Source organism: Homo sapiens, chromosome 5 (assembly GCF_000001405.40).
Source record: "Homo sapiens chromosome 5, GRCh38.p14 Primary Assembly".
In the NCBI taxonomy this organism is placed as follows: domain Eukaryota; kingdom Metazoa; phylum Chordata; class Mammalia; order Primates; family Hominidae; genus Homo; species Homo sapiens.
In genome coordinates, this window is record NC_000005.10 from 45,245,061 (window position 1) to 45,821,776 (window position 576,716).

General features: G+C 35.3%; 1 protein-coding gene across 1 annotated transcript, besides 6 other annotated features; it reads right to left on the reverse strand.

Annotated features, from left to right (window-relative positions):
- HCN1 (hyperpolarization activated cyclic nucleotide gated potassium channel 1) lies at positions 9,888-451,320 on the reverse strand. Its single transcript, NM_021072.4, has 8 exons — positions 450,609-451,320; positions 400,125-400,548; positions 216,786-216,947; positions 151,432-151,650; positions 108,040-108,186; positions 58,539-58,779; positions 22,029-22,193; positions 9,888-17,750 (listed from the first exon to the last, which is right to left on the reverse strand). The coding sequence occupies exons 1-8, from the start codon at positions 451,031-451,033 to the stop codon at positions 16,861-16,863; spliced, it is 2,673 nt and encodes an 890-aa protein (NP_066550.2). The 5' UTR covers positions 451,034-451,320; the 3' UTR covers positions 9,888-16,860.
- Positions 43,630-44,199: an enhancer, noted in NCBI's record as "OCT4-NANOG hESC enhancer chr5:45288792-45289361 (GRCh37/hg19 assembly coordinates)". NCBI's record gives its function as "activates a minimal SCP1, AML or CMV promoter by ChIP-STARR-seq in primed H9 embryonic stem cells {active_cell/tissue: H9 hESC(primed)}" and the evidence as "EXISTENCE:reporter gene assay evidence [ECO:0000049][PMID:30033119]".
- Positions 140,173-141,372: an enhancer, noted in NCBI's record as "MED14-independent group 3 enhancer chr5:45385335-45386534 (GRCh37/hg19 assembly coordinates)". NCBI's record gives its function as "activates an origin of replication core promoter dependent on BRD2, BRD4, P300/CBP and CDK7 cofactors, and independent of MED14, by STARR-seq in HCT116 cells {active_cell/tissue: HCT116}" and the evidence as "EXISTENCE:reporter gene assay evidence [ECO:0000049][PMID:35650434]".
- Positions 153,835-154,355: an enhancer, noted in NCBI's record as "NANOG hESC enhancer chr5:45398997-45399517 (GRCh37/hg19 assembly coordinates)". NCBI's record gives its function as "activates a minimal SCP1, AML or CMV promoter by ChIP-STARR-seq in primed H9 embryonic stem cells {active_cell/tissue: H9 hESC(primed)}" and the evidence as "EXISTENCE:reporter gene assay evidence [ECO:0000049][PMID:30033119]".
- Positions 449,693-450,194: an enhancer, noted in NCBI's record as "H3K4me1 hESC enhancer chr5:45694855-45695356 (GRCh37/hg19 assembly coordinates)". NCBI's record gives its function as "activates a minimal SCP1, AML or CMV promoter by ChIP-STARR-seq in primed H9 embryonic stem cells {active_cell/tissue: H9 hESC(primed)}" and the evidence as "EXISTENCE:reporter gene assay evidence [ECO:0000049][PMID:30033119]".
- Positions 450,195-450,694: an enhancer, noted in NCBI's record as "H3K4me1 hESC enhancer chr5:45695357-45695856 (GRCh37/hg19 assembly coordinates)". NCBI's record gives its function as "activates a minimal SCP1, AML or CMV promoter by ChIP-STARR-seq in primed H9 embryonic stem cells {active_cell/tissue: H9 hESC(primed)}" and the evidence as "EXISTENCE:reporter gene assay evidence [ECO:0000049][PMID:30033119]".
- Positions 476,974-478,173: an enhancer, noted in NCBI's record as "P300/CBP strongly-dependent group 1 enhancer chr5:45722136-45723335 (GRCh37/hg19 assembly coordinates)". NCBI's record gives its function as "activates an origin of replication core promoter dependent on BRD2, BRD4, P300/CBP, MED14 and CDK7 cofactors, with strong dependence on P300/CBP, by STARR-seq in HCT116 cells {active_cell/tissue: HCT116}" and the evidence as "EXISTENCE:reporter gene assay evidence [ECO:0000049][PMID:35650434]".

The following is a 576,716-nucleotide window of genomic DNA, read 5'->3' on the forward strand; positions in this document are numbered from 1 at the left end:
CAATGCCTTGCTTTATTCTTTTTCATCATTTTTTGTTTAACATCTGTTTTGACTGAAATCATAATAGCAACCACTGATCTTTTCTGTTTTCTGTTTGCTTTATTTTTCTTCCCCATCTCATTACTTTGAGCCTATGGATGTCATTCCATGTAAGATGGGTCTCTTGAAGACAACATACAGTTGGATCTTGCTTCCCACCACACCCCGCAAAATGGAGCCTCACTGTGTCACCCATGCTGGAGTGCAGTGGTGCAATCTTGACTCACTGCAATCTCTGCCTCCTGGGTTCAAGCAATTTTCCTGCCTCAGCCTCCCAAGTAACTGAGGTTATAGGTGTGTGCCACCATGCCAGCTAATTTTTGTATTTTTAGTAGAGATGGGGTTTCACCATGTTGGCAAGGCTGGTCTTGAACTCCTGACCTTGTGATCCACCCGCCTCAGCCTCCCAAAGTGCTGGAATTAGAGAGTGAGCCACCATGCCTGGCTGGATCTTGCTTCTTTATCCTACTTGCCATTCTGAGACTTGGAAGTGGGGCATGTAGCTCATTTATATACCAGGTCAATATTGACCCTAACATTGTGCATTGTGTTGTTATTATGTAGATTTGATTGTAAAGTTGCTTTTAGTGTCAGTTGTCTATGTACTTAAGTGTGTTTTTGTGGTTGCCAGTATTGGTCTTTAATTTCAATGTTTAGCACTCCCTTAAGGACCTACTGTAAGGAAGGTCTAGTGGTAATGAATTCCCTTAGCATTTGCCTATCTGAAAAGGATTTTATTTCTCCTTCCCTTATAAAGCTTTGTTTGGCTGGATATGAAATTCTTGGTTGGAATTTATTTTCTTTAAGGATGCTGACTATAGGCCCTCAATCTCTTTTGGGTTGCAGGGTTTCTGCTGAAAGGTCCACCATTAGCTTGATGGGTTCTCTTCGTATGTGACCTGCCCCTTCTTTCTAGCTGCCTTTCATGTTTTTTCTTTTGCATTGACATTAAAGAATCTGATTACTATGTCTTGGGGATTGTCATCTTGAATAGTATCTCATAGTGGTGCTCTGAATTTCCTAAATTTGAATGTCAAATTCTCTAGTGAGGTTGAGGAAGTTCTCATGGACTATATCATCAAATATATTTTCCAAGTTGTTGCTGTCTCTCCCTCTGTTTCAGGGATGCCAATGAGCCATGGGTTTGTCTTTTTACATGATCTCTTATTTCTTGGAGTTTTTATTCATTATTTTTTATTCTTTATTTTTGTCTGACACAGTTGGTTCAAATAACTGGTCTTTCAGCTCTGTGATTCTGCCCTCAGATTGGTATATTCTGCTATTAATACTTCTTATTATATTATGAAATTCTTGTAGTGAGTTTTTCAGCTGTATCATATCAGTTTGGTTCTTTCTTAAAATGGCTATTTTATCTTTCAGCTATTATATCATTTTACTGAAGTCATTATATTTCTTGGATTGGGTTTCAATTTTCTCCTGAACTTCCATGATCTTCATTGCCATCCAGATTCTGAATTCTATGTCTGTCATTCCAGCTGTTTCAGTCTGATTAACAACCATTGCTAGGGAACTAGTATGAAACATTTAGAGGTAAGAAGACACTCTGGCTTTTTGAGTTGCCAGAGTTCTTGCACTGGTTCTTTCCCATTCATAGGGGCAGTTATTCTTTTAATCTTTGAAGCTGCTGTCTTTTGGGTGGGGCTTTTTGCTTTTATATTCTTTTATGCTGTTGAGGGTTTGACTGTGGTATAAGCTAGATTCAGTCAACTTGCTTCATTTCTGGATGATATTAGGGGACCATGGCTAAGCTCAGCACTCCTGGTTTGCATGCTGTAACCCTGGAGACATGGAACAAGGCCCATAACTTTGTTCTCTGGCCCCTTGAGGTTGGGCACCTGCTGTGCTGGAGGGGCTGAGGTGTTCCTGGTGCACTGGAAACAATACTCTTAAGGGGAGTACTGGCAAGAGCATTTCATCAGGGTGGTGGCAGTGGGCCTGTGATTGCATGCATGTGCTGGTGGCAGCAGGACGGCAAGGTCTGCATGCTTACACGGGCAGCAGTGTGGAGGTGGTATGTGTGTGAACATGTGTACTGACACTGGCGGGACAATGATGTTGAGGTCTGCATGCACACACAGGTGAAACGGTGAGAGGAGGCTGAAGCTGAATGTGCTCCAGCAAAACGGTGGGTATGGGCTTTGGGGAACTGTGCCCTGGCAAAACAGTGATGGGGGGAGTGCAAGAAGGTGGACCTGGAAAAGCGGAGGGAAAGACTGTGGGTGGGGGTACGCTGCCAGGAGCCCACCTGCAGAAGCTGTCTGACTGCTAGGCAGAGTATGCTGGTGAAGGAGCTAGTGGCACTGGCTGCTGAGAAGCACCTTGGTTGGGCATCTGAGGCTGTGCTATACGCAGATGCATTCAAGCATGGAACCTGGGAGAGGCTAGCAGTCCCACGGAAACAGTCACCCTGTTCTGTCCAGCTCCAACAGTCAACGAAGGCCAAAGCCACCTAGAGGAGCATGGCAAACCTTGGGGAATGAGTGTTCCTTGTTGTGCTCCACTGCAGCCATTCCCACACCAAACCTTTTGGGCTCTGCATAGGCAGGAGTTCTATCAGTGCCAAGTCTCCAGGCAACAATCTCTGCCAGCTCAAATGTCTGTAGGGATCCTGGGGTCTCCTGCTTCTAGGATTCTGGAGTTACATGGTGAGGGTGGGCCACTGCATACCTGTTTAACTCACTCTTTCCCTAGAAGCCACTTGGGGCCATGAATGAATCTGGTGCTGGGCAACTCTGTGCAGGGTTCTCAGCTTCCTCCCACTTTAGCCGAGAGTCTGTGTCCTCCCTCCTCCACTCTTAATGCCTTCCTTTTGAAGATCTCCTCAGAGCGTGCTGGTTTTCTTGATGTTCGGGTCTCTCAGTGGGAGAAGCTCTTTCTGTCTGTGTCTAGTCAGCTATGTTGGCTCAAAAACCAAATTCTTAAGATAGAGATCGATGTCTTACCAGATTTTGCATGGTTTGTATTTTCTCTGCTTCACCAGCTTCATCTCACTTCACTCTCCGTGCTCCATTTATTCTGCTCCTCTCTTAGCTTCTTATATGTGCCATTATCCCAAATGTCTCAGGAACTTTGCCTTTGATATCCCTTCATCCCGGAATGTTTTTATGCCACACATAAAATGCCACATATCCCCACATGCAATATTTATCTGTCAAATCCTGCCCATTATCAGATCTCAATCCAAATAGCAGTTTCCATGGGAAACTTACCTTTACTCCCTGACTAGTTCATGATCCTATTAAGTGTACATATTCAGAGTACTATGTAAGTTTTTAAGATTTCAATTTAATTTAAACAGTTAATTTAGACTAATTTTAAAAGTCTTAAGATTTAAGACAGTTTGCAATTTCACATATATATGAATATATATTACATTTATGCATACATCACATTTATACATATAAATACACATGTATATGTATGTATATACGTGTGTGTATGTATACTCACATACATATATATGTATGTACACACACATATGTATTGTGGCCTACAATTGGTATTTCCCTGTTTTTATACCTGAATTCATATTGACACATACCATATATTTGGTAAAAATGTCTGAGACTACAACACAGGACTCCAAACCCCCAAGCCAAAAGAATCTCTAGAATGGTAAAAATGTAGCGCCACGAACTAAGCTAGGAACATTGATTTATCTTGTGGGTGAAAAAGAGAGAATAGTTTAACCCTGAACAGATTAAGTCTGAGAGGAATAAAAGATAACAACAAAACATTTTATAATGTAGGAGAAAATTGAATATTGGAAGTTAAGGGAGAAATTTAAGGAATAATTGTGTTAGAGAGAGGAGCAGGACTGGATTGCTTCTACAGGGGGAGCACAGGAAGGTTGACTTCATTTAAGATGAAAAATATGAATCTAGGCTCGGTCTGGTGGCTCATGCCTGTAAATCAGCAATTTTGGAGGCTGAGGTAGGCAGATCACTTGAGGTCAGGAGTTCAAGACCAGTCTGACCAACATAAAATACAAAAAATACTAAAAATTCAAAAAATTAGCCAGGTGTGGTGGCCTGGGCCTGTAGTCCCAGCTACTCAGGAGGCTGAGGCACAAGATTTGCTTGAACCCCACATTGAGGAGGTTGCACTGAGCCAAGATTTAGCCACTGAACTCCAGCCTGGGCAACACATCAAGACTATCTCAAAATTGTTTTTACGAAAGGAATAAAAATATGAATCTATTGTCAACTATGCCAAACTGGGTGTCATGTTATCTGGCTAATGATTTTTTTTTTTTGGTGGAAAACTTAAATGTTATGCTTCTTCTCTGAGATGATTAAACAATTATCATTTTTGGGAATATCAGTTCACAGGAAGATATCATTTTATCCATACTTGGTTTTGAAAATTTTAACCTCAGTTTTACCAGTTATTTTGAGCCTTAGAATTATTTTCTGGAAGCTAACTTGCGTTGTCAAAAATGCTAAACAAGATTTGATGATAGACTTTATCTCAAAGAATTTTGATCCATGTTCAATATTCTAGAATAGCAATAGTACCGCCAATTATTCTTTTTAAAATTTTTGTTTTTAATTTTTGTGTGTACGTGGTAATTATATATATTTATGTGGTATATGGAGTATTCTGATACAGGCATATAGTGTGTAATAGTCACACCAGGGAAAATGGGATCGCCATCACCTCAAGCATTTATCCTTTGTGTTACAAACAATCCAATTATACTCTTTTAATTATTTTTAAATGTACAATTAAATTATTGTTGACTATAGTACTCTATCATGCTATCAAATACTAGATCTTATTCATTCTTTCTAAATATTTTTTTTTTGTACCCATGAACCATCCCCACTTTCCCCCTGCAGCTCCCTACACTCTTCCTGGCCATTGGTAACCATCATTCTACTCTCTATCTCCATGAGTTCAATTGTTTTTTAGGAGAAATAGCAGAAACAATTCCTAATAGTGAGAGACACCACATGATTTTAAAAACTTCTTCTAGTGGGGTATTTATGATGATTATACTTCAATTCATTCATTCAACCAACATTTATTGGGTACCTGCTATGTAACTGGCACTATGTTTCAGGTTTTGAAATATCACTTGTACAAACAATCATTCTCTTGGCTGGGTGCGGTGGCTCATGCCTGTAATCCCAGCACTTTGGGAGACCAAGGCGGGCGGATCATGAGGTCAGATCGAGACCATCCTGTCTAACAAGGTGAAGCCCCGTCTTTACTAAAAATACAAAAAATTAGCTGGGCATGGTGGCGGGCGCCTGTAGTCCCAGCTACTCGGGAGGCTGAGGCAGGAGAATGTCATGAACCCAGGAGGTGGAGTTTGCAGTGAGCCGAGATCGCGCCACTGCACTCCAACCTGGGTGACAGAGCTAGACTCCGGCTGAAAACAAAAACAAAAAACAAAACAACAACAAAACAAAACAAACAAAAATCACTCCCAATAAAGTTCAGGTGGCAAAGTAAAACTAAAGTTTTGCCAGAAGCTCTGCACTAATCTGTTAACTTTTCCATGAGATTCCAACTTCTGTCATAGAATTCTTCATCTACAATGATACTCTTTGTAAAAGTACTGTTTTTGTCTTACTGGCTTTCTACTCAAAAGCTGTCAATGGCTCCTTGCTTCTGACTTGGTAAGTATGAACATTTTAAAGGCCATAATTAAGGCTTTCCTTAATCTTGGGCCTCTCCTCTGTAGAAACAAAATAAAATAAAACAAAACAAACAAAAAAACAAAACTCCCTCCAGTCAGATATCATATGCATCTAGCACTTACTTATGCATTTAGAATTTACATTCTTGCCTTTAGGTTTTTTATGTAGCAAAAATCCTGGAACATTCCAACTTTTCCCTCATTTCTATTTTTCTCAATTATGCTTGTCTATCTAGAGTTCCATAAAATCACTCTAGATTATAACAACCTCAAAGTACAGTAAATCTCTAGTTTCTCATTTCTAGGGACCCTTATAGCTCAAATGATTCTATACATTCTCCCTCTATTATATATTGCCCAAGTGATAATTGCTATGACAACTCTGATTTGTATAATTTAATTGAAATTATTACTTCTTGTGACACTCCTTTTGATTTTCTCTTGAACTGTTTTAGTTATATTTTGCTACTATTTATTTCAAGTGTTTACTTTCTACATGTACCTAGATGTTCAACAAATAATCATAAATTTGCTTTATTGCAGACTCTGTAGTTGTTAGAGGTAGGCTCATGATACCATTCTCTCTTTTCATAGAAAACCTTGCTGAGTGGAGGGATATTGGCTTCCTGATATTTTGCCATTTACGGTAAATACAGGAAAAGCCAGCCTTATCAGTGATCAGGTGAATTATAGTCCTGAGTCTTCATGAGATCTTTTGTGATACTGGGGCTGCAGGTCTGTTTTTACTTTTATCATTCAAGACAGTTTAACAAGCTCATTTCTAAGGACAATTAATAGCGCAAACATTCTAGTACTTCATGATTCTATACATTCTCCCTCTATCTATATTGCCCACATAATAATTGCTGTGACAATTCTCATTTGTATAATTTAATTGAAATTATGACTCCCTATGACACTCCTTTTGATTTTGTCTTGAACTGTTTTAGTTATATTTTGCTACTATTTATTTCAAATGTTTACTTCCTTCATGTACCTGGATGCTCAACAAACACTTATTAAACTTGCTTTATTGCAGACTCTGTAGGTGGTGGATGCACATTTGAGCAACATAAAGTCCCAAGAAATCACGGTGATGACATAAACTCTCCCTCCCATCAAGGGCAAGAGTTTTCAAGTTTCAGAATCTTAGATCTAGAAAAAATCCTACAAATTATTTAGTGAAATTCTTATTTTTAAGGTGAGAGCACTTACTGGTGTCCAAGAGTTAGTAGCCAATTTATTTTCATATTTTTTTAATTTCTTTTTTAATGATGGCATTTTATTTTAAAGTGCAAATACCTGGGATAATTCAGAAGTTAATTAACTCACAATAAGTTTTTAGTGATATTAGATTTTTTTCATTTTTGGAAGAAGAACAGAAAAAGTGTAAAAAGATGGAATAATATAGAAAATGGTAGCTGGAGGATTCAAAGAAGAACTCACTTTTATCATGTCAAAGCTAAAATATAAATTGTAGATTTTGCATATGTACAATGAGCAGAAACACATAGCTGAAGAAAGAAGTGTGCTAAATAAATAAATGAAGTATTAATGATTGAGCAGAGTCTTAGAAAGTTGGACATGTTAAGAGCATTGAATCTATTTAGCCTTTCATGCCATGCCCAAAATCAGAATTTTAACCTATACTAGGACTTTAAGACAAAAAATAGGCAAACAAAATCACAAAGTGTTACAATTGACATATGCAGTGAATTGTTTCCCTTAAAAACAACATTTTTTTTTTAGTTATATCACTACTATAAAATTTATTCTTCAACAGGCAACTAAACGTAATCTGGTTTAATCTTTTTTTATAAAGGAACATTTTAAAGTAATTCTTTTCTCCTAACAGACCATCTATTTTCCTCTAAATCTCTTTAGCTTTAATATCTATTTTAGCGATAAACAGTGCATGAAATAAACAGCTCAAAGCATGTGTTGTTGGGCCACGCATCTGATTAATTGGATGCAGCTGATCTGAAACTGCTGGAAGCTTCAATTTTCAAACTTCACAGTTCTTTGATTATTTCAGTCTTGTACTTTTTTCACTTGTCTACAGATTTTTTAACAATGTTCATCACAGGAACATTAAAGTACTCTGACATGAGGTGGGAGTTTTTTTTTTTCCCTACCTTTAAAAAAATACAAATCATGAAATAATAGTTTAGAAGTTTAGATCTCAGATCCTGCTGTGAACAAAGCTTTAAGAACTGAGTCCAGATGATCTCCTGTGGAGCCTAGCAGCCCAAAAGATTTTGTGTTCCTATAATTGTAGTAGGAGATTTTACAGCATAACTTCTAAAAAAAAAAAAATCTTGCATCACCTCCTTATCTTCTTGCTGTCTAGCAATGAGGCTGAATTTAAAGTACGGTGCAGAAAGGTCAAATTCCTAGGGGCAGGATGATTGCTGCATGCCAGAAGAGTTGGACTACACTTAGAAAGACAGCTAAAGAACAATTACACAGCTGACATCTCTCTCAGGGCATTGTATAGGCATTTGGCTCTTTAATGGGATCTGTACCTCAAACAAAAAGGAAAGCACTTGCATGTGACACCTTTCAGAAACCTGTCCCCACCTAAATAAGCTATGTAAAAGACAAGGCTCTCTGTGTGTAACCAAATGCATACGTGTTTGTGTGTGTGTGTGTGTGTATGTGGGCATGTGTTTATACTTTATCATTATCAAGTTTACAAACGACAAGATGACTATTGCACTCAATTGCAGATTCTAATTGTTCAAAAGATGTGATTATAATAATGTTTAATACAGCATGTCATAGATGCTATAGTAAGACATGCATGACATCCAGCATGTCATACATTATGTCCTACTTGGACCTAAACTTCTCTCGCACTAGGCTTCAGGACAAATTTTACTGTCATGTGATATATGTTAAGAAGTAGGCTCATGATACAACACTCTCTTTTCATGGAGAAGCTTGCTGGGGCTGAGGTGCTAGTTGAGGATACTGGCTTCCTGATATTTTACCATTTACAGGACAGAGAGGAAAAACCAGCCTCATCAGTAATCAGATTACTTGGCACCAAGAAAACTGGATATAGGGTGTCAGCTGTTCACAGAAGTCATCTAGAAATATTATCTGCCAAACACCTGGAGATCATGGTTTAGGAGGAATGTCAATGGGTGGAAGCCTGCTTCTTCAGTGAAGTTGGAATTGCATGCACAGACCCTTCCACTGGGAAGGTGTGAGAGGTCTGTCCCACCTAAGTTATGGCCCAGATAGCCTGGGGTGACTTAGAAAATTCTGCTCATTGCTCTTAGAATGTTTAATGGGGGCCAAGAACTGGAATAAATTCTTTGTAAAATTTAGCTCATTTAATCTTCACAACCACCCTGTAAAGTAGAAACTATTCCAATCTCCATTTTCCGGTCATGAAAGCAGATGTAATATTGAGAGGTGAAGCCAGCTGGACTTCCTGGGTCGAGTGGGGACTTGGAGAACTTTTCTGTCTTACAAGAGGATTGTAAAATGCACCAATCAGCACTCTGTAGCTAGGATTGTAAAACGCACCAATCAGCGTTCTGTAGCTAAGATTGTAAAACGCACCAATCAGCATTCTGCAGCTAGCAAGAGGTTTGTAAAATGCACCAATTAGCACTCTGTAGCTAGGAATGTAAAACACACCAATCAGTGCTCTGTAGTTAGCAAGAGGATTGTAAAATGCACCAAACTGCGCTCTGTAAAATGCACCAATCAGTGCTCTGTAAAATGCACCAATCAGCAGGAGTCTAAAAGTAGCCAATCGCAGGGAGGATTGAAAAAAGGCACTCTGATAGGACAAAAATGGAACATGGGAGGGGACAAATAAGGGAATAAAAGCTGGCCACCCCCAAGCCAGCAGAGGCATCCCACTGGGGTTTGCTTCCACCTGTGGAAGCTTTGTTTTCACTCTTACTGCTCCTTACTCTTTGGGTCTGTGCCATTTTTAAGAGTTGTAACACCGCAAAGGTCCGTGGCTCCATTCTTGAAGTCAGTGAGACCATGAACCCACTGGAAGGAACCAACTCCGGACACAATATGACTATATAATTCTACCATGGGTAGAATAAGCAAGTAGAGCAAGACATAAGCAGTAGAGCCAGTTTTTGTAGTCAGGCTTTCTAAACACTGCAGGTGTATAGATATAGCTGATGAAGAGAAGCTCTTTGCAAAATATTGACCACATTCATTTATTTTTATAATGTCAATGTATTATTGATAGCATTAAAAATGTTACAGAAGGCAATGGACACATTGTACTGATGTGATATTAAGAAACATTGCTAGCTATGGCACCAAAATTTATGTGACATAAGGAAATTATAATACCTAACACATATTAGTTTTCTCTTCCCTGGTTCTAACTAGCAAGTGCCAGGAGGCAGGCTGGGTTAGACAGCGTGACCAAGAGTAAACTTTGGATGGTCCAGGATAAAATTATAACATAGGTGGTTTGTCGTTGCTTGTGTTTATTTAATGTTCTCTCGCTTTCCTTGTCTAGCCAAGATCCCATGCTATGTTGACTTGTCATCTCCAGAAATGTCTTCACACTTGGAAGTTCCCTTAAAAAGCCCTTAAAATTTACCTCCTCTAGGACTTACTAGTTCCAATTTTTTCAATATTAATACACATATGAATCATCTGGGGATCTTGCCCAAAAGCGGACTTCTGTAGGTACAGGGTAAGGCCAAGGACTCTGCACTTCTTGTAATTATACTTCTGGGTGATACTGACGCTGCAGTTCCATGCACCACACTTTCCACAGTGAGGCACGCAAGAACATTTAGAACTGCACATTTTAAACAGAATTGTAATATGTTAGGTTGGTAATAGATGTTAGAAGAGTTAGGCAAACAAGATTTAATTTTGAATGCTTGGAAACTAAGACCTTGAACAAATATGAGAAAGAAATGAGAATACATTTGGAAAACTCTTTTTGAATCTTTCAAATTTCTTTGGGTTATGTTCTTTCTTCCTTCAAAAGTAAATCTTTCCTTTCTCAGGAGTTTTCCTCACAAATTTAACAGGAAATAAAAACCTTTCAAGAAAGTCTCTTTGCCTCTACACATCTGAATATTCTCTGTAGAAAACGATGCAACCTGTTTTTTTGCAAAATTCCGTTATTTAAAAAAAAAAGTCTGAATAACTCTACGTTACCTGAATTCAATTATATAATCTATTGGAAACATAAAGTGGTCCTCTTTTGAAGAATTATTATATTTACTAATTTATTCAGATTTCTTCAATTGAATGAATCAATAGTATTCTCTGCTCATATGGTATTACTGAAACAACTACATAGAAAAAAATAGCAGGGCCGGGTGCGGTGGCTCAGGCCTGTAATCCTAGCACTTCTGGAGGGTGAGGCGGGCGGATCACTTGAGGTTAGGGGTTCGAGACCGGCCTGGCCAACATGGTAAAACCCTGTCTCTACTAAAAATTACAAAAATTTAGCTAGCCATGGTGGCGGGCACCTGTAATCCCAGCTACTCTGGAGGCTGATGCAGGAGAATTGCTTAAACCTGGGAGGCTGATGTTGCAGTGGGCCAAGATCCTGCCATTGCACTCCCACCTGGGTGACAGAGCCAGACTCCATCTTAAAAAAAAAAAAAAAAAAAGATGTTTCCCTTTGGGAGTAAATGGCCATTGATGTTACATTAGAAATATAATAGCTCCAAAGAATGTTCACCTTTGCCACTCTTTGGAGCGTGTGTGATATCTCCAATAGAAATTAAAGAACTGGCTTCACTTTTTTGTTTGTTTGGGTTTTTCTTGAGAAAGGGTTTTGCTCTGTCCCCCAAGCTGGAGTGCAGTGGAACGAACAGGGCTCACTGCAGCCTTGACCTCCTAAGTTCAAGCGATCCTCCTGCCTTAACTTTCTGAGTAACTAGGACTACAGGAATACACCACCTATAGTCGGGTTTTCTAAACACTGCAGGTATGTAAGTATATACTGGTCAATTAAAAAAATTTTTTTTCCTTGTAGAGACCAGGTCTTGACATGCTGCCCTGGTTGGTCTCCAATTCCTGGCCTCAAGCATTCCTCCCACTTTGGCCTCCCAAAGTGCTAGGATTACAGGCATGAGCCACCACGCCTGGCCTGAGAACTTGCTTTATTTTAGCCAAAATTATTTTATCACTTCTTTCCCTTCTCACAGGTTCTAGCTCTTATCTTCTTGTACCCCTTCCCTGCCGCAATATATTATCTTACGCAAAGCAAGTAAACTTTCAGTTTCCTATTCCCATTACTCTATTTAGCAAACCTAGGACCTTCCTTAGGACCCAGCATCCTCACAAGGCAGGGTGGGGTTGTAAATAGCCCCCAGTTTTTGCTGTGTCATAAATTATTTTATTCCTTGTTACATTAGCAAAACAGACATTTCAATGTGAATCCTCCCCGTTGATAAGCTTAAATTAAGAATATAAAGTACAACACTGTAAAACCTTTGCCCTGATGTTAAAAGCCTTTCAGAAGGTTTTTGAAATCCCTATTTCCCACTTGATCTGGGTTCCTCTTCACCCTGTGAGACACTCCAGCTGCATTGAACTGCCAGTGTTCCCAATCAGCTGTGCTCTGTTAAACATCCACATTTTAGAAAAGCATGCTTAATTTTTCACTAAATGATAATTATTTCCCCAGCATTTAATGTATTACTCATTCTCTCCACATCAAGGACCTTGTAAACAAATTCAGAGCATTATCTGTAGGTTCTTTTAAGATCATCTTTAAATAATTTTCAAGGTGGGATGCGGGGAGTGTCAGCAAGGCTTCTCTCATTAAAAAACCTTAAAATCTCCATTTGTCCCTGTCAAAGCCTGAATTGGAAGCAGGGTCAGCATTAGGGTGAGACAAGAGATGCAGGGTTGTGCAAGTGCAGGGTTGTTAAAAAGGAAAAAAATTGAAATTGCTTAAGAAAGTCATTGCTTTTGAGGGGTAATAGCAGGTGTACTTCCCTAAGTACAATAGCAAATCTTTCAAAGAAAATTTCTATCCTATTTTTCCTTGAAAATAACCATATTGAATACAGTTATAGAACTGTATTTTATTTATTTGTATGTGCTACAATTTGGTGCATGCAGCAACCACAGTTCCTTAAATTTTTGGCCATTGTTTTCAGGACTCAAAATAGCTCAGCATTCCATTCTATAAGGCCCATGTTTCTTTCCCATGGTACAGTATGAGTACTTTTTAAAGTAGGTGAACATAAAATAAAAGTTTGCTAGTTGTAGTGCATATGAACAAAATAACCACATGGGTTTTATGGCACATGTTCTAAAAAGATAAAGATATAATGGAGAGATATCTCATTCAAACAGGTTAACATTATAAACAGTGCAAGTGAGGGCCATAGAAGCAAAGTAACATAGTAAAATTAACAAATATAAAAACCTAAGCTGAAAGAGGAGGTATGGAGATTTTTTAAATAGTCCTGAAAGATAATAGAGATTGCTCATAATTTGAAGTAGACATAATTCAGGATTTGAAATAAATCATCTAAAATTTTAAACATGTCATATTGTTTAAATCATTCTCTGTCCTATAGGAATGACGGTAATAACTTGACTATGTACTTTGTAGTGTCCTGAAAATAGTATGCTCAGTTAAGTTTATAAATTGCAAAATAACCATCTCTTTAAAGTGGAACAGCATTCATCAGGGAATTGTTCACTTATGAAGAGGTCATCCAGACCTGGAGACAAGCTACTTTTTTGGTGAATAGAATATATTGCCATTGCTACTATTTATCCTCCTTGTTTTCAGGAATGCTTCACTACTTATTCTCATTATGATAAACTCTATCTCAGGCTTTTAGGTATCATTTAAAACCCACTTGTGTGGGGAGGTTCTATCACTCTCCAAATAACTTTGCAGGGCCCAAGGCTATAAATATGAATATATTTATACAAACCTATTTTGTTATAATAGGGCCTTGGGCCTACTATACAAACCTATTTTGTTTAAGGCTATAAATATGAATGTATTTATATAAACCTGTTTTGTTATAATAGAGCCCAAGGCCCTATTATAACAAAATAGGTATGTTATAAAACTATTATAACAAAATAGGTATGTCATAGAACTATTATAACAAAATAGGTTTGTATAAATATATTACAGGACAATTATTTACCATTATTACAGGAAAATTATTTCTCATCTGTATATCCAATAATTACACAAAATGGTTGTGTTTTGAAGTTGGAGAACAACCACATTCTAAAAAGGCACAGAGCAAAAAAGAAAATAAGCTCATATTTTACTATACGAAAAAGGTAAACAAAGAAGTGGTTGAAAAATCCATGTTCTATTTAAAGTCCTCTCATTCCAGAATTATAGAATATAATTGATTTTATGTGATTATCAAGTATAAGCTCTTGGAAATTTTATGATGTAAAAATAGAGGCAAAGCTGTACTCATTAATAAAATAAAACATTTGATTAGCATATATTGATAAAATAAAATATTCATGATTGTAGTTTATTTTTTGTTGAATTTATTAATAATCTTTATATATATTTATATATGTATGGCTTTGAGCAAAGACAAAAGAAATACTCTAACTCATCCCTGATCATACAGTTGTTGTAAGAATCAGCTATTCTATTATCTTTCCAGCAGCAGAAAGACCAATGAATAATACATTTCTTTCTGTACAGATTAAAACTCCATACATACGGGCTTCACTATGTACAGAGAAAAGAGGTCACTTTTCAACTAGCAATGGACCTTTATATTACAGGAATGTGAGTCATTTTTTTTTCTTAATCTAAGTATATATACATTCATACATATATGTATATAATTTACCCTGTACCTTTTTATTAGTTTAATATATAAACCTTAGTTTTTTTGTCCATTCTATTACAAAGTGAATAAAAATTGTATGGTTGCACTGAAAGACCATGCATTTCAATTTTGCTTATGTTTCCCAATAGTGCTCAAAATAAAAAACCAAAAATTTATATATATAAAAATATTTCACTACCAAATCCATTAATCCTATCAAATGTAAACCTTTAATAATTTAAAGGACCAATACGTAATCTTAATAAATTGAAGTTAATTCTCATATTTTAATAAAATAAAGGAGTTTTGTACTGATATGTAAATGGTCTTGCAGCTTTCCCATAGGTTCTAGGTAGACTGAACAATCCCTTTCTTACAACAGTATTCCTGACATGCCATCATATGTCACCAGCATATTGATGATTACATTACATCGACTAGCAGTTAATTACTTCCACACCAGTTGGGATTTGTTTGAAATTAAACATAACAACTCATTTTGGTATTATAGGTATTATATCCACAAAAGGCATAACAGGCAGCAAGGATCCACTTTAGAGTTTCTGCTTTTGTTTTTGTTTTCTGTCCTCAAGTCTATCTGCAGGCCCTGTCCCACATAATGTGTGATCTCTGTATGTTCTTAAATGTATTGCCAGTGCCAGAGATACTGAAGACCTCCACTTTAAGTCATGCTCTTAACTTGGGTTATTTACCGCAGCCAGTTGTTAGGAATCTTTCAATTGTGTTCCAGTCATACTCCACATGTGTGGGATGCATTAGGCACAAATGATTACTAAGGGAGTTCTTTGAGAAGAAGCAGGTGCTCACAGATCATGTAAAGAGTTAAGAAAACAGACAGACAATGCTCATAGACGTTCAACTTTACCCCTGCTTTCTGTCACCATGTCTGTACTATTTTCAACACATTAAAAATGACAAACCTCCTATCTAAGGGCTACGTTAGTCACCACATGCCTTAAAGTTTACTAACCATTTAGTTACAATATACATAGAGCAAAATGTGTGTTCCCAAACAGACGTGATGCTGTATTGAATTTATTTCTTTAAATTAATACCATAGTAAATTACCAGCTACAGTGAAGACACAGACAACACTTAACTCCAAATCAAGCTGTGGTTTACAAATAATTATTTAAATAATAATAGCAATAATATTAAATAAAAGTGAAAACCTCACTTCTAGACTTAAGTCAGAGATCCAAGTCAGCCTTATAGGAATTATAAGATAGGCAATTAATGAATTGTTATGCTTTTCTAGAAACGAGAAATACTGTAAGCCTTTCTCTACAATGACTGATTTGAACCTATTTTTTTTTCCCCAGAAGCATGCAGGGACTATTTTCAGATGCTTGATTATGGCAAGAAGAAAGAAAAGTAACGATTTTTGGTGTAATACAAGCAATTTGTAGATTCGAGCATACAATTTTGCATAAAACATTGCAGGTTAAAATAATATTGTAGGTTTCAAGCCATTGCATTACAATTGAATAATTCTCACAATCAGGTTTTGTAAAATTTAAAACTCTAAGTTTTGAAGTGAAGCAATAAAACTAAATTCTTAAACAATGACTTTTACCTTCATACAACACAGAATAGCTATTTTTATTTGGGTTGAAAAAGTTATTTACAACTAACATTGATCGAGTCTTGGTAAAAGTCCGATAACACATGAAGACAAATATTAATTTTCCCTCAGCTTTCTGAAAGATCAATGAACATGTTTGAGGTTAGTGATATTCTTAACAAACAGTGGCAATGCTAGTCTCCTACGGTGGCCAAGCAAGTAGTGCATTCTTTAACCTAATTTGAAATTGAAAGCACCGAAATACAATTTAGATCTATAAAATGGGATTTGTTATTTAATTCTCCACCATTAATGATTAACAATTTAGATGCAGAGACACAGCTAATGAAAGAAAGTTTTGATTGGTGCTATTTACTAGTTCATTTGAGTTGCCTTTTTAAAATCAGTTTTGTTTCCATTGAATCCAAGAACTCTTCATAAAATAGAGAAATATACATATCAAAGGACTTAAGTAAAAGTAGGTTAGAAATAAATAATCTTACAACGACATTTTAAATCCTTTAATGATTTAAAGAAAGGAAGACATATAACACTGAATGCTAAACAGGTCTTTTGACCCTCTCTTGGGAATTTAGATATATATTTTATAGTATATGTATATATATTTTTACATTTCACGTGTAGGCCACAGCTGTCTAAAATATCTCTTCATAGTAGGCTAGAGGGATCTATCAGGAGATAGAATAAAATAAGATCTGAGTATAGTCTCAGTTTATGAGAGTATTTCTTTCTGCTTTGACAATCAGCAGGGATCATAAATTTGAAGCAAATCGTGGCTTTTCTGCGTCTGGGTCTGTGTTTAAGACTGAGGAAGATTCTCTTGGAAGAGCAGCTGCTGGTGGAGGGGGTGCTGGAGGGACTCCTCGGTTCGGGGGGATGGCTCCCGACGACATCTGTCGGAAGAGGGTGACGCGCTGCGGGACAGTGCTCCTGCCCCCTGCCTGAAGGCCCGTTCCGGGGACCGCCGTCACGGGTTGAGGGATGGAGGCCAGGGACTCGCCCACAGTGGGATGAGGTCTGGAAATCAGAGTGGACACCTCATGGGGCAGCGAGGGCTGCGAGGCGGAGAGTGGCCTGACTTCCCGGGTCAGGTTGGTGTTGTGAAGCGCCTGCGTGCTCTTGTGCACTTCATTTTTCGGCGTGGAGCTGCCAGGTGTCTGTGGCTGCGGGGACGGCTGCTGTGGCTGAGTCTGCGGCGGCTGGGACTGCTGTACCTGCTGCTGCGGCTGCTGTTGCATGAGTGACAGCTGGGAGGCGGTGGGGGAGGCATAGTGGAAAGTTCGAGCGGCCAGAGGGCTCTGTACAGGAGGGCTGCAGACCGCGGTGGTGTAGGAGCAGGGTGACAGGATGGCTGATGGCTGGGGGGTCTGTGTGCTGGGACTGGGGGAGTGCAGGTTGCTGTGAGACAGGCTGGTCGCTGTGTACACCGGTGGAGATTGTGTCCTCATGCGGGAGGTCGGGGTCGTAGTAGACGATGTGGAATTCAGGGTTGTCATTTGAGGATAATTGATGGGAGCGATTGCCTGCACCATCTCCCTGTCATGTTTCACAATCTGCTTGAGGATTTCGTTCTCCTGATTGTTGAAAACACCAGTGTTCAGATCCTTCTGGAACTTTTGCAGAAGAATTGAATTTTTCTTTCCTGTCAGCAAAAGAAAGATAGGCACTTAGAAAGCCTACCAATGACTGATGACAACGCCAAGTGAGAGTGGCTCCTGCAAACAGAAGTATAGCTGTGCTTCACAGGAGAGGCTTAAAAAGCCAGTCACTCACCTTTACACACCAAATACCAATGTGGCTCCTACCTTTCACACTTCCTGTATTTCTCTGGGAACTCTTACCTTCTACTCAAGTTGAACGGCCTGTAATATGGCAAAGAGCCACTTTACAGAAGAAATGGAGATATTTAACATGAGGGCCACCTTGAAGAATGGGGGAAGAAAGGGCTTTTGGAATAGGATGGGCTTGGAATCAACATTTGATTTTAAAGTTACTTTTTCAAGAAAGGACCATGGAGACATAAGCGAGAACATTTGAACACGTACTATGTGATAAGCACTCTACAAAAGACCTTAGGTAGATGATTTTATGTAACCCGCGACCCTGTCAGATAGGTGTGTTCATAATCTCATTTTACCTGAAAGGAGATCAGGACATGAGAAGACTAAGAACAGTGCCCAGGAAAACAAAAAAAAAACATGGTTGGCAGGTAACAGGGCTGAGAAAGACCATATACACAAAAAAGTGATTGCACATCCTTGCTATGGAAAATGAACCAACTGCCCCTGTCTCATCTGTGTGCTTGCTAGAAACTCAGCCTCCTGGGCCTGACCCCACTTGCTGAATCAGATGTTGCATTTTACTAAGATCCCCAGGTGATTCCCAAATGCAAATCTGAGGAGGACTGTATCAGGTTTTGCTTTTGACCCAGTGTCTTACACCAGTCATTCTCAGTCCTAGTTGGATATTTTTCTTATCTCTGGAGCTTTAAAAAATACTAACATCCACTTGTTCCCTACCAATTAAATCTAAATAATCATACATGGGCTCTGAATTTCAGTAGTTTAAAAGCAAATTTCCCCAGGAAATTCTTTTTTTAAAATTTATTATTTATTTATTTTATTTTATTTATTTATTTTTTTGAGACGGAGTCTCGCTCTGATGCCCAGGCTGGAGTTGCAGTGGCACCATCCCAGCTCACTGCAAGCTCTGCCTCCCGGGTTCATGCCATTCTCCTGCCTTAGCCTCCTGAGTAGCTGGGACTACAGGTGCCCGCCACCGTGCCCGGTTAATTTTTTGTATTTTTAGTAGAGATGGGGTTTCACCATGTTAGCCAGGATGGTCTCCATCTCATGACCTTGTGATCCACCCGCCTCGGCCTCCCAAAGTGCTGGGATTACAGGCGTGAGCCACCACGCCCAGCTTCCCCAGGGAATTCTTAAATGCAGCCAAGACTGAGACTGACTTTATGATCTTTCCTCTTCTGAATGGTTGTTGTGAGGACCAAGGGCATAGTGCATTGCAGGCTCTCAGCTCCCTCTAAGACCTCAATAAATTTTACCTTTTCCTGCCATCATCTTCTGAGTGGTTTGCAATACAGCTTTTCCTGCCATCATCTTCTGAGTGGTTTGCAATACTAGACAGTCTCTGGCATAATAATTATTAGAATGAATAGTGGATTGGTGAAAGAAGGGGAAAGTAGTGACTTTTCTATGGCATCATTGATACACTAATCTCCAAGTGAATATGGTAACTGAAAAGTGAATCAATTTGCGATATTGCTAAATAAACTAACACATTAAAGGTAACAAAATATATTTTTGAAGATAAATATGTATTGTAATTTCATTGACTGCTAGGAATGCAATCATTTTAAATGACTGCCAAAATAGTTACCTCTCCCTACTTACAGACTGTCCTAATTTCCCAAAGAACAAAAACTCCTACATTAGTAATAAATATAAATGCTTATTTAGCATATTTGCTTAACTAACTGCAGCATACATCTATATGCAATGGCCACAAAACCGAGAAGCATAATGTTTCTTTCTGATTATGTGAACAGTCAAAATATCTTAATCTAAGTATCTTTAACCTTGGGAAAAATAATGTAACTTTTAATACACTCTTACTATGTTATAAAGATCAAAAATTCAATTGCTTAGTGCCTATTAGAAATTGCATTGCCTGTATTGATTACGAACCATTTCATGTAAATATTGTTATAAAAATTAACTGCAGGCTGGGCGCGGTGGCTCATGCCTGTAATTCCAGCACTGTGGGAGGCTGAGATGGGTGGATCATGAGGTTAGGAGGTCAAGACCGTCCTGGCCAACATGGTGAAACCCCGTCTCTACTAAAAATACAAAATATTAGCAGGGCGTGGCAGTGCACACCTGCAGTCCCAGCTACTCAGGAGGCTGAGGCAGGAGAATTGCTTGAACCTGGGAGGCGGAGGCTGCAGTGAGCCGAGATCACACCACTGCACTCCAGCCTGGGCAACAGAGCAAGATTCTGTCTTAAAAAAAAAAAAAAATTAACTGCAATAAGTTAGATGAAAGTGAAGCTGTATCAGATTAACAGAAATTATCTAGTGAAATATCCTGATTTTAATGTTTTCTCTAAGGATGTCTAGCTGGTTTAGGAAGAAACTCATTGCTTAGAAATTAGTCTCTGTCTCTAACATAAACACTCACACACTACAAAGAGGGAAGTTATTTTCCAATTAAGTAAGGATGCCTTCAGGAGTGCCTACTTCTTTTGTGGGTATTGTCTCCCTGAATGAGTAGGTCTTGTTAAATCTCTAAGATTTCAATATGAATTTCTAATACGTTTGTTATATCTAATGATGATGTCCAAATACTGCCTTTACTTCTAATCTATTTTCAGATCTCTATGCAGTCTGCTGTCCTACTAATATAGAGAGAAAGGAAGATGTGAATGTGAAGTGCAGAAAAAAAGCCAACATAACAATTTATCAATCTGAAGTCCTTACCTTTAATAAGAATGAAGCAGTTGAGGTACCTCCTTGTTTATCACAAGTGATCCCAGCCCCATCTTTTTTGAGTTCATTTATTCCTTCCTCCCTTCCTACCTCTCTTCAACAAATATTCATTGTATACTAGGTACTGTGAATGTAATGGTGAATTAAACATGAGCTCTACATTGACAAATTTAGCATCTCTAGAGCCAGTAATAAAAGCAGTGCTGTGATGGGGGAGCTTCAGAGGCTATAGGAGAATGCATCCAAGGAACTGGGCTTAGTAGGGAGTGGGAGGTCAGAGAAGGTTTCTAGAGGGAGGTGATATCTAAACAGAGAGAGGAAGGTTGAGCAGAGTCGAGCTGACCAAAAAAAAGTAGAGAAGGGGAGGGTGGCAAAGAGGGTTTAGGTGTGGAAAATGAATGCATACTACCTTACAACATAATGTTCCAGGATATCTAGGAATGTTAACAGCAAGCCAATCCAAGCTAACTTTACTATGGCAATTATGCAAATCTTCAAACTAGCATAACTAATAAGGCCTAATGGTTGTATATATATATTTTTTTATTTGGTAGCAGAAAAGACTTTAAAATATGTTGATGTTTGCGAGGTAAAGCATCTATGTAGGGCATTACTATCAAGGCTTTTTTTTTCTGCTTGAGTCTATATTACAAACATTTTATTATGTCTCTGCTGAGATTAATTTAAATGTGCAAATTTTCAATTCCTAATATAAAGATAAAATGTAAAGTTGATCCAAAAATACAAAAAAAGTGATAAAACTTAGTTTGTAATATAGACTCATATATCATATTTTTAGTTCTATTTCAATGCTATCTAGAATTTTTATCATTGCTTTTTACCTGAAGATTCAAATTGTTTTGGCATCAGTCGGGAAATCAGTTTGTTTAGCTAGCAAAAATAGACATTAATAAATAAACCCAGAATACTTAGAAGAGATAGATAGGGACCCAGATCTCTCAAGAAATACGGCTACAGCTAATTGCTATTTCTACACAAATTAACAAGCAAGCTATAAACTGGCATGTGGGATTTTTTTTTTTTTTTTTTCTCTGAGACAAGGTTTCACTCTCTCTCCCAGACGGGAGTGCAGTGGTACCATCTTGGTTCAGGGCAACCTCCACCTCCCAGGCTCAAGAGATTCTCCTGCCTCAGCCTTCTGAGTGGCTGGGATTACAGGTGCACGCCACCACACCCGGCTAATTTTTGTATTTTTAGTAGAGACAGGGTTTCACCATGTTGGCCAGGCTGGTCTCGAACTCCTGACCTCAAATGATCCACCTGCCTTGGCCTCCCAAAGTGATGGGATTACAGGCATGAGTCACCACTCCCCACTGCATTTGGGACTTATAATTGCAAACCTGTATTATGCCAGGAGATTAAATTTTATATAAAGAAGGTAGAAAACTAGAGTACCTATTCGATCTAGTCGGTCAATGGCAACTGTCTCAAAGGCTCTCCTCATCATTGGATATTCCTCCAGGACCTCGTTGAAATTGTCCACGGAAAGTGAGTAAAGACGACAATATGTATCAGCTCGAACACTGGCAGTACGACGTCCTTTGGTCAGCAGGCAAATCTCTATAAAAACAAACAACAAAGAAGAATGACTTGTTTGATCATTTTCTTTTAAAAGCCATTAAGGCTTCCCACAACTTAAAACAAGTCTCATGGTGTGAAAAAACAATTATTAGCAGCATTTTCTATTATATCAGCAAATTCCTTCTGACAAAAATATCCGACTGCCAATACTCAATCTTAAAATAATGTTTTTTTGTTTTGTTTTGTTTTAAAAAAAAAAAAAACAGTTGAGAAGGCCAGGCGCAGTGGCTCACGCCTGTAATCCCAGCACTTTGGGAGGCCGAGGTGGGTGAATCACGAGGTCAAGAGATCGAGACCATCCTGGCTAACATGGTGAAACCCCGTCTCTACTAAAAATACAAAAATTAGCTGGGCTTGGTGGCAGGCGCCTGTAGTCCCAGCTACTCGGGAGGCTGAGGCAGGAGAATCACTTGAACCTGGGAGGCAGAGGTTGCAGTGAGCCGAGATTGTGCCACTGCACTCCAGCCTGGCGACAGAGTGAGACTCCGTCTCAAAAAAGACAACAACAACAACAAAAAAACATGGTTGAGACTTTTGGTTTAAATGCAAGGCTGAAACACAGTATACCTTATCCTTCCCACTCCAATCCTCTGAAATAAGAAATAAAGAAAAAAAACAAAAACAAAAGAGATGCAGAAAATGGAATAAAATGTCCACAAAGGAGTTGAAAAAAGAAAGGGGTGATGATTAGAAAGACGATTTTATGAATTCTGGAAGGCAGAAAGCAGATGGTATAATCTAGGCAGAAGCCAAAATGAGTCCAAACATTGGCTTAGAAAGTCCTATGATCAAACAAAGCTAGACCAGAGGTTTAGATATAGGCATGTCTAATGTAGTTTGTATATTCCCAATGAGATCAGTATGAAGAAAGTGATATTCCACATGTACAGAGGGACTCTCTATTTAAATGACTTTTAAGGGTAATTCCTTACTGAAATTTAGATTTCCAAAATATGGTAAACAAACATTTGCAAATTTGGATTTCATTATTGGCCAGCTGAAGCTATATAGCTATTAAGAGATAATTTTCCATTTTGTTTTCCAAAAATTATGATTTGAACTACTGTAGGCTTTGATTATTTTTAATTTGGAAATAATTTAAACATTTAGCTTCAAAATAACAAATTTGAAAAGAGAAATGATAGAAGTATTTCTAAAATTTAGTCACCTAACAAAAGGAAATAAATATAATATTAAATGTCTAAATTCACACTCGAGCTAATTTAAAGAAGTTCTATTTATGTTGACAAACACTGTGAATAAATCACGCTGTAGACACATGTACGTTCATTTGAATACAATCTGGTAAGAACAATGTCACATATATGCAAACTCTGAGAATACTAGAGAAGGACACGTGAACCAGTCTGGGAAGATAGAGAGGATTTTAGGAAATGTCACCTAAACCATCAATTATGCTGTTGTTCTTGTCAAGATTGAAAAGTAATGTTGTAAACCTGCTAAATAATATTGTGGGGTCTGTGTGTTTGTCTGAATGTTTTTGTGCCTGAATATGTGTGTGTGTCTGTGTAGGAAAATAAATCTATTTTGGTCAATTTTAAAGCAAATTACCATACCATGGAATTTACCTGCTACTGTAATATAAACAAGGTAATTAAAAGAAGCATTTTGAATACTACTCCAAAATTAAATTCCTGTGTCACTAAAGTACTAATGCCATATAATTATAATTTATGATTGCCACATTATGGCAAACAAAGCTAAGTGTTGGTTTCAAATCTTGTGTGGAATGCTAAATGAAAGAAGACAGACATGAGAAGCCACATACTGTGTGATTCCATTTATGTAAAATATTCAGAAAATACAAATCTGCAGAGACAGATAACAGATTAGTGGTTGCCTGAGGCAAAAGATGGAAAAGGGAATTAACAGTAAGTGGGCACAGGAATCTTATTTGGGTGATGAAAATGTTCTAAAACCTGATTTGTGGTGATGGTTTCATCACTTGGTAAATTTACTTAAAGATATTTGAATTCTACACTTTAATGAATTATATGTGTAAAATACGTTGCATTAAAGCTATACAAAGTGAAAAGAAAATTAGTTTTGTTTTTATTTTTTATCTTTATACTTATTATATTTTCATTTGAATTTATTTTTTCTGAACTCTTTCTCTTTACTCTGGAAACATTGTTTTGTCTCTTTTTCTAGGTCTTTCTCTTGTGTGTTGAATGTTTTCTTTTGGTAATCTATTGATGTCCAATCACATTTAAAGATAAAAAACTCTGGTAATGTTGCAGAATTTGTTAATTTAAAGTTTTTCATTAGGGTAAATAGGCGGGGAGCTTGTCCTCATATTTCTCTAAATACCAGAATGAGGAGGGCTTTACTCTAGGCCACTGACATCTCTCTTAACTGTCCTAGTTCTCCCTCTCATTCAATTGCTTTATGAACGAACCACTGACATTTCCCCCCACTATCCTCAGGTACATGGTTGGCTACAGACTATTCCGCAACATGGAGGGAGGGATGTCTCATACCTACCATCAGCATAAGTCACCCGCTTTCTGTTCTGTCTTCTGTGGTCCTGTTGTCTCTTAACTAAGAGCCTGTTTAGTATTCTTCCAGGATACCTGCTGTCTCCTTGGCTCCCGTTCTTTGTACGTATATTCCATGTTCCCTCTACTTTCCCTTCAAGGTTCATCAGTAACCACCAGCATACATTTAAATGCAGGCTACAGAATACCTGAATAGCACTGGTTTATCCAATACATTAATGTCATTATATTACAAAACAAAATTTGGGAGTAGGCAAGGCCAGCATTTGTTCAGCACTTCAATGATGCCAAGGCACTGTGCCCATAATACTTTTGTTTTCCTTGGCCTTCTTCTCATGATCACAAGTTGATAGCAACAACTACACACATTCATATACTCACACAACAGCATCCAAAGTTTGGGGAGACAGCAAAAGACTTTCTTCCTATATTTCTTTCTTTTTATTGTGAAGGCAAAAGTTGTACTACAGGTCCCTAACTTACTTTCTCTGGCATTTTATTATCAGAACTGCATCATGTGGCCAGCCTTAGCTGCAAGAAAGGATTTAAAACGGAATATTTGGTAAATCGGAATAAGGTAACTACTGTTAGTGATTGAGTTAGGTAAATACTGGTTTAATCCCTGAAGTAGTATATGATGCCAGCCATACAAGATTTTATTAACAAGAAAGGGCCATGGTTGCTGGCTATGGAACCAATGTTATCTGGCACTTCACTCATATCAAAAGTATTTTCTGTCTTCTAGAAACATGTCCCTTTGTCTCGTCTCCTGGTTGCTCCCAAATACAAATTCATGCATCAGGTTACTTTGTGGTTGAGTTTATATTTTATTCTTTTACTATTATTAATTGGGTCTCTGTAGAGGGATGAGATAAAGGCATGTCCTGGGAATCATCTTAAATAAGAAATGTATTTGTCTTATGCTTAGAAATTACTTGGAATTATTTTTACAAAGAGCATGTGTTTATATATTATTTTTAATTTTTAAAAACAAGTTTAAAAATTAGAAATAAGAATATAGCTATTCTCAGTATGCACAGTCATTTTACAGATATGTTAAAAACAGATTTACTGGAGCATAGATATAAGTTTAGTCAAATTTTTTCTAAACCATTATTTACAAATGATTTTCTGGCCTCTGTCATCTGATGATCTCATATAATGAATATATAACATATGTAGCATATGTTACATAGTATAGGTACACATTACTAAGTAATCATGGCTTGAATCAGTTAAATATTACCATTGGTAAGAAAATCTTCAAGGAGGATGCTTTTAAAATACTGTTTAAAGCCTACATGAAGAAATGTGTACGTGTGTTATGAGCTCTTAACCCAAAGGTTTTCTATGTTGCCATCTCAGTAAAACTTAGATGTTACTGTTCAGCAAATCTTACCTCTTCATTACATTTTGTTTAAAAAGATAATGTACTTATTTTACCTTTTGTAGTTTGTGGGATCAACACTGATATTCTAATTTGGTCTTTCTTGCCAGTTAATGAGGTAGAGTGCTGTTTGGGGCATTGTCTACAGCAGTAATGTCTGGTTTCCTGCTGATTCAGGTACACACACACACACACACACACACACACACACACACACACACAGACACAGTTGCTTGGGCTATTTTAGGGATTCTTTTTTTGGTATAGTATTGGCCTGGGGATTTAGAGTCCTGTGTTAGTCTCAGTCAACTTGCTCTTGTTTGTGAGAATTAGACACCCATTTATATTCTGTGGAGTTTATTTATCAGTGAAAAGTAAAACTCAATTATGTCTCTAGAGTTTTATTGTCCTTAACTCTGTAACTAACTTAGACTTCATTCAACATTTTATCTGTAAAGTCTCATTAATCTTTATATCTCCAGTGCCTACATGACAGATAGTAGGGGCTTAATGTTAGCTGACTTGAATAATTGAATCAAATAGCAACATGCTTAATGAAATAAATTATTTAATCACCTACAAAAATTCCCTTTGTATTTAATGTGACATATTCCCCTACGGAGCAACTAAGGGCTAAATATAGACTTGCACAACAAAGTCCCTTCAAAAGTTATATAAAGGACTTTGTTCATTACCAACTCAAAACTCATCAGCCATTACCTTGCTGCATGTCCTCAATAATTTCTTAGTGAGAAAAAGAACAACTGAAGGTTATTCATGAGAGGAGAAATAGTCATTAAGAAGTATGAAAAACACTTAAAATAATCTCTTCTTTTAAAGCCTCCATACTCTGTTTCTAGTATGAATAACAGAATTAAGAAATGGCACACCCTTAGCAACGAAAAAAGAGTAAACTTTCTGATCAAAGAGGCTTAGATTTCATGAATTGAATGTCCAGATTAATTTTCTCTTGATACAATATTAAGCTATTTTGAAAATCTACTTATTGAGTAAACACAGCCCTTTGTTAGGTGTTACAGAGTTTTGGTGTATTTGCCATATCTGTGTGTATATGTGTCTTTGGCGGGGATGGGGGGTGTTTAAATAAAGGATATATATAGAAAAAAATTAGTCATCTGTAGCTCATACTATCCTTTAGGTACCTTAGAAATTATGTATGTATTAGTTTATCACTATTTCATTTTATTTTATTCTACTGAATTTCTGTTTCCTAAATAATGGCTTTATCAACCTAGCTGGTTTAAGACATTTTAAAGACAGAAACCATATAGTTACCTTATAATATCCCTTATAGTGCCTGCTACATTGAGTTTCCAGCCCAGGCAAAATGATTTAAAAATGCTTATGCATACCCCAATTACAGTGAATAAACATAAAACCCACACTAAGTTATCTTCTTAAGTTTTGGATAATATTGGTTCACCTGTTAGGCATCTTCCCTTGGTCATAGAACTTGCCAAATGTTTTACGTACTTTCTTTGAGGAACATAACATATCTCTGAGGTTTTGTGCAATGTTTATAATAAAGAAAACTATCTGGAAGATTTGGTCATTTTTTTTTCAATGTAGACATGCCTTTACTCATCAGGAAGAAAATTAACCTGCTTATAGATATGCATGTTGATTTCATAAAGCAAATAAAGTTAAATACAAAATAAAATAAAATTGGACTCCCAAAGAACAGATTCAGTGCAGTTTACAGATGCAAGCTTTTTAAAGATTGTCTTGGCATACTTTCTAGAATCTGTCTGTTCCAGCCTTTCTGCTTTTTTCTTGTTTGTATACTCTCTGAGAGCTCAACTAAGAACTTCCCAGTGGTGTAATAACTGTTTTAAGAATCTTAGTGCAAATTTACTTGGGTAATAGGTCCCTTCATCTGGATGCGTATTTACATATTATAATAAATTGTAAAAGTAATGGGGACTTAGCGTATTAATTTTAATTCGGTAGAATTTTCCTGGTTTTCTTTATAGGGCGTTTATGAATGGCTAAGTAGTTATTTCACCTAGTTAAGATGAAAACTATTGGTAATGCATCCTGTATAGGAACATAGACAACTCTGTTTCCAATTTCAGTGTCAGAAAGAGTGTGGCCTGGGAGACTAGATTTGGCCTAGCACATTATTTGTATACCTTTAATAATCCTTAAGGTATGAGATATATCAACTTCTCAATGCTATTTTTGCTGGCATTAGTTAACCCTGATTATAAACATTTAAGTCCACCTGACATTACTGTCACCTACATAAACAGTCATTTTTATAAGGTAGGGCAAATGGCTTCAAACGTTTTGCAACTCAGAAATATTTTCCTGACCTCTAAAACTGAACTTGACATTGCTGTGACACAGAGCTAATCAGGAACTCATGACAGAAATTTCTAAAGTAATGTGCTTAACCTGAGCTTCTAGAATTTTGGGCAAAACTGTACTTAGCTTCTCATAGTAACCTAAACAAAAGCTGCTTCCTTCTTTAGTAACTGATACCATGAAATAAAAGTAATTCTCTGCTGTGCATCAAAATACTAATTTCCTATAAATTATTTAGATTTCTAATTCACTGTGTTATAATAACATGTAACAGAAAATATCACTTTTTTGCTTTCTTTTTGTCTTTGTAGACTTTCTGTATTTATATTAGTGAACTAGTAAAACACTGCCTCTGTATGGCACAGGAAATGATAACATCTGGCTTAAATCATTTTGCGTATCATGTTTGGCTGGTAGAAGTACTCTGGGTATCAAATAGATTTGAATAGAAATCGAAAGAAGTTTAGACTAGGAAAGAACATTAAATAGGTGCAAATTTTTTAGTATTTGATTGATTTCTTAGTACAGTACTTTAATGCATTTCACATTTTGTACAATCTTCTGAAAAAGAGATTGAATACAACAAATTTCTAAATATAGATATAAAGAAGGTATTATTCATGTATAGATTACATATTATAATATTCTAATAACCAGAATACCCAATTTTTCATTTTACTAAGGGTATAACTAGTCATTTCAACTCACATAGATACATTCCTAATTGCACAATTATTTGTGTCCTCTTCTACTACTCATGCCCTGTTATTTATGGTTATTTAGATCAAATAAAGTTATTGTTTTATCAAACAAATCTTAGCTCCAAGTTCAATCAAATCATCTCTCTTAAAACATATAAATTAGAGTGATCACGTGGGCCTCTGAATGTTGACCTAGTAGCAACTCTTCAGACAAGCTATGTGTTAGCAAAGTTATTCATTGACAAAGCTGTTATGTGGTTAACTAAAACAGTGCCTGTAAAAGAGTGCCTATAAAACAGTGCCTATAAAGAGTGCCACCACAAGCCTGGCACATTGTGGGTACTCGTAAAACATTAATTTCCTTCCTTTTTCCCCATTTCCTTGTATTCTAATTTTTCCTTATGATTTTGATGGTACCTGCTAGAAGCAAATAAAAGTAATGCTTCACACATCAAGTAGCTCTCCAAATTTGTGATATATAACTATCATCTTTCACCATCTCATAAACAATTTGTTCATAAACTAATCATACAAATTCCTTAGACTGTGTCTTGAGGAAGATGGTTTCACATCCACTAATACTCTTTCTTAATTGTCCCAGGGAAAATTTATCTTTGTGCTTCCTCTGTATCTTGATCATCTTGCATCTTAGTTCCTACATTATTGGACTTACTTGTTTATAATCTTTATACTAAACTATAAGGTCTTTAAAGGAAGTGCAATGATTGCTTTTGCAATGTCATCACTTACCAAACATTGTCATATATTATTTGTTTCAAGAAATATGGAATGTTGGGAGGCCGAGGGGGGCAGATCACTTGAGGTCAGGAGTTTAAGACCAGCCTGGCCAACATGGTGAAACCCTGTCTCTACTAAAAATACAAAAAATTAGTGGGTATGTTGGCAGGCGCCTGAAACTCCAGCTACTTGGGAGGCTGAGGCAGGAGAATCATTTGAAACCAAGATATGGAGGTTGCAGTGAGCTGAGATCGTGCCACTGCACTACAGCCTCGGTGATGGAGTGAGACTCTGTCTCAGAAAAAAAAAAAAAAGGAAATAAGTGAATCAATCAATAACTGAAAATGGCTTACATCAGATTAAAAATATTCTTCATAAAACAAGGTGCTCACATTTGAATACAATATACCAAATAGGCAAATCTTTTTGTGAAGCTTTGGCTCCAATTGACAGAAGTTATAATACAAAGCTCTCATCTGGTTCCTACTAATCATAAACATGTTTGTAACATGATTGTTTGATTTTGTTGTATATGTGAATTTTTGAAATTAAGGTTTACACTTTCTACTCCTTAACTTCTCTCCCTTTCCTCTTCTTTATCTGTGTCTTTCATTTCCATTGTAACTCCTTCAGCTTGCATAAAATCAGCTTTACATAATACTGTTGGTAAACTTATATAGAATATATATTTGTACTACTTGTCTTTGGCAAGTTAAAATACCTAATGGATATTACTGATATTACAGATATGTTACGTAGGTAGGAAACAATCTCAGGTAGCCGCGTGTTAGCCCATGTGACATAAACAGATTAAAGGGGTTCTGTTTTGTGATTGTAACAAAAATAACATAAAAATATCAAAGCTAAGAAGGGTAAAACCACAATTTTTCTGCTTCTATCTGTCTTTAAAAATTCACCAGACCATTCCAAATTGTCCCTTTCAATCTTTAAATCTAGCAGCACTCAAGTCGTCAAAAGTTAATCAAACACCTTGAATTATAAATGCCTTTAAAATGCAGCCAGCTTTTAAAAATTCATCAAATGATTTTTGGCTCTTAGGTACCTCCAATGTGTTTTTTGAAGTAATATCCTGACAGCTCTGTTTTCCTATGTGGCTTAATATGCTTCTAAAAAATGAAAAAAACACGTGGCAGAAACAATAGTCTCCATAGGCAATATATTCACCAGATATTTATGAGGCAAGTCTACTACAGCCTAAAAGGTTATTTGTCTCCAAAATATTTCCCTTGATGCTCTCTCTTTCTCACACACACACACACCACATGCACACATGATAAAATCAACATTTAAACATGCATTTCCTCTATTTGTTTAATGCAAAAATTCATTCATTCATTCAGAATGGATTCATTAGTGCAGTGTCACACTTTAATATGTATGGGAATCACCTGGGTTGTCTTACTGCAAAGCAGGTTAGGATTTAGTAAGTCTGGAGTGGGATGAAAGAATCTGCAATTCTAGCAAGGGATAAGTATTACCACTGATAAGCTTCTTTTGGGTAATGAGTTCATATAGCTGTCAGATTTATAATTTAAAAAGAGTTCCTCATTTAGAAGAAGTTGGAAAAAGTAAACAAAAGGAATGGAAATTAAAGATAACATGAATTCAAGTTAACCACCATTTTCCCTGCAACCTGTACCTTAGGCAATTGTGGAGAATACAAAATAAGTATATTTTGTATCCTTATCCTGACTGAAAGAGTCGAGAATTATAAATTCAAGCATAATATGAAAAAAGATTTGAGCATAATTCCAAGGCTAAATAACCTACTAGAGACTTTATGTAAATTCAAATAATATATCATTCATCATAGAGTAATTCTGTACATCATTGGTGACATGAAGGGTCTTGGTTAGACTTCAAAAAAGTGTAGAAACTACATTACACAAACTATGGGGATGAAGAGGACAAGAGAAAAGGAACAGGAGGGGAGAGGAGACATTAGAATGAAATAGTATCATGATACAGGTTCAAAGAAAGGTTTGGAAGCTAATTTTTATGAAATTTTGGAAGAGCAGCTTGACAGGATCATAAGTATTTGATTAGGCATAGAGAATATTTCTCCATGGGTAAGAAAGTTAGTCCTGGTCTACACTATTATTTTAGGGCTCTTCAGGAAAAACTTCGTGTGCAAAATATTATTTTAAGAAATTAACTTACATGGAATAGAGTGGAGAGTTCTAGCTCTCTACATATCTTGCCATTTATGGGAAAGATAGTTAGCCTCTCTTTCTCCAACAGGTAAATTTGTTCTCTCAAATCTTTTGCTTCATAATACAGGCATATTTATCTATAGTCAGTTTGCCAAATGAGCTGGAAGGGAAGTTTTTAGTAAAGAATTGTAAAGAAGTTTTGATAATAATTTTGGGGAATTGATTGATCTAAAGCTGTAGCACTGACAACAGAAGTAGTCTCTCTAAATAATCACTGTAAAATGAAACTTCAACAGAGCTTGAAAGGGGATGAGGCATCCATGATTTTGAACCTAAACATAAACAAAACAAAACAAAAAAACAATGCTAGGCTGTGTCTGTCCTAGGAGTGAATATAAGATAAAAGATTGTTTTGGGAACAAATAAAGCAAAACTTTTGCATAAAAAAACTAATTTCATGAAACTCTTTCTCACATTAAACCAGTTATTCTTTTATTAAAAAATGAAAGCAGTATTTGTGTGTGTGTGTTTTGTACAAATTGGAAAGCTTTTCTCATGTGACTTTAAAAATCTCTGATAACTGGTTCAACCAGGATTGATGCTTACTCCAAAGATGGTCATCTATAACTCAGGTAGCAGCCCATACAACGATCTGGCTGGAGAACTCTTTCGATGGGGATGCTTCAATCAGACTGTGACTAATAGAATTAATCATACCCATTGTTGGGGAGATTTAAAGTAAAGAATGAATAGCTAGAATAATCAGAGTGCATGAGTTGTGAGAATGATAAATCCCCAAAGTGGTGTTGGGCCACTGGCATCACTGTGGTTTCCTGATGGACAATCTCACTTGCCATAAAGTCTGCCTCTAATACTCCTGAGATAATTTCCCTTGCTTCTTTTCTTCCTGTGATCCCTTACAGTGCTTCTTTTCTTCCTGTGATCCCTTACAATGCACTCTATCATCAGTTAATCTGATCTTTACTTTGTGTCATCCCCCTGAGTGCCTGACTCATACACATCTCTACTCGTGACCTCTTTCAGGTCCAGAAGTTCATACCAGTCCATTTTGTTAAGAGCCTCTACCTTTTCTTTTATTTCCTTCACTCGATAGATTACAATGAGTTCTTCAAGTTCAGTATGTGAGTAGCCACAGAGAGGTCTTGAGGTAAGTAGAAAACTAATATCCTACCTATAAAGTTTTCATTTTCTACTTTTCAGTAATTTGAAGTATTCATAGAGGACGACTGGGAATCAATCTTTGTGCAAGATAACAGAAAAAATTTATTAGGCAAATAAAGAAATCCTATTACCACTGCCCAATCAAGAAAACATTCACACTTACAAATCAATCCTAACAGAGGTAAATATCTGTTGATTTTTTTCCCACTCCAAGAAACATAATTCTATATGACCACTAATGAGCAAATTGAAAGTAATAATTACAATCATAAAAATGCCACTGAGGTTTTGAGTTTAAAAAGTTTGTATGTAAGCTTAAGTATGGGTTGATAAGAAATACTAATCCACATGAATAATTAGTTACTTTAGTTAGTAGTATGTGTTAATTGATAGAGGTAGAATGCATATACATTAAAGCAATGATAATGATAAGAAAATATATTTTATAGAATGTTTTTTCCTTATATATCTTATTCAGAATGAGTTAAATTTGGAAAAGAGGCTTGTTTTGAACAGACGGGTTAGATCAGGAGTCCTATAACCAAATCCAACCATTGGCTTATTGAACTGCTTTTTTTAAATTAAGAAATGGATTTACATTTTTAAAGGTTTGTTAAAATAAAAGCAAAAATGAAAGATGGATATACAATCATATATGGCTTACAAAGCCTAAATATTAACTATCTGAACTTTTACAGAAAAACATTTGCCTACTCCTTGGTTACATACATTTTTTTCCTTACAAATAGATGTCCTTTATTGAATCTTAACTTAGGCAAATAAAATCTGGAAAGAACAGAAATCAGCAGACTAAAGATGTATAAGCCACTATTTAGCTTGTGACTTTAAGCAAAGTGAAGTGAGGAATTAGGTCAAACAGTCCAACAGGTTATCCAAACTACATATTATCTTTTATATTTAAAAAAGAAATTCTCTCTGACTCATTTGGTCAACATGATAAAAAGGACACCAGGAAATCCTCCCACCAAGGGGTCTGCCTTTCATCCAGGAGAAAAGACACACACTCATTGTTTCAAAGCTTAACTGAGGTGTGATACATCCTGTTGAAACCGTGTTCAAAGAAGCCTCATATAACCAGAAACTCAATAAACCAGTATTTTATTTCCATATTTGAGAAGGATAAGGATGAGAAATGACTTTCCAAAAAGATAAAAGTTACAAAAAAGCAGATTTTTCCTATATTTTGTTAATGTTTTATTGCAGAAAATTGTAAACACATAAAAGTAACAATATACTATATTACTAGAATACTAGTAGAAGAGTATAAATCTAACGAATTAGTAGAATAGTGTAACAAAATACCATAATAAAATCTCATATGTTCCTTGCTCAGATTAAACAATCATCAACTGATAGCTTGTTTCACTGGTACCTCATACATTTCCACCTAATTATTTTGAGAAAAATTGCAGACATATTATTTCAAAGATAAAATTTCAGTATGCATCACTAAAATATAAATATTCTTAAAATAAAAATGTCCATAATATCACCATAACACCCCCAAAATTAATAGTAATTTCTTAAAATTATCAAATACTTAGCTGGTATTAACATTTTTTAAGCAGGCACATATTTTGTAAAGAAGTTATTTGCAGGTCATGTCCCAACTCCCTCACTTTCCTGAGGAGTCTAAACAAAAACATCCTCTAGAACTATAACACTTAAAATAATTAAAAATAAGCTTTGAAACATGAAAGATATATAATTTATTATAATACCATATCAGGACAAGAAAATTCTACTCATGTATTTCAAGAAAGGATACTAGCCAATTTTTACAGCATCAACTAAAAACAAAAAAGAATTTTGCTGTTGTTGAGCACTAGCAAAATATAACTAAAATACTCTAGTCCTAGAATATTGATTTATCAAGCTGTATATTTACTTACTATTTTGCATCATCATCACTATCATAGCAGAAACTCCTAGACAGAAAGATGAAAGACAACTGGAATTTCGGAGGTCAAGTGAGAATGAAGGAAGACTTGAAAGAATCTCAGAAGAAAAACAAAATAAATGCAAAGAGAAATCATCTGAATGCTATTTGACTAATATTAACTTCTCCACTTGTGTTCCAATATATAAAACTGAATGAGACTTTCTAGACTAGGGTTTCTCAACCTCAGCCCTACTGACATTTTGGGCCAGATAATTTTTTGGTGTCTGGAGTTGTCCTGTGCATTGTAAAATGTTTAGCTTCATCTCCCTGGCCTCAATCTACTGGAAGCCAATAGCAAACTCCTCACACTGAAAGTACCACAATAAGGACTGACAGGAGTGCTCATGAGGACATATTTTTGGCCTCCTATCTTCATAAACTCTGCTCTAATAATCCAAGGTGCCAAACATGCTCATGCTTTGTGTCTTTGTACAACTTTTGGATCATATTTACAACAGAAGCTTAAAATTATGTTTTAGATATCAAAGCATCTATAAATAAACTTTTTGGGACATTTGCTTTAATTATGCAATCTTTTTTGGATACTCTTCTTGGAACGTTGTAAAGCAAATGCTAATCACTTTGTTCATGAGAGATAGCTATTTAAACACATTAAAAATGCTTTTCAAAAATTCCGTCTATTTTTCTTTTCCATTCAAGTGTCAGGTAACTCCAGTTGGTTTACCAGTTTAATTAACCAGGATAAAATAGATTTCTGCTAAAGAATCTGTGGCATTTAGATTCAGAGGCAAAAAAAAAAAATACAGAAAAATAAAATTTACATTACTGTTAATAAATAGTATCATGTGCAAATTGTTTATGACAGACAAAGTTTGATTCGGTTGGAGGTTTTTGTTAGTATGTTGATATGGTTTGGCTCTGTGTCCCCACCCAAATCTCATGTAGAAATGTAATCCTCAGTGTTGAAGAGGGGCCTGGTGGGAGGTAATTGGATCATGGGGGTGGATTTCCCCCTTGCTGTTGTCATGGTAATGAGTGAGTACTCAAGACTTCTGCTTGTTTAAACGTGTGTATTACTTCCCCCTTCTCTCTCTCTCTCTCCTGCTCCACCATGTATAGTATGTGCCTATTTCCTCTTCACCTTTCACTATGTTGTAAGTTTTCTGAGGCCTCCCCAGCCATGCTTCCTGTATAGCCATCAGAACTTTGAATCAATTAAATTTCTTTTCTTCATAAATTACCCAGTCTCAGGAAGTTTCTTATAGCAATGCAAGAACAGACTAATACATATGTGCAGACAAAAAAGTATTTGAGAGCATGCAGACAAAAAATATACAAGAGCTCTTCTCTTCTTTTTTTTTTTTTTTTTTTTTTTTTTTGAGACGGAGTCTCACTCTGTTGCCGGGCTGGAGTGCAGTGGCATGATCTCGGCTCACTGTAACCTCCGCTTCCTGGGTTCAAGCAATTATCCTGCCTCAGCCTCCTGAGCAGCTGGGACTACAGGTGCCCGCCACCACGCCCGGGGGCTAATTTTTTTTTGTATTTTAGTAGAGATGGGGTTTCACCATATTTGCCAGGATGGTCTTGATCTCCTGACCTCATGATCTGCCTGCCTCAGCCTCCCAGTGTTGGGATTACAGGTGTGAGCCACTGAGCCCTGCCAAGAGCTCTTCTTTTTGGCTAGCTATAGTATATGTTTAGTGGAATGTTAAAAGATTCACATACAAAGATATTCTTTCATATTGAGCCACACGTTTAAATTTTATTGACTTTTACACTGGTACAAAAGCACATAGATTATTTATTTTGGTAGAGAAAACTGAATAAAATATGCCCAATACTGTCACATAGGACTATCAAATATCATTAATAAATTTTGCAATATGTTTTCCACCATATAATGATATGTATATAAGTTTAATGGAAATTCCTTCAATATTTCTTTAGAACACCACTTAGTAAAGCATTGAAAACTACTTTGTAGTTACATTGACAATATTGTTTCATTTGTGCTCCATGTGTAAAAGAAATGGGCTTTAAAAATTGTTTTCCCAATATCAATGTAAAACATGTTGTTGTTACTGGCTTTCTTATATGTTATCTTGAGTAGAATGTTGCCACACAATATCTTGAAAATACATTGAAAAGTATTAATTCAAATTATGTGTAGTGAGTGGATTTAGGGTAAAGAAAGTTTGGGTCATAAAAACAATCATTCTGTAATTTGCTGTCTAGCTAGATATAGTACAAGAGTTTTCCTAGCCAAGGTAAAGACAATTCTTCCCCAAACTTGAATTAGTATCTCATGACCATTCACATTTGGATGCTACTGTCAGTGGAATAAATTTCAAATTCCTTAATCTGGCTTTCAAAACCATCCATAATCTGGTCCGATTTCATGTTTCCAACTAGTACTGTCTCTAATTACAATCTCAAATGCTCCATTTCAATTCAGCAAGCATCTACTTAGTTCCAGCTACGTGCTTCATTCTGTGTTATGGGAAATATACCCCGTAGGACTAACTAGTAATTCTTTCAATCAGCTCCAGTAATGCTCTTGGTCATTCTTTTCTTCAGTGTGTAGTGTGTATTTCTCTTTACAGAAACCCTATTCTTAAGGTCCTCTACATACCTAAATATCATCATTTATTGATTTAAATAAAATATTAGTTGAGTTGACATGTTTGTCTATTTTTTAATCTCTTCACTTAATGTGTAATCTTTTAAATCATCAGTAATAAAAATAAAATTAAGCTTTGTAAAGGTAATTACAAACTTGTACTGCATCCTCCATATCTGAACTGGGTCTAAGAAAGTTCCTACTTTCCCCAAATGAATGTGACTTTATGATGAACATTGCCATGGATGAAGATGAAAATATACTTTGATAGCATGTTCGAAATTATTAAAGAGAATAGTATAAAATGCACAAGTATTTTCTATCTTTAATCTTTATTATACTTGGGAAACCAACCTATGAAATACTATTCTTGATATAGGAACGGCCAAATATTTCATGACAAAGATGCCAAAAGCAATTACAACAAAAGCAAAAATTGACAAATGGGATCTAATTAAACTTAGGAGTTTCTGCACAGCAAAATAAACTATCAACAGAGTAAACAGACAACCTACAGAATGGGAGAAAATTTTTGCAAACTATGTAGCTGATAAGTCTAATATCCAGCACCTATAAGGAACTTAAACAAATTTACAAGAGAAAAACAAACAACACCATTAAAATGTGGGCAAAGGACATGAACAGACACTTTTCCAAAGAAGACATACATGCGGCCAACAATCATATGAAAAAAGCTCAATATCATTGATCATTAGAGAAATACAAATCAAAACCATAATGAGATACCATCTCACACTAGTCAGAATGTCTACCATTAAAAAGTAAAAAAATAACAGATGCAGGTGAGGTTGCAGAGAAAAGGAAACACTTATACACTGTTGGTTGGAGTGTAAATTAGTTCAACCATTGTGGAAAGCAGTACAGTGATTCCTCAAAGAGCTAAAAACAGAACTACCATTGGAACCAGCTATCCCATTACCGCATATACACCAAGAGGAATATAAATCATTCTACTATAAAGACACATGCATGCGTATGTTGATTGCAGCACTATGCACAATAGCAAAAATGTGGAGTCAACTTAAATGCCTATCAATGACAGATTGGATAAAGAAAATGCAGTATATAGACATCATAGAATACTATGCAGCCACAGAAAAGAATGAGATCCTGTCTTTTGTGGGAACACAGATGGAGCTGGAGGCCATTTCCCTTAGCAAACTAATGCAGGAACTGAAAACCAAATACGGCATGTTATCACTTATAAATGGAAGCTAAATGATGAGAACTCATGAACACAAAGAAGGGAACAGATACTGGGGCCTATTTGAGGATAGAGGGTAGGAGAGAGGAACAGAAAGGATAACAATTGGGTATTAGGCTTGGTACCTGGGTGATGAAATAATCTGCACAACCAATCCCCATGACATGAATTTACTTATGTAACAAACCTGCACAGGTGCCCCTGAAATGAAAATAAAAGTTAAAAAAATTGGCGCTCATTGAAAATGGAGAAGATTTTAATCTGTAACCCTGTAACCCCTTTCTTTCCTAACAAACATTTTTGAAATATCTTAGAGGTAAATGATTGCATTTATATAAATTGCAGTAAAGATGAAAAATAAGAGGAAATAAAACAAAAATATATTTAGTTAATAGCTAAGTAGGAGCAAAGTGATCCAATGCATAACTCCAAGGAGACTTAGCATCTGTGCACTGAAATGCTTGTTTTAACAAGTCCAACTGTGTTTTCTAACTATGTCAATCCTCTTTCCCTTGGCTAGTGCAGAATCCAGTTTATAGAATATATCAAACTTCAGCCTTCTTGCTGAGAGGAGCTGAATGCTGCTTTAATTTCCCAGCCGGGAGCTGGTATTTCAGCATGAACCAGGCATATTTAATTGTTGTGTAAATGTTAAGATCACAATGTAGGCCATATGGCAGTTTCTCTTTACAGAAGAAGAGAGACCTTCAAATCAAACTGTTAAGTCTGAGAACCATTTGAAGTCACAGTCATTAATTTGGAGATATGGACAAGAGATTTATTTCTCTTTTCTATGTGTTTCTTCCTCCTTCCTATGCACCATAAGAGAGATGGGTCTATTTAAAGTGGAAAAAACAATGTAGGTCAATTCTATTAAACTCTAAGTGGAACTTCCACAAGTTTCTATTTCATAATGGTGGGGGAAATGCTACTTTAAAATCAATTTTCTAAGTCCATATTAGGGTCATGCTTCACTTTGGAATGAGCTGGAGAGATTCCAGATCATCAGAAATGAGTTTCCTGAGGTGAAGGAGCAGAAGTAGCTCCATATAATTTTTTTCTTTAAAACAGGTCACATTTTCCTTCAATTTGCCATCTCCATCTCAACTTTTCTTTGACACACTACTATTCAATTTTTACAACTCAGCTCAGAAGTGAGGTGGGTACTCTTAGGGCCTTGAAGATTTTGTTTAGGCACAAGTGGGCCAATGCACATGGCTAATGCAAAGAATTGAACAATAAATCCAAAATATCTTTCTAAAATGTTATTCTCTGTGCTGGAAATACAATTTCACATCCTCTGCGGCCTTTTCTCATTTTCACTCTTCTTATATTATTATAGACGTCTCACTTGGAAGCTGGTGGGAACTAGGTGTATTCTTAGGTATTTCTGAGGTCCTATAGACTTAGACACTTTCGAAGCAATAAATCTCATTTGGATTTATTAAGGGTATTTCGCTTAAACATTTTTTACTGTATTCAGCCCTGAGTTATTAAAGGTATTTATATTTTGGCATCTTATTCATTTTCATGGTCCCTGAGAAAAATTTCAAGATTGTTATCTGAAAAATGTAGCCAAGATCAATCACCACCAGTTTCTGTCCTCTTCACGATTTCAGTGAAAAAAGATCTTGATTTAAAGATGTTCCTAATTGACTAATGATGGCAGGAATGTTGAATTTTGTTTTATTTTCTAGGACCATCCATACCCCCTTGCAGAACTGGAGGAAGTAGAGGTCTACATTTACACAAAAACATGGTAACTGTGACCATGAATGATTCAGAATGACCCAGGATTTGTTCTGCAGCACCTTATGATTATCTTATAAACAAATCATCAGATGTTTGCCATCAGTTCCTCATCTTCTCTGATAAACTTTCTTTATAGTTTGGGGAGACAAACACACACGGAAAATTTGTTTTTAAAGAACTTCAGAGTTAAGGAACTAAAAAAAAACTAAGTTTCTAAGATTCTCAGAAACTGGAAATTAACTTTTATTTAGATAATTCTGTTTCTCATTATATAGGAAAAAGTTGACAGATATAGGAGACAAGACATGGGAGTATTATTTTGTGTCTTCTCTCAGTGGCAAATCGATAATGATAATAATGTTATCTTTACCTACTTATATGGTTTAAAAATATATACCTTATTAGAAATTATAAGTGCAAACATTATATCCTTTCTGTTCTCCAAGTTATAATAGTACATGCACAACTATGAATATTATTATGTAAAAATGATTTCAGTATTTAAGAAGTACTAGACCAAAAATTTCCAGTTTCTTGAGGCTGGAAGCATTGGAGATTGCTCTGTAGTAACAAGTATCCTGTAAACTTCAAGAAAATAAGAACTTTTAACATATTTCAAATCTTTACAATAAGAGGATAAATGTGTACTGAATTAATAAGTCCACCACTGCATTGTAAAATGAATGCAATTAAGATTTTAAAGGCTATTTCTAAGAAGTGTCTGATGTGTTTTAGTCTTCATCTTTCTCACTCATGTCCAATCTGACTGTATTATTGTCAGCGACTATCAACTGACTTGTTAGTATTGAAAATATTAGACACATCTTTTGAGATTCTATTCATTTCTTTGGGGTACAACCACATATCCAAGCAAAGGGAACTACTTAGTGCATACCATTAAAACATTAAGATGTTGTTGTTGATGTGTTTCTCTTGTAACATATGGTATGAGGTACAAAGACAATTTTAAAATTACTTCTGGCATTTTAAATTTTCAAAGGACATCCCAATAATGTAAGTTTAATATACACTGAAAAATTGGTGATGAAACGCAATTTAAAGTGACTAAATGTTTTCTACTTTATTATTTTTTGCTGAACTGTTCTGACTGACAATTTTATTCTTCCCATGTAAGTAAATTCAGCCATGGAGAAGTGTCTCCATGGATAATAGATAGGTCAGAACAGTCATACTTAATTGAAGTATGCTTAGAATTATTAAATTCATATTATTTAGCAATAGGCTAGAAGGTATGCGTGTGTGTGTGTGTGTGTCTGTGTGTGTGTGTGTATGTGATGTGTTTTATAATTCAATAGAAGTGGGAAGAATTCTTATTTTCTGAAATGTTATAGAGTAACATTATTGGTAACAATGTTCAGAAAATTTACCTGTTACTGTAGGAAGAGCGGTTACCTGTGAGTGAAAGTCCCAGCCCTGTCACCACCAACCTCTAGGCTCATACATTTCTCAGGCTCCTCATTCGTATAAGAGGATTAGATAATGAATAAGCTCCCTCTAATTCTAAATTTACAAAAATGTTTATGAATAATTTAGTGTATGATAAATATATGCCTTCCATTTTACTTCTAAAGCATATGAGAAACATACCAAAAATGATAAAGATTATATATTCTTGTAGTTATTTTAATATAGCTGAGTTATGTAATACATATGGAATTACTTAGCACAATGCCTGGCACATTAAGAACTAGTTGTTTGAAGAGTTTGGATTTTACTAAATCCTAGAGTATGATTTCTTATGTGTGTGCTCACAATTCAATTTTGTTTATAGTGAGGAAATTAGAATTTTCAAAGTTGAGGTTATCTCTAGTTTTAAAAAGCTGTCATGATTATTTATTCCACCCTTACTTCCCCACCATCAGACACACACACACATTGATATAGAGTCATTTTCATTGCTATAGGATTAAGACTAACACATAGTCAGGAGAAATACAAATTGACAATTAGATCTCCAGTGTTGATTCACTTGACACGAGCCCTGAATCAATAATGCCCCAGTACTGTCTTTTACACGCATCTACTGCTTTATACTACACTGGCCCTTTCGCTTATGCTAATGCCTAACATCATGGCACAGACTGTGCCAGGTACTGCTCTAAGTATTTTAGAAATATTGGATCATTTCATCCTCTAAGCAAACCCTAGTGAGGTAGGAATTAACATTATTCCAGTTTTACAGGTTTGGAGATATTCTTGGGGAAGATCTGTGGCTTTCCCAAGGTCAAATAGCATCTCAGGGTGCAGCTGCATCACCTACACTCTTAACCAGTATCCTCTCATCTCCCACCACATTTCAAGGAGCTTCACAGTCCAAGGTCTGACAATTTCTACTTTATTTCACTATCCACGAAAAAAAGTGGCAGTTATTTTTTAACCACCGGAGCATGAATCATCACAAATCTCACCTACCTCCATTTCTTTTTAAATTGCTAAGTGCTTGGCCTTGAAAACACTCACAGTGATAATACTACAAATGAAATGCAGCCCTTCTTTAAAAATACTGTGAACTAGAATAGGCAAGAAGACATTTTGGATGTTTCATGCCAAACAACCTGGCAAAAAAGAATACACCCTTCAAGAGTCCCATTCTAACGGAATCATTGGTCTGAAAGGGGCTGTAGAAAGCGTCTGTCTTAATAATCTCATTTTACACATGATGATTCTGAGCCCCTGGGTGTTACACATGTTAGGTCCTATCTACGGAAAGAAAACTAGAACCTGGCTCTGTGGATGCTGAGCACACTGCCACATCATGCTGCCTCCTAATCCTTTTATAGTTTTGATTGTAAATATATAATTTAGTAAATTAATTTGCAATATTATAGAAAGAAAGAATCAGGCATTAAATCGTGCTTAGGTTCCCTAGACATAACTTGTAAGTTGCATGTGGTGCATAGTTTAGTAGGGAGAATCCTGGTACCATTGCACAGTTCTAGCAATTTGGACCTTTGGACTTGAAGGGAGGGTCTAAATTTAAGAGTAAGTAAAACCTGGGCATAGAATAAAAAGCTTCTGTTATTAGCACAGGGGGAAGGCCACATGGGAAAGGAGCAAGCTAGAGACAGAGTTGAAATGAGAACACAGTGAGAAACCAGCCATCTGTCCACCAGCAATGAAGCACACAAAGTAACCGCAGGACATCATTGCCTTCCAAATGAACCTATTCATGTAGCAGATTCCTAAGATCAGTCCTTTACTCATAAGCTGTGTTTTTGGGGGGCATTATACAATATAACCTTAAGAACATTTTAAACCTAAATACCTCACAATGATAAAAAGCCCATTATCTTTCCTATGGACATATTAACTATTCTTTAGTATAAAAATATGACTTAGAAACTGAAAGATTTTTAAATTGCTTCCAAATGTATACTTAATGCCTCACAATGTAACACTTATTATTCATACAGAAAGATGGTATTACTTCACCTTACTTTACTTTGGGCTGAGAACAGAGAATAAAAAAGGTGAGTGGAGAATGAAAGTATATTAAAAATAAAATTTTGTACCCTGGTTGCTTTCATGCAGTTGTACTTGCATACTTTGTTGAAGTGTGCCTTCTCAGAGACATTTATGTCACTTTTGTCTCCTAGACTCCACAGATACAATGGAGCATTATAATAATCCCTAAAGAAAGTAACACAACAGAATAATAGTTTGCACAACTTTATCCAAGGAACTCAAAGTACTTTATTAATGTTAGCTCATTAATCACACCAGAGTGTGGCAAAGGATGAATACATCTGCTGAAACAGGGCAAGAGCATCTTACTCAGCAAAGTTGTAGTGAGACTCAAAAGTCAAATGGGAGGCTGGAGAGCAAATATACAGGCACAGAAAAAGAAATGATGTCAAAGGAATCTTCTTATTCTATTCAGCACTGTATTAGTTCATTTAAAATGCGGTAACAAATTACTATAGAGTAGGTGGTTTATGGACAACAGAAATGTATTCTTACAGTTCTGGAGCCTCAAAGTTCAAGATCAGGGTGCCAGCATGGTCAGGTTCTGATGAGGGCCCTCTTCTAGGTTACATACTGCCTTCTTTGTATTCTCTCATGGTAGAAAAGAAGCTGGCTGGTTCTCTGCCTGTTTATATTGGGGCATGATATGGTTTGGCTGTGTCCCCACCCAAATCTCATCTTGAATTGTAGCTCCCATAATTCCCATGTCCTGTGGGAGGGACCTGGTGGGAGAAATCATGGAGGCAGTTTTTCCTGCACTGTTCTTGTGACAGTGAATAACTGTCACGAGATCTGATGGTTTTATAAAGGGCAGTTCCCCTGCACATGCTGTCTTGCCTGCCACCATGTAAGACATTCCCCCACTTCTCCTTTGCCTTCTACCATGACTGTGAGGACTCCCCAGCCATGTGGAGCTGTGAGTCCATTAAACCTCTCTTTCTTTATAAATTACCTAGTCTTGGGTATGTCTTAATTAGCAATGTGAGAATGGACAAATACAGGGCACTAATCCTATTCATCAGGGTTCCACCCTCATGACCTAATTACCTTCCAGAGGCCCCACCTCCAATGTCATCACATTTGAGACTACAGTTTCAACATATGAATTGTAGGGGACATAAACATTCAGTCCTTAAAAAGTACTAAGTAAGATATTACTGAAACACTAAGTCTAATTATTTGGTTTACATTTATGACTTCTGTTAAGAATTTGTAGGGAAAACAAAATAAATAAGACACTTTTGTGTTTAAAAATTGTAAAAAAAAGACACCATTTATTAGAAGAAAAGTTTGGGATTAGTTAATTTAATTTTATAAAACTTATTCAATTAAAGGTGGCTCCAAAAGTAGATCCAATGCTACCAATATTTACTCAGTAAAAATCATGTGTTAGTCATGATGCTGAGGGTGCAGATACAAACAGAAACATAACATGATCTTTTACAAGTCTACAGTATAATGGGAATGTTATAGTCTCATAGTTTCCATATATCTTTTATATAAATGCTGCAAATAATCATGAAGAAACAAAAGAGATGATGAGAAAATAAGGAAAAGACTATAAATAATATATGAAAGGAAAAAAGAATCTTAAAAGTACAGCTTTAATTTGGTTTCAAATGTCTTTCACTGAAATATAGGTTATTCTTGTCATAATAATGTAGGCATATACTCATTGTGTCCATCAGAAAGCTTGAAAATGCTTCATAAAACACAATGGCCTAAGTATTATTTGATTTTCTCACTATCACCATCTTTCATATTTTAATTTTTATTCAGCCACCGAGGTCATATCTTAGACTTTGTTATCACCAATAGCTTAACTAATTCCAAAACCTCTATACAGATCATTTCTTCTATTTCCAGCTTACTTTATTCTACTTCTCTACCTCCAATAACTTTTCTCTCTCATATGGACCTGTAGTTCATTAACTCTACTCTTTATTCACTGTTCACTACCTTCCCACATGAAGAGTTCTTGGTCTATCACTAAGATGATCACCTTATAAATATATCATGTTCTGTGTATGCCCACTCGTTCTGTTTTCTGGACACCACACCGAGCTCATCTTTTATAAATCTTTCAACCTATCTCTCTGGTTTAGCAAAGCTGGCATCCTTTTGCTCTTGGAACTGACCACCTCTGTTTTCACTTCAGGAGATTTGCACTTGTTATTCCCCATGCTGATAACGTTTCTCCCTCAGATTGTTACATGACTAGCTTTCTCTCTTTTTTATTTTATTTATTTTTTGAGACAGAGTTGCACTCTGTTGCCCAGGCTGGAGTGCAATGGTACAATCTTGGCTCGTTGCAACCTCCATCTCCTCAAGGGATCCTCCCACTTCAGGCCCCCCAAGTAGTTGTATGTGCTACCACATCCAGCTACTTTCTGATTTTTTGTAGAGACAGGGTCTCACTATGTTGCTCAGGCTTGTCTTGAACTCCTGGGATCAAGTGATCCTTTAGCCTTTGTACCCCAAAGTGCCGGGAATACAGGCACAAGCCACCACATCCAGTGCTGTCCCTTTTCATTAAGCTTTCTGCCCAAAATATTCTTTTATTAACTTGCTTTATTATTTTTTATGGCATCAAATATTATTTGAAATTATTTTATGTATACATTTGTTTATTGTTTATTTTATGTCCTTTCAATAGTGCATAATATCCATGAATGCTAGAATTTTATTTTATTCACTATTGCATGACACAAATTTAGAATACTATGTGGAATACAGTGTATTTTCAATATCCATTTGTTGAAGAAAAAAAAGGAAAGAAGAAAGGAATGTAATTTATTTGCCCCATTCCTGAAATAAATGAACACTCTTAGGGATATATTGGGCTTAACATGGAATAACAATTTTCATTTATACCATTCTAGATACAATTTCCTTGCAAATCTCCATTATCTTAATCTTACAATTGATAACTATTTTGTACAATATGCTGGGCACTAGTCAAATATGGCTATTAACATTTAATTCAATTTAAAATGATTATAATAAATAAAACCAAATACCCAGTTCCTCAGTCACACTAGCCACATTTTAAATGCTCAACTGCTATATATTGACAGTGGCTAGCTTTTTTAACCGTGTTAAATTTACAACATTTTCATCACAACAGAAAGTTCTGCTAGACATCATTCCTACAGATTCTATTGTTTTAGATTCTAGGACTATATTATCTGATCCCTAATAAAGTGAGATTAATTTGAAATTAGAAAACAATTTAAAAGGCATAAACTCTGAATTTCTCAGAAATCATCTGGTATGTTTCATTAAGTTTAGATTGTACTTTATCATTATCATATGTATAAATTTCCTATCTTCAAATAAAGAATGAGACTAACAAAATAATATTATTCTCAAAGAATGAGAATAATATTAAAGTGAATGGGATGCTTCACTACTTTTCTAAGTTTAGAGCTGGTGACAAAGAAGAAGAAATAAAGATTAAGAGCAGTGACAAAGAAAATATATCTATCCATTCATCCATCATTCTTCTACCCATCTACTCATTCTTTATAAATGTTCTTACTGAGTGTTGTTCACACACTGTGCTCTGGTTTTACATGTTTAAATTTGAAGAAATCATAGTGTTTAAACTCAGACAATTGATAAAGTAATATTTTAAATTTACATATGAAATAATAATTGAAATAATTCAATAATAGGCTAAATGCTATGAAAGCATAAAGAGAAAATCAGTTTACCTAACACCAGCACAAAGAGATGAAAACACATTTGAATGTATGTGTCTTTATAACAGAACAATTTACATTCCTTTGAGTATATACCCAGTAATGGGATTGCTGGGTTAAACGGTATTTCTGTCTTTAGGTCTTTGAGGAATTACAACACTGTCTTCCACAGTGATTGAACTACCATACACTGACATCAACAGTGTAAAACTGTTCCTTCTTCTCCACAACCTCACCAGTATCTATAATTTTTTGATATTTTAATAATAGCCATTCTGACTGGTTTGAGATGTTATCTCATTGTGGTTTTGATTTGCCTTTCTTTAATGATCAGTGATATTAGCCAGGCATGGTGGTATACACCTGTAGTCCCAGCTACTTGTGAGGCTTAGGCGGGAAGATCACTTAAGCCTAGAAGGTCAAGGCTGAGGTGAGCCTGGGTGACAGAGCAAGACATGGTCTACAAAAACAAAACAAAACAAAACAAAACAAAACAAAGCAAAAACCTCTTTAAATGTGGTCCTTTGTGAACTAGCACAGGAATATAGGAGGACCCAGGATTGTAATATGAACTTTTTAGGTTTCTCCTTCTTCCCCTCCTTCTCTTTTTCTATTTTATTAAAAAGAGAAAGACATTTTGACTTCAAAATAAAATGTCTTCTTAATGTTCATCCTAATTTTCCTAAGTATGTCAGATATTTGGCATTGATTCATTTATAAATGACTTTATAAAGACACAGAACTCTGAGGTGAGGATAAAGTGACTAGCATCTCTCTCACACAATGAGTTAGCAAAGCTTCAGCTTGTGATTGTGTATTATTTGACATTTCTAAGTCAGCCAAGACCTGACAAGAAAAGAAAAGATCTGACAGAGTTGTCTTACCAGCATGGACAAAATTACTTCATTTACCCTCACCTAAGAGGATAACGAATGAGGAAGGAAAAGAAAAATTAAAAAAAACTCCATAAGGAGATTAATCGTTCTTTCCTACGGCTGCCTCTTCTTCCTGCTCCTCATAAATGTAATAGAAAAAATTGAGCTAATCAAATTGTTAATTTGATTAACTATCAACAGTTTCCTTATGCCTTCTAGAAAACCAGCATGAGGTTAAACAAATATAATATAGAAGTAGAGTAAATTGCCAACTGCAGATTGGCAGATGTTTCAGTCCTCTTAGAGTTAACGAATAGTCACGGTGACCATGATTGCCTGTGGTTTTTTCGAATCGGTGTCTCTAAATTTAAAAATGTCAAATAATCATTATCTGCCCAAATGTATTTTGGTCATAAAAATCCTAAATACATACATTAACTCTGTAAAGTATCTGCCAGTCCCTTCACAGCTTGCGAAATGTCCATTATTAAAGCAGCATTTAACAACAGTCATGAAAAATATTTCCTTTCTCATGGGTTTGTTTCACATTATCATTCCATAAAAAGAACTTATGGGACAGACATTTTGAAAGAAAGAAAGTTAAGAGACTGAATCAATTAGAACACTTTGGCGTGGAAAGATAAATGATTGTTAAGAGGTGAATGAGTAAAGGAGATATTAATAATAATCAAATAAATTATATTAGAAAAACAAACTTTTCTTTAAAATCAAAGTATTGGTACAAAGGTATATTATTTGACATTTTAATATGGTTTGTTAATGGCATTTTACTTAGTGGATAATATATTTACAGTATGATTACCTTAATAGCATGGTCATATAAAACATATGAATAGATTACAAAACAGTTTAGTGAATTCCATGGAAATTAAATAAAAGGGCCATGGATAGATTTGAAGTGATATATTGGAGAATAATCATGCCCCTCTTAAGAGGCAGTGAGGTATTCTGGAAAGAACACAGGCTTCAAGTTCAGAAACAAACTGAGTTTGAAACCTGGGTTTCTCCCTTCTCAAGTCCATGGCCTTGGCCAGCTTGTTTAACTGCTTTGAGACTCATTTTCCTCATATTTAAAAGAGGATGATGAGATTATAAAATCTAACTCAAAGGAGGAGTTAAGCAGGAGTCCAGACACTCCTTTTGCTACAATCAAAACCATCACTCCTTGAGCACCCCAACACTCACCACAACCCCAACACTCACTCACCACCCAACTGGCCTAAGCTATGTAGACAAATCTCCTTAAGCTCTTTATGCCCATTCACCATCACTCTCAATGGGAAGCCTAGAACTCCCAGGTAATCCACATGCCTGGATTCTAACTCCAATATGGTTGTCACCTTTTTGTAACGTGGCTTAATATTTTTAGTAATTTCCAGGTTTCTTTATTAAATTCTTCTTTATAAAATATAACCACCCACTAAAATATAAGTTCCATAAGTATGAGTGGCATGGTACTTTTTGCTCACTGCTCTATCCCCAGGCCTTATGAATGTGTCTCACACTTATATTTGGTTCATTTCCTCATACTCTTTCTGCTACAACACTACGTAAGACCTCTGCTAAGAAGACTGGATGAGGTGGTGCATGAGTCACATGCCTCACCAAAAAGTAAAACAAAATATCTGAAGTTAAAAAATTATACTGATCTAGAAACATACTCCTGCATTATTGTAGATATAAATCAAGTTATGCACAGAATTCAAAACTTTTGAGTTTGATCTTTCTTTAAATAAGTCTCCTTAGCTTACTATTCTGCCCTCCATTTTGTTGGGGTTTAATGTTTGGTGAACTGATTATGTTTATTTAGTTAGATATATTAGAAGAGTGAAAAGAGCATTCCTCAGCTAATGTCTGGTTCTTCTGCTTAACAATACTATGAACTTGTCATGCTCAACTTATACAAATACAAAACTAGTATAGTATAAAATTTGGTGTTATTGATGTCAAGATTTCATATTAGATAATGAAATAGGCAGGGATTGTATAATATGTATAGCTTATTAAATAAGTACATGTTATTAGATTTTAACTGCCTTACATTATCTTCTTTGATGTCTAAAACTGCATGTTGATATTCAAAGTAATGTAAACTTATTTTTTCTGTAAACTGCCCATAAAAGGCTTGTGCTTCTGGTACCCTTGAGGTCCACCAGTAGCCACCCCATGTCATCATAGTGAAAATATGAATGAGATTAAAAGCTCTGAATGGAAACAAAATAGTATTTTACATACTTTCTTACTCAAGTGAGTTGGGTTAAACAAATAACAATGGAAGAATATTATTTTTCTCATTTTTACATGGAACATTTATCAAGAGTTAGGGCTATAAAACACACCTCAGCAAATAGAAAATAATGAGAATCATACAAGGTAAAATTTCAGATCACAATGAACTAAACTAGAAACCAACAATAGAAAGACAGATAGAAAATCCCTATATATTTATCACACTGAAAAACCATATGGGACAAGGAAAAAGTCTCAGATAATATTAAAAAAATGAAAGAAAATTAAAATATGACACCAAATTTGTATGAGGCAGAAAATGAAGTTCTTAGAGAGGAATTTATACTACATAGTATTAGATAAATATATTAGAATAGAAGAAAGATTGAAAAATCAGTATTCTAAGCTTCCATCTTAGCAAAATAGACTAAAGAAAGCAATTTAAGCTCAAAGCACAACGACTAAGAATACCATAAAAATTATGATAGAAATCAATAAAAATGAAAACAGGAAACAATGAAATGCAACTGTAGCTCTTGGAAAATATATTTTTTAAGATTCTCTAGGAAGACTGACCAAGAAAAAAGAACGTAAACATTATCAACATCAAAAATGAAAGAGGGGTCATCACTATTGATCCTGGGGACCCTAAAAGAGAATGATTCAAGCAAACTACAGAGAACTCAGTGTCCATAAATTTAATTTAGATGCAGTGGAGCAATTCCTGGAAAGTACAAACTAATAAAATTCACATAATGAGAACTATCTAACCTAAATAACTTTATATCCACAAGGAAATTGGATCAATTTGCTGAGACCAGCTCGGTCAGGGAAACCCTAACCCAGTGGAGCTAGAAGAATTAAAGACACACACACAGAAATATAGAGGTGTGATGTGGGAAATCAGAGGTCTCACAGCCTTCAGAGCTGAGAGCCCCAAACAGAGATTTACCCACATATTTATTAACAGCAAACCTGTCATTAGCATTGTTTCTATAGATATTAAATTAACTAAAAGTATCTCTTATGGGAAACGAAGAGATGGGCTGAATTAAAGGAATACGTTGGGCTAGTTAACTGCAGCAGGGACACACCCTTAAGACACAGATCGCTCATGCTATTGTTTGTGGCTTAAGAATGCCTTTAGGCGGTTTCCACCCTGGGCGGGCCAGGTGTTCCTTGTCCTCATTCCCATAAACCCACACACTTCCAGCTTGGGCATTAGGGCCATTATGAACATGTTACAGTGCTGCAGAGATTTCGTTTATGGCCAATTTTGGGGCCAGTTTATGGCCAGATTTTGGGGGGCTTGCTCCCAACATCAATTATTCTATGATCTTGCAAAAAATAAATCACCAGGCCCAAAAGTTGTCACCAGTAAATTCTACCAAATATTTAAGGAATAAATGATATCAATTCTCCACCATCTTTTCCAGAAAATGGAAGCAGAAGGAGCACTTTCAAATCCATTCTATGAAGTGAGAATCAGCCTCATACAAAAATCAGAAAGCACATTACATGAATAAAAATGCATAGAATAATATATCTCATAAAGATAGAGACAAAATCATGACCAAAATATTAGCAAATCCAATCCAATACATTTTCACATTTTGATGCAATAAAAGTTATTTTAGGCATGCAAGGCTGGTTCAACATTTAAAATTAAAATCAATCAAAACAATTCACCACATTGACAGACTAGAGAAGAAAAAACATAGGATCACAGACTTGGCATAGAAAAACATACATTTGACAATATCCAACACTCATTCATGATTAAAGAAAAACTTTTAGAAAAGCTGTAATGAAGGATAACTTTCTCAATATGATTAAGAACATCTGAAAAAAAAACTGTTCAATTAGCATCATACTTAATGGTGATAGGTGGATGCTTTCTCCCAAAATCAAGATTAGGGGAAAGATGTTGCTATGGTTTGAATATGTGTCACCTTCAAAACTCCTTGAAATTTAATACCCAATATGGCAGTACTGAGAGGTGAAGACTTTATGAGTTGACTGGCTCATGAGGGCTCTGCCTTTATGAACTGATTTATCCATTCATGGATTAATTGGTTGATGTATAAATGATTTATAATCGGAGAGAACTGGTAGCTTTATAAACAGAGAAAGAAGAACTTGGTCTTCCACATGAGCATGTTCAGCTCCCTCACCATGTGATACCCTGCACCACCTCAGGGCTTTCCAGATCTTTATTTCAATTACCATTCTCCAATTACAGAATCCAAGCCTCCTTGAAGAAATGAATAATTTTAGACTGATAGGAACTATTCAAGATGAGCCAGGAGCATATTGTGGTAACAGGAAATAAGAAAAAATTTACCCACAATAATGAGGACAAAGGGACAGAGGGGCTAATTGGAAGAGATCCCAATAGCCAAAGATGAAACAATCTGAGCAACAGAATTAATAAAGTAGTACTGGATTATAACCCAAATTATAAAATAAATATATCCAAGTGTCCATACTGATACAAAAAGGATTGTATAAATCAATAAATAATGAAAGAGAATAGGTAAATTTCCTGTTCAGGATGATTTCAAATTATTTATGTCATACGTGGCCTTTAAGGAAGTGGAACAATACTCCCCGCTCCTTACTTGTGGGCTGTGCATGGTGACTACCTTCCAAAGAGTACAGTATGGAATGGGAGGGAAAGAAAAATTAACTTTACAATGGAGATGTCTGACAAACCCTAACTCAAGTTAGATGATTAAGGTCAACATCAACAGCAATAAGATATATTCATAGCATGCACTCTCAATATGATGTGATGAGAATGGTACTTTAAGTCTCGTTTTTCTTCCCAAAACAATTACTCCGATCTAATCTTGAGAAAAGCATCAGACAAATCCCAATTGAGGGACGTTCTACAAGATACCTTAACCAGTGCTCCTTAAAACTGTCAAATTAATCAAGAAGAAGGAAATTCCAAGAAACTTTAATGATTAAAAGTAGCCAAAGAAGACATTACTACTGAATGTCAGGTGGTATTATGTATCAGATTCTGAACAGAAAAAGGACATTGGGTAAAGACTGGAAAAATCTCAATGAAAAATGCACTTTATTAAGTACTTTAACAGTTGGTTCATTAGTTTTGACCAACATACCATAGCAATGAAAGATGTTTACATTGGAATTATCTGTATGATCTTTGCAATAATTATGTAAATATAAAGCCCCTGTAATAAAAAGGAAGTAAAAGTTTAACCGTAAAAAGGGAACCATATATCTACATCAATATCTTCATCTCTCGCTCTCTGTCTCTATAACTATTTTTAATTTAAAAATTATTTTGAATCATCTGGGGATTTTTTTCAACATACTGGTGATTGGATTTCAACTCCACTCAATTATATGAGAAAATATAGTGTAGGTTTTTGGCATTGGCATCAAATTTTTTTAAAGCTTTCCAGGAGATAGTAATGTGTACTCAGTATTATGAACAATTGAATTAGATGAACTGAATGATTACTCCTAAAGAAATAGAAAACCTGAGTATTTTAATAACCACAAAATACAGGGAATCAAACACAAGTGGCTTTATTTGTGAAGCCTAACAAATATTCAAATAACAGGTAATGCCTAGATTGTTTAAACTTCTCTAAAACAGCGAATACTTTTTGAAAAAGTTTTATTATTCTTTCTAAGAAGTGAGCATAACCTGATATCCAAAGTCATCTAGGGGATCACAAAAATGACTCCAATAACAACAACATTATAGACCAATCTCACTCATGGACAGAGATGACACACTATGTTAAAGAAATATTACATCAAGAAAAAATAGTTTTTATCTCAGAAATGATCTTATGGTTTAACACAAGGATATTCAGTGATGTGATTCACTGTACTAATAGTTTAACCCACATAAGTCCAGGGAGGAACATATTCCAGTCTTTGTATAAAACCTTAGTCATATTACCAAATTAACTGTAAGGTATTTAAAACCTCCTCTGAATTCACAAAACATATGTCGACTTCACAAATCCCATCTTTGTGCATAATAACACTTCAAAAAATTCTTTTTAAATGTTTCTTCTACATATTCATCAAATCTCCAGAAACTGACTCAAAGACTTTTCCTCCTACAAATTTATCCCCAAACCTGGCCTATACATATACAGTTCACTACTTAACACAGGTTTGAGCTAGGCAAGCCCATTTATAGGTGGATTTTCTTCTGCCTCTGCCACCCAAGATAGTAAAAGTAACCCCTTCTCTTCCTTCTCCTCTTCATCCTACTCAACATAAAAATGATGAGGATGAAGACCTTGATGATGATCCATTTATTATGATGATCTATTTATTATGATGAATAGTAAATATATTTTCTCTTCCTTATTAATTTTTAAATATTTTATATTCTTTAGCTAACTTAATTGTAAGAATACAGTATCTAATATATACAGCATACAAAATATGTTTTAATCAACTATTTGTATTATTGTTAAGGCTTCCAGCCAACAGTAGGCTACTATTGTCAAGATTCTGCAGAGTCAAAAATTATATGCAGATTTTTGACAGAGCAGGGGTTGGTACCCCTAATCTCCACATTGTTCAAGATCAACTGTATACTTTCATTTCTTATCCCATCTAACTTCAATACTCTCTTTCTTTTTCCCCTTCATTCAAACATTAATTCTCTGCACTTTCTAAAGCAGGCCCTGTTAGATTCATAGCTTTTCCTAATCTGCTTTTTTCTTAGAATAACCCATACAAAAGGCTAAGGGGCCAATGAGACAACACAGAATCATTTTAACAAGAAAGAATAGTGGAAGAAATGGAAAGCTTCAAAATGGAACTTCAAAATTTTCCTTAATTGGTGAGCAGGAAGTTAAAGAAGTTAATTAATTTGAGTTAATATGTTTCACTCAGCCATAATAGATTAATGGGTTATAACCTCATGGTTATTTTGATAAAGTTAAAAAAATTCACTTACCAAAATTCAAATATTTCCTAATAAATATATCTTAGCTGTAAATGAGGAACATTTCTTAAAGTCAGCATATTATTAAGGAATCATTTCAAAAGTTAGCAGAAAGGATGAAATCCTTCATTAATTATTTTGGAAAAATTGTCTCTTTGGGGTAAAAAAGGGGGATAATATAGAATATTTCATATTATACTCACAAATATACTTTGGTTGGGTTAATACTAAAAAATGTATTTAGAATATGTATAATAATAAAATATAATAAATTATAATAACAGAGTAGTCATGATAAAATGTAGTAAAACTAAATAAAATAGATAAAAATGTGAAAAGCAATTCCAGTCAGGTGCGGTGGCTCATTCCAGAAATTCCAGAAATTTGGGAAGTCAAGGGAGGAGGATTGTTTGAGCCCAGGAGTTAGAGACCAGCCTGGGCAAATGGTGACATCCCGTCTCTACAAAAAATTAAAAAATAGGAAAGCAGGGCATGGGGACACATGCCTGTGGTCCCAGCTACTAGGGAGGCTGAGGTGGGAGAATCACTTGAGCCTGCAGAGCAAGGTTGCAGTGAGCCATAATCATGCCAGTGCACTTCAGCCTAGGTGACAGAGAGATACCCTGTCATTTAAAAAAAAAAAAAAAAAAGAAAGAAAAGCATTTCCATTATTTCCCAGTGTGTAAAACCCGCTTACAGAACATAAAATCTTTAATGCCCTAAGAAAAAATAGGCAGATTTAAATCAACAATAATGAGGATCAAAATAATGACAGATATTGTAAATGCAATTAAGAAACAAGCAACAAATTAGGAGAAAATAGTTGCATCATATAAAATATATATCTGGAACATTCCTATAAATTAGATTTACGAAGGCAAACAACAGAGTAGAAAAATGTGCAAAGAATAGGAACAAAAAAATAAATCCAAGCAATTAGTAACTCTAAGAAGAAATTTCTCAGCCTCCCAGAAATAACAAAAATGCAAACAGAAATACAAATAATTAGGGTATGTCCTTTTGTTTATTAACAAGATAATATGGTTTGGCTCTATGTCCCCCCAACAAATTTCATCTCAAATTGTAATCACCATGTGTTAAGGGCGGTGGGACGTGGATCATGGTAATGGGTGCCCCCATGTTGTTCTCATGGTGGTGAGGGAGTTCTCAGGAGTTCTGATGGTTTAAGTTTCCCCTGTGCTTTCTCTCTCCTGCTGCCTGTGAAGAAGTTGCTTGTCTCTCCTTCACCTTCTGCTGTGATTGTAAGTTTCCTGAGGCCTTCCCAGCTATGTGGAACTGTGAGATAATTAAGTCTCTATTCTTTATAAATTACACGGTCTCAGGTATTTACAGTAGTGTGAAAATGGACTAATACACAAGACAAAACTAAAACTGAATTGGCAAAGCAAACAGGCAGCCTTATCAAAGAAGCAATTTGGTGTTATTTGCCTAAGTCTAAAAATAAGATCAAATAGTCTTTGACCCAGTAAATCAATTTCTAGGCATTTTTTGTACATGTGTAGAAACATATATATATATTTTATATATATAATTTTAATAAAAATTGGAGATAAATATGGTTTGGCTGTGTCCCCATTCAAATCTCAACTTGAATTGTACCTCCCAGAATTCCCACATTTATGGGAGGGACCCAGGGGGAGGTAATTGAATCATGGGGGCTGGTCTTTCCCATGCTATTCTTATGATAGGGAATAAGTCTCACAAGATCTGATGGGTTCATCAGGGGTTTCTGCTTTTGCTTTTTCCTCATTATCTCTTGCTGCCATCATGTAAGAAGTACCTTTTGCCTTCTGCCATGATTCTGAGGCCTCCCCAGCCATATAGAACTCTAAGTCCAATTAAACCTCTTTTTTTCCCAGTTTCAGGTATGTCTTTATCATCAGTGTGAAAATGAACTAATATAGAAACAATACAAATTTCTGTAAATTTTTAGCAAGGTAAATTGCCATCTAACTACAGGCTACATTTTGCAGCCTTCCTTAGGCCTGAAGGTGATCCTATACCAATTCTGGGCAATCATATGTGAATAGCAATGATTTTTGCAATTTCTGGGCAGTAGGAATATCAAACAGAAGCTGTTAGTTTTTCATTTCTTCTATTATTTCTGCCCCATTATATGGGCCGTATCAAAACATGGTGGAGAGGAATCAGCTCCTCTTGTGGAGATGACAAAAACGAAACAAAACATGTTAGTGGATGGATGGAATCTAGGTCACCAAATTATACTTTCCATTTGACTTAAGCCCCTATTATTTGGTTCCAGATAAAGAGGTTGAAATAATATCTCAACCAATGTAGTAGTAAATGCACACACATTGAGCCTGTGACTCTGAAATATGAAAACACTGTTATAGACACTTTTATCAGAATTCACATACAGGTTTACATTCAAAACCAAAAAACTGACATGCTGACATCTCCAAAATTCTTAAAGATACAAATCTCAAGCAGTTTAGATTTCATCTTAGTTGCATCTTTTTTACTAACCTCCAAAGTAAGAGCCATCTGTCAGCTTCATTTCTTTACTGGATTTTGTAATGACACCAGCAACACCGTGTTGAATGAAATACATTTTTTTACCCACGGCTCCTTCTCGTATGATATAATCTCCAGGTTGAAACACCTCAAATCTCAACTTGCTCAGCATGGCAGTCACAAAATTAGGATCCGCATTAGCAAATAAAGGCATTGTAGCCACCAGTTTCCGACAGTTGAAGTTGACTATCTCCTAAAGATGTCAAGAGTAAACAAATATTAAGAGAGATATTAATCATATCTGGAAGAAAAACATGCTGAAATTTAAAATATATACAGCATAACATTGTAATTTAAATTTAGATACAAAAATTCATAAATTCTAGTAATGCGCATCATATTACAGTCAGGATTATGTTTTATTTTTATGTTGAAATTTTTGTATTCCCAGCACCTAGTGTAGTATAGGAATGTATTAAATATTCGATAAATGTTAATTCAATATATGAAAGTCTCAACTTTTTTAACTTCCCATTTCTTTACTACTGTGTATATGAAACTAAAACTTCTAAAATGTGAATACATTCTATTCTTCCTTTTATCTTTTATTTACGAAGAAAGAAAGCCATATCACTTCCTATTAGCTATGCCATTCCTGCTTCTGTGCTCCTTTTTGTCTGGGCCCAGCTACCAGACAAAAACATTTTGATGTTTTTTTTTTTTGTTAGTGTCATTCACATTAGAGTGAGGACAATGGATAGTACAGAAAAAGGTTACACAAAGGAAACTCTAATCTAAAAGTATAAATTCATCAGGTGCAGTGGCTCATGGCTGTAATTCCAGCACTTTGGGAGGCCAAGGCGGGTGGATCACGAGGTCAGGAGTTCAAGACCAGCCTGGTCAAGATAGTGAAACCCTGTCTCTACTAAAAATACAAAAATTAGCTGGGTGTGCTGGTGGGTGCCTGTAATCCCAGCTACTCGGGAGGCTGAGGCAGAGAATTGCTTGAACCCAGGAGGCGGAGATTGCAGTGAGCCAAGATCATACCACTGCACTCCATCTTGGACAACACAGTGAGACTCTGTCTCAAAAAGATTAAAAAAATAAAATTATAAATTCAACTGGTGTCTGGGCTAGAATCAGAAATCATTCTTTCTAAAGACTCCTGGGATTCCCCTGCAAGTGATGGGCTAGAGAGAGGACATATTTGCCTTTTCCTGACTTGTTTGTTTTATTCCAGGATCAGGCCAATTCTCAAATAGGAGATCTGTATGTTTGATTTCATTCTGTGGATTCTGATCAAGGTTAGACATATTTTTATCCCTCTGGATGAAAATAGAAATATGGAACCAAACATTTTTAATCATGCAAATCACTTATGTGACACAGAAGAGACAGTGGAAATTTACATTTTTGCCACAAAGCCAATTCTCAGAAATTTCCTTACCAATTAGTTACCCCAAAAAAGGTTGGGACTGCATTTGTGATTTTGTGTAAGAGTCACAGAAATTGGTCATGTCTGCTAAGAGGTGAAAAGAAGGCAGAAGGAATCATAGGTATTAACAGAGTCTGAGAACTCTATCTTCTGCCTTGGGGAAATGTGCTATACCGACCCATCAATTCCAAGACTGAGAAAGAAGGTTTCTATGATCTTACTTCATAAAATAACCTAATGCCATCCAGGATAGATAAAGAATTCCAGGTGATAACAGAAGGCACAACATTTTGAATCTATCTTGGAAGAGAAGGTGTTTCATCCTGAACAATATTTTATGAGTTTAGCAAAGCACAACAATGTCTGTAATAGTGGAGCTTCATGGAAGATGAGAAAATATTTACAAATAAGCAACAATAATCAGAAAGTGAACCTAGCAGCAAAGACAAGAGAAAGATATTACATGTGGTACTTGGTGCATCATTATTCAAATCAAAATACACACTTGAGTCCACGATTGGCTGTATCTAGGGAAATTTGTGATAATTTTAGCTGATGCATGGAGTGTGGGTCTATAACAATGTTCAGCAAGTAGTAAGTACTGAATCAATATGCATGCATATAAAGGAAGCCATTCGAAGGAAGAAATGAAGGAGGGGAGGAAGGAAAGAAAGAAGGGAGGAAGGGAGGGAGCAGGTGGGAAGGAAAGAAGGAAGGGATAAAAGAAGAAACAGAAGAAGGGAGGGAGGAAGAAAGGAAGGAAGGAAGGAAGGAGGGAAAGAAGGAATGAAGGAAGCAAGGAAAGAAGGAAAGGAGGGAGGGAGGAAGGAAGGAAGGGAAGGAGGGAGGGAGGAAGGAAGGAAGGAAGGTGGAGTCTCAGTTGTAAAAAAGTACTCATAAAGACTAATTTTCTCGTTGGGAGATGGTTACTTAAAACTCTTAGCTTTCTCAAGCAAATGGCTTGAGAGACAAGTCTTCTGTATTAAAAAATTTGTTTTTACTATTTCAAATATTTCTATACAAAAACAACAGGAAGATAAAAGGTGACGTGGAGTTAAAAGAAGACAGAGTTATGTCATGAAAATAGCTAGATGAGTTGATTGAGAGTTAATTATTTCACATGTAAAATGACAGAATAATACTGTGTAGGAAATTGAAAATAAGTCAGATTGTAGAGAAAATAAGAGTTTTCATATAAAAATAATAGAGAATCCCTTCATCTTTGTACCTTGATTTGAACTATGCAAATGTTTCACTTCATGGATCTCTCATTTTTTATTTTAGAAAATAGTTGGAATTATATTTGATAAGCAATTAACCTGATCTTTAGTCATATGAATAACTTGTTAATGATACATTGCATATCCAGGTGTTTCTGTTAGAACTCCCTTTATTATAACACTACTGGAATAATTTCATATTATTGTTTGAAGAAATCTATTAATGTTTTCTTCCTTCATGCAACTTTTACTTCCCAGGAGTATTACCTGATTAAAACTGTAAATTCTAACAGATATGATAGAAAAAATGGTAATGAGACAGAATCTTCTTGGATTCTAAAAACCTTTCATTCTCCCATGAAAACTGCTTGTTCTGAGGATGTCTAGTATAGTAGAAACAATCATGTAAGTATAGAATGAAGCAAAACTTTAAAAAAATATTTTTAATCAATCACCTTTCCTTAGGGCACATTGAGGCAAATAAAACACACTGTTACTATCTCTAATGTCAATTCAAATTACTTATGGCACTTGTTATAATTAGCTCTTTTTATCAAAATATCAGGATTGAGTTAGGAGTATTATCTATGTGCATTAAATTGAGGAAAGGTTGCTTGCTAAGGAAGGCAAACACATGGTCCTGACCTTAGTAATAAGTTGCTCCAGATTATTAAGTTTATGTTGGCACTTTAAAAAATGCAATTATTTCTTTCCTGGAACATTTTGTAGTACAAGAAAGTATGTACATGGTAAAAACAAATGAAAAAACAAACAGAAAGACCAATCCCCAAAATGAAACAGAACAAGAACCCCACAGTAATGAAGGTATTTCAAAGGGACACAGGGGCCAACTGAAAGAGTTACCAACGGTCAAACAAAGCTGGAAAAACTTGAGTAACAACAATAAAAAGTATTGGATTAAACCCAAAGTATAAAATAAATAACCAAGATCACATACAAATCTAAATGATTGGTTAAACTACTAAAAAGTGAGGGATAATACATAAGCTTTCTGTTTAAATTCCAAATAATTTCAAATAATTCATATAAGCACTCCTGCCTCAAAAAGTTGGAGAATAATTACCAAACCCTTAAGGATGGGCTGAGCATTGAGCATGGGGACTTCCTTCAAAGAATACAATAAGGAAAAGAGGGGAAAAGTAGTAACTTTCCAATAGAGAAACATGAAAAACTCCACCTCAAGTCAGGCAATCAATGTTAACATCAACAGTGCTAAATCATGTTGGTAGCATGTACTCTTGGTTTGATGTAATCAGAAGAGCATTTTACTTTTGTGGCATTCCTACACCAAACCCATAATCCCATTTTAATCATGACAAAACCATCAGCAAACCCAAATTCAGGAAAGTTCTGCAAAATATTTGGCCAGTTCTAAAGATGATCAAGGTAATCAAAAACAAGGAAATTTGGAAGAAACTGTCCCAGACAAGGGGAGACTAAGGAGACATGACAAGTGACCATAATGTGGTATCCTGGATGGGATCCTAGGATAGAAAAAGAACTTTAAAGAAAACTAAGGGAATCTGAGTAATGTTCGGACTTAATAATAATGTATCAATATTGAGTCATAACTGTAGTTATTACAAATGTAGCATACTAATGTAAGGTATTAAAAACGGGGGAAATTGGATGTGATGTACATGGGAATTCTCCATACTATTTCTGAAACTTTTTTGCTGATATAGTTTGGATGCTTGGCACTTCATGTCTCATGCTGGAATTTGACCCAATGTTGGAGGTGGTGCATGGGAGGAGGTGTTTCAGTCATGGGGGAGAAGAACCCACATGAATGATTTGGTGCTGTCCTTGAGTTAATGAGTGAGTTCTCACTCTATTAGTTTTCATGAGATCTGATTGCTAAAAGGTGTCTGGCACCTACTTTCTCTCTCATGTCCTCTCTCATCATGTGACATGCAGGCTCCCCTTCCCCTTCCACCATGATTGAATATTTCCTGAGGTCCTCACTAGAAACAGATGCTGGTGCCATGCATCTTGTACAGGCTGCTGAATCGTGAGACAAATAAATTTCTTTATAAATAACTCAGTCTCAGGTATTCCTTTATAGCAATGAAAAATGAATTAAGAAATCTGCAAATATAAAATTATTCTGAAAAAGCTTATTAAAGATGTAATTACTGCTCTTCATAGTTAAGAAAATAAATATGATTTTGTCATAGCATGTAAAGCATATTTTCTTTAAGTTAACTCTTTTAAAAGTTACTTTTAAAAAGATCTCCTAGTAAATGCTTGAAAACAATTATATCATAGTACAGTCTGGGGTTAAGCAGCAGGCCTGGAATGTGTCTGTTTATATTGTTGTGGAGTTAATAACTGTGGTCTGTCATAAGAAGACAAATTGTATATATATCATGCATTTTCAATTTCAGATATATGTTTCTATCAAGTTTTTATTTACAAATAAAAATCTATAATTATTTCTGTATTCTGTTCCATTGTTCTATGAGTCTGTTCTTGTACCAGTACCATGCTGTTTTGGTTACTGTAGCCCTGCAGTAGAGTTTGAAGTTGTGTAGCATGATGCCTCCAGCTTTGTTCTTTTTTCTTAGGATTGTCTTGGCTATTTGGGCTAGTTTTTGGTTCCATATGAATTTTAAAACAGTTTTTTCTAGTTCTGTGAAGAATGTCAGCGGTAGTTTAATGGGAATAGCATTGAATCTATAAATTGCTTTGGGCAGTATGGCCATTTTAACAATATTGATTCTTCTTATCCATGAGTATGGAATGTTTTTCCATTTGTTTGTATCATCTCTGATTTCTTTGAGTAGTGGTTTGTACTATCCTTTTAGAGATCCTTCACTTTTCTTGTCAGCTGTATTCCTAGTTATTTGATTCCTTTTGTGGCAATTGTGAATGGAATGTCTTCTGAGATTTATCCCTCAGCTTGACTGTTGTTGGTGTACAGGAATGCTGACACAATTTTTGTACATTGATTTTGTATCCTGAGACTTTACTGAAGTTGCTTATCAGCTGAGGAAGCTTTAGGCTGTCATAATGGGGTTTTCTAGACATGGGATCCTGTCATTCGCAAACAGGGATAGCTTGACTTCCTCTTTTCTTATTTGGATGCCCTTTATTTACTTCTCTTTCCTAATTGCTATGGCCAGAACTTCCAATACTATGTTGAATAAGAGTGGTGAGAGAAGATACCCTAGTCTGGTGCTGGTTTTAAAAGGGAATACTTCAGCTTTTGCCTATTCAGTATGATGTTAGCCGTGGGTTTGTCATATATGGCTCTTATTATTTTGAGGTATGTTCCTTCAATACCTAATTTATTAACAGTTTTGAACATGAAGTGATGTTGAATTTTATCAAAAGCCTTTCCTGCATCTATTGAGATAATCATGAGGTTTTGTCTTTAGTTCTGTTTATGTGATGAATCACATTTATTGATTTGTGTATGTTGAACCGACCTTACATCCAGGGGATGAAGCCTACTTGAGTTTTGGTGGATAAGCTTTTTGATGTGCTGCTGGATTCTGTTTGCCAGCATTTTGTTGAGGATATTTGCATCAATGTTCATCAAGGATATTGGGCTGAAGTTTTCTTTTTTTGTTGTTTCTTTGCCAGGTTTGGTATCAGGATGATGCTTCCCTCATAGAATAAGTTAGGGAGGACTCCCTCCTTTTCGACTTTTTGGAAAATTTTCAGTAGGAATGCTACTGGCTCTTCTTTGTATATCTGGTAGAATTCAGCTGTGAATCCATCTGGTCTTGGGCTTTTTTTGGTTGGTAGGCTATTTATTACTGCCTCAAGACTAAATGTAAAACCTAAAACTATAAAAACCCTGGAAGATAACCAATACCATTCAGGACATAAACACGAGCAAAGATTTTATAATGAAGACCCCAAAAGCAACTGCAACAAATCAGAAATTGACAAACGGGAACTAATTAAACTAAAGAGCTTCTACACACCAAAATAAACTATCAACAGAGTAAACAGACAACCTGTGGAATGGCAGAAAATTTTGTAAACTGTGTATCTGACAAATGCCTAATATCCAGCATCTATAGTAACTTAAACAAATTTACAAAAAAAAATACAAACAACCCCATTAAAAAGTGGGCAAAGGACATGAACAGACACTTCTCAAAAGAAGACATACATGTGGCCAACAAGCATATGATAAAGAGATCAACATCACTGATCATTAAAGACATGTAAATCAAAACCACAATGATATACCATCTCACATCAGTCACAATGGTTATTATTAAAAAGTCAAAAAATAACAGATGCTGGTGATGTTGTGGATAAAAAGGAACGTTTATACACCCTTGATGGGAGCATAAATTAGTTCAGACATTGTGGAAGACAGTGTAGTGATTCCTTAAAGACCTAGAGACAGAAATACCATTCAACCCAGCAATCCCATTACCAGGTATAAACCCAAAGGAATATAAATTGTTCTATTATAAAGACATGCATGCATATGTTCATTGCAGCACAATTCAAAAGAGTAAAGACATGGAATCAACCCAAATGCTCATCAATGAATGACTGGATAAAGAACATGTGGTAAATATATAGCATGGAATACTATGCAGCCATAAAAAAGAATGAGATCATGTCTTTTGCAGGGACATGGATGGAACTGGAGGCTATCATCCCTAGCAAATTAATTCAGGAATAGAAAACCAAAAGCCTCATGTTCTCACTTACAAGTGGTTGCTAACTGATGAGAACACATGGACATACAGAGAGGAACAACACATACTGGGGCCTATCGGAGGGTGGAAGGAGGGATAGAACCAAGAAAAGTAGCTAATGGATACTAGGTTTAATGCCTGAGTGATGAAATAATCTGTACAACAAACCCCCATTATCTCCATGTTCATCTATTTAACAAACGTGCACATCCTGCACATGCACCCTTGAACTTAAAATGAAAGTTAAAAAATCTATAATTATTTCAAAGTTAGAAATATATATTCATTTATTAAACACACCAAAAGTGAGGGAGAAACAAAAATGTTGTTCCAAAGAAATTCTCTCTCCAAGGAATATTATTACATAATTTATATAGCATCAATATGGTTTTTATTTTAAAAGATCTCAAGTTGCCCACTAGCAAAAGGGTGGATTTCAAATGTTACTATTTAAAATACACTGGTTCAATTTCTTCTTACTTTTGCAATCAGCTTATATTAGAAAATTTGTTTAAACATCTTAGAAGGGAATTGATAATTTTTGCTAATATTTTATTTTGTTAAAATAAGTCATAAGAAATATTTGGCATAAACACCCATGCAGAAATGACATAATTTTTAAGTTAAATGATATTAAGTTCTCTGGAGTGGACTTGTTGCTTTAGTGTTGATAATTATGGCATAAGTGTTATGATCCATGGAGGATATGTTGCCCATAAAAGGAACAGTTCGATATAAAAGTGTTGACTGAAGAAATGCCAAGAATGTGATTTCAGTAATATTCTTTGCATAAGGTTTCTCATTGAAAATGCATGAGACCTGCAGCTTTATTTATTCCTCTGAGGAAAACTTCAGACAGAGCAGTAATTGCAGAGGAAGAGTACACTGGTCGCCTTGGAACCTGGAGGGAATTTTCACCCTCAAAGTTCATCAACAGCTTTCTCAAATTTCTAGCTGTGGGCTAAACACTGGGAAGCCAAGTAAATAAGCTCAGATGCTATGGGAAATGCTGCAAACTATTTCCTCAAATATTTCAAGTAAGAAAAAATCTTTGTTGTCAAGAAGAGTCCACGTTGGAACCCAAGGTGTACATATATTTGTATTCATTAAGAAGGTGTCTTAAAAGATGACATGAGATAGAAATGTTTATGTCAGATGTTTCTGGGATCCACCTTTCAACCAAATGGAATGGTTGTTTCAGTCTTCTAAAACATTCAAGCACACACTTGGGTGAAGATTTTTCTTATGCAATGCCCTCTTGAGGATGCTTCTCATTTGGCAAACGGTAACCCTGCTAAAGGGTAGTGCTAAGATTTTAAATTGAATTTTATATATTATATACAAGAATGAAACAGCATAATACAAGAATGAAACAGCAATAAAGAATCTTGTTATTTGTTCTTTGGTTGACACGATGTCTATTTATTTTAGATATAAAAGTATTTGCTGGGGGCGGTTCCAAGATGGCCAAAGAGGAACGGCTCCAGTCTACAGCTCCCAGTGTGAGCGACGCAGAAGACGGATGATTTCTGCATTTCCAACTGAGGTACCGGGTTCATCTCACTAGCACTTGTCAGACAGTGGGTGCAGGACAGTGGGTGCAGCCCACTGAGCATGAACTGAAGCAGGGCGAGGCATAGCCTCACCCGGCAAGTGCAAGGAGTCAGGGAATTCCCTTTCCTAGCCAAGGGAAGCTGTGACAGACAGCACCTGGAAAATCGGGTCACTCCCACCCTAATACTGCACTTTTCCAATGGTCTTAGCAAACGGCACACCAGGAGATTATATCCCGCACCTGGCTCAGGGGGTCCCACGCCCACAGAGCCTTGCTCATTGCTAGCACAGCAGTCTGAGATAGAATCGCAAGGTGGCAGTGAGGCTGGGGGAGGGGCGCCCACCATTGCTGAGGCTTGAGTAGGTAAACAAAGCAGCCTGGAGGCTCGACCTGCATGGAGCCCCTCGCAGCTCAAGGAGGCCTGCCTGCCTCTGTAGACTCCACCTCTGGGGGCAGGGCATAGCTGAACAAAAGGCAGCAGAAACCTCTGCAGACTTAAATGTCCCTGTCTGACAGCTTTGAAGACAGTAGTGGTTCTCCCAGCATGGAGTTTGAGATCTGAGAACAGACAGACTGCCTCCTCAAGTGGGTCCTTGACCCCCAAGTAGCCCAATTGGGAGGCACCCCCCAGTAGGGGCAGACTGACACCTCACACGGCAGAGTACCCCTCTGAGATGAAGCTTCCAGAGGAATGATCAGGCAGCAACATTTGCTGTTCACCAATATTCGATGTTCTGCAGCCTTCATTGCTGATACCCAGGCAAACAGGGTCTGGAGTGAACCTCCAGCAAACTCCAACAGACATGCAGCTGAGGGTCCTGACTGTTAGAAGGAAAACTAACAAACAGAAAGGACATTCACACCAAAACCCCATCTGTACGTCACCATCATCAAAGACCAAAGGTAGATAAAACCACAAAGGTGGGGAAAAAAACAGAGCAGAAAAGCTAAAAATTCTAAAAATCAGAGCACCTCTCCTCCTCCAAAGGAATGCAGCTCCTCGCCAGCACCAGAACAAAGCTGGATGGAGAATGACTTCGATGAGTTGAGAGAAGAAGGCTTCAGACGATAAAACTTCTCCAAGCTAAAGGAGGAAGTGCAAATCCACCGCAAAGAAGCTAAAAACCTTGAAGAAATATTAGACGAATGGCTAACTAGAACAACCAGTGTAGAGAAGTCCTTAAATGACCTGATGGAGCTGAAAACCATGGCACGAGAACTAAGGGACGAATGCACAAGCTTCAGTAGCCAATTCGATCAACTGGAAGAAAGGGTATCTGTGACTGAAGATCAAATTAATGAAATGAAGTGAGAAGAGAAGTTTAGAGAAAGAAAAGTAAAAAGAAATGAACAAAGCCTCCAAGAAATATGGGACTATGTGAAAAGACCAAATCTACATCTGATTGGTGTACCTGAAAGTGACGGAGAGAATACAACCAAGTTGGAAAACACTCTGCAGGATATTATCCAGGAGAACTTCCCCAACCTAGCAAGGCAGGCCAACATTCAAATTCAGGAAATACAGAGAATGCCACAAAGATACGAGAAGAGCAACTCCAAGACAAATAATTGTCAGATTCACCAAAGTTGAAATGAAGGAAAAAAATGGTAAGGGCAGCCAGAGAGAAAGGTCGGGTTACCCACAAAGAGAAGCCCACCAGACTAACAGCGAATCTCTCGGCAGAAACTCTACAAGCCAGAAGACAGTGAAGGCCCATATTCAACATTCTTAAAGAAAGAATTTTCAACCCAGAATTTCATATCCAGCCAAACTAAGCTTCATAAGTGAAGGAGAAATAAAATACTTTACAGACAAGCAAATGCTGAGAGATTATGTCACCACCAGGCCTGCCCTACAAGAGATCCTGAAAGAAGCACTAAACATGGAAAGGAACGACCGGTACCAGCCATTGCAAAAACATGCCACATTGTAAAGACCGTCAAGGCTAGGAAGAAACTGCATCAACTAATGAGCAAAATAACCAGCTAACATCATAATGACAGGACGAAATTCACATATAACAATATTAACCTTAAATGTAAATGGGCTAAATGCTCCAATTAAAAGACACAGACTGGCAAATTGGATAAAAAGTCAAGACCCATCAGTGTGCTATATTCAGGACCCATTAATGTGCTGTGTTCCATTCAAGACCCATCAGTGTGCTGTATTCAGGAGACCCATCTCACATGCAGAGACACACAGGCTCAAAATAAAGGGATAGAGGAAGATCTACCAAGCAAATAGAAAACAAAAAAAGGCAGGAGTTGCAATCCTAGTCTCTGATAAAACAGACTTTAAACCAACAAAGATCAAAAGAGACAAAGAAGGCCATTACATAATGGTAAAGGGATCAATTCAACAAGAAGAGCTAACTATCCTAAATATATATGCACCCAATACAGGAGCATCCAGATTCATAAAGCAAGTCCTTAGAGACCTACAAAGAGACCTAGACTCCCAAACAATAATAATGGGAGACTTTAACATCCCACTGTCAACATTAGACAGATCAACGAGACAGAAAGTTAACCATGATATCCAGGAATTGAACTCAGCTCTGCACCAAGCGGACCTAATAGACATCTACAGAACTCTCCAACCCAAATCAACAGAATATACATTCTTCTCAGCACCACATCACACTTATTCCAAAATTGACAACATAGTTGGAAGTAAAGCTCTCCTCAGCAAATGTAAAAGAACAGAAATTATAACAAACTGTCTCTCGGACCACAGTGCAATCAAACTAGAACTCAGGATTAAGAAACTCATTCAAAACCGCTCAACTACATGGAAATGGAACAACCTGCTCCTGAATGACTACTGGGTACACAGCGAAATGAAGGCAGAAATAAAGATGTCCTTTAAAACCAATGAGAACAAAGACACAACATGCCAAAACCTCTGGGACACATTTAAAGCAGTGTGTAGAGGGAAATTTATAGCACTAAATGCCCACAAGAGAAAGCAGGAAAGTTCTAAAATTGACACCCTAACATCACAATTAAAAGAACTAGAAAAGCAAGAGCAAACACATTCAAAAGCTAGCAGAAGGCAAGAAATAACTAAGATCAGAGCAGAACTGAAGGAGATAGAGACACAAAAAACCCTTCAGAAAAACCATGAATCCAGGAGCTGGTTTTTGAAAAGATCAAGAAAATTGATAGAGCACTAGCAAGACTGATAAAGAAGAAAAGAGAGAAGAATGAAATAGACACAATAAAAAATGGTAAAGGGGATATCACCACCGATCCCACAGAAATACAGACTACCATCAGAGAATACTATAAACACCTCTATGCAAATAAACTAGAAAATGTAGAAGAAATGGATAAATTCCTGGACACATACACCCTCCCAAGAATAAACCAGGAGGAAGCTGAATCCCTGAATAGACCAATAACAGGCTCTGAAGTTGAGGCAATAATTAATAGCTTACCAACCAAAAAAAGTACAGGACCAGATGGATTCCACAACTGAATTCTACCAGAGGTAGAAGGAGGAGCTGGTACCATTCCTTCTGAAACTATTCCAATCAATAGATAAAGAGGGAATCCTACCTAACTCATTTTATGAGGCCAGCATCATCCTGATACCAAAGTCTGGCAGAGACACAACAAAAAGAGAATTTTAGACCAATATCCCTGATGAACATCGATGCAAAAATCTTCAATAAAATACTGGCAAACCGAATGCAGCAGCACATCTAAAAGGTTATCCACCATGATCAAGTGGGCTTCATCCCTGGGATGCAAGGCTGGTTCAACATATGCAAATCAATAAATGTAATCCAGAATATAAACAGAACCAAAGGCAAAAATCACATGATTATCTCAATAGATGCAGAAAAGGCCTTTGACAAAATTCAACACCCCTTCATGCTAAAAACTCTCAATAAATTAAGTACTGATGGGACGTATTTCAAAATAATAAGAGCTACTTAAGACAAACCCACAGTCAATATCATACTGAATGGGCAAAAACTGGAAGCATTCCCTTTGAAAACTGGCACAAGACAGGGATGCCCTCTCTCACCACTCCTATTCAACATAGTGTTGGAAGTTCTGGCCAGGGCAATCAGGCAGGAGAAAGAAATAAAGGGTATTCAATTACAAAAAGAGGAAGTCAAATTGTCCCTGTTGGTAGATGACATGACTGTATATTTAGAAAAACCCATCGTCTCAGCCCAAAATCTTCTTAAGCTGATAAGCAACTTCAGCAAAGTCTCAGGATGCAAAATCAATGTGCAAAAATCACAAGCATTCTTATACACCAATAACAGACAAACAGAGAGCCAAATCATGAGTGAACTCCCATTCACAATTGCTTCAAAGAGAATAAAATACCTAGGAATCCAATTTACAAGGGCTGTGAAGGACCTCTTCAAGGAGAATTAAAAACCACTGCTCAACGAAATAAAAGAGGATACAAACAAATGGAAGAACATTCCATGCTCATGGATAGGAAGAATCAATATTGTGTAAATGGCCATACTGCCCAAGGTAACTTATTGATTCAATGCCATCCCCATCAAGCTACCAATGACTTTCTTCAAAAAATTGGGAAAAAAACTACTTTAAAGTTCATATGGGGCCAAAAAAGAGCCTGCATTGCCAAGTCAAGCCTAAGCCGAAAGAACAAAGCTGGAGGCATCACGTTACCTGACTTCAAACTACACTACAAAGCTACAGTAACCAAAACAGCATGATACTGGCACCAAAACAGAGATATAGACCAATGGAACAGAACAGAGCCCTCAGAAATAATACCACACATCTACAACCATCTGATCTTTGACAAACTTGACAAAAACAAGAATTGGGGAAAGGATTCCCTATTTAATAAACGGTGCTAGGAAAACTGGCTAGTCATATGTAGAAAGCTGAAACTGGATCCCTTCCTTACACCTTATACAAAAATTATAAGATAGACTAAAGACTTAAATGTTAGACCTAAAACCATAAAAACCCTAGAAGAAGACCTAGGCAATACCATTCAGGATATAGGAATGGGCAAGGACTTCATGACTAAAACACCAAAAGCAATGGCAACAAAAGCCACAATTGACAAATGGGATCTAATTAAACTAAAGAGCTTCTGCACAGCAAAAGAAACTACCATCAGAGTGAACAGGCAACCTACAGAATGGGAGAAAATTTTTGCAACCTACTCATCTGACAAAGGGCTAATATCCAGAATCTACAAAGAGCTCAAACAAATTTACAAGAAAAAAACAAACAACCCCATCAAAAAGTGGGCGAAGGATATGAACAGACACTTCTCAAAAGAAGACATTTATGCAGCCAACAGACACATGAAAAAATGCTCATCATCACTGGCCATCAGAGAAATGCAAATCAAAACCACAATGAGATACCATCTCACACCACTTAGAATGGCGATCATTAAAAAGTCAGGAAACAACAGGTGCTGGAGAGTATGTGGAGAAATAGGAACACTTTTACACTGTTGGTGGGACTGTAAACTAGTTCAACCATTGTGGAAGACAGTGTGGTGATTCCTCAAGCATCTAGAATTAGAAATAACATTTGAGCCAGCCATCCCATTATTGGGTATATACTCAAAGGATTATAAATCATGCAGCTATAAAAACACACGCACACTTATGTTTATTGTGTCACTATTCACAATAGCAAAGACTTGGAAACAACCCAAACGTCCATCAATGATAGACTGGATTAAGAAAATGTGGCACATATACACCATGGAATACTATGCAGCCATAAAAAAGATGAATTCATGTCCTTTGTAGGGACATGGATGAAGCTGGAAACCATCTTTCTTAGAAAACTATCGCAAGGACAAAAAAACAAACACCACATGTTCTCACTCATAGGTGGGAATTGAACAATGAGAATACTTGGTCACAGAAAGGGGAACATCACACACCAGGGCCTGTCGTGGGGTGGGGGAGGGAGGAAGGATAGCATTGGAAGATATACCTAATGTAAATGATGAGTTAATGGGTGCAGCACACCAACATGGCACATGTATACATATGTAACAAACCTGCACGTTGTGCACATGTACCCTAGAACTTGTATAATAAAAAGAAAAAATATTATTTAATAAAATAAAAAGAAAAGTATAATAAAAAAAGAAAAAAAAAGTATTTGCTTACAGCAGTCCTTCCCATTATTTTGCTAAAATATGACAGGATTATTCATGTTCATTATTTAGTCACAGTGTAGGGAGTTTCTTTTAAAGTTACAACATAACTTGAAGTGGACAAATCCTAAGTGTACACAAATTTTAAGTCATTTTTTAAAAAATATATATGCACCCGTATAACCAGCCGGATTCAAATATAGACAATTTCTCAGAAGGCTCCTTTTGCCTCATCTTAGTCAACCCAGAGGTTCTAGCTATTCTGATTTCTATCACTACAGAGCAGGTCTTCTTGTTCTTGAAAGTCACATAAATGAGGTTGCATACTGTGTAGTCTTTTGTGTCTTGGTTCTTTTACTCACCATTCTGTTAATGTGATTGCTAAGTGTTGTAAGTGGGAGTTGATTCTTTTTAAATTTCAGGCTATATTTCATTTTATGGTTATACTACAATTTATTTATCCATTCTACTCTTCATGACATTTGGGTTGTTACCAGTTTTAGGCTAATAAAATAAATGTCAGCTAAAAATTAAAAGCTGGGAGGAACATTCTTGAAGCATCTTATGCACTGATTTGGCTTGAGTGTACACCATATATTGGAATTTCTGGGTAATAGAATAAGCACATACTTCACTACAGTTGCTGCCAAAAGTTTTCCTGGATGCTTCTATTATTATTCTCTCATTCCATCAACAGGTGATGTTTCAGTTGTCCCACATCTTTGGCAAAATTTGATTTTATCATTTAGCCATTGGTGGGTAAGTCGACATATCTGACTGTTTTGCTTTTTGCACTTGTGTTTTTTCTTATTGTAGTTTTAATATGCATTTTCCCATGAGTATCCTCATTATGCACATTTTCCTAAGCTTTTTGATCAGATGAATAGCCTGTTTTGTGAGGTGCCCAGTAAAGAGTTTCCCCCTTTTTCTATGTTAAGAGTTCTTCTTATACTCTTGACATGAGTTCTTTTTTTGGGGATATGCACTGCAAATACCTTCTCGCCATCTGTGGCTTGCCTTTTCACTCTAAGTAGTATCTTTTATTGTAATTGTTTTGTTGGTAATTTGTTTCCTGGTTTTTTTTTTAGCTTTAGAACTTCCAGAAAAAAAATGAGTTTGATATATTCAGATTGCTTCTAGAAGGATTTATGTTAATCACAAATCTGTATTTTGGAATTCTAAATACTCTGAAACTTTAAGAAATTTTAAGCAATATCTCATTTAGTTATTATAAAAAAGAATAGCAAAACTTTAAGGTTCCTTTAGCACTGTAACTTTATATTGATAACTTAAATATCACTGTATAAAGTCCAATTTCGTGAAACCTCTAATTCAGCTCCATTTTACATTATGATTATTCTAAACAGTATATTTCTGAAAAGTTTTAAGCATGGTAGCTATACATATAATTTCCACCATTACACAAATGAATCATAGAGTAATCTTAACAAAATAGAGCTGCTGTTACATTGCTAAATTTCTACACTCCAACACACCCTATATTTTTAGACTATACAGAGCATATAAGATCTTCCTTCTAAGAACTTAGACATTCAAAAGACATCCCTACCTGGAGATTTCTATATTGACTTTAGAAACAAATAAATATATGGAAGCAAATCTATACCACATGACACCTCATCTCCTAGAGAACATCCTATTAAAAAGTGCTCCAAATATCCCATTTTTTCTTTCCAATTCAGTAGCTTGGGTTCTTTATAATCAAAACAGCAGTTGGTATGTTTAGGGAGTTTTTTTGAGGTAAAGATAATTCTAAGAATGAATGTAATAAAAAGAAGAGTCAACATCTATTGAGTTCTTGCTGGGTTTTAGGTATTGTCTAAATGTTTTACAAATATTAATTTATTTTACCCTCACAATAATCCTATGTCTTAGGTAGTATTACTGCCCCATTTTGTAGATGTTATATAGTCTGCCAGTAACCACATGCTTGCAAGAGGAGGAACTATGGTATCCCAGGGCAGCCTGGCTTGCTACTTTGGGATTTTGATGGATTCTGAGAAGCCACCTTAACCTTTGCACAAATCTAGAATCACCACAAATCTTGAAGGTTTAGATATTAACCAACAATTTGTTTTTTTGAGTTATATATGTTTGCAAAGACAGACATGGACATTTGTTGATTGTCAGGTGGCAACTGAAGGCTATACATTGGCTTTTAAAAATCCGAATGGTTTTTAAAAATCTGAATCTGAATCCCTTTATACATAGCATGTACATTTCTATTCGTCACAGTTTTTAAAACACCGTCTGTATTTAACATCTCTACTTTCTACAATTAGGCTGACTGGCTTCTTAAAGCAATAGAATTTGAGATCTTTGGACACTAAACCAAGGAACTGCAAGAAAAGAAAGGGAGACCGGTATTTGTTCTTGTCTACTGGGGGATTCATGTCTTACATCACAGGGGACAGTGTCAACAAAATGAAAATTTTCTTTGTGGCTTGTCAATGACTGCCCTTTATACCTTCCTTTCAAAGAAATGTTTCTATTTGTTTCCTCAACGGTATCTCTGGATCTCCCTACACAGCCCCCAAAATAACATTTGTAATTTATTTTGATTACAAATTAGGGATGTAGAAAGAGGATGGGAACCTGATTTATTAAGCCCCCATTTTGAGCTAGGTAGTTCGCATATTATATCTCACTTATTTATTCCTGGGGGAAAAACAACGTAACAATAAACTTAAATTTTGTTTTATTTCTTCAACATATGCAGAAGAAGAAAGTGGTGCTTAGAGAGAGGAAAAGTATTGCCAAGGCTACAGAGCTAGAATATGTGTAGAGAAAACTAACTGTGCTCATTTCACCCCACAGTGGGGCCTCCCTGTTATCTGGATAAAAGTCATGAAAGCTTAGCACGTAGAATTAAACCACAGCTTTATATTTTGCAATAGTGTATATTTCAAAATGAAAAAAAAGAGTCACTTTTAGCATTTTACAGCTTCTTTAATCTAAAATTTTGCCCATTGGAGACTAATACCTATTTTTTTTGCTTAAATGTATTTCTTAGACAATTTACATTTTAAACCAGCTTGAATGCCATATTTTACACACATACGTATTTTTATGGCAGATCATTTAATAGCAATACGTTTACTGTTGTGGGATTATTTAAACATACATGGTTCTAGTTAAGGTATATTTTAAAAATCTTGCATTTTATTGCATATGATTCAATTTTTGCTGTGCAAAGATAACTGCTTTAATGATGGTCAAATATTTTTTGAAAACTAAGAAAAGCAATGTTTATTTTGCATACAAAAATAACTTTATCTTCAATTATATACATTCATTTATATGTCAGGTAAATAAGAAGCATTTCCTCTGTGCCTCACCAGAAAATTAGTGTAAAAGGTAAATATGGAAGAAAACAAATGAGATCTTGAGGCATAACTAAATGATTCAGCATTATATTGGTAAATAAGCATCCTGGTTAATATGAACTTATTTCCTCTAATAATTCCGTGACATAGTCACAAATGTTTTAAGAGACAACTGGAGTCTTGGTAGCTGGAGCTATACAACAATTAATTTAAAAAATGTAAACATGGAGCCTAAGGACACTTAATAAAGGTGTTAATGGGCTTTGGGTGGCTGTCCTAAACCCATTGAAATTATATGCAAATAGGTGAATACTGTGTTTGTGTGTTATGTGAAACAGATGGCAGCTTTTCTTAGATTTTTTAAAGGGTCCACTGGTCTAAATGTAGTATAATGACCACAATGATGATATTCACTAATATTTATTAAATGCTTTGTGCTTTCTCATGTAATTATAACAACAACCCAATGAAACACAGGTTGAGAATGTCTTATGTGAAATGCTTGAGACCAGAAATGTGGCAGATTCTTGATTTTTCTCATTTTAGAATATTTGCATATCCCAAATGAGAAATCTTGGGGATGGGATTCAACTCTGAACATGAGATTCATTTATGTTTCATATATACTTCAAACATACAGCCTGAAGGTAATTTTACACAATATTTTAAAATAATTTGTAGATGAAATAAACTTTTGATTGCAACCTGTCCCACGAAGTCAAGTGTGGAATTTTTCACTTGTGGCATCCTGTCAGTGCTCAAAAAGTTTCAGATATTAGAGTATTTAGAAGTTTGGATTTTCAGATTAGGAATGCTCAACCTGCAGTTACATTATTAACCCAATTTTATAGATAAACCAAATGAGTCTCAAAATGGTTGTCATTTGACAAAAATCACAGCATGTAGGAAGTGAAACCTACTACTACTAAGAGGTATGCAGTCTGTTCCTTGAGCAACCTTGTCTGATATAATAGTTCCTAATTGCATGGGGTTTTCAGGCACTTGAAACACGGCTAGTGTGAGGGAGGAACTGAGTTTTTAATTTATTTAACGTTAACCCATTTAAGCTTAAAGTTAAAAACTGATACAGTTCCGTTTTTAGAAAATGGTAAATTATGCTTGAAGACACTTGGACAGGTGGATATACTTCTTCAATTGTAAACTGTATGAAATCTACATACAGGTTAAGCATTTCTGAGAAAAATTCAGCATCCAAATCAAGATGTGATGCAAGTATTAAAATATACACCAGATTGTGAAGACTTGATAAAAAAATGAATATAAACTATCTCACGAATGATGTTCTTATATTGATTGTGTGTTGAAATCATAACATTTTGGATATATTTAGTTAACAAATTTATTACACTTAATTTTACTTTTTTATTTCTTAGTATAACTACTAGACAATTTAAATTATATAATTCCTATTACATCTTCACTGGACAGTAAGCACTGCTGTAGAACAATCATGATATCATATAGAAGGGAATGAAAAATAAAATGGTAGAATGCCTTTCTAGATTTTTTAAAAACCTTTATTAATTTAGAAAGAATTCAACAAGACAAACATAGAGTAAAATTTTTCTTTTTTTTCATTTTTTATCATTATTATACTTTAAGTTTTACAGTACATATGCACAACGTGCAGGTTTGTTACTTATGTATACATGTGCCATGTTGCTGTGCTGCACCCATTAACTCGTCATTTAGCATTAGGTATATCTCCTAATGCTATCCCTCCCCCATCCCCCAACCCCACGACAGGCCCGGTGTGTGATGTTCCCCTTCCTGTGTCTCTGTGTTCTCATTGTTCAGTTCCTACCTATGAGTGAGAACATGTGGTGTTTGGTTTTTTGTCCTTGTGATAGATTGCTGAGAATGGTTTCCAGCTTCATCCATGTCCCTACAAAGGACATGAACTCATCATTTTTATAGCTGCATAGTATTCCATGGTGTATATGTGCTACATTTTCTTAATCCAGTCTATCATTGTTGGACATTTGGGTTGGTTCCAAGTCTTTGCTATTGTGAATAGTGCCGCAATAAACATACGTGTGCATGTGTCTTTATAGCTGCATGATTTATAATCCTTTGGGTATATACCCAGTAATGGGATGGCTGGGTCAAATGGTATTTCTAGTTCTAGATCCCTGAGGAATCGCCACACCAACTTCCATGATGGTTGGGATCTAATTAAACTAAAGAGCTTCTGCACAGCAAAAGAAACCACAATCTGAGTGAAGAGGCAACCTACAGAATGGGAGAAAATTTTTGCAATCTACTCATCTGACAAAGGGCTAATATCCAGAATCTACAATGAACTCAAACAAATTTACAAGAAAAAAACAACCCCATCAAAAAGTGGGTGAAAGATATGAAGAGACACTTCTCAAAAGAAGACATTTATGCAGCCAAAAAACACATGAAAAAATGCTCATCATCACTGGCCATCAGAGAAATGCAAATCAAAACCACAATGAGATACCATCTCACACCAGTTAGAATGACGATCATTAAAAGTCAGGAAACAACAGCTGCTGGAGAGGATGTGGAGAAATAGGAACACTTTTACACTGTTGGTGGGACTGTAAACTAGTTCAACCTAAAGTAAGATTTTTCAATATTTATTTATAACTTGAAGAGACAGGTGAAAAAGAAGATGAAATTCCACAGACTAATAAAACATGGCTTGGTTTGACACTTGGAAAAATAAGATTTGAATGCTAAGACTTCCAAGAAGAATAAATCAATATCTGGAAATGGCTAGCTAGCCAAAGTTAATTTTGAGAAATGTCACTGAAAAGCTCTGGGAAAGTTATCTGCAATTATAATCTCTACGCTGACTACACGAAATTTGTGAAAAAAAATTTTTTAAAGTTAAAATAAGAATCAAGGAAAATTAAAATAAATAAACAAAATAAAACATCATTATCTTGTGATACAGTGCCCCAAGCTTCTACTCCTTTGGAGCAGTCCTTAGTGCCCAAGGAAATGACAGCTCAGAAATGAAGTGTTTAACACAGAACTTGGTGCATAGAAGGTGCCCAGGTGGGAAGAAGTTTGTAGGTACAATGTAGGACCAATCTGGAGCAGGAACAGAATGTACTCAGGATTATTACAAGGCCGTTGCCCCCATTATGGCTCTGAGGTAGACAAGGAGAAAAAAATTGCTTCACTGACCTGCCAAAGATGACATTTGCATCTCTGTTATTATTTAGAGGAAGACAGCACCTCTGCGGACTCATTTATGGTATTTTTTCTAAATTAGCCAGGTTCCAATTCAGATTCACATAACTCTTTAGGGAATATAACTCAAAATCTCTGTCATTAATAAAACACTCCAAGTCATAAGCAGTCAGGTGTGGAAACCAAGTCTCCTAGATTAACAAGTATCTGGAAACCTACATCTAATTGAGAAAGAAAGCTACATATGTATATATTCAATACATGATGATTGTAAATAATAAAATAAATGTGGGTTTTGATCAAAGTCAACAAATAAAACATATAACTCATAATAAAGCTACTCTATTGATATGATAAATTTGGAGGGCAAATTATAAATTACACATACATTCCATTATTAAAAAAGAAAACACATGAGGGCAATTTAAAAAATATATTCTTTTCCGTCAGCATTTCCAATGGACTTATATTAATCTGGTGGTTTGTCTTCTAAATTGCAAGATGGTTCACTGCATATATGAGAAAATCAGCCCATACTAGCAGATCTTAATGAATTAAAAAATCTTTTGAACATTCATTCAAGGGTTGACTAGTAAGTTCAGCACCTGCTTCAATGTCTTAATTTTAAAGGATTTCCCATGATTTCTCTGTCTCTAGTAGGAAGGATTTACACAGATTTATATTTGCACTATAATCTGTCTTATTTTTTAAAGAGATCTTATGGTGCAACTCCTGAATAATAAGAGTGTCAAAAATGATGTATTAAATTACAGGGGTAAAAAATACTTATTTTTATTATTTATATTTTGGGAGTTGAAGTTACATGTAAAAAAAAAGGAGGGCTGATGAATTGACATAAGATGCCTTAATTTAAGTTTTATTTAACTCCCCTTTCATTAAGATTAATCAAGCATTTTCTAAATTACCAAACTGTATTTTTAAAGTATTTGAAAACAAAAGGACCACGCATTTTCCTTAAAAAAATTACATATACATTTATATATCACATTGCATGCCTGTACTAAAACATCTCATGTACCCCATAAATACATACACCTACTACATACCCACATAAATTTTTAAAAAATAAACAACTGAAAATGTATATCTTTATTGTCATCATCTTCATGAAAGAAATTTATATATGTATTCCCTTCAAATAATCTCCAGTTCACCTTAACGTAGTTGTAACCATAATGTATATTCAATATTTGTTTCCTTTTTCTACACTTGTACCACAAAATATTTCCCAAATTGTGACATAACCCACATTGCCATTCTTTTTAGTGGCCACAAAATGTTTCATCTTATGTTAATTATAGTTATATTAAGAAAAATAGGCAGGAAGAGAAATAGACTGCAATAGCCTCTTAAATAATGGCAAACTTTAGCATTTTTCACTATTACTTGCTTACAAACCAAGTTATTTCTTTAACTGCTAAATTAATAGATTTCAAGTTATAAGTCAAAGGTAATTAGCCTAAAATAAAAAATTATTACTAAGTGGCTTAAATTATATCTTGTAAAAGATCAGAGCAAGATGAATTTTGAGATGTACAAATTAAAAGATTTTAATGTTTTCTGTAGTTACAGTTCTGGTATGCATTTAATTTGGCCCTGAGGTATTTAATCACATAGAAACTTTACAATACACATGCAAATGAAGTTTGAAATTAATTTTGTCTTAGCATAGTCCCACTGCTTTGCCTTACTAGAACATAGGGACATACTGTTCTGTTAAGGTACCATGCAGAATGACAGCAGATAATGCAAAACTCTCTTAGTGTTCACTTCCATTTGATTATAAAGGGAAAAATATAGAAGCAGACAAAAATTAAAATTAAAAATACTAAAATTAAGGAATTGTATATTGACAGGAAGAGTGTTCATTAGAGAATTTGTATCTCTGCTTTACTATGTGGTATCAGGTGCTCAAAGCAGTCATTTGATTTTTGTAAGGTCCAGCACAATTTAGCTCCAGTCGTCCATCTGTAGCAAGGTGTAAGAATGATTTGCCCAATAGGAGTTAAGTCTATTTGAGGTGATAAAAAAGCGATTGATTTTTAAGTGGCATAAACAATGTCCAGAAGTATGCTGAAACTAAACAAATGTCCAGAAGTATGCTGAACTAAAAAATATTATTAAGAGAATATCACCGATAGTAGAGTACATCTGAAGACTTAATTCTGTGAGAAAATGACTTGGAGAATTTGGTAAAAACTTTTTTCAAAATTTTATTATAGAATCCACATAAATTAATTTTCATTATTAACAAATCAGCAACAGACACAATTCAAACATAACAATATATGTATATGCACATGAGGACCTAAGGAAATCAAGTCAGGTCCTAAAATCAGGCAAGAGTACTAAGATAAATTAAACATTCTTTTATCTCTCACTTTAGTTAGATTTTTATGGGACATTACATGTGTTAGCATTTGTTATGGGTTGAGTTGTGTCTCCCAAAAAAATTTATATGTTGAAGCAACTGTACCTGAGAATGTATTTAGATAGAGGGTATTTGAAGAGGTAATTAAGTTAAAATTAATTAACTAGGGTGGGCCATAATCCAATCTGACTGGCTGACTGGCGTCCTTTTATAAGAAGAGGAAATTTGGACACACAGAAAAGACATCTGGGGTGAACAAGCACAGAGAAAAGGAAGCCCTCTGCAAATCAAGGAGAGAAGCCTCAGAAGAAACTAGACCTGCCAATACCTCGATCTCAGACTTCCAGTCTCCAGAACTGTGAAAAAATACATTTCTTTTGTTTAAGCCACCCAGTTTGTGGTATTTTGTCATGGCGTCCCTAAAAAACTAATACAGCAAGTTAGGCTGGTCAAAATGTGACAAGAAGAATGAAGTTGCCCCTTCTGAAGATCTGCCAAGATGTATCAGTACAGTAGTCCCCTGTCCTCTGTGGGGAGTATGTCGATGCCTGAAATCTCAGACAGTGCTGAACCCATTTGCTGTCAATCAGAACACATTTCTGTTCATGTATTCCACACACAAATTGAATGCCTTTTTCATCTTAACTAAGCACTTATCATGATTGTGGCTGTAACTGTCGCAGTTTGCGGTGCCACAGCAAAACTAGCATTTTTTTTTTTCTTCACAATTTCATGAATAGAAGATTAGTTCTTACAGAAGATCTTAGCAATCTCAGCATATAATTTTTTTCTCTCATATTACATAGAGAACTTTCACCTTTTCACTTGAAGCATTTTATGGCTCTCTGGCATATACGAATGACCAGCATCACTACTGATGTGCTTTGGGGAAACTTAATTACCTCTTCAAATATCCTGTATCTAAATACAAGCTGAGGTAGTGGGGCTTCAACATTTATTTGGAGAAGTCAGATAAGGTGGCTTGAAAACAAGCATAATGATACAGCAACAGTTTACCTGATAACCAAGATGACTATGAAGTGACTCAAGCATTGTGGCTCCACTGGGCAAAAGAGGATTCACGTCCCAAAGGAGATTTCATCCCACTATTTAGAATGGTGCACAATTTCAAACTTATGAGTTGTGTATTTCTGGATTTTTCCATTTAATATTTTCAGACCAGAGTTATTCTCTAGTAACGAACTGAAACTGTGGAAAGGGAAACCACAGATAAAGGCAGGACTACTCTACCACTGCTCTGAAAGTGAACTGTGGCAGAAGCACTATACACAATTTAGTTAATAAGCGATATTAGCATCTACTTTGCATAGATGTGGAACACAGTCTACACACTTCAAGACCTTCTGAGTTTTTCAGTTTGGGAAACAATTAATTTAAACAATATTTAGTGTTGTGGAGGAAGGATATTTTGTTTTAAATGTATTGTATGTGAAGCATCTTTGACATTGAGATAAAAGTGGGAGGCAGATAGGAGTGGTTTTGGAGATTAGGAAAATAGATTCAAGATTGGGTGCCATTTTCTAAGACTATTTTCAAAAAACTGTTTAAATATATGTAACAATATTAATAGTTTGACCATTCATAAGTATACAATTTGTCAGTACATTCACTATGTAATATCCTCACTATCTATACCTAAGCCTTTTTCATCATCCCCAACAAAAACTTTGTAACCATTAAAGAACTGCCACTTTCCTCCCCTTCCCCAGCCCCTGGTAACCTCTGTTCTACTTTCTGTGTCTGTCAATTTGCATATCCTAGGGACCTCTTATAAATGGAATTACACAATATTAGCATAGAGTCAATTTTTGAAGTCTTAGAGATAAACAATGTCACTCAGAGAAAGAGTGGTGGTGTAGGGAGTGGGGGATAATATTAGGAAAAATCAAGGAAAAGGCACAGGAGTCTGGATCTCTCTTATTACAATAATACAATCTGCTCCACTCCCCTTTCTGTCTCCTTGATTCAGTGGAAGTAAGAAAACTTTTAATGAACATATTGTACATAAGAGATGGTGCCTGAGAAGTTTATGAAACAAATGATCATAGAATAAATTATTTTTGCAATGACTCATATACATTTATAGATATGGGGAATAGGTATTTTGGAATCTTTTTTAAATTAACACTATTTATGTCCCACTGTAGAACCTTAGGGAAAATTATTTAAATTTTCATATTTCCACCAGAATCTAAAATTCAGAGATACCTGTCATCCAGCAAGAATTGGGATTGAAATAATAACAAAGAGGTACTGTGACTTATGGCTTAGAAGGTTCTTATACACAAATCATTTTATTTAACCTTACAACCATGAAAGACTGGTATTATTATTTTAATTTTACAGAATAAGTTGGGGCAGTCAAGGAGATTCCAGATAGGAGAGCAAAGACCATCTTCTTTCCAATTACATATATAGATTTTCAATTAGAGATTTTACTTTGGAAAAATTTTAGGTTTACGAAAAAAATGCACAATAATATAGAGTGTGTCCATGTGCCCCTTACACAATTTTCTCAAAGGTTTAATTCTTATATTACTATGAGACATTTTTCACACTAAGAAATCAACATTGCTGAATTACTATTAAACTCCAGACTTTGTATTTGATTAGTTTTCCACTTGTGCTTTTGTATGTTCCAAGATCCAAACCATGATGCCATGCTGCATTTGGCATACATAAATATTTGGGGAGTTATTAAATACTGGAGTTTACACTGTTGTGCTTTAAGAAATTGAGCTTGGTCAAATACAAGGAAGGAAATTGTGGATATATCAACAGTTTGTTGGAACATTAAACCTTATTTTTGTATGACAAATAAAACTTAACTAAATAAACGCACAAGACACCATCATATATATACATATGATGTACATATATACATATATATATAATGGCAAGATGATTTTACATATATATGTTTTCTGTAGTTACAGAAAACATTTCATGTATATGTGTATATATATGTAAAATCATCTTGCCATTCCTAGAAAAAATTAAAAATGCAGCATTAGAAAAAAGGAAACTAAGTTTAAATGACTCATCAATAATTTTTAATAGACAAACAATAATGTATCATGTCACTTGTTTCCTTTTCTTTTTCAGTGAGATAGCTTTGCAAGAAATTCTTATTACTCAATACAATGTTTTATAGATTGTTTCATAAGTATCAAATATGCTTCTTTGGTATTGATGTTTCTTGTCCTACTAATGCATACTCATTCATTTAAAAAAATTTTCAAATATATTTTTACCTCAAATAATGTATATATTGGAAATTTTATCTTTCTCAAAAGTATGGGTTGCTTAATATTGAGATAATTTCTAATGGGTAAAATTTACCAGGAAGCCACTTGCAAAAACTTTAAAAATGTTATTTTATATGCCTTTGTATCTGTCTTACTTTAACCACTTTTTGTTTTCCTTGAAATATATAATTTAGATGATAGAATTTCAGTTTAAGATATATGTCAAATATTTCTACTTTTCTTCATTAGTTTTTGAGATATAATTCTTAGCCTTCTCTAGATTTTCCTGCATATTATCTTTGGCATTGAACAGGTAGACATGGCTCACATTTACATCAGGTAAAGTGTAGAATTCAACTTAGGAGATGACAACATTTAAATATATTAATATCAGTATTAAGAGTTCTTAGGGCAGTAATCATTGTAAAAATAATATTATTGAACAGTTATTTCACACTGGGTTCTTAAGTGTTTTACTTATCATAAAGCATAATTTAATACACCAACACAGCTTCCTAGGGAACAGACACTAGGCTAGTCACTTCTCTATAAAATACACTTATTTTCCCTAATTTACAATTATAAATAAACATTATAGGTATATAAATCCTGTGTATAACCGTAACAGGAGAAGTAGTTTTAAAATATCAAATTTAAGTCATCAAATATTTCAGTGGCTTTATCTAATATTGTTTATTTCATTTTAGACTTATTAATATTTTACTTCACGTAATCAACATGTATATATTAAATCATCACTCTGAATTCAACTCAAGAGCTCAGATCTTTCTAATATTTGTAGTTTTCTGTCACTCTTGAACACAAAGGTTATATTGTTTATATGCCTATGTATCTCAACACACCTGCTCATAATCGCACTAAGTAATTTATTTGATGATTGCAATGACAGCAAAACCAAACTACCCAAACACGTGATATGCTGTTCTACATAAAGTCGATTTTTAAAAATCAATATCATCATTATCATCATCAAAATCACTACCACCACCATCAGCACTGTCACCACCATCATCATCAGTAATTCATTGAGTTGACATACATTATCTTACTCTATATTCTGCCAAGGCAAGCTTCAAAATCAAATGATATTAGATATCTTAATAATTTCCATAATTTAACAATGTGAAGCTCTAGCTATATAAGTCAACTGGGGGGATATTTTAAACAACAGAAAATTGGTTTATATAAGCTAGACAAATGTAGTATACATATGTTCTTTAATGGTTCTGATTTTAAACTCTGGAAAACAGTATTGTCTTTTTAAAATTTCTATTTAGCTCAGTGTAGAGCCTGGATGCTAAATAGAAGCTTTACCTAGCACAGGCATCTTTCTAATCTTTTCTTAAAATTTTTTTGTGGGTACATAGTAGTTGTATATATTTATGGGGTACATGAGATATTTTGGTACAGTAATGCAGATACTTTTGTATGAGTAGTAATCACATCATGGAAAGTTGGGTATCCATCCTCAAGGATTTATCCTTCATGTTACAAACAATCCAATTATACTCTTTTAGTTATTTTTAAATGTACGGTGAAGTTATTGTTCACTATAGTCACCTTGCTGTGCTGTTAAATACTAGATCTTATTCATTCTTTCTATTTTTTTTTTTCGTACCCATTAACCATCCTCACCTTCCCCCAACTAAACTTCTCAGCCTCTGGTAACCATCCTTCTACTCTCTATCTCCATGAGTTCAATTGTTTTGATTTTCAGATGCCAGAAATAAGTGAAAACATTTTTTTCTAACTATCATTTTTGTACCCAGTAAGCATCCCCACCTCCCCATTACCCTCCCACTATCTTTCCCAGCCTCTGGTAACCATTTTTCTACTCCCTACCTTCAATGAGTTCAATTGTTTTCATTTTTAGATTCCACAAAAAAGTGAGAATATGTGAGGTTTGTCTTTTTGTGTCTGGCTTATTTCACTTAGCAGAGTGACCTCCTGTTCCATCCACGTTGTTGCAAATAACAGGATCTCATTTTTTTTTATGGCTGAAAAGTAATTCATTTTGTATAAGTATCACATTTTCCTTTTCCATTCATATGTTGATGGACACTTCAGTTGTTTCCAAATTTTGGCTGTTGTGAACAGTGCTGCAACAAACATGGAAGTGCAGATATCTCTCTGATATCTCATTTCCTTTCTTTTGGGTATATACCCAGCAGTGGGATTGCTGGATCATATGGTAGCTCAATTTTTAGCTTTTTGAGGAAGCTCCAAACTGTTTTCCATAGTGGTCGTACTAATTTACATTCCCACCAACAGTGTACAAGGGTTCCCTTTTCTCCACATCCTTGCAAGCATTTGTTATTGCCTGTCTTTTGGATATAAGTATTTTAACTTGGGTAGATGATATCTCACTGTAGTTTTGATTTGCGTTTCTCTGATGACCAATGATGATGAACATCTTTTCATATGCCCGTTTGCCATTTGTATGTCTTCTTCTGAGAAATGTCTATTCAAATCTTTTGAGTATTTTTTATTTGGATTATTAGACTTTTTTCCTATAGAGTTGTTTGAGCTCCATATAAATTCTGGTTATTAATCCCTTATTAGATGGGTGTGTTGCAAATATTTTCTCCTATTCTGTGGATTGTCTTTTTACTTTGTTGTTTCTTTTAACGTCCAGAAGCTTTTTAACTTGATGTGATTCCATTTGTCCATTTTTGCTTTCGTTACCTGTGCTTGTAGGGTATTGCTCAAGAAATTTTTTCTCAGACCAATGTCTGAGAGAGTTTCCTCAATGATTTCTTGTAGTAGCTTTATAGTTTGATGCCCTGGATTTAAGCCTATAATACATTTTGATTTGATTTTTGTATATGGCTAGAGATAGGGGTCTAGTTTCATTCTTCTGCATATGGATACCCAGTTTTTCCAGCACCATTTATTGAAGAGACTATCTATTCCCCAGTATATTTTCTTGACATCTCTGTCAAACATGAACCTTCAAAGTGTTTGTTATAGTGGTTGCACTAATTACATTCCCACCAAACGTGTACAAGGGTTCCCTTTTCTCTACATCCTTGCCATCATTTGTTATTGCCTGACTTTTAGATAAAAGCCATTTTAAGTAGGGCAAGATGGTATCTAATCTTAATTACGTTAATGCATGATGCCATTGACTGTATTGACTTCTTAGTAATAATCAGGGCTTCTTGAGTTCGGTTTCCAATTATCTTCATAATTTTAGTTTGAGTTCTATTACTTACCTCTTTTCTCCAAGATCACTTAAAATAGTCATGGTTATTATAACTATAGAAATAAGGCATGGTTTATTATAACAATAAAAACAAGCTTATATTTTAGTTGTATTTGCACATATATAAAACTATAACTTAAGCCATTGTAGAAGAAAAAGTTATTTATTCTCTAGTTTATTTTCCCTTTTTGAACCAAATGAGAAGCTGAAAAAGCAACTAGATTTTGGAAATACAGGCATGTTTTCTGTCTGTTTTCCCTGTGTTCTTTACATCTTGTATCCTCTTTGTCTACTGAAATTCCACATGTGCTTCCAAATTTAGTGCAAACTCTTTCCACTGAGGACTTTTCAGTCTATTCCAGGCCATGGTGAACACACTTTTTTTTTTCTCAACAGTGTTAGTAGGTACAGTCTTCTTTTCTCCGCTAATTAACTATATGTGACTTCCTACATTTCTAGTATCCTCATTTTACTTTTTTCTTATACTTTTTTCCCATGTGTTCATGTCTTGTTTCTCCAAGAATATAGTAAGTACTTCCTTTGAGACTGAAAAATCACATCTTACAATTTACTTTCCCTGTCAAGCCTGGATCAATGTCTCACACACATTAAGCAATCAATAATTTTTGTTTGTTTTATAGAATGCAGAGATGCATGGACAACGCTCTAGGCCAAAAGAGTGACACACAATATGCTCGGCACTGTGGCCAAATCAGATCCTTTACATAATTTTGCTAATCTTTTGTTATTTATGCCTGTTACATGAATATCTTAAAATTTATAAGATGCTGGTATAGCTTCACAGTATGATTATGGCCATTTTAGTTAACTTTAAACACATTTTTAGAAGGCATTTAAAAAATCAACAAGTGTGTAGTTTAGAAAAGATGATTCAGAATTACACTAAATAAATATACATACAAATTATGTTTTCTTGCATAACTATCTATTCGACAAATTAAAGGTCAGCAGGATGGGATTACACTCTCAGCCTAATTCATGCTCTGTGAAAATGAAATATACTGACATTCTATATTCTACTGGGACACATGATCTGTACCTATTTTAAGCCCATGGCTCTTCACAATCCATTGTTTAAAAATAGATCAGTTCTGAACTTTGGAGACAGGCTCAGAAGGGCATTAACCTCTTTCTTGACAGTTAAGTTTGCCATTTTGCTCTAATCAAATCAGTATAAGTCTGCTCATGTTAAAAATAGACATTCTTGCTTTGTACACATTCCAACAGGCACTCATAAACAGAAGGTTCTACCTAGTTCTATTAGGTTCTACTAATGAATCTAATTAGTTTTTATTTTTAAATATACTGCCAGCATTTATAGAAGTATACATGAGTCTTATGATTCTAACATTTCAATATCAAATTTTGATGCTAAGGCAATGTCTCCAGGAAACTGGCTGATAAAATGAAGGGAAAGCTTACTAGCAGATTGTTTGAATACATTCCAAAAGAAATGGGGCATATGATATTGCTGGGTTTGGTGTCCCTCCTGAGTACTGGCCTGATACCCTTTGAATCACCCTTTCAGCACTTGCAAATAACTACATACAATTAGTTATTTAAATGTTTGTCACTCCCTAAAATATAACAGCTGTAAGAGCTCTATCCTATTTTTCACTGCATTGTAGTAACATTAAGAGTTAAATTCTACTGTGTACTTACTATGTGCCAGGCACTTTTCTGCATTTTTATGTGTTTTGCTCACTTAATCTTTACAACTCTGTGAAGCAGTTATGATCATTATTCACATTTCAAGATGAGAAAAATGAAGTACACATAAGTTAAGAAAATAGCTCAGAGTTGAACATCTAGTTAGTAGCGGAGCTGGATTTAAATGAGGCTTGTGGAAGGAGGGCCATCTGGTAATCGTGATGTGAAATAGCCCCTCAGTAGTAGGTTCTCATCCATTATGTGTTATATAGCTGAAAAATTGCGTATACTTATTAATGGTGGTACAGAAAATCACAAAAAGGATTTAAACTATCCCAAACAATGAAGCTTTGGATATTTCTCAGCAGCCAGGGGCAAATAAGAGCATGTTAAGTGGATGGGAGGAGAATCAAGGAGGAGGGCTCTCCAGGGAAAGCCAGGTCAGGCAGCAACTGAGAGGGAGGGGAGGATACTAGGGATTACTGAAGCCAACTTTGCAGACTCATACATTTGACTAGACACAGCCAGAGCGCAACCAGAGAGTACAGATTAGAGATAATGAATATACCACACAGTAATAGTTTTAATTTAAAATGCTATGTTTTGGGGTAACATCTTAAGAATTTTCCTCAGAAAACTGTAATGTTCCTTTACTATCTGACCCAAGTATTTTAGTGCACAGTGGAATGATAATTTTTTAAGATGACTTTACAATCACTTCCCAGAAGGCTGACAATTCCAGTGGAGCTCAGTGTGCAGGACGTACAGCCTAGCTTGAGGATGAACAACACACAACTGTTATCTGCCACTGTGAATCTTCTATACCTTGAAGTGTCTCAATATTTAGGTTTGGACAGGGGAACTTGAACAATTGTTTGATGAGTCATTGACATAATCTAGGTAGAACCGGTGTAGCAATGGTTTTATCCAATTTGGGCTGCTACACAAAAGTATCACAGACTGGGTGGCTTATGAATAAAAAAAAATTATTTCTCACAGTTCTGGTTTGGAGGTTGGGAAATCTAAGATCAAGGTGCTGGCAGACTTTGTCTAGTGAGGGGCCACTTCCTGGTTCATAGACAGTGAGCTTTTTGCTGTGTTCTCCTCATATGGCAGAAGGGATCAGAGATCACTCTGGGACTTCTTTTATAAAAGCACTGATCCCATTCATGAGGGCTCCACCCTCATGGCCTAATCACCTCCCAAAGGCCCCTTCCTCTTAACCTCCTAATATCATCACCTTGGGGATTAGGATTTCAACATATGAACTGGGGGCAGAGGGCATAAATACTCACCTTAGTAGCAATATAAAAGAAAAACCAACATATTTTCTATCTATTCCATGAATGTGATTGGGTTATAGTGATTGATTAGACAGAACATTTGTATACCCTCTATAATGGTACCTTCCTCTTCGCCCCACCATCTTTACCCCATCCTCCAAGTGAGCTCTGCATTGAATGACTAATGCATAAACACGGAGAACTTTTAAAAGTTTTTAAAGTTATAAAGTATTTTTCTTCTTAAAGTTAAAAAGAAACTATTTTTTCACATAAAAATAGGATGTTATGTCATACAGTGCATATACCAAACATAATCACAGAGGAATCTAAAGATGCCAGCATGCTTTTGTAATACATTAAAAATACATGGACCATAGTATAACTGACAGTGATACTAAGAAAGTTCTGTGGACAGAAGACTTTGTTTTGAGCATCACTTTTCTTATCCATATAAGCACAAGCACTACTGTTCTCTTGGCAAAATGCTGTCTCTAAGCTTTAACACTCAGTCACTCTGAGATGATTTGCCAAGTAGGTAATCCTTATTTATTGTGTACTTATTAATTTTTTCCACGAAGTAATTACAAAATATGTACTATCTGAGGGTTGGAGTCATAGAGGAAGTTAAGAAAGATAGTCCTTGCTTTTCCAGATCCTGAGTTCATATAGCAGAACAGGGAATGAACAAATAAATATTAAGGGCAAATAAGACAATATAATAATATGCATACAACAAAAACACTGATGTGATTGATGGAGAATGACTGAGAGGGAACTAATTTGGATGAGCTTCTCAGGGAAGGCCTCTTCAGGAGATAACATTTGTATTGAGATTTGAACAATAAGAATGGGCTAGTTATCTGCTAAAGGTGTTTCAACAATTTGTCTCTAACACACAAAAAAAGATAAATCACCTAATTTTTGCCACAAAAGTGAAAATAGGAGAATGCTTTCAATAAAGTAGTGTTTTTGAAATATCAGCTAACTGAATTAATTTTATATGCATGGTATGAGGTTTTTGTAAGAGGTTTCAAAGTTCTCACAAATGTAGTTCTTACCGCCATTTTACATCTTCGGGCTTCACAGTATTAAAACACATTGAAAGGAGAGTCTGAACTATAAAATGGATAAAACATAGTACAGACTTAACTGATAATGAATATAGACTAATTTTAACTTTCTTTACCACTGCATTTTACATTCTTTCTCTACTTTTAGGCAAAAGTCATTTGTATAAGTTTGTGAGACAATGAAGGTATGACCTATTCCTCACTTTTATAAGTTTCTGAATTCCCAGACTTGTGTTAAATCACTGCTCTTAACTATATATTAATGCCTCAAATTATGCAATACTTTCATAAGCTTTCTTATTTAATGAAGTATTTTAGGTTGAAATCATACTATAAGATAACATGTTGTTGACATAAAATTGAATTTATGATGAGCAATTCTAATCATGTATATTAGATGTGTGTATACACATTTTAATATTTTTATCTTTTGTCACAAAATACATATCAAATAATTGAACTTTGCCTTTCTGGATATCCTAGTTCACTCATTTAGCATTTATTTGTCATTCAATGTCTTCTATGTGCCAGGCACTTTCTAGACACTAAGAACATAACAGTGACCCAAACACACCTTTGCCTAAGTTGATTCCTCCTCTCCCAAGTGAAACACAGCTTTTGAAAGGTGAATTGATATATTTTACTGCTTTTTAGACATTTTTTGTAATCTATCACTGTGACTTGAATGTAGTAGGTACATAATACTCCAATTTGATGTTATATTTCTCATCGTTCTTACTAAACTTTTCTTCAAAAATCAGGTCTGGGTTTTTAGACTCAGTGTCATTTTAGTAATAACTTGTTATCTTTCTGCCATACGTTTCTTTACTTTCTTATTCTACTCATGCTTTTTCCCTTCAAATAAACTGTTAACTTATGTATAGCATTAAACTTAGACCTTTGTGTGATTCTGATATTAGAAAAGCAAAAGCTGAAGAGTAGGGAAGCACATGGAGAAACCCTGTTTTCACCTTTACAAGGTGTTAACTGGCTGAGCATTTCATGCTTCCACTTCTAGGATCTCTCATTTTATTAAGCAGTCATGATTCTTAGTATGATTTTCATTCACGACTCTGTTAAAGAAGACCTTTTACTCAGTAAATATTTCATGACTTCCTACTGCATGCTGGTTACTAGAAATACAAGGATATTAAGCACAGCTCCTATCCCCAAGAAGCTCATAGTCTTTAAAGAGATAATAAACTAACAAATGATAAATGCTGTGAGAGAGACAGAGTAGTGACAGAAAATTTATGAATGAGGTTAGGTAACTTATAAATGGTAAAAATGCTTACAGGAAAGTAGAAGGTAAGCTGAGTAGAAAGGAATGAAGATACGGTAGCATGAAGAAAGGCAAAAAGGCCATCAATAGCATTTATTTTCCAGGAAATTGTCAATAATACTCTATAGATGAAGCATTAATGTGAAGAAAGGAAGACTAAGGCAGGCCATGAAGAGCCTCTGTGTCATATGAAGGAGTTTGGGTGTTTTCCCTGAAGGGAATAAGAGGTCATGAGCAGGTTCTAAGAAGAAAGTTACATTGTCAAATTTGGGTTTTATATCAATCAATATGGTAGCTCTGTAATGGAATGCATTTTAGCTAATTGACATTCAAGCCAGGGAGAAAAGTTGTGACAGATGTTGAGGTAATGTTGAGAACCTGAATATGGCATTTAAATATATAAAGAAAAAATATTAGTCACAATTTAGCAATTGAATGATTGTAGGAATTGAGGAAATAAAAGGTTTGTCAGAGGATGCACGTAAAAGTGAAAAGTGGATATTTTTTCCAGTGAAGATCAGTGTAAATTATGGTGTGGCAGGAGGAAGAATAGTTTTTAATTTATGTATGTATTTATTTATTTTTTGAGACAGAGTTTTGCTCTTGTTGCCCAGGCTGGAGTGCAATGGCATGATCTTGGCCCACTGCAACCAGTGCCTCCCAGGTTCAAGTGATTCTCCTGCCTCAGGCTCCCTAGTAGCTGGGATTACAGGTGCCCACCACCACTCCCAGCTAATTTTTTTGTACTTTTAGTAAAGACTGGGTTTCACTATGTTGGTCAGGCTGGTCTCGAACTCCTGACCTCAGGCAACCCACCTGCATCAACCTCCCAAAGTACTGGGATTACAGGCATGAGCCACCATGTCCGGCTGGGAAGAATAGTTAATAAAACACATGACACAGAAAATGTTCTTGTTATCTTCATTATATATTACCTTGAGAATTTTCTGCCTAGAAGAATACTTCCCATTTAAGGGTACACATTACTAGGGTTCATTTTTATTCTCAGTTGTGCTGTTGTCTTTCTGCAGTCTTTCAATGAGATTTTATTCTGGAATCCTAACTTCTCCATGCCTTCTTAGAATATATGCTTCAATTTATCTTGTCTTTCTGTCTTTTGATTTGATATTTATTCCTGATACTGTCTGTTGGATTACCTTTGTCTCCTTGCTATGATCTGTCTCACTCTACTTTGAACCTCTCCAGGCCCCTGAGAATCCAATCTGGTTCCAGTGTCCTGAAATTCTGCTTTTCTTGTGAAGAAGTTTTAGATTTAAAAAGCAAAATATGTTGATAGAGTTTTTTTTTTTAAACAACTGATACCAGGGTCTTCAAAAAGCTTATGGAAGGTGCATATTATGAAAAAGCTATATATGAATTTCCTATTTTCTTTATCAAAATAAACTTGTAGAAACTTCTTACAACACATCTGAATAGGATCTAGTTTAAGGCACTAAGAAGAATGAGACATCAGTTTTAAAATAGCCTCTCTCAGAGCGATATGAATTATAAAATTGAAGCAGGAGCAAACATCCAATTCATGCTGAAGCTTGGATGGAAGAATGAGCTATCCATCTATAAACTGCTAATTCATTTGGGGCATCATTTCCATAAAGTTTTAGTAAAAAATCCTTTTTGCATTCCCTCAATGAGATTTTAACTAGATAACATTTCCTTAACTTCTTGGAATATATCCTTCATTCTATCTTATCTTTCTGTCTTTTTATTTGATCTTTATTCCTGATACTGTTTTGTAAAGAATGCTTCACAGAAACTTTATGGAAACAATGTCCTAAATGAATCAGCCGTTCACAGATGGATCACTCATTTTAAGAAGGAATGAGACAATGTTGAAGATGAAGCCCATAACAGCAGATCATCTGCATCAATTTGCAAGGAAAAAATTCAACCTGTTTTTGCCTTATTTGAAGGAGACCAATGATTAATAGCGGAAACAATAACCAACATCGTAGACATCACAATTGCTCAGCTTTCACAATTCTGACTCAAAAATTAAACTTAAGCAAACTTTCCACTCCATTAGTACCAAAACCATTGCAGCCAGATCAGCTGCAGATAAGAGTGGAGCTTTCAATGGAAGTTTTAAACAAATGTGATAAATATCCTGAAGCATTTCTTCAAAGAATTTTAACTGGAGATAAAACATGGCTTTGCAAGTATGATCTTGAAGACAAAACATGATAAAAATAATGGCTGCCAAGAGATGGAAGTGGTCCAGTCAAAGCAAAAGCAGACTGGTTAAGCGCAAAGGTGGCTCATGCCTGTAGTCTCTGTTACTCAGGAGGTTGAACTGGGAGGATCACTTGAGCCTGGGAGGTAAAGGCTGCAGTGAGCTATAGTTTCACCACTGCACTCCAGCCTGGATGACAGTGAGAACCTGTCTCAAGGAAAAATAACATCTGCTTATTATGAGAATATTTTCAGAGAGTTAGCTAAAGCTTTAGCAGAGAAACACCCAGGGAAGCTTCAGCAGAGTCTTCCACCACTACAACACTCCCACTCACTCTGCTCATCAAACAAGGGCAATTTTGTGAGAGTTTTGATGGGAGATCATTAGGCATCTACCTTATCATCTCAATTTGGCTCTGTTTGACTTATTTTTGTTTCCTAATATTAAAAAAATCTGTAAAGGGCACCCATTTTTCTTCAGTGAATAATGTGAACCAGATTGCGTTGACATGGTTAAATTCCCAGGACCCTCAATTCTTTAGGGATGAACAACATGGCTCGTATCATTGCTTAGAAAAGGGTCTTGAACTTGATAGAGGTTATGGAGCTTATGTGGAGAAATGAAGTGAATATTTTTACATTTATCTTTTAATTCCATTTTCTATGATCTTTTTGAAATCTTTTCATATATTTCTTTCCTTTTTTTTTTTTTGAGATGGAGTTTTGCTCTGTCACTGAGGCAGCAGTGCAGTGGATCTCAACTCACTGCAACCTCTGACTCCCAGGTTCAAGCAATTCCCCTGCCTTAGCCTCCCAACTAGCTGGGATTACAGGTGCATGCCACTACACCTGGCTATTTTTTTTTTTTTTGTATTTTTTATTAGAGATGGAGTTTGCCATGTTGGCCAAACTGGTCTTAAACTCCTGACCACAGGTGATCCACCTGCCTCGGCCACCCAAAATGCTGGGATTATAGGCAGGTGTGAGCCACTGCTCCCAGCTTATTTCTTTCTTTTAACAAAATATAAAAAATTGAAGTATATTTCCAAAAGCAAAAATAGTTATACATTCTAATTTGATTGAGAAATTTGTAGGGAAAATAAACTAACCAATAGCAGATATTTAGCCTCATATTTTTAAAACTCTTAACTGGTATCTTATGGCTATTCAAAAAATATAAAAAACTTTTAGTGGGTACAGAAATTTAGATAAGTTTATAAATGGTGAAGATATTAGTTGGAATACAAATACTTGTTTTTAAACTTATAGTAAACATACTAGGAATTTTAACAAAATTTGAAAACATAGACGAAATGTTCCTTGCACATAGGGGACTTTCAAGACAAAAGTGGAGAAAACAAATATGAAAAAATAATAATAACATGGGTAGAATGGATAAGTAGCACTCTTATATTACGGACTAAGTACACTGAGGGCCAGAGAAAGGAGATATAAGATCCAGTCTCATAGCTGATCAAATAAGATAAATAGAAATAAATAGGTATTATTTGAATTCAATTTTCCCAAGAGAGGAGAGACATTTCTGGAACACATGTGGTAAAGGTGAGAAATCATAACTGATTTTTTCAAAACAGCAAGTTGCACAATTTTGTTGTAGGCCACTTTGCAACAGACATGACAGTGGGGGAAAGGAAAGCTGGAGATTTAGCTGTAGTCAGAGTATAGAGGGACTGGAAGATGAGCTTAGGGAGTCTATACTTGATTCAATTTATAATGCAAAGACTGAAAGTTTCTGAGCAGAGAAATGACTAACTTATGTAAATAAAAGATTAATTTGACCGTGGTATTTTAAATGGTAGTCAGAGAAATCAGACCAAATGCTGGAAGGCAAACTAAGGGAACAGTGAAAATAGTCTATGTGAGATGCTTTAGTTTAGGACAATGGCAGTGGGAAAGGAAGCAAAGGCATGAATGTAAGATGTATTACTAAAGTTAATTGATAGCATTTGATGATTGGATGTACAGAGCACAGAAAGAAAAGCTGCAAAATAGGGCTAAAGTTTTACATTCCAAATAACTTGTGAGAATGACTAAAGAATGTACAGAGAGACTTTAAGAGATAAAATGGTTTAATGATGGAAGAAAAATGACTTCATTATATAATCTACTACATGTGTGGGTGCAGGGGATATCATTTAGCTTTAGAGGAAATGAACTTTAAGGCAGGAACTTAGAACTACAGTTTATAGAATTGAAATGTGAGATAATATAAATAAAAGATAATAAATTCAAAGATACAGAATGAAAATCCAATGGCTCAGAAATGTTGCAGTGTTAAAGAAGCCAAAAAAAAATTAAAAATAAAAAAAATATATATATTGGGAGAGATTCAGGAACTGTGTTTTGTTAACAGCATAAAAAGTGGTCCCAGCATCTTAGAAAAATTATCAATAATTAACAGGTGTATTAGTATATTATAATGCTGTTAATAAAGACATAACTGAGACCGAGTAATTTATAAACAAAAGAGCTTTATTTGACTCACAGTTCAGCATGGTAGGGGAGGCCTCAGGAAACTTACACTTATGGTAAAAGGGGAAGCAAACATGTCCTTCTTCACAAGATGGCAGCAAGGAGAAGTGATGAGCAAAAGGGGAAGAAGCTCCTTTTAATACCATCAGATCTTGGGAGAACTCACTCACTATCACAAGAATAGCAGCATGCGGGTAACTGCCCCATGATTCAATTACCTCCTACCAGGTACCTCCCATGACATGTAGGGATTATGGGAGCTACAATTCAAGATGAGATTTGGGTGGGAACAGAGCCAAACCATATCATTCCACCCCTGCCCCCTACCAAATCTCATGTCCTCACATTTCCAAACCAATAATTCCTTCCCAACAGTCCCCCAAAGTCTTAATTCATTTCAGCATTAACTCAAAAGTCAACAGTGCAAAGTCTCATCTGAATCAAGGAAAGTCTCTTCTGTCTATGAGCCTGCAAACTCAAAAGCACATTACTTACTTCCTAGATACAATGAGGGTATAGGCATCAGGTAAATACAGCTATTCTAAATGGGAGAAATTGGCCAAAATGAAGAGGTAAAGGCCTCATGCAAATCCAAAATAAGCAGGGCAGTCAAATCTTAAAGCTCCAAAATGACCTCCTTTGACTCCATGTCTCACATCCAGGGCATGCTGATGCAAGAGGTGGGCTCGCATGGCCTTGGGCAGCTCTATCCCTGTGGTTTTGCAGGGTACAGCCCATCTACCAGCTGCTTTCATGGGTGGGGATTCATTGAGTATCTGCAGTTTTTCCAGTTGCAGGGTGCAAGATGTTGGTGGATCAACCATTCTGGGGTCTGGAGGATGGTGGTCCTCTTCTCACAGCTCCACTAGGCAGTGACCCAGTGGAGACTCCCTGTGGGGGTTCTGACCTCACATTTCCCTACCACACTGCCCTAGCAGAGGTTCTCCATGAGGGCCCTGTCCCTGCAGCAAACTTCTGCCTGGACATCCACGCATTTCCATACATCCTCTGAAATCTAGGTGGAGGTTACCAAACCTCAGTTCTTGACTTTTGTGACCCCCACAGGCTCAACATCATGTGGAAGATCCCAAGGCTTGGGGCTTGCACCCTCTGAAGCCACAGCCTGAGCTGTACCTTGGCCCCTTTTATCAATGGCTGAAACAACTGGGATGCAGGGCACCAAGTCCCTAGGCTGCACACAGCAGGCAGCCTGTGGGCCCAGCTCATGAAACTATTTTTTCCCCCTAGACCTCCAGGTCTGTGATGGGAGGGGCTAATGGGAAGGTCTCTGACATGCCCTGGAGATATTTTCTCCATTATCCTGGTGATTAACATCCAACGCCTTGTCACTGATGTAAATTGCTGCAGAAGGCTTGAATTTCTCCCCAGAAAGTGGGCTTTTTCTTTTCTACTACATGGTCACGCTGCAAAATATTTCAAAGTTTTATGCTCTGTCAACTTTTGAACACTTTGCTGCTTAGAACTTTTTTTCCACTAGATACCCTAAATTATTTCTCTCAACTTCAAAGTTCCACAAAGATCTCTATGGCAGGGGCAAAATGCCACCAGTCTCTTTGCTAAAGCATAACAAGAGTCACCTTTGCTCCAGTTCCTAACAAGATCCTCATCTCCATCTGAGACCATCTCAGCCTGGGCTTTATTGACCATAGCACTTTCAGCATTTTGGTCAAAGCCATTCAACAAGTCTCTAGGAAGTTCCAAACTTTCCCACATTTTACTCTCTTCTTCTGAACCCTCCAAACGGTTTCAATCTCTGCCTGTTACCCAGTTCCAAAGTCACTTCCACAATTTCAGGTATCTTTGAAGCAGTGCCCAACTACTCTGTACCAGTTTACTGAAATAGCCTGTTCTCATGCTGCTAATAAAGACATACTCGAAAATGAGTTATTCATAAAGGAAAGAGGTTTATTTGACTCATAGTTCAGCATGGCTGGGGAGGCCTCAAGAAACTTACAAGCATGGCAGAAGGGGAAGCAAACACGTCCTTCTTTGCTTGGTGGCAGAAAGAAGAAGTATCGACCAAAAGGGATAAAAGCACCTTTTAAAATCATCAGATCTCGTGAGAACTTACTCACTAGCAAGAACAGAGCATGTGGTAACCATCCCCATGATTCAATTACCTCCCACGGGGTCCCTCCCATGATATGTGGGAAATGTAGAAGCTACAGTTCAACATGACAGGTCATTGACAACTTTCAAATGAAAAACTTTGGTAAAGAAGCTAAGACCAAACCATAATTCATTGAGTACATAGAAACCTTTTGAGAAGATTGGCAGTAAAAGAAAGGAGAGGGCAAAGAAGTGTAAGAAATATGAATAATGGTTGGCAGCCAAGATGGCTGAATAGGAACAGCTCTGGTCTACAGCTCCCAGCGTGAGTGACACAGAAGATGGGTGATTTCTGCATTTCCATCTGAGGTACCGGGTTCATCTCACTAGGGAGTACCAGACAGTGGGCACAGGACAGTAGGTGCAGTGCACCATGAGCGAGCTGAAGCAGGGCGAGGCACTACCTCACTCAGGAAGCGCAAGGGGTCAGGGAGTTCCCTTTCCTAGTCAAAGAAAGGGGTGACAGATGGCACCTGGAAAATCGGGTCACTCCCACCCTAATACTGCGCTTTTCTGATGGGCTTAAAAACCGGCACACCAGGAGATTATATCCTGCACCTGGCTTGGAGGGTCCTACATCCATGGAGTCTCACTGATTGCTAGCACAGCAATCTGAGATCAAACTGCAAGGCAGCAGCGAGGCTGCGGGAGGGGCACCCTCCATGGCCCAGGCTTGCTTAGGTAAACAAAGCAGCCGGGAAGCTTGAACTGGGTGGAGCCCACCACAGCTCAAGGAGGCCTGCCTGCCTCTGTAGGCTCCACCTCTGGGGGCAGGGCACAGACAAACAAAAAGACAGCAGTAACCTCTGCAGACTTAAATGTCCCTGTCTGACTGCTTTGAAGAGAGCAGTGGTTCTCCCAGCACGCAGCTGGAGATCTGAGAACAGGCAGACTGCCTCCCCAAGTGGGTCCCTGACCCCTGATCCCCGAACAGCCTAACTGGGAGGCACCTCCCAGTAGGGGCAGACTGACACCTCACAGGGCTGGCTACTTCTCTGACACAAAAACTCCAGAGGAACGATCAGACAGCAGAATTTGTGGTTCACGAAAATCTGCTGTTCTGCAGCCACCGCTGCTGATACCCAGGCAAACAAGGTCTGGAATGGACCTCTAGCAAACTCCAACAGACCTGCAGCTGAGGGTCCTGTCTGTTAGAAGGAAAACTAACAAACACAAAGGACATCCACACCAAAAACCCATCTGTACATCACCATCGTCAAAGAACAAAAGTCGATAAAACCACAAAGATGGGGAAAAAACAGCAGAAAAACTGGAAACTCTAAAAAGCAGAGCACCTCTCCTCCTCCAAAGGAACGCAGTTGGTCACCAGCAACGGAACAAAGCTGGATGGAGAATGACTTTGATGAGTTGAGAGAAGAAGGCTTCAGACGATCAAACTACTCCGAGCTACAGGAGGAAATTCAAACCAAAGGCAAAGAAGTTGAAAACTTTGAAAAAAATTTAGACGAATGTATAACTAGAATAACCAATATAGAGAAGTGCTTAAAGGAGCTGATGGAGCTGAAAGCCAAGGCTCGAGAACTACGTGAAGAATGCAGAAGCCTCAGGAGCCGATGCGATCAACTGGAAGAAAGGGTATCAGTGATGGAAGATGAAATGAATGAAATGAAGTGAGAAGGGAAGTTTAGAGAAAAAAGAAGAAAAGGAAACAAACAAAGCCTCCAAGAAATATGGGATTATATGAAAAGACCAAATCTACGTCTGATTGGTGTACCTGAAAGTGACGGGGAGAATGGAACCAAGTTGGAAAACACTCTGCAGGATATTATACAGGAGAACTTCCCCAATCTAGCAAAGCAGGCCAACATTCAGATTCAGGAAATACAGAGAACGCCACAAAGATACTCCTTGAGAAGAGCAACTCCAAGACACATAATTGTCAGATTCACCAAAGTTGAAATGAAGGAAAAAATGTTCAGGGCAGCCAGAGAGAAAGGTCGGATTACCCACAAAGGGAAGCCCATCAGACTAACAGCAGATCTCTCAGCAGAAACTCTACAAGCCAGAAGAGAGTGGGGGGCCAGTATTCAAAGTTCTTAAAGAAAAGAATTTTCAACCCAGAATTTCATATCCAGCCAAGCTAAGCTTCATAAGTGAAGGAGAAATAAAATACTTTACAGACAAGCAAATGCTGAGAGATTTTGTCACCAGCAGGCCTGCCCTAAAAGAGCTCCTGAAGGAAGCACTAAACATGGAAAGGAACGACCGGTACCAGCCACTGAAAAATCACACCAAATTGCAAAGGCCATCAAGGCTAGGAAGAAACTGCATCAACTAACAAGCAAAATAACCAGCTAACATCATAATGACAGGATCAAATTCACACATAACGATATTAACTTTAAATGTAAATGGACTAAATGCTCCAATTAAAAGACACAGACTGGCATATTGGATAAAGAGTCAAGACCCATCAGTGTGCTGTATTCAGGAAACCCATCTCATGTGCAGAGACACACATAACATAGGCTCAAAATAAAAGGATGGAGGAAGATCTACCAAGCAAATGGAAAACAAAAAAAAGGCAAGGGTTGCAATCCTAGTCTCTGATAAAACAGACGTTAAACCAACAAAGATCAAAAGAGACAAAGAAGGCCATTACATAATGGTAAAGGGATCAATTCAACAAGAAGAGCTAACTATCCTAAATATATATGCATCCAATACAGGAGCACCCAGATTCATAAAGCAAGTTCTGAGTGACCTACAAAGAGACTTAGACTCCCACACAATAATAAAGGGAAACTTTAACACCCCACTGTCAACATTAGACAGATTAACGAGACAGAAAGTTAACAATGATACCCAGGAATTGAACTCAGCTCTGCAGCAAGCGGACCTAATAGACATCTACAGAACTCTCCACCCCAAATCAATAGAATATACATTTTTTTCAGCACCACACCACACCTCTTCCAAAATTGACCACATACTTGGAAGTAAAGCTCTCCTCAGCAAATGTAAAAGAACAGAAATTATAACAAACTGTCTCTCAGACCACAGTGCAATCAAACTAGAACTCAGGATTAAGAAACTCACTCAAAGCCACTCAACTACATGGAAACTGAACAACCTGCTCCTGAATGACTACTGGGTACATAACGAAATGAAGGCAGAAATAAAGATGTTCTTTGAAACCAATGAGAACAAAGACACAACATAACAGAATCTCTGGGACACATTCAAAGTAGTGTGTAGAGGGAAATTCATAGCACTAAATGCCCACAAGAGAAAGCAGGAAAGATCCAAATTTGACACCCTAACATCACAATTAAAAGAACTAGAAAAGCAAGAGCAAATACATTCAAAATCTAGCAGAAGGCAAGAAATAACTAAAATCAGAGCAGAACTGAAGGAAATAGAGACACAAAAAACCCTTCAAAAAATTAAAGAATGCAGGAGCTGGTTTTTTGAAAGGATCAACAAAATTGATAGACCGCTAGCAAGACGAATAAAGTAGAAAAGAGAAAAGAATGAAATAGATGCAACAAAAAATGATAAAGGGGATATCACCACCGATCCCACAGAAATACAAACTGCCCACAGAGAATACTACAAACACCTCTACGCAAACTGACTAGAAAATCTAGAAGAAATGGAAAGATTTCTCGACACATACACCCTCCCAAGACTAAACCAGGAAGAAGTTGAATCTCTGAATAGACCAGTAACAGGCTCTGAAATTGTGGCAATAATCAATAGCTTACCAACCAAAAAGAGTCCAGGACCAGATGGATTCACAGCCGAATTCCACCAGAGGTACAAGGAGGAACTGGTACCATTCCTTCTGAAACTATTCCAATCAATAGAAAAAGAGGGAATCCTCCCTAATTCATTTTGTGAGGACAGCATCATCCTGATACCAAAGCTGGGCAGACACACAACCAAAAAAAAGAATTTTAGACCAATATCCTTGATGAACATTGATGCAAAAAGCCTCAATAAAATACTGGCAAACCGAATCCAGCAGCACATCTAAAAGGTTATCCACCGCGATCAAGTGGGCTTCATCCCTGGGATGCAAGGCTGGTTCAATATATACAAATCAATAAATGTAATCCAGCAAATAAACAGAACCAAAGACAAAAACTACATGATTATCTCAATAGATGCAGAAAAGGCCTTTGACAAAATTCAACAACTCTTCATGCTAAAAACTCTCAATAAATTAGGTATTGATGGGGCGTATCTCAAAATAATAAGAGCTATCTATGACAAACCCACAGCCAATATCATACTGAGTGGGCAAAAACTGGAAGCATTCCCTTTGAAAACTGCCACAAGACAGGGATGCCCTCTCTCACCACTCCTATTCAACATAGTGTTGGAAGTTCTGGCCAGGGCAATCAGGCAGGAGAAGGAAATAAAGGGTATTCAATTAGGAAAAGAGGAAGTCAAATTGTCCCTGTTTGCAGATGACATGATTGTATATCTAGAAAACCCCATTGTCTCAGCCCAAAATCTCCTTAAGCTGATAAGCAACTTCAGCAAAGTCTCAGGATACAAAATCAATGTACAAAAATCACAAGCATTCTTATACACCAACAACAGACAAACAGAGAGCCAAATCATGAGTGAACTCCCATTCACAATTGCTTCAAAGAGAATAAAATACCTGGGAATCCAACTTACAAGGGACGTGAAGGACCTCTTCAAGGAGAACTACAAACCACTGCTCAATGAAGTAAAAGAGGATACAAACAAATGGAAGAACATTTCATGCTCATGGGTAGGAAGAATCAATATCGTGAAAATGGCCATACTGCCCAAGGTAATTTATAGATTCAATGCCATCCCCATCAAGCTACCAATGACTGTCTTCACAGAATTGGAAAAAACTACTTTAAAATACATATGGAACCAAAAAAGAGCCCGCATCACCAAGTCAATCCTAAGCCAAAAGAACAAAGCTGGAGGCATCACGCTACCTGACTTCAAACTATACTACAAGTCTACAGTAACCAAAACAGCATGGTACTGATACCAAAACAGAGATATAGATCAATGGAACAGAACAGAGCCTTCAGAAATAATGCCGCATATCTACAACTATCTGATCTTTGACAAACCTGAGAAAAACAAGCAATGGGGAAAGGATTCCCTATTTAATAAATGGTGCTGGGAAAAGTGGCTAGCCATATGTAGAAAGCTGAAACTGGATCCCTTTCTTACACCTTATACAAAAATCAATTCAAGATGGATTAAAGATTTAAACGTTAGACCTAAAACCATAAAAACCCTAGAAGAAAACCTAGACATTACCATTCAGGACATAGGCGTGGGCAAGGACTTCATGTCCAAAACACCAAAAGCAATGGCAACAAAAGACAAAATTGACAAATGGGATCTAATTAAACTAAAGAGCTTCTGCACAGCAAAAGAAACTACCATCAGAGTGAACAGGCAACCTACAACATGGGAGAAAATTTTCGCAACCTACTCATCTGACAAAGGGCTAATATCCAGAATCTACAATGAACTCAAACAAATTTATAAGAAAAAAACAAACAACCCCATCAAAAAGTGGGCAAAGGACATGAACAGACACTTCTCAAAAGAAGACATTTATGCAGCCAAAAAACACATGAAAAAATGCTCATCATCACTGGCCATCAGAGAAATGCAAATCAAAACCACAATGAGACACCATCTCACACCAGTTAGAATGGCGATCATTAAAAAGTCAGGAAACAACAGGTACTGGAGAGGATGTGGAGAAATAGGAACACTTTTACACTGTTGGCGGGACTGTAAACTAGTTCAAACATTGTGAAAGTCAGTGTGGCGATTCCTCAGGGATCTAGAACTAGAAATACCATTTGACCCAGCCATCCCATTACTGGGTAATACCCAAAGGACTATAAATCATGCTGCCATAAAGACAGATGCACACGTATGTTTATTGCGGCACTATTCCCAATAGCAAAGACTTGGAACCAACCCAAATGTCCAACAAGGATAGACTGGATTAAGAAAATGTGGCACATATACACCATGGAATACTATGCAGCCATAAAAATGATGAGTTCATGTCCTTTGTAGGGACATGGATGAAATTGGAAATCATCATTCTCAGTAAACTATCGGAAGGACAAAAAATCGAACACCGCATGTTCTCACTCATAGGTGGGAATTGAACAATGAGAACACATGGACACAGGAAGGGGAACATCACACTCTGGGGAGTGTTGTGCAGTGGGGGGAGGGGGAGGGATAGCATTAGGAGATATACCTAATGCTAAATGACGAGTTAATGGGTGCAGCACACCAGCATCGCACATGTATACATATGTAAGTAACGTGCGCATTGTGCACATGTACCCTAAAACTTAAAGTATAATAATAATAAAATAAAATAAAGAAATATGAATAACCAAGAGCAAGTTATTTTGGTCCAGGAGTGATCTGAATATTCTAGTGGGAAGAAGGCAGATTTCTAGGGAGGAACAGAAAGATGATGCAAAGCAAAGAGGTGGTTATTAATGTTGCAAAGTGTTTGAATGAGATAATAGGAAATGAACTGCTCACAGCAAGTCATTGTCTTATCAGGGTCCATGAGATGATCCAGGAAAGTGAAGATGGGAGGAAGAATAGGAATCAAAAAGAAGAATCAGTTTGATAAGAATGAGGGGGAGAAAAATGGGGACAATATAGACAATGAGGCCACAAGAAGGAATTTTAAAGAGCCAGAAATACAGACAAGAGAACAGTTCTGAGGATCATAAATAGAACAATTTTCCAATACTTTTTTCAACATTTAAGAGCTTATGTAGGTGAGAAGCTAAAGAAGATAAGGACAAAATATCTTAATAAGTTTAGGTTTTTCTTTAGAGTAACGTGGACTAGAAGATTCTCCATGAAGAGAGAAAATAAACAATGATTATGTATTATGCATACTGAGGACAATAAATCTTACCTCTCTCAGAGGATCATTGAGTTCATTGAGAATATTTTCCTCATCAAAGATTTTGCCTTGGTATCTGTGTTCATAGTAATCATGTATCTTCTGACGCATATCAGCTGGTAACTTATGGAATGACATGTATTGTTCCACTTGCTTATACTGTAAGGAAGGGAAAATAAAATTAAAAAAAAACATTGTTAGGGTGTATCAGAAATCATATTATTTTGTTTTGCTATATTCAATAATATTTGAATACTCAGTTACAAAAAAAAAGAAATCCTTTAAGATGAAGGAACTAATTTACCTGGGTCTAATGTACCTATTTTGTGTTACATAATGTATAAGGCATTTTATTTAGGTGCACATTTCATGGAAAGAACTAAGATATCGTGGAGAGGAGGCATGAAGGGAGTTAAGAGTGAATTTAAGGGAGTAGCTACAGAAAAGCCAGTGATGGGGCAAAAACAAAATGTTATGCTATTTTTTTAAATTGAGTTCTAAAAGAAGTATGAAATTGTTTGGCTGTCGATTTTTAAGAAAAATCTCATACCTATGGATAGTACAATAGGTTTTATCTTAGGCTTTTTGGCAAAAGATCAGAATCTAATTAAATTTGGAATCGACAGGCAGGGAGCTTGGCAGGTATTTGCAGATCATTCATACTTCAACAACACAGATGCCCTGTAAATTACTGAGAACTAAGAGACTATGGCAGGCTTCCAATTTAGGATTTAGGAGAATATCACGGTGAGACTAGATCCACATTACTGTATAGCTGAAAGTTAACTTAGACACTGAAGTTCATTTAAACAAGTAGGCGTCAACTGTGATTGTTTTAAGAACTGGGGAGGGCATTGCTTTTTTGGAAGGCTGATCTTCAGGCTTAATTCCCGAGATTGATTCTATTGACCTATCTGCCTATTTATATTTATACACACATGCGCGTGCACACACACACACCCAGAGAGAGAGAGAGAGATTGTTTGTAAGTAGCATCCCTGCATCCCTGATAGTCAAACAGGACCATATAAGCATGGATATTACCTGGGTGCCTATTAGAAGAGAATAATTTCAAGCCTCATCCAAGACCTATGGAATAAGAATTTGCATCTTAAAAACGTCTCCAGATGACTCACGTGCATAGATATACACCTTAAAGTTTGAGAAACAATCCCTAGGTGTTTCAAATGCAGGGGGTCATAAGACCACACACTGAAAAAAAAATAATTAGGTCTTAAAAATTTTGTTTCATTGTATAGATGACAGCATCGAGTACAAATTTTAATAGTTGGTAACACAACTGGATAAAGATGTCAAAATAATATTTTTCCTCATGTAACACACATTTGATATACTTTATATGGACAAGATTTTCTGAAATATTTTCTTGATAACACAGCTCTGACTAGATCTAGATCTCCTGACTCTTTGCCCATAATTATTGTAATTGTACTTGGTAATTGATAATAGACCTAGCTAATGAGAAACAGCAACCCATTTTATTGCATCTCTTCATTTTTTCCAACATACTTTCATTTTGCAAAAAAATTATATTGTTTGAACATTCCCTTTTGAACATTAGTACCCTCAAAGGAAATACCACTTTGTCGTGAGACTTTCTTTGATAACCAGACTGTCCATCAAACTATTTAAAGCCTGAAGGCCTATGTACATCTCTCTGAAGTAACTTGCTTGCTCAAACACTACTTGGAGGGGTGAGAATCTGAAACCTTAACTGACACATTGAGATCTTCATTTCTACTTTCTTTTCCATGCATCTCAGAAATATGAAGAGCAGCACTGAAACTTAGTAGTATTTTATTCATTTTTGGGAAATTAGTGCTTGTATGCAAAGACCTACTAATCTAGGGAAAATATAATCTGCTCTATCTCTGTCTCTGAATTTGGAAAATTAATCCCTTTGTAGCTAAGAACAAATGTTACATGTATAGTTATTTTATTTTTATGAAGCTTAGGGTTGATTGAATCTAATTGTTTTTCCTCACACAAGTCATTTAACCCTTCCAGATCTCATTTATGAATCAACAATAAGAGAGTATTTGACTAAATGATCTTCCTTTTACTTTCAAACTAAAATTTTAAAGTTATATGACTATTTCTTATCATTTATTCATATTGTTTGAAGTTTGAATCTATATTACTATTTTAAGCATTCATTGACTCATAGTAACTATTGATCTAGCAAACATTAAATGATTATTGTATGCCAGTAGTTCTCAAGGTGTGGTTGCCAAACCACCAATAGCACTTGGGAATTCTTTATAAATACACATTCACAGTCTCCACTCCAGACCTACTGAATCAGAAACTCTACATTTGGGACACAGCAGTATGTGTTTTAACAGGTCCTTCATACACAAAAATTTCATAATCGCTGCTATATGCCAAGTACTGTGTCATCTTAGGACATAAGGAAGCATGCTTGAGTGAGCGTGGGGGAAACAAAGTAAATTTAGTTTTCAGCAAGTTAAGTTTAAGATGCCCATAGCACATCCTAATGCCTCTATGTAGGTCAGGCACTCAGAGAAGAAAATATATACATCATTGGTGACTAAGAAGTCACTAAGGGAGGATGTGTCAAATGAGGCGAAAAGGCTAAAAAGTGGAACTTATGTTTTAAAATCAGCTGAGCCAGGAGACTGATTAATTAAGGGTACTGTTAATACCTGCCAAGATGTGAGAGCAGAACCAGAAAAACATGATTAGAAAATCCAAAGAAGGATTAAATTTCACAGGGGGTGTGGTCAAAAGGAATCTATTCTAAGAAAACAGGTACTGAACAGTGGCCAGTGAATTTGGAAATTAGGTAGTAATCTCTGTTAGAATACAACACACTAAAAACAGGAGCTTTTTCTTTTTCTTTTTGTCTGTTTCTCCCACACCTAACAAGACTTGCAAGAATGTATGAAAATATCACTTCCATGTGATGTGAATAAAAATAACCAACTATTCTTTGAAAAAGACACTTAGTAGTGGTAGTCAGACCGTGAAACAAACTAGATGTTACAAGTAATGTGTAAGTTGGCAAAGTCAAAAAATGATAAAATGGCAAACTTTCTAATAGTTGTAGTAATATACTATATGCAAAATATGACTTAGTATATTTAGTAGTCACAGACAAATAGATTTTTGAAAAGCAAGGATGCCAATACAATTCTTTGGAAACATAAGATCAAAAGTTTATTCCATCAGATCTAAAGAGACTATAAAATAATTATCACTTAAAATTCTAATATATTTTTATTTTTAAAAGTTTCTGTATAATTATAAAAATTTATAAAAGTATGCATGTACATGATTATTAAAAATGAGATCTAACAAGAGTGTTTATAAAACACGGCAAGGATCCAGTTTCAAACCCACCAGTCTCACTTTTCCATGTTAAAAGGTGTTTAATCCATATCACTAAGCAATATGCTTGTTCCCGTTTCTTATATAGATAATTACAGGCATTGTTTATAAACTAACTGTCATAAAATGGTGTTTTGCCACTTACAGTACCCCAAATCTTCCTTTCTCATGCTATAGCTGTGTCACTAGTGTTAATTCTTACCTTAGTTGCTTTGTACCTTTATGCACCATGTTTACTATTATTTCTTGTTCAGATAACTCTAAGATACTTTACCAGGTGAAAGTAAAAAAACTCCCTCGTTCACTTTCATTTGATGACTTCTGTCATCTCTAATGTTACAATGTAAAGGTAGATTATAACTTTGTTCCTATAATTGGAACTTCCAAACTCATAGTGTTAACATTACTCTGGCCATGTAAATATTTACCACAAAGCCAAATGGTGTGAGTATTTGATGACATTTCCTTTCTTGCTCATCAGTAGATTAACAAGACTTGTTCATCCAATGGATTTGTTAATCCTGCAATTGCTGATCACATTTATTTCTTGGGTAATTAGCCTTCATTTAGTATTATTTTTTTTCTAGCCTCCTTATCCCACCAGATAGACATTGAGTTTTTTCTTCAAAGATTTTCCTATAGAATTTCTCTTTACAACATCCTTGGTTTGGCTCAGTATTTCTAAATGCCATGTTTCTGTTTTGGTTTATTTATTCATGTTGCTGGAAAAAATCCCCAAGTAAACGACTAAGAAAGATTGTATGTTTTCTGAATCTTTCCATGTCTGAAATTGTCTTTATTAAACTCTCAAAGTTGACTCCATATAGAATTCTAGGTTGAACTCCTCTAGTTGGATGTTGAGGCTTTGGATCTGAATTTGATTCTCTATGCTGGATTTGATTTGTTTCTTATCTTTATTTAATGTATTTAGTCTCTGCATTTTCTCCTACCTTTCTCTGCATTCCCTACATTTTCTCTATATTTCCCCAACATTTCCCCTACATTCTAGAATATTTTCTGAAATTCTTAGAAAACATTAATTCCGCCTCCTTTTCGTTGATCATTTATTTCTGTACTTTTAATATTTTTAGTTTAAAAATATACTAATATGAGATTTTTGAAAATGATTTTTAGGCCGCTTTTATTCTCCAAAATATGTGACATGTCTAAATGTGAATTCAAAATTACCCTCTAGATTTAGTTTCAGTAATGTCTTTGGTGACCTTTCCCTATGTGTGTATGTTAGGAGTAGGGATCATGTTACAAAGCAGACTGTAATGATTTGTGCTATGGTTTGGATAGGATTCTCCAAACTTCATGTTGAGATTTTATCCCCAGTGTTGTAGGTGGGACCTATTGGAAAGTGTTCGGGTCATAGGGGTGGATCCCTCAAGGACAAAGATTATGCCCTCCCTCAGGCGTGAGTGAATTCTCACTCTGTTAGTTCCCTAGAGAGCTTGATGATAAAAAGATTCTGGCACCTCTCCCCTCTCTCTCTCCCTCTTGCTTCCTTTCTCACCATAAGGTCTGTGCATACTCCTGCTCCCCTTCACTTTCTGCCATGAGTGGAAGCAGCCTGAGGCCCTCACCAATACTGATGCCCAAACTTGAACTTTCCAGCCATCAGAATTGTGAGCCAAATAACCTTTCTTCTTTATTAATTACCCGATCTTAGGTTTTCCTTTTTAGCAACAGAAAAATGGACTAAGAGAGAAGATAATGGAAAATAGAAGTGGCAATGGAAATCATAAGTATAATAACCATCACGAGCTGTCTATGAGGTGAGAACTGACGAATAATTGAAGGGAATAGAAGGCAATCTAATAGAAGAATAGTAAGCAATCTAAAGAATTTTAAATCACATTTATATTGTTTTTATATCCATGAAATGATACCCTTATTTATAAAACTGAAACACCTTAGTTTATCCCCTACTCCTTCATCCCAATCCTTAAGACATCACCAAATTATGTAAGTTTTACCTACCAAAAGTTTCAATAATTTTCCATTTCTCTGCATCACCATTCTGGTCAAAGCTACTCTCTCTCCTTCAACTCATGACCAGCTTCTTAACTACATTCACTGTACCTATTTATACATGTCTTCCTCCAACTCTAACTCATTTTCCATGATTCAGACAGAGACATCTTTTTAAAATGTTAATCTAATTGTCACCCCTAAAGGAAACTAAAAATATTTCACCCCAAATATACCTCTTTGACATATTTTGAGATGGCTGTTCAGAGGGCCTGCAGACAGGAATAGCCCTACAAAGGTGCCTTTTGTGGGGAGATTTGCATCTGTGGAGGCAATAAAGTGAAATAAATAACAGATGCAAGCAAGCTTTTCCTGACGCCCCGCTTGTCCATGTCTAGGAAAGATTAACAGAGAGTCTGACACCTTTTAAGATCTGACAGAGAAACATTTACCATAGACTATCACCTATTTTTTCTGAGGGCTGCTACCTGTACATCTGCACAAGATTGCCTTTACTCCATGCCTTTCTTCTTCTGCTCTAACTCTGACAATCTGTCTTGCCATGCCATAAGCCCCTATTCTTTCTGTAACCCCAAGATGGTATAAAAGCATCAATGATTGGGCATTTCTTTGAGTTTTCATATTTTGTATGACTCCTGTACATACATGTGCAGATAATAAATTTGTATGCCCTTTTTTCCTGTTAATCTATTACCAGTTTGTGTTATAGAGTCAGATTACAGGTCTTCAGGAATAATTTTATACACTTCACATTCCTGGAAGACAGGGATAAGAAGCTGTCCTTCCCATTGTATTAGAGGGGCAAATCACATAAATTGAAAAATAGCAAATTATTAATAATTACTCATCAAATCAGAGGGAACTTTAAGTTCATGATTCTATCCCCATGTCTCAAATCTATAAAACACTGCCTATAAGAAGTTAACTTTTTACTTTCAGGAAGCATCAAAAAAAAAAAAATATATATATATATATATCACCTGATTTATAATATCTCAAGATAATTTTATAGTGTAGTGCCCACAGTAGAGTCTTACCTGTGGGGTATCTATGTGTACATTGGCATCAATACACATCAACTACTATTTTTGTGAAACAAAAGTTAATACTTTTTTTTAAAAGGCAAAAGACTTTTTGGTGAGTGATGGAACTAATTTCCATGTTCAAATAAATCATAAATGCTACATTAACTAGCTATTTGAAAGTAGGCTACACTAGCTGAAATAGAGCTTCTTTAAACTTTATTTCTAGGACAACCTACAGCATCAGATGAAAGGCATAGACCTTCATCTGCCAAAATAAACATGCATGAAAATGTGTTACAATTTCAAGGGTGTTTACACATATCTGAGTGTCAATTTAAAAATATCTGAGTATCTTAACTGACCACATTAAGTTTTATTGGCATTGTAAAACTCCATGAGTGCTGGAACCAGTGGTGTCAGTGTTTAATCTACACTATATTCTTGACTTTTGACTTTGAGTATATATATATATATATATTTTTTTTACCTTTCAGTTTTTCAGTTTTTTATATGTCAATTTGAAATGATAATATCTAACGTACTGGGTGCCATGAAAATTAGTAGTGATACTGCATGTATGTTATGTGATAAATAATAAATAATAAATAGTAATTATTAGAAATATCATTAAAAAGCAAACAGGTTAAAAATCCAGTTGAATAAAAATATATGTCTCATTCTCAATATAAACACAGCAATGCTAAAATGGTTTCTGAAGAGGTATTTTTCTTATAGAATAAAAAAGTATAAATTTTATATTCCAGTGACTACATGTGTTTTAAATGTAATTTGACAAATAATAATAAATAATAAGAAAATATTTAAAATTGTTTGCTCTTCAAAGACCAACAATCAACTTTCTTTTTAACTTTTTTATGTTTAAATAAATAATCACTGGGCTTATGACTAATCTATCTTAATTTTTACCAAGAAAAATTCTAGTATTGCCAGCTATTTACACAGCAATTGAAGCCATAATTTCTCTTTATTATCCTACATTTAAAAATACATAAATTCATATATATAGAAAAGCTGGGTAATATGCTAATTCATTTAACAAGTATTGTTTCTAGAATTTTTGCAGCAAGATTGAACTATTTTCAAGAACTATGCTATAAACACAGCAACATCTTCAATGCATATCTTTTAGAATTTTTTTTTCTCAGTAAAAATGTGTTGCTGGTTATTTTATGAAAAAGTTTTAAGTCACATAGTCTTTACATAGTAAGTCATATAATCATAAAAATAACATGAAATCTTCCTGAATTTGATTTTCAATAAAATGAATGGGAAAAAACTAAAGGAAAATCACAAATGAGGGAAAGCAGATGGTTTAGAGATTTGTTTGCTTTTTAGCAGAAGTTTGAGTCAGATACTCCTATTTTATCTTCATTTTATATTTCCTTTTTTGGAAAGCTGGGTAACAAAACATAGATTTTTCTATGGAATAATGATTATTTAGCTCTCAAGATATGCAAAAGCTTTTTTGAAATAAAATATGTATCTACTTTGCATGGAAAACAGTCAAAATTCCAACTGAATGTAATTTTATTTTATTTTATTTTATTTGTTTTTCTCTGAGATGGAGTTTCACTCTTGTTGCCCAGGCTGGAGTGCAATGGCATGATCTCAGCTCACTGCAACCTCTGCCTCCAGGGTTCTAGCGATTCTCCTGCCTCAGCTGTAGCTGAGATTACAGGCATGCATCTCCACGCCCAGCTAATTGTGTACTTTCAGTAGAGATGGGATTTCACCATGTTGGTCAGACTGGTCACTGCAACCTCGGCCTCCTGGGTTCTAGTGATTCTCCTGCCTCAGCTGTAGCTGAGATTACAGGCATGCACCACCACGCCCAGCTAATTGTGTACTTTCAGTAGAGATGGGATTTCACCATGTTGGTCAGACTGGTCACTGCAACCTCAGCCTCCTGGGTTCTAGTGATTCTCCTGCCTCAGCTGTAGCTGGGCTTACAGGCATGCACCACCATGCCCAGCTAATTTTGTATTTTCAGTAGAGATGGGGTTTCACCACATTGGTTAGACTGGTCTTGAATTCCTGACTTCAGGTGATCCACCTGCCTTGGCCTCCCAAAGTGCTGGGATATTACAAGTAAAGCGTGTTATTCTTCCATCCAGAATAATCTCTTCCAATACAAATAGTCATTTGCTTTCTTGCTTATGGAACTTAGCTATCCATTCAGATATTTCACAAGAAACTATACTTTCATCTATGTAAAAATGCAGGATTCAAAAGAACTTGGAAGTTGTTTACACTACATAGGTTTTCATTTATCAATTATTATTATTATGTTTTTATTTTATAATGGCCAAGTTGAGCATTGTTTTTGAAAAGTCAATTTAACATTGTTTAAGATTTAACTAAGCATGTAATTGAAAAAAAGTGATGATGAGACTTTAGTGTATTTAGCAATTAGAAGAAAATCCTTGATTACTAAACAAGTAAATTGTCTGTCTAAAACATCTTTAGTATGTTAATTTATTTGTAATTATGGAATAAGGGTCAAGGGTTAGATGATTGGTAGAAGTAGAAAAAATCATTATAACCATTGTAATACAGCTAAATGTGTGCTTGAATATTTTTAAAATCCTTTAGTTTTCCTGCTCTAAATGACTTTAAACTTTATTACTATAGTTTTGCTTGGTGTGTGTGTTTGTGTGTGTGTGTGTGTGTGTGTGTGTGTGTATCTATCTATGTGTAGGGAAATGATCTGGCCCTTAATTGAACAAGAGTATGGACTGATATAACATGCCTACCATGGTTAACTCAATCACTCTTCCATTTTTTTAAATTGGACCATTTAAAGCATTTTATGCTGTCTCAACTTTCCTATTTCCTTCCCTCAACAGTTTCTTTCACTCACAGAAGATGACTTTACATAGAATTTCAAAAAGAAATAGAAGCTTTTACTTAAGAATATCTACTAACTCATTTAAAGAGAAATCTATTTTTTCTCCTTCTGTCTTTATTTCTCTTATAAACAATGAAAGAAGTGTTTCTAATTCCATTTAAAGCTACTCTTTCACCTGTATTTGAATGTCCAGTTACAATAATTAAAATCATAATCATATCTAACCCTTGGATATTAAATGCTGTTTTCCTGGCACTCAACTAAACCTTTTACTCATATTTACCTACTTAATCCTCATAACAACAGTGTGAGATTGCTATCATGATCTTCATTTTACAGATAATGAAATTGAGGCACAGAGAATTTAAATAACTTGCATAAAGTCACACAGCTAATTAGTGCTGAAGCCAGGATTTGAATCTAGGCAATATGGCTTCAGACTGTGCTCTTATTTGCTGCATGACATTCTTGTCATCAAAAAATGACTCTCTATTGATCACAAGTAGCCCTCTACTTACCATCCTATTTTTCTTCTCTCCTTTCTCAACCAGTTTCTTGAAAGTGTGGTCTACTTTTGTTATCTAACTTTCTACTTCTCATTAAAACCTTCAATTATAGCTTCCATTCCTTCTATTTCACTAATAATACTCTTGCATTTCCATTATTTCCTGATTACTACCATGATACTTAATTAGATATTTCACAAATATACCAAATATATATATATACATATTTGTGATCTGAATATATATAATATTTACATATTATATATATAACATATTATATATATATACATATATATATATATATATATATATCTGAATAGTACTGAACACCAGTGGTTAACACTATTGATGTCCCATACAACGCGTCTTTCCTTGTAAGCTGACCCACCTCTGACCTCAACTGTACCAATGGTGGAAAGTCCATCTCAGGGTTTTTGCATCAGGGCTCTCTGGGAACTCTAGAAAACTTGCTCAGCTCAACCTAGAGTTGCATGGTCTTCTGGGGGGTGAGGAGAGGTGTAGGTTACACCACATAAGGCAACGTTCAACCAATGAGGGACTTGAGTCTCCAGATTAATAACAGCCCCTATCCTTCAGAGAAACAAGTATAAGGTTCATTCTACACAGTTCCTCAGAGAGTGTCAGTAGGACTAAGCCCCAATTGTCTATAACTAAAAAAAACCTCAATAATATACCCTTCATTAGATTTTCCTTTTTCATGGTGATATGGTTTGGCTGTGTCCACATTCAAATCTCAACTTGAATTATATCTCTCAGAATTCCCATATGTTGTGGGAGGGACCCAGGGGGTGGTAATTAAATCATGGGGGCCAGTTTTTCCTGTGCTATTCTTGTGATAGTGAATAAGTCTTACGAGATCTGACGGGTTTATCAGGGGTTTCCGCTTTTGCTTCCTCCTCATTTTCTTTTGCTGTCGCCAAATAAGAAGTGCCTTTCTCCTCCTGCCATGATTCTGAAGCCTTCTCAGCCATGTGGAACTGTAAGTCCAATTAAATCTCTTTTTCTTCCCAGTCTCGGGTATGTCTTTATCAGCAGCGTAAAAATGGGCTAATACACGTGGTCTTACTACTCCTGTTTCCTAATCCTGATTCTTAAAGTTCTTCCTCAGTAAATTACCCACCCCAAATTCTTTTATTAGGCTCTGCTACTAGGAGATTCCAAACTAAGACAGTATTACAAACTGAGCCCTTCCTCCTAAGACATCTTTTCCTGTGTCTTCTCCATCCACATATGGTTCTGGCTTTCGTGTTTCTTCTTTGGCTGCTCTTTTCAGTCTCATTTGTTGGCATCTTTTAATAGTTGGTATTTCCAAAGACTATGCCCAAGGCCGCCTTTTCTTTTCACCTTACGTATTTTCCTTGGACAATCCTTCCCACTCACATGACTTCAGTTACTATCAATATACCACCAATCCTCAAGTCAATGGTCCAGCAGAGAACAAATCCCTGATCTCGACTCGTAAGCCTGTTTTCCCTTTAAACATCTACCCTTACAACATGTTTCATGGGCACATCAAACGCAAAATTGAAATTGTCTTCCTTTTTCCTGCATGTCTTCAAGTCAATGGTCCAGCAGAGAACAAATCCCTGATCTCGACTCGTAAGCCTGTCTTCCCTTTAAACATCTACCCTTACAACATGTTTCATGAGCACATCAAACGCAAAATTGAAATTGTCTTCCTTTTTCCTGCATGTCTTCTCTATCCAACCTGCAGCCTAGGCTACAGACTTGGTTTTGGGTACACTCATGTCTCTGTTTCCAACGTATTTTACTTTAAATTTTCACAAACTAACCATCTTGTCATTTGGGAGTTAATTTTTAATGCCACTTTCTCTGAGTAATTTTCCCTAATGCTTGTCTTAAATGTTAATGTAAATTAAAATAATATGAGAATTTTGTTAACATGAAGATTCACATTCAGTATGTATGGGGTTGAAACTGAAATTTTAGTATTTCTAACAAGATTCTAGATGATGCTAATGCTGGTAGTAAGAGAATTACAGTAGTTGAGATTTAGATTAGATTAGATGAGCTATTTATTCTCCTATAACATCAAGTATTTCCCATGCATTGGCTCTTTTCACACTATTATAATTTCTACTGAAATTACCTGTGTTCTTTGCAGACCATAAGCTTCCTGAAGGTGTTCAATAATTGATTAATTAATATGTTCTAAAATATTATTTATTGTCAAACATATTATTTAGTCTTTGTCAAGAACAAGCTTTGAAGTCCTTTTTAAAAATAAAAGTGCCATTTTTTTCATACGATCAAATATATGTAAATCATTTAAACTCTTTTACATATTTTTATTTTTATTTTTCATGTTAGATTTAGGGAATTCATGTGTTTGTTTGTTATATGGGTATTACATGCATAATGGTGGTGACTGGGCTTCTAATGTACCCATCACGAAACTATTGAACATAGTACTCAATAGGTAATTTTTCAACCCTCACCCACCTCCCATTCTCCACCCTTTTGGAGTCCCCAAAGACTATTATCTCTATCTTTATGTCCATATGTACCCATTGTTTTGCTCACATTTATAAGTGAGAACATATGATATTTGATTTTCTGCCTCTGAGGTATTTCACTTAGAATAATGGCCTCAAACTCCACTTTGCTGCAAAGGACATGATTAAATTATTTTTTATGGCTGTGTAGTATTCCATACATATATACCCACATTTTCTTTATCCATTCAACTGTTGGTGGATACTTATGTTGGTTCCATGATTTTGTCATTGCGAATAGGGCTGTGATAAATATATGAGTGCAGGTGTCTTTTTTATACAATTATTTATTTCTTTTTGGGTCAATACCAAGCAGTGGGATTACTGGGTTGAACGGTAGTTCTATTTTTAGTTCTTTGAGAATCTCCATATCGTTTTACTTATTTTTTTTAAAAAAGACTTCTAATGATACAGTAGAAACAAGCAAGTCAGACACCTATTTGTTGTCATAAAATACCTACTTTTCTTTTCCTCAAAGGCAGGTAATATGCCTTAAGCAGTTGAAGGATCCATAACTTAGTTTATTAAATTTTAACTTAAATGACCTCCCATTTAATTTCTTAAAATTAGATGATTAAGGACATAATGTTTCATAAATTATAAAGCCAATTAGCATAAATCTAGAGATACTATTTCACACCAGGGCTAAATCTACTAGGCTATCAAAGATTGCAGCTTTTAGAGCAATAATTTAGATAAGTTTGGGTGATTAAAATGATGCAAATATTTTGAAAATGTGGGTGCACTGATTGTTGTTACATTATAGCATTTGTGTGTGTGTGTGTGTGTGTGTGTGTATGTGTGTACATTCTCTTCTTTGTATGTTATGTGTGTGTGTGGTAATTCTTCAATAAAAAAAGGAAATTTAATTATGTTTAACTTCCATTCCATTGGGAAGATATATTCACTATCTGCAATAAACAGTTAAGTGATTTTTAAGAAATAATATATTCCTAATGTCCTTTTTCCACAGCCCCAACAAATTTTTTAAGCTTTTAGTGATAGATGATAAATTATTATGTAAGCCCTGTATATATATGAAAATGCGTTAAAAACAGTAATAGCTTAAAACAGGACATTGTTTAAATATCACTAATCTTCTACTTCATTATTTTAGTCAAAATGTTTCTTAGCATTAGTAATAGCTTGATTTACATTTGTAAATCTCTCTAGTTTGTTTGAAATGCAACTGTTTCTATCTTATTGTTTGTAGCTTTCCAAATTTAAAGCAACTGAATATCTGAGGATATGGATAATTACTAAGTGTAAATATAATCTGAAGAATAATTTTTAAATGACTCACCAGCAAATTATCATGCAGAAGCAACATATCTGATGAAGAAAGGAGCATTTATAATGCTTAACTTTTATCTTTGTATTTGTTTTTCAAAAGCGAAAAATTCTAACAAAGATATTCCTTCAGTACAAATTAAAAACCTGATTTTCTTTACATTCATAATATAAAACAAGATCAAAATGGATGTTATCATGGTACTTATCAAGTCTGAATGATGTGGTATTAAGAATTAATGAAGAAGAATACATAAATATTAAGAAGATTTAGTCAACATCTATGTTTCAGATCCAAGTATTGATTGGTTATCAGTCTCAACATAAATCAATTTGAATTTTTGTGCTAATCCAATGGGGGAAGTGACAAAATATAAACACTATAATGATCATTAGTAAGTACCTACTAAAGAGTAAGGAGATGTTATTAGAAGAAAGTGCAAAGTGTTGCACAGCAGAATAAGAAAAATCATAGTCCTTGAGTCTTAAGTTAAAAATCGAGTCTTATTTAAGTAAAATCCATATTGGTGAATATCAATGATTGATTTCAAAAGAATTACACACATATATGTATGTATTTTGTATACATACATGTCATATTGTATACAAAAGATCCATATTGGTGAATATCAATGATTGATTTCAAAAGAATTACACACATATATGTATGTATTTTGTACACATACATGTCAACATACAGAAATATGAATTTCTGAATGTAAGACTATATATGTAACATAAATTGAACAATACTTTGAATTGGCAGTGAGTTTTTAGTTACCTGTTGACACTGCTTTGAATTTGATAGCAACTCAGGAAAGTAGCATAACCATGATGCATGATGTTACCAGTGGTAAGAGGACAATTTCAGAAAATCATTAATGGAGTTTATAAAAGAAAATTGATCCAAACTTTCTCAACTTGGCTAGTATGAAACTAATGGTCACTGGTTGATCTAAATCTAAAATTTGACTGGCTTTTCAGAACCAGGTCACCATCGTAACTTCCAAATAAGTTTCCTGAAGTAGTGAGAGAAGACAAAGAACTTCCAATCTAACTACAATAAAGTCAAAACTACCTTATTAAAATTAGAACCATTCATCAATACAAAACAAAACAAAGTTTCCAGGTAAACTTCACAGCAATAATTGAGAGCAGCTGCTTACTAAAAATTTAGGGACCTAATACAAAGCCAGTGGTTTCAGATAAAATGAGGGTGAGTCAAGATAAATGTGTTATCAGGCAGGAAGTGAATTGGCTGTTATGGGTTATGCAAAGTAAAGAAGTGAAATGCAAGAAATGGACCAATAGGTTACTGGATCTTGACTGTAGATGAGGTGAGAAGAGAGCAAAACAAAGGAGTTTCCAGTTGTGTTCCACTCAAACCATAAAGGAACCAGGAGCTTACACTATTCCTAACAATCAATAAGATTTTTTGTTAATTTATTCTAATAGAAGAAGAGTAGATTCTGTTTCAATTAATACACGTTTTGTGTTCTCACATTATAAACAATTTCTCAAAATCAGCTGAGGCTGCAAGATAATGACACTAATTTGATCTTTTCTTCTATTTTCGCCATGCTGAATGATCTTAAGGAGACACATTTAATCCATAGTCACTGCTAATGAACATTTTCTTAGTCAGGTGTTTAACTAGGCAATGAGAAAATTATAGCAAAAACATAATTATTTTTCCTAAAGTTAAGATGGTGGGCTAAGGATGAGTTATATACATTTAAATAGAAATGATAAATAATGGAATAATTTGATTTGGAAATTATTCTAGTGCACTATTTCTCTTCTATATCAACATTAATTGATAGAGAATGTTGTTCTCTCCCAGTTTTATGGCTTTAGACTCTATATATACTGGTAAGACCTAAATATGTATTTCTAGGCTAGACTACTCCATTAAATCAAGATTCATATACTAAATGGCCTAATTGGCATCTCCACTTGGGTGTGTACTGAAGATTTAACATTTAACGCATCCAAAGCTGAAATCCTTCATCAAAACCTCATCTTACTAGTGTTCTGCATATCAGATGAGTTTCTACCGGGAGCTGGGGCCAAAAGTGTAAAGTTTTTGTTTTGCCATATTTTTTTCTCTCATACACCGCTTCTGTCAGCAAATTTTATTAGATGTACTATTTTTTCCATTACAGTTTCATTGAAGTATAATTTATATAAAATAACATCCATAAATTAAGTGAACATTTTCGTGAGAAATCATCATCATGTGGAGGTTTTAGAATGTTTCCATCCGTTCCAAAAGTTCCCTCATTCACCTTCATAGCTAGGTCATATTCCCTCCCCTGGTCCCAGGAAATCACTGATCTGTTTTGTTGTCACTCTTATTTTCCCTGTTCTAGATTTTTACATAAATGGAATAACATTTATTCTTTTTCATGTGGCTTTTTTTTTTCACTGAGGACAATGTTTCCAAGATATATTCATGTTGTTGCATATATCCGTAGATATTTTTTCTTTATTTCTGAATAATATTCCTGGATCTACTTTTATAATGTATTTACCTGTTCACTTCTATTGCTACAAACAGCCCAGTTTACCATGAATTTGTATGTGTATGATTGTGATAGCCTTCTAATTGGCTTGTTTCCCCTTTTGACTGCTCATAATTCATTCTTAACTCAGTATCTCATATTATCCTTCTAAAATGTAAATCTGCCCATGGCATAACTTTGTTTAAACTTTCCAAGTATTCCAATCTTAGATGGAAAGCCAAAATATTTCAATAACCTGTATGGGCCTATGAAACACAGCCTTTCATGGCCTATCCTATTACTGTCCTTGCTCACTCAGCCCCAGCCTGATTGGTACTCTCAAGCCTGGAAGGAGAGTGGGGAGCACAAGAGTAACAGAGAAGTCAAGAAATAGATATATTCGCATCTGCCTGCATCATCAATATTCTTCAGTGGTAAGAAATTTAAAACTATAATATTAGAATAATACAGATTATAGAAAATCCTGTAAAAATTGAACATTTGACAAGTGACATTAGTATATACCCCAAAACACTCCAGTGCATGTATCTAAATATCACTGCATTGTAGTTTTACTTGGTAAAGGAGTGTGAACATTATTGACTTAATTGATTATTCCGGATCATGAGCATAAAGAAATGTAATTATAGCGCAAGCTAAAATAAGATACCTAAGAGATAAGAGAACCTCTAGGAATAAATAATGTTAGCTCTGTATTTTCTTAAATCAAGTTTTCAAGTTTGTAAATAACAATAACAAAAATAGCAGGAACAAAATATACTGTGCTATAAGACCTGATGTATGACTGGAATTGTACTTCCACTGGGGTTGAAATAAAAAAAAAACCTCTCAGTTAATTTTTTCTTGGGAAAAATTATAATGGTATGAGATTCATATTTTCTTTGAAAATATAATAGCATATATATGTTTTCACTGTTAATGGAGTATGTTAAACTACTGCAATGTGAAGAATACAAGGTTGTTTTTGTTCTTCAAATAGACATAACTTTATATAAAACTACAATTACCAAATTTGATTAAAAACGGACATATTTATCCAATATTATCAAATTAAAACAAGTTAAAAAAACCTGAATATATAAAGATGTTAACTGAAAAACTTGATTTATAGGTACTCCCTATTTTCCTGCCTTAAAAATAATGTCCCATTACATTAATTTTTTTTCTATATTAAAGTAGATATTTTAGTGGGTCAGAAACATTGGGCATATATTCAACATACTGTTATAGGTCATAGTAGAAAACAGCACATATACACCTTGTTTCACAGCCTTCTGAACTTCAACATCAGAGTTTTGAAGAAGAGAACCTTCCTCATTGCTACCTTTATAAATTAAAAAATATAAACTAAATGTGTAAATAATAGAAACTACATATTTTTATTGATGTTCAAAGTTTTTATATAATTATAAACAATTCTCCCAAGAGATAAATATAATTTATCATATATGTGTGTGCTTATTTATTCTTTTCCAAACTATAATGCCATAAGGCCACAGAGCTAGCTATTGTCATGCGCCAGCAATAACTAGAAACATTTTCCCCTGATTGTAGAATGGTATTCTTACTCTTCACTGACACAAAATGCAAAAAAATGTTAAAGATAAATATTTTTTATGTGCACACACTCTAAAAGAAGTAATGGCAGTATAGTGATGATGGAGCTAAATGGAACATTTAAAAATGTAAATTTTAAAAATTCTTTTTACTGATTCTCCATAAATATGTATATTTCGAGGAGTTTGGTGATTTTATTTGCTAGGATAAGCAAAGGAGAGGAGAAAAATATATCAAAGCTAGAGAAGGAAGAAAACATTACAGACGTTGGGACATATATTGGGTAAACTGTGGACAATGAGAATTTTGAAAAGCAGTCTTAAGATACAACATACCAGAATCTCTGGGACTCAGCTAAGGCAGCGATAAGAGGGAAGTTTATAACACCAAATGCCCACATTGAAAAGTTAGAAATATCTCAAATTAATAACCTAAAATCACAACTAGAGGAATTAGAGAAACAAGAGCAAATCAACCCCAAAGCTAGCAGACAGGAAATAACCAAAATCAAAGCTGAACTGAAGAAAACTGAAATAGTAAAAACTGTACACAAGGTCAATGAATCCTGGAGTTGGTTCCTTGAAAAAATTAATAACATAAGTCGATAGACCACCAGCTAGACTAATAAAGAAATAAAGAGAAGATCCAAATAAAAATTCAACAATGACAAAGGGGATATTACCACTGAACCCACTGAAATACAAAATCCTGGCTGGGCACGGTGACTCATGCCTGTAATCCCAGCACTTTGGGAAGCCGAGGTGGACAGATCACGAGGTCAGGAGTTTGAGACCATCCTGGACAACACAGTGAAACCCTGTCTCTATTAAAAACATAAAAATTGGCTGGGCTTGGGGGCGGTCGCCTGTAATCCCAGCTACTCGTGAGGCTGAGGCAGGAGAATCACTTGAACCCGGGAGGCGAAGGTTGCAGTGAGCCAAGATAGCACCATTTCACTCCAGCCTGGGTGACAGTGAGAGACTCCATCTCAAAAAAAAAAATATATATATATATGTACACACACACATACACACACAAGGTGTATATGTGCTGTTTTCTACTATTTATATTATATATAAAATATATATAATATACATTAGTAATATTATATATGAAATAAATATAATATACATTATATTATAAAAAATATATAATATACATTATATTATATATAATATATAATATAATATAATTATATATTATATTATGTATATTATATATAATGTAATATATATAGTATATATCATATAATATATATAATATAATTATATATATATTATATATATAATATAATTATATTATATATTATATATAATATAATTATATATATATTTTATATATAATATAATTATATATTATATATATAATATAATAATATATTATATAATATGTTATTATATATAATTATATTATAATATAATACAATTAATATAATACATATTATATAATATAATATATATAATATATATTATATTTTATATATAATATATATTTATATATATATTTATATATATAATATATATTTCATATATAATATATAATATGTGAAATATATATGTTATATAATATATATCATATATATTTTACATATTATATATAAAACATATATATTATATAAATATGTAAATTATATAAAATATAATTATATAAATATGTAAAATAATATATACTTATATATAAAAATATATAAAACATTTACATATAAAAATATATAAAACATTTACATATAAAAATATATAAAACATTTACATATAAAAATATATAAAACATTTACATATAAAAATATATAAAACATTTACATATAAAAATATATAAAACATTTACATATAAAAATATATAAAACATTTTATATAAAAATATATAAAACATTTTATATAAAAATATATAAAACATTTATATATAAAAATATAAAATATTTATATATAAAAATATATACGTATTTATATATAAAAATATATACGTATTTATATAAAAATATATACGTATTCTATACACAAAAATATATACGTATTCTATACACAAAAATATTTACGTATTCTATACACAAATATATGTACGTATTCTATACAGAAAAATATGTTCGTATTCTATACACAAAAATATGTACGTATTCTATACACAAAAATATGTACGTATTCTATACATAAAAATATACACGTATTTTATACATAAAAATATATAAGTATTTTATACATAAAAGATATAAAATAAATAAAAAATAATATATAAAAATAAAATTATATAAAATATATATATTTTACATATATTAAATATATAAAATATAATATATATAAAATATATGTAGTATATAATATATAAAAATATAATATATATAAAATACATATAGTATATCATATATATAAAATATATAGTATATAATATATATAAAAATATATGTACTTTATAAAATATATGAAATATATGTATTTTATATATTTTATATATGTTATATATAATATATATTTTACATTATATATAATATATATTTTATATTATATATTATATATATTTTATATTATATATTATATATATTTTATATACTATATATAAAATATATATTTCATATATTTAATATATAAAATATATATTTATAAATATAATATATATTTTATATAATATATGTAAATATATATTATATAAAATATATTATAATATATATCCCTCAGATATACATCATCTATAATTTATATTATATACATTATATACATCATCTATCATATACAATATATACATTATATACATCATCTATAATATATATTACATACATTATATAGGTCATCTATAATATATATTACATACATTATATACGTCATCTATAATATATTACATACGGTATATACGTCATCTATAATATATTACATACGGTATATACGTCATCTATAATATATTACATACGGTATATACGTCATCTATAATATATTACATACGGTATATACGTCATCTATAATATATTACGGTATATACGTCATCTATAATATATTACATACGGTATATACGTCATCTATAATATATTACATACGGTATATACGTCATCTATAATATATTACATACGGTATATACGTCATCTATAATATATTACATACGGTATATACGTCATCTATAATATATTACATACGGTATATATGTCATCTATAATATATTACATACGGTATATACATCATATATATTACATACGGTATATACATCATATATAATATATTACATACAGTAGATACATAATATATATAATATATATTATATACATAATATATATTATATATATTATATACATAATATATATTATATATATTATATATATAATATATATAATATCTATTACATATATGTATATAATATATATTATATACATAATATATATAATATATATTATATACATATTATATATAATATACATTATATACATAATATATATTATATATTATATACATTATATACATAACATATATATTATGTACATTATATACATAACATATATATTATGTACATTATATACATAACATATATATTATATACATTATATACATTATATATATTGTATACATTATATACATTATATACATTATATACATTATATATATATAATATACATATCCCTCAGAGAGATATATATATCCCTCAGAGACTACCACGATGAAGAAATGGGTAAATTCCTGAACACATACAACCTCCCAAGACTGAATCAAGAAGAAATGTAATCCTTATACAGACCAATAATGAGTTTCAAAATTCAATCAGTAATAAAATCCTGCCAACCACAAAAAGCCCAGGACCAGATGGATTCACAGCTGAACTCTACCACATTTATAAAGAAGTGCTGGTAGCATTTCTACTTAAACTATTCCAAAAACTTGGGGAGGGACTCCTTCCTAACTCATTCTATGAGGCCAGCATCATCCTGATACCAAAACCCGGCAGAGACAACAAAAAAAGAAAACTTCAGGTAAATATGCTTGATGAACACAGATACAAAACTCCTCAACAAAATACTTGCAAAATACTATGAATATATATATATATGTGTGTATATATATATATATAAAACCATATATATGTAGATAGATAGATATCTTTTTCTTCAAGTGATTTTGTAAAACTTATTTTTGGTTCATGGGTATATATATAGAGAGAGACAGAGAGAGAGAGAGAGAACTATACTATAGTTCATGGAAAGTTGAACTATACTATAGTTTGTCGACAGCAGTGTGGGATTTCTCTAAGAACTTAAAACAGGATCACCATTTGACTCTGGAATCCTATTATTCAGTATATACTCAAAGGAATGGAATTTTATATATATATATAATATATTATATATAATTATATATAATATAATATTTTATAATATATAATATATTATATATAATATATTTTATAATATATAATGTATTATATATAATATATTTTATAATATATAATGTATTATATATAATATAATATTTTATAATATATAATATAATATTTTATAATATATAATATATTATACATAATATAATATTTTATAATATATAATATATTATACATAATATATTTCATGATATACAATATATATAATATAATATTTTATGATATACAATATATATAATATAATATTTTATGATATACAATATATATAATATAATATTTTATGATACATATTATATATAAGATCATATTTTATGATACATATTATATATAAGATCATATTTTATGATACATATGATATATAAGATCATATTTTATGATACATATTATATATAAGATCATATTTTATGATACATATTATATATAAGATCATATTTTATGATACATATTATATATAAGATCATATTTTATGATACATATTATATATAAGATCATATTTTATGATACATATTATATATAAGATCATATTTTATGATACATATTATATATAAGATCATATTTTATGATACATATTATATATAAGATCATATTTTATGATACATATTATATATAATATCATATTTTATGATATATCTTATATATAATATCATATTTTATGATATATCTTATATATAATATAATATTTTATGATATATCTTATATATAATATAATATTTTATGATATATCTTATATATAATATAATATTTTATGATATATCTTATATATATTTTATCTTATATATTATATATGATATAATATTTTATCTTATATATTATATATGATATAATATTTTATCACATATATTATATATGATAAAATATTTTATCACATATATTATATATGATATAATATTTTATAATATTTTATCATATACAATCTATAATATAATATTTTATAATATATATTATATACAATATAATATGTTATAATATATATTATATTATATATAATATAATGTTTTATAATATATAATATGTTATATAAAATATAATATATTATATATAATATAATATTTTATAATATATAATATATTACATATAATATATATAACATATTTTATATATAATACATTATATATAATATATATTCTATATATTCTATATAGAATATAGAATATATATTCTATATAGAATATATAGATATATATTGTATTATATATAAAATATGTTATATTACATATATAACATATATTATATATATATAGAGAGAGAGAGAGAGAGAGAGAGAAAATGACTAGAGCTGATTCTCTTGGCAATGTGTGGATGCTACTAGAAGATGGCCTTTAACGACCAGGAAGTTGCCCTCATCAGACACCAGATTGGCTAGTGTCTTGATCTTGGACTTGTCAGCCTCCAGAACTGCAAGATATAAATGTTGCATAAGCTAAACCAAAACAAAACAATCTTCTAAAATTTAAAGGATGATGATAACAAGCATGATAACATTTGGCTGGTGATTTAAAGTTTGCAAAGAATGTTTAATAGTCCCAACTATTCCATGAGTCATGCAGGGCAGACGTGATTATGTTTATATCTTCATGAGGACCCTGAGGTTCACTGGCAGGAAATAACATTCTTAATACCATTCAGCAATTTCCTTGTGTCACTGGGATTCTGAACCATGTATTTTATACATAGAACACATGCTCACTTTTTTTCTGTGAATTATCTGTCATATATTGGTAAGGGAGCCAGTTAAAATCTTCTGTGACTTTCTGACATTATGATTTCTTAGAAGATTTCAGGTAATTCTAATGTTCAGCCAGGTCTGAGAACCACTGGTCTAGAATAAGAAGAGTGCAACCAGGTGTTTGTCATGTGAGAAAAATAGGGCATATGAAGACTTGTTGAGAAAACTTGGAATGCTATCTTGGACAAGAAAGTAATTATAAGAAAAGGTTTGACTTAGCTCTACTGTACTAGGCAGAACTAGAGAAAATGGTGGAAGTTATAGAGATACAGGTGTCAGAAAAATAGAAGCCTTGAAATTCACAGAATTAAAATATCGCAATAATAAACGTAAGCCTTGTGAAGTTGTAGCCTTCAGAAAACTGCTCAAACAAAAATGGACAACCATAGATCAAGAAAAATGGTGGCAGTCGGAATTCAATGCAGATGTAAAAAATAACTAGATCTCAGATTTCAAGATACTTAATAAAATTTCACATTTGTCTTGAGACCTAATTCCCATTCTTCTGTTCATGACTATTTAATATTTTGTGCATTTGTTAAATATTAATAATCAAAACAAATGTGTTTATTAAAAATGATCTTTTTTGCTTCTTTCTTTGTGGTCTGATCTATTTTTTAATATAACTTTTCAAATACTTAGGGGGCTGTTTTTTACACAATCACTTGCAACCTAATCTTTATAGCCTTAGTTGACAGACTGCCTGCTGAAACTAACCGAGAGCAAAGTTAATGACTTTGGTAAGGCCAGTTAAAAAAAAGTGATGTATTTGAGAAGGCAAGAAATGCAAACACTCCTTATACCTACATGTTGACACCTATCTCCCTAAGACTCAGCAGTGTTTTAGCTTAATTATTTCCGGTTTTGTGACTGACCTACTTGAGATAGTTAGAAGTCAGGTAGGTATGTGACTGGGTGTTACTATAAATACATAAGACTATAACAAATTGGGTTGTAGCTCAAACCTACAGCTAGTGGAAGAAAGCCTCCCAAGAGGGCTGTATAGAAAGATGGTATTTAGTCTTAGAAATAATTACTGGCATAAGCCCTGAAAGTTATTTATATAGAATAGAAGAGGTCAGATGATATTAAGAAAGGGGATCTCCTTACCCTGTATCCTCAACCAGTACTATACATTAATGAATTATGTGTATAAAGATGACCCAAAAGACATTTAAAGTGCCTTTTGGGTGGTCCAAAGGAGATTAATACATATTTAGTATAGAAAGAGACATTCAGAACTGGAGGGCACCACAGAGATAATTAATCTGACTATGTTAATTTTACAGATGAGGAAAAGAAACCCAGAGAGGCAAATTCATTTCCACATATTTTATACCTAGTTAGCAAATGTCAGGAAGAAAACCAGGGTTCCAATTTCCTAATGCGTAATCTTTGTCATTATCCCTCATCAACCCTACCATTCAGCATGTTTTGTTGTTCTTCAGTTCTTATTAATTCTTGGGTCAAACTTTTATATCCTTTGTAACTACAATAATTATAAACTAGAGTGCCAATTTTCTTGATAACTCTAGATAAAGAGGCATTTAGAAAATGTGTCCAGCAAGAAAGAAGTATTCCATTCTGGAGTAACCGTATATGTTCCATGTGAGTTTGAGAACCTGCCTGGAGCCAGGCAACATCAGAATATATTCTCTACCTCTAACTGGAAAATTTAAGCACCCCTATCTCCATGTGGAGGTTGATAAGTAATTGTTGTCTATCTATCCATTCATTGATTAATTTTCCAATGTTGGGTCACTGTTTGTTGTTTTTCTTTCATGTGCACTTTTTTAAAAATTATACTTTAAGTTCTAGGGTACATGTGCACAACGTGCAGGTTTGTCACATATGTATACATGTGCCATGTTGCTGTGCTGCACCCATTAACTCGTCATTTACATTAGGTATATCTCCTAATGCTATCCCTCCCCCAGCCCCTCACCCCACAACAGGCCATGGTGTGTGATGTTCCCCTTCCTGTGTCCAAGTGTTCTCATTGTTCAATTCCCACCTATCAGTGAGAACATGCGGTGTTTGTTTTTTTGTCCTTGCTATAGTTTGCTGAGAATGATGGTTTCCAGCTTTATCCATGTCCCTACAAAGGACATGAACTCATCTTTTTTATGGCTGCATAGTATTCCATGGTGTATATGTGCCACATTTTCTTAATCCAGTCTATCATTGATGGACATTTGGGTTGGTTCCAAGTCTTTGCTATTGTGAATAGTGCCCTAATAAACATGCGTGTGCATGTGTCTTTATAGCAGCATGATTTATAATCCTTTGGGTATATAACCAATAATGGGATGGTTCGGTCAAATGGTATTTCTAGTTCTAGATGCTTGAGGAATCGCCACACTGTCTTCCACAATGGTTGAACTAGTTTACAGTCCCACCAACAGTGTAAAAGTGTTCCTATTTCTCCACATCCTCTCTAGCACCTGTTGTTTCCTGACTTTTTAATGAGCTCTTTTCTATGATACGCTCCTCTTAATGTGAAACACTATTTAGGAAAATTTTCATTTTTCATGGTCTCTGAATTGTATCTAAGAAATATGGTATCTAAGAAGTATTACTTTTGAGAAATTAAAACTTAAATTTAGTGAAAAGTTTGTGTATGTTTGAAACTATGTAAAGGAAATAAAACACAAATAGCCTGGGTAATGTCCAATCTGGTATGATAACATGAATTAATCAATTTATGTCTGTATAATTCATCCAAAGACACAAGATACTTCCTTATTTTTATGAATGTATTATGAAACTTCTATTTGTGTTTTTCTGCTTAAGAATACAAATAAAACATTGTGGTTACCACAAATCTGTATAAGATCTATGAGGAAAGCTTAGACTAACAAATATTTTCATGGAATGCATAACAAGGGGCTTGGATAGTGCTATAAAACACAATCTTAGATTCTGTTTTTTATTAAAATACTACTTGATACAGAAAGAAAACCACATCTGAAAATTAATAATAAAAACCAATAGGAATGATGGGGAGTGACTCTTTAATGGGTAAAGAGCTTCTGTTTGGGATAATGGAAAAGTTCGAGAAATGGATAGTGGTGATGATTACATGACAAAATAAAGAGAAAAAAAGAGAGGCATATTTACGGTACAGATATGTAAATATATTCAATATATATTAAGTAAATAAGAGAGAACTTGAGGAACAAGTTTGAAGAGTTAGGATCCATTTGTCTTAGTCCATTCATGCTTCAATATAACAAAATATCTTAGAAGGGATACTTTATAAAGAACAGGCATTTATTTGTCATGGTTCTGGAGGCTGGGAAGTCCACAATCAAGACATCAGCAGATTCAGTGCCTGGAGAGGTCTGTTCTCTGCTTCCAAGATGGTGCCTTGTTGCTGTTTACTGTGTCCTCAGATAATTGAAGAGCAAAAAGGCCAGGCAGCTCTCTGAAGCCTCTTTTATAAGGGTGTTAATGCCATTTACAAGAGCTCATGACTTAATCACTTCCCAAAAGGCTCCCTCTTAATACCAACAAAATGGGAATTAAGCTTCAACATGAATTTTGGAGGGACACAAACATTCAAACAGTAGCACCATTAGTCTCTGTATATTCTATGGATATCCAGCATATGTCTAGAAAACATTCTGGAATAATTTAAGTTACATAGGAGATTTGGTTATGGAGGTACTCAGGTTCAAAACTGCAGAGTTCTGGGTTACTAAATATGTTTATAATAAATGGACACATTTTTCATCAGAAGAAAATGGTAAAAATGATATATTTTATGTTACGTATGTTTTATGACAAAAAATAAAAACTAGAGCACATAAGACTTCATGGCCATGACACCTAATAAGACTCCTAATAAGAATTCTTTGTACATTTTGTGCCTTTGTTAGACCTGTAGTTCCCATTACACACTATAGAAAAAGTAGTATTCTATTTTTGTGGCAAAGAACTATAAGGAAATCGTTTTATTATTTACAAGATGGGAAACTTTCTGGAACCACGAGATAAGACATCCCGTTGCTTGCTCAAAGTGAGATTAATTACCTTCCTTCATGTAAAACTAGAAAATATTAAATGTTATTTCCTCTTCCAGAGAAAATGGCACAGTCAAGATTAGTGTGCTGTGAGCACAGTGATAATTAGCATCTATCTTCAGGTACCCTGAATCATACAGAGTTTTCCATTGAAGGAGAGTTGTTATGATATTGCAAAGCTCTTTTGAAGGCAACAAAACTAGATTTCCTGTTCAATTTCTTAAAGTTAATTTATGTAAGAATCTCAATAATAATTATAGGATTAGCAAGTGCAATCATGAAGAACATAGCTTGTTAAGGTATATTAAGGTGTATAAGCCTCATAAAATAAGATACTTTTGAAAATAATTTAATATTTTTGTAAAAATCATTCTGAGAAGTTCTTTGAACCAGCAGAAACCTATCCTACGATATAAGATAGGAAAACAACTTCAGATAAGTTTCTTCCCAAAACGTAGATTCTAGGGTCTCTCTCTTCTATCATTATGGATACATCAGGGCCAAGTGAATTTTTTACTTTCTACTACATCCTCTCTATATAGATAAATTACAAACTACAAAGCAATGGCCATCAGAAATTTGAAACAAATAAAGTAAAAAAGCTCACTTAAAGCTCTCATTCATGTAAAGTTAGTATTTTTGTCATAATGATTCTTTCCCATATGACAATCCCTCGTCCCTTACTCCTCACATGGTCAGCTCCATTTCATCCATCAGGGCTAGGTCCGATGTTACCTTGCTAAAGAGACATTTTCCAGATTCATCACCTGCCTATAATCCTCTCACATCTATTCCATCAATCCAGCAAGTCCTGCCACTTCTCCTGCCTGCATAAATCCCAGACCTTCCCACTCCTTGCTATATCCAAGCCATCTCTCAAGCCCAGACCATCACATCTTCCTGGGATCTCTTATCCAATTCCCCTGCTTCCATTCTTGTCCTAACTGGACCTACACCCCACACCACAGCCAACATGGTCTTTTCAAAACTAAAAACAAATCATATTATTTCCCTGCTTATACCTTTCCAATGGCTCCCCATTGAAATGTAAACTAATCAGACAAGGAGATGCCTCCTGATCTGGCCTGTCTTCCTATTTGAGCTTCAATCCTACTGTCCAGCCATTGTCCTCCGCACTGACTCTGTTCCTACATCACTGACTTTGAATTGCTAGAGCAAGTTAGCCTCTTCCCATCTCAGCGGCTGTGTACTTTCTCTTTTCTCTGATAATAAAACATCTTCCTTCAGATGTTTTTGCATTCTTGTCTCAGCATAAGTGACACTTCACCAGAAAGGACTTCTCCAACTAACCCTTCTAGGAGAATAGAGTAACTCTCTTCCCTCCACATGTTATTCCCTATCCAATTACTTTGTTTTATCTTGTTTAGAGCACTTATCATCATCTGCAAGCATCTTATGCCCTTGTATGTTTTAGTATTTACTACCTGTGTACACTGTAAGCTGCATGAAGACAGAGACTTGTCATGTTTAATATGGTACCCTCAGTACCTAGAAAAGAGCCTGACAAATAGAAGGTACTGGATTTGATGACTGAATGAATTAATATATGAATTAACTGGATAACTCTCATTATTCTCTAAATTCTTCATTCCTTTTCTTCATAACACCATATTATATCATGTTTATACACACACAGATATACCTGCTTATTTGCTTCTTTTAAATTTTTGACTTACTTATTAATTGATTTTTGGTCTGTCTCCTCCTTAACCTGTATTCTACATGAAGACAGTGGTCATATCTGTATTATCCGTATTTCAAATTTTGGAAATACTTTGGTGTCTGAAATATTATTAGCACTAAATAACACCTGATGAATTAATGAATCTGATAAACTATTCAAACAAGAAGAATCAACAGGTGTGCCTTAGAAAGTACATTTCCCTTTCTGAATTTTATCTCAGATGAAATAATGATGAAATCATGAAATTACGAAATGATGAATACACCCAATTCTTCACTGATGCACTTAAGCAATTGTTATGATTAAATGGGGGACTTTATTGTAATGTTAGGAAAGGAAAATTTGGAAAAATATAACTACTACACTACAGTAGAGAAAACTTTGGATCTTGTTTTTCTTATCTCTAAAATGTGAATTAATTGAGATTAAAATGATCTCTATATAGGAGGTTTGTCATAACGTTTGTTTGTAAAGTGTTATTGAGTAAAAATAATTAACTACTATTAGAGATGAAGAAAATGAGTCTCTAAGAGACTATAAAACTTGTTGTGGTCATGCAGTTATGAAGATGCAGAGCTGGGATTTAACATTTTTCAGTGTGATGCTATCGTCTATGCATTTTCTACTATACCAATTGATTAAAGTACATTTTAAAAAATGCAATGGGCATGTATTCAGAATTCTGGTAATTTGTTATAGATTACTAATTTGCATGTTTTATTGCTACCACCTCCTCTTTTAAATTAGTGTAACTTTTTAAACTAAGGCTTCTGAAAATAAATGATTATAATTTTAAAACATGGTACATAATTTCAAAATCTACACCTAGATTTAAATTCCATGAGGAGGCTGGGCACGATGGCTCATGCCTGTAATCCCAGAATTTTGGGAGGCCGAGGCGGACGAATCACCTGAGGTCAAGAGTTTCAGACCAGCCTGGCAACATGTTGAAATCCCATCTCTACTAAAACTACAAAAATTAGCCAGGCATGGTGGCACACGCCTGTAGTCCTGCTACTCGGGAGGCTGAGGCAGGAGAATCGCTTGAACTCAGGAGGCAGAGGTTGCGGTGAGCTGAGGAGACAGAGGTTGCAGTGAGCTGAGATCGTGCTCACCACTGCACTCCAGCAAGGGTGACAGAGACAGATTCTGTTTCAAAAAAAAAAAATCCATGAAGAAATATGAAAACTATTAACTTTAATTAATCAAAAATAACTTGGGTTATTTCCAGATAATATAAAATGTTTGTTTTTTCCACAATATTTTAATAGTAAAATACAAAAGAATCACAGATTCTCTTGCCTTGTTTGTATACCAAGTTAGTAATTCCACATCCTCTGCTCCACAAAAAACAAAACAAACAAAAACAACCTTATACAACATCTGAGAAACAGGTAAGAAGTTGCTACCAAAACTCCTGAAATTGATTATATTTATTTATATTCTAAAACAGTAAAATGTTCTGTATCCTAGAAAAAGTTTTATAATTAATTTTTGCCACAAATTCTCTATCTACTAAATAGGGAGAATAACTCATCAAAGAGTTTGCTGGGGGAATTCTAATGATCAAAGCTTAACAGCCACCGTATATACTCATGTTTCCTTTACATCCCCGTGCAGTATTTGGTGTTTAGTAAAGCTGCTTACAATGCCAAGTACATTTCCTTTCAAGTAGATAAAAGCCTTGTGATAGATGAATGTAATAAGATACTAAAAACACCCACAGATATCTAAATGATGTCTATATTACATCCAATATAGTCACAGAAAATCTTTGGAATAATGTGAGATCTATGGTATTTCATATTATTTCAAAGTTCATACTATTTTAAATTAATAAAACTCATGAAAATCAATTTTCTAAAGTATAACTTCACTGTTTATATGGCCAAAAGCACATAAACAGCACTGCAGAACATAAATTTTTAAGTGAAGATTTATTTATATTTCAATATATTGCTCACTTAACATTCTTGTTTACTAAACACAGGTGATCAAACAGGGAAGAATTTAATTAAACTGTTCATCAAATGTTTGATCTTTCTCAAATAAACTTGTTTTTACGGATGGAAAAAAATCTTAGAATAATAAATCTAGCTCTCAGTGAGGTCTTCCTTGGATGTTATGGACTAATTTTGGAGGTTGGAAGAAAAATGCAAAGGCTGATCTGCAAAGCACTTCTGAGAATTTTAAGTTCATCATTTATCTATGGATTTCTCCAAAGCACATTTGTTTGGGAAATAAGAATGCTGCTTTGTATCTTTGTGACTCTGCTAGTTAGAGGTATAAATGTGGAATCTAATTTAATCTCTTTGGATCTCAGTTTTCTTATCTCTACAATGTGAATTAATTGAGATTAAAATCATAATGAGGATCATAAATAGAAAAGTCTTCCTTTTTTCCAGAACTGGAGACTTCAAAAAATTAAACAGACAACTTTTAAACTAAGAAAATATTTGTGTCAATATTGTCTACATAGCATTAATTATCTGGATGGTAATTTAGCAATTTAAAATGTCGATATATGCTAACACTAGTTAGTCCTGTGCACACTCAGAATACTGACTGTTTTCTTTATTCTGATTCTTTAGCTGTTGTGTGAATTTAGCTTCCAGTTAATATCTAAAACTGGGTTGAGAATGGGACTATTTTATATTATTTTTATAAAACATGGGGACCTAATATCCCTTATTGCTAGATTTTTTACATTGCTCATAGGAGGGATTACCACTGTAACTGCATAAAGAGCACTTATTAATTTATGAAAGTTGAGAAGGTAGTCATTCGATTTTTTTTAATTAAAAAAAGGAAATTGATTTGTAAATTTAATTTCTTAAATTTGTGTTTTCATATAACTTCCTGGGGCTTGCAAGAGTTGAAAGCTATAATATTACTGCCAAGAAGCCAGGAAGAATGAGTCATCTAGTCAGGAAATAAAGGCAATTAAGGCTTTTAACCTTTCACCCCTTAAAGACATTTTAACATATTTCAATATGATCAAATCTATTGTGAATTTTCTGAAAATCTATTGTAAAGTTTCTTGATACTTTAAACAATATTTACCGTATTTGCAAGGTATGTTTCAGTGGTTATTAAAAATCCCATTTGTCTTTAAATACTTTAAAAACTGGGTGAAAAATCGGAGGAATTAAATAGTGAATGCAATTAAATATAAAATGTAAGTTTCGGTGAATTGGCAAATAAAATTCCACAATTACCACATTCTACTTGAGTGCCATGTGTCTGTTTGGGAATAATCGCATTCTTGGCTGGACACAGCCGTTGTGTGACTCAGAGCCTCATTTCCTCTTACAGCACATGGGACCCAATCCTCTGGATTCTCCAGGACCAGCTTAGCTCTACAATCCTCCTGCCAGATACCACTAAAACAGAAGGAGCTCTCATTGTAATAAAAATACATTTTATGAATTGACCACATTTTAGTGGAGCTGGACAGGAGTCCTTCAACCAGAGTCTTATCTAAATCAATTGAAAGCTATATGTCATGGTCCTCCATTGTATTGTGCCACAGCAGTGGGGACATTTCAGTTGCTGAATATTATACTTATTGTACTTACCATTTTTCTGTTCCTCCTTCTTGCTTGCTTATAGATTTTTTTTTTTTTTTGGACAGGGCCTTGCTGTGTCTCCCATGCTGGAGTTCAGTGGTGTGATCAGAGCTCACTGCAGCCTCAACCTCCCCAGCTCAAGTGATCCTCCCACCTCAGACTCCTGAGTAGCTGGGAGTATAGGTGCGAGCCATCATGTTCATCTAATTTATTTTTCACTTTTTCTAGAGACAAGGTCTCCCTCTGTTGCCCAGGCTAGTTGTGAACTCCCTGGTTCAAGCAATCCTCCTGCCTTGAACTCCCAAAGTGCAGGGATTACAGGCATGAGCCAGAGCTCCCAGCCAACCTTTTCTCTTTCTCTTCTGTCCTTTCTGCGCATCTACTTTTAGCAGCTCTGCATCTACTTATACTGTGTTGCTTTTCTACAAAGTTCAAAGGTGGAGCTTAGTTCAGGGGCTCATTATTACTAGCAATCTGAGCTCCAAATATGCAAGTTATTTCTGTAAATAACTAAAAAATTGTTCAGTGCTCTAATCAGCTCATCATTTGGAAATAAAATTTAAAAATCTTCTCACGTTAAAATAAAATTCAGTATTTTATATTCTCATTGGAAGAAAAACTTGAGTCTATTTACATCCTTTAATAGAAATCTTGAATTCTCTCTAAATATCACTTAATAACACTCTCATGCTAAAATTTACGATCATTTTTATTATACATGCCAATCTAAATATTTTAATAGAGGCTTTTCCAAAATTGCTAAAGTAACTTTTAAATTTTTAGTTCATTAATTCTAGTAATAACTTCAGTAAGTGGGAGACAGCAAGAAATCTTTTAAAACAAATATACTATTGTAAGATAATTTCACTTGGCAAAGCTTAAGCAATGAATATGGAATATAATCATTTATGTTATATTATAATCTGAATATATGTTTTGATCCTTTAAGTAAAATACTGGTATAGTCAGAAAAAAAGTTGAAAATATTTTGTCCCAAAGTGGTTTATAGTTGTCTCATATATATATCAAAAGTTTTTAATTTGTATTTTAAGTTCACAGTATCAATATATTCTGTTCAAAATGTATGAGTTACTTCATATATTCTTCAGAGAGAAACATTTTGACTTCAGAAAGTAAACTATAATATCTTACTCTCATATTATTGTTTCATACTATTTATGATACAAATAATATAATTATGTTTTATACAAATTTCCTTTTCTTAAGAATGGCAGAGAAAAATCCACGTTAGTGATTCACAATAAATGATCAGATTACAATTGAAAATTCAGGGGAAAACTATTGGTAAATAAATATTTTACATACTGAATTTTTTTTAATAACAGTGATATCTTTGTTAATAAAGAGGATACATTTAACTAATGTTTTACTTAGGGGCACTTCATTACTCCTGGTAAATAAGACACGGTGTATAAGATGCATTCTAGATAATGCATTCCAACATTTCTAACAGATGGCTTAAGAGAAGATAGCAATTTCGCCCTACATTTTATTATTTTGCCACTTCTTACCCTGTATATCTCCACATTCTCTGTCATCTATCAACTTACAGCACCAGGCCATATACAGTAGTCCTCACTTATTAGTGGGACATACGTTCCAAGACTCCCAGGGATGCCTAAAACTGCAGATAGCACCAAACCCTATACATATACTATGTTTTATTCTTATGCATACATACCTATGATAAAGTATGATTTATAAATTAGGCACAGTAAGAGACGCACAATAACTAATAATAAAATAGAACAATTATAACAATATACTGTGATAAAAGCTATGTGAATGTTTATTCGTGCAACTTTCCATTTGATATTTTTGGACCATGATTTACCACAGGTAACCGAAACTGAAAACAAAAATATGGATAAGAGGAGGGCTATGGTGACTCAAAGTCTCAGTGGTTCTCCATTGCCTACCAAACCAAATACAGACGATTTTAGGCCTTACAGCTACTATTGTTTTTCAAGTACTCCACTGCCCATTCAAAATATATGAACTTCCTAAGAAATTCCAAGCATCTTCCTAGCTCTTCATCTTTGTTCTTGTATCTGTGGCACAGGCCACTATTTTCCCACCTAAATCTCTTCTCTGCTTGTTCCCTATGGATAGAGTTGTTGAGTGGTCACAGTTCTGCTTAGTTAGAAAAAATTTCTCAGCCTCCTTGAGTAGAAATATATTAATAATTAAGTTCTCATCAATAAACCATGAGAAGAAGTAATATGCCTGTCCCGCTGTGTTCTCTTCCTCTTGTCATGAGCTGGAAGACAAACATGTCTCCTGCACAGCTTCAAACATGCAGACAAGAACAATACCCTAGGGTGGTGCTGGTCTCTGGACCGGTAGCAGCAGCAGCATCTGAGATCTTGTTGGAAACACAAATTCTCAAGCCCCACTGCAAATTTAATGAAGCAGAAACTCAGGAAATGTGGCCCACAAATCAGTGTTTTAACAAGCTTTTCAGGTGACTATGAGGCACACTAAAGTTTGGAAAGCATTGTCCTAGGTGATAGTGGAGGAACAACTTGGATGAACCTATATTCACAAATGGCCATTTGGAGCAGTGTCATCCCACTTACCCCTCTCATTTCACAAAGTTTATTTGTGAAATCATATAGTTCTTTAAGTTATTGAATTGTTGAGTCTCTGTCTTACAGAAGTTTAGTATTTGTCCTAATAGTATTTTTCAATATATAATGGCTATTTAGTATTCCCACCCTGTTTAATATGTCCACCCGCTAAAATGGAAATCTCACCTAGGTCTCTGCAAGTTTGCACTGGAAAACTGTGTAACGCCAAAGAAGACCAGGCCAGTTTTGCCTTCCTTTAATCTATTATACACACTGTTGATTAACATTTTTTAAAAATGGCAAATCTAATCTCATCACTCTTCCATTTCAAATTGCTACTAGACTCTCAAGGCATTTAGGCTACAAGATAGCATGGTTGCCTAGGCCTATAAGGTGTCACCTAAACTGATCCCTATCAGCCTCTCCAGTCTTATCTAGAGTCATTTCACCTTTCTCTCTGTTCTAGCTACACTTTCTATCTGTCTGTTCATGAACTGTGGTAAGCTTCTTCATACCTCAGTTTTTTCTCATGAAGTTCACTTTCATGTCTTACTTCTCATCTTTCAGGTCTCTTCTCAAATATAATATAATTTCTTCTTCTCTCCCCCCATTTCACCCTACAGTATTCCATATGAATCAAGTAAAAAATCTTAAAATCTCTTATCTCGCCTGTACATTTCCACTCATAGCATTAATTTCCTAAAAAAATAATGTAGTGCTTTCTATGAATCATTCTATTAGGTGAAATATCCTCCTAACCCCACCCACTATATTACAAGAAGCTTGATGAGAGGAGGTACCATGTCTACTTGCTCACTATGTGCCTAGCATCTGGTAGTAGGCCTGACACATGGTTAGCATTCTGCAGGAATGCATGGAGTGCAGGAACAAAATAGATTATTTGAAGCTCAAATAACACGACAACTTATAACTGAAGACTATTTGGATCCTACTTACTTATAAAAATGTTGTTTCCTAAAGTTTTATCTATTAGAGTTATCTCTACCTACTTAATGGGCTCAAATTCCTGCTTAACATATTTGTATTAATGATTCCATCAGAAACAATTTTGATCAAGGAATCTTAGATTCTAGGTTAGGAATACGTCGTATCTCATGCACTGTTGTGATTTATTTTTCTAAAAGACAATTTTAATTCAGACTTACCATTGCTAAGTTTTTCAAAGGATATCCCTTTAATAATGTACAATCTCATCATTCCAGAATTCAAAACTATTTTTGGCCATAATCTAGGCTATTTCACACTTTCCCCAGCAAGGTAGCTATTGTTTCATTCAAATTAGACTATTCAATATGTCTCATACATCTCTACCTCAGGGCCTTTGCACACTTTGTTCCTGTCTGCCAGAAATTCTCTCAGAATTTGGACATTTTTCTGAGACATTTCTCTCATGGTGACTAATCCTGCCTGCTGATTACCTCTTCATTCTTCAAGGTCCATTTCCAGTGCATCCCAGTAAAGCGGCTAACCAAACACAAGTTACATGCAGGTTGATTCTTGTCAATGTGGGTTCTTATCAGATTAGTGGCTCCCTGGTCACCAGGTTTCCCTGTGAAAGTGCTTCACAGTTTGTTTCTATCTTATGACATATAAGGAATACAAATACAGTAAGAATACTTGAAAGAGAACTTTGGGGAGTAAACTCAAAAATTCAAACAGTTCTAAAATATCAAATGCATAATCAATTAATTAAATGGAAAATACAGCTCTACTTTAGAGCTATAAAAAGAAGCTAACATATGTGCTGTAAAAAATAATAAATGTAAACAGCAAAAAACTAAATTAAGGTTTAGTATGGAGAAATCTTTAGCACTTTGCACAGTCCTGAAAATGTGAATATCTACAATATACATGTAGGGCATTCCAGCATATAACTTAGAGCATTGACACAGAAATTATCACTGGGGAAAAGGGATGCCATATGCCACAGTGGGTTATATCAAAATACAAAGTTTGAAAAATCATGGGATATGTGATTTACAATTGGTAAGTTTCTGTTTTTCTATTTAGTTAAATTAAGTCTCAAACTCCCTCCCTTATAAAGACTTACTCCAGACTTTATAACAACACTTAGTTAATATAAAAATTATTTGCCCCAGATGAGAATATAAAGCAACATTGTTGTACCAGGAGCCTGATTTGCTAGCAACTCCAATGGCTACATTAAGTTATTCCAAGCATTGTCACACTGGTGTTTTCCTGCAAGAGAATCTCACAGAGGTTCCCAGCCCTAGGATCTCCCTCGCCTGAGAACGTTTGGCTCTACTACCAATTTAACATACCACGGTATGTTAAATTCAGTTCCCGGGAAGCAAAGTACATGCTGTAGCCTAATAAAAAATTTTTGACTAAGGTACTATGTGGGAGTTGTACTCAAGGCATTCTTATTTGTAAAGGAAAGAGGAAAGCATTTAAGAATTATGAAGGAAACCAAGTGAAATGCTTGATTGAAAGCACTTGGATCTCAGAGCTAGCTCTTCCCCTTAAGAATAATCCTAATGCACATTAGGGTATCAAAACATTTTTTATTTAAGTACTCAGTCGATATGATTTTTCAAGGTCAAGATCATTATAACTTCAAAGTCCCTCTGCTCTTCTGAAGGCAGATGCTACTGAATGCTACAAAATCAGCAAACCAAATTAGTAACTCAACTAAGCTTCTTGATGTAATGAAGATGGGCTATAAAACAGGATGTAACTTTTTTCTTTTAAAACTAAATAATGGTATTATTCATAAATGATTATGGGCATTACTCCAAACTGTTCCTCTTTGCTCAGCCATTATTCTAGTCATATAGCTTAAAAAATTGAAGACTTAGAATTACATGACAATAATGACAAACTCTCCCATCTGTCTTTCTGAGAGAGGAGGCTCCATCATCTCCTGAAGCAGAACACACCCATGATTAGCCCAAGACTAAGAAATGGCTTCAAATCTGATGAGAGGCACTTTGATAATATGCCTCTTGCTCCCAGGGAAATAAATCTCAGAATTCTAGAAGAGAAAGCAGATTGAATATTTCATTTCTAAAAAGTGATCTGTGTTCAAGCAAAATAAAAATAAGAAAATGGTCCTTATACTCCCTCTGGACAGAGAGAGTAAATACGGTAAACAAATGACTATACAATGGCATGATCAAGAAACATTCCCACAGCCTTCCAAAGGAAAAGGCAGAATCTATGTAAATAGTGAAAGGGGTAAAAGTATTTAAGGGGGTGGAGTGAAGGTAAGAATCACTTGGTATGTTGAGAGAACAATGATCCTTAAGAATTTAAGGATCCTTAAGAGTTGATTTGGCGCCACTCCTCCTACATCCAAATTTTTCTTGAAGAGCATATAACCAAGAAAGTATATATCTTAACCATAATTATTTTATTTTAAATGAGCTGAAATAAACTCTATTGCAAATGGGATTTGAATAGCTTGAAGATAAGAGCAGGTTTTGGTCCCTCACCTTTTGTGTCTGGGTGTACCATTAGCTTACACAAATTTGAAATATTAGGTTGATTTAAAAAAATTAAAAATGTATCTATGGAATAAATTTATGTGGCAGTTCTGATTATGGGCCTTCATTTACAAGAAAAAACAAGGATCTATGGATCATTAATTAAAACTAAGCAATTAAACAAAAACATTTGCCTGAGCTAAATAGGTTTAGAACATTATTTTTTGGTATGATTACATAAAATTGAATCATTTTATATAGGTGGATAATGATTACATATTACTCCTTTGTATAGCTGAGAGAGTACTTACATTAAACTTTACCTTCTTTTCCAAAAGGCCACTAATAGTTATCATATATAGGCCAGGCACGGTGGCTCATGCCTGTAACCCTAGCACTTTGGGAGACCAAGGTTGGCGGATTACTTGAGGTCGGGAGTTCTAGACCAGCCTGGCCAACATGGTGAAACCCTGCCTCTACTAAAAATACAAAAATTAGTCAGAAATTGCTGGAACTCGGGAGGTGCAGATTACAGTGAGCCAAGATCGCGCCACAGCACTCCAGTCTGGGCAACAGAGCGAGACTCCATCTCAAAGAAAAAAAAAAAAAGCCATCACATAAACTCTTTCCAAGATTAACAAAACTTGATAAATTTGTCATTTTGGAGAAGTTTAGCGTTTTTATTTCATATACTCGATAAACTGAGACTCAGCACATTCTTTGGACATTACATAACATAATCAATATTTGAATCTAGGTATAGAACTGGCTTGGTGGCTTGGTATCTTGTGCCCTGCCATTAGAAAGCACAGTCCATTTTAACAGCTCATTTTGCACCTGCCCTGGAATTATGCAGTCTGATTCACAGTTTCAGGATGCTATTCAGTCCATAAAGGGATTTGGAATTGATAACTTCCTCACATATTTAAAGTTATTCTTTGGTCATATTCAAGTTGGTGATATTCGTATTTTAATTTACACAATAAAAGTCTTTCATGTATATCAAGTATACCAAGGTGAGTTGCAAATCCCTGAATCTTAAGTCATGATTTATATTGTGCCAAAATTCTTGCTCATTGCAGAGGAAGAAGTGAACACATAAAGCTTCTATTACTATAGTTATTTGATTGGAGACAGCGACATAACTAGAAATAATAGTCAGCTTCCCAGGAGTGTCCAAATGTATGAACTAAGATGTAGTAGTATAAAAAACCAAGGTGATCAAAAGGAGTTTCATTTCATGAAGGCTAGATGAAGTGCAATTATATCTAGAAAAGAAAGTGACCACTCAAAATCAGTTTAAAAATAAAAGAATGGTCATCATGGAGAATTTGTCTTTATAGGTTAATTCCTTTGGACATTAGTAACTTAAAATCTATGGAGGCTTGGCATGAAGGTCAAAGATGGCATGTTAAATCTTCAGGGCACACACATTTACACTAAAAAACACTTCTGTAAGATTGTTTCAATCAACATTTCTGAACTTATTTGACCAGGGCATTGTTTTTATATATGCATAATACTGACATGTCTGTGAAGGACGCTTTTGGATTAGATGAGATAAAGAATGGTCTAAAAAGATGCTAAGTAAGGACTGAATCTGTCCTATGCTCATTGAACTGCAAATCTGAGAGTTATCAGAATATTGCTTATGTAAGAGGCTGTCTTCTATGCAAGTAAAAATTGTAAATGGTGATCTGAGGATCATAACTCCTGGAGGCTTCAGTCTTATCAATTCTATATAGAGATCAGGGGGTAAGGTGAGATTTTTCCTGATAGAACTAGTGAATACATTCCTTTTGAGAGAGAAGTTCCTCTGCTGTGAGTCCCTTTACAACCTCTTTTGGGATAGGGGTGTGAAAAGGCTACTTTCTAACACCTGACATATGGAAAACACTTGAAACAAATTCATTTAAGGATCTTTGAAATAAGCTCATGTGGTTGGGAGACATGGATCTGGACTCTGAATAATATCTGACAACATGTAAATAGTCTGCGAACGCTGGAGTCTGACTATCGTCAAGGAAGGCTAGATACACTCTCCTCATTGGTTTGGAAGAGAAGGAAGAGGAGTGCTAACAGATTGTCTAGGAGAAGGATGCATGAGTGCTTCTCTGTGGACTACATCTGAACCATATAGGAGGGCCAGCATTCCATTTTGGGTCCTGCCCAAGAGTGCCTCCTATCAGAATTTTACCTAAATAAAAAGATAATAATTTAGCCAAAACTCAAAGAGGGCAAATCACCAAAGAAGCTGCACATTACTCATCCACTATGTAAAGCCATGCTATAAGATTAAATTGAAATTTAAACATATACTTTTCATAAAAAGTAAAATTTTTAAAAAGTAACATAATGTCCTTAAGACCTATCCTGGATTACACTGACTAAAAAATGAGTACAGAACTTTAGAACTAAACTTCTTGGCAGAACTTGGTTTGTAGACCTAAAATTTATTCTTTTAATACAAAAATTAGTCAGGCGTGGTGGCAGGTGCCTGGAATCCCAACTACTTGGGAGACTGAGGCAAGAGAATCATTTGAACCCCGAAGGTAGAGGTTGTAGTGAGCTGAGATTGCACCACTGCACTCCAGCCTGGGTGACAGAGACTCCATTTCAAAAAAAAAAAGTTATATTCTTTTAATCAGCTGTTCCTGATTACATTGTTCCAAATGCCAGTAAATACCAAAGGGTTATACTAGTTTTCTTGTCCTCTATCAAACACTTATAAGATCAAGAACTTCATGATTTGAATTATTACAAAATCATAACATCTTTGCATACAAATATCTATGATTCCATAAGTGAATACATTGAGTTTCCAAGTTAAACTTGGCTAATACAGGAAATTTAAAAACATAAACTTTGTGAACTTATTTAATATGCAATAAAATGCTAATCACTGCAATCCTGGAAGTTAAACATTTGTTTTCTTATTGAGAAAATGTATAGCAATGATGCAGACCAAAAAAAAAAGTGTGAAAGGGGCATTTTTATTAAAAGCAACATAAAATGAAAGAAAAGCAACAGTGTAAGAGAAACATCAGATTTAACGTGATGTAGTCTTATCTTAAATCTCCATAAAATTAGCCCAAATTCCTTTAAGTATATAATTCTTAGTTAAATTCAGCATTGTATAAAGTCTCTTCTTCCTTACTACGTTCTTCGTTCTTTCCAATTCATTTGGAGACTATTTAAAAATGAACCTCAAACCAATTTTTGTGGTTTATCTTTTCATTACTTCAGTAATAAAATGCCAACTTGCTCACTGTAATAGCTAGTGGCAGTATAATTATATTCAAGGGAAATATCTAGGTTCCCTTTCTCATATTGTGTGATTATAGTGTTGAAAACTTCTGTAAATAAAGCAGTAACTGAAAACTTCTTTGGATGTTTTGAAAACAATTCTGAGACTAAGCTGTTATCACTCACCAAGAGAAATATTCTAGAGCCATTTTAATCATTACTTTCAGAAACGCTCTTTGGCAAGGTGCATGACTCTGTCAGGATCAACAAAGCCCCTACATTACACATTGTTCCATTAATTTAAAATATTCTTATTTATCTGTCAGAAAGCTACTGATGTTTGGTCAAGAATATTAGTACTGTCCCAATACCCTATATTTAGCCCTAGCCAAAGAAATTCTTCATGTGGGAAAAAAAAATCCAATGAATAAATCATTGCCTATATTTACTTTTTCTCTCTCTTGTGAGAAAAGTTTAGAGCAGCAATCATTTTAATTAGCACATTGAGCATAAGAATGCATCACAGCAGTTGTTATATCCAGTTTTAAGACTGGAGAGTGTGGCGACTTATCTAGATATACAGGTAATATATGCTCAGCTAAGCATATGGATTGTAATATAAATTATGATTATAGATGAGGGGGGGTACAGAGGGACATGCACAATAGCTGCCTGTCTCCACTTAATCAGCTAACATTTTTCTAACACATACGAGAGAAGGGTTTATTTTAACTATTGACATATGATAGAAAATGAGCCATGATAACATCTTCTATCAGCTTTTTACATTTTGAAATATATAGCTATTTTTTCTGTAGATGTAAAGTCACATTTAAAAAGATTATTATTCAACTGAGAAATGAGAAGCAAAAGATATGAGAACTATCTTGAAGAAACCTCAAAATATCAAAGAAGATAGTGTGTTTTTACTTTAAACATTTTATCTCTTTTTTTTTTTTATAGAGGAGATGGTGTAGTTATCTTGAACACAATTCAATTTACTGGTTCAGGTTAGCTGGTTAAAGACATTGGCGATAAATAAAACAAATTACCTTCTCTTGATACTGCCGCCTCGAAGAATCCAGAGACTGGATTAAAGCGGTGGCATGGCCGACAAACATGGCATAGCAGGTGGCCCCGACGATCATGCTCAGCATGGTAATCCAGAGGTCAGACATGCTGACTGGGGCTTGGGCTCCATACCCAATGCACAGCATGTGACTCATAGCTTTGAAGAGTGCGTATGAATACTGCTTTCCCCAAGAATCATTCTGCAACATAAGATAAAAAGAAAATTGACTGAGCCATTAGGATGGCAGAATGAAAAGTGAGTAGGACCTGTACACAGAAGCATTATAAAATACTGAATACTGGAAAAATCCTTACAATGGAGCATTTACAAATGTACTTCTCACTAACTGTGAATTAAATGATGTTTTTCAAATCTTTCTTACTATGATGAAGTGGAAACAGTCTGCTGTTACTTACATGCGCTTTGTCAGTTTTAAGTTTGCTGTTTTTAAAACTAAAATTCCTTTTGGGACAATGGTATGCCATGTAATAATGACAAGAATGAATGCTTTAAGGTTTCAAGGAAATGTGGTCAAATAGTATTAATAATATATTTGCAAGCTATGAAATGCAGCAGACAGTATGACACATACAGGCCAAAGTATAAACATTTTTATCAAAACCATGAAGTTCAGATTTTAAAAATCCATATTGATATAGCTGTATAGTCCTTACCACTACAACTTTCCTTAAATAAAAATTTGAACAAATATATATTGGAAATACAGGTCTGATAAATGGAAAGACTTCCTTGAAGCCCTCTCTCGAAGTGATGTATATTGTAATTTGTGTCAGGATTGAAGACGGCTGAATCTTGTTGGCTTTTTATAAAATAATAAAATGAAATAGGCAAAAGAACATCTTGGCTTATGTCCTGGAGAAAACAATAGGAAATGCTGACTTCTGAGATTATTTATTAGTTGTAACTTCTGATGTCATTTAAAAAAAATTGCAAGCTCAATTTTTTAAAAATGCTGTCCAATGTATCTTATCTAATTTTTGTTAAAATTTAAATTATTTTTTGGATAAATTTTATTGAACTCCCTAATTCAAGTATTACACAATTTATAAAAGCCAGAGCAAAATGAAAATGAGGGGGCTCTGGTTCAAAATGCGGGAAAAAAACTTATTAAATATAATAAAATATAAAGATTTTTCCTTTAAAACTACTTTATTATTTATAAAACCTAATGTGATAACAGTGATAAATGAGTAAAAATATAAGCTTACAAATTTTAAAAATCAATATTTTAATGTCATAGTTATATGTAATACCATAAATAATACTGTATTAATGTGATATTTTGATTGGTCATAAAATTTTTCTGGCTTATTTTTCTGAAATTCATTTCTTAGATTATCAAAATTTATACAATTAACAACTTTATTTTCAATGATTTAGTTGAAAATGACATTAGTTGCTCTTGGCTATTGGAAGATTACTTATTTTTAAATTTAAATTTAAATTTTAAATTTTACATATTTTTAAATTTAAAAATGATCTTTCTATTAATTCAAATGTTATTAAACCTATTAGGAGTATTTTATAGGCTGTGAGATTAGGGTCAACTTCTGATAATTTATTTAAAAATATATATTTGAGTACATTTGGAGCTGATGATTTTCATAGAACAACTTTTCAATAAATATTTAACTTATCATGCCAATCTGTTTCATACCAATTTCACATTGAATTTAGTTTTTATATCTGAATTTATTTTTTAATTTAACTTTTTACTTTTAGGTAATTACAGATTTACATGCAAGTTATAAGAAATAATAGAGAGAGATTCTATGTACTCTTCACTCAGCTTCCCCAGAGGTAACATGCTGCAAACTATAGAATAGTTTCATAGTCAGGAAATTGACATTGATATAATGTACTCATCTCATTTATAGCTCAGTAATTTAAGTGTACTCATTTGTGTGCCTATATGTGTGTGTGTGTATTTATGTCTATGCAATTTTGTCACATGTGTAGGTTCATGTATTTATTACCACAGTCAAGACACAGAATAATTCCATCACAAGGGTCACTTATACTGCCTTTTATTGAATTGAATGTTAAATTTAAATGTATGCAAGGATGTTTTAGTGTTTCTTCTGATATTTCCTGTAACTTGTCAAGGCCGTGCAAAAAATTGAAAGTAGTTTCAAGATTTGCATATAATTTAAAATGCCTGTTTATATATTGTATTGCTATATTTTTAGTTACAAAGAAAGTTTAATTTAAAAATTATCTTCCTTGTTAATAATTGGTTTAATTTAAAACTTCATATAAAAATCGTGTTATTTTCCATCAAATGTGAGTCTTAAATTTAATTTGTATTTCTAAGTTTATGGACATCTGCTGTGCAATTTTGCAGCAGCTTTCAAAACTGGACATTGTAAACACTGAGGAATTCTAATGACTTTCTAAAGTGCTTACTGCCGTGCCCATGTGTAAACATTTATTTTGTAATAATTTATTTACAAAGTTTACTGCCTGAGTGCCATGGGTATTGTCTTGGAATTTAGGTGGGAGATTTAATATCTGTTTAGATACTACAGGGATGGTCCCTTGGGACTGATGAGCAAGCTCTCTACTCACCATGGGTGTTCTCCCTGCCTGCATGGATAGCCACTTTCATCTCTCACGACTGCCTTTGTTGCTGCTGCTTCTCCTGCTGCTACAGATAGTCACTCCTAATCTGGGACCAGTCCTGGTTTGGCCACATCAGGGACACATAGCATCTAGACTGCTGAGTGATGCATATGCTGCCTTGCTGCTAGGCCAATTGCATGTCTCCTGTGCCTACAGGCCTGAATCTGTGTGTGTGATGCTGCCATCCTGCAGCTCTGCTGCTCATGTTCACACCCTGTTGTCCTAGTGGACTTCACTTACAAAACATAAGTTCAAAGATAAAATTATTAAGAGTTTCAAGATGGCAGGAGCAGAACATTAAACCAAGCACAGGGTTCTTTTGACAGTGAGGGGCTCTGTGCAACTTCAAGGTCACATATCAATGAAGCCAAACCTGCATTTGTCAAATTAACTCTTAAATTATCATAAACTTTTCAAGCTATTTTATTTTGAATAGATATGGGTAGTTTTGTTTGTTGTTAATAGGGTTTTCCAACATCAAATTTGTAGATTTAAACAATAAAACAGAAGATTGAAAAGCCCAGTCTTATAAACCTTGGAACTGCACATAGTTGCTAAAAAATAAAGAAAATAACTAGCCCCATTTAGCTGAAAGGATTGAGGTTCTTAAAGTGAAATTCACTATTATTTAATTATAATAAAAGTCCTGCTCATATTAAATTATCCTCTCTATATATGTATTTTCGCAAAAGTAAAAAATAAGATTTAATTTTAACACAAGAAAATTAGTTGTATGTCATATTTTAATATGTACATAGTATAATAAACTCATGCAAAAACTCTTATTTTGGAGAATGAGCAAATTTATACTTTACTTTATCAGTGAAAATGTATAATACTCAGAAATACATCTAAGATTTCCAAAATTCTAGATGGTCCATGAACAAGAAATGGTATATTTACATTTACTAAAATGTAAAATCTAATTCAAGATTTCCTTTCTCCACATAAGGGTACAGACAAGGTATATTGTTAAAGCATCTTGAGGTATTTAGATAAAATGGAAATAATAAAAAGTTCAATGGGGTGTCGAGTGGAGACTACACTTTATTTCTATTGGTATTGTTTATTTCTTTTTGTATGAATGGAGGCAGGGTATGGAGCTGGAAAAGAAAGTTTAATTCAGTTTTTCAGAATAATACAGCTATGTCTATTCTCATTTATTTCACTAGAGACACAAAACACACACCTGTGTATACATGCTCTTAAATGACTTGAAATAAATATATATTAAAAATGCTTTTTTTTTTTTTTTTTTTTTGAGATGGAGTTTCGCTCTTGTTGCCCAGGCTGGAGTGCAATGGTGCAATCTCAACTCACTGCAACCTCTGCCTCCTGGGTTCAAGTGATTCTTTTGCCTCAGCCTCCCGAGTAGCTGGGATTAGTACCACCATGCCCAGCTAATTTTGCATTTTTAGTAGAGACGGGGTTTCACCATGTTGGTCGTACTGGTCTCGAACTCCTCGAACTCAAATTCCATCACCTCAGGCGATCCACCTGCCTTGGCCTCCTAAAGTGCTGGGATTACAGGCATGAGCCACTGTGCCCAGCCTAAGAATGCTTTCTTATTTTTAAAATCATTAGCAACTTTTCTATTTTCCATTCTTCACATGTTTCCATTCCTCTTTCTCTACCTACATTTCCCCAAAATCAGGTATGGATCATTCTGTGCCTTTCTCCATGTTCATATAATCACACACACATGCACATACACAAATCCATGATTCTGGCTTTTTTTCCCACAAAAATGAATCCTATTATATATGCTCTTATTGTTGTTATCACATATAAAATGCCTCCAAATAATCTGTTGTTCACATAACTATGTAATAGTTTGTTGATCACACCATAGTTAATTCAGTCATTTTTTCCATTGTTCTCCAGCTTTTGCCACTACAAACTATTCTTTAATTAAAAACTTTATCCATATATCTTTTCTTTCTGTCAGTAACACTCCCAAGAGTGTGATTGTTGGTTCAAAGAGTAAGATTTTCAGTTTGATTTTAAAATATATTGCCAGATTGATTTAAAAGGCAGTACCTTTTCCAATGTGTAAAAATATACTGTATCACCTTATAGAGTGAGAAATAATAACCCATTGTTATTTTTATTAGCATTTCCCTAGCCAAGGAATTTGAGAAGGCGTTCATGTATTTATTTACCAAATGGGCTTGCTCATCTCTAATGAAATTTTTTTTTCCTTATTAATTTGCAATGCCTCCTTGAAGACTGGGTATCACCCCTTTAACTGATATGTGCTATAAATATTTATTCCTAATTTATCATTTGCCTATTGACCTTCTAATCATATAATTACTCATATAAATATTTCAATTAGTTTATGTAGGAAAATTAAATCTGTAAGTTCCTTGGCAGCTGCTGGATTTCTCATAATGATTAAAAAGCTATCTCTAAATAAGATTATTCCTATGTCCTGAATGTTTTTTCAGATTATTTTATTTTTTATATTTACTTATACTTACACGTATTACCTAGAGAAAGGTTTTTTTTTTTTTTGGATATAGAAAAGTTCACATTTTCTTTATTCTAAATTAATGGAATGTCTTTTGTGCCAGTATATAACTTTTAGTAAATCAACAGGTCTCCATATAGAGAAATATATCTCTTTTATTATATATTGTCTCTATAAAAATGGTATTTGTGTCTGGGCTCAATATTTTGTTTCACTGCTCTGTTTAGCCACTTTTATACTGAGTTTTAATTAAACAAGGTTTAATTAAACAAGGTCCTTGTTTAAAAAACAAGGACCATCTCAATTCCAACAGGGGTTTAAACTGAACTACTGTGTGAGGGAATTTGAGTAAGACCATGGGTCATGCAGGTAAAAATCTAAAACACGAAGTTTGATGGGGAGTAGGAGTATTTGGAGGCTGAGAAAAGTTACCAAACCCCATAGTATGTGTGTGTACATATATAAAATTTTAGCCAGTCTAAATTGTAGAGAAGAAACAGGAGGGAATGAGGAGCATACCAGAAATATGACAGAATAGGGAACATACCAGGCAACACAGTGATGACCAGAGTCTGAGTCCTTAAACATTTTCAGTACAAAACGGGAAGCCAATGAAAACTTGTGAGCAGAGAATGATATGATCTAAACCGTATTTTAGGAAGATTGATCAGGCAGAATTGCAGAGTGCTGGTTCTTAACTAAGGATGATTTTACCACTTAGGAGACATGGCAACATACAACATCAGCAGACATTTTAGTTTTCACAACTGGCAGAGGTGCTATTAATATCTAAAGGGTAGAGGCCAGTGATGCTGTTAAAAATTCTGCAGTTCAGAGGAGACTCCCTCTCCTGCCTCACAACAAAAAATTGGGAGGTCCAAAATATTAGCTGTGGTGAGGCTGAAAAATCCTGAGGTAGAGGAAGGATGTAATAAGGACCAAATACAGAAGTCAGTATAAATGTTATTACAAGTTTATGAGAAGTGAAATGAGAACTTAAATAATATAAAAGTATAAAGCAACAACAATAACAATTTTGAGAAGACAGTATCTACAGAATGTAGAATATTAGGGATTCATGGAAAATTCAGAAGGATTAATGAAATATAGGCTTTCTCTCTCTCTCTCCCCCTTCCTCTTTCTTTCCTTCTTTCTTCCTTTCCTTTCCTTTCTTTCCTTTCTTTCCTCCTTCCTTCCTTCCTTCCTTCCTTCCTTCCTTCCTTCCTTCCTTCCTTCCTCTACTTCCTTCCCTCCCTCCCTCCCTCCTTTTCTTTTCTTTCTTTTGTCTCACTCTTTTATGCAAGCTGGAGTCCAGTGGCATAACCATAGCTCATAGAATTTGAGCTGTAACCTCAAATTCCTGGGCTCCAGCAATCCCATATCAGCCTTCTGAGTAGCTGAGACTACAGGCATAAGCCACTGTATCTGGTCCTTAGGCTATTCTTCATGAAGAGTGAATGATTAGGCATAAGGATCTTCTCTGTTACTCTACAAGGCCAATATTGCTTTCTTTAGACACTGAATTTTGTCTACACACATTGCTTGTGTTTGCAAGGGCCAAGTGAACCATAACAAAGGAAAGTGAGCATTTAAGTAGCAGATTCTGAGGCTGGTGTTGAAAGAATTCCAAGTAGAGGAATGACATCCTAACCCCTCCTCCATCATACCTACATATCATTAAAATCCCAGGAACAAAGGGCTTGTATTAGTCCATTCTCAGGCTGCTAATAAAGATATACCTGAGACTAGGTAATTTATAAAGGAAAGTGGTTTAATTGACTCAGTTCAGCATGGCCGGGGATGCCTCAGGAAACATAACCATGGCAGAAGGGGAAGCAAACACGCCTTTCTTCACAGGGTGGCAGGAAAGAGAAATGCCAAGCAAAAGGGAAAAAGGTCCCTTATAAAACCATCAGATCTAGTGAGAACTCACTCACTATCATGAGAACAGCAGCATGGGGATAACTCCCCCACCATGATTCAATCACCTCCCACCGGGTTCCTCTCACAGCATGTGGGGATTATGAGAACTACAATTCAAGATGAGATTTTGGTGGGGACACAGCCAAACCATATCAGGGCTCAAGGAGAAAAAATAGATTGACTGTGATAAAACACACACAAAATGTTATCCTTATAAGCAGTATATTATAAATCAGGTACATGGTTCTAAACTGTTCAAAGCACCAATTATTATGTTAAACTAGTTTAATCATGAGTACTATTCTTACCATCATTTGACAAATAATGACACTGAAGCAGAGAACCTAAGCGACTTGCCCAGGGTTAAAATTTTGTAAGTGGAAGATTCAGTGTTTTCAACCCATGCAGTCTCCTTCTAAGGACCACAGTATTATTACATTACACTGCTCTCATTTTTATAAGCCTACAAAAGTCATAGGTTTTTTTGCCCCACTTCGGGCATCCTGTTTGCCTTATTTTAATCTACTACCATTGAATGATGGCTTGAATGGGAGATTTAGGCTATCATCTGAGAAAGTTTTGTGAAAATCTAGGAATGTTTGTAATCCCATTCTGCCTTTTTTCTTGTGTTACATGGCTATTCCTTTTTCACCTTGTAAAGATGACTGTATTATATTTTAGTGTACATTACTAATATGATATTATATGCGAATGGGAGACTGTATACTCAAAGTGTTTTACCATACAGTCCAAATATACCCAGTTTCATATAATCTGAATCCCACAGACAATAAGCAAATAAAATATAAGGGAACTGTTTCAACTGAGGTTTATCTTGTTTTCATTTTAGGTAACAATGTACCAACAAATTGTTCCTTTTAGATTATGTTTTTGTTATTAAAAGTGTTCATTTAGTTAATCACTTCACTTAGGCATCACTGAAAATAATTTTTTTTTTTTTGAGGAAAAGATATTGAGTCAAATTAATGGGAACATAGTAAGTACCTTTGCTTATTCCACCTGAGAACTTTCTCTTAGTAATAATGCATTTTGAGCTTTCTATAGGCTTGAATGAAAATACTTTCTAGTCATCCTGTCCATATTGTTACTAAATTTAGGGAGTCAGGATGAAGGGCTATTTGCAAAAAAAAAAAAAAAAAAAAAAAAAAAAGGAAAAAGAAAGAAAAAGGAATATTTATTCTCCAGTGTCCTAGACCTCCTGACATAATATATCCAATTCAAACTTAGCCACTCAGTAGCCTGCCATGGGAACAAAAGCTCTCCAGTCCACTAGCTTTCACATGAGCTGAAATTTATTTAATTTAGGGGGCCAAAACTTTCCATTATTGAATATCAGAATTAATTTTTCTTTATTATTTGCAAGCAAATACAAGTATAAACGTGTTGAAGTAGGTAAAATCTTAGGAAAATCTAAAATATGGCACTCAGAGACTCTGAAGTGCACAAACCAACTGCTAAAATATTGAAGAATTAATGGATAATAAAGAGGTGAAATTAGAAAGCCATGAGTAGAGTATAAATTCTTTAGAGCTAGGCTACAGAATGTTGATCAGCATGTCTATTTTTTTCCTGCAGTCATTGCATAAACATATCATTTTTATCAATTTTGGAAATGCCAATCAGATAGAAAGTTGCATTTAAAAGTTCTTAAGGAAAAGAATATAGTGTAGCATAATTCATTTGCAGTCATAAGAAGTATAACAGGTCATCAGTGTCAAAAAGAGTGTGTTTACTTGAATACACCATAATTTTATTATCTGTAAACAGTTGGTCTTTGAACAATGCAGGCGTTAAGGATGCCAACCCTGGGCATAGAATGACTTTTGACTTAATTAATCAATTAATTAATTATTTCGAGACAGGGTCTTGCTCTCTTCCCTAGGCTGGAGTACATTGGCACAACTATAGTTCACTGCAGCTGGAACTTCTAGGCTCAAGTGACCCTCCTGCTTCAACCTCCTGAGTAGCTAGGACTATACACGTGCACCAACATGACCAGCTTATGTTTAAAATTTTTATAGAGATAAGGTCTTGCTATGTTGCTGAAGCTGGTTTCAAACTCCTGGCTTGAAGCAATCTTCGTGGCTCTGCCTCCCAAAGTGCTGGGATTATAGGCATAAGACACTTTGCCCGGCGTATTTTTCTTATATTTAGTGCTATGATCTGCGTAAAAAACGTTTGTACCTCTGATAACAACCTTTTGCCTTATAAGAGGGTTTAAACAGTTTTTAACAGTAAAATATAGAAGTATTGCATAACTAAATTGCTGTTGCCATGAAGAGTGATGTCTGATTATTTTGAGAGTTCATTCTCAACTTGTTCCATGGTCAATTAATCACTCAAGTTCTAAGTGTACTTTTTCTTGCTTCAAGAATGATGATAAAATACAAAATTTGCATTAAATAGACTTATAAATTAAAATTTAGTGATGCTTGATATCACAGATTTTTTCTTATTTTTTTGATATTGGTACATTATTTTAAAAATAAAAATTAAACAAATCAATGCATTATTTTAAATTTGACTTGTTCATTCATCCAATTTTTTATACTAAGAGTTCATTGGTACTATTTATAAAACAGGCCCCAAATTTGACATTACTTAAATACTGTAAGTGTGATGTTTCAATTACAATTAGCTTTTCAAGTAAATCAAATATTTCTATGGGGTACCTCTTTGTTAACATAAATAAATATAAGCAAACATATTTTACATATGTTTATATATAAGTATTAGTGAATATATTTTATGTGTATGCAAGCATATATGCATTAATATAAAGCCAGCATAGAAGAAATCAGCATACACTGAGGACTTATTTACTGCAAGGTACTATTATAACATCATCTCATTGCTCTTCTTAACAGTGAAACCTAACTTGATATTGTTATTATGGATTGGAAATGCAAACGTTGGAAAAATTAAATAACTTGCTTTAGTTCACACACTTGTAGGTGCCAAATCTGGAATTCAATCACAGATCTGTCTGAACCACACTATAAACTCTCTTCATTCCAAAGACCATAGCCATTTATGTCATAACCGTTTATATGAGTAAAATTCATGATAATTATACTTTTATATGAATAAAATTCATGATAATTATACATAGGATTTTCAGGCATTTTAAGAACATAACCATAACAGAGAAATTCTTTAAACTATGTTTCTTCTCAACCACCAAAAGAGAGCCTCTATTATACCTTAAGGACATTTAGAGAAAAATTATCTAAGGTTTTCATTAGAGAAAAACGCTGAGGTAAAATTTCCTGGAGAGTGTGAGGTCAGTGAAGATAGTTTGACCTTAAAATTGTACTTTAGTTTTATACTTTCCTATTAGTCAAAAACTTTTAATGAATTCTTCTTTCCACCTAACCCCAAAGCCTGGGATCAAGCAATCTATACAGTTATCTGATAGGAACAGTCCTCTAGAAGAAAATCCTTGCCCGAGGCTCAGCACTCCAGAGTATGAAAGGTGCAGATGGCACAGGGTGACAGGTTCAATCTGAAACACTGAGTGATGTGCTTTCACTCAACACCTGGACAAAGTAAAATAAGTACAATCATGCACCACATAATGATGTTTCAGTTAATGATGGACCGTACATTCAGCAGTGGTTCTATAAGAAGATGATAATGGAGCAGAAAAATTCCTATCTCCTAGTGATCCTGTAGCTATCATAATGTCATAGCACAATGCGTCACTCATCTGCTTGTGGCAATGTGGTGTAAACAAACCTACTCCACTACCAGTCATATAAAAGTATAGCATATATGATTATGTATGGTATATAATACTTGAAAATGATAATAAACAACTATGTCACGAGTTTATGTATTTAGTATACTACCTTTTTATTGTTACTGTATTCTTTCAACTTATACAAAAATAAAGCTACTTGTAAAACAACCTCAGGTATGTTCTTCAGGAGGCATCGCAGAGAGGCTTTTTATTTTTATTTTTTTAGACAGAGTCTCACTCTCGTTCCACAGGCTGGAGTGCAGTGGCGCGATCTTGGCTCACTGCAACCTCCGCCTACCTGGCTCATGTGAGTCTCCTGCCTCAGCCTCCCAAGTAGCTGGGATTACAGGCACCCACCAGCATGCCTGGCTAACTTTTTGTATTTTTAGTAGAGATGGTGTTTTACCACTGGTCTCGAACTCCTGACCTCAGGTGATCTACCTGCCTCAGCCTCCTAAAGTGCTGAGATTACAAGCGTGAGCCACCATGCCCGGCCCAGAAGAGGCATTTTTATCATAGGAGTTGACAACATTTTGCATGCTACTGCTCCTGAAGACATTCCAGTGGGACAAGGTGTGGTGGTAGAAGACAGTGATACTGATGATCCTGACCCTGTGTAAGCCTAGGCTTATGTGTGTGCTTGTGTCTTAGTTTTTAACCAAAAGTTTTAAAAGTAAAGAAAAAATCAAATAGAAAAAAATCATATAGAATATAAGTACAGGGAAAGAAAATATTTTTATACAGTTGTACAATGTGCTTGTGTCTTAAGCTAAGTGTTACTACAAAAAAAGTCAAAAACATAAAAATAAAAACATTATAAAGTAAAAAAGTTAGAATAAACTAAGGTTAATTTATTATTAAAGAAAATCTTAAAAATAAATTTAGTGTAGCCTAAGTATACAGTGTTTATAAAGTCTACAGTAGTGTACAGTAATGTCCTAGGCCTTCACGTTGCCTTACTACTCCCTGACTCACCCAGAGCAGCTTTCAGTCATGCAAGCTCTATTCACGATGTACCATCTTTTATCTTTCACACTGTTATACCCTTTTATTTTTTATACTGTATTTTTATTATACCTTTTCTATGTTTAGATACACCAATACTTACTGTGTTACCAATGCCTACAGTATTCAGTACAGTCAACATGCTGTAGAGGTTTGCTGCCTAGGAGCAATAGGCCATACCATATAGCCTAGGTGTGTAGTAGGCTATATCGTCTAGGTTTGTGTAAGTACCATCTATGATGTTTTCACAATGATAATATTGCCTAAGGATATACTTCTCAGAGTGTTTCTTCATCTTTCTAATGACAGGCATGACATTACATTGCTAAGTACTATTAATGTGCACGTTTAAATTAATTTTATGAACTTTCACCAAGCAGCTTTACAATGATCATTCTCAAATTAGTAGATCATCTCTTTTATGGCATTCTTGAAGTGTTTAATGCTGCTATTTTGAGGTTTGAGCACACTGGAGTGTTAAAAACTACTAACAAAGTGAAATTAAAGTGAAAACAAAAAACGTTGTATATATTTTTGTGCTGGGCTCAAGTTTCTGCTCTTTATAAACAAAGTAGCTGCCTAATGCATTAAAGAAGCAGAAGAGTTAAGAATGTCTTTAATCATATGTGTAGTCTTTGGGTGTTTATGTCGGTTATCAGATCATAAAATTTATTAAATATGCAGTTTTGTATATGGAATTCTTTTACCATATATGAGAGTAAGGCATTAGATTTTATTTCTAGATAATTTGCATATATTTCAATTTATATGATAGATGGTACAATGTGGAAAGAATTTGGACTTTTTATGATAATTAAACAAGAGACTATATAAAAGGCTGCTATATTAACAAGCTCTATATAAAAGAGCTAATAAATAATAAGCTTTCTGTTTTCCAACTGAAAGAGTTTTGTAAATGAGGGGATAAATTTCTTACCGATGTGTGTGTTTTAATGGAAAAATATGTTCATAGCACGTTTTGCTATGAGTAACAATTCTAACCTCTTTGCAAATACATAAATCATGAAAAATTTATTAAAATCTAATGCTTAGAGATGGGCATAACTAAAATATAGACAAACTTAAACTATAGAGAAAGGAAATGTGTATGCTGATAAGCAGCTTACGTAGTAATTGGTTATTTATATTGAGGTTAAAAAGAGCTTTCCCATTATCTCAAAAATCATGCTCTCACCTTTACAGATTCTAAAATTCCATCTTAGTAATGGTAGAATTTACCCTTAACACTTAACATGTCCACGCAATTTTGATGACATGGTGCAAACATCTCTGATTTTTTTCTTCTACCTAGATTTACTACTGGGTTGGGGTTCCCACTACCAGACATAAGAAAGGATAGTACAATAAAATAAAATAGTGGCACATTAAATATTTTTATGGTAGACTGACTTTTATCCATCAATTCATAGAAAGTTGGAATTGTAAGGGATCTGTATAACAATTTATCCTTTTTATAAGTACACTGAATTTCAGAATCTCCATGATTATAAGATCAAAATACATAAATAAACAAATAATTAAATATATTCAGATTACCCAACTTTATTCAAATCTAGTATGTAAGGAACAATACATCTTAAGGTCATGGAAAACATTAAGTTACTTGCCCAAGGTCTGATCTGGTTTGTCTAAGAATTAAAAAACAAAACAAAAACAAAACAAACAAAAAATACAAACTCATGTCTGATGTGCTTGCAAGTATTATTTTCATTATATTTGCATAATCATAATACTGACCATAGCACAACTAACAATAGCAGAAACATGAGTACAGTTTGCATAGATCTCTTACAAGGAACTTAATAGACATGGTGATTATCACAAGAGCCTTGTGGTAGCAAGAACAGTCTTTATTATCTTCATTTACTGATGTGGATAAAGTTCAGAGTTTCATTCAGTAGCCTATTGGGTCATGATAGGTAGCAGTATCTCTCTACTGGATCTCTAGGCTGCTGATTGCAGATATAGTGCTTGCAAATCTAATTATTATTGTAATCTATTTGGTAAAATGATGAAGATACTATGATCTGTACTGTCCAATATTTCCATAGAGTTATCTATTTCAGGCAAAAGTACTCTTATGAGATCTGTAGCTAATCAAATTATATAGAGAACCATTCTCCTATGCTAAAGTTATTTTAATGAACATTTAGAACATGAATGACGTCAGTTAAAACTACTCCCTTACTTTATTAAAAAAGTATTTTTAAAAGTCATATTCTTATTTACAGCTAAGTTATAATTACATAACTCAGCAACAACGCATGTTCCTCAACTCTAAAGACATGACTTTAAATTGCAAACAAATAAATAAAGCTTCAATTACAAGTAATGCTAGAACTTTGTTTATTGATTATGAAGTATAACAAGATAAGCCTAGGAAATCCCCTGCTGTGTAAGCCTGTGTAAAAAGGCAGAAAGTATTAAGCACTTAAAGCTATTTTTAGAAGCCTAATTCCCAACTTAAATTCTTATCCTATGTTGTGTATTCAGTGTGTTCTTAGTATGAAAGGCTTCTGTGTCAGTTACCCATCTGAGAGAACATTTAGCATTGACGTCTAAATCCACATAAGCTGTATACAAGTGTAAGTTTTATCATGTGTAGACTCCTTGATCTCACAGACAACTTCACAGAGAATTCAAATACCAAATAGTATTTAAGAGAGGCAAAACACAACTTCTTAGATCAACATAATCAAGCTAAATACCCTTTTACTAGCACTCATAAAGGTTAAATCCCTAGAGAATCACTTGTCTCTGATAAATAAATTCTCCACTCACATTACATTTGAGTCTCTCTGTGTGTGTACATTGGGGTGAGGGCATGAGGAAGAGTTGGGGAGAGAGACAGAGAGAGACTGAGAGATACAGATTTCTTTTCAAGGCCCAGATTATTCTCTCTCAGGCATATCTCTCAATTCAGATGTAGACTGATTTGGAAATCTGTTAGCAAACAAGCACAGAGAAAAGAGTATTTGCAACAATCTGTTTTATTTTCCCTCTCTTTCTTTTAACTTCTGTTTTTTTTTTTTATTCTACCCAGTTACAAGACTAAACCAATGGTGATTCAGGCGTAATTCCTATTTCTGATGAGCTCCTTTCAGTTATCTAAAATCAGGAAAAAAATGCATATTCAATCATAGTATTACTAGTCAAAGAAAATAAAGCGAAGCAGGGCCCCTTTAAAATTTAGTGCATTCCACTTGAAATCATGCTCATGAGGATATTCTAGCTATTTTTTATGGCACAGAGAAGAAAATGAAGGTTATTTTACCTTTAGGAAATAAGTCATTTTTACTGCATTTCTGAATGATAAAAACATTAAGAAAAAGGCAAATGCAATATTATAATCCATTTATGAGATTTCTGTTTTCAGGAATGGAGAAGAAATGGGCAAAATAATTAAATAGACCCAGAAATGGAGCATCCCTGACTCCTTCAGTAGAACTCTTATTTGCTTCAAATCCTAATATTACTTAATGCCAACAGTTCCCACAATTCTGAGTACTTTGGGTATGAAGCACAATTACTGGCAATTTTTGAAGGGAGCACACCACTTAGTGCAATTCCTGTAGAAGAGTGAATTATAATTTAATCAAGCAGAATGCCAAGTTTGCCACAAATTGGCAGACTAACTTTAAGGAATATATCCAGACAGATCATAAAGGTGTCTTGCCTTAACCTCCTCCAATGTGGAGGGAAACAACAGTATGGCTTACTGACAAAGCAAGAGAATACCTTAATAATTATCAGCATACATTTCTTAGTCAACAGGGACTGTTCAGGAAAGGAAGTAAACATTCAAAGCTTAATGATTTCTCTTGTGCATAGCTTCTGTGACTCATGCCAGATTTTCCTGAGCTAGTTCTAAAATGATTTATCTGCTTCAGTGAGTTTAAAGCATTTCATCTTCACTTTTCTTTGGGCACTGGGAATAAAGGTTAACAAAGTCATCTGCGTATATTGAGGTGTGGGTATCTGTGTATATCTACCCCAGGCTGGCCTAGAAGAAGTGTAGCATTGTGGTCTCCTTTATGTACAAGCAAACGTGGTAGCACTGTACCTCCAGGTTCTATGGATAGTGGAGCCGGGAACAGTGTAAGTCTCAAGGGAGACAACTGCAATCACACTGCAGATGAGGTTTGGGAGGATAGTACCTAATTCTCTGATGACAGAAAAAAAGACAAAGAATAACCTACTCAGAAATCTCTCCCATATCTTCTTCTGAGAGGCTTGAAATTACCTCTATTAAGCTTCTCTCTATTTACATAAGAAAGTAAAATCAATGGCAATGTCTCTGGAAGGCTGTTATTTGAATGCGTGTATGTTGCATTTAAGTCAGTATTCAAATAGCCTCCTTCCATGGCCTGGAGGTTGTATAGTTTGCCCCAGTAGGGTTCAGGTTGATCCCCAAGAGGCTGGAACTGGGTGAGCACGGATTGACAAAGGATGAAGAGAGCATGAGGATCATCTCATAAGAAATTATTTTGGGGATGAAAAGAACTGAATAGCATAAAAGTTAATAAAAATGGCAGAGGTTGGACCCTCCAATTAAAAGGAGAACAAGTTAGAGTGAATGTATATCAAGCACATAAGATGGCATGCAGAAAGATTGCTATTAGTTTTGAACATTCTTGGCTTGCCTTTGCCACCTATTGAAAATGCAGTGTCTGGTTAAAATGGGGAATGATTCAAAGGGTTCTTTTTATTCTCTAATCGATTATGGTGAAGTGACATGCTAGATTAGTGGTAAGTCACCTTAGAAAGTTGCCTAAGGACAAAAAATAAGATGCGTACAATTCCATTTGGGGAATAAAAAGTTTTACAGAAACTTAGAGTAGGAAATAGCTAACTCACAAGAGGTTAAATCCCAGAACATTTATTATTCACAATGAATGTGAGATCCAAGCAAAGGAATAGAGTATCAAAGTAAGTCAGGAATAAAAAAATAAATATTTTAATTTCAGATATTTTTTATGATTTACCTGAATTCAACACTGTTGAGATACAGTATCATTTTGCCAGAAGAGGTAAATGTATTGATATTCTTTGTAAACCAGTCGGTGCCTTGAGAGAATAAATAATAGCAATACGGTTATTATTAGTCAGCCCAACACATTGATAATGACATAGCTGACTGATGATTCCAATTATACATGCCAATTTGAGGATATTCAGATTTGTTTTTGGTTATGTATTTTTCCATAGTTTGTTAGCTACACCATGCAGGAGCAAATTGCGTAAGTAAGATGGGTGGGCTGTCAACAAAATTTAGGTTGAAAACTTTCAGAGGTAGAAATGAAAAAGGAGAATATTCAGTATTTTAAATGGCAATAAATAATCATAAGGATATGAAGGGGCAGGAAAACTTGGTTAAAGTAGTGATCTTGATAACATTAGCCATATAGGAAAATTTTTATTTTAGAATGCACTATGACATTTCCAAAGACAAATGCAATAAGGAATCAAGGTGTTTTCAAAGACAATAATCTACTGCTTGGCTGAAATATTGAAAAAAATAGATTCATAATAAATTATCTTTTTTTAGGAAACTAAATGATCAACAATATCTCTATGAATGTACAATACAAAAATTAAAGGCAATCTTAAAGCAGGATTCACATATTTTGAAGCTCAACAAATTGTTGCCAAAGTGTAAGAAAAAACAGTAAATACCTGAACTTTGCAGCATACCCTAGATATTAATCAATTAGACCATGGGAAAAAGAACAACAGTTTCAGAAAGCAAATCTTTATGGCCAATTCGCCAATATTAGCCTATCATAACATAAATCTGAAGGCATCACAGGGACTCTGAGCTACCACTCAATAGACTAAGCAGGAGAAAATCTTACATAGTCTTACTATTGAGTGAACTATCACAGGTCTCACTCCAATACCATCTTAGTTATTTGTTAATCTTGTCTCCCTCCTCCATGCCTCACCTTCCCAAAAAACAATCAACAGACTAAAAACAAACCTGGGTTACTCTCAATTATTTAGGTGAACAGAGTTGAATATCATTCATCTAAAAAAGAGGCCTCTCTCTTGACTTCTCATCTTATCTATATGGAGGCATTTGTCTCTACTCAGCTTTACACAAACATCCCAAATCTGTGTGTCCAAACTGAATTCATTTAACCTGAGTATGCTGCTGATAAAACATGTTTTCTCTGAATCCCTAGATGAGTTTAGTATCACTTGATTGACTCCATGCTGTACTCCTCTTTTCTCCACTGGGTGGGTCCAGAGCTTCTAGACAGAAGAACAGCTGAACAGTATCTGCTTCTACTGTTACCATTTAAATACTAAATAGTTATCAGGCTAGCAGCCTGGAGAGTGCATACTTATCAAACAACCAATCAAACATACACAAATGACAATTAAAAATAATCTTTCTTTTGTCCCATCTCTTTACAATACACAGGTTCCCATTCCTGCCTAGTGCTTATCTCAGGGCAGTCTTATGGTATCACTTGATTTGAGACTATCTTAGGCCCTAGGTTACTTCTATTATTATATATTTGCCATATGTAAAATGACTTGGCATCCTTAATAACTATGCTTGTCTTTTGTGCATTTCTTCCTTGTGACCCTTAATAATTCTGAGGTCAGTTGTTTACTTTCCAAGGTTTTGTTAAAACCAAATTACACTTCCGTACACTCTGTCACAATTAGATATCATCCTGTCATATCTTGTAAGCAGTGGTTAAATGTTAAACTTAACCACCTGTTCTTTCACCAACCTTGGACTTTGATTCTGCCTCTTTTATTTCTAGGACTACATAAGACTTTTTCTAACCATGATTTTACTTTGCTCTGAAATTGAAAAATATAGCAGTTATTTGTTTTAATGAAAACAATGTTTTATCTTTTATTTTTTCTTTTCTAGATCAATACAAATTTTAAAACAAATTTTAATAATTTGCCATCTCAGTTTAACTCCCTTTCAGTCCATTCTTCAAAGCATCTAGTTACACGTCAAATCATGCCACTCCCATGCTTAAAGTTTCCTCATAGCTTCAAGAGTAAGTTGAACCTCTCATGAGAATCACAAAAACTTGGTCATGATGTATCCCCTGCATCTCTCCTGAGCAATACTGCTTAACTTTCCTAAGCCTTATAACAAAACCTAAGATTGTACTCCTGCCACCCTGAGCTACTTGCAGTTCCCCAAACAAGCCAATTCATTATTTGCCATGCTTTTATATAGGTAGTTTTCTCTGACTCAGTGTGTTTTCTGGTCTCCTTTCTCTTTGACTGGACACTTTTAACAGTGTTTCAAGATGCAGCTCATTTTGTAAGTTTCTCAAAGATCGACCTTCATCCCTTCAATTCAGCCTTCCCAGCCTGGTTCAGCTTCTTGTCTAAATGGCCACAGCACTTGTGCTTCCATTTATCATGTGATTGCTGTACCGTCTGTTTATTTGTTTGCCTTCACCAGTATAACCAAAGTTTCCTAAGGGCATAGACCATGTCCTAAACATCTTTGTATCCAAGACATTTAGCAGAGTGATTGATATGAGTGGTATCTAGGAAAAATATTGAACTGACTTAATAACAGTATACAAATGTCATCCTGTTTGATAATGTACCTTAAGTTATGTTGTAAGTTAAAAAGCCAGATGTCTTCATCTGAGCCACAAAAGAAACCAGTATCTCTCCTTAAGATTCAGGGTATTTCTAACTATGGTTGAAATGTGAACTTTAAATTTAATGAAATTAAACAGATGCCTTTAGTAGTCTGATCAACTGTTCTCCCAATTGATATATGTATAGCAGATATCATAAACAATTCAGCATATATTTTAACACTAATAGAAAACTTGAAATAATGCAAAATATTTCAAATTTATTAGGTATTATTTTAATCATGAATGCATTGTCGGGGGTAAGCATCACTGGCTAGTTTTCATACGTTCATATATCCCACTCCTCACTTGATTTACTCGAGTGAGGAATGAAAATGTCCCTTCACAATGATATATTTATGCTTTCCTGGACTCAAAGTGCCTAGAGTTAAATTTGGAAATACCACTGTAGTAATGCAAATATTATTCTTCACATATTTTTCTGAGGAAACAAATATGGAATGCATATATGATATATACAACCTGACAAGCTACACAGCAGAAATTGCTTTTGGTTTCCTTAGATGAAGAAAACAAAAACAGCACTGACATTGAAAGTAAAAAGTGTGTTCTATTACTCAGATTTAGAAATGTGACTAGACTAGTGAAATAAGTGCTTATAGATTTGGTAAGAGAAGGATGAAGGCAAACGCATAAATACACAGTACTATATATATGCTATTATTGTTTAGCCTTAGATGTTTCCTAAGTATATTAGAAATGAAAGCAGAACAACTTTTTCACTTTCATAAACAATTAATTGGATAAGATTGTATTCAATATGCTCAAATTTTCATTTTAAGGTAGAAAATAAAAGTGGCAAAAGTTTTCCCATAGAAGAATAAGCTACAGATTTTGGAAAAATAGGAGACACTGAATCTTGTCTCCCCTCTCCCCCAACACCTTAAAAAAGGACAAAGGCAACACAAATATTTCAAAACTTTTCTGTTTTTAAGTCTTAGTCTTTTTGCCTAATATTAGAATTTCCTAGGCTTCCTAGAATCATTCATGTATGGACAAAATAACAGAGAACACATTTAAATACACTAAAGTTTGAACCTGCTTTACAAACAACCCTGAATTAGTTTGAAATTACGTAAAACTCAAAATTCAGTAGTAATGAGAACATTCAGATGTGGTTTTCTCTCAGTGCAGTGCCAGGCATGTAGTGTGTAGCCATTAAATATTAGCAGATTGTTTATTTTCAAGAGATAGCTCACGGTATCTATTGAAAGTTGACATTTTTTTTGTCTCTAGGTGTACAACCAATTAAACAAGTGGACACTAATAAATTTCCCTTTCACCTACTACATTAATGTAATGTTTCTATAATATTTTAGTATGTTAAAAAAACAAAATCCTAGCAATTATTGCAGAAGCCATTTTTCATCAGTATTTTATACTAAGCTATGTTAAGGTCAGAATTAAGGGTAGAGTCTATAGTTTGTATTTACTAAGTCCTGTAGTATTTGACCTTTAAATGCTGTTTTGTCATAGCTATTACAGGGAAAGTGATAGTGATATATCCAGTTTCATTTCTAAAATAAATACAAGGTCATTGCCTCCAGCAGGTGACTGGAAAGAATACAGTGTGATATTCTTAATTGTGATATCCAACATAAAGCTGAGAATTTTTTAGACCTTCTGAATGTACTCAAAAATATAAATAAATATAACAACAGGTTATCCACAGTCAGCTATGATCAATTTAATTTAGCCAAGCAGACAAAAGCAGCTTCCTTAAATAAGAGCTACCCAGGGTCTCATTAGTGTAGAGAGACAAAAAAAAAAAAAAAAAAAAAAAAAACAAGGTCACGCTCAAGGTGTATGACTTCATGGTGGAAAATTTCAATCCTCCAAATACCTCCCAGAAAAGAAACCAAAGGCTAGAGAAACAACTGTCAGGCAGATTTCAAAATCTCATTTAGACCACTGAACAAATAAAAAGATAGAAAAACGTGTTAATTCTAAATATACTGATATATATTTTTACAAAGTAAGGTTGACAAAGTTGAAGTTGGGCATGGAATGTCTCTTATTAGAATGGCATAAAGAATTCACTGCACAAGTTTGAATCTGGAAAAGTGAGTACCTAAAATAATAAAGTGGCAATTTTCTGAGAATTAAATTTTAGGAAAAAAGTAAACAAAGGACTACAAATTGATTTTATCAATAGATACAAATGCATTTTCGTTATTTATCTTTTAATCTTGTCTTGGCATATTTAGAATGATAAAAGAAAAAGTGTTTATAATGTACTCTGTTGAAATGCAAGCAAAGAAAGGTGAGAAAACATATTCATTAAACTATATTTATTCAACAATATATGCAAACATAAGGATAAGATACGTTTTTCTACATTATACATGCTTCTATTTCTCCCTCCTTCATAAATATGATGAGGCCAAATCAGCATTATTTTTTAGCTCAGATGAGCTCTGTGATAGGCTAAAAACTATCACCTATCACAGAGCTCATCTGAGCTAACAAATAATGCTGATAGCATTAATGGACTTCTAATTTATTTAATATTGTTTTACATGCAGCTTTTAAGATCAAGCAATCTGATCCTTTCTAAAAGATATTATGGTAGAATAAAGGTCACATATTTAGGCTGGCAAACCCATGAGGAGAATAATAGTGCATTTCCCATTAGAATCTAATGCTGATAAATCAACGTAACTGTCAACAGCTGAGTCCTAAGATTAACACAGATGTGGAAAAGGAAGGTAAAATACAATTATGAAAATGGAAGCAAACAGTATGCTTAAGGATGTCAGATATCTGGGAATTCCTTTTTTGAGCAGAAAATATAAATCTATAAGCCAGTTTTCCTTTAGAAAGTTCTAATGCCTCTCTGTAAGAATATTTTATTTTAATTTGAAGATTTATATATAATTCTATATGTCATTAACATAATCAGATCCAGAAGTATCACCAGAGCACAAATTACACAATAAAATTGAAGTGACTATCTTCACCACAGACTGCTATGTGATTTATAGTGATGCATTTCAATTCCACTTGCATTTGTGCCCGCTTTGTGTTAGAAATCATCAAAGATGGAGAACTTAGTTTTTGCCAGGTATCTTCCTGGACACTTTCAGGAACTTGGGATGAACTTTGGGAAAGCTCAGCATGTGGTACACTATGACACTTTACAAGCTTCCTATGTTGAAAAAACCTAAAGGACTTTGAGCTATTATTTCATATCTTGAAAGAACTATGGCATAGCAACTAGGATAGGAAAGCATCATGGAAACACTGGAACAAGTTACCAAGTAACTGCTTACCCAGTACCAGCAAGTAGCTAATGAGAAGCACCTCAGATGCAAAGAACCAGCACCCTATGAGACAGGCTGATACCCTCGGAGTGTGAAGAATGAGACAAAAAGAAGCACACAAGAGTGTGCTAATTAGAAACCTAAAGGAGTACTGATAACCAGGACGCCAAGCAATCCAGAATCAGAAGCCCTCTAAGATATTTGAGTAAATAAGAGAGTGTTTATATTATACTAATAAGACAGTGTTTCTGTTACCTAAGAATGAGCCATTGTACTGGAAATCTCTTTGTCCCTCCAAATCTGTTCTTCAGCTACCTTTTGTTCAGGAAATTGACCTGTATGGATTCCAACAACAAACTCCATTACCCTCTGACCTCAGTTGGATTAGGCTAATGGAGAACCCTGAAAGAAGATCAGACAGAAGAAGGAAAATGTGACCAGTACTGGGGCTCCCGCTTTGAAGACAGTGAGCTGGCTGTGTTTCCTGTTGAAGGTCACTACTCCTGTCAATGCAGTCCTGTCTACATTACTTTCTTTTCTGGGTTTTAGCATTGGTAACATTTCTGTTACTACTATTCCTGGGGTCCCTGATCTCCTCTTTAGTCCCCAACATTCCACCCACAACTTGGTAAACAGTCTTCTTTTTAAAACTTCCTTCAACTTTGTAACTTAAGAGTGACATCTGTTCTCTGTTGGGACCCTGCCTGTGTAGCATATAGGTAGAAAGGGGAGAATGCACATGGGAAAACGGAAAGAAAACTCACATGAGAGTCAAGAAACATTGGCTCAACATCTATCACTAATAAATCTATGCACTGAAGAAAGCCATTTATCTTCTCTAGGCATCTTTTTATTTTTAAAGAGCAAATTTGCGAAGGGATCTGAAGTTTCTTTTTGCCTTTAAAAATTTATATTTCTATGACTCTAAATATAGAAAACATGATTATAAGACAGTTGGTATCTGTTTTTTTACATCCTTCTTGCATCCTGTGGCACACTACTGATTGCTTTATCAATATTCATCCTTATTCTGCTACAGAACCCCCCAAAATTTGGGGTGGCAACATGCCCAGCTTAATAAAACATATGATTTATACATTTTGGAAGAATAGGGCAGCCAAGTGATTTAGTATTGGCTAATGAGGTAAAAGTCAAAGTTACTGGATGGGGCCTCTGGAAACATGTAAGGCTGTCTCAGGGGAATGTGTGCTTTTTCTGCCCTCTGTCCTTCCTATTCTTTCCTGAAATTTGGGTGTAATAGTTAGGGTGGGGAGGTCTTCCGGAGAGTGATCGTGGCAGGCTGGTGCGACAACATGTGGAAGTGGCATGCCAGCCTTGGGTGGTCTTTCAACTTATTTCCTGAGAGAGCTTACATAATGACGTTTTTGGTGTTTCTCCAACATAAAGTCTTTTTTTATTTCTCTAACTCAAAGTAGAACATAATCACTGTTATACACACACACACAAACACACACACACCATTTACTCCTCGAAACACTCAGATCAGGACTCTGTACTTAAATGTCACAATAAAGTCTACTTCCCATTTTTAGTCATATAAGCAATCCAGTGCCTCAAAGTTTACCAGCACTGTGCTGAAAACCAGGTAAGGCTCTAATTCCCAAAGTGACAGCTAACTTGTCTAATCCATGTGGTTTCCTTATCCTAAAACTTACCAGTTTCACTTACAGTTAGATACCCAAGAGAAACTCCTGCACAATTACACTTGTTAAGAAGAATGTTCACAGCGGCATGGCTTTTCTTTCTTTCTTCCTTTCTTTCCTTTCCTTCCTTCTCTCTTTCTCTCTTTCTTCTTTCTTTTTTTTTTGACAGAGTCTTGCTCTGTCGCCCAGGCTGGAGTGCAGTGGTGCGATCTCAGCTCAATGCAAGCTCTGCCTCCTGGGTTCACACCATTCTCCTGCCTCAGCTTCCTGAGTAGCTGGGACTACAGGCGCCAGCCACCAAGCCCGTCTAATTTTTTGTATTTTTAGTAGAGACTGGGTTTCACTGTGTTAGCCAGGATGGTCTCGATCTCCTGATCTCGTGATCCACCCGCCTGGGCCTCCCAAAGTGCTGGGATTACAGGCGTGAGCCACCACGCCCGGCCAGCAGCATGGTTTTTAACAACAAAAAAACTAGAGATTGTATACAGATGCCATGGGATATCATACTGCATTGAAAATGAGTCAACTACAGCAATAAGCAACTATATGGATTAATATGTCAACAAAATAATGAGTGAAGGAAGCAAACCTTGTAAGATAAAGGAACAGCTTATTAACCTTTACATAAAGTTAAAACAAAACAAAAAAAAACCAAGAAACAGAAACCAACAGTATATTCCAAAAAATATATTGGTTTGATTTAATATATATTTTAAATCTATTTTTTAAAGTAAAGGAACTGAAATATACAGATTTCAATGTTGAATGCTATCTTAACCAGTTTGGGTTACTCGAATAAAATACAATGGACTGATGTCTTAAACAACAAACATTAATTTATCACAGTTCTGAAAGTGGGAAGTCCAAAAGTGTCAGTATGGTGGAATTCTTGCTCAGGTTTGTCATCCTGACTATGTCCTCATGTAGCATTTCCTTGGTGCTTGCACACATAGAAAGATTTTCTCCCCTACTTTTTATAAAGGCACTAATCCCATTCATGGGGTACAGGACACACTACCCCAAAATATGGCACCTTGAAAACTGAGAAAACAGCAAAAGCAGGAAGGTCACTCTCTGATCTTTTCCCACTTTCTGTGTGAGAGCTAGACATAACAGAATTTTCTGACCTATCTTCCCTGAAATATATATAACCCTCACATATAACAAGTGCCCTGCCCATGTGTGGAAGAAAGGAATAAAAACACAGAGATGACAACAAGAATCTGAACAAACAGGCCTTGCTAAGTTTCCCCCAGTTTATTGCCATTAGATCATGTTGCCTTTTGTCCAATCATACTTCTACATGACTGTCTACTCTTCATCAAACCTAAGCATAAAAATACAGGTATGCGGTTTTCCCTGTTTCTGTGGGTCTTCCTTTCCAAAGGCTCTTGTGCCACATAAAACTTTGTTTAAATAAATTTGTAATATTTTTCTCTTGTTAATATTTCTTTTGTTGTAGAGGTGTCAGCTACGAATCTTGCCGTGGGTGAGGAAAAGATACTACTTTTCTCTCCCCTATGATGTCATTGGAGCCTCTACCCTCATAACTCACTTAAACCTAATCACCCCTCAAGGGCCAAACCTCCAAAAACCATTGCTTTGAAGATTAGGACTTCAACATATGAATTTTGGAAAGACACAAACATTTAGTCCATAAAAATGTCAACTTTCTAACACTATTATTAAATAATTATAACCATAAATTTGTGCATGTAGACAGACAAATATTTGGCTTAGGGCCCACTTTTCTAAACTAATCAAACCATTTCAGAAAACCTTCCAGAATCAGCAATAGTTTTTTTATTCACCATAATACATCAGTTTAAAAAATATATATATCACTTAACTCTCCCACCCCTTTTATATTTCTGCAACTCACAAAGTCATATATGAGAGCTAAAAATTAAAATGATCAACCTCATGAAAATGAGAGTAAAATGATGGTTACTAGAGACTGAGAAGGGTAGTAGGGAGTGGGGGATTAGGTGAGGGTGGTTAATGGGTGCAATGACATATTTAGATAGAACGAATAAGATCTTGTATTTGCCTGCACAACAAGGTGACTACAGTCAATAATCATTTATTATTATTTAGTTATTAAAAATAACTAAAAGCTTTGAGTACAATTGGAATGTTCCTAACACAAAGATAAATGCATGAGGTGATGGATATTCCAATTACCCTGATATGATTATTACATATTCTATTCCTATATCAAAACTTCACATGTACCCCATAAATACATGCACCTACTATGTACCCATAAAATTTTAAAAATTAAAAAAATACTTATTGTTACCTTCTAGCTTATTTTACATTACTGAGGTGTTAATGGGATAAAACATGAAGCTCAAGAAGCAGAATAGAGATGGATTACTGCATGTGGCTTAAGAGTAAGAGACACAAAAATCTCCTAAATCCATCTCCTTTGGTCTAGCATTCAAGGTGCCACACAATCAGGCTCCAGCCTCTTTTCCTACCTTTCTAACTTACTCTATTTCAATCACCCTTCACAAAGCCTCCACTGTAGTCAATCTCCTAACTCCCCAACAACACTTAGACTTTCCTGCATCAGTGTTTCTCCTAAGGACTATTTTTGTTCACTACATTCTACATGTCTGGAAAACTGTCTTCTCTGTCTACATATTTCAATCATATCCATTCTTGAATATCCAGCTCGTATTTTTTCTTCTTCTTTGAAACTATTTTCTTAGACTTGCTATACAAATTCTCATTTGTAAAAAGCTTATTTGTTAGCCAATCTGTACAGCATCATCTGCTCTCAACTCACTTGTTTACTATCATATTAGGACTTCTCGCAGTGCCTACCTAGAATGGGATAGAGGTTCAATAAAGAGTTTCCAAACATCTAAACTCCAAAATATCTTCAACTACTCTCTTGAAATTTTCTTTAAATTGCATATTTTTATTTTTCTATTGTCTTCCTACCTAAACCTCTTTGAGAGAAAGAACTATGCTTATTGTATACTTTTCCTGATCTTGCTAAATTCATTGCTTAAAGTGCTCCATAAAAATTGATGTTTGCCTTTAAAAGAATAAAAACATTAAAGCAGTTGGGCACGGTGGCTCATGCCTGTAATCCCAGCACTTTGGGAGGCCGAGGAGGGCGGATCACGAGGTCAGGAAATCGAGACCATCCTGGCTAACATGGTGAAACCCCATCTCTACTAAAAATCCAAAAAAAAAAAAAAAAAAAAAAAATTAGCCAGGCTTGGTGGCGGGCACCTGTAGTCCCAGCTACTCAGGAGGCTGAGGCAGGAGAATGGCGTGAACCCGGGAGTTGGAGCTTGCCTTGGGCAGAGATCGCACCACTGCATTCCAGCCTGGGTGATAGAGCTAGACTCCGCCTCAAACAAACAAACAAACAAAAAACAAAAACAAAAAAAATAAAAACAACAACAACTAAAATTAAAGCTGTGCCTAAGAATCGTGTCAACATATTAATTTCCTCTCTTTTAAAAACACACCATGAAATCAAGTCCTAATAATTTCTGCAGAAAATAAGAAGATTAAATTTATTTTTTGAGTCAGGTTACATATGGTTCAGAATCACAACACAGGAGAGAAAAAAATTCTTCATAATCAAATTTGCCAAAATGTTCCAAAATCTGGGGAAACAGTATTACTTTCACTAATAAGATGCCATGAAATGCAATATAAAATCACAAATATTATTAAATTATTTCATAAACTACATTTGGAGATTTTTAAAAATAACTTTAGCACTTTCCTATTATATATATTTTTGCTGTTTATTACTGACAATGTTGAAAATGTATCTAGAATACAGAGTTGCAGTCTTAGTATTTTAGTTCTCCATTAATGAATAAGATTAGATTAAATAAACAATGCGATAGAAAAATAACGTTTACTGCTGTTGTCTATCCTGGAAAGCACATTCATTTCTCTCATACTGTGTATATACATGCATATACATATACACATGTAGTTTATATATTACACATAGGAAATTATCCATATCATCACTAATTATAATAGATGTTTTCAATCAAGGGGTCATTTCTTATCAATCTCATTAACGGTCCATAGTTTGGGTGTTTGTCATTTGAATATAATTAAACCGGAGAAAATGGCATCGATGTTTTATTACAATTACCTAGAATATAATGCCTGGCACACTGTAACTGACAGCAAGGGATAAGTGGTGGTTTGTACTTTTTCTTGCCAAACTTTTAAACTAGTCCCTATTGCCGGGCATAATATAAAATCAACAGCATAAGTTAACTGCAGTGGTATATGCCCACACTTAACAGCTTCTGCCTTCTTACCCTGTGCATCACTCAATTAAGTACTTAACACAGTTTATATGCACATAATTATAATTAACTCCATCTGTGTGGCATTTCACTTAATACCAAGAAATTCATTTATTTGATCATTTGATAAACTCAAAAATCATTCATTAAATCCTTTGACATTAATTACAAAAGTGCATAAAATAACTCTAGGATAATTCTTGTTAACATATTAGTAATCACATCAAGATGTCAAATAATACTTTCAAGTAGAACTGGGTAAGTTAGTGATTTTAGCTGAGAAGATGGCAGAAGAAATTTCATATGAGGATGGTAGTGATCGAAAGAGAGGGCAGGAGAAATAAAGATTTAGAGGAGAAAATAATCTAATTCCCAGTAAATTAGAACAAAGAAACAACTACTTTGTAAAGGACTAAGTAATGAAGTAGTTTGAGCCATTTGAGGAAGAGCTTTGAATTAATTCTATGCTACACATTTTAAAATGAATTAGAGATTTAGAAAAGAATCATTGGAATTCAAGGATAGAAATGTATTGTGATTTTATTCATTGATTAAGAGATTTTACCGACAGAAGAGTGTGATACGGAATCAAGTCAGGAGAGAAGGGAGGCTGGCAGATTAACTAAGGGATTTCGTTTGTAACCTAAATATGAAATAATACTTGAAAAAGACAGATGCTTGGGAATGACAAAAGATAGAACACATAAAAAGCATATAACAAACTAGAACTTGATGTGAAAGCAAAAATGAGCTGATTAATGGTGTTGTTGTAATTCTGTGGGAATGAGAAGATAGGTACTAGGTATATATGTTCCTGAGCCAGGATAAACAAGATTCTTCTATGCCGCCTCTCCTCTCTTAAAGTAGGGTTTCATCTTTCTCTGTAGTTAATTCCATTTAACTGTTTGAATAGGCAAAAATTGTTGAAATCAAGTATGATGAATCTCATGCATGTGATTCTTACGTTGCAATATTTACATGTATGGTGAATACCTTTTTGTTCTGTCCATTTTAGGGCTCACTTATTTGGAAACCTCCAAACAAATGGATTATGGAGCTAATGTGAATGGTTAGTCATGGAAATCTCTCTCTTTTCTTCATGGGAGCAAGAACTTAAACAAACAGGATATGTCCCTGATATGGTTTGGTTCTGTGTCTCCACCCAAATCTCACCTTGAATTGTAATAGTCCCCACATGTCATGGGAGGGACCTGGTGGAGGTAATTGAATCGTGGTTGTGAGTTTTACCTGTGCTGTTCTCATGATCGTGAATAAGTCTCATGAGATCTGATGGTTTTACAAAGGGGAGTTTCCCTGCACATACTTTCTCTTGCCTGCTGGCATGTAAGACATAACTTTGCTCTTTCTTCCCCTTCTGCCATGATTGTGAGGCCTCCTCAGCTGTGTGGAACTGTGAGTTCGTTAAACCTCTTTCCTTTATAAATTACCCAGTCTCAGGTATGTGTTTATTAGCAGCATGAGAACGAACTAATACAGTCCCTGAGAAGAATTCAGAAGCACTCAAGTCTGCTCTTCATATGAAATCTGAGAATGTGTGTTTATGTATTTAACTGTACTAAAAATAAAAAACCTTACATTTCTTCTCCAATTGCCTGCTAAACTAAAGGAAAAATTTTAAACTATAGTGTAGACAAAAGTAATTATGTAATCTGAATTTGTAATAAAATTTAGCAGTTTCTATGTCACATGAAAGGTATACTCAACAGTCTTGCAATGTTTTATACTATATGGCTATAATTATAATAAATATACATATTCATTATATTATAATATGAATTTTAATTCATAATACATACCTATAATATGACACACATATTCGAGTAGTCTTGCCGTGCTTCAAATGAGATAAGGTTAAATTCTTTTTGCATACCAGCATTTTCTATGAGTTGACTCCTACACAGCATGTTGACATTGGTCAGCTGTATTTTTCTTAAAATGTTTTCTTCTTAAGGTGCTTCTTACAAGCTGCTTGTTTCTAAGATACCAAGATACCAAGGGCTGAATACATCACAATTTTCTACCTTTAAATGTCAAAAGCAAAACAGAAAAAAAAAATACAAAAGAACTAGTGGCTGTTCCCAGAATGTAGTACACTGGCTTATCTTGTTTATTTTTTATGACAAGTGGTACCAAATCCAGGTTTTAGTTTTTAGGTTTTAGTTCTATTTTTATAGTTAACATTAAGTCTTATAACTGTTCTGCTAATAAAAAATCTTTGCCTCTTTCTAAAATATCTGAATATTTATGTTTTCTCCAAAATCTGTTCAATCTCTCTTCCTATACTATTCCTAGGTATCCTACAAATTAACTTGCAAAGCAGTCAGGTGTTTTGTTAGATGTGACCAAAATCTAGATTTTTGACAACATAATTTTTGGGGAAAAGTTATAATTACATTGATCAATAATTAGTGTTGGTAAAATGTAATATTCCTAAGATATAGATACATATATCAAATGTTTGGTTGCACTAAATTGCTTTTATTTGTTCTTGTGCTTGTTGACTATAGTTATTGATAACATTTTTACATTAAAACAAAGTATAAAATGTTTTTATGTCATGTAGCATAAGAGTATTACAAGAGAGTATTCAGGTCCTTGCTCAACTTGGCTCTGAAAACAGATCCTGCTTTGCTATGATTGTATGAAGATAGTTTTTTCATTATGCTCCATTTTCAAAATTTTAGAGCATTATCTGAAGGAGAACTTTATATCCTCAGCCTGTGAAATCTGTAGTATGGTGGAAAGAGGGTGTATTGTAGAGTTAGATGGTTCTTAAGTAAAATTCTTACTTGGTTTTTTACTTGCTGTTTTTCATTGTTCAAGCCACTTAATATCTATGAACCTGTATTCACTTCTATTCTTTATCTATGGATAAAACTCATAGAAACATTAAAAGAATTAAATAAGATAATGAATGCAAAGCACCTGGCATATGATAGATGCAACATTTGTAAATACTTTGAAAAAAACAGAACTACTACTCCTAGTCTCACTATGAAACAATTGATATATTGTACAATTTGATTTTTAGAGATGATTTTGGTCAGTTTCAAATTTTCTTCTAGGAGTTCAGTTCTCCTGTTAATGTTAATGAGTTTATTTTATTTAGAATTTTGATGATCAATGTCAAGTTTCTCTTGGGTCCTTACTTTCCCTTCTTCTTTATCATTAACTTGCTTTTCAACTATCTTATTGCTAACTTGAAGAAATTTAGAATCATTCATTTAAAAAAAATTCATGTCACTCTAATTCACTGTGTACTCATAAATTTGTAAAAATGAATTACATTAGCAAATTTTGTATTTAAGTATTTAATAGCTAATTTATATACACATTTAATTTTTAACTTTGTTTTACTAGCAATAAAGGCAACTGCACATTTTTATATTAAACATTTAGTATGATTTGAACTGATTTAATATCTTTCATTTATTATTAAATTAATGCATTGTTATCACCCTGCAGCATTTGGAAACCAAATTTGGGCTTGAAATAATATAGCAAAAAGATAGAAAGGCTGGAATGAGTAACAGTCCACTGAAATGACAGAAAAAGCTGAAATAGCAAGGAAAGGATAGGAAAGATTAAAAAGCTAAATAAAATATTAATGTACTATATATATTATACACAATATAATGTTTCATATGTAATCGGAAAAGTGCATAAGGAAGTCAATAAAGGCTTGAGAGAAAAAATGGAAACAATATTCTGTACCCAACTGGAAAATACCTAGTACAAAATAATAGTAATGTTAGCCAGGAACTTGACAAATTATTTTGAATAAAGTATTCTAAGGGCTTTGAATGCATTGTCATTTAGCCCTCAAAATAACCTTTAGAGGTTTGAATTATTATTATCTTTATAGGTGATGGAACTGATGCTCAAAGAAGTTAATGTGCACTCTGAGAATCACAGAATTTATAAGAAATGATGGCAATGACAATCTCAAGATTTTGTCTCAATAGCCACCTCTTCTAGTTATACATTATTGTAAAAGAAACCAGCCCAAAAGTTAGTGGATTAAAATAACAATCATTTACTTTTCCCAGGAATGTGAAATTTGGGCAGGGCTCAGCAAGAATGGCTCTTCTCTGATCTGTTCAGCTTTATATGGGGGCTTCTCAACCGGGGCTAGATAATCCACTTCCAATATATATCCCTTACTCACATAGCTGACAAGTTAGTGCTGGCTGTGTATTAAAACCTCAGCTGGGGCTAATGGCTGGGGAGGGAGAGCTCATCTCTTTTGAGAGGGGTGAATGTGAGGACACGAGTTGCATGACAGATAAGAAAAAAAAAGGTGCAATCAATTAATTGATTTAATTTCCCAGTGGGCTGTAAACATTTCTGGAATTGAGAAAATAGAGGGAATAAACTGGAAAGCTATGAACTCATGGCCAGAAAGCAGAATGTTTGAGATTTTGGAAGGAATATTGAATTGGTAATGAAAGTGTCTGGGCAAAGAGCTTAAGAGTGAGTGGCTGTGGTAGGCTGGCAGATAGGTCATCGAAGGAGGTGAAAGAGTCATCTATTTGGATACTGAAATCCAGAAGAAAAATAGCAGAAGTAGTAGTGGACACACTGACAGTGAGCCTGGAGATGAGACCTTCAAACAACATAGGAAAGTAATTTTCATGGGGCATAGGGGAGAAGTGGTGGGGATAGACTATAATATGGAGTGGTAGTTAACAGTACAGTAATGATATCAAAGATGGATTTTTTTTTTTAAGAAAGGCAAGATAATGTTCCGTAAGCAGTAATATAAATAAGAATTGAGCTATTATAAGTACAAAGACTCTAGGCATAAAGAAATACAAACACAAAACAAAAATCTTCCAATATATTATTTCTTATAAATCCCTGGATAATAAAATTAATATAAAAGAATAAAACTCCAACATTCATCAAATTATCTGTCTTACAATTAGGCAGATCCTAATTACAGAAAGAATAGGTAACACTGACATGACTAAAAATGTGACTTAGCCACAGCAATTTGCTGAGTTGATCTCAAAAGTGGTAAGACCATGTTATAGTCGATGATTCTTAACTTTTATTTTATGGTTCAGGGGTACATGTGTAGGTTTGTTATATAGGTAAACTGTGTGTCTTAGGGGTTTGGTGTACAGATTATTTTGTCATCCAGGTAATCAGCATAATAACAGATAGGTAGTTTTTTTTTTTTTATTCTCTCCCTTCTCCCACCCTCCACCCTCAAGTCTGCCCCAGTGTTTGCTGCTCCCCTCTTTGTGTCCATGTGTTCTTATTGTTTAGTTCCCACTTATAAGCGAGAATATGTGGTATTATTCTTTCTCTTCCTACATTAGTTAACTTAGGATAATGCCTTGGGCTCCATGTTGCTGCAAAGAACATGATATTGTTCTTTTTTATGGATGTGTAGTATCCCATGGTGTTTATATACCACATTTTTTAAAATTTACTCCATCATCGGGCGCTTGTAGTCCCAGCTACTCAGGAGGCTGAGGCAGGAGAATGGCGTGAACATGGGAGGTGGAGCTTGCAGTGAGCTGAGGTCGCACCACTGGACTCCAGCCTGGGCGACAGAGCGAGACTCTGCCTCAAAAAAAAGAAAAATTACTCCACTATTCATGGGCATTTAGGCTGATTCCATGTCTTTGCTATTGTGAATAGTGCTGCAATGAATATATGTGCCATGTGTCTTTATGATACAATGATTTATATTCCTTTGGGTATATACCCAATATTAGGATTCCTGGGTCAAATTATAATCTTGTTTTAAGTTCTTTGAGGAATTGCTACACTGCTTTCCACAATGGTTGAACTAAACTCCCAGCAGCAGTGTATAAGCATTCTCTTTTCTCTGTAACTTTACCAGCATCTGTTATTTTTTGGCTTTTTACTAGTAGCCATTCTGAATCGTGTGAAATGGCATCTCATTTGTGGTTTTGATTTGCATTTCTCTAATGATTAGTAATGTTGAATACTTTTTCATATGCACTTGTTGGCTGCATGTATGTCTTCTTTTGAAAAGTGTCTCTTCATGTCCTTTGCCCTCTTTTTAATGGGGTTGTTTTTTTGCTTGTAAATTTAATTTATTCATAGATTTTGGATATTAGACTTTGATGCATAGTTTGTAAATATTTTATCACATTCTCTATGCTGTCTGTTTACTCTGTTGATAGGTTCTTTTGCTGTGCAGAAACTCTTGAGCTTAATTAGGTTTCCGTTCTCAATTTTTGCTTTTGTTGCAATTGCTTTTGGCATCTTTATCATGAAATATTTGCTGGTTCCTATGTCCAGAATGGTATTTCCTAGGTTATCTTCCAGGGTCTTTACAGTTTTAGGTTCTATATTTAAGTCATTAATCCATCATGAGTTGATTTTTGTGTATGGTATAGGGAACGGATCCAGTTTCAATCTTTTGCACATGGCTAACCAATTATCCCCAAACCATTTATTGACTAGGGAGTCCTTTCTCCGTTGCTTGTTTTTGTCAACTTTGTCAAAGATAAGATGATTATAGGTGTGTAGCATTATTTCTGGGCTCTCTATTCTGCTCTATTGGTCTATGTACCTTTTTTTGTAGCGCCACCATACTGTTTTGGTTACTGTAGGCTTGTAACACAGTTTGAGGTCGGATAACATGATGCCTCCAGCTTTGCTCTTTTTGCTTAGGATTGCCTTGGCTATTTAGGCTCTTTTTTGATTTCATATGAATTTTAAAATAGCTTTTTTCTAATTCTATGAGAATGTCATTGGTAGTTTCATACAAATAGCATTGAATCTGCAAATTGTTTTAGGCAGCATGACCATTTTAACGATATTGATTTTTTCCTATCCATGAGCGTATAATGTTTTTCCATTTGTCGCTGTCATCTCTGATTTCTTTGAGCAGTGTCTGGCAGTTCTTATTGCAATTTTTCACCTCCCTAGTTTGCTGTATTCCTAGGTATTTTATTCTTTTTGTGACTACTTTGAATGGCATTGCTTTCCTGATTTGGCTCTCAGCTTGAATGTTGTTGGTGTATAGGAATGATATTAATTTTTGTACACTGATTTTGTATCCTGAAACTTTGCTGAAGTTGTTTATCAGATCAAGGAGCTTTTTGGTAGAGTCTATGGGGTTCTCTAGGTATAGAATCATTTTCTCTGCAAAGGGATAGTTTGACTTCATCTCTTCCCATTTGGATGCTTTTTCTTTCCTTCTCTAGTCTGATTGCTCTAGTACTTCTAGTACTAGATTGCTCTAGGACTAGATTGCTTCTAGTACTAGATTGCTCTAGGACTTCTAGTACTATGTTGAATATGAGTGGTGAGAGAGGGCATCCTTGTTTTGTGCCAGTTTTCATTGGGAATACTTTCAGCTTTTGCCCATTCAGTATGATGTTGGTTATAGGTTTGTCATAGATGGCTCCTACTATTTTGAAGTATTTCCTTCATGGCCTAGTGTGTTGAGGGCTTTTCATATGAAGAGATGTTGAATTTTATCAAAAGCCTTTTCTGCATATATTGAGATAATCACGTGGTTCTTGTTTTTAGTTCTATTTATGTGATGGTGTGTTAGTCTGTTCTCATGTTGCTAATAAAGACATATCTGAGACTGGGTAATTTATAAAGAAAAAGAGGTTTAATAGACTCGCAGTTTCACATGGCTAGGGAGGCAAACGAGGTGTTTGCCTCATGGTGGAAGGCAGACAAGGAGCAAAGTCACAATTTATGTCTTACATGGAGGCAGGCAAGAGAGTGTGTGCAGGGGAACTCCCCTTTATAAAACCATCATATCTCATGAGACTTACGCAGTATCATGAGAACAGCACATGGAAAGACCCCCATGACCGCAATTACCTCCCACCAGGTCCCTCCCATGACACATGGGAATTATGAGAGCTATAATTCAAGATGAAATTTGAGTGGGGATATAGCCAAATCATATCAGATGGACACGTTTGTTGATTTGAGTACGCTGAACTACCTTGCAACCCAGGAATAAAGCCTACTTTATCATGATGTATTTGCTTTTTGATGTGCTGCTGGATTCAGTTTGCTAGTATTTTGTTGAAAACTTTTTGTATCTCTGTTCATCAAAAATATTAGCCTGAAGTTTATGTTGTTATTATTATTGTGTGGAGATTTTGATTTAAAGTCTGTTTCATCGGAAATTATAATAGCAATGTCTGCTTTTTTTCTGTTTGCTGTTTGCTTGGCAGATTTTTCTACATCCTTTTACTTTGAGTCTCTGGGTATCGCTGCACACGAGATGGGTCTCCTGAAGACAGTATACCATTGGGTTTTGCTTCTTTATCCAACTTGGCACTCTGTGCCTTTTAATTTGGGCATTTAGCCTATTTACATTCAAAGTTAGTATTGATATATGCAGATACATTCCTGTCATCATATTCTTGTTTATAGGCACTAAAGCACAGCTGCTGATGTATTTTTCTCTTCCTTCTTCCTCTTCTGTCATTAGCCTGGCAAAATATGCAATTTTTATGTGTTTTGTTGAAGGTTCAAATGCCTGAGAAATGCACCATTTCAAACTAGATAATTTTATTTCCTGAGGAGAAGCAAAAGTGAAAAAAATGCCTTTCCTTTCTACATTGTGCCAGCAAGACTTAGCACATGCCTAATGTATAGTAGGTGCTCAATCAATATCTGTTGAATGACAATTCAAATTGGCAAAATATCACATGGTGTGGGAGGATAGGATATAAAAATAGTTGGTTTATCCTTAAACTTAACTAATGTGATTTAAGGAGGAGATTAATCCATGCATGGTATATTAGTTAAGCAAATGGAGTGGTGTCCCAGTGTCAGAGAAATACTGAGGTTAATTCCTCACTCCCCCAAAGGTGTATTCAGCACAGGTGATTTAATAGCTCAAAGATTGCTTTTCACTTCTCCTCTAGGGAGAGTACAATAAAATGAATTTTAAGTTGCTTCTGAAGAATTTATAGACTTAATATCTGAGTCTTCTGATGCAACCTATTTTCTCTCTTTTACTGGGAAAGTGGTATAATATGCATTTTTATAAACTTGTACAAGATGATGGGTTCCTAATTATTGGTAATACCCTTGGAGACACACTTGTGGTCTGTCCTTTAGGACATCTGCACCAGCACTGTTTCAATCCAAAAGGTTTACACAGCTCTGAAATGGACATCCGCAGGCAGCCTTCTGAAGTGAAACAAAGACTATTTGCATGTTAGACAAAGCTTATTCAGTAGGAATCAAGATGGATGGTGGAACTAAAGAACACTAAGATACATACTAGAACGTAGAAATTAAAGTAGATACAAGAACGTGGAGGAGGAACAGTTGACATTTTTTAGAATAAATTAAATGAGAGTTAAAATCATCACTATGCAAAGCTGCAGATTGAGAAGGCATTTGGCCAATGTCTGAACAATGACAAAGAGTATGGGTGATTTGAAAATTGCTAATTTTGTCAAATTTTGGCACATAGAGGATTATATTGGTAATAGCTAATATTTTGAGTGTTGACTATATGCCAGATATGCTAAGCATTTTATAGAGAGTTTTATAAGTCTTACAACAATGCAAGGAGTATGGCATCATTGGGTCTTTTAAAACTTTTAAAGAAAAAATAGAGAATAATCAAAGTGAAGTTCTATTTTCATAACATATATATCTATATTATAAAAGAATTATAGTCCTGATCATCCAAAAGAGCCAATAGATATTTAAAGAATATTGTAGTCATAGATCATCTTTATTTTTTTTAAAAAATGTCACTTGCTATATTGTCTTTATGTTAAGACTAATTGAAGAGGGCACAAAGTCAAAGCTAATTAACAACATCCAATATGTCAGTATAAGAATACTGTTATTTATATTTTTGTCAAAAAGAAAACATCTAACTAATTTAAGGTATATTTTACAGTACAGTTTTACAAAGCATATCATCAAATGACTAATTTATATACTTATCATCAAATCACTAATTTATATATTTAAAAAGTAAATTTATTTGTGCAGGAAAATCAAATAGTTCCCCAATGTATTGATACGATGACTGAAGCTTGCATGTTATCATGGTATTTTATTCTTCTGATATATCTCTTGCAGAACAGAATTAGTAAATAAAATGCATATTTCACTTTAAAATTTTTAAAAAGTTGATTATTTTTCTAACTTCCTCTGAAACATCAGTCATTCCAATATTCAATTAAATTTTTGGTTAAGATAGCCTGTAAAATCAATATGAAATACATTTTGCTGTTTGGTAACTAGGTTCTAGACAATTAGAAAACTATATCAATAAGATAATATCATATTTTTTATTTTAGAAAAGGCTCAGGCAACTGTTAGACCTTATTAATGACAATGACTCAATGTAATGAAAACAAATCACAGAGATCTGCTAGATTTACAAGAATACACTTGCCATACATAACACTTTATGAGATGGGGTGTGGGTTTAATATCAATAAAGAGAAGAAGAAAAGATATTAAATGAGACTTTGATAAGCTGGAATCTACTAATCAAAATTCTCAATGACATTTTCTTCTAACGTTCTTTAAAGAAGAATCAATTCCCGCAAATATACCAAAAAAAGATACTAGAGATAAACTCACAAAAACACCACAAAATTAGTAATTATGACAGAACTATTCTCCTATAGAACATTTCAGGGGGAAAATCCTACAACAAATGATACATGAACAAGTGTCCAAGAGTGTGCTTTTCACAGTGGGGTCTGTTCTATAGACCCCCGCCAATAAAATTCCATTATTTCAGCATTTTATCTGGACTTCTTGAATTATTGAATTATTCCATGCATGCTGAAAAAAATAATTGAAGCTTCAGTTTTCTCTATATTTACAAACATTTAACTGACATACATATAAATACATGACTATAAGAATGTATAGACAGCACTTGTGTGCAATCTGCTGTATGGCTTCTGTGAATGTCACTGGAGAAGACTCCTTATGGCACAGATTTATTCATTCCCACAGTTTTTATTTCATTTTGGCAGAAGATTACTCAGAGTTTTAGGGTTTGTCCAATCAGCTTTTAACTAAGCCCAGCATACAATGCCAATAATGAATTCCCTACCTAAACCCAACTAACTATGTGAATGCTCCAGATGTTCTTAGCTCAAACATCTGTTGCTTAAGGCAGGGGGGAGGTTCTGCATTGTACCATACCTGAGTTACTTGCTACATTTACATACTTCATATGGGAGGCTAATTCAATCCACTGAATTTTAATATAGGTCACTGTACAGAGGTCACCAATCATGATAGAATAATAAAATAGTGATAATTTAATGATAAACCAGTAAAATGAAGTAATTATGAACTAAGAAGAACTCCAAAAGAAAATCACTTTACTCAATCTCAGTTTGCTATGGCAAGTAGTATATATATTTTATTAAATGTTTTCTACTGAATAATTACAATATTATAAATACAATAGTCATACCATGGTCCCAGTAACACTGACAAGGCCTTTGAAGGACTTGGAGAGATAAAGTCTGGGCTCCAGGACCACACCCGTACTTTGGGCCAGATCATCTAGGCTTCTATTCACATAGTCAGTTATTTATTTGACATATTGTTCTGCACTTTTTGTTGGAATAAAGAATTCCAAGGCTAACTACATATAGCCTAGCTCCCTCATTTTACAGATGAGCAAAAAGAGACCAGAGAAAATAAGTCCGATCAACCAGATTAAATAATACAGTAAATGAAAACTTGGATTAGAATCTAGTTTTCCTAATTATCTAGTACTCTATGCCCTGCACAATACTCCCTCCTTTATGTCAAAACATCCCTACTATAAACCCATGTGTATATGGCAAATCCAAATTGGTGGCAAGTCAGTATCAGATTCGTTTCAAAAGAAATGCATGCAGTTTTATTGTTCAGTTAGCTAGCAGTTGGGAATTACATCAGCAAACATATGCTTAAATGTACACAATAGGGTACTAATTTAATACATATAATAATTTTAGAAAGAATGAATGAATCGGGTATGATCAAGCCACATAAGAGAATCAGTTCCATTGTATCATAGCCATCAACATAAATAAATGTAAATTTCTTGTCAATGTGATTATAAAACACAAACTCTGAAAATGTTTTTAGTTAATATATTTCAATTTCTTTTTTACAAACCAAGGCTTTTACATTTTCTCAGTAATATTTTCTTTATAGATAATGAAAGGCAAATTTCATTCTGGTTCTTGCCAAATAACCGCTAATTATAAATGTATAGTATTTGAATAAAGTGATTTTATTATTTCCAAGAATACCTTTTTCTAGTCTCATCCATTCACATTCATGGTATGCACACAACAAATTTGTCACATTATGCTGTTAGCTGAGGTCACAACTTTAAACTCTGAGACTACTAAGGTGAATAAACATTTTCATAAAGAGTGTGACATTTGAGTCACTGGAGTCAGTGAAGAAGAGAAATGGCTTGGAAGCTTCCTTGGCTATGCTGACAAAAAATACAAGATACAATGCCAGGTGCAACAATTATCTATTGCTGTATAACAAGTTACCCTGAAACTTAGCAGTTTAAAAGAATACTTTATTATTTCTTACACTTTCTGATAATCAGGAATCAAGGAGATTAGCTGGGTCCTTCTGGCCCAGGATCTCTTCTGACAGAGTCAGTACAGAAGTCAGATAGGAATGCTTCATCTGAAGGGCTGGAGGATCCACTTTCAGCTTTTCATGTGTGTATTGGCAGGAGGCTTCAGTGGCTCTGCATTGGGCAGCTCATACATAACAGCAGGCCCCTCCCAGAACAAGTGATCCAAGAAAGAACCCAAGATAGAAGGTGACCTAATCTCATAAGTGACATATCATAACTTCTAACATATTTTATTGGTAACACAGGCCAACCTTGGCACTATGTAAGAGGGAATTTATTAGGGTTAGAATACTACAAAGTAGTACCATTGGGAGATGTCTACCACACCAAATGAAAAAGCAACATGTTAACACATCCAATTTTGATCATCTACAAGATATGCCAAGCTGGAGTTAAACTGATAGAAGATTGAAAGTAGAGTCCCATGTGTTGATACAGAATGGCTAAGATGTTAAAGAGCTCTTGAGGTAGGGAATTAAAAACACATATGACACTTTGGGAGGCCGAGGAGGGCGGATCACCAGGTCAGGAGATCGAGACCATACTGGCTAATACGGTGAAACCCCGTCTCTACTAAAAATATAAAAAATTAGCGGGCGTGGTGTCAGGTGCCTGTAGTCCCAGCTACTTGGGGGGCTGAGGTAGGAGAATGGCGTGAACCTGGGAGGTGGAGCTTGCAGTGAGCCGAATCGCGCTACTGCACTCCAGCCTGGGCCACAGAGCGAGACTCCGTCTCAAAAAAAAAAAAACAAAACAAACAAAAAAAGAAAAACAAACAACAACAACAAAAACAACAAAACACCTGAGTTAAATTGCAGCTCTACTATTTACAGTGAGTGATATTAACTACTCAGAACTCCAGTTTCTTTATCATAAAATTGGAATCAGTTATGTATACTTTGGAGTTAGTAAAAATTAAATGAGATGATGTACACGTCAGGTTTCTTAACATATAGTAAGCACAATTATTAAAGTAAAGGAACAAGTAGAAAAAGGAATATACTCTTTAATTTGGTCTACAATAGTGACTAATATGTTTCTACTAGCCCTAGCTATAGAAAGAGTATGGATTTAAATTATGTCTCTTTTCATAACAACCCCTGTGACTATAATTATGGACAGCTATAAATTGCCTAATAAGATAGGAATACCCTTAGACTCAACAAATCTTTCTTTTGTCAAAAGAAAATTTATAAATCTTATAGAACTCAAAAATATATTCCAAGGGATGATCTGTATGCATTCTCACTCGTGATTATATTTTTAATAAGCACTATTTCAATTTAATAATATGATTATCTTGTTTATTTTCAAGTACCAATAGCCCATTAAAATTTCACTGGAAGGTCACTAAGAAATATTTTCCTTATGAATTTTAGTGTAAGTTTCTCTCTTTCAGAGAAGTGATAAGTAAGCTTAATATAATGGCTCCCAAAATCTCTCTCAAATACAATTCCATATACATATTAGAGTGGCTGTAGAGCACATATGATGAAAACAAATTTCACATTAAAAAAATAATATTATTGGGGATATGTAATGGGCCAAATGATACCTTAACCTTCAAATTAAATGTATAGAGTTATTTAATATTTTCTAGTAAGTTTTTATCTTTTAGCAAAAGAGAAAAATGAAGTGTAATGAATGATGGGTTAAAACGGCAAAGACTGTAAATTAATGTTATTTTTGAGAAAAATTGTCAAATTCAAATCTCCCTTTTTATTTAAACAGAGTTCTGTTTTTATTTCCATGAAGTTATTCCAACTGCGCTGTATCATGATGTAAGTAGAGTGATACAGTGCAAATGGTTCAGAGACACTGAAGATTCCCTCCAGAATTAAGAAATGATGGCCAGCTAACCAACAGGATATTATTTTTATAATTGTAGTAGCAGCATTTTAAAATAGCTAGCTAATGATTTTATGTGATATAAATGCTAGTTCACAGACGAAGACAAACTTCCTGGAACAGATGATATTGAAGGAGACTGGCAGGAAGGTACGAAGAAACATAAAACACTAACATTTGATAAAATATTATATAGAATAGTACATAATATACATTATATTAGTCATATTGTATGTAATTATAAAAATATAACAAAAATATATTATTAAATATCATATATAATATATAATGATAATATTATATAATGTATTATATAGTATCATATAATGTAATGTACTATTATTATATAACATATATAGATAAAGGATCAACCTCAATTTGGAGTAAAAGTTGAGAATTTTTTCAAATAATAAAGATAGAAACTTAGATCAAAAAGTTCAAGCATCACTAAAGGTCCAAGACTGTCAGAAACCAAACATTTGTTTTAGTTTATCTTCACTGATTACTATACTTGAGGAAATCAAGTTTACCTTCAATTAGTCCTTATATAGGAACAAATTCAATTAGAATGTAGAACTCCCAGGGTAAGATAATAATGCCTACAACACTGCCTGGCAAAGAACAGTCAAGAAATATTTGTTGACTGACAGAATGAAAGAGTGAATAATTTCCCCCCTAGAATAACATTATGTCTGCTTAATACTTATATTTAAATTATATTCATAGCTGCTTCTTCCTTCATAACCAAGAAACTCATGCCCCTCTTGTGACTACCCACTAATACTCAGAAATATGACACACATTTTCAAATAAGTCTGATATACTTAGGTAGGCCACTGTGTTCTTGCTCTCCCCCAGGGTGAAGTGAGCTGCTGTTTTCCTTGCTAACCCTGACTAGTTCACATCAAACTCCCTGTGCTGCTGCGTGTTGCTCTGTTTTGTCTACCTCAAGCATTTATTGCTCACTGCCAACTGCTGTGTTGTTCTGCCCAAACCACTTACTTGTTGTGTACTGACTTAAACATTTGCTCACAGGCACTTTAGTTCCTGGTGCTGTAGCTATTCTGTAAAATAGCAAAATAGCACTCTCTTCTGTCTTCAACCCTGGTAGAAACTATCACAACATAGGAAACTCAGCCTCATTTAGCTTTTCACTTTACCAAGAACAGAACCCCAAATCTTTCTATGGTTTACAAGACCCATTGGGATTTGGCTGGCTCCTACACATCTTCTAACATTATTTTTGTTCTTCTCTCTCACTCCACTCCAGCCACACCAGCCAATATTGCACTTGCTGTTTCTTCCTTCTGGATTATTCTTTTTCCAGATATTAGCATAACTTCTTCCTTCATTTCCTTGAGTTTTCTGATTAAATGTCATCTTTTTGGGGATGGCATATAGGAACTATTCTATTTTTGAAAGATCTGCTTGACCCAGGTTACAGTATTCTGTTTCCTTGCTTTAAATTTTGTAACATAGTTTGTGCTGCTTGACATATTTTATAGCTGTTTAATTTGTTTATGTTCTATTTTTTTCTGAGAAAAACAGACAACTATGAGGAAAAGACTTTGTTTTATTATCAATATATTTGCCATTAGATCAAAGCATATAAGAATAGCTACTCGAGACAGAAAACATGAAAGGAAGAAATGAAGGAGGGAGGGAAGCAAAGAAGGAGCGAGAGAAGGAAGGAAGGAAAGAAGGAAGGAAGGGAGGGAGGGAGGGAGGGAAGATATATAAATAGATTGATACTATTTAATACATCCTAATCTCAAGAAAACAAGTGGAGGCAAATTGATCCTGTGGTATGGGAAGGGGTGTTATACCTTGCACATGCAATACTCTACCAAATCTTTTTCAGTCCAGCCTGGACACCATATACTTAAAACTGAACAACAACTCTTGTGATACGATTAATATGCTTGAAATATTTTTATTTTATCACTGACATGTGGATTAAGAAATTAAAATAATTAAGAAAAATCTTCTTTAAATGAAATATTTGGAATAGAAAGCTAGAATCTCAGGTTCCCCGAGTCTGGTAACTGTTTATTATGGCTATGGATGCAGTAAAGCTCTAGCTCTTGATTTATTAATTAATGGAGTGCTCAATATATGTTTCTCAACAATAGGTAACATGAGAATTGAAGAAGACAGGAGACATTAACTTTAAGAAAACCCTTAATGCTCAACAAATTCTGCAAGGTTAATGTATGCTGTTTTACAGGAATATCACAACTAAAATATTTTAATATTATTTTTTCCCTTGCAACAATAAAGAATTCTCATGCAAAGTCTTTATTTAACTTGTCTGTTGTTTGTCTGTTGTGTCCTTTTAACTTTATTTATGTATTTTATCTAGGCTTGATCTGTCAGACATAAGCTGTTTGATAATTTATCATATTATTATTGAAGCAAGTTGTCAAACCAGTTAAATTCATGTGAAAAGGAATTCAAATTAGGGCAACAAATCTTCAAAGTCCAGCTGAACTGCTAAAGTAGACAAATTCCTTTTCTTCTGTTTTCCCCAGATGCTTTTTACATTCACTGATTTTTCTTCCCTTTTGTAAATGGAGGAGAAAGGAAGAATTCTGTTAAGGCAGGAGTCTGAGACAAGATACCAACATATCTAGAGGCAAAGCCAGCATTTCTGTTCTCAACCATAAGAACATACGAAATTATGTTTGATTAATTTCAGGAGGTGGAAACTGAGGGCCTGCTGGCTCTAAATCTGGCTTGCTGAAGCTTTTTCCTTTGGAACACATTGTTTTTTAAAAGCAATAATTATATAAAATGATATATAAGTATATATATTAAATAATATAAAACGTGCATATGCATATCTATTTGTACATATAGATGCATCTATAGGTATGTGTATATATATGTAAGGTAGTTACCATATATAAAATATAATGGCATTTACAATAAAAAACATCTGAATATTCAGCTGTTCTTGATGACTCTAGGTATCATTAGGCATACATTTCCACATGATAATCATTAGATAAAACTGAGAAGTAGGCACATTCCTTGGACAGAGTATGCTTTACCAATTCACCAAAGTCATGGGCTGCCTTTTATCTTACATTTGGTCTAATTCATACATCTATATTATGAGAATGGCTTCTGTAGGCATGTCAGTTTGCTATCAATTTTTAATCAGTTTGATTAGGCTAGAGAATATTTGGGTAACAGCTTTTGGTTGAATTGGTAGTTTTCTTCAAGAGCTAGTTTAACTTGATAGCCCCAATTTGTCATGTACCTAACTTTTTCTATATCCAGTACAATTTATATATTAAATAGCATTTTTAGAGAATTAAGTTTTCTTGTTATGCTTGACACATAGTTACAGGGGAATTTTGCCTTCGAAAGTTGGTGTAAGATTTTTCTTTCCCATCATGTTAAATGAAACATGATAGACAATATTAAATTGTTTTTTGATAACCAGGAGTTTTTAGATAACCATAATATATTCAATTGTAGTATGCTACGAAGAGGCATATACAGGGCACTGGATTGGACTGAACCTGCATTAATTCCATAGCCAAGAATTATTTTGGCTAACATAAATTTTAGAATAACTATCAGGTACTTTCTCCATTTTTCTTGCTATTTGAACTTTTGTACATCAAATTTTAGGAAAGTAAATGAAAAAATACATTATCTAAAGGTTTTGATTAGTTCTATTTTAATGACATGGAAGGTGAGTCACAGGTGTTTGGTTGGTTGTTTATTTCATACAGATTTAACTCTCCTCTCCAACAGGTTTTCCTAAGTCCCCTAAGTAAATGTAATTTTACAATTAAAAGATTTATAGAAAAAAGATGCGTTAACTCATCCATTATCTCTATATAGATAAGCATTTTTAGGAAAGTGTAGGCTTAATTTTCCATAAGTTTTTTGCAATGAGAATAATCAGCAATGAAATAAACTAGCAAATACAACACATTTATGTTAGGGCTGACATTACTTTTGGTGAATTGTGAAATATGCAACTTCTGACTTTCTTCCCTCAAGTTAAAACATAATTTAATATTTTTCTCTAATTGTGTTCCAAATAGAAACTGACAAATAGTTAATTTAATCTAGAAGGCTATTTTGTTACAATTTTAAAGATTTTTCTTATTACTGGTAATAAAGACAAATAGAATCAATATTTATAAAACAAAACGTCTATGGTTTATGAAAGAAAAGCCACACATTTCTAAGTTTTTCAGTCAAGGATTTCATCATCCTGATCTGCCATAATGAGTAATACAAAGTTATGAACCCAAAGCAGCTACACATAAGAAATGTACTACACAGAGAAATGTGTTGCAAAGCAAGGAGCTTTTGTTTTCTATTTGCATAATTTAAAAGATTAACTGTAAAAATAATAAAATCTCTTGTTCAATTCATCATAATTTCATCCTTTCTGCTACACTTTTGGCAGGTTTTTATAATATGAAGGTGTACTTTACTGCTTTCTTAATATCTAAATGCTCTGTCAAATAATCAAGTGAGTTCAGTAAGAGGCTATTAAAAACAAAGTTAATTACTAATCTGTCACAGTCTTTATTTAAATGAATTTATAAATGAATTTAAATTAGTTTTGAAAGCATCATTTCAGAATATAAGCAGACAGCCAGTGAGTATTTACATTTCAAAGAAGTATCTACTAGTTAGAAAATAATTGCCTGAGGAATCAAAATATCTTAGTATTTGGCACCAAAATTCAACTATTTTTAATAAAAATATTATTGTTTAGAATCTTTATGTAGTTAAAATGAGCAGTATTTCAATTATGTCGTATATTGAAGTTATAGTCACAAAAACCCTTAGTATGCTTTACATCTTTGGCTGAGCCTTGTCTGATTCTTGTACTTGTCCTTATCCTTGTTTTTTTCTGAATCTCTTATGGGATCTTATGTTTGTCATATGAAATCCATTCTCTTAGGCTAAGTTCATCTTCTTATATAACAAGATATTCTTAAATATGAATCTATAACCCAGCATACTAGCCACTTCTTTTTTGCTTTTTGTTGGCTGCATCTTTGGTGACTTCAACCAGGTTATTATTTTTACTTTATTCTTTTCTTTTTTTCTTTTTCTTTCTTTTATTATTATTATTATTATACTTTAAGATTTAGGGTACATGTGCACAATGTGCAGGTTAGCTACATGTGCCATGCTGGTGTGCTGCACCCATTAGGGGAGGAGCCAAGATGGCCGAATAGGAACAGCTCCAGTCTACAAGCTCCCAGCCTGAGCAATGCAGAAGACGGATAATTTCTGCATTTCCATCTGAGGTACCAGGTTCATCTCACTAGGGAGTGCCAGACAGTGGGCGCAGGACAGTGGGTGCAGCGCACCGTGCGTGAGCCGAAACAGGGCGAGGCATTGCCTCACTTGGGAAGTGCAAGGGGTCAGGGAGTTCCCTTTCCTAGTCAAAGAAAGGGGTGACAGATGGCACCTGGAAAATCGGGTCACTCCCACCCGAATACTGCACTTTTCTGACGGGCTTAGAAAACGGCGCACCAGGAGATTATATCCCGCACCTGGCTCGGAGGGTCCTACGCCCAGGTAGTCTCACTGATTGCTAGCACAGCAGTATGAGATCAAACTGCAAGGCGGCAGTGAGGCTAGGGGAGGGGCACCTGCCATTGCCCAGGCTTGCTTAGGTCAACAAAGCAGCCCCCAGGCTTGAACTGGGTGGAGCCCACCACAGCTCAAGGAGGCCTGCCTGCCTCTGTAGGCTCCACCTCTGGGGGCAGGGCACAGACAAACAAAAAGACAGTAGTAACCTCTGCAGACCTAAATGTCCCTGTCTGACAGCTTTGAAGAGAGCAGTGGTTCTCCCAGCATGCAGCTGGAGATCTGAGAATGGGCAGACTGCCTCCTCAAGTGGGTCCCTGACCCCTGACACCCGAGCAGCCTAACTGGGAGGCACCCCCCAGTAGGGGCAGACTGACACCTCACATGGCCGGGTACTCCTCTGAGACAAAACTTCCAGAGGAAGGATCAGACAGCAGCATTCACGGTTCATGAAAATCCACTGTTCTGCAGACACCGCTGCTGATACCCAGGCAAACAGGGTCTGGAGTGGCCCTCTAGCAAACTCCAACAGACCTGCAGCTGAGGGTCCTGTCTGTTAGAAGGAAAACTAACAAACACAAAGGACATGCACACCAAAAACCCATCTGTACATCACCATCATCAAAGAACAAAAGTAGATAAAACCACAAAGATGGGGAAAAAACAGAGCAGAAAAACTGGAAACTCTAAAAAGCAGAGCATCTCTCCTCCTCCAAAGGAACGCAGTTCCTCACCAGCAACAGAACAAAGCTGGACAGAGAATGACTTTGACGAGTTGAGAGAATAAGGCTTCAGATGATCAAACTACTCTGAGCTACAGGAGGAAATTCAAACCAAAGGCAAAGAAGTTGAAAACTTTGAAAAAAATTTAGACGAATGTATAACTAGAATAACCAATACAGAGAAGTGCTTAAAGGAGCTGATGGAGCTGAAAGCCAAGGCTCGAGAACTATGTGAAGAATGCAGAAGCCTCAGGAGCCAATGCGATCAACTGGAAGAAAGGGTATGAGTGACGGAAGATCAAATGAATGAAATGAAGCAAGAAGGGAAGTTTAGACATGAAGAATAAAAAGAAACGAACAAAGCCTCCAAGAAATATGGGACTATGTGAAAAGACCAAATCTACATCTGATTGGTGTACCTGAAAGTGACGGGGAGAATGGAACCAAGTTGGAAAACACTCTGCAGGATATTATCCAGGAGAACTTCCCCAATCTAGCAAGGCAGGCCAACATTCAGATTCAGGAAATACAGAGAACGCCACAAAGATACTCCTCGAGAAGAGCAACTCTAAGACATATAATTGTCAGATTCACCAAAGTTGAAATGAAGGAAAAAATGTTAAGGGCAGCCAGAGAGAAAGGTCCGGTTACCCTCAAAGGGAAGCCCATCAGACTAACAGTGGATCTCTCAGCAGAAACTCTACAAGTCAGAAGAGAGTGGGGGCCAATATTCAACATTCTTAAAGAAAAGAATTTTCAACCCAGAATTTCATATCCAGCCAAACTAAGCTTCATAAGTGAAGGAGAAATAAAATCCTTTACAGACAAGCAAATGCTGAGAGATTTTGTCACCACCAGGCCTGCCCTAAAAGAGCTCCTGAAGGAAGCACTAAACATGGAAAGGAACAACTGGTACCAGCCGCTGCAAAATCATTCCAAAATGTAAAGACCATCGAGACTAGGAAGAAACTGCATCAACTAACGAGCAAAATAACCAGCTAACATCATAATGACAGGATCAAATTCACACATAACAATATTAACTTTAAATGTAAATGGACTTAACGCTCCAATTAAAAGACAGACTGGCAAATTGGATAAAGAGTCAAGACCCATCAGTGTGCTGTATTCAGGAAACCCATCTCACGTGCAGAGACACACATATGCTCAAAATAAAAGGATGGAGGAAGGTCTACCAAGCAAATGGAAAACAAAAAAAGGCAGGGGTTGCAATCCTAGTCTCTTTTTTTTCTTTTTGAGACCAGGTGCGGCTCTGTCACTTAGGGTGAAATGATGCAGTGGTGTGATCTTGGCTCACTGTAACCACAGCCTCCCCAGCTCCAGTTATCCTCCTACTTAAGCCTCTTGAGTAGCTGAGACTACAGGCATGTGCCACCACATTCTCTAGCTATTCAAAGTTTTTATAGAGACAAGGTCTTACTATATTGCCCAGCCTGGTCTCAAACTCCTGAGCTCAAGTGATCCTCCTGTCTTGGCCTATCAAAGTGCTGCGATTACAGGCATGAGCCACTCACCCGGCCCAGGTTATTATTAATATGTTGAAAATAACTCCGATCTGAAGACAGGATCCTAAAGATGTCCTCTTACATATCTTCATCTTTGTTGATCTCAATTTATCAATCTGTACTTTAGGATCTGGGGAGAGAAAACATTCGCTCAACCTGTTATTAACTTAACTCAGTTCTATAGTGTGTTAGTCCAAATATTTCATATCAGAAAGCACCTTGTAGAAACATTTGTATAAGTACATATGCTAGTCCTAAGGTTCACCTCAAAAAGGGGGAGGTGTTTGGTATATGTCCTTAGCAAGGTTTGCAACAAGATTTTTCCCCTCATAATATCATATGTATATATTTTATGATATATATATATATATGAGACAGAGAAAGAAAGGCTAATCTGTTATGACTTGTTTCATTAAACTAGAGCTTTCTCTGACCACGCAACACAAAAGAGAACATTTTTTGATTCACTGCTATATGTTTTTTATAAATTACAAAGATATTATGGTAAATTCCAAACTTTTCCTACATAAGTTTTATAATTACCAAATTATAATGATAATTATCTCATATATAATTTATTTTATAATTTGGTACAGAATCTCACTTTGTAAATTCATACATCATTTTCATATTCCATGGAAAAACAGTTCTTTCATCATTTTAATTGCTTATTAAAGATCCTGTGCAATCAGTCCATCATTTTTCTCTAATATATGACCATCTTAAGGTGCAATTCACATAAGCCAGGGGATTGAGCTCATTTGGAATACCAAAGTATTGTCTCGGAGTTCAATTTCTCTGGACTTTATTCCAGTTTATTCAGTTTAAAATATTTCACCTTGACAGAAGACATTATTAAACAAGAAGAAAAGTATTCCACTAACATTCTGTCATTTATGTGGATCCCAAATGGAGGGTTTATTCACTTCCTGGTCCTTGCTCCAAGTATTACTAAATGCCATTAATGTTTCTCTCATTCTAAATGTTCTTTGAAACTAACATTTTGTCTAGTATTCTGCAGGTGGTAGCAAAATAAAAACAAAGTTTTACATTCAAATACTATTGGTTTCTTTAGCCACGTTTATGCATTATTAACTTTTTCTTTTTCTGCCATTGTTCTGTTAATATTTCTAGGTATACAGTACATCTGCTTGTACTCTCAGCTACCTGAAATTATTCTATTTTTGAAATGACAGGAATATATACCAATACATTGATAGGGAATATCAACTCTAACTCACACACAAATACAACTATTAATAATAGCTTTTGTGTACTGACTTGAGAAGTATAATAAAAATTGTTGGTCAGGCATGGTGGCTCACGCCTGTAATCCCAGCACTTTGAGAGGCCGAGGCCAATGGATCACTTGAGGTCAGGAATTTGAGACCAGCCTGGCCAACATGGGAAAATCCTGTTTTTACTAAAAATACAAAAGTTAGCCAGCTGTGGTGGCCCGTGCCTGTAGTCCCAGTTACTCGGGAGGCTGAGGCATGAGAATTGCTTGAGCCCACGAGGTTGCAGTGAGCCAAGATCACACCACTGCACTCCAGCCTGGGCGATGGAGTGACCTGTCTGAAATAAAATCGTTTTATTTAGTTGGCATATATAAGCACCTTTATTTACCTCAAAATTCTGTGAAGTAATTATGATTATCATCCCCACATTACAGATAAAGTAACCAAGGTACAAATATGTTAAGTCAGTTGTCCAAGGTCACATAGCTAGCATAAGAGAACCAGTAGAGGAATCTAAATAATCTAGTTCCAGGACTTGATTATGCTAACCACTTCACAATACCACTTCTCATATTTTGTTTAACTTTACTTGCATGCTTCTTATCAGATTTTGATCACTTAACTCTAACCAACAAATTCAGTTTTTGTTGAAGTAGATTCTCATCATTTCTTCTATGCTTTTTACTGTCAACTAGGCATGCCAAGAGCTCATCAGTCGTCTGCTTTAAGGAGATTAGATGTCCCATCTCTTTTCCAGTTCTAAGGTGTGCCCTAAACCTGCCTCCATTTTACTACTTTTGGACCTTCTAGTATGCTGTTAATAACACTTCTTCATTAATGTTTCTTTTTTTTTTCTTTATACCGCTTTATTTCAACCTTCCCAGCATGCTAGATTTCCATGTAGTGTGTACCCATATGACACCTGGTCTTCTCCAGTTAGGTCAATTTCTTTCTTAAAAAATGTATCTCAATAATAAATTCTAGCCCCCAAAATTTTATGATTTCCTTTAGAATATGTATCATTCTGCCATACCTATGCATAAGAATATTGAAATTGTAAGAACATAAGTTGGTTTTTTTTCTTTTTTTGAGACGGAGTCTCACACTCTGTCCCCCAGGCTGGAGTGCGGTGATCTCGGCTCACTGCAAGCTCTGCCTCCAGGGTTCACGCCATTCTCCCGCCTCAGCCTCCCGAGTACGTGGGACTGCAGGTGCCTGCCACCACGTCCGGCTAATTTTTGTATTTTTAGAAGAGACGAGGTTTCACCATGTTAGCCAGGATGGTCTCAATCTCCTGACCTCGTGATACGCCTGCCTCGGCCTCCCAAAATGCTGGGATTACAGGCGTGAGCCACCGCGCCCAGCCGAACATAAGTTTTATTTGTGGTTATCTTTCAAAGTGTTGCCTCAAGAGAGGTTTTGATAAGCTTCATATTATTTCTGTTTATTTCAGTAGCTAACTTATCAACTGATTAAAGATAAACTCCCATTTTTAAATAAAAACAATGAAACTGAAGCAAAGTTTGATTTTACCCAATCATCTGGACCTTAATATATCAGTATATGATTTCTATATTCATACATTGATGGAAAATAGAAGGTAGTACAAGTAAGGAGACTGTGGTCTTAGTTCCAGTTCTGTCACCAGCTTTCTGATTGAGTTTTATAGATAATTTGAATGTCTCTTTCCTAATTCATAATTTATTCACAATCTTGGTGATTATATATAAAGTACTTTTAAAAAGTGTTTTTGACACTATGATTAATGAGTTATTTATTAATCAATACAGACAATTTGCTTCACATGGTTGTGAACAGATACCACAAAACTGCTAGACAAATAAATAAGCAAAATAAATAATAATGAATTGCAGGTACTAAATATTAGATATGTGGGAGCAGTTCCTGTATAGGAATTATTGTAATAGTAGTTGGTAGAATTACATCCATAAACTTATATTGTTTACTTCCTGGACAAGAAATAAAAGATCTTAATAAGAATGTAGCTCAGGAAAATAAATAGTGTTAGGATCTCAAACAACACATGGTTATGATAAAGGTTATAAGTTTTATCTCCTTTGCAAGAAATAGGGCAGGCTTCAGTACCACCTAGTGACAATGGTGAATGGTCTCAATGGCAAAAAACAGCCTGGAGGAGAAAAGACAATCTGCTTTTATTGTATTAGCTATTTGGCTTCTATCTCCTACTTCTATTCCTTTTTTCATTCTTCTGTAAGATAATGTGTTTATCCTACTTTTGGTTTCTTCAAATTTTGCAATAATTTAATTCCTGTACAACACTAAATCACCATGGAAATTACCCTGTTCATACAATGAATTTGAATACAAATTAAATGATCGAGAAATACATTCAAAAACTTTAGAGCATGACAGTCTCATAAATATTTGTATATAAACTGTCTCTACATCTCTCATTTATAGGGTTTCTATTTTAACATGATCCTTTGTATAAAAATCTGTATTTATTTACATTTCTTTTTAATATTTTTCAAAAGAGCTACTTATTAAAAAGTTCTGATCTCTTGGTATAATCAGAACAGAAAAATATAGAGAAATAATAACACTGATGAATGTAAGGGAAAGGTGCCCCTCAGGAGAATGATTTCCATTAAATGTTACAGATTACTACATTTTGGTTTGATTTGCCTAATATTTACTGATTTCAGGCACATGGTAAATTTCTTTTCTCTTCTTTTTCCTTAAGAATTGATAACTCAGTCGAGGACAGAATTACAAAAGTTGTAGACTAAATGTAATCATAAATAAATGGCACATTAATGCTTACTTTTAGCTTGGGAGCAATGGGGAGATAATAATGCCCACCATGGAAATGATACCTTTTTCTATTATATTATAATTTCATTGAACTCAGTAAAAATCTTTTTTTTAAAAAAGTGAATAAATAGCTGACCTTAGGAAAAACACAACATCAATTAAAAAAATCTGAAAAGTCACCTAAAGGCCAAAAACATAGTTTCTGGAAAATTAAGAAGGTCAAATTCAATTATATCCACATTTGGTATGTAGTTAAAATTCAACATATTTCCACTAGAAGCCCTTCCCCATGTTGTAGGAATCAGGATTTTAGATTATCACATTGATCACAGTAGCAAAGGGTAGCACACAGTGATCTCTAAATACACATCATTTGCTTTGATGGACATTATAAGTAGATATTATAAATAATATTCATTCTATATTTAGAATATAATTAGAGACCATTTTAATTGACTTTATGATATGCTCAAGAAAACGCTACTGGAGTATAGAGAATGGATTGTGATTCACTGCTATATGTTTTTTGTAAAATACAAAGATATGGTAAATTCCAAACTTTCCCTACACAATTTTTATCATTACCAAGCTTATGCATGAGAATAAATGATAACAGTCCACAGCTAGGTGTGCCTATTTCTCTATGCATGAAATATGAGATACTGGATGTAGAACAGAGACAGGTATTGATTAACTCTTATTTGGATTGGAGCTGTGTTTCTGAGGCACCTAGCTGGTAAATACTAGAAGGGTATTTAGTTTTTTTTTTTTGTTTTTTTTTTTAGGTTCCAGGGTACATATGCAGGTTTGCTATACAGGAAAATTGCAAGTCACAGGGGTTTGATATAGAGATTTTTTTTTTGTCACGCAGGTAGTAAGTATAGTACCCAGAATAAATTACATCTCTAAAAACAGCAAACACTTCTAAAAAATGATGGGGTATATAAGATAGTAAGATAGAACCCAATAGGTAGTTTTCCTATCCTCTCCCTCTCCCACCCTCCACCCTCAAGTAGGCCTCACTGTCTGTTGTTCCCTAAAAGAGTATTTAAATGTTAATCATAATGGCCCTATGTCTAGACCCTCAAAGTTTAAAGAAAATGGGCCAATTAGTCTATTCTATATTTTAAGATCTCATTTAATAAATTGCTTACAGTGGTTGATACATTATAAGAATATATGTATAAAATAGCTGAAATAAGTTAAAGGTTTAAAAGCCAAATTCATCATAAAATTTACTCATTACTCCAGAATAAATTACATCTCTAAAAACAACAAACACTTCAAAAAAAATGATGGGTTATACAATGGGGTTACGAAATGTTCGTTTTAGGTTTCAAAAAGTGTCCCTCCTATTCTTTCTTATATCCCGCATTTATCACATGGCTTTCTTCATGTCACTTCTGATTCTGTCATATATCTCTAGAGTAGCATAATTAGACTGGGGTATAAAGCAGGAGGGATAAAAATGAGATGGAATAGAAAAAGCAAAGTGTGGAGAGCCTTTCATTATGGGAAGCAACTATATAATCTTGTCTGGAAAATTATCTGAAAATAGGCAACTTAGCTTACATAATTTAAGTCTATATAAGTCTCTTTTAAACAGAGAATGATAACCTTGAACTCTTTAGAAAGAGAAAGTTCATATGAATTGCCTGACATCCGTATATCCGTAAATTGAATAATACAGTAGAAACTATTAGTCTGCTATTCCACTGATTCCCAGATTGAAGACAATGTTACTATTTTATTCCAATCTGCATCAATTCAAAACAACATTTTTATGTGAAACGTAAATATATGAGGAGTTCAGAAAAAATAAGATATTATAATTGCCTTTCTTTGCCAGATTCTTTTGAATTTACGACAGTAGTAAAAGGAAAGACCCTAAAACCCAACACACACATACAAAACACAATGACTTTTCACGTATTTTTCATATACATTCTGAGCTCTTCCAGCAGTGCAGCCAATTCATGGTTGTTTTCTATAAACATAAATTGGCAATGGTTTATAAAAGATGAAGTTGTCTGGGGCTCATGAAGTAGAATGGTATGGTGGGTTCATCCTTAATCCAAGGGGAAATATGGATTTTATAACCAGCTACCATACTGTCTCTGGCTTTATGCAAATGGAATAACAATTCTGTTTCAGACTCTTTATCTTTAAAATGGTAAATGTATTTTTACTCATTTCCTTCAAAATAGGTGAGATAATGTGTTATACATACATGAATACTATATTTGTGAATGTCTCAACAACATTTAGAATAGCAAGGATATAACGGAGAACTAAGTCTAGCAAATTAATCATTTTGGAGGAAATATTAGACAGCAAAATACTTTTTTTTCTTCAACTTTATCAGGTGCCACTTGTTAGATAAGGTAATTTCATGAATAGTGCTTCTTCTGCTATTTGTTGCTTAAAATTTAAGAGCCAGTCTATGTAAGCGGGAACAAAAACATGTTTGGAACTTAACGGCTTGGTCTTACATTGCTAAAGCAACTCAAGGTCACCATAGCCAATATACAATCTCATCAATATCCTGTATCCCTCTCGATGATGAAATTATAGTTCGATTTAAAATTTTCTGAAATACACATTTTATCTGAAAACAAAATATCAGATTAGAGTTGATTTCCTTATTTTTTTCCTGTAAGAGAATCCACATCTGAGAAGGAAGAACACAGTATGTGAACCCTTTCCCTTTTGTGATGAGGTCATGTTTCTATCCAATAGAGAGCAGTTGCCAGGCAGACTTTGCTAATTGGGAGAGACAGGACAGCAAAGGAGAATCGCAACACTCAGCAGGCTGCTGACCTACTTTATTATTATAACTCATAGGAGCTACGAAGGCATTTTTTTTTCCAGTAGAGCTACAGTGACTTGTCAGCAAATTAGTTACCCTTTGTTAGGTCTTAAAAAAAAATAAAAAAAAATAAAAAAAAATAAAATCTTTCTGTTATGGCAGTACGTTCTATTTTAAAAAATTAATATTATCAGAATAATACAATTTCTAAGCCATAGAAATTCAAATCTAAAATAGATTACTGAATCTCAAGAGAGGGGAAATATATTTTTAATTAAGAGATTTTTTAGCTCATTTCTTCGTAATATTACTTTGGCTATATTATGTCAATCAGTCATTACCTAAGTAGTTAAATGGGCTCTGTAAACAAAAAGTGAATCTATTTTAATTTTGCCCTTAAATATTTGATAGAATGGCAATAGATAAAATAATTGTCCGGGTTTCTATATTCTAATTGTATATGTGAGCTTACATATGAATAATTCTCATTGCTTTTTTTCCAAATTATTTACTTAAAATATCAATAAATAGCTCTCTCTTCTCTGCCCACCCAGCACACATTTATTGGGATGATTATAGTTTTTGAGCTAGAAGTGCCTGAAGTATCTTGATTCCCCACTCTATTGAAGGTTCCTGATCTAAAGCCAGCTAATACTACTTGAAATGAATGTCTCTCTATTTTGTGTCTCCCTGGCCCTCGGTTTTTCATAGATTTTATTTCAATCCACACAGGGCTACTACTAGAACACCACTGGATGAGTTAGAAAACAGACTGTACTCCCTGGGTATCTAAATTAAGAAGAGAAAATAGGCTTGCATGGCTTCATTTTCAAGGGAACACAGTTTGGAAAACAGAAAAAAGGGGAGTAATTCACCAGCACTTGAACCATGCTCTTTGGGCAGTGCAAACATTTCAGAGCTCTCAATTCAAATTCCTATTAATAGATATGTCATATAATTTACCATTTCACTGGATTATAAATGTATTCATTGTTGAGCTTACATTTTGTCAAGTTTTATATAGTTTTTAGTACCCAGAAAAGATAGTTTGAATAAAAGCATGTTAGAATGTAAGCCTAATGAGGGCAGGGACTTTGTCTCATCCTCTACCATGTGTTTAGTGCCTAGAATAATGTCTGGAACAAAGAAATACTCAATAGATCATTTAAATGAAAAAATACATAATATACACTTAATTCATAGCTAAGAAGCTACGTACAAGAAAGTCAAGTGACTTGCATAAAATCAGCAGATTTAGGGGTTGAGGTAATTCCGATATGTATGTCTTTAAATTTAATTCTGCAAATTTCGCCCCCTATGTTTCTGTACAAACGAGTTAGGATAGGCTATGTTATGTGTGAGCTTCAAATTAAGACATGCTTCTGGAACTCAAAAAAAAAAAAAAAAAAAAAAGGGTTGAGGGCATTATAGCAGCTTTTCAATGCTTATACCTATAAGTGAAATATACTGCTATTCATAGGCCATTAATTATTAATTAATAGCACAGACAGGTACCCATCTAACTGAAAGGCAGCTAGAAAATATGGAAAGCACGTGGCTATTTGGTTGTTAGTAAGTGTCCCTGTCACATTGTTTCAAATAAAAGTAAAATAGAGTAACCTAGATTTTCCAGTGGAATCCCTTATTCTCTCCATATAGATTTTACTAATTAGACCATTACAGACATTTTTTATATCAGTTTTTTTCTCTGATATTGCTAGATTGGTTTACGCATCTTAACTTTTTGGAAATTAATATATCTATAGATATGTAGAGAATTAGAGGCTTATTAATTTTGACTTCAGCAATTTAGAGTATGTCCACGAGTTCTAAATTCAGTAATTTAGAGTATGGTCAAGTGATTGATTACTTATCTTTGAAAAAAATAACTTGAGATGCACAAATCATTAAAACAAAAACTGTATAAGGAAGACCACTTAAATAGATAACTGAATAATTAGTTTGCACATATTTTAAAAAATGCTGATAATTACCATTTTGATTATAAACAATATTTTAGTTAGCAACACATGCAGAGTTGGTATAGGAGTTGTCTAGGATGCAGATACATGAAAGACCAATTGTCTGCACTGTAGAATAGCACTTATCAAAATTAAATAATGCACAGATTCCTTCAAATCACAACAAATGAATCATTACAATGAAATACCCTTGACTTGGGTTAAATTATTTTGATTATAATGTTACTCAAATAAATACAAGTATAAAACTAAAACAAACATAATTTTACAAATCAAATACAAAATAATGAATCAACAAATACATCTTAATGTAAATTTACTGTGATGAGTAATGCTGTTTTGCTAAAACCAAGTAGGTGCATAAAATGTAAATGTAGTGCTGTAATGCCAGGTTTTGTAGATTGTGTGATTTTATACAGTATTCTACAACTGAGTGCTATGGAATGACTAATTGACTTATCCAAGTTTTTCTTCATTTTGACTACGGTGAAACGTGTACAGGATTTAATATGTTATTAATCTTTCAATTGGTATAAATGCATCATTTATTTGTTATGCTCAAAAACCAGAATTATTTGATGTAACTCCTCATGACACAACCTGCTCCAACTACAAAAGCATATTCAGATTCCATATGTATGACATTCAGATAATCCTAAATTCATAACATGCTATGTTAAAACCTTCAAAATGATTACTAACATGTAATCATATATTTATAAGATTGCTAGTAGAAAACATGGACTCCCTGACAGTAAACCTATAGACTTTTAAAGAAAGATTGCTCTAGGAATGTACTGTTTAGCTGAAAATCCTTCTTTATCTGTTCTATAAAGTCATTCCCTAGGTTACATCCGATATTTGAGATTCAGTTCAAAATTAATACGCAAGTTAACGTGCATCATTTATTTTCTTATATTCTTAAAATGAATATTTCATACTTGTAATTTTAACAAAAACCCATTACTCCCAATCTTGTTTATAATGATTTAATATAATTTTAGTGTTGTACACCTAAACACATAGCCACAAAATGTCATGGGAATAAAACTAATCTTATTAGAAAGTAATTATCTGCTATATCCAAGATTTTCATTCAGATAGAATTATATAATTCAGACTTATTTCTTGAATGAAACAAAAACAAATAATATAAATACAAAGCAAAGTTACTTCCTGTTCACGTTGTGTTTTGCAAGTCAGTATCTCCTTCCTAGTCAATTTAAGTAGCCTGCACTTTTAGTCCGCTTTCCGTTGTTACAACAAAATACCACAGACTGGGTAATTTATAATGAACAGAAATTTATTTAGCTCACAGTCCTGGAGGCTGGGATATCCAAGATCTTTTAAAGTTTCATGTGGTGAGGGCCTTTCGGCTGTCCCCTACCACGGCATAAGGATAGAAGGGTGAAAGGGCCAGCAATCACATGTGAAAGAGAGCTGGAGATAGCCAAACTTATATTTATAACTAACCCCCTTCTCCAATAACAATATTAACCTGTTCATGAGGTCAGTCTGCTCTTTATGTAATCACCTCTTACTAGACTTTGCATCCCAACACTTCTGCAGTGGGGATTAGGTTTTCAACACATGAAGTTAGGGGGATACATTTAAACCATAGCACCTGCGACGGTTAGTGATTGACTTTTTAAAAATAATATTTAAATAAAAACTTTAATGAGGAATTTAGAAAGACTGCAAAGGAATTCACTGAGAGAGATTGAACCTACATTTATGGAATGAAATAGTTAATATAAGAATAGATATATTAAACAAATTATCAACACTACAGTTACAGATACAGTATAATTATAGCATTGACTTTGAGTTTCTCCTCATCTAGCTAGTGGGATACAGATAAAAGTATGGGTATAAGTGCAGATACAGTTAAGAAGGATATAAATATATAGTAATTAATATTTAAGAATAAAAATAATTTAATGATGGAAGGATACAATGAAGAAGAATAAACATAAAGAATTTGTTAGACCCACTAATCTTTATTATAAATAATTTAGAATCAGAGCCTAAGGTCATAGCATGTTTGTCAAGCCCAAACCCAAGAAAGACGAGTGCATTCCTGCATATATCCTGGCCTGGCTCCTTAATTTTTTGATTTCTCAACTTGATTTTGGTTTTCTACATCTCACAAAAGATCAATCTTGCCACTTTTTAGTGTCAGAGCTCAAACGTTAATTTTAATGGGATTTTCTACTGCAGTTGGAGTGCTTTAACTAACAGGTTTTGTCTCTTTATTACTACCTTCCTTAACTGTTCTTTATAATCTATGCTGCACAAAACCGTCCAACATGGTTTAGAGCAGAAATTACAGAGTCAGATATATAAGCATTCTACTCTTGGTTCTATAATCTAGCTGTGTGACATTGACTATTCATTTAACTTCTAAAAACTTTAGTTTTTCTAGCCAAAAAGTGGGGCAAAATAATGTTTACCTCATTCAGTTGCTGTGAGGACCAAATAAGATAGCATCCTTCAAAGCACAGAGTTTTGTATATAGTAAGTGTATTAAATAAATGCAGGGTGCTTTTGTTCTCATATTGGATTTGCACTTCTCCATTATAACTCCTTGTGCATAAATATACTTTGCTTTTTATTATTGCAATAAATGATTTACCAAAACTCCATAACTTTAGAATGGAAAAATAGTATCTTCAAGGTCAAATGATACCATCAAGATTCTCTCTTGATTCAAAAATGGTCTTTTTTATGGTTATTTCCTTCACATCACTATTATCCACAATATAAATTAGGCCAGGCATGATGGCTCATGCCTGTAATCCCAACACACTGGGAGGCCAAGGTGGGAGGATCACATGACTCCAGGAGTTTAAGACCAGCCTTGGCGACATAGCAAGACCCCCATCTCAAAAAATAAAAACAATAAAATAAAATAAAATAAAATAAGTTATGGCTTTTATATTTGAACATACATGACGGTTTCCTTCTCTCTACATTCGAGTTACACATGGAAAAATGTTAAATAAACACAAGAGAAAATAAAAACCAACTTCATATGTAAATCTGCAGCCAAAAAAAAAAAAAAGCCAAGAAGTGAATTGCAAATTCTGGAAAGATATTTTGTATAATGTCAGGATATTAAAAAAGGTTGAAGGTTGGGCTATGTTGGAATAAACATACTACACACACACACACCACAAACACACACATGAACACACACATTTGAGCACATATAGACATGTTTAAAGAAAAACAAGAATTTTTTTCAATAAATGTGTTTATCATCAGATATATTAAGTAGTATATTGCCTTATAATTATACTACCATATGTACTTTATAGACATCCCAAAATAGTTATTTTACTATATCTATGATGACAATTGGTATTTTTCTGAAAGATACATAGGAAAAATGTAAAATAATAATTTTTTACCAAATTAAATATTGGTTGGTGCCAATGAATCATCTTTTGGCAGTAGTGCTAATGTTTTTATACTATCCTCTCAGTCAGTAGCCAGATTATAGAGCTGTTGCCTTTTCTTCTCCTGAAAAATACAATTATTACTATTTTTACCATATACTTTCCTCCTTCAAAAAGATAAGTAAAGTGACAGATCTATAATCAAGTAGACATCACAGGTTTGAAAAATGAGCCAACCAAACTACTGCTTACTTTGTTCTTTAGTTATCGAAACTACCATATAGAATATTTCTCAAAAAAACTGTCAATGATAAGTGACTAAGTCACAACAAATTAATGTGTCAGGTACTATTCTAGGCACTTTCTATGGTCTGAATGTGACTCCCAAAATTCATGTGTTAGAAGCTTAATCCATATTACAACAATGTTGGGAGGTGGGGTCTAATAAAGGTGTTTAGGTCATGATTGCTTTGCTCTCATAAATAGATTAAAGAAGGCTTTCAGAAGTATGTTCCTGCCGCCTTTCCACCTTCTGCCATGTGAGGGATAGATTTGTCTTCTCTGGAGGACATAGCAGCATGGTGCCACCTTAGATACAGAAATTGAACGTGCTGGCACCTTCATCTTGTACTCTCCAGGCTCCAGAGCAGTGAGAAATACATTTCTGTTTTTTATAAATTACCCAGTCCATAGTATTCTATTATAGCAGCACAAAATACACCAAGACACCACTGGAAATACAGGACAGAAGAGAACAGACATTACATTCTGGTGTGGGGAACACAGAAAAATATAAATAACAAATAAAAGTGTATATACATACACATAAGGTGGTCAGGAGAGCTCTTTGTGATTTAGTGATATATAAGCAAATATTAATGAAATGAAGCGAGATCTAGGTAAATATAATAAATATCAGGTCAAATATCAATGAAAGCATAGAAAAGACAAAAAGAAAAAGGAAGGAAGGAAGGAGGACAATAGGGAAGAAGATAGAAAAGGAAGAAAAGAAGACAATACATCTTAACTGTCAATGTAAATCGCCTTTTTTTTTTCAAATAGAAAACCTATGCTACAATCATTAGGAGAAAAAATCATAATCTTTGGTGTCCATGTAATTTCTACAAAAATAAGCCAACAAATCAATAGTAGAACAGTTTGAGAAAAGACAGTATTTGATTTATACCTAAGGGAAAAATGTAAAAATCTCATAAAATTAAAGTACCATAAAATGTCACACATCAAAGAGGGCTATTCACAGTTAAACAATGTTTTATTAAGTAAAAATGTAATTAAAATGTAATGCAGGAAGAAAATATGGGAACTTATACAAAAAGAACAAACATTTGTGAACACATATGTGTGTATATATAAAATATATATAGAGAGATTTATAGATATATCAACCAAAATATTCCCTGTTCTTTTAATTCTTTTGTGAGTGTTGAGTGTTGCATTATATAGATCAAAACATATCTTCTTAAAATTAAATAGGAATATACATAGCTATTTAAATCAAATTTATACTTTATAGTTTTTTAAATATTTACATAACTTTCAGAGGTAAATTTAAAGCCTACCTTTTCCCCGAAGTTTTCCTTATTTTCCTTAGCAAAAAGTAGTATCTGAAACTTCATTTGGCTTCATACATATTTAATCTATATCTATGCTGATGTATCTGCCTTTGCATGTTTTACAATCCCTAAAAGTGTATGTCTTGAACCTAGTGAAAGCTAAAAAATGTTGATGAAATAAGGCGTTATTCTAAGCCACAGGCATTTTTGAAAGAATGCTGTACTGTGGTAATATTTTATGATTGTATCTTTGAAATAAGATATGCCTCAGTATACACAGAATAAAATATATAAAAGTAGATGTTGTAACATATACATACTCAGGAACATAGTCAATTAGTAAAATTTAGTTGTAACCACCCTCCACAAACATAACATCTGATTTTATATTCATAGAAGCAAAATCAAGTTGTCTGTAAACATTTATAGAGAAGAAATCAGATCATTGTAACATAATTACTTAAAAGGTTTTGGCACAACGTTGAAAAGTCAGAGTGTAAAATAACAGAATTTACTTACAACCATTTCATTTAAAGACACCCAGCAATCTGGTGGGAAGTCCTGCAGTAGTGGTACTAAGAACTGAAGACAACCATCCCAGTGGCACAGGAGCAGCATCATGCCGATGAGATTAAAAATTCTCACCACTGCACTGGCGAGATCATATGTCATGTGGAATATCTGTTGACCAAAATATAAAATCAATTCTTATAATCAATTTTTTAGAAAAATCAAGCATACTACTGATAGTAGGCATTGATGTTGTGTAGCGTAAGCATTGATTTAATAAAAATATGGGAATAACTTGCAGAAATAGAAACAGATTACATTTCTTTATTTTTACAATAAGGTTGACACTCCACTTTATGAATATTAAAGCCAACTATGTCTCATGAGCAACAGAGATAGCATGAATATATAAATGTATGTATTAAAGAACATCGATGTTGCCAGAAGTTTTTATTTATTGTTCTTTTGCATATTTTAGCAAAGCTACTTTAAAACAAGGTAGCAAAATTTACAAATGATGGGTAGCTTCTACTCTGCTTCTCATCTCTTGTTATATTAATAGATTTGTTGAAAGACAAAGAAAATACCCAAGGACTGAAAACCATATGCCAAAGGAGTTCAGCTGCAAAATATGAAGTAATATTGATAATAAATTACAGTTAAATTTATAGCTATGTGAGTGGAGATATTTAATTGTGGATACTGAACATAAATAGAAGCCTTTGAGATAAAGGCTACCTGGATTTGGTTTAAAAACAATTGTGCAACACTTTTAAAAATCATAACTATTTCCATAAACTTTTTGTATTTTTATGGTACAGGCTTTACTTTTCAGTTACTCCTTATTGTTTGTATTTTGATGAAATTCAGTATGGTAGGTTAGATTATTTCAGAAAACACAAACATTATGACAAATCAACATAATCCATCAAAATTTTATAAATGGAAACAAATACCCATCTTTACATCTGTAACTACTCATTTTTCTAGAATTTACAAGAAATAGATTCAGAATGTGAGTCCTTTCTTTAGCAGTTTATTGTACTCTCTAACTGGCTGCTAATATAGTTTCTACTTATATTTTACCTAGTCTAGAATAGCAAAACCCACTTGGGAGCAGACCTACATTGTAGAACTAAGTTTTGTTATAATTGTTAAGGAATTACTGCATTAATAAATACAATTAAATTTGAGTAAGTACTTATAAACACAATAACTTCAGATATTTAGAATCACTTTTTGTATAATTCACCAAAAGAATGGTGTGTTTTTGAAGTAACAAGGTAAACTTGTATTGAAAAATTATCCAAAAAATGTAAAGAAAACCAAAAAAAATACATTTGGTTTTAGAAATGATATCTTTGTAGGAAAATATCTATAATTCTTAAAATACACACACTGAAGTACTCAGAGGTAAAATGACAGGGCATCTGTGATTTTGCTTTTATAAAATAACCAAAATCTGTCTTTAATTAAATGTTTTTCAGTTTGATATATTTCTATGAGCATTAATTCTTTCTTTAAACAATCTTTTTGACATAGTAATTATAGTGAGCAAAAAGATTTTTTTCGTGGGAATATACACACTGTTCTGAATTCTTTTTAAAAGAAAGTTGGCAGTTCTAATTTTAAGGGCAACAGACCACATATTTTGATATTCAGACAGCTATACACACAACTTATTATATAGCATTAAGAATTTTACTTTTCTGTAAGCTACTTTTTATTTTGGTTTTAAATTTGGAAAACCTACAGAAACATCCTTTTGATATTATTCCCTCTGATATTTCTTGGTCACTGAATACATAAATAGAAACTCTACTAACAATTTCATCAATAATTTCTCATTAAAAGTTATATAATACAACATAATAAAAAAGCTTTCTACTGATAAAGTCGGAAAAAGTCATCATGAACTTAGTTTTTTTGTTGTTGTTTAGTAACAGAATTTACATTTATATCTTAATATTTCCTGAGAAAATCATTTAAGATGTCTTGTGGATAAAGACTGCGTTTTGTTGGGAAATAGTGTTAAATTGCAGAATATAAACTTCTGGAAAAACCAGGAAGCTTATCACATTTCAGCCCAATTATTTGAGGCAACTAATAACTATCTGAAAATATTACAAAATCTACAAATTATAAGTATACAGGCAGTGGCCATCATTCAATTATCAGGCTTTAGAGTGGAGTATGGAATGGTCTAGAGAACTAGCATCGATTCTTGGTAGATCTGACTGGGTTTTTCTTGCATTTTCTACTTCCTTTTGGGAAATTAGATTCTTTTCATGGGCTCTCAAGAGATAAAGATAAAATAATATGCTAAGTTATTCAATTCCTTTAAGAAAACCCTATTATCTCTAAAATGTTCTCTAGAGAGACAGGACCACTAATTTCATAGAGGAAGTTAATGGGGATATAACATCAATGATAACACTTTAGAAACACTTTTTGTTTTGCTACTATGCATTTTCATGAACTATTATAAGATTATGCCTAGATTCAAGCCTATCTGCTACCAAATAGTCATTCCCAATTCCATAATGTTAGGTAGTGCTAGTGCTGGCTTCATACAGTAACTCTACTATCTTTAGAGTACTCAGTAAGAACTCACATAATTAATTTTATAAACAGTCTCCCTTATGGACATTAATATTATGTGTTCAAAATTGACATCACTTTTGGAGCTATCCCAAAATTTAACTTTGGAGAAGGTACAAGCAAGTTGGGTATTTTTACACTGGTTAATAGCAGAGGCAAATTTCAACTAGTCAAACCCATATATCTTCATCTTTATTTATCTAACTGATAAAAGAGCATATGTAAAGTATATAATATTACTTGTGATGAATACGTGAATGTGTGCATTATCTCGGCCCGATCTGATTGTCTTTTGAACCCTTATAACTAAGATACTCTGGCAGGCATAATCATTACATACGATCTGAATACTGAGATTAATAGCCCTGTTAAAACTTTACTCAAGAAAGATTTGGAATGAGAAGGCTACTTCCTTACGGAGCTCACACATCTGTAGATAGTCAGGTTAACCAAAGAAGGAAGCATCTGATCTAATTTATGCACAGCCACAACTTATTATTAATAAGGGCAGCTTGTAGGATAAATCTAAGTGTGACTTTATTCACCTTACTAATCAAGTGGCTAACACTATTGATCAATATTTTTAGTTTTTCTTCATCTATAAGGTGGACATTCTTAAGTAATAAATTTCCATATAAATCAATTGTCTTGGTGCTATTGCATGAAAACTTGACTTCATGTAAAATGGCACCATGAATGACCCTCAGTAAATTGTTACTAAATGAATGAATGAGAGAGTTGAAGGGGTTTAATAATAATAACATAAATAACCTTTTATGGTGTACCACTTTGCTTCTGTATCTTAAACAAGGGAATTAAAACAAACAAAAAAATCAAAAACTTCACTATTATTTTCCATCTTCTAAGTAACCTGACTTGAAACCTAACCTCAGGTTAGGGTAACAGGGTAAGAGGGCTCAGGGTTGGGGTAACAGAAAGAAAGGCTCTCTTCCCCGACTAGCAATACACTTTTAAGTTACTTTCAAGTGGTATTTACAGGAGTCAACTGAAAAAAATGTAATTAAAGTAAGTTTTTCAGCCAGGTGCGGGGGCTCACACCTGTAATCCTAGCACTGTGGGAGGCCGAGGTGGGTGGATCACAAGGTCAGGAGTTCGAGACCAGCCTGGCCAATGTGGTGAACCCTTGTCTCTACTAAAAATGCAAAAATTACCCGGGCGTGGCGGTGGGCACCTGTAGTCCCAGCTACTCAGGAGGCTGAGGCAGGAGAATCACTTGAACCTGGGAGGTGGAGGTTGCAGTGAGTCGAGATCATGCCACTGCACTTCAGCCTGAGTGACAAAGTGAGACTTTGATGTGAAAAAAAAAAGTTTTTAAACAACTCTTTAATCTTATTTTCACCATATCTAGACTACAAACAATGTCTTTAGGAGACACGGTGCTTTACATTTGTCCAGCTCAGGACATTGTGCTGTTCATGTGACCTTAATAAGAAGAAAGATCTGGTCACAAATTCTCATTGAACTTTTTTTATATTATAGGTTTAGAATTTTATTTAGTTGGAGTCCAATAACTCCAGACAGGATAAATAATTAACTTTCTAAAACTGAAAAATGCTCTAGGATATTTTAAGTCAGAATCCCAAATTCTACCTTAATATTTGCGAATCGTTCATCATAAATGTGATTTTTTGTGATATTTTCCCAGGAGCAATGTTTATTTCATCTTGTTTTTAAAAGGTCTTTCTAAACTGCACTATACAACAGATATCCATAAATTGGCTTAATTCTTTTAAAATGCTTCCATATTCTTTCCTGATGAACTGGATTCATCGGTCTTTCAATCTAATAGCTTGTATATAAAACGAATGACCTTAATCTATGCTTAATTATTTGTTCTATTTTGTCTTCCTTAACCAAAAAACTATCAAAAATAATTGAAGACTCTTTATATTGTGCATTAAACTGCTTTTAGTCGTTGACTTTACATACTGGGATAATTTCTGAGCTAGTTTGTGTGATCTCAATATTGATTCAAGACTTCTTAATACACCTTCGTAAGTATCAAAATAAGATTAAGAAAATGGGCCAAAAATGCCTGTCTTGACAGAGAACATTCTATTTTAAAAGGTGTAAAACAAGGTTAGATTCTTCTGTTTCTCTTTATATTTCGGCACCTGCACGATTTGTTATATTTTTTAGATGGAGTGTATACATACCATCCTGACACAAAATTAAAAAAACAGCTACTCAGATTCAGTTGTACTGTTAACATATATTCAGGGCTCAATATGTAATAGTCCTAATCAATGGTAAAATAAATATTTTAAAAGCCCTATTATACCTCTGTGATTCTTGCCCTGAAAGTCATTCAGGTCATCTTTCCATGCTTTAGGTACAAAGTGTAGAAGGTTTTACTTCATATGAGAGAATAACACTCTTCATAGTAATCTCTTTTAACACTGACCAATGACTGCAGTCATTGGATGAATCTTATCAGTCCCCTTTTTAACTAGGATTTTATTTGGACTGAGAATACCTTAACATTCAGAAGGTCAACCATCTGAACATTTCAAAACTATCATCTTCTGTCCATAGTCCAAAAGCAATAATCCACTCTTCAGCCTCCTCCAAGTATTGTCCCATACTCATGCTCTTGAGTGCTTTTTACCTGGATTCTTCTTTCCACTATTCCTTCCAAAATTCCTCCTACATAATCAATTAATTATCAAATACCCTCAGCCACCTCACGAAATGCTTTCTCTACTTCTCTGCTTTTCCTGAGACTTAAGACTCTCCCCACCACCTTCCCCTCCCCAAAGACGCAACTTCTCTGGTAGCTTTCTCAAAGTTTGTTCACTTCTTTCAAACCCCAATGTCTTAGGTTCTGATGTGAGTGCCCTTATTTCCTCACTGCCCTCTGACAACGTCACACGTTATTTGTCCAGCTATATAAAAAATTATTTTCTTAATGTTCATTCTATTTGCCTACACTACCCATAATTTTGCTCATTTCTGGCATCAAACAACCTCCCAATGTCCACGTGCCACACATCTCCATTTATTAAGGGCTCTGTCCTTTTCCACTGCATTTTCTCTGAAAAAAAAATGTCAACTTCTGATTAATCAAAACAGCCACCTTGTATACCTAAACTTTGGAAGATTACTGGAGAGCAAACTGTGTAGCTTGTACTACTTAATTTTTTTTAAAGGATAGCAACCTTAGTTGAGGCCCTCAGCAATGGTCTATCCATTTCCCTATTCCTAACAACAACCCATTCTCTCTTTCTACTTCCCCAAAGCCCATGACTATCTTCTTCAGTTTCAGCTTAAAGTTTTATATTTTCAAAAGGAATACTCTTATAGTTGAATTCCCTCAACTTTGGGGGCTAGATTAACCCCCAAAGATTTAAAAACAATAAAATCTCTCAATTCCTAAAAAACATTTTAATTGAAAAAGAATCTTCACTTCCTAGGTATTTTCCTAATTCTTTTTTTCCCTCTTTTTAGTCTTCTCTGTTTAGCTTCTCAAACACAACTCATCGGAACTTTGAGACACAGAGAGAGCTGGCCTGCCTTACAGGGTAAAACAAATTTCTTCTCATGGCTATATGTACACATTTCCAGGAGGCACAAAGCAAAATTTGATTTCCAGAAGGACAGATGTTTCATAGCTACTCTGGGCCTCTGATTCTCAAACCAACCCATATATGAGGAAAATGTGAAGATACTTCAGGCTGACTTTATTTCCCAAATGGTGTATCAAAACTTAAGAAGTCTTTCTTCTGAGAAATCTTTTTGAAGTGGCACAGATATGATGATACCTTTGAAACATTAGAGAAATATATGTCTCATTACATGACTGCAGTGAAGAAAATAGTACTTTTCATAACAACGATATGCTCATATAAGTAGTTATAGAACAGAATGTATTCTTTATCAATCATGAGTTGTAAAATAAAGTATAGGTGTATATGTTATTTTAATCCAGGTGTTCCTTTAATAAACATATACATGTTTGCATAAAATAAAAAGAAAGCAATTTTAGACATTTCAGTTATTTTTTAGAAACCTGTTATGTTTCTTAACTACCTTTTCAACTATATTTTACCTTGGCTATTACTCAGAATTTCTATATATGTTTCATTTTATTTGCTGCTATGTGATATACCATCCATTTCTATGCATACATATTTTTTGCATAGAATTTTAATTTCATCTATCTAAAACATTTATGAAAAGTGTGTTTTTTATGGAAACTTGTTATTTAGCTTTAACAGTCTGAGAATAATCAGAGATAATGTATTACTAAGAGAAATATCAACAAATGGGAAACTTAAGATATGAATCCTTTGAACATTTTTGGTAGGAAACAATGACAGGAAATAGGTATAATGTAAACTGTAAAAGTACAAACTTTGAAATCTGTCAAGCACAATGCCTGGTGGCACAGAGCTCGTGCTCAACAAATGTTTTTCCTCCTATAGAAGTTATTCAACTAACAAATCAATTTGTATAAAGGGGTCAGTACTAATAAATATCTAACTGAGCTGAACTGTTTCTATTAATTTTATTCATTTTTCTTCAAATTTCAAGTCAATACCAGCTGACAACTTGGAATAGGTCAAAAAACAAAAATGTTTTGATAGGTGACATTTTGGTATAGTTATATTTTAATATTATAGAGTCATATTTAAAATATCACCTATTTTAATATGATAGGTTATTTTTTAACTGAATCTACCCAAATCTTTATAATTCTTAAGTTCCTTAGGAAAAGAAATACATCTTTTCAACTTTCATGATGACCATGTGACAGGTCAGAACATTTATTAATTGTACCATGCCCAGGAAAAACGAAAGAGCAAGCATAACCTCATATGCTTAATTTATTTTAAAAAGCAGCTTAAGTGATGGGAAAATCTAATTATGAATGAATATTGGAAATGACCCTACTAAGAAGAAATTTCAATGGATTAATACTCTAAAAAACAGACTAAAATTAAACAATTTAAGATCATTGTCTATTCCTCTATTAAAAATTTCAAATGGCTGCAAATGTAGACGATATTTACAAATTGTGCAACCACTGACATATTTAAATGAGGCGAAAACCACATATCTTATGATGGATCTTTGAACCTCATTTTAATGATGTTTGTCTGAAGATTATTTGATGTTTACTATACACACTTAATTTCCAGATGTAAGTCAGCACTAATATATTGATTTGATTAAATATCACTATTATTTTCTGAAGTTTTTTTCTAAAATTTATCCTGAGAATTCAAAATAAAATACCAATTTTTAAATTAAAAAGGCAGTGTTCTTTTCATTGTGTAGTTCTTACACATTAAAAAGAATAATTAAAAATCCTAATTATAAAGGAGTGTGTGTGTGTGTGTGTGTGTGTTTGTGTGAATGTAGAGAAAGATGGTGAAAAAGAAAACTAATAGACAAATTAGCAATATTCTATTAACTCTGCTTTGGTTTTTCCACTAAAAGAAGTGAGAGTGAGCCTTACATTGGGGCAAACTGCACAATGTCTTTAACATCCCAGCCTCCTGTCACCATTTTAAGTCTAAAAAGGCATATGCCAACTCGCTTATTGCACCATTTGATAGGTGAACTCTATAGGGGAGATAACAGAAAGAAAAACAGGCTTCTGAAAAAACTGTTAAGATGAAAGCAAAGCTTATTCATAATTTTTTATGCATTGGTCATCACAGTTACATCATGCATTGGCACAGCATCTTGTTATTCTGGCCAGGTAAGCCAGTCAAGTGCGGAATATTAATTTATTTGAGTGGGTTTGTGTCAGAGATGCTCTGGAAGAAACAGAGGTGTTGGTTTGCTGTCTTGGCATATACCTTCCAAAAGAAATCACTAAGTACATGATTTTGGTATTAAACCAATAATATTGCACTACAATTCTTTGTGAACAAACCATGCATTCTTCCATTTGATTGAACTTATTAAAATATAAAAACATATTAGTGCAACCCCCCTAAAAAAGAACATAAACCTTAAAAAATAAGGAAGCATTGGCAAATTTGCTAGCACCCCAAGAAACAATTGAGTAAGACTTGATCTACTGGAAAATGGCATGATTTCAGATTCACTAGTTGGACACCTTCCAGAAGGAAGGCATCATAATGCTCCACCAATTCAGGTAATAATAGTACATATAGATACATGATAGATCACCTTAAGTGCCAAAAATACTTAACTATCTGAATTGTCGAAAGTTTATTGAAGTAACTAATCTATGTGGAAGCATCCTTAAAAGTAATAAGCCTTATTTGTATAAGTTTGATTTTTCATATCACTGAAACCACCTATTAAGTATTTGCTATGTGCAGAAAGTAATATTAGGCACTGGGTTCACCACGGCTTATGACAACATCTTCCACATCCTCACTAAATCACATGAACCCTTAACTTTTCTAGAGACCTCTCACTTGCTTTAATCAGCACTCATTTTTCTCTAGACCTACTGGAGAGCTATCATAATTGTTGTTTTCTTTAACATTATCATGTAATTTCCTCACTCTGTCTCAGTTTATAGTTTTATTTAAGTGGGAGATTGGTTAGAAGAGTAGGTACATGTTTGACAATATCTTTCTGTCTTACCTGTTTAATAACACCTTGTCTGGATATAGAATTCTAGATTGAAAATAATTTTCTCCCAGATACTTAAAGACTTGACTCCATTCCTTCAAGCATTTATCAAAACTATATCTTTCCCCAAACATAGGTTTAATTTCTTTAGTGAAAAGATAAAGAACTTTACATTAAGATAAATAAAAATGGCCCAAAATCTATGCGTGTGTTCAAGGGGTGGGAGGCAAGAAATGGATGATGATTCATGGAGGTATAGGACTGACTTTAAATTAAAATTCCTTCCAATATCCTGACCTATTGCTCAACTACATTCTCCATTATAACTTCTGACTCCAACTCCAAATGTCTCAAAGATTCCACTGTACAGATTGGCCCCCATTTCTTTTGCAGACTCAGTTGTAGCATATCTCCGAATGTGATTTTATCTCCTTGTGTCAGTCTGTATTCTTCCTCCCCTTGTCTTTCAACTCTTAAAAAGTTTAGTGTCTGTTCTGTCTTAACGAGTTCCTTGCATTTGTTTCCTTTTGTTTTATAGATGTATTCCTTTACTCACTTTGATTCTTTAATTGTTTTGGACTCAGGAGCAACAGAAAGCCCACATGTGTTATCTTATCCCTCCTGCTGAACCATGAACGTTTATCTTACAATGTGTATTTTCTTCAATCATTTGAATTGGACTTATATAACATTGAAAGTATTTATATAACTCAAATCCATTAACTGCATGTTTGAGCTTCATACACTTGTATTCCAAGATAAATTTGAAATCACTTTGACAGTCCCTCTCCAATTCATAAAATTATGTTGGACTGCTGTTACTGAGTTAATTAATAAATTGATTTGTGTCTATCATTATTTTTTCAAAAACTTAATTTACCTCACATTCAATCTTTCCTTCCTTGAAAATATGGTCCACTTGGCATCCAGAATTATCATTTTACAATTCAAACCTGATCATGTGATTTCCTGCTTGAACTTTCACTAGACATTCAAGAAATCTTTACGAAGCCCATATTCTTGGCCTGGCATTAAAGGTCCTTTGTGATGTGGTCTCTGTACTACCATTTTATTCTCATCTCTCACCCTTGTTCTGTAGGTATTCCAAGCTTAAGGCAAACAAAACTTGTCATAGTACCCTTTAACATGATTGATCAGAGTCTGCATTTGTTTACATGCTATTCTCTCCTGGTATACTACCTTCCATCCTATCCATTTTCTGACTGATGACCTTATTCATACTCAAATGTTGCTTCCTCAGGAAAGACTTTTTTGGCCTCTCCAAGGAGAAAATTAAGCGCTTACTCCAATAGGGGCTTGCCCTTAACTCTGTAAAAGTGTTTAATGCATTGCTATAATTACAGGTTTATGTGTCTGTGTTCTTACTAGATAGTGAGCCCTAGAGGTCAAGAATTGTATTCACAAAACATGCACTTAACACGTTTACAAATTAGAAGAAAGTAAAAGAACGGAGGAAAAGGGGAAAGACAAGATGGAGGGAGGAAGGGAAGGAGGAAGGGAGGGAGGGAGGGATGGAGGGAGGGAGGAAAGGAAAGAAGGAAGGAAGGAAGGAAGGAAGGAGGAAAGAAAGAAAAGAAGGAAAGAAGGAAAGGGGGGAGGGAGGGAGGGAGAAAGGAGAGGGGGGAGATCCCAGTTCAGAAACATTTGGTATGACTATATATTGTTTCCAAATACTCTTTGTGACTATAGAATAGGGCCTCTAATCTGAAAAGAATACTTATCACATGTCTGTAATAAAGTAAATTTATATACACATTTCATTTGTAATTTGAATACCCATTCATTCCAGAATACCTGTCATCTTTTGTTACATCCTTCATCACATCACAATATCCATGTAGTCTTTGTCATCATTGTGGTCTGTCCTCATTTGAGCTCTTAATTACAAAAATTTCATTCTCTGGTCACATCTTTTTTGTGTGTCTAGCTTTTAGTTGTCATTGTCTTACTCTCTCTGAACTGTTTTTTAATTGTTGAAAATGCCTAACCTTTACAGAGTTCTACTTTCTCCTGCTCTCTTTTCCTTGCTCATCATCACTTTTTTCCATATCCAGTCAGACACAAAGATCCATTATTTCAACCAGTATCTTATCAAAATTTTCAATACTCTTCTCCTCTGTTGTATTCTTATGGTAATATTTTGTTCCAATATTAACTGACTGTCCATTTTCTAAGTTCTATACATAAGCTTCTATATATCTCGAGAGAACCTTACAACTGCACAACTACTTCATGGTTTTAACATCAACTATGTTTCCTATACTGTCTAGTGATATTGGCGTATTTCTAGATAGCATGCATATATTCTCCAGTGCAGCTAGTTAAAAAACTTACCCAGATTTTCCAAAATCTATCATACTAAGCCTGCTTACCTCAATCATGAGAATACACTTAACTTTCAATTTTATTGAGAAAACATTGTCATTTACAAATATCTACACTTACCCTTTCTTCTTACACTGGTGCATGATGTGTCTCTTTTTCTCTCTGATGCCTCACCTATGTCTCTTTTTCTCTGTGATGCCTCACCTATTTTTTTTCTTTTTTTTTCTTCCTATATAATCAGTGACATTGCTTCATTAATTACCTCCTGTCTTCTTCCTAGGACTCTATGTCTGTTTTTCCTCACCATCATTTAAGCATGCTTAAATCTTTCCTATATTAGAAAATTATGTTGACCTGGTATTCCTCTCAATCCTCTTTACTAATGTCTAATTTTCTTCTCAAACACTGAAAAGTTACCTACATCTTCTTCACTTTTTATCATGCATTCAACTTTTAAACATCTTGTAACCTGGCGTTTCCTATCTGTCATCTGAAAACATCCACGATAAAATTTTCATATACTGCTGTTGCTAAATCCAATTAAAAATTTGTAAGCCACATTTGGTTGACCTCTAGGCACATTAATTTATAATATACTCTTTGATACTGCTTTCTTGGTTTCTGAAATGCAAGTTTCTTTCTTGCTTCTGATTTAATTCCATTTTGTTTGTCATTCATATTGAGTATCCTCAAAATGTTCACTCTCAGATCTCTCTAGTTCCACCCTACACATTTTAGTTGAGGGAAATCTTCCACATCCATAGCTTTCCATTTTTACTTATAATCAAGGCACTCCATAACCTTGACCTTTAATGAAGCAAAATTTCTTAATTCTAAAACCCACAATCAAGTCAATCTGAAGATGTCCAAAATTATATTAATCTCTCTCACACTCTACTTCCCTATTTCATCCTCTACATAGTATAATACACATTGATCCTGCAAGTAGCTTATCATGAGGATAATGCTAGACTTACTCAGTTCCCTTGACATCCACATTTAATTGGTGACTAAGTTCTATAAATCTCTCTCTGTAAAAATTTTTAAACTGTAAATTCCCTACTTTGGACAATTATCATCTCTCACTTGAGTTTTTTCAAAACCTCCTAAATTATTTTCATCTATCTAGATTTTCCCTCACTTATCCTGCAATTGGAGATTTCTTTCTAAAACATAAGTATGATGATGCCACCATCCTGGTTAAAAATCAACAATATTTCATTAAATTTAAGACAAAGGGCAAGCTCTTCAGTTTAACATATAAGACTCTTCATGATGTAGTCACTGCTTTCTTGCCAAGCTTCATCTACTTCTCAGTTTTTTAGCCTACATATTTATTTTCTTTTGGTAATTTTACTTGAAAAAGGTATAATTCACTCCTCCAACTATGGGTTATACAATCATTATCATCAGTAAAATATAAACTTGTGGATGGGAAGGATCATACCTTAATGTCTTGGTATCTCAAGGACTTTTAGCACATGTTATTTAGAACGAGAATAAAAGGGACACATTTTGAATGCGGAAAGAAAGGGAAAATGAATGAATAAAATCTATAACCTGTTAACATTAATTCATTTTTATTTAAAATAAACAGCACAAAAAGATTGAATTCAAAGTGTCACCTAGTTTAAAATAACCTGTATATCTTTTGAAAACCTGAATGATTTTGGTGAGATATTTATTTTTGCTGTCAATTCTCATAGAAACTAATTGAAATCTGTTTCTTCATTGTTTATCAATAATGTAATAGTGAACTGAATTATGAGTATATAAAATAAACTAGTGATTAAGTAAATTTTGATTATACATAATGAGTATATGAAAGCAGTGTTAATTTATGGTTATTGTCACATGTTCTACAATCATAAAATTGTTGTTACTGGAGGAACTTGGTTTCTGTGCTCTAAATGCATGCTATGCTAGCAGAATTTTTAAAATATTGATGGATTGGAGGTATTGTTTTTATTATGACACAGACTATTTTGAGCTTTTGAGACTATTTTGAATTATTCAAAAATATTAGTCTCCATTGATATTGGATCTGACAACATAAAACCCTCTGTATTTTAAGGAGTTCCAGATCCATTATCAATTTGAGCTAATGGGCTAACTCTGTAATGGAAAACTTTGACTGTGCCAAAATTGACTCTAAAAAATGAGATCTGAATGTATTCCTATTGAATTGCCATGATTTAACTTAATAGAATTCAGTATTTCTGACAAGTTCTAAATGGAGGCGTCCAAAAGGTTACTATCATTATTATCTGGGCTTTCACCCAGCATTTAAACTCACAAATCACTGTCATGTTTTCTGCTAAATTCAGCATTGATTCTGGCCTCCACATTATTATTTTTTTCTTTTGGTATGTTTATGTAGCATGAGAGTTAAGAGAAGATAGTATTTTATATTATGTTTAGCATTTATTTAGAGAGAAAAAATGCACTTTTAGTTTGAGTCTAACAACAGAAAAACGTTTTAATACGTCTACATCTATATTTACATTTCTGTCAACCTCTTTTTCTAAGTCTCTTCAAAAAGAATCAGCATTTCCTAAAAGACACAGATATATCCAAGAGGCCAATTTCTGAGTTGCATATACAGAATAACATAGACGATAGAACTTTTAGCATTACATTTTAAATGAAAATATTTTACAAAGCATATTTTAAAATCATAGGTGAGAGTAGCTATAGGACAATATTTTTACAATTAGAGAGAGGTAAAAGCATTCTCAAGGTTTCCATAGATGTGGTCAATGCCACAAAGCTCTTCTGAGGATTTTAGAATCCTAAAACCCTCTCTCTTTCACTCTCTCTCTCTGTCGTGTGAGGATGCAGCAAGAAGGCAGGCAAGCCTCTGCAAACTGGTAAGAGAGCCCTCACCAGATACTTCATCTGCTGGCATCTCATATCTTGGACTTTCCAGCCTCCAGAACTGTAAGAAATCACTATGCATTGTTTAAGCCACCCCAGTCTATGATATGGTGTTAAGCCACCCAGTCCATGATACAGCCTCCAGAACTGTAAGAAATCACTATCTGTTGTTTAAGCCACCCAGTCTATGATATTGTTTAAGTAGCCCAAGAAAACTAAGACAAGGGAGGCATCAATTTACTGTTGGATTTCTTGACCTTTTTTTCACCTTACTATAATTTTATCCAGCTTCTTTAAAAACTTAGGTCTCAGCATGGCCTTTAATTCCTCCTGAAAACCTTCCCTGCATGCTTTGGGATTGTATTGGAAATCCCTTCCTTATATGTTCCCAAAGCTTCCTTTGTTTTATTTTAGCATTTATCATGCTGGGGCATAATTGCCTGTTTATTTGTCTGCCCTCTTCATTAGACTATATGCCCTTTATATACAGGCTGAGGATCTCTAATATGAAAATCTGAAATGCTCCAAAATCCAAAACATTTTGAGCACTGCCATGATGCCACAAGTGAAAAATTCTGCACGAGTACTTAATGCAAACTTTGTTTCATGCACAAAATTAATTAATATATTGCATAAAGTTACCTTCAGGCTATGTGGATAAGGCTAAGTAAAGGATTAATAAATAATTGTGGAATTAAAAATAATAATTTAAATAAATCTGCAATAAAATAAATCTAGCAAATTGTGCTCCATATTATTCCCAAGATACATTTATATCACCCCAAGGCATACGTAGATGAGTTGTTACAATTACATCAGGACATAATTTCAAAATCCTAACACCTAGTATAAATCAGCACTGTGTCACTGACAACACTTTGTATTATACCATGATTTCTCAAACTAACTAAAGTATTTGTTCCAGAAACAGAAAACTTCCATGTTTCATCACTTTATCAAGAAGGTCTGGGATTCAACCAAAAAAAAAATAGAGGTGAAGGGTAGACTATGATTATCTTAACAACATTGCTCAAGTTTAAGAGACTAACACATTGTTCAGTAAGTAAATATTGAGGAAGACAATATAATCATTCAGAATGGTGATCTAAAGTTTTTCTACAGAAGAAATATCACAAACTAAAGTACCTAAAAATGTGCGTTGAGAAATAATAGATAAAAGCCAGTATGAGCACTTTTAAAGTCAAAGGCAGGTTTTCTTCAAAATAGGAGAGAATAAAGGTCAGGGAAAAAAATAGCTCATAGTTTTATTGGTGAGCAGGTCCGGAAACCTGGTAATATGTGTTTGTAAAGATAACATAGACAATAAATAAATGAGGGAAGAAGATAAATTATTCAAAGAAGAATTTAGAAAAGGAAGCATAAGATAAATTCTTTGAAAAACAACAATAACATTTTAGTCAAACATATTTTAAGTTAAATAACATAAGTAATGTGCAAAAATGTATTGCAAATATATAAGGAAAACACTAACACCCAAATAGAAAATAATGTAAAGGGCATAACATGTCTCACTAAAGAAAAAATAAGCCAATAAAAGTATAAATGGTATTCAACCTCTGCATAAAACAAAATTTTAAAACAAGCTTTAAAATGAATGGTTTTTAATGAGATACCATTTTTCTACAAGCATAGTGGTTAACTTGGAATATATTATTCTGTTGAGAACGCAGAAAAAAAGACACTCATTCACTATTGGTTAAAACATAAATTATATAAAATGACAATAATACATCAGTATTTCCAAAATAATCCATATACTTTGAGGCACCTATAATCCCAGCTACTCAGGAAGCTGAGGCAGAAGAATTGCTTGAACTTGGGAGGTGGAGGTTGCAGTGAGCAGAGATTGTGCCACTGCACTCCAGCCTGGGTGACAATGAGACACTCTGTCAAAAAAAAAATTCATATACTTTGAAATAGCAAATTAAAAAGTAAAAGCCAGCTTTGTGAAAATACTCAGAACTGTGGCCAAATAATGTACATAGGGTGCTCAGGGTAAATCAGTGAAAAAAACAGAGATTTCTACTATTGTAAAAATGAAGAAGTTTACATTCTATTGGGAAAAGGGGCATAGACAATAGACAGTAAACAAAATAAATATATTAATTATGTAGAATGTTAGCAGATGCTAAACTTTATGACCACAACAATGTCAAAGCTGAGCAATGTCAGATCAGTTAACACAGATGGCTTGTCCGAAGAGGAACAAGGGTTTGAGCACCTGCAATACAAAATGGGATTATCAGTACATCAGCACAGGTAGGCCTCATTTTTAAAAAGGTTGGATAAGGTGATAGTTATCCGTACTAATTCTGAAAGAAAAGAATCACAGTGAGAGAGATCAACCAATGAATGTAAGGGTCCTAAAGTGATGCATGTCTGGCATATTCAAAAATGCTAGGCAACCAGTGTGGCCAGAACAGAGTAGAAGAAGCTTCCTTAAAACTGAAGCCAGAGAAATATAATGTGTGTGGTGTGTCTGTGTAGATTTTGTGCAGCAATACGAAAACCTTACTAGTGAGTAAAAGTTAGCTAAGAACAATGAGGAATAAGTAAAAGTAATAAAGAATAAGCTGAAGAAGGCAGGGCGTGGTGGCTCAAGCCTGTAATCCCAACACTTTGGGAGGCCGAGGCGGGCAGATCATGAGGTCAGAAGTTCAAGACCAGCCTGGCCAACATGGTTAAACCCGTGTCTCCTAAAAATACAAAAATTAGCTGGGCAAGGTGGCACGTTCCTATAATCCCAGCTACACAGGAGGCTGAGACTGGAGAATCTCTTGAACCTGGACCCAGGAGGCAGAGGTTGCAGTGAACAGAGATCATGCCACTGCACTCCAGCCTGGGCTACAGAGCGAGACTGTTTTAAAAAAAAAAAAAAAAGAATGAGTTGAAGAAGAGAAATGAGCTCGTGAAGAGTCTGGCAGTGAGATGTCCTGGTGTGTGAGTGACTCCTAAAGAAATTCAGTATAGCATCTGAAAACGAGTGTGGAAAGGAAGGGGAATCAGGGTAAAGAGAATGGGCTGCAATTAAAGATTATATTGGAAGCTTGAACTATGAATGACTTTAGAAGCCTTATTTAGGAAAGTAACAATATTATCTCATGGGTTTTGAATAGGGAATGAAATGGCTAAGTTTTAATTTTAGGAATACCATCCCTTTAACTACATTGAATAATTAATTGTAAAGGAGAAAACATAGCTAAGATGGAACTGACTCCAAATTGTTGTTGGAATAGTTCAAGCTTCAGATAATGATAAGCTGATGCTGTGGCAGAAGAAATAAAAGGCAATTGAAGAAACAGAACTGACAATACTTGATGATGAACTGGATGCAGAAGACAAAGAGAAGGAAAGAGGCACAGTGGCTCCTAGGTTTCTAATTGTGGTATTTAGGTAGGTGGAAGCATTCAACACTCAATATAGGAAATACAAAGCCATTTTAAGAGGAAGAAGAACAGGATTTCAGTTTTGGACACTCTAAGTGGGTCACAGCTTAACCCATTGGAAATATCCTGTAGGCAGTTACATACACGTATATCATGTCCAAAATTATAGAATAAAAAGCAAAAGTTCTCCTCTTTATAGTTGTCTTATATTTTTAACTAATCATTTCACATACCATTTCTTCTCCTAATATATTCTGGAAATCAATGACAGAATCAAAAACAGATTAAGCTTTCCATAAAAATCTCTGATCAAATAATCTCTTACACAAAAACTTCTAATGACTTACCATTTTCTCTGGAATTAAGTAAATCATTCTAGCCTATGAGGGGCTCATACTGCCATGCTCGATGTGCTGAAATAAGCTCTTCAACGTACTCCTTGCTTATGACAGAGTTATTTGCATATACTCAAATATACCTACCCATGGTTTATACATTTCCACATTTTTTTTAGTGAAAGTCCACATCACCAAATTGCATTTATTATAAACCTGCTCATTCTTCTACATCTAGCAACCTTTTCCATGAAGCTAATTCTAATACAAAAGTTATCAGTGGTTTCTCTCCTGACACCCCATGCTTCCATTCTGTAGTTTTCATAAGCTGGTTTGTGTTATTGTTTTAATTAAGTATTTTATATGTTTCTCTAAGTTTTAATAACTTGACATAACTCTAGCTTTTAATACATATTTTTTAAATAACAATTGCAATAAGTAGATAGAGCAACATATCCACTGAAAACTCATTAAGTTTGAGCATTTGAATGTCAGCTGGAAGAGATGGCATTTATATAAAAGGCTGTCAGCCTTCAAAAAAGAAAGGGTGGGCATATCAGAGCTAATGGCTTGTTCTGAGATTGAGACACTCAAATGAGAAGGGAGGACAGAGATCATATCTTAACTCATGAACAATGACTGAAATGGAAATTAAAATAACTAGGAAGGTCAAGAATAAATGTCCCGGGACAATAAATATGTTTTTAAACTTGAGTCTGATTCTATTCAATGTTATTAACAACATGTTTTCTACTTTAGTCCCTGATCATTTTTCCAGAGTCAGTAGACTGTAAGAAACCTACAAAGGAAAACAATTAAGAGAGATCATCAATATTATAAATACTGGATTAAATACCTCATTTGGTAGGATCCTAATACAATTAGAAAGTGTGTAAATAGTTCTTGTAATATAACTAGCATCTTTCAAACACTATGTCATATGAATTTTGAAAATTATAATTCTACACATTCAGAAAGCCCTAACCTAGTAGTTCCATTATTCGAATGCTAGAATGTAAGGCTTAGAGTTTAAATAATGTTTGTTTCATGGCAGAGAATAGAACAGAATCACCATTGCTATACTGCCTTACTAGGGACTAACAGTTCAGTAAAAGCTACATGAAGCCTACATTTTAAAAAGGTGAAGAGAGATTCTGTAAATAGGAAAGCAAAACACATTCTGGCATTGACTTATTAAGAGACCTACAGAAGAATAATTAAAGCCATGCACTGGCAGAAGAGAATTTGGCATCAATGGCTGCTGATATCTCTCATGAACACCAACAAGGATGTATATACCACGTTTTCTTCCTGTCAGGAAACAGAGATTTAAAGAACCTGGATCTCACTGATTCTTCTAATCTTGGTTTCAAACTAGATATGAATCTCATTATATATGGCTCCTTTGCATTTTTTCATGATTTGGGCGATGGAAACTAAGAAGGCAATGGATGCAGAATGAATTAAGAAGATAGGATCAAACCTAAAAAGGACTGGTGAGAAGCTGACATAGTTTGGAAAGAAATGAGAACTGATTTCAGTTGTGACTGAAAGTTGTGGTTAGACTAGTGACTGGAGGACTGATGAATGGAAAGGAACGTGTACTCTGACATAGCAGCTGAAGCTACAATGAAAGGAAATAATCTGGTATGTTGACAGATGATCTAGAGTGAATAGTGAGATGAAGACTTTTTTGGTGGTATGTGTCTGGGACAGACTGGCTTTCCTCTCTCGCTCCATACCACATGCACCTATTCCCTTTCCCTTTTGTAATCTTTTTCTTTTCCATGATGCCACTTATGGCAGAGTCAAAGGAACATAGCTTTGAAGTCAGATCCAGGTATGAATTTACCTTTGTCTACTACCAACTGTAATTTTGAGAGGTTTACTCTCAGTCTCTGTTTTCCTCATTTATAAAATGGGGATGACAAAATATCTATTTCAGAGGGTTGTATTGAGGATAAACTGAAATCCTAAAAGAAAAACAAACAAAAAAAACAAACAAAAACAAATGTAGTTGGGTATGTGATAGGTGTTCAGTAAATGATCTTGGTGAGGCTTGTTTTCATTTTCCTTTCAATTGCCAATCTGTTTCCTTTTGGTCTTGTTACCAGTTATCTGATAAATTAAACTCTGACTCCACTATTATAAAAAACCTGGAAACGATTAAACCAGAAAGAAGACAAAGGCTGGGTGTGAGTTTAAAGGATTTCAGAAATTTGCTGATCTTCTGTGTGCTTCAATGTCAGGAATTAGAAGGTAGGCAGGTTCACAAACAGTGGCAGCACCAACAGTGGCAGGGAAAGGGGCTTCATGCCCTCAACTCACAATATCCACCTGTCCAATTCTTTCATGTGGACTAGAGGTATATTCTCAACCTCACGTAAAGTGTAGCTTCCAACACTATGTATGCTTCCCTCCCCTTTCAAGAGATTGATCCCCTTAACATCCTGGAGTTGTCACAGTTTAGAACAAAAAATGAAAGAAAGAAAAATAGCAAAAAGACTTTCCACAGCAAGACATCTGGGGGACTATCAATAAATGTAATATAGTTGAGACACCTCCAAAACGATTTCTGAGCCTCTCCCAGCCCCGTGGAACCAGAATTTCTGAAAGCTGTATTGTTTTTTTAAATTTCAACTTTTGTTTTAGATACAGGGGGTACATGTGCAGGTTTGTTACATTGGAATATTTCATGGTGCTAAGGCTTGGAATATGAATCCCGTCACCCAGGTAGTGAGCACAATACCTATAGGTAGTTTTCAACCCGCCCCTCTTCCTCCCTCTACCCTCTAGTCCACAGGGCCTATTGTTTGCACATTTATGTTCATGTGTGCTCAATATTTAGCTCCCACTTGTAAGTGAGAACATGTAGTATTTGTTTTTCCATTCCTGTGTTAATTTGCTTAGAATTATAGCCTCCAGCCCCAACTATGTTGCTGCAAAACATATGATTTCATTTCTTTTAAATGGCAATATAGTATTCTATGGTGTATATGTACCACATTTTCCTTATTCAGTCTAACATTGATGTGCATAAGGGTTGATTCCATGTCTTTGCTATTGTAAATAGCACAGCAATGAACATACGAGTGCATCTGTCTTTTTGGTACAATAATTTATTTTCTTTGGGGTATATACCCAGCGGTGGGATAGCTGAGTTGAATGGTAGCTCTGTTTTAAGGTCTTTGAGGAATCTGCAGATTGCTTTCCACAGTGGCTGGACTAATTTACATTCCCACCAATAATGTATAAGCGCTACCCTTTTTCCATAGCTTTGCCAGCATCTTTTGTTTTCTGACTTTCTAATAATAGCCATTCTGACTGGTGTGATATCTCACACAGTATTCTGAGTGGTATTCATTGTGGTCTTGACTTGCATTTCTCTCATGATTAGTGATGTTGAATTTTTTTTCATGTGTGTTGGCGACTTGTACATCTTCTTTTGAGAAGTTCATGTAGTTTGCCCATTTTTAAAATGGGGTTATTTGATTTTTGCTTGTTGATTTGTTTAAGTTCCCTGTAGATTCTGGATATTAAGGCTTTGTCGGATGCATAGTTTCGAATATGTTCTCCCATTCTGAAGGTTGTCTGTTTACTTTGTTGACGGCTTCTTTTGTTGTTCAGAAGCTCTTTAGTTTAATTAGGTCCCACTTGTTTATTTTTGCTTTTGCTGCAGTTGTTTTGGGGGCTTAGCCAAAGATTATTTGCCAAGCTGATGTTGAGAAGAGTACTTCCTAGGTTTTCTGCCATGATTTTTGTAGTGTGAAGTCTTATATTTAAATCTTTAATCCATTTTGAGTTAATTTCTGTATATGATGAAAGGTAGGAGTCCAGCTTCAATTTTCTGCATATGGCTAGCCAGTTATCCTAGCACTATATACTGAATGGGGAGTCTTTTCTCATTGCTTATTTTTGTTGGCCTTGTTGAAAATCAGACGTTTGTAGGTGTGCAACTTTATTTCCAAGTTTTCGATTCTGTTCTGTTGGTCTATGTGCCTGTTTTTGTACCAATATCAAACTCATTTGGTTATTGTGGCTTTAAAATATAGTTTGAAATTGGGTAGTGTGATGCCTCTGGCTTTGTTCTTTCTGCTTAGGGTAGTGAAAGCTGTATTTTAAACAAATCCCCATTACATTTTTCTGCAAAATAAAGACTCTAAAAACTTGGCCAGGCTCAGTGGCTCATGCCTGTAATCCCATCACTTTGGGAGGCTGAGGCGGGCAGATCACAAGGTCAGGAGATTGAGACCATCCTGGCTAACACGGTGAAACCTGCTTCTACTAAAAAAAATACAAAAAAATTAGCCAGGCGTGGTGATAGGTGCCTGTAGTCCCAGCTACTTGGAGGCTGGGGCAGCAGAATGGTGTGAACCCGGGAGGTGGAGCTTGCAGTAAGCCAAGATTGTGCCACTGCACTCCAGCCTGGGCAACAGAGCAAGACGCCATCTTAAAAAAAAAAATCCGTCTAAATATAAACAGAATTACTTCATTGGACTTCCAGGGAAGCCCTTTGGTGCAGACATGACTCAAAGAGGGGGTCCCCTTGCCCTCCCCCTCTCTTCCTTTTAAAATGAGAATGTGACAGTGAGGTCATCGGCAGTTATCTTGTGAGTATAATAAACTTGATGCCTCCACAGTCTAAGACTAGTGGAGCTGAGAATAAGTAAGTTTATTCTGCTCCTGATGACCTCGGACATTCCACATAACCCCTGGACTCTAGATGTTATCTTAGGTCTCTAACAACAGTAGCTAAACCTAATCCTAATTGACACAGTGCTTATACTTTTATTAAGTTATTAATTTTAAAAAAGACATCAGAAAGTGTTCAAAGTCAATGTGAATGTCAGTGTTTGGTCCAGAACTGAGTACTGATTTTGTGCATGAGCTCACATTCATGGGGTGGGTGGAAGCATGCTTGGCACAGAAATCTTTAGAAAGAAAAGCAGCTCTGAAGGCCGGAACACCTGTGATATATAGGGCACAGGTGGTAATTTGGCAACTGTAAGCCTGGCCTTTTGAGCTGTGGCCAAAACTAAATTTGGATAAACTCATTATCCATACATATGCCCTAATTTCCTGATAGATTTCAGTCAGATGTGGTAATTTTCTGCTCAGCTTCCTTATGTTATCACTTATTACATTTGCTAATGGGGGCGGAAAAACTGTTCTAGGAGAATATCCAAAAGCAATTGATTGGTTTGTATTATAATGTAGGCGCTAAAAGAATTAGTTTATTTCAAATAAGTGACGACTTGATGCCTTGTAAATATCTTCCACACATGCCTCATTTTAGTTCTTCCTACTAAGGCATATGACTATCAACACTGTTAAACTTTGCATGTAAACCATGTTCCTTTCCTCTCCATCTCCTCATTCTTCTGAATGTCTCCACTCTTTCAGGTACATAAAAATTTTTTAGAAATTACCCCCAAAATGTGAAAGTACAAAAAATGGAAGCAAACTTAAATTTTCCTCTTATTAAAAATTATGACTAAACAATAAAACAAAACAGTTTTTTCATCTCATCTGCATAATTACACATAATTTCTATTTTATGAATTCCCAACACTTACGCAGAAGGGAAATACTCATGGCTTATAATTTATACTTTCATAAAAGTGATATGTTTCTTTTTTTCCAAAGAATCAAAGAGTTAATATATTCACTACTTGTAAAAAAAATACAACTCAGGATTAGAAAAGAGGAAAGTTGTCAAAAGATAGTACGATCGTTCTTAGCCTTGCATAGTAGAAAAGATCCAAGGGTTCAAAACCAAGTATTGTTAAGGCATGATGTTATATTCTCATGTGGTGTGCAGGGGGTGAAGGTCACTAAAGAAGCATCAACAGATGGTATCAGCAATGATAACTACATGTTTTCAGAAGTAGGTTCAGGAAATTATCCTCCTACATGGAGATTAGTTAGGCCCCATAGTTAGGCCAAGCTAAGTGACAATAATACAAGTAGCTACCATATGAGTGTTTACCATTGTATTTGAGTTATGCACTATCAGTATATTAATTCACAAGTTAGAAAATGAGGCTTACAGAATTTGAGTAAATTGCTCAGGACCTCACATACTAAGTGATGCATGTAAGGTTCACATCCATGCAGTCTGACTTTGGAGATCATGTTCTAGGCTTCACAAAATATTTTCTCTATTTGGCATGTAAGACATTCTTCTTGTTGAAAGCCATATCAAGACTGGGAGAAAGGTGTTTATGTCATCCAGAATGTCTGACTAGTCTCCCATACAAGATTTTGCGATAGGAGGAATCATAGCTATTGATTAATTGGTAAGTGCTTATATTTATATCCACTGTCAAAGCCTCAAAGGTTGTGGAAATTAGGTAACTTGTCAAATTGTACCATACTGGAAGAAATAGAGCTAGATTTTAAATTCATTCTATTACAAAAACCTTGTTTTTTACCCAACATGACATGGATAAAGAACTACTATTCTCCTACTAAACATATAAAGAGTAACTATTGCACATGATATTAAATATACTCTCATGGGGTGTATTCAGAAACATACATCATCAATTTTTGTTGCACTGGCTACATCTTCATCCTTCATGTGGCCATCACGTTCTATTAATGATGATTTTTAAAGAAGTTTCAAAATAAATTTTAAAGTCATGCAATAGAATTAATAGCAAAGCTACTTTAAAATATAACAATGTACTAACAAACAAATGATGAAAAACTATCTTCATAGCTCATCAAAATCTTTAAAGTATAATTTGTTAAATATTTTAGGAATATTGTACAAGTATAATATCACAAGAAAAGATATTGTAAGGGAATACACCTAAGTCTATGTATGCAATTAAATATTCATGAACTTTTATAATCAGAAGATAATTCATATAAATCTTCAAATATGAAGTCAATAATAGTAACTGACCAAACCAAACCATCTATGTTAGGTGGTAAATTAGATGTTCACAATTATCACAGTTGTCCTAAATACAGTCTCTACTGCCTAATTTTCACAAGTGTCTCTTCTATGTTTCCATTGGTGTTTCCTGTAAGTCGTCAGATGTTTTACATCCTCTTTAGCAGTAATTGTTTCTTACTTCCTTAAGCAGTATAATTGTAAAGGATACAGCAAAACTTTGAACAGTCCTCTGTACCTAATGCCAAAACAATCTGAAACAGAAATGTCAGTATTTTAACAACTTTAGGTCATTAATCACAGTCTATTCAATAGTAATTTTCATTGCTGAAAAATGTTTTTGATTAATATACTTAAACTGAAAATCTTGTTCATAATATCAGACAGATATTTAAGAATTTGAAAATGATGAGCACATAAATTTTGCTGTACTCTTCATTTGGTAACTATATAGGAAGAATAAAAGTTTTCCTAAAAATATTTCTTGTTCAATATAAAGTATATTTTTGAGAGCGGCATTGTACATTTAAAAGGTTAGTAGGATGATGGAAATTGTGCAGTCAGCTCTATGTATTCTGTTGGTTAGAGCAATGCATGGTGGCCCAATCACTATTTTTAATATATCTAGGCCATTTCAAAATTAAAAGGCATATACTGTCAGAGTTTTGCCCCTGTGTGCACTTCACAAACATGAAAATCCACTGTCATAGGGTGACTTTTCAAAGACATATGTGCACATATGAGGGCATTTTCTGATTTTTTTCCAATTGAGAAATTATACAAAATAATGTAAGTTCATGTTCCAATGTCTATGGCTTTAATATTTTGCATTTTCAAAATAATGCAAGAACAGTATTATGAAGTAGTATGTTACACACAACAAGGTTTGAAGAAAATTTAGTAAAACTTAGTCAAGTTACTTCTTTCAAAAATCTTGAAAGTCTGAATTAAGTAAATGTGTAGCCAGATCTCATTTGCTGAGCGACAGAGAAGAAACAGAAGGGTTTCGATCTAAAAATATTGATTTGATATCTCCTCTTTTTAAATGATAAAACACAATGGATTTTCATACTTATGAGAAGTTGAACTACACTGTGAATATAGTAATCTTGACTAGAGAGTATACAACGTGTATTAAATGTGAATCATTTAAATTTGGATGAATACATATGCAACCTAATACTAACATCTGCCCTTATTCCTTGTTCAAGTCTTGGCTCAAATTTTACATTCTCATTGAGGTCTTCCTTGACCACCTGGTTTATTATTGCAAACTACCTTCTCCCAACACTACCCCAACGACCTGTCCCTACACTTATAATTCTCTTATGCTTCTTTTAATTTTTTACATAAAATTAAAAATTGATTTCATGAAATTATGTAATTTACTTTTGATTATGCTTATTTCTGTGTGCCTCTGCTAAAATATAAACTTCAGAAGAATGGGGAACTTAGACACTGAAAGGCATTTAGTAGCTCAATAAGTACTTGTTAAAAGACTAATAATATTGGCATTGAGGAAAAACTGATGAAAATACTTAATTTCTCCATATCTCAATAATTTATATCAAACAGCAGGGACTGTTTATATTCTGTTGTTATATAAAAATAACACCAGTCAGTTGTGCTTTCATTGAATTCCATATAATATTGCTTTAAAAGATATACGGCATTTTCGTATTTTCATAAAATATATTGAAATGCTCTAAAGAGCTGCCAGAGTTCATAAAAAACAATCTTGCAAACTGGCTATAGTACTTGGAAAAGTGGAAGCAATTCAGAAACTTCAAAGGTTGCAGTCCTACTGAGAAAGATGTAGTAAGTTAGAGAATATTGGAGAAAGCATAGATAACTATTTAACTATATGATAAATAATTTCACAGCCACTGCTGTTCCTCCAGCCATTCCTATTCTTCATGTTTTGGTATTTATATTTAGTTTATATTTTATACTAGGTGTTTTGACCACAATTGTGTCAAGAAACTGAGGAAACACACATCTTCAAAGCTCACCTGAAGGGCACTGCAGTTTGTGTTATGAAAGGCTTTTGCCTTAAAGCCTTGATTTTACAATTCACTGAATAAAACAGTTGCTGAATGCCTGCCACAAATCTTGTCCCGAAATATGAAAGTCTGGCATGTACTCAATGTACCTGACTCTCAGACAGGTAAGGCCTCAAGAAATTCCTGAGCAGGGAATCGTTAACTTGGAGTTCAGAAGAGTTGGGTGTTGGACACAGGCTTCAGAGAAGGCAAAATATTTAATCTGAGTTACATTTGGAGTAGGATTTCTAAGCGAAGATGCCAGAGGTATAGCAAGAAATTGCAGAAATGCAAAGTTTTGTTGCATTTTGGGGAGAATTAATAGTTTTCTGTGTTGGGAAGCTAGGGCATGTAGGACAACTATAAACATTGTGCCTGAAAAGATAACTTGGGGTTAAGAGCCTTGAAACTCATGGCTAGCATTTAACTTTTATTCTGGGACCAATAGTGGGGAATCCCTGAAGCAATTTAACAATAAAATAAAAATGTATTTAAATCAATTCCAGAATAAAAGTGTTTTTCTGTTAATAAGAAGCTTGAAAAGTACACAAGAACCATGGCTGGAGTGGATTGGTGATTCTTCAGAAATTCCATGCATCTCCCACACTCTAATTCATGACAATAAAGTGCTCTCTGTTTCCACCATGATTAAAGCTGTGGTCAAACTGAACCTTAGCTTCTCGTTAGCCAGATCCTTAGGCAACCAGCTTCAGTTTCTCCAGTAAAGGCACCAAAGTATTTAGCATGGTCAGCTTATAACGAGTCAATCTATGATGAGCCAGGCATTGTCTAGGTGAAGTGTTCTCCAAGATGTGGTTCCTGGTCTATAGAAGCTTCACATTCTAACTTTAGAGACAGCCAGTGAAGGTACGAAGTAGTAGGCAATGTGATATAGGCTACCATAGTGGGTGCTATGACAAAACATGACAAACAACTAACCTAGTCCATCTGGGGCTGACAATTAGGGATGTCAGGTTTAGCAAATACAAATATAGTTCATTCAATTAGCGTTTCAGATAAACAGTGAATAATTTTTTAGTATGAGTATGCCCCAAATACTCAAATTTTACTGGGCATTCTGTATTTTACTTGGCAAACCTACTGACAATACTTTTTGGATAAGACATTGCTGGAGCAGCATCTTTACGTATAGAAATTAACCAGGTGAAACATGTTAAAAAGAAAATTTCAAACACAGGGAACAACATGTGCAAAATATGAAGCAGGGGAGAAAATAGCTCATTTGGAAAACTGCAAGGAAATTCACTATAACTAGGTCATAGAATGCCAACAGTGCAATACAGATACATTTGCAGGTTAGTCAGGAGTCAGATCATGATGAGATTGGATTGTTTTCCTGAAAGAAACAGATACCAAAGGTCTTGCTGATAGATTCGCTATAAATTTGTGTTTTTCCAAAACTGTTGGTCCTTCATTGATGCCTGACAAATTTATGGGTTTTGCTTTCTTTACATAAATGTAATGGTATTATTTATTTTCTCCAGTTATTTCAAACATTTGTGTTATCTTCCAGCCTCCTTGTCCCTTCCTCTTTCTGAGCATTCTTACCAAACTGCTTCTTTCTTCCCAGAAATAGATAAAATGTGATGCCACAATTCCCAGTCAACCCTTACCCATTAACTCTCCTCCAGTTCACACCTACCACTTCTGCTGCTGACGTAATCATAAATATTAAAGTGTTTGACCAACTTTTCTTATGATTCTTACTCTTTTCTTGGTCTTATTTCACATTGCATGCCTGTATCAAAACATCTCATGTGCCACATAAATATACATACCTACCATGTACTCACAATTTTTTTAAATAAAAAACTTAAATAAAGATGAGTCTCCCCTTTCTTCCAACTTTCATACATGTATAATTCCTCAATTTTTGCTCCAGAATAGAAACCATCCTTTCCTAAGTACCCTTGACCTTTCTATACCAATCATCCTTTGCCTAGCTCATTTTATCCACTTCTTCCTCTCAACTGGCCCTATATTCCAGGCAGGAGCATGTTCAAGGCTCTTCCATCTTAAACCAAAAACTTTCCCTCAAATTGCCCACCTTAACCATACATCAGTTTTCCTATCTTTATGAATCTACCCTTGCTATATAAACACTTTCTCTCCTTAAGTCACTAAGGCTTGGCTTCTGCCTCCTCCATTTATCTAAACCATCTTGCAGCAAAGTAATAAGCGAATCACACTCGGAATCTGTATATGAAAATTAAATATTAACATGTATTGCCCTAGAACTCTACAATATTAGGATATACATATTTTGGAAATAAATTTTATATTCTGTTATTCCCAGCAACATATACAAGCTAACTCATACTTGGTAAGTCTTACGTCAAGCTTTATCCAAAATCAGCATCAAATTTTCCCTTTAAAGTCTCACAATGTTTCTACAATTGGTGTCCATACTCCAACAAACACATAACACTCTGTGAGTATATCATAATTATGATATCAGTTGAAACATTAAAAAAAACAAATTTGAAATTTGAGCAGGTAGGGGCCTTTAACTTACCTTGTGCGCTCAAGTATTCACACTGTCCAAACCTTTGCCACTTTTTCATAGACTTGCTAGTTACTTATTAAGAGACTTCATAAATTGCTCAACCTCTTTGAACTTTTTTGATTTCCTGTATGCCTCATTCATTTGTTTACTTACTTATTCTGCCAGTAGTTTATGGGTGTGCTTTGTATTTAGACATGTGCTATGCTATAGGACATTTTCAGTTGAATAACGTAATTCCAACACTTCGTGTCCTTTATTTTAGCTGGAAAAATTAATGGATTATTGTGAAGAGTGAATGAGAAAAATAATATGTGCAAGCAAGTTACAGAATAAAATTCCAGGTCTTGAGGAAATTATGCAGGGCCTCTATAAGAAGGTAAGGAAGTGGTGAAAGCTAGGCTGGGGTTCTCTATTTTTCATGAATTCAAGATCTGACATGGTGTATTCCTAAATGATTAATAAGTACTACCTATATATAAATGTCATGTTAACACTTATGAAATTTTATCAGAACATGGAAATACATAACCAAGTATAACAAACCAAGACAAACACTTCATTTGTCCAACCTCATCTAAAAATTTTAGATAATCACTGAATTTCTAGGCACCTTTATCATGCTTCACAAGCAGCAGATTAAGCTAACACACATCATATGTCATGAGTGTTACACCAGCTACTCCTACATCATGTCTAGCTATCATATCCAGCATTTTACTACAAATCATTTCTTAGAAGAAACCCTTCAGTACAGGCAGAATAAGCACTAGAGATGCACTAGAGGCAGGGAGCCATTTTTACCCTCCCAAAACCCACTCTCTCTCTCACCAAAACTCTGTGTATGTGTGTGTGTGTGTGTGTGTGTGTGAGAGAGAGAGGATAGGTGTGACAAATAAGCTAAATCAAGCTTTGAGAGGATCTTAGACTTCTTTAAATGAATATATATATATATATATATATATATATATAAAATTTGAAGTAAAATCTTCTTTTCTTATCCATGCTCGTCAAAGTTCTTTGCTAAAACTGTGTGAGACAGTGGCGTTACCAGCAACAGTTTTTTTGTTTTTTTTTTTTTTTTTTGAGACAAGAGCCTTGCTCTGTCGCCCAGGCTGGCACTCACTGCAACCTCCACCTCCCCGGTTCAAGTGATTCTCCTGTCTCAGCCTCCAAGTAACTGGGGCTACAGGCTCGCCCCATCAAGCCTGGCTAATATTTTGTATTTTTAGTACAGACAAGGTTTCACCATGTTGCCCAGGCTGGTCTTGAACTCCCGGCCTCAGGTGATCCACCAGCCTCAGCCTCCCAAAGTGCTGGGATCACAGGTGTGAGTGTTACATTACATTTTAACACATTTCTTTTTAAGATGTAAGTACTTGTTATCATACCTTTATTTTGTTTTTTGTTCTTAGAAAAACTCTTTGAGGCATGAGAAGAAACTAGAGTATGGAAAGCTTAGAAAAGTCTGTGGATTGGTCAAGCTGGGACCTTCATACAATTTAATATAACTTTTAGTCCAGGATAACTCATAAAATGTCCTGGAAGTGAACTGTAAAATATAGAGAGAATCATTCTTTCTTATAATGCAGTATATATTAATTGTAGACTATTTCTCATACAAATTCTTGTAAAATATTTTACTAGGCACACCTTATAAATATACTGAGACTAAATATGAGTTTAGTCTCAAAAACTACTGAGTTTTTGCAGCTCAACTGATTCTGGATTTTTAACTATTTATTTATTTTGCATAATTGAATGACAAATCTGCAATGACATATGTATATATAGATATATATATTCACAAAACACAAACATATATATAAATTTCAGTCACCAAGAATAAAGAAATAATGAGGCGTCACGATCATCTGAAAACTTATCTTATACTCTAACAAAAAATAAATCGAGTTAAATATAATTTTCTAATGTCTCCAAGTCCATGATTTTTCCTCATTAATGTAATAGTTTTATATATTCCTTTTACATAAATGAATGTTTTTACACTAAAATATCTATGTTTTGTGAAAATTTATAAGGAATTGCAATTTTAAGTTCCTTTTTGTGTCTATGTTTCTACTTTTATTAGAATATATTTACCAATGTATTTCAATTGTGTTTCTTTTTTTTTAGCTTTTATTTTTTTTTATTTATTATTATTATACTTTAAGTTTTAGGGTACATGTGCACAATGTGCAGGTTAGTTACATATGTATACATGTGCCATGCTGGTGCGCTGCACCCACTAACTCGTCATCTAGCATTAGGTATATCCCCCAATGCTATCCCTCCCACCTCCCCCCACCCCACAACAGTCCCCAGAGTGTGATGTTCCCCTTCCTGTGTCCATGAGTTCTCATTGTTCAATTCCCACCTATGAGTGAGAATATGCGGTGTTTGGTTTTTTGTTCTTGCGATAGTTTACTGAGAATGATGATTTCCAATTTCATCCATGTCCCTACAAAGGACATGAACTCATCATTTTTTATGGCTGCGTAGTATTCCATGGTGTATATGTTTCACATTTTCTTAATCCAGTCTATCATTGTTGGACATTTGGCTTGGTTCCAAGTCTTTGCTATTGTGAATAATGCCGCAATAAACATACGTGTGCATGTGTCTTTATAGCAGCATGATTTATAGTCCTTTGGGTATATACCCAGTAATGGGATGGCTGGGTTAAATGGTATTTCCAGTTCTAGATCCCTGAGGAATCGCCACACTGACTTCCACAATGGTTGAACTAGTTTACAGTCCCACCAACAATGTAAAAGTGTTCCTATTTCTCCACATCCTCTCCAGCACCTGTTGTTTCCTGACTTTTGAATGATTGCCATTCTAACTGGTATGAGATGGTATCTCACTGTGGTTTTGATTTGCATTTCTCTGATGGCCAGTGATGGTGAGCATTTTTCATGTGTTTTTTGGCTGCATAAATGTCTTCTTTTGAGAAGTGTCTGTTCATGTCCTTCGCCCACTTTTTGATGGGGTTGTTTGTTTTTTTCTTGTAAATTTGTTTGAGTTCATTGTAGATTCTGGATATTAGCCCTTTGACAGATGAGTAGGTTGCGAAAATTTTCTCCCATTTTGTGGGTTGCCTGTTCACTCTGATGGTAGTTTCTTTTGCTGTGCAGAAGCTCTTGAGTTTAATTAGATCCCATTTGTCAATTTTGGTTTTGTTGCCATTGCTTTTGGTGTTTTAGACATGAAGTCCTTGCCCATGCCTATGTCCTGAATGGTAATGCCTAGGTTTTCTTCTAGGGTTTTTATGGTTTTAGGTCTAACGTTTAAGTCTTTACTCCATCTTGAATTAATTTTTGTCTAAGGTGTAAGGAAGGGATCCAGTTTCAGCTTTCTACATATGGCTAGCCAGTTTTCTCAGCACCATTTATTAAATAGGGAATTCTTTCCCCATTGCTTGTTTTTCTCAGGTTTGTCAAAGATCAGATAGTTGTAGATATGTGGCATTATTTCTGAGGGCTCTGTTCTGTTCCATTGATCTATATCTCTGTTTTGGTACCAGTACCATGCTGTTTTGGTTACTGTAGCCTTGTAGTATAGTTTGAAGTCAGGTAGTGTGATGCCTCCAGCTTTGTTCTTTTGGCTTAGGATTGACTTGGCGATGAGGGCTCTTTTTTGGTTCCATATGAACTTTAAAGTAGTTTTTTCCAATTCTGTGAAGAAAGTCATTGGTAGCTTGATGGGGATGGCATTGAATCTATAAATTACCTTGGGCAGTATGGCCATTTTCACGATATTGATTCTTCCTACCCATGAGCATGGAATGTTCTTCCATTTGTTTGTATCCTCTTTTATTTCCTTGAGCAGTGGTTTGTAGTTCTCCTTGAAGAGGTCCTTCACATCCCTTGTAAGTTGGATTCCTAGGTATTTTATTCTCTTTGAAGCAATTGTGAATGGGAGTTCACTCATGATTTGGCTCTCTGTTTGTCTGTTATTGGTGTATAAGAATGCTTGTGATTTTTGTACATTGATTTTGTATCCTGAGACTTTGCTGAAGTTGCTTATCAGCTTAAGGAGATTTTGGGCTGAGACAATGGGGTTTTCTAGATATACAATCACGTCGTCTGCAAAGAGGGACAATTTGACTTCCTCTTTTCCTAATTGAATACACTTTATTTCCTTCTCCTAACTGATTGCCCTGGCCAGAACTTCCAACACTATGTTGAATAGGAGTGGTGAGAGAGGTCATCCCTGTCTTGTGCCAGTTTTCAAAGGGAATGCTTCCAGTTTTTGCCCATTCACTATGATATTGGCTGTGGGTTTGTCATAGATAGCTCTTATTATTTTGAAATACGTCCCATGAATACCTAATTTATTGAGAGTTTTTAGCATGAAGGGTTGTTGAATTTTGTCAAAGGCATTTTCTGCATCTATTGAGATAATCATGTGGTTTTGGTCTTTGGTTCTGTTTATATGCTGGATTACATTTATTGATTTGCGTATATTGAACCAGCCTTGCATCCCAGGGATGAAGCCCACTTGATCATGGTGGATAAGCTTTTTGATGTGCTGCTGGATTCGGTTTGCTAGTATTTTACTGAGGATTTTTGCATCAATGTTCATCAAGGATATTGGTCTAAAATTCTCTTTTTTGGTTGTGTCTCTGCACGGCTTTGGTATCAGAATGATGCTGGCCTCATAAAATGAGTTAGGGAGGATTCCCTCTTTTTCTATTGATTGGAATAGTTTCAGAAGGAATGGTACCAGTTCCTCCTTGTACCTGTGGTAGAATTTGGCTGTGAATCCATCTGGTCCTGGACTCTTTTTGGTTGGTAAACTATTGATTATTGCCACAATTTCAGAGCCTGTTATTGGTCTATTCAGAGATTCAACTTCTTCCTGGTTTAGTCTTGGGAGAGTGTATGTGTCGAGGAATGTATCCATTTCTTCTAGATTTTCTAGTTTATTTGCGTAGAGGTGTTTGTAGTATTCTCTGATGGTAGTTTGAAATAGTTTCAGAAGGAATGGTAGCAGTTCCTCCTTGTACCACTGGTAGAAGTTGGCTGTGAATCCATCTGGTCCTGGACTCTTTTTGGTTGGTAAGCTATTGTATTTCTGTGGGATCGGTGGTGATATCCCCTTTACCATTTTTTATTGCGTCTATTTGATACTTCTCTCTTTTTTTCTTTATTAGTCTTGCTAGCGGTCTATCAATTTTGTTGATCCTTTCAAAAAACCAGCTCCTGGATTCATTAATTTTTTGAAGGGTTTTTTGTGTCTCTATTTCCTTCAGTTCTGCTCTGATTTTAGTTATTTCTTGCCTTCTGCTAGCTTTTGAATGTGTTGCTCTTGCTTTTCTAGTTCTTCTAATCGTGATGTTAGGGTGTAAATTTTGGATCTTTCCTGCTTTCTCTTGTGGGCATTTAGTGCATAAATTTCCCTCTACACACTGCTTTGAATGTGTCCCAGAGATTCTGGTATACTCTGTCTTTGTTCTCATTGGTTTCAAAGAACATCTTTATTTCTGCCTTCATTTCTTTATGTACCCAGTAGTCATTCAGGAGCAGGTTGTTCAGTTTCCATGTAGTTGAGCGGCTTTGAGTGAGATTCTTAATCCTGAGTTCTAGTTTGATTGCACTGTGGTCTGAGAGATAGTTTGTTATAATTTCTGTTCTTTAAATTTGCTGAGGAGATCTTTACTTCCAAGTATGTGGTCAATTTTGGAATAAGTGTGGTGTGGTGCTGAAAAAAATGTATATTCTGTTGATTTGGGATGGAGAATTCTGTAGATGTCTATTAGGTCCACTTGGTGCAGAGCTGAGTTCAATTCCTGGGTATCCTTGTTGACTTTCTGTCTCGTTGATCTGTCTAATGTTGACAGTGGGGTGTTAAAGTCTCCCATTATTAATGTGTGGGAGTCTAAGATTCTTTGCAGGTCACTCAGGACTTGCTTTATGAATCTGGGTGCTCCTGTATTGGGCGCATATATATTTAGCATAGTTAGCTCTTCTTGTTGAATTGATCCCTTTACCATTATGTAATGGCCTTCTTTGTCTCTTTTGATCTTTGTTGGTTTAAAGTCTGTTTTATCACAGACTAGGATTGCAACCCCTGCCTTTTTTTGTTTTCCATTGGCTTGGTAGACCTTCCTCCATCCTTTTATTTTGAGCCTATGTGTGTCTCTGCACGTGAGATGGGTTTCCTGAATACAGCACACTGATGGGTCTTGACTCTTTATCCAATTCGCCAGTCTGTGTCTTTTAATTGGAGCATTTAGTACATTTACATGAATTTGCAGCAGCTGGTACTGGTTGTTCCTTTCCATGTTTAGCACTTCCTTCAGGAGCTCTTTTAGGGCAGGCCTGGTGGTGACAAAATCTCTCAGCATTTGCTTGTCTGTAAAGGATTTTATTTCTCCTTCACTTATGAAGCTTAGTGTGGCTGGATATGAAATTCTGGGTTGAAAATTCTTTTCTTTAAGAATGTTGAATATTGGCCCCCACTCTCTTCTGGCTTGTAGAGTTTCTGCCGAGAGATCCGCTGTTAGTCTGATGGGCTTCCCTTTGAGGGTAACCGGACCTTTCTCTCTGGCTGCCCTTAACATTTTTTCCTTCATTTCAACTTTGGTGAATCTGACAATTATGTGTCTTGGAGTTGCTCTTCTCGAGGAGTATCTTTGTGGCGTTCTCTTTAGTTCCTGAATCTGAATGTTGGCCTGCCTTGCTAGACTGGGGAAGTTCTCCTGGATAATGTCCTGCAGAGTGTTTTCCAACTTGGTTCCATTCTCCCCATCACTTTCAGGTACACCAATCAGATGTAGATTTGGTCTTTTCACATAGTCCCATATTTCTTGGAGGCTTTGCTCGTTTCTTTTTATTCTTTTTTCTCTAAACTTCACTTCTCGCTTCATTTCATTCATTTCATGTTCCATCGCTGATACTGCTTCTTCCAGTTCATCGCATTGGCTCCTGAGGCTTCTGCATTCTTCATGTAGTTCTCGAGCCTTGGTTTTCAGCTCCATCAGCTCCTTTAAGCACTTCTCTGTATTGGTTATTCTAGTTATACATTCTTCTAACTTTTTTCAAAGTTTTCAACTTCTTTGCCTTTGGTTTGAATCTCCTCCCATTGCTCGGAGTAATTTGATCGTCTGAAGCCTTCTTCTCTCAGCTCGTCAAAGTCATTTTCCGTCCAGCTTCCTTCCGTTGCTGGTGAGGAGCTGCGTTCCTTTGGAGGAGGAGAGGTGCTCTGCTTTTTAGAGTTTCCAGTTTTTCTGCTGTTTTTTCCCCATCTTTGTGGTTTTATCTACTTTTGGTCTTTGATGATGGTGATGTACAGATGGGTTTTTGGTGTGGATGTCCTTTGTGTTTGTTAGTTTTCCTTCTAACAGACAGGACCCTCAGCTGCAGGTCTGTTGGAGTACCCGGCCGTGTGAGGTGTCAGTCTGCCCCTGCCGTGTGGTGCCTCCCAGTTAGGCTGCTTGGGGGTCAGGGGTCAGGGACCCACTTTAGGAGGCAGTCTGCCCATTCTCAGATCTCCAGCTGCGTGCTGGGAGAACCACTACTCTTCTTCAAAGTTGTCAGACAGGGACATTTAAGGCTGCAGAGGTTACTGCTGTCTTTTTTTGTCTGTGCCCTGCCCCCAGAGGTGGAGCCTACAGAGGCAGGCAGGTCTCCTTGAGCTGTGGTGGGCTCCACCCAGTTCAGGTTTCCTGGCTGCTTTGTTTACCTAAGCAAGCCTGGGCAATGGTGGGCACCCCTCCCCGAGCTTTGCTGCCGCCTTGCAGTTTGATCTCATATTGCTGTGCTAGTAATCAGCAGGACTCCATGCGCATGCACGTAGGCCCCTCCAAGCCACGTGCAGGATATAATCTCCTGGTGCGCCGTTTTTTAAGACGGTTGGAAAAGCGTAGTATTCGGGTGGGAGTGACCCGATTTTCCAGGTGCCCTCTGTCACCCCTTTCTTTGACTAGGAAAGGGAACTCCCTGACCCCTTGCACTTCCCAAGTGAGGCAATGCCTCGCCCTGCTTCGGCTCGTGCACGGTGCGTGGACCCACTGACCTGCGCCCACTGTCTGGCACTCCCTAGTGAGATGAACCCGGTACCTCAGATGGAAATGCAGAAATCACCCGTCTTCTGCGTCGCTTACGCTGGGAGCTGTAGACTGGAGCTGTTCCTTTTTGGCCATCTTGGCTCCTCCCCCTGTGTTTTGATTCAATATATTACTAGCACAGAGCAGAGAAAGCACTCAATATATATTGATTTAAGTAAAATTAATGATTGGATAAAATAGCTTCACTGTCACACTATACATGACACTGACATATGTCTATGTATATCTCTATGTCAGGAGACAGAAATATAACAGTATTTCCACATTCTATTCATAGTAGAAATGAAAGGCTTGAAAAACCCAGGTATTTTAATTCCAAATTTTGTTTACTTTTAGCATCTATCTCTTCCCAGCCTACTCTGTTGATAATTTTTACTCAGACCTATACACATAAAAATGCTAGCATATGCACATACACATAAAACACACAAACACAGTCTGCATTGTCATTTATAATTTTGAAATAAATTAAAGATTCTAGAAGTAATTATAATTTTATAATATACATGTTATATAGAATATGATATTGACAAACATCTTCTCTTGAAACAATGTTATGCTTATTGGGAAAATTATACCATGGATGTTTCCAGGGACAACAATATAGATGCCATGACTGGTGACATTTAAAGAATTTGGGTAATTTAAAAAAAATAATTTTTCTTATTTTAAAATTAATATTCTAGCTAAGACAGGTAGCCTATGTCCAGCCCTGGCAAAACTCTGGAGTTCAGGATAAACAGAAGGTTATGCCATTATCTGGTGGATTTTGACAGTACAAAATATCAATAGCTTAGGTGGAAAATTTTTGATGAATTCATTTGGAATAATTTTCCAAGATTTTTCAAACTAAGTTGAAATTACAAAATATGGTTTTTAAAATAAAATGTTTATGAAGAATTCTTATGTCCTGGTCATAGAAACAAGTGATACTTATGAGGCCTAAAATTAGTGGATAATATGTGGCATGCAAACATATGGGTAAAGGACTTTTGGATTAGAGGAATAAATGTTAGATCTGGTAGAACTAATTGGTAAATTATCAACTTGTTATTTTACAATATAGTTTAAATAACCCATAATATCTGTTTAAAATTGGAGTATATTTCTGCAATAATTTATCTCATCTTAACATACAACCTAACCCTTATCCGTCAGCATGGTGATATAGGTCACAAGGTTTGCAAAATCACACAAAAAGTTTTAAAATTAATAACTCTGGCATACTATCCTTAATTCATTCTGTTAGGGGATGTAAATCATTTTATTTGAGAAAAAAATAATGTCTGTTGATAATTTTCTGGAGGCTAACTCACATTTTTGCATGTTAATTCTCAGCAAGGAAGTTTCTCCCCAATTTACTAAAATTTCTAGTGACATTTTTTCTAGAGTTTAACAAAATTCACATCAACAAATGTGTCACTTCTTTTGACAAACTTTTATCCTATTTATCTCATTCTTTATCCTAGGAGTTACTGTGACATAAAATAAAATGCTAACAGAGCAAGTAAAATATCAGGGATGAATGACTAGTAACATTATACAAGGTTTGATAAGCCGACTCAAACTTGAAGAGGTGGCAGCTCAAATAATAACTGACTGGGCAGCAGAAACAAAATGATTACAGTCTTCCAAAGGGCAATATCTACTTTCAGGGAGAAAATGTGCTAAACAATCCTGATTCTACCATATTATACTTGAGAGAAAATAATATTTTATTTATCATTATATCTCCAGGGCTTAGGACAGAGGCAATGTTCAAAAAATAATTTTAAAAAGCTTTATTTTGAAAAGCTAATAGCTAATTTAATGCTATCTTAATGTTACATTTATTTTCCTAAGAATAAGACATTAAAGTACCTGAAAATTCAAATTTTTGTTTCTTCTGAAACAAATTTCACTTTTTTTTTGTTTGTTTTGTTTTTTGAGACGGAGTCTTGCTCTTGTCGCCCAGGCTGGAGTGTAGTGGCGTGACCTCGGCTCACTGCAACCTCTGCCTCCCATGTTCAAGCTATTCTCCTACCTCAGCCCCCTGAGTCTGAGTAGCTGGGACTACAGGCACCCGCCACCACGCCCGGTTAATTTTTGTACTTTTAGTAGAGACAGCGTTTGACCATGTTGGCCAGGCTAATCTCAAACTCCTGACCCGGGAGATCCGCACGCCTCGGCCTCCCAAAGTGCTAGGATTACAGGCACGAGCCACTGTGCCCAGCCACAAATTTCACATTTTTTAAAGCATAGAGTTATGATATGCCCCATATGCCTAGCCTTTGATTATGTGCTCCTTTACCCCATTTCCTAACGATTTCATTATTGGAATTGTCCCCTCAACCAGATTTTAAATTTCAGAGTAGATACAGCGTTTTATTAGACTCTTCTTCTCCATGTTGTTTGGCCAGGTGGGGTGCATGTAATTTAGTTTAGATACATTAGGAACTTAAAATAGCAATATATTGTTTGTATTATTTTAATAATAATGTCAATCTCAGGACAACTGTACAAAAGATACCATATCCTTTAGTGTTTACTAGTCACAGTCAGAGTATTATTTGGATAACTTCTTCAAGGTTCAGAAGGATATAGCCTCACAAATTAAAATCCAAATGCATAGAAAAGAATTTTATGACATCTATACTTTATCCTTAACAATGACAAAATGAAGCCGGGTGTCGTGGCTCACATCTATAATCCCAGCACTTTGGGAGGCCGAGGCGGGCGGATCATCTGAGGTCAGGAGTTCCAGACCAGCCTGATCAACATGGTGAAACCCCATCTCTACTAAAAAAAAAAAACAAAACAACAAAAAAATAGCCAGCCGTGGTGGTGCACACCTGTAATCCCAGCTACTCGGGAGGCTGAGGCAGGAGAATGGTCATAAATAAATGTAAAGAGGTTCAATATACCTAAAAATCAAGAAATACGAATTCCAACTATTGGGATCCACTATTATTTCATGATTAAACTATCTTGGCTAAAATATTGACTCTGCCACTCACTAGCCATGTACAAGTTATTTAATATTTCTGGCCTTCATTTTTCCTTTTTTTCTTCTTTATATTAGATAAATGATAACTATAATTCACAATAAAAATGGAAAGAACTTTAGTTACTCAGAGTAATAATAGCAGCTACCTAATAAAAATATTTGTAAATAAAATAAAATTGTGCTTCTAAATTGTCTAAATGAAGGCCTGGTATGTACTAATCACTCAACAAATGTTAGCTATTAATAATGATAAATCATTCCACGGCTATGAGATTAACAATAATAATAATAGTTTAAAAAGTAAAGCAAACACAAAAGAATGTTGACTGAAGAGGAATTTTAACGTCCTGCATTGAGGAAAACTTCGCATTTTTAAAGTAGAAATTGTCAAAATATGTATAAGCATTTATATTACAGTATTGTTTATATCTATTAAAAATTAGAAACAACACTATGTTGGTATATACATGTTATAAAATACAACACAATAGTTAAAGTGAATAAACAAATAAATTAATGGGAAGACTCATGCATTTATCTCTCCTTTCTTATATGAAACTTATTGTAGGATAACAAAGTATTTTATAAAATGTTAGGTAGGAAGGAGCACGTGAATCAGAATATCACTGTTTTGCAACCTTTAATAAAATAATAAATGTTGGTCGTGGCTGCAAACATCACAGATAGGGCAACATTCTGATGTAAGTACACAACACCACCTATGATATAGTCTTGCCAAAAAACAACCCTGAATTTCACTACTAGTTTATAGGAAATAAAGGGGAAAAAGGAACATTTTGAAGTTAGCAAACTCCAGATCTCGAGAAACTCTAAAGGCAAATGAGTAGGTATCTCTAACGAATAAATAGCTAGGGAAGAAGAGAAAAAGAAAGAAACAGAGACACAGAGAGACAGAGATTGCTTTTAGTTCTAGATTTAGCTTAAAATGTATTTAAAATGTATCTTTAATTCTAATTAGAAAAAAGCTTTAAATTTTTTGAAGAAAGACAATCCAAAAATTTTTAACATTGAGTATTTGATGAAAATAAATAAATATTCTTAATTATTTTGTGAACAATAATATTTTTATATGTTTTAAATCCTATTATTTTTACAGTTATATATTCAAACATTTCATAATTAAATTATATTCTATTTGTGATTATCTTTATAACCATATGGGGCGGTGAGTTTTTATATGGATGAAACAAGAATACTTAAGCATTGAAAATTATTATTCCCCCCTCCCCCCACGCCAACACAAATTCCCTCCACCCCCTTAACCCTGCCCCAGGCGGAGTTTCATGCTTGTTGCCCAGGCTGGAATACTATGGTGCCATCTCGGCTCACTGCAACCTCCACCTCCCAGGTTCAGGCGATTCTCCTGCATTAGCCTCCCAAGTAGCTGCAATTACATGTGTGCACCACCACACCCAGCTAATTTTTGTATTTTTAGTAGAGACAGGGTTTCACCATGTTGGTCAGACTGGTCTTGAACTCCTGACCTCATGTGATCCACCCACCCAGCCTCCAAAAGTGCTAGGATTGCAGGCATGAGCCACCATGCCAGGACCACATTTTATTATTATTCTTCTTCTTATTATTATACATTAAGTTCTAGGGTACATGTGCACAATGTGCAGGTTTGTTACATATGTATACATGTGCCATGTTGGTGTGCTGCATCCATTAACTCGTCATTTACATTAGGTATATCTCCTAATGCTTTCCCTCCCCTCTCCCCTCACCCCACAACAGGCCCCGGTGTGTGATGTTCCCCTTCCTGTGTCCAAGTGTTCTCATTGTTCAATTCCCACCTATGAGTGAGAACATTCGGTGTTTGGTTTTTTGTTCTTGCGATAGTTTGCTGAGAATGATGGTTTCCAGCTCATCCATGTCCCTACAAAGGACATGAACTCATCCTTTTTTTTGGCTGCATAGTATTCCATGGTGTATATGTGCCACATTTTCTTAATCCAGTCTATTGTTGATGGACATTTGGGTTGGTGCCAAGTCTTTGCTACTGTGAATAGTGCCGCAATAAACATACGTGTGCATGTGTCTTTATAGCAGCATGATTTATAATCCTTTGGGTATATACCCAGTAATGGGATGGCTGGGTCAAATGGTATTTCTAGTTCTAGATCCTTGAGGAATCACCACACTGTCTTCCACAATGGTTGAACTAGTTTACAGTCCCACCAACAGTGTAAAAGTGTTCCTATTTCTCCACATCCTCTCCAGCACCTGTTGTTTCCTGACTTTTTAATGATTGTCATTCCAATTGGTGTGAGATGGTATCTCATTGTGGTTTTGATTTGCATTTCTCTGATGGCCAGTGATGATAAGCATTTTTTCATGTGTCTGTTGGCTGCATAAATGTCTTCTTTTGAGAAGTGTCTGTTCATATCCTTCGCCCACTTTTTGATGGGGTTGTTTGTTTTTTTCTTGTAAATTTGTTTGAGTTCATTGTAGATTCTGGATATTAGCCCTTTGACAGATGAGTAGATTGCAAAAATTTTCTCCCATTCTGTAGGTTGCCTGTTCACTCTGATGGTAGTTTCTTTTGCTGTGTAGAAGCTCTTTAGTTTTAATTAGATTCCGTTTGTCAATTTTGGCTTTTGTTGCCATTGCTTTTGGTGTTTTAGACATGAAGTCCTTGCCCATGCCTATGTCCTGAATGGTATTGCCTAGGTTTTCTTCTAGGGTTTTTATGGTTTTAGGTCTAACATTTAAGTCTTTAATCCATCTTGAATTAATTTTTGTATAAGGTGTAAGAAAGGGATCCAGTTTCAGCTTTCTACATATGGCTAGCCAGTTTTCCCAGCACCATTTATTAAATAGGGAATCCTTTCCCCATTGCTTGTTTTTCTCAGGTTTGTCAAAGATCAGATGGTTGTAGATGTGTGGTATTATTTCTGAGGGCTCTGCTCCTTTCCATTGGTCTATATCTCTGTTTTGGTACCAGTAACATGCCGTTTTGGTTGCTGTAGCCTTGTAGTATAGTTTGAAGTCAGGTAGCGTGATGCCTCCCGCTTTGTTCTTTTGGCTTAGGATTGACTTGGCAAAGGAATTGAAAATTATTGAAGCTGGAGAAGGGTAAATTATAACATTCTATTTTTGAAGACATTTTAAGGTTTTCATTAAAATCTGGATGCATATATATTTAGTTAAAAAATGAAAATGCCAACTAGAAAAGCACACATATGGAAGCTTAGTTTATTAATATTTTTCATATATAAATATACATGCATATAGGTATATGTAAATATATAAATACACACACATCCATGTTGGAGGCTATTCATAATATTTTTATCATATTCAAATACTGGTATTATTTTTCATCAGTCTAATATGACTCTGGACACCTATCAGAAATAAGGAACATTAGCTAATCAAGCTTGCCTCAATATGTTATTATCCTGACATAATAAAGGTATCATTATATCTTGGTAAGTTCAAATGTAAATAATTCAAAGTGCAATCTTGCTTGCCTTCTCCTTGCTGATGTAACAAGGATAGTATAGTTATGTTCACTAGAATGAAATAAAATCGGCATTTCTTCTTTATATTAGATAAATGATAACTGTAATTCACAATAAAAATTAAAAGAACTTTAGTTACAGATTACATTTATCTGCTAAAATATATCTCAAACTTAGATTGTAAAATGATCATTTTTCTTGTTTAAGACCCAAGAAACATTTCAGAAATTAATTATGGTATTGTCATGCTTCAAGTGCATATGTTCTTAAGACAACTTACATGCTTTACCCTGGGAGTCTATGAACAACCACATTTTCTTATCTGTCAGCTAAATCAGAGACACCATCTACCAGATGACTCATACCAGCAATTTAGAAAATAAAATCCACCTCAAATTTGGTCTTCAATTTAAAATTTCTTGAAAGTGTAATGTTACCTCATCAAAATATTAAATAACAACTGACCACATTATTCCATGTCTGTACCTCTGTTTTCTAGGATTTTTTAATTTAATAAAAAATTTAAAAATGCAAAACACAAATGCAAACTGGGTTACAAAATAAAAATAAAAAATGAAAAACACAAATGCAAACTGGGTTCATCAATAAGAGAGGAAATTACCACTCGGATGTATTTCTTAATTTTTTATTTTGCTTTGTATTGCTATTTTTATTCATGACTAGGAAAGGCTTTAAAGCCTCTCCTTCAGGAAAAATTGTTTGCCTAAAAGTACAGCTCTGTATGGAGATCTGAATTTTATTACTAAATCATTTGTTATTCTTTTTATTCATTTGATATTAATCTTGATTATTGTATCATAAAAGCTCACTGAGAATAGGAAATTCATGTTAATTCTAAAGAAACATCATTAATATATTTATAACAAAAATGTTATGCATTTAGTGGCCTCAAACCTGCATACTAAAAGTGACATTTCTTAATGGAAAGAAAAATTCCACTGTCACCAGCAACAGTAAAGAGATATATTGTATACTGTTAATAATAAGAATTCACAGGGCCATTAGTTGAAAGACTAGAGGGATAGAATACAATATCAATTTGTAGAAGGAATGTTTCACAGCAAGTCAATTAGAACAGAAATTATGTCACAAAGCTTGTTTTTTAATAGCATATAGATATTAGCATGTTTTACATATGTTTTTTAAACTAGGTAGGAAATTTAGATTTCCCATTAACATGGACAACAATCCTGTGAACGACTGCTCAGCTTATGTGGTACTCCATAGTCTCTGCCCTTTTCCTTCCCTTTCCATCTTGCCTATCTATTGGAGAGGAACACAGCCAAGTTCCAATTCATCACTGCTATACACAGTTTCCATGCAATGCTGCCACTGGCACCAACTCCCTCCATCTGGCCTTAGTCTGAGCATGGTTTCCTCTACAACTGTTGCCAGTCTGTTGCCATAGCAGCAGCTAAGAGGACTATGACAGGATGGGAAAAGAATAAAGCACACTCCATTTTCATGCTTCTTGTTGAGATTTTGTAATGGTTCCAAGGTCCCACTAAAACTATGATGGAAAAAATAAAAACAGCTTCACCAAAGATACAATAAACATCCTTTTCAAAGAGAAATAACAGTATATAAATGAGAAACATTGAAGCCTGCAAATTGAGAATAAAGGAGCACACACACATGGTCAGAAGGTGACCCACGGATTACACGAATATCAAATTATGAAAATAATAAAGGATAATTTTTAGGTCTTTGTTAATGAAAGATTAGAAAGACAAGCTATAAACAAACATGTTAGATCAGTGTTTGGAAATTCTTATTAATGAAAAATCTGCAGTAATTCCTTAAATAGCTACATCAATATTTGAATAAATATAAAGGTAAGCATTTTCTAGGTAGTTTATTATAATTCCATGATAAAAATCATTACCTATGTTTCTGACTTAAAGAGACATATAACATTATATGTGTGCAGGAAAATACATCTTATCTGAATTTCACCAAAAACTTATTTTAATTCTATAAATTCTGAAGATTATCATATATATACACAAATATTGTCTACAAAAAGGCAACTTACCATAAACAAAAGCACTGAAAATTAAAGGACAATAAAAATCAATGAATTCTAATCTTAAGCTTAAAAGCCTACTGTGAAAGCTTTTGGCAAATAGAAATATTACTAACTCTTAAGGTTCATGTGATGAATATTGAATTGGAAATGTATGTGAAAAGTTCATCATATTTTTCTCCATTCTCCAAGTACGATTACAGAAAATTCCCAAAGGCCACTGTATCTTACTTTTGAAACCATAAGGAGTTAGATTACACCACCTGTTTTACAATCCAGGCTATCCTCAATGTTCACAATTTTCACCTGTTTGTAACTGAAAACCAAAAGGAGTTAGATTACACCACCTGTTTTACAATCCATGCTAGGCTCAATGTTCACAATTTTCACCTGTTTATAATTAAAGCTCATGGTGAGCTTCAGCTCACCAACATTTCCTCAAATATTTAGTATTATCTCTGCTTCTATACTCAAACATTAGGCACTGTCTTTTCTGGGAAAAAAATAGGGAAAGAAAAGACAAAGGGTATGTCCTACTTATAATCATGCCACTGAAAAGCTTCAAAACTCAGGGCACTCTCAATGAAAAAAACTGACATTTTCAAGCATCTCATTTCAAGTCAGACTTTTCTATATAGAATGTCTGTGATGTAATATCAACCAATAATATAAAGCTTCCTAATAAAAAAGATTGTTTTAAATTTATGATAGATACATTTGAAACAGATGATGCAAGTAGGCTATATTGTATTATTTAGTTTGATAAACTAATAGATAAAACCACAAAGTTGTGCCCAAGGGTTTGGCTTCCAGGTTGAAACCTTGTGAAAGCCAAACAAGCTAAGCCTGGTGAACAAATGGTTTTCATCATCATTTTTATTCGCCATAATTCAATTTATCCTACTATTCAGCCTGCTTGTAAAAAATACCACTATTATAGTCAAGTCTGCAAATATTTACTAAGTTCTTACCCTGCCCAAAGCACATGAGTAAAATAATGATTTTCCTTACTTTCAAGTCCTTTAAACATGACTGATACACAACATGCTTCCTTCTTTGAGCATTACAAATGATTACTGGTAAGGTTGGTGTTTAACATGTCAGCATTGTATCATTTTCTGCTAAATCGATCTTGTTCATTTGTAACTAGGAGTGCACCTCATAGCAGAGCGGAGAGATTGCCACATAATATCTCAGAGGCGAAAATAATTCAAGAGATTTTGTTGTGCCAGGGAGTTAGACACATTTATGCTCTTTGGGTTATGTAGAGCTGTATGATAAAGTAGATGATATGTCTTTATAAACTTACACATTTAACTATATATGCTCACAGGCTGAGGAGGAGAGAAAAATAAAGGGAAAAAAAAGCATTTGAATAGTGCAGAAGACTTCAGTCACCACCACATTCTAAGCCTGCATGCTGCAGGTTGAGCATGAACTGCACTCATGAAAGTTCAGATTCTTCTCAGTTTCTGTGTTCCTCCAACAGTAGGAGCATCTCAGTGGGCCATGTGTGATTCCAGTGTTTAAAGATAGGACTTCATTTAAAATGCTCCCAAAATTCAATCCAATTATGTCAACTCATTTTCAACTAGGAGAGACTGATATATTCTAATTTGAGAGGAGAGACGGGCTACGTTGGAGCTATTGACAGATATAGCCAGTATGTGGCTGTTATGAATATTTTCAAGGAATTTTTTTTCACTATAACAAGATGCAATTTAGAATCTAAAGAATATCATTGAAATACATTTTGTTGTGGAACAAGTAATTATTCTTCAGGCCTCACATGGCCTCGTTCAAATACCATCCAGGCCATACAGCAAAGCTGTGTTTTTGATTCCAAAAATCATCATGGAAACTTCTGATCATTAATCTAGATCCCCTGCTACCTGAATAAGTAGAAGGAATTCCCCAGATATTAGACACTAAAATTATCCTCTCTCAAATGGACTATCATCCATGTAAATTAACAAAATTGAATTATACCAAACACTTCACATCCGACATCATTTTGGCAAATAATAATAACACTTGAATGAAAAGACAACCTGTCTTCAAGAGCTTATGGTCTATCCAAAAAATGGTATGACTTGATATCAGATGGAAAGTTTGTAGGAGGTTCTCCAGAAGCATATATGAAGGAGTGACTAACACCATATACATACATAAGAGAAAATTTCCCCCAAAAGGTAAGTGTTCAGATGAGTCTTCCTAAACAATTATGAGATTTCCATGCAGATAATAAGAAGTGAAGAACATTTTTTTCAGAAACATGAATGTGCGTATGACACAAGAATTGAATTGAGTGTTCAGGAACATTCTATTATATGACTAGAGTATCGACTCAATAGGGCTGGGGCTTGTTAACTTGTTCATTTTCAAATTCCCTCCTAGCTCCTACTATAGAGTCCGGCTCACACAGAATGCTTAATCAATCTTTATTTGATTAGAGGTAAGTGTCTGGAACACATAATCATCTGAAGTGGGTATACCAAATATAGTGAGAATTAGGCTGGAGTGTAATTTGACAGGAAATATTAAATGAAAAATGATTAGAAGAGAAAATTTTACTCCTCTCTCGTTTAAGTTTTGGCATCCCAGCCCTGTTTTGATGACTAACTGAAGAATGAGGACCTGATTCTACCATGTTGTCAAACTGCTCTGTGTTCTGCCATCATGTCCACATTCCAGGTGGGCAAAAGAAGAAAGGAGTAGAAGAAGGGTATGTCTCCTCCATTTAAGAACAAAAAAAGTTACTTAATGATATCTGTTATATCCCATCCTCAATAGCTGTCACATCTGACTCTAGGGACCTTAGAAATGTTGAGTTTATTGTTGGTGTCCATATCCAGTTAATATTTAGTGGCCCTATTAAAGGGAACAAAATACAAAATAAACACTGGGGGAAATTAGCAATCTCTTTCTCCCATTTTAATGGATTTTGAATTTCATCATGTAGGTAATATGATGTAAGCAGTTACTTAGGTTAATGATAAATTTTTAACTTTATAAAAGTTAATAACACCTCCAGTAGCAATGAGTATACCCAGTACCTAGATGATGGTTTCTAATGCCATTCTCCATGAGCTCTCCATGGCCAAAAATGAAACAAGTTAAGAAACAAAATAAATAATGTATTATTAGAATATAAGCCAAAGTATAAAATAAATTTCCATGAGTCCATTATAATATAAATAAATGATTGAATCAAGAGATAAATGGAATAAAAATATCCTGTGCAGAAGAATTCCAAATAAGTTACGTAGGTACACTCCCCTAAGGAAGATGGAGTAAACTTCCAACCCATTAAGTGTACGCTGCATGTAGTGACTTCCTTCCAAGATACAATATGGTAAGTGGAGAAAAAGATAAACATTATGGTAGATAAATCTGAGAAACACACCCTCAGCCAGATGATGAAGGTTAACTTCAATGATATGTAATATTCAGAGAATGTACCCTTGATATGAATGTTTAATTAGAGAATGGTATATTACTTCTGTGGCTTTTCTCCCAAAGACTTACAACCCCTTTGTAACAATACAAAAATCAGACAAACCTAATTTAATGACATTTTATATAACAGCTTCTTCAAACTGTCAAGGTCATAAAAATTAAGGAAAGTCAGAGAAAATGTTAGTTAAAAGGAGCCTAAGGAGACATGAGGACTTAATGTAATGTGGTTTTTGGTTGGGATCCCAGAAGAGAAAGAGGACGTTAGACTAAAAAACTAAGCAATATGAATAAAAGTATGAGCTTCAGTTAAAAATAATCTATCAGTATTGGTTCGTTAGTTCGTCAGATGTATCAGAGTAAGATGTTAATAAATAGAAGAAACTATGCACAGTATATGAAAACTATATTTACACATTTTTGGCAAATATAAAACTATTACAAATTAAAAGTTTACTTGAAAAGTTATAATGCTCAATGTAATAAGTTCTACAAAAGGAAGTAGTATTTAGTTCATGGCCCTTAAAGTTAAGGATAAGATTATTCATCTTTATATAACTTACTACCATCCTGTAAGGCTCTGTGTGAGCAACTAGCCAGCTTTTCTAGCTGGATTCCTTCTATCGTCACTTTCTATTTACAAAACCCTATTTTAACTCTCATAAATTTGAGAATAAAAGTATTTCAATCACATTTAATTCATTTTACATATTCCACTAGTCAAAATAATTTTTTCCAAAATGCTATTTGCTAGGAACACTGTAATGTCTTCTGAAAACTTAGTGATCTTGTCTTCTGGAATATGGTATGGTTAATGAAGTCTAAAGTGCTAAAAAATAAGTTGAACAGCACTTATGTCAGATGTAACTCATCTTTTTACTTTTTTTCTAGTTGAGGAATTAACTAATTTCAGGCTCAAATATTAGAAAGCTGGCCCCATAGGGCTACTTTCCAGACCTAACTAGTTATTAACAGATTAGTATGTATAAAAAATATTTTATTGGTAATCATCTAGTCAATAATTTAAATATAGATTACATAATCTACTTTTTTCTAAGAAAATAATTTTTAAAAAATCCTGCCCCATGAATATTTTTATTTATTTATTTGTTGAATTGGCATTCTTTAAAAAAATATTACTCTAGAGGACAATGCCCAGGTCATGGTGTGGCACTGAATTCCACAGTAGCCACGGTTACATTGTTGAAAAGATTCTACATGAGCACACTCTGAATCATACAGAGGAATTCAGAAGATAAGATAAAATACAAAATGTGATTAGAAATACTACCCAGTTGTACCAACTTAAAGTAAAGCAAGCTTGATTTACCAAAATATAAACAAGTAAACCTGATGGAAATGAAAGGCAAATATGAGGTTTTTAGATAGAGTGAAGTAATATTTAATAGAAAAAAATCTTTATTTATCAACGCCCATTTACTAAGTTCCAACTCACGCCAGAGCCCGACTTTAAAAATTAATAAAGTACATCTCCATATTTTAATAATGTACAGTTCTGGTGAAATATGGAGACATAAAAACACAACATTATAACATAAAGTTGATTATATTTCGAAGACACCCATAGGGCGTTAAGGACACATATGCACAATACACATATGGCAAAACCCCTAGATTTTGGCATTACCAGTAAACATAAATACATCGAGAAAGTAACTGAAATTTAAATTTTGCAAAAGAATAGTGAATCAAATATATTACCTACGTCTGTTTTAGAAAAGGGAATTATTTATGATAAAACAAAAGGTAAAATCATAATACATATAACTCTGAAGAAGCCTAGAATGAGAGCTCATAGGAAAGTTACATGATGTTAAAGAAGAAGGAGGGGTGCAGGAAGGTATGAAAGAAATATGTAAAAAACACATTTTCCTCATGATAAATTATAGAATCAAGATAATTCCTACCTACATTAAGGAAACTCCATTCAAAGGTATAAACCATCAAAGCCAGACAAAGTAGTTATATAGACCAGGCCTGGACTGGCATTGGTCCCTGGACTGTTAGGAACTGGGTTGCATGGCCTGTGGTAAGTGGCAGGTGAGCAAGCACCACCTGAGCTCTGCCTCCTGTTAGAACAGCAGTGGCATGTGATTCTCACAGGAGCGTTAAACCTATTGTGAACTGCACTTGCAAGGAATCTAGGTTGCACGTTACCCTTATGAGAATCTAATGCTTGATTATCTAAGGTGGAACAGTTTCATCCTGAAACCATTGCCCCACCCCTGACTGTGGAAAAATTGTTTTCCATGAGACCAGTCCCTGGTGACAAAAAGGTTGGGGACTGTGGCTATAGCCCCATTATCTATAAAGCCTCATAGATTTCAGACCCACATTAAGGTAGATACATGAAATTTAGAAATTTGCAAGAATTTCCATAATGATAAACATTTTTAAAAGGACATAAACTGTCCAAATGTAAGGGGATACCAAGGGACAAGAAGAAAACATCAAGCACTGATCAACCTCTTGTTATTTTCTTTGCTGATAAGTTTTCACCTGCTAATTTTTCCCTGAAAGTTATAGGATAGAAACTATACGTCAAAGAAAGGTTAACAGTGGGAACATCCTAAGACCAATGGGCAGTCTTAGAATACATTGAATGAAATTTCTCAAAATTTCTTCTCCTTATTTTCTGAGTTTAAAAAAGCCATAACAATTTATATATCCATATATCCTATGAATTCTGATTGAAAACCTAATGCTATTATTTAACATTATTAGGAAATAATATCCTTATTTTTAAAAGTCTACCTCAAACACATTGCGCTGTCTTTCCTAATATTTCATTATTGCCACAATCATCCCTTATGTGAATCATGAAAATAACCTCCAAAGCCGTCTCTTCCAATATTTCTCTGCTCTAATCCCACAATCTGGCTGTAGCCAGACAATCTTATTAAAATACTGACTGGATCATGTAATTCAAAACCTTTAAGGACTACTCTTCAAATAAAAATTAAGACCAAATTTCTTGCCGAGTTCAAAACCTGGTACAAATAGTTCCAATTCTATTTTTCAATAATTTTACATTTATTTCTACCTCAATGTTTAAGCGTTCTTTATCCGAAAACCAACCTTCCCAAAATTTGTTCCTGCTTGTTGATCTGACCACACTGAAGTGATCTTGGCCTCATCCTGCCTCAGCTTGGAATTTCTACTCATCTCTCAGAATACACCTACAGAGGAAACCTTTTCAATAAAGCCATGAACAGAATACACATTTGGCAAATGTTCATGGGATTAATTTGAAACCTGTTTAGGGTATTTAGTCTACGAAACTCATGACAAAAAACATCCAGACTTTACTTGAATATTTCTGAACTAATTTACTACTTCATGAGGCATTCATTGCAAATATTTTTTTCTTTCTGTTGAATTGAAATTTGTCTTCTGGAAATTTCAATCCTTCTATCCTAAAAATCCTGCTTTAATTTGAGTGTTTTTAGATGTTTTTATTAATTTTTATTGGTAATATGCTTTCTTATTTATTTCTTAATTATTATGATAATTTAGAGATAAGAACTATACAACTAGATGTATGCCTACAAAACTTTTTCATGATATATAGACCCTATGTGCACAGTTTTCATTTTAACATATCGAGGACAGAAGAAAAATCACAGCTGATGTTAAAATATGTGATAACTGCTGCTACACTTCTACATCAGATTCTGAGAAGTCCATCAAGCTGTAATAGGTTTTCTTTTTTTCTTATAGATAACCAAATTACTTGCCCAAAGAAGCTCTCATTATCAGAAGGTATACTATAATACTTAACTACATAGTATCAAACTAGGAAACCTAAAAAACTTAGCGTTTTTACCCAAAAGCATCAATAAAGTCACTGTTGAAATTGCTGAACTCTCATTTATTCATTCAACAATTGCTTACTGAATATTTGTTGATGTCTTAGAGAAACATGAACAAAATCATGTAGCAATAAGTACCATTCAATTCAATTCAAAATGTATTACACTTTTATTCTATGCAAACCACTGTCTTAACTAAAGAGATACCAAATTTATCTTCATAGTTGTTATCACATACCAGGAATGCCAAGTATATAAGTTATAACAGGTTGGCTCATGTACAAATAAATAGAGTATTCCTGCAATGATACCATAAGAAAATGAGGCTACAATTCTACTAACGTCCCACATAGAGAGAATATAGACACAGTTCACCTGTCCATCCAGCTACTTTATACCCAACCTATAACCACATTATGAAACATCATATCTTTTCAGATTCTAAGAATGCCTGCTACTGGTTTCATGACAAACATATAAACTTTGAATTGCAACTTAAAAAAATGTCAAAATTATCCCACAGGATAAAATAAAATATAAACCCATCAAAATGCTGTATTAAATCTACCACCAAAAATGCCTCTTTCTTTTCAGGAAAAAATACAAAACTGTGATCCACAGAGAATGACCCTTTCTGATATGTATACATGCATGTCAACTTTTAATTCATGATTCTAAATTGAGAAACCTCAAACAGCTATTTTTAATATCCCAGCCCTATTCTTATTTTGCATTTATATCCATCATATATCTCAACCAGTGTTATTGTTTATTGTATCATTACACAAATACATAGATCATTTCCATGTTTGCTCTTTTGGAAGGGGTTTCCTCAATGGAGTTGACTTATCCTCCAAATTTGACCCATTCTTTTAGGCCCAGTTCACATCTTCTCTCCTTCTAGCCCTTACCTCCCTGTTTAAACATTGAACACTTTTTTCTCCTTAAACTACTAGAGTACTTGTATTCTGGAGTAAAACTTTTGAAATTTGATTAAATACAGTGTACCATCCATATCCCCAGAAGAACAGTTTATATAAAGTGATGTATATTTTAAAAAGCTAACTTTTTAAAGAAAGAAATAAGAAGTGATATTTTCTTCTTTTGTTTCTCTTTTTCTTCTAGTCCTTTCAGTAGTTCTTTGGAATGCAAGGATAAGATAGACAATATTCATAAATAAAACTTCCTCCAATTAAAATATGCCATAATTTGAATTTGGCAAATTAGTTTGTGGTATTAGATATATTTTTGTAACTCTATTGGAAATTATTTTCCTGGTTTTATAAACTGCTCTCAACTTTGTCAACTCCAGGATTAACTGCATATTGATCCTTAGAATAGTCCACCATAGAAAAATTTGATTAATAAGCCAAAGCTAATTGTGTCTCTGAATATTTTTTATTGTCTTGAGGATTACTGAAGTCTCTCTTATACTTTGTATTTGATCAGACTTGGTATCTTATTAAATATTATTAGTTCATACTGTCTTATTACAGCCAGAGTCCACTATGCATTTAAAATTATGATGTTCTTCATATCATGTCCCATATATTATAGATGTTAACTTATTAGTTATCTCATTGAAGTAAAAAAAATTCTTCTGCTAAGTTTCTCAGGATAATATTCAGGAGCAGAAGTCTGCAGACTCTAGACACAGTTCCTTCTTTATTGATTTATGCATAAAGAGAATCATAGGACTTTGTGGAAAACTGTGTTAGGAAAAAAATTGTAAGACTGCTTTGAGCCTTTATTGACATATTCTGAAGGCTTTGATTTCATAAATGCTAACAAGCCATAAGTATAAGTTGTGTGACTTTAATACAGACTCCTGGATATTGATAGTTATTAAGAACCTGCACCATAATTAAACCACGATAGTCAGAACAGACAGGAATAATCTCTAATCAGACACAATTTCTAGTGGGGTAAAAATGGGAATACATTCATACTACTCCCTTATTTTTACTTCTTTATTAATAAATTGATTCTACTTTTTGGATGAGTTTGTTTCATGGCTTCCTTTGATCCCCACGCTATCCCCATCATACACACACATATGCATGTATAAATATTCATGCATACATTCATATTGTAGAAAACAAAAAGATATTTTCCTACGTATACATTATCACATAGCCTCAAATCTGATCTTCTGTGGCAGAGATTGTATTCCCAATTTCCCCTTAAAAAAAAAAAAAAAAAAAAAAAACATGATTTCACTGGGGTCAGAACATTGCCAAGATAAAAAAGCTGTATTTCCCACCCATCCTTATAAATAGAAATGTCCGTGTGATGTCAGTCAAAATATCGGCTTTGAGCTTCCAAGGAGGTTGACTCAAATAGTCTATACCCTATTACCATTGGTTCTTCATCTTTTCTTCTTTTTGAAGAAAAAACTACCTGAATTACAGCAAAGATCTTGTAAAAATAAGAACAAGAACCACAACCTGAAAATTGTGGCAAAGAAAGCTAAAAGGACATGATAATATCCCCAATGAAATGATGTTGTCCCCATACCAGCTTCTTATGGCCTATCTTTGGGCTTCTCTTTATTTGGAAAAAAGCAAATCAAAAATCAATTTTTAGCCACTGTAATATAAGTTACTTGCTATATGTAGTCCACTGCAATTCCTACTAATACACCTCCTAAATTTTGTCAGAAATAAGAATTTCAGATAAATGAATGCTAAAATTGAAGCAATCAATTGTGGTTGATGACATTTCACATTTAACTGGCTCACAGCTAAAAGGTGCAAAGTGTAAGTTAATTTATTGATTTGCCCAGAGTGATAGACTGAAACAACTTTATCTTAGAGGATTTACCGGGAGGTTACATCACTTCAGATTACTGAAACCATAGTCTATGATGTACAACATTTGGCACATCAATCATTTATTTGCATCAGAGTAGACTCTAAATTGTTGTGGGCAAAATCTTGACTTTGTTTTTGGGCATTCCATGGTTCCATATCTACCAAGCAGTATGAGAGGCCTCTCTTTAAACTCATGTCTCCATCAGTCTCCCCACATTGTTCAAGATGTCAGCTCCTGGGCAGAAGCATGGTGGTGTGGCAGCCTGATCACAGGACTGGCAGGATCATGCTGGCTACTAGGAAGAATCTCCTGATGGCACAGGGATGACTGGGGGTCTGAGTAAGATAAGCAGAAATTGGAATAAGATAAGCAGGTTATATTGAGAGTGCAGGAAACCTAAGATATGCACAGCCTGAGGAGGAGGCCCAACGACGTAAATACTGTGACCCTGATAGAAGAGACCATTTGATGGACAATCCCTTCAGGGGCTGAAGAGAATCAAAATGGAATGTGAAGAAAGATTAAAACAAATGAAAAATTCATCCTGGGGGTCATTTTTCATCAGAAAACAACAGAAAGAATACAGTTAGATAATGAAGTTCTTTCAGCCAGTAATTTGTTGAAAAGAGGGAAGGGAATCTTAGCATATGGGGACCAAAAAGTAAACCTGAAGAAATTAGAAAACTCTGTATTACTATCCAGAAAACAACTGAGTTTCCTAAGCTAAGAAAAACTTTAAAAATGCCTTCATATAAGATCTCAGCAGCCCAAAGGTACTGATGTAAAAGGTATTTATATACATATAAAATGTGCATATATATACATAAATATATAAAATTTAAAACAAATATATATAATTTTCACAGAGGGCCCTAAGACCATTTTGGTAGCTGATTGCCAGAACAAAAAGAGGGCCATCAAAATCAAGTTATGCTAGCATAAATTATGGCCATATATATTAATTATAGGAATCACAACCAATTTTATTAGAAGGAATTTAATGCTTACATTTGAACAACAACAACAACAAAAAGTCTGGCTACTGGGAAATGAGAATCTGAGTTTTCTCCTCCTAAGTAATCAAGATAATGAGAAGATCACAGACCACTACAATGAGAAGTTCAAGAAGATGATCAGGTAACACTGAGAGAAGCTTGTGGATCCTGAAAACTGTGTTTATTGTTTACATTGATAAGTATAGGATATACTCTAAATCAAACACACAAACATACACACACTGTCCTTTCTAGAGGCCTGCTAATTTTTTAGTAGATAAGTCCGAAAAGTAGGCCATAGTAGTTCTACTTTTTACATGCTGGGATCTGTGATATTGAATTTGTAATATTTTGAGAAAAAAACAATGTGCAGTTTTCTCAAAATGACAAGCAGTGAGTATTGTGTTTACTTCCCACTAACATGTTTTCCCCCTCAGTCAACAAAAAGAAATATATGTAGGGTGTGAGATTTTATCACATCAATTTTTAAAAACTATTTATTCAATAATGTCTTTCATTCCAAATAGCATGAGATTTTGAGTCTCATTATTCATAGAATCTCATTATTCATTGAAACCTGTCTTGGAAAATCTAAGAGGGACCAAAAGGAAAATTTTATTTTCTGTCTTTTACAAACTTGCTGTATTCATTCATTTTAAAATGTATTTTTTTTTTTACCATTTTAGCTCTTATTTGTTAAACATAAAATAAACTTAACCAGGTAGTTAAAAATATTTATAGGTGATTTTTACCTAATAATTAGGTTGGCTTTCTATAAAAACATGTGTTTACCCATAAGAGTTGACAACAGTTATCTGCATTCTTAGTACCTGTAAGACTTGAATTCATTGCCACAAAATACTGATCAAAATCTTAGTGGATAAAAATAATATTTATGTATAACATTTATGAATAAAGATATGGGCATTAATCACTATATTATCAAAAGTATAAGCAGTTCACATATGTGTGCTTAGGTTGGTCCATTCTGTCACAGTACCTCATCTATATTGTTTTGCTTAGCCTGCTCCCATTGGAGTAATCTTTATTGAACATTATTTGGGCATTACTGCATTGGTCATATGAGAATGTGGCACAAAAAGTCTTAGGAAACTCATTTTTAATTATCTTTAGGAGCATATTGAAAGCATTGTTCATTGCATGACATGCTTATCTCTTCATAGGGATTAATTGGAAATTAATATTTGCATCTGCTCCAGTCTCAGTCTTTGGAATATGTGTATATCACCTAGTAATTGGTTTGTATTTAACTTATGGACACTGATTTATGCAACTTGTCTTATTTAGCCTTCCCATTGTCTGTTACATAGCACAGAACTGTATTTGTTATCCACCTAGTGCCAGTACATTGCAAATTATAATATTTCATGTATTAATCTTATTTTCATGTTCACTTTCCCTGACCCTATTATCTTTTGAATTTCTTTACATATTAATTTTAATATTATTCTATGATGCTTATTTTATTAACTATCCAAAGTTTCTCTTTTGTAAACAAGGCAGTATATAGCAGCATCTTAAAAATAAACATTCATCTATGCATTCATTTGGTAAGTATATATTGAGGACTTACATTATGGCAGAGCCTGTATAAAGTGCTGGTTTTACAATGGAGAATAAGCAGCTTCAAGGAACTTCTTTTAGAGATGAAAAGACATACTACTCAGGCAAGTCATTATAATATAATATAAGTGTTATCACATGTACAATGTCCAGTAGTAGCATAAAGGATAAACAAGTCTCTTTTAGAAGACAGATGCTGTATCAGTCATGGCCCTGCCAAGAAAAGCACGTCATATGCAAACCAGCTACTTTCCTAAGAGGTTTTTTTTTTTGTTTTTTTGGCTTTTTAAAAAATTATTTTAAAGGGCCTGGGAAAGATTTAGTAAGAGATGACATAGATCCTTGAGGCTTGTACCATCTGGGAGCCCTTGAACACTTGGACCTGAAGAGACGAAAAGAGAGGTTCAGGAATCCAAAGAAGATAAATATATAGAGAGAGCACCCTAAAGGAGAGTGAAACCAACCCTCTTTGCAAAGAGGGAGCCAAGAAAACAAAGGCTCTGAACTCCCTTGCAACCTTCTCTTCTTCTAGCTTCTGGCGCCTCCCATTGGCCAAACTTAACATGAAGCCACAGAGAAAGTGTATTAGTTTCCAAGGGCTATGGTACCACAGACTAGATAGATTTGAACAACAGAAATTTATTGTATCACAGTTCTGGAGGCTAGTAGTCTGAAATCAAGGTATCAGCAAGGTTGGTTTCTTGTGAGGTTTGTGAGGAAAAATCTGTTCCATGCCTTTCTCCTACATTCTGGTAGCCTCAGAAATTGCTTGGCTTGTAGATGGCATTATGTCTTTTCATATCATCTTCCCTTCTTTCATCTGTGTCTTTGTGTCCAAATCAAATGCTTTTATTAGGATACCAGTCATGCTGGATTAGAACCCATGCCAATGACCTCATTTTAACCTGATTACCTCTGTTATGACCCTATTTCCAAATAGGGTCGCATGCTGAAGTACTAGGATTGAGTACTTCACCATATCTTTTGCAGGGAGGGGATAAAATTAACCCATAACAGCAAGGAGTTCCAGTAATGTGGTCTAAATATTAAATAACGTTATAATATAACTTATTATCAGCAAAGATACAGCTCCACAGTTTTCACTAATCATTAATCAGCTATGTTATTAAATAAGGGAATTATTATGTTTGGTAGAATAATTTTACAGAACATTAGGGTAAAGACTTCCAATTTAACTAAAACTCAGAAGGTTTTAAGAATATTCTAGAGTCTTACTTGTTATAGATGAGATTGATTTAGTCAGTTTAAATCGTTCTTAAATTTTAAAACACTATAAACTAAATGACTTTGCAATTTTATTCAACTGTATGTTTCTGTTTCTTACCTAATAGTCATGTATCTTACCTAATAACCTATAGTTAGAAACCTTGATTTTATTCCACTTCTTTAAAATATAGAAATTTACTTTCTTAACAGTATTTCTAATTTTATTCCCCTAAGTTGTTAAAAAAAGTCATGTATCCAGAATTACTTTTGCTGTTATTACCGTCAGCTTCATTTTAAGCTATACACTTAAACTTACTGTGTAAATAATTAAATGTATGTGGTCATTTTCATAGGTTATAGAAATGATCATTAAAACCTTTGTTCAAAATCACCATGTGAAAAACTAGTGTCAGATTTACTGATTTGAATTAAATTATGCATTGAGTTTCAAACCTGTGCAAAATGAAAGCACAGTATGGCCCTCAGCATCAATCTCAACACACAAACATTCATCAGTACTATACCCCTACAATTACTTAGAAGGAAATGTAATTTGAAGCAAAAATTAATCTTACTTAAATTGCCTGCAGTTTTACCCAAAAGATACTCTGACTTAGTAGAAATCCTTAAAATGTAAGTCTCTTTTCTTTTTTTTTTTTTGTTTTGTTTTGTTTTGCAATCTGAAAAATAGCTTTTATTTTGCACTAATAAAACCATCAAAAAATATCTTTTGGAAACGACAACTCTGCTTTGAATTGACAACATAGACCAGGGGCTGGTCAACCACAGCTTCTCTATCACATCCATCCTGCTGCTTGTTTTCCTAAATAGTTGAAACACGCTCATGTCATTTATTTACATATTGTCCAAGTCTGCTTTCACATCTTTTTTTTTCCTTTTTTAAATTTTATTATTACTATACTTTAAGTTTTAGGGTACATGTGCACAATGTGCAGGTTAGTTACATATGTATACATGTGCCATGCTAGTGTGCTGCACCCATCAACTCGTCATTTAGCATTAGGTATATCTCCTAAGGCCATCCCTCCCCACTCCCCCCACCCCACAACAGTCCCCAGAGTGTGATGTTCCCCTTCCTGTGTCCATGTGTTCTCATTGTTCAATTCCCACCTATGAGTGAGAACATGTGGTGTTTGGTTTTTTGTCCTTGTGATAGTTTACTGAGAATGATGATTTCCAATTTCATCCATGTTCCTACAAAGGACATGAACTCATCATTTCTTATGGCTGCGTAGTATTCCATAGTGTATATGTGCCACATTTTCTTAATCCAGTATATCATTGTTGGACATTTGGGTTGGTTCCCAGTCTTTGCTATTGTGAATAGTGCCACAATAAACATACGTGTGCATGTGTCTTTATAGCAGCATGATTTATAGTCCTTTGGGTATATACTCAGTAATGGGATGGCTGGGTCAAATGGTATTTCTAGTTCTAGATCCCTGAGGAATCGCCACACTGACTTCCACAATGGTTGAACTAGTTTACAGTCCCACCAACAGTGTAAAAGTGTTCCTATTTCTCCACATACTCTCCAGCACCTGTTGTTTCCTGACTTTTTAAATGATTGCCATTCTAACTGGTGTGAGATGGTATCTCATTGTGGTTTTGATTTGCATTTCTCTGATGGCCAGTGATGGTGAGCATTTTTTCATGTGTTTTTTGGCTGCATAAATGTCTTCTTTTGAGAGGTGTCTGTTCATGTCCTTCGCCCACTTTTTGATGGGTTTGTTTGCTTTTTTCTTGTAAATTTCTTTGAGTTCATTGTAGATCCTGGATATTAGCCCTTTGTCAGATGAATAGGTTGCGAAAATTTTCTCCCATTTTGTAGGTTGCCTGTTCACTCTGATAGTAGTTTCTTTTGCTGTGCAGAAGCTCTTTAGTTTAATTAGATCCCATTTGTCAATTTTGGCTTTTGTTGCCATTGCTTTTGGGGTTTTGGACATGAAGTCCTTGCCCATGCCTATGTCCTGAATGGTATTGCCTAGGTTTTCTTCTAGGGTTTTTATGGTTTTAGGTCTAACATTTAAGTCTTTAATCCATCTTGAATTAATTTTTGTATAAGGTGTAAGGAAGGGATCCAGTTTCAGCTTTCTATACATGGCTAGCCAGTTTTCCCAGCACCATTTATTAAATAGGGAATCCTTTCGCCATTTCTTGTTTTTCTCAGGTTTGTCAAAGATCAGATAGTTGTAGATACGTGGCGTTATTTCTGAGGGCTCTGTTCTGTTCCATTGATCTATATCTCTGTTTTGCTACCAGTACTATGCTGTTTTGGTTACTGTAGCCTTGTAGTATAGTTTGAAGTCAGGTAGCGTGATGCCTCCCGCTTTGTTCTTTTGGCTTAGGATTGACTTGGCGATGAGGGCTCTTTTTTGGTTCCATATGAACTTTAAAGTAGTTTTTTCCAATTCTGTGAAGAAAGTCATTGGTAGCTTGATGGGGATGGCATTGAATCTGTAAATTACCTTGGGCAGTATGGCCATTTTCATGATATTGATTCTTCCTACCCATGAGCATGAAATGTTCTTCCATTTGTATCCTCTTTTATTTCATTGAGCAGTGGTTTGTAGTTCTCCTTGAAGAGGTCCTTCATGTCCCTTGTAAGTTGGATTCCTAGGTATTTTATTCTCTTTGAAGCAATTGTGAATGGGCGTTCACTCATGATTTGGCTCTCTGTTTGTCTGTTATTGGTGTATAAGAATGCTTGTGATTTTTGTACATTGATTTTGTATCCTGAGACTTTGCTGAAGTTGCTTATCAGCTTAAGGAGATTTTGGGCTGAGACGATGGGGTTTTCTAGATATACAGTCATGTCATCTGCAAACAGGGACAATTTGACTTCCTCTTTTCCTAATTGAATACCCTTTATTTCCTTCTCCTGTCCAATTGCCCTGGCCAGAACTTCCAACACTATGTTGAATAGGAGTGGTGAGAGAGGGCATCTCTGTCTTGTGGTAGTTTTCAAAGGGAATGCTTCCAGTTTTTGCCCATTCAGTATGATATTGGCTGTGGGTTTGTCATAAATAGCTCTTATTATTTTGAGATACGTCCCATCAATACCTAATTTATTGAGAGTTTTTAGCATGAAGGGCTGTTGAATTTTGTCAAAGGCCTTTTCTGCCTCTATTGAGATAATCGTGGTTTTTGTCTTTGGTTCTGTTTATATGCTGGATTACATTTATTGATTTGCGTACATTGAACCAGCCTTACATCCCAGGGATGAAGCCCAGTTGATCATCTTTTCATTAGCAAATTGAGAAAAAAATTATTTAAGACAATGAACACTTAGTATCCTAATTTTAATAAAGGTAAGATTTTTCCTAACTTAAAAAGCAAACATACAAAGTATTATAGTTTCTTTGTAAGATATTAGACTTGTAAAAGAAAATTATCTTTGTCTGCAATGAATATACAAAGAAAAACTGGGTAACATTTTATTTTGCCTTTAATTTAGACATGGTTTAATATCGACATCAAATAAGTATGATAAAATGAATATAAATATAATTATTTTATATACTAATTAATATATTCCGTCTGTACAAATCCAATTGCTTCTTTAAATTCTATTTTAAATAAGAACAAAATAGGGAGTAATAAATAAATAAAAAGCAAATTAAATGTTTAAAATTATGATTACCCCAAACTAAGTTCAAGTAAACATTATTGCTCCATTCTGCAAATGAGAAATAGGAGGATGAGAGAGAAAGTAATTGATTTGCCCCAGTCTACAGAATTAGTCACCTACATACAGTAGAATTTAAGTCCACTGCTACACTGCTCTGCCTCAGTGCTCACTATAATATTTAGTTTAGGTCTTCTTAGGGACTGCATGTTTATGTGCCTGAAATTCATGTGTTGGGGCCCTAACACCCAATACAATAGCATTAGGTGGTGAGTGCCTTGAGAAGTAATTAGGTCAAGGTGATAGAGCCCTCATAATGGGATTAGTGTCCTTATAAGAAAAGAAGGAGAGCTAACCCTTTCTAGCCCCTTCTCTTTCCACCAGGTGAGAATACAGTGAGAAGTTGGCAGTCGGCAAACCAAAAGAGGCCCCTCACCAGAACCTCACCATGTTGGTACCCTGATCTTAGACTTCCACCCTCCACAACTGCAAAAAATAAATGTGTGTTATTTATAAGCCACCCACTGTGTGGTAATTTGTTAGAGCGGCCCAGATTGACTAAGACATGTCGGCTAACTCAGTGAATCAAAAAATTTACTATAAAATAGCAGATTCTAATTCCCAGTTTTTGTCAACCATGTTTCCCACTGTTGAGGTCATTTGAGTTTCTCCTTTGAGTTTCTATACTAGTGCTTACCTTACATAGGAAGGATAAGGGAGACTCCTTTATCCTTCCTAAACTAAACTCCCTGGGAGACAACAGTGAGTGGCCACTGTTTACTTCACACTGGTTCCAGTTTCAGCCACTGGCCTTCGGCCTTCATGCACTTTTCATCCTGATAACCTGTCTAGTGCCTCTTAGGACCTGCACTCTCTACCTTTCTCTTATCTGTCCCAATCCCACTACTTCCTCTATTCAAAACTAGTTTCCTGTCCCTTCTGTGCCTACTGACCCAGCCAAAGAGTGTTCTGAGGATAACTACTTGTTCTGAACCTTGGGTTTGGAGAAATCCTTTTTTCTAGAGATATCACTTATTTTGGTTTTTCCATTGCTCCTATCTTGCAGATACACAGTGCAACTACTAAGCTAGATTTCCTTCTCCTGGGGCCTAGAGCTGGGGATTTCATGTCAACCTCTCCTGTACTGCCAATCCACTTGAGCTCTCTTTCTCAGATACTTATCCTCATATTGTAATCCTTGCTTTAGGTTCTGGTCTGTTCTGAGCCAAGCTACCATGCTCAGCCACAGAAGCTGATAGCATGTTATCAGCTTAATTACCCCTGCCACACAGAGGTATGCTCCATCTTATTTCCTCCAATTTGCAAAGAAGGAAAGGGAAGCCAATTAAAATGTCTATGAACTAACTTGGGTTTCAGTCGTCTATCAGAAATCTTTCCTTTCCTTCCTTCTCTGCCCATCATTCTCATTCTCTCTCTCTTTTCTCCCTCTTTCTCTCTCTCTCTCTCTCTGTCTCTCTCACACACACTGACATTCACATCCTTTCCTACACAGACTGAGATAGATACTATTCTTTTGAGCCCAGAAACTTCCTTCACATTTTAAATGTCTCTTCTCATCTATCTCTCTGAATAGAATGCGAGGGGACTGAAGGCAGAAAGAACATGTTATATTAATTTTTTTATATCTTCATTTGCATGGCGTATAGTACAGAGTCAATAAATGTTTAGTGGTTTAAATTTCTGAAGGTGACATGGCCAGTAATGGTGGAGATAGGATCTAAACAGAAGCTTATACCATGTTATCATCAGCTTAATCACCCCTGCCACACAGAGGTATGCTCCATCTTATTTCCTCCAATTTGCAAAGAAGGAAAGGGAAGCCAATTAAAAAGTCTATGAACTAACTTGGGTTTCAGTTGTCTATCAGAAATCTTTCCTTTCCTTCCTTCTCTGCCCATCATTCTCATTCTCTCTCTCTTTTCTCTCTCTTTCTCTCTCTCTCTCTGTCTCTCTCCCATCATTCTCATTCTCTCTCTCTTTTCTCTCTCTTTCTCTCTCTCTCTGTCTCTCTCTCACACACTGACATTCACATCCTTTCCTACACAGACTGAGATAGATACTCTTCTTTTGAGCCCAGAAACTTCCTTCACATTTTAAACGTCTCTTTTCTCATCTATCCCTCTGAATAGAATGCGAGGGGACTGAAGGCAGACAGAACATGTTGTATTAATTTTTTTATATTTTCATTTGCATGGCATATAGTACAGAGTCAATAAATGTTTAGTGGTTTAAATTTCTGAAGGTGACATGGTCAGTAATGATGGAGATGGGATCTAAACCAAACTGTGTCTGATTCTAAATTTAGGGTTTTTTTTTTTTTTAAACCCAAAAATACTCTATAGTCCTAGGGGAAAAATAAATATTAAATTAAAAATAAAATCAATAAGTTTGCTTTAGTTCCATTTATTTATTTACCAATAGAAGGAGGGTTACTCTGGTGTCTTAATCTTGTAAGTAAATTTAGGGTAAGCAATGAAAATCTTTATTCTCAGAGTATTCTCAAACTTATTAGACTAAAAGATGAACTTTTTAAGCAATCTGATATAATAATATATTCTGGAAGAATACTTTTCCTTCAAATATCTGTCTGACCTAACTTCCCTAAATCCTACTATTACTGATGTGTACTTATAAATTAAGGTTCTCTGTTCTGAGATTCATCTATTAATATTCTTGTGAATAATATCACTAATAGCTTATATTTCATATATTTAGTGTTTTAGAGTTATATAGCAAGTATTTCACCCTAGGGCTGACTAGTAGCCTGTATGCACCATTACTATAGACCAAATAGTTTTCATTGTTGAGTTTTACTGGTTGATAACATATTTTGATTAATATCGCTTCTGACAAAGAATTTTTCATTTTGATTTTTGGTTATTTGAAAAAGCTTAAGAGGAGGGAAAAGCAGACCTCATTATACCAGTTTTATCAATATGGAATTCAGATCTCAAGGAGATGAAGTAACCTTCCAAAGCAGCATATTAACTATGCTGCTTAATAAATCTTAAAAATATATAAGCAAAAATCTCCAAAAAGAGAAAACAGAAAGATATCCCCAAAAATTGTCCCTTTCCAAATTTTGCCTTAACCCCCACACTATCTTCAAAATCTATGAACTCTGACAAGATAATTCTTCCAAAATGTCTTTGCTTGTGATTTTGAGTCTCAATCATAAGAAAAATATAGACCATGTCATTAAAATTGAAAGTATATGTTCTAAAGGCAAATCTAATTGGCAAAATAATTAAAGATCACAGGCATGATTAGGAAAGTAAAGACAAGTAGAATTTAGTGAAGTTGCCCTTAGCTTTATGGAATTCAAAAGTTTAATAGAGACAAATGTGGCAAGAAATATCCTACTCTTATGATGAATTAAAACACAGTAAAGACTGGCATCTACTTTTGAGCTTTAAAATAAAAAGCAGGTATTTTCCTCCTTCATTCCAGTGGCATTAATGCTTTTTAAAGTTCTCAAGATCCTTTTTCATTCAGCATAAAGAAGAAAAAGAAGTTCACTGTTATCTATTAACATATTGTTTTTATCTGGTTCAATGCATCCAAGAACACCTTTCCTAAACATGTCTTTGTTTTACTACACACTAACTAAAAATAAAGCAGAATACACTGTCTCCCTCCCTCATGCCACCACTTTATTCTTTCAATATTTATGAGCTAATTAGTCCCTAATTAGGTAAATAATAAATAATGACGGCAAATCAGAGCCCAGGTAAAGCCCAATTTTCATGATTTCATTAAACAATTAAGAAGTAGAAACTAGCATGAGTTCTTGGTGGAGGTTTATTCTAATAGTGATTCTGTCTGATGTATTTTATCTGAAAAGCAGGCTCCTGCTCACCTAAAATATGTCAAAGTAATAAGGAAATATTGTGTAATCTGCAGGGAAGGCGTTAGAAATTAATGATGACTCTGGAAAAATCTAGAAATCAGGAGTGTGTAGAAACCAAGTCATTTTGATCAAATCCAAATGGTGTCTTTGGCGGAATACCAAATTAAAATAGACAAAATGAAAAGTACCCACTTGAATTTAAAAACAGATGAACATAAATATTTTCTCAAAAGTTAAGGTCTTAAGGAAATCTAGTATTCCCCACAGCTGTCAATCACTTTTGATGTTTCATTATGAAGATTTACTTTTTGCAATTTTACAGCACCATCAATTGCAAATAATCAATTATAAATCTCTTTGTTTTCAAAACTGGGTTTATCTTTAATATTTTCTACAAATTTGCCAAATTATCCCAAACCAAAGGTGATAAATTATAGATGTGACAGTTTTACAGTATTGTGTGGTTATTTTAGATTCCTCATAATAAAGATATGTAACATGCTTCTGGATTTTCCTGTTTTTCACATATTTAATTTCTTCTTATCTGTATTTCTATGTCTAATCTGTTAAACATAATAGAGACGAATTAAGACAAAATTCTGCAAACAAAGCAAGACTGACCTAGAAGTCAGAGTATTTGGGTTGAGTTTTGACTCCAGTGATTACGGAATCTGTAACCAGGTAAGGCTTTTGCTTCTCAGCTCTTTTTTTCAGAGCAGTGAGGCAAATCAGGTGCCACTCCTAAATCATGGGCTTAACTCATGTTTGAAAACACTTTATAAATCATACAGCACTGAACACACTAAAACAAAAATAAACAGAAGCCTGCCTTAAGTGACATTGTACAACAGCAACACAACATTAGCTTTCAGTAAACCTGAGCAAATTTAAATTTTTTAATATGTCACTTTGTGGCTTGGGGAAATGATTGTGTTTTTATATATATATATATACATATATAGTTTTTTTTTTTAAAATAAAGGGTGCTTTTTTGAGTGGCAAAACTATTGGCTATTACACAATTAGTAAGGACTATACATTAGGCACTTTATGATGTTTCATAGTTACAGAATCCTAATATGAATTCTAAGAACAAATATTTTGGGGTAAAATTTTAGCCAATGAACCTCTTAGGTTCTTGGCTTCCAAGATAATTATGATCTAAAGAATACTCTTCATGCTCATACTAAGGACCTTTCAAAATAACAAAGTTTAACTTTAATTAATTTCCATTTTCCAAAAAGTGAATAAACTAAGCACTTCCTGTGTGCTAACAAATTTAAATTTTGCACTGACTCTGTGTGGTAGGTTCTATTATTAACATAACCATTTGACAGGTAACATAAATGATAGAATGGACAAATTTCCATATCTTTCCCAAGGTCACACAGCTAATAACAAGTCAACAACAGGAGTTACCCAGACATCCTGGATATAGCTGGGAAAAGAAGCAAGGATAGACAAAAAGACTAATGGTGGTGGTGGTAGACAGGTTTTTCTAAAAATGGAATTTTGGATATAAATGCCAAGAAATATGGGGTGTAGTTTCTGGATGTAAAATTAAAGAAATGCTAACACACATACACACACACACACACACACACACACAATCATCACATGAAAAAAACAGCAATAATGGTCATGCTTACAATTGTATCATTACTTCTACTCCAAATTCAGTTGTTTCACATGAATAATCTATGGCAACAGTGAAACTGAATAATCCCTGATAAATTTTTCTTCTTATTGACTCTTCCCTTTGAACTGGCACTGTTATTGCTACTTCTTAAATGTTTCTCTAATTTGTTCTGTTCTTTTCTCATATCTCCTTCTACCATTCCTTAATTGCTTAATTAATTGCTTTTGTTTGGGGCCTTGAAATAGCCTTCCCACTGAAATAGGGGACTCTGCTCACTTCAGACTCCTCTGTTGCTATTGCCATTATTGAGTCTTTGTAATGCCTTCAAGGTTATCTTTGTCCATAAATCTGATCCTGGTACTCTACTAGTCCCGTGTTTTTAAAGAACACCCTCTGTTGTCCTCAGAATACAATTCAGTAGCCATTGTGTTGTGTAAGTATCCCCTACTTCCCTTCCCCTTTAATTTATCTTGCCCTTTCTTCATCATATGGACCCTCTGTCAGCCACACTTGCCAGTACCTCAAGCATACAATTCTCTGTCATTCTGATTTTTTTGCCTGCTAGAATAATTTTTGTCTTGTAGTTTACTTTGTAGGCTCTGACACTTTTTTTTTCAAATATGTTCCAACATGACATCTCTGAGGCTTGGCACGGTGGCTCACACCTGTAATCCAAGCACTTTGGGAGGCCAAGGTGGGCGGATTGCCTGAGCACAGGAACTCGAGGCTAGCCTGAGCAACACAGTGAAACCCTGTCTCTACTAAAATGCAAAAGAACAGCCAGGCGAGGCAGTGTGCACTTGTGGTCCCAGCTACGCAGGAGGCTGAGGCAGGAGAATTGCTTGAACCCGGGAGGCAGAGGTTGCAGAGAGCCGAGATCGCACCACTGCACTCCAGCCTGGGCGACAGAGCAAGACTCCGTCTCAAAATAAAAATAAACCAACCAAACAAAAGACATTTCTGAGATGCTTTTCCTCATCATAATTAATCTTTCTCTCCCCTATGTTTCCATAACACTTTGTTCATATGATTTTTAGCACTTGCCTCATATTAATGATTTGTTAAATACAATTTACTTGACTAGACTGTAGGCTCTTCAAAGGCGAGGACCACAAATCTTATTATTCTTAACAAAACAGAGGCTAAAACAATTGTGGTCATGCTCTATAGCATAGAAATGTGAAGCTACAATACTTTATTGCTTTTATGTTTGAGCAGACAAAAATGTTTCAAGATAATATTGATCATTCTAGCAGCCTTCTATGTGGGCATTTTTGTTAGTTTACTATAACTTTAGAAAAGAATGTGATTTCCAACCTTTAAGCTATTAAAAATTTGTTATTGTAAAATATAGCCAATTATAACATAAGAATCATTTACAGTCAATTTTTTAACTAAATTGAGAGAAATTATAATTATGGAGCATGGCTTTAATTAAGTGTGTTCATTCTATCTATCATCTCTTCTTGGAATGAGGCAAAATCTACCCTTAAATTAAAACAAATAATCAGAGTTTTATATATGTTTATTTATATCACAACATATGGTACTAAGGCACTTCTAAACTGAGTATTAAGAGATTATCCTACAGTACTTGTTGTCCTTGAGCCAAAGACAGTGGTCAGAATCTCTGTATTATTTTCATTTGAACCAGTGTACAGTATTCTGAGTTTTTTATAGAAAGGATATTTTTATTATGCACCATTTAATTTATTTAGGCAGTGCTTAACCCGCACTTTTCCTTGCAAATGGAACTTTGTGAAGAAAAATTTGTGTAATTCATTGAGATACAAAACATTCCAAGGAATAGGTTCTCTTTTCTCTTGTAAACTGCCCTTATTCAAAGTGGCTGTGAGACAAAGGAGGTGGCATGAACTGGCTCTAGAGAACATGTCACTGACAGAGACAAATGAGTCTTAATGAGTTCAGGGGAATTCTGACAGCTAAGATTTCGAGCTCTGAGGAAAGAACTACTGCATGGAGGACACAATTCTGAATCATGCCAGGTTCAGAGTAAGCTTTGCAGAAATCAGCACAATTGATGTGTATGGTGTGTTTGTTTTTCTGAAAAGCTTTTTACTTTTGTAGAAAACATTGCACATTTGTAAAATGAGGACCAATTAGAAAAGTAAAAATTCTTACTTGTTCACTATAACTCAAAAATATAATCAATCCACAAAAAAAAACTCATAAAAGCAAAATCATCTAACTAAAATCTTAGACTCCAAGTCAGTTCCTTTCTCTCTCCTCTGAGTTTAGGCTTATTCCAGGGAGCTGCCTAATAAGGCCGGTTCATGGCACCTGCTTTGTGTCACCGCCACTTTGAATAAATGTCATTTCCAGTTTCTGTAACTATAGTGATATGATGATGCCCAGCTCTTCCTTTGTCAAGGATTCTGATGACTGTCTCATATGTACTGACTAGCCTTTCCAAGGTAGGTGATACCCCTTTAGTTAATATATGCATTAATTTACTCCAACATTCTGTAAGAAATAGAAAGTGTTTTTATTATGCCAAAATCCTATGTGCCCACTGAATGGCCCATAGCTATACCATATGGAGGGCACAGCAAGAATTGGAGAAAGGCTCTCCCTTCAGGCTAAAAAATATAGGAAAAAAAGTGTTCCCATAAAGAGCAGAGGCTGAGCTGGAGTTCAGTTTTTTCTCACCTCTCAGGAAAGGGCTTTTTATGTGTTTTGTAAACTACACAATTCCTAGTGGTGACATTGTCCCAAGAAGACAAAGAGACCTGACAATAGGGTCATTAGTGGAGTGCAGCAGGGCACAGTTCTGTGGGCTCGAAGCCATCTGCTAAGTGGGCAGTGGAGGGGAGAAGAGAGAACAAGGATTGGCATAATGTTGGCACCCAGCTTTAAGATGTATTATCTAAAAGTTTTTGAGATTTATAAGAAAATCCTGTTCTACTGAGCATAGATTTCTCATTTCAGCCACCTATTGATTACTACCTAATATCCATATTGTGCACTGCAAGATGTTGAGCCGGGTATGGTGGCTCATGCCTGTAATCCCAGAACTTTGGGAGGTCAAGGTGGGTGGATCACCTGAGGTCAGGAGTTTGAGACCAGCCTAGCCAACACAGTGAAACACCCGTCTCTACAAAAAATACAAAAAGTAGCCGGGCATGGTGGCAGGCGCCTATAGTCCCAGCTACTCGGAGGCTGAGGCACGAGAATCACTTGAATCACGGAGGCAGAGGTTGCAATGAGCCAAGATCCCGCCATTGCATTCCATGCATTCCAGCCTGGGCAACAGAGTGAGACTGCATCTCAAAAAAAAAAAAAAAAAAAAAAAAAAAAAAAAAAAAAAAAATTAATACAGGGGTTTGACAGAGGTTTGCTGTGAGACCATTTCTGCCTGAAAATTTAGAGCAATCCTAAAGGGCTCCTGAAGTGTATAATGTCATAACTATTAATAATATGTACAATATGTCAAAGACCAATTGTTAAGCAATGGCCTGATAAAAGTTTATGGAGGAAGATAACGGAGACAGACTTATGAATGTAGCTTAACAGCCTATACGAGATTCTAAGCCAAAAAAAAAATAAACATTAGGCTCATCTTGTATCAATTTGTTAAGCGAAACTGGTTGGCATAAGTGATTTTGATAATAGAAGAGCTAACCTGCTAACCTTATATTTTGAATTCATTTGCTAAATAGCCAAGGTGAATTAATTACAAGCATATAGTTTCTTTTCAGAGCAGAGGGAGAAAAAAGGTATTAATCCAAATGGAACATTTCTTCCAACCTATAAAATTAAAAATGTGAAAAACCAATTTAAGAATAACAACATACTTTAACAGGCACATACATTAATCACATGCCCGACTTGAAAGCTATTGAAACAGTAAGACTTGGCAATTCTATCCACCCAAAATAAAACATCAGCATTCTTCTCAGAGTTACAATTTATATGCTGTGAAATTAAATCACGCACTATAAAACCAAAAACAATAGCAATATGCCTTTATTTTAAAAAATGCAAATCATAGGATCTTTAAATAAAGTAAAAAAATAAATCAGTGCTATTTAGACCCTCTTACATTGAAATATAAAACTAGGGACTATCTTATAACACAAACATAAGAAATATGTTTGGCCCTAATTTATATAATGGAAGAGAACGTCTTAATATATTATTTGATGATATCTTCTCAAATGAGAAATATAATAGAGAAGCAGGCTGGGCATGGTGGCTCACACCTGTAATCCCAGCACTTTGGGAGGCCAAGGTGGGCGGATCACTTGAAGTCAGGAGTTCGAGACCAGCATAGCCAACATGGTGAAACCCCGTCTTTACAAAAAATACAAAAATTAGCTGGGTGTGGTGGTGGGTACCTGTAATCCCAGCTACTTGGGTGGCTGAGGCAGGAGAATCGCTTGAACCTGGGAGGTGGAGGTTGCAGTGAGTTGAGATTGTGCCACTGCCCTCCAGCCTAGGGAACAGAGCCAGACACCATTTCAAAAAAAACACAGAATGAAAGGAACAAAAAAGAAGACAGGAATATAATAAATATAATAGAGAAGCAAATATAACTCAATAAGTCTCAGTGTTCATTGTTCTGCATCAAATAAATATTTTTAATACCAAGGAATTTTCCATCATCTTTTCAGTGATAAAGTTAAACAATATAGTCTGCAATATGAAAATATACATACAGATTATATGCATTATATACACTGATTATTTTTAATCCTTTCTGGTAATCCGATTCCTTCAGACTCTTAAGTCTTCAATGTCTTGTAACAAGGGTCTCTTAATGAAAAAATCTCTCAGTTTTTGTCTAACTAAAAATTTCTTATTCACTTTTACCAGTTAAGGATAATTTCTATGGATACAGAATTCTGGTTGACAGTGTTTTGGTTGTTGTTTTTTAGTTTTGCTCCCCATCCCTTTAACTTTAAAGATATTATTATATTGTTTCTTGTGAAAACTCCACTTTCATTTGTATTCTCCTCTCACTCTATGTAATTTCATCATTTTCTCCTTCATTTTAGATTTCAGCAGTTTGACTATGATGTGTCTATATATGGTTTGGTTTTCTTCCTTTGCATTTATTATTTTTGGTGTTTACTGTATTTTTGGATCTGTAAATTGATGTCTTCTGGGAAGTTTTCATCTAATTTTCCTTTAAAACATTTTTTCTGCCCCAATTCCTCTCTCATCTTATTCTAGAATTCCAATTACATTATGTTAGACCACTTGCATTGTTTGTGAGTCCATGCTCATTATTCTTCCATTTTTTTCTTCTCTTTCACATGAGAAAAGTTCCATCTTCAACTCAACTGACTTTATTTCCTGTCACCGCCAATCTTCTTTTAAACCCACACAGTGTTTTCCTTTTTTCATTTCAGTTACTGCATTTTTCAGCATTAGAATTTTCATTTCATTCTTTTCATGGCTTATATTTCTTTGTTGAGATTAAATTCTGTGTGTATTCATTATATTCCTTTTTCCCATTAAGTCCTTGAAAATGTCACTTCTCTAACATTCTTGTGTGCTAATAGAAACATTTTAATTATGTCATTGTCACATTCTATCCAACTGCTTGTTTTCTTGAGTATAGGTTAATTTTCCTGTTTCTTCATGTAGCTACTAATTTTTAATTGAATAATAAATAGTAATAATAAATTGAAAGAAAATCTGGATTTTGTTATAATTCTCTGAAAATACATTTTATTTCAAGAGGTGGTCAATTTCGCTAAACTAGAACTCCAAGCTCAGCATCCCATAAGGTTGGCAGCAGGTAAAGTCGCCAATCAGTTATTACAGTTGCTAACAGCTGCTTTCCCCTGTTTCCCTGCAATTGCATGCACAATTTCTCAACCAGCATGCATAATTTCTAGGTCAGATGAAGTTTTAGGGAGATTTTGTACTAAAATTTGGGTGTTCCATCCCTTCTGAGGATCCCTCCTTCTCAAAGGATTTGCCTTTAAATTTGTGGCTCTTTTTCCAGTTCTAAGGTATGCCCTCTGACAGCCCAGGCTGGTAATGCTGCAGCTTTCTGTTCTCAAGACTGTAATAGGGTACTGCCTTAGGCATAAAAAACAACATCACAAGGTGCAGTTTCTGTCTTTTCCAGTAAATCTTATCTCTGACTAACCTCAACTGCCCTCAATTTTTAAAAAAAATATTTCTTTCAGTTTATATGATAGTTATCTGCTAAAGTTTTACCAAGTAAAATCTTCATTATTAAATATTTTACATTGCTATTTAAGCTATTTTCTGGAAAATCCTGGTACACAGCTGATTATGCATTTTTTTTTGTTTTTTTTTAACAATACCTCTGTTTGAAAACATTTGCCAAACATGTTAGATATTGATTCTCCTGCAAAAAGGTTGGTGTTTTACTGTTGTTTGTTTCACTAATTTAAAGCAACTCTAAGTCTTTTTTTTTTTTTTTTTTTTTTTTTTTTTTTTTGAGACAGAGTTTCGCTCTTTTGCCCAGGCTGGAGTGAAGTGGCGAGATCTCAGCTCACTGCAAACTCTGCCCCCGGGTTCAAGCAATTCTTCTGCCTCAACCTCCCGAGTAGCTGGAGTTACAGGCACCCGCCACCATGCCTGGCTAATTTTTGTATCTAGGTCTTTTATTCACTCTGTTACCTTCCTATCTTCTTCTCTTCTTACTTGAGTATTTGATCTGGTCCTTCCCTTTTTCCCAATCACTCTTTGTGCTGTTAGCCATTTGACTACAACTATGTAAAGAACCTACAGAGAATCACCTAGGAAACTGAGAATGTCAATTTTAAAAGATAGTACTGACTTTGTAGTAGACTCCAAGGTCAATGGATCTTTGACAGAAAGTACCGTCCTTTGGCTGTGATATGAAAGGAGAATTAGTATTATTGATTTAACAGTCCTAGTAGAGATTATACTCTCCTTCTGTGCAATAACAGTTAAAAAAAAAAAAACAAATCTGCATAGTTAATCTGTGTTAAGAAAGGGGTGCAAAATCATTATTAATGCCACTAACTGATTTCTAAAGTATTCCTAATTCTAGGTGAGCTTTCAAAATCCAAATGAAACTAAGAAGTGATCTTCTAATTCCAATTCCTATCATATACAATTTAGAAATATTAAATTCATACTTTTAGTAGTAAATTAAGCAATGGGTTTAAGGTTGGAAATAGAGATCCTCTAATTGCTGTGATGCAAAGATCTCAACTTTTAAGTATTACATTTAAAATAAAATTAAAATATCCTCTCTATCCAATCATCATAATAATAAGAAGCATGTATTGTATAACAGCTAAATAGAAAGTAATATCTAAGATGGTCTCTACGTACATTACTATTTATTCTACAATTCCTTGAGGTAAATACTTGTCATAATTTTGCTTATTAGGAAATGCAATTTCGTGAATCTAAATCATTTGCCCAAGGTTACATAGTAAGTAAGTGATGGAACTAGGATATGATATAACTATATATCCCATGCTCTTTCTAAATGCCTGATAAAAAGGCTTGGTCTGAGTTTATTTACTTCATTTGCAATAGTCAATGAATGTTTTTAAAAGAGCTGTAAGATTAAAAATACCCAAATTGTATAAAGAGGTCAGATGATACATCCAAATTATAAAATCAATGTACATTATCGAATTGACATACCAATAGAAAACACACACACACAAATTTAAAAAAAAGATTTCTTGTAGCAAGTGAAGAGCCAAAGAAAAATCATGTTTATTAAATTGCACTCAAAAACAATTTTAAAGTATTCCCTGGTCCTGGAGTGATTTGCTCCAATTGCTAGTTTCCAGGTTTCAGGTACTGTGAAATAAGATTCCTAAGTCACATGTTAATTTTGTACCAGTGGGCTCTCTTTCCTTTCTCAATGAAACAATCGATATTTTTCCCCATCCTTGTCTTCCTAAAGAACCAGATTTGGAAAGAAAAATCAACTGCTTAAGATTTAAAGCGTAGGTTCAATACTTTCTATTTGTAACTTAGCAGCAGTCACACAAATCTCAAATTCTACTAAATTGATTCTAAGCATGAATATCTGCATCTGTCAAATGCGGATGATAATATCTACTTCTTAGACTTATTTTATGTATTAAATCATACAGCTTCTGCCACACAGTATATTTTCATAAAGCTTAGTTGCTTTCTTTTCTCCTTCCTTATTTCCATATGGTCTATTGTTATTTACAAAACTTTTTATTTTAAAACTTTAAAATGAGATTATATATAATAGAAAATATTATTAAAGTAGAAATAAAATATTATTAAATATTTTAAATAAGGCCGGGTGTGGTGGCTCACGCCTGTAATCCCAGCACTTTGGGAGGCCGAGGTGGGCGGATCACGAGGTCAGGAGATTGAGACCATCTTGGCTAACACGGTGAAACCCCGTCTCTACTACAAAAAACACAAAAAATTAGCCTGGCGTGGTGGCGGGCACCTGTAATCCCAGCCACTCGGGAGGCTGAGGTAGGAGAATGGCGTGAACCCGGGAGACGGAGCTTGCAGTGAGCTGAGATCGTGCCACTGCACTCCAGCCTGGGTGACAGAGCGAGACTCTGTCTCAAAAGAAAAGAAAGAAAACAATATTTTAAAAAATATTATTTTAAATATTTTAATAAAATATTTAATATTATTATTTTAAATATATAAAAATAAATGTACAATTCCACTATTTGAGTTGAATATAATCATTTTCATACACACATATGCACACATATACATACATACATATTTTTGCATAATTCTAGGCAAACTAAATGTATAATTTTTTTACTTGCATAAACAGCATAAGGAAATCCCATTGTTTTAAATTGTGAGATATATATATATATATATATATATATATATATATATATATAAAATGTTTATCATTGTCAGGATAGGCCTTAGTTTACTTAATCAATCTCCAATTTTAGGGTATTTTTGTTATTTTCAATTTTACATAATGATAATAAATGCTGTAAAAAACATCTTTGCAAATAGTGCTATTTATCTCTTTTGTTGTTCATTCAGATAGAATTTAAATATTGAATTAAAGCAGTATACAAATTTTAATGCTCGAGTTTCAACTGCTTACTGACTTTTTCAGAGACTTATGCCAACAAATATAACTACAAAAAATGTATGAGTGATTTTTTCCATGTAAGTACTCCAGCTTTGACAGCTCTTATCTCATAATCTTCTGCAAAAATGAATAAAAAAATACTGTCTTACTATTTTACTGATTTTTTTTTTTTTTTGAGAGAGAGAGAGTCTCACTCTGTCATCCAGACTGGAGTGCAGTGGCATGATCATGGTTCATTGCAGCCTCAACCTCCCCAGGCTCAGGTGATTCTCCCAGCTCAGCCTCCCAAGTAGTTGGGACCACAGGCACACAACACCATGCCTGGCTAATTTTTACATTTTTCTGTAGAGACAGGGTTTTGCCGTGTTGCCCAGGCTGGTCTTGAACTTCTGTACTCAAGGGATCTACCTGCCTTGGCCACCTAAGGTGCTGGCATTATAGGCAGGAGCCACCATGCCTAGCAGATTTTTTACAATTGAATTTCTATAATTTACCCTGTGTTTGTTATTTCCATGTATTTCATAATATGTAAATAGCACATTTCCTTTATTGTTTGCATTTTTCTAATGGCATTTTATTTACTTTTTTCTAATTGAGCTGTTCAAACTCTACATATCATAATTTTAACAATCTGATAATAATAGCCAATGTGTTCTCCTTGATGAAAATAAGTCACTGTGTATTTACCTTTAAATTCTAGTAGGCATTTTCAATCGCATGTTCTTAAAATTTACAAAGAAAAAAAGTATGTCTATAACATGAGGTGAGAGTATGTATTCTATTTGTCTTTCTTCTATATAATGGAATACAACTGAAATCCAAAGGGACCGACTTATCCTGATGAAACACACAAAACTTATTTAGTGCTCACCACAAACTTATTTTAGCCATGCAGAAAAAAGAAAAAAAATATTAATCTAAGAGGAGAAGACCTAAACTATTGCCCTATTACAAACTGAAAAAGAATTTGTGGGCTGTACTCCACGTACAATGGTACAAAATGTTTATAGAAATTAATGTATAGAAACTAATGATGGCAGTGTCACGTTGTATTTATAATTTTCCCTTAAGTGCTTTCCTAATTCTGAAAAAAAATGCAGCAAATTATTGATGATCAAGTTGTACATTATCACCAGATCTCCAGAGCTCTGTTCTCTAGTTATCCTGAACATGACTTGCCATGCGCTGCATAGTGTTACCCTGCCTTCTTGTACACTCCTAGAACACCTAGCCCCGTCCCTGTTTAAACCTACCTGGCCTCAAATCTGTTTAATTATCCCTTCCTTAAAGATGCCTTCTATGATCCTTTTGTACTTGGTTAAGTTAAATTGCTGTGTTCTTTCATTGAATCTTGAACTTGTAACCATTGCACTTATCACACTTTATCATTTATTTTTTGTCTGTCATTCCCAGTAGGAAGAGAATTAAGCAATGGTTTAAAACATGTAAAATACTGAACAGAATTACAAAATCTGTAACACATAATGTGCATTTAACTTTGAGATCTTCAAATATTTTCTTTTACAAAACTTAAAAAACAGAACACTGTGGCTTACTGATGTATCTTTTCTTCTTCTTTGGGAAGGGGATAAATAGTAATTAAATCCTAAAGATAATGGGTAAAAGAAAAAGTATAGAGAATTCATGAAATGCAAATTCAAATACAGAATAAAAACAAATAACCACAAGTTAATTAGCTTAAACATAATGAATAACTTTAAATCTTTCCCTTGATCAGCTGTGACTTTGAAACAAGAAATAAGCTACTGAGTTGCCACATTATAACGTAAACATATTTGTGGACAGAAAAATATAAAACACTGAGCAATATATGTTTAAACCTACATTAACCATAACATAGATTAATTAATTAATTAATATATTTTTCTATAATTCCACTCAAGTGAAAGAGCCAGATAACTGGAATTAAAATACGAATTAAATGTTTAGTCAAATAATGTTGAAAAAATAACATGTCATTAAATTCAGGTTAAATTCAGTCAAATTCTTTCACACATTTTTCCTTCCTAACCAGTCATATAAAGGCTGAAACTACACACAAGCAATGTCAAAATAACCAATTACTGTGCAATAAAATATAGTTTTATTCTATAGTATTCATAATGCTCCAAACTCATTTTTGCAATTTCCCAATAAGTTGATTAATGCTTTTTCTTTGTATTTTGGACAAGGGTAAATATTTCTGATCACATCCTGGTATTTGACTCTGCTGTATGTCAGAATTTTTTTTCTGGTGCATATTTTTTCTTCTTACATATCTGTTAACATAGTTTTAGCACTATTTTTAGCCAAGGAAAAGAAAAGTTAAAAAAAAAAAGATTTTCAGATTAGCAGTTCTCTGGGAACATTGCTGTGCTTTCTAAGGTGTTACTTTGATGAATACTACAGTGGTGACAGCGAGCAGACCAGCAAAAGTGTTGCTGAAGGACAAATGCCCTCTAATAAACATAGCTAAGAACTACTACACACAACAGGCGTGAAATTCACCCACGAGGACTGACTTGTCCTGTGTACTTTCCAGTGACAGGATTTCTACTGTTTAGGTTAGGTTTGTGTTTCCAACAGAGCTTAGCTGAAATCACAGATTTTGATAAAATTGGGAGAAGCTATTACACTGAAATATTTAACATCACTTAAAAGAAAATGCTATAGTCAGTGTATGTTCAAGCAATTGGAGACTTGTTCCATATGGGACAGATTGAAGCTGTTTTTAGAATATGTTTCATTGAATATAAACACACAATAGAAAGATACAGAGGTATGCAACCTTATGCCTTTGTGTTATAATTCTAAAGTATGACAACATTTTTAACCAAAGCCAGCTATGATTACATTTTGAATAGAAGATGGTCCCCAAAGTTGCCAACTGACATCTTACTCTCCCTCTCTGAGAAGTAATATGCATTTAATTTTATGTTCTTTTTATACCCATAAGGCATGGACAAACATTTTAAGTTTATATGTGTATTCATAATGATTGTTGCTTCAATGAATTTGGTAAATTAACAAGAAAGCATTTCAAAATGAAAATGACAATCAAAACTAATATGTACCAAGAACCAAAGATTTACTTTCAGAATTAGGAAAATTAATTACGATCTATCTATAACATAGAAGGAGATAAAAAAAATAAAAAAATAAAACCTCCCCAGAAAATATTGGGAAAAAGCCATTGGAATTTTGTTTTCTTCCAAACTATGATATACTATGACTTGCTTTAGAAATGACATCTCATCTGTCATTCCAATTCTGTTACAAGATTTTATCTTCTTGCTAGGATATACACCATTGAAAATATAATCTTATACCTTGAAACCCATAAACATTTAAAAATAACTATATAAAGAAATTAATGAGTAAACAAATAAATGAATAAATTTGCTGTTTTTGCTTACTTCCAATCCAGCTCTAAATAATCCTCCAGATGTATGGCAATCAATTAAAATTTCCTAATCCTGGTAAGCTGAATATCAAGGAAGTACAGCTTCCATACAATGTGTATTAAATCACTGAGGTAATAGAAATGCTGGCACCATTTTTAAAAGCCTATGTAAAAATCTAAACACAGGAACATGTAAAAGTCCTTCTATGCTCATACTGCTTATTTCCTTTCCAGCCAGGGCTTAAGTTATTTTCTGTGACATAGTTAGAGATACTGCATATTATGCAAATACTCTTGCCTAAATAATTCTTAGATATTATTTTTATTTCACGAATATGATCAATATATAAAGCAGATAGAGAAGAGTCATGGTGGGAAGGTGAGTTGTAAAGAGATTAAGAGAAGATGGGTACAAAAAAAGGGGCAGATTAAATATGTATGGCTACATTTTCTGACTTATAATTTCAACTTCCATTATTCCATGATTTTGAAATTGTTTAAAACAAAGGGCATCAAATACTTATCTGCTTCCAAGAGTCTGGAGTACCTTAGCATTCTGAGGAATAAAATGTATTGGTACTATCCATGTACCATAGAAAGAATGCCTTTTTAGAATATACTTATTTTGCTAAATAAAAAATAATGTATGTACAGATTATTAAATATAAAGTAGTACAAAGTTCAGAATGAATTAGTTTTCATTATCCTTAAGAAATAAAAACCTAGTAAATCACAGAGAAATTTCTAGAATCTTGTTAAATCAATAGGTTAGTTTTCTATGTAAAGATGAGTTTCTAGAATTTTAGGTTTTCTACTTGTTCGTATTTAGAAAATCACCAGTTACCTCCTATTTGACAAAGCAAATGGCATCTTCTGAATTTTTTTTTAATTATACTTTAAGTTCTAGGGTACATGTGCACAATGTGCAGGTTTGTCACATATGTATACATGTGCCATGTTGGTGTGCTGCACCCGTTAAATTGTCATTTACATTTACATTAGGTATACCTCCTAATGCTGTCCCTCCCCCCTCCCCCCATCCCACAACAGGCCCCAGTGTGTGATATTCCCCACCTAGTGTCCAAGTGTTCTCACTGTTCAATTCCCACCTATGAGTGAGAACATGTGGTGTTTGGTTTTCTGTCCTTGCGATAGTTTGCTCAGAATGATGGTTTCCAGCTCATCCATGTCCCTACAAAGGACATGAACTCATCCTTTTTCATGACTGCATAGTATTCCATGGTATGTATGTGTCACATTTTCTTAATCCAGTCTATCACTGATGGACATTTGGACTGGTTCCAAGTCTTTGCTATTGTGAATAGTGCCGCAATAAACATATGTGTGCATGTGTCTTTATAGTAGCATGATTTATAATCCTTTGGGTATATACCAGTAATGGGATGGCTGGGTCAAATGGTATTTCTAGTTCTAGATCCCTGAGGAATCGCCACACTGACTTCCACAATGGTTGAACTAGTTTACAGTCCCACCAACAGTGTAAAAGTGTTCCTATTTCTCCACATACTCTCCAGCACCTGTTGTTTCCTGACTTTTTAATGATCGCCATTCTAACTGGTGTGAGATGGTATCTCATTGTGGTTTTGATTTGCATTTCTCTGATGGCCAGTGATGATGAGCATTTTTTCATGTGTCTGTTGGCTGCATAAATGTCTTTTGAGAAGTGTCTGTTCATATCCTTTGCCCACTTTTTGATGGGGTTGTTTGATTTTTTTCTTATAAATTTGTTTAAGTTCTTTGTAGATTCTGGATATTAGCTCTTTGTCAGATGGGTAGATTGTAAAAATTTTCTCCCATTAGGCAGGTTGCCTGTTCATTCTGATGTTAGTTTCTTTTGCTGTGCAGAAGCTCTTTAGTTTAATTAGATCCCATTTGTCAATTTTGGCTTTTGTTGCCATTGCTTTTGGGGTTTTAGTCATGAAGTCCTTGCCCATGCCTATGTCCTGAATGGTATTGCCTAGGTTTTCTTCTAGGGTTTTTATGGTTTTAGGTCTAACATGTAAATCTTTAATCCATCTTGAATTAATTTTTGTGTAAGGTGTAAGGAAGGGATCCAGTTTCAGCTTTCTACATATGGCTAGCCAGTTTTCCCAGCACCATTTATTAAATAGGGAATCTTTTCCCCATTTCTTGTTTTTGTCAGGTTTGTCAAAGATCAGAGGTACCTTCTGAATTTTTAACTCTTCACAATATGTGGGACACTGTTGACTATCACCTCCTTCTTGAGACACTCTTCCCCTTTCACTCTGCTAGTAAAATATCATTGGACTTCCTACTGTAATATAGACCCCATTTTCTCTGACACCTCAGATGTGTTTTAGCTTCATTCAGAATAAATATGTATATACTTTAATGCTCCGTGTAATCTTCATTTAAGCATTACATACATACTCTCTGCTTCAATGATGGTTTATTTACCCAATTTAACTCATTACAATGTAAATGATTTGTAAATCTGTATCTACATTTGTAACTTCACCTGTAGCCTACAATGTTACATTATAATTATTTGATAGACATTTTCTCCTCAAGATTTCCAGTATCTTCTTAAAGCTCAACAAGTCTACAAATAAATGCATAACAATTCTTCATGTCCAAACCTATTCCTCTTCTTTTCTTCTGTTTTCTTAATGTTTCCCACATTAAATTTAGACTCCAATTGGCCTACTGATACATAATAAAAGGAATTTTCCTCAATACTTTCTTTGCAATTTATTTTATATATCACTTTTTTTTCATTTCTACTTCAAATCAGCAAGTTTTAAAAATTTGCCTTGATGTTTAAATGTTGCAAATGCTTTATAATCAGCTTCTATATTTACACTTACCACAGTGTAATATCCAAATTCTGGACCATTTAGAAATTCTACAATGACACCTAAAGTGACTTTCCGGACACAGCTCCTAAAACTTATCTGTCTTTCTTTGCTTCAAAGAAATTAAGACTGATGATTCCCTAAGTGATTTTTCATTTCCCATCTTAGTTCTATTACTTCGTTTCTTTATAATTTCACTTTTATTAATTCAAATAAAATTTCCTCCATAATATTTTACATCTCTGTCTCTCTCTCCTTTCCTGTATTCTTGGGGGATTTTGCTTTATTAATTTATAACGCACCTATCCTATATGGCTTCAATGTTGTTTATAATAGAATCATAATCTCTCAGACCAGAAGACACCTTAAATATCGTTATTCCAACTATACTATGCTATTTAAAATGATCTTGTAACATGGCAGTTCAATTCTTCAGAAACAAGTTGTTTTCACGAGTAGAATACTTTACTTATTAGAAAAGTATTACTTATATTGAACCAAAATCCTCTACAGATTTTCAAATGTATGTTTTCAGTCCGCATCGTCTTAGTTTCCCTCTCTTCTATGTCTCTCAGTCTTCATTTCTGACTTGAACTATTTCATTAACCTTTTAACCGGTCTCTATGATTCTCTACATTAGTACAATTTTAAGAATGCACATTAATCATGCAAATGATTTTACTAAAATATTCTTATGACAAAATCTTTAATAGGTTCTTTATTGCCAACTGAGTAAAATCTAAATTGTTAATCTTTTAATAGATCCTTCATGATATGTCTCCAACTATATTGACAGAATATACACGACACATTGACTATATGAAAGAAGTAAAGAAAAGGAGGCTAACTCATACATTTCTGGATTGAGCAATGAAAGACAAGGAGCTACTAGAATAATAAAACACATTGGAAGGGATAATTTGTGAAGGTGAATTTCTGATTTTTGCTCTATTCAATATGACTTAGCAATTTATATTAAAGTAGTAAAGTAAGTATTGACAGAAAATACTAGCGGAGAGAGTATCCATTTACTACTAGCGGAGTATGCGTTTAATACTAGCGGAGAGAGTCTGCAAGATCAAATTAGCAGTCACCCTACTCATTTCAGGCTGAGCTTTAATGTAGAATTTGCTGCTCACCTATCCTCTTCATATGAGTTATTCCTTATCTATATTTAACAGTTTACGTTCTGAGCCCAAGTGCAGAACAAATATCAATGTATATTAAAATGTATCTCATTTGATTTAACAAGTCATTATTTTGTACTGCAATTTTTTAGGTTCTGATACTGTGTGTCAAGCCATTTTTTTAATACATCAGAGATATGTGTCATCTGTGAATTTGATAAGCAAATATTCAATGTCTTCATGTAATAAACATATAAAATGCTATAATGGATAGGTCAGAGAAAAGAGACATTCCACTAGAAATTGCCTTTCAGACTGATATTAATCCTTTTACGCAGAGATTATATTGATATGTTAATCCAATATTTACTAGTAAATACACTATTAATCACCTATTCGTATCTGTCTTGCCACAAGATGATTTTTCAAATCACTATTTGTGTTCTAGATATAATACATCATATCTTTTCCTTTGGTTGACCAGAATAAAACATTATCAGAGATATAACAGGATTATTTTAATATTACATGCTCAAGTAGTAAAATATCATAAGCCTCTACTAATTTCCTTTATTCAGATATTTAATAATTGTGTTTTAATAATTAACTCTAGAATTGCCTAGGTTTTATTAACAATCTACTGATACACATTTCTTATCCTGCCAATTAACTTATAAACTTAAAAAAAACACATACTTTCTGTATTACTTTACTTTTTTTTCACCAAGACTACAATCAATGCCCTAAATATAGAGTAAGAATTCAATGAATATACTTTATGTAAATGAGTTTTCTAAGCCTAGATTTAACACAAGAAATAAATGATGATCATCTGGATTAAGAGATGATATAAGAGTTTCAACTTTGTGTGAATAAAGAGAAAAGTCAATGAACCTCTTATTTATCAACAGCCCTTCATGCTAAAAACTCTCAATAAATTAGGTACTCACGGGACATATCTCGAAATAATAAGAGCTATCTATGACAAACCCACAGCCAATATCATACTGAACGGGCAAAAAACTGGAAGCATTCCCTTTGAAAACTGGCACAAGACAGGGATGCCCTCTCTCACCACTCCTATTCAACATAGTGTTGGAAGTTCTGGCCAGGGCTATCAGGCAAGAGAAGGAAATAAAGGGTATTCAACTAGGAAAAGAGGAAGTCAAATTGTCCCTGTTTGCAGATGCCATGATTGTGTACATAGAAAACCCCATTGTCTCAGCTCAAAATCTCCTTAAGCTGATAGGTAACTTCAGCAAAGTCTCAGGATACAAAATCAATGTACAAAAATCACAAGCATTCTTATACACCAATAACAGACAAACAGAGAGCCAAATCATGAGTGAACTCCCATTCACAATTGCTTCAAAGAGAATAAAATACCTAGGAATCCAACTTACAAGGGACGTGAAGGACCTCTTCAAGGAGAACTACAAACCACTGCTCAATGAAATAAAAGAGGATACAAACAAATGGAAGAACATTCCATGCTCATGGGTAGGAAGAATCAATATCATGAAAATGGCCATACTGCCCAAGGTAATTTATAGATTCAATGCCATCCCCATCAAGCTACCAATGACTTTCTTCACAGAATTGGAAAAATCTACTTTAAAGTTCATATGGAACCAAAAAAGAGTCTGCATTGCCATGTCAATCCTAAGCCAAAAGAACAAAGCTGGAGGCATCACGCTACCTGACTTCAAACTATACTACAAGGCTACAGTAACCAAAACAGCATGGTACTGGTACCAAAACAGAGATATAGACCAATGGAACATAACAGAGCCCTCAGAAATAATGCCACACATCTACAAACATCTGATCTTTGACAAACCTGACAAAAACAAGAAATGGGGAAAAGATTCCCTATTTAATAAATGGTGCTGGGAAAACTGGCTAGCCATATGTAGAAAGCTGAAACTGGATCCCTTCCATACACCTTATACAAAAATTAATCCAAGATGGATTAAAGACTCAAATGTTAGACCTAAAACCATAAAAACCCTAGAAGAAAACCTGTGCAATACCATTCAGGACATAGGCATGGGCAAGTACTTCATGTCTAAAACACCAAAAGTAATGGCAACAAAAGCCAAAATTGACAAATGGGATCTAATTAAACTCAAGAGCTTCTGCACAGCAAAAGAAACTACCATCAGAGTGAACAGGCAACCTACAGAATGGGAGAAAATTTTTGCAATCTACTCATCTGACAAAGGGCTAATATCCAGAATCTACAAAGAACTCAAACAAATTTACAAGAAAAAAGCAAACAACCCCATCAAAAAGTGGGCGAAGGATACGAACAGACACTTCTCAAAAGAAGACATTTATGCAGCCAACAGACACATGAAAAAATGCTCATCATCACTGGCCATCAGAGAAATGCAAATCGAAACCACAGTGAGATACCATCTCACACCAGTTAGAATGGCGATCATTAAAAAGTCAGGAAACAACAGGTGCTGGAGAGTATGTGGAGAAATAGGAACACTTTTACACTGTTGGTGGGACTGTAAACTAGTTCAACCATTGTGGAAGTCAGTGTGGCGATTCCTCAGGGATCTAGAACTAGAAATACCATTTGACCCAGCCATCCCATTACTGGTATATACCCAAAGGATTATAAATCATGCTACTATAAAGACACATGCACACGTATGTTTATTGCGGCACTATTCACAATAGCAAAGACTTGGAACTAACCCAAATGTCCAACAATGATAGACTGGATTAAGAAAATGTGGCACATATACACCATGGAATACTATGCAGCCATAAAAAATGATGAGTTCATGTCCTTTGTAGGGACATGGATGACCTGGAAACCATCATTCTCAGCAAACTATCGCAAGGACAAGAAACCAAACACCACATGTTCTCATTCATAGGTGGGAATTGAACAATGAGAACACGTGGACACAGGAAGGGGAACATCACACACCGGTGCCTATTGTGGGGTTGGGGCACGGGGGAGGGATAGCATTAGGAGATATACCTAATGTAAATGACGAGTTAATGGGTGCAGCATACCAACATGGCACATGTATACATATGTAACAAACCTGCACACAGTGCACATGTACCCTAAAACTTAAAGTATAATTTTTAAAAAAAGGTAATGGATGAGTTTTTCATTTTAATAGATGATTTCTAAAGTTTTCATTGTGAAACACATATATTTGGACTTACCTAAATGTTAGCTTAAACTTGAAAATGTGACCATCATCTTCAAAAAGCATATTTAATCCATTGTGGTAGCAACAATAAAAATTCACAAATCTCCCATCTGCACTTGCTTAGAAGAGAAGTATAAAACTCATTTGTATATTAAAGTTTTCTTTAATGTAGTTTCTAGGAAACCATTCATAAAATCACAGCTGCAGCTAATTTCCATTTCTATGGATTTTGCATTTGTTAGAAATAGAGAAAACCGATCATACTATTTTTGAAAGCCATGCACAGAAAGCCAAATTACATAATCTTAAGCATACAGATCTTAATAATTCACAAAATGACAACTCATTATCCCTATTCTTAAGGAAAACTCTGATGCATATTAGCATTTTATAATAATCCATTATATCTATCTACTTCGCTGGCCTAAATTTTGGGAAGTCACTTCATATTCAGTGATACGCATGTCTGATTGTGAGAATTTTCTGCCCAATTTCCTGGCTAGGTATTACAATGAAGAATTGGTCAGTAAGCACTAATAGACAGCAAACTAATGACGAAAAAAGTGAAAAATATATTATGCTCTTATCTATTGCACATCTAATGTCATATCAAGCACATGAACAAATGAAAACAAAAGCAGACTTCAATAAAATCTCCCAACCTTTTTTTTTTTAGTTACATGTAGAAATATATCCAAGAGTTTAAGTTTCTAGACAAAAATGAATGATATCCCAAGATACTAATAAAACTCTCAATGTCAACAAGGACATGATATATTTGAGCAATCATGGAGAATTAGAAAATGATAGAAGATTAAAGATGGATAAAAGTTTTCTTTATTTTCAAAAAAGAAGGTAAAATACTGCCTCACAAAGGGCATTGTTTATTCAGATTATAATCAATATCATAATACGAAATTTCATTGCTAAAGGAAACTTTCATATTATATTCTACTTAGCAGTAATACCTGTTTCCAACAATTATCTTTCTGGTGTTTTATCTGTACAATTTTGTGATTGTGGAGGATTACTCCGAACAACTCTATAAAGGATTTATAACAAAAACAATCTTGAATATAATGAAGAAAATTTTCCATCAATTAACTACTGTTCAATTACGTATAAGGTATAAAAACTGTCTGGCTATTTTTAAAACTAATTTAACCTATTATTTGTAATTAGCCAAAATGGTAATAGATTAAGATGCACAATGCCATTGGTTTTATAAAAGAATATATCCAAGCCACAGGATAAATTGAAAATATATACACAGTGACCATTAATTGTCCACTCTTAGAAATTTTTGCCACAATTTTAATTACACCTCAGGATTATCTTATATTCTTTGAGAGAAATTCATGAAGGAGATAGTGGTTAACACAAGCAGATTCATCCTCAAATTTTGCATCTGAGCTTGAGCTAAGGGAAAAGCTGGTCTATAAATAACATCTTTGGCGAAATCTGTCACATATCTCCAGAAACTGCAAAGGCTTCATTAAATCTGACTTCTCCATTAACTTCAGCAGCAGTACATTCCCTCTTTAATGTACTTCCCATTTCTCAAACTGTGAATTTATAATGAAATGATTGTTTACATAGTATACCTTAAAAAACAGGCAGCCATGAACTCGCATAATATGGTAGTCAACAAATTTAACAGTATTTTATTTCAAGTAGACTTTAAAGTTTTCCTTTGCAGTGCAGCAATATAATGCAACTGTGGAACAAAAAACTTATCATGTCCACATATTATTTTAGTATTATTTATTTAGTATTTCCATCTATAAGTATCATCAAGAGAAAGTCCTGAAGTCTGCTCCTTCATTAAACAGGACAGACTTCTATGGTAAAGCTATCATCATTGCATTTGATTTTGGACTGGAAATGTAACATCTGAAAGAGCTTTTTGCTTTTAAAGAGTTAACAGCTTCAGTAAGCATAATTGGAAAAGTCTAGAAACATGGTATATATTTTACTCATCCACTCAAAAATAGCATTTAGCTTACAGAAGTGAAATCTCAGGAGGGTCATTACAAATTTTTGTAAGCTTATCATTAAAATTCGTAACTAAGAGTTGTGTTGAAGACAAGCAAATTTTGGTTCAATATAAGGATAAATGGACTCTACATGGCATAATGTATATGATAAAAGGAAGACACTGGGAATACGAAATCTTTTAACAGTAGATGGAGACACAAATAGGAGATCAGATAAAATAAGAATAACATTAATCACAATCAAAGTGAAGTTCAGAAAATTGCACCTCAAAATATGCCATTTTGATATGCTGATTACTTCAAACTCAGAGCACCTGGGAAAAGCACAAGCATGAAGGGGCTTTCCCTGAACTCTGCTTATTTACCTAAAGAAGTCACATCCTCTGCCTCCTCTGAAGGAAAGAAATGTAATTGTCCTAAATCACCTGCCCAGAAATCTCATCAATCAGGAAAGATTAACTCCTATCACAGGAACGGTGACTGGGGTGGACGTCCATCCAGACAGATGTTGTCACAGGCTGTCACATATTCTTCTGAGGCCCCATTCATCTTTCTCAAAAATCATTTACCGTCCCCTAGATTGGCTACATCCTCTCTTGCTTTTCCCCTAAGAAAAGGGTATATGTAAGCTTCTAGATCTCACTGAGGCTGTGAGTAATCATTTTTTGGTCATATGATGCCCCTGGACACACTATAAATGCGTATACTGTTTTTCTTGTTACTCTGCCTGCTGTCAGTTTACCTTATAGACTCAAATTTATCACTCAGATGATAAAGTCTTCCTTCCCTTACAAAATAATATAAAGTTGTCCCTTGGTATCCATCCCCCACCCATAGGGTATTGGTTCCAACATCTCCCATAGACACCAAAATCCACAGATGCTCATCACTGACATAAAATGGCATAGTATTTGCATATAACCTATGCACAGTTCCTCATAAAATATGACATAGTATTTGCATATAACCTATGTGCATCTGCCCATATACCTTAAATCATCTCCAGGTGACTTATAATACCTAATACCACCTAAATGCTATGTAAAGAGTTGTTATACTACATTTTTACTTGTTTTTTAATCCTTTCATGCTGTTTTTTATTGATTTTTTCAAATATTTTTCATTCTCAGTTGTTGAAATCCAGAAATACAGGACCCATGAATGGGAGGGCCAACTGTACCTGGAAGTCACATATGCCCCTTACTCTAAGTATGGCAAAAGTGAAAGATTCTATTAGTCATATTCTCCCACCATCTGTTACAGATCTGTGTTTCTTACACATTAAATTATTACTAAATCCCAACATCCAAGTTAGCTATGGAATTCCTGGCCTTTCCTCACTACAGCACTGGCTCATTTCAGATTTTAACCTTTTCTCCTTCACTGATAGTTCATTGCAGAGTCCAGATAGGCCAAAATGAAGTTCTAAATTTTGAATGAGTCAATAAGCAGTTATTGTTTATTATCACTGACAGATAGGCCCATTGAAATAATGATTAGGTATCTTCATAAAATTGTGACTACCCATGCATTAAGTACTCATAATGGGTAATTAGAAGTCACAGACATTCTCAGGTTAGGAGGAAGGTTGAATTAGAAGGCTACTAAGTTCCCTTATAATCCAAATATTCTGTTTTTCATGACCCTGATAAAATGTAATCTATCAAGCTATTATTAAATAAATGTATTACCATCTTGCCCACAGTATTTACACTTAATGAAAAAATAAATGTAATCCCTCCTAAATGGAACCTAAATCCATTTAGGTTCAGGCTTGATCTGAGAGAAAAGGCCTCAACCTAGGGTTATTATAATTGCTCTCTTCACTACAGAAACAATGTCTGATAGATCTGAAAACCTGGTTGAAACAACTAACAAAAGCTATTCCACATTACTTAGCTAGGCCCCCTACAGCCTAATCCAACCTGTGGGGATTCAGGATAATACTTAAGGCAAGCAGGAGAAAATCAACAAAACCAGTCATATCGGGCAAGGAGTTATTTAATTGCCCATGAATAATCAGTGTATGTGAAATTTTGCTAAGGGCAATTTGACCTTAAAATGTGGTTATCTGATCTGAAAAACTTTCTAACTTTCTTCTGTATTAAAGAAGAAGGGGTGAAATACATACAGGAGCATCTCACCCCTTCTTTGACAATTAAGCTTTCTCTGAGATTCATGGAGGCTCAGAAACTATGGAGCTCAGGCATAAAATGTAAATAAGAGATTTCCTTTTAATGAAACACATTTTACTGCTGTTTTGATATGGCTGCTCCAAAATCCCCCTAGGGCAACACACCCAAAGCAAAATATTCTAGGAAATTATTGCTAGAGCAATCAGACAAGAAATAAATAAGGGGCATCCAGATTGGAAAGGAAGAAGTCAAATTATTCTTATTTGTAGATTATATGATTTTATATTTGGAGAAACCTAAAGACTCCACCAAAAAACTAGCAGAACTGATAATTTCAGTATAGATGCAGAATACAAAATCAACATACAAAAATCAGTAGCATTTCTATATGCCAACAGTGAACAATATGAAAAAGAAATAAAAAAAGTAATCCCATTTACACTTGCTACAAATAAAATACAATACTTAGGAACAAATTTAACCAAAGAAGTGAAAAAATCTCTATAATATAAACTATAAAACACTAATGAAAGAAATTGAAGAGGACACCAAAAAATAAAAATATATTCTATGGTCATGGATTGAAAGCATCAATATTATTAAAATGTCCACACTACCCAAAGCAATCTACAGAATCAATGCAATCTTTACCAAAATACCAATGACATTCTTCAAAGAGCTAGAAAAAAATTCTAAAATTTATATGAAGGCACACACATACACAGAGACACTAGCCAAAACTATCCTGAGCAAAAAGAACAAAACTGGAGGAGTCATATTACCTGACTTCAAATTATACTACAAAGCTATGGTAAGCAAAAACAGCATGGTACTAGCATAAAAGCAGAGACATAGAAAAATACAACAGAATAAACATACACACAGAGACACTAGCCAAAACCATCCTGAGCAAAAAGAACAAAACTGGAGGAGTCATATTACCTGACTTCAAATTATACTACAAAGCTATGGTAAGCAAAAAAAGCATGGTACTAGCATAAAAGCAGAGACATAGAAAAATACAACAGAATAAAGAACCCCAAAATAAATCCACATGCCTACAGTGAACTCATTTTCAACAAAAGTGCCAAGACGATACACTAAGGAAAAGACAGTCTCTTCAATAAATGGTGCTGGGAAAATTGGATATCCATATGCCAAAGAATGAAACTAGATCCCTATTTCTCACCATATACAAAAGTCAAATCAAAATGGATTAAACCCTTAAATCTAAGACCTCAAACTATAAAACCACTAAAAGAAAACATTAAGGAAACTCCCCAGGACATTGGACTGGGAAAAGATTTTTTGAGTAATACCCCATAAGCACAAGCAACCAGAGCATAAATGGACAAATGAGATCACATCAAGTTAAACAGCTTTTGAACAGCAAAGGAAACAATCAACAAAGTAAAAAAGACAACCCGCAAAATGGGAGAATCTATCCTTCACCTGTTTATTAATACATTACCAAGGAACTCTAGATGTCGGCATAAAAAGTGAGAACCTATGATAACATCCCATCTTTTCTCCTACTAAAATTACCTTGATAAGGCCATTGTTCTCTGCCTATAACTTGAAGTCCTTTTCTAATTCCTTCATGTTATTAGTCATATTTCACCATGACTATACATAAACTCCTTTATACCCTTGAGCTTCTCTTTATAGCCCAAAATCTCTTGAATGACATTGTACTACTATAACATTCATCCTTACATTCCTAGATTCCTTCTTCCATTTTCTCCATTCCTATTTAATAATGTTTCAAGCTCAGAAGATGCAAAGATGAATGTTTTAGTCTCCTCACCCCAAGAAGCACATTTGCCTTAATTGCCTCTTACTGCTTTCAAAGGTTCATTCTCAAACTCTCTAATGCACTGTTCCCCCAAACTGATTCTTTCCCTTATATTCTTTCCCCTCTATGTTTCTTCTCCCATCAATTCTTATTCTTATTGTTTCTCATATAATTCTGTGTGAATAGCGAACACTATTCTCCTAGTGCAGTTCCCTCCCTGAATTGCCAACAGAAAGATGGAGTTCATCTTTTGGAGATCCTATTGACACCTGAAATATCACACGTTTAAAGCTTGACTAATCTCTCAAGCTTTCCTTCTACCTACACATGACTTTGGACTTTCATAAAATTTCGATTTCCGTTCTCTTGTCACTTCAATATCCCCTGATAATAATCTGTCTCACTTCTCTTTTGAAAGACTTACAACCTTCAAATATCACAGGAAAATTCAGTGTCATTTTTGTTTCAACCACAATTAATGCAGAAATATCAAATCTTCCCAATTCCTCCCAAAGCTCTCTGCTGTTCACATTTGGAATTTGAAAACTTTTTTTTTAATTGTCTTTGTTCTTATTTTGCTTTTTCTTTCTTATTCTGTTTTCTTCAATGCAATACACATTGATCTGGAAACCTAAAATTCTCAACGGTTCTCGTCACTGAGCCATGTACATTTTTAGTGGGAAACAACTGCAGCTTTTACATTTTCAGTTGTCAACTGCTTTTGTAGTGCTGCTGACTTCTTGTTCTACATTACTGGGCAGACAATTCAGAATAAAAAGTTTTATTTCATCACATATTTCTTCCAAATTGCTTGAAATGCTTTATCATTGCTCCTAAGTAAAGAATACAGAAATACCCTCATTTTATGGTGCATGGCTTTATTGCACTTGGCAGATACTGTTTTTGTTTTTAAATAAATTGAGGCTTTTGCAACCCTGCATCAACCAAGTCTACTGGTCCCACTTTTAAAACAGCATGTGCTCCTTCATGGCTTTGTGTCACTTTTTGGTAATTCTTGCAATATTTCAAACTTTTTCTTTGTTACTATATCTGTTATAGTGATCTGTGATCAGTGATCTTTGATGTTACTAATGTAATTTCTTTGAGGTGCCATGAACTGCACTCATATAAGACAGCAAACTTAATAGTTAAATGTTGTGTGTGCTCTGACTGCTGCACCAACTGGCCATTGTTTCATTTCTCTCCCTCTGATTGGACCTCCCCGTTCCCTGAGACACAACAATATTGAAATTAGGTCAATTAATTACTCCACAATGGACTCTAGGTGTCCAAGTGAAAGGCAGAGTCACATATCTCTCATGTGAATCAAAAGCTAGAAATGATTGAGCTTAGTGAGGAAGGCATATTGAAAGCAAAAACAGACCAAAAGCTGGGCCTCTTATGCCAAACACTGAGCCAAGTTGTGAATGCAAAGGAAAAATCCTTGAAGGATATCAAAAACTCTATTCCAGTGAACACAGAATTAATTTAAAAAAAAAAAAGAGAGAGAGAGAGAGAGAAACAGTCATATTTCTGATATGGAGAAAGTTTGAGTGTTCTGGATAGAATCAAACTAACCATGATGTTCCCTGAGCCAAATCCTAACCCAGAGTGAGGTGCTAACTCTCTTTAATTCTGTGAAGCCTGACAGAGGTGAGGATGCTGCAGAAGAAAAGTCTGACGTTAGCAGAGGTTGGTTTGTGAGGTTTAAGGAAAGAGGCTGTTTCCATAACATAAAAGTGTAAGATAAAGCAGCAGATGTTGATGTAGAAACTGCAGCAAGTTATCCAAAAGATCTAGCTAAGATAATTGATGAAGGTGGCTACACTAAAAAATAGATTTTCAATGTAAATGAAAGAGGCTTAAATTGAAATATTGGAAAAATATGCCATTTTGAACTTTGATAGGTAGAGAGAAATCAATGTCTGGCTTTAAATCTTCAAAGGACAGGCTTACTCTCTTTTTAGGAGCTTATGCAACTGGTGAACCTAAATTTAAGCAAATGCTCATTGCTCATTCCTAAAATCAAAGGGCCCTTAAAAATTATGCTCAATCTACTCTGCCTGTGCTCTACAAGTGGAATTTAAAAATAGGCCTGGATGACAGCACATCTGTGTCTATAGTATTTATTTATTTATTTAGATACAGGATCTTGCTCTGTCACCCAGGCTAGAGTGTGGTGGCATTATCATAGCTTATAAGATCACTGCAGTCATCCCATCTTGGCCTCCCAAGTAGTTAGGATTATAGGTACATACCACCACATCCAGCTATTTTTTTTTTTTTTTTTTTTTTTTTAGGGATGGGATCTTGCTAGATTGCTCAGGCTGGTCTCAAACTCCTGGCCTCAAATGGTCCTCCCACCTTGGTCTCCAAAACTCCTGGGATTACAGGTATGAGCCACCACACCCAGCCTACACCCAGCCTACAGCAAGCCTATGGTTTGCTGCATATTTTAAGCCCACCGTTGAGACCGACTGTTCAGAAAAAAAAGATTCCCTAACACGGCTCACTGCTCACTGACAATACATCTAGTCGCCCAAGAGCTCTGATGGATATGTACAAGGAAATTAATGCTGTTTTCATGACTGATATCAAGGCATCCATTCTGCAGCCCATGCTTCAAAGAGTATTTTCAACTTTCAAGTCTCATTATTTAAGAAATATATTTCCTAAGTCTATAGCTGCCATAGATAGTGATTCCTCTGCTGGATCTGGGCAAAATAAATTTTAAACCTTCTGGAAAGAATTCACCATCCAAGATGTCATTAAGAACATCTGTGATTCATGGGATGTCAAAATATCAACATTACACAAGTCTGGAAGAAGTATTCCAACTTTCATGGATGACTGTGAGGGGTTCAAGACTTTAGTGGAGGAAGTAACTACACATGTGGTAGAAATAGCAAGAGAACTAGAATTAGAAATGGAGCCTGAAGATGTAACTGAATTGCTGCAATATCATGATGCAACTTGAGAGCAGAGAGTCATTTCTTAAGATGGAATCTACTCATAGTGAAGATGCTGTGAACATTGTTGAAATGAGAACATGAAGATTTTGAATATTTCATAAACTTAGTTGCAAAAGCAGCAGCACTGGCAGTGTTTGAGAATACTGACTTCAATTTTGAGAGAAATTCCAGTGTGGGTAAAATGTATCAAATAACATTATGTGCTTCAGAGAAATATTTTATGAAAAAAAGTCAATCAATGTGGGAAACCTCATTGTTGTCTTATTTTAAGAAATTGCCACAGCCATTCCAACCTTCGGTAAACACTGCCCTGATAAGCCAGTTGCCATCAATATTGAGGCGGAACTTAGACCAGCAAAAAGATCAGGACTTGCTAAAAGTTTAAATGATGCTTAGCACTTTTACCAATAAAGAATTTTTTAATTAGGGTAATTACATTGTTTTTAGACAATATTAGCACATAGTTTATAGTATAGTGTACACGTAACTTTTTTATATACCAAACTGATACAAATTGGTTTTATAGAAAACCAAAACTATTGGGTCACTTGCTTTATTGCTATATTTGCTTTATTGCAGTGGTCTGGAACCAAACCTGCAATATCTCCAGGGTATACGTATATAATGTTTGTATGCATTCTTGTTATTTGATAATATGTTAATTCCTTAGTCATATACTGAAATTTTATGTATTTTTAAAAATTTATATCTATATAGAACCAGAGGAAAGTGATTAAGCAAAAAGATAACTTCCATTTTAACATCATTTATAAAAATTACCACAAGCCTACAATTTCTAAACGGTCATATTTCATAGCTCATCATTATGTAGATAATTATAAATAGGCATTTCATAAGTAGATTAACCATTAAATCTTTGTTAAAAATGGGACAATTTTGAAAATTTAAAGGAGACCCTAAATATTTTAAAAATATATAATTTTTGAAATAGTGATACATTGACCAAAAAGTTGGTTTCATTGTATTAACAAAATTAAAAATTATCCTGTCCACATTATTTTCAAAAACACAATTATATTTAACAAATAAAAACAATGTGTTTATATTCATAAAAAACTAAGTATAACAAAAATTATTTGTATATATTCACACACTTAAATCAACTGCTCTATGAGTCTAATGCTGTTTATCTAGTAATAATCTGAAGACTTAACACAGTCATATTGCTTTTAGTATTTTTCATATTTTCTTTAAAGATTCATTTTCTGGTTCGTAAATACGACACTGCTTAAACCTTCCATTGGCTTTTCTCTATAGCGTGGAAGTTTTTTAACTGAGGAAATAAAACCTCTTTACAAATGCTAAGGTATCTGCTAAACTAATATCAAATTCTAAACTTTTCATATTCAGGATGTGCAATTCAAACATTTTTGCAGATTCTGTCTTTGTTTCTACTTAGAGTGCCTTTCTTTAACAAATTTTTTTTAAAGAGAAAACATGCTGAAATGTCATGCCTTCTTAATTTCATCCCAATCAGATTTATATTTTTAAAAAACTTTACTTAAATATAGGAAAGTTATTCATTCAAATCAAGATAGTCCAAAGCTTTTAAGCTATGGTAATTTAATATGTTTAGTTGATACTTAATTTTATAGGAAATCTTTATGTTTTCCTCTTTGCACACTTTTTTAAAAAATAATTTCTATTCATTGAATCCTCCTGAGTGTAATTTTTTGGCATATTATTTATTGAATAATTTGATTAAAATTTCCAATTCATCTTAAACAAATGCAATCAATTTAGAGTACTTCTAATACCAAAAAAGTTCAATACCATTATGGCACACTTAAGTTGACTTCTAAAGTCATTCTTCAAAGGCTAAAATATTTTGTAAATCAGACTTTTAGTGGGTAGCAAAAAGAGAAAATGTGTATTACTAAGATAAAATACCTAATTTTATATTTAACATTGCATAGAAAAGAATTTGACTGGCCTTTGTCCCTGGCTCCTGAGAAAAAAGAAAAAAAAAAAACCCAGGTAAGACGAGTCTCTTTGTTATTTATGAGCCCCTTGAATTACGCTTGAGTTTATGCTAAGGAGATATCTCAGGATGGGGGCTGGTCACTGAAATGATCAATAATGTGATTAGAAAATTGGGGCTTTGAGTTAGCCTGACTTCCAGGGATAGGACAGGGTTACAGATTGAGTTCAATCACATGTCCGGTGATTAATCATACTTACTTAACAAAATCCTAACTCTGGACATGGAAACTTCCCTGGATGGTGAACACATCAATGTGCTGTGAGGGTGATGCACTCTAATTCCATGAGGGGAGGGCTTGGAAGCTTTGTGTTTAAGACTTTGCATTTGGCTGGTCCTGGTTTTTATTCTTTATAATAAAACTGTAATCATAAGTATAGTGCTCTCTTCAGCTCTGTGAATCATTCAGTGAAGTATCCAACTGGAGGGCGGTCATGGGAAACTACCACATTTTTAGTCAGTTGAACAGAAGTACAGGTGGCCTGGTGACTCCCAAATTTGTGGCTGGCATTTGAAGTGATAACAGTTTTCTTGGTGGCCCTGTCCTTAAACCTGTGGAGTTTGACACTAACTCTGGAAGGTTAACAACAGAATGGTATGTCTGTCTACACATTTTGTGGTTTCATAATGCTTTATGTGTATACCTGTCATACCTTCCCAATTTACCAAAGTGTGTTTTCCTAACATCTTTCTCTTGATATCCAACAGCAGAATGATATCAGAGAAAAAACCCTAGAAAAATCTCTTGATTTAAAATTTAGGTAAATTCTAGCTGGGTGCAGTGGCTCATTCCTGTAATCCTAACACTTTGGAAAGCTGAAACAGGAGGATCACTTGAGCCCAGCAATTTGAGACCAGCTTGGCCAACACAGTGAGACCCCATGTCTACAAAACAAACAAACAAACAAAAAACCCTTAGGTAAATTTTATACACAAATAGGCACACACAGAAAGACACATATACAAACACCAATATGAAGCTATTAATGAATATCTGGGTAAAAATAACAGGCACAAAGGTAATTCCTTGAGATGAATCCTGTGATTTAGAATATTAAGAATGTGAGAATTGTCAAAGTGGAAGTGATAAAAAGACTAAAACCAGAATTGCCACTTTTTCTTTCTACACGTCACTCAGAAAAAAAATTGCTTAACAAATGTACGCAAAACCCTCTTGAATAGATGATACTTCATGTAAATTGAATGGTTTCCTAACACCAAGACTGACACTTTGTTCTCAGAATGGACGAATAATAAAAGGCAACATTAATTTGAATTAAGCAAAATACATAGGATATGTGATGGACCATTTAAAACTAGAACTTGAAGAAAGGACATATTTAGCATAAACCTGAATTGGAGAATTCTGTACTGAAACATAGTTTTGTTTGTAGAAACAAATTCATATAAACAAATTGTAAACATTTTGAAGTTTTTTTCTGAAACAGTCCCTTAATAAACCTAAGGTAAATTTAACATTTATCATACCTGGATTTATCTTTCTTTTTTATAGTGAATATATGTAGTGAATTTAAAATATATAGTGAAGGCCGGGTGCGGTGGCTCACGCCTGTAATCCCAGCACTTTGGGAGGCCGAGGTGGGTGGATCACCTGAGGTCAGGAGTTCAAGACCAGCCTGGCCAACATGGTGAAAACCCGTCTCCACTAAAATTACAAAAAAATCAGCCAGGTGTGGTGGCGGGTGCCTGTAATCCCAGCTACTCGGGAGGGTGAGGCAGGAGAATCACTTGAACTTGGAAGCGGGGGTTGCAGTGAGCCAAGATCATGCCACTGCACTCCAGCCTGGAGGACAAAAGTGAGACTCCATCTCAAAAAAATAAATAAATAAAATAAAATAAAAAATATATATAGTGGAATCCCTATAACATTTCATTTATGAATTGAACAATATGTTGAAAGTGATATAAGATTTACAAGTATAAGACTTACAATAGAATTCCTACACTGAGAGGAAACAGTGTTAAGTATTCTCATATCAGGAAATTAAGATAATATAAATTATTTCTGAAACAATTCTAACAACACTTCACATCATTGATAAAATGTTGAAAATGTTAAATTTATTCAACCTCTTTTTAGTGAATTTACAGCAATTATTTAATGAATAGTCATCATATACAACACTTTTTATAAGGTGCCTTACAAACATTTTGTCTAATTCACCCAATAACCCTGCATTTTGATCATTTACAGCTGAAAAATCTGAGTCCCAAAAATATATAAGTCCACTTCCTATTTTTGAAGAGCTTTCTTCTCCAATTTCTATCTATGTCAGTTTCATTTTGATTTGATACTAGTTCTTCCAACTATGCCCATAGGTTAGAGCAACATTGTAGCTGTGAACTTACAACTGAGGTGACATATGACACCTGAGCAAAACTAGTAGCCTAATTATTACCATCTACATCCTCAGACCCAATCATAAATGTCGTAAAATTCTTCTTGACAAAATGTAATTTGTTAAGTAATGAAAACTTAAAACACTGAGTTAATCTCACTTCATTCTGCTCCACAAAGGAAATTTAAATGATTAATCCCATCCTGATACCTCAAAAACTTTGTCTCCCACTAAGTAAAAATAATGTGAACAAGGAAATTAAATGTGGGTGAACCTTTAGGAAGCTTTTTTTTTTTTTTGAGACGGAGTCTTGCTCTGTCACCCAGGTTGGAGTGCAGTGGCGCCATCTCGGCTCACTGCAAGCTCCACCTCCTGTGTTCACGCCATTCTCCTGCCTCAGCCTCCCGAGTAGCTGGGACTACCACGCCTGACTAATTTAGTAGAAACGGGGTTTCACTGTGTTAACCAGGATGGTCTCGATCTCCTGACCTCGTGATCTGCCCGCCTCGGCCTCCCAAAGTAGGAAGCTTTTACCTACAACTCCTATCCTCCTAAAAGTGTCATGCCCACACAGAAAAGTCAATGTATGTTTCCATGGCTGTTTTAAGGGTAGACTATTAAAGCAACAATTTTGCTCTAACTATGTAATCCTTTATGCCAGTCTCATTTTATAAGAGCAAATACTCCTATTATCTTCATTTCTATAAAGAATTATATTTTACAGACAATCTGATATTAACATAAGCTTTCCATAATTGTCAGTAGTAAGGAACATGAGATGATAAAAAGGAATAATCGCAAATAAAGAAGGAGTAGCTGGCAGCCTGAATTACGTCTGTTATTAATCTGTCTCAGAAGGGAAGAAAAGAAATGACAGCAGAAAAAAAGCATAAAGGGATTCGTTGGGCACACTGGAGCTACACATTTGTGTTTGTTAACAACTTCCTTTTTTCCTCTGCCCTGTAAACTCAAAATACCTTTATAAAATAGCCCAAAATAATTATCTTGTCAGAAGAATCTTTGTGTTTTTGTCAAATTAAATTAAACTGAAATTCATCATGGGAAGAAGATATCAGAGAAAAAGCAATGAAAAGGTAAATTAAAATTGAACTGTCAGATTTAAGGGCTGGTCCAATGGAAATGACCAATAAACTCATGAGTAATGATAAACAGGGTAGATATTTTTCCTTTGATCTCACTAAATCTACACCCTATTCCCAAATGTTCTTTTAAGGGAATGATATTAAATTAACTATAGATTTTTCTATCTGCAGAAACCAGTGGGAGCAATGAATGGAGGAAGTGTCATCATTAAGCTGCCATTATTCCTAGTGCATAGCAGGCTCAACTCACCCTGTAGCCTTGTGTGGCCTTAAAATCCTCCAACACACACTAATAGTTTTCCCTATAGAATATATTTGCATGTATAATCATGCCTGTTCCACCATTAAACAATATTTTAATGGAAAAGGCTGTGCCCTTGGGTAGTTATAACTTGTAAGCACAGGAGTCAACTTTATTGTGATATTATAAAAGAGTGGTAAAAATAATTAAGCAGTCATGCCTGGCACGGTGGCTTGCACCTGTAATCCCAGCATTTTGGGAGGCTGAGGAAGGACAATTGCTTAAGCCCAGGAGTTTGAGACCAGCCTGGGCAACATAGAGAGACCTCACCTCTACAAAAAAATCAAAAAAATAGCTGGGTGTGGTGTCACACGGGAGGCTGAGGTGGGAGGATGGTTTGTTCCCTGGAGGTTGAAGCTGCAGTGACCCATGATCACACCACTGCACCCAGCAAGGGCAACAGAATGAGACCCTGTCTCAAAACAACAACAACAACAATAATAATAATAATTAAGTATTCTATTTGTTAATATCATTCTCATGGTTTAGAGATTAACTTAATTGAATATGACACAGTTTTGAGAGAAAATTACTTTGAAGAGTATCCTCATTTTGGCAACAAAATAAAATTGAAATGTGTTCTCAGAGTAACTTGAGATGGTGGTATAATGATTTGTGTATAAACAACAAAATCTGAATACTGCTAATTAGTCATGGTTCTCTTAAATTGAGTAGTTCTATCACAGGTCAATATCATTCTCTCTCCAACAGATGACAGAATTTATTTTATCATTCTAACAATGTAATTACTGAATTTTTCTCATCTCTCCTAATCTGAGATTCTATTAGCACTGCCCAGTATAATACCACCTTAATTATATGCATATTTGATTTCCATTTTTAAACTCTATAACTGGTTGTCTCTTTTTTAGGTTGAGGTAGGTCTAATTAACTTAATTTAGGAAAGGTATTTTATTTAAAATAATATCACTTTCTTGTCATTACTCTCCCACATTTGTAATCTAAAAGTATCAAATACTCATTTTTCATTACACAATATTTTTATTACTAGATAGTTTACTATTTCAGTATTTGAGATTATAGTATTTTTCATTTAGGTCACAATTATATTTCCATAAATTTTAAGTTAGAATATTAAATTTTGCATCATTTAATGCCTCATATCAAAGGGCAGCTGCAGCTTTATACATCAAAATCCAGATTATCAAGAGAGTTTATATGCTGGGAAACACACAAAGCAATGATCACAAATGGAAATTGATAGTAATTTTTTTCAAAGAGAAAATAAAAGAGGAAAGAAAAATAACAATAAAATGAGAGGAAAATGGAGACAGACTAAATAAAAGACTCCCTTGACTACAGGTCCTCATACGTAAGTGAAATGATCCTGCACAATGGTTTTCTGGAAGATTAGCCCTTCTGCACTCTGGGACGGGTTCCTCCCTATGAGGAAAATGCCCAAGCAAGAACTCTCATATGGTTTCTTGTGCAACGAATAGGAGCTTTATAAAAGCAGAAAACTTTGAACAAGGACAAGTCAGTATTAGGTGAGCCATACACATGAAGTAAAAGTGTCAGTCTGTTCCCCTCACTATTACTTTCTCTCTGATACAGGTTATAGGTTAAGAAAATACACAGGCATTCCTTCCAGAGGAATTGAGTTGCTGCAAGTTTGTCCACTTCAAGTTCATGAAATGTTTTATAACTTAATATTGTTGTCAATACATAGGGGAATTTCACTTAATTGGTTTTAAAATTATGGATAATATACAAAAGAAGTAAGACAATTAAGATGAACTAAGAATGGAATTAAGATATATCAATTGAATGGAAATTTATTCATCTGCCAGCATCACAGATTTTTCTTTCATTTTTTTTTTTGTCTTTCTACCTCCTTTTCTTCTTCAAAAATTATTTGACACCTACCGTGTGCCAGAAATTGTTCTTGGCTCTGCTAACACAACAATAAACAAAGAATGTCCCTTTTCCATGTAAAGGAATGGGGTGACTGGTAGGAAACAAGCAACTTTCTTACAGGGTGAAAATGCAGTGAGGAATATCCATAAAAAAGGAAGGAGCTGCAGGAGTACAGAGCTGAAAGTGAATAGCACTGAGCTGCTTACAGAGCTAAATGTTGACATGCAGAACTAAATCTTAAAGATTAACACAGGTTAACTAAACCCAGATGGTGAAAAGGAGAGGGCATTTTAGGCTACACACACACACACACACACACACACACACACACACACACACACACAGAGTTATATACAGTTCAAAAACATGGTGGCATGAAAAACATAGCTTTTAGATTGAATTTCAAAAAGTGCCCTTTGGAAAATATTGACCAAAAATAGTCCTCATCTAACACAGTGCTTGCCAACTAAATGAGGGTAAAATTAAGTTCTAACTCTGACCCTTCACTTGAATGGCCATTTTAACTGTCCCTGGAAAGTTTTTAAAACACACCTGGATTTTGGATTCAGCCTCCTTAACATGATTCTTAAAGGATGTGCCTTTTGCTTGTAAAATGCATAACACCTCTATCTTACTTTCATATGTGAAGTACACACACACACACACACACACACACACACACACATATACACACACTGCTATCTATGGTAATTAAAGTTTTCACTAAGAACTTGCTCAAAATTATAGTGTTAGTAAAGACATAAAACAGGTATTAGCTTCACATATAACAGGTCTTTCCACTCTACTCACGTGCAGCCAGGATTTTTGTTTTGTTTTTGTATTGGCTATTTTCACTATTTTAGTCATCAGTAACATTTGTAATCATATATTTAAAAAATAATATTAAGAGTATTTTCTCTTTCTTGAGCAAATGTTACGATCATCAGATTAAAAAATCCACAAATTACCCTTAGCTCAAAGTTTTATCCTTAAAAATATTTAATAATTTGTAGACTCTCTACCTTAATAAGGAAGACTGTCTCATTAATACAATTAATCTTCTTTAGATGATTCAGAAAAGCTACAAGACCTTGGTTAAATTTTCTGATCACATCAATTTTTAGGAATGTAAAGTGCAAAATTTGAAAAAAAAAGCATAATAAATTGGAATGAAATAGAACTGGTCCCAGAATAACGCTCTGTGCCTTAGTTTCTTCATCATTTAATGGGCATACTAACAGTGTTTAACTCAGTTATTGTGAAAATTAAATTATTTAATATGTGTAAAGTAGAAGATTTCCCAGCACAGAGTAGAATTTCATTAAATGTTAATGACTGTTATTATTATTAGTTTTAAAAATCAATCATTTTTTATTCTGTTATCCATTAAATTGGTAAGCAAAAAAAAATTAACACTCGTTATATTTTAAAGTGTGCTTTAAAATCTTAGAAGTGTCATGACAATGGAAGAATTGTTTACTTATTCAAACCACTAGGTTCTTTTTTTAAGTAGCTTTATTTTAAAATTATGTACGTAAGGGCTCGGAAAACAATACATCAAAATATGGTATCTTGGCAAACTAAGTATTTTAAACTGAAGGAAACTGATAAAATCACAGAAGTTGAAAGGTCTCTGATCTTTTTCCACCCTTTCTCTCCTGAACTAAGGCTCAGAAACCGAAATTCCCCTTACCCCTTTCTCTCTGAAGCAGGTCATAAAGCCTAGACAGGTTACTCTCTGACAGTCTCCTTCCCACTCCCCTGGAGATCCTTTTATGACTGGTGTCCTGCCCTACACCCAGAGGGAAGAAATGTCACATACAGACACAGGAAATAATCTGAACAGACAGACCTTGCTAAGTTACCTCCAGCTAATGACCTTTAGATCATATCCTTTTGTCCTCCAATCATACTTCTACATGATTGTCCATTAAAATATACTATTTTCCCTGGGTCTCTGGTTCTTCATTTCTGTAGGTTTCAATGTCATATGAAACTTTATATGCTTTGTTTTTCTCTTATTAATCTTTTCTTGTGATAAAGGAATTGTCCATGAACCTTGTTGTAGATAAGGAAAAATTATTACTTTTCCTCCTCTAAATGTAATATTAAAGGTTTTACCCATGTAGAAAGATTTATATTTTAAAAATTCTTTTGAGAAATTCAGAAATAAGACAGTTACATATGGCTGAAAGTTTGTTTGATATTTGAAACCTCAAGACTTCTGTGAGTTTACTCTTTGGAACTTTAGGGTGTAACATTTCACCATGTTTAGAGTTCTATTTAATTAATTAATTTAATTTAATCTCAATTACTGTTTTGGTTATTAATATTACAAAAGAAATAAAAACTGCTCACTATATAGTTCTCAACTAATACAAGATTTATTTAATATTCCCAGTCTTTATCTGTTTTTACAAAATTCAAACATCCATTTTTTTAACATTCAGGATATAACTTTATATCTAAAGTCTTAATATAGTTTAAAGTTTAAAATTAGTAAGTACAATTTTAATTAATCTATATTTTTACAAGTAGATTATGTGGGCATCATTATTATCATCATCATCATCATCATCCTTATCCTCATCATCATCATCCTATGATTTGGTGCCAAGAATATAACATAACTTCTCATGCTAGTATATTTTAACATACAGGAAATGACTTAGATATTTAACTTGATGGGATAACCTAGCTTAAGCACAAATCTTCCAGACAGATTTGACTAAAAGCTACCAAATGACTGAAGTAAAAAATTTGTAGGTATTTGCCAGATTATCTAAAATTAATGTCATGAAATGTTAGTGTACACTGAAGAATTCCTATTGCTATTTTTAATTACCAAAGCTATATTTTCTTTTTAATTATGTCACCGTGAACATCTTTTATCGATATTTAATTTAATCTGATATTCTCTTTCTTCCTTCTTCTCTTCCTTTGTTCCTCTCTCGCTTTCTTTTTCTATTTCCCCTACTTCTAAGGTATTTTTATTGCATCTTTAAATTCTCATGTAGATTCTTCTGATGACTCTGCTTATGTTTCTTTTATTACACATTTTTCTAGAGTAGATATCATCTGGAACATGGAATCTACTGACACATTTCTTTTTTCACCTTATCATCTCCATGTTTATTAGGCAGGCCAATTGATTATTAACAGTCTTTTGGCAATAATCTTTTCACCACCATACTACCTTACCAGCTGGGAGAGAAACTTCAGCAAAGCAATAATTAAGACACTGATAAGACAAGCTATTTTGTTGCTTTCCTGGTTTACACAGAGGACGCAGAATCGGGAGCTAAATATCTTTAATACTCAATATCTAAAACATTACTCAGATCATTTGACTTTTATACCTACATTGTATCCAACCTAATTTTTAAACTGGATAGTTGATCTAGTCTAAAAACAAAATCTAAAAAAGTAAACAAAACACACCTAACATTGTTAGTGCCTTACTTTTAAAAAGATTAAAACTTTCAGTAATATGGATAAGTAGATAAATAGAGTACTAATTCCTTATTATTACCCTCATTCTAGAATTAGATGTTTCTGACACAAATATACAAAGAAATTTCACATGTAAAAACCTGCTGCGGAATTTAAAATTCTTTTGTGACAATTTGCTCCTGTGACAAGTATATTTTTCTATTCTATCATGCTCATATTTCATACTATTAAAATAAATACTTATGAGGATTATGGACAATATTGCTCACTTGATAATTTAATACCTGATATGATTGTACTGTTGAAAAAATTGTACAAGGGACAATTCATGCTGTTTCCCATTTTTGACTTCTTCCATGTCTACATTGGTTTAATTAAATATGCTTAGTTTCTAAAACTCTTTTTGGTTCCTCTAGCAGGCATAATAGATTGTCCCATTATGGTCCCTTCCTCTTTCCTTCCTAATGACATACAGATGATGACTTCATTGGTGTGTCCACTAGTACCCATGTGATTCACGTAAATCCAGATTAGTAAACAAACCCAGTAATCCCATTCCCCCTGACAATTATTGGTGTAAAATTGGGTATGTAGGGTTAAGTTTCATGGTTTTTTCTTGGAGATGTTTTCTGACTCTTAAAAAGAGAATCAGAGAACACGCTGTTTTTCTCTTTTCTTTTGGATATTTTATTATCTGGACACGCAAACTGGAGTTGCTATACCATATTGTGACTTGGGGCAAGATAGATGAAACGCCAAAATAGACAAGCTAAGAATGGTGGGGATGAAAGATGTCATCAAAGAACCTGGATGCTTCATGGGAATTTTGAGTTATGATATTAATTAGCTCCATGCCTGTTCTACTCAGGATATTTACTACAGATTTTTACAAATGTCTTTATTTTAAAGCCAATATGAGGACAGACGCGGTGTCTCATGCCTGTAATCCCAGCACTTTGGGAGGCCAGGGCAGATGGATCACCTGAAGTCAGTAGTTTGAGACGAGCCTGACTAACATGGTGAAACCCCGTCTCTACTAAATACAAAAAATTAGCCAGGCATGGTGGCACATGCCTGTAATCCCACCTATTTGGGAGGCTGAGGCAGGAGAATTGCCTGAACCTGGGAGGCAGAGGTTGCAGTGAGCTGAGATCATGCCATTGCACTCCAGCCTGGGCAACACGAGTGAAATTCCATCTCAAAAATAATAATAAAAAATATTTTAAAAGTCACTATGAGTTATGACCATTGATATTTTGTTTATAAATGCATTTGAAAGCATCCCATGTCCTTTCTCTTTAGACATTGTGGTGTTAGATCCAATCATAATAGAGAGCCTGATGGTTTCTAAGCAGTGATTTATCTTCCACTCTTCTCTCCATTCATTTGTACACATTATATCTATTGTTATCCTCCTTTCAGCCTCCACTGTGGAAATTGCTTTGATAACTTATTAATGCCAAAGGATAAATAAAAAATATATACCCTTCAAGAAGCATTTTCATTCTAAAGGATTTTAAATCAGACCTTAACCCTGAGGAATGAAATATCTAATAAAGTAAATTACAGAAATTGCATCAGACTCATGAGAAGCACTTCTCATTGTCCTTTCATGTTCTCCTTATTTGGTATCTTTATGCTTAGTCCATTACTTAACCATAAAACTTCATTCTTTCAGGAATGCTCAAAGTACTTTAAAGAGAATTAACCTGGATATAGTGCAATCTGCTCAGGGCTAATAATATTAAGGATTCACACACTTGGAAAATATCTATAAATGATTTTTTAAAAAGATAAAAAGAAGTGTGGCTGTGTTTTTGTATATGTGGACATACAACTGTTGCATTTTAGCCTGGTCTATAGCCAAGATTGAGAGTGATATAATCATATTACTTTTCTAAATTGGGGAAATATGTTTCTTCTCTTTTAATGGTAAAATGGTCTTACCATACATAAAAGATTGGTGATACAGAATTTCAGGAACTAATGATTGACTCTGTATTCATTAATTTGTTTAACAAAATTGTGAGCACGTACTGGCACCAATTTAGCTATTGAGGATACAGCACTGAACACAAGCCCTTCCCTTAATGGAGGGACTTTGTAGTGTTGTGAATAGGGAAAAAGAGATAAAAAATAAGTTCAATATATTAAATGTCATTGTGATTTGTGATATGGAGAAAAGATGCATAAAATGTAGAATAGGAAGTGTGTGGGTAGGGAGGAACATTTCATTTTTTTTAAGGTCGTCAGGAAAGGATCTATTGAAACATAACATTTGAGCAAACACCTGCATTAGCATTTGTTTTGCTTAGCTGCGCAAAATGTTTTTGGCATACAGAAATTCATGCTTGGAAGGTTGATGATAGAAACTTACTTGTTTTAAGAAATTTCTATGTACATAATAGAATATTATCTATGCATATAAATGTCTCTATTCAAATTTCTTCAAAGGACCTCAGCTTAAACACATTTAAAATTAAACTCATCATTTTCTTCGAAATCTATTACTCTTTTCTGCTCTTCTTCCCCAAACAACTTAGTAAGAACATAGGCACCACTGCAGTTCAAAAATCTGAACATCATTATGAAAGTCCTCTTCTAATTCAATACCCAGGCTGACTAAGGTATTGTCTCATTAGGGAAACTGCATTTTCTGCTACCAAAATCCCATTGCTAATAGTGTCTAGTGCAAATACAGCTGTGAATTCACTTCATTTATTTATTTTCCTGAGGAGGGTTTTCCAATAACCTCCCCCCACCCCGAAAATTGTTAAAAAAACACTGTAACACTATCCTTTTCTTACTTTTTTGTACATTTACTTTATAAATGTTGTCCTTTGGTCAGTGAACCAAAACCAACAGAAGAGGACAAAATGGTCTTATGTGCTATTACCATGAATAATGTCTTCCAGAAATAGACTTGAAAATTGCTCCCCTAATGCCATCCCATTCACTATATACTTAAAAAAAATCTATGAGGGTTGAAAATATTGAGATGATTGATTTAAGATACCTATTATTACTGACTGCTGACATTTGGCCTTGGGAAATTACATTCGCAGTAGTATTTTTAAAATGATTAAGAGAGGTTTCTGAAAAAAAGTATTTACATTATAAGATGTATTTTTAGAATTTGTTTCTTAAAAACCATTATATAAGCTTTCTGAACAAAAAAAGATATTTATTTTATGAGAAAAATACACTGAATTTGCCCTTATAAATTATAATTTGTAAAAATTAATAAATGTAAGATAAGTAGATTCCCAATAGCATATACAAAATAAAACTTGCTTACAACTGATCATAAAATGTAATGTGCCCATTGAATATGGTAAAAGGGAAGTATATGAATCATAAAATTTTATTTTTCCTATCCTATCCACAATACCATGATGCTATATAGCTATTAAATTTGGAACAGTTTTCAGGAATATCTTGGTTTATTGGGCTTAATGATATTGTGCTTCTCAGATAAAGTAATTTTTACAAATTTAAGATTTTTGCAACTCTGCATCAACCAAGTCTATTGGTGCCATTTTTACAATAGTATGTGCTCACATGACACTTTCAGGTGTCACATTTTGGTAATATTCATAATATTTCAAACTTTTTCATTATTATTATATCTGTTATGGTGATCTGTGATCAGTGATCTTTGATGTTTCTAATGTAACTGCTTTGGGGTGCCATGAACCATGCCATGTAAGATGACAAACTTCATCAATAAGTGTGTGTTCTGACTGCTCCCTCAGTCAGCTCAGCTGTTTCTCCATCTCTCTCCCTTCCTTAAGGACTCCTTATTCCCTGAGACACAACAATATTGTAATTAGTCCAATTAATGACTCCACAATGGCCTCTAAGTGTTCAAGTGAAAGAGTCACACATCTCTCACGTTAAATCAAAAGTTAGAAATGATTGAGCTTAGTGACAAAGGCATGTTGAAGGCCAAAACAGACCAAAATCTACGTTTCTTATGCCAAACAGTTAGCCAAGTTGTGAATGCAAAGGAAAAGTTCTTGAAGGAAATTAAAAAGGCTACTTCAGTGAACACAGGAGTGATAAGAAAGAGAAACAGCCTTGCTGTTGATGTGGAGAAAGTTTGAGTGGTCTGGATAGAAGATCAAATCACCCACAGCATTCCCTAAGCCAAGTCCTAATCCAGACCAAGGCAGTTACTCCGTTCAATTCAGTGAAGGCTGAGAGAAATGAGGAAGCTACAGAAGAAAAGTTTGCAGCCAGCAGAGTTTGGTTCTTAAGATCTAAGGAAAGAAGTAATGTCCAGAACAGAAAAGTGCAAGGTGATGCAGCAACTGGTAAGGTAGAAGCTTCAGCAAGTTATTCAGGTATAGCTAAGATAATTCATGAAGGTGAACGAAGGTGGCTACACTAAACAACATATTTTCAATGTAGACCAAACATCCTTCTATTGGAGGAAAATGCCATCTAGGAATTTAATAGCTAAAGATGAAAAATCAATGCCTGTTTAAATCTTCAAAGAACAGTCTGACTCTCTTTTTAGGAGCTAATGTAGCTGGTGACTTTAAGTTGAAGCCAATGTTCATTGACTATCCTGAAAATTCTAAGGTCCTTATTCTCAGCAAACTATCGCAAGGACAAAAAACCAAACACCACATGTTCTCACTCATAATTGGGAACTGAACAATGAAACACATGGACACAGGAAGGGGAACATCACACACCAGGGACTGTTGTGGTGGGGGCGGGGAGGGATAGCATTAGGAGATGTACCTAATGCTAAATGACGAGTTAATGGGTGCAGCACACCAACATGGCACATGTATGCATATGTAACAAACCTGCACGTTGCGCACATGTACCCTAAAACTTAAAGTATAATAAAAAAAAGGAAATAAGCTCAATCTACTCTGCCTGTGCTCTATAAATAAAATAACAAAGCTTGGATGTCAGCACATTTGTTTACAACATAGTTTACCAAATACTTTAAGCCCACTCTTGAGACCTACTGCTCAGAAAAAAAGATTTCTTTCAAAATATCACTGCTCATTGACAATGCACCAAGTCACTCACATAAGAGCTCTGATGAAGATGTACAAGGAGATTAATTTAATGCTGTTTTCATGACTGCTAACACAGCATCCATTCTGCAGCCCATGCTTCAAAGAGTATTTTCAACTTTCAAGTGTTATGATTTAAGAAATATATTTTTATATATTTATGAAGTATAGCTGCCATAGATGGTGATTCCTCTGATAAATCTGGGCAAAATAAATTGTAAACCTAGGATTCACCATCCTAGATGTCATTAAGAACACTGTTGATTGATGGGAGGAGGTCAAAATATAAACATTAAAAGAAATTTGGAAGAAGTTGATTCTAACCACCATGGATGACCTTGCCGGATTCAAGAATTCAATGGAAGAAGTAACTGCAGATGTGTTGGAAATAATAAAAGAACTAGAATTAGAAGTGGCGCCTCAAGAAGTGACTACATTGCTGCAATCTCATGACAAAAGTTGAATGAATGAGAAGTTGCTTATAGATAAGTGAAGTGGTTTCTTGAGATGGAATCTACACCTGATAAAGATGCTATGAATATTGTTGAACTGGCAACAAAAGATTTGGACTATTACATAAACTTATTTAATGAAGCAGAAGCAGAGGCAGTGTTTAAGAAGACTGACTTCATTTAGAAGTTCTACCATGTGTAAAATGCCATGAAATAGCATCATAAGCTACAGATACATTTTTCTGAAGGAAGAGTAAATTGATGTGGCCAACTTCCTTGTTGTCCTATTCTAACAAATTGCCACAGTCACCCCAACTTACAGCAACCACCCTTCTGGTCAGACAGCAGTCATCAACATCAAAGCAAGACCTCCCACCAGCAAAAAGTATCACTAGTTGAAGGCTCAGATGATCTTGTTAGCATACTTTAGCAATAAAGCATTTTTTAATTAAAGTATGTATATTTTGTAGAGATACTGCTATTGCACACTTAACAGACTACAGTATAGTGTAAACATAACATTTATATGCACTGATAAACCAAAATATTTGCGTGACTCTCTTTATGGTGATATTAACTTTATTCTGGTGTTCTGGAACCAAACCAGCAGTATTTTGGAGATAGGCCTTTTTGAACCAATTCATCCCAATTTCTCCATCAGCCCACCTTTCAAATTTGTGAATCATCCTGAACCTAATCTTTTATTTTCCCCTTCCCCAGGAGGTATGCTAAGGCTTTTAACCCTCTATGCAAACTTAAAGCATTCTTTTTATAAATGTTTTTGATGTCTCTGTACCAAATGAATGACCTACATTCACCAAGTTTATATTCTCTACCTGAATGTATATCTTTATTTTGGAAGGGTTGGAGTTAGCTATTTGCTAACAATTACTCTCACTACAAAGGCATTTAATCAATAAATATTATTAACCTGCTAGTACAATCAGAATATTGTTGGAGCTGAATAAAATTATTCTTGTTTTCAAGGTTATTACAATTTAATAGGTGGAAAAAACACATGGAAATAATATTAATAGCATCATGAATTACATATGCATCAATTGCTAGAAATTAGAACAAGACGAAAATCTTCTGATTAGAATGATCCAGAAAGCTTAATAGAGGGCTGACATCAGTGCTGGGTGTTGGTGGTAGGGTATGATTTTAATATGTCAAAATGGGGAATTAGCTGTGCTATGTCATATTGTATTTGTCTAAATGTACATAAAACTAGTTTCACAAATTATCATGTATTCAATTTGAAAAGCATCTTGTAACTTAAAACATATTTTCATAGGAATGTAAGAAATATAAAATTATAGGCCTAGCATAAATTTGTGATTATTTATGTATTAAATAGTTCCCAATTTTACAAAACATTTGGCCTCCAGTCCTTAAATAATAATCCATTGCAGGATAAATATATCATTAAAAAATCTAGGTAGCATAAAGTTCTAGTTATTTTAACAACTATATAAAGAAATATATGCAAATTATAAAATGAGCTTTATAAGAACTTTTCTGACATTATAAAACTTATCACATGAAGTAGCTTTTCTTATACTTGAGGTTTTATTTCCTTAAATGTACTTAGAAATACGAAGCAATGCATCTGTTCTTTGAACTGAATTTGAAGAAAAAAATTAAGAAAATGATATTGTTGCCTAAGTTGATATTAATATTAGTAATTTTCAAAATCGCATTAACCAGAGAGTAGGGTGGTTGGAAGTAGTGTCACTATTCTTTTGTATGCCATCTGTAATTCATGGTTTTTGAACACATGCTTAGAACTCACAGTAGTGATGAGACTTACAAACCTAGCTTACTATGATTGATGACAGCAGAGTTAAGCAAAATTAAACAACTGAGAGGAAGGATATTTTTGTCACAGGGATGGTAAGAAAAGGTTTAGTTGTTGCCATTGCTAATGTTTACTCTAGTTCTCTTTTTAGATGACCCACCACAGTGTCCTGAGAAGCCAAAATGGGATAATTGGGGTCTAATGGAAGGCCAACTTAGTAAGACAAAGGTCTATCTAAAGGGTCTCAAATGAGGGTATTAGGGATGTCAACACCAGGCTGGAAACATATTCCAAGCAGTGATTAGGCGGTCTCTTCTTGGAAGTGAATATGAACTGGCATTAGATTCAGGCTTGACAGTGAAATATGTGGAGCCTTCTGACTCAACATGCAGCACATATTGTTTATTTTCTGTTGCTATGGAGAAAAAAAAAATGCACCTAGTCAACTCCTCTCCAGTGTGTTCAAAACTATATGCCAGTGTTTCCAGGAAGCATTAGATAAGAGTGGGAGGTGGTGAGGCAAACATCTACAGTGTCACACTGTCTTTAAGCCAATTTTAGAGATTGCATGACTCCTGAATCATCATAGCTCAACAGTACGGAGCATTCACTTTGTCAGTGCTATATTCTAAGTGCTTTACATTTACTAACCCACTTAGTTCTCATAACACTTTATAAAATAAATAATATTAATATTCCCATTTTACAGATGAAAAAAAATGAAGGCATAGAGCAATTAACAAACAGCCGAAGTTACACAGTTAAAATGTAATATGACTAAAATTCAAATCAGGCACTTTTGCTCTAGAAAGAAGAGCAAAGGGAAGTAATATATTTTTAGTATTCTCAGACTTGAGGAAATATATGCAAAAATAATATAATAAATTAAAAGCAATACCTGTTATATGTCTACTATACTGGCTTTCACTCACCTGGATGGGATTAATCAGTATCTACAATTAATTTTGTGCAAATGTCATCGTTATCTCATGACATTTTCAAATTTCCTAAAACAACCTCTCATATCAAAAGTAATGTTTTTAAACCAAACTTTATTATTTGTATTAACATATAAGTATCTGTTTATAAAATCAAGTATAATAATTAAATATACACAGAACTATTGAATAAAGAACAAATGTAAGGCACGAAGCTACAGATTTTTAAACTTAAATCCTAAAAATTTAGTCAAATTCTCAAAGTTTACAAATGACAAACGGAAAGGTAATCTTATTGGTAGTCAGATAAACTCTTAATAGCTGACTCAGATCAGTATTGTTTCCTTTATACCAAGCTGTAGGTACAAAGTCTTATTTTTCCTACAGTCATCATCAAGTTCCAGATTGTAAACTGCCTCATAAATTGAACCTCACCAACACAGCTCAAGACCAATCTCCATGCCTTGTCTCTTGAGACACACAGTAAATGAACCTCTTCTCCTTTTCCCTTTGGTCATATTTTCGTCTCCTGCAAGTATCTACCATGGTCTCGCAAAGATCCTAATACTTAAAAAACAAAGAGTGAAATTATCAAGGAGAGAATATAGTAGTAGTGAGAGCTTACAAAAATTAAAAAGAGCCAAACAAAAAAGTGAATAAGTGCTGATTTATAATTGGGTTTTTAATTGTTAACATTTCAATCTAAGGTTTAGATATTAGATACAGAAATATTTATACATTTTCATAGTTTGGAGGAAGGGAAGGTATAGCACATCAAGCTGAATAATAAATTAAAAGTAATAAGTAATCTCTGAAATACACATCTATATAAAAAGAGAGAAAAAGAAAAGATGATGGTCTTTGTCTTTTGTTTCTGTTTTTTAAGCAGTGCAACAATGGAATAGATTATGTGAGAATTTCTCTTCCTGGTAAAAGACTGATTTATAGGAGATGATAAACCTCTAAATGTTGACATGTTAACTCCTTTCGGATGGTCAAAGTGTCAAAATATGCCTGCCATTTAGATGCAATATCCTTCCACCACATTCCTCTGGAATATTAATTGAAAGATATATACTGGAGTCGCCTATTCAAAGCCACAGTCCCGCTGAGACCTTCAAGGATTCAGCCTATTCAGAAGGCTGAATATATTGCCCTGAAAGGTTCCTATGTCCTACTCCCTGGACCTAGGAAAATATTAGATTACATGGCAAAAGGAAATTAAGGTTGTGGAGGTAATTACGGTTGAAAATCAACAGGCCTTAAAATAGGGAGATTACCTTGGATTGTCCATAAGGGCCCATTGTAGTCACAAAGGACCTTAAATGTGAACAAGGAAGGCAGAAGAGGAGAATCAGAAGAGCTGTGACTAGAATTAAATCAGAGTGATTCAAAGTGAGGAGAATTTAAATTTCTCCTGGGGGTCACAAGCCAAGGAATGTGGTGGCCTCTAGTACCTGGAAAAGGCAATGAAACAACTCCCCCACTGCAGATTACAGAAAAAAATGCAGCCTACCTACATCTTGATTTAACTCAGTGAGAACCATATCAGACTTCTGATCTACAGAGCTATAAGATTTGTTGTTTTTTTGTTTTGTTTTGTTTATTATACTTTTAAGTTTTAGGGTACATGTGCACAACCTGCAGGTTTGTTACATGTGTATACATGTGCCATGTAGGTGTGCTGCACCCATTAACTCGTCATTTAATATTAGGTATATCTCATAATGCTATTTCTCTCCCCTCCGCCCACCCCACAACAGGCCCTGGTGTGTTATGTTCCTCTTCCTGTGGCCATGTGTTCTCATTGTTCAATTCCCACCTATGAGTGAGAACATGCGGTGTTTGGTTTTTTGTCCTCGCGATAGTTTGCTGAGAATGATGGCTTCCAGCTTCATCCATGTCCCTACAAAGGACATGAACTCATCCTTTTTATGGCTGCATAGTATTCCATGGTGTGTATGTGCCACATTTTCTTAATCCAGTCTATCATTGTTGGACATTTGAGTTGGTTCCAAGTCTTTGCTATTGTGAATAGTGCCACAGTGAACATACGTGTGCATGTGTCTTTATAGCAGCATGTTTTATAACCCTTTGGGTATCTACCCAGTAATGGGATGGCTGGGTCAAATGGTATTTCTAGTTCTAGATCCTTGAGCAATCGCCACACTGACTTCCACAATGGTTGAACTAGTTTACAGTCCCACCAACAGTGTAAAAGTGTTCCTATTTCTCCACATCATCTCCAGCACCTGTTGTTTCCTGACTTTTTAATGATTGCCATTCTAACTGGTGTGAGATGGTATCTCATTGTGGTTTTGATTTGCATTTCTCTGATGACCAGTGATGATGAGCATTTGTTCATGTGTCTTTCGGCTGAGAAGTGTCTGTTTGTATCCTTCACCCACTTTTTGATGGGGTTGTTTGTTTTTTTCTTGTAAATTTCTTTGAGTTCTTTGTAGATTCTGGATATTAGCCCTTTGTCAGATGAGTAGATTGTAAAATTTTTCTCCCATTCTGTAGGTTGCCTGTTCACTCTGATGGCAGTTTCTTTTGCTGTGCAGAAGCTCTTTAGTTTAATTAGATCCCATTTGTCAATTTTGGCTTTGGTTGCTATTGCTTTTGGTGTTTTAAACATGAAGTCCTTGCCCATGCCTATGTCCTGAATGGTATTGCCTAGGTTTTCTTCTAGGGTTTTTATGGTATTAGGTCTAACATTTAAGTCTTTAATCCATCTTGAATTAATTTTTGTATAAGGTGTAAGGAAGGGATCCAGTTACAGCTTTCTGCATATGACTATCCAGTTTTCCCAGCACCATTTATTAAATAGGGAATCCTTTCCCCATTGCTTGTTTTTGTCAAGTTTGTCAAAGATCAGATAGTTGTAGATATGCAGTGTTATTTCTGAGGGCTCTGTTCTGTTCCATTGGTCTATATTTCTGCTTTGGTACCAGCACCATGCTGTTTTCGTTACTGTAGCCTTGTAGTACAGTTTGAAGTCAGGTAGTGTGATGCCTCCAGCTTTGTTCATTTGGCTTAGGATTGACTTGGCAATGCGGGCTCTTTTTTGGTTCCATATGAACTTTAAAGTAGGTTTTTCCAATTCTGTGAAGAAAGTCATTGGTAGCTTGCTGGGGATGGCATTGAATCTATAAATTACCTTGGGCAGTATGGCCATTTTCACGGTATTGATTCTTCCTACCCATGAGCATGGAATGTTCTTCCATTTGTTTGTATCCTCTTTTATTTCCTTGAGCAGTGGTTTGTAGTTCTCCTTGAAGAGGTCCTTCACTCCCTTATAAGTTGGATTCCTAGGTATTTTATTCTCTTTGAAGCAATTGTGAATGGGAGTTCACTCATGATTTGGCTCTCTGTTTGTCTGTTGTTGGTGTATAAGAATGCTTGTGATTTTTGTACATTGATTTTGTATCCTGAGACTTTGCTGAAGTTGCCTATCACCTTAAGGAGATTTTGGGCTGAGATGATGGGGTTTTCTAGATATACAATCATGTCATCTGCAAACAGGGACAATTTGACTTCCTCTTTTCCTAATTGAATACCCTTTATTTCCTTCTCCTGCCTGATTGCCCTGGCCAGAACTTCCAACACTATGTTGAATAGGAGTGGTGAGAGAGGGCATCCCTGTCTTGTGGCAGTTTTCAAAGGGAATACTTCCAGTTTTTGCCCATTTAGTATGATATTGGCTGTGGGTTTGTCATAGATAGCTCTTATTATTTTGAGATACGTCCCATCAATACCTAATTTATTGAGAGTTTTTAGCATGAAGGGTTGTTGAATTTGTCAAAGGCCTTTTCTGCATCTATTGAGATAATCGTGTGGTTTTTGTCTTTGGTTCTGTTTATATACTGGATTACATTTATTGATTTGTGTATGTTGAACCAGCTTTGCATCCCAGGGATGAAGCCCACTTGATTATGGTGGATAAGCTTTTTGATGTGCTGTTGGATTCAGTTTGCCAGTATTTTATTGAGGATTTTGGCTTCGATGTTCATCAAGGATATTGGTCTAAAATTCTCTTTTTTTTTTTTGTTGTGTCTCTGCCAGGGTTTGGTATCAGGATGATGTTGGCCTCATAAAATGAGTTAGGGAGGATTCCCTCTTTGTCTATTGATTGGAATAGTTTCAGAAGGAATGGTACCAGCTCCTCCTTGTACCTCTGGTAGAATTTGGCTGTGAATCCATCTGGTCCTGGACTTTATTTGGTTGGTAAGCTATTAATTATTGCCTGAATTTCAGAGCCTGTTTTTGGTCTATTCAGAGATTCAACTTCTTACTGGTTTAGTCTTGGGAGGGTGTACGTGTCGAGGAATTTATCCATTTCTTCTAGATTTTCTAGTTTATTTGCATAGAGGTGTTTATAGTATTCTCTGATGGTAGTTTGTATTTCTGTGGGATCAGCGGTGACATCCCCTTTATCATTTTTTATTGCATCTATTTGATTCTTCTCTCTTTTCTTCTTTATTAGTCTTGCTAGCAGTCCATCAGTTTTGTTGATCTTTTCAAAAAACCAGCTTCTGGATTGATTGAGTTTTTGAAGGGTTTTTTGTGTCTCTATTTTCTTCAGTTCTGCTATGATCTTAGTTATTTATTGCCTTCTACTAGCTTTTGAACGTGCTTGCTCTTGCTTCTCTAGTTCTTTTAATTGTGATGTTAGGGTGTCAATTTTGGATCTTTCCTGCTTTCTCTTGTGGGCATTTAGTGCTATAAATTTCCCTCTACACACTGCTCTGAATGTGTCCCAGAGATTCTGGTGTGTTGTGTCTTTGTTCTCGTTGGTTTCAAAGAACATCTTTATTTCTGACTTCATTTCATTATGTACCCAGCAGTCATTCAGGAACAGGTTGTTCAGTTTCCATGTAGTTGGCAGTTTTGAGTGAGTTTCTTAATCCTGAGTTCTAGTTTGATTGCAAAATCTGTGGTCTGAGAAACAGTTTGTTATAATTTCTGTTCTTTTACATTTGTTGAGGAGTGCTTTACTTCCAACTATGTGGTCAATTTTGGAATAGGTGTGGTGTGGTGCTAAAAAGAATGTATATTCTGTTGATTTGGGGTGGAGAGTTCTGTAGATGTCTATTAGGTCCGCTTGCTGCAGAGCTGAGTTCAATTCCTGGATATCCTTGTTAACTTTCTGTCTCGTTGATCTGTTTAATGTTGACAGTGGGGTGTTAAAGTCTCCCATTATTATTGTGTGGGAGTCTAAGTCTCTTTGTGGGTCTCTAAGGACTTGCTTTATGAATCTGGGTGCTCCTGTATTGGGTGCATATATATTTAGGATAGTTAGCTCTTCTTGTTGAATTGATCCCTTTACCATTATGTAATGGCCTTCTTTGTCTCTTTTGATCTTTGTTGGTTTAAAGTCTGTTTTATCACAGACTAGGATTGCAACCCCTGCCTTTTTTTGTTTTCCATTGGCTTGGTAGATCTTCCTCCATCCTTTTATTTTGAGCCTACAAGTTTCTCTGCACGTGAGATGGGTTTCCTGAATACAGCACACTGATGGGTCTTGACTCTTTATCCAATTTGCCAGTCTGTGTCTTTTAATTGGAGCGTTTAGCCCATTTACATTTAAGGTTAATATTGTTATGTGTGAATTTGATCCTGTCATTATAATGTTAGCTGGTTATTTTGCTCCTTAGTTGATGCAGTTTCTTCCTAGCCTCGATGGTCTTTACAATTTGGCATGTTTTTGCAGTGGCTGATACTGGTTGTTCCTTTCCATGTTTAGTGCTTCCTTCTGGAGCTCTTTTAGGGCAGGCCTGGTGGTGACAAAATCTCTCAGCATTTGCTTGTCTGTAAAGGATTTTATTTCTCCTTCACTTATGAAGCTTAGTTTGGCTGGATATGAAATTCTGGGTTGAAAATTCTTTTCTTTAAGAAGTTTGAATATTGGCCCCCACTCTCTTCTGGCTTATAGAGTTTCTGCCAAGAGATCAGCTGTTAGTCTGATGGGCTTCCCTTTGTGGGTAACCCGACATTTCTCTCTGGCTGCCCTTAACATTTTTCCTTCATTTCAACTTTGGTGAATCCGACAATTATGTGTCTTGGAGTTGCTCTTCTCGAGCAGTATCACTGGGGCATTCTCTGTGTTTCCTGAATTTGAATGTTGGCCTGCCTTGCTATGTTGCGGAAGTTCTCCTGATAATATCCTGCAGAGTGTTTTCCAACTTGGTTGCATTCTCCCCGTCACTTTCAGGTACACCAATCAGATGTAGATTTGGCCTTTTCACATAGTCCCATATTTCTTGGAGGCTTTGTTCATTTCTTTTTATTCTTTTTTCTCTAAACTTCTCTTCTCACTTCATTTCATTCATTTGATCTTCCATCACTGATACTCTTTCTTCCAGTTCATCAAATCGGCTACTGAGGCTTGTGCATTGGTCATGTAGTTCTCGTGCCATGGTTTTCAGCTCCATCAGGTCCTTTAAGGACTTCTCTGCATTGATTATTCTAGTTAGCCATTCGTCTAATTTTTTTTCAAGGTTTTTAACTTCTTTGCCAAGGGTTCGAACTTCCTCCTTTAGCTCAGAGTAGTTTGATCGTCTGAAGCCTTCTCTCAACTTATCAAAGTCATTCTCCGTCCAGCTTTGTTCTGTTGCTGGTGAGGAGCTGCGTTCCTTTGGAGGAGGAGAGGCACTCTGATTTTTAGAGTTTCTAGCTTTTCTGCTCTGTTTTTTCCCCATCTTCATGGTTTTATCTACCTGTGGTCTTTCATGATGGTGATGTACAGATGGGGTTTTGGTGTGGATGTCCTTTCTATTTGTTAGTTTTCCTTCTAACAGTCGGGACCCTCAGCTGCAGGTCTGCTGGAGTTTGCTGGAGGTCCACTCCAGACCCTGTTTGCCTGGGTATCAGCAGTGGAGGCTGCAGAACAGCGGATATTGGTGAACAGCAAATGTTGCTGCCTGATCGTTCCTCTGGAAGTTTTGTCTCAGAGGAGTACCCAGCCGTGTGAGGTGTCAGTCTGCCCCTACTGGTGGGTGCCTCCCAGTTAGGCTACTCGGGGGTCAGGGACCCACTTGAGGAGGCAGGCTGTCTGTTCTCAGATCTTCAGCTGCATGCTGGGAGAACCACTACTCTCTTCGAAGCTGTCAGACAGGGACATTTAAGTCTGCAGAGGTTTCTGCTGCCTTTTTTTGGCTATGCTCTGCCCCCAGAGGTGGAGTCTACAGAGGCAGGCAGGCTTCCTTGAGCCGCAGCTGGGCTCCACCCAGTTCGAGCTTCCTGGCCACTTTGTTTACCTACTCAAGCCTCGGCAATGGCGGGCACCCATCCCCCAACCTCGCTGCCGCCTTGCAGTTTGATCTCAGACTGCTGTGCTAACAGTGAGTGAGGCTCTGTGGTGTAGGACCCTCTGAGCCAAGCACGGGATAAAATCTCCTGGTGTGCCATTTGCTAAGACCATTGGAAAAGCACAGTATTAGGGTGGAAGTGACCTGATTTTCCAGGTGCCATCTGTTACCCCTTTCTGTGACTAGGAAAGGGAATTCCCTGACCCCTTGCGCTTCCCGGGTGAGGCGATGCCTCACCCTACTTCAGGTCACACTCGGTGCACTGCACCCACTGTCCTGCACCCACTGTCTGACACTCCCCAGTAAGATGAACCCGGTACCTCAGTTGGAAATGCAGAAATCACTCATCTTCTGTGTCGCTCAGGCTGGGAGCTGTAGAGTGCAGCTGTTCCTATTTGGCCATCTTGGCTCCTCCCTCCTATTGTTGTTTTAAGCCACCAAATTTGTGGCAATCTGTTGCAGCAGCAATAGAAAATGAATATACAAGCCTAGAATCATCATTTAGTCTCTTAGAGCCATTATTTAGTCTCTTAGCACCAGAGACTAAATTAATAAATATTCGTGATTCCCCAAGTTTATGTGGTTTTGCTGTATGTAATAGACTATCTTAATAAACCTTTTGAAATACTCCTATGTTTTAAAAATCAATTCCAGAGTCAAAAAATATGCACCTCAATTCTGTGGGCCATCACTAACCAAGGTTGGCTATAATCATTCCATTATATCTTTAAGACTACATAACCAAGTTATTTTCAAACCTGTCAGATCAATGCTTCTAAAAAAGTCAGGAAACAACAGGTGCTGGAGAGGATGTGGAGAACAAGGAACACTTTTACACTGTTGGTGGGACCGTAAACTAGTTCAACCACTGTGGAAGACAGTGTGGCAATTCCTCAAGGATCTAGAACTAGAAATACCATTTGATCCAGCCATCCCATTACTGGGTATATACCCAAAGGATTATAAATCATGCTGCCATAAAGACACATGCACACATATGTTTATTGTGGCACTGTTCACAACAGCAAAGACTTGGAACCAACCCAAATGCCCATCAATGATTGATTGGATTAAGAAAATGTGGAACATATACACCATGGAATACTATGCAGCCACAAAAAAGGATGAGTTCTTGTCCTTTGTAGGGACATGGATGAAGCTGGAAACCATCATTCTCAGCAAACTATCGCAAGGACAAAAAACCAAACACTGCATGTTCTCACTCACAGGTGGGAATTGAACAATGAGATCACTTGGACACAGGAAGAGGAACATCACACACTGGGGCCTCTTGTGGGGTAGGGGGAGGGGGGAGGGATAGCATTAGGAGATATACCTAATGTAAATGACGAGTGAATGGGTGCAGCACACCAACATGGCACATGTATACATATGTAACAAACCTGCACGTTGTGTACATGTACCCTAGAACTTAAAGTATAATAAAAAAAGAAAGAAATATTAACACCATGTTTATTAATTAAAATTAAAGACCCAGAACATATGTCATTAACTGAATACTTGTGCCTACTAAATTTCATACATTGAAATTTAATCCCCAGTGAAACAGAATTTGGAGGTGGGACCTTTAGGATGTAATTAGTTCATGAGGTTTGAGCTTTCCCAAGTAGGATTAATGCCCTTATTAATGAGGTCACAGAGAGCTCTCTTTCTCCTTCTCTTTCTTTTATATGAGAATGCAGATAAAAGATGGCAGTCTACAACCCAGAAAAGGGCCCTCATCAGAACCTGACCATGAGGGCACCCTGATCTCAGACATCAAATCTTCAGAATTGTGAGAGATACATTTCTGTCGTTTATGTGCCACCAAAGTACCAGCATTACTTTTCTTTATACCAAGTTGTTACAGTATCTTGAACTAAGACAATATAAAACCTACCTATACACATAAATTCAAAAAATATATAATCCCCTATAGATAAGATAAATAGCAGGGAAGTCAAGATAATATAATAATGTACATTTATATTCCGGCAAGACTACACTAGAAGACACAATGAATTAATAAGTTTGTCCCCATAGGTAGAATCACAGTGAGTACTTCAGACTGAAACAGTTATGTTGCATTGGCCACTCGAATACTGAGAATGGAGTGGATATTGTGTAATTTCGAACAACACTTGTTTAAATTCCAAACAAAATGTTATAGAATCTCATCATTTGTGCAGCAATTCCTTTACTTCAAAATGCTGTGTATGCCAAATCCTAGGTAATCTTTACTTGTGCAGCACTGCCTAAGTTGCAGGATAGCTAGAATTCCTGACCCCCTCCTCTAAATGCCGACACCCTACTCACCTCCTGCCCCACCAGGCATTATGATAATTTTAAAAGACCCAGAAATCCCTTTACAAACTCTTTATCTTTTAACTACTACTAACTCATTCTTCAAGTTAGGAGTCACCCCCTCCAGGAGGACTTCACCGACTACTCACCAGGCTAGATGAGGCCTTTCATACCTGTCAGCACCCAGAAACCTCTGCTTTTCTCTATTACTGCTAACAGTAACGAATAAGAATGTCATATAAGCAATGATGAACATTACCCTGAAAGTTTACCACTTGCTGGGCATGCTGAGCTCTCCTGTGAATTATCTCATTTATCTCACGCCTGATAAAAATAGTTTGGTTATAACAGTTAGACAAGGCAGTAGCTTGAAAGACAGTTTATGTGCAGAAAGAAGAGATTATGATTTTGTTTTGTTTTATTTTATTTTAAGGTAGAGGAAATCAAGCTTGTGTGTATGTAAAGACAAGACAACAGTGGTTCTGAGAGAGAGCTTTATGTTACAGAAATGAGAATAAATTCCCAGAAAAGATAAAAGAGAGAGGGTAACCTTAAACCAAAAGAAGATTCCCTCTCTAGTGTAACAGCAGCAATTGGAGATAGACTGTAAGAATCAGCCTCAGAAGCTGTTTTCAGCATAATACACTGTGTGAGTAGGTGTGATTGAAAGAGAAGGAGCAATGGGTGTCAGTAAAAGAGAATATGATTAAAAAATCAGTTGTGGGGTTTGCAGCAGTAGGGAAGAAATAATGTGATATAGGGGCTAGAAAACTGGCTGTAAAAGGAGGATTCCAGGTTTGAAGTCTTACATAGAGAAAAAGATCAGGTTTAGTGAGTCAAGTTTAGAGTTGTATGAGATGGCTGAAGCCATTAGTGCAGGTGTAGCTTTTGGGATGACAAGTAAAGGTCATAGCCCATGTGTGGAGAATTGACTCTGTTAAGGTCTTTGTTATGAAAGAGGTACAGGAAATTAGGGCTTTTGCATGTTGGTTGATTATGAACAAAATTATGACCAATGATCATAAATAGAATGAATAGGAGATGGCAGAACACAAATTTTAAACTCCAAAAGAGTAAAGTTTGCCTTGTCCTATATGTGCTTTCTAGAGAGTTCTATAATTCCATGTGAATGGCAATACATGTTTTTAATGGCCAATAGTAATATTTCAATAGATGCTAGCATTTCATTTAATAATTTTTATTTATCTGATGGTCACAGGAATCAATAATTAGAAGAGAACATTGCTTAATAGTTAATTAAGTTCCTTTAATAATGTGACAGTTAGACAAGTTGTCTAAAGGTGACATCTCCCTGATCTATAAATTTTCAGGCTCATGGGAACATTGGGCACATCTTTTGATACACTGCAGCTTCCTTATCCTTGACACTACCTAGTCTATTTAGAAAATGTCAATCAGTCATCAAGGCAAGATATCAATTGGATGACTATGATAATTACTCCACTTATACATATTTTTCCTTTCAATTTTCAGGTATAGATGCAAAAATTTATTGTACTGGTGTATTTTTTCAGACTCTACAATTCTAAATCTCAGGGTAGTGTCTGTAGTTTCAGTTATATTCTAAATGAATTGTTTATTTAATGCTAGTTAATTTCCAACCACTTTTATCACATCTCTGGTTAAAAGTTCATTCCATAAAATACATTAGCTAAATTTCCTTTCATATTAGGTAGAATAATACATCAGGAAAACAGTCCAAAAATGTTTCATAGAATTTTTAAAGACTAATTTAGGTTCATAGCAATATTGAGCAGAAAATACAGAGATTTCCCATCTACCCACTGCCCTCACACACACATAGCTTCCTCCAACATCAACATCCTATGCTGCAGTGGAATGTTTGTGAGGTTATCAATTGTTTATTTCATAGATTGTGGCTTTGGTATAGTTACAGTTGATGAATCTACATTGACACTTTGTTATTACCCAAAGTCCATGGTTTACATTAGGGGTCACTCTTGTACCTTCTATGGGTTTGGACAAGTGTATAATGACCCCTTTAGTATTATACAGAGTAGTTTCCTGCCCTAATAATCATCTAGGCTCTGCCTATTCATCCCTCCCTCCCACAAACCTGTGGAAACCACTGATCTTTTTACTGTCTCCATAGTTTCACCTTTCCAGAATGTCATATAGTTGGAATCACAAGGTATGTAGCCTTTTCAGATTGGCTTCTTTCACTAAGTAATATGCATTTACTCTTCCTCCATACATATTCATGGCTCGATAGCTAGTTACATTGTATTGGTTGGTTTGTTTGTTTTTCACAGATAAGGTCTTGCTCTGTCACCCAGGCTGGAGTGCAGTGGCACAATCATAGCTCACTGCAGCCCCAAACGCCTGGGCTCAAACAATCCTCCCACCTCAGTCTCTCGAGCAACTGGGACTACAGGCATGTGCCACCATGACTGGCTAATTTTTTTTTTTTTTAATTAGTAGAGATGGGGCTAGCTTCAAGCAATCCTCCCACCTTGGCCTCTGAAAGCACTGAGATTGCAGGCATGATTCACTGTGTTTGGCCTAGTTTCTTTTTAGTGCTGAATAATATTTCATTGTCTGGATCAATCAGTTTATTTATCCATTCACCTACTGAAGGACATTCTATTTCCTTCTAAGTTTTGGCAGTTATGAATATAGCTGTTATAAACATTTGTGTGCAGATTTTTGCACTAATGTAAGTTTTTAATTCTTTTGGGTAAATACCAAGGGATAGGATTGCTGGATCCTTTGGTAAGAATGTTTAGTTTTTTAAGGAACTACTTGTTGTCTTCCAAAGTGGCTGTGCCATTTTGCATTCCTACCAGCAATGAATGAGAGTTCCTGTTGCTCTGCATCCTCTTCAGTATCTGATGTTGTCAGTGTTCTAGATTTTTAGTCATTCTCATAGATGTATAGTGGTATCTCACTGCTGTTTTAGTTTGCATTTCCCTGAGGACTTATGACATGAAGCATCTTTTTCATATGCTTATTTGCTCTCTGTACATCTTTTTGGTGAAGTGTTTGTTAAGGTCTTTGGCCCATTTTTAAAATCAGATTAAAGCAAAGACATTCTTATTGTTGAGTACTTTGTACATTATTCTTGATATATTTTGGATAACAGGCCTCTATCAGATGTATCTTTTGATGCATTTCTTTCAGTCTCTGGCTTGTCTTCTCATTCTCTTATTCTCTTGACATTGTCTTTCACAGAGCAGAAGTTTTAAATTTTAATGAAGCCCAGGTTATCAATTGTTTATTTCATAGACTGTGCCTTTGGTGTGGCATCTAAAGAGTATCACTGAATCCAAGATTATCTAGGTTTTCTCCTATGTTTTCTTCTAGGAGTTTTATAGTTTTGTATTTTACATTTAGCTCCGTGATCCACTTTGAGTTAATTTTCATGAAGAGTGTAAAATCTGTGTCTAGATAGATTATTTTTTTTTTTGCCACATGGATGTCCATTTGTTCCAGCACCATTTGTTGAAAAGATTATTTTTTTCTCCATTGTGTTACCTATACTCCATTGTCAAAAATTACTTGACTCTATGTAGGTCTATTTCTGGGCTCTGTATTCTACCAGATTGATCTATTTCTCTCTTCTTTGGCCACTACCATACTATATTAATTATTTTAGCTTTATAGTAAGTTTTGAAGTCAGGTAGTGTTAGTCCTCTAATCAATTGTTTTAAGTATTGGAAATCTTAAAGTATGCGGAGTTCATAATGAAAATAAACCAAGAATAAAGGAATCTTTAAGTGTATGTGTAAATGATTAAAGATATTTGGAGAATGAGACTAACCATGGAACACTAATAGGGAGCTCATTATTTGATTGGCTTTTGATATTAGCATAATATTTTATTTTTCATGGGAACTATATTAGAGAAAGAAAACAAATAATAGATGATACTAATTAGCTATTGATTTTCAATTAATCTATGTATTATCATATTTATACATTTCTAGGCCTTTTCTGAATCTTATTTCATTATATCATATGTTCTAAATGAAAAATATTAGGTTTGCTTAAGAATCTTTCTTTTCCTTGAATGAATTTGTTTCTTGGACTGTTTTTGAGCTCCTTGAACTGCAATCAGTACTTATGAACTTATGTAAAGAAATGTTGTTAGTTTTAACATCACTGTACGAATCCAAACCATCAATTATTTGAATAGTTTAGAGGGATATGTATTTACATAAACATATTCACAGAATAAGGCCTTATAAACCACCCTAGGTAATGTCTTTTTTAACATAGGTACAAGAACCAAACCATTGAAGATTTAGAAGCAATGAAAAGTTATCTTATTGTTTGCCTAGATAACTTCACTTAGGAAATGTGAGAAAATACTGGTTACTTCATTTTTAAAAATAACATGAACCACGTTGTTTTCATTTTGGAAATTTTATGAAAATACAATAGCCAGTAATGTGCCCAAATATTTTTATTTTAAAATATTGTTTAATAAAATATCTACTTGTTTATTTTTCCAAAAGGATAACTAATTTGGAAATTACAAATCCCTTCCTCTCTAAATCATTTGGGTCACCAAACAAAAATGTTTTTCCTATATTCTGTACATACCTTTTCTTATTTTCAGAATAATGACTTTGTTAGTCCTTACAGTTGCACGCGCGCATGCACGCACGCGCACACACACACACACACACACAGACACACACAAACACGCACACTAGCAGAGAAATCCAGAGACAAAGGTAGAGGTATATTCTCTCTCTCTCTCTCTCTCTCTCTCTCTCCCTCTCTCTCTCTCTCTCTCACACACACACACACACACACACACACACACCCCACATGTAAGATGCAGGACACAGTGTGCTACATTTATATTAGGAAACTACAAATTGTAACCTCTTATCCCTGATGGTAGGCCATATTTAGCAAGACAGTGAAGCTGGTAAATTTCTATAACACCTGGGCAGAGTTCCAATGGGAATATCCACATGTTTAAGAGACAGACAAGGAACCTCATTTAACCTTGTTACTGCCAATATGAACAAGCAGAGAAGCAAAAACAATGTGTTCTGGACTTTTAAATGGCTACAGCGGGGTAGCTATTTTCATTATTATTATTATTATTATTATTGAATTTTATTTATTTATTTATTTAAAGACAGAGTCTTGCTCTTTTGCCCAGGCTGGAGTGCAGTGGCACAATCTCAGCTCACTGCAACTTCCACCTCCCCGGTTCAAGCAATTCTCCTGCCTCAGTCTCCTGAGTAGCTGGAATTACAGGTGCATGCCACCACATCTGGCTATTGTTTTGTATTTTTAGTAGAGATAGAGTTTCACCATGTTGGTCAGGCTAGTCCCAAACTCCTGACTTCAAATGATCCACCTGCTTCAGCCTCCCAAAGTGCTGGGATTACAGGCATCAGCCACCATGCCCAGTCTATTCCTGAATTTTAAATTTAGAGTACTGCTGTTCTTCTCTGGGCCTAGGTCAGACACTTTGAGAGCTACATTAAGACTTGCAGACCTCTTAAGGGACCCTTAAAAGCCTTTCAGTGGCAATTTACTAAATGGTTTCCCTTAGCGGAATGAAAGTTTCATGTCTCCCCAAGTGCCTCAGCCTCTCAGGGCTCAGAGGGAAAAAAGTGTTCTTTCTGTTTGATGATGATAGTACCATTATTTTCCATTGCTTTTTCAGATGCCAATATTACATCAAGGTATCATGATGTAATGATTCTACTTTCATTTCAGATAAATTAGTGCCTCTAGTATCCTCTCTCTGAGATGAAGGAAGAGGTAATAGTCTTGCTGAATCAATCACAGATAATAGAAATGCTAGTGAAATTACCCACTGAGGCTTTCCCAACCTCTCTACTGAATGAAAAGAGCCCTGAAAAGCAGTCCTTGCTCAAAATGTTCAAAATGTTACCACACTTTTCTGGATCCTAGCTTTCTCAAATGAAAAGTAAAATCATTGAACTGAATGACTGCTATGGAAAATTCTAACCAAAGCATTCCCTGATTTTTAGGTTATTGAATATCACAGTCAGCAATGTCACGAGGGAAAGGGAATCTTCCAGATTATCACAAATAAAAAAATTCATTAAAAATAGATACATTTTTCATTCTTAGATTTTCTATTTCTCAAAACCACAATTCTAGTACAATATCCAGATTTTTACCATAATTGCATAAGGAGATGTCTCCTTAAGTAACCCACATCTGACATTAACCAAATTCATCACTTTCTTCATCCCTAAGTAACCTCCCCCTACTACCTTCTGTTATTTAGATTATGGTGACAGTACAGAAGTTCTATCAGTGTAGGTATAAAGAATGAAATTAATTAGTCATGACAAGGAAAGTTACTTGGAAATTCTGGCCTGTGGAGTGTTTGAGTTAAAACATCTAAGAGTAATCTGAAATTGGAGCTCAGGGCAGATGTGGTGGTGAAATACTTGTGGGAACCTCTGTCATGGAAAGTTATGGATGTGGAATGACTTTATCCAGGAAAAGAAAGACAAATGGTAAAACAGGTAATATAGCAAAAAGGCAGGATATTTTTTTCCAAGTAATAGAGAACAATAGAAATTGAAATGCAGATATATACAGTGTATAAACTTCTAAAAGCTAAAAGCCTGAAGCCCTCTAACATCTAAGCTGTCAAGACCAGTCATGCACAAGAAGAAATTCAATCCTCAGGGCTGTGTTTCCCAGCTGGGTTACCTCACTTGGATTCTGGCCAAGTTGGTAGCTCTGAAGACAATCAAAATATATGCAAATTAAGAATTTGATGCTCAAACACCCTGTTTATTTATTTAAAGACAGAGCCTTGCTCTGTTGCCCAGGCTGAAGTGTAGTGGCACAATCTCAGCTCACTGCAACTTCCACCTCCTGGGTTCAAGCAATTCTCCTGCCTCAGCCTCCTGAGTAGCTGGAATTACAGGTGCATGCCACCACATCAGGCTATATTGAAGCTGTGGAGCTTCAATTGTTTTGTCTCATTTTGCTAAAATATGTTTTATTTCTTGGTGATTCCATATTTAAATTTCAGTAAGTCATTCTATAGTCTAAAGATATATTTAAGGTATAATTTAGTTAAATGAATAGAGACTTTGAAATCCTGTGGTCCAGCATACTATGCTGGCTCTTCCCCTTAAGGAGCTATATGACTTTATAATTTTTATTTGACTCTATATGAAACAATTAAAAAAAAACCAAACAACCAAATGTCATTCTGTGTCTCAGTATCTTGTGGATGATATAGCTATTCCCTGAATTATGATGGTTCAACATATGACTTTTTTTTTTTACTTTATAACGAGTTTATCAGAGTGTTAACTGTACTTTGGACCTATGATTTTTTTTTTTATTTGACGGAGTCTCGCTCTGTCACCCAGGCTGGAGTGCAGTGGCACGATCTAGGCTCACTGAAAACTCCTCCTCCTGGGTTCACGACATTCTCCCGCCCCCGCCTCAGCCTCCCGAGTAGCTGGGACTACAGGGGACCACAACCACACCCGGCTAATTTTTTTTTGTATTTTTAGTAGAGACAGGGTTTCACCATGTTAGCTAGGATGGTCTCTATCTCCTGACCTTGTGATCCACCCGCCTTGGCCTCCCAAAGTGCTGGGATTACAGGCATGAGCCACCACGCCCAGCCCGGACTTATGATATTTTTGACTTGCAATAGGTTTATCAGGACATAACCTAACTGTAAGTTGAGAAGCTTCTGTAATGGTATTTGCCTCATTGAGATTATTGAGGCAATTAAAAAAGGCAGTGCATGAACAGGGACTTGCACATAGTAGATAATTAAAAAAATAGTTATTCTAAATTGCTCTATCACAGTAAATACACATAGTGACAATGACTTTCACAAAGACTGAAATCTATAATTTATTTAATCTGACTTCCCATTCAAGAGAAATTCAGCTGATCAAATAGGAATGTCAATGAATAACAGTTTGTGTACATAATCATGCACAGGGAGAAAGGCATGAAACACACAGGGGCAAGCAGCAAAACTCCAGCTGTTATTGTATTGGAACAGGGAATTAGAACATGGATTGTCTAGGTGAAGCTATAATTTCTCCCTGTCAAATTGCCACTTAGTTAGAGTTTTTAAACTAGGATCCCTAGGTGAGGTTGAAGTTGTCCATGAATCATGAAATTATGTGCAAAGTTCTGTGTTAAGCTATGCACATTTTGTCATGGCAAACAGTCCATAATTTACATCAGAATTACATACTAAAGGAACAGTTGCTGACTGAATAAACTAAATTAGAATAGCTCTAGAACTTTTGTATTATCCAAAATAAAATTAGAAGAATATCTTAAGTGAAAAGGCAAGGAACTAGAGAAAGAATAGGTGTTTAATATTTCCCTCAAAATAAACAGTACATTTATCTGCTTCATTATTTGTTTACCTTAAAAGATAACGTTACCTCTTACAAAGAGGAGCTGCTACCATTCCTTCTGAAACTATTCCACTCAGTAGAAAAAGAGGGAATACTCCCTAACTCATTTAATGAGGCCAGCATCATCCTGATACCAAAGCCTAGCAGAGACACAACAAAAAAAGAGAATTTTTTAGACCAATATCCCTGATCAACATTGATGCAAAAATCCTCAATAAAATACTGGCAAACAGAATCCTGCAGCACATCAAAAAGCTTATCCACCACGATCAAGTCAACTTCATCCCTGGGATGCAAAGCTGGTTCAACTTACGCAAATCAATAAACGTAATCCATCACGTAAACAGATCCAAAGACAAAAAACACATGATTATCTCAATAGATGCAGAAAAGGCCTTTGACAAAATTCAACAGCCCTTCATGCTAAAAACTCTCAATAAACTAGGTATTGATAGAACATATCTCAAATTAATAAGAGCTATTTATGACAAACCCACAGCCAATATCATACTAAATGGGCAAAAACTGAAAGCATTCCCTTTGAAAACTGGCACAAGACAAGGATGCCCTCTCTCACCACTCCTGTTCAACACAGTGTTGGAAGTTCTGGCCAGGGCAATCAGGCAAGAGAAGGAAAGAAAGGGGATTCAATTAGGAAAACAGGAAGTCAAATTGTCCCTGTTTGCAGATGACATGACCGTATATTTAGAAAACTCCGTCATCTCAGCCCAAAACCTCCTTAGGCTGATAAGCAACTTCAGCGAAGTCTCAGGACACAAAATCAGTGTGCAAAAACACAAGCATTACTATACAGCAATAACAGACAGACAGCCAAATCATGAGTGAACACCCATTCACAACTGCTACAAAGAGAATAAAATACCTAGGAATCTAACTTACAAGGGCTGTGAAGGACCTCTTCAAGGAGAACTACAAACCACTGCTCAACAAAATAAAAGAGGACACAAACAAATGGAAGAACATTCCATGCTCATGGATAGGCAGAATCAACATCGTGAAAATGGCCATACTGCCCAAGATAATTTCTAGATTCAATGCCATCCCCATCAAGCTACCAATGACTTTGTTCACAGAATTGGAAAAAAACTACTTTAAAGCTCATATGGAACCAAAAAAGAGCCTGCATTGCCAAGACAATCCTAAGAAAAAAGAACAAAGCTGGAGGCATGACGATACCCGACTTCAAACTATACTACAAGGCTACAGCAACCAAAACAACATGGTACTGGTACCAAAATAGATATATAGACCAATGGAACACAACAGAGGCCTCAGAAATAAGACCACGCATCTACAATCATCTGATCTTCAACAAACCTGAGAAAAACAAGCAATGGGGAAAGGATTCCCTATTTAATAAATGGTGCTGGGAAAACTGGCTAGCCATATGTAGAAAGCTGAAACTGGACCCCTTCCTTACACCTTATATAAAAATTAATTCAAGATGGATTAAAGACTTAAATGTTAGACCTAAAACCATAAAAAACCCTTAAAGAAAACCTAGGTAGTACCATTCAGGACATACGCATGGGCAAAGACTTCATTACTAAAACACCAAAAGCAATGGCGACAAAAGCCAAAATAGACAAATGGGATCTAATTAAACTGAAGAGCTTCTGCACGGCAAAAGAGATTACCATCACAGTGAACAGGCAACCTACAGAATGGAAGAAAATTTTTGCAATCTGCCTGTCTGACAAAGTGCTAATATCCAGAATCTACAAAGAACTCAAACAAATTTACAAGAAAAAACCAACCCCACCAAAAAGTGGGCAAAAGATATGAACAGACACTTCTCAAAAGAAGACATTTATGTAGCCAACAGACACCTGAACAAATGCTCATCATCACTGGTCATCAGAGAAATGCAAATCAAAACCACAATGAGATACCATCTCACACTAGTTAGAATGGCGATCATTAAAAAGTCAGGAAACAACAGATGCTGGAGAGGATGTGGAGAAATAGGAATGCTTTTACACTGTTGGTGGGAGTATAAATTAGTTCAACCATTGTGGAGCACAGTGTGGCGGTTCCTCAAGGATCTAGAACTAGAAATACCATTTGACCCGGTGATCCCTTTATTGGGTACATACCCAAAGGATTATAAATCACTATAAAGACACATGCACATGTATGTTTATTGCGGGACTATTCACAATAGCAAAGACTTGGAACCAACACAAATAGCCATCAATGCTAGACTGGAGTAAGAAAATGTGGCATGTGTACACCATGGAATACTATGCAGCCATAAAAAAGGATGAGTTGATGTCCTTTGCAGGGACATGGATGAAGCTGGAAACCATCATTCTCAGCAAACTATCACAAGGATGGAAAGCCAAACACCACATGTTCTCACTCATGGGTGGGAATTGAACAATAAGAACACTTGGACACATGGCGGGGAACATCACACAGCAAGGCATGTCAGGGGGTGGGGGCTGGGGGAGGGATAGCATTAGGAGAAATACCTAATGAAAATGACGAGTTGATGGGTGCAGCAAACCCATGTAACAAACCTGCACATTGTGCACATGTACCCTAGAACTTAAAGTATAATTTAAAAAGATAAAGTCACCTCTTTCAGATAAAAACTGCTGAGGCTACCACTTAAAAAAACAAAAGATAATCACTGTAAGTTTGGGCTTTAAAACAGTTAAAAGTTCTGTCAGTATCTGATACTTCTTAGTTAGAAAAATAATAGTCGAGTTGCTTTTTACTATTGTTGTGAAAAAAAGTTGTGTGATATTTAGACTCGTGATGTTTGCCATGGATAAGTGGCTGTGTTATCAATTAAGTTGTCTCTGCAGGATGACCACACATTGCACACTAGAGTAGCATTTTCTGTTTTTTTTTTCCATCTTTTTTTATCCTATGCTATTTCACTGAAATAAATGTGAAACTGAATTCACTGCAGTTCTTAACATGGAAGTTTCTTCTTTCTCATCAAGACCACACAGAGACAACAAGCTTAGAAGGAAAAGTAAAACATTACCATTTGCCTAGGCCTGTTCATAACTCAGCACCTATTGGTTTCAGCAGGCTAAAGACTAAAAGCACTATCAAGCTAGCAAGGAAAAATCACTGTAATGTGTTTAGATGTGTGGTCTTGTCATTTTTTCCTGACTTGCTCTATAAAAGTAATTATAGTTTTAGGCATAATCTCCCAATTTTAGGCTTGCTTCCATTCTCTCTCTCTCTCTCTTACACACACACACGCACACACACATGCACTTTATCTCTCAATAACCTCATCAAAACAGCAACAAGGCAGAAAGAGACAGGTGAGTTCTGAGTAAAATATTTGATTAATTGACCCCAAAATATTTTTCCTACTTTCTCTCTTTTTACCAGAAATCATATATACCCTGGATCAAAATATGTTAATCACTCATATTCTCTTAAAATCCTAATATGTTCCCAGTATTTAATAATGGAAACATTGTAGAGTCATTGGAATTTTCATATGTGATAAAATTTTTAGTTGCTGTAAGAACTTCAGAACCTGTGAAAATATTCTTTTGCATGTAAAATTATACTACCAGTATACTAGCCATTAGTAGATCCCTCCAAAAATTCTCAGGCCAGCTCATCCGCAAGGAGAGATCTTAACAACATCTCACTTCAAAGCTATCACACTGGAAACAGTTGGAGGAGACAAAAATGCACTTCACTGGCAATTCCTGATCTGAGAAATGGCCAATTCATAGAGATGTTGAACAAACCCCTTTCTGTCATGAGGTCTGTGACCAATTTAAGAAAAAGGCATACATACACAAGATGAATGTCAAATAAGTATTCCAGCCAGTGACTGTTATTGGGGACTCCTAACTTCTATATGGGTTAGAGAAGTTAGGAAGCACTTCCTGCAAAAATAGTATTTAAACATGGTTTTGCAGAAAGGCTAAACTTTAAATAGCAAAAACTGTTGTCTGTGAAGAAAAACAGTCAGAAGTTGGGTGGGAAGAATCCAAAAAGTGAAGCTCAATCACTTTACTTCTCTCCTATAGGATTGAAATATAAAGGATATGGGAGATTGAGTAAAAGTTTGGAAGAATATATATTTTTTTTCCTATTTATGTTTTCTAGTCTCTAGCCAACTATCAGAAAAAGCTGAAAATGGAAAATGCTTCTGCAAATTAGAGGACAGGTGAAGACTCAAATTGGGTAGTCCACCTTGGAGAGTAGGTGGGCACATCTGGATTTTGTTGTGTGTCTATGTCATTTGACTTGTCTTAATGAGTAGGTGTTTCTTTTATGGTTTGGAACAAAAAAAATCTAATGAAGTGTTTTGTCACACAGTAATTTCAACATCCTTTTCCAATAATGAATAGATTCTACTGAGGCTCAGATGCTAGAAGACAATCCCAAATCATCAGCAAGCAGCCCATGTGAAAGCTCCGGTTATACAACTAGGAAGGAAAGTTTTACTGTGGATTCTGCCATTGACCTTTGGGGCCTGTGTTTCTCACCTGTAAAATCAGAAGCTAGGAGATGACAGCTAAAATCTAGGAAATCAAATCATAATTTTTGTTACAAACATGTATAAACTTTAAATAAATCAGATTGGAGTAAGGGCCTAAGATGTGTTCCTGTGAGGAAAGCACATGATCTTTTGTACACGGACTTTTTGATATTTGTTTTGGCTGCCCAGAGTCCTTTAGAAACGCTGTCTGAGCTCCAGTTATTCATGATTAGTTGTATTCAGGCATTCTAACTACTGCACTATTTTTGTTTGTTTAAAAGGGCTAAAGAAAGCATTTATACGTTCTGACAATGCATCTATATTTTCCAAATATTAAGTGAGAAAGAATGGAAAGTGTGCCCTTATGGGCTGGATTGTGTCCTCCCAAAATTCATATGTTGAAGTCCTAATCTCCTAATATGGTTGGGCTGTATCCCCACCCAAATCTCATCTTGAATTTTAGCTCCCATAATCCCCAGTGTTGTGGGAGAGACCAGGTGGAGATAATTGAATCATGGGGGTGGTTTCCCCCAAGCCTGTTCTTGTGATAGTGTGTTAGATCTCACAAGATCTGATGGTTTTATAAGGGGCTTCCCGCTTCACTGGGCATTCATTCTCTCTCTTGCCACCCTGTGAAGAGGTGCCTTCTGCCGTGATTGTAAGTTTCCTGAGTCCTCCCAAGCCATGCAAAACTATGAGCAATTAAACCACCTTCCTTTATAACTTACCCAGTCTCAGGTATTTCTTCCTAGCGGCATGAGAATGGACTAATGCTTCCCCAGTACATCAGAATGTACCTGTATGTGGAGATAAGGTCTTTGAAGAAGTAACTAAATTAAAATGAAATTGTTACCATAGGCCCTAATCCAATATGACCAGTATACTTATAAGAAGAGGTCATTTGGACACACAAAGAGACGTCATGGATGTGCACACAGAGGAAAGACCATGTGAGGACACAGCGAGAAGGCTTCCATAAGCCAAGGGAAGAGGCTTCAAAAGAGACAAAACTGGCCGACATCTTTATCTTGAACTTTTAGCCTCCAAAACAGTGAGAATATAAATTCCTGTCGTTTAAGACACTCAGTCTGTGGTATTTTCTTGTAGCCTAGTAAACTAATACATGTGCCTTTCTCATCTTCCATTTATCTAAAATAGTTGAGAATATTGCTGCTTCTTATTGGGTACTTCTATGATTGCTGACCAAGAAAAAGTGACAGAATGTGTCTTTATTTTTCCTGTGATTAAGATAGAACACTTATTTATAACTTTGCAATCCACTCTTCAGATTCAAGTGCTTGAGAGGCACCTTCTCCAAGTGTTTGTTAAAACTCCAGCGAATACACATGTACACAGTTTTGATATAGTGGCAAAAAATTTAGGTTCTTTTGTGATCAGATTTCACTTCTATTCTTAATAATCAGTGAAAGTAGACGTGTGCTTAAGCTCATTATTTCTAGTGATCAGAAGCAATCTGAACCCACATAATATCAACAAAAGTAAACTAATCCAATCAAATATCTGTCCAATTCCACAGGGAAAAACAGTTACAGTGGTTATACAGTAAAGTATGAAATTTTAAAAACATGGTTGAATATCTTTCAACTAATTATTTCTTATAGTTCGATATAAGTGGCATATTGTTCCCTACTTTTCATCCCTTTAGGAGTTTAGGAAGGCAGGAAAACACAACCTATAATATTGTAGGTGATAACCCAAGTGTACCCTGTTATAATATCTGATGCAGTCTGAATCCATTTGCTGTTTTAGTATTGCCAAGCATACCTTTTCCAACCAATTTTCTTCCATTCTCAGACATCCCTTCAAGTATATACTTTAAGATATATATGGATCGTAGATGTTCTAATGGCTAGAACAATTGCCAGTATGTTTCCATCACTTCTCTGAATAAATCACATTAAAAAGTCATAAAATGCTGCTATCTAGTGATAAATAGAAGCAAGACAATTTGCCTGCAGTGTTTGTTAAAAGATTATGTAATCTGGCATCTAATTTTTACAGATGAATATTGGATGAAAGTGGATGATGGCATATCTTGCAGGGAGCTTTTTTAATTTAATATTTATTTTATGCTCTTTCTACAGAATATTTAAAATGGACTCTAAACATAGCATTGAATGGTTGAATTTGTTATAGGGAAAATCAGATACAAGGCTTCCTGTATCCAATTCATAGCTGCAATTCTTGCCTACAAAATCTTTACTGCCAGAAAAACCATTAAAACAGTAATCAATTGTGGAGTGTCATGCCCAACAGAATAGCATAACACAAAATGAAACTTTGCCAGTTATTGAAAACATGCCCCAATATAGATTTTTAAAATATGACTAATTGTATGATAAAATTTCCATATTAGTTACTGTTTGAAGCTACAATGTTAAGCATTCTTAGAGAAACAGAATGGCTCCTGGTTTTCCTTTTGATCAGTATGACAAAATACGGTGTTTATTATTGAATAGGTTTATTTCCATTTTCAAAAATAGCTTTTGAATAGCTTCTTCACATTCAAAGAAAAGTAGATCATGAGTAGATAATATAACACAAAAACTTAGCCAATCAAACCTTACAAGAAATGAGCCCTAAAATGATGTTTCACAAAATTATTCAAATGAATTCAAAACTCAAGTGGAAGTGATTTTTGAAATATACTTTCCAGACAGAATTGACAGAATGACAAGTAGAAATAACCCAGCTGCCAATAATTTTCTAAGTGGTCAGACCAAACACTTCCTTGATCTTTACAACAACTCTGTGAGATAGATAAGACTTTTGTTTTTGTTTTATAGATGTGGCTACCCAGAGAAGATAAGCAAATTACCAGTGTCTAAAGTGATACCGCCAGCAAGTGGCAGTGCCAAGATTACAGCAAAAGCAGTCTGCAGTCTGGGTGGCGCTTACACACTCTTAATGATTCTGCTTGTAATGCCATTATTCAACTTTCCAGTTAGGAACATGAAAGAAAGTCTGTGCTTTTGACACACTAAAAAGGTCTTACTAATAAATAATGGTATTGTTAGAAATTAGGGAGCCAGCCATACAGGTGACAAAGCGTCTATGAACTACTGTTCTGTGGTCTGCTGATAAATGATTATTCAAAATGTATTAATAATACAGGGAGATAAATTACATGTCATAGGCTCACAGAAGCTAAATATATCAACCTTTTTAAAAAAATGATTCACTTGAGCTAATGAATGCTTTAGCTGTAAGAACTGGCAACAAAATGTAAATAGACAACTTTCTCAGATAAGACATGTACAGATAATTGAAAGAGCAGTAACAACAAAATTAAAGACACAACTTTAAAATATGATAAAATAGGTACAAAATGACTTTCATACTTAATTCACAAATGTAAGCAAAGAGGAATATGGCTTTATAGTTATAAAGTTACCCAAAGACCGCATCTAAACAGTGATTTACTTTAGTTAAAATTTATCAGATAATACTATTTTGCTGGTGGGGAGCAGGCAGAGTAATAAGAGGAGTTACCCACATCTCAGCAAATATGCAAATCTTTATTTTGCTTTGCTATATTTTCAGGTATATTACCTGCTATTAACATTGCAGATTTTATACACTGAAGGCTTATTAAAAGCCATTGAAAATGAAGTATAAAGTCTTCCTGTTTGAGCATATAACCTAAATCAAACAGGCAATAAAAGCAAGCCAAATATTTGATTACTAGTATATTTTTGAGACCAGTGTTTGAAGTGTGTAGATGCTTAAAATTAAATGGGTACCTTTATTTGTGAATCTAACCTACTATCTAACAACTTAATATGTAATTTTAATCATATCTCTTCAAAATTAAAAACATTCATGTCTTTAACTCTAGAATTGTTTTTCTAGAACTTATTCTCCAAAAAGAATTGTAAAATTAATTAGTTATGCAGGAGAATAATTTTGTAGCATTGTTTCTAATAGCAATGAATTAGAGTCAATCTAAATGCCAATAAGTTAAATAATCATTTATTATGTTGTGTAGAAACACAATAAATTTCTGCACCATTACTTAAAATATTAAGGTAGTTCTCAGACTAATGGTAAGATGTCCATAATATATTCTTAACTGAAGAAAACTAGTGTCAGAGTAATGTGGACAGCATTATCAAAATTAAAAAAAAATTGTGCAGATTTTATAAAGTTTTTGTACATTGTACATGAGTACATAGCCAAAGAGACTGGAAGAATGTAGATAAATCAATTAACAGTTGTTATCTGGTGAATGAAACTATTGGAGTCAGTCCTCATCTGAATGAGGACTTTCATTTTTCTCTTAGCATAATTATATTTACAATTTTAAAGAGTAGATGTATCACTCTGGTAATATTGTTTAAAAATGATTACAAATTAAAGAAAATTAACTCACCTGTGAAGATTAAAAAATAAGTTTGAAAAGACATTTTGTGAGAGAAATTAATACATCTAAAGAAAGAGCTAAATTAACATTTCTGACTTGTGTGTGAATAATGAAACTTATAAGCAAAATTAAAATTCAAAGGTAAGCATACTTGATGGGAAATATTAGCTTCACATCCTTTAATTTTTTAACACAAACTTTCACCTCAAACTTTGTCAAATATTCCCCAGGCAGGGTTGGAAATGTTAAGTCAGCCAACTCTTTCAGTTTATGGTTCCACCATCAAGAACACCATGACTCTTATACTACTTAAGCAACCATTGCCAGAAAATTTCTCTCACTTTTATACCTTAAAACATTTTCCTTTGCATTAAACCTAGTGAAAAATAGAAAAAGAACAAACGATTTTTGTTTTAGACAGTATAACAAAGTGAGTGTATACAGAAACTCCACCTGGTACAGAACAGATTGTGTGTGGGGTAGGGGTGCATATATATGTATATCATGTCTAAGCTGATGTAAAACAAAAAAAGAAAAAATAATTAAAAATAGGAAAAAAAGAGAATATGATTTCACAATGGTAAACTTAGGGGCTGGCATTTATCCTGAGGAAATATGCTAAGCTCTAGGGGCTTAGAATATTTTTGAAAGGAGTATTTATCCTTAGTGAAAAAGCTGGAGTTGGGGGAAGCACAGGGCTTTCAAGCAGGTGGAAAGTTGGATCAAAGAACCCTCAATATCTCAAAGTACAGGACAAAAGTCACAACTCCAGCACATAAACCGGATTAAAACCCATCCCACAAAAGCACACCATCTATCTAGGCCTGGCTTTGGAAAGAAAGACTCAATCCCGAAAGGTAAAAAAATGAAAATAAATAAACAAACAAACAAATAAACCCCACTAAAGTACAATAAGTTTTAAGAGCTCTCATAATAGAAATAACAAAACAGTCATCACGAATGAATCTAAATATGCATGTAAAGTTAAGGAGGATAAACTAAATATTCAGATAATAGATTTAAAACTAAGGAATGATAAAAATGCTATATATGAAACTTCTATAATGTATTAAAGTGGTATGTAGAGAAAGACAATCTTTAAGGCTCACATTAGAAAAAATATGAGAAATTAATAAACTAAGCATCTGATTTGAGATGTTAGAAAAGGAACAGAAGAGTAAGTTCAAAGAAAGTTAAAAAAATATGATTAGGAGTAGGTATTAAAATTACCATATGAAATAAGCCATGAACACTGTTATGCCTTCAAATTTGAAACTTAGGTAAAGACATATTTTGGAAAATAATATACATCATTAAACATGACTAAAGTAGAAATAACACGATTTAAATAACAATTTGAAAACTGAATTATTAAAAAATTTTCAAAAATATCAAATGAAAAATGGGACATTATCAAGGAAGAAAGGCATTTAATTTAAAAATACCTTTTTTAAGAGAATAGAACAAGAAGGGTAGTCTATTTTATGTGGTTCTTATAGTCTTGATTCCAAAACCAGAAGAGGTCATTTTGATAAAAGAAATCTCAAATTTTTGCAAATATACTAAAAATAATAGCACACCAAAATGGTTAATAAAAGAAGCATAAGACATCAAGACCAAGTTGGATTTATTCCAGGAATGTAAAATACAAGTTTGTCTCAACACTAGAAATTTCCTTATTTAATTAGTTTAAGACATTTTAGATTAAAACTAAATGATATTGGGATATAGACAAATAGATCACAATATCATTATATATATATATATATCTATAGATAGATCCAGATATATCTAGATATATCTAGAGAGAGAGAGTCATCTTGATAAATACAGAAAGGGTATTCAATACAAACAGCTGATGGATGGTGAAAGCTCTTAGAAAACTAAGAATAGAATCAGGGAAATGCAACTTACTGCCTTTAATAAAAATTATTGGCAAAAGCAACAGGGATAATATTGATGGGATAATATTTAAAGCATTGTCTTTAAAATGAGAAACAAGAAAGAATACCTGCTGTCACCTTCTCTACTCAACATTATACCTGAGATCCTAGCCTGTGCAACAGACATTAAAATAAATAATAATACTGGTCATAAAGAAACAAAACTCTAATTAGCCACAGATCTGATTATATATAATGGGAGCCCAAAAGAATATAAAAACACATTATTAGAATTAATAAGGGAATTTAGTAATGTTGCTGGATTTAAAACCAATTAACAAAAATCAACTGCATTTCTACATACAAGCAACAAATATTTAGAAGTGAAAGTTAAAATAAGATACTATTTAAAATAAGAACTTCAGTATTAAATATTTTGGAATATATCTAACAAAATGTGCAAACTGTATTTAGAAAATTGTAAAATTTTATTCAAAAATGATAATAAGTAATACCTAAATCAATAGAACACATACCATGTTCATAACTAAGAAAATTCAATATTGTAAAGACATCAATTTTTCCCTAATGTATCAATAAATTCATTACAATTTTAATCAAAGTTCCAAATGGGTAGGATGGGTGTATGTGTGTGTGTGTGTGTGTGTGTGTGTGTGTGTGTATGTGTGATGTCTGTGTGAACTGATGAAGAACTACTTCTTTATATGGTGATGAAAATAGCTAACATAGTTCTAAATGAGAGGAATTGAGCAGGAAAATTTGCCTTCTTAGCTTTAAATGCTTAATATAAGGCTACAGTAATTAAGTTAGTTTGGTGTTAGCACACTTACAAAGATCAGTGGAAGAAAAGATAAAGTCATAAAATTAAGATATGCATTTAAGAAATGTTTACACAGTATATGAAAATCAATTTTGATGGAAAATGACATAACCCATCATGAAAGGTATATTTTAAATTAAAAATTCTTCAAAATCTTTATGATTCAGGGTAGAAAATACATTTTTAAAAGCACATATTAATAATGGAAAATATTAATAAACTGACTACTATCAAATTAAAAACTTCAGTATATCAAAAGACAAAATTAAATAAGTACAAAGAAAAAAGTACAAATGCAAGCTGCAAACTAGTTGAAGATATTTCCAAACTGTATAAATGTGTCTTATAAGTGACTCCTATGAATCAGTAGAAGAAAAAAATGGCAAAAGACATTTAAGAAATTTAAATGACTCACAACCTGAAAACATGCTTTACCTTCTTTGTAATCAGGGAAATGCAAATTCAAACCAAAACCTGATACTATTTCAAGTCAGAGTGGCAAAAATGAAAAGAAGACAGTATTATGTGTTTGAGAGGACATGAGGCAACAGTAACTCTCTCTCCTCTGCTGATGGGAGAATACTGTATCGATTTCTTGGAAAGCAATTTGGCATCATTTTGTAAAGCTGAAACTGCCCATATCTTGTAACTTGCAATTCTACTCTTAGGTATACTCCCTAGAGAAAAATCTTAGAAATGTACACAAGAAGACATGTAAAATAAAGTTTGCACAACAACGACAGCAAAATCTGGGGTAATATAAATGCCCATCAACAATAAGATAGATAATTTAACAATTACAGCTCTGTTGTAAAATAAAATATTTCAATAAAAACAAACAGCAACTCTCCAACTGTTGCATTTTTTCCCTTTGTCATGCTGGATTATGGGGAATATTAATGCTCAAAATACTGTCGATATGGTTGCTGTCTCACAATAGTAGGATAAATTGAACAATGTGTATAAGTCTCTGGGCATATCTTAATATTCTCTATTAGATTCTATAGTAATTTTGACCATAAAACCTTAAAAAGAATCCAACTATAATAGCTACAACATCATTTCTACCTTGACTGGTGTGAATGTATTATATAAACCATGATGGAGTCTCTGTGCCATACTATATATTCACGCCAAGAAATGCACAGGTAAATGAGGCAGCCCTTGCCCTCCAAGATTTTTCAGTTTAAAGGTGAAGACAGACTTGTAAACAAAATTTAAGGAAGTTATCACAGTGTTATAACATGCAGGAGAAGCAAAGAGGAAGAACCAACTAACCCTGCCTGAGGGGATGAGTGAAATTTCACAGGAGGTGTGACCAACCTGATGAAATGGCATGGCTCTTTTGAGGAATGTTGAGTAATTGTGTGAAGCTGATATAAAAGACCTTGGCATTAGATGTCAGCAAAAATTGATGCCAGGATAAATTGAGGTCAGATCAAGAAGCGTCTTGTGTATGATGCTAATAGGTCATGATTGCATCCCGCAGAAGATAGTAACTCATGAACACAGTTTAAATAAGGAACTGAGAGGATAAGGTTTGTGTTATAGAAGAGCTTAGCAGTAATATAGAGGGTATACTTAAAAGAGGTGTGATTTTTATATATAAATGTCCTTTCCAGAATTTAATCCCTCTTTAACTTGAACCCTTTTTTCTGTGGATTATATATTCTAGCAGAAAATAGCCATGAGAATGTAAGAAACATTCAACAAAGGACATTGAAGTAAATACCTCCCTATAGAACTATCTGTGAAAATATAAAGTCATATGTCTGCATAACAATAAATACAACTGTGGATACAGAAAGAATAGAGTCTAAAATCGAAAAATAAAACTTCATGCTGAAATTAATACTGTTGTCTGAAATGAAGACTGAAAGTATTTCAGTTTTATATATTTCAAGAATATACATTTATATATTGCGATATGTGTGTACATTTATATCTTTATAAAATATAGAATATCATATATAATCTCTATATATTTTAAATACATTGAAATATAAAGTATATATGTATATATGATTAATATATATATTCAAATGCCAGACATCTTATGGTGAAATATTTTTCTTAATTATTAGATTTAATGATATAATTTTTATTACTTAAGATATTAATCTGTACTTTTGTATCCCATAATTAGCTTAACAGCTTAGTGGAGAACGAAGAAAATACTAGATGGATAAAGAAAACTTAAAATATTCTTTAAATTGCACACTTACTATGTTTTGTAATAGTCAAATTACTTCTGCATAAATAAAAGGCATGTCCATAAAACAATTACTATGAAATTTAGAATAGTTGGAAAATTCCTTAAGACTCTTTTTATCTAGAACAATCTAAAAGAGAAGTATGTCTGTTCAAAAACTCTGGCTTTATTTTGGATTTGTTTAATAATAATAAAAAACAACTTGTAAAAGACAATTAAGAAATTCAATGAATATTTTGAATTGTGACCTATGTTTGTCCACTGAAATTTAAGTCCTACTATTAAATTCTTTTCTTTTTTTTTTTTTGACAGAGACTCACTCTGTCACCAAGGCTGCAGAGCACTGGCATGATCTTGGGTCACTGCAGCCTCAACCTCCCGGGTTCAAGACATCCTCCTGACTCAGCCCCCCAAGTAGCTGGGACAACAGGGACGCATCACCACACCTGCCTAACTTTTTGTATTTTTTGTAGAGATGAGATTTTTCTTTTTTTTTTATCTTTTTCTTTTTTTTTTTTTTTTTTTTGAGACGGAGTCTAGCTCTGTTGTCCAGGCTGGAGTGCAGTGACACAATCTTGGCTCATTGCAATCTCCACCTCCCGGGTTCAAGCAATTCTTCTGCCTCATCCTCCTGAGTAGCTGGGATTACAGGCGCCCACCACCATGTTTGGCTAATGTTTGTATTTTTTGTGGAGACAGAGATTTGCTATGTTGCTCAGGCTGGTCTTGAACTCCTGAGCTCAAGTGACTTGCTCGCTTCAGTCTCCCAAAGTTCTGGGATTACATGCATGAGCCACGGTGCCTGGCCCCTACCATTACATTCTTAATAACATAATAAATATTTATTAGTTTTATCACAACCTGACATTTAAATAAGAGCCATGAAGTCTTATAATGCATATATTGTACCACTACAGTAGCATGCTATAGAGAAGATATTCAAATATGATTCTTTCTTTTAAAAATTCAGTTAACTGTTTTGTAGGCTAGGAAGACTATCTTTGCTAAAATTATTCTATTTTAGCATAAAACATGCAACAACTTGGACAGTCAATTTTAAGAAAATTATCATGGAAAAAGTAACTACATTGGAGACAAATCTTAATATAGAGCAGAGAATTTTAACCTTTGGGAGAAGTTACACCTCTTTGGGAAGCTGAAAAAAAAATATAGATCTGAAGTGCATCTTATAAATATGTATGTTGCCCAAAAACACAAATATTTACAAACAAGTTTTCAGAGTTTATGAAATATTTGAATCCTATTCCAAGTTTAAAACCTTTGACATACAGAGTAACAAACCCATCACACTCACAAGGGTGATAACTGATCTCCCAGTAGTCAATATGTTATTTCTGCAGTCTTGATTTAATTTTCTGGAGTTTCTATGTTATTTCTGGAGTCTTGATTTAATTTTCTCAATTCTACTTACCCAAGAAGTGTTTCTATTTTCAAGTACTAGATCAAGTCCTAATTCCTCCAGAAAATCATCTTTGATTTTAAGTGTCTTCCAAACTTTAATGGCAATTATTATCTGTATCATTCATTTATCTTTCAACCTATAAAAATTATTCTAAGTTTCCGACTTCATAGGCACTAAGTCTCTTGGAGGCAAGGTTTGTGTATTACAACAATTTCCATTTCCAGTGCCTAGCATAAAGGAAAGCACATTTATAATGACAGCCAACACATACTGATTAATATTGAAATCATTTTATTATTTTAAAAGGTAACTACATACTTTTTTATGCAATCCCAAATATTATGAAGTGATACCATTAAATATTGGTTTCCTGAGGCCCAAGTGTTCGTAATTTGGATTCCATTGACTTGTATCAGATCATGTTATTTTGTTTCCTTATACTTCTTTTGGTTTGTATGCATTTACTCAACCTTCCTGCTACACTGATGAACCCTGAAAGTGAAGAGTACATGTCTCAAAGCCAAAGGATACCAGCTGATGTCACTGAAAAGTATAGTAGCCATTCTTCTTTATTATAGATCACTTTGCCCCATTCTGTTTTCAAAAAGCTAAATGGAAATGACCTCACAAGGAGAGGTACTTAGCTCTCCCAATTATTGTATTCCAGAGAAACAAAGTGTGTGTTCCAGAGAAACAAAGGGAAACTAAATATCGGAAGATGCATATTTATATTTTAAGCTATCCTCAACTGGCAGCTATCCCTATGATGATTTTCAAATAGTTAATTATTTACAATACAAACGTTGGAGGAAGGAATTCTTTTTTTTATTATTATACTTTAAGTTTTAGGGTACATGTGCACATTGTGCAGGTTAGTTACATATGTATACATGTGCCATGCTGGTGCACTGCACCCACTAACTCGTCATCTAGCATTAGGTATATCTCCCAGTGCTATCCCTCCCCCCTCCCCCCACCCCACAACAGTCCCCAGAGTGTGATATTCCCCTTCCTGTGTCCATGTGATCTCATTGTTCAATTCCCACCTATGAGTGAGAATATGCGGTGTTTGGTATTTTGTTCTTGTGATAGTTTACTGAGAATGATGTTTTCCAATTTCATCCATGTCCCTACAAAGGACATGAACTCATCATTTTTTATGGCTGCATAGTATTCCATGGTGTATATGTGCCACATCAGAGAAATGCAAATCAAAACCACAATGAGATACCATCTCACACCACTTAGAATGGCAATCATTAAAAAGTCTGGAAACAACAGGTGCTGGAGAGGATGTGGAGAAATAGGAACACTTTTACACTGTTGGTGGGACTGTAAACTAGTTCAACCATTGTGGAAGTCAGTGTGGCGATTCCTCAGGGATCTAGAACTGGAAATACCATTTGACCCAGCCATCCCATTACTGGGTATATACCCAAAGGACTATAAATCATGCTGCTATAAAGACACATGCACACGTATGTTTATTGTGGCATTATTCACAATAGCAAAGACTTGGAACCAACCCAAATGTCCAACAATGATAGACTGGATTAAGAAAATGTGGAAGGAATTCTTTAATGTAATTTTATTTTTATTAAAAATTCTTCAGTAAAATTAGAAAAAAAAACTTGCCATATCAATAGTCATCACCAAATTAGTATGTTTTATACTCTGTGGTAGAAATAGTCTCAATTATGATTCAGGGTATTGCAGATAATCCGCAGTCTTATGAGCACTCCAAATTCAAGTGTAGGGAGAAATGGTTACTGTAATAAAATAAGTCCAGTAATCATTTTTAAAACATAGCTATTTAGCCTTAGGTTTATTCTTGTTATGTATAGCAGGTCCGGAAAAATGATGTACCAATGGCTCCCCAAATACTGTTTTTCCTGTATGGCTAAGGCAGTTAGTAACAATGGACATCTGTTGTTCATGTGATACTCATCCATGACAATCAAGAATCCTTTAGTAACCCAGACTGCTATTTTCCAAAAGTTCCTCCCTCAATATCTTATCTTGCGGATCAGAAGTCTATATTTTCATTTGTATCCTGGAAGATGATGAATTCCCCCATTTATTAATTCCTGTTATACATAACTATTTATCCGTCTGTCTCCTAATTTCCTAGGAAAACATAAATCCGTCATATTAATGAAATCAGTGATAAACTTCAGTTAAAAAGTAGAAATACACTTGTAATATCCATGTCTGAATACAAACTAGAGTTCTCTGTATTTTGTAATGCTGGTGGCAGGTCATGATATTCATTCACAAAAGCTGCCAAAGGAGACACAAAAAGAAAGCGAAAACTTGAAATAGGTCACTTCTTCACGTTGACAATGGTTGTGGTTTAAAGTTACCTCAGGCTTTTTTGCTATTGATAAATCTTTCAAATATATTCATCTCTCACTTATTTAGGGACTGATTATCCAATTTGTGAACTATCCCTGTGGCTTCTCCTCTTTTCTCTAATGATTTCTCCTCTGCCTATTTCCTTAAATCGTTTTAATACTAAATGAGCTGCATGAAAACAGAAAAGAAGCTAAAGCAGCAAAATTTGATACATATAAACAGTACTGCAAAAGAATTTCATTTGTGCTCATATGTTTTTGAATTTTCAATTTTCTGTTACCCCACTTCCATATTTCACACTCCAGATTATGTCACCCCACCCAACTCCCAATAATTTGAAATTCAAATTTGGAAATTCATCTATTGGTTCATTTAGTTGGAAACTGCATATTCACAGGTGGAGAGTGGAATATATTTCAAAACCACAGAGAAAAAAAAAAAAACGTAATTCAACTTCGTTAATTTGTTTTTAATTTTCCAAAGCTGGAAATTGTCTCTATATCTCAATTGATGAGTTTCTGAGCTAAAAACAAAACAAAACAAAACAAAACATCATTTCCTGTAACCAGATTTCACTGCTTTCATTCTAAGCAAGATGATATAAATAACAATGAGTAGTCAAGTATTTATTCACATAAAACAATCACATTTACATTAATTGTTTAACAGAAATCTTTGCAAATTAAGCACTCTGACCTGATAATTCTAGGCATCTCAATATAGTGAATCATGATCTTTTGGGAATAGAGAGTGAGAGAAAAAGTGACCTCAGAGAAGTAAAGTATAAACATTCATTTTACGCAGATGGCTATAGGTTTTGCTCTGGACATTTAATATCTTATTCCAAATATAAACCAAAGCCAGAAACAATACTGGGATATGTTTTATGCCTCAATTGCAGAAAGGCTTATTGAAAACACACTGAAACTTCATAGAGATGCTAGTGTGGGTACAGAATGTAGTGTTTAATTGCAAGACTACAGAATAAAACAGTTGATTGAAAGCATTCTCAGTGGATCATTCTAGCCTCTTCTCACAATTCTCGCCTGAAGCCCCTTGATAAAATTTGTTATAAGCTTAAGGAATAAAGCTATATTAATGATTTTCTGAATATATCTAATTTAAAAAGTACAGCTGTTTCTCAAAATCATGAAACTAACTTTAAAGCCAAATACACGTGGTTTGAGGTTAATTACTATTTTCAATTATCTATGTCTTGGCTCTTCTCTGATCAGAAGAAAGATGAAGGAAGAGTATTATGGCCTGATCTCATTTCCGTCCTCAAGAAATTCTGATTACAAACGAATCTTCTATGGTGATGACTTGCAAAATAGCTTGAAATGCAACAGTTATTCAACTCAAAACACCAAAATTATTTTTCCAAAATGACTTCAGCAAATCATGAACTAAAATAAAAGAACGTCTATAAAGACATTTTTAAAAGCACTATGCTAAATAATTTTACATACCCAGGAAGTATGCAAATGAAAATGACTAAAAGAGGTATTTGGTATATAACAATGTTTTTCTTGAAAAAAAAAAAAAAGATGGCATTTTTTTTCCTCCAAAGGCTTTTATGGCCAAGTATTGGAAGACTGGCAGTTCATACACATTTTACATTTAACAGGAAAGAATAAACTGGGAATAACTTCTCAGATAAATCTTCACAATGCAATGCCAAACTGTGGGCATAACGTGATAATACATGGAGCACTTATAATCTATGAGATCACCCAACTTTCAGGAAACGAATAATGGAAAAGTAGAAAAACTTATCAGATGCTCAATTTGAAGTTTGAGAAAAGTTAAGGGTATTTTAAGGGCTGAGAGTGCGCCTAAAATAGTAAAAAATTAAAATAACAACAATAGTCACAAGGACAATAAACACTAATATCATGTACTGATTTGGCTCCTGTATGTTAAGAACTATAATTAAATAGTTTATTCTATTTAATCTTCTATGAGTAAGATATTATTATTTTTACTTTACAGAAAATAAGATTTTCTCAGCGTTTAAAGAACACTTTCAAAGTGATATATTCAGTAATGTTGGAAGTTGGCCACAAAATTTAAGTCTTTTGCATTGATAAAACCATAATCTTTGTTTTACATTACATTGAAGATCCAGGAAAAGAAGAAAGAGAAGTTAATGAAAAAATATCCTTTGGCTCTTCCATTAAATAAAAAACAAACTTGGTTGATTGAAATATATGTGTGATACATCCAAATAGGAAAAGAAAATAGGAAAAATAGCTCCATTTTTCCTTCGATTTTTTAATCAAAATAAAGTAACTATATTACCATAAACATACAACCATGCTTCCAAACACAATCAAAAACCTAGAAATGTTGCTTACTCTACTTATCCCGCAAATGTGTCCTAAATACCTCAGCATTTATTGTAGTCTTAAAGATGCCTGTGACAAAGGCAAGTCTGTGGAAATGTTGTTATCATTTATAATGGCAAACTTTTAGTAGGAGCTAGAGGTGGGAGCAGTGATTTCAAAAATACTTGGCAAGCCCTAAATCAAATTTTGAAAAACAGAAAAACATATATATTTATACTTACTAACGGCTGCCATATAAGTTAAGAGAACACAAGCTATAAAGTCAGACCAAACCAGCTTTCAATTGCTTGCACATGTTTTATAGAAATGTTAGAAATGTGTGACCTTGGACAAGTTAATAATGTCTGTCAACCTCTGCATTAGTTAGGGTGATGCTAGGAGTTCAACAACTAAACACTAGTATCTCAGGTTTTTAAAACACAAGTTAATCATGTTCATTTAAAGTCCAACGGATGTACCTCATGGACAACTGTCTCTTCTCCAAGTAGAAATTCCAGGACTCAAGTTCCTTCCATCTGTGGTTCCACTGTCTTCCACGAGTGGTGACCATGGGTTAAGTCAGAGAATGGAAAGGAGAATGGAAGAGAAAGTGTGGTGAAGTTTTATGGGCCAGGCATAGAAATAAAGCATGCTATTTCCATTCATATTCCATTGGCATGAACTTGGCCCTGCCACTTCATTTCCCACTTTTTAGGTAGAGTGAACAAAATGGTATGGTGAACTCTAGAGGAACCTCTTAACAATTTCTGCCACAGCCTTAATTTCCTTTTGTAAAATTGAGAGAAAATCTAATTTGTAGTGTTTTGTGAAGGTTACTTGAGAAAATGCAGATGACAAATTTAGGAGAAATGTTTTCATATTGTAAATATTTACTAAGGAGTAACCATTATTAGTTGTTTTACTAGTTCTCATCAACATCTTCCTAGCAGCAAGCATTACCAATTTCTAGGAATATAAATTAATTTAAAAAAAGACATTCCAATGAGACTATAGCTTTTCCCTCCCCAACCCAACCTGTTCCAGAGTCTACTCATTCATTTGCTACAAAGTATATTGTAGACTTACTATCTGTCAGAAACTGTTCTCTCTGGTGAAATAACAAAGCGTAAGCTCTGATGCATTTTCTCAGGAGCTCATTATACTAGAAGAGGCAGAACACAGATGGGAAATTCAGATATAATAGTTTAGGAATGATGAAAAAGATAAAGTAGCTAATGCACTTAGTAGATTTCTTGCCATGTTATAAGCAATCAATAATACTAATAGTGACATAAGTGCAGGAAGCCATTGTTGCACTGAAAATCTACTAAACAAGCTTACAAAATGAAGTCAGGGAAGGAATCCTGGAAGATACGGGTGTGTGTTGTGGTGAGGGGTGGGGATGAATACTAAAGAAAGGGACACGGAGGTATTCCTCCTGCTAAGAGGATGTGATAAGCAGAAGCACAGAGGCATTACAAAATGGAAATAGCTTATACCTGAACTAGAAGCCTATAGTGATTGTGGGAACAAAGAGGTTTAGAATGCTTTGTATGATATTTTAAGGAGCTAGATTGATTTCTGTAAACAATGGGAAGTCATTTGAGAGGCTTTAAACAGAGAAGTAGCATAGCAAGATATTTGCTAGAGCAGTGAGAATAACGGATTTGAAAAACATAAGGCTAACATAAACAAAGAGCAGTTAGAGAACACGTGTAATTCACCCAATGTAAGGAAGGCAATGAAGTTATGAGCTAGAGCAAGATGGTCTGTAGTATTCTTTCTAAACATTAATGACTCAAGTCTAATCATGAGAAAACATTTTGAAAGAACAAATTCCATATTATATTTAGGAAGTAAAATAATCAGGACTTAATAATTGATTGTATAGGTGAGCTGATAGAGAGTCTAACTTAAATGGCTAGATGAATGGTGCTGCAGTTGAGACTGATCAAAAAATAAAATAAAAAAAAAGGAGAGACAGCAATCTAGACGGGATATAAAGAGTTCACTTTTTAACATATTGGGTTTGAAGCACCATGCAGACTTACAGGTAGGAGCATTCGGTGGGGAGTTAAACATGAAAGTCTGAAACAGCAATCTAGGGTGAAATTATCATTTTGAGAGTAATTACTATTTTAGTAGTAGTGAAATCTTATTCCTTCCTGGTATTTGCTTTGAAAATGGTTTTAGCACTTAACTGGTAGAAAAATTGATTTTTTTCTTAAGTGAGGAATCTATAATCAGTCACATCAAACTCCTAAAGTAGTAGAAGTAATGAGAAGAAGTAGAAACCAAGCCTCCTAAGAAATATTTTCATACACAGGCACTAATCTCGTTTAAAATTGCTTCCATTGTCTTGGAAGGGCCTAGAAGCAGTGCCACTTCTATACCCTGGTAGCAATGAGCGTATCTGGCACCCACATCACAATTCTAAATACTGTTCTTCAACAAAAATAACTATGGATCCCTAGAAAAATTGCAGATTCAAACTGGGGAAGAGAGAATACACGGTGAATCGAACATTGTGTAGTGCCAGAAAATAAGGAAGTGCTAAAAAATATACGGTATCCTAACAAAAGAATTAGCTAAAGCTAGATCAATTTGAGAAACAAAATAAATGACAATAGTATCGAATAGGAACTGAATAAATATGAATCTACGCTGATGTAAATGAATGAATGAATGAATTAGCTGGGGAAGATTTCATTTATAGAAGAATTTCAAATAATAAATGCAGAATAAATGAGGGAGATAGAAGAAATGAGGGAGATAGAAAAAAAATCACCACTAGAATACCCCAGTAATATTTGCTACAGCCAAGCTCCATTGAAGAATGTTAAAATTAGTGGACTAAACTTTAAGGACAAACAGGATATTTGCATAACCTAAATATAACTTCCCCAAAATACTTATTAATTAATGTGGTGATTTGAACTCAGGCCCACAAATTCTTTGATATTCCTCTCTCGGGTGGTAGAGATTAATTTCTCTCTCCTTGAGTATAAACTGTACTTAGTGACTTTCTTCTAATGAACAGAGTATGGGAAAGGAAAAATAGTATCTTTACAGTGGAGAAATCTGGTAAACATCACCTTAATCAAGTGATGAAGGTTAATATCACCAGTGATAAGTTATGTTGATGTTATGTAACCCTAGTTAGATACAATGAGAAGAGCACTTCATCTAAGCAGCATTTTTCCTAAGTGAATAATGCAGTCTAACCATAAGAAAACATTGTAAAAGAACAAATTCTACAAAATACTTGCCCAGTACTCTTCAAGGCGTCAAGGTGGCAAAAAACAAGGAAAGACTAAGAAACATCATATATTCCTAAAGAAGCATGACAACTAATAGTGATGTGGTATGCATATTTAATCCTACAATAGGAAAAGGACATTAGTGGAAAAACTGGTGAAATATAAACTCTGTAGTGTAGCTAGTGTTGTACTAATGTACAATGTACAATATACCCAATCTAATTTCTTAGATTTGAGAAATATACTATATTTATGTAAGATGTTAACATTTTCAGAAGCTGAGTGAAAGTTATGTAAGTACCCTATATAATATTTTACTATTCTATAAATCTAAAATTATTTTCAAATTAATTTTTTTAAATTTTCTGACTAGTATCAGAAGACAAATACGGAGAGCATTATGGAACTAAACTATGTGAGGAAACTTTAAAATACATATATATATATAATGATTATTATTATCAAAGCCAGTTCTGTTATATAAATTCATTTACAGTCGAAAGGGAGGGAGGATAGGAACATAAATACAAAAAATGACCAAGCAAATCTCAGCAAAATTCCAATAGCCTCCCCCTCCACTTCATGTTTGAGCAAGTGAGAGAAAATCATTAGTTCATTCAAACTTCATCCCCATAATATTGCTCCTTTACAAGTATCCTTGCAGTCCCTGTATCTGACAAGTCTACAGTACCCTATCTAACAAACCAAATGAAGGTACTTTAAGGATCTATTCATTCATTCAATCTATTATTTATTGAGCATCTCTTATGTGCCAGGCATCCTTCCAGATGGTTGGGATACATCAATCCTAGTTAAAACTGGATTAGACAATACACAGTACATAATCCAATCCTCTGATTATTCAGATAAGGAAACTGAGATCACAGATGTAAACCAAAGTCACAGAGAAACTTAATGTCAGAACCAGATTAGAAACCAGTCTCTTTTTCACCAGCCTTCTCAACTCAAACAATGATTCTGGGTTGAGGACAGACATTGAGAGAGGTGTAAATGTGTTTGTTTTCTCTATAACTAGGAAATACTTCTTCAATCTAAAAGGGTGATTTCAGTTCAAGATAATGATGCATTCAAAGAGTTCTTGCTTCTAGCAATCTTTATTCCAGAAACTGGAAACTCACACTTCCAATTTCTGAAAATTCTTGTTAGGTAATTCTCATAATTGTTCCACCTTTCTTTTTTTTTTCCTCCAGAAGTGAAAAGTCAGGCTTGGAAGGTTAAATGCTTTTTTGAGCTCATTTAATGAGATAGTGACAAAGCTGAAAATAGAAGTCTCCTGATTCCTCATGTTTGCCTTATTTCACCTCATGTTATCACACTGAATTAAATTATATTTTTCTGTAGTACTCTATCAGGAAAAGGTGTCCTGAATAATTGTAAAGCATGGGGGATAAAAAATCTAATGGAGCTTTATTATTTATTTATGAACCCAAAAACATGAGGATATTCAGTTTACGTTCAGAGGACAATTAGTAAAACGTAATTTGTAGAACTAGGTCTATATGACTACAGTAAGTGGGAATTAAATATTTGATAAATAAAGCATTCTGGAAACATTTTGAATACCACATAAATACAAACCTTTCACCCAAAAAACATAACGAATCTAGTAGTTTGAATCTTTGATTTTGCCAACAAGAATCAAAATACATTATTTGGCAATATAAGTGGATTTTTTAATAAATAGTTTAACCTAATATAAGCATTTGAGTATTAACATTTGAATAACCTAAGCAGAAAAAAAATTGTTTTACTTATCATTTAGTGAAATCCACTAATTAGGAACAACTGTAGACGACCAATAGTGTATCTTAAGATTAATTCTTTTTCTTGGGAGGCTGAGGCAGGCAGATCACGAGGTCAGGAGATCGAGACCATCCTGGCTAACACGGTGAAACCCCGTCTCTACTAAAAAATACAAAAAAATTAGCCAGACGTGGTGGCGGGCGCCTGTAGTCTCAGCTACGCAGGAGGCTGAGGCAGGAGAATGGCGTGAACCCAGGAGGCCGAGATCGCGCCACTGCACTCCAGCCTGGGCGACAGAGGGAGACTTCGTCTTAAAAAAAAAAAGGGACCCAATTTTAAATGGATCTAAACTTTCTAAAAAGAAAAGAAAGTAAATAATTAAGCAACAAATACAAGCCATGTGAAAGGAATTGTTTTAAAAAAGATTTTTCTGAGTGCTATGGGTCAGTTTGTGGATGGGATGAATGCTTTAAAAACTGTTGCTCACCATAATGAAAGATACAAGGTACTAATCATCTTTTATAATTTCAAAATTCACCATTAAAGTCTAGCTGTGCCCATATTTAGACACTCACATTTTCCTAATTTTAAAAAATGCACCTGTAGCAGAATTTTTTCTCCAAAAAGACAGAGCCAGCTGGAGAGAGAGAGACAATTAAAGCTGATTGGATGACTCAGCAATAAAAATAGGAAGCTAGCTGGATGAGAAAGGATGAGCTGCAAGGAAACAGATTGCCAGGGAGGGGTTTCTTTGAAAAAAAGAAAAAGAGATAAAAAGGAACCCATCAACATGAAAGAAAAAGAGATAAAAAGAAGCCCATCAACATGAACACCAGGACTGAAGTTAGACTTTTCAGCTAATGGAGAATCCATTTCTGAAATTAAAAGAGTAAACCGTTTATTCATGGTCAAATTGTATATAAGGTTATACAATTAATACCTATTATGCTTTCGTAAGTAGTCGATAGAACAATAATGATACCGAAGCAGGAGTCTGGTATTTATCAAAGGACAACTAGGCCTTTCTTCCATTAAGTGATGGCACTCCACTCCTTCCTGCAGCAGGAACTAGTGTCTTGTCCTTTTGCCGGGAACATATCTCCTTCCTCTTTCTCTTCTCAACTCCCCACTCATCACTCAAAACTCCACCAGCTTCATGATTACACCTAGCCAAAGATTAATTTTATTCTTCAGACTGTGTCAGTCTCCTTTCATAATACACCACTTTTCAAATACTGTCTCCTCCTTCATAGCCCAAGAATATATGTGTTTAATTTTAATGTTTTTAATATCATGTCTTATGTTAAATTGTAGGATCCATAAGAGGAGAACTGTGTCTTTCTCCTTGACACTGAACAAGCAGGCACTCAGTAAATATTCATTGCTGAATGAATGATTCCTGGAGAGAGACTAATGAGTCAGAGATGCAATCCTGCCTGCCACTAATCAGTTCCATTATTTTTAGACAAGTTCACTTTGTCTCTTCATGTCTTAGCTTCCCCTCACATCACTTCCATCTCTGAGACTTTCATAAATAGGTTATCTAATACCCTTTGTTTGATTTAGACATGAGATTCTCAAGAAACTTTAATCTCAAGTACTACAATAATAGTATCCTCAATTCTTTTCCCATCTTCTATTATTTCTGCAGCTGGGTAAAAAGGCAGTTCTTCTTTCAGGTAGAGAAACATCTCCTCGTGTTTGAAGTAAAGAATCCTAACTATTATAATTCAAAAGTGTGATGAGATCATTTAACTATTCATTCAACAAATAATGACTATAAATTTACTAACTCCTTTACGTTGTTTTAGGCAAAGAGGACAACACAATAATGAAACAAAATCTCATGTTCCTAGAGCTCTCATTCTGGAAGAGAGAGAGAGAAACAAATGTATACTACATGAAGTGATAAATGCTATGAACAAAAAATAGAACACAGCAGGATGGATGAGTAATGATGAAGAGAGGATTATTGCTTTATATAAAGTAGTCAAGGAAGATCTCAATGATAATTTGACATTTGACAGAGATTTGAAAGAAGTGAAAGATGAGAAGATACCTGGTGAAAGCATATTCCTGGCAGAGTTAAGAACTCATATAAAAACCATGAGTCAAGGGCACTCTTGGCAAGTTCCACGTAGTGCAGGGAGATAGTGTGGCTAGAGGAAATAAACAAGGACTCTGTAATACAAGGTGAGGTCATAGAGGTAGCCAAGTCAGATAATGCAGGACCTTATGGGCCTCTTGATTAGATTAGAGGCCATTGGAACATTTGAAACTGTGAGATGCTATGATTTGGCTTAGGCTCTCAAAGAAATGTTCTGGCTGCTGTATGAAACATAAGCCTAAGTATGGCAAGTGTAGAAGTAATAAAACACTTAGGAGGGTTACAATAACCCACGCAAGAGATTATGGTGGCTCCATACAATAGTAAGGGTATATAGCTGGTTAGAAGTGGTCAGACTCCAGATTTATTTTGAAAATAGAGCCAATGCATTAGAGATGGAAACAGTGAGAAAGAGTAGTTAAGTAATCAGTGGAATAGAATGGACTACAATTGACAGTGAGGATCTAGGAATGCACCTATTTCACTTGCATACCCTGAGAATGAGCAGAGGAAAAGAGAAAGTCACCACTTGCAAGGGCTACAGGTGAAGCATTGCCCCTCAAGTGTCACTGGGTTTTGGTTTAACAGGAAAAAAAAGTGAGTGGGATATTTAAAGAAGAATTGGAAGACAGAGGGATTCTATTGATAGAGACCTCAAAACCCACAGGACCTAGTGGAAAGTGTGAAGGATGGGGCTGGAGAGGGGCATTAGATGGGGTCAGAATCATGGATGTATGGAGCCATTTGGGAATGAGAAACATCTAGTAGCCTGGGCCCTCTTGTGTTTATGGAGGCAAGCAGGGATGTAGGGCACACTGGAACAAGTCTAGATGGTACCTTAGGTCAACTGTGGTAAGTAATGAGGCTGGGAATAACTCTAGGGGAAGGCAAGGCCTCTTCTTGCCATGAATCTGTGGCTTTCTGAGATAATGAGAAGGCATATGCACCCTCTTCTGTCCTCAGGCTCCTGTTCAAAATATTTCTCTTAGTTTTCCTCATAAAATTGTTTGATCTAATAGTGTGTAGCTGTTAAAGCAAGGCTACATGTTGGTATTAAAAAAATTCATCTGGCTGGGCGTAGTGGCTCATGCCTGTAACCCCAGCTCTTTGGGAGCCAACATAGTGAAACCCCATCTCTACTAAAAATACAAAAATTAGCCGGGTATGGTGGCAGGCACCTGTAGTCTCAGCTACTTGGGAGACTGAGGTGGGATAATCTCTTGAACCTTGGAGGCAGGGGTTGCAATGAGCTGAGACCATGCCATTGCACTCCAGCCTGGGTGACAGAGCAAGACTCTGTCTCAAAACAAAACAAAACAAAACAAAACAAAAAAAACTATTAATCTTCATGTACAATATGTACAATTAGTGTCAGTCTGCCATTTCCTAGAGTATTTGCAAAGATAAGGTAGGGCACCCCAGTCCCCAGGCTTGCCTCATTGTCCATATCTTCCTGATACCTCATACCAATACCAACTGTGCCTAGTACCTTCACATATTATAGATGCTATTGTTCTTGATTAGGTAAGAGATGGGAAAAAAAACATGAAGAGCTCTAATTTATATTTTAACCTATAAAATTATAGAATAAAAAGCACTCTCACCTGGGAAAGAGAAAACTTTAAAAAAAAGAAAGAAAACCCTACAGCTTTTTTTTCAAAGTCTAAAAGGGATATGAAAAACATAGAACAGTAATGTGTTAATAAAATAGATCAATTCAGTGCGAATAAAATAAAATTTCAAAATTGTAATGAGCTAAGCTTTGGCATAGGGTACTTAGTAAAATGTATTATTTTATTGCAAACACCAAAACCAAAACCAAAAAAAAAAAATTCATTGTCTTATTAGGACACTATTTTGATCATTCTCTAATATTAAATCTTTGACCTTGTTTACATAGAAGGCACATTTACAACAACATGAAGAAAATTTGGGATGATACAGGCAAAACTTTTGTGCTCACAATTCACAACAATTCTTTTATGTGCCAGGAATTGTGTTCAGGTCTTGCCTTGGACTCTTTACAGAGATACTAGCTCCTTCAGTCTTTACAACGTTCCTATGAGTTATCTATTCTTAACCCTACTGTATAGATAGGAAAATATACACTTCTCATGATGACAAAGCTCATTAGAAGCAGAAAGAAAATTTCAACCCAAATCATGTGTATGTCAATCACACCACTTTGCTGTCACTTATCAATTTTATAATTGTGAAAGACTATTAATTTCAATTACAAATAAACATCTAATAATGCTTCTTTGTTGAAAATAATTATATAACTATTTAGACCACCTCTTCTGAATATTGACGTGGAAATCACTGAAATACTACGCTCAGCAATGTGCTGCTCCTGGGAAACATCCTTCAACAATCACTCCTGAGTGCTCACCATGTGGCAGGTAATATCTAAGCACTGAGAATTGTGTACTAATCAATTATGAACCAGCCAGCATCCTACTAGAGACAGAGTAGCAAAGCAGTAAACATATAAATAAAACCATTCTAAATGCCAACAAACAAAGACTCATGATGTGAAGGTAAATGTAAAGGAGTAGCAACTTTAGCTAAAGGTGTTCAGGAAATATCTATTTGTGAAGGTTAAGATCTGAGCTAAGATTGGGGAGGCAGAGAAAACAACCAATGTAAAAATTCCTAAGGAAGGACCAAGCGTCAAAAAACAGAAATAAGTCTAATAAAGCTAGTGAATAGTCTGCAAAAGGGGAAAACAATACAAGCTGAGTTTGAAAGGGTCAGCAGGGAATCATTCAGGGCCCTGGTCAAGTTAATTCTAAGTTATCAGAAGGTTTCATTTGGAGGACGCAGAGAGTTATAAGATCCAATTAAAAATAAAAATAAAAAAACCTCACAGAGAAGGTAATAGTTTCATATACTTATATATGTATGTGACATACATATGTATATGATTACCATATATATACACGCCATATATATATATACACACATGCCATATATATATGTATATATAACATGTATATATATATATGTATGTGTGTGTACATATATATATAACTGGGTCCATTCATTTTCCTGCACTTCTGTTCCAAATATATTTCTCAAAGTCAAACTCTTAAGGGCTGATGCCAAATAAGATGACTATGCCTTCAGGCAGGAAGAAATACAATTCCGTAATTCTGGTAATTCTGATTCATCTTGTTCTTTCTGTCTAGATGACAGTTTTCTTTTTGGTAACTGACATTGAAATATAGAACCTGCAAAATCAGCCATTTATCACACCAAGTCACTAGAAGGCTTCACATCTGAATAGCAGGAATGTTGCCTCTTACTAAGTCACACATGTCATTTTTTCTCCAAAATAATCTGGATATGATTGCATGTGATCAGTTTGCATCATGTGAGAAAGATGTATAGTGTTCTCCCTCATCCTCATTATGATTTGCATTATACTGAGCCATCACTCCAAATGCTCCATTATGGACGAGGTGCAACCATGGTGATTTTATTTTTCACTGATCTGGGGAAGCAAAAGAGACTGTCATCAACAGTTGATTATGGCATCCTACATTTCTGCTGTAACACAACCCTGAAATAACAGTAGATGGCAAATTTTTAAGTCACTTTTTGTCAAAATAATACCTATCATGTCTACTTTGCACCACATATATGCTGTTAGAAGAAAATAATTTCCTTCTTTATAAAATAAAATCTAAAATCCCCATTTCAGGGTAGAGTCAAGATAAGAGTCTATCATATATAGTTTTATCTGTGAATACTATGTTTAACTTCAGGGAAAATAGACATGAATGGAAATAAACATATATTTACTTTACTTAAGTGGCAGGGCATTATCCATGAGCTTGTGTACAAGAAAAATGTCATAACATAATCATAAATGTGGCATTTATTGGAAAAATGATCACCTCCATAAGCCATTTACAACCAAAGTGTCAACAATACTCTTAGTTTCTTTGTGAAATTTTAGATAACTTTATTTAAATATATCAAATTTTATTCGTGAATTCTACAAAAGCATAGACGCAAATAAATAATAATGGATTTCCACACCAGAGTAGAGAACTCAAAAACTAGCAGCTTTTTGAACACTTCTGTCTACAGAGAGCACTGGAACATTGGTGGCATAAGCAAACAATAAATTGCCAAGCAACTTGTATTTTCATACATTGTTCTTTACTTCTCTTGGTGTGATAAAAATTGGTCCTCTCAAGGTAGAGAGTGACTGGAGTAAAAAAGTGAACACATTAGTGTCTCCCTAACATCACTATTTCACATGGCTCACATGTTCCCACACCATCAAAAGCCTAAACCTGAATAATGCAGGCCCTGGCCCTGCTTACTGAGAATACTCATTACTATTATTGTTTTATTATCTAGGTTGTAAACTCTTTCATAAAGCTCTCAAAAAATCACCTACTTAAAAAAATCACAAAGGAAAAGATAGAACAAAAACTGCTAAAAAGTTGGAAAAAACTTTTCTGAATCTTTGTAAAAACTTTGGTGAATAGAAGCATATTAATAAGTATACAATTCAGGATAAAATGCTTATTAGTAGAGAACAAAAACATTAAAATATAAATGATTTTAGTATTACAATTAAAAGGAATAGATTTTCAGGTTTGATAAATAAAAAGACTCAACTATATATTATCTACAAAAAGCTCACTTGAAACACACACATTGAAAATAAAATATAAGGCTGGGTGCAGTGGCTCACGCGTGTGATTCTAGCACCTTAGGAAGCCAAGGCGGTGGGTCACCTGTCAGGAGTTCGAGACCAGCCTGGCCAACATGGTGAAACCCTGTCTCTTCTAAAACTACAAAAAATTAGTCGGGCATGCTGGTGGGTGCCTGTAATCCCAGCTATGAGGCTGAGGCAGGGGAATCACTTCAACTCAGGAGGAGGAGGTCACAGTGAGCTAGGTGAGATCATGTCATTGTACTCCAGCCTGGGCAACAAGAGTGAAACTTCAACTCAAAATAAAAAATAAAAAAAAAAAAGAAAATAAAAGAAATTATTAAAAAACATATATTATACAATTATTAAAGTACAGTGGCAATATTAATATCCAACAAAGTAGACATCAGAGGTAAAGAGAGTCATTTTATAGGGATAAAGGCAGCAATTCACCAAGAGGACATAACAATCCTAACTATGTATGAAATTAACAGCATAGCTTCAAAGTATCTACAATAAAAACTGATAGAACTGAAAGGGGAAATGGAGAAAGGCAAAATCATTGTTTAGTATATTAATATCCTTTTCTCAAGAACTGTGAGACCAAGCAGTCATAAAATCAGTAAGGATATGGAAGATTTGAACAACATTGTTAATTGAGTAAATTTGACCTAATTGACTATTACAGAACATTCTAATAAATAATAGTAGAAAAACATATTTTCTTGAGTGAATATAGAACATTCACTGAGACAGACCATATTCTTGGCAATGAAGTGATTCTCCATAAATCAGAGTAAGGTGTAAAACTCAAAGATAATTAAATATATGATAGTAATATAATTTACTGGTAGCCAAAGAATCCTAAAGTAGTTAATTTGTAAGTACTTTCTAAGTCTGAATTCTTTAAAAAACAAAGTCCAAACAAAAGTAACACATTATAAGCAAAATGTACATATTGTGAGTAACACTTAAGATCTGGGTTTTATTGCTTGTATTTCAAGTGTTCTCAAAATTTCAAGTCAGTAAGTTTTCCTTATAAAAAAATTACTCTTATTATATCATACATTTATAAGACATGCTCCCTATTGGTTTAGACAAAAAACTAAATCTTAAGAATTGTAATTATCTTAAGTGTGAAAGTTAGGAAATTAAATTATGCTAATATTCATCCACAATTAATAAATTATTAAACTCACACTAAATCTAATGTTTTGAAACCTGAAAATTGGTACTTCCATTAATGGAGTAATGTAAATTCCTATTAAGGTTGAGTTCACTTACAAAAAGTAAGTAAAATAAAGATTAATTTATAGTTGATATACCCCAGAGGCTGCTCTGAGGGAGTCCCCCAGGGTAAGTGCCAGTTCCTGCTAATACCTAAAAGAGTGTCTATCAGCTTTCTAAGCACCTTGTGAGCTTGGGAGGGAGATCATATGGTAGCACCATCATCGGCCCCCTAATGCTTCCACTCTTGTTCAAATTATAGCACACGCCAATCAATAGGGACCCTGCCTCAAATCTTACCTGCCTCTTTTCCAAAACTAGTATATACCAGTTTCAGTCATATTTAAGCAGAGAGGGAGCAAGGTCTATTCAAGATTTTGAACAACAGAGTATGGATTTATATCCTGGCACTATAATTTACTAGCTGTGCAATATGGGGAAATTGTTAATCTCTCTGTGCCTCAATTTCTTCACTTTTTTATGGTGACAATGATACTACCTACTTCATAGAGTCACTATGGGGCCTAATCAAATTAATATTTTTAAGAGCTTAGAATAGCATGTGGCTCCACAGTAAACAATGTGTTTGCTAAAAATATCATGGTGTTGCCTAAAACCTTTCAAAGATTTCTTATTGTCCTCAGGGACAAAGTCTATACTCTTTAATTTGACTTTCAAAACACCAACTTATCTTTCAAACCTCATCTCTGTATACCTAAGCTATGAGGACTTAAGTTTCTTGAAAAATCCCTTACATGTCTTTTTACTTAAGGAATTTACCTTGGCTAGAATGTATTTCTTTGGCTTTCTTGATAAGTCCTAGTCTTCTTATAAGTCTTATTTCAGGTATCACTTTCTCCCTGGAGCCTTCCTTAGCCTCTAAAGCTGTGATACATCCTCAAAGAGAACTGTTTTTTTTAAATTTTTTATTTATTTGTCTTTTACTCATATGACTAGACTTTAGGCTATTTAAGAAATTAATTTTTGTGTATTGTTGTAATGTATATGCATAGCATATGAGTCCAATATATATTTATTAAAAAAATGAATAATCAATTAATGGGTCATACAGGAGCTATATTATAAAAACGTAGATCACATTTCCTCCACTATGACCTCATTAGCTAGCTAGATGGTTGTCTGGGACCAAAAACATCCATGAGAGAAAAACAAAGAGATCAACCTGGTTGGTGATTTTATTTTGAACAGTTACAAAGGTAATATAAGTTAGTCACAGGCCTACTTGGTGATCCGTTCAAGACATACCCTGTCTCCATCTCTCAGCAAGTCCAACTACTGAAGTAATGCTATTAAGCAAATTGCTTCAGTTCTCTGACTCCCAGTTACTTGGTAGGACTGTTCTTCTTGACTTTCTTGCAGTTGGTTGAGGCCATGTGACATTTTGGCCAAAAAGTTATAAGAAGTGAAATATATCACTTCTGAGTCTGATTGTTTAAAACCCTACAGAGCTATCTATCTCCCTGTCAAAATGACTGGCAGTGGTCATGATGGAGCTGCTTAGTCAGTCTACATCCAGGTATGAGATGACAAGAAGCAGGACCGCTAGCCCACCTATGATGGTTATGTAGTGGGAGTGACATATTATCATTTGCTGTGAGAAGCTACTAAGATATTTTTGCCTGCATGATAACATTCCCAATATTGAAAAAAAAATTGTCTTCAGGAAACTATTGACAACTCACAGACTACATACTGGAGCATGTGGATCAAGATTTCTAAAAACTCTGGGAAAACACTCCAAGGAAACTCTCTCCCAAATTCTATGAAATCTTTGTATTATTTTGTAGGCTCAAGTCTGTAACAATAACATTCTTTGCATGACAGAGCTATGAGGAAACTATTTTGATTGTTTCTTTGGAAAAAAATGAACTTTAAAAAATCATATAATTTAGGAGAATATGTTTCTAGAATAACTATTGTAAAATTTTAACAAATTTAAGTTGTAGTTCTTAAGCTGAAGCATTTGCTTTTCATGTCAAATAATAACTGAACAAAATAAATTATCATCCAGAGATTTATACTGGGTAGAAAGGAAAATAATTAATCTGATACGTTTGGTCTTGCAAGTTGAGTAAGATACTTTGCCAATTTGGAAATGTTCTATCTTGAATTTAGTCATCTCCTTAATTGCTTTTATTTTTTATACAAATGTTGTGGGTTTTTGCAGTTTTGAGAGGCAGAAAATGAATGATATAGCAATTAATAAAAACATAAAATTAATGGTTCTTCAACTAAGGGGTCGATCATACTGGTTTCCTCAACCTCAATACTCCATTCTTCAGTTCAAGGTACAATGGAATTTATAGCAGCCTGAGTCTCTGAAATAGGACTTCCTTGATCCAATGCTAATGTTCCATTGTGTGTGTGTGTGTGTGTGTGTGTCTGTTTCCTGATAAGGCAATTATATTTATTTTCTCCCAGTTATAAGAAAAATGACTAATAGATATTTTGCTGACAAACTGTTAGCAAATCTTCTGGTGAGAAATGTGACAAAAGAGGAGGATGAGGAAAAAATTCTGCTTCCATAAAGGTAAAAGTGGTTTTAAAAATTCATAGTATTAGCAAGAATTGTTTTTCTTGGAACACAGAGACAGGAATTGATTTCCTAAGAGTACGAATTACAGCTGGGATCCTTTGACCTCTCACTTATTAGAAAATAGGTATTATTATCTAACCCGAAATTCTGGTTAATTTCACTGCCTGCTATTTCTCCCCCAAACAAGAGTAACAACAGCAATGACAATAAAAACACCATCAATAAACAGTCCTACAACTGAAGAGATATTTTACAACAGCTTTTGGTGGAAAGAATGCATTGGTTTTTCAAACAGAATCTATCAATACATGGATTCTCTGACAATAGCCACAACAGACACAGGTGTTGGAAGTGACTCCATGCTGAAATAGAAGCTGGGGGGTACAAGTAAATGAATAATATACTCATGGAAAATGTGAAGACAAGTGAAGCATTTTGAATAAGGTAAGTGTTTTCAGAACTACAGGATAACTGATTTGCTGTTGGTCATGCAAGTGCCTGAATGCAGCAGTTTCTTGATAATCTGTTAGATATTTCTAATTGTTTATTTAGTAATTGTGAAAATTTCCTGGTTAAGAGTCTCCTACAAGGGCATCCATACTACAAGAAAAAGAGAGAGAGAGGAACTAGGTTCACTTTTTGTTAAGTTCTCTGACTAAATGCAGAGTTTTTAAGACTGCCTATAAAATTAAAATATATTGTTATTTCTCCCTAAAAACAACAAAAAAACCATTTAAGGATCTTTCAAAAATGTGTATGATTTGAATGCAAATGAATGTCTCATATTATATTCTAGCATAAGGAAGTTATTTTGCAATCTCAAAAGCATATTAATATTATTTTAAATATTTTTTTTAACTCAGGAAATCTCACCTTTTAGTAAAGCATGGTATGTAACAGCCCCTTTTTATTTCAATTGACTAATCAAAGGATTGTAATCATCTGGCCAAAACATCACTATTCCCCACTCCTGCTCTCTTAGAAGCCTTTCTAAATAGATAGTGGAGGTCTTTCCAGTGGAGCCAAAATGTGGCTTTAGAGCCATTCTCGAAATATTCTATTCAATAATTCACAATACATGAGAATTCATACATATTTGTTATGATCATTTATTTCCTTTTCTAATTCCTCCACAAAAATACAAATTTTCTTTTAGCAGGGGTTACTATTCATCTTTATATCAGATAGCACAGCTCAGCATATGATATACATATGGCCAATTAATATATGATTAAGTTCTATATTTGATATTATAAAGATATGAAATTTTCACATGAAAGTCTCTCATTTTTATTTCGTATAGCTAGTATATAATTACATATGCAATGTTTAACTGGTTGTATAAAATCACATATCTAAGAAATGTAGTACTAAACAGAGTTCTTCAAAAATTGCAGCATTTTACCACGACATGTGCTCACTAAAAATTTTTTTCACCTTAAGTCATAAGCTTACCTACTTTCAAGCCATTGAAAATGTCTGAAATATATGAAATAATGATTCAACTAAATGAGAAGGGTGAAGGATTTAGTTGGTTAAGTTCCCAATAACACTTAGAAACAATAAAACAATCATCTTTGACATTAGGCAAATCTGGGTAATAGGGCGGCAGGAAGACTTCAGCAAAACTGTGAATTTTTAAAAATTTTTATTGCTTACTGGTGCCCTCCTTTCTCCTCTGCCAGTCAATCTAAACTTATCACATTCTAGATGAACCTTCTGCTCATACAAATGAACATTCTCTCCCTCAGATTGTGACACTCACATTCATACACCTATCCTTTCTGTATAAAGAATTACTCTCAGCTACCTGTCAACCAACAGCCTGCTAACATGTTACCTAGTAATAGCTTAAAGTATATTTCATATCTTCTATGATACTCTTGAAGATGATAAAGATCTTGAAACATAAATTAATCATTCCCAATAGTGAAATTTTAGTTATTAATATCACAATTCCCAAGAAATGTTTGAGAGCAGAAAACTGGTCACTTAGAACTTCAAGAATCCATTACTCATAACCTAGCAGTCAAGAGAGTGAATGCATCTACTACCTTGCAATCTATACATCATCTAATATTATTCTAAAGTCAGTGTTTATGTGAGCCTAAAATATTACAAATCTAGAAGTTCTTCAATAACTCTTTCCCAACACATTGGTAATTACTGGCACTCCTTGGTAATCACTGTTATTACAAAGTTGTCTCGCTTCTACAACAAATATGTGTCAGGAGAAGAAAGAGGAGTGATCTTTACTAGATTAAAGATTATCTAGAGCTACATTTCTCTCAATTTCAGTCTAGATAAAAATGAGAAAATATGTTTTAATTGTACCAGATTGTTAAAAGCTATGAATTCGAATGCTTGTGATTCATTGCCAGTTAACTGAAAGGAGTTGTTCTGAACATTTATCCTTCTCCTTAGTATCATCCAAAATGAATATTTTCACACAATGAAGAACCACTTCCCACACTAAGAAACTGTCACACTCACAAAGCTAGTTGATCTCCCAAGCATTACTGCTAGGTACTGTTAGGTAGTTATAGTTCCTGGATTCTAAATTTAAAAGCACATTTTACCACAATCCAGATTCTACTATTTTAATCTCAGCTACGATCCAGAATATTGAGGAAGAAAAAAATTTCATTCTTTCATAGATTCTGTGAAAGAATCAGTGAATTAACTTGACAAGCTAATTATATCTTATATAAATATGCTCTTTAGACTTTCAATTTTAGAGTTCACAAAGCACTTTCATATGAATTTTCCATTTATCATTCACATTTTTTAAAAATGAGAAAAATGTCTGAAAATGACTTGCACAAGATACTCCTGATTCTCATTTCAGAATTCTGAATTCCCCCATTCTCAACTCACATCTCCACAAAAACAACAAAAAGAGCAAAATTGAAATAATTATTGTAAAAATTCCCACCTATAAACAATCTCAATGGGAAACCCTTTCTGATCCCACTACTCCTGACTTAGATAGGATTGTATCAAAATAGCTACCATTCCTTTATTTTGCAGCTGCTTCAAATTATCTGGAGCCCTGGGACCAGTCTCCAGAATCCTTCCTTACTCAACGTCTACTTTCACTTTAAAATGTAATAAGAAAAAGAATTTAGCTGTCTTAAAAAATGGTCTAAATGGCAGACTTAACTCAAAATAGCCACCAGAATTATATAACCAACCAAATGTATTTCCTTTTCACACTAAGACACGACTCATCTGATACAAAATCTAAATTGCACACATCAGCAAGACAGAAAAAGAAGTCAAAGCAGGTCTTTCTCAGCCATTACCTGTTGCAACTGAAGGGCTCTAATTTTATTTACTCTTGAGCTTTCATAATACAGTTACAGTGCCTCATAAATTGACTTTCTGTGACAATTGGTGATATACTTCAAAAAGTATGTTTATATTTAAATCAATCACTCTTTTGAAATAAAGCAGGCATAATCTTGTTTTCCAAATTTTAAATTAGTAAAAACACCTTTGACATTGAATCAGACTAAAGTGAAAGACTGGTTTATTAGAAAATGATAGTAAAAAAGCATGTATTTTCCCTTTTTCATTAGATAAGTATATTTAACATTTTCATCAGAGATTAGTTTGAGTTCACCTAGTTATTTGTAACAATAAAATATTCTTGGATGTCACTGTACCCCTTTCCAATGTCCATCATGTATCATCACACCTTTCTTATTTGTAGATAGGGGCACTATATACAAGACCAACTAAAGTGACTCGTTCAACTGAGATAATTACTAGGATAATTAAAGTAACCCATGCTTATTATAAAACACTCTGGCAATTAAACCAGACTTCAAGTTTAAACCAGAAGCACATCACAAATTTTGTCTCCAACTTTCATAAACCAATAGTATTAGCAACTTTCACTCTAATAGCACACAAATGAGTCTAAAATAGCAGTAGCCATAATATATATGGTATCTGCATGCACAGAGAAAGGAAAAACTAAGACATCTATTCGGAAACTGGACAAATGTAAGGCTAAATGTGCTTTGTCCTAAATTAGCCTGATTCATCTGCTGCTTCAGTTCTTCAGTTGGTATATTTTGGGGATAAGTAATGCATAATAAGGGTCAGGCACACTGGCTCGTGCTTGTAATTGAAGTGTTTTGGGAGGCTGAGGTGGGAGGATAGCTTGAGGCCAGGAGTTCCAGACCAGCCAGGACAATATAGCAAGACCCTGTCTGTACAAAAGAAAAATTTTTTAAATTAGCCAGGAGTGGTGGCATGCACCTGTAATCCCAATTGTGTGGGAAGATCCCTTGAGCTTAGGAGTTCAAGGTTGCAGTGAGCTATATAATCCCACCACTGCACTTTAGCCTGAGCAAAAGAGCAAGACCCTATCTCTAAAAAAAGAGTAATGCATAATAGTATTTATAATTCTTTCAATATCTGACAGGGCAATAAGCACAATAAAGGGATAACAAACTCATTTTGAGATTTTTATATTTTAAATTCATAGAAACATTCATAATATAACTTAAATTTCAATAAACTTTTTAGTTTCAAAGTGTATGTTCAACAATAACATCTCATTTGAACCTTAGATTCTATGAGATTGGACAGAAAATCATCAATATCCCCATACTGTCAATGAGGAAGTTGATTAATTTTTCCATGATTTCTAAATTCCCTTGGAAGATTTCCCAGACTTTGCCACTTGGAAGGTCATATAGTTTCACACTTAGGTATGAAAGTGGCCATATTTAGTGTGCTTTCCCTAGAACCTCTCTTCTACTCCCTACCACACACTCATATACAATACCTTTCTCTTGGCTTTGTTGTTTACACTATAAATGCTTGTAATACTGGATTCAAGACATTGTTGTTTTATTTATCGGTTTGTCTATTTACATGTTTTCTTTTCCTGCTGAATTGAAATTCCATTGAGGGAATAACTGAAATCATCTAGCAAGTACTTTAGAGCCCAGTTATTTCCCCGACACTATGCTAGGAACTGAAGATGCAGGAAAGCTATGATATCTGCCCTTTTGGAATCTAATATGTAATTGTAAAGGCACAGATTTAGAGAGATTACAAATTGATGAATGTTACAAAGCAGAAGCACAAGGAGCTATACTAGATCCATTATAGATGGAACTAATTGTGTCTGAGAGATTAGTTAATTCTACCTGAAAGAAGCAATGCGTAAATAAAATGAGATGGATAATCTGAAACTGTTGAAAGGAAAAAAGTTCTAGAAAACATGAACACATATTTTCATGAACATGAAACATAGGATTTGAAATGTGGTATTTGGCAAACTAAAGAGGTTCAACATAGTTAAAGAATATGAGCAAAGAGTTTCTCAGGTTGAGGGAGTTTGGCCAGAAACAAATTTCAAAGGGCCTTGAATATTGCATTGTATATTGACAGTAATGAAATGTTACAGAAATATTTTCAGCAGGTGGGTAATATGGTAATAGTTACTCTTCAAAACTACCACTTTTGAGTTCCTGAGAAGGCAAGCAAGGGTGAATTTTAAAATAGTTATGAATGGAGAATAGAAATCCAAATGAGACACAAATTGGCTTGGACTAGGATGGTGATAAGGGGATCAAGTGAAGAAGTTACAGGATTCCAACCACAATTGGGAAGTAGTAGAATCAGTAGGACTTGGTTATTTCTTAGAAATTAAAAGAGAAGGAGAAGAACACTTTTTAGATTTCTGACTTGAGCAACAGGAAATAAGGGAAAAGGAGATTTAAAGAAAAAATGAACCTACTGAGCTTGAGGAACTCATGAGATACCTTTGTAGATGTCACTGAGTCATGTGGACATTGAGGCAACTGGGTATATAATTTAGAAACTTGGATATCAATCTGATTATTATCAACATATAGCCATGGAATTATAGAAAAACCTGCAAAACAAGAAAACAGATTGGGACAAGGATTGGGCTAATTAAGAAGGCTGAATGTTTTAATCTTAAAATGGGAAGCATGAACATTTCAAATCAGATCTTATATTCTGACATTTAACTGAGATTTCCATGTCAAAAGCACTGAGATGATACAGATCTGCCACGGGGCGCTGACCAAAGAGCATTCATAAAATTAAGCCTTACCTCTAACATATGTATATATACACCACGCACACCCTGTTAAAACTTTTTAGTTGTCTTGGGGCTGGGCGCAGAGGCTCATGCCTGTAATCCCACCACTTTGGGAGGCCAAGGTGGGCAGATCACCTGAGGTCAGGAGTTCAAGACCAGCCTGGCCAACATGGTGAAACCCTGTCTCTACTACAAATAGAAAAATTAGCCAGGCGTGTTGGGGGCACCTGTAATCCCAGCTACTCAGGAGGCTGAGACAGGAGAATCACTTGAACTCAGGAGGCAGAGGTTGCAGTGAGCCGAGATGGAACCAACTACCCTCCAGCCTGGGCGACATAGCAGTTGCCTTGACTTAACATCTCATTTCCAAATAGAACTCATTACATTGTACATTAAAACTTCAGCATATCTGTTAAGCTATCACATTAAAAAGTAAATAATATAATATTGAAAACAATTATCTCACAATACTAATAATTGTTTAGAGACGGAACTTAAAACTCTGTTTAATTGGAGAAGAAAGTATAGTTAGAAATCATTTTACATATACGAATATCCATAGTCATCTTTTTCTTTTTTTCAAGAAATGAACTAGCCAAGCAAATAGATGATTCTAGGAGAGTGTAAATGAATAACTTCAAAGAAAACAGTCCGGCATTTTAAAAGATAGAACCTTAAAGTAACATAACCAATAGAGGACACCTAGTGGTCTTTAGCAGAATCAATATTTGCTTGCAGAAAATATCAGGCAATTCACACACATGCAATAATGTTGGTGTCAGTAGATGTGCTAATTTCAGAAAGATGTCATCATATATTTATAAATATTACAGAAATATCAGTTTAAATATTTCAGATAACTTCCATATGCTTCATTTCATTTGAACTTCACAACTGTTTGATTGTTCATGGGCATAAATAAGTCACTTTATGTGATTTTCCCTAGATTACATAGAAAATAATGTCGCAGTTGAAATATACACTAATTTCTGGTATAGAATCCATTCCATACCATCATAAAAATTGAAACCTCCAATATAATTGATATTTAAAATTGTAAAACACTGCAAATAGACTTCATAGAAGGCCTTATCATATTTCATTAACCGATACAAACATTTTTTGACAGCAAGAGTACTTGGCAAAGATAAACCTTTTTTTAGCTATCTAAAAAAGTACTGTGTTTGACACCGACTGCATACAAAAAAATGCGAGGAAGTGATAAACCTCTCTTCTAACTGGTGGTGTTAGCTCTATCCACGGTGGCCTCCAACCCCCTTCATTCTGTAGCACTCTAAAATGTAAATCCCCTGCCTAAAATGTATCAATGGCACCTTTTGATTAAGTCCATCATTAGCACAAATTCTGGTCTACATCTCCAAACTCAATCTGGGAATCTGCATCTACTGCACTAGGCTGCTTGTATCTCGTGTCTTCTGGAACACACTCTTCTCCCTGGTCCACTTGTTCAGCCTGGTAATCCATTCTCCAGATTCAAAATTCAGTTCAGTATGTTTCAAGGCCTCCTCTTGTGCAAAGCAATTGTGTTGCTCACTCCCTTATTTGTGCCACTACTTCCCACATCATCTGTGATTATTTGCTCACATCTGCTTTTCTTACAAAACTGGCATCAGTCTTCTATCCTTATTTGCAGCATCTCCACATACAGATTACTCAGTAAATGCTTGGGAGTGAAGAACGGATACTCTCTTATTATTATTTAACGGATTTAGAACATGGGAGATTGCCAGTATTTAGCGGATAAACATGCTCTGATTATTTATTGTGTTTATAACCCTGCACTAATATACAAAAAGATTCAAGGGCAAAATTTGACACTGATTCTTCCCTATGATATCTATGTCTGGCAAAAGGAAAGCAAAATGTGTGTAATAAAGCATTAGTAACCAAATTATCATGAACAAATGCATGTAGAGCCAGTAGAAATTTTCACTGGAAAGGTATTGACTGTCACGATAGAGTGTGTCAATGTAGAATACCTTCTGGAAATGAGTTGAAGTCTGATTCTTTTTTTTTTTTTTTTGACGGAGTTTCACTCTTGTCGCCCAGGCTGGAGTGCAATGGCATGATCTCAGCTCACTGCAACCTCCACCTCCCAGGTTCAAGCTGTTCTCCTGCCTCAGCCTCCTGAGAAGCTGAGATTACAGGCACCCGCCACCATGCCCAGCTACTTTTTGTATTTTTAGTAGAGACAGGGTTTCACCATGTTGGCCAGGCTGGTCTCGAACTCCTGACTTCAGGTGATCCACTGCACCCAGCCTTAACTATGATTTTTAAAGGAGTGATAGAAAAAAAAAAAAAAAAGCCTTTCCAAATCGGAGATGTAGCAGGAATAAAATTATAGAAGCAGAAAGAATCATTTCCTGCAAGCAGCACTGTAAAACTGAAACACAAACAGAAAAGAGTTGGGTGCAAATATGAAGTGACAATGGTGAGACCAGGGAACAATGTGCTGGAGAGACTTGAAGGCACAGCAAGGAAACACAGATTTGATGTGATAAGCAATAGGGAGCCTCTCTAAGTTCTAATACAGGGCAGGTTTGGGAAAACTCTGCTGTTTGCTTATGGCAAGTCTTAGAATCCTATGTGTTTTTAAAAATATAAAAGTAATTAGAATATGTATTGTATAATTATAGATAGGCAATTTATAGTAACAGTTAGTTTCTACTCTACACCAATTTGAATGCTAAAATTAACCAAAGATAGAAACTGTAATCTGCATTAGCTCCCTATGGAATAAATTTCCTTATTACTGCTCTGTTGTTATACATAATTTGTATATTAAACTATCTCTAAGCCAGTATAAAAATCTAATATTGGTTTCAAGACAAGCATTGAAATGTTCAAGACACATTATTCATCTGAAATTGCTATAGATACAAAAGATCAAAACCACAGGCCCTCTTTCCTGTCCCAAAATGTATTTAATTAATTGTAATATGTCCCAGTTCTATACAAAGGAGGTTGGGGAGATAGGAAATGATGAATAAAAAGTAAAATATTATAGTTATATATTCCAAAGCCATAGTTATTATATAATGATGCATTTCCCACTTTTTAAAATTAAGAAGAATTTATGCTTTATCTATGACATTAAGTCCTACAAAGAGATAATCATTACAGAGTAGCATTTGTATTTGCAATTAATATTTCCTAAACCTCTAAAAAATTTCGAAGGTCATCTCCTGTTGATAAAATGACTGAGATCAGCAGCTGTAAAGGAACTCTTCACCTTTACAAACTGAATAATCTCCTATTCACTAAGCCCTTAATCTACTCTTTATCTCTTCAGTGGCTTGTGATTGTCACATATTCCATTTAATTTCCAGGGATTTCCTCACCGTATGTCTCTTTTAGGAAGATCACAAGGAATTTGTTACCCTTGTGATAGGTTATGAAATAGCAGTCTGGCTTGGATCACTGTCTTTAAACACAATAACAACAACGACAATGCTGAATTCAAATAATAGTTTTTTAAAACCAAACATAAAAATTGGAAAGATTCACCTCAGCTTTCTAGCTATTACAAGAAAAGAAATTTCTGGCTTGATTTATCTAAATTGTCTCTGGTTTTTACCTCACCTGGCAATATATATAAAGTTTCAGTGTAATGTCACAGAAAGCTATTTTTACATCCCAAATCTATTGATCTTATAATTGGTTCATGAAAACAACTTCCCTCCTCACTTCTTAACACCATGTGTTTCATAAATTAGTTGCTCAAATCAGTTTTTTCCTCCTGTATTAACCACTAATTCAGCTTTAGTAATGATAATAACATAAGCACAAAAATTTAAAGCTTCTGTATCTCATTCATAATATTTTTCTAATTTATCTGGCATCAGGGCTTCTTGTTGTTTTTCAGTTGAACTAATTCAGTCCAGAAAAAAAAAAATGTATTGTTGAAGATGGAAGCAGCTTCCTATAGAAGGCAGCAGCTTTCCTCAGGAATGATTCATTTAGAACAGTGGCAGCTTCCAGACTTCACACATTACTTCCCCAAATTTGCTGAATTTAGCATTAGCCAGCTTGATACTAAAACACCCAGAACCAAAGACATGTGGGTGAACTCACATCTTCCTCTGAATTTTTATTGCAAAAGCTCACAGAGCTACTTTTTCTGATTTATTTGTTGTATTTTTACTTGTAAACACATCCTGGTGACATTTAGAAAAATCAGGTAGAGAGATTTCCAGTTTTGGAACCATTCAAGTTTCTTGGAGATTATGGTTAGAAACATGTAGGTGATGGAAAGATTAATTTGTATTAAATTCTGGATTATGACTCTGTTTCTTCCCTGTTGAACAGCATTACTAATGGGCATTAAATACCCATGATATATGATATTATATGGGGGTATCATATAATCAAGAAAACATTCTTCACCTAAATGGGCTTATGGTTCATTTATTACCAAGGTCATTTATTTATAAGAAACATGTTGCCAACCCACAACTCTAGCCTGAATGTGCTTGGTTACCAAATGTCTGTAAGTGCATATTAAATTGCATTTTACAATAATGATAGCAGTGAGCTGATGTTCCTAAATTTTATCATGGCATCTTTAAAACACATCATGTTACACAGATCTAGGTGCCTGTAATTACTGCCAGAAGCCAAAGGACATTGGTGGTAAGGAGTATACTCTTATATGACCACATGGCCTGCCATTTTATCTGATAGGATGCCATCTGTTCATCCTGCTGCCATTCTCTAGGGTAACTGGGCTAAAACCACAAGATATTAAAAATAGTCACATTGCTACTGTATTTTTAATTGACTGGATGTTTATATCAGTGACTTTCCTCTCACAGGATATTTGTTAAAATATTTTTCCATGGCCTTGTTTTAAGAGGTACTATTCAACTCTGTTGTATTGCATGGCCCACAGTCTTACTTAAGAAAAGTTCCCTATAATTCGTTAGACAATCTATAAAATGGTAGAATATTAAGATATTTATAACTAAAACATTATATATCATAGTAAGAACCTATATAGTTTTGCAGTTAAGAGCACTGGCTCCTGAGTCTGATTGCCAAGTTTGGAATCCCAGCTCCACTTCTTACTAGTTCTATGAATCTGGACGAGTTACCTTATTGTATTTAATTGTTCTCATCTGTAAAATAATGACAATAATTATATTTACATCTTTGTGTTGTTAGGAAGATTCAGTGAGCTAATATATGTAAAGAATCAAACATACTAGCTGACGTGTAATAAGCCTTCAATAAATATTAGCAATTATTAGCAAGAATCATCTTGGTTTGGTATTAATCTCAAATTAGCATAAAAAGGCTTTGAGAACTGAACATTTATTCCATTTTAGATGGAATGTGCTATATAGAGAAAAATTACAAGATGAATCTGATTTCTCAAATGTGCTTCATTTGATTTTAAATATATCCCATATCTATATTTTAAGAATGATCCATTTTTATGCCTTTTTATCAGTGTATTATGCAGTGTTTTATTATTGCATGTCATTTCCTGAAATCCTGTGAACCAAAATGTCACTGACAAGCACATACAAAAACACTGCTACCGCCTCACAGAAATCAAACAGAACTTCCATTTTATGACATATTTAAAAACATAATTTATCTTGAAAATGCTAAAAAGTATTTCTGTAGGGAGGAAAGCAATATTCTATAGCCAGTATATGACTTTATATGACTTTCATTAGTGTCGATTTAGGCATTCTACAAGTCTTTTGGACTCTTACGCTTATGCAGACTATAAAATTCAGGTTATAATTAATACAAAAAGACTTAGGAAGAAAAGGAAGTCAAAATGGTTAATATTCAGACTTTGAAGATAGGGATATGAACTCCTTTGCTTGATGATGGTTTAACTCAGATCTTTGGAAACTCCAGTTGGCTGAGCCCTCTCAGGTCCCACCCACTGCCTAACAACAGATGCTCTATTCAGCAAAATATGGGCCTGATTGGTCAGATTCACTCCATTTATTCACTATACTCTTTGTGTTTTCTATGTACTAATGTCCCTCATGAATATGTTCCTTTTTAGTATTATGAAATGAACTAATAGGGAGAAACTAAAATAAGTTACTATAGGCAAGGCATAACAATAAGCAAAATTAATATGCTAAAATCAAAGCCTTTATATATACAATTTGGAAATAAAGAAACAATCTGTTTTACCCAATCATGAATTCAATGAAACTTCAATATTAGAGGATACAAAAACCACACTATCTCACAGAGCTAATGATGTGCCAGATTAGCAATCAGACCCTACACATCTTTATCAAAATAATGGTACTTGATGTATTTATATTAGATTAAAAAAAACCAAGGTGGGAAAGGGGTTGTATTGATCAAGATAATAATTGCTGATTAAAGTGCATTTATTTAAAAATAAAATAAATTGGCATAAAACGATCACTATTTTTTTCAGTTCATTCAAATCCATTATTTGATCATATATTTTAGGGATACAAATATATCACTTATGCATGGAAAAGAGTCGTCGAATACATTTTTCTACTTGAATTTCATAAAACTCATTACACATTGCACAGTTGTTCATTGTAAAACAGCCATAATTAACAATTTCATGATATAGATTTAAAAAAGAAAAAGATGCATCTTACCTCTTCCCATTGATGTATGTATCTAATTAACCTTGAAAGTCGTAATAAACGCAAGAGACTGAGAATTTTTGTAAACCTCACAATGCGAAGTGCCCTGGCTGTCTTGTAAACTTCAGAATCCATTCCTTTTTCTACAATAAGAAAGATATAATCCACTGGGATGGATGAGATGAAGTCAACCACAAACCAGCTTTTTAAATAATTCATCTTGATCACTTTGGGGTCCAGGATGATTTCAGAACTGTCTTCATTGACAGTCCCAGTCCTAAAATTCATGATCAGGTCCAATAGGAAAACTGTATCTGATGCCACATTGAAAATAATCCATGGTGTTGTTGTTTGCTCTGTAAAGAATGTGATTCCAACTGGTATGATGACTAGATTTCCAACCATCATTATAAGCATTATTAAATCCCAGTAAAACCTACAACAAATAAAAAAATCAGATTTTAAGATATAGAAAATAACCAGCCTATCCCCCCCATGAAAAATTATTACTGATATATAGTGAGATCAATAAGTAAAAGAACAAAGAAATGATTTTATTTTTTAAAAATGTAATTCCTTAAATGGCTATATGTTTAAATCTAAGTAAAATTAATATATTCTTAAACCAAGGCATTATGATTATGGAATTCTAAAAATTATGTGATATGAAGCATTATACAAATAAAATCAAAAACATTCATACCCCCATTTATTTAGTAAAGAGGCAAAAAAAGCAACCTACCTTATACTTAATACAAAATATAGACAGAAACTAGAAAGAAGTATAAGATTAGAAGATCTGTAAGAAAGCCTTTGGGAAGGCTCTTTGAAGATGTTTTGAATTATTTTAGATGTCAATTTACCAATCATAGATTAGAAAAAAAAACCCAGAAATAAATAGGATACTCTAACAATTTTAGTTATGCAAATTTATCTCAAGGAATACAGATTAGTTTTGCCATGGAATCTAGAATACACTGGAGTTTTGCAGTACTCCAAATATTTTATGCTTTATTTTTCTTTTGCTTGAAATAAGAAAACTAATTTTGGTCTGATGCTAAAAAGAACTGAGCAAGTTCTACTCCATATTTGAAACTAGAATCTACCTAAAATTTGTGTTTTTATTACTACTCTATTGAACAACTACTTCAAATATATTGCCACTACTTTTCCATAAAAATTCTTTCTTTCTTTCTTTTTTTTTTTTTTTTTTTTGAGACGGAGTTTCATTCTTGTTGCCCAGGTTGGAGTACAATGGCACAATCTCAGCTCACTGAAACCTCCGCCTCCCAAGTTCAAGTGATTCTCCTCCCGCCTCAGCCTCCCGAGTAGCTGGCATTACAGGCGTGCCACCATGCCCAGCTAAAAAAAAATCTTTAACATTTCTAATTTAATTCTGAACATGCCTATGACTACTAAGTACCTTTTGAAATATTCTTATCTCAACTTACATTAAAATTGAGAGAAAACCAGGAACTTCATTGCTGGTTTATATAGCTTAACTAAATTAACTAAATTCACTTGACATAACTATAGTGTTATTTTTATAAGGGTTCTTTCAGTCTGTTGACACTCCTATTAATCAAATATTTATAGTTGTTACAGTATATACTTGCAAAAATGAAAAAATAAACACAACTGTATAATCATGAAATGTATCCAGAAACATGAGTTACTTTATCCTAGTCATAGGTATGTTATTTGAGGAGTTTTGTATAAACAATATAAACTTCCATGATAAAAATGTCTGTTTACCAAGATATTTTTGTTTTACATGAATACTCCTACTTAGACTATTTGAGCTACATTTTGGTGAGGTATACATGTGTATAAAGCTTTCAAAGTTACTATCATCTGTAATTAAGAATGACTCCTGAAATAAAAGTACTAGTTGAAGAAAAAACTATAATAGGCCCTATCTCCCCTGTCTCCAGCCTCAGGATGTTGTAAAGGATAAGCGTTTGTTATTTTGAAGATTTCACCAGTATTTCTGTCAAAACTTGCCTGCAATTTTTGAAACAACTGTACAAATACCCATGTCAGCCATACAACATGTACTGGCAGTTTAAATGAAATGGTTTTATATCTTCTCACAATGGAAATGCAAAATATACCATTCAACACAATAAGGACAGAGGAGAGATGTAGAGGAGGAGCAATATTGTAACAGCTATTTCACAAAGAAATGGCACCACTAAACTCTAAAATGAAACTGTGTGTACCCTGAGGATTTTTCACTTCTGGGCACTCCTATCAAGTCCCTTCTGTAAGCTTCTCTCTCTGCCCTCCCCTTCAAGGCTGTTGTTCCCCTGGGTGTCACACATAGCCCTTTCATCTTCTATTCTACGCATTGCCCTTGAGAAATATTATACACTTATCCATGCCTTTAATAATTAATTTGTAACTGATGACCCCAAAAGCTTTATCTTCAGTCCATTCCTATCTTCTAAGCCTCCTAATCCTCATAATCAGTAGCCCGTTAAATCTCTCTCCTGGCATATCTCACACTCATCTCAAACAGCATGCCTAAGCTCAAACTCATAATCTCCTCTCCCACATATATTCCTCACATATCCCCTATCTCAGGGAATGGAATAACTCTATGTGTGATTTGCAAGCCAGAAACCATGGAGCCATCCTAAATAACTCCTGGCCCTAAATCTGCTCAAACCCATATCCAATTGATCACCAAGGCTGTTTAGTTCTCACACCTAAATGTATGTTGTATTCATCCATTTGCACTTTACTATTCCCACTGCAGCTGTCCTCATTCAGAAAGTCTTACCAGCTGTTTTATTTAAATACAAGCCAATTAAATGATTTTATTTTACATTTTCTAACCTGTTCAAAGAAGATTATTACAGAGCCAAATATACAGGGTTTTATGGATTAAACGAGACGATATATGCTAATCCCAGGGCCTGGCATATAATTGTGGCACACAATGCCAGTGGCCTAGTCACTACCCATTTACCCTTCCTCACTTACCACAAGAAATCCAATTTTGTGGGAAGCACCCAGCAACCTAATGAAAAATACTCATTTCTACAGACATCTTTGCATTTCTGTAATTAAGATAGAAGCTTTTTTTGAAGGAAAACTAATATCCCATCCCTCAGAGCAATAGAGATGAAAAGAAAGCACCATTCATTCTTTACTACAGTAATAATGCTTATCACACTATAGCTTTTTGCTAGCAATACTTAATATGGTCTGAAGCCATTAGATATCTCAATACCAGTAGGAAACTCTGTTAAACCCCATAATATCCTTTTAAAGTAACATCGACTCTATTTTGCAGACAAAACCACAGGTGCTTTTATATGCTTACATAATATTGTCTTTAGTTAGCATGGATTCATTCCTTAGGTAACAAAAAAATACAATCATCACCTGTTCTAGAAGTGCAATATACCTTCTTTAAAAAAAGTAAATGGGTTCTTAAAAATTGACCTCATGAAAATCTCTTACCTAATTGCCCATGAGTCTTTCTTTCTAGCTCTTTACTCTCAAAATTTCTCTTAGATACCCAAGCTCCTTCTTTACCTTAACTCTCAGTTTCTATGTCTTGCACATTTTATTACCATATCATCTTTCCTATCTATCCCCTCCTTCCATTCTTATTTCTCTGGTCTGGGCAGAGCCACCTTCTGCTTGAAATTCCTCATGAGTCTCCTGCCTCTTCTCTCTAATCAAGTCCCACCACTCCCAAAGCAACTTACCTAACAATCAATTTGCTAGGTCAACAACCAGCACTGACTCTCTCAATTAAACGAAAACAACTTAGTCTGTTTGTCAAGGCACTCCAGGATATGGCCTCCTCCTGCCTTTCCATCCCCCTCTTTTAACAACTGAGGACAAGCATCCCATATCTCAGGCAAGAGGGCACTTGCTCATGCTTTGCCCTCATGCCTACCTGGGTACACATACAGGAGATATGATTACTTCCATTCCAGCTATCTTTCTACCTAACAGCCCTCAAATCCCCTCAAATCCCTTTCTACTTCTCCCTCAAATCCCATTCTGGCAATGAGTTTCTTAGTTTGTTTGTGTGTGAGTGTGTGTTTTATTTTTGTTTTAGTAGACTTTATTTTTAGAGTAGTTTTAGGTTCATGGAAAACTTTAACTGAGTGTACAGAGATTTCTTATATACCTCCTGCCCCTACACATATATAGTCCCTCCCCATTATCAACATCCCCCACCATAAAAAAAAAATTGTTACAAATGATGAACCTACACTGACATCTCATTATCAACCAGAGCCCACAGTTTACATTAGGATTCACTGTTGGTGTACATTCTATGGTTTGGGCAAATACATAGAGACATGTATATACACCAGTAGTTTCACTGCCCTAAAAATCACATGTGCTTTTCCTATTCATCCTTCTTTCACCTCATTTGTTAGTTTTTTTTTTTACAACCCTCAGAGCAGCATATATTCTCAACATGTTTCCTATTTTTGATTCTGTTACTATTTGTATGTGTTTCTTCCATCATTACTGATTCAAGTTATTTAAAGTTCAAAACTGTATCTTGTCTTCTATATATTTTCTGCTATAAGATAGATAGCATCTAAGATAGCAAATGTTAAGAATATTTATTAATTGGATTTTTAATGAAAACATACACTTTAATGGGGGATATTTAAAGAAAACCTTTTATAATAAGCCAAAGAGCCATTAACAAAGTAAATAATAATTTCTTATTTGTCTTGCATATAGATCTGGATTTTACTTATTAAGGGTTTTCATTTTTACAACAGAATATGTTAAAATAAATAAAATAGGAAACAAAGAGGTTAGAAATATGCTCTTAGGTTAGATATCTAAAAAACAAAAGAGTTGTGTATTTGAGATGTTTTTACATATCATATATCTACCTACTTCTATTCATCCTGCCCCAGAGAAAAAGTATTTGTAAAAGAACTTGCTTGGACTTTGAAGGCAGACCAGAGTTAAAATCCTAGCTCCACTAACTGGATGATTTGGAGCAAGATATTTAGCTGCCATAAACTTTCATTTTTTTCTACTACTCTTAGAGTTACTCTGTGTGAGGACTACATGCAATAGTGTATGCAAAGTGTAGCATATAGAACCTGTATGAAGAGAAGCCACGACACAAAAATGATAGCTTCGGAATTCTATCTTACACTGGAATCTCTGTGGTATCCTGAATAAGGTGCCAGTTCTCCACAAAGCCTAACGTCAACAATGATAGGACTCTTTACTTATTTCTCCTTCCTTATAATAAAACCCCATCAACTGAAGGGGATGGAGAAAGAAACTGTTACGTAGAAACTTCCTTTCTCTGAAATACCAGCAAAGCAGAGAGGACACTCACTGGAAAACTAATGATCTTTATAATTACAGCAAAATCATAATCTAGGTAACTATTTTACCTTTTTCACTGGAAATATATAGAATAGGCTAAATAAAATATTATCACTAATAAGTATAATATTAACTACTAATAAAATAATTTTCATAGGCCACTTATTTTTTATGTAGAGTGTATCTTCTCCCTATAGGTTTCTAGAAGAGATAAAGTGGCGTTGTAAAGATTAGTCCATGATACTAAATCAAGAAGAATTTCAAATTCAGTCATACTTTTTTTTCTCTACCCACATGCAACCCTTTAAGGCTTGTGGTAAGGAGAACTCCTCCTTGTTCCTAACAAGAACTTCCCACTCTTCTTAAGGTTTCCCAGCCCCAGTTGCTTACGTTATCTTCTCTACTTGAAACAGCCTGATGTCAGACATTTCTAACCTAAAGCTTTAATGAGATTTAAATAATCGTCATACTTTACTACTACTAAAGGTGCTTGTATTTACAATATTTTCTCTAAATATTGAATGAAAAATTCTTTTCTCCCCTCTCTGTGATGAAATAAATATTTGTCATTGAGCAGAATTGAATAAAAATATTTATGGTTAATTTCCTGACACGGTACCAGATTTACAGTCGCTCCTATTTTATCTACAGTTGAAGTCAAATAATGTCATAAATCTGTCCCCTCAACTCACACTTAAGATTCACTTCTAAAAGAAAGAAATAGAATTCCCAAAAGATAAATGCTTTTGATAACTTCTCATGAAATATAGCACCTCTTTGGCTGATATACAGCCATAGTGTGCTGCTTCTGTGATCTGTTACTGGTTTCAAAATTAGTGGTATTCTGGGAGACTAATTAACATCATTAGCCACAATATAAAAGTTTGGACCATTGCATTTAGAAGAATGGCCTCTTGATATCAATTATTTTATAAATATGAAACATGAATTGAGCATGTTTATAACAACTTATCAACCTGCATAAATAAACAAATAAATAAGCAAATAAATACCCAGCTAGATTTAATTTTTATAACAACAATAGTCCTCAAAATCATGTCCCAAATTTTATTTAAAACTGATTCAATTTTTAAAATCTAATAGCCTGATGATTTGGTACATATGTTTTGAAAACTAGCATAAGGTGCCTTCTCTTAAATGCTAGGTCCTCTTCCCAATCCTCTTAATACTAAGATTCACACTGGGAAAGATATTTTGTAAAATATGTGTATTTAGAAACTTCGCAAAAAAGTTTCATTGGCCAGGTTTGCTACTTGGTCTAATGCCTTGATGTCTCACAAGGCCAAATTTATTATCCATGGAGGGTGGGAAGGAAATATATTTTAAAAATCCAGACAACTCAAACATAGGCAATTTGGAGTGGAAATATGCTAACTTTCTTAAAATAGTAAACCCTTGCAAAATGATCCTATCTGAGGGAAAGTTTAGCCTAAGTAATGAATAAAACAAAGTTAGACTATATTTAAAGGCATTTAGATGTCTTCCAATAAACTAGCAATTTATCCAATGAGAATATGAGATGGGTGGGTGGTGCATTGTTTTAGCTACTCATGAAAATGGTTTATTAAATTAAGCTAATGAAATAGAAATTTAAAACCTATGAAAGTATTAAGTTGTGTACCAATCCAAGCAAAAGTAAACATGTTTTGTCTATTTCCCCCTTCTCCTGAAACTGTATTTTTTTATTGTTTGTTAACCTTCTGTCAATATTAAAAATCTTATATTGCTTCACATACTCTTGTTTGTGGGATTTTACAACTACAGCTGCTCACCTCTCCTACTTGAAACTCTCCCAAAGCTTTGATTTCTATGACTCTACATTATAATAATTCCTCACTCATATTTCTGTATTAGCATAGACTCATTTTTCTCAATTCTTATCTGACTCCTCTTCTACCATTAACAATGTGGACATTACACATGACTCAATTCTACCCAACTCTTCTTCCTTCTATTCACTCTCTCCTTCAGCCTCTCCAACCTCCACAGGTTTAACTAATATGTTAAGGTAAATGGTCCTCAAATCGATCACTAGCTTTAACCTCTACTATGAAGTTAGGCATTGCTAACTATGCAGGATATATAGTTACAAATAACTATATATCCTGTATAGTTAGTGGCTTCCAAATTTCCTGATAGAATAGTCATCTCACCAGACTTAAATCTAGACTAATTAATCTTCTAGTCTCAAAATAATTCACCTGATATTTTTATTTCTGTTTATTATAGCATAGCTTTTTTTCTTTCATCCATCCACTATGCATAAAACTTTAGAAATGTCCCTGACTCTTCTCTCTGCCCAGCTCTGGCATTTGATTACTTGCCCAGCTCTATATCTTCCCTAATACAATATTTTTCAAATTCAGCTTTTCATTTTGTTCCATTGTCATCATCCTGGATGAAGTTCTTATATCATTATTATGTTTTCTAATTTTCCTGTTTCTACCTGCCCTAGTAAATTGCCTCCTATTTATATCCACTAGACTTTCCTATTGCTTACAAAATGAAATGTAACCACTCAAAATCCTCTTAAGTATGTCCCAATTCGGTACCTGGAATTTTTTCACATACACAGTCCCAAGCTAAATTAAAAAGACTCTTTTTCAGAGTCATCATCTTTGCCATCCCCCACCCCAAAATGACAACTGGGATTTCCTTTTCCTAAACCCAAACTCAACCTCTACATTGCCTTACATTACTTCAACAGTCAAATAAATTCCAGTTCCTTCACAGAACTCCCTTTCACCTGATCTCTATCCCAGTTGGAGTTGATCTCCTCTTGTCCCAAATGCCTATCGTAATTTCTCTACATGATTTTCAGCATCTGAGCACATCTACTACTGAACAGTGAATACTCTGCCATAATATGATGTCAACAATAATTTGATAAAGACTGCTTAATAAACAGTCTCCAAAAATACTGTTTTAGCCCTTATTCCTAGCCAAATTAAATGCCAATCATCTTTATACTTAAATTGCCTAGCAAATAGTATATATACTGCTGATTTCCCAATGATCAAATTCCAAATTAGTATCTGCGTTAATGATTTTAAATTGCCTAGCAAATAGTATATATACTGCTGATTTCCCAATGATCAAATTCCAAATTAGTATCTGTGTTAATGAGGGTTTATTATAGCATTACACAATTCTAGTTAAAAATAAATACGACCATAGGTGGGATTTGAACAATGAGAACACATGGACACAGGAAGGGAAACATCACACTCTGGGGACTATTGTGGGTGGGGGGAGAGGGGACGGATAGCATTGGGAGATATATCTAATGCTAGATGACGAGTTAGTGGGTGCAGCGCACCAGCATGTCACATGTATACATATGTAACTAACCTGCACATTGTGCACATGTACCCTAAAACTTAAAAGTATAATAATAATAAATAAATAAATAAATATAATCATTTGTTCTTTTGGATGATTTCAAAATTAATCAGGTATAAGCCTTTATTTCTCCTCAAATGGTAGAATTATGATGCACGTTTTTAATAAACTATTTTAATCTTCTTGCTTTAGACAACAAGAACAAAGATATCTTTCAAGGGGACTTATATTGCATCATTCAAAATCACTTCAAATGAAGGCCACAAGTTTCACTTTGCAGAATCCAAACATCTGTTCCTCCCTAAATATAACCCATGAATTATATTTCTGTAAGTCTATAGCTTTTATTAAAGGATACAGACCGGAGCAGAACTCCCAGGGTATTAAGAACATCTATCCTGTAGCATTCTATCTTTATAATGACATGTAGATTTTCCATTTAAAAAATCCTTAATTTAAATTATTTAGAAATAATGTATAAAATAGCTCCTGGTGTTTAAATTTAGAGCTCTTCTAGAAGTTTAATCTAAAACTACTCCTTAACTTCTAAGTATTTTCATTTGATGGACCACTGAGTGGTTTTTAAATTTTATTTCCTGCTTCTAACTCTTGACAATTTATTCCTTTAAGGAAAGCAAAAATACTGTCAGTGGTCATGTCGTTCTCAACAAAAATGTATTCTAGTACCATTCACTCTAGTATACAATTCAGTAAACTGAGGTCTATGTTTTAGCTGTTTCTAAAGAAGGACAAAGAGAATACTGACATTTGGTTATCTTACCGATAAGATAGTCCTATGACACATATATTGAAGACATTTTATTTTGAAGCTCAACTGAATGACTGTGAGTTACAGACAGTTTTATATTTACTGATATACTTTCATCTAACCACTGTGAAATTATGAAAAGAAAATAGTGATTGAATTATTTTCTGTCTAATTACATGGCTAAGTTAAAGTTTATTCAAGTTTGGAGTTTTAATTTCAGATAGATTTTTCCCTCATTGCTATTGTAATCCTCCCACCACATTGCATATTTTCAAATCATCCAGTTTATTTTTCCTCTTGCTGATAATATAAGTCACCTCCCTGTGTTTTTTGTTACTCTACAGATGTCAAAGAATCTTTATGCTCTTTATTAATACATAAGATGCCAATGCCATACATATCATTTGGATTATTGTTCCAGTTTGCAGGTGTGATGGACAGCACAAAATCAAACACGTAACTGTGCCCTTCAGTCTTTAAAATGTTCACGTTTTATGGAAGCTTTGGAATGTGTTAATGATTCTGATTTCTGGATATAACAATTTGTCTTACTGAATATTAAGGAGGCGGCATTAGGGCAATAAAGTATTAAATGTTAAATAAAGTATTAACTAATAAATAAAATATTTATTAGCTAATAGACACTTTAAAGACATGGTCTTGTTTGATACTCAAACAACCAAAGAGGTACACAACCTTGTCTAAGTTTGAAAAGAGGAAAACCGAAATCATCTAGTTTAGGACGCTTCTTAATTTCTTGTAATCAGAAAATTATACAAATTGATTTTGAACCCAAGACCAATTTCTGTACTTGCACTCTCTCCACCATATTCAGATAAATAATTTAGGAATTTAAGAAAAGTCTTTTTAAAAATCGTACACTTATTAGAGAAGCAATGACAATACTTCCACCTATTCTTATCAGTCACCTATCTGAGCAGGTGGTTTACACAACTCTTTTCACAAGAGAAGGGGCATAGGCTATGATGCTATAGGTATAGCTCAATGTCTGGCCTTTGGTCTCTATGTCTTTTGATATAGAAGCCACTGAGAGTTTGCCTACATTCCCAGAGGCTCAAAGTGATAGCTCCCTTGTCCTTATGCCCATATAGTAGCATGCAACTTCTAAACAGAGGAGCTATGAGATCACCTATTTCAAAAGGGATTTCTGAATTATTTCTGCCTTAGCCCACAAAGATATCTCACTGGTGCATTGACCAAAGTCAGTTCAGATGCTCTAAATGCAAAAAAACACTTGGGAAGCAAGAGTCAAATGTAGTACCAAATACTCTCTCCAAATAGTTACATTATAATAATTTCAAAAAATATGTACACAGCAGGTATTGTTCTAAGTACTGTGAGAAATGCATACACAAACTATATGCAAATACTGCCTTCAAGGAGCCCCTCAAAAATGAAGACCTAATCTGCCTAATATGAAGAAGTTAAATATGACTAAAAGAGAATTTAAGACATGTTCGTAAATTGCACACCATAGGTACTCTGGGTTTCCAAAAGAGATAATCAATTGGTCACCTTTTAAGTAAGTTCTGGTATTAAAGAAATTTAAAGACAGCATTTGCTAAGGAGTTCCGGGGGTTGCATGGCACAAATATTAATTTGTCAACAAATATGTGCTGCTTCCTGGGCTTGCCACTATGCCTCCAAAGAGAATTAGATACAGCCTAATCCTCAAGAAAACATGAACAAATCAATAATGTCTTATAAAACAGTACAAGTTCTAGGTTAGGCTTTATAAAGGGCAGTCCTAAAAGACACAAAGGAGAGTGATCAAGTCTTCTGTGTACATGACAACACTGCAAACATTCATTGAGCAGCAAACATAGTGCTAGTCCATGGGTTGCCAGGAGGAATACCAAGAGAACTAGAAACAAGGTGGAGATAAACGGATTAAATTGCATAAAAGTTAAAAGGTCTAGTGGCATATTTACTTTTTCAGCTAATGCTTTAGATGTTATAATATAAAATAAATCCAAGGCTATCCCAAGAGTTTGCTCCTAATATATTTTCAAGTCTTTGCTTTCCCAATTAAAATGTAGGCTCATGATCAAAGACAGCCAAGAATGTGATCAAATAAAATCTCAATTTAAAAAGTGTTAAGTTCTGTTTATAAATTTCATAATATCTTTTTCCTTCAAAATGATTTTCTAAAATAATCAACCTCTACTTATTTATGTTAACAACAAATTTTTGAAGTTAAATACTACTCATTTCTACATATTTAGTGTCCTACAGGGATAAATAAGAATGCCATTTCTATCTAGTATATGTTCTTTTCCCTAAAACAGTATGTTTAAAGATGTTATTTGATATTATACTGCATTGAAGTTTTCACCCACTGGCAGCTGCGTATTATCTGATGGAGCAGAATGGGTGATGTGTCAAGGAAGAAAATGATTCTACCAGGAGCATATGTTTCCAGGTCTGTAACAAATATCGAGGGTGTGTGGGCAGACCAACATTTGCTGTGGAATATTAAAGAATTAAAGACTGAGTTTCTTTAATTTTCTGAGCAATTCACACCAATCCTACAGCATACTTTAAGCAGAACTGCCAGTATAGTGAGAAATTTTCCATCACTTACAAACGAATTCAATGAATATCCACTCCAATTCACTACAGTGCCCACAAAGAACTCATGTATGTATGTTTCTGCATAGGTATAACAAGAAATGTTTTTGTCCTATCTTCTTTCATCCTTTCCTTCATAATTTAGTGGTACTTATTAAATCTTTTTTGCTTCAACAGAAAATACACATATGGATGATATGATGTTGCTCAATAGATAACAGAATCCCATTAGTAGGCAGATGTTGCACTTGCTTTTTTTATGTAGGCCAGTAACTTAGAGGAAATTTTTAAATTATTTATAAATTTACTAAGTTCTGCAAAAAGGTTTTGTAATTTGCACATTTTGGCTCACTTTTTAAAGATATGGCTTCTACCAGAGAGTTAAATCATGAGTGAACTCCCATTTACAATTGCTTCAAAGAGAATAAAATACCTAGGAATCCAACTTACAAGGGATGTGAAGGACCTCTTTAAGGAGAACTACAAACCACTGCTCAATGAAATAAAAGAGGATACAAAGAAATGGAATAACATTCCATGCTCATGGGTAGGAAGAATCAATATCATGAAAATGGCCATACTGCCCAAGGTAATTTATAGATTCAATGCCATCCCCATCAAGCTACCAATAACTTTCTTCACAGAATTGGAAAAAACTACTTTAAAGTTCATATGGAACCAAAAAAGAGCCTGCATCGCCAAGTCAATCCTAAGCCAAAAGAACAAAGCCGGAGGCATCATGCTACCTGACTTCAAACTATACTACAAGGCTACAAGTAACCAAAACAGCATGGTACTGGTACCAAAACAGATAGATCAATGGAACAGAACAGAGCCCTCAGAAATAACGCCGCATATCTACAACTATCTGATCTTTGACAAACCTGAGAAAAACAAGCAATGGGGAAAGGATTCCTTATTTAATAAATGGTGCTGGGAAAACTGGCTAGCCATATGTAGAAAGCTGAAACTGGATCCCTTCCTTACACCTTACACAAAAATTAATTCCAGATGGATTAAAGACTTAAATGTTAGACCTAAAACCATAAAAACCCTAGAAGAAAACCTAGGCATTACCATTCAGGACATAGGCATGGGCAAGGACTTCATGTCTAAAACACCAAAAGCAATGGTAATGAAAGTCAGAATTGACAAATGGGATCTAATTAAACTAAAGAGCTTCTGCATAGCAAAAGAAACTACCATCAGAGGGGGAGGAGCCAAGATGGCCGAATAGGAACAGCTCCAGTCTACAGCTCCCAGCGTGAGCGATGAAGAAGATGGGTGATTTCTGCATTTCCATCTGAGGTAACGGGTTCATCTCACTAGGGAGTGCCAGACAGTGGGCGCAGGCCAGTGTGTGCGCGCACCGTGCGCGAGCCGAAGCAGGGCGAGGCATTGCCTCACCTGGGAAGCGCAAGGGGTCAGGGAGTTCCCTTTCCGAGTCAAAGAAAGGGGTGAGGGACGCACCTGGAAAATCGGGTCACTCCCACCCGAATATTGCACTTTTCAGACCGGCTTAAAAAACGGCGCACCACGAGACTATATCCCACACTTGGCTGAGAGGGTCCTACGCCCACGGAATCTCGCTGATTGCTAGCACAGCAGTCTGAGATCAAACTGCAAGGCGGCAACGAGGCTGGGGGAGGGGCGCCCGCCATTGCCCAGGCTTGCTTAGGTAAACAAAGCAGCCGGGAAGCTCGAACTGGGTGGAGCCCACCACAGCTCAAGGAGGCCTGCCTGCCTCTGTAGGCTCCACCTCTGGGGGCAGGGCACAGACAAACAAAAAGACAGCAGTAACCTCTGCAGACTTAAGTGTCCCTGTCTGACAGCTTTGAAGAGACCAGTGGTTCTCCCAGCACGCAGCTAGAGATCTGAGAACGGGCAGACTGCCTCCTCAAGTGGGTCCCTGACCCCTGACCCCCGAGCAGCCTAACTGGGAGGCACCCCCCAGCAGGGGCACACTGACACCTCACACGGCAGGGTATTCTAACAGACCTGCAGCTGAGGGTCCTGTCTGTTAGAAGGAAAACTAACAACCAGAAAGGACATCTACACCGAAAACCCATCTGTACATCAACATCATCAAAGACCAAAAGTAGATAAAACCACAAAGATGGGGAAAAAACAGAACAGAAAAACTGGAAACTCTAAAACGCAGAGCGCCTCTCCTCCTCCAAAGGAACGCAGTTCCTCACCAGCAACGGAACAAAGCTGGATGGAGAATGATTTTGACGAGCTGAGAGAAGAAGGCTTCAGATGATCAAATTACTCTGAGCTACGGGAGGACATTCAAACCAAAGGCAAAGAAGTTGAAAACTTTGAAAAAAAATTAGAAGAATGTAAAACTAGAATAACCAATACAGAGAAGTGCTTAAAGGAGCTGATGGAGCTGAAAACCAAGGCTCGAGAACTACGTGAAGAATGCAGAAGCCTCAGGAGCCGATGCAATCAACTGGAAGAAAGGGTATCAGCAATGGAAGATGAAATGAATGAAATGAAGCGAGAAGGGAAGTTTAGAGAAAAAAGAATAAAAAGAAATGAGCAAAGCCTCCAAGAAATATGGGACTATGTGAAAAGACCAAATCTACGTCTGATTGGTGTACCTGAAAGTGATGTGGAGAATGGAACCAAGTTGGAAAACACTCTGCAGGATATTATCCAGGAGAACTTCCCCAATCTAGCAAGGCAGGCCAACGTTCAGATTCAGGAAATACAGAGAACGCCACAAAGATACTCCTCGGGAAGAGAAACTCCAAGACACATAATTGTCAGATTCACCAAAGTTGAAATGAAGGAAAAAATGTTAAGGGCAGCAGAGAGAAAGGTCGGGTTACCCTCAAAGGAAAGCCCATCAGACTAACAGCGGATCTCTCGGCAGAAACCCTACAAGCCAGAAGAGAGTGGGGGCCAATATTCAACATTCTTAAAGAAAAGAATTTTCAACCCAGAATTTCATAGCCAGCCAAACTAAGCTTCATAAGTGAAGGAGAAATAAAATACTTTATAGACAAGCAAATGCTGAGAGATTTTGTCACCAGCAGGCCTGCCCTAAAAGAGCTCCTGAAGGAAGCGCTAAACATGGAAAGGAACAACCGGTACCAGCCGCTGCAAAATCATGCCAAAATGTAAAGACCATCGAGACTAGGAAGAAACTGCATCAACTAACGAGCAAAATCACCAGCTAACATCATAATGACAGGATCAAATTCACACATAACAATATTAACTTTAAATATAAATGGACTAAATTCTGCAATTAAAAAACACAGACTGGCAAGTTGGATAAAGAGTCAAGACCCATCAGTGTGCTGTATTCAGGAAACCCATCTCATGTGCAGAGACACACATAGGCTCAAAATAAAAGCATGGAAGAAGATCTACCAAGCCAATGGAAAACAAAAAAAGGCAGGGGTTGCAATCCTAGTCTCTGATAAAACAGACTTTAAACCAACAAAGATCAAAAGAGACAAAGAAGGCCATTACATAATGGTAAAGGGATCAATTCAACAAGAGGAGCTAACTATCCTAAATATTTATGCACCCAATACAGGAGCACCCAGATTCATAAAGCAAGTCCTGAGTGACATACAAAGAGACTTAGACTCCCACACATTAATAATGGGAGACTTTAACACCCCACTGTCAACATTAGACAGATCAACGAGACAGAAAGTCAACAAGGATACCCAGGAATTGAACTCAGCTCTGCACCAAGCGGACCTAATAGACATCTACAGAACTCTCCACCCCAAATCAACAGAATATACATTTTTTTCAGCACCACACCACACCTATTCCAAAATTGACCACATAGTTGGAAGTAAAGCTCTCCTCAGCAAATGTAAAAGAACAGAAATTATAACAAACTGTCTCTCAGACCACGGTGCAATCAAACTAGAACTCAGGATTAAGAATCTCACTCAAAGCCGCTCAACTACATGGAAACTGAACAACCTGCTCCTGAATGACTACTGGGTACATAACGAAATGAAGGCAGAAATAAAGATGTTCTTTGAAACCAACGAGAACAAAGACACCACATACCAGAATCTCTGGGACGCATTCAAAGCAGTGTGTAGAGGGAAATTTATAGCACTAAATGCCTACAAGAGAAAGCAGGAAAGATCCAAAATCGACACCCTAACATCACAATTAAAAGAACTAGAAAAGCAAGAGCAAACACATTCAAATGCTAGCAGAAGGCAAGAAATAACTAAAATCAGAGCAGAACTGAAGGAAATAGAGACACAAAAAACCCTTCAAAAAATCAATGAATCCAGGAGCTGGTTTTTTGAAAGGATCAACAAAATTGATAGACCGCTAGCAAGACTAATAAAGAAAAAAAGAGAGAAGAATCAAATAGACACAATAAAAAATGATAAAGGGGATATCACCACCGATCCCACAGAAATACAAACTACCATCAGAGAATACTACAAACACCTCTACGCAAATAAACTAGAAAATCTAGAAGAAATGGATACATTCCTCGACACATACACTCTCCCAAGACTAGACCAGGAAGAAGTTGAATCTCTGAATAGACCAATAACAGGCTCTGAAATTGTGGCAATAATCAATAGTTTACCAACCAAAAAGAGTCCAGGACCAGATGGATTCACAGCCGAATTCTACCAGAGGTACAAGGAGGAACTGGTACCATTCCTTCTGAAACTATTCCAATCAATAGAAAAAGAGGGAATCCTCCCTAACTCATTTTATGAGGCCAGCATCATTCTGATACCAAAGCCGGGCAGAGACACAACCAAAAAAGAGAATTTTAGACCAATATCCTTGATGAACATTGATGCAAAAATCCTCAATAAAATACTGGCAAAACGAATCCAGCAGCACATCAAAAAGCTTATCCACCATGATCAAGTGGGCTTCATCCCTGGGATGCAAGGCTGGTTCAATATATGCAAATCAATAAATGTAATCCAGCATATAAACAGAGCCAAAGACAAAAACCACATGATTATCTCAATAGATGCAGAAAAAGCCTTTGACAAAATTCAACAACCCTTCATGCTAAAAACTCTCAATAAATTAGGTATTGATGGGACGTATTTCAAAATAATAAGAGCTATCTATGACAAACCCACAGCCAATATCATACTGAATGGGCAAAAACTGGAAGCATTCCCTTTGAAAACTGGCACAAGACAGGGATGCCCTCTCTCACCGCTCCTATTCAACATAGTGTTGGAAGTTCTGGCCAGGGCAATCAGGCAGGAGAAGGAAATAAAGGGTATTCAATTAGGAAAAGAGGAAGTCAAATTGTCCCTGTTTGCAGACGACATGATTGTTTATCTAGAAAACCCCATCGTCTCAGCCCAAAATCTCCTTAAGCTGATAAGCAACTTCAGCAAAGTCTCAGGATACAAAATCAATGTACAAAAATCACAAGCATTCTTATACACCAACAACAGACAAACAGAGAGCCAAATCATGAGTGAACTCCCATTCACAATTGCTTCAAAGAGAATAAAATACCTAGGAATCCAACTTACAAGGGATGTGAAGGACCTCTTCAAGGAGAACTACAAACCACTGCTCAAGGAAATAAAAGAGGACACAAACAAATGGAAGAACATTCCATGCTCATGGGTAGGAAGAATCAATATTGTGAAAATGGCCATACTGCCCAAGGTAATTTACAGATTCAATGCCATCCCCATCAAGCTACCAATGACTTTCTTCACAGAATTGGAAAAAACTACTTTAAAGTTCATATGGAACCAAAAAAGAGCCCGCATCGCCAAGTCAATCCTAAGCCAAAAGAACAAAGCTGGAGGCATCACACTACCTGACTTCAAACTATATTACAAGGCTACAGTAACCAAAACAGCATGGTACTGGTACCAAAACAGAGATATAGATGAATGGAACAGAACAGAGCCCTCAGAAATAATGCCGCATATCTACAACTATCTGATCTTTGACAAACCTGAGAAAAACAAGCAATGGGGAAAGGATTCCCTATTTAATAAATGGTGCTGGGAAAACTGGCTAGCCATATGTAGAAAGCTGAAACTGGATCCCTTTCTTACACCTTATACAAAAATCAATTCAAGATGGATTAAAGATTTAAACGTTAGACCTAAAACCATAAAAACCCTAGAAGAAAACCTAGACATTACCATTCAGGACATAGGCGTGGGCAAGGACTTCATGTCCAAAACACCAAAAGCAATGGCAACAAAAGACAAAATTGACAAATGGGATCTAATTAAACTAAAGAGCTTCTGCACAGCAAAAGAAACTACCATCAGAGTGAACAGGCAACCTACAACATGGGAGAAAATTTTCGCAACCTACTCATCTGACAAAGGGCTAATATCCAGAATCTACAATGAACTCAAACAAATTTACAAGAAAAAAACAAACAACCCCATCAAAAAGTGGGTGAAGGACATGAACAGACACTTCTCAAGAGAAGACATTTATGCAGCCAAAAAACACATGAAAAAATGCTCATCATCACTGGCCATCAGAGAAATGCAAATCAAAACCACTATGAGGTATCATCTCACACCAGTTAGAATGGCAATCATTAAAAAGTCAGGAAACAACAGGTGCTGGAGAGGATGTGGAGAAATAGGAACACTTTCACACTGTTGGTGGGACTGTAAACTAGTTCAACCATTGTGGAAGTCAGTGTGGCGATTCCTCAGGGATCTAGAACTAGAAATACCATTTGACCCAGCCATCCCATTACTGGGTATATACCCAAATGACTATAAATCATGCTGCTATAAAGACACATGCACACGTATGTCTATTGCGGCATTATTCACAATAGCAAAGACTTGGAACCAACCCAAATGTCCAACAATGATAGACTGGATTAAGAAAATGTGGCACATATACACCATGGAATACTATGCAGCCATAAAAAATGATGAGTTCATGTCCTTTGTAGGGACATGGATGAAATTGGAAACCATCATTCTCAGTAAACTATCGCAAGAACAAAAAACCAAACACCGCATATTCTCACTCATAGGTGGGAATTGAACAATGAGATCACATGGACACAGGAAGGGGAATATCACACTCTGGGGACTGTGGTGGGGTCGGGGGAGGGGGAGGGATAGCATTGGGAGATATACCTAATGCTAGATGACACGTTAGTGGGTGCAGCGCACCAGCATGGCACATGTATACATATGTAACTAACCTGCACAATGTGCACATGTACCCTAAAACTTAAAGTATAATAATAATAAAAAAAAGAAAAAAAAAAAAAGAAACTACCATCAGAGTGAACAAGCAACCTACAAAATGGGAGAAAATTTTCACAACCTACTCATCTGACAAAGGGCTAATATCCAGAATCTACAATGAACTCAAACAAATTTATGAGAAAAAAACAAACAACCCCATCAAATAGTGGGCAAAGGACATGAACAGACACTTCTCAAAAGAAGACATTTATGCAGCCAAAAAACACATGAAAAAATGCTCACCATCACTGGCCATCAGAGAAATGCAAATCAAAACCACACTGAGATACCATCTCACACTAGTTAGAATGGCAATCATTAAAAAGTCAGGAAACAACAGGTGCTGGAGAGGATGTGGAGAAATAGGAACACTTTTACACTGTTGGTGGGACTGTAAACTAGTTCAACCATTGTGGAAGTCAGTGTGGCGATTCCTCAGGCATCTAGAACTAGAAATACCATTTGACCCAGCTAACCCATTACTGGGTATATACCCAAAGGACTATAAATCATGCTGCTATAAAGACACATGCACACGTATGCTATTGTGGCACTATTCACAATAGCAAAGACTTGGAACCAACCCAAATGTCCAACAATGATAGACTGGATTAAGAAAATGTGGCACATATTCACCGTGGAATACTATGTAGCCATAAAAAATGATGAGTTCATGTACTTTGTAGGGACATGGATGAAATTGGAAATCATCATTCTCAGTAAACTATCGCAAGGACTAAAAACCAAACACCACATGTTCTCACTCATAGGTGGGAATTGAACAATGAGAACACATGGACACAGGAAGGGGCACATCACACTCTGGGGACTGTTGTGGGGTGGGGGGAGGGGGGAGGGATAGCATTAGGAGATATACCTAATGCTAAATGACGAGTTAATGGGTGCAGCACACCAGCATGGCACATGTATACATATGTAACTAACCTGCACATTGTGCACATGTACCCTAAAACTTAAAGTATAATAATAATAAAATAAAAAAAAGATATGGCTTTTACCTTTGGGTAATTTAAGTGACAGGCTGTGTATCTGGTTTCTTCAACAGCTTAAAAAGCAAACAACAAAAACAGAAAACTTGTGAAGAAATAAATTCTCAGACTCTTTTTGGTACCAGAGAGATACTTGGAAAAAAAAGTAAAGACTCAAGAATGGATCTTATAAATGCATCAAAAATAGCAATTCTTAAAATAATAATTTTGTTGTGTTTGCAGATTACTAACTCAAAAGTCATTATTTCAAAACCCATATGGTGTCACATAACAGAAAAGATTAAAAGAGAAATACCAACCTATAGAATATGTTTATGAGAATTAAACTGTGCCAAAACTCTTGGCAATTTAAAATTGATGTAAATGTCTTAATTTACATTTCTACCTAATCTCTCTAATTTCTCTGACCTTTTCTCTCACTAATCCTCAACCTGATCAAGGAGCTTTAGACAAGCTAGTCTATTTACTCAGCTTCACACCTCCTTTTTAAAATGTCTTCTGCACAACCGCTCCCTGTAAGTACTTGTAATACTCTCCCCCCAAGTTCTCTTCTTGACATTCTCCATGCCCAATTGAGCTTACCAACTCCTCCAGCATAATCCCACGGTCTCTGAGCCACAGTCATTGTACTCTTTCTGCTGAACTTGTGTAGCCTATGAATCTTAGAATGTGTTAAATCTAATCCCAGGACAAGTAGTGGTGCCTCTAGAATATCTATTTAGGTGAAAATGAGGGGGTGGCAAACCGGGAATATAAAAAAGTAGTTTAGGAGGATTTGAAGTAAAACTGTTTCCTTAGCCAGCATGCTGTTTTTGCTTAGAGTTTAAATTACTAGTCAATGAAACATAGCAATGTGTCCTAAAGATATTTATTCATACTTCACATAAGATTACAAAAACATTTGTTTGGGCATAAATTCTCATAAGCTACCCCTTGATACTTCTATATTAGGCAACAACCGTGTCATTGTTCTGTTACATATAAAGAAAGGCCACAACCACAATATGTACATAATAAACCCAAATGAGCATTCATAGACTGAAGAAATTACTCTCAGACTTGGTCAGGTGGCCTAGTAATACATTCCCTGAATCATGTCTTTTCCTTCATATACATAAAATATTTTGTATTTTTGTATGTATGTGGATAATTGTTTTTAAAGGTTTATTTCTCCAACTACAGTAAATGTAACATGGCCAGGGATCACATCTATCTCTACTTCCCATTATATTATATCACCATTGTCTATCTAACACAGTGTATGCAACTACAGTGAACTCCCTAAATAAATTGAATAAATGAGTGGATAAATACCACAGCTTTAATAAATAAAGACACTGCATCATAGAATCAGTCTATATGTGTCTGTTCCTTGAATATTTTATTGTTTGGGGCACCTCAATATCATGAAAATGCAGACAAATTGGAAGATATCCAGAAAAAATCAGGGGGGTGGGAATGATTAAGGAAATGGAAAGCCTAATGTCTAAGAGAAGATTTAAAAAGTGAAATATCTAAAACTTGGCTAGATTAAAGCTATGAAAAAACATGACATATTCCACACATCCTTGAAGGTAAAGTGAGAACTTAGTTTGATCAGTATAGTAAGAGGAAGAGGAAGAGCCATGGAACTCAGGCTGGGCTCACTGGTCCTACAAACCTCACCTGCTTTCAAGAAATAAGCCACATAGGGACACAGTAAGAATGATTGTGGGCATACTTTCAACTATCAGGAGCCCCTAAAGTCACCTAGTGGTTTCTCATGGGGTCAGAGTTCAAGGATTATTCTCTGGCCTACAATCTCTCTCCAGAGACCCATGCTGGTCCTGGTGGGTAGAAGCTCCCAGTCTCATAATTGTTTGCTGCAAAACAAATATCCAAGGGAAATCTATTAGTTTCCTATACTATTCATTCTTTGAGTAAAAATTATATATCAGACTTAAAAAAAATAAAGGTATTTAAGACTTACAACCCCCATCACACTGAAAACTATAATTCCAAGAAGTTCCAAGAAAAGTAATGAGTTGAAAAACATTTTAAGTACTAGTACAGTGTCAGATGTACTATAGGTTTGGGAAAATATTAGCAAAGGCTGCTGACATTAACAAATTTACAGTGAATTTTAAAACATGCATTGAAAGAAAATCATGCCTAGGATCAATCTAAATGTCTGCAAGTTATAAACTCAAACATTCTAGAATACTTTGAATTAAAACTTGATGAAATCTTACGAATAAACACAACTAACATTAGTAAGGTGATTAAGCTTTATAGCTCTCTTGTTATGTTTCAACTTGGTTGTCAAGCTACTATGACATTGTAGTTCTTCCGACAATAGCCATGTTCCCAGTTGCTAAAAAAACAACTCCTATTCATAAAGTATTTTCACAGTATTAATTTTCATTGCATTTTCTCACCAGTTCTATGAGACATATAAAAATGTGTTGTTCATTCTATGTTTACAGATGAAAAATCTAAAACAATTAAAATGGTATGTGACTTGGCCAAGATCACTTGACTGGTTAATGGCATCTAAGATTTGGAGGCAGATTTTCTGGTAGCTAACCCAGGGCTCTTTCCTATGTAATGTCATGCATCAGATTTATATTGATTTTGTATTTTATACCTCCCAAAATCAAACTTTTTTATGCCACAAATAATAGCACAATTTCCTTATATGCCTAAGAGTAGCTTAATGAAAAATAATCTGTATTTATTATCAAAATAGATAGCTACTGATATGGTTTGGCTCTGTGTTCCCACCCAAATCTCATCTCAAATTGTAATCCCCGTGTGTGGAAGGAGGGATTCGGTGGGAGGTGATTGGATCATGGGGGCACTTTCCCCTCTGCTGTTCTCATAATAGGAAGTTCTCACAAGATCTGATGGTTTAAAAGTGTAGCACCTCCTCCCTCAATCTCTCTCTCCTGCCACCACATAAGAAGTGTTTGGCTTCCTCTTCACCTTCCGCCATGATTGTAAGTTTCCTGAAGCCTCCCTAGCCATGTGGAATTGTGAGTCAATTAAATTTCTTTTCTTCATAAATTACCCAGTCTCAGGTAGTATCTTTAAAGCAGTGTGAAAACGGACTGATACAGTCACACATGCAAAATTATATGTTTATCTCTAGCTCCACTACAGATACATATTACTGAAAATGCATAAGATTCCTATGTGATACATTCATAATTTGGATTTAGATGATAGCCATTTCTAAATTCTGACCTTTATGGATGTTAGGAGATAAGCAAGTGTTACATTCTGTGACAAGAACTTGACGTAATAAGCATGATGCTTGTTTTCCACTTTGCTATTTTCCAAATTAATTGCTCTTTCCCTTAAAACAATTTTATAAAAAAAAAATTCTGCACTTAAGCCAAAATCGTGGTCCACTAGTATCTTGTTGTCAGCTCTATTCATGTTTATTATTGACCAAAGCAAATTCTTTGGTGTTGGGGGAAAAACCACTTAAGAACAGTACTATGGCATAGTTGAAAGAAGATTAGAATGAATGTAGAAGGGCTGAACTTCTCATATTTAGTATACCTAGATCTTAAAATCTTGAGAAAATTCCTCCTGTTCTAGGTCTCTATCTCATTCCTTATAGAAAGTGAACCCAGAAAAGTTCCAATAGTTTACTCAAATCTAAAAGTTTTAGTTTGTAGAAATTAACCATGTGTCAGAGCAAGAAATTGAGAGAGTTAGAGCAACTTTAAAGAAATTTAATATAAAAAACTAACTTGGGGAAGGCAAAGAAGAAGAGATGGAGTCAGGAGTCTTTGTGAGAGAAAAATTAGTAAGATATGGAATTGCCTGTACTTGAAGAGAGGAAGTTGAAGGAGTCAAATATAACTCTCAGGTCTTATGCCAGAGAAGCTAGGAAATGATAATGTGAACATTTTGAGAGTAGATGTGGGGGAGATCATAAGTTCAATTTTGGAGATAATGACTTTAACATGTTTCACATTCACATGGCAGAAGACAGTTGGAACTGTAATATTCTAAAACTCAGAAGTGATGCCAGGACCAAGGAAACAGCTTTAGGAATTGTATAGATTTGAGAACTGAACCTATAGAGGAACATGAGTCCTCCAAAGGGGAAACTATACATAGAAAGAAGAAAAGATCCAAAATGGTGGTCATGAGCCAAGTTTGTTCCAACAGGAAGATGGAGCAGCAAATGAGACTGATTTGAAAATTTCTCTGAGAGAAATGTAGATAAAGAACAAACTTTTAGATTGATCATGCAAAGATAGGTTAGCATTATGAAAGCAATGGTAATGAGGTTGTACTGAAGAACAAATTGCAAACAGTGAACAACAGTTTGTGTGGAGATACATGATATTATAGACTGTGTTAATGAAATGGGGCTGTTAACAAATGAAAGTCAAAGATAGGAAAGTCATAGAAAACATTTTAGAATAAGTGAAATTTGATTATTCTTTTATTTATTTAGATGAGTTTATGGTGTTTCCCATCCCCCTCTGTAATTGGAATGAAGGGAGGTGTAAAGTTGTTTCCTCCTTTTCAAGATTAGGAAAAACCTGATTACATTTGAAGGCTGATAGTATGGAAACTCTTAATAAAAAATAAATATGAAGAGTAAAAATGTGGAAAATGTAGTCATAGATGAAGAGAAAAAATTATACATTCACCAAAATGGAGAAATTTGCTTTCAATCATAGATGTAATGTATCTGCCACACAGACAGAAGAAAAAGAAGGAAAGGCAAATTTAGGAACAAAGTGAAACAAACAAACAAACAAACAAAACCCAAAAAACTGCATCTCCAAATAACGCTTTACTGGAGCTTTTCATTTTTCTTCAATAATGAAAAAAGTTAATTGCCACATTCTAAATCCAACACATTTCATATGTTTTGCAGTTAAACAACTGAAGCTAGGAGAGAATTTTAATTCCAACTTCTGGCCCTATGCTTCTTTAAAATATTGCTACCAAAGGAGCCTATAAACATAGCAGTGCATTTTCCTTAAGGGATGTAGGCATTTTAGTTCCCAAGCTGGAGGTCATTAAGAATCATCCTCAATTAGAAAAATATGATATAATTTTGGACCATGCATTTTTTAACAGGAATAATTTCTTAAATTGTCATGCCCCTACACTATTTTAATCTAACGAAGTCTCAATTTACTCTGCTGTAACATGCAAACATACATTTCTCTAATATTCAATCTATATCCAACATAAACTTTATTGCTTTAGGATCTGTCTACTGGGAAAAAAGTCGTATCTTTTATAGGAAATGATTAAATCCTTCTTTCAATGCATATTTTTCAAAGGACAGGGCCAACACATAGACTAACATAATTCTACCATGCAATAAATTACAGTTAATTTATCCACAATATCATCTAAGATCAGTTTTTACTAAAAATGTGAAGCAAACAGCACATTTTACAAAACAGATTCAAACAAATATTCATAAATCTCGGTTACTTTATTATAGTTACTGATACATATGAATAACAGAAAAAAGGAATAGCCCTAAAGTACATTTTATACAATCAAATTATTTTTAATATAACACCAAGAGCTTTAATTCCTTGAAAAGTGGCAAAACACTAAATGCATTATTAATCAGTAAACTCAAATAAATTCCTCAGTTATTTTAGAGAAAACAAGTTTATTTTCCATATGCCTTCCTTAATAGCCCCATCACCCTTGCCTACTATTCTGTTATCATCGATGTTCTGTCCTGTGTGTGAAAGGCCTGTTCTCTCCAAACTCCATTACCCAAATCCCACCTGTCATTAAGGTCCAGCTCAAATGTCATATCCCTTCACTAGTTCTCCAGAACTTTCCAGCTTGAAGTAATTACTCTGTCCTATTAACCCTAATGTTTATTACCAGCAAATCATGTTCAGTATGCATTAGATTATCTGCTATTATATATTATTAAAGTACTATATATAGTACTATATATATATAGCTATAGATAATCGCTTCACCCCATCCCCACACTCCCACTAGACTGTAAGATCCTTAAGAGTAAGATTCATGCCTTACTCTTGTTTGAATCTATTTCAGCACCTAATACATGGTTACATATAGTTGCAATTCAATACTTACATTCTGAGTAAATTTTGATAAGTGAGGACTTATCACTTTGATGACTAGCAGTCCTTTGATGATTACTTGTCAGATAAAAAAATATGAAGGTAGAATTTAGAAAAAAGATCAATTTCAATAGTTGTATAACTATTTATAGTTCACTAGTAAAATGCTATGTAAAGTGTTCCAATATAAACAATAGTTAAATATTAAGACTGTATATTTTATAAGTCTGACATGGTTCTGTTCTAAGTTACCACTAATTTAAATTGAGTTAGGACTGTCAAAAATCTGTTATTGTTATATTTAAGGACTTTATCTTTACAAAGTCACTAAATGTAAGTTTGCAGATAATAGGGTTTCTTCTCAATTGGTTTAAAGTTTATAATTCACATAAGATATTTACGCCAAGAAAAGTATTAAATCCTTTAGTTAAAATCTGCATTTTGAAATTCTTTCTTTCCTGAATTTCAACAATGTCATGGGGAAACAGGGGTGGCAGAGAGGAAAGAAAGAGAGAGAGGATGTTGTGGAATATAAATTATTCAACACTGCACCTACATGTATAAATTGATTTGACTATTGCAATGCACTTGACCAGTCAAAAAACACCATGGGAACAATGGACTACTAGGCTTGTGCCTAAAGCAAAATGTGAACATGTTACTAAATCAAATATCTACTGTGCATAAACAAAGGCTGTCTTAATTATTAGCATATTTATGCAGAAAATACTAGAAATTATATTATTCTCGTACAGAATTTTGTTTTTTAAAGTTATTGTTAATAATAATAAGCTTCAAAAGCTAGAAATGATAGTAAAAGCTTCTTTAGGACTCAGTGAGCTTGAACAGACAGAAGGATGTTTTCAGATGCCACTTGTCTACGTTAAGTACTTGCTAGTATTTATAGTTGTATTACAAATGTTTATTCTCAGGCTATCAGTACATATATTATCAACCCAGTTTGCAATAAAGGAACTGAATTCTATCAAAAAATTAAAAAGTCCTTAGCGAATTAAGTAAAAAAAAAAAAAAACTAAAGTAGATTTTGCCTGAAAAGACTTGCTTGTTGTCTGTGTTTGAAACAGACGGTTGCCATATTTAATAATTCAGAAATGCAAATGATGTCATAAAAAATAAGAAAAAAATGTTATGCAAAAGATCCAATTTTTTTTAATTGGAGAGGCTTGTAGCTTTACCTATGTTCTCTGAGTCCTTGTTAATTAATTCTGCCCTGAGTCTTTCGCTGCTAAAAGGTTGTTTTATCTTTTTTTTTAAATAAACCTTTGCTTTAGAATAGTCTCACGTTTACAGAAAATAATAGAGTTCCCATATATCTCACACCTAATTTCTCTATTTTTAAATATTACATCAGTTATAAATAATGAACAAATGTTTATACATTATTATTAACTGAAGTCCATACTTTATTCACATGTTTGTACTTTTGATCTAATGTCCATTCTCTGTTCCAGCATGCTGTCCAGGGTACCACATTACAATTTAGTTAGCATGTCTCCTTAGTTCTGCTTCATATGACAGTTTTCTCAGATTATTTTTCTTCTTGATCACTTTCACAGTTTGGGGGGTACTCGTCATATACTTTGTAAAATGACCTTAAAAATTAGGATTTATCTGGTGTTTTTCTCATGATTAGACTGAGGTTATGGGTATTGCAGAGGAATAGCACAGAGGCAAAGACTACATCATGTCAAGTGTATATACTATCAACATGACTTATGACTGTTAATTTTGATCACTTAACTGTAATGTTAGTCCAGTTTCTCAAATCATTATTTGAAAGAAATTACTATTGACAGCCTACAGGTAAGGAATGCACATTAATGGCCCACTTCCCTGAGGGTATAATAGCTACACAAATTATTTGAGTCCCCCCACACCATTTATTTATTGATTCAATACTTTTTATATCAGTATGATCTCATGGATACTTACATTATACTTTGGGTTTATAACTCAATCCTAGTTTATTATTCAGTTGTTCAATTTGTTCCATCTTTGGCCACTAGAAGCTCTTTAGATTATCTTTTCAAATTCCACCCAAGCATCCCTACTCATTAGTGGCTTTTTTGAGTAATACAATTCTTTGCTTATATCAGTATCACAAGTAGGGGTTAGAGGTGATAAAGAAATGTATTTGTCTTCAAATAAAGTTTTCTATAGCTACAATTAACTGATAAGACATTTTAAAATAGACCCCTTAATCAAAGGTCACAAAATTGACCATATGCTCTCTACCAAAAGAAAGGCACAGCAGAATCATTCTAGTACTAACTTATTTCATGAATCATGATTTCAAGTATGAAATTCTAATACTAATTTATTTCATGAAACGTGATTTCAAGTATGAAATTATGTGCCCCTAAATAATTTCCCATTGTTAATTACGTATGTTAAGTGAAATCTCTTGTGTAATGTTTAAGGCAAAATAAATTTTTCTCTTTGACAAAAGACCATACCAAGGCATTAAGTGAAAACCTTTTAGTTATTATACTCAGCTTTCCATGGGATAGTTATGTTTTAAAAGTTAATATTAAAATGCTAGTTTTCATTGGCTTTTAGTTGATATATATGTATATATATAGATATATAGATATATCACATATATGCCTTAAGTTGCTTTCTATGAATTATATAAATTAGCTCTTTGGGATAAATAACTATAATCCTAAACTTTCTCTAGTTAAAACTTAATAATTTAAAACAATTTTATGAGGAGAACTTAGAAGTCTATATTTTAAGTGCCACAGAACTCTCTGAGAAGGCAGCTATCAAAATCACTAAATAAAAGGATAATGAATAAAAAGAGGAAAACATTCATTCTAGGAATCTTCTGTGATTGATCTTATACAGATCTTCTATCTACATATACACAGTATTTGTTTATAATTTTATGTTAAGCTTATGTTATGAACTCTAACAAAGTTTTGCAAGAATGAAAGAGAATATTTATTTTGTTAATTACACAAGTATTAATATAATGCCATTTATTAGATACAACTTAAGAAAATTTGTGTCCTCTTCTACAACTTACACTTAATTTAATATCAACTGTATTTTTAGTCATTATAGATAAATTGAAAGCCAATGTTATCAGTTGACAAGATTTTTCAATGTCACACATGCTGAATGTTTTATTAATACATTTTAGAGTACAATAAACAATATTTGTGGAATTTAAAATAAGAAAGTATAGAATAAATGCATTTTCAATAAGATATGCATGGGCTGGGTGTAGTGGCTCACTCGTGTAATCCTAACACTTTGGAAGGCTAAGGTAGGAGGATTGCTGGAAGGAAACCAGGAGTTCTAGGCCAGCCTGGCCAACATAACAAGACAATATCTCTATAAAAAATTTTAACTATTTAAAATAAAAATAATAAGATATGCATGCATATATAAGTACTTACTATATGTTGTATGTAGGTGGCACATAACTTCAGGATTCCCAACTATTGCTACTTAGAAAATATATATAAGTGGCAATATGGTTTCCCAGAAAATATGACTTGATGACCCTGATGGAACCAGTGTTCTCACTACTACTCTGAATTTTATCACATATATCCTGCAAGAAGCATACTGTCACATACCTACAGATAATGTGTAGAACCCATCTTATATCGAGTCTGATAGTAGCTTGGCCCCCAATTCAGATGTGGCATGAGATCAACTTTTGTCCCTTAAGATATCCTAGGCCAGCCAAGTCCTTTCTCTCATTCTGTCTGCTAGTCACATTTTATCTATTACCCATACAAACCTTTGTTGGCTGTTCCTTCCCTAAACACACTGGATCTCATAATGGGAATTATCCAGAACACTCATTCTCTAGCCCCACTGAGTCACTAGTGATCCTTGATTCAAACACATCCAAAAGCCAAAACCCAAATGTGGTTTGAGCCTATCATCTAAATTCTCTCTATACACACAGGCATGCTGAACTAGTAGAGAAAAAAATCACACAATTATGCCAAAGATAGCAAGACAAATTTATGTTCTTCAACATCTGCCCCATTTTTTCAAACTGGACAGTACCTTTTGACCATTCCCTGGACCATTCCAAAGTATTAAATCACCTTTAGCTTCACAAAGAGCCAAGTAAAGCTAATATGATTTCAAGGCCATCTCTATAGCTCCCATCACCCACTTGCATCCAAGCAGTTTGTTCATTTCCTTCCATTGTGAACAATTATGTTATACCATTAGACATAAAAACTTAAAGTATAAAAGTTCAATAAAGTCATTTCAGTGTGAATATACTTCAATCTAAATAGCATGAATAAATGGTTGATGTCAGGTCCTTTTCTGTTTTAATATAAGATAAGCTCAAGAGTGAAAAGAGAAATGCTGTAAGAAAAGGTTGGTGAGCAAACCAAGGATTATCACACTTCACAACTTTTCCAAGACTCAGTCCTGTTGGTCATTGATTAGATCAAGACAAATATGGAACTGTCCATTGCAGTTGTGTGCATGCATCCCTGCTTCACATGATTTATAAAGGATGTGAGTGCATGTATGTGTATGTATATTTTTATATGGTTGAACTTCATATAAACAAGCTTTATTCTCATATTTATTTTTGAGATATCACTTTACTTCAAATTTTCACATATACTTTGTCACTTAAGCTTTTCCAGTATGACCTGCTTTTTCATCATGAATATTGCCTATGACATCTTCAGGAAATCAACCATATTGTAATATGTGTCTTATAAGTACATAAAGAATATAGACATAACTTGCACTAGACAAATACACACATATATGCATAAGCAAATCTATATACACCTTATATTTTTATTGGTCAATCAGATACATTAGAGATCATATTAAGTAAAGTATATCCATAATTATACTATTAAAATATTTTTTATTTGTATTTCTGTACAAGAAAATCAGGAGAAAAATTTTTAACATGTTCAGAGCAAGATATGTTTGGAGCATGTCTTGGAACAAGACACTTAGGCCATTCAGATAAATGATAATGGAAGGAAACTAAATCAAAAGGAGGTAGAAGACATAAATGCTCTGGAAGGAATCTGAAATAAAATACAGGAAAGAATAGAAGGTCTAAAATAACCAGAGAATATTTGCAGTCTCAAGATAATGAGATATGAATTATAAATAAGTTCTAAGAGAATGCAAAGTAAAGGAATGGTCATTTACATGTTGAAAGATTTGTGGGAAATCTTAACCTTGAATGGAAATATATTCAAATACAATCATAACAGAGGAAAAATGGGCAAAGGTTGTGATGACACATTATAGAAGAAATGGACATGCAGTATTATCCTTGAGAGGTAGTTAATTATTACCTACCATCTGTCGATCAGCTATCATCTAGCCATCAATCTGTCTATCTACTAGCAATCCATATATCATATAATCCAACTAATACTGGTGGGAAATGATTCAAAATTTTTTTCAGCAGTTGCTTCATTATAACTTTAACTTGCCAAGTATTCAGTTCTGTCTTCACAGATGCCTGAAACATGTGGCTAATTCCTATTTGTCTTTGAATTCTAAGTTCAACTCCCACATCTTCATGGAGGCTTTCCTAACCCCTTGGATTAGATGAAACCCCTAGCTCTACCCTGCCACATATTACCCTGTAGTCTTCCTTTGTTATCAGTGATAACCTCTCATTACTTCTTTTCTGCATGTCTTCCTCACAAGATTGGAAGTTCACAAAAAAATAGAGTGATATCTGACTTCTTCACTGCTCTACTCTGGTTGAGCAGTGGCTGGCACATACTAGGTGATCAAGAACCTGTATTGAAGCAAATTGCCTATCTGTAGAGCCTTGTCTAAAGGTGAAAACTAAATGCAAAAGGGCTGGAGCCTTGGGGGAAATTTGAGAAGCAGTGTGCAGACATGTAGGAAAACAATCCAAAGAGAAAAGAAACAGAGACCTCCAAAAGGGGTATTAAGTGCCACTAAGGGGTTAAATTAAATAAATTCTAGGAAGTGTGTGTTATATTTAAAAAGAAGGAGGTTAAATGACATTTACTGTTTACTTATTTGGCTTGTTTAATTTCATTTTGTTGTTCTGTTTTGTTTATTTCTTCAAGGTAGGAATGAAAGGGTTACAGAAATGGTAATACAGGATTAAAGAGTAATGACAAGCAAGAGAGAGAAAGAGAGCGAGTAAATCTAAGTTCCCCTTTCTTAAAGTCTGGGAAGGTCAAACGTCAACCACAGAAGTAGCAAACATAACTGAGAGCCAAGGGTTTGTTTTAATTTACATTAAAATGTTTTGAGCATGTTTCTTATAGAGAAAGAATTTACATTTAAATTTACTCAAGTTAGGAGGATAAATGAAATGTATTTTTAAATTATCCATTATTACAGCATAGTCTGATCTTGAAGACTGGTGATACCTACCTCATCTTTCCAAAGATTAAACACATACACACACACATACACACACACACACACACACACACATACACACACACACTATAACGTTAAACAGAAAAGTTTTAGTAGCATTTTCCCAAATTCTCCAGTACATCTGTTTCTTTCTAATTCTGTTTGGGGTTCGGCTTCCTCGGATTATTTACATAGCTCTACAGTCCAAATAAGTGATGGCTACTTATGAAATAATTATTTTGGATGCAGTGATTCCCTTAGGTGAAATATCCTGCTATCAGACCACAAGAAACCAGAAGGAACAGTCTCAGAGGTACAACGGTACCATAGTTAATGGAGGAATTTCTTGGGCATCTGCCATCTGAAACCGTATGCATTGTTTCTTGCTTTTCTCAGTTGCCTTTTCTTTAGCAGACTCAAAGTCTAATAACAACTCTCCTAAATTTTACCAAGCAATTGTAATCCATTATTATTATAATAAACTCCAATTTATAAGCTAATACATAACATTTATATAGTGGTAGATTGCAACCTAATGACAAACACTGACCTTTTTGTATAATAACTGCGTCTCTCCTCAATATTTGTGGCTAAAGTTTTAGAGCCTCCTTCTATTTTCATGTGCCTCCCAATGACTTCATCGTGAGTACAGCTCTTCTTTGCTATTTTCATTTAAATAGTCTGTTCATTTTGGTACTTAAGCACCACCATTCAAAAGGATACAGAAACACATAATGAAAGGAAATTAAAAGTATTTCTAGGAAGAATGTTTTCATTGGTTCTTGTAGTTTTCTGGAGTATTAAACTTAAGTACAGTCTAAAGAAGTTTTGTTTCTTTTTTACATGTCTTCCTGAATAAGAACATTTCTATTTTCAAGATTTGCCCTTAACTCTTTACTGTCAAATATTTAACATTTTGCAAAAACAAATGAGCATCTGAAGTAGTTAGGTTTTAACACATAGGATCTAATCCAACATGATGAACTACAAATGAAGCTCCCAGAAAATTGTAGCCAATCTTTGACTAAAAAGGCACCATTTCCCACTGGAGAATATCACCTAAATAACTAGAATTCATATACCCAGAACAAAAAATATGTATAATTCCTAAAAGTGTATAAATTTAAAAGTCTGAGAAAATGACTAAGTCATTGGATCAGCATATGACTGAATACCTCTGGGACAAAGCATAGTGGTTAAGATATTGGGCTCTGAGCCAGGTCTCTGTGTTCAAATGTTAGTTTCTCCATTTATAAGCTATCATTATAACTGCCTAACTTTTCCATAGTTCAGTTTTCTAAGCTGAAATAGGAAACAAACAGTACCTGTCATAGGGTTGCTCTAAGGACTCAGTGAGGTAACAGAAATAAAGACACCTGGACTAGCACCTGGCACCTAGTTAGAACTTAGCAGCTAATACTGCATTTGGAACACTTTTTGTAGAATATCTCACTGACTGTGTTGCCTTTCCCGTGTGACCAGTTAAAACAACATTTCAGCAGGAAATCGTCCCCCAGCTAAATAAATGTAAAAATAACTATGATGGAGAATGCTTAAAATCTCTACTTATTTTGGGTATTTAAAACAACATAGAAGCATGCATTTCAATAAAAATGACAGTATTTCTAGTCACACAGCGTATTTTGTGAACATTCTAACTCAGGTGAAGTCATGGAACCATCTCAAGTCTAGTTATTGATTATGAAAGAATTTAAATATGTGAGTGTTGGACTGGCTTTAATTGATAAAAAATTGTACTTTCAATACAAAAAGTAGATATTTAAAAAATCACATTTAATAAAATTGTTTCTTGGGAGAAATGCTATTTTCAAATGTCACTAGCTTCTAAATATTGCCTTACATGGCTGTATTTCGTAAATGTCTATAGCAATGGGCCTGTTGTTGCTGTGACACTGATTTAAGAACACATTTTGGTCATTACTATCTCTTGCTGTTTGCCTGCAGTGAGCTCTCATAATTAGGGCTGAATACACTGCACTATTAAAATTAAACCAAGCCTCTGGGAAAGAATCATGGAACTAGATGGTTAAAGGACACCCAGGCAATTAACAAGCATGATAAAGTTAAAAATTGAAAATAGGAAAGTAGGTTAAGAGCTTTTCTCTCTCTTTCCAACATGATTTGTTGATACAGAAGGAATATATATCAGTTTTATTTTACATAGGAAAGAAATGTAAAAGCAGTGCCACATTGCAGTCAACTAAATTATTTTGCTGTTTTCCAGTGGATTTTTCTCTTTGTACACTTAGAAGACGTGCAATTCTAAAATAATTCTACATTTGACTGACTTTCAAAACAAGCCTGAAAATGCTTTACGCTTTCTGGAATCACAACAGTGTAACAATGAACAAGTAAAGAATTGCTATTTTATAAAATTTATACTAAAAAAGTATTGATTATTTATGATTTGAATTTATTAGGCTTCCTCAATTCCATTACATAATACCTCCTTTCTATTTGAACTACATGAACCAAATAATAAAAAGATTTGCATCCCAAAATGTTGGTAGCCATGAAAGTTTTCACTCTTCAGAAAAGAGGGAAAATCCATTCAAATCCAATAAAAAGAGTTAAGATTCTGATCCTTCTGAGACTATGTCTGGGATATTTTCCCTGCATAAAGTTGCATTAAGTTTTTTTGCCTCAGTATTATTAGAGTTTTGTTGGAAATACAAATAAGATCTGTGAGTAAAACAGAAAGATAAATAATAATATTGTACTGTCCTTTAATTATAGCCTTGATCTTTCCTTTTCAAAATTAAGACCTCTTCCTTTTTCCCCTTCCTTTTTATTGTGAGGCTCATTAATTAAATAGGGTTGGTAAAATTATGCTTTTCTAATTATATTATCTCTTCATGTATTAGGTGAAGGTAGGTAATCATTTTTTACATCATTATGAACTCAAATTTAAACATCTGATGGGTTTGAAATCATAGAAATTCTTACCCTTTTTGAAGCTTATCTTTGGCTTCTTCAAGTGGGATCCTGATTCTTTTTGCTATTACCCTGGTAGTCTTTGATAACCTCCTTAATATCTGGTATGTCAAGTTTTTCCAGGCTCTTCAGATACATTGCCTGCCCAAGAACTGGGATCACACATTTCTCCTCTTCAAATTAAGGCAGACCAATTGTGCAAATTCCATCCCAGTTTCAGCTGCTGTTCCATCCCATTCCTGTTGGCTGCGTGGGAGTCTCCCATATTCTCAGCTTTGTCAGACACCCTTGCTTACCACTGCTTCCTTCCTCCAACACATAGCGCAAAATCAGGTCTTGCAGTTGTTGAAGGTTTGTGTCACTTATTTTTCAGGTTGCTGGGGATAGTTTTCCTGTAAAGTTGCCCATGATTTTTTGTTTGTTTGTTTGTTTGGATTTTGATCTTGCTCTGTCTTTTATATGCAAAAACTAAGCTGACATCTTAGTTTTGCATCTTTTCAGACTCAAGTTCTTTTTGCTTTTGAAAATCATGTCAACTTCAATTTCCTTTACTAAGATCTATGATATATTTTCTATTTACACAAGGGCTAATTTAACACTGCTCACTCAGGACGTTTTTCACTGGAATATTATTTCTTCACTGTAAATTTGGTAAACACGATAAAAAAAAAATCCTGGTCACCAAAAAGTTAAAATTTAAAAAAATCCTTTTTCAAAATATTGACTCAATATTTTATTAATTAAGCCAAGAGGAACATAATGTTACCTTTCCATCCCTGTACAATAAGGTTTTAAAGGTGCACTGTTAAATCAAATAGCACAATTTGGCAAAGTGGAACAGAAAATAAATGATACATACCTAAAAGTAATGTAATTATTTCTAAATGTCATTGCCCAAAGGGATACATTCTCAACTTTATTTTGATTAAGACAGCACTGATTCTAAAGGCAATGACATTTAAATAGTTTTTATAGGGCTGTGAAAGAAGGGCCATGCCAAATACAATAGATAGAATGTTTATGTCTCCCTAAAATTCATGTGTTGAAGTCCTAACCCACATGATAGTGGTGTTGGGAGGAGGGGCCTTTGGGAGGTGATTAGGTCATGAGGATAGAGCCTTCATGAATGGGTTTGGTGCCCTCCTAAAAGAGATCCCTCACCCCTTCTACCCTGCTAGGTTATAGTGAAAAGACAGCCATTTGTGACAAGCAGACTCACACCAGATAGCAAATCAACCAGCACCTTGATCTTGCACTTTCCAGCCTACAGAACCATCAGAAATAAATTTCTGTTGTTTATAATCCACACAGTCTATGGTATTTTCTTATAGCAGCTCAAAAGAACTAAGACAACAAGATATCATATATATATATATACATATATATATATATATACACATATATATATCCCAATTTTAAAAACTACATAAAACCAAGCATTATAGTAAATAGAGCTCATAGAAATATGCATTTATTTAATTGTAATGGCTTCAACTCTTATTTCCAAATGTATGTTTCTGTGAAGGAATAAAATGCAGATTAAATGTCCACACTAAATTATTGTTTTTTATAGGGCACATAGGGAAAAAGGTTGTTGGAAATTATATATAAAAACCAAAGTTAAGCATAATATTGCTAAAAGTCTCTTTATTTTTTCAAATTTATTAAGTGCCTACTTTATACTCTGCTTACTTCTAGCTTTGGGAGCCTGGGAGTGCAGTAATTCAAACAGTAAAAAAACAAACAAACAAAAAAAAGCACCTCATCTTAGTGGGCCTTAAATTCCAGATGGAGGGGGTGATAAACAATACTCGAAGTAAAGAAACGAAACATTAAGTATGATAAATTGTGTAAATTGTGACATGTTCTATGAAAAAAAAGGCAGAGATATGAGAAATAGATGATAACCTGGAGTTTAAAATATGTTGAAATTTTAATGAGATTATATTTGTTTATAATTTTGTGCTATTATGAAAAATACCACAGGAATCATCTTTGTTCTCATGTCTTTGCAATCTTGTCATATTTTTTCTTTACAATAACTTACTACCCTATACATTTTCAATATTTGTAAAATATAAAGTATCAAGCTGACCTTTAGAAAGGTTAGAATAATTTACAGTCTTTAGTGTCATATGGTGGCAAGCTCCCCCTCCATAGCTTTATTATTAAATAATTCACTAATATTTTTCTAGGATTTCTGATTTCAGTTATTTTTACCATTTATAAATTAATTTTTTTATTTTTTTTTACCATTTATAAATTTAAACCTAACTTTGGATTTAACTTTGCTGAAAAATAATAAAAATGGATTTTACTCAATTATTTCAGTAAATCATTTTTCTAATTCCAAATTAGGGTATATAGCTTATGTTTTTAGTTTTTTTAGTCAGTGATTTTCTTTTCTTTTATAGATTCCAATCATTGTTGATATATAGGAAAGTTACTGATATATCTTAATGTATTTATCTTAGAAGCAGCCATCTTACTGAACTTAGCAGTTAACTCCATAATTTATCTGTTGGTTCAATCAACTCTTTAATGTTCACAAAAAATAATTTAGGTTCCTTTCACCCAAGTATATTTCTAGTTAGAATTGTGTGCCTTATTGTATTGCCTGACCTATCCAGAACAAGTCTCTCTTCAATTCCTGCTCACCAGGTAGCTAGCCTCAAAACTAAACCAGTTGTTTATAGAGAATTCTCTCCCTCTCAAGGAAACTCCTTCTAGCCAGTTAAATATATATATATATACACACACACACACATATGTTTTGTCTTTTTTTTTTTTGATACAGGGTTTCACTTTGTCATTTAGCCTGGATGGAGTGCAGTGGTGTCATCTTGGCTCACTGAAGCCTCAACCTGCTGGGATCAAGTGATCTTCCCACCCCAGCCTCCCAAGTTGCTGGGACTACAGGCATGCATCTCCATGCCTGCCTAATTTTTGTATATTTTGTAGAGACGGGGTCTCGCCATGTTGCCCAGGCTGGTCTGAAACTCCTGAGCTCAAGAGAGCTGCCCGCCTCAGCCTCCCAAAGTGCTAGGATTACAGGCATGAGCCACCGTGCCTGGTCCCGCTTCAGCTATAATTCTTAAGTAGCTTGCCCAAGCAAAAGTCTCTATCTTTGAATCGTCCATACACTGTTTTTAGTGTCTCTATTTCTTCATGACAATATTAGATAGTTCAGGAAGTCTTAATTTGGGTTCCAAAAATAAATGTGCTTCAAGGAAACTACAAATCTTTGAAATTACAGGCAAAATATTGTAAATAAATGCATGGGTCAGAGGGTCAATAGCTTTAATGTGATTTGTGAAGTATTTTATGAGTCTTCAAGCCTAGAATCACTAACACAAATGGCTAATCATGAATGATTAGTATAATCAGTAATTATAGCCAATAGAATTATGGGATTATTTATATTGTGCAATACTTATTCAACCATAACTTGGTGCTTCTAGCATGTATTTCTGCTTTTTATACATTAGATATATATCCAGATCACAGAAAATACAGGTGTCCAAACTTTTCATTCTAATTCACTTACATGGATATTCAGGGTAAATATCAAATTTATTGTTTAGAAAAAGAGACAACTTTTAAAAAATACTATTTAAACAAAGAATGACTATTCTATAGGAAAAATAAGGAACAGTTGTTCTCCCTTTAAAAACTAATCAAATAGGCCAGGCACGGTGGCTCACGCCTGTAAACCCAGCACTTTGGTAGGCCAAGGTGGGTGGATTGCTTGAGGTCAGGAGCTCAAGACCAGCCTGACCAACATGGTAAAACCCCATCTCTACTGAAAATACAAAAACTAGCTAGGTGTGGTTGGTGCATGCCTGTAATTCCAGTTACTCTGGAAGCTGAGGAAAGAGAATTGCTTGAACCCAGGAGGCGGAGGTTGCAGTGAGCCGTGATCATGCCACTGCACTCCACCCTGTGTAACAAAGCAAGACTCTGTCTCAAAAAACAAATAAACAAAAAACTAATCAAGTAACTTTCTATATTCATTTTTTCAGTCTCTGCTCATGTTCCTCAAACAACCTAGGTAGTGTAAATTTTAATAAGGTGCATTGTCTTTTTAATAAAATAAGGCTAAAACATTCTGCAAGGGTATAAGTGACAACTGCTCTAGAAATGATATCACAAAGATTTCTTTTAATTCTGTCAAATTTATAGATTTCTCAAATTCTTTTACGTTCCTAACTAGAAATAATTATATTTCTAAATAACAATTTTTAGACTGTTAAACATGACAATAAAAAAGAAAAGGAAAGATTTATCAGGTTATAACTCATCTTATTTGCCTCATATGTAATACTTAACTGATTTGAAATAACATCCCAAATGGTTTAACTATGCCATTTTCTGATGAAAAGAAAGATGAACAGAAAGTAGCACATGCAACCCAATGAATGCCATTATAATTTTCCCTAAAAGCTATTTCCAAATGTTCAATACGGTAGCATTCTATACCAACTAAAGAGATTAAACTGGAAAATTTTGCAGAAACAGGATATATTAAAAGTTTTCCGTCCGGAAGCAGTGTCTCATGCCTGTAACGTCAGCACTTTAGGAGGCCGAGCCGGGCGGATCACCCAAGGTCAGGAATTTGAGATCAGCCTGACCAACATGGAGAAACCCATCTCTAACAAAAATACAAAATTAGCTGGGCGTGGTGGCACATGCCTGTAATCCCAGCTACTTGGGAGGCTGAGGCAGGAGAATCGCTTAAACACAGGAGGCAGAGGTTGCGGTGAGCCAACATCGTGCCATTGCACTCCAGCCTGGGCAAAAAGAACGAAACTCCATCTCAAAAAAAAAAAAAAGTTTTCCAGTGCTAACTGCCTCATGACTAGACCAATTTCACACAGCATATATAAAATATGGCATTGCACATCAGGGCTTCTGCTGCCAGGGATTGCATGAAGGTAAAAAGGAAATAGCAGCACACCATTTACATGGCCATTCCTTCATATATTTTTTTCTTCAGAAATTATGGAAACGGTTAGAGTATGTACTTAGAGAATATTTAATTTTTCAAACAACTAACATGCCTTAATTCTGTTTTAATTTTACACTCATACAAATAACTAACTCTTAAATAGCATTAAATGCAGAGCATAACTTCTAAGCACTACATATATAGAAATGTTTATATAGCATATACAGTATATATACACACTATATATACTATATACCCCATGAATTTTACATATATATATATTTTTTTCTATTATAATTGAGAAAATTAAGGTCCAGTTACTAAGGTGGTGAAGCTCAGATTCTGACCCAAACAGTTCCTAATATTGTTACCTCAAAATAATATATGCCCAGTCTTTTTTTTTTTTAAGCAAAACAGCATCAAGGATTATAAGGAGAACATATAAGCCTCTCCCTTTTCCTTTTACCCTACATATCACTTTCCAAATTCAACCACCATAATTGTTTCTTTTAGTGTTTAGTTCATATTTCAAAGACAAATTAATTTATCAATTTTAAATACTATTCATTAGCTGCCAACTGTGGAACACAAGGACTTAGCTTTCTGACATCACCCAAACCACATTTACGTTTCTCCTGCCCTCCCACCAACCTAGAATAATTGCACCACAATCTTTATTTAAAACAGTCAACTTGTTTACATTATTATGACCAAATAACCATTAGGTACTGTTGAACCAAGCAAGGAACTGTGATTCTTTTCCCTTTTTTAGACACCTTTAGATCATTCTGGAGTTAATAAAGTTCTTTTGTTTATTTACTTGTCTCCAATGTACTCTACAAAATATGAAAGTCATCAATATATTGTTCCAAATGATCTCTGGAACACCTAGTAACATTATTTATCAAATGCTGATATCCATCTATTTGTTTTTCCTACCCTGAAGGCCTTCCTCCAGAACGCTTTGCTTTACCGCCCCAGTCTGGACTGGTTTCTTTCAAGGCTAGCTATTTTGGAGTACTCCTGGGACTTCAGGTTTCTCTGTGTTAGAGCCCATTTCCTAGCTTCTATGTCTTCATGTTGTTTGGTGTAATTTCTTGTTTTGCAGGAACATGTCATCTAATAACTTTCTAAGAAAGGGTACATGGGTAGTTAATACTAGAGTTCTTAATTTCTGAATATCTTTATTTAAATTTTGTATTATGGCAAGGTATGGATTTCTTATGGAGATTACTTTCTCTCAGAATTTTGCAGACTTTGTTACATCGTCATTTACCTTAAAGTATTATTCCCACTTCTTGATATGTAACTTTTTCTTTGAAAAGTCTTAGTCATTTGTTTGTTTGTTGCTTATTCAATGGTGTTGTAAAGCTTCTGTGTAATGATCCTTGGACAGTCTTTTTCTTTCATGATGCTAAGTATTCCATAAGTTCCTCAGAACAGACATTTCAGTTGCTGCTATCTGGAAAATTTTATCAAAAATGTCTCTATTAATTCCATATGTCCATTTTCACTTTTTTATCATTCTAGAATACCTTATGGTAGATTTTGACCTTATAAATTAGTTATTGGTTTTGCTATATTTTCTTATATTTCCTATTCCCTTTTGTCTTTTTGTTCTAATTCTAACGGGCTTCCTAGACTTTATCTGCTAACACATTTCATCCAAGAGCTGTTTTTTAAATTTCTTACTATTTTTTTCATAGCAACGTGTTCTTATTGTGCAGATAAAATATTTATGAAGATATCATTTGTGGAGTATTTTTTATAATACTGTCATTTCTCCTTATGCCATCCCTCTGGACCTTCTTTGGCTGTTTGATTTAGTCTTTCTCTGCTTGATTTAGTCTTCCCTCATGAGACTTTTCTCAAATGTCTGGTTATCTTTTGCTTTCAGTTCCATATTAACCAATGCCATACCAAAAATATAATCACAGCCTCAATGTACACATGCGGGAATTTTTGCAGAGTGATTAGGCAATAAACATGATTTTTTATCTGAAGACTTTGAAATGTCTCCCTTTGGAGGTATTTTCTCCAGTTTCCCGACTGAGAAAAATTGGCCTGGCTCCAAGCATCCTAATGTGAGCACAGGGAGTTCTGTATTCACTAAGGAAACCCTTATTTAATTCTGTTTTCAGTCTGGCTTTCCTGGAACTATTTCATAACTGGCATTTCCAAGTCCTGAATTCTTCTGGATTTCAATGGGTGAAGGATTGTGGAAGTGGAATAATTTGTCCATTAACTTCCTATTTTACAAATGTTCTTGAGATCTATATTCTCTGATGTCTCCTCTTTCTTCTACTTACCAATGTGTCTGTGCTTTTTCATATTATTTTGGAGTGACTTCAAGAGGGAGGAAGTATAAATGATTAGGTTCAATCCATCACGTTTCCCAGAAGGTTTGGAGAATTATTTATACTGGCAGCCTTGTTTCTTATTATGTAAAAGAGTTGAAGTGACAAAATTAATATTCACAAGAACTGAATTCCTGGCCCAGTTCTTACTATCTATCTATGTCACCATGTTCACGCTACATAACTTCTCTGCAGTTTCATTTATTCATCTGTGTATTGGGCAGGGAAATGTAATAGTTGGGGCACATACTTGCAGGTGCCAGTGGGAAGGAGATGCCAGGTATTACTGTAGGAAAAAATAAGAGCTTTCATTGCTTTCATCTGAATTTATTAACTCTAAGATTAAATGTTCTCATGACCTGCTTGGAGAATAATTCTTTGTCCATTCAGTCAATAAATATTTATTACAGGTCTGTTATGATGACCTAGAAATTTCACTCCAAAGAGAAATGAAAACATCTCTGTGCAAAAACTTGTACGAGAATATTCATATCAGCAGTATTTACAATAACCAAAAAGCAGAAACAACTCAGATGTCCATCAACTGATAAATGAATAAATTAAAGGTAGTATATCCATAAAATGGAATGTTATTCAGCAAGGAAATGAATAAAGTACTGACACAGGTAACAGCATGAATGAACCTTGAAAAAACATTATGCTAAGTGAAAGAAGCCAATAAAAAATACTATATATTGCATGACTTCACTGATATAAAATATTCAGAATAAGCAAAAATCTACAGAGACAGAGAGAGGATTAGTGGTTGCTTAAGGCTGAGCGGGAGGGCGGGAGAGGAGAGAAAGTGAGTGCTAATGCATATGGGGTTTCTCCTTAGGATGACAAAATATTCTAAAATTGATTGTGGTGATGGCTGCATAACTGTGAACTTACTAGAAAATATTGAATTGCTTACTTTAAATGGGTGAATTGTATGGTATATGAATTTTGTCTCAAAAAAGCTGTTAAAAATAAACCATATCTGTATGTAATAATTAGGTGATGGGATGATCTGTGCAGCAAACTACCATGGCACATGTTTACCTATTTAACAAACCTGCACATCCCACACATTTACCCCTGAAGTTAAAATAAAAGTTGAAGAAAAAAAAATGAAGCCTCTAAGAAAGTTTGGCAAGAAAAGTCTATTATGTGCATTTTTACAACATTGGGAATGTAAAACTGAGTAAGATTCATAAGGTAGCATGGTTTAAATTCCAGGGAAAGGACACATATAAAAATAATTATAAATTCTGCTGAACAGAAAGCCTAGATAGAAAAATAAGTGTGTGCACAATGATTAAATGGAAATCTAAAAGATGAGTAGAAACTAGTTATGTGGAGTGATAAAAAGTGAAAAGAGTATTTCAAGCTTGGGGGTAATGTCACATTAAAATCTTAGTTGCAGGAGAGAACTCAGGTTGTTCTAGGAGCTAAAAATTTACCCAAGTGGCTGGAACACAGAGCTGGAATGAGTGGCATGTAATGAGGCTGCATATATCGGCTGAAATTATGCAGGGTCTTGAAGCTCATAGAAAGTTTGTCCAATGTAGTCTAACAGTAATGGGAAGTTACTAAAGGTTTTAAAGAGCATAACAATATTATTAGATTTGCTTTTTAAAGATCACTCTTGTCACTCTATGTTGAATGAAATGGAGGACAGGTTACATTTTCTGTCCTAAAACAGCCTGTAAATATCATAACAGGAATGTCAACCTTGGAGAACCTACGTTATTCGTGTCATTTTAAGAAATCTGTAAACTGGAGGCAGTATTAATTGGTCAAATCAATATGTATAGAATCTCTAGAATGTTCATAGGCAGTCATTCCATTCCCTGAACTTTAGCCAAAACAATGAAGAGTAAGGTGCGAAGATGTTTGTTGCAGCACTTTTTAAAAAATACTGAATAACTGTATACAACAAAGCTGATAGTCTAAAATTTATAAATATTTACTAACTTTGTATGTATGTAAAATTAGCCTTATGTTTTTAGAGTTACAGCTAGTGACCTGAAAATAAAATTAGGTTTATATAAATAAAATTATAAGTTGTAAATTTAAAGCATGAGTAATGTTGCTTCCTTGCTTTAACTGCGTGGTCAACTATTAGACAAAATAGAAAAATACTATGAGAAAACTAACTAACATAACTTGAAAGAGTCATGAAATCAATCTTATCAAAGTTGGGTGAAATGTGTCAGATAAACACTCAACTCAAAAATAATCAACTTCTATATATATTCTTTACTTCTATATATATTCTTCTACAAAGTCCCTTGAATAGTTTCTGTAGCACATATATACAAATAGAATTAACAGAGCCATGAAGGTTTATTTTGCAAAAACATAAAATTCCAGGATGCACCAGGAATCCTGATTTTTTTTTCCTGTAAAACTAATGGTAAGTTGTACATCCAGATGCCTTCACAAAGAAAATTATTTTTAGAAGAAAAGTACTTAGAGAAAATATAATTTTCATAGTGCATGCAGACTTTTTTCTTTATTATCACTATTTCTACAACTAAAATATATAGTGTCAGCCTAATTCATAGTTTGTTACTCCTTTACACAAAATGATAAAATGAAAATTTGTCACAGACCCTGCAAATGCTCAGTACTCTTCATGTAGTGCTAATGATCTGCAATAATTTGCACTGTACTTACAAGAGACTCTATTTGAAAGTTCTTTTCCGGAGCCCAATTGTTGTTTCTAAATAATGAAGTGAATTATCTGCTAAACACAAGAATTATATTCAGAATGATAAGATTATCACCTGAAAATCATACTAAATGCATTCTGCTGGTTTCCTGCTCACTATAGGACATAGGTGCATTGAGTATAATAATGCAGAATTACAAATACTATTTATCTTGCTTTGTGGTGGTGATGTTGTTTTGGTTTGTGGTTTTTGATCAAGCAGATATAGTTGAATATAATTTTCTTAAATGAACCTATGATACAAATAATAAGTAATATATCTTTCCAGTGCATTTAAATTTCTTTCATTATTCAACAGGCACGTTCATAAACCCAAGTCCACATAATTAAATATGATTAGTAAAGTGTACCTCTTTACTGATTCTCAATTTATAATCATACCCCGAAGGAGGTTTAAAGGGAAAGTTGCTCAGAAAAAAATGAAAACTATCTTATAATATTTTAATAGTATAAATCATAATATCTACTAAATGCAACAGTGAAACATTTGCTAAAATTTAAAGTTGCATAACTTACATGTATACTAAGAAAAAGTAACTAAATAAATTCACACGTTTAAATCTTTGAAGAAATTTCATGTTGTGTCTAACAGTTGCTAGAGCCACTAAGAAAAATGTAATTGAACTTAAAGCACAAAAAGGTTCACCTAACATAGAAAAAAAATAAATTCTTATGGTTAATTTTGGCTATGTTGATATGAAAAGCAAATAAAATAAGCATTGCTGGCAGATACAGAGTGTGTTCAGCACAAAGATAACATAACAGTAGGCTAATTCGTCTTTAAACCCTAGAAGGTTGAATTGTTTTCTTGTGAGAAGCTCCTGGAAGCAAATGTTCTCTCTATTATGAACTGTATAATATGGGTGAAGCCTCCCTTCCCTAATGAACACATCAGTGATCTCTGATATCAGTACAGTTGTGGCTGCAATTCAAAGCAGAGATGGAAGAACGGATGTGACGGTATCTTCAGGAAGTAACTCCCATCTCTAGAGTCCTTGAGTACTTACAACAAAATAAGCTTTTCACACACTCATACTAATGATGAAAAGAAATTGAAAAAAATAAGAAGTCAAGATACAAAACTGCCTCCGTTATGAGGAGCAAGATGTTGGCTGGCAATACATATGGAAAGGAGCATTCTTTTTAAAAGTCCCTTTGTGTAAGCATGATGGAACAAAATAATGACAGAATCCCTAAAATGGCAAATAGTCTGGTGATAAATTCTTCCAAGATAAATTGCTTGCATAATAAAAATCATCCACAAAAGTATTCTAAATATTCTTTCAACCTATTTAAATGATTATATCATAACTATCAATTGGCTATGGAAGCACAATGCTTGCCAAGCATCACTTTTAAACCTTAGTAAAATTCTAGCTAATTAATATAAAATCACCATGAATTTTTAAAAATCATATTTAACCTCCAAATTAAATGTGTCTATGTGTTGTTCACATGAAATTCAATAAGACTAAGACCATACTGTCACTACAGAAAAATCGAGCTACATTTGTTTTTAAGTAACTATCCCTATTTTCCCTAGTTTGGGTGCTTATATACCACAGCATAAACAAAAACATGAGCTTGTTGTGTTTACTAAATTCTGTAGCTTCCACCCAGTTATTTCAAACAGTACCTATACTATTGGACTGCTTTTTACTCTCTGAAGGTTTCTATTGTCATCCTCTGCTGAGGAAAAAGGTAAATACAGCAACTCTGCCCTACTTACGCCAGGGGTAGAGAAAACTACCTGCCAGACACAGCAATAGCACTCTTGGGCTCTGGTGGGGAAAAGAGGCACTAGCTAGCTCTCTGAAAGTCTCAGTGGGAGCACAGCCTTGTCCCTTGAGGTAAGTAAAGTAGAAAGCTATCAGTCTTAAAAATTATCGTGAGCAGGGAAACTAGAAACAGTGTTAAAGTCACGACATGCCCTGGAGTAAGAACATAGTAAACTTCTCTGGCCATGTAAAGGTTTATTAAAAGTGTCAAGGAAAAGAATCCTCTGGATATCTTCATTTGTAATAACTCCCCACTCTTCATAGAAATTACTCTTAAGTGTCATTCACTCAGTTGTTAAATGATTAATGAACTTAAGTTTGACATTTTAGGAATTGTAGTAAAGCACCTCCCTGAAATAATCCTTCAGGAAAGGGCCTAAAGTAAAGGCTAGATCATGACCGCAAAAATTTCTAGTATCTGTTGAAAATTACTCACACATTCCTTTCCCTGTAGAAAAAAACTACCGCTAGAATTTTGTCTTTCCTATTTTTGTTCTTTCATTACATTATCTTGACGTTATAGATTTTAGAAAATCTTATATTGGTTTTGAGATCATACAAAAAAATGAAACAATAAGATGTAAATATATTCTGAATGTAAACAAGTACATGATTATTTTTGCAGTTTGTTTTAGAACACCAGTGTATATTGTAATTATGTTTTAAAATCTATTTTTTCAGATATCTTTCAGTTTAAAAAGATCTAAATAATGATAATTGCTTAATTTGTGCCTGCCATTTTCTTTTTTCCATTTATACAAGGGAAAAGTCAAATATTCCAAACTACTCCACACTGGAATTTAGAGTATTAGCTCAGTTTTTAATCATTTCCCATTTCTTTGAAATGGATAATAAAATTAAATCATCACCTGATTTCAATTTGTTCCTTTGTTCAGTAACAATGTTTTTATTAAAGAGATATTTTGTCTCAGAAGATTTCCTTGGGAAAATAAGGAGAATCCTGTAATTCCATTCATTCAAAAGACTTTCGCATGCTATTCTAATTCCTGAAAAGTGGCCCTATGTTTTTATTTAGCAAGTGGGAAAAAGTTTAATTACTTGATGTGTGGTATCATTTTGATAAGGGATAGTCCTTTTCACATTGCTGAAAAAATAAAAGCATCATATGTAATCATTTTATTGAGTGAAATTAAATGTTAAAAGTTCAGCATTTTTGCATGTTAATATTGAACCTGGTACATTTCTGGAAATACCACATTTATTTTTGCTATTAAGACTGGAGACTTTTTTCATGTAAGTTATTTTCATTTAAAAATTTTAAAATGAGGTGAAATATATTTCCATTGGGGACTGAGGAAAAGATAATATTCTATACTTGATTCCCACCTTTAAAATTCTAAAGAACATGACAACCTTATACATCTTAGAACAGGGTCATTTATAAGTTTGCTTCCCTATCTTCCTACTGGAGGAAACAGGTTTGATTATTTATTACATCTTTTTAATATGAACATTTTCTTTTTTTTAAAATTTTTAATGAACGTTCTTTCAATCAAACTCTTAATGTTCTCTAGACTATAAACGTCATTAGGTTTTATAAGTTCTCCTTTGGACTTTGCTGTGTGTTTTTACAAATAAGTACCTTAAAATTATACACTTTCTAAAATCCATTCACTCTTTGCATAGATCACGGAGGCTACTGATTTCTGAGACGATAAATATCTCAAAGAAGGCAAAGACCGTCACTCTGAGCCTTTGTGTGGCGGGACTGTGGATTTTTCACAGCTAATGTCATTCAGAACTGTGGACAGCTCCCGTTAAGGCATGTAGTTGGTGACAATTTCCCTTAGTTTCTAAACTAACTCCAAGGCTGCTTTACATTGCTATATTTATCCTATAAAGAATACTTAGTATATGCACATACTCCTTTAGTTGATTCTTCTTTTCTTTTCGAACGAGTTCGGCCAAATAAATAAATATCACCCTGAGTTATTAGGAGTTACTAGTTCTGGATTTTAAAATGGGAAGTCCAGCCTTGTTCAGGAGCTAAGATAATCGTGCACACGCTAATAAGAGGATCTACTACACGACCTTCATTTGACAATCTCTAAATATGCTTATCACCGAACGAATACTTGAGCGACAAGTAAGATCAGAAAACGTCTTAATTTTAATTCTCCAAAGCGGAGTTTTCCTGCTGACAGCTTTCCTGTCCTTCTTCCCGAGCTGGAGGACGTGAAAAAGATTTTTGAAATAGACTTGCAGTCAAGGTCAAGAAAGGGTGCCGCTCTATTTCAGAAAGGGGCTCTGTCAACGCCCCCTCTCTCTGTTTCAGGAACTAGAGGCTTCCTGCCACGCTCCTGCCCTGCCTGGAAGCGCCTGGCTTTGGTGAGACCTCACGTCAGGGACTATCCAAGTGCAAATTGCCCTTCTTTTGCCTGCCGGCCGCTGTTTCTGAGTAAACACAGCGAGGATAACCAGCGCCTATAAAGAAAAACAGACTAAACACACTCCCCAGGGGCGAGCGCGGCAGGAACTGCTCGGGCTTGTGAATCGCTGTCTCCGGTTACCCAGTCTTCTTCTGAGCCCCAGAAGCCTCCTTTTCCCTCCTGGTTGAGACCACACTTGAGGGAGCCGCGCGAGGAAGGGTGGCTTCCCGCTTCCTCACGCTCTCGTCTCTGAAGTAAAAGTTTCCCTTGTACAACTTCGCCTCCTCCCAGGAGGGTGACCGTGGCCTCCATCCTTCCCTGATCTGTCCCCGAAGTTCAGGAGGCCAAGGAGGAGAGCCCGTCCGGGATTCCCGGGCAACAGGAGCACATCCTCCGAGCCCCTCCTGGGTGGAAACTACCCGGAGGCGCCGAGTGGAGCCTGCTTAGCCCGAGCCGACGCCGCCGGCAGCGCCACCCCCCGCCCGCCCTCCTAGTCCCCGGGACGCCCCCCACCCAAGGGCGGGGAAGCGCGTTTCAGGGCGCGCCTGAAGGGAGGGTGGGGCGGCGACCGGGAGCCCTCACCTGAAATCACTGTAAGGGTGGATAATCCAGAAGCCTGCAGTTTTAACCCTTTCCTGCTCCTTTTCCACCGCCTTCTGGCTCCCAAACATGCGGAGGGAGAATTTGTTGACCCCGGGCTGCAGCATGGAGGTGAACTGCCTCTGCATGAAGCCGTACTGCCGCCGGGGCCCCTCGGCGTCTTCGAAGCCCCCCGCCGGCTCCTCGCCGCCGCCGCCGCCGCCGCCACCGCCGCCACCGCCGTCCACCTTGAAGCACACGGAGTTGCCGTGCTCCTTCGCGCCGGCCCCGCCGCCCCCCGGCGGGGTGCCCAGGCGCTTCTCGGCCGCGGCCGGCCCCGCGCCCGTCGCGGACGCCTTGGCGGGGAAGACGCTGTTGCCATCGTCCCGGCTGTTAGACGAAGAGTTGGGCTTGCCGCCTCCTTCCATGCCCGGAGGACGCGGCCGGCGACGGCGCGGGCTCCAGACTCGCCGGCCGCCCGGCGCCGGAGACACGTAGCCGAGAGGGTAGGGGCCCGAGCCGGCTGCCGGCGAGCCCAGCTGCCCGTCGCGGCGGCGGCGGCGGCGGCGGCGGCTGCTGCTTCCCGACCGCGCCGCTGCTAGCTGCGCGCCTGGCTCCCGCCGCCGCCGCTGCCCTTAGTGGCTGCGGTCCGGGCTCCGGTGCGGCTGGTGCTGAAGCTGAGGCTGCCGGAGCTAGGCGAGGCTCAGCTCGGCTCAGCCCTCGCGCCCCAGCGCCTCCCCTCGGCTGCCCTCTGTTGGCCAGAAAGGGTCTCTCCCCGTCCGCTCTCCACACATGCTCGTTACTCTTGCTCTACTTCTGCCCAGCGTGACATTGAACTCAAGAGCCCTCGGAGGAGACATTCATTGGTACACGTGGAGAAGGACTCGGTGTATGTTTGCATGAAAGACAGGGGAGAGAGGAGAGAGAGCAAGACTGAACTAGCGAGTGTGTGTTGGTCCAAAAGAAACAAACATCTTAAACTCATGAAGACATTGTCTGAACGCCTGTTTGAATAACGTTACAGATGGAGAAAAGGGGACAAGCTGACTATGCATGCCAACAATTCAAGTGCAAAACCAAATGTCCAAAAGAAAGTAAAGTTTGACAATGGAAAATAAATGTCCAAAGTATCAGGGAAAGTGTGCCTGTGCGTGCGCGTGCGCGTGTGTACTAGAAAGAGAGGCAGAGGGCAAAAGCTACCAGGTCTGTGTAATCCTAGGTAACCAGCTGCTTGGGGCTTTTCAGATTAAGGTTCTGCACCTGGGGACAGACAACTGACCTCCTTACACTTATCCTTGTTAATTCTTGCAGAGTTTTTTAAACAGAGGACGGGATTTCTTTCTTTCCAAGGCCATTCGTATCAATACACGTGCAAGCAGATCTATCAGCCACCAATATTGAAAGAAAAGTGTGTGAGGGAGGCCTCGCCTGAGCTGACCTATCTTTTTAGATAAGTTACATAATCAATAAAACACATTAAGGGATGTGTGTGTCGGTCAGTGTTTAACGACACCACGCTAGGAAGTTAAGACGTCTTGGAATCTCTCGTCAGAATGTCATTACCATTTCAGAAGGGGGGAACACTCTTAAGGGAAACTTACAAGTGTAGTACTGATGCTGAGGAAAGCATTATCCGTTTCCTCTTATTCCCTCTGCGTCTCTGAAACCCACTGGATTAGCTAAAGGAAGCAAAATGTGCTGCCAAACCCACCAGTCACTCAGCAGGGGAGCCCCGGCGTCTGAAGAGCTTCAAGACTCCCGAATGTCCCAAAACATCTGTTTCAGATACAAGCATTGCCTCCCTGCCCATAGCCTCTTCAAAGGAAATCTTGCCCTGCCAAGAGTCCCAGATCCCCTGGGTTCCTGTCAGCTGTAGCCACATTTTATGGAGAAGGGGCAGGCACTCAAGGAGGGAATGTGTATGTCAGGCTGGCAACTAGTGAGCTATCATGAGGAAAAAAAAAATGAGTGGGGCTAATCAAGGTGTTTTTCTGAAAAATTAAACAGTGATGAAGCCAATTAACAATGAAGGAAGCAAGGATAAAGACAAAGGAAGACAATTGGATGCCTTCCTGAGGGGTTAACAGAGGCTGAGAAAGGAAGCAGAGAACAGAGAAAATAGCAGAGGGAAGCAGAAACGAGCCATTAGGCCTAACTCAGTTGCAATTCTGTAAGATTTCCTTACCATTCTCCTTACCATAGCCTGTGCTAAATCTCCTTTTTTCACGGAGCTATGTCCTGACTCAGGCACCATCTGTTTTCAACTAATCATATACCAGAACCCTAAGAATAAATATGGATGGCCAAATTTTAATGGTAAGAGATAGGAAAAATATGAAAATATAGAGCTCTGATCTGTCAAAATAGAGACCTTTCTCTACTTTGGAAAGCCAAGAGGTCAGATAAGGATACCAGGTGCTGAGGGCAGAAGGAAGCCACGGGAATGGATAAAAACAAACATTGCCCAAAGCACAGTTCTGCCTAAGAAAGACCCGATTACTCAGGCAGCTTTTCTTTATTAGACTAAAGATGTTTCCCTACTTTTCTCCCATTCTGCATGCTTCCTCAGTCCCTCTATTTTCAGTCATGAGTGTGACAATGTATATTTTAACATAAATTTTAAATTTTATAATAATGTAAAAATATACCATCTAAAATGTTATGCTGAGTTTAAGTAAGTTTTGCTTTTCTTTTAGCCAATCTCTCTGTTTGTTCTATTGCAACTTAATCTTACTCATGACCAGGCAGTTATTTTAGTAAAAGTTTTTCTGAGTTTCAAGGTTTGTACTAAACTGATATGACAGAATCACTGAAAAACAAGATCTCAAAATAGAACTAAGAAATGTCTTAAAAAGATCACAAGTCATTGGTTGTTCCAAGTATAGCTTCTAGGCCATATTTTATTTATTCAAAATCTCAAAAAATACATTTTCTTAAAAATTTGAGAATGTGTATATTATATCAATGCATTAACTTAAAGTTGTCAGCAATATAAAAAGTCATGTTTATTTACTTTTCAGAGTGTTGATTTAAAGTTGTTTAGAATATGAAATTTAAGTTTTCTTTGGAGGAAGAATGAACTCTCAAGAAGATTGAGACAAAGTGAAAGCAATAAAAGAATGGAATCAGTGATAGAAGAAGAGACAGAGAGAATCTTGAAACTTCAGAATAATCTCTTCTTATCTTGTCTTTGTATCGGTTTGTTGATAAACTATCTCAAGCTAAAATCTAGCGAGCTAAATGCGAGTGTTTATTTCAAAGACATCTTAGAAATAAGACTACCATCATGTTGACTCTGTGTCATTAGATGTTCATGATGTCAAAATGCTTAGTATTTTACAGGAATCTGATTTCTGAGGACTCATTAGAGAATATCAATTATGAATTAATTTCAGGAGAACGTCTCATCAGTAGTTGTAATGGGTGCTATTCAATATATACAAGAATTGTGCATCTTCTGAAATGTTCCCTGTCTCCTTTAATACTCTGCTTAAGATCAAATTGCAAGGCAGCAGCAGAAGATTAATATGCATCTAAAATAAAATCTCCATGCAGCAGATACTAGCACACGTGAAATGAAAGAAAAAAGATAGATCGGTGACTTGAAGTTTGATGGTTTATTGGAAAATCTCAGTGAAACTTAAAGATTTAAGGGATAAGACATTTTGACCCTCTTAGTAGGACAGAGTAATATGTTACAAACATATTACACGTGTAAGGAAATAAAATAAGAACATCTGTTGAAGAAGGCAGTGGTAAGGAACAGTGAAAAAAAAACTTCCTCATTGACAACCTCACAGTCTTTCTGTGTCTTGTGTACAGGCAAATCTGATTATCTATCTGGAAAGCCACATCAACATCATGCTTAATATGAAACATTAAAGCTGTTAAAGTCAGAACAATACGCTCATATCCACCATTTCTGCAATGCATGGTATTTTTAATTGATAATATTGTCTCCTGAAAACCCCAAATAATCAACTGGATAATCATCATAACTAATAATAGAAGTTGGGAAGTTGGTATCAACTTTTGGTTACTTTAGTAAACATGCAAAAATTAACATTTTTCCTAAGCATCAGCAATAACCATTAAGGCAATATAGAGAACAATGATTTTTTTCACAATTGCAACTAAAAATGAAAACTACACAATAATAAATTTAACAAGAAATGTCTGAGATCCATAGTTTAAGATACTTTATTTTGATAAAAGACATAAAAAGCATTTAAATAAATTAGCTATATACTTTGTCCATAAAGTCTCAATATTATAAATATGGTGCTCCTTCCAAAATTGATTTTAAGTTTCAAACAAAATTTGGTGATTCCATGGACACAGGGAGGGAAACATTACACAACAGGGCCTGTTGAGGGTTGGAAGGCAAGGGGAGGGAGAGCATTAGGACAAATACTTAATGCATGAGGGGCTTAAAACCTAGATGACAGGTTGATAGGTGCAGCAAACCACCATGGCACATGTGTACCTACGTAACAACCTGAACCTTCTGCACATGTATCCCAGAACTTAAAGTAAAACTTAAAAAAAAGAAAAAAAAGAAAGCAAACCAAACAACTCACCAGCAATATACAGTCATTCCTGGTAACCAATAAAGCAACTTACTTACTTTAAAACGAACAACAAAAAAAAGTGTTATTAGTTTTCTCCATGCGGACAAAAGCAACAAAATGTTTTTAAAGTTTAACTGGATTAATAAATCATTTTTAACAGTTCATAAGCTATGGCTTAAAAATGAAAACAATGAAAAAATGTCCAAAGTATTAGAATTGCTTAGGGTAGCACTGAGCAGAGAAAGAGACAGATAAGGCAATGCAAAAGAGTCAAAACCAGGCCGGGTGCAGTGGCTCACGCCTGTAAATCCCAGCACTTTGGGAGGCTGAGGCAGGCAGATCACTTGAGGTCAGGAGTTCAAGACCGCCTGGCCAACATGGTGAAACCCCGTCTCTACTAAAAATACAAAAAAATGAGCCATGCGTGGTGGCATGCTCCTGTAATCCCAGCTACTCGGGGGGCTGAGGCATGAGAATAGTTTAAACCCAGTAGGCTGAGGTTGCAGTGAGCCAAGATCGCGTCACTGCATTCCAACCTGGGTGACAGAGTGAGACCCTGTCTCTAAATAAATAAATAAATACCAGAAACACACTTTAGTTTTAATCATAGCTCCAAATTGTCATTCCACATCAATGAGCAAAGGATATGTTGTATAGCAAATGGTCCTAGGATGGTTAACTATTCCAGGGAAAAGGAAGGTAGAATATAATATCATGTCATTTCCTAAAGTGAATTTAAGATGATTTAGTATTATAATGTAAATACTAAAAATCATGATAGGTAAATGTTTATAAAAGCAAACACTGGAAAAGACTATGCCACTTTAAAAGATTGATAGATATTTACTTTTCAGAATTTTTTCCATTGACCTGCCTATATAAAGACTAACAATACTATACAATTTTAATAGTTTTAATATATGGTGGCCCAATCCCAACATCTGTATTTCTCTTCATGTGTCTGCATACATACATATTAAACATGATTTTTTTTCATATACATGTAGAATTATTTTTGACAAATTTTGGCACTTGTCTTTGTAGTTAAGGCATTTCGTTTGCATTGCACATAGAGACATTTTAGGAAGAACTATCATCTTTCAATATTGAGTCTCTATTCAAAAGCAAAATAGATATTTTTTCCCTATTTCTTCCTTCTTGTATCAGCGCTAAATGATACATATTATTGTCAAACATTTGAAGAATACAAGATTTAAAAAGAAAAACCTTAAAGTAGTCCATGAACTCATCTTCATTTTGCTGGCACATGCCTATCTTTCTTGACTCTAACATGCATATATTGATTTCTATTATTTTACATAACTAATCTCTTAATATATTTATTGTACCAGCATTTGGATTTAAGGTTTCAAAGTATATCTTGAAGATATTAGCATGAGATAATTTATAGCATCCTTTTCTTTAATGCCTGCATTTGTTTTGTAGAATGGATATACCATAATTTACTTAACATCTCCTTTACTAATGCACATTTGAGGTTTTATTCTTTTGTGCTAAAACAAACTGTGTTACAATTAATATCCTTATTATATCTCTGTGTAGTTATCAATATAGATATGGAGAAAAAACATTGGAGGTAAAGATAATTACTCAATTCATGGGTAAATTTGCTTTTGGTAGTAACTATCAAATTGCCCTCCAAAGACTGTAGGAATATATATTTCTTCTAAGACCACATGAGATTACCTGTTTCATACGCTTGCCCCAAAATCAGATATTAACAACTTTTTCCAATTTAAAATGAGCAAGAAAAAAATGATAGGCCATTGGAGTTTTAATTTCATTTTCACAATTATTAATAAGAATAAACAGATTTCCCATGTTCATTGAGTTTCTTATAGTTATTCATTTGTGAGTTATCTACTTTTACTATATGATCATATATGATACATATGTATGTTTTATTTTCAATATATTTTACATATAAAACTTTCACCATGCATGTAATTTTAGAGTAATGAATTCCTTGCAAAGAATGAAAAGAAGCCATATATAAAAGACTGATAAATTTGAGTCAATGAAAGCTGACTTTACTTTCCATGTCTGTTTAAAATATTCCCACAATTATTCAACTATTCTCTCTCTCTCTTTTATTTTTTTATTTTTATCTTTTTTTAGAGATGGTGTTGCCCTGCCCTGTATTTCCCAGACTGGTCTTAAACTCCTGAGCTGAAGCAATCCTCCCACCTTGGCCTCCCAAAGTTACGGGTTTATAGGCATGAGCCACTGCACACAGCTAAAATTCTTGGATACTTTTGTTCCTATTTTCTCCTTCATATTAATTTGAGAATAAGTTTGTCAAATTATTTTAAACAATCTAGCTGGAATTTTGTTTGGAATTACATTAAATTTATGCATTAATTGATAAATAATTAACATAGTCATAACCTTAAATTAGTACATCTTAATATGTAAATCTCTCCATTTATCTGTCTCTCTACCTATCTTACCAATGTATCTAAATACAAGGTAATCTATTGCATAGTTATTTTTTGTTTATTTATTTATTTATTCTATTTTTTAATTTTTTTTTTGCAATGGAGTCTCGGTCTGTCACCCAGGCTGGAGTGCAGTTGTGCAATCTCGGCTCACTGCAAGCTCTGCCTCCCGGGTTCACGCCATTCTCTTGCCTCAGCCTCCCGAGTACCACGGGTGCCCACCACCACACCCGGCTAATTATTTGTATTTTTAGTAGAGACCTGGTTTCACCGTGTTAGCCAGGATGGTCTTGATCTCCTGACCTCGTGATCCGCCCACCGAGGCCTCCCAAAGTGCTGAGATTACAAGCATGAGCCACCATGCCCAGCCTATTGTATAGTTTTTTAATATAAGTCTTGGAAATTTTTCGTTCAGATTTGTTGCTAGGTATTTGATATGTGTTCTGACTTTTTAAAAAAGAGACATTTTATCATTGTGCTTTCCAACTGGCTATTTTTGGTTATAGAAAAATTATTTTTTTACTACTGACTTTGTCCTTGCATATAGCTGTAGTAGGGAATTATTAAACTGTATCTAATACGGTATTTTAGTTTATTCTCTTTGGTAGTGTCAGTAAATAATCATGTCATCTATCAACTATATGTTTGTTCTCTTTCTTAACAATTTTTATAATACACTTTTCTTGACATACTACTCTGGCAAACAATTTCAATTAAATGCTGAATAGTAATAGTTATAATGTTAACTGACACTGTTTTAATGATATGTAATAGTAACTCTTCTGATTTTATGGCATTTGCTATAGGTTACTAGTAAGGTAGCCTTCATCATATTAAGGTAGATTTCTTCTTGCTTGTTAAGAAGTGTTTTAATGAGAAAATAAATTGATACATATTATTAATAATTTTACATATGTCAAGATGATTGTCTTTTCTCTTTTAATCTGCTAATGTAATAGATTATAATAAACATGATTAATATTTTCTTTACAGGCATAAATCTTATATAATCACATTAGACTATCATATTAATTCGATATGTTGTTAGATGATGATAATGCTGATGGTCATATTTTTATTATTTGCTATTTTTGGCCAGCTTTGGTTATGCTGGCTTTTCACAGACTGAGATCTGAAAGCTTTATTTTCTTCTGAGCTCTATAACTGTTTATTCCATGTAAGTGATATAGCTGTCAAAGTTTATGTTTAGAAACACACAAATGTGTTCATTTGAGTATCTTTGCCAGCTTTTTGATTATTCTACAATTGTTGGGCTATCTGATAGTGCTATTGAATTGTTTGATACTGTATATTACATCAGAAAATTCCCCAATTTTCCAAGCTTTTAAACAGTGAGTGTAAATTTGTATACTATATTCTCTTTAACAGCAACAACAAAACTCCCCTCTCTTTATCTTTGTTCTTTATCTTATTCCCAATGTTGTTTCTTTTTTTAATTTTTAATTTATTTTATTTTATTTTATTTTTTATTATACTTTAAGTTCTAGGGAACATGTGCACAACGTGCAGGTTTGTTACATATGTATACATGTGCCATGTTTGTGTGCTGCATCCATTAACTCGTCATTTACATCAGGTATTATCTCCTAATGCTATCCCTCCCCCTTCCCCCCACCCCCTGACAGGCCCCAGTGTGTGATGTTCTCATTAATGAGTCCAAGTATTCTCATTGTTCAGTTCCCACCTATGAGCGAGAACATGTGGTGTTTGGTTTTTTGTCCTTGCGATAGTTTGCTGAGAATGATGGTTTCCAATGTTGTTTCTTTTCTCTTTGTCTTTTTAAAGAGAATGGAATGAGCTTATCCATTTCCTTTGTCTTTTTAAAAATAACCAATCTTTAATTTTGTTGACCAAGTCAAACATTTTTTTTGCTTTGTGTTTTATTAATTTCTCAAAGGCCCAATGAGTCCAGCTATTCTGAACCCAGTTTTCAAGTAAATGCTTTGAAAATTGCCCCAGAGTGCCTCTATGCAACTTTTTTCATCTGTTCATTGAATATGAAGTAATGTTACCCTCTGGAAAAGATTTACCTTTGCAGTGCTTTTTTCTTATAGGATTTTTCCTGTTTTTATTATTTTGTTTTTTATTACATTTTTTTTTCAAAAATTTCATAACATTTACTTTCTCTGTTCCTAGAAGGTCTTGAAATTACAGGTGCGGGGAAATTGTTATTATTTTTCTCAGGGGTTTGTACTATTTCTTTAAAATGTATCATTTCTGTTATTTTACGGAACTTAATTCTGAAGTGGTGGTGAATGAATGTTCTGTTTTCCTTCTTGATTTACCCCTTGCTATGACTTCTCATTTAATTAATTATTGTTTTATTTTTTCTTAATAGAATTTCTATTTCTTAGTAATATAACTATTAAATATTTTCTAGTTACACTATGATGCTTTCTTGAAAGTATTTTTGTATTGGTCATTATTATGAACATATTTGCATCTGGTGTAAATTCTAATTTTGTGAGGGTTATTTTTTATAAAATAAAATTTCAGGGTTTCTTTTATATTTTAGTCTTATAACTAAGTATTTTACTAAATTATCTTTATTCATTCATACTTTCTACAAATATTCGTCCTGGCGCAGTAGCTCACGCCTGTAATCCCAGCACTTTGGAAGGCCGAGGCAGGAGGATCACGAGGTCAGGAGATTAAGACCGTCCTGGCTAACACGGTGAAACCCCGTCTCTACTAAAAATATAAAAACTTTACCTGGCGTGGTGGTGGGCGCCTGTAGTCCCAGCTACTCAGGAGGCTGAGGCAGGAGCATCACTTGAACCCGGGAGGCAGAGACTGCAGTGGGCTGAAATCATGCCACTGCACTTCAGCTTGGGAGACAGAGTGAGCCAGACTCCTTCTCAAAAAAATAAAATAAAAATAAATGTTCATTGGATACCTACTATATACAGACACTCTTTAAAGCCTGCAGTTTAGCAACTGAACAGAAAAGGGGAAAAAATCTATGCTTTGCAGTATCTTATTTTTATTTTTTTTTTTGTTTAATTGATGTGTAATTCTATCATGCACAGATAAGAAATATATTTTATCTTTCTATGAATTATATATTTTTATTTTGTTATCTTCTTAAATTTTATTGGTTTACATTTGAAAAATATTAATTTGTCTTATAATGAATAGTCTCAGAATACTTCTACTATCTTAACATTAAGTATTATTCTATTTGTTTGAAGCAGAGATATTTGAAGATATAAATACAGATTATATCTTAAAGAATAGCACTATAAGAGGTAAGAAGTGTGTGCGTGTATGTGTGTGTGCATTTTCATTAAGTATAATTTTTAAGTCTTGTTGAATTCCTTTTTAACACCTGTTGCATTATTTTAATGACCATAACAGTTATAGAGCACTAGAATAAAAGATTCCCTAATGAACTTCTATCTAGCTTAACATGATTAGGCACAGATTTTAATCTCAAGGTGGAAAACTTCTCTGCATTCATTCCCCTCCCTCCAACTTCTTGCTGGGGTTTCCTTCTGGACAAACCCAATAGAAGCCCCATAGCTCAGAGGTTTGTTCATATGTCTAGGACAAGGCAAAGGATGAAGAGTGGATCTGTAGAGAAAAAAAAATATATAACTGACATGCTCTTCAATTTAACCTTCCTCACTTCCTTCTCCTCATTATGTTTTTATCTGTTTTATTTCCATTTAGTGCTTCTTTCCTAAATGAACTTGTATATTTATTTTTTACTTTTTTCTGATACAGAAGAAGGCACCACAAGAGCAATGACCTTCCCTATAGGATTTAACACTGAATCTTATAAGCCTGGAACAAAGTAGGGATTCTATAAATATTTGTTGAATGAATAAATGAATGAATGAACCTCTTCCAGGAATCCTCCAGCTTCATCTAGAATTCCCTCCTCTGTACCCCTAGAGTATATATGTATATCACTATGCATATTATTACTGCATGATTATCATAGTGAATTATAATTGTTAACATGCATCATTTACCTTAAAGTGTGAGTAAAGTTGGTTCTTATAATTATTGACTTGTGTTTTTTACCTTAGAGTGTGAGTAATATTCATTCTATAGTATCTAATGATAGCACTGTGCTGAGTCCTGTGCTCTGTGCTCCATAGATGTCTCACTTAAACCTCACCACATGTTTGTAAGGCCAATATTGTCTCCTTTTTACACTCTAGGATAGAGAGCTTATTAACACAAAAATTTTACATAGCTTTCATGTGACAGAGCTACCTCTTATCATGAGTCTCTTGGCTCCAAAGTTGCCTGTGCTCCTTACTGAAGTGCTGTATTTTCTATTTTAGTAACAAGTATACATATATTTTCAAACTCTCATTTCTTCACATCAAAAATTTTTACATGTCTGATCACCAGATCAATTAATGCATAAGCAACATGAAAAAGGGTTAATAATTTGCCAATACTGAACTGATGAATTTTAATTTCCTTCTTAAAATTGTGTCCCTTTTTAACCTTACACTTCCAAAGCCAAATCTCATGACTAGTTGTCTCAGAAAGAGGGGGAGGATATTGTCACCAACAAAGAGGCCATTATCAACTTGGAGTCTCAAAGCTGATTTTCTCCACCTCTTTAGCAAGAAATTCAGTGAAATTCTGGAAATGAAATTACACACGATTATAAATGAGATTATTATTATTATTGTCTCTGAGTGAATTAAGATGCATAAATTGGGTTAAAGGGGTTTCCTCTTTATAATTATTTTTACCGTAGCGATTTACAAAACTCCACAGTTCAAGACTTTGTTTATCTGTTGTTTTGTTTCTCCCCAGCAGTGACAATTATTGTATACTGATCCATTCTTCTTCTCTTCTTAAGACTTTTGTAAACTTTTCAAATCATAAAAACAGTTTTAAAAACCTGGAATTAGGCATAAAGGTTTTGGTCAGACAAAAAGGGAGAGAAAATCTCAAAAAAACAAATATCAAGCTTTGACTTTATTGCAATTGAGAAGTGAATTAAACAACATTCCTATATTCTGAAATATTGGTATCCATTTAGAGAAACTTACCTGATTTTTATTTGTTAATATATAAATATTTCAATGTTGCAGGAGAGAGCCTTACGTTGATTATTAAATATTATATAACCCCTTTCTTTGAAACACACTCCCTTCCTAACTAACTCCACATGATTAGAATTGGGCTCCAATTACTGGGTCCTTCCAGCACCTTCCCCTGACAAATGTGAGTCCTTGATTCAAGCCAGGTCATGAAGGTTATTCTCCCAGAATCTGAGCTTTTCAGCATAGACTAAGTGAGAAAACGGGTGGTTGCAGCTGAGTTTTCTGTGATAACAACATAGACATACAATCTGTAGTTTATTTTACTGGTATTTCATAGAGCCTTCCTCATTTGTGTTGACCTTCAGATCTTCCTTAAATTATGTGAAATTCTGTGCTATATATTCTTAATTTGTCACTGTATATTCAATTTCTACCCCTTTCTTCCCTCTTGGCTGAACTCCATGGACTGCATTACCGTGGATCTTATGTATTGTGACTACCCTAGGCCGATAGGAGGGACCAGAAAGAAACAGAAGGACAGGAGAAAAAGAACAGATTTTTTATTTCCCTTGTCCCACTTCCTCCCTTCTTCACCATGGTTCTATTCCTGGCTACTTTCCTCTATGTCCACAGCTCCTATAGTCTTCTCAATGGCTATAGCTTGTACCCCATTCAGTAATAATTTCCTCTGCCCTGCCATTACCACTCCTAAAGGCAAGGCGGAGGAAATTATTACTGAACGGGGCACCAGCTCTGGCTAGTTTCCATGTTGCTGCTTCACCATATTTGTTGGTCCCCTTAACTTTATCCATATCTCTGTAAATAGCCCTTTCATTAAAATATCTTCAATTAAATTCATTGAGTGAGCCATCTTTTTCTTGCTAGGACCTCAACTGGTACAATTTCCCAATATATGTTTAATAAATTTCTTTGTCAAAGCTGGCATCTCTTTTCCACATCAAATGATCCACAGATCAATCAATTAATTGTTTTATCTTGCTGTCTATTCATATTAATCAAAAGTATGTATTTTGTTATGTGTATGTATAAAATAGTAACTACATATATATACACAAATTTTAATGTGTTCTCTAAGAATATTATTCAGTAGCACGTGTTTTCAAAAGAATTTCTCCACTTATTTCTGGTTTTAAATTAATCATTTTAAAATATCAACTATAAATCTAATGTACGTTCTACCTGTTCAGGTAAAAAATCATGACTTTGTCTTTTATTTCTCTGCTTCATGTCTACCTTACATTCAATCTGTCAGCAATTCCTGCTTTTTCTACATTTTGAACCTGACCACTTCTCTCTACTTTGCCTCCCTATAATCTAAACTCAAACTCTATAGCTACAGTGAATCTTTTATGACAAAAGCCAGGCCAGGTCATTCCTCTTATCTCAATCCTCTAAGGGAATGATGGCCCCATTAAAAGCCACGGTCCTCACAATGTGCTAACCCCTGTGACCTCTCTGATCCCATTGACTACTTCCCCTTCCCCCAAACTCTGCTCCCACAACACAAACCTGCTTGTTTTTCTTCAAACTCAGTGAGCACATGTCAATGTCATCACATAGCACATGCTGCTCCTTCTACTTGCAGTTTTTCTCTCACCTTAAACAGGTGTGTACTTTAAGTGATCATCTCAGTTATCATTTTACATAAAAACCAACCCCTCTTATTGCTTCCTATCTCCCTTCTCTGCTTTATTTTTCTGTTCTGCACTTGACACCAAGTGACATACTCAATATTTTGCTTCATTTGTAGATTATCTGTTTCCCACAGAAGAATGTAAGTCCATAAGGCTTTATTCACTGCTGTGCTTCTAGCACTTAGAACAATGACATCTAATCACATTCAATGATTTGATTTTGAATGGATGAAATGAATGAAATGGAATTACATGAAATAAATGAAGGAATTTTCTGCCCCTCTGTGTAAGAAATTTACAAAAAAAGATAACTAATTATTTATTAGTAATTATATAATTATTCCAATTATTACTTTTAATACAACTGACTGAAGGTTTAGGGTATCTTATTAGGTTAAAAAATTCACAGAGGTTTTGTTTACTACCTTCATTTACATTTTTGATGGAAATATTACATTATAGAACCAAGCTCATGTCATGTTGTATCATAAAATATGGATGAAATTACTAATTTAATATTACAATTAAAAATGAGTAAAGTGACTTAATATAAAAGAGAAAGGGCCTTAAATGTTCTGTTTAACAATTTGATAATTTTTTTATTTTTTTTGAAAAAAAAAGGAGAAAAGAGATTAGTATATTATTTCCTGGAGACTAAATAGAATTTGGGTAAGTAAAATCATGTTTATGAGCAGTATCTTTAAAACTGTAACTTTCCCCTAGAAATTCAGTGGCATTTTATTGTGGCATGTATTAGAAGTAGATGGAATTAATGGTAGATTACATTTGGGTCATGAAATGTATAATAAATGAATGCAAGTCCTTTATTTATCAGCAGCCTGACAGGTGGGTAAAGGGTAGAAATCGGGTTATTCATCCAGGACCGTTAGTTAACTAAACTAGTCGGAAACAGCAAGGCTTTCAAATAAAGCAAATTGGTCATCCCAAGGGCAGTTCAAAGAGTCAGAACCTCACAGATTTACAGATTATCACAGCCAGAAGTAGCTTTATATAACTAGAGTCCTTGTCCTAGAGTTCAGTTGAAATAATTGGTACTATGGTTCATGAATTAATGAGAACCCCTTTTTTTGTGGGGGTGGCTGACTTCAGATGTGACAATGCAAATTGAGAGTGTTAGTAAGCAGTGTTTGGCAAATTGGTGAATGAGGCATCAGAGATCCATTTTATATGAAGACAGAGAAGCTTCTTAAAAAAACTCATTCTAAAGAAAGAATCTGGGCACCATAAATCTGAACCAGCCATAAAAGGGAATGAGATCATGTCCTTTGCAGGCACATGGATGAAACTGGAAGCCATCATCCTCAGCAAACTAACACAGGAAGAGAAAACCGAATACCACATGTTCTCACTCATAAGTGGGAGTGGAACATTGAGAACACATGGACACAGGGAGGGGAACAACACACAACAGGGCCTGTTGCGGGATGGGGGGTCTGTGGAGGGAACTTAGAGGATGGGTCGATAAGTGCAGCAGACCACCATGGCATACGCATACCCATGTAACATACCTGCATGTTCTGCACATGTATCTCGTTTTTTTGGTTTTTGTAGAAGAAATAGAGAAAAAAAAATCTGAACCACCAAATCAGCCATAGGATAAAGAAGGATACAGTGATTTTGAGGAGAGTGTGGTGCCTGTTACTGGACATCCCCTCCAACCACCTTCTCGTATGTCTGAGCCTCCAGGACAGAGAAAATGTAAGACTTGTTTCACTAACATTTATAAAACATAACCCTTATGTTTTATATGAATTCTTGGAATCTTTACAGCAAAGAATAACACTAAAGGGAAGGGGATTATTTTTTGCTAGTCTACACTGACTCACATAAACTTATATATATACACACACATATATATGATGTTTTAATGTATTTCGGCAATGGCACATGGTTGAGATTAGTAAACCTTTTCTGCCTCTAAAACCTTGGAGATACTTGGTTTCTACGCTCCCCAAGCCAGCTTCTTCCACTTTATCTTCAATGTTGTGAATTTTCTTTTTGGCTTAAGTTAGTTTCTGTAGCTTATAATAAAATATCTGGATACATCAAATGCGGCCAGAAGTGGGGTGCAAATATAGACCATCAGGGCGATGAGAAGTATTTGAAATTAATAATGTTGCCTAGACAGAGCTAAAATCGGTGGCTCACGCCTGTAATCTTAGCACTTTGGGAGGCTGAGGCAGGCGAACAACCTGAGGTTAGGAGTTTGAGACCAGTCTGGCCAACATGGTGAAACCCCACCTCTACTAAAAATACAAAAATTAGCCGCGCATGGTGGTAAGTGCCATAATCTCAGCTATTTGGGAGGCTGAGGCAGGAGAATCGCTTGAACCTGGGAAGTGGAGGTTGCAGTGAGCACGCCACTGCACTCCAGCCTGGGTGACAGAGCAAGACTTCATCTCAAAAATAAATAAATAAATAAAATGAAAGCAGCAAAATTCCATTTGTATCCTTGTAATGGAACCAAGAAACTCACAGTACCAGATGAAGTGGCGAAACAGCTAATTAAAGTGCTTGCCTGAAGTTGCTTAGAACCAATTGCCTACTGAGAGCAAGATTCTGGAGAACCAGTTAACAATTGCTATTAAACACTATAAAGGACATAAGAAATTTCTTGTTTATTGTTTTTGAAGCACTTATCCTTTTCATTTGTTAAAATCATTACTATTGGCCTTTCCCCCCCTGGAATATAAATTCCACTAGGGCAGCGACTTAGTCCATTTTTTTCACTACTCTACTCGCACTCTCCAGAGTTCCTGGTAGATGGAAATTATTGAAGAATACAGGTGTAAGGGATAAATTAACTCCAGGACAATGGAATAATATGCTTGCTACTGGCAATGTGTGATTATTAAGCTATTGTCTCAGCTTTAAACTGGCCTATATATACTTGGATCTGGGACTATGCAAATCACATTTCTATTTTTTGCAGCAAATGACTATTAGGCTCTTCCAGTAGTGGGTAATATAAGGGACAGGAAAGCTGGAGAAGGGAAAAGAACCATTTCTCCTGTTTGTTTTCTACTCCTATCACCATCACACAATAGTGGTTCTTCACCATGGCACTGGCAATATTTCTAGTAGCAGCAGTTTGTTATAGTTTGCAAATTTTCTATACCGCATAACCTTTCCAGCATGTTCTTTCAGAGATACCAGCACCAGTTGAAGAGGGTCACTTCCTCAGAGGTCCTAGTCCAGCATCTTGGAAGGGTGAGGGAGAAGGAGGAAATTTCACTTCATACTTTGTGTAATTCCAGTGTGCATGGATCTTAGTTACAAAAGCAAAACTACAGGTCTGATGAACAGAGAGCTGATTTAAGCCAACACAACAGAGAATTGGCTTTGTGTGCTATTCCCAGGCAGGAACCAGTTCACAAACCCCAAGCTTCATAAATAAAGGACTAAATTAAGGAGCTTCTTACATAGTTTGGGGCTTGACTCCCTGGGGTTATCAGCTAGTTGCCTTTCTCCTCACTCACGGAATGGTTCCTTTCTTATTTCTCTGTTTTGGCCTTCACTGGGCCTTCTTCTTCTCTCCTGCCAACATCTCCAAACAAACCCAATTTCTGGAGATTCAGATAACTCCTACTGTCAACCAGCCAGCATGGACTTGATGGTAAAGAAAGGAAGCAGATTTTTAAAATCTTGATGTGGTCCAAGCTTCAGGGCATTTAACTTGCACAGCCCTGAAAGAACCCCATCAGTGTGTCACTACTGTTTTACAATTTGTAAACGTAAAGTATTTCTATCTTCTTTTTCCCAAAGGAGGCCTTTTATATTGTATAAGCTTCTGCCTTCATAAAACCTGGGTCTGCCTTTAAAAAGGTAGTAAATGAGATTTTAAAGCAAGTCCGTTTATCAGTAGATACAACGGAAGAATGAAAATTATTTTCAGAGTTTCTATCTGTTGCCAAAAGTCTCTGTTAGCCTAAGACAGTGGCTTATACTTATTGTCCCAGTGTGCTCTTAGAGTTTGTTCTAAATTTTTCAGTTTTCAAATAAAGTATGGAGCATATTTAAAATTGGCTTTGGAATTATTTGGGAAGATTTTGGTAGATCTGCCATGGTCTCTTCTAGTAGGGTAGGAAACACATTATGCAGAAAATTGAGTTGTTACTGTAGTGCATGGGGAAGTCTGCCAGATGACCAGAAATAACTTGCATTTCTTTCTCCAGCACTTTTCAGAGATGATACATCTAACACCTTCCTTTCAAGGACAGCATAAAGGCATTCACTGATAAGACAAGTCTCCTTGAGCATGAGAGGCGAGGACACCTAACTCTTTCAAGCCTCCAGGGAGAGTGGAAGAAACCGGCAATGATGTTGCCACTACCAGGCACTTGGTGGACTGGTCAATATGCCATGCCTCCTGCTGGAGCCTACAAGATGCACAAAACCACCAAGCTGTATGTAGTTGGTGAAGTCAGAGTAACAACAAGCAAAACTTTTTTGTTATGAATATGCTGTTTAACACAAATGAAATTGAGAGTTTCAGTCATACTATAGCATATCACATTTGGCAAACTAGCAAGAAAATAATAAATCAAAAGGCATGAATCATAATAGTAATAACATTGATGAGTTTTATCTTGTAAAATATTAATTTACAAAGGTACCTTGAATAGGAGTGAAAATATAGTACCTTTGAAAATGTTAAGACAGAAATATTTACACTTTCAATTGGGAAAGTCATCCACAAAAAATCATTGCCAAAACTTTAATTATTCTACTTATAATATTTATTCTACTTATATTTAAAATTTAATGAATACAAATTTTTGATACTATATGCAGATATTTTATTTATAATTTTTACAAAGCATTATATTTTTGAAAATGAATTTGTCAGTCAAGTCAATATTCAAAAAATTAAGTAATTTAAATTTTTGGTGCCCCTTTCTCTTTTAGTTTGTGTTTTGATTATATGATTGGGTATAACCAGACCTCTTCAAGCAACAGGAAGAAGTATCTCAGTAGACTTTTGTCCTGTACAGTAAGTTCTTCTGGTAGGAAGGGTCAATTCTGGACCCTATAAACCTTTCTCCCAATCAAAATTTTAAATCAAAAAGTGCTGTATTTTTTGTCAAGTTGCAGGAATCTGTCACTGTTAAGGCTTGAAAGACACAGGACTGTTGATTCCTAGCATATCCCAATTTCACTCTAGTTGGTCCAGAGCAGCAGAAGAGTAGGTCTTGGAGAACAGCAGAAGATTATTTTAAGCTTGCCCAAGTGTAGTGATCGCAATTGCATCTCATGTTTCAGATGTGCTCCAACAGCTGGAGTAAATCATTATAGCCTCTGGCATGTGGAAGGCTACTGCTAGCCTAGGGAATCTTTTCTTTCCAGGGTTAAATTTAAAGATGTCGCCATACCTCCAAAGTAATCTGTTGCACTTTATGCCACAACATTTATCACCTATTTCACTGTGCTCTGATATAATCTTTGTTAAACAGAGCAATTGTAAATACTCACATGTATTGTGAACCAAAAAATATCAATCAGGAAGATATTATCTTAATACACCTGTAACATCAGATGCATCTATGATTTATTTGTCAACCATCCACCCTAGTATCTTCTCATAGTACTAATTTGAATCCTTGAGTATTTAACATATTTAATATGTTTTATGATACTTTTAGTTAGGTTGATTTTCTAGATTTTAAGTCATCAAGTTCTGCTCTGGATAAAATTACCTATTGTTATTCTAACTGCTATATCTTCCAATTTTCTGTCTCCCTATTTATTTTTATATTATTTCAGTGAGACAGAATGTGTGACAAGCATTTGTTTCATGCTTTTAATTAGCTTCAATACAAAAGTAGGAACAGCTGACTCAGATATTATCTTGTGAGTCTGATTTATGCTTTCAGGAAATCATAGTGTGCTAAGATGAAGACTTGTGTCCCAAATCAACAGGAATTATAGTAGTATTTGTCTTTTCAAGAGGCATCATTCAACCAAGGAAAACGGAAGGCAAGCTTCCAAAGCATTCGTGGCTGCCAGTAACCCGAAGTGCACTTCAGAGGGGTAGTTCCTGCTGAGTATTTGCTGATAAATTTGGAACTGATATACTGCATGTATCAATTCAAGTTTAGCTGCTTCAGAGATAAGAATACTTTAAAATAATACTATTCAGAAAAGAAGAAAGATCAAAAGAGACTGGAAGGATGAGGGGCATAAGGGAGTAAAAGGAGAGAAATTCTAAAAGAGTAGAACAGATTATTTTTTCTCCATCAAGACTCTCCTAATTTTTCATTTCACCATTTCATAGCATTGCCAAAATCACAGTCTTTAGACAATATGAGAATTGATGGTTATCAGTGTAACAAGAAGCCATAAAAATTGAATTTTTTCCCTAGCCTGTGTTTGGATAAAGTAGAATGCTATTAATAAAAGATACTGATTGTCTCATGAAATTTTTAACATTCATTAAATACTAGCAATGTTCTAGGTTAGGAGTGGCAAATATTTAGCAACAACAAAAAAAGAGTCACTCCTTTAACCAGTGTTTTTGGATATTACTAATGGATCATGGCAATATGCCTTATTGAATCCAGATGTGACCTCAAATTTTTTTAAACATCACTCTGAGAAGACTACTAATTGGTCATAGGTATAAACAATATAATGCTTATTTACCCTTTCTCTTCTAGGTGAAAAATTGCATGCAGATTAAAAGTGTCTCCTTTATATCTAAGCTCTTGTCCTCCTACTATCTACAATAAGTCTGTCGTTAGTTCATAACGAGAATAATAATGATACATATGAAAAGGAAAGAGAACTTTCACAAAGCTCATTTGAGCACTCTTATAATGTTAATTTCCATTTTTTAGAAATCAAGCCAGTTCATGGCAAGTAATCCTACTTTGCCACAGTGCATTGCCCCTATATTACAGGAAACTAACCATTTCTATTTCTTAGTTCCCATTCATTTAAAAAATGCTTTTCATGCTTTGAGCTTCCTATAGCAATCACAAAGAAACCAGATTAACTCAAATCATAATTTTATATTTATGAATCTGTCTCCAGAAATTTCTTCTACTGAAGAAGTCTACCTTTGCCATGGTATCTGTTGTTTCTGGCTTTTCTCAGAAGATTGAGATCTGCAAAATTGCAAAGCATTTTATTCATTCCCTTTGTATTTAATAAATTTCAGCCTTAGAAAAACCAGAGATTTTAGTGACTGAAAATGCTCAGGAGAGATGACGAAGAACAACAACATAGTCTTCTCCTTCTAGGCAAGTACATGCCAGTAAATGGAAATAAAATATTATATAAAATATGATACGTATTGAACACATTATGCACATAATACATACAAACATGCCTGAGTTATTCAAAGAAGCTAATGCTTCTAATTTTATGTTGACTGGAGAACGTTTAATAAATTACAGGCCATTAGGAGATGTTGAAATGAAATCTTCTAGAAACCTAATAGCTATCATCAGGAACAAAATTCAGAAATATTAAATTATTTCTTTCACTTCCAGTATTTCTGCCATAGGTTATTCTGTGCTAAGTTGGTTTGTTGTGGGGAAACAATCTTATCTACCCAGAGGCCTTACAGTAGATATGTAATCATGTCTGAGAGATTTTTCTGACTAATAGAAAGTTTTATAATTTAAAAATCACTTATGGTTTTATTATAAATAATGTGATAATTTAATTCTTTTAATAAATAATCTGCAAAAGAAAAATCAATTTTGTTTATATATCTTTAGGAACACTTGATCCCTAAGTCAGGCAGATAATTTCTTTGTTATTTAGAGATGTTCAGATAGTTGGAATTTTGCAGATGTAAACCATCCTGAAGAATGTAAGATGGTAGTGATATAAAATCTGATTGCAAAATGTAATTAGAAACAAACTTTTAGCATATATCTTGCTTTTAAGGTCTTTTAATTTGAATATTAGCAGTATTTATTGATTCATTTATAATACTCTAATTATAAAGTATTTTCTTTTCCCCACAAAACAATAAAAATATGGGATTACTTCCCCCTGGGAAGCCTGGTCAACATTGAAATGTACCTTTACTCACCCCTGAAAAATAGTTGCACTTAACTGACACATGTCATCTAATGCATTTTTATTATCCTGTGGCTTATTAGGTCATTCAAATATTTGAAGTCTATAGATGTTTTAGATGAAACTTAATTATTTCTCAACATGAAGTGTTATAACAACACTATCTTGTTTTTGTTCTTCTATCCTTCTACCCTTTGTTTCTCTTTCCATTGTCCTTTTCCTTCTCCCTCTCAATTAATGGCTAAAAAGCAGGTACAGTAACTACCATTATGGAATGCTTAACATGTAACAACCACTGAACTTTTATATGTTTTCTCATTTAATATTCTCAATAATCTCATGTTAAAGACATGAGAATTTACTCATTTATGCCAAATTTCATGAAGTTATTGAGACAGGATTTTTAAAAAGCCCTTTCTACTTCAGGAAAGGAGTTGGTCTGGGACCATGTGATAACTGGCTTCCAGTTGTATATAGCTGTTTACTGACTTCAAGACAAGCTCATAATGCAGGCAAACTTATATTTAAGAATGCTTATGTTCCAAAAGTTTATTGGTTAAGCCATTAGTTTGTTTTATTGATTGATTGATTGTGACAGGATCTCCCTCTATTGCCCAGGCTGAAGTACAGTGGCATGATCTCAGCTCGGTGTAACCTCAACCTCCTTAGCTCAAGCAATCCCCCCATCTCAGCCTCTCAAGTAACTGGGACTACAGACACATACCACCACACCCAACTAATTTTTGTATTTTTTGTAGAGATGGGGTCTCCCCATGTTGCCTCAGCTGGTCTCAAAATCCTGGCCTCAAGCAGCCTCCCAAAGTGCTGGGATTATAGTCATAAGCCACCACGGTCAGCCAAAGCCATTAGTTTAGAACTTGGAAAATAAGATAAGGCTATGCACACCATGCCAAAAATAAATAAATAATCATAATAAATTACATTTACAATATCACAGAAGAACAGCATTAGCAGTATCCTTACTGGGCATCTCAATGGCATTTCATTCCATTCACTTAAATAGCATATCTCTGTAATTACATAGCTATTCTTCTTCGGTGGAAAAGTGCTTTGTGAATTTCTGTTCATTTTTCCTTTTCTTAACTTTAGGCCCAGAATAAATATGTTGATGCCATTGAATAAGAAGTATATACATTAATACAAAATAATGTTTGAGGCCGGGTGCAGTGGCTCATGTCTGTAATCCCAGCACTTTGGGAGGCCAAGGAGGGTGGATCATCTGAGGTCAGGAGTTCGAGACCAGCCTGGCCAACCATGGCCAACATGACGAAACCCCGTGTCTACTAAAAATACAAAAATTAGCTGGGCCTGGTGGCAGGTGCCTGTAATCCCAGCTACTCGGGAGGCTGAGGCAAGAGAATTGCTTGAACCTGGGAGGCAGAGGTTGCAGTGAGCTGAGATCGTGCTACTGGACTCCAGCCTTGGAGACAGAAGGAGACTCCATCTCAAAAATAATAATAAAAATAATAAATAATAATAATAATAATGTTTGAGATATTTGAGCATGGCAAATGTGGTAGAAACCTAGTCTTTACATTTTATGATCATGGAGGTTGATCTTGTTTATTGCTCTATTTCCCCTACTCTTTTTCCGAAGCTCGAAATCTTCTTGGTCACTGCTGCATACTAAGAACACTGCTCTTTGTCTGCACTCCCACAATGCATTCTTGCTTTCTTTCCTCCTTCCCAAAACACTCAAAAACAACTGCTCCCTTGTAGTGTATGTATTGCTTCTAAGCCAAATTTAGTAGAATTTTATAAATGCCAACAAAGCATGGGAGTGCTGGCAATCTTAACAGGAGGACCATGTGCTTCATTTTGTACAATTAGTCTTTTAGAACTTTATACATATAAATTATTTTTTCTTTTGCAATATTGCATGAAATACATTGGTGACAAATAGTTCATTTGAAATCAGAAAACATGTATTAGATTTTCATTATCTCAGTTTTACAGCTTGGCTGAGTGACTTTATTTGTTATCGTCATCTATAACTTGGGGAGATAATATGCATTTTCCAAAATTTTGATAATGATTAACTGAGAATATGTTTAAGGCATATAAATATTGTAGGTGTCCCAAAAAGTCAGTCAATAAATGAGAGCTCCATTTCCACTTTCCCACTTAACATCCTTTCCTGGTAGACTATTTTTTAAATCCTTCTATCTTCCTAGCCACTTATATATAACTACATATAATACTTCTGCAGCAACCAAAATTAGTCAGGAGCCTAAATGTATAATCTTTTATAGAAGGTTTTGTATATGTATGTTTGGTTCATAGGCATATTGATCAATATAGTGTATGGGGGGGTGAATGGAGTTAGAGGTTTTTTTTAATGGAAAGTCAGATATCCAGATATCAAGTTGTTTCTTATGAATAATAAAATAATAGCTTGAACTATGCACCAGGATATGAATGTGCTATCCTTGGCTGAGGAAGGGCTTGATGCCATTTGTCAAATTTCCCCCCTCCACCAACTACCACTTTTTTTGTTGATTTGTCTATTATCCTTTGTTGAAGTTGTCTTTCTTTAGAAATATTTTTAAAAGAATTACCTTTTAATCTTCCTCCTCTCAACTCCAAACCTCTTTTTCTCCTCCTTTGCTCTCTTATTTCCTGATGCCAATGTTCCAGAACAGCACCTGGAAAAAATTACCTTTATAGCCTGAAGTCCCCTAATATGTAACATAAAATCAATGACTTCTCACATTCTTGGGTAACAAATGGATTAGCAAATTATTCCTGTTCACCATTGCACGGAAAACAGTCATACTTTTTTGTGAAATCTTTGTGAAATTTTCCCCAAAGATAAATTTTACTGGTTGCAACAAATAAAACATGCAATGCTTGCAAAGTTCCATGGAAATGCTCTCTGACTAAAATTTAAAAAAAAAACAAAATTAGTAAAGCCTGTAGAAGGGAATCATTTCTGATTTTAGCAAATATTTAAAATTATACTGTCAGGTCACCGAAGCCAAAAACTTGAAATCAGTTGCAACTGCTCTCTTTCTCTTACCCTAGAAGTATAGTTGATAGATCCTGTTGTTACTTTCAAATTTACCAATTCTACAAACGTTTATTGTGTCAAATATTGCCCTAAGCACTGGGCAAATAGCCATGAATAAATTGACAAAAATAGTTGCCAGGATAGAGTTTAAATTCTAGTACATGTGTCTATGGTGGGGGAGGGGGTGAAAGAATGGAACAATCAAATAAATAAGTAAAATCTACAGCATGTCAGAAGGTGATAAATGCTTTGAGGAAAAATGAATCTTGAAGAAAGTGTTTAGGGACAGCCAGAAAGAATGGGGAGTATCTCACTGCTTCAAGAGCCAGATGGGGATTAGAATCCAGGGATGAAAAATGACCTGGGAGTCTCTGGGCTTCTTGTGATGAATGATGTAAATGGGGATAAAGGAAATAATGAGATTTTTTACTCACACGTGAATGGAGAGGATTTCTTGCCAGGAGCAAGAGAAAGTCTGAGGCATCTTAATAATTCTTGCCAATAGTGATGTGGAGGCCGGGGAAGGGCATTTAAGGAGGGTGTGCAGAATTCCTAGACCTTTTCTAGATTCTTGCCATTGAAGTTACTTTCTGGAAACTTTCCCTTCCTCATCATCCTTCCTTGGCCCTGTTCTAATTCAGGCTCACAACAGCTGTGCCAGGATTTCAGTTTTGCTTCCTGGAGTCCATTTTTTGACACAATCAGTGAAAACTACCGAAAACACAAATTTGGCCATGTTATTCCCCTTCTCCAAGCCTTTCGTGGTCAAAATCATGAACACAGAATCTGTCTCCTTTCTTTCACCTCATCTCCAGTAGTGCCTGTCTCGTATTTTATGTTTAAATAACACAAATCTGTTTTTAGTCCTTGTCCCAGAACACTCTGAGTAAGTCTTACGGGCTTCTCTCTGGCCACTCCCTTGATGTGAAATGATCTTTCTGTTTTCCTAACCTGACTAGACCTTTCTCATCTTTCAAGGCAGCTTCAGTGTCCTCACCTCCAATGTGCATTTCACTAAGCCACATTAACTCAGTGCTACTTCTCAGTGCTACCATTTTACTCTGGGCACACATTTTGCATGGTATTTAAAGTCTCATAGACTGTTAGCTCCACAAGGGCCATGTATTATTCATCTAGCACTTCTAGAGCATAGCAAGGTGTCTCTTAAACAAACCAATAAGAAATCTGTAGGCTACAGTGAAACCCTGTTTGCTAATGCTGATTTCTAACCTAGAATGCACTGAGAAATTATTTTGAATTGTATATATTCACTGTTTTATTTTCTCCAGTTCTCTTTTAGTCCATCAGTGCCATCAGCCCTCTGCATTGGTTCAAAGAGAAGCAGAATTGTTACAAGGGAATGAGAGGGGGAAAAAGGAAGGATTCGTGTTTGTTTTGTTAACTTCCAAGTTGCATTTTGAAGGATCAAACAAAATGTACATGAAAAATTAAGCACAGAGTTGGGGCCATAATTATAGAATAGAAAAATGATTTGAGGGGAAATAAGTGCCCCTTTTCCTGTCATTTAAAAGAATGTCAACCTGGGTCATGGTCAGAGATGGTGCTTATCTTCGGGGAGAATGGGAGACAGAGAAGAGAGTCCTGATATGTGGTGACTCAATATGCAGGATTGGGGTCAGCCTCAGGGAACTGCCAAGTATGTTAAGAAATGAGCACAAAAGAGCCAGTGCTGCAGACCACCCTTAGGATCTGAAGGAGACACAATCCCATGGAGGAAGGCTGATTCTAGAGGAGATTTCAGAGTTTATCCTGTTAAGAGGCAAGGAAACTTTTTTTTTTCATCTTGCTCTGTCTCCCAGGCTGGAGTGCAGTGGCATGATCTCAGCTCACTGCAACCTCTGCCTCCTGGGTTCAAGCAATCCTGCCTCAGCCTCCTGAGTAGCTGGGATGACAGGTGTCCTCCACCACACCAGGCTAATTTTCTTATTTTTAGTAGAGACAAGGTTTCACCATATTGGTCAGGCTGATCTCAAACTTCTGACCTCAGGTAATCCACCCACATCGGCCTCCCAAAGTGCTGGGATTGCAGGCATGAGCCACTGCACTGGGCCGAAACTGACCTTTTTTGTTCCCACATGAGTCAGTTAATGGGTGTGATGGTGGGTGGATATAAACTCTTAAGTATTTCTGGCTCTCTAATTCCAGAGACAAAGTGGCTTTAGTAGCCCAAGAGTAGTTCCCCCACAGGATACTGGGTGCTGGCCCCAAGCAGAAGCACATAGATACCTGAGGAGGTATACACAGAGGAGCGGAAGGGATCTGAGAGAATCTGGGCAAATCCCTAATAGTGTCTATGGCTACACAGTGGCTGTGCCATACACCGCCATGGACTGTGTATACCACACATCTCTAGGATCTCAGTTTAAAGCAATCGTTTTAAAATAAGCAAGTGGTATGAGACATCGTTAGCCTCCAGAGAGCTCAAGACCTTTGTCAGACCCTGAAACACAGCATTTAGTCCTGTGGACTCTTGAGTAGCATTAAGTAGAAAAGAAGGGATGCTGAAAGAGAAAAAAGAAAAGGGCCTTAATTGAATACCTACAATGTGCCAAAACTACACTAAACAATTTATTTTATATCCTTAATATCATTTAATATTTATAACAATTCTACAACGTGAGATCATCATTCCCACTTTGAAGAAGAGAATGACCAAGTCTTAGGGAGGTAAGTACATTGCCCAATATTATATAACCAGGGATGAAACACAAATCTTTGCCATCCTAGGCTCCATGTTCTTTCCATCACACTACTGCTAGCCTCCAAAAGGAGGAGAAAGAAAATGAAAAGGGTATTGAGGGAGATAAAAAGTGAACTAAGCTTCCTTCACAATTTTGCCTATGCCCAGCTTTTTCTGTTATAATACAAATTATTTTTTTCTGCAAAATCATACATTAATTCCCTCAGTTAATTACTGAATGTCTGCTATATCCTAGCTATGTCCTGAATCCAATCACTTCTAGGTCATGGGAATTGAATAATAAATAGAACTGCAAAGTTCTACCTTCACAAAATTTCTATTTTCTAGTAGAGGGAGTATGGGATTTATTATTCACAAATAATGAATAGGTAAATAAGTAAAATAGACATTATGTTAGCTATTGATAAATAAATGGCCAGAGGAGACCTGACTGGTATCAGGTTATTTGTGTAAAATTGAGAAATATTTTCAGAGAGAGGGCAAATTTCCAGAAGCAATAACATGTTTTGTATGGCTGAGAATTGCTAAGCAAAGTGAAGATGTGGGAAGGGAGGATTTGTAACAGTTGAGTTCAAAAAAATAATTGTGACATGGTTGCAGTGGGTGGAGATAAAGAAGTTGAATAAATAGCATCTCTTAAGCCATAGTCAAGTTATTGGTTTTTACTCTCAGAGGGGAAAACATTCCTTTTTTAAAAAGCAAAGGCGTGGCATGAGCTGACTTATGATTTTAAAAGAATGTTTCTTGATGCTTTATTGAGACTCTGATACATGACAGAGATGGAAGCATGAATTAATTCAGTTAGAAAGCTAAAGCAATGCTCCAGGCATGAAACAACAGAAGTTTATACCAGAATGAAATTCACAGAAGTAAAGAGGAATTATAAACTTCTAAATATTTGTTTTGAATATAGAGATAACAGGATTTTCAGAAGTGGAATGTAAGAGAAAGAGAGGAGGCAAGGATGATCCCAAGATCACTGAGCTTCATTAACTTAAAGAATGAGGTTGTCATTTAATGAGATAAACTCTAAGAAAAGAGAATTATTATGCGGAAGGGGAGGCAAAGGGAAAGTAACTTTCTTGCTAATTATTGTGGCATGGCTTTACATTTCTTTAGAAAAAGAAATCCTTGATGAGTACAAAATAAATAGGTGAAACACCTTTGTGTTCTTTTTTCTCCCCTTCCCTCCCTTCTTTCCTTCCTTCCCTCCTCTTTCCTTCCTTCCTCTCCCTCTCTCTCTCCTTCTTTGCTTCTTTTCTCACTTTCTCCCTCCTCCCTCTCTCCCTCCATCTCCATACAACTTTTCTCCGTTTTCAGACATCACTGTGGCCATCAATGTGAAAGAGAGGCTGAGGATAGCATTGGGTATAATGTCACTATTGGGAAAATACCCTGGAAGTCTCCCCTCAAAATCAAAAGCAAGATGAGAAGAGACATTGTTGGGAAGCTTTTATTCTTTTTTTTTTTTTTTTTTTTTTTTTTTTTTTTGTAACTCAGTCCATTTTCTTGCTCTGGCTAAAGAGATACTAAAAGTTTTCAAAGACTACAGTCTTTCTACACCTGTTTTCTTACACACCTCCTGATTTGTCTAAAATATTAAGTTACCCGAATGATACAGCCAATTAGTGGGAGCTATTTCCAGAAAGAAACAAAAGGGTCGCAAATTCCGTTCTTCTGAATCTCTTCTAATTATTAACAATAAACATTAGTGCATTCTATTATTAGTATGAAAATAATAACTAAATGTTATTTTTCCAATATGCATTTTAATTTTTTGATCTTTTGAATCTTTTTTGGAAACTGTTAATTTGCTATGCTATATTACTACACTTACACTGCTCCCTAAATTTAAAAATGTAAAAAGAAAATAAAAATAGCTAAAAATAATGGGTCTCATGGAAACACATAAGAGTAGAATCTTTTGAAATCTTTTTATAAAATGTGAGATGCAAAATATAAATCTTGTTTGGGCTTCTTTGGCTATCCAAGGTCAGAAGCAATGTTGGCACTCTTCCAAGCTGCCCACCCCTAGCCTTTGAGCCCTTTGGGTATCCAGTAGATCAGGACTTATGACTCCTAATGAGTAATGCAGTGGTAGTCAAGCTGTTGCAGATAGGATGGGAATAGCAAAAACCACGCCTCTCTAATTACAGGCATTAGCCCTCTGGCATTGGAATGCCTTCTAACATTTTAGGTTGGGGGTAGCTAGCTGAAAAATCACAGGAAAAATACAAATCTGCAGGAGCTGCCAAAGTTGTCCCAGATTCTAGCTTCCAGACAGTCTCTTCCCTATTCTGATGCTGGTATTGACAGTCTGCCTACCTCCTGTGGATGTCAAAGCCAAGGTTAAGGCCAACGGAAGTGAACAAGCTGTCAGCCTAGCATAAGAAAACAGGTAAGCACATTGTGAAGATGATAGGGAAGACTCCATAATTAGCAGAAATGTTGGGCAGGAGCTATAGGTCACGACATTAGTGGAAATCTATGAGATCACTCCCTCCTTAATGCTCCCACAGGAAAGCAGAAAAATCAGTACTTGATGAAACGTCAGCATTTTATGGACCAACTTCCTCTCACCTATACCTTTCAAATGTCTTTCTTTTTTTAGGCTTTACAACCTTTTTATTTTTAAGATAGGCTCTTTAATGAATGCACTTTATGAACAATGAATCTATTGGCTAGTTAGGAACTAGGCAATATATGATTTAAGTAAATGTAGCTAACTGTGTTAAACTATAATAAACTAATTGGAGAAGAAAATTAACAACTGACTGCCAGTTATATCTCATAAAGGCTGAATGACTGAAATATAGCAATAAATTTGCTAAGTGGGTTTCAATTCTGAAATACAATTAAAATGTGAAAGGATAAAGCCACAATTTAAAATAATGAGCTAAGATTATAAGTGGATTAAATTGTGTATGCAGATACCATAGACTTTACATAACAATAATAGTAACTAATAATTATTAAACTCTTCTTATGTACTAGGCACCTACACTAAACACTTTTATATAAATTATTCATTTTAGTCACAAAGCAGGCATTTCCATTAGGTGAGTATATATAACTGCTTAGAGAAGTAAGTGGTGAATGTAGGCCTCAAAATTAGATTTTTGTCTGACTGGGTAGTCACTACTCTTAATGACAGTTTTCTTAATTTCTTCACAACTGACTCTGAAAAGAGTCAAACTATTGAAGAAACATGAAGTGAAGTGATGGTTTGAGTAAAAACAGTGATAAACTGAGGAGAAGTATTTGGGTAAGTCCCTCTTCAGTTTGTAATTTGTATTCTAATTGAATTATGTTTAAAGCTCCTTTCCACAAATTTCTCACAGTTAGTTAGGAAAGAGGTGATTGAAACAAATTCTAATGCATGAGGAAGAAGATATTTTCCCTATCAATACTACAGACACACACACACACACACACACACACACACGCACACACACACTACAATAGCAAATGGGTACTAGCACATATCTTCTTTACACGATGAAAAAGCAGGCTCATTCTCAAATGAAAATAATAAAGGCTCATTTCTGCTGGATCAGAACTGAAAGCATACTAGTAATGTCAGAGTCACCTAGGTAATAAATATAGATGAACCAACTCTGAAACTATTTTAAATACGTTGTAGACTGCTCATGTGTTAATGGCTGTTGGGAGTCAGGGTTCTCACTGTGGAAGAAAACACACACATATGAAATAGAGAAAAGCAAGAGAAAAAACTTCAGGGATGGATTGGAATTGTAGGGTTCTGTGCAAACTCCTGATTTCTAAAATATGTGTGGCTATGTATATACATGTATATGTGCACATGGAAATGTATGTTTGTGTATGTATACTGTATACACTTATGGGTGGGTGTGTGTGTGGTAGAGATGGGGGTGTGTATTTTTTCCTACCTCTGGCTGCTGCAAGGGCCTAGAGGTAATGTTGCCAGAGTAAAAATAAGCATACACAGTAACCAGATTATATCTTTAATATTACTTTAATTTTTATTATTTAATATTATTTTCATTTTATTATATTTTATAATATTATTAAAAGAATCCTGGCTTCCTCAGAGACATGGCTAATTCCAGGGCTGGGGTAGGAGGGACAGAGGTAGAAGAAGGGCTTGACAGAGTGTAAGGAAATGCTCAAAAAAATTATATAGGCCCATCACAGGAGCACCAGAACCAGCTTGAATGGGCTCCCACTGAAAACATCTGGGTGTCTTTGAGCATCAAAATGATTAAGAATTGTAATAAATTATATGTTTATTTGAAAAAAAGATATATAATAGTGAGAATCAGGAAGAAGGCCTCTTCCCTACACTGAAATGTTGAGCATGAACTAGTGGGATATTAGTTTGCAATCATTGTAGTAAAGACTGATAAAGGTAAGAATCATCACCGGGGTAAAATTTGAGAAGAAGATATGTGGCTATCCAATTAAGTAGGGATATTTTAATACTCTCTTGGGTTTTTCATTTCTTTTTTGTTTGTATGTTTGTTTGTTTGTTTTTTTACACCTCATGGTTCTGTCAGTCTCAAAATCTGTGTGTATTCATTAAGAATGGATTTCTGGAGGGTAGGGATGAAAGTTAAAATCTTGTAGTTGCCCATGTATTTGAATAGCTTTAGCATCCTGTTTAGAAATATGGAACATTTTGTTATTAAATGATAATAATACTGGAAAATGACCATGTAAATTGGATATTCAAGGAAATAATTTTTAAAAATAATTTGTTTTGGATTTTCTATTTTAAAAGAAAGTAAAATTTTCAATTTGTTTATTTTGTATGTAACAAGAAATGAGTTTATGAGTTCAAATATGAGCTTATTTGAACAATGAATGGAGCAAATATTTATTTTTCTTTGTTAATAAATGAAGAAATGATTTTTCCAACACAATTTTATGATACATCAAATGTCTAGGCTTTATATCGCATTTGACTTTCATATCTAAATTACCTCTCAAAAATCACACTTTTATGCATAATAAAGATCAGTGTTTTTTTAAATCAGATATTTTGCTTCTTTGGTGATCAAAATGTCCTCTTTTGAGGTCCCAACTGTGTTCTCATACAATTTTGGCCAAAAATTTATCTTAGTAAACACACATACACACACACATTTCATTTTTTTTTCCCCTAAGAATTAGTGTTTTGTTGTATATGTGTGCCTGTTCTAACTACATTATACCCTTGCTGGGTAATAAATTGGCACTGGATTTCACCAGTTGTCTGGCATTATACTATTGATTCCATGAAATCTTGATGTTGTCAATTTCACATTGTAATCAATTCAGTCTGCACTGCATTGTCCTATTAAAAGCATTCAACATTTTGCAAAACACTGACTGTGTAACCACTAGAGAGAAGGGAAATGTGAATTCAGACTAATTTTATAAACGGTCAATTCACTAACAAATGATGTTGTCTTGTGATTACTTTTCTTTCCAATTTACATTGTAACCATGTAGACATTGAAAATGAATATTGAGAAATAAGAAGCCTCCATATGACTTCTGGTATGCACTAGTATTGCTAGCTATTTGCCTAAGGATTTTGATTCTTTTCCAGGATGCTTTTATCCAGCAATTCTAGCATAGCTGATGTAACACTCTGCTGTGCTAGATCAAATCCGGGATGAAGACCAGTAACCTAGTTAATTTGAATGGACATTTAGTTGAAATGGCCATGGCAAGCTAGGGAAGTTCCAGCCACAGGAAAGAGAATAGAATAAAGGGCCCCTATAAATTAAGGACAGATTTATACCAAATTGCCAGCTTAAATATCAATACATTCCATCTTCAAAAGAAAACAGTCATTTCTAGTTTCCAGCCCAGCATGTAAGAAACTTGGAAAATGCCACTCTATCCTAACAAGCAAATAGCTGAACCAACTGAAAAAAGTCAACAACTGTTTTTAGATCCACTAGAGAAGTAAGGTCACAGAGAAAACTGCTACCCCCACAATTGAAGAGAAAGAAAAGCAAATACAGAGAATCACAACATATCAAAAAAGAAATCCATGAGCAGAAACACTGTGGGAACCAGTGCACAGGTCAGAAACCCTAAACTGTAATTGATGAATTGCTGGAGGTTCAGTGTGAACAAATCAGCAAGTTAAAAACTCCAAGGGGGCTCACTCATGGGCAGTGTCCACACTATTGAAACTTTTCTCTCTAGGAGCTCTACCAGGTTGTCATGGTGAATTTTATAGAAAATCCATTCGTGCTTCTGGCAGGGGGAAGAAAAAGGAATCATTTTGACATATGCCAGAGCATTAAAAAGCCCTGTCCTTAAGAGAAATTATTTTACCATAGTCCAACCTGCTGGTTTATATCAGAGCCTAATCTACATGGGGGAAGAAAACTATCCAACTCAGCTGGCTCTAGCCTTCCAAGTGAAAAAAAAAAAAAAAAAAAAAGGAAATACTTAACTCCAGCTCCTTCTAGCTGTCCTCTCCCAGTGGGGTGGGAGGGTAGGGGAAGGAATACTGAGAAACATAACCAAGGGCACAAAGTCACCAAAAGACTGAATCCTAATTACAGGACTAAAGAAGTTTTCCCATCTCCCAACATCTTACCATTATAATATTAAAGTTTATTTACTGCAGTTCTTTTTACCCAACATATAATATCCACCCTCCAAGAAAAAAATCACAAGGCACACTAAAAGGCAAAAATCATCATTTGAAAAGACTAAAATAGTACCTGGACCAGAGGCAGATATGGCAGGAATGTTGGAATTGTCAGACAAGAATATTTTTTAAATGACGATCGATACTGCCCTGGACTTTAATGAAAAATGCAAGAACAGATGGATAATACAAGCAGAGAGATGGGAGTCTAACAAAGAACTAAGTGAAATACTAGAATCAAAACATTGTAATAGAAATGAAGGAGGCCATTTGTGAACTTATTAGTAGACTGGACATCACTGAGGAAAGAATCTCTGAAGTTGAGGATATCTCAGTAGAAACCTACAAAGCTAAAAAGCAAAGAGAGAAAAAAAAAACTATTCAAGAACTGTAGGACAACTACAAAAGGTATAACATATGCATATGGCAATACCAGAAGTACAAGAAAGAGAAAGAAACAAAAGCAATATCTGAAGCAATAATGACTGAGATTTTCCCCTAAATAATCAAACTACATCAAACTACAAATCCAGGAGAACCAAAGAAAACCAAACAGATAAATGCCAAAAGTACTACATCTAGGCATAACATATTCAAATTTCAAAACATCAAAAGATTAAAAAAAATCTAGACAAAAATATAGAAGAAGAAAAGAAAACCTTAACTAGCAAGGAGCAGAGATAAAAATAACATCTGATTTCTCCTTATAAACCATGCAAGGAAGAAAATAGTGCAGTAAAATATTTAGTGTTCAGAGAAAAAAACAGATGAAACAAACACCAACTTAGAATTCTTTACCCTGTGAAATTACACTTGAAAAGTGAAAGAAAATAAATATTTTTTCTCAGACAAACAAAAATTGAAGGAAATTTGTTGTCATTAGATTTACACTCCAATACATGTGAAAAGAAGCTGTGCAATACATGTGAAAAGAGAGTTGGAAATAATATATGTTAGAATCTTGAATCTATGTAAGGAAAGGAAGAGCATTGGAGAAAGAATAAGTGAAGGTAAAACAAAGTTTAAAGTTTCTTATTCCTCGGTTTGTTCAAAATAATTACAGCAACAATGTATTTGATTGTGTATGCTTATTTTATGTATATATGTACTTATATGTATATATGTGTGCTTGTTACGTATGCATTATATTATATATATATATATATATATATATATATATATATGCTTATATAAAAGTAAATGAATGACATCAAAAATACAAGGGATGGGAGGGAGGAATATAGGGCAATCTCCCCTATCCATAAGGCATACATTCCAAAATCCCCAGTGGATGCCTAAATCCACATGGCTAGCACCAAATCCTATAGATAGTATGCTTTTTTTTCCTATACATGCATGCCTATGATAAAGTTTTATTTAGAAATTAGGCACAATAAGAGGTTAATGATAATAACTAATAATAGAACAATTATAGCAATGTTCCAGCATCTTGACTCTTGTACGTTGGGGTCATTATTAGGTAAAGTAAGAGTTACTTGAACATAAGCACTATGATGCTGCAACAGTCCATATAATCACCTAGATGGTTACTAAGTGACAAAGGGGTCAGTAGCATATACAGCATGGATACGCTGGACAAAGAGGTGATTCATGTCCCGGGGGATGGAGCGGGACAGCACAAGATTTCATCACGATTCATAGTGGCCTGCAATTTAAAACATAAATTCTTTATTTCTGGAAATTTCTACTTAATATTTTCAAACTGTGATTTACCACAGATATCTAAAACCGCAGAAAGTGAAACTGCAAATAAAAGGGACTACTATATTTAAAATATATTGTTATTATAAGGTACTTGCAGTAGCCACAAAATAGTATAGTGTTATTTGAAAGACGACTAGGAATAATAGTAAATGTATATTGCAAACTTGAGGGCAACCACTGGAAAAAGTAAAAGAAAAAAAGTGTAACTGATGTACTAAGAAAGAAGAAAAAAATTAATTTCTTATAAACGCTCAATTAAAGTCACAAAGGCAGAAAAAGTATGAAATAAGAAAAATGGAACAAAGAATAGGGAAAGAAACATAAAACTAATAAATATGGTAGACAATAATACAGCTATTTCCCTAATCACATTAAGTAATAAAGCATTGAAACTATTCTGAATATGGTGGATTCATGTCATTATAAATTTGTCAAAACTCAAAGAATATTCAACTCCAAGAGTGGACCCCAATATAAACTATGAACATTGGGTGATCATGATATGTCAATGTAGGTTCATCAATTTTAATAAATGTACCTATATTGTACTGGAGGTTGTACATGTGTAGTAACAGGGTGTATACAGAAACTCCCTGTACCTTCTGCTCCATTGTTCTGTAAACTTAAAACTGCTCTAAAATAAAGCTTGTTTATCTGAAAAAGAAAATGCCATGGGCAGGTTAATGTATTCTATTAAGTTTTATTTATAGATTATTTTAATCAAAGAATATTTGGTAAATATTTCCCATTCACCAAATATTGTGATCAACAAATTAAGGGTCATAAAGAGAGAGTGTAAAAATGAAAAAGAGAGTACGAAAGAAGAAACATTGTTTACCTGCATTGTCCAATCTACATTTATAAAACACTTATGAAACTTTGATTTCACTGAGCAAATATTTGATATCCAGTGACAAAAACTTTGTTCTTAACATACGGTTACAATAAATGCGTTCAAGTGAAAAAACAATTTGGATTGTTTTAACATGTCTCAAATAAGTCATCCATTCACTGAAATTGATGTTTCATTTAATACTGTTTAACAGTTAAGAAGAGAGCCAACTGGTTAACATGCAGCAGACAAAATTGTTCCCTTGGAGAGGAAAACATTGACTTACACCACTCCAGTGTGAATTGAGGACAAACTGTAAATTGCACAAAGTCAGGATGAGCTGAATATGCACGTGATTATAAAAACAAACTTCAATTTGTAGACATCTGTCTTGCAAATACGACATAAGGAGCCATTTACTCAAAACTTCACACAGCCTAATGCACTGCATTCTTTTAGCAGCTAGAAAATAATGGCCCAACAATCAACTCCCACAAGTCACATGAAGAGTTTAGTGGTTTCAAAGCAAGTAAATACAATTATGTCTTACAAAGAGCCACCACAGCCACTAGGAAATGTTTTGATTCAGAGTTTTGAGGCCTATTTATCAGAAAAGAAAAACTGTATTTTGTTTATTTATTTATTTATTTATTTATTTATTTTTTTTTTGAGACGGAGTCTCACTCTGTCACCCAGGTTGGAGTGCAGTGGTGCGATCTCGGCTCACTGCAACCTTCCACCTCCTGGGTTCAGGCGATTCTCCTGCCTCAGCCTCCTGAGTAGCTGTGATTACAGGTGCACGCCACCATACCTGGCTAATTTTTGTATTTTTAGTAGAGATGGGGTTTCACCATGTTGGTCAGGCTGGTGTCAAGCTCCTGACCTCATCATCCACCCACCTCAGCCTCCCAAAGTGCTGGGATTACAAACGTGAGCTGCTGTGCCCAGCCAAAACTGTATCATTTTATCTGCAATTACAATCTTCAGATATTTGTAGAATCTACAAATTAAAAATTATTCTTATATTGCCAGTGCTTCTTTTCCATTTTCAGTGGAATGTTTCTTGGTGTTCATTATAGCATTTCTATTTGGGTTGCATATCAGATCTGTACTCAATTATTTTTTGTAAGTGTCTAGATAGTTTCATGAGATTGTCAGTTGGATTCCTTATGTAAGACATACTTAATATCATTAATTATTCATTTGTGAACTGTCCTGTGCTCAGCATTATTATAGGGCTAGATGACATCAAAGAGAATACATTTTTTTCCACCTTGGAGTCCATTTTGTGATGTTGTTGCAGAATACCTGAGACTGGAAATATAATGAACAAAAATTTATTGGCTCAAGGTGTTGAAGGCTGGACAGTCCAAAATCTGGGGATCAGAGTCTGTTGAGTGCCTTCCTGCTGTATTATCCCTTGGCAGAAGGCAAAAGGCCAAGAGAGAGCAAGAGAGGGCTGAACTTGTCCTTTATTTAACAGCACCCATCTCATCCATGAGGGGATTACCCTCATGACCTAATTACTTCCTAAGAGTTCCATTTCTTAATACTGTTATAATGGCCATTAAATTTCAACATGAGTTTTGGAAGGGACAAATATTCAAACTATAGCAGAGGATCACAATCTAGTGTGGAGATAGATAAAATAAAATCAGTTTATTAATTATGAACAAAGGAGAATGTTCCTTTCAGAAATACTGTAGAAAAAAGTAATCAAATCACATCTGTAAAAAAATTTACTTGTAAACAGACAGTATTGAGATTCTCTGAACTTGATTTATCTCATTATTGACCAGACCTTGGTCATCCTTGCAGCTCCAGCTACATTTTTTTTTCTGAGATTAGTATCAGTTTTCAAACTTCCTTCACATAAATTGGGAGGCGAAAACAGGCGGAATTAGGCAGTTATTAGTATAGTATGTCAAATGTTCTTCCTCTTCCTTCTTTTGTCTTTCTCACTTTTGACAATGAAGAAATTGTGATGAATTAAGAACTATGAAGCCAATTGCTACAATAAGACTATCACCAGCAGCCTTCCTGGCAAATGTCTCTGGCTCAGAGTGAGAGCAATGTTCTAAAATATCTGTCCCCACCCACTGCTGGGCACAGAGTTTGGTGTCTGCTGCCTAGGGTTTCTGTTTGAGCTGAAGATTTTACTGGTTTTCCACTGAACTGAAAAAGAGTCTAAAAGTAATAATGGATAACATGTACTGAGCACTTAGACATTGACCTTAGGAACAAATGAGCCCCCAAGCATCCTCATCTCAGATTTGAGAAATAGCTTAAGACTAGTCAACTCCTATTTAAAAAGTAGCTCAGATAACCTAACCTCTACCCATTTTATTGGATCCATAACTGACTCATAAGTCTATTATCTAATTATATATTGCTTAGACATATTAAAATAAATTCGATTTTTCATGGCGAAATTCACCATGTCTCATTTGAAAAGAGAAACATCATGTGAGTGAAAAGCACTCTAAGACTTATGAATTCCAATGTTAGCCCTTCTTTTATGAACTCAAGAGAACTGTCAGGTCACAACCTTATCTGTAATATTAATAATATGAGATAGCTGGCCAGCTTTCAGGACGTTTATGATAATACATATAAAAAGGCTTTTTTTTTTTTTTTTTGAGATGGTGTCTTGCTCTGTCGCCTAGGCTGGAGTGCAATGGTGCAATCTCGGCTCACTGAAAGCTCCGCCTCCTGGGTTCACGCCATTCTCCCGCCTCAGCCTCCCGAGTAGCTGGGACTACAGGCACCTGCCACCATGCCCGGCTAATTTTTTGTATTTTTAGTAGAGACGGGGTTCCACCGTGTTAGCCAGGATGGTCTTGATCTGACCTCGTGATCCGCCCACCTCGGCCTCCCAAAGTGCTGGGATTACAGGCGTGAGCCACCGCGCCTGGCCGTAAAAAGGCTTTTTGAAGATTTTATACACACACAAGAATACCATATAAATTTAAATATATATAAATGAAAATAGAAATTGCTTTTTATTCAGATGTCTTTATTTAGAGTAGAAATTGTATTTTACTAAATACTGTGATGCCATTTCTTTGTGAGGCTTTATTTGCAAAGCCATGTCTAGTTTCTTAACTGGGAGTAATTTGTTTCTAAACACCTGTATTACTTAAGTGTATTTTAAGTTATACTATACTAATATATGCACTGGTTAATACATGCTTAGGATCAAGGATGTCTTACCCAACTTTGAATCCCTCTTAGAACATTATGCCTTATCCTAAATTGAAACTCAGTAAATATGTTGACATATTTATTGTTTGAATTCAACTTTTCCATAGAGCCAAGGTTAACATATGTGCTAACATGACATCTTTAAATGAAAAGTTAATATATCTGACACCTAGAATGTGTAAAAAATGTATTTAGAACTTTTAAAATATTATTATTGTAATTACAATTACAACAGTTATAATAATCATCTTTTTTTAGATGGTTCTTACTCAGGTCCATCCATAGTCTCTCAACCTTGGTACATACAATGGTCCAGTCTGTGCTCCTAAAATAAAGTCTAATTATCCTAAATGAGAATTCAATTAATAACAACTTTCCTATTAGCTAAATAGTATATTTTACTAACTATTTATCTATTTGCAACTAAATTTACATTAATATCATATAATTAATAACATGTAAATTATTAATTAATTTTATATAATATCATGTAATTACCAATATATAATTAACATATAAATATTAAATGACTAGTATATTAGTTATTACATAAAGGTGTTATTATAACTTATTATTTAACTTAGATTAACTGAAGGAAAGATTCTTTTTGATAACGAGTAGAATGCAAATTGTTTATTATTCGATAAAAATTGTAGACACAAAAATTATTAACATTTTCTCTAAAACATCTAGAGGGTACATTATTTAAGATAGCCCAAGTTTCTGAATTGTTCTGGATTTCCCATGAAGCAATCTCAAGGTATTAAAACTGACCTTGTATATGTTCTCATGATAGAGGTAGAGATTCTTTTTCATTGCTAAAATGATTATACAGAAAGGAAAAAACATTCCTGAGGTGTTAAGTGGAGTGTCCAAAGGTCAGAGTAAGTCAGTGGACCCCTGACAACTGAGTCATTTTCTGGATAATCTGCATGATATGGTTGACCAGTCCTGCCCTCACACCTGGGAAAGAGGAATCTTTACTCTGGAACCGAAGACTGAGAAGATCCCACATATTACAAATAGCAATACACAAAGATGTTTTGTTGTATTTGGGGTACATAAGAAAAGTTTTGGGCTGGGTGCAGTGGCTCAGGCCTATAATCCTAACACTTTGGGAGGCCAAAACGAGAGTACTGTTTGAGGCCAGGAGTTTGAGACCAGCCTGGGTAACACAGTGAGACACCATGTCTACAAAAGTAAAACTGTGGTGATGCACACCTGTCGTTCCAGCTACTCAGGAAGCTGAAGCAGGAGGATCTCTTGGGCCTGGGAGGTGGAGGCTGCACTGAGCCAGGATCATGCCACTGCACTTCAGCTTGGGTGACTAGAGCGAGACCCTGTCTCAACAACAACAACAACAACAAGAAAAACAACAACAACAACAAAGAAATAGAAAAGTTTTTGGAGGTTTGGTAATAACTTGGGTTATGAAAATTACAGGAAAAGGACAATTGATCTGAACGGAGCCACTCATACCAGAGGGGAAGTGTGTGGAGGCTGTGTGTGTGTGTGTGTGTGTGTGTGTGTTTATGTGTGTGTGTGTATGTGTTTGTTGGAGGGTGGTGAGATGAGAAAATTACAATCTTTGTCTGGGAAAACCAGAGAGTGTTCAAGCTTCACGGTCCCAAATATCTGAAAGTGGGTGGCGTAGCTAGACCTGCCTGGAAATTCTGACTCAGAAAAGTGATGTATTGGGGGAGGAAAGTTGCTCTCTCTGGCTCGTTGGGAAGCCTGACTTGTCATAGGTCCAGGCAGGATCTGTCACCACCCAGGCTCTGCCCTGCCTTGTTACCTCAGGTCCTTATTTCCAGTTAGGCTGCTAGACAGCTAGACAGCTAGGCTGGCTGGGAAAATCGTGCCCCCTTCAGCCTCTAGATCCCATATTCTATATCTAAGGAACAGTTTTGGGTGAGAGTGGGGAATCTGCGGGGAACTAGTCTAGGCTATGAAAATAGTTTGATTTATAATCTTTAGATATTTAGAAACATGTTTATGGGTCTCTTGCCCTGGAATCTGCAAATGTTGGAAGAAGGCTTGTAGCCTTCCTCACTGCTTCACTGATCCCCATCATCTCCATCTGGAAAGAAATCTGTTTCAATAGTCTCGCCCATCTCAAGAGAACACGTTAGTATTGCTAAATATTGGAGAAAAAATTACCAATCCCCCAAGAAACTTCCAAAAAATATGATTGCTGAGTAAAACGACCACCACTAAACCAAACTTAATCTAACAAATATATTTTCCTTATGAAGTTGCATGGGTATTGGCAGATTCCTAGAAATTGATTTACTCTTTCCTGTTTTTAGATGAGAAATTTGAAGTCAAGAGGACTGAGTGAATTTTCCCTGCTGAGCTTTTTATTCAATATCCATATGATGTGCCAAGAAGGAAGGGCTAACAGGATCATTAGAAATGATTTAAGAGGATATAAAGTCACATAAGGATCCTAGTTTAGTTACAACGGTCATTTAAAATGGTGCTGGCATTTGAAGGAGAAATGAATAAAGGAGAGAAAGGGAGCCATATGAATATAGAAAAGAAGAATATTAAATGCAGAAAGAACTGGAAAACAGATCCCTGAGGTAGAAGGGAATATGTTTGTTATGTTAAGACAGTGAACGAGGGGAAAGAGCAGTGAAAAAGGTGATCCTAGAGGTAGCCAGGACCCAATCATATAGGGCTCTATGAACATAATCAGGGCTTTAAATTTTATGCAGAGTGAAATGGGCAGAACTGAAAGGCTGATACCAGGGTAATGACATACTCTGATTTACGAGGGTGGAGGATCCCCATGGCTGCTGTGTGGCAGAGACTGAAGAAGACAAGAGTGTAATGGGGAGACAGTTAGAACACAGCACATTAAAGGCAACTAGTGACCCAAAGTTCCTTCTGCACACTTTACTTCCTCCTGTGAGAGTTGACAAGTTCTTTGAAAACCACAAACTTTTTATTATCTTTAAATTTGTTATAGCTCTTTGATACTTCCTTTAAATTTACGATTTTATAGGGCAGGGTAAGCTATTCTTTCTTTCACTTCTTTCATTCCCTTTATTCCCAGTGGGGATACAAATTTTTTAAGATGATATAAAAAAGCAGTGCTTTATTTTATTTATTTATTTCTGTGTCACCCAATCTAGAGTGCAGTGGTGTGATCTCAGCTCACTGCAGCCTCAATTTCCCAGGCTCAAGCAATTCTCCCACCTCAGCCTCCTTACAGTAGCTGCGACTACAAATGCACACCACCACATCCGGCTAGTTTTCATTTTCTGTTTTTTGTAGAGATGGGATCTCACCAAATTGCCCAGGCTGGTCAACAATTCCTGGGCTCAATAGATCCTCCTGCCTTGGCTCCCAAAGTGCTGGGATTACAAGCATGAGCAAAGTGCCCTGCCAAAACATTGTTTTCTGTTGTAATAGTTATTATTAATATAAAATGCAGCAAAATTAACATATTAAAGTAAGTAATATCAATAATAATTTATCTTCTAGAATAGCCTTTGATAGTACACCTTTCTCAGCTAAACAAATTAAGCCTGAAATATATGCAAATTTATGTATGTATATTTAGTTTATTTTATATACTACTATGTGTGTGTATAAATTACGCACTATAGAGCATTATAAAAATATATATTTTAAATAATTTTAAAAGGCAGAATATAAACAGAATTGTGACTATTATATTACTGCACTCTGATAGATCATTCCACGCACCCCTGGAGCATGTGCAGTCCACTTTGGACACATCACCAAAATTGTGCAGGCTTAATTCTGATTACATAAACATTAATAGTCAGCTTGTCCATTGCAACTGGAGCGACCTATTTCTATCATTCCAGAAAAGGGTCATGCTGCCTGTGAATTTGGAGATTTTGAGGCCCATCTCCAGGACAGAGTTCAGAAGAAGACGAAAATCATGGAAAAGACTGAGTAGGTGAGACTGTATGAGAGAAGGAAGGGAGACAGAAAATACTCTGAGGTCCACCCAAGAGAGCTCTGTGCAAACTGAGAAATGATTTAAAGAGAAAAGTACAGAAATGCTCTGCTCCACCTCCCAGGTTCTGTATGTTTCTGACTAGTTTATTATGACATTATTTTCCCTCTGTATTATACTATAACTGTATACCTTTCTAGATAATATGGACATAACTCAGATTTTTTTCTTCTAGCTAACAACGTCTCCATATACTTCTAATAGCCATGTCTACATCTGTATTCATCTCCATGTTTATATCTCTAAATGGAGATATATGTGAATATTATCTGTCTATCTACCTATATATCTCTATCATTTATATACCTCTCCATATATTTGTGGAATTTTTGTTGGAATACTTCACCTAACGTATAGATGTATCAATATTTATGCAACGTGTTCTACATATGGTGTCTTGAGAGAAGGGAGGAAGGACATTCACCTGCTGAATACAAAGCATTAACTTGTATTGTCATCTCCACCTTCATTTCTCCACTACTGACTTGAAAATGAACAGAGGCATGGAATGGATGTTTAATTTGAAAAGTGACCCAATGGACTTGAGAAAAATAGAGTATTTCACAATGCCTTCAATAGGTGAAATAATTGAAATTTCCCATTATTGCATGCACAAACTAAATATAATTTTGAATAACCTTAAGATTCTGGGTGAATCGGTTGGAAAGTGCACAATTCACTAGAGCAAGTCACCATAGTATCTTGTATTTATTCTGATTCTCAAAGTAAGTAGATTCTTTTCCCCTTAATATTAGTTGTCCTCTTCCTTTATGTAGGCTTTTCTCTCCTACACTGTTGATTTTCTTCAACTATCTGATGATTCTCCATTATCAGTTCATGTTTAAGAACAAAAAAAAGACCAGGTCACCTGCTATGGTTAGCTGGTGTGGGAATCTTCTGCGATTGACTTTTTTTTTTTTCCTAACAAATCTTTCCTTTGAAGGGTAGTACTGGCTATTGCTCTATACATATGAGCAGAGTGTTTTCACAGGCCAACTTTGTCTTAGGTCACATAACCTAAAGAGCAGCCCTTCCCCTGACCTCTTGTACCACAACAACCAGAGCTTTATTTTACCATGCCAAGGCTCACAGTTGGAACTTCAGCCTTTCCTAACACATTACTAAAATTTTCACAAACAGCTCTTTCTCTTTAACTTGGAGCAAATAAACTCTGTATCATGACAGCCATTTGCTTTTAATTATAAGGGTGGGTTTGCAGGAGAAATCAATGGGGCTGACTAGATGCTCCCACTAATTATAAGTCCCTAAATAAAATACCACAAATATTCCCCAATAATCCTACTGTTGGTTCAAGATGGCAGAGTACCCTCATTTGTGAATAGAGTGCACCTATTTTGAAATTCAAGGTCTTTTGGGGTGCTCAGCTTTATGGTCTGCCAAACTCTTTTGCTGATAGGTGCTCCCTTATTTCACGTAGTTATATTTTAATGAAATAAAAAAAAACAAAATAAGCAAACAAAATCAGATTATCTGTGGAGATTTTTATTGCCTGAAAAATAGTGTACATTGCTTCCAAAAACCTGAGTAATAAATTGTTATGTCCATAAGGAGATTTTACCATCCAAGCTGCTCAGAATCACCCTCCTTCAATCAGCCCTACAGTCAACAACTATGTGAGCTTTCCGCAAGCTAACTTCCGTGCTGATAGATTGGCCGCATTCCAATGTCCCAGGGTGGGAGATTCTGCCAAATTATCTCAGGCAAAGAATGCTTTGTAGGTGACACTGATGAGACAACTCGAGAAGCCAGCTGTGATGTGGGTGGAAAATCCATGCTTCACCATCACGCAGAAGGTTGGACTTTGCTGGCTCTCAGCTGCCCTTAAATTTGGAATGGAGCATAATGGTGCTCTTCTTTTCTTGCCAGATCTCAGAAGGCATAAGGGCATTCTTGATTAGGTTTTCTACTTACTTTCAAGCAGTTATCACACATCCTGCTGCCTGGAAACAGAATAAGTCAGCAGCTAGTCCCTGAAAACATATGATTATCCTGGCAATGTTTGACCTGTTAAAACATAACTTGTACCCCAATAGTTTGCAACCTTCACAGTGGTTGTCGACACTCTAGACCAGCACCCAAAAACTTAATTAATACATAATCTGGTTGAATTAGAAGTAAAAGGAACCTGATCCACAGTCCCAAATGTAAGTAATGAGTTTTGAGATATTCTTCTCAGCCACAAAGGTAGAAGCAAACAACACAACAGCAAAATGATAAGAAAAGCATTCAGTGAGTTCTCTGCCATCACTCAGCTATTTCTTTCAAGTGTATCACTGCCCTCTCACATTCATCCTTATTATTTCAGTTAGGTTAATTTACTTTAAAAAAATTTGATTTGTATTTTCCTTACTTAAAAAATTTCAAGAATTTGTCGACAGTTTCTGTTTTCTCTTCCCAATTCTTTGAAACTCATATTTGTTTTTCTTTCCTCAGGAATAAAGATTTAATAGAAACATTCAAACAGAAGCCATGTCTGTGTCTCAGGCAGTGGTGAGACCTGCACCATTACCTGCCAGACCCAGGGATTATATACCATAGGGGAAGGGCACACTTGCTTCATAGAGAATGGGTGGGAATTTGCCTTAAAGGCAGGATTTACAGTATTTGTTCATAAGGGACAATAGATATACTGAAAATCTGAGGCACTCCTGGAACTGAGGTTAATCAGAAGCCCACATGGAAGATTAGCATTCAAGATGGAGTTGCTTTGGCTTCCACACTCCACCTCCCTAGTTTGGCTCTTACAATCTCACTTGCCTTCCTCTTCTATAATGGTCGCTGAGCCTTTAGGGAGAGTGTTTGATATGGTATAGCTTTAGCAGCAGTGTGTTGGCAATGGAAAACAGATCGGGCCAGTAGGATTCCAAATGAGGGAGAGTCACAGGCTTTGTTGGATCATCTCTAGTCTTCAGAAGAACATGACTTCAGTTTTCACAAAAGAAGTAGAACAACAAAATATATAACAGTAATAATTTGAATAGTAGAAATATAATATACACAAGGATTACAATCAAAAGAGAATTGGTATTCCAGAAGAACAGCAACAAAAAAATCTTATTCCATCAGGGAGTCAAACAAAAGCATCAAGAAGAAAAGTGAAACCCAATTCTTTTTTAGAGACTTTTTGTAAGCAGAAAATAACTCAGGGAAAAAAGTCTTTCCTTTTACTTTCTCTGTGACACCACCATTTCTTGGCAAAGTCAATTACTTCCTAGTATTTACTACTTTGGAAACATAAATTTTATGATTTTATTACTAGTAGTAGTGTTGAACATATTTTTATAATTGTGGTGGTTCCTTATGTTAAATTTTCTTTCTTTTTTTTTTTTTTTTTATCAGTTTAGAAGTTTATTTTGCCAAGGTTAAGGACATTCCTGTGCCACAGTCTTAGGAGGTCTTTTATTTTACTTTATTTTATTTTATTTTATTTTATTTTATTTTATTTTATTATTTTATTTTATTTTATGTTATTATTATTATACTTTAAGTTTTAGGGTACATGTGCACAATATGCAGGTTAGTTACATATGTATACATGTGCCATGCTGGTGTGCTGCACCCATTAACTCGTCATTTAGCATTAGGTATATCTCCTAATGCTATCCCTCCCCACTCCCGCCACCCCACAACAGTCCCCAGAGTGTGATGTTCCCCTTCTAGTGTCCATGTATTCTCATTGTTCAATTCCCACCTATGAGTGAGAACATGCAGTGTTTGGTTTTTTGTCCTTGCAATAGTTTACTGAGAATGATGATTTCCAATTTCATCCATGTCCCTACAAAGGACATGAACTCATCATTTTTTATGGCTGCATAGTATTCCATGGTGTATGTGTGCCACATTTTCTTAATCCAGTCTATCATTGTTGGACATTTGGGTTGGTTCCAAGTCTTTGCTATTGTGAATAATGCCACAATAAACATACGTGTGCATGTGTCTTTACAGCAGCATGATTTATAGTCCTTTGGGTATATACCCAGTAATGGGATGGCTGGGTCAAATGGTATTTCTAGTTCTGGATCCTTGAGGAATCGCCACACTGTCTTCCACCATGGTTGAACTAGTTTACAGTCCCACCAACAGTGTAAAAGTGTTCCTATTTCTCCACATACTCTCCAGCACCTGTGGTTTCCTGACTTTTTAATGATTGCCATTCTAACTGGTGTGAGATGGTATCTCACTGTGGTTTTGATTTGCATTTCTCTGATGGCCAGTGATGGTGAGCATTTTTTCATGTGTGTTTTGGCTGCATAAATGTCTTCTTTTGAGAAGTGTCTGTTCATGTCCTTCACCCCCTTTTTGATGGGGTTGTTTGTTTTTTTCTTGTAAATTTGTTTGAGTTCATTGTAGATTCTGGATATTAGCCCTTTGTCAGATGAGTAGGTTGCGAAAATTTTCTCCCATTTTGTAGGTTGCCTGTTCACTCTGATGGTAGTTTCTTTTGCTGTGCAGAAGCTCTTTAGTTTAATTAGATCCCATTTGTCAATTTTGGCTTTTGTTGCCATTGCTTTTGGTGTTTTAGACATGAAGTCCTTGCCCATGCCTATGTCCTGAATGGTATTGCCTAGATTTTCTTCTAGGGTTTTTATGGTTTTAGGTCTAACGTTTAAGTGTTTACTCCATCTTGAATTAATTTTTGTCTAAGGTGTAAGGAAGGGATCCAGTTTCAGCTTTCTACATACGGCTAGCCAGTTTTCCCAGCACCATTTATTAAATAGGGAATCCTTTCCCCATTGTTGTTTTTCTCAGGTTTGTCAAAGATCAGATAGTTGTAGATATGTGGCATTATTTCTGAGTGCTCTGTTCTGTTCCATTGATCTATATCTCTGTTTTGGTACCAGTACCATGCTGTTTTGGTAACTGTAGCCTTGTAGTATAGTTTGAAGTCAGGTAGTGTGATGCCTCCAGCTTTGTTCTTTTGGCTTAGGATTGACTTGGTGATGCAGGCTCTTTTTTGGTTCCATATGAACTTTAAAGTAGTTATTTCCAATTCTGTGAAGAAAGTCATTGGTAGCTTGATGGGGATGGCATTGAATCTATAAATTACCTTGGGCAGTATGGCCATTTTCACGATATTGATTCTTCCTACCCATGAGCATGGAATGTTCTTCCATTTGTTTGTATCCTCTTTTATTTCATTGAACAGTGGTTTGTAGTTCTCCTTGAAGAGGTCCTTCATGTCCCTTGTAAGTTGGATCCCTAGGTATTTCATTCTCTTTGAAGCAATTGTGAATGGGAGTTCACTCATGATTTGGCTCTCTGTCTGTTATTGGTGTATAAGAATGCTTGTGATTTTTGTACATTGATTTTGTATCCTGAGACTTTCCTGAAGTTGCTTATCAGCTTACAGAGATTTTGGGCTGAGACAATGGGGTTTTCTAGATATACAATCATGTCATCTGCAAACAGGGACAATTTGACTTCCTCTTTTCCTAATTGAATACCCTTTATTTCCTTCTCCTGCCTAATTGCCCTGGCCAGAACTTCCAACACTATGTTGAATAGGAGTGGTGAGAGAGGGCATCCCTGACTTGTGGCAGTTTTCAAAGGGAATGCTTCCAGTTTTTGCCCATTCAGTATGATATTGGCTGTGGGTTTGTCATAGATAGCTCTTATTATTTTGAGATATGTCCCATCAATACCTAATTTATTGAGAGTTTTTAGCATGAAGGCTGTTGAATTTTGTCAAAGGCCTTTTCTGCATCTATTGAGATAATCATGTAGTTTTTGTCTTTGGTTCTGTTTATATGCTGGATTATATTTATTGATTTGCGTATATTGAACCAGCCTTGCATCCCAGGGATAGAGCCCACTTGATCATGATGGATAAGCTTTTTGATGTGCTGCTGGATTCGGTTTGCTAGTATTTTATTGAGGATTTTTGCATCAATGTTCATCAAGGATATTGGTCTAAAATTCTCTTTTTTGGTTGTGTCTCTGCCAGGCTTTGGTATCAGGATGATGCTGGCCTCATAAAATGAGTTAGGGAGCATTCCCTCTTTTTCTGTTGATTGGAATAGTTTCAGAAGGAATGGTACCAGTTCCTCCTTGTACCTCTGGTAGAATTTGGCTGTGAATCCATCTGGTCCTGGACTCTTTTTGGTTGGTAAGCTATTGATTACTGCCACAATTTCAGAGCCTGTTATTGGTCTATTCAGAGATTCAATTTCTTCCTGGTTTAGCCTTGGGAGGGTGTATGTGTAGAGGAATTTTTCCATTTCTTCTAGATTTTCTAGTTTATTTGCGTAGAGGTGTTTGTAGTATTCTCTGATGGAAGTTTGTATTTCTGTGGGATTGGTGGTGATATCCCCTTTATCATTTTTTATTGCGTCTATTTGATTCTTCTCTCTTTTTTTCTTTATTAGTCTTGCTAGTGGTCTATCAGTTTTGTTGATCCTTTCAAAAAACCAACTCCTGCATTCTTTAGTTTTCTGAAGGGTTTTTTGTGTCCCTATTTCCTTCAGTTCTGCTCTGATTTTAGTTATTTCTTGCCTTCTGCTAGCTTTTGAATGTGTTTGCTCTTGCTTTTCTAGTTCTTTTAATTGTGATGTTAGGGTGTCAATCTTGGATCCTTCCTGCTTTCTCTTGTGGGCATTTAGTGCTATGAATTTCCCTCTACACACTGCTTTGAATGTGTCACAGAAATTCTGGTATGTTGTGTCTTTGTTCGCGTTGGTTTCAAAGAACATCTTTATTTCTGCCTTCATTTCGTTATGTACCCAGTAGTCATTCAGGAGCAGGTTGTTCAGTTTCCATGTAGGTGAGCGGTTTTGAGTGAGTTTCTTAATCCTGAGTTCTAGTTTGTTTGCACTGTGGTCTAAGAGACAGTTTGTTATAATTTCTGTTATTTTCAATTTGCTGAGGAGAGCTTTACTTCCAACTATGTGGTCAATTTTGGAATAGGTGTGGTGTGGTGCTGAAAAAAATGTATATTCTCTTGATTTGGGGTGGAGAGTTCTGTAGATGTCTATTAGGTCCACTTGGTGCAGAGCTGAGTTCAATTCCTGGGTATCCTTGTTAACTTTCTGTTTCATTGACCTATCTAATGTTGACAGTGAGGTGTTAAAGTCTCCCATTATTATTGTGTGGGAGTCTAAGTCTCTTTGTAGGTCACTCAGGTCTTGCTTTATGAATCTGGGTGCTCCTGTATTGGGTGCATATATATTTAGGATAGTTAGCTCCTCTTGTTGAATTGATCCCTTTACCATTATGTAATGGCCTTCTTTGTCTCTTGTGATCTTTGTTGGTTTAAAGTCTGTTTTATCAGAGACTAGGATTGCAACCCTTGCCTTTTTTTGTTTTCCATTTGCTTGGTAGATCTTCTTCCATCCTTTTATTTTGAGCCTATGTGTGTCTCTGCATGTGAGATGGGTTTCCTGAATACAGTACACTGACGGGTCTTGACTCTATCCAATTTGCCAGTCTGTGTCTTTTTATTGGGGCATTTAGTCCATTTACATTTAAAGTTCATATTGTTATGTGTGAATTTGTCCTGTCATTATAGTGTTAGCTGGTTATTTTGCTCGTTAGTTGATGCAGTTTCTTCCTAGTCTCGATGGTTTTTACATTTTGGCATGATTTTGTAGTGGCTGGTACTGGTTGTTCCTTTCCATGTTTAGTGCTTCCTTCAGGAGCTCTTTTAGGGCAGGCCTGGTGGTGACAAAATCTCTCAGCATTTGCTTGTCTGTAAAGTATTTTATGTCTTCTTCGTTTATGAAGCTTAGTTTGGCTGGCTATGAAATTCTGGGTTGAAAATTCTTTTCTTTAAGAATGTTGAATATTGGCCTCCCCCTCTCTTCTGACTTGTAGAGTTTCTGCCAAGAGATCTGCTGTTAGTCTGATGGGCTTCCCTTTGTGGGTAACCCGACCTTTCTCTCTGGCTGCCCTTAACATTTTTTCCTTCATTTCAACTTTGGTGAATCTGACAATTATGTGTCTTGGTGTTGATCTTCTCGAGGAGTATCTTTGTGGCGTTCTCTGTATTTCCTGAATCTGAATGTTGGCCTGCCTTGCTAGATTGGGGAAGTTCTCCTGGATAATATCCTGCAGAGTGTTTTCCAACTTGGTTCCATTCTCCCTGTCACTTTCAGGTACACCAATCAGATGTAGATTTTGTCTTTTCATATAGTCCCATATTTCTTGGAGGCTTTGTTCATTTGTTTTTACTGTTTTTTCTCTAAACTTCCCTTCTCGCTTCATTTCATTCATTTCATCTTCCATCACTGATAACCTTTCTTCCACTTTATTGCATCTGCTCCTGAAGCTTCTGCATTCTTCAAATAGTTCTCGAGCCTTGGCTTTGAGCTCCGTCAGCTCCTTTAAGCACTTCTCTGTATTGGTTATTCTAGTTATACATTTGTCTAAATTTTTTTCAAAGTTTTTAACTTCTTTGCCTTTGGTTTGAATTTCCTCCTGTAGCTCGGAGTAGTTTGATCATCTGAAGCCTTCTTCTCTCAACTCGTCAAAGTCATTCTCCATCCAGCTTTGTCCCGTTGCTGGTGAGGAGCTGCATTCCTTTGCAGGAGGAGAGTCACTCTGTTTTTAGAGTTTCCAGTTTTTCTGCTCTGTTTTTTCCCCATCTTTGTGGTTTTATCTCCTTTTGGTCTTTGATGATGGTGATGTACACATGGGTTTTTGGTGTGGATGTCCTGTTTGTTAGTTTTCCTTCTAACAGACATGACCCTCAGCTGCAGGTCTGTTGGAGTTTGCTAGAGGTCCACTCCAGACCTGTTTGCCTGGGTATCAGCAGCAGTGGCCGCAGAACAGAGGATTTTCATGAACCGCGAATGCTGCTGTCTGATTGTTCCTCTGGAAGTTTTGTCTCAGAGGAGTACCTGGCCGTGTGAGGTGTCAGTCTGCCCCTACTGGGGGGTGCCTCCCAGTCAGGGGCAGGGACCCACTTGAGGAGGCAGTCTGCTCCTTCTCAGATCTCCAGCTGCATGCTGGGAGAACCACTGCTCTCTTCAAAGCAGTCAGACAGGGACATTTAAGTCTGCAGAGGTTACTGCTGTCTTTTTGTCTGTGCCCTGCCCCCAGAGGTGGAGCCTACAAAGGCAGGCAGGCCTCCTTTTGCTGTGGTGAGCTCCACCCAGTTCGAGCTTCCTGGCTGCTTTGTTGACCTGAGCAAGCCTGGGCAATGGCGGGTGTCCCTCCCCCAGCTTAGCTGCCACCTTGCAGTTTGATATGAGACTGCTGTGCTAGCAATCAGTGAGACTCCGTGGGTGTACGACCCTCCAAGCCAGGTGCAGGCTATAATCTCCTGGTGTGCCATTTTTTAAGCCCATTGGAAAAGTGCAGTATTAGGGTGGGAGTGACCCGATTTTCCAGGTGCCATCTGTCACCCCTTTCTTTGACTAGGAAATGGAACTCCCTGACCCCTTGCACTTCCCGAGTGAGGCAATGCCTCGTCCTGCTTTGGCTCGCGCATGGTGCGCTGCTCCCAGTGCCCTGCGCCCACTGTCTGGCACTCCCTAGTGAGATGAACCCCGTACCTCAGATGGAAATGCAGAAATCACTCATCTTCTGTGTCACTCAGGCTGGGAGCTGTGGACCGGAGCTGTTTGTATTCGGCCATCTTGGCTGCCCTCGTCTCTCCTTATGATAAATATTCTGTGCTGTACTTAAAGGTATGTACTGTGGCTTATTTATCTTTGTATTCCCAGAACCCAAGGATCCAAATTATTTCTTCAAATTCATGATCACTCTACACAGTTTTGGAATTTCTTTACAGGTGGTATACTGAGGGGAAAACATGCTTCATGGACACAAGATTTAGAAAATATTATACTTTTTTTAACCACATAATTTTCAGTACCATTTATCAGGCAATGTGCACAGAACAGTTGCTAGATTCTAGATTGAGATGTAAACTCATTTTACAAGTTATAACTTTTTTTGTACCTATTTAGGTACCCTGAAATAGTATTCTGTAAAATACATTTAGAAACAACAAATATACAGAATCATTCTAGCTTAAAGGGCATAAATTTTCATGGATTATTTATGAATTTTCCAAAAAATGAAATTAGAAATTATTTTATTTATGATGATTTATATAATAGAAATTCTAGATTCTATTAGAAAGTCTTTCTTTTGAACTCAACTGACTGTTAGACCTTGTATTAGTCTGTTTACACACTGCTATAAGGAATGATCTGAGACTGGATAATTTATAAAGAAAAGAGGTTTAATTGACTCACAGTTCCTCATGGTTGGCGAGGGCTCAGGAAACATGGTGGAAGGCAAAGAAGAAGCAAGGCACATCTTACATAGAGGCAGTAAAGAGAGAGAGAGGGAGGCAGAAACTGTCAAACACTTTTAAACCATCAGATCTCATGAGAACTCACTTGCTATCATGAGAAGAGCATGAGGGAAACTGCCCCCATGATCCAATAACCTCTCACCATGTTCCTCCCTCAATATGTGGGGATTACAATTCAAGATGACATTTATTTGGGGACACAGAGCCAAACCATATCATTCTGCCCCTGACCCCTCCCAAATCTCATGTTCTTTTCTCATTTCAAAACCAATCATGTTTTCCCAACAGTCCCCCAAAGTCCTAATGCATTCCAACATTAACTCAAAAATCCAAGTTCAAAGTCATCTGAGACAACTCAAGTCCCTTCCACCTATGAGCCTGTAAAACAAAAAACAAGCATATTGGCTAACATGGTGAAACCCCATCTTTACTGAAAAAATACAAAAAAATTAGCTGGGCATGGCTGCAGGTGCCTGTAGTCCCAGCTACTCGGGAGACTGTGGCAGGAGAATGGCATGAACCTGGGAGGCAGAGCCTGCAGTGAGATGAGATCGCATCACTGCATTCCAGCCTGGGTGACAGAGCGAGACTCCATCTCAAAAAAATAAATAAAATAAAATAAAAAAAAAAGCTAGTTATTTCCAAGATACAATTGGGGTACAGGCATTGGGTAAATGTTCTCATTCCAAATGGGAGAAATTGGCCAAAACAAAGAGGCCACAGGTCCCATGCAAGAACAAAACCCAGCTGGCATTTATTAAATCTTAAAGCTCCAAAATAATCTCCTTTGACTACATGTCTAATATCCAGGGCATGCTGATGCAAGAGGTGAGTTCTCAAGGCCTTGGGCAGCTCTGCCTGTGTGGCCCTGCAGGGTAGTCCCCGCGGCTGGTTTCACAGGCTGGTGTTGAGTGCCTGCAGCTTTTCCAGGTGCACAATGCAAGTTGTCAGTGGCTCTACCATTCTGGGGTCTGGAGAACAGTGGTCCGCTTCTCACAGCTCCACCAGGCACTGCCCCAATGGGACTCTGTGTGGGAGCCCCAATCCCATATTTTTCTCTGCATTTCTCTAGCAGAGGTTCTCCATGACTCCATCACTGCAGCAGACTTCTGCCTGGGCTTTCAGGAGTTTCCATACATCCTCTGAGATCTAGGTGGAGGCTCCCAAACTGAACTCTTATCTTCTGCGCACCTGCAGACCCAACACCACATGGAAGCTGCCAAAGCTTGGGGCTTGCATCCTCTGAAGCAACAGGCTGAGGGGCCTATACGTTGGCCCCTTTTAGTCATGGCTGAAGCTGGAGTGGCAGGGATGCAGCGTGCCATGTCCTGAGACTGCACAGAACAGCAGGGCCCTGGGCTTGGCCCACAAAACCATTTTTCCCTCCTAGGTCCCTGAGCCTGTGATGGGAGGGGTTGCTGTGAAGATCTCTGACATGCTCTGGAGACATTTTCTACATTGTCTTGGCTATTAACGTTCTGCTCCGCATTACTTATGCAAATTTCTGCAGCCAGCTTGAATTTCTCCCCAGAAAATGGGTTTTTATTTTCTACCACATGGTCAGTGTGCAAATTTTCCAAATTTTACACTCTGCTTCCCTTTTAAACATAAGTTCCAATTTAATACCATCTCTTCATGAACACATAGGACTGTATGCTTCCAGAAAAGGCCAGGTCACATCTCAAAGGCTTTGCTGTTTAGAAATTTCTTCTGCTAGATACCCTAAATATTCTCTCTCAATTTAAAAGTTTCTACAGATCTCTAGGGCAGGGGCAAAATGCCACCAGTCTCTTTGCTAAAGCATAGCAAGAGTGACCTTTACTCCAGTTCCCAATAAATTCCTCCTCTCCATCTGAGACCATCTCAGCCTGGACTTCATTGTCCATTATCACTATCAGCATTTTGGTCAAAACTATTCAAAAAGTCTCTAAGAAGTTCCAAACTTTCCCACATCTTCCTGTCTTCTTCTGAGCCCTCCAACCATTCCAACTTCTGCCTGTTAGCCAGTTCCAAAGTCACTTCCACATTTTTAGGTATCATTATAGCAGTGCCCCCAAACTCCCAGTACCAATTTTCTGTTTTCATACTGCTGTCTGTTTTCATACTGCTATAAAGAGTGACCTGAGACTGGGTAATTTATAAAAGAAAGAGGTTTAATTGACTCATATTTCTTCATGGTTAGGGATGCCTCAGGAAACATCATCATGGTGGAAGGTGAAGGAGAAGCAAGGCACATCTTACATGGCACCAGCAGGGAGAGAGAGGGTGAGGCAGAAACTGTCAAATACTTTTAAACCATCAGATCTCATGAGAACTCACTTGCTATCATGAGAACAGCATGAGAGAAACTGCCCGCATGATCCAATAACCTCCTACCGGATTCCTCCCTCAACGTGTGGGGATTACAATTCAAGATGACATTTAGGTGGGGACATAGAGTCAAATCATATCAGACCTTCTTCCACTCTCTTCTATTCAGCTTGCCAAAATTTGCCACGCTATTCAATTCTAACAGGGTTTGTTTTGAAAAACTGATTAAACAATTAATTTAAATACTAATTATGAACACCCATTCTATAACTTCTGAGTATTAATATAACTAGAAAAAGATTGCTTTACATTCAAGGCATACTCAAGAATGTTAGGGGATTTATTTAGTACACTGATGATTTCTGATTTTCTCACATTCAGGAAATAACTTTAAAAGATACCTGAAGATTGATGAGAGAGAGGGATAGAGAGAGAAGGAGAAAGAGAGTGAGAATGAGATATATATATATATCATAAATATATATTTCCTCTTCCTCTTCCTTCTTTTTCTTCTTTGTTGAGAATTGACTTCCTCGGGATATTTTTGTTTCCCAAAGGTGCTATTCACTTTCAAAGTCACATCTGACTGTAGTGACAGAATGTCTATCTGATTTAATTCACAGGGCACCAGAAAGAACTTGGAGATTAGCTGCCCCAGGATGCAGGTGCCTCTCTGGAGAAATGGAAATTCTCCTTGAGTTGATGTGTTCTTAGTCTCCTCTTGGTGTCTGAGCAGTGTGGATGGTGTGAAGCATCAAGGGAGCCATGGTTTACTGCCTTGCATGACACTTTTACAAATGGTGACTATTCTCACGCCCCCTCTCACCCCCACACATGCAACAACAGGACCTCATAGGCCAGCACCTCTTCATCACCTGAAGCCAAATAAATTATTCAGCACAGTTTGTACAACATGAATATTCATTGCATTTTGCACAGTCTTGTGTGGAAAATAACATAAAAATCTGTAAACCAAATAGAGTTTGGATCATGGAGTATCCTTGAAGCACATATTAAATGAATCGAACATAAATGTTAAAAACCATTAATGCTACCCCCTATTCAGCCAGATCTTGAAGATGAAGAAAAAATATATCTTAAAGTGGAGCCACCATATTTAGCTAGGGAGTCAAAAGCATACAATGATTATTTTGATGAAAGAGATGTATTGCATGAGAAGACGGAAAGATGTATTTATTATAGAAACAAACTTTAGAGCATAAAAAAAAGGCTTTTTTCCTTTTTTTTTTTCTCAAACTCCATTAAAACACAACTATTTTCCCTGTTTATTACTGTGGCTCATACTACTTAACTTGAGATTAATAAATAGCTCCTCTACATTGAGCACTTGCAAATTTGCCAGGTAATAAGTTCAGCACTTTATAAATGTCATATTTCAAATCCTGGAAGTAATTTTTACTTTGAGCAGTACAAATGTAGCCTAAGTATGACTCCTCCATGGGAAGCAGTCGCTATTAATATCACTTTTCCAATCTGGAAGCAGGATTTAGTTCTTCTCTCTGTTCCCCAAAGAAAACCCATTCTATTAGAATGTTTCATGTGAGCTTAAGACGAATGTGTATTCAGATGTTGTTATAAGAAACAGTCTGTAGAAATCAATTATATCCAGTTGATTGAATAGCGCTGCTGAATTCAACTATATTTTTACTGATTCTTGCCTGCTTGATGGGTCCATTTATCATAGAAGGGTATTGAAATCTCCAACTATAATAGTGTGAATTTGTCTTTTTCTCCTTGTAGTTCTATCAGTTTTGCCTCATCTATTTTGATACTCTGTTTTTAGGTTGCATGCATGTTAATAATTGTTGTGTCTTCCTAGAGATTTGATCCCTTTATCATTATGTAGTGTCTTCTCTTTTTTTGTTTTTTTTTTGAGACAGAGTCTTGCTCTGTCACCCAGGCTGGAGTGCAGTGGCGCGATCTTGGCTCACTGCAAGCTCCAGCTCCTGGGTTCACGCCGTTCTCCTGCCTCAGCCTCCTGAGTAGCTGGGACTCCAGTCGCCAGCCACCACACTCAGCTAATTTTTTTGTATTTTTAGTAGAGACGGGGTTTCACTATGTTAGCTAGAATGTTCTCGATCTCCTGACCTCAGGATCTGCCCACCTCAGCCTCCCAATGTAGTGCCTTCTCTTTATCTCAAGTAACTTCCTTTGCTCTGAAGTCTGATCTGTCTGAAATTAATACTGCTACTCCTGCTTTCTTTTGATTATTTTTAGCTGATATATCTTTCTCCAGGAATTTACTTTCAGCCTATATCTATATCTCACTACCTATCAATCTATATCTGGGTATAGATTGATAGATCTTTATATTCAAAGTGGGTTTCTTATAAACAACACATAATTGAGTCTTATTTTTTGAACCACTCTGACAATGTCTGTTTTTCAACTAGTACATTTCAATTGGTACATTTAAACCAGGGGTGTCCAATGTTTTAGCTTCCCTGGGCCACACTGGAAAAAGAAGAATTATCTAAGGCCACACATAAAATATACTAACATTAATGATAGCTGATAAGCTAAAAGAAAAAAATTCGCAAAAAAATCTCATAATGTTTTAAGAAAGTTTACGAGTTTTGTGTTAGGCTGCATTCAAAGCCATCCTGGGCCTCATGCAGCCCATGGGCCATGGGTTGGACAAGCTTGATTTAAACCATTGATATTCAAATGTTGGTATCATTGGATTAAGAAATATCATATTTGTTACTGTTTTTTATTTGTTGCTCTTGTTCCTTGTTCTTATTTTTGTCTTCCACTCTTTGTATGCCTTACACGGTTTAACTTGAGCATTTTATGTTATTTCATTTTCATTCCTATTTTAGTATTTTAGTTATAATTCTTTTAAAAATTTTTTAGTTGTTGTCCTAGCATTTGCCATATACATTTACAACTAATGCAAGTCTACTTTCAAATAACACTATGCCTCTTCACAGATAGTGCAAAATAATATCATAGCAAAATAATACTAATTCCAATCTATCATCCCTTGTATCATTGTTGTCACTTATTTCGTTTGCATATCACTCATTTTCCTTCTCTCTGAGGAACTTATTTTACAATTTATTGCAAGGGAGGTCTACTGGTAATAAATTACCTTAGTTTTTGATTGTCTTAAGGAAGTCTGTGTTTCTTCTTTATTTTTTAAGGATAATTTCATCAGGTACAGATTTCTACATTTTTTTTTCTATCAACACTTAAATAATTCATTCCACTTTCTTCTTGCTTCCACGGTTTCTGCAAAGTCAGATATAAGTCTTATCTTTGCTCTTATGTAGGCAAAGTGGCATTTCCCTCTGGCTCTTTGCAAGATTTTTTCCTTATCTTGGATTTTCTGTAGTTAGAAAATATGTGTAGGTGTAGATTTTTGGCATTTATATTGCTTGGTGTTCTTTGAGCTTCCTGGATCTGTGACTTGGTATCTAAAGTTAATTTGGGGAAATTTTCAGTCCTCACTGTTTCATTTATTTCTTTTGTTTCTTTTCCCCTTTCTTCTGCTATTTGCATTAGACATATGTTACACCTTTTGTAGCTGTCCCCAAGTTTTGAAATATTCTGTTCTGGCTTTTTTTCAGTCTTTGTTCTATTTGCTTTTCAGCTTTATAGGTTTGTATTGACATCTTTCAAGCTCATAATTAGCTGATTAATAAGACCCTTAAAATTATTCTTTATTTCTGTTACAATGCTTTTGATATCTAGCATTACTTTTTAGTTCTTCCCTAATGTTTCCATCCCTCTGCTTACATGGCCCATCTGTTCTTGCATGTTGCCTACATTATTTTAGTGTCCTTACCATATTAATCACATATGTTTTTAAATTGCGGGTCTAATCATTCCAAAATCCTTGCCATGTTCTGATGTTTGTTCTGTCTTCAAATTCTGTTTATTGCCATTTATTATTTGTTCTGTAACATTTTCTTGATAGCCAAAAATAACGTACTTGGTACAAGAAGCTGCTATAAATAGGTCTTTAGTAATGGGGTGATAAAGAGTAAAGAGAAAGGAACCATTCTATGGTCCTGTGTTTAAGTCTCAGTCTTTTAGTGAGCTTATACCTCTGGACTGTGAATTCATAGGTGCTTTTCAGTTTTTATTTTCTCTAATAGGTGGTACAGAAAGCCAAGAAGGTCCAGGATTTGGGTATTTTCCTGCCTCCAGGTTATTTAGGCTCTGTGAATAACCTAGCAGAATAGGCTCTGGTTAACTTGTTTCTCCTGAGGACAGATGCTTTTTTTTAAATTTTATTATTATTGTTATTTTGAGATGGAGTTTCGTTCTTGTTGCCCAGGCTGGAGTGTAATGGCGTGGTCTTGGCTCACTGCAACCTCTGCCTCCTGGGTTCAAGTGATTCTCCTGCCTCAGCCTCCCAAGCAGCTGGGATTACAGGCACCCACCACAACACCCAGTATTTTTAGTAAAGTGGAGGTTTCACAATGTTGGCAAGGCTGGTCTCGAACTACTGACCTCAGGTGATCCGCCTGCCTCAGCCCCCCAAAGTGCTGGGATTACAGGCACGAGCCACCGTGCCTGGCTGGTCTGGCATATATTTAAATGGTTTCTTTTCCTCTTCCCTTGCCATAGCACAAAGGGATTTTTCTTCAGCGTTTATAATGGGAATCTTTTTGAGTTCCTGGAGGTAAATCTCAAAGTACTGTGGGGTCCCTCCCCCATGACTGGGGCACGGAAATTTCAACCCTCAAAATTGCCCACACCAAGCCTCTATTCATCAATCACACTTCATATTTTCCTACTCTGCATTGGTTCTTGCACCAATTTCTTTGCTTGTTTTCTTTTCTTTCTTTGTTTCTTCCTCTTTTTTTTTTTTTTTGAGGCAAATTATCACCCTGTCACCCAGGCTGAAGTGCAGTGTTGTGATCATAGCTCACTGCAGCCTTGAACTCCTGAGCTCAAGTTGACTTCCAAAGTGGTTCACGTCTAAACTTCTAAAGGAATTCTGAAGGAATTTAGAATTTTAGAGGTGAACCACTGGACCCAGCCTTCTGCTGTGATTCCTGATCATGATTCTCCCCTCCAGTAAGCTGTGACTCTCTGTATGCGGTTGCCTCTCTCTCCAGTCTTGGGGGAGGTGATGTGCCCTGCACTCCCCACTCTCTTACAGATTCAAGTAGAGTTGTTGATTTTCCAGTCTGTTCAGCATTCTATTTGTTAGGATGGAGTGAAGGGCTTCTAAGCTCTTTATATGCAGAATTGGAAACTGGAAGTTCCTCTGTGTATTTTTAAAAATTATATTTGATTCTGATGCGAGGCATACACAGCAGTTATTCAATACATGCGTTTCTGTATAAATGCTAACACAAAACTCCATTGCCATGTTCAGCTTTATACATGAAAAGGGGACAAGAACTTTGCTAGGCCTTAGCAGATGTCTCAAGACAAGGCTAATGTGCCAAGTCATTCCTGGAGCTGAGATGTTAGATTTTCTGTTGAGGCTGAAATGAAGAAGACGATGATAGTCCCAGGCAGTATGCAGAATCAAACTCTTCAACCATAGAATTTTAACTCCTCTGTGACAAGCTAGAGTGATTAAACATCTTTTAAAAAGTATCCTTAGGAAGACTTTTTCCAGTAGCATATTAATTATCAAAGTAGATGATATATCCTTTTGTTGACTCAGTTTATATTCAGTGTTAGAACTTGCAGTTTAGTCATTTGAACATAAAGAGTTAACTAACATAGCAATGTAAGACCACATGACCTAGAATTGCCATGATTTTAAAAAGAGCACTTTAGCATAAATTGTTGCTTGGGATACCATATGCTCTCAGCAGCCAGCATGCACACAAAGTAAAGAGAAAATTATGAATAATGTGACAGGTTGGAGGCAAAAGATAATGATCTTCTTCCCTTAAATTCATAGTTTCAAAGTATGGCAGCATCATTTCTTGATTTGTTCTTTCAAATTCTCAAAAAAGCAAAGTAACCCATGCACAAATGTATGATTAAAAAATGTATCTATGCCCAATATGGGTTGTACTCTGATTATTTTGTTGTTGTTGTTCTGTCTCTTTTCTAGTGTGGGCAAATATAAAGAAAACTCAACCAGTATTCACTGGTTTTCCAGAAAGAAATGGATATAGATAGAATAATTTCAAAGAAACTAGGCAGAAATGAACAAAGTGCTGTTTCATTTCCACATTTAAGAAGGTATATACTGTTTGCAAAATCCTAAATTCAAAGAACAAAATTGAGTTGGTTGTTGTTTACCAAAGATAACAATCGTTAGCTGTGTAATCAGGTAAAATCCACTTTGCTTTGCTAGACTTGCATCAAGTAATGATTTTAACATTGACTTATTATTTGGTGGCCTTATTACACAGCCTTATTACATGGTGATCATTTCTCCATTAAAAGCTAATAATTCCATATATAGAAATAGTATTGGCTGGGTGCAGTGGATCACGCCTATAATCCCAACACTTTGTGGGGCTGAGTTGGGAGGATGGCTTGAGGCCTAGAGTTGGAGACCAGTTTGGACAACATAAAGAGACCTCGTTTCTACACACACACAAAATAAGAAAATTAGCTGGACATGTTGATGTAAACCTGTTGTCCCAGCTACTTGGATGGCTGAGATGGAACATAACTTGAGCCCAGGAGTTTGAAGTTACAGCGAGCTATGATTATGCTACCACACTCTGCACTCCAAACTGGGCTAAAGGGGGTTGAGTTCTTGATTTGATTCTCAGCTTGGTCATTGTTGGTGTATAGCAGTGATACTAATTTGTGAATTTGTGTTCATTGATTTTGTATCCTGAGACTTTACTGAATTCATTTATCAGGTCTAGGAGATATTTTGGATTAGTCTTTAAGGCTTTCTAGGTTCACAATCACATCCTTGATGAACATTGACAATTAGAGTTTCTCTTTTCCAATTTGGGTGACCTTTGTTTCTTTCTCATGTCTGATTGCTCTGGCTGGAACTTCTAATACTATGCTGAGTAGAAGTAGTGAAAATGGGCATCCTTGTCTTGTTCCAGTTCTCAGGGAGAATGTTTTCAACTTTTCCCCATTCAGTATGATGTTGGCTCTGGGTTTGTCATAGATGGCTTTTATTACTTTGAGGTAAGTTCCTTCTATGCCTGTTTTGTTGAAGGTTTTAATCATAAAGGAATGCTGGATTTCTTCAAGTGCTTTTTCTGCATCTACTGAGATAATCATACAGTTTTCTTTTTTAATTCTGTTTATGTCATGTATCACATTTTTTGATCTGGGTATGTTAAATCATCTCTGCATCCCTGGTATGAAACCCATTTGAACAAGATGTATAATCTCTCTGATATGCTTTTGGAGCCACTTAGCTAGTATTTTGTTGAGAATTTTTATGTCTATGTTCATCAGGGATATTGGTCTGTAGTGTTCTCTTTTTTTATCCTTTCCTGGTTTTGATATTAGGGTGATACTGGCTTCATAGAATGATTTAGTAAAGATTCCCTCTTTCTCTATCTTTTGGAATAGTTTCAGTAGAATTGGTACCAATTCTTTAAAGGCGTGGTAGAATTCATCTGTGAATCTGTCTAATTCTGAATTTTTCTGTTGGCGATTTTTTTTAAATTACCAATTCAATCTCATTGCTTGTTATTGATCTGTTCAGGGTTTCTATTTCTTCCTGATTTAATCTAGGAGGGTTGCATATTTCCTGGAATTTATCCATTTCCTCTAGATTTTCTAGTTTGTGCATTAAAGGTGTTCTAGTAGCCTAAATTAGGTTTGTGTTTCTGTGGTATTGTTTGTCATATTTCCGGTTTCATTTCTAATTGAGTTTATTTGGGTCTTTTCCCTTCTTTTCTTGGCTAATCCCACTAATGATTATCAATTTTGTTTCTTTTCAGAAAAACAGCTTTTTAATGTTTATCTTTTCTACTTTTTGGTTGTTGTTTATTTGTTATTTCTTTTATTCTCCTGGGTTTGGGTTTAGTTTTTTCTTGTTTCTCTAGTACCATGAGGTATGAAACTAGGTTGCCTAACTAGGTTGTCAAAAAATCCTTCAGTCTTTTTTTTTTTTTTTTTTTTTGAGACAGAGTCTTGCTCTGTCACCCAGGCTGGAGTGCAGTGGCGCAATCTCAGATCACTGCAACCTCCACCTCCTGGGTTCAAGCAATTTCCTGCCTCAGCCTCCTGAGTAGTTAGGATTACAGGTGCCCACAACCATGCCTGGCTAATTTTTGTATTTTTAGTAGAGACGGGGTTTCACCATCTTGGCCAGGCTGGTCTTGAACTCCTGACCTCATGATCCACCCACCTCAGCTTCCCAAAGTGCTCAGACTTTTTGATGTAGGCATTTAATGCTATGAACTTTCCTCTTATCACCACTTTTGCTGTATCCCAGAGGTTTTCATCAGTTGTGTCACTGTTATTCATTTCAAAGAATTTTTAATTTCCATTTTCATTTTGTTGTTAACCCCAAAATCACTCAAGAGTATGTCATTTAATTTCCATGTATTTGTATACTTTTGAGAGTTTCTTTTGGAGTGGATTTCTAGTTTTATTCCACTGTGGTCTGAGAAGATACTTGGTATGATTCCAATTTTCTTAAATTTATCAAGACTTGTTTGGTGGCATATCATATGGAATCTTGGAGAATTTACCATGTGTTGAAGAGAAGAATATATATTCCGTCATAATGAAGCAGAATTTTCTGTAAATATCTGTTAAGTCCATTTGTTCTAGGGTATAGGTTACGTCCATTATTTCTTTGTTGACTTTCTGTCTTGATGATCTGTCTATTGCTGTCAGTGGAGTATTGAGGTTCCCCACTACTATTGGGTTGCATCTATCTAATTTCTTAGGTCTAGTTGTAATTGTTTTATAAATCTGGAACTCCAATGTTAGGTGCATATAAATTTAGCATTGTAATATCTTCCTATTGGACTAATCTTTTATCATTATATAATATCCTTCTTTGTCTTTTTTCTTTTACAGTTGTTGCTTTAAGGTCTGTTTTGTCTGGTATAAGAATAGGTACTCTGGTCTTGTTTAGTTTCCATTTGCGTGGAATATCTTTTTTCCACTCCTTTACCTTAAGTTTATGTGAGTTATTATGTGCTAGGTGAGTCTCTTGAAGACACAGGAGATACTTGGTTGGTGGCTTTTAATCCATTCTGCCATTCTACATCATTTAAGTGGAAATTTAGGCCACTAACATTCAACATTTATATTGAGATGTGAGGTACTGTTCTATTCATCATGGTAGTGTTACCTAGATACTTTTTTACATTGTGGTATTATTTTATAGGTCCTGTGAGATTTATGCTTTGAAGAGGTTCTATTTTGGTGCATATTAAGCTCTTGTTTCCAGATAGAACTCTTTTTGGCCTTTTATTTATTTATTTATTTATTTATTTATTTATTTATTTATTATACTTTAAGTTCTGGGATACATGTGCAGAACGTGCAGGCTTGTTACATAGGTATACACGTGCCATGGTGGTTTGCTGTGCCCATCAACCCATCATCTACATTAGGTATTTCTCCTGATTCTATCCCTCCCCTAGCCCCTCACCCCCCAACAGGCCCCAGTGTGTGATGTTCCCCTCCCTGTGTCTATGTGTTCTCATTGTTCAACTCCCACTTATGAATGAGAACATGTGGTGTTCGGTTTTCTGTTCCTGTGTTAGTTTGCTGAGAATGATGGTTTCCAGCTTCATCCATGTCCCTGCAAAGGACGTGGACTCTTCCTTTTTATGGCTGCATAGTATTCCATGGTGTATATATGCCACATTTTCTTTATCCAGTCTATCATTGATGGGCATTTGGGTTGGTTCCAAGTCTTTGCTATTGAGAATAGTGCTGCAATAAACATAAGTGTGCATGTGTTTTATAGTAGAATGATTTATAATCCTTTGGGTATATACTTAGTAATGGGATTGCTGGGTCAAATGGTATTTCTGGTTCTAGGTCCTTGAGCAATCGCCACACTGACTTCCACAATGGTTGAACTAATTTACACTTCCACCAACAGTGTAAAAGCATTCCTATTTCTCCATATCCTCTCCAGCATCTGTTGTTTCCTGACTTTTTAATGATTGCCATTCTAACTGGTGTGAGATGGTATCTAATTGTGGTTTTGATTAGCATTTCTCTAATGACTAGTGATGATGAGCTTTTTTTCATATGTTTGTTGGCTGCATAAATGTCTTCTTTTGAGACGTGTCTGTTGATATCCTTTGCCCACTGTTTGATGAAGTTTTTTGTTTTTTTTGTCTTGTAAATTTGTTTAAGTTCTTTGTAGATTCTGGATATCAGCCCTTTGTCAGATGGATAGATTACAAAAATTTTCTCCCATTTTGTAGGTTGCCTGTTCACTCTGATGATAGTTTCTTTTGCTGTGCAGGAGCTCTTTAGTTTAATTAGATTCTATTTGTCAATTTGGGCTTCTTTGCCATTGCTTTTGGTGTTTTAGTTTTTTAGTTATGACGTCTTTGCCCATGCCATTGTCCGAGTGGTATTGCCTAGGTTTTCTTCTAGGATTGTTATTGTTTTAGGTCTTACGTTTAAGTCTTTAACCCATCTTGAGTTAATTTTTATATAAGGTGTAAGGAAGGGGTCCAGTTTCAGTTTTCTGCATATGGCTAGCCAGTTTTCCCAGCACCATTTATTAAATGGGGAATCCTTTCCCCATTGCTTCTTTTTGTCAGGTTTGTCAAAGATCAGGTGGTTGTGGATGTGTGGCATTATTTCTGAGGCCTCTGTTTTGTTCCATTCTTCTATATACCTGTTTTGGTACCAGTACCATCCTCTTAGCATTTCTTGTAGTGCTGGTTTGGTAGTGGCAAAATCCCTCAGCATTTGTTTGTCTGAAAAAGACTTTATCTCTCTCTTATTTAGGAAGCTTAGTTTTGCTGGACTTTGGCTGACAATTATTTTGTTTAAGGAGGCTAAAGACTGGACCTCAATCCCTTCTGGCTTGTACGGTACCTGCTGAGAAATCTGCTGTTAGTCTAATAGGTGTCCCTTTATAGGTTAGCTGAGGCTTTTGTCTCACAGCCCTGAAAATTCTTTCCTTTGTGTTGACTTTAGGTATCATAATAACTGTTTGCCTTAGTGATTATCTTTTGCAATTAATTTCCTAGGAGTTCTTTGAGCTTCTTATATTTGTATATGTAGATCTCTAGAAAGGCCAGGGAAGTTTTACTCAATTTTTCCCTCAAATAACTGTTTCAAACTTTTGGACTTCTCTTCTCCCTCAAACACTAATTATTTTTAGGTTTTACTGTTTTAAATAATCTTATATTTCTTGGAAACTTCTGTTGTTATATTATGGTATGTTTTTGATAGTAAACATGATGTTAGTAAATATGATGTTCATTTTTTATTGTTCTTTCTTTGTCTTTGTCTGATTGGGTTAATTCAAAAGCCTTGTCTGTAAGCTCTGAAATTCTTTCTCCTACTTGTTCTAGCCTATTGTTGAAACTTTTCAATGCAATTTGTATTTACCTAAGTGTGTTTTTCATTTCCAGAAGTTCTGATTGTTTTTTTCTTTATGATATCTATCTTTCTAAACAATTTTTGCACTCATATCCTGGATTTGTTTTTTTTTTTTCAGTTGTTTTTCACCTTTCTCTGGTATCTCCTTGAGTAGATTAATAATCAACCTTCTGAATTCTTTATCTTGCATTTCAAATATTTTATCTTGTTTTGGATTCATTGCTGGAGAACTAGTGTGATCTTTTGTGGGGATATAGAACCCTGTTTTAGTGTTATAGAATTCTGTTTTGTCATATTACCAGAATTACTTTTCTGATTCCTTCTCATTGAGTAGACTATTTCTTCAAATTTTTCTTGAATTTATTTTTGATTGGACTGTATTTTTTTATTTTTTCCCTCTTAAGGATCTAATTATTATAGTTTATTATAGCCTAATTTGATTCTTAATGCTTTTAGGTGTGAAGAATCTGTATGAGTTTCTCTGTGTGCTGGTATCCCAGATGCTGGTTGTAGTAGTTATGTATTTGGTGTGTGGGTGAGTTCACTGTCTCCTGTGGGGTTGGAATGGCAGGGATCTCTTGAAACTTATCTCATTGTGTACACTTTATTTATTTGTTCAAATTTTCCCCAGTATTTTATTTATTGAATTGATGATTCAGGCTTTAGGTCAATAAGGGAGGTATCCCTGGGTAGGCACTCATTGTAGCTAGAGCAGGTGGTTAGATGTAATACCTAATGGCGAGCAGAGGTCCCAGCCTTGAAGAAGGTGGCTGGGGTAGCTCTCAATTTGATGTGCTGAGGCTTTATCACGATGGAGGATGGGAGCTTCCTCAGCTCCCCTCCTAGGCAAGCAGGACATCTGTCCACCTCACAGCCTCACTTCTGTCCCAGTGTTCTAGCTATTTGTATTAGACAGGTACCTCTTTTCATTTGCAGGAATGTTAGCGAGGATTTGTAACTGCCTCTCATACAGGCTGAATCTGAAGAGTGCTCCTCCTGTGAGGCTGCAATGTCACTGAATTGTTCCAGGAAGACTGTCTATAGGTGCATCCATTCTGTGTTCCCATGGGAGAAGCCCCAGCTGTGTTTGCAGTTGTGTATCGGAGGGAACAAAGACTCCTTCTCCAAGACTCTTCATGATCACAAGGCGCCTGCTTATTGGGGTGGAAGTGCAAACTTTCTCTACTGCACCCAGCACTGTAATTGTGTTTCTGCTGAAAGAAACTTCCCATCACTGGAAAAATCTGAGACTTATGATTTGCCATTCAGATTTTTTTGTCCCACAGGATGTCCCTTTGATATAGTGTCCTCCTCCTTCCCTTAGGAATAGAACTTCCTGAAAGCTAGACTGCAGTGATTGTTATGGCTCTTCTGGGTCTAGCCACCCAGTAGGACTACCAGACTCAGTTCTGGTTCTGAGGAATATCTGTAAGAGATCCATTGATGTGACCTGTCTTCATGTCTCCCAACAGTGGATCCTAGCACCTGCTCTTATGGAGGTGGCAGGAGAGGGACATAGACTGAGATTCCTTGGTTGTAAGTAGGCTTACTGTGCTGGCTTATTCTAGTATTGAATCTCTCCTGTGGATGGACTCAGGACCTCTGGTTAGCCATTGCGTCATGGGCAGTGGTGATAACCGATATCACACAGCCATTTTTCTCCTTCCAGGGTACAGTGTTATTCTACCTAGAGGTGCTGTAATGGCCTATGTTGGCTGGCCTCCAGCCAGGCAGTGGTGTTTGCAGAAGAGCACCAGCAGCAGTAGTAGTAGTGGGATTTGAGCTTGGCTTAAGTTTCCCAGGAGAAGTATTCTAGTTTTTCAGAGAATAGGCAGGGTCATAAAGCTCCCAAAAGTTTATGTCCTTTGTGTTAAGCTACCAGGGTGGTGGAGAAATATTACCAGGTGGGGGCAGGTTTAAGTGGGTCTAAGCTCAGACTATCCTTGGGCAGGGCAGGCCGCAGCCCCTGTGGTAGACAGGCTGGTTCTCAGGCTGCTGGGGTAATGTTCCAGAGAGGAGTATAACTGCCACTAATGCTTAGAAGAGTTTGCAAAGGGAGTGGGGAGTAGTGGGAAGCAGCAAGCCTCACTCAGCCCCCACACAGTCGGTGAGGCCAGTCTCACTCCCACAGTGCTCTGCTAAAAGCACTAGGTTTAGATCCAGGCAGCCTGAGCACAGAACTCAGATTGCCCTGGCCATAAGCTTCCCTGCAGAGAAAGCAAGCATGACTCTCAGGCCACGTCCCTCCTTGTCTGCTGCAAGGCTGGGTGCCCACCTCCTATGCTCCTGTCTGTAACACACTTTCCACTCTTTCCCAGGTTCTGTTCAAGGGAGTTTGTCACCACTTGAGATTATATCACAAAATCCAGTTGGGGGCATCTTTCACCCTGGGACCTCTCCTGGAGCTCATTGGCTGAGGGCCCCTGTGAAATACAGTCAGAGATGGCTTCCCTTGGTCCACTCTGGAGACTGGGAATGCCTATGAGGCACTTCCTATTGCTGCTGCTGCTTTTATATTTCATGCCACTCCCTAAATCCATTGCAGCTTTTGGTAGAATTAAGGGTTTCTTAAACCATGGCCTGGATTTTCAGATTCCCTGGTAGGGATGTGTGCTTGGAGGTAGGGATGCTTGTGTTTTTGGGATGTGTGCTTGTGTGCTTGGGATGTGTGCTTCCCTCTCACACTCTGGATACTTACGGTTTTTCACCTGTCTCACAAAGCAGGCTGCAGTCTGCCACTTCTTTCAAAGAGTCTGTGGATTCTTCTGGTTTTCCTTTTAAGCTCCTGTGGTGGTTCTCAGGGGAAGAAAAATCTCTACCCACTATTCTGTTCTTCCAAGTGTGAGAGGCAAACTAACACTGCCTTCTATCTGCCATCTCGGAAAAGAAAAACAATCTTTATGCATTAAGCCAAGATTTTTCCTAAGCAACATCACAAAATGTTCTTCAGCTACAGTGGCCTGAAATAATACTGTATTATGGCATTAGTCACAATTTTAAATGGATTACATTGGATAACCAGGAACAGCGGCAACAAATGCAACAGTTGTTCAAAAAAGCAGTCAAGTCTGGAACTCTCTGGCCTGTAAAACACTCTTTTGTCTAAACTCCTTCTCTGTTCATGAGGATGGAATGGGTTACCTGGTTGTCTTTGTGTTCCCCCCTTGGATACAGAAACATTGGTTATAATATTTTGTAGGTATGTAGACAAAGAAGATGGTATTTACTTTCACTTTCACCTTTATTAGGTCCTCAAAAGAGATTAAAAGAATGACACCAGTTAGTACTAACATAAATTATTTGAAACTTTCCAGTGCTTTCCATCACTGACGAAGATCTGACTTTATGGAAGAAGCCAACTTAACCTTTAAAATTGGCATTCTGAATCCTTAATCATAACTAATTCACACCACTAACATCATGTTTACTATCAAGAACATGCCATAATGTAACAACAGAAGTAAGGAATATATTTTAAAAATTAAATAGTTTAGTTTTTTCTTTTATTGATTATCCTACTTTTGACTGTTAAAAATCAGAAATGCAAAAGCAGATATAAGTTTAACTGACATAATGGTAGGATCATATCTCATATGCAACTCAGTTTTCTAAGGTTTTACTTAAGATGTTTATAACTCAAACAGTTACCAGTAAACCTGTAGGACTATTTCACTAGCTTGATAAACCTATGCATAGTATTTCAAAAAAGAGCTAGAAGTTTTCTTTGTGGTTTAGTCACTTCAGGAAGAGGGAGAAGTTTGGGTTTGGGATCAGAAAGCCACCTGTAAGGAATGTGGAATTCCTTACAATCATTGGTCCCCAAACTAAAAGGATAATAATTTCAGAACATAATATAATAAAATGGACTTACATATATCTGAAAATGGTTTTAGTGCAGTGGACATTTCTATTGTTTGAAAATATGACTGCATTAATTCTAATGATTTCTAAAATTACATTTTCTGGCAAATATAGCATTTGAATTGCCTGGATTCAAAGGGAGAAAAAGAGTTTTCAATTTGTTCATGGCAGAAAGGCTATCAAAATATTCATAGTATGCTTATGAATATTATGGCATCAAGCTCCTCTATTTTGTTCAGTTCTTAAGCTGGAATCTCAGCTAAATGTGTGAAATTATTTGACTATATCTGAGTTTCATGCACTGATGCTTACGTTCTTTTATAGTACAAAAAGGTTTTGAGGCATGGAAAGGATTAATAAAGCCAGTTATGTTTAAATTAATTATGGTTTATAGCTTGGTAATGTGTATATATCCATGCTCTTTAGAAACAAAGAGGGAGCTCAAAAAGTGCATCTTGAATCAAACGAAACAATTTTACAGCTGAAATAGCAATTTCCTACCTCTAAATGTATATAGCTATTATATCCAAGATGTTTTCTTTTTAGAGTTCCAAAGTAATATTTTGCACAATCCCTGGGAGTTTCAGTCAAAATAGCACAGTGGAGTTTCATCTGGCCAACAAATGGTCAGAGCAGTTATAATCAGAGCTAACAGCCCTCTTGAATTTGAACTGTCCCCGATATGTTTCAGTTGTTGTCATTTTAAATGTGGTGTGAATCTTTACGTTGATACTTACATATATAAGCATATTTCTTACGAACCAGGGTTTTGGCAAGATGTGAGAAAAAAAGAGAAGAGAGGGGACGTGAAAAATAACTAAAGAATAGACAAAAATAAATATATAATATCTTTATCCTTTCAAAATGCGTGAGCATACACAAATTTGTGCAAATACACCTATGCACACACTCATATATACACATATATACATTGATTTTTTTGATACTTCTCTAAAGAAAAGTATGGGGGGGAAAACAAAAACCAAAATGCATGATTTACAGCAAATACTCCTGTTTTCTCCTTGAAATTCAACTTCTTACTCGTTTGTGCTTCCTTAACCCACTCATGTTTTCCCCCCCACCATGTAAACTTCTCAATTCACTGGGAGAAATTACTTTACAACCCTAAATTTGTTGAACATTCTCTCTATACACTAACAGTTTTGTTCCCATAATAGAAACCTCTTAAAGCGTGACAGGAAAGCTCATCATATCATGCATAATTTCATAGTCAGCCAGATATTTAAATTGGAAGAGAAAATATGAGTTATTTCACATTATCCAAACCTACCCTTGCCAAGTGATAAGACATTATAGTACAAAATAATACCACTTTTAATAGCATCAATTTTTTGAGGATGACCTGTGTCAGGCATTACATTATTACTCACCACTACGTTATTAGAAATGTATTATTATTGACATTTTGCAGACAAGAAAACCAACACTTAGGAGGTTAATTACATGATTCTGACCCTGATCCAAACTCTAACCCTGATGCCAGGATAAAGAAGTCCATCATGGAATTGAGATTTGAATTTTATTGTATTTTACTCCAAATCCCTAACTTTCCCCACTACTGCCTGTCCTACATTTTCATGCATCAGCTACTATTTTAATTATATGGCAGGTATACATTTATGAAGAGAAGAGCAGCAGTACATTTATGAGAGAATAACAACATTTAGGAAATAAGACACAGAAATCCAATTACAGAACATTTTACTGCGTGGAAAATATAAACAGCACATGCGTATCTAAATTTTCTGGGCTCACTGAGATGAATTCTAACCATAACTCAAATATTTACACCAGAGGCATTTCACACTTTTTCTATCTCCCAGTTACCAGGTCATTTACACTTTCCCACAAACAAGGAATAAGAATGTTGTTAATTGGCCAGGCACTGGTGACTGATGCTAAATGCTATGAAATCTACTTTATGCCTGATCTCAATAATGTGTCAAGATACAGAAAAGCTGAAGATTCTTTTGTGTGTGTGTGTGTGTGTGTGTGCGTGTGTGTGTATGTGTATGTATAGGTCCAAATTTATTAAGTTACTTTAAGTGTATACGGTTTATCGCATGTCAATTATACCCCAATAAAGCAGTTTTTGAAAAGTTTAGAAGCATAAAAGGTGTGCTTCATGGAGAAAAGAAGCAACTAAAATATTGGCAAAAACAAAATTGTCCATTATACAACCAAAATGACAAAAGTAACAGGCCAACTTACTTGAGGGAGCTGAAAAAAGCAGGAATCTGGGTCCTGTGGAGAATACTGAACAGATACACCAACTCCGGACCTATTAACTCCTGACATCTTCTAGTGGAGGAAAATACATGACTAACAACTAATTAGTTAAGAAATTTTATATTGGTTTCTCTGTTATACGCAGCTGCTTGCAATACAGACTGATAAAAATGTTAAGTTATTATGGATAGAAGTCAGCTGAGAAATGTCAAGACAGAATCAATTTGCTTCAGAAATATGGGCTGATAAAAACAAATTGGAAGAATTAACATAGCATAGCAGTACAAGGGAAAGACAAATGATACCAGGAACCAAGAGTGATTAATAGTTATTTTAAGATAGTTGGGTCCCCTAAAAATCCTAGATATTTGGGTTCAATGGGTGATGAATGGATAGCATGGAGCTAAAACCAGAAAAGTTACAACCAGGAAGGATACAGAAGAGAAGGAGATGTCCATAAGCATGAATAATGGCACTCATGTGTTACCCATAGGTGATCTGATGATCATGGCAAAATGCAAGGCACTTTGGTCACCAAAGCAAATATAGGAACCCAAATCTAGTCATCAAGACAAAGTTCTGCATAAGAGCTTACTTTAAAAGAATCACCAATTCTTAGCAAAGCTGGTTAAACAATATTAAGGAAATGAACAGAGTGCAAGAATTGGAAAAGGCCTAGTAAGAAACAAATACCAGAATACCAGTCCAGGTAAATGTTAGGAATTCAAAGTGACAAGACCAGAGCTAACAGTATCAAGGGAAACCACATAAGAGCTGGGCCAAGAAAGCATCATTTTCATAGCAGAATGCAGCCAAAATATTTATTAATTTTGATTAAAAGCTGAGTAAGATGATATATGCAGAAACGAAGGCAAACAAATTGCTTAACACAAAATTCTGATAATGATAATTCTGATATGATAAAAGGAAATAATTAGCTATGTAATTGTTTCAGTTGCTTTTTGTATAGGAATAGTAACTTAAAACAATGCAGATATATAAAGAGCATTTTTCAAAAGTTGCTAATACCCTCATCTTTACAGCAGGATTTAATTAATTAATAATATGTATTATTATTTGTATAATATTATTATACAAATTATTATTAGCAGTATAATAGTATGAATGTATTTATTCCAATTTATCTGTGAAAATTTGGCAAAAATAATTTGAGACTTTTGTTTCACCCATTTTAAAAAATATGGTATAACTGAATCCATGAGAAATTACTTTATATTAAAGGCCAAGTAACCTAACACAAGTATCCAAGTTACAACCATAACTTTAATTATCTGGACACACAGAATAAGCTATCCTATTCAGTGGGATCAAAATTAATATGCTGGCTATTTTAAAAAATAGTTCATGGGAGATTTCATAAAATAAAGTTTGCAGTATTGTCAGGTTATTCTCAGTCAATAAATGACTTAAATGCTTAATGTAAAATTTTGAATTTTAAGTTAATAAATAGATATCATTCCTCTAAGGCTCAGTTTTATGACTTTTTTCTCACAAGTTTCAAACCAACTAAGAAATGCTTTACTAATAATCTTTTGACATAGGGCCAATGTCTTTTCTTTGAACATGTGTGGGCTGACTGAAGTAACCTGTTACCTTTCCTTAATTAGCCACGCCCATGATAAGCTATCTCCAATTGATTTCAAATTTTGCTTTCTTTAAAGTGGAATAAAGACCTAACCTAAAAACCACTTGAGAAGCAATCTAACTGCAAAGTCTTTTTTTAGTTTAATGATTTTTCCGCCCACACTTAATAGAATTTTAAAAAGCAACTCACCCTCATCAAGTTATTCCAAAGTATTCAGCAAAGTTTTAAGAGAAACAATTTTCTTTTTATTTATTTTGTATAGGTTTATATAAAATGTGTTTAAATTATGTAATTGCAAAATGTGTGCAACTGACCTAAATGGCTTTGGAAAAAAAACACAATTAACCCTAAGTCTAGTGTACAGAGAGTATGTCTTTGGGGCAATGCAGCAATATTCAACAATCTTCCTGGGTTTGAGGAATTTCCAACATTATGAGTTTAGTCTTCCCTGAAGTAGCAGCTAGAAATTTTCTTGGTCAACCTGCCTTGCTTATAAGATGTGGGCACATTAGGAAGGAGATAAATGACCTAGATTTGCTTTCTGTTCAGAAGTGTTAGCTACAGGAATTGATTTTTTAGTGGGAGTGGTGGTGAAGCTTTCCAGCATTTAAGCAGCAGAGACAGTGGTTCTGAAATTAGGTTGTCAGTTACTAACTTTGACTTTCAATAGCTCGAAGATGCCTGAGTGCATAAACTCGAAGCAACTGTTGAACTGTTTACGCCATATCCTTTCCCATGAAACAAGGATCCCTAGGACAAAAGGGAAGTGCCAACCTGAAGCATGTGCTTCTAAAACATATGTGGCAACTCAAAACCCCAACATTTCTTGGCTAATGGACTTTTTTGTTGGGCCTCTTTAAGCTTCTTGTTGGGTCAGTCCTCCCAAAGGCAGACTGCACCACAAATATGTGTATCTCCTAGGTCACAGAGATATAGGTGTAGATAATGTTTATGAGGCCCTACTTAGGTAAAATGGAGTCAAATGTAGGAAGAGAGTGAAGGTCATGTTCAGAATTGTGCATTTTGCTCCAGCCCCCAACAAATGTTAGGGCAATACTGCCTGAAAGCCAGCTATTCTAGCCTTCCAAGAGGTGCTGTGAGCTATCTGGTATTTTGGATAAATAATTTTTCTACTTAAACTGAGGCAGATAAGTAGTCAAGGAAGTGATCATGTCCTCAGGACGCAGCAACCATGGTGAGCATACAATCAACACAATAAGCCTTAGCATTCACATAGTTGGGCCCATTCAAGCAAAGCTATCTTCAGTAGGGAATTTCCCCTGTAGACAGCATGTGCACTTTGATTTTACCTGTCCTTAAAGTAACCTCCTAAAAAACACACCCTTAGGTGGAGATTTAAGATGCTAATGAGACCTGCGATGTATGAACAAGCATGTACAGCTACTGTGCAAGGGCACCCAAAGGAACACGCAGAACATGCTTACTAGCAACACCTCTTTTCACCTCCTTAAGAATAATCACGTAAGACTCCTAAAAAGGGAGTCTCCCTAGTGCCAGTCTTTGCTGTCTCATCCTTATGAGCAGCCGCCCTGAATTCTCTCTCAGGGCATGCTGTCTATTCTGCACTTAACTTTCAAAACATTCTTTTCTTTTTGCAATAGATTATTCTGTGTTACATCTCCTTTGCTCTCGTTTAAATTCTTTTAAACTAAGAAGACAAGAATTGAGGTCTCACATCAGCAACCAACAAAACTAGCTGCTTCAGTATAGGGAACTAACAACCCTGACTGACTGTTGTAAGCCTGTAAGCAACAAATAAGGGTGAAGCCTGCAGGTTTACTAGAGGGATAATTCTTTGTTGTGAATATTCAGTTTCTGAAACATGGTCTATTTGCTTTCAAGGTCAAAAGAGAGACAAAACAAACCAGTGGGTAAATTATGTGATGGTTGGTCAAGAGAGCTTCTACTGTATTTCTTATGACCAAATATTTGGACTTTAGTTGTAATTTATGTCCAAGGGTGACCCAGAGAGATAGATGGAGATGCTACAGTACTTTTGTAGGCAGATTTGTAGAATGAGAAGAGAAATTGTTGGACTAAAATATTAAATGATAATATTCTCTGTCATTCTGTCGAGTAGGCTCCAAAATAACTTCAAATCACGTAACAAAAACTAGCATCCTGGAGTTTTATTCTAAAAGATTAGTTCATTATAAAAGCCAAAAATTTACATAATTGGACAATAACAAGTGCAAGATAAATAGTAACAATACCAACATAGTAGCTATTGCATTTACTATTGTCAACATATAATAAATAAATATTATTCTAGATTTTCTAAAAGTCCAAGTCAATAGCAAGAAAAAAGAGCTTTACCATGTCATTTTAAAGCACACTAAAATTTCTTAATTAGGGCTAGTGTAAGACATTTCTTCCTTTTGCTGATCAAGCAAACACATGAATTTTTTTCTTATTTCTTTTTTTTTCTTTTTTTCTGGATATAGTATAAGAATTCTCAATAATTAAATTAATGGGAATGTATTTTTATTATAACTTTATTTCAGTTAAAGATTGCATGTGAAAAATAATGAATCACTTGTATTTAGTAAATTAAGTTTGTAATTTTTCTGTTGAAATTTATGAATTATGATTTTACAAAAGATTATCTATCATACACACTATTACTGAATTATGTCTAGGTATTGAAAAATAAGTGAATTAAAACTCTACATTAGTCAAATTTACTCTCAGTCCTTTGAGCCCAAAAGTTTTTTGACATACTTAAAATTGAGAACAATTAAAAATATTGGACATTTTTAAAGGCATTGGTGTCTACAGAAAAAAATGAGTTGAGGTTAATTTCCACATTAATAAAGCTGGAAATAGCATGTTATGAGCAGGAAATTTACTTACTGTGCTGCATCTTCAATAGACCTGTACTATCTAAATTTCCAGTAATGCACTTTAGTAACAATAACAATTTAATGGATATTAAACGAGAATCTATGCAGAATAGAGATCTGTTTTAACTGAGATAGGCATGCAAGCCTGTAAATGAGTTTCCTATATTGGATGCTATTTTCTAACTCAGGCATGTAAGAATAATTATTTTTATTTCTAAACAATTTTCAAATTGAACATAGGTAAGCCTAAGATTTTCTGTACTTAGTTTTTTGGAAAGTTGTAAAGATGGCAAAAGATTCAGGTATTTAACATTATATTTATTTTCTTCAGTGGAAAACAATGACCTCCAAACAAGGCATGGCTATTTACTTTCTAATATTGTTTAGCTAGCTTTTTCTGTTCACCAGTCTTACTAAAGTCATTAATTATCTATGTTAACACAGATTTAATGCAAATAATAAAAATACTATCGTTAACTTTAGGTAACATCAACTCATAGTTTATAACTTTACATAGAAAATAATGAAAACACCATACATGTGCTACCTCCCAGTGGTTATTGATAGGAACTGCTCTATTAATTGCAAAATAGAGATTGAAGCTGGTCATTTTTATTTTGTATTCTTGAAAATAGTTATTCAAAAGTAAATGTTCAAAAAAGTCCTAAGGTGGATTGTAGTTGATGTAATAAACTTTTCTGGGCAGGGGAATCGAGATAATGGGACCAGAAATAATTTTTAAAGTAAACTGATATTTATAGTCCAGATAATAGTGTACTTCTCTAAATGTATTATAATGAATGTTTTATCTTTATTATAGCATTGAGGTTTTGTTAATAAATCTTTGCAATAAATCTTTGTTTCCAGTACACAAATACTTATAAAATTTTTATAGCATCCAATATTATTAAGTAGATCATGCTAGGAAAGAGAAAATGGAAAAAAAAAAGACAAAAGGAAAGACTTGAAACATTTAAAAGAAATTGAAGAAATAGGCCAGGTTCAGTGGCTTACGCCTGTAATCCCAGCACCTTGGGAGGCCGAGGTGGGTGAATCACCTGAGGTCTGGAGTTCAAGACCAGCCTGACCAATATGGTGAAACCCCATCTCTACTAAAAATACAAAAAATTAGCCGGCTGTGGTGGCGGGCACCTGTAATCCCAGCTACTCGGGAGGCTGAGGCAGGAGAATCACTTGAACCCAGGAGGCAGAGGTTGCAGAGAGCCGAGATTGTGCCATTGCACACCAACCTGGGTGACAAGGGCAAAACTCAGTCTCAAAAAAAAGACAAAAAAAACTTCCCTGATGTTTTATTGAAAAAAAAACACAAACAATCTCTCTCTTTTTTAAGCCCTTCCTTTATCTATTTTAAAGATTATGCAATAAATTTTTGGAAAGTTGCTTTCTTATTATTATGAAAATATCAATGGCTATGAATAAACATTAAGACATAACATTGTGTTAGTAAAGACTTGAAACTCTGACAAGATCCTTATCTGTAGACAAGGAAGATGGCTAGAAATATGCATACCCATATACATGTACTCACAGAGACACACAAACTCACAAATACATATGGGCAACATCACAAAAGAATGAGAGTCCTTTATCAAACTGAGTTCCAACTTGAAAATATGACCAAGGTTATTGAAATAAGCCTGCATCCTAAATTCACCTATAGCTTCCAGAAAGCTATTCTACCTCTGCCCCCAATCCTCTCCATTACATTGAGCTGGATCTCTTCATGCCACCCTAATTCTATCTGACTTTGAATTTACTCTTCTGATTTGAGCTATATATCAGTCATCTGTTCTGATTCATAGGATAGTAATTTCTTAATCCCTCTTAAGAGTTTAGCTTAAATTCTTTCAGGTCTTCCCTTCACTAACACTTAAACCAGTTTCTTGCTGTAACTCATTTTTATCACATTTTGATCCTGTCTAAATTGTGTTTCTCAAATTTTTTTACGCAAAAGAATCACCTGAGCTACTTATTTTATAATGTAATTTCCTGGTTGCTACCTCTTCCCCTCCACCTTCTGGAGATTCCCAGAGGAATTAGGTCTGAGGAGGGGCCCAAAATTCTGGATTTTAATAAAACTACAACATGGCTCTTGCAAGTTTGATAAATATTTGCCTATCAATGACCTATCTAGAGCCAACTATATTCTAGCACCCTGTGATTCAGTTACAGTTTCTATAGTATTTTTATCTTTCCCCACATACAAATAAAGCTACCAAAAACTGAGACTGATCTATAGAGGTAGAAAATTGGATTGAACTCATAAAATAAGAGTGTCTTTGCCCACTAGGGGTTATTTTATACATGTGTCTTTATGCTTCTGAGATCTACCATGCAACATATCAATCTGCAGATTTGGAACCTCTCAATATTTTAGTTTAGTTAAGTCCCCAGGCAAGAGAATATCTTAAGAACATTCTTATTCAAACAGCTTGTAGCTCTGTAAGAAATTCTATTTACTTATTCAAAGTAATTACCTTATGAATTCCTATTGCCTATTTTAGCCTGGGTTCATGGCTCTTTGTTCTCTTAGCCTTTATCTTGATCATCTTTTTCCTTCTTCTCAACACCCAAAATTTGATCAATTGCCTGCCAAGACTTATACTATCTCATTGTTCTCTGTCTTAATTGATCCCACTGGAGTGGTGCACTTATTCTACAATAATTGCTATATTTCTCTACTGTATAGATGAATTCCAAGTCCTGGTCTATGTCAGTTATCCCAGTTCAGTGGTTGCCAAAGTTTTAGTTTGCCATCAAACATTTCTATCATAAATAATCATGACCTTTGCCTTCTAGTCCCTTCTGCTCCTCCCCCCATATAGGGAAATAGTTCTAGAAATTCAAAAAAGAGGCTCTGATTGCCTCCTGTATCCTTTAACCCCAATCATTACTCTCTTAAATGATATGCCACCAATTATTTGATAAGCCTCTTTCATGGAATCTTATGTGATTCTACTTAATCCCACACAGGGAATCAGACTATTAGAACCCCTGAATCAATATTTTCCCAACCTGAAGGGTGGAAAACAACATTTTGAACTTTCTGTAATTCAAACTAAAATATCAGGGTCTTCAACAGTATTTCTTAAATAACTCAAGGAGTACTGTTTTAGTTAATGTTGCCATAAAAAAAACCCTGAAACTGGATAATTTATAAAGAACAAATATTTATATCTCACAGTTCTAGAGGATGGGAAGTCCAAGATCAAGGCAAAAGGCAAAGGCATTGTGAGAGGGCATTCTTGCTGTGCCCTTACATGGCAAAGGCAGAAAGGGGCAAACCCACTCCTGCAAGTGCTTTTTATAGCAGCATTAATCCATTTGTGAAGGCAAAGCTCTCATTAGCTAAACACCACCCATTAGGCCCCAACTCACAACACCGTTGCATTGGGGATTAAGTCTCCAGCACATTAATCGGGTTGGGAGGATGCACATTGAGACCATAGCAAATACCAAAATCTTTTTTTATGAGTCAAGCGTCAACCAATGCCAACATGAGAGTAGAATTCAATGAGAGTGACCTGTAGGCCAAGAAAAAATTTCCCCGAAATCAACAAAGTAAAAAAACCTCTACACTAGTGTTAAAGTCCTTATTGACTAACTATATCAAAATAGTGGCTATGATGAAATTTTAGATCACTAAAAAAAATACTATCTGTGATAATAAGAATCAGAAGCTATACACTGAAAAATTAACACTGTCCAGATCATGAAGTAACTCACATGCCAGATATAAAACTTCAGTTTTATACAGGGAATCTGTAAAAGGTTTTCAGGCAATTGAAGATGTGATGAAAATTGTGTTTTGTACAGATTGCTTTGTGAAAATTGGTCAAAATGGATGATAGTGATAAATAGAGTCATAAAGACCAGTTTGGGGGCTGCTTTATTAGTCCCAACTAAATATTATCTGAGCTTGAATTTGGGAAGCGACAGTACATTTGAAGAGGGTATATTGATGAAATATTTAGAAAATGAAATCAATAGTGTTTGACTAAACAATTCCAATTCTAGGTGTACATTTTTTTGTGTTTACATACAATCTTCAAAAGTCATGTATAAAATGAATATGGTAACATTATCAAAAAACTAAAAAACTGGAAACAATCCATGCCAATAAAGCAGATAAATTATAGTACTTTTATATAATGGATTACTATGTAGTGATTAAAATTTAGAAAACATTGCTAAAATGCAACAATGTGAGCAAATCTCAAAAACACAATATTCAACAAAAGAAGCTGAATATAAATTGTACATTCTGTATGATTTCATTTATGTCAGGTTTACCAACAAGCAATGTGATCTATGCCATTAGAAGTCAGGTTAATGGTTACCTTTGATGAGAAATATAATGGGAAGGGGCCATGAGGCTGCTTCTGGGCTGCTGGTCATGTGCTGTTTCTAGATATATCAATATGTTCACTATGAAAATTCATCTAAGTGCATATTTATGTTTAGCATACTTTTCCCTACCTAGTTTTACTTCATTAAATATTACATTTAAAAATCAAAATGGCTGAATGATCAATCGGATATGAGGAGAAAATGAGTCATAGAAATTGGAGTTAATCTTGTAACCATGTTTCACTTATTAGGTGTTTTGAGCATCTATTATGTACAGTATGCATCACAGACATGTACATAAATGCTATGGAAGTGTTCAGATTTAGAATATTAGAAATTGCCACAATGGAGGAGATAGTATTTGAATTAAAGATTAGAGGATGGAGTAAGAATGTATCAGGTAGAGATTGCAAAGGATGACATTCCAAGCAAAAGGAAGATTATAGCATAACAGTGAACATTCAGGACAAGTTTGAATCATAAAGGGGCTTGAACAAAAGCTTTGAACTTCACTTCATAGAAATTTAAAATGTTTTTGAATGGACCAGTGTCATGAAACAAGGAGGTATATCATACATGAAATGTTTTAGGAGGGAAATCATTCGTTAAATGTTTTGAAAGGATGAGACTAGAGTCAAGAGGATTGGGGATGCTGGTACAATGGTCAAGGTGAAGAACTTTGAATGTGCATGCTGTCTTTATATCAGCAGAAATCAAAAAAGCATTGGGAATGAACATCATTGAAAAGTCAGTGTCCATAGAACTTGACGGGTGATTGGATGTGGAGGTCAAAGGAGATGTGACGCAAAAGCCCATGTTAATGCTAGTAATCTTGTTAAGTGAATGTGCTGAGATATAGATCCTAAAGTGTTATCAAACAACTATTGACATGAATGTCAGCCATGTGCCTGCTTAAAAATAACTGTCAGATCCTACCTCAGAAATCAGGCTCTCTGAGGGTAAGGTTCAAATATCATACTTATTTAAGTCTTTCCTGTGATTTTTATGAAAATTTAATTTAAAGATTTGTGCTCTTATAAGATATACTAAAAGGGAGAGAGTTGGTAAACCTGTTGTGGAAGTTACTAACCTACAAATGAAGTTTAAAATAACAAATTCCCACACTAGTTTTTAGTATAGCACAGGAAGTTCTGAAAATGTGTACAATGGAATTAGAATGACTGAATGCTTTGAATGAGAATATAATAGGACTTCAGTAAGTGCATTTCCACTAGCAAAGAACTCTGAGAGTAAAAATCTCTTGTTTCTTCAGAGCAGGCAACTGACTTTAATTTCAGCTGCAAATATGCTGTGAGTCCTTTTACATCCTGTGCCAACATGAATTATTTGCCAACTGTGAACCCTTATGAAGAGTCTCATTTTATGCAAGAAAAAGAAATATGGGCAGTTCACTGGGCTTGTATCCCTACTACATCTCAGAGAAAATTTCAGCTTCCCTGGTGAGAAAGTGAACAAACTGTATCCAGGCATGGGGCCAAACTTTGCAATTACAATCATGAAAGAAAAATATCAGCACAACTGCTGGTAAAAGTCTGAAGAATTATCAGAAACTGCCTTAGCTCCTGATTATTGATGGCTTTTAATTTTACGGTGTCCAAGCTAACCTGAAACATTTATTTAAAGCAATTACCTAAATCTCCCAATTAGCCCACTAAACTCTATCAGATATTAGTAGTTTGCCATGTCTGAAGTAAATATTACAGGATATTTAGGCAATAACTCTTGAGTGAAGGAAGTTTGCATAGGTTGTTCTAAAAGCTTTAAAAGGAACATGTAAACATTGAAAGTCACCATCCCTGGCAACATAGTGAGACCCTGACTCTATCAAAAAAACCTGTCTACAGTCATAGCGACTCAAGAGGCTAAAGTGGAAGGAGAGCTTGAGCCCAGGAATTCAAGGTTACAGTGAACTATGATCAGGCCACTGCACTCCAGCCTGGATGACAAAGCGAGATTCTGTCTCAAATAAATAAGTAAATAAATAAATAAACTGGAACTCACCTCAGAAATTATCCATAGTACACTTTGTTATAATTCTACAGTAATTCAGATTCTAGAAGTCTCAGATATGGTCTATTATTTAAAAAAAATCCAGGACTTGATCCCAGGCATCCTTGTTTCTGGAAATATGTGCTTTTCTCTATAGCAAATTGACTATCTAATGGCAGGAAACTACTTATCTCCTTTCATGCCAAGCATTGAAGTTTCTAATAAGCATGTCAAGTCATATAAAGACAAAAACATTTAACTGAACTTTAAGCTAATATTTTTTATAAAGGGATAATCAAAATGCAGTAAAATTTACCTTTCTAAAGTATAAAATTCACCTTTCTAAAGTATAAAATTCAATGAGTTTGACAAATACGTGTGGCTCTATGATCACCATCACAGTCATGTTATATGACATTTCATCACCCAAAAATGTTCCTTTGTACCCCTTTGCAGTCATTTCTCATACACCACCCCTCAATCCCTTGCCACTACTGAGATATTTTTGTCTCTGATGTTTTGCCTTTCCCAGAATGAAATATAAATGGAATTATCTATGATGTGTGTAGACTTTGTATATGGCTTCTTTAACTTAGCATAATGCTTTTGAGATTCATCATGTTGAAGTGTCATTAGTTGGTTCCTTTTCATTGCTGAATAGTATTCTTTGGATGCACCACAGTATTTGCATTCATTCAAAGCTAATGGGCATTTAGATTGTTTTCGGTTTGGAGTGCTTTTGAATGAACCTGCTACAAAGGTTTCTGTAAGGTCTTGTCTGGACCTTAGTTTTCAGTTCCCTTCAATAAATGTGTAAAAGTGGAATTGCTGTATAATAAAATAAGTGTATGCTTAATATTTTTAAAAAACTGCTATCAGATCTAAGAGTAATGTTACCCAACTTATAATATAATAAATCAGCACATTACTGTTTCACAGACGTTCATAGAGGACTGAGGTCTCTGGGTCAGACAAATAACTTTATTACACAGCAAGCAGCATGAGCGTCTGCATGTTCATACCACTTCTCCTTGCACCGTAGTAGACTTATGAAGAACTTAGGAGGATTCCTACATGGGTGGTGGATTAAATTACAGGAGAAGAACATTGCAGTTGAGGAATCCACCTCCATTATAGCAAGCAATAAGTAGGTCTGTTCTTTATCCCGGAAAATATGTTACTTCATCTCTCAGGGTTGCTCACTGTACACACAAGACATGAACAGTGAACTATTAAAAAAATGTAAAGAGTGGTCATGGCTTTGCATTTTTGGCATACTCAGCAAGAACGTGCAAAGAGCCTATGGTTGATTTCATCATCCAACAATGGCCAAACTAGTCTCAAAAATTACTTTAATTTCTTACATCCTACCATTGGTATATGAGGCTCCAATTGCTCCGTATCCATTTTGAGACTTATTTTTATTGTACTTTTCCATTTTACCAATCTAGTGGGATTCTAGTGGTATCTCATTGTGGTTTTACTTAATGACCAAAGATGGTGAGCTTGTTATCATGTGCTTATTTGACATCCATATGTCTTATTTGCTGAAGTGTCTGCTTATTTACTTGGCACATTTTTATTGGGTTGTTTTCTTTATATTCAATTGTAAAAGTTCTTCAGGTAATCTGGATACAAGTCCTTTGTAACACATGTGTTTTAAAATATTTTATCCCTATTTGTGACTTACTTCTTTTCTTAATCCATTTGAAAGAACTTAAGATTTTAATTTGAGGAAATTCAATTCATCAATTTTCTTTTATAGTTCGGGGTTTTTCTGCCTTATGAAAAAAAGCTCTGTCTTACCCAATACAACACAGACTTATCCATTGCTTCTGTATGGCTTTACAATTTTAGCTTTTATACATATGACCTTTTTTGAGTTAATTTTACATACTTTTATAAAGTAAGGGTTAATATTAACTTTTGTATATATGAATATCTAATGGTTCCACTGCAATTTGTGAGAAAGACTATCCTTTTCACCACAGTAAGGAAAAATACAAGTGGGTCTCAAGATGGGTAGGAATGGAGAATTTGTGTGAAAGTTGTGGGGGGAAAACTGTACTATTTCATCTCACCTCCCTTTCTCAGACGAGATTCATGATTTCCAATTAAATTATCTTGGCAGCTTTGTTTTCCATGCATGGGTAGTTCTACTTCTATGTCTTGTTAGGCCAATAGTACATAGTCTTGACTACAGGTAGACTAAGTCCTTCACATTTATTTCTCTCTTTTTACTTACATTTAATTTTATAATAAGTTTGTCAATTTCTGACACACAAAAAAAGAAAGAAACACATAGGTTTTGATTGGGTTTGCACTAAACCTGTAGGTAAGTTTGGAGAAATTGACATCTTAATAATATTGATCTCATCATGATCTCCCTATTTACTTAGGATTCTGTTAATTTTCTCAGAGATCTTTTTGTTTATTAAAGTTCAAATTTTATATATCTCTTATTAGATTTATTCCTAAGTATTTTGTATATATTAATTATATTTTAAATGGTATGGATTTAATTCAATTTCCAATTGATTGCTGGTTATATGTATATGTATATAATATAATATATTTAATATATTATATTTACTTATAAACAGCATATTTTATAATATATATTATATATAATATATACTGTATTACTAAGTAATACAGTATATATTATATATAATATAATTATATATAGTATATATAAAATTATATATAGTATATTATCTATAATATACTATGTATAATATACTATATTATATATACACACATACACACAAATGAATTTTGTATATTAGTGTTGTAGTCTGTGACCTTGAAGTGAACTCTTTTGTAGACTATGAGATACTTAATGGAACTAGTGTCTTTCTTAGTAGATGCTTTTAAATTTTTCTATGTAGATGGTTATGTAATCTGTGAATAAAGATATTTTTATTTCTTCTTTTCTAATTTTTTGACTTTTTTGTCACCCTTGATTTGTTCAAAGTTGTAAGCAGAAATCACTCTGTATTTGATCATTAGACATAATAGCTTTTTGTTTTACAGTGTACTTTGTCAGTTTGAAGAAATTTTCTTGTATTGTTAGATTTCTGTGGGTGTTTGCATAAATGGATGTTAAATTTTGTCAAATGCTTTTTTCTGTATTTATTTAGATTTTTTTTCCATTTTAGTCTGTTTATATGGTGAATTAAAATTGACATGTGTTTGAATGTTTCTCCAATCTTGCATAGCTAGCTTTAACTCCATTTGACCACAATATAAAGATTAACCTCTTTATATATTGTTGAATTTAATTTGCTAATATTTTCCTGAGGATTTTTCCCTCTATGTACAGGAGGAATATTGATCTATAATTTTCTTTTCTTGTTATGACCTTGCCTGGTTGTGGTATCAGGGCAGTGCAGGTTTTCTAAAATAAGTTTAGAAATGATTGCTTCTCTCTCATTTTTTTGAAAATGTATGGAATTGATATTATATTTTCCTTTATTACCTAGTACAAATTATCCATGAAGCCATCTAGATACGTCACTTTCTTGGGGAAAGTTTTTAACTAAAATTTCAATTTATTTAATACTGTTTTAAAATTTTAATTGGGAGGACATTAGGCCTACAGCACTTTGGATTCCTACATAAGCTAACAAATCAAATCCCACTGTAAACAGTAAAACAAAACTTAAGCTTCACCATCAGAAACCACCAACTAACATATAACTGTTACCAGTGGCAAATATTGGAGTCTCACCGCACCAAATATATTACCAGTGGAAGGCATGTGAGTTATCAGCAGCAAATCCATGTGGGTCTGCAGCAACTTCAATTCTTACCTCCTCGGGAAAAAAAAAAAAATTGCCCCCTCAGAAAAAAAGAATTTTTCTTCCAGAAGAACATAAGGCAGAAAAAGAGTCTGAAGCAAGTTTCAGAGAAGTAGAAGTTTATTTAAAAAGAACGGAGAGTACACTTGGAAGAGATCCAAGCAGGCAAGTGAAATTCAAGTGCAGTGTTTAATTGTGAATCTAGGAATTTATAGGACCGGCCCCCTTCCGGAGTCTTGCAACCCTTTCCCATGATTCTTCCCTTAGGGTGAGCTGCTCACATGTGCAGTTCCCTCCTTACCCTTAGGAGATGAGCAGGCACAGTGTGTTTAGGAAGTTGTAGGCACGCCCATCTGAGGCTTTTCCTCCCTTTCCTGGTGAAGTACCCCTGGAAGGTCATATTCCACCATTTTGTCTCTTAATGCACATACCCAGGAAGTTGCTTCTCCCTGGCATCTGCATTCAATTAACACTTTAGTGCAACTGGTGTGGACCATCAAGAAATAGCCTCTCCCTGGTGCTAGCTGCCAACTTATCACATTTAGAGAGGCAATGTGGTAATTGCCAAGCCATCACCCAACATTCCTAGTAGGTGGGGGAGAGTCTTCTTCTGTCCTGCTCATACATGTCTAACTACCTGTAACATATCTAGGGGTATTTCACTTTAAGCAAGCAAATATATTTTCATTTTCTTGCTTCTGTGAACATGTTATACAAGTTTCCCCTCATACCCCCTCAGTGGAGTGCTAAGCTGCTTGAGGTCTAGTGCTGCCTGATTCATGACTGTCTGCCTGCTCCAATAAACTCCTTAAAATTTTAATGTGTCTAAGTTTCTTTTAACAATACATATAGGGATATTCAAGAAATTCATTTCTTTTTAAGTGAACTGTTTCAGCTTGTGTATTTTGAGGAGTTTGTACATTTTATCTAATTGATTGAATGTATTGTCACAAGGTTTTTTGTAATATTCTTTTTTAAAATTTATTTCTGATATTGATAAATTGTTTCTTAATCAGCATTGGTAGAGTTTTGTCAAACAGCACTTATATTATTTGAGGTCTTTGACAATAGAAAATTGCCTGTGCCTCTTCTAGTGATAGCAGATCTCTGCTTTTTGTCTGTGCAAGATCCTGGACACATTTCTCATTTTCCATATCTCTCTCTAGTGCAGGTGGCTTTGCTTCTGTTCCTCCTTCAATGGTAGTGTACTTCTACTTGGATGTTTGGGCAGGAGGATTTCTTGCCCCTTAACCAGCATTAAAATTCTGTTACATAGTACAAAGTTCGTGGTGTGTCCCAGGGTTTTCCTCCCCCTCCCTCAGAGGCATACAACATTTGTTTTATCCTCCATCAAGATGTTTGCAGTTGCTTAAACCTGGATGCTGGAGGGTTCTTCCCCTCTCCTAAAAGGTAAATGACTTGCTGATTCTATTCTACCCCAGAGGGAAGATTGGGTTTTTGAAGAGCTATTAAGTGTGGGAGAGTTTTCTGCCCCTTGTCCAGTTTCTTAATGCTTTTGGTTTGTAAGAGGCAAGAGCCCAAAAAGTGGAAGGAGATTTTTATCTGTATGCCACTGGCTGTGAGGACTGGGGACAAGGGTGGGTTCTTTCAGGTGACCTGATCTGCCCCCTCCGTTTCTCGTAAGTACACATACTAGAAGCCTGTGAAGAAAATGTTTGTTCGTATGCCCAAGATTCTAAGCTGATCACTACAAACTGGTGTTTTAATAAAATGTTGAGGAGGTGGAGCCAAGATGGCCAAATAGGAACAGCTCCACTCTACAGCTCCCAGCGTAAGTGATGCAGAAGACGGTGTTTTCTACATTTCCAACTGAGGTACCAGGTTCATCTCACTGGGGAGTGCTGGACAGTGGGTGCAGGACAGTGGGTGCAGCACATCGTGCATGAGCCAAAGCAGGGCAAGTCATTGCCTCCCCCAGGAAGTGCAAGGGGTCAGGGAATTCCCTTTCCTAGTCAAAGAAAGGGGTGATAGACGGAACCTGGAAAATTGGGTCACTCCTACCCTAATACTGAGCTTTTCCAATGGGCTTAAAAAATGGCACACCAGGAGATTAAAGCCTGCACCTGGCTCAGAGGGTCCTATGCCCTCGGAGCCTAGTTCATTGCTAGCACAGCAGTCTGAGATCAAACTGCAAGGTGGCAGTGAGGCTGGGGGAGGGGTGCCAGCCATTGCCCAGGCTTGAGTAGGTAAACAAAGGGGCCAGGAACCTCGAACAAGGTGGAGCCCACCGCAGCTCAAGGAGGCCTTCCTGCCTCTGTAAGCTCGATCTCTGGGGGCAGGGCAAAGACAAAAAAAAGACAGCAATAACCTCTGCAGACTTAAATGTCCCTGTCTGACAGCTTTGAAGAGAGTAGTGGTTCTCCCAGCACACAGCTTGAGATCTGAGAACAGGCAGACAGCCTCCTCAAGTGGGTCCCTAACCCCAAGTAGCCTAACTGGGAGGCACCCCCCAGCAGGGGCAGACTGACACCTCACACGACTGGGTACTCCTCTGAGACAAAACTTCCAGAGGAATGATCAGGCAGCAGCATTTGCTGTTGACCAATATCCGCTGTTCTGCAGCCACCACTGCTGGTACCCAGGCAAACAGGGTCTGGAGTGGACTTCCAGCAAACTCCAACACACCTGCAGCTGAGGTTCCTGACTGTTAGAAGGAAAATTAACAAAGAGAAAGGACATCCACACCAAAAACCCATCTGTACATCACTATCATCAAAGACCAAAGGTAGATAAAACCACAAAGATGGGGAAAAAACAGAGAAGAAAAACCAGCAACTCTAAAAATCCGAGTGCCTTTCCTCTGCCAAAGGAATGCAGCTCCTCACCAGCAACAGAACAAAGCTGGAAGGAGAAAGATTTTGATGAGTTGAGAGAGGAAGTCTTCAGAAGATCAAACTACTCCAAGCTAAAGGAGGAAGTTCAAACAAATGGCAGAGAAGTTAAAAACTTTGAAAAAAATTAGATGAATGGATAACTAGAATAACCAATGCAGAGAAGTCCTTAAAGGACCTGAAGGAGCTGAAAACCATGGCACAAGAACTACGTGATGAATGCACAAGCCTCAGTAGATGATGCAATCAACTGGAAGAAAGGGTATCAGTGATGGAAGATGAAGTGAATGAAGTGAAGCACGAAGAGAAGTTTAGAGAAAAAAGAATAAAAACAAATGAACAAAGTCTCCAAGAAATATGGGAATATGTGAAAAGAATAAATCTATGTCTGATTGGTGTACCCAAAAGTGACGGGGAGAATGGAACCAAGTTGGAAAATGCTCTGCAGGATATTATCCAGGAGAACTTCCCCAATCTAGCAAGGCAGTCGAACATTCAAAACCAGGAAATACAGAGAATGCCACAAAGATACTCCTTGAGAAGAGCAACTCCAAGACACATAATTGTCAGATTCACCAAAGTTGAAATGAAGGAAAAAATGTTAACGGCAGCCAGAGAGAAATGTTGGGTTAACCACAAAGGGAAGCCCATCAGACTAACAGCTGATCTCTCAGCAGAAACTCCACAAGCCAGAAGAGAGTGGGGGCCAATATTCCACATTCTTAAAGAAAAGAATTTTCAACCCAGAATTTCATATCCAGCCAAACTAAGCCTCATAAGTGAAGGAGAAAGGAAATACTTTACAGACAAGCAAATGCTGAGAGATTTTGTCACCACCAGGCCTGCCCTAAAAGAGCTCCTGAAGGAAGGAATAAACATGGAAAGGAACAGTCAGTACAAGCCATTGCAAAAACGTGCCAAATTGTAAAGACCTTCAAGGCTAGGAAGAAACTGCATCAACTAACGAGCAAAATAACCAGCTAACATCATAATGACAGGATCAAATTCACACATAAAAATGTTAACGTTAAATGGAAATGGGCTAAATGCTCCAATTAAAAGGCACAGACTGGCAAATTGGATAAAGAGTCAAGACCCATCAGTGTGCTGTATTCAGGAAACCCATCTCATGTGCAGAGACACACATAGGCTCAAAATAAAGGGATGGAGGAAGATCTACCAAGCAAATGGAAAATGAAAAAAGGCAGGGGTTGCAATCCTAGGCTCTGATAAAACAGACTTTAAACCAACAAAGATCAAAAGAGACAAAGAAGGCCATTACATAATGGTAAAGGGATCAATTCAACAAGAAGAACTAACTATCCTAAATATATATGCACCCAATACAGGAGAATCCAGATTCATAAAGCAAGTCCTTAGTGATCTAAAAAGAGACTTAGACTCCCACACAATAATAATGGGAGACTTTAACACCCCACTGTCAACATTAGGCAGATCAAGAGACAGAAAGTTAACAAGGATATCCAGGAATTGAACTCAGCTCTGCACCAAGCTGACCTAATAGACATGTAGAGAACTCTCCACCCCAAATCAAGAGAATATACATTTTTTTCAGCATCACACCACACCTATTCCAAAATTGACCACATAGTTGGAAGTAAAGCTCTCCTCAGCAAATGTAAAAGAACAGAAATTATACAAACGGTCTCTCAGACCACAGTGCAATCAAACTAGAACTCAGGATTAAGAAACTCACTCAAAACTGCTCAACTACATGAAAACTGAACAACCTGCTCCTGAATGACTACTGGGTACATAACAAAATGAAGGCAGAAATAAAGATCTTCTTTGAAACCAACGAGAACAAAGACACAACGTAACCGGAATCTCTGGGACACATTCAGAGCAGTGTGTATAGGGAAATTTATGGCACTAAATGCCCACAAGAGAAAGCAGGAAAGATCTAAAATTGACACCCGAACATCACAATTAAAATAACTAGAAAAGCAAGAGCAAACACATTCAAAAGCTAGCAGAAGGCAAGAAATAACTAAGATCAGAGCAGAACTGAAGGAAATAGAGACACAAAAAACCCTTCAAAAATCAATGAATCCAGGAGCTGGTTTTTGAAAAGATCAACAAAATTGATGGACCGCTAGCAAGACTAATGAAGAAGAAAAGAAAGAAGAATCAAATAGATGCAATAAAAAATGACAAAGGGGATATCACCACTGATCCTACAGAAATACAAACTACCATCAGAGAATACTATAAACACATATACGCAAATAAACTAGAAAACCTACAAGAAAAGGATAAATTCCTGGACACATACACCCTCCCAAGACTAAATCAGGAAAAAGTTGAATCTCTGAATAGACCAATAACAGGCTCTGACACTGAGGCAATAATCAATAGCTTACCAACCAAAAAAAGTCCAGGACCAGATGGATTCACAGCTGAATTCTACCAGAGGTACAAGGAAGAGCTGGTACCATTGATTCTGAAACTATTCCAATCAATAGAAACAAAGGGAATCCTCCCTAACTCATTTTATGAGGCCAGCATCATCCTGATACCAATGCCTAGCAGAGACACAACAAAAAAAGAGAATTTTAGACCAATATCCTTGATGAACATTGATGCAAAAATCCTCAATAAAATACTGGCAAACTGAATCCAGCAACACATCAAAAAGCTTATCCACCATGATCAAGTGGGCTTCATCCCTGGGATGCAACGTTGGTTCAACATACAAAAATCAATATACGTAATCCAGCATATAAGCAGAACCAAAGACAAAAGCCACATGATTATCTCAATAGATGCAGAACATGCCTTTGACAAAATTCAACAACCCTTCATGCCAAAAACTCTCAATAAATTAGGTATTGATGGGACTTATCTCAAAATAATAAGAGCTATCTATGACAAACCCACAGCCAATATCATACTGAATGGACAAAAACTGGAAGCATTCCCTTTGAAAACTGGCACAAGACAAGGATGCCCTCTCTCACCACTCCTGTTCAACACAGTGTTGGAAGTTCTGGCCAGGGCAATCAGGCAAGAGAAAGAAAGAAAGGGGATTCAATTAGGAAAAGAGGAAGTCAAATTGTCCCTGTTTGCAGATGACATGATTGTATATCTAGAAAACCCCATCGTCTCAGCCCAAAATCTCCTTAAGCTGATAAGCAACTTCAGCAAAGTCTCAGGATACAAAATTAATGTACAAAAATCACAAGCATTCTTATACACCAATAACAGACAAACAAAGAGCCAAATCATGACTGAACTCCCATTCACAATTGCTTCACAGAGAATAAAATACCTAGGAATCCAATGTACAAGGGATGTGAAGGACCTCTTCAAGGAGAACTACAAACCACTGCTCAATGAAATAAAACAGGATACAAACCAATTGAAGAACATTCCATGCTCATGGGTAGGAAGAATAATATATTGTGAAAATGGCCATACTGCCCAAGGTAATTTACAGATTCAATGCCACCCTCATCAAGCTATCAATGACTTTCTTCACAGAATTGGAAAAAACTACTTTAAAATTCGTATGGAACCATAAAAGAGCCCACATTGCCAAGTCAATCCTATGCCAAAAGAACAAAGCTGGAGGCATCACGCTGCCTGATTTCAAACTATACTACAAGGCTACAGTTACCAAAACAGCATGGTACTAGTACCAAAACAGAGATATAGAACAATGGAACAGAACAGAGCCCTCAGAAATAATGCCACATATCTACAACTATCTGATCTTTGACAAACCTGACAAAAACAAGCAATGGGGAAAGGATTCCTTATTTAATAAATGGTGCTGGGAAAGCTGGCTAGCCATAAGCAGAAAGCTGAAACTGGATCCCTTCCTTACACCTTTTACAAAAATTAATTCAAGATGGATTAAAGAATTACATGTTAGACCTAAAACCATAAAAACTCTAGAAGAAAACCTAGGCAATACCATTCAGGACATAGGCATGGGCAAGGACTTCATGTCTAAAACACCAAAAGCAATGGCAGCAAAAGCCAAAACTGACAAATGGGATCTAATTAAACTCAAGAGCTTCTGCATAGCAAAAGAAACTACCATCAGAGTGAACAGGCAACCTACAGAATGGGAGAAAATTTTTGCAATCTACTCATCTGACAAAGGGCTAATATCCAGAATCTACAATGAACTCAAACAAATTTACAAGAAAAAAACAAACAACCCCATCAAAAAGTGGGCGAAGGATATGAACAGACTTCTCTAAAGAAGACATTTATGCAGCCAAAAAACACATGAAAAAATGCTCACATCACTGGCCATCAGAGAAATGCAAATCAAAACCACAATAAGATACCATCTCAAACCAGTTAGAATGGCAATCATTAAAAAGTCAGGAAACAACAGTTGCTGGAGAGGATGTGGAGAAATAGGAACACTTTTACACTGTTGGTGGGACTGTAAACTAGTTCAACCATTGTGGAAGTCAGTGTGGTGATTCCTCAGGGATCTAGAACTAGAAATACCATTTGACCCAGCCATCCCATTACTGAGTATATACCCAAAGGATTATAAATCATGCTACTATAAAGACACATGCACTGCACATGTATGTTTATTGCTGCACTATTCACAATAGCAAAGACTTGGAACCAACCCAAATGTCCAACAATAATAGAGTGGATTAAGAAAATGTGGCACATATACACCATGGAATACTATGCAGCCATACAAAATGATGAGTTCATGTCCTTTGTAGGGACATGGATGAAGCTGGAAACCATCATTCTTAGTAAACTATCACAAGGACAAAAAACCAAACACTGCATATTCTCACTTATAGGTGGGAACTGAACAACGAGAACACATGGACACAGGAAGAGGAACATCATACTCCGGGGACTGTTGTGGGGTGGGGCGAGGGGGGAGGGATAGCATTAGGAGATATACCTAATGCTAAATGACGAGTTAATGGGTGCAGCACACCAAAATGGCACATGTATAAATATGTAACAAACCTGCACGTTGTTCACATGTACCCTAAAACTTAAAGTATAATAATAATAAAATAATAAAAGAAAAGAAAATGTTGAAATTTCAGTTGTTTTGTCTTACCAACTAGTAGGGCAGCTTCTTTATTTCTCTTGTGTTCTGCTCAAGATGAAATGGTTCATAGGCCCTTTTAAGGGATGTGTCTCCCTTTGGCCTTTAGTTCAACACATCGGCTTGAATACCCATGTCTCTGATGAGTTTCAGAAAAGTTAGGGTTTTGTAGATATTTGTATATTTTTTCTTTGTTGTCAGGATAAGAACGATGTACTCCTGCAGCTTTCTGCAACCTAGAAAGCTCCAGCAACATTTTGTAAATTATCCATTACTAAACTATATTATATCGTCACTGGAAGACTGGTCAACAATTTGTCAATATGACATTTAATTACATTTTTATACTATCAAATCAATCATTTAAAAGTAACTTGATCTATAATATTGATTTTATAAGAAGAATGACTTCTTATGTACTCAAAGAAGACAATAAGAATATATACATATGTATGTGTGTGTATATATATATATGTAAAGTTGTGAAATGTTTGTAATGAGACACTGCATTTTGGGGAGTGAGAATAAAATAGTAAATATCCACAAATTCTACAACATTGGAACTAGAAAAAACTATTAAAGTTAATGAGCAGAAAGTCAGAGTTAAACAAGATAGAAAAGATTCAACCATTTACAAAAGAAAAGGTATCAAAAGCATGTAAAGCAATTCTAGTGGAAAGGGAGAATATGAGTGATTGGGCTATTTACATAATTATGTACCACTGTGCTCAGTATGGAATTTCAAATTTAAGTACATATTAGCAAAAATAGGCATGTGAAATAACTAAACAGTTTCAAATATCTCAAGCAAAATATATATGCTATCATATGCACACAAACAAACGTAAGTAAAATTAATTTTTTTTGTTAATTAAATACTTACTGTATTTGGTTTCTTATCATTTTCAGTCTCTATTTCTGATATGTCCTATGGCAGCAGAAATGGGGTTAGAGGTGGGGATTTATATCAAAAATCTTAAGAGGCTTACTTGATAAGCAGTAAAGCACACAGAAATTGCAAATAACTTTTAGATTTCTGGTTCAAGTGATTTGCCTAAAAACTGGTGTAACTCATAGATGGGAAATGTAGATTCAATGACACTTTCAAGGATTGTATTGGCATGATCATTTCCTGTAGTTGTTAGGGTCATGTCAAGTTTGAGTAATCTCCGTATGGTCATTCCATTAAAAAAAATTTATTGAATGTTAATGTTCTCTTGAATTTCTTGCATTGCGATTGACCAACAACTGCAAAATAAAATAAGGGAAGGGGATCCTGAAAACAACATGTGAAGAAAATGAAGTTCTATTAAGCTTTATACACTGTTTTTTTTTTTTAATTTATTGAGAGACTGTTGAGCTCAGATGACTTCAGCGCCTAAGGTTCCTCCATAAACAGATCAAAACGCAACCCGAAAACAAATAAAACGAAACTTAGGCTTAACCAATACAAAACTGCCAACTAACCTCTAACTAGGGACTTTCCACTTTAACCAACCAAGTATCATTTTTTGTCTTGTTTCCACAAACACCTTATAAAAGTTTTCCCCTTGAGACCTCTCAATGAAGGCCTGAACCCCTTGGGGTCTAGCACTGCTTGATTCATGAGTCACTGTCTGCTCTAACAAACTCTAACATTTTCATGTGCCCTAGGTTTTATTTTAAATACCTAGTACCTTAAATCAGCACAATGCAGTAGAACGCATTTATTAAACAAACTAATTGTTCTCTGGGGTTTTTCTGAGGCTCAGAAGAGGAAAGGAGGACAACCATTGCCATTGTTTCCTTCTTTTATGGACAAAGCACTTTTGCTGGCAGTGGAACATGTCTGAGTCACTCAAGCACCAAAGTATGTTATCAGCAGCGAATCTGTATGAGACCACAGTAACCTCAATTCTTGCCTCCTCAGAAGAAAAAATTCAACTGAAGGGCATAAGGCAGAAGGAGAGACCAAGGCAAGTTTTAGAGTGGGAGTGAATGTTAATTGAAAGCTTTAGAGCAAAAATGAAAAGGAGGAAAATACACTTGAAAGCGAGCTGAGTAGGCGACTTGAGAGATGAAGTGCAGGTCTGACCTTTTGACTTCGGGCTTTATATGTTGTCATGCTTCTGGAGTCTTGACTTCCTTCTTCCCTGATTGTTCTCTTGGAGTGGGGTGTCCATGTGCAGTGGCCTGCCAGCACTTTGAAGGGGCTGCATGTGCTGTGTATTTACTGGAGTTGTACGCAGGCTCACTTGAGGCTTTCTTCTCTTACCCGTAGAATGTCCCTAGAAGGTCATATTCCAGTTAAACTCTGCCATTTCACCTCTTAATAAACATGCCTGAGCCCACTCACCCAGGTGCTGCAATCTTATTGGATTAATTCATATACTCCATTCTTCATTGCTGAAAAAAACCTGATCACCAGTTTTAGGTTTTTTTCTGTCTATTGGGAGACAGCCTTTCCCTGGTGCCTGCTGTCATCAATTATTATTTTAGAAGAACAGTTTAATAACTGCCTATGCATCACTTGATGGTTGTCTGACATTCCTGGTGGTGGGTTGTGGGGAGAGCCCTCTCCTACCCTGCTCATTTCTGACTAGCTATCTACTGTAACACTTTAAGTGAAAAAAAAATGCACAAATCTCTGTGGTTGGAATTTTCTGTTATTTGAATTAAAAAAACCAGAGATGTTTTCCAATATTCATGTGAGTCAAATATTTCACTGAGTGTGATGAAAACAGGCTTTATTTCCTCTCTAACTGGTAAAAATATTAAAACAAAATTTGATAGAATGAAATCTATAAACAAATTATAAAAACAAAATTTGATAGAATAAAAGCTCTCTCTTTCTTTTGTATTAGATGAAGAAACCAAAAATATGTGCTTTAACTGCCGATATATACCCTCTTTTCAGATGGGTAACCAATCTTCAGCCTGCACTCTTCTTGAGTGCATCCTGAATCCCTGAGACCCCCTTGGTCCTCAGATTCTGGAGAGAGGAAAAAATGCCTTTTCCTCCTCTGTCCTCTCTTCCAGATGGTTAAGCAATCATCTTCAGCATACACTCCTCTAGAGTGTATCCTGAATCACTGGGACTCCTTTGACCATCAGACTCTTGAGAAAAAGTGCCTCATATTTCTTTGCACATAGCCATGGCCGAATTATGTTCTGCAGAAAGGAGAAGCATGGCCTCAAGAAGGAAGCATAAATTTCAATACCATCCTGAAGCTGGACCCTCTCTGTAAACATGAAGGCAAATGATCTGAGGTTCCATATGTGCAGGCTTTCATTGTCTTGCAGGGTAATCCAGACCTTTGCCAACACTGTAGGATTGATTCAGTCCTCCTAGTGGCCATCTCAGGAGAGGCTTCAGGGAACTAGGGAAGCAAACCCCAGAGGTACTTCCAGCAGGAGATTCAACTCCCTTCACTCCTCCCTATCCAGGTCCTCTCTCAAGCTTGCCCCAGCCTAGAAATCTTTGTTTTAGGCAGGTCCCAGTCTTACTCCTTCCCCCACAACATATGCCTAGTGAATGTGGCCCCATTAAGATCTAGGTCCCCTTTTCTCTACAGGATTTAAGGAAAATTAAGGGAGATCCTGGCAAATTTTTAGACCATTCTGACAGGTATATAGAGGCTTTCCAGAATTTAACCAAAGTATTTGAACTCTCTTGGAAGGATGTTATGTTACTTTTGAATCAGACCATGACTACCACGGAAAGGCAGGCTGCCCTGCAAGCAGCAGAGACTTTCAGGAATGAGCTTTGTATCTCATAAAGTGCCAGGGAAGGGGATGAGCCTCATCCAATTGGAAGACAAGAGGTATCATTGGAGGACCATAAATGGGACCACAATGATGAAGTGAAAGAACAGAAGAGGCAACACTTTCAGGTGTGCATGCTGGAGGGCTAATTGAAGAACTAGAACTAAGTCTCTCAGTTACCCCAAACTATCCATGATACACCAGGGATTGGGTGAGAATCCCACTACCCTCCTGGAAAGGCTAACAGGGGCCTTGGTAAAGCACACCGCTCTATCTCCTGATTCAGTCAAGGGACAACTGATCCAAAAGAATAAGTTTATAACTCAGGCAGACCCTGATTATCAGGAGGACACTTCCAAAACAGTCTATAGGAGCAAACAGTACTTTAGAGAACCTCCTAAAAGTGGCCACCTCTGTTTTTACAATAGGGATTAGGAGGAAGTCCAGAAAAGAAAAGAAATACAAGAATAAGGCAGAGTCTCTAATAGCTGCCATGTAGGCTCACAAACCCCAGAGTCTCTGACATGTACCTATTATCGGCTACAAATGTGGCAAGTCAGGGTACTTTAGGAAGGACTATCCAGGCAACATGAGAAAGCCACCTTGACCCTGTCCAATTTGTAATGGGAACCACTGGAGGGTGGACTATACCCAGAGACACAGGTCACTTGGTCCAGAGCCAGTCTCCCAAATGGTCCAGCAGGACTGACTGGTCTTGGAGCTTTTCTCCCTGGCTTTGGTGGTTCAGACCACCATTACCATCCAGACGTCCCAGTTAATTCTGGGAGTTGAAGGGAGGAAGACGGACCTCCTCCTGGACACCAGAGTGGGCCTTTCAGTTCTCCTCTCCAATCCAGGCTCCCCTTCCTCTCTTAGCATGACTGTGAGGGGTGTTTCAGGAAATCCTTTACCCTGATATTTTTCCCAACCCCTTAGTTGTAGTTGGGGAGACTACTTGTTTACTCATGCCTTTTAAATCATGCCTTAAAGGCCAACTCTTTTGTTGGGCAGGGATATTTTGGCTTGTATGAGAACCACCATCCTTATGGCTCCAGGACAAACTCTTTGTCTCCCCCTAGTGGAGACCGATATTAGCCCAGAGGTTTGGGCAACTCAAGGGAAAATTGGCTTAGCCACAACTGCCACACTGGTCCAGATCCATCTTAAGGATTCTACCTCCTTCCCTAAGCAGAGACAATATCCCCTAAAACCAGAAGTTATAAAAGGACTAGAAGCCATCATTGATAACTTGAGAATGCAACATCTTCTCAAACCCTCCAACAGCCCTTCTAATACCCTGATATTCAGGGCCCAAAAACCCAATGGGGAAGGGAGACTGATCCAGGACTTCTGCCTCTTTAATGAAGCTGTGGTTTCAATTCACCCAGTGGTTCTCAATGCCTATACCCTGCTAACTCAAGTACCTGAGAGAACTAAATGGTTCACAGTCCTGGACCTAAAGGATGCCTTTTTCTGCATTCTGCTACAACCCAACTCCCAGTATTTGTCTGCATTCAAGAATCTCTCCAACAAGGCCACCCAGCTAACCTAGACAGTGTTACCTCAGGGATTCCAAGGCAGCCCCCATCTGTTTGGGCAGGCATTGTCAATAGATCTGAGTTTCTTTATCCTCAGGTTAACATTTTACAATATGTAGATGACATTCTCCTTCATGCCCCCACTGAGGAATTATCTCGGGGGGACAATAAGGCTCTTCTTAATTTTCTGGCTAACAGAGGATATAAGTTCTCAAAAGTAAAGGCTAAGCTCTGTCAGACTTCAGTGAAGTACCCAGGTATAGTCTTGTCAGAGGGTACCAGGGCACTAGGTGAGGAAAGAATCAGGCCCATCTTCTCCTTTACCCTCCCCCAACCCTCAAGCATCTGAGGGGATTCTTGGACATTACAGGATTCTCCAGACTAAGAATACCTGGGTACAGTAAAATAGCTCATCCCTTATGTCACCTAATAAAGGAAACTCAGCCAAGACACATTCCCTAACTTGGGAACCAGAGGCTTAAACGACCTTTGACCAATTAAAACAAGTCTTGCTTGAAGCACCAGCCCTCAGTCTTCTCATTGGGTAGATGTTCAATCTTTATGTCTCAGAAGGGAAGGGAATGGCCCTGGGAGTTCTAAGCCAGGTCTGAGGTCCAGCCCAGCAGCCTGTAGGCTAAGTAAGTAAGGAGCTTGATTTGGTAGCTAAAGGATGATCAGCCTGCCTCCAAGCAGTTGCAGTGGTACCAGAGGCTACTAAGTTAACCATGGGGAATAACTTAACAATTTATACCCCACATAATTTGGCCGGACTGCTGTCTTCTAAGGAGAGTCTCTGGCTAATGGACAACTGCCTCCACAAATATCAGAAGGATCTTCAATCCAGTTAAGAACTAATCCCTTTCTAAACCCAGCCATCTTCCTCCAAGAGGAAGCTGGGGATCTTAAATGTGAGTATGAACAAATAGTAGTACAAACCTATGCCATCATACAGGACCTAAAAAAAAACCTTAGAGAACTCAGACTGGACTCTTTTTATGGACAGAAATTCCTTCGTAGAGCAAGGGATCCATAAAACATAGTATGCAATAGTCACCCTGAATGACGCTATTGAGAGTGCAGCTCTCTCCTCGGCACAAATGTTCAACTAGCTGAGCTAATCGTCCTCATGAGAGTGCTTGAATTAAGCAAGGGGAAAGCAGTTAACATTTATCCTGATTCTTATTATGCTTTCCTAGTCCTCCATGCCCATGTCATTATCTGGAAAGAGAGGGACTTCCTCACAGCTAATGGGTCTCCCATTAAATACCATCAGAAAATTAACAGACTATTATTCTCAGTCTTCTTTCCACAGGAAGTGGCAGTAATACACTGTAAAAGCCACCAAAAAAGGATGGATGAAATAGCTGAGGGAAATATGTTGGCAGACAAAGCATATAAATCAGCAGTGAAAGGGCCCCAGATTTCTGATGCACTTGAGACCCCTCTGATCTGAGAGGGCTCCTTAAAAGAAATAAAACCTCAGCATTACCCTGTGGAGATAGAATGGGCTGCCTCTTGGGGATACACCCTTCAGTGTTCAGGATGGCTGTAATCAGAGGATGGCAAGCTTCATCTACCAGCTTCCAGCCAATGGAAAGTTCTTAAAATCTTCCACCAAGCCTTCCATGTAGGAACAGAATGGGAGGGACCTTACACTGCACTTCTTTCTACTCCTATGGCAGTAAAGGTCACTGGAATAGGTTCTTGGATTCATTGTGCTTGAAAAAAAGGCATAGGAAACTGACAAAATTACCTCTGCTGATTCAGGAGTGCAGTAAATAAATCATGGACCTCAAACTAAACATTATAAAAGATAAGTGCTAACAATTAACCCTCCATGGATATCCTATACTTACTGATTTCACTTTTGTTCTGTTCATCACCATAAGACATCTTTGTCAAGAACCCCTTAATCCTGAACTCCCCGGGGATTATCTACTCCCCTAAACAGTTATTTCTCTTTTAATGTTTAACTGCCCCCACACAAGATTGAGCTTATTTCACCAGGGTGAAACAGCTCCAACCACAACATTGTTTTCAGAATGATTAGTTTATTTTAATTCTTATTTCTGTTATCTTTGGCACTAGATTTTTTTTCCTTCACATACTTAACCTCCTGTAAATTGTGTTTATCTTCTTGCATAGAGGTCATTAAGCTCCAAGTGGTCATGAGACTAGAGCCTCAAACAATGGCTTCCTTCTTACCAGGGACTATTATATAGGCCTCTGAGAGAGATCTGACTGCCCCCTTCCCCAAAACAATGTGCTCTGTCAGCAGGAAGCAGTTAAGAACAGTCTTCATTTCTATCTTAATGGCAGTTAGGTGTACATCTTCAGTGGGGGGTTTGATGGCAGTGGCTGGAGTGGCTGCTGTGAAGACACCAGTTGCAGAAGGGGACATGTGGCTGGCATTGCATGCTCTGCAGAGCCGGCAGGGGTCAAGAAAATGTGAAGCCCTGCCCCCTACTGACTAGGTGGGGCAGGAGACCCATGCTCCTGGGTACAGCTGCAGCCACCCAGCACAACTCTGGACCTGGGCATCCCTGTTCTCTCAGGGACCCAGGAAGACCCTGCTACCCCCACAGGTTCTGAAGTACCTGTTCCCACTCCCTGGCCTCCCCCTGCTCCTGGTGTCTGCTCCAATAAGAGCAAAGTTGTAGCTGAGCCCAATCTGGCAAGGTGTGCACACACCCAGGGTGGTGCTGACATGCCAGACCCCTGCTGCCTCAGACTCCTCCAGACTTCAGGCACTGACAAGCATGGAAGGGAGACCAGGGGTGCTGAGGGCAGCTCGGAGTGGGCCTGAAAGCATCCCTTGGCCCAGACAGCCAGGGCCCTGCAGACAACATGTTGATGATGACAGGAGGCAGTCACATTCCTGGATGGAAAGGGGCGGCTCCCCAGTGAAACCCCTCCTTCAAGCTAGGAACAGCCTGAAGCCTGGAGGCCAGGCTGCCACTTCCAGGTGGAGTCTGAGGCCCAGAGTGAGAACTTATGGTCCTTTTTCCAGGCCCACTCATGGCTGCCTATGGACCAGTCAGCATGCACTTTCTCTTTTCTGAGCCCATAAAAACCCCAGACTCAGCCAGATTCACACAGATGTCAGAAGTTCCAGCTGCAGAAAGGAGCTAGCCAATTTGGATCTCCTTGACTCATTGGGACAACCTGCTTGGGGAAAGGAGCTACTCACAACAGGTCTCCTCTCTTCTGAGAGCTGGACATTTGTTGGGAGAACCTGCCTGCGAAAAGGAGCTACCCACTCCAGGCCTCCTCTCCGCTGAGGGCTGCACTCGTCAGGACCACCTGTCTGCAGAAAGGAGCTACCCACTTTGGATCTCATGAGACCTGTTCTGTTGTTTAATAAAACTCCTCTCCACCTTGCTCAACCTCCAGTTGTGCACATACCTCATTCTTCCTGGACACAGAACAAGAACTCGGGACCTGCTGAATGGTGGGACTGATAAAGAGCTGTAACACAAACAGGGCTGAAACAGGCATGCTCACCCCCGCTCACCAAATTCTGGGTGACAAAAAGGAGAGAAGAGCTGTGGCCCTTCAGGAAGCCCAGACCTAGGGGCTCCCCAAGCCAGGGCTTTGACACCCTCTTTGGGGCTCTGTGTTTTCTGGCATCTCCAATATTCTGGGTTCCATTGCATTCCCCTTTTCCACATGTGGGTGCCCACAGCAGAAGCTGCTTGTGGGTGCATCTGATCCAGCTTCAGGCTTGCACAGAGCTGGTGCCTCTGCCAGCACCTGGAGCTGCCTGCCCCATCACAGCAGCCAGCACGCCTGGCTCTGTGTAGTGGGTGGACTCTGCACTTGTTGCTCATGTTTCTTCACTGTTCCACACCTTGCTTGACCTTGGCGGGTGTGGAATCCAGGCCAGTAGTGTGAGCCAAACACAGCCTGCCAGGTTGAGTGGGTGAAACATGCACAGTGGCCCCTAGCAAAACTTGGGCAAAGGTGTCACTGGCCACAGAGGTTTCCAGCTGGAAAATGACACCCGAAGGATCTGGTGATACTATCTCCTATCATTCCTAATGTATCTAGAATATATTCTGTTTTTTCATTCCAAATTTATGATTGATTTTAGTCCAAATCTCATTATTTTTTGCTAGGACTATGACAACGGCTTTCTAAATGGTCTATCTCTGTTTTGGTTTTTCCAGTTTTATGTACTCTAATCATGGTCTTCATCACTTCTCTGCTAAGAACATCAATGGTTACACACTGCCTGAGTATACTATTTTAAGTTATTTAGTCTGTCAAAATGCTCCACAATCTATTGTTAATCTACTTTTCTTAGCCATTACTTTTTTCCTTCAAATATCTTATTCCTTGTCCACCCTACAATATTTCCCATGTATACCTCACCTTGTTTTCTGTGTTTCTTTGCCCACTCACTTTCCTTTTCTGAGAAAGGAATTTGCCAAGTCACTCTATTAAAAAAATCCTCTATATTTTATGAGTAGCATAGGTACTCTGTTGATATGGTTTGGCTGTGCCCCCACCCAAATCTCATCTGGAATTCCCATGTGTTGTAAGAGAGACCCAGTGGGAGGTAATTGAATCATGGGGGCAGGTCTTTTCTGTGCTGTTCTCATGATAGTGAATAAGTCTTATGAGATCTGATGGTTTTACAAGGGAGAGTTTCCCTGCACAAGTTCTCTCTTCTTTTGTCTGCTACCATGTGAGACATGACTTTCACCTTCCACCATAATTGTGAGGCCTCCCTAGCCACATGGAACTCTAACTCCAATAAACCTTTTTCTTTTGTAAATTGCCCCATCTCAGGTATGTCTTAATCAGTAGCATGAAAACAGACTAATATATCTGTAATTTATATCATTCCCTGAGTATGCCAAATCATTTCATGATTCCATATATTGATAATGCTTATTATGATTGAATGTTCTTTCTATAATTTTCTAGCCCTGTGTAAGAAACAGGTCAACTGTTTCTTCTGCAAGGAATTGTGTTTTACCCAGGTGAAACTAGCGTCATTCTTTTCTGTATTCCTAATGAAAGATTGTTTTGTTTTTTGTTTTGTCTTTCTTTTTCCTGCTTATTAGTTTTATTTATTTTTCTTGGCCTCATGCATTGTCCCAGATCTCCATGACAATATTGACAGAAGTAAGAACAACAGAAAATTATGTCTCATTTACTACTGTCAGGAAAAATATTTCAATATTTTATCACTTGATATCATATTGGCTGTAGACGTTCTAAAGATATCCTTTTATCAGATTAAGCAGTTTTCCACTTATTTATAGATTGCTAAGTGTTTATTTAAAGTACATTAAAATTTATCAGATACTTTTTCCGTCTCTATTGAGGTGATTAATTAATATAATTTTCTCCTTTATTCTGTTCAGGTAGAGGATTATATTGATTTATTTTCACATGTTAAAACAATTAGATATTTCTAGAGTGAGACTTCGCACTGGGTTCACTTAGATAATATTTTGGTAAGATTTTTGTATCTTTGTTTGTGAGAGAAACTAACATATAATTTTCATTTTTGTAATGTCCTGTTCAGATTTTAAATTTTAGGTTATACTGTTTATATAAAAAATATGAAGCAGTCTTAATCTGTTATGCTCTGTAAGGGTTTATTAAAGTTGAATGTTTTCCTTCCTTGGAAGTTTGGAAGATTCAACAATGACACTCTCTGAGTTTAAACTTTTCTGGTAAATAAATGAATTTAGACATTTAGTTTGTCTTTGATGTAATACTATTTATATCTTTTATTTTGTTTTTGATAGTTTTGGTAAGATGCATTTTTCCAGGAATTCTCCATTTTATTTATATTTTTAACTTTAAGAGAATAAGTACATAATATATTTTAGAAGTTTTAAAAATGTCCATAAAATTTATAATGTCTACTTTTTCCACTCCCAATATTAGTTATTTATTGGCTTTTTATTGCTCTTTTCAGATAATTTTGTATTTTATTGATATTTCAATGAACAAAATTTTGGCTTTGTTGAAACACTGTATTTTAATTAGTTGTCTATAACTTTGATTATTTCTAATTTTTAATATTTCATGCTTCTGCATTCTTTGGGTTTGACTTTTTCTGTTTCTTAGCTTTGAAATGAATATTTAGATTATTGATTTTTCTCTACTAGTATTTTTTAATATAAACATTTCAGAATGTATCTATCTGACTAACCATGGTTTTAACTACATCTCACATGGTTAAAATTGTTTTATACTCTTTTTTATATTTTGTTTTTAAATGACACATAATAATTGCACATATTTATGGGGTACAGTGTGATGTTTCAATACATGCATACATTGTGTTATCAAATTAGGTTATTGAAAATATACATTGCCTCATATATTTATCATTTATTTATGGTAAGAACACTCAAAATCCTCCCTTCTAGTTATTTTGAAATATACAATACAATGTTGTTAACCATAGTGCACCCTACTGTGTAATAGAACACCAGAACTTACTCCTCCTGTCTAACTGTAACTATACCTGTTGACCAATCTTTCTCCATGTTGTCTCCTCCCTACCTTCCCCAGCCTCTGGTAACCTTATTCTAGTCTCTACTTTTATGAGATCAATCTTTTTAGATTTCATATATGAGTGATATGCTGTGACTTTTGCCTTTCTTTGTCTGGCTTATTACACTTAAAATAATGTCTTCTAGGTTCATCCATGTGGCTGCAAATGACAGCATGACATTCTTCTGTATGACAGACAGCATTTTATTATTTATATAGACCATTTTTTCTTTATCCATTCATTTGGTGATGGACACTTAAGTTGATTCTATATCATCACGGTGTGGATAGTGCTGCAAAAACATGGGAGTGCAGGTATCTTTTTAACATACTGATTTTATTTTCTGTGGATATATATGCCCAGTAGTGGGATTTCTGGATCACATGGTAGTCCTATTTTTAATTTTATGAGGAACTTCTGTACTGTTTTTCACAATGGCTGTGCTAATATACAGTCCCACTAACAGTATATGAATTCCTCTCTTTACATTTACGCACTAACATTTGTTATCTTTTGTCTTTATGATAATAGCCATTCTAATTGGGGTGAGGTGAAATTTCATTGTGGTTTTGTTTTTCATTTCCTTTATGATTAGTGATGTCGAGCTTTTTTTTATATGCATCGGCTATTTGTATGTCTTCTTTTGAGAAATGTCCATTCAGATCTTTTGCCTATTTTTTATTTTTTTTTTTAACTTTTAACTTTTATTTTAAGTTCAGGGGTACATGTGCAGGTTTGTTAAATAGGTAAACTTGCTTCATGGGGGTTTGTTATACAGACTATTTCATCACCCAGGTATTAAGCCTAGTACCCATTAGTTATTATTCCCGATCCTCTCCCTCCTCCCACCCCCCGACCCTCCAATAAGTCCCAGCGTGTGTTGTTCCCTTCTATTGTGTCCATGTGTTCTTATCATTTGCTTCCACTTGCAAGTGACAACATGTGATATTTGGTTTTCTTTTCCTGTGTTAATTTGCTACAGATAATGGCCTCCAGCTCCATTCATGTTCCTACGAAGGACATGATCTCATTCTTTTTTATGTGCCCATTTTTAATTAAATTATTTGCTTTTTAAAATTGAGTTATTTGAGCTTCTTATGTATTCTGTATGTTAACTCCTTGTCAGATACATAGTTTGCAAATATTTTCTTCCATTATGCATGTTGTATGTTCACTCTGTTGACTGTTTCCTTTGCTGTGCAGAAGTTTTTTAGTGTGATGTAATTTTATTTGTCTATTTTTTCTTTCGTTGACTGTGAGTTTGTGATCTTATTCAAAAACTTCTTGCCCAGATCCTAATGTCATGAAGCGTTTTCTCTGTTTTTTTTTTTTTTTTTTTTTTGGTAGTTTTATTGCTTCAGGTCTGACATTTAAGTCTTTAATCCATCTTGCTTGTGTTGATTTTTATATATGGTAAGAGATAGGGATGTAGTTTCATTCTTCCACATATATCCAGTTTTCCCAGCATCATTTACTGAAGCAACTCTCCTTTCTTCAATATGTGTTCTTGGTACTTTTATCAAAAATCTGTTGGCTGTAATGCATGGACTCATTTCTTTGTTTTCCATTGTGTTCTATTAATCAATGTGTCTATTTTTATGGTAGTACCATTCTGTTTTGGTTACTATAGCTTTGTAGTAACATATTGTAAATCTCGGCTTTGTTCTACTTGCTCAAAATTGCTTTGGTTATTTGGGATCTTTTGTGATTCCATACAAATTTTAGGATTACTTTTTCCATTTATGAGAAGAAAGTCATTAGTATTTTTACAAGCAATTCGTCGAATCTATAGATCATTTTGGATACTATGAGCATTTTAACAATGTTAATTCTTCAAATCCATAAACACAGGATATTTCTCCATTAATATGTGTCCTCTTCAATTTCCTTCATCAGTTTTATAGTTTTAATTGTAGAGCTCTTTCACCTCCTTGATTAAACTTATTCCTAGCATCTTAATTTTTTATACCTATTGTAAATGAGATTTTTTTTTCAGATTGTTTACTACTGTATATAGAAATGCTATTAATTTTGCATGTTGACTTTGTATCCTGCAACTTCACTGAATTTGTTTGTTAATTCTAATCAGAGTCTCTAGGACTTTTAGGAGTCCTTTGAGTTTTTTATGTATAAGATCATGTGGTGGGCAAGCAGGAAAAATTTAACTTTATTCTTTTCAATTTGCATGTCCTTTATCTCTTTCTTTTGTCTAATTTCTCTTGTCTCATTACTCTGGCAGGAATTCCAGTACTATTTTGAATAAATAGTGACAGTGGACATCCTTTAAGTTTGGTCTGATAATTCCAAGGCTTGTTCAATCTCTTCAAACTGTGTTTATTGCATTTCAGTATGCTTGGTAGTTTTTTGTTTTTGAAAGGCAGAAATAATATACTGTGTAAAACGAACTACAGTATATAGGTCTTTATTAATACAGAGTTAAGAAGTTGTGGGGAGAGATAAAACATTCTATCATCCTATATTAGGACTCAGGCTTTTGGTGAGCCTGTGCACTTGGACTGTGAACTTAACAAGGACTTGAATATTTTCCACCCCTAGGTGATGCAGCATGAGTGGAGGGAGTTGGAGGTGAGTACTTCCTAACTCCTGAGGAGATTAGGCTCTGATGTAGCCCCAGCAAGTTAGGCTCTAGCAAAATAGTGTCTCCTAAGAGCAGGCTTTTTAAAGAAGAGCACGATGGTGTGCTGTATTTCAAACCGCAGATTCAGGAAACAAAAGAACATGAAGCAGGATAAACGCAAAAAAAAAAAAAAAAATTAAAAAAACTACACCTAGGCATAATATATTCAAATTTCAGAAAATCAAAGCTGAAGGAAAAATATTGAAAAGAGCCAGAGGGAAAAAAATGCCTTCCCTGTAATGGAGTAAGGATAATAATTAAATCTGACTTGTCAAAGCATACAATGAAGAGAAGAGTGGAGTGAAATATTTAAAATGTAGAGAGAGACCAAAACAACAACAAAAAAATCACACACACATACACATAAAAAAAAAAACTAACAGAATTTGTATCTTGAAAAATTATCCTTCAAAAGTGATGTGTGTGTGTGTGTGTGTGTGTGTGTGTGTGTATATATATATATATATATATATATATATATATATATATATATATTTTTTTTTTTTTTTTTTTGTGAGAGAGATTCTCACTCTTTTGCCCAGGCTGGAATGCAGAGGCATGATTATACATCATCATACTCTCAAATTCCTGGGCACAAATGATCCTTCTGCCTCAGCTTCCTGAGTAGCTAGGACTACAGGCACATACCACCACACCCAGCTAATTTGTTTTTTGGTAGAGACAGGGTCTTGCTATGTTGCCCAGGCTGCTCTTGGACACCTGGCCTCAACCAATTCTCCTGCCTTGGCATCCCAAAGTGCTTGTATAACAGGCATAAGCCCACCATACCTGGCCTCAATAATGTGTATATACTTAATATATGTAAGTATAGTATATACATATGTGTATGTGCACACTTAAATATAAGTGAAAAGAATAACAGAAATGATACAAGTGGCAGGAGGAAAGAACTAGGAATATCTTATTATTATAAGATACTTGCACTAGATGTTAAATGGTATAGTGTGATTTGAAAGTGGAAGTGAATTGGTTGAATATGTATATTGCAAATTCCAGGAATACCACTGAATAAAAGTAATTTAAAAAGAGTGTAGTTGATATATGATAGAATAGGAAATTGGAACATTAAAAATGCTCAATTAGGCTGGGTGTGGTGGCTCATGCCTGTAATGCCAGCACTTTGGGAGGCCAAGGCGGGTGGATCACTTGAGGTCAGGAGTTCGAGACCAACCTGGCCAACATGGCAAAACCCTGTCTCTGCTAAAAATACAAGAATTAGCCTGGCATGGTGGCATGCACCTGTGATCCCAGCTACTCCGGAAGGTGAGGCAGGAGACTCACTTGAACCCGGGAGTCAGAGGTTGCCGTGAGTGGAGATCTCGCCACTGCACTCCAGCCTGGGCAACAGAGCAAGACTCTATCAAAGAAAAAAAAAAGCTCAACTAAAACTAATAAGTACAGAAAAAAATGTGAAAGAACAAAAAAGGCAACAAACAAAAAACAATAACAAATACAGTAGATATTATAATATTTATGCCACAATACCAATAATTACCTTAAACATCAATTTTACTTTTTTTTTTTTTTTTTTGAGATGGAGTCTTGCTCTGTCACCCAGGCTGGAGCACAATGGTGCGATCTTGGCTCACTGCAAGCTCCACCTCCTTGGTTCACACCATTCTCCTGCCTCAGCCTCCCGAGTAGCTGGGACTACAGATGCCTGCCACCACGCCTGGCTAATTTATTGTATTTTTAGTAGAGATGGGGTTTCACCGTGTTGGCCAGGATGGTCTCGATCTCTTGACCCCGTGATTCACCCACCTCGGCCTCACAAAGTGCTGAGATTACAGGCTTGAGCCACCCTGCCCGGCCAACATCAATGTTTTAAATCCACCAATTAAAAGCTAGGGATTGTCAAAGTTCATCAAAAAACGATAACCAATTATGTGATATTTATGAGAAATCCACTTTAAATATAAATACATGTATAGTTTAAAAGTAAAGGAGTGGAAATGAATTAGGTTGGTGCAAATGTAATTGCGATTTTTGCCATTCAAAATAATGCCATTACTTTTGCCATTGCCATTACTTTTAATGGCAAAAATCGCAATTACTTTTGCACCATCATAATAATATGTTAACATTAAACAAAACAGTAGAAGTGGCTATATTAATTTCAGACAGAACTGACTCAAGAGCAAGGGAAGCTATTAGGGCTAAAGAAGGGCATTACACAATAACAAAGGGGAAAATACTCCAAGAAGACATAACAATCCTTTATACGTATGTTCCCAGCAGAAGGGCATCATGTAAAGCAAAAACTTATAGAACGACAGGTAGAAATAGATAAATTAATGATAGCACTTGGACACCTTAACACTCCTCTATGAGAAATAGATCCCACAGGCAGAAAATCAATTAGGACATAGGAGAACTCAATAGCACTATCAATAAACTGGCTATAATGGACATCTATAGACTATTTATACAAAAACAGTGGATTACACATTTTTCTTAAGCTTACATGAAACATTTACCAGGATAGACCTCATTTGGGGCCATGAAACTCACCCTAACAAATTTAAAAGAATAAAAATCATACAATGTGTGCTCTCAGGCTACAATGGAATTAAACTAGAAATTAATATCAAGAAGACAATTGTAACCCCTCAAATACTTACATATTAAAAAACACATGTCTAAAAACACATTGGTACATTTTAAGTGAAAACAGAAACTCAACATGTCAAAATTTGTGGGATGCAGGGAAAGCAGTGTTTAATGGGAAATTTATACTATTGAATGTATACATTAGTAAAGAAGATCTAAAATCAATAATCTAAGCTCTCACCTTAGAAAAACTAGAAAATTAAAGCAAATTAAATCCAAAGTAAGGAAAAGAATAGGTAATAATAAAAATTAGAGTAGAAATCAATAAAGTAGAAACAGGAAATGACAGAAAATCAATAAAACCAAAAGCTGGTTCTTTGAAAAAATCAATAAAATTGAAGAGAATCTAGCCAAGCTCATGAAGAATAAAAACAGAAGACACAAATTACTAGTATCAGAAATAAAAGAGAGAGCATCACTACAGATCTTATGGACATTAACATGATAATAAATGAATATTATGAACAATTCTATGCCCACAAATTTCATAACCTAGACAAAATGGACAAATTCCTTGAAAGACACAATCTGCCAAAACCGATGCAAGAAATAGACAATCTGAATAGGCTTATACTTAAAAATTGAATCAACAATTGATTATCTTCCAAAGCAGGAAGTAGTAGGCCCAACTGGGTTGGCTGGTAAATTCTACCAAAAACATGTGAAGAAGAAATTATACAAATTCTCTACAATTATTTTGCAGAAGATAGAATCAGAGGGGCTACTTTCTCACTCATTCTATGAGGACAGCATTACCCTGATACCAAAATCAGACAGCCATTAGAAGAAAAGAAAAGTATAATTCAATAACTCTCATGAACATTGATAGAAAAATCTTCAACAAAACATTAGCGAATATAATACAACAATGTATTAAAATAATTATACCCCAACTGGGATGTATATCAGATATATAAAACTGATTGAATTTTTTAAAATCAATTAATTTAGTCATCACATTAGTGGGCTAAATGAGAAAAATAAAACTCAACAATAAGAAATTTAACAACCTGATTGAAAAATGGGCAAAAGACCTGAATAGACACCTCACTAAAGATATGTAAATGGCAAATTATCATTAAGAAAAGACATTCAACATTACATATCATTTGGAATTTCAAATTAAAACTATAATGAGATACCATTACATACCTATACAAATGACCAAAATCCAAAATACTGACAACACCAAATACCAGTGAGGATATGTGGCAGCAGGAGCTCTTGTTTATGGCTGGTGAGAATGTAAAATGGTACAGCCACTTTAGAAGATACATGGTAGTGTTTTACAAAACCATACTGTTACCATATAATCCAGCAATTGCACTTTTTCGTATTAAGTCAAATGAATTGAAAATTTGGTATTTTCCCAAATGAATCCAAATAAATTGAAAAATCTGTATTTAAAGTAGCTGTACACATAGTTGCCAAAGCTTGGAAGGAAACAAAATATCCTCCAGTGGCCAAGTAGATAAATTATGGTACATCTAGACAATGGAATATTATTTAGTGCTGAAAAGAAATGAGCTATCAAGCCATGTAAAGACATGGAGGGAACATGAAGGCATATTACTATGTGAAAGAAGCCAATCTGAAAAGGAAACATACAGTATGATATCAACTATATGACATTCTGGAGAAGGTAAAACTATGAAGACCGTAAAGAAATCAGTGGTTGCAGGGATTAGGGGGAGGAAGGAATGAATAGGTAGGCAGAGCATAGAGGATTTTTAGAGCAGTGAAGCTGTTCTGCACATACTGCAAAGATGGATACATGTAATTATACATATTTCAAATCCCATTCAATGTACACCAAGAATGAATCCTAACATAAACTATTGACTTTAGATGACAATAACTTGTCAATGTATATTCATCAATCATAAAAATGTACCCCTCTGATGTAGGATGTTGGTAATGGGAAAGGTCATGAATGGGTGGGTACAGGATATATGAAAACACTCTGTGCTTTTTGCTGAATTTTGCTGTAACCTAATATTACTCTAAAACATAAAGTTTATTAGTTAAAAAAATTAACAGTCACTTCATTGCTTTGTTTTTACTATCTCAACCATATTGCTTTTAAATGGTTGAATTTAAAAATATTCAGTTGATTCAATTAACTCATTAATCAGATATTTTCCTCTCCACTTTCTTCCCTTTCTTTCATATGCATGATATTTAGTTTTATAGACTTACAAAAGGATACATATTCAACTATTTGTTGACATTTTCTCCTATTACTTCACCAAGATAAAGATATACTTGTTTATACTTCCTCATCTGGTCTTTTCAAATAATTTATTTTTATTGTCTGTACTGACAGATACCTTCAAGTTCGTTATAACATGGTAAGGAGGGGCCTTTTTAACCAAGTGAGGAATCTTAACCCTTACCTTTGTGCTTCCTACTAGAAACAGCCTAGAAGGTGCTGAAATGCAGACTCACAGCTATAAACTGGCAACCATATTTTATCACTGAAGTGACTAGATTTTGTCATTCTAAAGTTACTCACCAGTACCAGTAGAGATAAATTTGAAAGGTTATGTGTCCTACATGTAGGTTACATTAAAAAACAGATTTTGGAATCAAAAATAGACTTCAGAATCAAATTAAGTGTCTATCACACACTAAATGTGTGACATAAGCAAATTACTTAACATGTATAACTTCCCCATTTGTGGATGAAAATAGCCCTAAAGAGTTCACTTATATTTGGTACATAGACAGTGTATGTAAAACTCTTTCCATTAAAAAATAGCACCTTATAAGTACCTGATAAATTGTAACCATATCTCCCTAGATAAAAGAAATAGACCCTTCAAATCCTTTTGTTAGAGGTAGGAATTGCACCAGAATTGGGGTGAATTTCTGTTGTGTTTATTAAAAGTAAATCCTGGTATAATTGCCGTATAAATGGTTTGACTTTAAAAATATTCAGTTGATTCAAATCCTTAAAAAGAAAAGAAGGTAAAGTCCATAAATAGGTTGAGAGGGTATCACTCTATGTTACACACAATAATCTCTTGAGTGAACTTCTGAGATAGCATAAGATAACAAACACTAAATGGAAGCATCCATTTCTACTCCAAGGTAATGTCTCATTTGACAGCAGTGCTAGAGATTGGGACTTTGGCAGAACAGCTGTGAATCTTGAGGTGAAATCCCAAGAGCCCTCTTTCTATACAGGATGCTCAGGGTAACACATGTTCTACATGGATGAGAGATTAGCATGCCACAAACCACCCCATGAAAAACAATACCAGCAGAGCACACAGTCAGTACTAAGCAGTTATCAATGTAACCACAACACGAAAGCAGACCTGGATAGCTCAACTGTTAGACAGCACCCACAAATTACTACAACAGATTTCAAGAAGAGGCTCCGAAAACTCAACTATAGAAACAATCATCAAAGGATTGGAAATTTTCCTTGCAGAGGGACACTGGGAGTCTGTGGCACATGTGGGGTTTCGATTCACTGTAATTTTCCTGTTCCAGGGAACAATTATATATTGAATATTTTTAATAATGTTGTGCTGTGTTATTGTGAATATATTTGTAAGCTGAGATTCAGGATGCTGCCATACTATAAGGCTGTCAAGTGGTGAGACTAGACCAAGTTTCTGGGTAAGGAAGTAATCTGAGATAGTCACCTTTTAAAAATAATCTAGTTTTGTTTTTTTCTTTCTTGTTTGTTGTTTTTAGTTTTTGTAATAACATATTTCATAAAGAGGATTCGTAAGTATGACTGTAGTTCTCTCAAAATATGAATCCCTTTTAATAAACGATTTTAGCTATACTAGCAGACTAGTTACAATTTATATTATACTCTGTATCCAAATTCATTTTGACAGTGCCCAACAAATTGCTCAGTTATCTGACTTCCTACCCAAGGAAAACATATTAATCTAAAAAGTTGAAATCCATTTCCAAAATGGCTAAAATAATTTGGGAGTGGGCTGGCATTAGAATAATTTGTCTAAAGAGATTTAATTTATGCTATATTTTTCATTGTCTGTTTATAAACCTGATTTATGAGAAACATCATCTAGAAAACACTATTAGCCTTCCCATTTTACAGATATAAAACTGGAATTGTGAGGAATAAGATGTTTTGTCATAATTCATCTTGCAAAATGATGACAAAATTGAATAGCAAATGTAGATGTCCAAATTCTATTTTAATTTTCATTGTGCCAGGCTCCCTTTTTGCTTGTATATTACAATAAATATCTCAGAACTGCTAGCTTAGGGAAGCTATTGCAGAAACTTAATATCCTCAAAGAAAATTAATATTGCTATCCTACTAAAAGGATTTGAAAGTGAAAAGACTTAGCAGACATGTATTGAGCTAAACACTTAAAGACTAAATAAAAAATAATAGAAGTGATTATGTGGGACATATATTTATTCATTCAACATAATCAATTTAAAATTTTTATAAGAACTCAAACTGTCTTCACAGAAACTGACTTTGTCATGAAACATTTGTTTCCTTTATAAATAAATCGTTATTTTATCAAAAGAACTGTCAATATAGTTTATGTAAATGGAATATTTATAAGAATGAAAGTTGCATTTTCTAAACTGTGAACTAGGCAAAAGTGATCTTCTGGAGTGACCTTGTGTATTAGCTCCGATTCCCATCTTTCTTAAAGAGAGACTTTCGTGTGATTGGCTGTAGGTTTCTTGAGGGCTTATAGGCAGCTCTGTGATATAGAAGTAGAAAATAAATACTGTACTTGTCCACACAAAGTTGTTCAGCAAAATCGGATTTAAAATAGATGAAATAAGGTTAAAAAGATGAGAGGACATACAATTGGATGATAAATATAACATGAAAAAAGACGAAAAGAAAAAGCTTTTGCATTAGTTATCTTTCCTGATCCTCTCCTAATGCAAAAGCTTTTTCTTTTCTTCTCTTTTCATTCATTTCTCCTCCAATCTTACCTCTGCTCATCCTTTTATCTTTATTTCATTTTACATTCATTATTGCTAAACAGATTTGTGTGGACAAGTATGGCATTTATTTTCTACTTCTATGTCACAGAGCTACCCATAAAGTAGGCTTAATACCTGGGTGATGAAATAATCTGTACAACAAATCCCCATGACACATGTTTACCTATGTAACAAACCTGCACATCCTGCACATGTACCCCTGAACTTAAAAGTTAAAAAAAAAAAAGAAAAAGCCCTTGCCATATGTCTAATATAATATGAAGTGGCAAAAAGAAGGCAAAATATATTAGTGGGACACTGAGTTAAATAGATTGGGGAAAATATAGAACCTTTTCAATAAAATGCATTTTAATTTATGTAACTAATAAAAAAATGGAAGCCCCAGGACAGTTTAATGCATTTTTCCCATAAAGAATTTCAACTTACAGCTACTGAGGGTCCAAGTTTCTGTTTAGAATTTTAATTATAAGTTTTTATACATGATATTTTCAAACATAACACACATTGTTAAATCTGATTATTAAAAAAATCAATACATCTGAAATTCATAAAATATTAAACCTAAAAATATTATATTTTTAAAACATTTCACATCAAATTTAAAGTATTCACTGAGGACATTAGACTTTAAGGTAGTGTGCCCAGTCGCTAAAAAGAAAAAATATCTTTTTCCATTCTCAACACCGATTAAAAATTTCAGTTTATAAAAGGAGGTTGAGCGCAAAAGCAAAAACAAAAAATTATAAAACCAGGAGAAGGAAAATTTTTTAAAAATCCAACAGTACAAGAAAGGTTCATAATTTGTAAGAGGAGTTTGACAAAAAGAGAACAGTAGGAAGACAGGAATAGAAGATGGAAAAAACAAGAACAAATGTGGAGAACCAAGGGATACCAATATATAGATTGAGAAGCATTCTGAGTGTCCAGAAAAAAAATTGTTAAAAAATTATCTGCATTTATAAGATAAAAAGTTAATATAAAACATCAATGGCTTTTCTATATGTCATCAATGAACAATTAGAATTTGAAATAAAAATACTATTTACATTACCGCCAAAAATGCAATAGGTATAAATAATCTAGGAAAATGTATATACTATCTATATATAGAAAACTATAAGATTTTGGTAAAATACATAAAATAAAATGTAAATAAGTACACACATATTTGATGTTAAGATGTCAGTTGTGCCCAACTTGCTCTATGGTTTCCACACAACTCCAATAAAAATCCCTAACACATATGTCTTAAATGCTTCAATAATTTATATGAGAAGGCAAAATAACTAGAACAATGAACAGAATACTAAAGAGGAAGAACAAAGTTGGTGAACTTGCATGACACAATTTTAAAACTTACTATAATGTTGTAATCAAGACAACAAGGTATTGGTGAAAGCATGGGCACATAGATTAACAGACCAGAATAGAGAGCCCAGAAATAGACCCATGTAAGGGGATTCAATAGATCTTTGCCCAAGAAGCAAAGGCAATTCAGTAGAGTAAAGGATAGTTTCTTCAACAAATAATGCAGAAGCAATTGGACATTCTATGCAAAAAATAAACATGTATCTTATACTTTTAACAAAAATAAAATGGATTATGGGCTTAAATGTATAATAAAAAGCTTCTAGAACCTTGATTTGGAGATGAGTTCATAAATACATCAGAAGCATAATACCATAAAAAGATAAGTTGGACTTCATTAAAATTAAAAATTTCTGTTCTGCCAAAGACACTGTAATAAAATGAAAAGACGAGCCACAGACTTGGAAAAAAATTTGCAAAATACATATCTAATATACTGGATTGTATCCAAAATATACAAAGAACTTTCAAAACTCAATAGTAAGGAAACCAGTCAATTAAAAAGTGTAAAAAGACCTGAACGTATACCTTACAAAAGAAGATATACAGATGGCAAGTAATTGTACAAAAATATATCCCACATCATTTGTCACTAGTGAATTGCAAAGTAAAACAATGAGATACCATTTGATATGGTTTGGCTGCATCCCCACCAAAAATCTCATTTTGAATTGTAATCCCCATAATCCCCAAGTGTCAAGGGCAGGACCAGGTGGAAGTAATTGGGTCATGGAGGTGGCTTCCCTCATGCTGTTCTCGTGATAGTGAGTGAGTTCTCATGAGAGCTGATGGTTTTATAAATGTCTGGCATTTCCCCTCCTGGCACTCACTCTCTCCTGCCACCTGTGAAAAGGTGACTTATACAAAGATTGTAAGTTTCCTGAGGCTGCCCCAGCAACGCAAAACTGTGAGTCAATTAAACCTCTTTTCTTTATAAATTATCAAGTCTCAGATATTTCCTTATAGCAATGTGAGAATGGACGAATACACCATTACATACATGCTAGAGTGGCTAAAACCGAAAAATCTGGCTGGGCGCAGTGGCTCATGCCTGTAGTCCCAGCACTTTGGGAGGCCGAGGCAGGCGGATCATGAGGTCAGGAGATCAAGACCATCCTGGCTAACATGGTGAAACCCCATCTCTACTAAAAATACAAAAAATTAGCCGGGCATGGTGGTGGGCACCTGTAGTCCCAGCTACTCAGGAGGCTGAGGCGGGAGAATGGTGTGAACCCGGGAGGCGGAGCAATGGTGTGAACCCGGGAGGCGGAGCTTGCAGTGCGCTGAGATAGCACCACTGCACTCCAGCCTGGGTGACAGAGCGAGACTCCATCTCAAAAAAAAAAAAATAAAAACAAAATCTGACAATGCTAGATGCTGGCAAGGCTATAGAGCAACAGGATCTCTCGTTCATTGCCAGTGGAAAGTCAAAATAGTATAGTTACTTTGGAAGACTGTTTTCAGATTCTTACAATGCTGAACAGAGTCTTATGGTTTGCTAATAGGTTTTATCCAACTGATTTAAACAGTTATCTTCACACAAACACTTGCATACAGATGTTTATAGGAGCTTTATTCATAATCACCAAAAACTTAGAGCAACCAAGATGTCCTTTAATAGGTGACTGAATAAGCAAAACGTACATCCACATAATTAAATATTACTAAGCAATAAAATATATGAGTTATCAAGCTACAAAAAGGCATGAATGAATTTTATATACACAATGCTAAACAAAAGATAACAGTCTGAAAAGGCTATACGTTATATTATTCCAATTACATGACATTCTGGGAAAGGCAAAACTATATGGATAGTAAAAAGAAGATGCTTGCAATGGGTTAGAGTAAGAAGATTGAACGGGTAAAGCACAAGGCATTTTTTTAGAAGGTTTAGTTATTCTGTATAATATTGTAATGGTGGATATGTGATACTATGTATTTGTCAGAACTCACAGAAGTTTATAGCACAAAGGAGGAATTATATGCAGACTTTGAAAAAATAATTTAGAAGGTTGGAGGATCCCAATATGTAATGCACAAAATAATATAACAGTCTAACTATATTACAAAAATATGAAAAAAGTCATGAGAATGGGGAGGGTAAAGCTACTGATCTAAGTAACTTTAGAAATGAGTTGCATATGGAAGACTAAAGGCAAAATAAATTGTATTTGAGTACTATACTCTAGTTAGTAAAGTTGTGTTCCATGAGACTATAGGTTAACAGTTCTGATATCACTATACTTTTTTTAATTAAATAATTAAGCAAATGAGTGGAATACAGTGGGAGCCAGGTTTCTAATTGTTGGAGTGGGAAGTTGCAGATAAAGAAGTGGAGGAAGCTAGAACTATCTACGTGGTAATGCATTAGAGTCAGAGACATCCGTTGATACAAACTCATGTTTAGCTTAACGTAAACATGGTTTCAAGTAGAAAAAATCTACATATGGGTATATACATGAGTTAGTATATGCGTATATGACAAACAATATCACCCCAGTAGCACTGAGCACACCTAGTACCCACACCTTGATTTCAATAAATCAAGCCACTCTCAATAAAAGGAATAAGGCTGCCTGAAGAAATGACTAATTATTGAACTAGAAAAGAAAATATACCCAAATGTCCATCAATGATAGACTGGATTAAGAAAATGTGGCACATATACACCATGGAATACTATGCAGCCATAAAAAAGGATGAATTCATGTCCTTTGTAGGGACATGGATGAAGCTGGAAACCATCATTCTCAGTAAACTATCACAAGGACAGAAAACCAAACACTGCATATTCTCACTTATAGGTGGGAATTGAACAATGAGAACACTTGGACACAGGGTGGGGAACATCACAAACTGAGGCCTGTCATGGGGTAGGGGGAAGGGGGAGGGAGAGCATTAGGAGATATACCTAATATAAATGGTGAGTTAACGGGTGCGGCACACCAACATGGCACATGTATACATATATAACAAAGCTGCACGTTGTGCACATGTACCCTAGAACTTAAAGTATAATAAAAAAAAGAAAATGTACAAGATGAGCCTGGAACATCTTATAGTGTCAGAAAGTAATAAAGTGCTCCAAAAAATCCATAATTATAAGGTATGTGAAAATGACACAAGAGTCAACTAAAATGTTTCCAATAACAAATGGTTTAAAAAAAGTGGGGAGGGGAGCAATAAAATAAATACTGTAGTATTTAATTATAAGCTAAAGCATAACATAAATATTTATTAGTACATAATGATTTAAATAAATGAACAATTCAACAAATACATGGGAGACAGGAAACAAATTTCCCATGTATATTAACTCCAAACAATTTTTGTCAATACTCTGTCCTCAAGTAAGGGGAGCATAACTCTCCACTCCTTAAGTGTGGAATGTGCATAGTGACTTCCTTCTAAAGGGTACAGCATGAAACGCTAAAAAAGAATGACTTTATAGCAGATAAACCTGACAAGCACTACCTCAGCCACATCAAGAGTGATAAGTCATATTAATAGTATGTTCCCTTGATATGATTTGATTTAAAACACTGCATAGTGCTGCAATAAACATATGTGTGCATGTGTCTTTATAGTAAAATGATTTATAATCTTTCGAGTATATATCCAGTAATGGGATTGCTGGGTCAAATGGTATTTCTGGTTCTAGATCCTTGAGAAATTTCCACAATGTCTTCACAATGGTTGAACTAATTTACACTCCCACCAACAGTGTAAAAGTGGTCCTATTTCTCCACATCCTCTACAGCATCTGTGGTTTCCTGACTTTTTAATGATCTCCATTCTAACTGGCATGAGATGAGCTGGATAAAGAAAATGTGGCACAAATACACCATGGAATACTATGCAGCCATAGAAAAGAATGAGTTCATGTCCTTTGCAGGGACATGGATGAAGCTGGAAACCATCATTCTCAGCAAACTAACACAGGGACAGAAAACCAAACACTGCCTGTTCTCACTCATAAGTGGGAGTTGAACAATGAGCACCCATGGAAACTGGGAGGGGAACATCACACACTGGGGTCTGTTGGGGTATAGGGGGCAAGAGGGGGGAGAGCATTAGGGCAAATACCTAATGCACGCAGGGTTTTAAACCTAGATGATGGGTTGATGGGTGCGGCCATCCACCATGCCTCATGTATACCTATGTAACAAACCTGCACGTTCTGCACGTGTATCCCAGAACTTAAAGTAAAATTGTGTATACATATATATAGATATATATATAATCAGAATGGATTCATTACTTGTAACAAATGTAACATACAGTACCAATATAAAATGTTAATAATGGAGGGCTTAAAAGTGAAGTATATGAGAAATCTCTCCGCTATCATCAAACTTCTTTGTAAATGTAAAACAGTTTTAAAATAAAGTTTATTTTCTAAGTAATGAAAAGCCACCTGCATCTCATTATATTACAGTGACATTTTAGAATTTTGGGTACAATTAGATGATACACTAGGATCTTCCAGAATGAAAAAAAAAGTCAATAGACATTGAAACAATAAAGAGGCAGAATGGCAATGGATTTCTCTACCTGCAACATTAGGAATTAGAATCAATGAAACAATGCTTCCACAATTCTGAAGTAAAAGGATTCCCAAACCAGAATTACATAAATAACTATACTGTCATTTACTTATAAGCATAGAATGAGTATTTTATTAGACGTGCAAGTTCTCAAAAAGTTATTTCCCCCAAGTCCTTTGTCAGGAATCATGATCAAAACAAGGAAGAAACTTCATTTAGTGCAAGGCATTAGCTCCAGGATACAAGGGCTCTGATCCATGAGAAAGATGAAGGAAATTCTAGGTTGGCAATTGTGCAGCAAGCTCAAAGATCATTTATACTAGACCAAACCAAGAGGACAGAGGGCTTTGGAAGGAATGTCCTTGAGAAAAAAAAAATGATGTGTTATATTAATTTCCAAATTCGTTGTTATATTTTAAGAGGGGATATATACTATTGCAGATAATTTGGTGACTAATTAGTGATATAGAGAACTGAGCAGATGAAAAAGAGGCAATTATTAACTCCTGGAATACCAAAGGGTTGCAAGAAATGAAATGAAACTATCACACACTATAATTCAACCATGAATAATATTTACACAGTCTTAATAAGGTAAATTTAGACTTGAGATCTAACAATGATTATGATATAAAACTCAAGGGAAAAAAATATTAAAAAAGAAAATGTGTTTGGGGTGGTTGAAGTTGTGGTATAAAAGAACTACATGCACATCTCCAATACTGAGAAGCCAAAATAATGGGTACCATTTTGAGCTGTAAAAAATCAAAATACCTTTATAAACATGTGATTTTGAAATGTAGGGTATGTATTTAAAGAAAGAGATAGGTGGAAAGTATTTTTCAATGAATAGTTACATTTAGAATGGGAGTAATGGAGTAGGAACCTGCATTTAGGGCTGTATTTTTTTTTTCAGAGCTACTTAATTTCTGACACAAGAAACATGAGATTTTCATTAAGAAGTCTAAATAAAGATGGGTATGTTGAGATTCAATGACCTAGAATTGTGTCAGTCTTTAGAGAACAGATTGAAATTGGGACAAAGATGTTTAATGTAATTAGGAAACTAGTTTATTATATTTATCAGTAAGATATAAAAAATTAAAAAGAATGATATATATTTATTACTTCATATAACTAAGGAAAATATTGGGTGAGTGGCATTTTATTATTGAGTAGTCAGGGAACAATTACTTAAGTGATGAGAACTCTGTTTAGCATCAAGTCTTGATGAAACAGATTGTGAAAAACCTCCCATAATTAGAGAGGAGATATAGATCACAAGATATGCAGCATATAATTCTAAATAGTGATAAGTGATCTTTTTCCTCTAAATTGAAAGAGTAGAGGAGAAGAGCAAGGAAAATGGCAACTGAAGATTTTATTTATTGCTTTTGTTTCTCCCACCTCTGAGAACGGTAAGCTGTGTGAGTTCTGACCTCACAATATAACAAAATCACCTATTAAAAGTTCCCTTTGTCTCCTCAAACCTC

Bases quoted from the DNA above. Each gene is read 5' to 3' on its own strand.
- HCN1 (NM_021072.4), bottom strand. From the start codon at position 451,033: ATGGAAGGAGGCGGCAAGCCCAACTCTTCGTCTAACAGCCGGGACGAT. The intron at 151,651-216,785 runs GTAAGTAAATTC...CTTATGTTGCAG, and splicing joins TGTCTTTAAATGAAATGGTT to AATGATTCTTGGGGAAAGCA. The intron at 108,187-151,431 runs GTAATTTGTTTT...CCTTCCTTACAG, and splicing joins GGCGGCAGTATCAAGAGAAG to TATAAGCAAGTGGAACAATA.